The sequence below is a fragment of the Bombyx mandarina genome, chromosome A1, assembly GCF_030267445.1.
Source record: "Bombyx mandarina strain Sakado chromosome A1, ASM3026744v2".
NCBI classification, from domain to species: domain Eukaryota; kingdom Metazoa; phylum Arthropoda; class Insecta; order Lepidoptera; family Bombycidae; genus Bombyx; species Bombyx mandarina.
In genome coordinates, this window is record NC_143234.1 from 14,883,493 (window position 1) to 15,460,201 (window position 576,709).

General features: G+C 37.0%; 11 protein-coding genes and 4 long non-coding RNA genes across 29 annotated transcripts in view; 5 read left to right on the forward strand and 10 right to left on the reverse strand.

Annotated features, from left to right (window-relative positions):
• The window catches only part of CAPA (CAPA/CAP2b protein), a 13,346-nt gene extending 4,015 nt beyond the window's left edge, over window positions 1-9,331 (reverse strand). For both annotated transcript variants that reach the window (XM_028171413.2, XM_089739720.1), the window contains exons 1-3: window positions 9,300-9,331; window positions 6,597-6,668; window positions 1,175-1,285 (exon numbers count right to left, since the gene is read on the reverse strand). In XM_028171413.2, coding sequence (XP_028027214.2) covers window positions 1,175-1,285; window positions 6,597-6,663 — 178 coding nt within the window. In that variant the 5' untranslated portion in view covers window positions 6,664-6,668; window positions 9,300-9,331. The remainder of the gene's footprint in view (window positions 1-1,174; window positions 1,286-6,596; window positions 6,669-9,299) is intronic.
• Window positions 9,332-25,997: 16,666 nt separating this feature from the next.
• LOC149499573 (uncharacterized) lies at window positions 25,998-29,281 on the reverse strand. Its single transcript, XR_016325651.1, has 3 exons — window positions 29,141-29,281; window positions 27,146-27,300; window positions 25,998-26,345 (listed from the first exon to the last, which is right to left on the reverse strand). It is a non-coding gene; the product is annotated as an uncharacterized LOC149499573 (long non-coding RNA).
• Window positions 29,282-39,050: 9,769 nt separating this feature from the next.
• ie2 (integument esterase 2) lies at window positions 39,051-53,336 on the forward strand. The gene is made up of 11 exons (XM_028186425.2): window positions 39,051-39,210; window positions 40,062-40,198; window positions 41,543-41,688; window positions 42,961-43,100; window positions 43,231-43,416; window positions 47,049-47,239; window positions 48,237-48,405; window positions 49,601-49,817; window positions 50,558-50,667; window positions 51,705-51,840; window positions 53,053-53,336. Exons 1-11 carry the CDS (start codon window positions 39,096-39,098, stop codon window positions 53,219-53,221), a joined length of 1,716 nt encoding a protein of 571 aa, XP_028042226.2. The 5' UTR covers window positions 39,051-39,095; the 3' UTR covers window positions 53,222-53,336.
• A 3,767-nt stretch (window positions 53,337-57,103) lies between these two features.
• Window positions 57,104-127,449, forward strand: LOC114252787 (paired box protein Pax-6). 5 transcript variants are annotated; one of them, XM_089739520.1, is made up of 10 exons: window positions 57,104-57,409; window positions 64,156-64,282; window positions 65,126-65,291; window positions 70,748-70,928; window positions 97,775-98,030; window positions 119,604-119,780; window positions 120,862-120,944; window positions 122,066-122,232; window positions 123,910-124,094; window positions 125,095-127,449. In XM_089739520.1, exons 2-10 carry the CDS (start codon window positions 64,189-64,191, stop codon window positions 125,181-125,183), a joined length of 1,398 nt encoding a protein of 465 aa, XP_089595646.1. In that variant the 5' UTR covers window positions 57,104-57,409; window positions 64,156-64,188; the 3' UTR covers window positions 125,184-127,449. The 5 variants fall into 5 exon arrangements, with proteins under 5 accessions (XP_089595646.1, XP_089595644.1, XP_089595647.1 ...); XM_089739518.1 differs by having other exon boundaries at window positions 57,105-57,409; window positions 122,039-122,232; window positions 125,095-127,448; XM_089739521.1 differs by having other exon boundaries at window positions 57,105-57,409; window positions 65,165-65,291; window positions 122,039-122,232; window positions 125,095-127,447.
• LOC149499574 (uncharacterized) lies at window positions 58,308-60,969 on the reverse strand. The gene is made up of 3 exons (XM_089739799.1): window positions 60,543-60,969; window positions 59,403-59,849; window positions 58,308-58,325 (listed from the first exon to the last, which is right to left on the reverse strand). Exons 1-3 carry the CDS (start codon window positions 60,699-60,701, stop codon window positions 58,308-58,310), a joined length of 624 nt encoding a protein of 207 aa, XP_089595925.1. The 5' UTR covers window positions 60,702-60,969.
• A 1,563-nt stretch (window positions 127,450-129,012) lies between the features above and the next one.
• On the reverse strand, window positions 129,013-140,969 carry LOC114241021 (uncharacterized). The gene is made up of 7 exons (XM_028171723.2): window positions 140,829-140,969; window positions 140,515-140,596; window positions 140,082-140,201; window positions 139,759-139,896; window positions 138,919-139,021; window positions 138,017-138,115; window positions 129,013-132,688 (listed from the first exon to the last, which is right to left on the reverse strand). The coding sequence occupies exons 2-7, from the start codon at window positions 140,572-140,574 to the stop codon at window positions 131,655-131,657; spliced, it is 1,554 nt and encodes a 517-aa protein (XP_028027524.2). The 5' UTR covers window positions 140,575-140,596; window positions 140,829-140,969; the 3' UTR covers window positions 129,013-131,654.
• Window positions 140,970-143,312: 2,343 nt separating this feature from the next.
• On the reverse strand, window positions 143,313-190,475 carry msps (msps cytoskeleton-associated protein 5). Of its 2 annotated transcripts, none has more exons than XM_089739523.1 (37): window positions 190,294-190,475; window positions 188,623-188,848; window positions 186,167-186,297; window positions 185,633-185,877; window positions 184,965-185,131; window positions 180,507-180,745; window positions 179,581-179,775; window positions 178,842-179,022; window positions 178,328-178,461; window positions 178,096-178,216; window positions 175,801-175,938; window positions 175,293-175,500; window positions 174,807-175,028; window positions 170,879-171,116; window positions 170,001-170,159; window positions 169,364-169,583; window positions 166,132-166,311; window positions 165,487-165,656; window positions 164,688-164,855; window positions 164,124-164,241; window positions 163,693-163,810; window positions 162,554-162,791; window positions 161,687-161,822; window positions 159,488-159,678; window positions 157,980-158,111; window positions 157,257-157,363; window positions 156,546-156,731; window positions 155,573-155,687; window positions 154,814-155,002; window positions 153,267-153,463; window positions 152,256-152,483; window positions 151,403-151,526; window positions 150,246-150,446; window positions 149,113-149,266; window positions 148,471-148,535; window positions 147,872-148,000; window positions 143,313-146,157 (listed from the first exon to the last, which is right to left on the reverse strand). In XM_089739523.1, exons 2-37 carry the CDS (start codon window positions 188,837-188,839, stop codon window positions 146,062-146,064), a joined length of 6,057 nt encoding a protein of 2,018 aa, XP_089595649.1. In that variant the 5' UTR covers window positions 188,840-188,848; window positions 190,294-190,475; the 3' UTR covers window positions 143,313-146,061. The 2 variants fall into 2 exon arrangements, with proteins under 2 accessions (XP_089595649.1, XP_089595650.1); XM_089739524.1 differs by lacking the exon at window positions 190,294-190,475 and adding an exon at window positions 190,109-190,265.
• Window positions 190,476-191,849: 1,374 nt separating this feature from the next.
• LOC114249733 (ring finger protein goliath) lies at window positions 191,850-286,282 on the forward strand. 3 transcript variants are annotated; one of them, XM_028183434.2, is made up of 12 exons: window positions 191,850-192,174; window positions 239,743-240,424; window positions 255,025-255,222; window positions 262,631-262,730; window positions 276,783-276,915; window positions 277,466-277,583; window positions 278,489-278,560; window positions 278,739-278,821; window positions 279,995-280,091; window positions 281,271-281,366; window positions 281,808-281,905; window positions 282,354-286,282. In XM_028183434.2, exons 2-12 carry the CDS (start codon window positions 240,230-240,232, stop codon window positions 282,451-282,453), a joined length of 1,290 nt encoding a protein of 429 aa, XP_028039235.1. In that variant the 5' UTR covers window positions 191,850-192,174; window positions 239,743-240,229; the 3' UTR covers window positions 282,454-286,282. The 3 variants fall into 3 exon arrangements, with proteins under 3 accessions (XP_028039235.1, XP_028039318.1, XP_089595652.1); XM_028183517.2 differs by having other exon boundaries at window positions 282,360-286,282; XM_089739526.1 differs by having other exon boundaries at window positions 191,903-192,259.
• Window positions 264,493-267,006, reverse strand: LOC149499575 (uncharacterized). Its single transcript, XR_016325661.1, has 4 exons — window positions 266,916-267,006; window positions 266,668-266,739; window positions 266,091-266,211; window positions 264,493-265,999 (listed from the first exon to the last, which is right to left on the reverse strand). It is a non-coding gene; the product is annotated as an uncharacterized LOC149499575 (long non-coding RNA).
• A 1,122-nt stretch (window positions 286,283-287,404) lies between the features above and the next one.
• Window positions 287,405-311,770, reverse strand: Gcn5 (Gcn5 acetyltransferase). The gene is made up of 20 exons (XM_028170085.2): window positions 311,078-311,770; window positions 309,199-309,377; window positions 308,641-308,767; window positions 308,119-308,264; window positions 306,412-306,636; window positions 305,957-306,006; window positions 304,832-304,997; window positions 303,804-303,942; window positions 303,200-303,283; window positions 302,143-302,306; window positions 299,548-299,680; window positions 296,907-296,979; window positions 296,759-296,834; window positions 295,863-296,007; window positions 295,499-295,659; window positions 294,612-294,689; window positions 293,504-293,620; window positions 291,581-291,671; window positions 291,136-291,262; window positions 287,405-290,275 (listed from the first exon to the last, which is right to left on the reverse strand). The coding sequence occupies exons 1-20, from the start codon at window positions 311,157-311,159 to the stop codon at window positions 290,209-290,211; spliced, it is 2,430 nt and encodes an 809-aa protein (XP_028025886.2). The 5' UTR covers window positions 311,160-311,770; the 3' UTR covers window positions 287,405-290,208.
• Window positions 311,771-324,658: 12,888 nt separating this feature from the next.
• On the forward strand, window positions 324,659-426,887 carry LOC114239822 (neuropeptides capa receptor-like). Its single transcript, XM_089739805.1, has 7 exons — window positions 324,659-325,042; window positions 330,887-330,977; window positions 339,342-339,541; window positions 383,612-383,753; window positions 390,422-390,525; window positions 404,858-405,041; window positions 422,035-426,887. Exons 1-7 carry the CDS (start codon window positions 324,742-324,744, stop codon window positions 422,267-422,269), a joined length of 1,257 nt encoding a protein of 418 aa, XP_089595931.1. The 5' UTR covers window positions 324,659-324,741; the 3' UTR covers window positions 422,270-426,887.
• A 49,430-nt stretch (window positions 426,888-476,317) lies between these two features.
• REPTOR-BP (REPTOR-binding partner) lies at window positions 476,318-505,555 on the reverse strand. Of its 5 annotated transcripts, none has more exons than XM_028180585.2 (5): window positions 497,228-497,526; window positions 496,851-496,906; window positions 491,184-491,331; window positions 489,838-489,959; window positions 476,318-489,228 (listed from the first exon to the last, which is right to left on the reverse strand). In XM_028180585.2, exons 2-5 carry the CDS (start codon window positions 496,872-496,874, stop codon window positions 489,121-489,123), a joined length of 402 nt encoding a protein of 133 aa, XP_028036386.1. In that variant the 5' UTR covers window positions 496,875-496,906; window positions 497,228-497,526; the 3' UTR covers window positions 476,318-489,120. The 5 variants fall into 5 exon arrangements, with proteins under 5 accessions (XP_028036386.1, XP_089595519.1, XP_028036249.1 ...); XM_089739393.1 differs by having other exon boundaries at window positions 491,193-491,331; window positions 497,228-497,516; XM_028180448.2 differs by lacking the exons at window positions 496,851-496,906; window positions 497,228-497,526 and adding an exon at window positions 505,105-505,555 and having other exon boundaries at window positions 491,193-491,331.
• A 370-nt stretch (window positions 505,556-505,925) lies between these two features.
• On the reverse strand, window positions 505,926-509,534 carry LOC149499576 (uncharacterized). Its single transcript, XR_016325629.1, has 2 exons — window positions 508,348-509,534; window positions 505,926-508,171 (listed from the first exon to the last, which is right to left on the reverse strand). It is a non-coding gene; the product is annotated as an uncharacterized LOC149499576 (long non-coding RNA).
• Window positions 509,535-509,547: 13 nt separating this feature from the next.
• On the forward strand, window positions 509,548-563,806 carry Stim (stromal interaction molecule). 3 transcript variants are annotated; one of them, XM_028174246.2, is made up of 15 exons: window positions 509,548-509,946; window positions 529,443-529,573; window positions 536,446-536,565; window positions 537,513-537,625; window positions 539,078-539,193; window positions 548,662-548,858; window positions 549,602-549,721; window positions 551,017-551,184; window positions 552,179-552,313; window positions 552,869-552,992; window positions 553,443-553,505; window positions 556,809-556,902; window positions 558,087-558,269; window positions 560,111-560,325; window positions 560,719-563,806. In XM_028174246.2, the coding sequence occupies exons 1-15, from the start codon at window positions 509,778-509,780 to the stop codon at window positions 560,856-560,858; spliced, it is 2,088 nt and encodes a 695-aa protein (XP_028030047.2). In that variant the 5' UTR covers window positions 509,548-509,777; the 3' UTR covers window positions 560,859-563,806. The 3 variants fall into 3 exon arrangements, with proteins under 3 accessions (XP_028030047.2, XP_028030812.2, XP_028031583.2); XM_028175011.2 differs by having other exon boundaries at window positions 548,665-548,858; XM_028175782.2 differs by lacking the exons at window positions 560,111-560,325; window positions 560,719-563,806 and having other exon boundaries at window positions 548,665-548,858; window positions 558,087-558,273.
• On the reverse strand, window positions 554,933-565,436 carry LOC149499577 (uncharacterized). Its single transcript, XR_016325630.1, has 5 exons — window positions 565,267-565,436; window positions 564,876-565,130; window positions 558,825-564,504; window positions 557,385-557,474; window positions 554,933-557,060 (listed from the first exon to the last, which is right to left on the reverse strand). It is a non-coding gene; the product is annotated as an uncharacterized LOC149499577 (long non-coding RNA).
• Between the last annotated feature and the right edge of the window lie 11,273 nt (window positions 565,437-576,709).

The following is a 576,709-nucleotide window of genomic DNA, read 5'->3' on the forward strand; positions in this document are numbered from 1 at the left end:
TGTAGAACACATTAATATTTACAAAAAGTGCCACGACAGCATATGCCCAACTATTATGGTTATGCCGCAATAAGTGTTCTTTTATTTAAAAAAATAAAACAACGTCAAATATCGTTGAAATTTTTGTTAAAGACCCGAGCGGAGCCGGAGCGATAATATATAAAAATAAAATGATGTAGTTTTAGCGAAAACTTCTTAGCATAATAACTTATGTTATTGGAACCCCACTTCGGGTATAGGCCTCCTCCAGCTTACTCCACTCTTCCGTATTCTTGGCTTTGTTTCTCCAGTTTTTTTGGAAATAAAATGGGCTTATTATTATTATAATATAATAATCATTTTCAAAATATATATTCAAAAAATAAAGAAGATTTTAAAACACGCTTTATCTATCCGTTCAAACGGAATATTTCAACGTAATTATTATCACCTTCAAAACAATCCAATTAACCTAATAATTTGTAGCGTGACGAAAATCGATCATGTTACAATATTTTTATGTCTATATCTTCATATAGGATCCAGGGTGATCCAGATTACAAAACATATTTTTTTATATTCGGCTCATTACTAAAGGGTGTTTTTATAGTTTACTAGCCGTACCCGTCCGCTTCGCTTGGCGTTTCAAATTAACATTATTATTTCTCACCCCCACAAAGATTCTCATCATTAACGCCCCCGCAACTGGTGTAGGGAGTCCAAAACTCATATAAATATTAGCCTATCCATTAAGTACATGTATTTTCTCCATGGACACCAAGTTTCAAGTCAATCGGATGCATGGTTCAGTAGTTATAACCGAACATCCGTTAAAACCACTGTACATGGTTTTTACGGATGTTATATATTAGTATAGATAGTGTTTAGCTATATTTTTATAATTTTATAATACACTAGCTGTACCCGTCCGCTTCGCTAAGCATTTAAAATTAAAACATTATTAATTCTCACCCCCACAAAGATTCTCATCATTAACGCCCCCGCAACTGGTGTAGGGAGTCCAACACTCATATAAATATTAGCCTATCCATTAACTACATGTATTTTCTATATGGATACCAAGTTTCAACTCAATCGGATGCACGGTTCAATGGTTATAACGTAACATCCGTAAAAACTACTGTAGATTTATATATTAGTATAGATGAGCAATCAAAATAATGTAATACTTTACCCAGGTACACGTGGTTGATAGGAATCTGCCAGGTACGGTACGAGGCTCTGCCGACTCTTGGGAACGGGTATAAATTGAGTACTCCATCACGACGCAGCTTCGCTCCAGATTCTGCAGTGAGCGTACGTAGTCTTAAGAACACCTCTGAATAGTTGATGCCCTGAGAAACGTATCTAACAAACTCCAATATGAATGATATGTATTGGCTTTTTTATTTGAATAAAGTACTACAGTATTTGGCCGATGCTTTGTCCACAGTGTAAAAGCTTTTGTAGTAGGACCTCTTGTGAGTCCGCACGGGTAGGTACCACCACCCTGCCTATTTTCTGCCGTTAAGTAGTAGGTAATGCGTTTCGGTTTGAAGGGTGGTGCAGCCGTTGTAACTATACTGAGACTTTAGAGCTTATATCTCAAGGTGGATGGCGCATTTACGTTATAGATGTCTATGGGCTCCAGTAACCACTTAACACCAGGTGGGCTATGAGCTCGTCGACCCATCTAAGCAATAAAAAAAAAAGCTTACTTAACTCGGGCGGTGTGATGTTAGATTAGGAAAAGTGTTTTGTCCTTTAAAGCAAGACGTTGTACTGGCTTCTTTAGTTCTCATGCGCACTCAGTCTATATCTTTTATTAAACGCAAGTGTATTCTGAACCCGACGATTTAAACTAGTTCTTATTTTATTCAAATAATTAGAGATGTACATACGAACTCATTAATCTAAATCTTTTATTAAACGCAAGTGTATTCTGAACACTATTCGCTGCACCCGACGATTTAAACTAGTTCTTATTTTATTCAAATAATTAATTAGAGATGTACATACGAACTCATTAGTCTATATCTTTTATTAAACGCAAGTGTATTCTGAAGACTATTCGCTGCACCCAACGATTTAAACTAGTTCTTATTTTATTCTAATAATTAATTAGAGATGTACATATGAACTCATTAGTCTATAATATCTTTTAGCAAATAAATGCAAGTGTATTCTGAAAACTAATCGCTGCACCCAACGATTTAAACTAGTTCTTATTTTATTCAAATAATTATATAGGACTTTTAAAATGGTTGCTATTGGCTACAATACTGTTCTGGTTGCAAAGTCTATCGGGATACCAGTGAATAAGGAAATAAGTAATACACAAACTATTACAAACACAAAAATTATTTGCAACTTATTAGTTAATTGTATTCTATTACAAATTGAATAAACTGAAATTTTGACAACAAATGTCCAAATTCGAAACGCGTGTTTTATTTATAATCGAGTCCATCGATAATATTTGAAAAATTAAATGAATCAATGTAAAGCAATCAATTAATCAAAAGACATATAATACAGTTAATTAAATCAGTGAAACAACATAAAGTAGAAACTTTTGTTATAATTGACCGCAGAAAGTTCGTTATAATTAATTAAGGTGTACGAGAAACTTAGTTTGTATTATATTAAATTTATTGAGGAATAGTTGATTAATATGTAGAATTACGGGTGGCATTGGGAGCTCGCTCGGGTCGTCACCACCTTTTAGCCTCTTTGAATCGCGAAGCAAACGCGCGATTCATTTTAAAGAATAGGATAGCCATTACAAAAAAAAATCGGCTGTCTGTAAAGTCGGTTTACTGACGATAGTTGAACGTGACGACGTCATAAGAAAATACTGATGGAATGGTTTCATTTTTCAATTATCGCAATTATCGTTGCTATAAACAATTGACACCACATTCACTTTTCACTGAACTTCATACTTGACGAAAACATGTAAATGTACTGAAGTTATACTTCTTTAGGCGCGTTATGAAAAATTGATGAGAGTGAAATTTTACGATGCGCGCGCACCGTGACACAAAATTAACAGAATGAAGTTGCCCACTAAAACGCTCATTACAATACGACCGACGTAACTTGGCGAGTCTGAATATAGCCGCAGGTGAACTTTCCGAACCGTACCGAGAATTACCGAATTTATATGATGTCAAGAAAAGGGATGTCCAATATGCGTGTTTGAGGATGTTATTTAATCGATTTTTTTTTCAAATTGATTAAAATTTAAATAAAAAAAAGTAATACATTTAATAAAAATAAAGTATAACCTCTTACTCGCGTACCTAAGTACACGCACCCTTTTTTCTTTTATTATTGTATAGCAGCTGTCCACGCGGATGCATCGCTCATTCAAGTAGGAGAGAGACAGATGTCGAACGCTGCCGAACGCGGAGGCCGATTGTGCCTCTTTGTCGCTCGTTGTGCGCTCTCGTTTGCACTTCAAGACTTAAATGATGCCTCAGAGCGAGGTAACGCCGCATGAGTCATGTTTTTTCGTGCGTGCAGCCGGCTCCATCGGATTATAAGACGTTGTCACGTCAAAAAGATTAATCTTGCTTCAAAATGTTTGATGGCATCTATGGTGTGATAAGCAAAATTACCTTTGACATGTTCCTTGAGGACGATCAGATACGACCCGCAATATATATAAATTTATTGACTGAGTATTTGAAGAAAGTAAACTATTTTTTTTTTCGAAAACATTTTCGAATATTTTCGTTATCTTCCAATCCAAATGATCATTAATCTAATTATCTATCAGCAAAATAACCCGTCTATTTTTCGTGTGTTATTTTTAAAAACGCCTCCTGATATCAAAACTAAACAGATTTGGACATTATACGAGTCACCATCATTCTCCTGCCCTTCTCCCAGCCACTTGAGGTCGACGCAACATGTTTTCTCCTTCCATACTCCTCGATCATATACCATTTCTTTGGCTTTGGCATTGGCTCACTCCCCTCTTACACATATTGTATTTCACGCAATCCATCCATTTCTTCTTAGGTTTGACCCTTCCTCTATATCCTTCCACATTCATAGTTAACACTCTCTTACCAGCCTCATTTTCATTTCGTCTCATCACATGACATACCATCCCAAACGCGCACTTCTCAGCTCCTCTGTCACAGGTGCCACTTTCAGACTTCCTCTAACATATTTGGCATTGTACGAATGTACACTGCTACTTAATGGATTTTTACTAGTATTTACTACTATTAGTTTTAATAAGTATCTAAGATTTCGGTGATTTTGCAAGCAGCACTGATCACAAGTAGACTCGGTTTATCGATGATCATAGAATGTGGATTGATTAAATAATAGTGTTTATAACGTAGATAACCGCGAAAGTTCAAAAAAATTAGATCTGGTATCTGGTAACCAATAGGTTTGATTCTAAATTTATTTTAACATTATTATGATAATAATATGATCTAAATTTCAATGTAACGTATTTTAAATGTATCATTCATAAATTAGAAAAATGATTACGGTAATTATATATGTATTATGCATAATACGTTTTTCTAAACTTTACATATTATATACCTTGAATATTGAATTTCAAATTTCTCCCATCGAATGTGTCGAATTTCTTCTATAAACTACTCTATAAATCACTCATTTCATTATTATAAGGGTGAAATTAAAAAAAAAGTCTATTTAAATATTGTGTACATTTTTTACTCACGCGGAAGAGCACGTGTGGATCAAATATCATGGGAAATTGACGGACTTCCACAAAACCTCTTATCTCATACTTTATGTCTTTATTTAAGAGATTTCCAAATGTCTGTCCTTAGTTTCTTACAATTTAAAAGGCATCACATGCCAAATTTCCAGTTTTTAACTCGAGTGGTTTAGCACTGGCTTTATGAATGAATTAGTCAATCAGGACAAGCTGTACATACATACGTAAAGTAGTAGAAGTCTGTACAAATTATAGGGATAATTTATTCTTTATAAACATAAACATTCCAAATATTAGTCTGAAAACAAATAATTTTATGTTGATCAGCCAAAATACGAACGATGGACCCTGTTCATTGTTCATATTTTGCTTTGTTTTGTTTTCTTTGAATATCTATAATAGTTGTTAGCAATAAAATTTGGAAGGAATCGACATCAAAGATGTCATTTATGAGTGCTCTATAAGCCTATTGTTTGAATTTTCAATGCGATCCCCTTTTCTTGAAACTAAATGTGATTTAGATTTATTTAATTGTGTTTATTAAGGCTCTGTTTTATAAAATAAATCTGAAGGAATGACTGTTTTTGCCTACCTACTGCCAGTAGGCTCAAGCGGTTATTGTAACTATTCACAGCGATGTAGGAGACTTCGCGGGGCTTAGTTCTGAAAGACTTTGCTAACACTGGACCTAGAAAGAGTAGTGCTTCGCAGAATCTTTCAACGGATCGGAATCGCGATCTACTGAGGAGACCCAGCGAGTAGCTTAATGGGTTGTGTCTATGGACTAGATATTTATTGTAAACTGTGTAGCAATCTATAGATGTCAGCGGAACTTTTTCATTTGATTTGCCTATGAGAGTAAAACTTTTTTGCAAATTTAGTGATATATTTTTATACTTTTTTTTATTACTTTTAGGCTCTAGCTAGGCTAACTTTTGCTAGGGCAAGTTTTAGCAAACTCTCTCAGGTTGAGCCATGTGAGCTCACTCATCAGTCCACAGCATCAGTCAGAGCGTAGATGAAATAGCCCCTTAAGTTACCAGCGAATAGGTAGAAAAACAAACAATATAAAGCTAGCGGCTTGGCTCTGCTATTTCTAACGTCCGTGACCAAAAGTGACCAATCACCTCTGCCAATGATCGTATCTGCCTAATCTGCCAGCGTCGACCATAAAAAAATTGTTTTACGTCTAAAGTGCAAGTCGCTAAGTTTTCAATCAGAAATTTCCGGTGTTTACTTTATGAATTATCGAGATTGAACACAGATTAAACCTATTTGACTAGCGTATTCATAATCGAGTACCGTAATCTCTGGAAACCGCTCTCGCCTATCCCACGTTTGTGTTATATTTAAATAATCCTTAACGCACACTAACATTCCGCGAGCAAAATCCTTAAATCTTAACCTTAAACATTTCATCCGGTACTCTATATTTAAATCCTTTTAGTTCGTAATACGAAAAAATATAACTAATAAGTTCTATTACATTATTTAATATTTCTATTCTAGATTTAAGCTTATGATAGTTGTGTATTTTAAAAAAAATCCTTATTAAAATTAAAAAGGACAAAGCATACCCCAAAAGTAAGACAACTGCCGATTTACGGATATTTATTTAAAGGTAAAATAGGTAGGAATAATTCATATCTCATTAAAAATGTCTAACGGGCTTGTTAACTATAAACAGGCCCCAGGCCTAATGATAACATACGGGATAAACTACATCAGAGAAATAATATCATCTGCTAAATAAATTATCGTTTTTTATTTTTATTTCAATCGACTACGGATCAAGCATAAAAATTGATTGCACATTTGTTGCATTGAAAACGATTCTCAGAAATGTATTTATTATGAGCCGTCTTCATATTGTTATGAATGAGTTTTCATTATTAATACTCACGATGTGAGCTGTTGAAGGTGATGGAAATCAACGTAATGATGGTTAACAGCTTCATTGTTGACTGCATTGTGTCTGAAATGACAAATTAATTAAGCACTGGTGGCAAGGCGTGTTGTGACTACGGGTAGGTAATATCACCCTCCCTATTTCTAGCGCTTCGGTTTGAAGGGTCGGGCAGTCGTTTTGCTGTAAAACTGGGACTTAGAACTCATGTCCTAATAGGTGGCGGCATTTGGGTTGTTGATGTCCATGGGCTCCGGTGACCACTTAACATCAGGTGGGCCGTGAGCTCGTTCACCCATCTAAGCAATAAAAAAAACTGTTGTTCCGATTAGCTAGTGGTAATTTTCATTTTTAACAAAATTTTACAAAAAATGGAAGAAATTTCTCAATTGTATTTTTTTTTGATTAAGTGTTTTACTTCTGAAATTTTTCTAAGGGACCCGATATTTTAATTGACAACGGGTGCTTCTGGTGTCTATTAAAGTATCAGAATTTCATCAATAGTTTATTTTGTTATTCTTAGTAATGCGTAAGTGACTATATTGATGATATTATTATTTTATTTATTGAACGCGGTATTCTGTTAGAATTTCGTCTAATTTAACTTAATTGTCCAGTGGTGTTAAATTACAAAACAAATATGCAATTACATTTGTTTGCACATTCAATACCGAGTCAGTGTCGTACTGGATAGAAACTGGATTTCTAAATTGTGTTTTGTAATTTTAAAAATATTTTTGTTATTATATTATCTACGTAAAATGTGTTATAATTTGTTTATCTTTTAACCTTTTTCATCTTCATGTTCACTGAGCTGTTTATACTACTTAGCTTTTAACCTTTATTAACTTTGTTTTTCTAGTTACGTACTTATATTAAAATTACTTTTACGTTTTAATTCGTTATTTTTTTTAACAATAAATGAAAAATTAATACGATTACTGGCAGTAATTACGGGCAGTAATGCCCTTAAGACGGTCTATTAAAAATGACATTAATTATACGAGAACGCACAATTTTTTTTTTTTTTGTCGTAAACTCATATTTTGTGTTTAATATTTTTTTAATATAAAACACTCGTAATTTTCTGAGACTTCAATTGTTTTGAAGTTAATTTAATGAGATTGCAAACGTTTTTTTATAAGGTATGTAACCACTGAAATTAAATATAAAAGCGAATGTAAAATCCATTTCTAGAAAGAATTGTTTAACAATTAATAATTGTTAGTAATTGTTTGTTTCTAGAAATAATTGTAATAAAACTGTGAACATTACGACTTTTTGCATTTCCATGCATTCATTACCACTTCTTGGCGTACATTACCACTTTACATTATTACACATTACTCTCTACGGTTTTCTTACAACGTGTATGGTATGTTTATTTACATTATATACATTAATACGCGAAGCAAAAAGTTTGTATCTCTTTTTACGAAAATTGCGCGAACGGAGGAGTATGAAATTTCCCACACTTATAGAGAATATAGAGATGGAGTGCGGAATGTCTTTTTTTCATTGTGCATAAAAAATACAGTAAATCAATAATAAAAAAGCATTACACACCTACCATGTATATGACACAACACGTATATAAGCCCTTTGTTTATTGTCAAGCTTTTGTTATTGTTTAATGTACATATGTGGTCAAATTGAGAACAGATTGTTTGTCTTTAAGATTATTTATTTACAGTGTACTTACTCTTGGTGGAATCTGTGATTATAGAAGTATAATAGATAGTATTTGACAGTAGAACCTAGTAGTAGAGTTATAATTTCAATTAATTATAGTCGAATTTCGACTACTGGGGGACCACTAGTTTGTATAAAACGAAATAACTATAAGTAATTTTATAATTAAATTGAAAATTTTCACACGCATCAAGGACTGAAGATAGTACAATAATTTTATAAATTCTCTCTAATATCCTGACCAGTTTCAGTAGTATTAAAACTAGATGAAATTAAATGTTAGTTCCGTTTGCGTAGTGTTAGCAAAATACTTTTTTTTTTGTCGTTTTGTCTCAGTTTAAAGCCTTTTTGTAAAACAACAACAGTAATGGATTTTTATCGAACTAATTTAAATTGATTTGTCCTATAAATTTGTTTAATTTTAAAGCCGTCCAACCTCAAAACAGTCATTTACGCACTTCTCTTAATCAAATACGAGAGTTTTGTGTTTTAATTAATACGCTTTTATTAGCTTCAGACGTATGTATGTTAGTATGTAACGGAATCGTTGAACATGATTTTGACCCCCTTCAAAACGTCGGATTAACTTGAAATACGGTATACTTATTAAGGACCGATGACAAATCAATATTAAAAAATTGAAATTCAACTAAAAAATGAAAAATAAATAATAGTTTAAAAAAAATTAACAAAATACGCTTTTATAGAAAATCCAACTAAAAAATAGAAAATAAATTTTAATAAATTTGAATCAAAAATAGTGTAAGAAAATTTTATTTTATTGTAAAGCGTGGGGTGCATGGTATCAATAGTTATAAATATTTTATGAACAGATATGAGTACAAGGATTATTTTGATAATATTCCGAAAAGAACCCCAATTATTAATTTTTTAATTCTATGCGACGAATATTCCAAGAGAAAAACTATTGACAAATATATTAGCTAGAAGCTCAAAATTGTACACATATGTATTAGTGAATACGAGAAAAGCGATGTCCAAACTTACGTCTGCGTCCAGCACCTGTTGAACACCGGGAATGCGGTGTCGTGATCTGTAACCCCAGTTTATATAGGGCGGGAAAGCTAGCCGGCAGCGGTGCTCAAATTTTTAACATAGAAAATTTATCCCATAAAAATCAATAGGGGACATAAGCTAGGATTATGAAGTTTATTTACTTAACTTACCTATTTAGTGTATATAATTTAATTATACAAAAAAAGCTTTTATTTTCTAATAAATAAGATGCTGCTGTTAAATTTTTTAAAAACACATTAAATTTATGATAAGGAGCTTTAGTTTGTATGGTCAAGCCTGAGTACGTACTTGAAATAGACAAATACTCCATTATCGCTTTGAATATCGCCGACAGCAAATGGAGTTTTTTATATGCAGTCATATGTTATGCAGTTAAAATGTTGAATATTTAAATCGAAATAACAGTGCGTTGATATAGTTTTTTTTTAATATTGTTACGCACTGCGGTTCCGGATAAATAAATAAAAATTATACCGAATTACAAGTTAACACTGTATTAGCACTCAGAACACTTCACAAACACTTTAAAACTCTCAATTCGCTTATTCCGCTTCGCTTCAGGTGATCCGTTCGCTGTTTCGCTTCGAATAGTTCCGATTACTAACTGTGTGCCATCTCTGCAATGCTTCTATAATCGACACAAAATCCCTAGAATCGTCGAGAATATTCCACAAAAGTCTAGTATTGTGTGTTTCCGTTATCTGACAATAGATGGCGTAGTACTTCTCGAGCGTTCTAGATGCTACTAGATCCTTCAATATTCGTTCGACTATTCGGCGATAGATGGCGTTACTCTTACCGGCGTAACAATATACTTTTAAGTGACGTAAAATATTTTTGAGTCCAAACTAAAGTGACGTCACTTCTGTCTGATTAATTAAACTGATGAATAAATGATACTATATACATATTAATTTACTGTAGGCCTATTGTATAGTCGCTAGTGACAGTCAAGGTGTCTGAAGTTCCATATTAGGGTGGGGTCTTTGAAACATATTTTAGGGCCTTTAAATTTTGAGCACCAATGTCAAAATAAAATAATTGAAAACAGGACAGTACACTACGGCGTATATTTAACAAGGAGAGTTTGTATCATGTTTCCCTTTTTTTTATTACGTTATATCAGAACATTTTAGAAACAGAGGAAATTACAAAAACGCCTTTCGAGTGGTTAATCTCTGCGTTTATTGGCACTATGCAAAGCTATTATTATCTGTTGTCTATATATAATGCCCGACTAGTATAACCAATATAAGATACTGTGGATTTTAAATAAAGGTAATCCGGGATCCCGCGCAACTTTACTATTTATCTTTCATCCGTTCCAAAATCCATTCCATCATCAAAGTTGGTTCAAATTATTAGTCAACGATAGGCAGTTGCTTGGCCACGCTGATAGGTTAATTGCCCTTCCTGTTTTTGCCGTAATAATGATCTGAATTGCTTAGAGAAAGAGAGAGAGAAAGAGAAATATTAAGGTTAACTACTGTTGAGACTTTCTCTAATTCAAAACGGCGTAAATGGGCCCCGGTGATGGCATTCAACAGCGCGTGTGAGCTAATGAGTAATCAATTCACGTTAATATATTATTTCTAATTTACAATTGGAAATATACTATTAATCGATTGCCGTATAAAACACGCTCCTGTACTAGGTTGCTGTTCCTTGGTATGCTCTTTTAGTCTCTTCGGTAAAGAATTTAGTTAGCCATTCGGTTCCCGGCTTGTTATTGAACCAACCTGTGTCTTCTGATGGGCATAAAAGGTGACTACGGTATTGGAGTTGATAGATATATAAACTCCTTATCAAAAATAAAATAAAACATGTACATAAACAGCAGTGACAATAGGTGTCATAAGAAAGAAGTGAAAAAAATGTCGTTCGTGAAATGACTGTGATTTCGTTAAAAAATTCTAAAACATCCACGTAATTAATTCTAATTTATAAAAGTGTGTTAGTATGTTATTTCGTAACTGCCTGCTCTGCGATTTAAAGATTGGACTCTGCTACCAAGAACTTTAAATTATATCATACGGTTAATCTTCTTAATACTGTTCCCTGGAAGGCTTGACGTCAGGCACGCGGTCGATCGTAAAACTCATGGCAAATTCCTATGTAACAGAATAAGAGGACCTGCTGCGTGGAACTCAAATAATGCATAAAACTTTTAGTTAACCTGTTAAACTTTGAGCGCCACTGTCTAACTCAGCAACGGAATCACGTCAGATAATACATTTACGTTTCGCCCAGTGGAAGCCGCCCTCAGCGCACTTTGATTCACTTATTTATTCATTCGCTCCATCTTTTCTTTGTGGTATTAACCATAAAAAAATAACACAAAGTACTTTGTGGCTATTCATTATCATCTCGCTACGTTTGCTTTGGGGCGGATGCAAAAACTGTAAGTACGAGTTGCTGTATTATCTTGATCGGGTTGGATGATCTCGATAAATGATTAGTAATTATTTTTTTATCACATTACGGGTCATGAGTATTCCCGTGCGGGCTCACAAGATATCTGAAAATTTCCTACTGCTATGATATCGTATTGAAACCATCAATGTATGCTTACTTTTAGCACGCTTCCTAAGTAGTTCTATGTAATAGTGTTGCCGATATACGTGATGGAGTCGCCTCCGACTCCAAAATATATGCCCTACGGTCCAAGTCCAGACGTCGCACAATGATAAGGTTCTTGACATCAAGAGGTTGAATTCTTAGTATAGGAGCAACAGAGGCAGAGTGAGAGAAAAGAGAGAGAGAGAGAGAGAGAGAGAGAGAGAAAGAGACAGAGAGAATATAATTTATTGCAAAACACAACATTAAAAAAAGCAGTCAACAAGTAGATACATTTGTACAATAACACTCATGTCAAATGAGTATTTTGCGAAAGAAATAGGATTCGTAATTGCAAAGGCACAAATACCTATCTTCCCACTAGTAATTGCGCAAAATTTTAATATTATACATAGTGATAAAATAAAAATACGTATGTAATTTATAATAATATATTAATACTGGTGGTAGGACCGAGTCCACGCGAGTAGGTACCACCGCCCTGCCTACTTCTGCCGTGAAGCAGTAATGCGTTTCGGTTTGAAGGGTAGGGCAGCCGTTGTTACTATACTGAGATCTTAGAACTTATATCTCAAGGTAGGTGGCGCATTTACGTTGTAGATGTCTTTGGGCTCCAGTAACCACTTAACACCAGGTGGGCTGTGGGCTTGTCCAACCATCTAATCAATAACAAAAAAAATGCCCGTACAATTTCTTAAAATGTCTTTTTTATTTTAATAACGTACATACGTATGCCTATTAATAAATCGGACAAAACTCTTTTGTCAAATGTTTAGTTCAAAGAAATTGTTGATTCGAAATAATTACATTATCCCACAGTCAAGTTACTTCTGTTACATCCACGGTCTTGCTTTTGGATTCTGCACCTAATGTAATGTTGATTAAGTTTATATTTAATGATAAACATTATTACTCATAGTTTTCAAGAGTTTATGAATCGAAATAGGAAGTGTAAGTTACCCAATTTAACACAAAATTTATAACTAACTAGCGGCCCGCCCGCGATTCACTTCGGAAACAATAAACTTTTATTATTGATAGCGGAGTCCCGCGAGGTTGCCCGCGGTTATTGTCGTACCGCGGGTGACGCCGCGGGGTGAAGCTAGTCTAAAAAAGTAAGTAAGCCTAAGTTACTCCTTATATCATCAGCTACCTATCAGTGAAAGTCTCGTCAAAATCGGTCCAGCCGTTCCAGAGATTAGCCGCAACAAACAGACAGACAAAAATTGTAAAAAATGTTATTTTGGTGTATGTACTGTATGTATATTCATATGCATGTAATAAAAAGCGGTTATTTCAATATTACAAACAGACACTCCAAATTTATTTATATGTATGGTATAAATTAGTTTTAGCTCGAATTCGAAATTTAGTAAGTACAAAGTTAAATTCCTGGTATTGCCCTGCGCCATTTTGAGAAGGCGGCACGACATGAGAACCCTCTCATCGTAGCCGCTGGAAACTACATACCCGACCCAGTAGACCGAATGGTAAACCGTCGACGTCGCCCAAAGCACGTCATTACGGATCCTCCTGATCCATTAACGGTGCTTTTAGGCACTACAAGTACCGGTCACCGTCATCGTCGAACCCGTCACTTGCGACGAAGGGCTCGACGAGCGAATTAACCCACAGACACAGCCCACTGAGCTTCTCGCCGGATCTTCTCAGTGGGTCGCGTTTCCGATCCGGTGGTAGATTCTGCGAAGCACTGCTCTTGCTAGGGTCAGTGTTAGCAACTCTCCGGTTGAGCCCTGTGAGCTCACCTACAAACGTTAGGGTGAAGCTGAAATAGCCTCTCAAGGCTATCAGTATAGGTAGGAAAAAAAAAAAAAAAAAGTATTATTTTACGATTCCCATAACAAAGAGCGGACGGTTAGCGTGGTGTGGACATGTGATGTATAGAGAGAAGATGCATGTGACTAGGACATGTATGGAAATGGTAGTGCAAGGTAGAGGTGGAAGAGGTCGACCAAAGAAGACATGTATGGAGTGTGTGAATGACGACATGAGAGAGAGAGGAGTGAGTGTTGAGATGACGGCTGATAGAAGAGAATGGAAGAGAAAAAATAGCTGTGCCGACCCCACCTAGAGGGATAAGGTGGAGAAAAAGAAGAAGATAATATAATTGAACGAAGGCCTGCATTATGTTTCGATCAGATATACCAGTGTTTTTTTTTTACCCACATATTATACATATGGGTGAACGATGGACGAGCTTGTAAACGTCACACTGTGTATACCTTCATCCCCCTTGAGACAGATAACAGGTCGTTTTTTTTCCTGCCTATGCTGATAGCCTTGAAAGGCTATTTCAGCTTCTCCTTGACATGTAGGTGAGCTCGCGCGGCTCAAACCGGGAGTATTGCTAACACTGGCCCTAACAAGGGTAGTGCTTCGCAGTATCTACCAGTGGATCGGAAACGCGACCCACTGAGAAGATCCGGCGAGATTTTGTAGGCAGTGGCTTGGCTCTGCCCCTGGCATTGCTGACGTCCATGAGCGACGGTAACCGCTCACCATCAGGTGGGCCATAAGCTCGTTTGCCTATACGGAAATAAAAAAAACTCAGTTGGCTAAGAGATCGAAATCTTGATTGTATTGTAGAAAGGCTACCCTCCGTTTTAAGCCGAAGCGCATTACGAATCCGAGGGTTGTGGGTTTGATTTCCAAATCGGGCAAACATTCATGTGATGAACAAATTTGTTTGCTTTACGTCAGTGTGTTAAATGTATAAGTACTTTTATAATCGTACAGAAGTATGTATGCCAATTTTCATAGTACTGGGAATTATTATTTTTGGTCAGATCGCGGGTGCTTTTGTTCCGGATTATTTAATTACGAGTAATTAGATCGGAACGTCAACTATTACTGCTATGTTTTTATTTGATTAAGTTTGACAAATAACAATTTCTTTGGAGTAAGATGTGTGACATATTTCCCTATTTGTGAATGACAACGACAATGAAAACATTATTTCCAATAACTAGTCTTTTTTTAGGAAACTTGTTACGACCGTTTAATTTTAAAATTTGATTCTCACAAGACGTCCTACCACCAGTAATGCGTGTCGTAAATCATGTTTCTGCCGGAAAGTGTAGTATTCCGATTTGAGCCGTAGGACAGTACTTTAGACTCTAGCCTTGCTTATCAAGACAGACTAAAACATTCACATTGTTATGAACACGACTACAAGTTAATAATAAAAACCTAGTGTAATGCAAACATTGCCCACGTATCTTAGACTGATAGAGTAAGAGACAATATGGACCTTGAACTCCCATCTAATGCTAATAAAAACTAAACGTACACGTGCCCACCTAAAACAAAAACGTATACAGTATCATGTGCACGTAAATACGATATAGATCGAATCGAATTAACTAGAATTTCCGTTGGCCTGGCTTTTAGGAAACTTCGTCTAGTGATGTGGCAATATTTGTGTTTCGAGAAAGATTTTCGTGGCCTATCTAAACGCCCCTTGGCATGCCAAACGAAAAATCGAATGCCAATCAGATTATGGACCGCCGCATTACCTCCGAAAAGTCGCCGTAACAAGACCTCTTGTGAGTCCGCACGGGTAGGTACCACCGCCCCGCCTATTTCTGCCGTAAAGCAGTAATGCGTTTCGTTTTGAAGGGTGGGGCAGCCGTTGTAACTACCTATATACTGAGACCTTAGAATTTATATCTCAAGGTGGGTGGCGCATTTACGTTGTAGATGTCTATGGGCTCCACTAACCACTTAATATCAGGCGGGCTGTGAGCTCGTCCACCGATATAAGCAATAAAAAAAAAGACAATAGTAGAAAATGAACTTCACGGAAGTTTGATTGAGATGGCAGTTTGAAACAACGACAGAAGTGACTTACCTAACGCTATAGACGATTTCTTTCTTATCGTCTTATAATTATACACCTTCATACCATTTTTACTAGTTTACTAGTTTTTTTAGTATGAAACTAACAAGTATTAAACCATTTTACAAACCTGATTAAATACGCGAACTTTTAATGACACTTGCCAAGGAACTTTAGTACATTTTTTTTAAGGGAGGGCCCTTCAAAGTAGACAATTTTTGAAAATGTTAGATTCATAGTTTAACAAATAGTCTTAATCCTAGAAAACTTGCGGCAGTTGTGTCATTTTGACTGTGGTTCTAGAAATGTTATTTAGGGTTACAGTTCCAAAGTTTAAATGAACAAAAATAATAAAAATTAACCACAATAACCGAATAATGGTTACAGTTTGACCAAATTTCTAAGTTTTTCTTAAATGCCCATAATTTCCAAACTGCATGGATTGATTTTTTTTCTGATTTTTTTCATGATAGTTATAATCAATCCTGTCATCCCATTTCGACTTGACGTTGAGTTCTGGGACACCCTGTATACCTACTGTTTATTATCATAAAACAAATGAAATTAATGAAACAAATAAAAAATACCTTCAGCAATCAAGTTTGCCGAATACCAGTCAAAGAGAAGGAGTTTAAGTAGGAAAGCGGAGTCTGGTATTAGACCGGGAAAACGCTAGGAAGAAGAAATCAAGTATAGCTTTTAATCTATATATTAATACATGAAGCAAACACTTTGTATCCCTTTTTACAAAAATTGCGCTGACGGAGGAATATGAAATTTTCCACACTTATAGAGAATATAGAGAAGAAGTGCACAATGCTAATATTTTTTTTAAATTAATGCATAAAAGATACATTAAATTAATAAAGAAAACATTACACACACTACCATGTATTTGACACACACACATATACTCTTTGTTAATTGTCAAAATTTTGTTATTGCTTAAAGTCTGTAGTCAAATTGTGAATAGGTTAGTAATATTAAAGATAAACAAATCTTTAATATTACGAGCATTTGTCTATAGTGTAGGCTTGGTTAAATCTGTAACAATAGGACCATAATAATGTTGAAACTTCTAAATTCAATTAATTATAGTCGAATTTTGACTACTGCGGGACCACTAGTTTGTTTAAATCTATGGTATTTTTTCTTAGCGTGGGTCTCGTATTCAATAAACGAGTTTAGTGCTAAGAAATCTATAGTAAGTAATATTTTTATCGACATTCCAATCCCATCCCTATTTATGGAGACAAACTAGACATAAAATGACTGCACCGATCCCTAACAGTTTTACCTCGATACAGATTCCTTTTGCCGTCGTCAAATACAATTTGCGATCGGAAATTCATTTTTATGAACAGCAAAGTTTTAATTAAGAGCCATTGGCTTCTCTGAAACGAGGATAAGATCCTCCGTCCGTCCGATAAAAGACATTTGCTTCAGTAACATGATATTTGAGTTACATTTTAATTGACCGAACTCAAAAATTAAGTAGGATTTGCTTTTGTCTGGTCCAGTCCCGATTCTGCAGGATAGCCGTCGGAGCACCATGGTTCCTGAGGAACGTGGATCTCCACGATGACCTGGAGCTCGATTCTGTCAGTAAGTATCTACAATCGGCATCATTGTGCCACTTCGAGAAGGCGGCACGACACGAAAACACTCTTGTCGTGGCCGCTGGAAACTGCATACCCGATCCTGTAGACCGAATGGTAAACAGTCGAGGTCGCCCAAAGCACGTCATTACGGATCCTCCCGATCCACTAACGGTGCTTTTAGGTACCTCAAGCACCAGTCATCGTTCTTGTCGAACCCGTCGCTTGCGACGAAGGGCTCGGCGAGTAAATTAACCCTCAGATACAGCCCACTGAGTTTCTCGCCAGATCTTCTAAGTGGGTCGCGTTTCCGATCCGGTGATAGATTCTGCGAAGCACGGCTCTTGCTAAGGCTTGTGTTAGCAACGTCGTCAGGTTTGAGCCTCGTGAGCTCACCCACTGGTTGGTTGAATCTAGAATAACCTCTCGAGGTTACTAAAATAGGTAGGAAAAAAAAGTAACACTTGCTTTTATCTGGACTTATTGCTTGCACATAATATTGGGAGATTTCGATCTGGTTAAGATAGTGGTATTACAAAGTAAGTAAGACTTCCCCATCGACGTGAGCGGAGGTGTTGGATTTGACCGAATGATACCGGTGAATATGGGACGGGATTAGGAAAATAAAAAAAATGTAAGAAAAAATGAATAATTTGTGCACACTCCTACATGGTTATTATATTTGTATATCATTATTTGTGTATCTTCAGTAAGAGGATCAGGATCTCCCATCAATAATTTACATACTACTTAATACACGTCTGTATAAATTGAAACTGAGTGCCGAAATCATACGTGATCATTTTACGTAATTTTGCTATGGTTACTACGACTCGAGGATTTTCATACTTTGTGTATTCGTTTGTTTTAGATCATGTTCTTCAGTATTGGTCAAGTTTTTTGATTTATATTTTCTGATTATCTTCTTGAATAATAGGCGCAGTCTTCTTTAATAAGGATTAAAAAAAAATTGGTTTCTTGACAAAAAACCAACGAACGGTTGAAAATAATATGTAATAGTAAATGTTTTTTTAAATTTTTGTGAGTTGTACACATAATTAAAATTACTTTTAAGTACTTTGATAAATACCGGATGAATACAACGCTTGTGGAGTGTATTAAACGGTAGGTAGCGGTTTGACTCTGCCCCTGGCATTGCTGCCCTCCATGGGCGACGGTAGCCAATCACAATCAGTTGAGTCATATGTCGTCTGTCTACAAGGGCAAAAAAATAATACAGTCTCCTAAAAATCACCATGGATCTTGGATTCACCCAAGCACATTTTATATCAAATTGTTTCTAGTATCATGACTATTTATTTTTTTCGACTCAATACGATAATATTAGAAGACCTTGTAAAGCAAAAACAAACACAGAAAATACAATTTTAACTTCGATTCGCCTAAATTTTTAGTTTTTAATTTTTATTACGTGAATGAGGTCTACATTTTATGCTACTGATTTTAAGAAAATTTTCTCAATTATATTTTTTTAAATTATATTTTCCTTTATTTCTTTTAAAAAGGTTTCGGTTCAATTTAAGATTAAATCCCTTCACTATTTTAACTTGATGGCTTAATGAATTTATGAAATAAATAAAAACATATTTTTTCAACACCTATTTTACCTTCTTTTTTTTTTTTTTTTCCACCGGATAAAATCGCCGGATCCCCACCCGCGCGGCAGGTGGGGTATGTGGGAGTTGAACCTCACTAAAAACTCCTGCCGCTCACAACCGGCGCCCTACCTCGGACCGGGCCGGAGCCCAGTCGGGGTTATTGAAACGGCGGAACAGGGTTGACGCAGAGCACATTACATCCATCCCACCGTCCCACGGACGCCGGACCGGTGGCCGCCAGCGACACGACCACCGGTTCCCTCGTTCAGCGGGCCGAGAGCCCGCTTTGATGGCGCCGCGTTACACCTTCCCCCAGAGCGGTCGGGGGAACGCGGTCTACCATCACCCTGCTTCCTATTGCGGGTGAGCGTGCAGAGCACGCCACCCCACGTCTGGGTCCCTCCCCGCACAAAACGGGTGGGACCCCTAACTCTTAGGGGGCCAGGTCACGGATACGACCCCGGTCCCGACCCCCTGCTCGGCGGCGGCGGGTTTCTGCGTAGTGAGGAGAGCTTTCCCTCACTCGCCCCGCCGCCTCCTTCTGCGAGATGGTGCACTCGCAGAAGTCGAGCATAGCCTTCCATGACTCATCGCTGCCAAGCATCGACGCCACGACGCCAGGCAGCGACAAGTCAGGTCCTATCTTTGCGACCAGGACACGGCGCTGCACCTCCCAAGCGGGGCAGACAGCGAGCGTATGCTCCGCCGTGTCCAGGTCGTGTCCACAATGGTGACACCTCGTCGTCGGCTCAGCCCCTATCCGGCGCAGGTACTTCCCGAAGCATCCGTGCCCGGTCAGCACCTGCACCAGACGAAAGGTGAGACGTCCTTCGCCACGATTCACCCAGTCATCAAAGACCGGGTAAACCGCCTCGACGGTCCGTAGCCCCCACGTGGGGTTGGCCAATCGCCTCGACCACGACTCGAGCACGGACCGCCGAGAATGGGCCTTCCGCGCCCGCAGCTCACTTTCGGGGAGACGCGCCACGCCCCGAGCACGAAGCTCGCTGCGCCACCGATAGTCGGCAGCGAGCGACTCCGCCTCCAGCTCCCATGGCGGCGTCCCCGCCAAAACACACGCCGCCTCGAAGGAGACGGTGTGATATCCGCGAATGACCCTGATGGCAACGGTGCGCTGCGGCCGGCGCAGGAACCGAGCCATAGTGGCCCGGTTACGCGGCTCAGCCCACACAGGTGCACCGTACAGGGCCATCGATCGCACCACGCCCGCGTAGAGGCGGCGCACAACCTGATCCGGTCCCCCAACATTCGGGAGCAGCCGGCTCAAAGAACCGGCCGTCCCCATCAATCGGGGGACCAGCTCCGCAAAGTGAGCACGAAAAGCCCACCGGCTGTCCAACACGAGGCCGAGGTACTTCAACTGCACCCCGACCCCTATCCGGACGCCTCCAACCACGATGTGGGTGTCAACGGGTGGCGCCCCCCGCGGCCCGTGAAACCACAGAGCCTCGGATTTATTGAGCGCCACGTCGAGACCCAGCCTCCTTATCCTTCCGACGACGAGGGCCACTCCCGCTGTGGCGAGACGGGCAGACTCCCTATAATCATCCCCCCGGGCCACGACCAACGTGTCGTCCGCGTAACAAATAACGCGGAGGCCCGGGAGGAGGGCGCCCCTCAGCACCCAGTCGTACCCGATATTCCACAAGAGGGGGCCGAGAACCGACCCCTGTGGAACACCACGCACGACCGGAAAACGATGAAGGGTCCCACCGTACCCGGTACATACGACCGACCTGGCCCCCAAATAGGACCCAACCAGCCGGCGGAGGTAGAGGGGCACTCCATGCCTCTCCAGTGCCCCCCCTATCACGGTCCAGGGCAGAGTGTTAAATGCGTTGGCGATGTCAAGAGACACCGCCAGCGCCACCCCACCCCGAGAAACGGCCTCGTCCGAGAGGGACCGCACGCGAAGAATTGCATCCACGGTCGAACGGCCCTCCCGGAAGCCGTACTGCTCCGCCGACAGGTCAGGCCCCACCCCGACCAGGTGCCGAACGATGCGGGCAGCCAGAATACGTTCCAGCAATTTTCCCGCCTCGTCCAGCAGCACGATAGGACGATACCCGGCGGCTGTATCCACCGGGCGCCCCTCCTTCCTCAACAACACAAGTCTACCCGTCCGCCAGAGCGACGGAAACCGTCCCGACTCCAAGCAGCCATTATATAGCTCAAGGAGCCGGTCCCCCAGGGCACCGAGGGCCAAGGCCAATACCCGGCCGTGGACTCCGTCCGGGCCGGGGGCCGTGTCTTTCGCAGTCATCTTGACAACGGCCACCCGGAGCTCTGCCTCGGTAATACGGGGCACCTCAGCAGGAGCTTGGTCGTCGACGGTGTCAGACGGCCCGCCCATAGCGGGAGGGACAAAACCCTCCCGCTCCTGCGGGAACAACGCCGAAACGATGTCCCGCAGCTGCTGGGGCTGGAGACGCTCAGTCATAGAGGGGGCCCACGGGCGCAACTTGCCGCGTACCAATTTGTATGGGCTCCCCCACGGATCCGCTTCGAGCACCTCCAAGAGTCTCTCCATGTTCTGCTCCTTGGCCCGCCTGATGGCCAGCCGCAGGGCGTCCTTCGCAGCGCGATATTCGCGGTGCAGCCGAGCTTCCTCCTCCGCGAACGCGACGGGCTCGTCGCGCCGCAGGCGGCGGCGACGGCGGTGTCTAGTGCACCGGCGGCTCGCCCGAATGGAGACCGCACGCAGTCTTGCAATTTCGGGCGACCACCAGGGCGACTGTCGCCGTCCAGAGTGCCGAGAGCCGACCCGGGGCATCGAGGCATCACATATGCGGTGCATCGCGCCCCGGAACCATTCGGCCTCGGTCTCCACATCGACAGGTTGTGGGTGCTTGGGCGCCCACGCCGCCACCATAGAGGCCTCCACCAGGAGCTCCCTGTTCAGGAGCTTCAGTGCCCACCTAGGGAATGACCGGGATGCACTCTGCGGGGGGTCAACCCCGCGGGCACCTGCAGCCGGCGTCGGCGCAGGGGCAGAAAGATCGTACCGGATATACCGGTGATCGGACAACGATTCCGCCCCCACCACCACTCTCCAGCCGAGGATGCGCCGTGCGACGGGCGAGCTCGCGAACGTCAAGTCCACGATAGACTCGCCCGTCCACCGCACGCAAGTCGCGATCGAGCCCCTATTAACGATACAGAGACTGACCGCGACCGCCCACTCCTCCAGCAGCCTACCACGAGCGTCCGTGAATGGGGAACCCCAAGCGACAGACTTCGCATTGAAGTCCCCCGCCAGTATCACTGAACGGGGAGCGAGGCGACGAGCGATCACCTCTAGCCCATCCAGGAACCGCTCGAACTCGACGGTAGGCCGATTCGGAGAAAAGTACACCCCGATCACGACGACATTTTCTAACTGTACCGCGACGATCCCGGGGCCCCTGGTCACCATCGCCAGGGGGGGAACCATCGCGGTTCTTCTGATATGTATGGCCGCCAAGCCATCAACGTCCCCAAACCAACAGTCATCCGCTGGGGGAACGAAGTATGGCTCGGCGACCACAGCCACGTCAATTGACCACTCCGCCATGGTCTGGAGCAACATGTCCTGAGCCCCAGCGGAGTGGTTCAAGTTTCCCTGCAGGAAGCGATAGGTGTGATCCATTAAGGCTGAACCACATCCATCGCTCCCTCCCCTACTCCATTGCCCCCGCTATCGGGCGCGAACGCCTCAGCGGGGGACAAAGTGCCGGCCGGTGCTCCCCCGGCCAACCGCTTCTTTTGACGCCGCTTAGCTTGGCGGCGCCGATTTCGTTCTGCATTCTTGCTGGCCGGAGGGCAGGCCTTGCCCCCGGCCCGGTGGTCAGCCTTGCGCCCGGCCGCCGCACATAATAAGCAATGCGGCGCAGCCGAGCACACGGCCGCCTTGTGTCCCGGCTGACCACAGCGAAAGCACAATCCGCTGCGGTCAACCGCACTCGCGCATTTAGCGAGGCAGTGCCCAGTGCTGAAGCATCTGAGGCACCGCCAGGCGCGTGGCTCGAGAAGGCGCACGCGGGCCGCTATCCAGCCCACGCGTAACCTGCCCGGTTCCCCCGACGGTCTCCCGGGCGGAGGAGCAGCCAAGGAGGTGGCCGCCTCTACCGGGCAACGCACCCAAACAGAGCCAGCCCCGGTATAACCGAGGCGCAGCTCGCCTACAGTTATATTCTCCAGGGCGCAGTTGCCCCGGGCGGCAATAGCCGCCGCCACCTCATCCTTAGTGGTGCAGTCGTCCAGGCCGGTCACTCTCAATTCAGCCATTTTGACCGGCCTGTGCACTCGAACCTCCTCCTCAGGCAGAACCGTACGGAGCTTCGCCGCCAGACGCTCCGCGATGCCGGAACTATCGGCACCGGGACACTCTAGTAGCTTGGCCCCATTGGCCGTCAGCCTACAGCGGAGGCCCTCCCCCGCCCCGATCTCGTCTAGATCAATAGCCGCGCGCGCCCGGGAGACTACATCTCCGTATGACACGCCCTTGGCCTCGGCGGCCGGCAGCAGCGTTAAGACCACTGCCGCCGACCGCGGCGCGCGCGACAACTTCTTCTTCGTCTTCTTTTTCTTGGCGGCCACAGGCGCTCGACCCTGTTGGGGAGCAGCCTGAGACGCCGCAGTGGCCGGTGCTCCACCCACTTGGTGTGCTGTCGGTACGGCCCTCTTGGCACCCCGCCGGGCCACCACATTCCACCCTTCGTCCATGTTAGACGGGGGCGGGGGCAGCGGACGGGGTTGAGGCGCTTGCGATGTGCACTTCGCGTTAGCGCCGCCCCCCCGCTTGGCTCTGTCTCGCCCCGGGCCCGCCCTAGTGGCTGGAGCCTGTACGGGGGTGGAGCGGGTCACTGCAGCACCCGACACCGCGGCATGTGTAGACGCAGGCCGTTCAGCGTCACTAGCGACAATACGTTTCGCTTCGAGAGCCGCCAGCCCGCCACCCAGCCTTTCCATTACAGCCTGGACGGTGCGATCGATAATCTCGTCCAGGCTGTAGCAATTCGGTTCCGGCAGGCCCACGATCCGTGGCCCCGAGGATCCCTGCTGCCGCTCGACGGCCGCCGCCTCCCTAGACCGCGGCGACGGGAGACGCGAACGCCGCTGTACCGCGCGCGATGGTGGCAGCACGGGCCACGGGTCGCCAGCCGCCGCTGAGGGACAGGGACCCCGAGGGACCCCGGAGACCAGCGGCGACACCGCCGGCACAGATGCCGGAGGAGTCCGCGACCCAGCGGCACGTGGCAACGCGGGCGACGACCTCGTGGCGGCTACCCGCTTGGTAGCAGCAACCCTGCCATCGGGCCGCTGCTGCGCCTGTAGCTGTGCTCGGAGCCTCGAATTCTCCGCCATCAGCTGCACCACCTGGTCATTGGCGGAAGCAACCGAAGGCAGAACCTTCGAGACTCGCGAGACGACTTCCCGCAGCCTGCGGCCAGCAGCTTTGGTTTTGGCACTGGTCGCCGCATACGACTTGACGGTCTTCATGGCCCTGCCTATGACCAAGGCAGGGTCCCGAAGACCGCCCTCCTCCTCTTCTGTCGTCCGCCCGTCCAGCGAGGCGACAGACATCGACGCCGATGACGGCGCCGGTGACGGTGCGCCCTTCCCCCGAGCGGGTCTCCCTTTAGGGGGCGGCATCTCCTCCGCGGCAGAGGCCGAATCGGAGACTACCACCACTTTCTCCGGTGGGGCATCCGTGTCAGAGGACGACGTTTGCCCCTCCCCTTCGCGGGAAGAAACTCCCCTCGACTTTCTCTTCCGCCTAACTTTCCCTTTCGGGCCAGCCGCCTCACAGTCGCTGACGAGCGCAGAGCGCGTCGAGCCAGCGCTGGCACACCTCGGTTCGACGGGTTTTCCGCTGCCCGTCGCACAGCCCCCTTCATCGTGGCATGCTTTGCCCCCCCCAGAATACGTGGGGCAGCATGCTCCCACCGAGGTGGAAGCACGGAGGGATTCTCCACCTAGAGTGGTACCCTCCTGGGGTAATTTTTTCGTTAAGTCTGCCATCATTTATTTATTCCTTTATTATTTAACCAGGGGTCGGTCCCCTGGGACGGCCCTCACGACTGGACACCCTCCAGCCACTCATCCCATCACCGGGCACGTCACAGGCTTAGGATTAGGGCATTTTTTTTTATAGAGGTTTGCATCCTCGCGGCCCCTACTAGGCAGCGGCCCCCGCCCCCCACCAAGTGGGGATTACGGTATGGGACAACCCTTGGGACTAGACTCCCTCCAGCCATTCATCCCATCGTCAGGTGTCAAAAACTTGGGATTGGGGCATTTTTTATAGAGGTTCGCATCCTCACGGCTCCTGCTAGGCAGCAGCCCCCGTCCCCTACTCGGTAGGGATTGCGGTGTGCTTCTTCGAAGCCACGCCGGGAAACCGGTACCCCCCGTTGGGGGGCCTTCCCCTGTAGCCGCCAAGAGGCAGCCGGGGACATGGCAACCAGCGACCGGAAGGGAGTGCCCTCCGGTTCACTTCTCATCCACGTGGGGTCTACCATTACTGACAGACCCACACGTCTGACCACGGTGTGGCCACGCCGGCGTACCGGTACCCTCCTCTGGAGGGCCTTCCCCTTTAGCAGCCAAAGAGCTGCCGGGGACATGGCCTAGCATCCAAGAGGGCTCCAGAAGGGAGCCCTCTCCCGCTTCACGCACCCTTTGTCCAGCAAAGGTGGGAAACGGGAACACGGTGTGCAGTCTTCTTTGTTCACGGCACCCCTGTGCAGACAACGCTGCTCCACGGTATCGGGGTGCACGCTTAAGCCCCACCGCCGCGACAAGGCGAGACCACGTTCGGTGGGGACCTATTTTACCTTAAAACCATTTTGGTTTCCAGATGCTGATGTATAATATATCGGCTCAATCCAAACGTGTTTTACAGATTTAAATAAAAATAATTACTTCCAATTAAAATTTATTGAGGCAATACAATAACATATTTGTACACTTCGACAATTAATAACAATTATAAGTCATACAATCGCCGCTAGTCAGTAGAGAAAATTAAATTCTTTAGAATATATAATATGTATTATATTATGTACAATAGTTTTAATGGTTATTTCTTTATTAAGATAACAAACGTATCTCATCGAAATTACGAGTGTGAATTTTAGGTCGATTGTTAAAACAGAAAATAGTTATGTTTAATCTTGAACAAATCAGCATTGCCGTCAGTTAATTGAAAAAGTTAACAATTAACTACGCAATAACGTTCAAAATATCAGTTCAACACGCCAATTTCGTTCCATTTTTTATATCCCCAATTGATGCGGTCCGCTCTCGTAATCCAACTCAGAATGTAAATCTTCAAAGACTAGCAAAGGCATATCGGTTTCTGAAAATAAAATGTTTTGTAAAGTTTGTAGGACGTCGCCCTAAACACGTCATTACGGATCCTCCCGATCCATGAACGGTGATTTTAGGTACCACAAGCACCGGTCACCGCCCTCGTCGAACGCTGTCGCTTGCGACGTAGGGCTTGAGGACTAAATTAACCCATAGACACAGCCTACTGAGTTTCTCGCCGGATCTTCTCAGTGGGTTGCGTTTCCGATCCGGTGGTAGATTCTGCGAAGCACTGCTCTTGCTAGGGCCAGTGTTAGCAACACACCCCGCTTGAGCCCTGTGAGCTCACCTACACGTCAAGGAGAAGCTGATATAGCCTCTCAAGGCTATCAGCATAGGTAGCGAAAAAAAAAAAAAAAAAAAAGTTTGTAGGACGTATTCTGAACTCACACGCGTAGCTACTGGCATCTTCCCTATTTCTCACTCAACTCAGTCATTTGATCCATGTATCAAAATCGGTGGTGGAAACTATGTCTATAAGCACCGGTGAGTACTGAATTAAGCTAGTCAGATGGAAATTAAAAGATTTTTTTTAGGACTGAAGGATTACTGGTGGCCCGGAGGCCTTTCCAGTTTCACCAGGATAGGTGGGCGAGCAAAGGCTAAGCCAGGAGAGGTGAGATTGGCTAACAGCTGCCCGAGCGCCTCCGAAGGAGACCTAAAAACTCAAGAGCAGCTGCTTGGTGAATGAATCTACTGCCGGATCGAAATCGCGACCCGCTGAGAAGATCCGGCGAGAAACTCAGCGAGCTGATGCATTAGTTAGGTAAAATTAAAAGTATGCATTACCAATACTGAACGAGAAACTGCAAACAGCGTGTATTGTGTATGTGATATCGGATAGATCTTCGGATCCCCTCGTTTCTCAGGTGATATCAAGATAGCTACTTTTGACGGGCGCTCCATTAGCTCTCTCAGTTCAGCTAATGATTTATTTGGGTACGCTGTAATATAAATTTATTGGATTCTCACGTTTTTAACTTATGCAAACGCTAGTTATAGGATCGTCAGGATCTTCTAGTAAAATACCAAATGTAACTCATCTCTTTGTACTTTGTCATTAACAGCAGATGATGATTTTAGTAGGACGTTTTGTGAGTCCGCACGGGTAGGTACCACCATCCTGCCTGTTTCTACCGTGAAACTGAGTCCTTAAAATTCATGTCTCAAGGTGGGTGGTGGCATTTACGTTGTAGATCTCTATAGGCGCCGGTAACCCCCTAACACCAGGTGGGCTGTAAACTCGTCCACCCATCTAAGCGATTTAAATAAAATATGAGCATATAGGTCACAGGACTTTATGTCACGGCCAAATTACTGTTTACAAGGACTCTGTTTAAGCCTTATTTGAAGAAGAATTTACAATTGTGATGACCGTGTCAGACTGAGAAAGGGATTCCTTTACAGAGCCAAGCTGCTGCCTACCGTAAAGTTCAATGGTTTCTGAAAGTAGAACCCAACTTTGCTCCAAAGATGTGTGACGGACGTTTCTCACGGACCATGCTATTTAGAACTCTTGTTGTTTTATTTTTTCTCTCAATACACTATTGAGACGTATGTCTTGATAGCATCGACCATCTTGGACTTTTTGATTTAGCTCAAATTCAAGACATTTGATTCGTTCAAATCGGTATTCTATTTGGAAATGTCCAGAAATTACATATTTATTATAAGCTGGATTAAAATGTATGCTTTAATAGGGGTTTTGGATTTCCAATTGTCAGCTAATATCTTTCGAAATGACCGCATCCTTCTCTTAGGTTCCTCTCGGAATTTGAGAATATGTATTCAATTATATGTTGTATCATGCGGATAAATCATTCATCTTTCTCTTCACCGATTTTTAATATCTTAACATTTATAAGTAGGTCATCTCATTTTGACGTTCAACAAGTAGGTATGTACTTTCATTTATGATGAATAAATTTTTTTTGATTTGATTTGGTTTGATCAGAGTTTGGGCTCGTATCCCAAAAATAATGCGGCCATGAGCCGCTTGTTTCTAGGGATCTTTTTTATCACGTACCCTTCCTAATAAGATGAAAATCTACAAAATTTGCATACGTCCGGTCATGACCTATGCAAGTGAAGTGATCGCTCACGCGGCCCGCACTAACTTGAAATCCCTTCAAATCATACTAATCCGTTTTTATCCCGTCCTCGAGTCCATCAGTAAGTTCTATAGTCGGAATACATTTCGAAACAGCACAACACGAGAACCCTCTCATCGTGGCCGCCGGTAAATACATTCCCGATCCTGCGGACCGAATGGTAAACAGTTGACATCGCCCTAAATACGTCATTTCGGATCCTCCCGATCTACTAACGGTGCTTTTAGGTACCTCAAGCACCGGTCATAGTTCTCGTCGAACCCGTCGCTTACGACGAAAGGCTCGGCGGGTAAATTAACCCACAGAGACAGCCCACTGAGTTTCTCGCCGGATCTTCCCTGTGGGTCGCGTTTCCGATCTGGTGATAGACTCTGCGAAGCACTGCTCTTGCTGGGGCTAGTGTTAGCAACGTCGTCAGGTTTGAGCCCCGTGAGCTACCTATTCGTTAGGTTACACTGGCACAGTCTTTCAAGGCTACCAGCTTAGTTAGGAAATAAGCAAATCACGTACCATCAGCTCAGGGAAATAGACTTCTGCTCAACTGCAACGCTATCACACGTTTTCATATAAATGAGCTCGCCAAAGAGTCCTTTGAGGTTAAACAGTTTTATCATGCGTTCCTGCTTTTATCTGCCCGGAATGATGTTCAGACTTACATTTAAATTCCACTTACCTGATACTTTATAGCAAATCAACAGCACGAATAAAATAGACAGTAACTTCATCTTCACGATTCAACAAGAAACTGAAAAAAGTATTGTAGTTACTAGAAAACTCCAGTCAGATAATGGCGCGAAACCTTTCAATGTTCCCCTTTTATACTTACAAGAATTAATTTTGTTACTAGCTATAGCGTTAAAGCTCAATTAGAATGTGAATACCTTAATTTACAAACAGTTTATGATGGGATACTCTTTAATTTGGGTTCATACTGAAATACTTTAGCAGCGGTCCAAAATATTTAAGAAAAAAAAAAAAATACGTAACGAAATTTATTTTCGAATCTTTTAATCTATAAAGAGACTGTATTTTATTAGTTTGAGTTAAGTCCATAATTCTATTTCTGCTGTCGTCTAATTGTTGACTGGAAAGAGTATATCGCTATTACGTTGTCGTGGCCTAAAAGATAAGATGCCCAGTGTAACCCAGAGCAATGGGACTGTGCCGGTGTTCGAACCGCGCAGGCAGGTACCAGTTTTTCTAATTAAATACCTTTTTGACACATGTTCACTTCCGTAGTAAAGGAACAACATCATATTGTAATAAAAATCAACGCCCCAACATTTATAACTTGCGCAATTACTGATGGTAGGGCATATTTTGAGCCTTTATGGGAGGTACCACCAGCCATTCTACTTCTGCCGTGAAGCAGTAGTCCATTTAGGTTTAGAGGGTAGGGCAACCTTGTAATATACATATAATTGAGAAAACTTGGAACGTATGTCATGAAACCACTGCTTTCCTCAAAGTGCCACTCAAGACATCAGTTTAATAAAACATTAATAAAAGCAATATATGCATACTGTGTTGTAAAAAAAAAAACAGAGATGTCATACATTATTTTTGTGTTAATTAATTATTTCATAAAAAAAAAAAGAGTCAGTATAAAGTTAGCCTGCAAAAAAAACTTGCAATAAAGAAGTTTATTCCAAAAATACGCAGCGAAAAAACAACCAAAGCCCGGTGAAATCCAAGTAGCAATATAGTAGGTACATAATAATAATATGTATAGCAATAGATAGCAGACAATATAAGTATATCGAGCTTCTTATATGTAAATCTTCAATCAGCTAGATTTAATAGTGAGGAACCCTGTAGTGAAACAGTTAATTGCAAACATAACAGACTTAATGAAGAATTTCACTAAACTACCTATATTGCTAACGCATTTCTTGTTGTTTTCAAAGAGTTTTTGTTTTCATTTTCTAAATAAAGTTGTATCTTTTGGCCCTCCTAACCTTTATCGACATCCAGCGGAATAAATGCATAGTAAGAACTAAAAAAAATACTCAATTCTTCTTAGCAGGTGAACTTTTTTGGTTCAAATTGACAGTAGTAATAAATGTTTGGTAATCGTCAAAAATATTATTTTATTAACAACACCATCTGCTGGTACTCATGGAAACTGTTTACCAAATGATAGGATTCGTTTACTACATTTTGCAATATCCGGAAATTGTACGTGAATTTTCGTATAGATATCACTATTCTCAAAAGTAGAATTGTGTTCACCGTAGATTATGAAAGTAAGCAGAAGGCATATTTAAATTCAAAATATACTCAGCTTATCTGGGATACGTAGCAGAGTTTATAGCTATCACCATAAAATAATAGCCGTATTAAAAAAATTGTGTGAATATGTAAACTAACTGGCAGCGGCATCTATGGGCCAATTAAACCCAAACATGGGAAACTTCGTTTTTACTACTGTCCCTACTTGATAGATGTCGTGTTTCTAAAAAATTTGGAATATATATATTTTTTGTGACTGACTTGCGGTTGTCACGATTTCAAAGTCATCACATGTAGTCGAAATCTAAATTCAATTTTTTAATACATTAAAATTTGGTGTAGACTTAGAGGAAATACTCTGTTCTTATCCCGCAAAAGACGTATTAATTTTGTACCCGTGAATAAGAAAGAACATTTTTTTTATTGCTTAGATAGGCGGACGAGCTCGCAGCCCACCTGGTGTTATTGGAGCCCATAAACATCTATAACATAAATGCGCCACCCATCTTGAGATACAAGTTCTAAGGTCTCAGTATAGTTACAACGGCTGCCCCACCCTTCAAAACGCATTACTGCTTCACGGCAGAAATAGGCCGGGTGGTGGTACCTACCCGTGCGGTCTCACAAGAGGTCCTACCACATGTAAATAATTTCACCAGTTAAATCAGTTGATAATTTCAACGATAATCAATTTTAAATTTAAAGCCCATAAATTGAGCGCGTTTTTAACAACGTTTGCATACAAACAACTGCGTTTATTATCCATTGTCGAAATTTACCCACGACTACAATGAAACCAGTGAGCATACTTCCTATGCACGCTGGGATTATAATGCAAATTTTAATATTGCATTGATTTGTTAAGTATTTATTATTATCAGCGTGTCGACAAGGACAGCTACGATATCCATAGTACAAAAGTAGCTTATGATAATAATAACTACTAATAAGGCGTTCCACTAATCAGAGAAGTAAGATAAACTTACTTTAAGTAAATAATACTGATGGTAGGACCTATTGTACTGAATATTATCAAAATAACCCTTCTAATCATTTATCTGTTCATAAAATATTTATAAGTACTGATACCATGCACCCCACGCTTTTTTTTACAATAAAATCATTTTTTCTTACACTATTTTTAATTCAAATTTATTAATTTTTTTTTTCTATTTTTTAGTTGAATTTTCTATAAAAGCGTAATTTGTTAGTTTTTATTATACTATTATTAATTTTTCATTTTTTAGTTGAATTTCAATTTTTTATTTTTTTATGTTAATTTTTTTATTATTATTCTATTGTCATCGGTCCTTAATAAGTATACCAAATTTCGAGTTAATACGACGTTTTGAAGGGGGTCAAAATCATGTTCAAAGATTCCGTTACATACATACGTCTGAAGCTAATAAAAGCGTATTAAATAAAATGGCCGCGATTTTGGCAATCGCATGCATGCTTATTGTTTAGACATATCCAAATTGGTTTTTGATAGCATTCAATAGTATAGGGTTCACCCTAAATAATTGATTCATGTTTTTTTTTGTTGAAGTCGCTTCTCTTTTTGCTAAGATTTCAATTATTGGTTGAAATAATTTTTGGTTTTAATTTCAATTTCGTAAAATCAGTCACAATTAAAACTACTTTTCCTTTTAAGACGCCGGACGCTTCGAATACAATTTTTATTTATTTACTTATTTATTACACTTCATGTAAAATTTACATTAGCTGACTTAACGCCTAAGGCATTATCTACCAGTCAACCAAAGGTAGTGCAGAGTAAGTAGTGGTAGGTGCAATGAAATTTATATTAAGTTACAAATACATACACATATACATACATACATACGTACACACATACATACATACGTACACACATACATACATACATATTTTTACTGTGAAGTATGGCTTAGGTATTGTGACCTAAGTCAGTCAAATTTCAGCTAATTCTCTATTTTCTAACTAGCTTTTGCCCGCGACTTCGTCCGCGCGGAATAGTTACTTTAAGATAACGCTAAATCTTACCCGCGACTTCATTTACGTAGAAATTTAAAATATTTTTGAATAATATAATAGAATGTTAAGGAGCTATTGAAAGTACCAAAATCACGCTTTTAATCGAATTCAAAAGAGGAGTTTATCAAATCGACCACCATTTTTTATACGGTCGGCGCCTTGTACCTACACCATTATTACGCACTTGATCATTATTTTGCTGCGATATATCCTAAGATACTCATTGAAATCAAATGATGGAGAGGGCAAATTTTTTAAGTTAAATAGTTGAGCTATCTAACACTGAAAGATTTTTTCAAATCGGACCAGTAGTTCTTGAGATTAGCGTTCTTCAAGCAAACAAACTCTTCAGCTTTATAATAATAGAAGTATAGATTATCTCTATTTACCCTCGCACCTTTAAGCGTAAGCCTATAATATAATATACCACTAATCGTACTTGTCGAAAAATTCATGATCTGTACAAGTGTAGTGTTTGCTGACGCGGCCCGCATGCACATAAACTCTCTCTAGAGCATCCAATCCCATTTCTGCAGGATAGCCATCGGAGCACTGTGATAGGTGAGTAATCTCGACCTTCAAGACGATTTAAATTTAGAACCGATACGTTGGTATCGTAAAGTAGCGTCAGAACGCCACTTCGACAAAGCGGCGCAACACAATAATCCTCTTATCCTGGCTGCCGGTAATTTTATTATTCATTTTATTACCTTTCGCGTCGAACTCTTCAAAGGAATAATGGGACGAGTGCGAGCTCACAAGACACCCTACCACCAGCTTCAAGGTCATACACAATTATTCACATATACTCAATAGCTTAGGGACGTGACTGTATATGCATCGTCACACAGTCGACGTCGCCCAAAACACGTCATTTCGGATCCTCCCGATCCACTAGCGGTGCATTTAGGTACCCCTAGCACCGGTCATCGTTCTTGTCGAACCCGTCGCTTGCGACGAAGGGCTCGACGAGTAAATTAACCCACAGACACATCCCACTGAGTTTCTCGCCGGATCTTCTCAGGGGGTCGGGCTTCGGATCTGGTGGTAGATTCTGCGAAGCACTGCTCTTGCTAGGGTTAGTGTTAAGAACGACGTCAAGTTTGAGCTCCGTGAGCTCACCTACTACGCTGAAATGGTCTCTCAAGACCATCAGCTTAGGAATGAAAAAAAGGTATATGTATCCCCTATATATATCTAGTTATACATAATATAAATATAAAAGTAATAATAATATATGTATATACATATATATGTAGACGAATTTTACATAGGCTGTAGATTTCGAAGAGGTTAATGACATACTCGCGTTTCTAAGAAAACAAAGACAATGAAGCATCACCATCACGTAAAATTTGTTTACAAATAATATATACACATATATAATTATGTATATTATACCTAATTCGTTTACACACGTAATGATTTTTTAATTTGTTCGAATGTTTTTTTTACTAACGAATTGTTTTAAACTTTCCATGGAATGTCATCGTCAAAGGAATTATAAATAAAGCGTAAGACGTGTTCTTTGAAACTTACGAGGTATATTAGCGGCAGTTACTAAGCATCATCAAACAGATCATACATTGATCTATCTCTGACAGCAATAAAACAAGTGTCAATGAAGTTAAAGAGCCGGTTTTCCTTAAAGGAAAAACCCTAAGAAACGTTACGGGGGCACACCTAAAAGGAAGTTAAGACGTTATGTTTAATATTATTTCTAATTAGCTACTTCTATTATAACAGAATTCGGTGAGCTATTTTTCATCATTGGATAATTTAAAAAAAAACTAGTTTTGCTATCTTGAGTTATCTCGTAATAGGAAATGAGTAATGAATTGAATCAAAGCAGTCCATATCATTGGGATTCCCTATTAACAATGTAACGTAGTAAACAATAGTTTTTTCCTCAAGTGTAATAATTGTATTCAAGTTGTGCAAAAAAATAACATCAACATTTAGAGACCGTTGTTAAGATTTCGCGATATATGTACGTACCTATGTATAATGATAATTCTTGAAACTGGAATAACAAAATATTATTTAAATATTCAATTGCCTAAACTAAGCATTATACCTAAATCATATCAAAATCAAACGGAGAAATATCTATATATATATAAAAATGAAATGCTGTTCGTTAGTCTCGCTAAAACTCGAGAGCGGCTGGACCGATTTGGCTAATTTTGGTCTTGAATTATTCGTGGAAGTCCAGAGAATGTTTAAAAGGTAGATAAATATGAAAATGCTCGGAATTAAATATAACAATTTTGTTTTTCTTTTCAGGTGTCCCCCGTTGGACAGGTTTTTTATGATTATTTTATACAAAAATTTAGGTCTTTTATTTATCGATTGAGGCACTACGAAGTCTGCCGGGTCAGCTAGTTATGAATATATTTGCTTTACTAGTTATAAAGCGTATTGTGAGCTCGCACGGTTGTGAACGTATGAATCACTTTTGTCGTCTTTATACGCTTGACCCATCGACCTCATGTTTCATGGTAGCTGGACGCGTTCACGTTGTTATACCGATATGATTCGATAACCACTTAACCTTAAAATGAACGTAAATTCGATCGTCCGTCTATCCAAAAAAACCGCAATGTATACAATTGGTAGCTATCCCCAGATAAAGTTACCTTGCGCATCAACTGTGTGTATTACATCGGACAGAACAGGGATTTATTATATTTTTGGAACGAAGTTCCTTATAGGTCGACGCGGAGGGTTACCCTAACCGGGAAAAAACGTCCGTAACATAAGATTTTTATTAATAATGCACACAGTGTACGACTTAACTTTGCAATAACGTACAAATTAGTAATGCATACAGTGCACGACTTATCTTTGTAATAACGTACAAAAAATAACATATTTTTTTATCATTCATTGACCACGATCTCAGAGCGTTCGTTTGCGCAATACACTAACAACCATGAATGAAGTGTACCACAATAGGTTCGCACGTTACCGAATAACCGTGGGTTGTTGCGAAACCTCCAGTTTTATTTTCTTTATACCTCGAATAGAACTTAAAATTAATATTTTTTATAATAAGGAACTTCGTTCCTATCCGGTGTCCCACGACACCACACATCTTTTTAAGTGATCCACGTTGTGATTCTGGTTTTCGCTTAACATTAAGTAGTCATACAGTTTAAATCTCAGAAATGTTTTGAATTTGTTTTGTTTGACCAAAACAGTAAACCCGTAAAAACATATACCTATTGACAATAATGTATGTAGAATATGGTAAGTAATTCTTTAGATATAATTTTCCTCAATCACCGGCCAAGATGCTAGGCGATTTTTAAACGTTATCTTTGTTGTGATTTTTCAAGGTTGGCACCTTGTTATTTTTTATTAATTCTTGTAACTTTTTAATTTAGTTGTTTAACTTTCAATTTTTTTTTAAATAAAGTATAATTTACACTTTAGTATTGTGAGAAGAATTTTTAGTTTAATTTTGAATTTATTTAGCTAATAACACGGTCTAGTTAACCTAATGCTCATTATTTCTGACTATTATACTTCCGTTTTCAATTTTAATTACCTGTAGTATCTTTGCGAAAGATATTTAGCATTCCAAATCTATGTTCGCTTATTTTTTATTTAATTTCATCACGACAATAAAAGATATTAATTTAGCATGAATGTTTAATTAATAAACTTTTGATTTTTCTCCACTGGGCGTTTACGTCCCTTTAGTTTTTAGCATAATTGACGTTCCATTACTGTTTTAATGTAATGCTTTGTGTCGTGATTGTAAAGGACTGTCGCTTAATGATTGTCAAGCGATCGATGACGTCAGGCGATGTCTTTTTATCTAGACTATCGCAACAACAATGACTGGTGCGATGTGTGATACCGCTTATTTTGACGTGACGCAGATATAAATAAGCTAGGGTTCGAACAATGATCGAAATTCGACCATAACGACTTATGCCTCAAGATTTAGCGCTGAAGAATTTTATGCTGAAGTTTCCGGCTCACGGGACGTCATTTTATGACCATACCTTTGCAGTTGAAGCAGTCCGTTTATGGAATGCACCCCCTTAAGCATCAAGCAATCGTCCTCGCCGGAAATTTTCAAGTTCAGATTAAAATCGCACTACCTTGCACAATAGTATGGCTCCTACGATATAACTGTAGGTATAAGTTGCTACTCATTTTGTATTTACTTGCATTTTTTTAGTATTTATTTATATTTAATCGTATGTAAGTCTATCTTTTATTTATTTTTCATTGCATTATTTTATTTATTTTTCACAATTATTGTACATATTTATTTTTCTTTTATTTATATTGTATTTATTTTCCACATTTAAGTATATATTGTTATGTAAGTTTATTAAGATATAGCACCGTCCATGCTAGTTTGCTTATTCCTCTCCCTGCAAGGTTGCCTGGAAGAGATCGCTTTCAGCGATAAGGCCGCCAATTTATGTCACCGTCTATTATTTGTGTTATACGCTTACTCTGTACATGTAGTGTCAAATAAAGAGTTATTATTATTATTATTTAGTTTATTTTTAAGGAAGTCATTTATTTTTTAAATTTATTTAAAAAAAAAATATCGATTATATTATCGATATTTAAAATATATATTATAAATAGGTATCGATTGAAAAAAGAGAAATGGATCTTTAACTGTTTCGCAGTTGTGAAAAAAAATGTTCTCAAAGTATTTTATTGGTTAATACTAAAAGTTGTCAACAGCTAATAAACAAATTAAACAAAATGGCTCCATTAACAGAAGAGAATGTTTTATCTTTTTTTTTTATTGCTTGACGGGTGGACGAGCTCACAGCTCACCTGGTGTTAAGTAGTTACTGGAGCCCATAGACATCTACAACGTACACGCGCCATACACCTTGAAATATAAGCTCTAAAGTTTCAAGTATAGTTACAACGGCTGCCCCACCCTTCAAACCGAAACGCATTACTGCTTCACGGCAGAAATAGGCAGGGTGGTGGTACCTACCCGCGCGGACTCACAAGAGATCCTACCACCAGTAATTACGCAAATTATAATTTTGCCGGTTTGGTTTTTATACACGATGTTATTCCTTCACCGTGGAAGTCAATCGTGAACATTTGTTGAGTACGTATTTCATTAGAAAAATTGGTACCCGCCTGAGATTCGAACACGACGACTACAAAACTGTTTTTTCTTTGCCTGTTTATATATAAATTACTAACTTTTCAGCGGTATCTTCGACGCGTGAGCTACACTTTAAATCGCCTGGGCGGAAACCCATACTCAGGAGTGGTATGAAAGGAAACCTTTATCCGAAGGCTCAAACGATTTCCATACCGAATTTCGTCAAAATACGACCGACGAATAGTGAGTGAATGGGGCGTAAAAATGTAATAGTTACTGTCGTATTACCTGTATTAATGTTACACTAGATGGTGACAGGTTTTTTTTTATAACGCCATCTTGTTGTGTCTTTAAAGCAGTTAGTTGCTCTCAATAATTAAGAAAAATAGTATTATTATTCGCCAATAGATGTCGGGAAGAGTCATAAAGTTGATTATCGATAAATTTGATTATTGAAAACACAAATAAAACAACATTTTCGGTCAAACAGGTCAACAAGGTATAAGATTAGTTAGAATTTTCTCTTAGACGTTACCTAGAGACTAGAGTTGTACCTACACATCATTTAAACTAATTTTACGGTTTTATCTCGCATTTACTGTTTTCGTACGTTCGTGACCACGAACACTGCAAGATGGCGACGAAATGTCGTGAATAGTGTAATGAAAATAATAAATGCGAAAATAAATTGTAAAAGTTGTTTTTAATAATTAAATTAGTTGTGATGTAACTTTTAATATTATACAGTATTAATGTAGATTAAAAAAAATATTCAAATGACCGTTCCGAAGAAATACGCGTTTAAACAAACAAACAAAAAAAGCAGGTCGGTCTATATGTATTACCATAATGATCCATTAGTCAGTAACCTTTAATAATAATTACTCTTTCTTTTTCTATAAATTTTCTCAACGTACAGACACACCGGTTTCTACTATTTAATTATATTAATGTTGATGAGTTGAATTGACTCAGTCGACAAAAACACAACGTATACGATCACTCGTTAATAGAGCGTGTCGAATCAAAAATAAACGCCGTTGAAACAAATATTTGCAATGCAATTACCATGTCGTCTTCAGTAAGGAATAGACGGGGACCTATATAAGTTTTCAACGCAATGAAAGCCAGGTTGAGCAGATCTTGTGAGCCAAGTTTTTTTTTTTCCTGCTTACCTTAAAATGCACCAATGAGCGTCGGGATATGACACACGCAAAACAAATATAAAGCCAAACCGCACAAGTTTGCCTTACTTCGAACGAGTCTTTCGAGGAAAATGTCTCGTACATTCGCACTTTTAATTAACTCTGTGTTATTGTTTGCTATTTATGGACAGTGCCATGAGGGTCATGGCCACCACCATCACGATCAGAACGTCGGACACCAGCACGGTAATTAAAGATTATACTTAGTAAATTATATTTTTTTCTTTCTATGAGTATGGGCAAACGAGCGTTTTTGTCGCCGCGTTTCAAACGTGTCTATTGGACAATGAGAAGCTCGGTCTGTGACAGAAAACTAACGGAAGTATGTTTTTAGGTATAGTTTTCCTATTTTAAAAAAAATCAGAATTTTTTTGTTACATTTTTTTTTATTTGAGAAAATCGCATTATTAACACAAAACACGGCTTGTTTAAATCGAAGTGTAAAAAAAACATGATTTCTTTAACCATAATTCTAACTGATAACAGATTGATAACCTCTTATCACACTTCACAAAAGCAGGAATGAAGTGTTTATAAAAAATTTTTATGTTTTTATTTATTCACGATTATATCAATTTATATCAAAATATAAGGTTTGAAGGGCGGGGCAGCCGTTGTAACTATACTTGAGACCTTAGAACTCAATCCCACGATAGGTGGCGCATTTACGTTGTGGATGTCTCTGGGCTCCTGTAACCACTTAACACCAGGTGGGCTGTGACCTCGTCCACCCACCGAGGCAATAAAAAATAAAAAAAAAGATTGATCGGACGTTTCTAAAAAATATCAAAGAAGACTTTGACATTGGATACGGCTCTTGTCATGACATCACACAGCCGGATCTAAAGATGAGTGTTTGCCCCCTGCAATTTTCCTTCATCCTAAAGATATCGTCTTGTCCTTTTTTTGGCATGAGCCTGGCGAGGAGCTTTAAGCTCGATATTGTGGACAGCCGCTTGAGTGCATCCTTGCCGTTTTCACTGTCCTTACGTAAGCCCTGACAAATTCCGACTATTTGATTGATAATTTCTTTTCAGACCGTCCTTCGCCAAAAGTAACGTCAGCATCCGGAGTATTTCTCGGTTCCTGGATGCAGACCCGTCGCGGAAGACATTTCCAAGGCTTCCGCGGTATCAGATACGCTGAAGCTCCCGTTGGAGATCTAAGATTCCAGGTACATTGGCTATGGAATGGAGAACACTAGTGTTTTCTATGTTATGTTTACTTTTTGGACTAAATTTCAAAATGATGATTTAATTTAGTTAAGGTAATCTATAGTACTTTCAAAACACAGGTTTGAAAGACGTAGACATGATTAATTAAAACTATTTTTAGGGTGTAATCGCGTTTGATATTGTCATTATGTTATTTTAGACGTTTCAAATACTTTGCAGCTTTCGTGGTCACGGAATGATAATAATAAAGGCGAAATTGAACCATAATTGTCCTGACTGACTCGTTGGTGCAGTAGTTAGCGGTCCTGACTATTGCGACGAGGGTCGTGGGTTCGATTCCCACATCGGGCACACATTCGTTTGATGAACTTAATTGTTTTTTTTTTATTGCTTACATGGATGCACGAGCTCACATCTCACCTGGTGTTAAGTGGTTACTAGAGCCCATAGACATCTACAACGTAAATGCGCCACCCATCTTGAGATATAAGTTCTAAGGTCTCAGTATAGTTACAACGGCTGCCCCACCCTTCAAACCGAAACACATTACTGCTTCACGGCAGAAATAGTGATACCTACCCGCGCGGACTCACAAGGGGTCCTACCACCAGTAACTCTTTGCTTTTTGTCTGGGTGTTCATTATCTAAGCATGTATATATTTAAACACATATAAGTATGTATGTCAGTCTCTCGTACCCATTACACAGGAAATCGTAATTTGGGGCCGGGTGACCGTTTGTGGTTTGTTCCCAGCTATTTATTTATTTATAAATCGTTTTTTTTTTAAGTATTTACGTAATATATGCTTTGCAAGTTTCTGGAACTGTATCTAAAAACGCGTAGTAAATGCTTTAAGAATAGAACACTTAATTAGAAAAACTTAAATAATAAGATTGAATCGTTTTAATAATGTTTCGTATTTTTATAAGTTTTAAGTTTATTTTGCCGTTTATAAACTAACTAACCGTACTCGCCCGCTTCGCTGCGCATTTAAAATTAACATTATTATTTATTGCCATTATTATTAGGGAGTCCAACACTCATATAAATATTAGCTTATCCATGAAGTACATGTATTTTCTTTTTCTACATGTATACCAAGTTTCAAGTCAATCGGATGCATGGTTCAGTAGTTATAACGCAACATCCGTAAAAACCACTGTAGATTTATATATTAGTATAGATTACCATTGTTACTCAAACTTCACACAAGCCAATAAAATAACGGAATATTTCGACAATTTCATAAATAAAAAGCAACATGGAATCTGCCTCTTAAGTCAAGTATTGCACTTTGCCTCTTAAGTATTCTAAATTTTAATTAAACGTTTTCTAACTAAAGGCCCCAAAACCAATACTCCAATATTCAGGAGAAGTGGACGCCAGCAAGGAAGGCCCGGCCTGTCCGCAACCAACTAATCCGAACTATTACAACAATGTAGACGAGGACTGCCTTCGATTAAATGTCTACACTCACGGAAGCTCAGGGTAAGCAAAACGATACTACATAAGTTTTATTTTCAAACCTATAATATCGATAATACAATCTATACCTTGAATGCATAACTGATTGATGATTTGACAAAACTTTATCCCTCGGAATAAAAGAATTATATCAGAATTAAATTCATTCGTTCTTTATGAATTTTATCATTTAGTTTATTGCGTATTTTTTTTATTTGGAGGAATAAGCTTATAGGTATGGTTTGGATTAAAACTTCCGTAATATAATGATAAAATGCCTTCTATACGAGTAATAGTGTGGTTCTTATTAATCTTTATTATAATTATGGTATGTGTAATGTATTTGTAATTATGTTTTGTGATTTAAGTATGATCGTGCATGATAATGTTTTTATATTATGTATCGATTCCTTTTTTTATATGTACATATATATATCTATGTATTAATACGTGAAGCAAAAACTTTGTATCCCTTTTTACGAAAATTGCGCGGACGGAGGAGTATGAAATTTTCCACACTTAAAGTGCACAATGCTAATGTTTTTTTAAAATAATGCATAAAAAATACATTAAATCAATAAAGAAAACATTACACACACTACATACCATGTATTTGACGCACACACGCATGCATACTATTTATTGTCAAACTTATGTTCTTGACGTCTGTGGTCAAATTGAGATTAAATATGGTTTGTCTTTGTTAATATTTTTTATAGTTTAGTCTTGGCGAAATTTGTGATTATAGAAGTATAAAATACAATCATAATAGTGTAAAAACTTACAATTCCAATTAATTATAGTCGAATTTCGACTACTGCGGGACCTCTAGTTTGCTAAAATGTCAGTTGTGAAATAGCGTTATCAATCGATGGTGTAGTCAACTTAAAAAAGATAACTTAAAAACCTCTATGAAGAACGAAGAAAATACTGTAAGAAAGTATCTTACAGTATTTTTTTCGGATTTTCTTCGGTATATTTTGTTACAGAATTTTCTTCAGTTTTTGGGAGACATATACATAATTAAAACTAATTTTACGGCTTAATACAGAATTTGTGTTTGTCATTATATCGAAGGGTACTATCTTTCCGAACGCTTCCAATACTTTAAAGTTTTAGTGATCACGGACGCGTGTCTTTTTCACACGTATTATTTAGGGAAACATGTACATGCTTAACACACGAACGACACAAACTTGCAATACGTATAAGCTCAGGTAGATCTGTTTTGGTGGCGGCATGGCCCCAAGCAAGCGTGTAGGAGCATAAAACAAACATCTTCACCATATTTTACAGTGAACTTCGTCCAGTAGTGATATTTATCCATGCCGGTGGATTCTACGCTGCGTCCGGTCGTAGCGACATCGCCGGTCCGGACTATTTCCTGGATAAAGACATTGTGCTGGTCACAATCAACTATCGTTTATCTTCTCTTGGTAATGATCTACAATTATTATAATAATTAAACTTATTAAACTTATTAAACTATTAAACTTATTAGACTTATTAAATTTATTAAACTATTATTATAACAGACTCGTTACATTTCGTACAATTTATCTCCAGGTTTCTTGAGTACGGGTGACGAGCTCGCTCCCGGGAACAATGGATACAAAGACCAAGTGATGGCCCTGCGCTGGGTACAGAGGAACATCGCGTCATTCGGCGGCGACCCTAACCTGGTCACGATAGCTGGTTACAGCGCCGGTTCATTCAGCGTCATGCTTCATACTGTCTCTCCTATGTCTAAAGGTACTTTTAATACTGTATAAACGATTATATGTATGTATGTAAATGCTTTTTGTAACTTAATATAAATTTCATTGCACCTACAACTATCCACTCTGCACTACCTTTGGTTGACTGGTAGAGAATGCCAAAGGCATTCAATCCGCCAATGTAAATTTTACATGAAGTGTAATAAATAAATAAAGGTAAGATCTATTTTAACGCACGCTTCATAACTATATCAATTAACTAGCCGTACCCGTTAGCTTCGCTGGGCGTTTAAAATTAACATTATTATTTCTCACCCCCACAAAGATTCTCATCATTAACGCCCCCGCAACTGGTGTAGGGAGTCCAACACTCTTATAAATATTAGCCTATCCATTAAGTATACGTATTTTCTACATGGATACCAAGTTTCAAGTCAATCGGATGCACGGTTCAGTAGTTATAATGGAACATCCGTAAAAACCACTGTAGATTTATATATTAGTATAGATATTTGAACATGCATCTATAAGTATGTTTATTTATTTATTTATTCAACTTAATGCACATAAGTACAATGGCGGACTTAATGCCTGAGGCATTCTCTACCAGTCAACCAAGGGTGGTGTAGAGAATCCTGTGGTAGGTGCATAACTTAATGTGAAACAACCAAACTACATTATACAATATATAAACACATACACGGTATATATATATATATAATCACACAAACAACGTACACAATTTTATATCATGATAATAATATAAAATTTACACATATATCTATATATAATCTCTCTCACATATTCACATACATATTCATATACACACTTAGACACAACTTAGAAATATAACAAAGAAATAGAACCACATGTACATATATAATAATATATAGTACAAGAAAATAGTATATTGCACAGAACACACATTGCAAGTCAAATTGTTAAGTTTTTAAGTTTCTCCAGAAAAAGTTGGCGTACCTTTATTTTGAAAGTTAGGCGATCAGTGATCATCCTAACATTAAGAGGAAGTGAATTCCAAAGTTGAACAGATTGAACTACGAAAGACGAACGGACTAAACTAGAGTTGTGCGTGGGACAGTGAAGGAGTAAATTATTAGAGGAACGCAAGTCCTTATCGTGCGAAAAGTGTAAATATTTAAAGTACTGAGTCAGATAGGAGGGAGGAGTTGGGCATGTTAGTATAGAATGAAGCGCAGTAAGAGCATGTAGATTGCGGCGCTCGCGTATAGGATAAAAATTTATTTCGGAGCGGTAAGTAGACACGTGGTCATACTTGCGAAGATTACAAATGAAACGAATGCAGTTGTTGAGAAGGCGGTCGAGTTTGTTCAAAAGGTCTGCATTCAGGTCAAGATAGCATACATCGCCATAGTCAATTATGGGCAGGATTAAAGCTTGAACAAGCATCAACTTTATCTTGAAAGGGAGAAAGTTCTTGAAGCGATAAAGGGCACGCAGAGATCCAGTAACCTTCCGACTAACATTCAACACCTGTACCGCCCAATCAAGTCTAGAATCCATATACAGTCCAAGGTTTTTGACTGATGGGCTCAAAGGTATAATTGCTCCATTATAAGTTACGGGTGGGAGTGAGCTAAAATTTAATCGTCCCAACAAACGGGGACTACCAATAATAATCGCCTGACATTTGGTTGGATTGACCGTCAAACCAAACCTACCAGACCAATCGCATATAGCCTCTAGATCCCCATTCACTCTGCGAACCGCTTCAGACACACAGTGCACAGTAGCCTGCGAGTACAGCTGTAGGTCGTCAGCGTACAGGTGATACGAACACTGAAGGGACTGAGTTATGAGATTGATAAAGAGAGAGAAAAGCAAAGGGGAGAGAATTCCGCCTTGAGGGACACCAGTATCTAGATCACGCCATGAAGACGAAGACTCATCAATGCGGACCGATTGCTGGCGCCCTCGAAGATATGATGTAAACCATTTCAGCACCTCAGGCGAAATCATAAGATAGGACAGGATAGATAAAAGGATTTCGTGACTGACGGTATTAAAGGCATTAGAGAAGTCGACCAAAGCCAACAATGTGACTTTAGTATCCTCCATTCCAGCCCTAACATCGCCTGTCACTTTGAGGAGAGCGGAGATGGTGCTGTGGCCCGGTCTGAAGCCAGACTGTAGAGAGTTTATTAAACCATTCTTATGAACAAACTGGGACAGTTGGTTATGTACCCAGGCCTCGAACACCTTGGACAGAAAAGGGAGAATCGATATGGGACGGAAATGAGTAGGAAGAGTCGGATTAGAGACTTTGGGTAAGGGAATCACAAATGCTTTGCACCACTGTACAGGAAAAGTACCAGAGGACAAAGATGAATTGATTAAATGTTGTAACGATGGAAGAAGACAATCGAGAATCAGCACTATCATCTGGCGGCTCACTCCGTCGTGACCCACAGCATTGGATCTTATAGAGAGGATTATCTTTTTGATCTCACCCATAGATACCGTGGAAAATTTAAAGGGGTCGATATTTGTAGGGGGTAGTCCTTCCAGAAACTCCACAGTACGGCGCGTAGACTGGTGATCCAACGGGATACTTGTAGTAAAGTGCACATTGATATCATCCAGTCCAATTGCCGACTGAAAGCTGTATTGACGTTGTTTGCCAATATCTAGAGTTCCGAGGAACTTCCAGATATTAGCAACTGAAGAAGACGATATATTATGTAGAAAGTAGCGGCGTTTAGCATTTCGTATCACCTGGTTACATCGGTTTCTCGCAATTTTATAAGAAGCCCAATTGTCACTTCACCTTCCTAACAGGCGCATGGATATCATACAAGTTAAGGATAGTTTCATTAAAAATACGCACTTTATCATCTACAGAAGCTGTAGCCATGAAATCATCCCATTTTAATTCTGACGCATCCTTTTGCAACTGATCTAAATTTAAGCGTTTGAAACTACGTATGCTCATAAGCCTAGGTTGGGATTTCGGAGGACTTAAGGAGTAAGAGAGGAAAATGAGGTCATGATCAGTCCCTGATACCCATAATATAGAGAATCCTACGTTAGAGCTGGATGACCGTGCGTGATTTGTTCTCAGTTATTATTTATTATTATACTGTATTTATTTAAATACTTTGTTTTTTAAATATATTAAAAAACATTTTTTTATAACACTATATAAAAATAGATTGTCGCTGATCGCAGTGTCTACGACACAGATCACCAGTGGTTAGAACTCCGAGTGAGAAACCTGCGTTTCGGTTTGAAGGGTGGGGTAGCCGTTGTAACTATACCGAGACCTTAGAACTTATATCTCAAGATGTGTGGCGCATTTACGTTGTACATGTCTATGGGCTCTAGTTACCACTCAACACCAGATTGGCTCTGAGCTTATCCACCTGTGTGTGCGGTTATTACTAATTACTACAAACCATTAAAGTCTTTGACCTTGTTGAACATGTATCGCCCAAGAAACCCCTCACCATATGTTAAAAGAACTGATGTTTTAAATTTGGAATATATACTTTGTACTGATGTTTTAAATTTCGAATATATACTTTAAGCTTATGTTTTAAATTGGGAATATATACTTTATACTGATGTTTTAAATTGGGAATATATACTTTGTACTGATGTTTTAAATTGGGAATATATACTTTATAGGTCTCTTCCATCGTGCGATATCAATGAGCGGCTCCCCGATTTCTCAAGTGGTGATCCCACATGATCAACGCCAATTAGCAGTGAGGCAGGCCGAGTTACTCGACTGCCCTACCAACAGCTCGCGAGCTATTATTGATTGCCTCAAGACTAAGCCTTGGAGGGATATCGGGAATTCTCTGCGTGGATTCTTCGTAAGTTTTATTTTTACAATTTTAGATATAAGGGTTTTTTTTATTGCTTAGATGAATGGACGAGCTCACAGCCCACCTGGTTGGTGTTAAGTGGTTACTGGAGCTCATAGACACCTAAAACGTAAATGCGCCACCCACCTTGAGATATAAGTTCTAAGGTCTCAAGTATAGGTTACAACGGCTGCCCTACCCTTCAAACCGAAACGCATTACTGCTTCACGGCAGAAATAGGCAGGGTGGTGGTACTTACCCGTGCGGACTCACAAGAGGTCCTACCACCAGTAAGACAGGGTATACAGCCTGCCTGCTGCTAAATAGTTTCCGCACTCGTGGACATCAGGAATGCCAAAAGCATAGACTTGACTACTGCCCAAACCTCGTTTGAAGAACCACACGTCATATTTACTCTTATAGTCTATAAAAAGTCTTTGCTAAAATAGATTTCTAATGAGAAGATAAATTTAATCAGATGTATTGAAAAATTTTACTGTTCTTAAAGCACTTATGAAATCGTCGTGACCTAACGGATAAGACGTCCGGTGCATTCGTGTTGAGCGATGCACCGGTGTTCGAATCTCAGGCGGGTACCAGTTTTTCTAATGAAATACGTACTCAACAAATGTTCACGATTGACTTCCACGGTGAAGGAATAACATCGTGTAATAAAAATGAAGCCCGCAAAAATTATAATTTGCGTAATTACTGTTGGCAGGACCTCTGGTGAGTCCACACGGGTAGGTAATACCGCCCTGCCTATTTCTGCCGTGAAGCAATCATGCGTTTCGGTTTGAAAGATGGGGCAGCCGTTGTAACTATACTTGAGACCTTAGAACTTATGTCTCAAGGTGGGTGGCGCATTTACGTTGTGGATGTCTATGGGCTCCGTAACCACTTAACACCAGGTGGGCTGTGAGCTCGTCCACTCATCTAAGCTATAAAAAAAACTTATTGTTTTGACTGGATTGACTAGATTTGACTGGACTTATTGTATTAACAGGAATTCGCCTACGACCCGGTCCTGATCTGGGTTCCACTTGTAGAGAAGGATTACGGACAAGAAAGGTTCCTCGTCAAGCAGCCTTTGGACTCGATACGTCAAAGAGAAATACATTCTGTTCCGTACATCATTAGTCAAACACAGGACGAGTTCTTTTGGAAGGCTTTGAGTAAGTATACTTCTTCGGAGGGTGTGGTCAAAGTTGCGTAAGAATCCCATCGACATCACATTGACTCATCAAAGTTGAGGATAATTTAATCAGACAATGCTATCCCTTCAACGCATCTACAATATAAAACTGTATTATAAATGTGAGAGTTTGTATGTTTGGAAGTTTGTTAGCCAACAACGCAAAAATGAGTGAATGGATTTGAATGAAATTCTGGACACAATAATAAAATTATCAACGTAGATAAACGTATAGGATTATTTTCTTCATAAAGTATAAACATGTCCCAAGCAATGCTGGATATATCTGCTGTTATAGATCCGATAGCCTGATTGCTGATTCGGGAATTTGCGTGCCTATCGGATCTACAAGTGAACATGAACAAGGAATGACATTAGAGTATTTATCCCTACGAAATGCAACGTGATTCATCTTTCGAAATTAATTATTGATAGTTTTCCTAAAACGGGCTTATTTATTTATTTAGTCTACTTACAAATTAACAGTATAAACGCAAACATTTGTAAGGTATTAATAATTAGCTTAAGTAATTTTTAACAACAACAATAAATCGCTGCAAACCATCATCCATTGCCGGAGCGTAGGCTAGCAAGCCATTGAGTAGCGAGACAGCACGATGTGTCGGAGAGTTAGCGGTGTGCTGCGTACGCGCGTGCGTGGTACTAAGAAACTGCCGCTGGCGACGCGCCCCTCCACACATACATCCGCGCATGTAGCCATCAGACACATTTAGCAACACTGATTCCAGTGCAGTGGAGCTATCAATTTTGTTATGCAATAACTGATAATAATGCACCATAAGAGTCATCTTCCGTCTCAGCTCAAGAGTATCTAACCCGACCATACCAGTCACATAAAGTGACATAAAGTGATGGATACAAGAAGGGATAGTATCCATACATTTTCTTGAATAGGAACCTGCAAAATTTTTTGTGTAGTTTTTCCAGCATTAGCTTTTGAACTGCTTCGCGAGGACCCCACACGAGTGCGTTATATTCAAGACTACTTCGCAAATAGGCATCGAACAGCATAAAAATCACACGATGGCCTGCAAAGTCGTGCGTCTGACGAATTATGAACCGGAGCAGACCACTACCCCTTTTACAGATATAAAATAGCTATAACTGATTATGGATGATATTTAAATTTTCACTAACAAAATCTATTTGCACAGATATCCTCGCTAACCAGACTCTGACAGACACAATGAATAACGAATGGGAACGGATAGCTCCAATTTCCTTCTACCTTCCTGCGAGTACATCACGCCAAGCTTCCCATAAACTGAAGCAAGCCTACCTTGGTGGGAAGAAATTGGTCAATGATACTGCCAGTGCTGATGGTCTAGGGAAGTTATATAATGACGCTATTATTGGCTTTGGGGTGCACAGGTGAGTGTCCGGCGTCATAGGTATTAAATATTTGATAATTCGATAAAATTATCTCAGTGTTTCAAGTTTTGAGGCCTTAATGGAGTAAAGCATGAAACTCCTGGTGTGCTCATATTGAGTGATGCGACCACGCCGGTGCTCAAACCTCTCAAGAGGGTCCATTTTTTTCCTAATTAAATACGTGCTTATTTCATGTTTACGAAATAGTTCCATGATGAAGGAAGAACAACGCCATATAAAAATCAAGTCCGCAAAAACAATATTTAAGTAATTATTGTACAATTCAGACATATACCTCAAGTTACAAAGTGTGTGCCAGCATTCACGTTGCGATTTCTATGGACTCCAATAACCAATTCTCTTAAAGGGATCGTGAACTCGTTCACACGCCAATTATATTAAAATAAAAAAGGCTCAAATTCTATTGTATGTTCATTCCATTAAGTTATTCCCTTTAAAATTTCCTCAATTAATTTAATTTGCACTTTTGTGACCTATCCTTAATTCCTTGCCTACCTCCGATGTTCCGCTAACTTTATTATTACTAGACCATACTAACATAGGTACAACGGCTCTGTTTATTTTGGCCCCTACTTCTAATGACATTCAATTTGTGATTTGTATGAGCTCTTATAACTATGCTCGTGAAACTAGAGCTCCTCTGCATAAATATTAATTATTAGTTACAATCCCACATATATTAGGGAAAAGTTTTTGACTAAGTTTAACTATTTATCCAGATTGGTGAACCTCATGAGTCAATATTCATCCAAACCGGTCTATTACTACGAGTTTGCTTACATCGGAAACCACAGCCACTACGAAGATCCCGTCACCAAGAAACCTACAGGTATTTTTTTGCTTTGTAAATTCGTATATTTTCCCTAGTTTCCTTATTACAGAAAAGACGACTTTAAACTGACTAGAAATAAGAACAATAATACATTGGAATTTATCATATAATGAAACCTGACTTATTTCTCCTTCACACAGAAAAGTGTCTAGAACGCTTTGAACGATAGGATGCTAATAATAATTCCAGGATCAACAAGATGCAAGTCACTTTTGGAAGCATAACTGATAGTAGTCTATGATATAGGGTGTAATAGTATGTAAGACCTAATAGAATAAATATAGCAAAGACTAGAATTACTGTAATCACAATTTCAAGAAATGTTTTTTAATTTTTAGTGTCTGTTGCAGCAATACCCGAACTGATCAAGATATTTTCTTTGAAACACCTAGATCAGGGCTGTCCAAACAGCGGCCCGTTTTAATGCGGCCCGCGACGCATATTTTAATCAGAAAATAGTTTGAATAATAGAATTCTTTGTCAAAACATATAATCAATATTTAGTATAATTTGTCTTTATTCGTGTAACATTCCATTCCCATGACATTATTTAAAAGTGAAGTTATCTTCTACCATTATTTTTTTGAAAATATTTTTGCTGCTGCCCTCCAGCTTTTGTAGTAAATTTAAGTAACCCGCAAAGGTATTTAGTTTGGACAGCCCTAACTTAGATCATTCTCTCTAGATTCACTATAGACGTAGTAGACAGTGATTATCGTATAGATTACATTTACAAAACCACCTCAGCAATAAACGCTCCTCTATCTTGACTCTTGTTCTGATATTTTTAAATTACATGTTTATTTTTAACTAGGTGACCCGGCAGATTTCGTAGTGCCTCAATTGATGAATAAAAAACCTAAACTTTTGTATAAAATAAACTTAAAACAAACAAAAAGATTCCGTCCGACGGGGAACACATAGGAAAAACAAAATTGTTTGTTTTATATCCAACTGTAACCGTAACTGTTTTATAACCAACTGTAATTCATTTTTATATATATAGATTATTGTACCTTATATCCTCATTGCAGGTGCAGCCCACCACGACGAGCTGATCTATTTGTTCAGTGTCAACGCTACCTTCCCGTTCATAGAAGCCTCTGACAGCCTCGACTCGAAGATGGTTGACAAAATGACTAGCATCTGGTACAACTTCCTTAAAAACGGGTAATTATGTGGTGCATAATCCACTTTCCACAAAAAAAAAAAACTATTTATTCGTTCCATTTATTGGATTTATTAATTTATTGGACCGGTCGCACTGGAAATCTATTGGAGAGGCCTATGTTCAGCAGTGGACGGCGATAGGCTGAAATGATGATGATGATGATTTATTGGATATTAAAAATTTCATAAGTCAAGCTAGTAAGTTTGTTTATCCACAGTCTTTCAAGAACAAATCTTTGAGTAGGGATATTTTAGAAAATCTCGATAGCATTGGAGAAACTGATATATACTTCAAACCATAAACTGCTTTACCTTGACATTTATGAACATAGATCATATTTTCTTAGAAATGTTTTAGATTATGATCTACTCTAATAAGAGGAATATTTTCTCATCTGTTTGGCAATCAACTTTCATATCGTTCTACAGTAATTATTTGCGAGTTTTGTTGTTATAAAAAATTGACAAAAAGTTTGTTTTCCACCTTATCTTAAAAGAAAAGGTAGACAACGAAATTAATCAGAAAATGTGAAAATGTTGTCATTAATTAACTATCTATCGATTTTCAATAGTTAGGTGAACAATACCTATTTTATAATGATTACATTCGGAAATTATATTAATCTAATCTCAACAAATTTTATAAACGACTAGCTGTACCCACCCGTCCGCTTCGCTAGGAATTTAAAATTAACATTATTATTTGTCATTATTATTAGGGAGTCCAACATTCATATGAATATCCGCCTATCCATTAATTACACGCATTTTCTGCATGGATACCAAGTTTCAAGTCAATCGGATGCATGGTTCAGTAGTTATAACGGAACATCCGTAAAAACCACTGTATATTTATATATTAGTATAGACTAGATTATGACCTTTTTTTTTTTGATAACGCCATCTTGATTAGTTGCCCTGAATTAAGAAAAATTGTTTTATTATTCGCCAATAGATGTCGGGAAGAGTTTATTATTGAAAACACGAATAAAACAACATTTTCTGAAAATAAATCGTAGCTAGATCGATTTATCGCCCCCGAAATCCCCTGTATACTAAATTTTATGAAAATCGTTGGAGCCGTTTCCGAGATTCAGATTATATATACACAAGAATTGCTCGTAAAGGTATAAGATAAGATTAAATTTTACATATTTCAAAATAATATATTAAAATTGATGTTTTTTTTTAATATGTATATCTCTTTTTCAGAGATCCGAATCCCCGGGATAACAGTCCTGAGTTATCAGGTCTGTCTTGGCCGGCTATGAAGCCCGACGACAGGAAATACCTTCGCATCGACAAGACTTTCTCGGTCCATGAAAACCTCTTCGAAGATAGGTTCAAGATCTGGGAAGAGCTGTACCCGATAACTAATTGATTTCAAATAGTGACGGATTTCAATAAATTTTCAGGAATGAATTGGAAACTACTAAAATGGAGAACTTAAAATATAAAGTATAATAATAATAAAGTATTACAATTTTTTTTACTAATTTAATGCATTTTATTTCCTTCGTTCATTTTATTTAATCTATTGGAGAGGCCTATATTCTGCAGTGGACGGCGATAGGCTGAAATGATGATGATGATGATGATTTCCTTCGTAGTTGAAGTATCGTTTTAATTTATTAGAAACTAGTCGAAAATAAACCTTACAAATGTAGAAACTTTACTTCCGACTAGTTATTTGCTACTCGGAAGTAGAATAAGATAGAGTAGAATATTTTGGTCTTCTCTAAATTCTCTAAAAGGTAAGTCATAGATAATTTTTATAATTATTAAATAGAGAAATAAATAATATTTACTATATTTTGCACATACATACATATGTTTATTTGTTTTATTTAAACAGCCACATAATATTATTATAGCTCAAAGTCGCTCAGCGAGCCATGGAAAGAGCCATGCTCGGAGTTTCTCTGAAGGATAAAATCCGGAATGAGATTATTCGACAGAGAACTAAAGTCATCGACATAGCTCAAAGAGTCAGCAAGCTGAAGTGGCAGTGGGCTGGCCGTATATGCCGTAGGACTGACGATCGCTGGAGCAGACGGGTTCTCGAGTGGAGACCGCGCAGCGGAAGACGTAACGTGGGACGCCCCCTGGCTAGATGGTGCGATGACCTCCGCACGGTGGCCGGCAAGAAGTGGATGAGGAGAGCAGCAGACCGGGCTCAGTGGTGTAGATTGGGAGAGGCCTATGTCCAGCAGTGGACGACTGTGGGCTGTTGATGATGATGATGATGATGATAATATTATATATTTAAAACAATGAAGTATTGTCTCCTCCTCTGTCTACCACTGTTTCTTTTTGCTTAAGAAAAATTATAAGCGTTTAATTTTTTTTAATACAAAACAGTTAATTGGAATTTTCAGTAGGTATTGTTTGTTGGTCTATTTTCTTTTTTTTTTAGTAGATATTTACGGACAATTTATTCTCTTTGAATTTGGAAATATAAGTTATTTTTTGTTCCAAAGACACCTAGACACTGGGAGATAGTAGAAAACGCAGAATAAACCCACTTAAAATGTGATTCTGGAGAAAAACTCCGGATATCGTGGACTGATTTCACAACAACGAGTCCATTCTTGAGGAATGAAATTTATAATCAAACGCCTCTCCTGCACGTTGCAGGCTCTTATCTGACCTCTTTTTCTGGATATGTGTCACGGATCTTTCTATCGAGCTCGTGATGGCGCGGGCAGGGTTAAGAGTGTTAAGCCGCACGATAGACCTCGCGTAAGGACTGGCCAGGTCAAGGCTGCAACCGATTGCCCTTTACGCGTAAGAATCAGACGCGCAGCTAGAATGGAGTTTTTTTTCTTTCTTTTATTGCCTTTTTTGATGGGTGGACGAGCTCACAGCCCACCTGGTGTTAAGTAGTTACTGGAGCCCAAAGACTTTTACAACGTAAATGCGCCAACCACATTGAGATGTAAGTTCTAAGGTCTCAGTATAGTTACAACGGCTGCCCTACCCTTCAAACCGAAACGCATTACTGCTTCACGGCAGAAATAGGCAGGGCGGTGGTATCTATCCGTGCGGATTCACTAGAGGTCCTACTACCAGTAAAACATGACGGTCACAACCACTCTGCTAAGAGTGTAGCGATGAAGAAAAAGTCGCATTAACTAAAGGTGGCTGAGTTTATTGATAAATGGCCCGACAAATTCGTATAGGATAATGGCTTTATACAATAATCACCTTCAACTCTTCAGACAATGGTTACCTATAGCTGGCATCCATCTCACGATAATCAGGAAGATAAGAGTGTCCCCAATTTCGTTTGGAAGGTCTATTCATGTCGGGCGAGAATGTTCTAACTATAAATTTCTTTCTAAATAAAATAAAAAATCGGTGAAAATTCAATGACTCATACAGAACTTAAATTAGACTTTTAAATATTTCAGAAGCCCTGCATAACTTTACGACAATTTTTTCCCTTTAACCGACTTCAAAAAAAGAAGGAAGCTAGCTATCTTACGTGTTACCTTAGAACACTTTTCTAAATGAACTAGCTATGCTGATTCCTTTCTTAGTGAATGCTAGCGGTTCTCATGTGGTCCTATTTAAATTCCGTCAAGATCTGACCAGTAGTTTTTGAGTTATGATTAATAATGCATAATTCATTAACTTTGACCATATAGGCTATACCTAGATGACATCACTTTTTATGTTGTTAAAGCGGATTTGTTTTTGTTGTTTAAAATTTTGTATCATTACTCTGGGAGCATCGTACAAGGCTTACGATTGACAAGTCTGTATCGAAATTAGTAGAAGTTATTATGGAAGATACCTAGTAGTCATCGGGTAGTTAGATTCAATATTTTTTTTCAAATTCTTTCCGAATTACCAAGATCCTAACACGTGTTCACGAAAGAGTTTCACGATGAGGGAACATCATCGAATTATATTACAAAATAAAAATGCGAAGTTTATTAATGTGTTCCAGCTAATGATTATATTAGCTCGTTTAATCATGGTCCTACTATTTTTTGCCTCGAAGCATTAACTATGTCGACTACAACTAATTGAACCATTTCCTCGGGTGAGCTTTTTTTTATTGCTTAGATGGGTGGACGAACTCAAAGCCCATATAGTGTTAAGTGGTGGAGCCAATAGACATCTATAACGTAAATTCGCCATCCACCTTGAGATATAAGTTCTAAGGTCTCAAGTATAATTACAACGGCTGCCCCACCCTTCAAACCGAAACGCATTACTGCTTCACGGCAGAAATAGGCAAGGTGGTGGTAACTACCCGTGTGGACTCACAAGAGGTCTTACAATCAGTAATTACACAAATTTTAATTATGCTGGTTTGATTTTTATTTCACGATGTTATTCCTTCACCCTGGAAGTCAATCGTGAACATTTGTGAAGTACGTATTTCATTAGAAAAATTGGTACCCGTCTGCGGGATTCGAACACCGGTGCATCGCTAGATACGAATGCACCGGAAGTATTGTCCTTTAGGCCACGACGACTACAAAGTGGACGAGTGGCGGGATATTGTTCAGCTTACTTATTACCTATCAACACCACTTAACCACTTAAGATTGGATGGATTAGTTGATTTGCCCATCTAAAAAAATCGATCTTAATTATAAAAAACTCTAAATCTGTAATGAGTTTCATCGACGTCACCCTTACCGACGGTTGGGACCAGGGTTGCCCCGAAGAAAAAAATACAGAAAAGTAAGGTGTATATTACCTAATTTATAATATCGGCTTGCTAAATAATAATAATAATAAAACTAAAACAAAACTATAATTGCAACAACAAGGCTTAGATCTCTATTTTTAATACAAGCTTAAATACAAAATTATGTCGAATGTTTAATTAAAATTATTATAATAAGTACCAAGTCAAAATAATTCATCAAACATATCAACATTATTAAAGTGATAGGGAAAATAATTTTCATACGCAAATAACGCGTCTCGACGCTGTCGTCAGCCACTTCTAAGATAAAGACATAGACATAAATTAAACACATCATTAACATAACCAACCCCTTATTTCGCGAAATAATTTTATTATAATAGATAATTTAAAACTGGCCGTTTCCCCCACCGCCGTGGGGTTAAATGAGGAATGGGCGGAGCGTGAATTAAGACTATACAATAAAAAGCTAGGCGTCTCTGTCGCACAAATGAGCAGTCCTAAATTCAGTAAGCGGCTTACAATGGGTGTCGACACTTTATGGCATCTCTTTCTCGCCAGGGTGAGCGTGAATAGAGTCGTCTCGATGGCCCTTCATAGTTATAAGGTATACCGTAGCAGCGGAGGTCCACGTGAGATTCTATTTTGTAATCAGTGAAGTGGCGCCTTTATACCGGACTGGAGGCACGATGTTCGCGCGTTTGACAGTTTGACGTTTTGTTCGGCGGGAAAATCGTTTTACGAGTTTTCACGGGCACAAGAACTATTTATCGTAAAGCCTTAATAATTTGCTTAATTCGTTATTAGTTTAGTAAAGTGATGTTCATGCCGACCAGTTGAAGAAGACTTTAGTTATTGCTGTTGCAATAACTCGGATTTTTTGTCTAGGTAGAAGTTAAGGTATGTGTTCAAATATATTTAAAATATCAAATATCTTGAAGCTTACAAAGTTGGTACTGAGATTTCTTATAAAATTAAGCAACATATATTGACATAAAGAATTTTACATTATCAAAATTAAGAAATAATCACATCGGAAATATTCAGACCCGATAAACCGCATATCAACTTTAATAGTAATCTATTTTATTTTAGTATGAGTAACATGTATGAAATTTAATAAAACACTATTTACCAAAACTGTAGATTTTCAAGTTTTATTATTACTCAATTGTATATTCAATTATAACCCCCCATGAAAACTAGTGGTCTCTGAAAGAAATAAAATCATAAATATTATTATGGCATTTTGTTAGTAGATCCATTGTTGAAGATTACAATTTTTAATTACAAAACAAGAACATATAACTGTTAGGGCTTCAAATAAAATACCAAATTAATTTTAACACAAACCGAAAAATGTACTATATGAGAATCTCCGTAGACTATTATTATTCGTTTTGTGTGATTTATTTTATTACATTTATATTGATTTACTTTATATTGCATTATTCACGGGAGGGTCAAGATGAACAGGGTCGGGAGTTGGAATTAAACTAGTCTTATCGCTATATCAATAAAACATTTAAACGAAATTCGGATACAATTCTAACTAAGCCGAATGATTATTAATACATAAGATGCTGAATGTTTTTTTAATTTTGCGTTTAGTTTTCTGAAAGTCGTGACATGAAAGTCATTGACTTTATTTTCCGAATCAACCATGCTCCGATTTGAATATTAAAGTAGCTTCTATACCAATACAAAACAGAGATTTGTAATAAAAAAAACCCCAAGATGAACATCAACCACGTTATCTAGGTTCTCAGATCACAGATAACAGCTTGTGAAATGGGCCCTAAGGTTGTCTGTCTGTCTGAAATAAGTGAGCGGTTTTAACATAGTTAATGTTAAAACCGCTCACTTATTCGATTGCAACTAAGGAAGCGATTTATGTGAAAACGCTTTTGGGTATTGCCTTAAATTACGATAAATTTTTCAAGAAAACTATAGATTATCCATTAAAAATACAACCGTAACTAGGTTATTTCGAAAAACCTTCAAAATCCGTCCAATTTAAAGTCGTGATTTCAACGCTCATAATAACGATGACGGCCTATCTGAGCTTAGTATTTTACAGCAAAGTGCCAAACAGTGTTATAAAAATCTCCCTTCGAATAACAAGAGATTTAGATACGGTGGTAGATTCAGCGAATCACTGCTCTTGCTAGGGCCAGTGTGAACAAACTCTCTCAGTTATAGCCCGTGAACTCACCTAGCCGTTCAAACGTAGCTGGAATAACCTCTCAAGCTACCAGCGTAAGGGGCTATTCCATAGGCTACATGGGTAAAGATAAAAAAAATAACAAAGCTAGACAAACACATTTGAATACATATGTACATAATCGTAACAGTATTGTATACTTACTATATATAAATTATTTTTGAATTAAACTATTTTATAGACGTAAATTTATCGTCCCTTAAACCAAATACTTACGGATAATGTACTTCTCTTTGATGTTTTTTTTTTAGTGGAACTTTTATATTGTTTATTTGTTGTCGTCCGTTTCACAGATTTTAATTTTCCTATGGTTGATTCCAAAGTCGTAATATTGTATTTAACATCAAAATGTTTCGCTGTAGTAACTTCAAGCATAACTGTATTATTAAACACCGTTGTTAAATTGATGTTATTTGTGGTAATATTTTCTTTTTCTGGTGTCGAATTTACAGGATGCTCCACAATTTTGGGAACGGTTGTGAAATTGAAGCCTTTGATATCAGTTGAAGCAGTATTTGAATTAATGTTTTCTGATCGCGCTTTTGAAACTTCTTCACTATTTGTTATAGTCTCAACAGCTTCGTAAATTTTGGTTTTCCCAGTTGACTCCGAGGTGATAGTTGACGGTTTTGTTGGAGCTTGTGTAATGATTTCGGCTTCTTGACGTACCACATTCATACTGATAGCAGTTGCTGCGTCAACATCTTTTATAACTATCGTATTCTTACGTAATATTTCTTTAGTATTATCTGCTTGTGTTCCCTTTTTTGTTACTTCTGTTTTTACTTTACTTCTCGTGATCAGTTTAATGTGTTTGGTATCATTAATAGCTGTTGTTTTAGTTTCCAGTCTTTTCAATCTATAAACATTGGGCTTACTGGTACTTTGCATAGGTGAATGTCGCAAAGCTCTGTCTGTGAGTAATTTCTTAAATTCGTCAATACCCATAAAGGTGTGTGGTATATTCGTTTCGACCGGATTATCTATGTATATTAGGGGTTTATTTTCAGCTTCACGCGATATATGAAGATTGTGCTTTTTGAAACCATTAACCTCTTTCAATTTTTTCACGTGTACTTTGTATACTTTATTGTTCTTGTACAGGCGTCGAGATGCGTCATTGTCACTTTCTTTAACTGGCAAATAAAGAGTTAGTATGACAATTTTTGGTCGATCGCTTCTGTGATGTTGTTCTATTTAACTTCTTAATCTCATGAACTTTCGACACTGCGCTTATAACAATAAGATCTTTTAATTTTATTGCCTTGACTTGGCTTTTTATCGTTTATGAGTAGCAGTAATCACTGGTACATCATAGGAATGTCGAACGTCTTACTTCGTCATCATCATCGGCCTATATCAGTCCAGTGCTGGACATAGACTTCTCCAATTGCTCGCCACTGAGCACGATCCTTGGTTTCTCTCATCCAGCTCTTGCCACCCTGCACAGATTATCACTCTACCGTGCCTGAGGGCATCCTGTACTGCGTTTGCCAATTCGCAGTCTTCGCTTACTTACTATCAGCCCACAGAGATCCCCTGCCGGACATAGGCCTCCCCCAAACCTCGCCACATTTGCAATTAAATATGACACGCGTATTGTGCAATCAATCTACACTATTATAGCGTATATTTTATGTTTATCATTGACATGATTTTCATGGGTTGGTGTTTGTTAAAAATAAAACTGTAGTACTGTTCGATTCTGGGACAAACATTCAATTGCGAGCCAAAATTACTACGTTTTTTTTTATATAAATATATTAATTTAATATTAGAACCAGGTCAGCAGTTTGACAACAACTTTATTTTATACATACCAATGTTCAAAGCGTTTACATACTCCTTATATAAATCGGATATTAAATCATCTGTGAAATGAATACTGAAGGCATATTCACTGATTATTATTATTAAAAGAAAAACACAACACAATCGAAAACTGTACAATTTTAGTAGCATTTTCATATTACGCCAATAGTACGATTTTATTTCGGTTGAGCGCAAGAATGATTTTAATTTTCATATATGAAAACATCGTAAAATTCAAGCGTGATGGCGTTTTTTTTTTCTGTTGCCTCAATTTTACTGGTGGTAGGACCTCTTGTGAGTCCGCACGGGTAGGTACCACCGCCCCGCCTATTTCCCCCGTGAAGCAGTAATGCGTTTCGGTTTGAAGGGTGGGGCAGCCGTTGTGACTATACTGAGACCTTAGAACTATATCTCAAGGTGTGTGGCGCATTTACGTTGCAGATGTCTATGGGCTCCAGTAACCGCTTAACACCAGGTGGGCTGTGAGCTCGTCCACATATCTAAGCAATAAAAATAAAATAAAAAAATCGGTGATCGATTTCACGGCTCACCTGGTGTTAAATGGTTACCGGAGCGCATAGACAGCACTACGTGAATGCCGCTACTCATTTTGAAACATGAGATCTTATAACGGTATAATTGTCCGTATGCTTCAAGCCGGAATGCATTACAGCTCCGCGGCAGAAAAGACAGTGTAGCCAGGAGGGCTCAAAAGACACTTCGCCACTGGAAAATGCGTATTTTTGATTTGCATTTGGAAGACTGGAAAATTTGACGTAACTTTAAAATTGTCATTTATTTAATAGTCTGCAGTACGTTGTTTTGACAGCCCTAAATGATATAAAAAAAATAATGCACTCAATGCACTCGAATCTTTGATCAGTTACGATTCTCTGTCGCTATCTCCGGTCCTCGGCAATCGAACTAAATATAATGAAAGCTTAATTTTAAAATTAAGCATTTATAACGTTTATAAAGCTTATTCGAAATCGGTTCTGTACTTATTAGCGATGCTCGAAAGAGCAAAAAATTGACAGACAAATCAAAACAAATCTCGAAGTTATATGTATGTTGGCGCAAGCATCCACTTATTAGTGTATAGTGGTATGTTAGTGGCATGTTTTTTTTTTATTGCTTAGGTGGGTGGACGAGCTCACAGCCCACCTGGTGTTAAGTGGTTATTGGAGCCCATAGACATCCACAACGTAAATGCGCTACCCACCTTGAGATATAAGTTCTAAGGTCTCAAGTAGAGTAACAGTAGTAGTATTAGTGTATATATACACTTAACACCAGGTGGGCTGTGAGCACGTCCACCCATCTAAACAATAAAAAAAATTATATGTGCTCAGGTATTCCGTGAGCACGAATTTCTCCGTGAGCGCATCGACCCATTTACTCCTCTGACTAACAAACGCAAGGTTTTCTTACCAAGTAAAATAATAATAAAAAAGACCCAGTACCAATAACTTTCACTTGTCAATTTCACTTCTACAAGTATGATGAACTATACTTATTTTGTACGTTCTGTCAGCTTTTGTTGTCAACGTGCTACAAATATTTTATGAAATTTAAAATTATATTTACGAAACGATTTTCTAAATGAGCGAGAATTATTTGTAATTCAAAAAAATTGCAATTTTCCCATTTCCACGGTGATACCAAAAACATACAGATATATAAATAGATATAGCCTTCATTCTCTGATCATAAGTATTCTAATTTACACACATAAAATAATAAATGTAATCTAAACGACCTTAAAATCAATTATCTAAGCAATAATTTTTTTTGTCAGGCTGTCGTTCAAAATAGGTCCCCTTTTGCCTCACTTTTATATTACGAGTCAAACTTCCCCATCCCTTATGCAATCATTTTATTGTCCATTTGATACACATACTAAACAACAATAATTACGCTCATTGACGAACGAATATATTTGAAAACGACCCTGACCAACCGAGAATCTAACCCAGATTCCACGGCGTATGCAAGATCACTAAATATTAGACGAACCAGGAGATTCAAGAGTAGTTTACACTTTTTTGTTCCTACCTATGCTGATAGCCTTAAGAGGCTATTTCAGCTTCGCCCTAACATGTAAGTGAGCTCACGGGGCTCAAACCGGAAGTGTTGCTAACACTGGTCCTAGCAAGAGCAGAGCTACGCAGAATCTACCACCGGATCGGAAACGCGATCCACTGAGAAGATCCGGCGAGAAACTTAGTAGGCTTTGTCTATGGGTTAATTCGCTCGTCGAGCCCTTCGTCGCAAGCGGCGGGTTCGATGAGGACGGAGACCGGTGCTTGTGGTACCTAAAAGCACCGTTAATGGATCGGGAGGATTCGTATTGACGTGTTTTGGGCGACGTCGAGTATTTACCATTCGGTCTACGGGATCCGATATGTAATTCCCAGCGGCCACGACAAGAGGGTTATCATGTCGTGCCGCCTTTTCAAATTACACTGTAACCCAAGCGTAGAAGGTAATTCTTGACAACGGAATGCATCATCGAATGACCCGTAAAATAATTTGTCCACAGTATTAAGATGGTATTAATAGCTATCTTATTTTCTTTGGTTTTCTCGACTCGTAAACGTAATTAAAGCTAATTTTACGGTTTAATCTTCCATTTTTTACTTTCGTTATTTAATTTCTCAGGTTTCGTGTACTTTACGAAAATTTAATTTTCGTTTACACACTTTTTAATAATTGAGAACCGAAATGGTATGATATAGACGTTAGCGCCTAGGAACCAAGCTTCCTTACTTTTTCCGTACGATAAAACTTTAGAATAAAATTCCCTATTCCAAATTATAAAGCGTCCACTTTCTGTACCTAAGCTTATCATAAGATGGGCTGCTAACTCATATGGATAGGGTTTAATAGGGTAATTTATAATCATTCATTTTTTAATAAATAACTGGAAACAAACCATACACGGTCACCCGGCCCTAAATTATGATTCCCTGTGTTATGGGTATCAGAGACTGACTTACATACGACATACTTATATACGTTTAAATGTATAATATAGGCAATAAGCGATGTGGGTATCGAACCCACGATCCTCAGCGCAACAGTCGCGGGCGCTAACTTATTGCACCACCGGGTTTATTTTTATTTTTTATTGCTTAGATGGGTGGACGAGCTCACAGCCCACCTGGTGTTAAGTTGTTACTGGAGCCCATAGATATTTACAACGTTAATGTGCCATCCACCTTGAGATATAAGTTCTAAGGTCTCAAGTATAGTTACAACGGTTGCCCCACCCTTCAAACCGAAACGCATTACTACTTCACGGCAGAAATAGGCAGGGTGGTGGTACCTACCCGTGCGGACTGACAAGAGGTCCTACCCGTAATTACGCACATTATAATTTTGCGGGTTTGATTTTTATTACACGATGTTATTCCTTCACCGTGGAAGACAATCGTGAACATTTGTTGAGTACGTATTTCATTAAAAAAATTGGTACCCGCCTGAGATTCAAACAGCGGTGCGTCGCTCAACACGAATGCACCGGACGTCCTTTAGGCCACGACGACTTCAAATGTCACGACATGACACGTCAGTCATCCGAGTCTTTTATCTTCTTTTTATCATCCAGGGCGCCACAATAGAAGAGTACGGAGTATACACGATGCTGCCAGCGCAGCAGCTCGCGCCGATCAGTCCATGGCCCCCCGACGGGAACCTCTTAGACCGAATGGACGATATCGCCCATAAAGGTAAAGGTAATGGTGCTCACCATTCTATATTAGTCTAACGTATGTAACGTTTTTCGGTTACGCGCCATCTTAATTTCTTCCGTTACGCGCCATGTTTATTTTATTTTTTTGTTGTCAATGCACTGTCGATTGCACCTATAATTGAGGTGACATCTGCCATGAACTTATGTCAGTTTGTCAATGTTTTGTATTGATGATCACTTTGTTGGTGCAAGTTAATAAATAAATAGTATAAACGATTTGTATTTGAGTGTTCTTTAGGAATAAGATAAAAAAAAAACTCCACCTAAATATTTTACAATATTTATTTCAATTAGGTTTTTCAAAGGCTCGATCAACCCACACAGTTTGACTTTTAAGAAAAATAGCAGTAAACTCTCACGTTATTTCTACTGAGCCAACACAATGTTTCAATTATCGTATCAAAATACAGTTGCAGATTCATTTTAGATAGAGCTTATATTTCAACAATTTATTGTTATTTGCATTTATTAGAGATCGTATAAGCTATCATTAATATTAAATTTCACTATATTTATCTTATAAAATTAATAAAAGTTAATTAAAAAGACAAACTATAAATCTATAATGTTTATTTTCGCTTTAGAACAATTGTTTATTTCGAAAAAATATTTCTCAGTCACAACGAAACCGAAAAAACATTTTTAATAACTTTAATTACTCCAATAGATGATAAATAATATAATTGATCCATAAAATACCTTATCAAGTTTAGATTCTAATAGACTTTAGAGCTTAAGGATACTAGATCCCCTTAAGATGTGATTAAAAGAGTCGTCGTGTTGAAGGCGATGATTAATTGGAGTAAGCAGAGTTATGGTGCGGCAGGTCACAGCGGTGTTAACCAGCTCGGCGGCGTGTTTGTAGGAGGACGACCTCTGCCGGACTCGACGCGGCAGAAGATCGTGGAACTGGCGCACTCCGGAGCTAGACCCTGCGACATCAGCCGCATCCTGCAGGTCTCCAACGGCTGCGTCTCCAAAATACTAGGCAGGTCAGTGCGTAGCTCAAAGTTTAATAGTTCAACATCACGATGCGGTTTTTTTTACACATCGACGCTTGAAAGGCAAACGTGACTAAGCGACAATGCGTGAACTTTACAGTAGACTGATTTAAAGTTGAAATTAATTTAAAATATACCTGAGGAAAACCTGGAAAAAATATATTTAAACGAATCTAGCTGTAGGATTGAAATGATTTTAATAGACCTAGAAATATATTCTTTTTGCGCATCGAATATGGTTATTGCCTATTATTTATGTACAAAGCAGTTATTGTCGCTTAGTAGCCTTTCAAGCGTCGATATGCTGAGCCTTGAGAGGCTATTTCAGCTTCTCCTTGATATGTAGGTGAGCTCACGGGGCTCAAACTGAGAGTGTTACTAACACTGACCCAAGCAAGAGCAGTGCTTCGCAGAATCTACCATCGGATCGGAAACGTGACCCACTGAGATGATCTGGCGAGAAACTCAGTGGGCTGTGTCTATGGGTCAGTTCGCTCGATGATGAGGAAGAGTTCGACGAGGATAGTCAATCATCTCTGAGATGACACCACAAATTTCTTTTGGTGGCAAGAATTTATTTTTATTCTTTTTATATTGAGCATCATACCCCGAGAATTAATCGCGATTCCGATTCGGTGGTAGATTATGCGAAGCACTGCTCTTGCTAAGTCTAGTGTTAGCAAAGTCTCTCAGGTTAAACCAGGAATAAGTACAGGAAAAAATTAGTTACTACATTAATCATACACCAATAAAATAGTAAAATTAGAAATACAAAAATAAAGTGGACAACCCAGTTACTTTGATAAATAAAATTTCGTGATTTCCTAGTTCTCTGTTGACGAATAAACATCTGATTTATAATAGAATCTGACACGCTTAATAATCGCAATCTGTTTTTCGAATCCTGCTTTTAAAAAGCCGTTTAAGGCAGACTTTTTCCAAAGCAACTGGCACTTGGACCCCACATTTTAGGTTTGCTCTATGAAAACCATTAGCCATTTAACGTTGAGCCAGAAAATATAGTGAAAACGTGAAGCTTACTCGCGAAGCTGCTTAAAAGGATTACGACATACATCACACGCCAATCAGACGTCAATACGGACCGCAGCTTAAAAACAAACTATATGAAACAAGACCGCGGCATCCCAAAAATGCCGTCGAAATAGTACACCGGGTATAACCGGGTCCGACCGCACAATCATAGCTGCCATCGCCTCAAAGTAACCACAGCGTTACCCGTTCTAGAGCGTTTACGCATTGCTATAAATAGGCAAGGTCTTTTCTTTATTTTTGAATAGGTAATACGCTCGGTCGCTTCTAAATTTGAATAAAGCGAAACCGCGCTAAAAAGCCTTAGCATCCTTCAATGGTAGTTTGTTTTAGATGACTGATTTAAATGGAAGTACTAATGCGAAGTACAAAAAACAACATATTATTTTCTATACCACAATTCCGCATTTATTTTTTTCATAAATTGCAAGCCGTTTAAATTGCTGACATTTCCAAACGTCACCATAGAAATTGGTAGCTGGTAATGAGCTTCAAAAATATTCGATTTACTATTCAAGAACCCGATATAATACATCCTACGTGTCTTACGGAAACTAAAATACAAATTAAAAAACTAATCTGCGTCGCTATAAAATACTAGACCAGTCATGGTCCTACAAACTACCAGGATCTCACAAGGTGATCTTGAAGATTGATCCTTATTGACGTGTAACACGATATTCATGTTTTTGTTTATCAATTTTGCGGTCACGTACATACGTTGATAGATACGTAAATGTTCCTACATACGCATAATATCAGCTTTATACATTTAATATAATCGCAATATATTAATGATATACAATCACATATTACAGATTAGTTTAGATTTAGGAGGTTGTAATGTAAAAAATAGCGTCGTTTCAATGTGTAGCTTGATCTATCGGATGAAGCCTTATTTGAAAAAGGCCTATTAGTACCTTAAAAAGATCAAAGGAAATAATAAATTTGGAAAAGATCAATCAATATGGAGAAAATTTAAAGGGCGCTGGAAAGGACATAATATGCTGAGAGAAAAGAAAAAGAAATGGACAAGAATAATAACGGAATGGTACTCTAGAGAAAACAGAAGAACTAGAGGAAGATAGACAAAGCGATAGGAAGACGACTTGAAGCAAGTAGCTGGGTCAGGATGGTTACATACAGCAAAGGATAGAAACAATGGAAATCCTTAGAGGAGGCCTTTTTCAAAAGACAATCTGTTAAGAAGAGAGATAAACCGAATGCCGAGAGTATGTTTTAGTTCAAGTTAATTTTACAGTTTTCTTACCTCTATTGTTATAATTTTATGTATAGTTAAATAAGTTTTAAACTCTAACAGCAAATAAAGGCTTATTTATTTATTACTAGCTGATCCGGCAGACTTCGTAGTGCCTCAATCGATAAATAAAAGACACATCAAGGGGACACATCAAAGGAAAAACAAAATTGTTTGTTTTTATATAATTCCGAGCTTTCTTATATTTTCTCACCTTTTAAACCTTCCCTGGACTTCCACGAATAATTCAAGACCAAAATTAGCCAAATCGGTCCAGCCGTTCTCGAGTTTTAGCGAGACTAACAAACAGCAATTCATTTTTATATATAGAGATTAGTACTTGAACTAGAATATTAAAATATCTAGTTGGTTGGAAATTATAGTTACAAGTGAAATAGTATTTAACTGATTAACTAGACGGACTTTATATTTTTTGTGTAGTATACAGTCGTTTTTTGGATGTTGTTATCATGAGAAACTAATTTATCCCAAACTGTGTGGTCAATTCCTTCAAAGTTGTAATATCTATAACATAACAATGGCTTACAAATGCTCATATTGGCGTCTCGTTAACTGTGCATTGATAATGTTAATACTATGGTTGTCAATTACTTTTGAAGTGATCAGCGCGATTGCTAATGCAAAAAACACATTAATAATATAACTGTTTCTATTCGTGCCTTTTAATTTTAAATTAACTTATATCTCGAATATCGCTTTCTTTTTTAAAAGAATACTTTTCAAATCAGCACTATTTATGAGTCAATATGAGTTCACACTTTATTGAAAACACCGCAGAGAAACACTTTTTATGAATTACAACAATACATGTAAACTAATATAAATAAATACATATCGGGGAACGAATACGCGAGATTTGTCTTTGTAATCAAAGGTTCGTTTTATTTGGTATTAGAACCAACAATTCGTTTTTTTTTTTTAATTGAACTACAATGATGTATGTTTAACATATTCAAATAGTTGAAGTTTTTTTGTCATGATATTTTTTCCAAATTTAAAACTTTAAATGGCTGGCTCTCCTGCAAAGTTGAAAAAACGTCGCTTAAACAAAATAGCCTTTCACACCTCGATATGATTTTAAAGAAACAATCAATGTCTCCTAAACTATAATGCACAGTAAACTAAATTCTCAACACGAACTTAGCTCCAATAAAAATCTAAAAAAAAAATAGTTTAAAAAAACTAACGAAATACGCTTTTATAGAAAATCCAACTAAAAAATATAAAATAAATTTTAATAAATTTGAATTAAAAATAGTGTAAGAAAAAATGATTTTATTGTAAAAAAAAAGCGTGAGGTGCATGGTATCAGTAATAGCTATAAGTATTTTATGAACAGACATGAGTAGAAGGGTTATTTTGATAATATCCTGAAAAGCACCCCACGCTTTTTTACAATAAAATAATTTTATCTAACACTATTTTTAATTCTAATTTATTAAAATTTATTTTCATATTTTTAGTTGGATTTTCTATAAAAGCGTATTCGTTAGTTTTTTTTTAAACTAATACATATTTATTTTTCATTTTTTAGTTGAATTTCAATTTTTTCAAAATTTTTTTTGAATATTGAATTGTCATCGGTTCTTAATAAGTATACCAAATTTCGAGTTAATCCGACGTTTTAAAGGGGGTCAAAATCATGTTCAAAGATTCCGTTTCATACATACGTCTGAAGCTAATAAAAGCGTATTAAAAATAATTAAATGAACCGACCAGAAGGGTGACTCAGTATTTGTTTTACGCAAAAATTAATACATAAAAAAAAGAACTAGACGACAGTTGGTCACCTTGAATAACGAAATATCGAAAAAAAAAAGGTTCCTCCTCGACCGAGTATCGAACCTGATACGTCGGGGCAACTTGATATGTTCGACCACCTTACTCCGATGATACTCCATACCGCCGAAAGGTCTACCTGGATGTGGTAACGAATTTCAATACAACTGGAGCGCTATAATTTTTTTTAAATAAATTTCATTCGATAATGAATCGATATTTTTTTTTTTTTTAAATAAATAAATATTTACTAACAACCACGCCACGTCAACTGGTCCAGTGATAAGTTCGTAAAGAACTTGTGTTACAGGTACCAGATAACGGAAATAAATGTAAGATTTTTATAATACACATACATATATTTAATATACATCCATAACCCTGGAAAAGACTTTATATTTATCATACAAATATCTTCCCTTGGCGGGATTCGAACCCGCAACCCCCTTGTGTAGTGACCATGTTACTTACCACTACACCAGACGGCCGTTAACGATAATGAATCGATAATGAATTCTCTGGTATATGGCTGGATTGATGAGAAACACTAGTTGTTGGAGCAGCTATGTCTGAAGTTCAAGTAGCCAGCTGGTCTGCGAACTTTGTGAGAAGATGGTTCTTGATGAAAAATGGCCAACTAATACTAGAAATGAACCCGTTTAGTGTTGAGCTTATTGTCACATATTTTTCAGAAATTTCTAAATAATTTTTGATAAATAGGTATCTTATGTAACATTTAACATAAAATAATACAATGATCAATGCTAAATTCACAGCGAAATAGCTTTAATTTATTATTTATAAATGTTAATAACTTATTAAAAACGTAAAAAAAGCGCGCGTTAAAACACGTCCGTACATACATACGTCACGCCGTCACGGTCGATACCTAATACCTATAATCAAACTGCGTAATAGTCTGTATTCCGACGCTCCGAATTTTATAGGGAGTAATAGAGAGTCGATCTAACGACGGTTCGCGCTTTCAGAATTAAACAATTTTTCTCGAGACATATTGCCGTACACTATTTGTATTATCATACTAAGCATCACAGTATTACCACAGTTCGAATCACGTATCGTGTGGTGTGATCTATCAATCCTTTTTTTAATACCTTTTTTATAATTAAAACTATTCTTTACGACTTAATCTCGTCTTTATTATCCATATCTACGAAAATACTTGGTATCTATTAATACTACTAGATAATTTATTTTCTCCTTCCTATTCGCTGGTAGTCTAAGGAGCTATTCCAGCTAAGAGCGTACGGGAACTAGATACCTATTGATCTAACTAGATGTGACTGCTAAAAGTAATCTGTCGTTGTTTTTTCTATAGGTATTACGAGACTGGTTCGATAAGACCTCGCGCGATAGGCGGCTCGAAGCCCCGCGTAGCCACAGCGGAGGTGGTTAGCAAGATCGCTCAGTACAAGAGGGAGTGCCCTTCGATTTTCGCCTGGGAGATCCGGGACCGTCTGCTCAGTGAAGGGGTCTGCACATCTGATAACATACCTAGTGTGAGTATCAACTAATTTCTTACGTTTAATATTCCCATCGATTTTTATCAATATTATTTATTTGTAGACGCACTAATTTTCATACATACAAGTAGAACGTAGTTACTGAATTACAGAATAAAAAACAAACTTGTGACACGTCACGACTTTTTTTTTATAAAATCAATGCCCCCTGTTTCATCCAATGCTTTTCTTATTAGGACCTGTAGTTCCTATAAGTTGCTACAAATAGAATTTATAACAAAAACGTAGTAAATATTTCTCTGTGTAAATAAATTTCCTCAAATTAAATATTGACCTGTTTGTATTAATTGCTTAATATTAATTACGTTAAGCATAAATAGTTTTTGGTTTGTTCCTATAATCTTAGGCAAAGAGAACTATTAGAAAAGCCAAGTAAAAAAATAATAATGATTAGCTATCTACCTGATTTTGGGCTTTTATAGACATTGTAAAAAAAAATCTATACTCGACTGCCCCAAGCTAAGACTTTGTTCTCTGTTACAACAAATACACCCAAATACGAAAAATCGTTCACAAACACAAACTCCGGCCAGGAATCAAACTGGAAACCTGTGGTACAACAGTAGTCGGGATTACTACCAGCCACTAAACAAATCAAACATTCGTCTAAATTTAGTTTTTTAGTAAATTAATTTAAAAAATGAATCAACTCAAAACAGACAACAAACACATAAATATGTTATAATATAATACATAAACAACTAACAAAATAAATTTCAAGACATTAGTGGACAGATTTGCTTAAAAACCTTATCTGTTCGGAACTACGTGGAGACTCCGTTGTCACCCCTCACCACTTCGAGGCAAAACAATATGACGTTATAACTTTTTTTTTCTTTTTTTGAATACAGGGACGCTCCCTTCGGAGATATTCTTTAGACGTCAATACGACTCACGCTATAGGTTGATTGTTTTTGAAATTCGATTTTTTTTTTGCAAATAATAATCACAGTTTCAAATTTAGGTATAATTTTTTTTTTTACGTTTTTAAACTTAAATACTTTATTCATTATTTTACCTCGATTCGTCTATGCGTTTGAAGTAAGCTGTTTATTATTTGTGTTATCTGTGGATTATAGTGCTATGATTCTTGTCATTAAGATGCAACTTTAAATTCTAAGTACTCTAACTATCCAATGTCGACTGGGCAACCCATTGCTGATGCCCATGACCTACGGTGACTACATACCAAGAGATGGGCCACATCCTAGTCTGCCTACAACAACAAAATAAAATTAAACCTATATTATTTCCTTACGTCTACTAAAGTTAGATATTACCAAATGTTGTTTCGAATGGAATCTGAACGAAAAAGGTTCGTCGAAAAGCAAACATCTTATTTTATAAAGACATTAACCTCGTATCGCAGCAACTCTTTCACGAAAATATTCGCAATAAAACTCAACGTACCGCAAAAGATACGGTAATAACATCATGAATATACAAAAAAATACTCAGTTTTACGTCTGTACGGCCTTTAGAGGTTATTAAACACCCTTTAACGCTATCTCCCTTAAAATACTTAACATAAATTAATTAATAAATTCGCGCACTCACCCTGTCGCCGAAGCGTTTCTAGAAAGAAAAAAAAAAACGTAGCTTAAGTACGCGACGGTAATATCGAGAAAAACATAAAAACCGAAACAGAGGGAAAACCTTCGAACGAGACGGCGATACGGCATTTTAATGAGACAGAAAGAGTTGTACGTTTATTTCTCTTTTCATCTCTTAAAAGGGGAAGCCGGCCGATTTTGACACGGCATGAATAAAGAAAATATGAAGGCTTTTGTTACCGTAAAAATTCCTGTACAGGGGATAAAGTCTTTAAGTTATCAGCGAGGGCACCGCGGAGGGTATCTATGTATATATAGATAGGGTAAGACGTATGTTTATCGAGTATCGGCATATTGTGTATACGAAAATTATTCTCAAGAGGGCGCTTAGATGTTGAATATATTAATATCCGGGATATCGATTCCGACAGCATCAGATTTTATTAAGATTGTGCGTGTGCTTATGCCTCTTCGTTTAAATTTATAATTAAAAATTACTTGACATATTAATTGTATTATAGTGGTCTAGAATCTAGACCATCAATCTTGTTTTTATATTAAACTCTAATCTAAAATTTTAGGCACGTGAATACGGCCAGCCGCTTTGAGACATGACGTCTAAATCTCAGTTTGCATAGTATAAAGGTTTCCGATTTAAAAGCGAAACGCATTACTGCTTCACGACAGAAATAAGCAAAGCCTAGCCGTGCAGGCTTACAAGACGTCCTACAATTATGCAAATTAGAATTTTTGCAGATTTGATTTTTATTACGCGATGTTATTGCTTCACCGTAAAATTCGTTCGTCAACGTGTGCTAACTACGCATTTCATTAGCAAAAAATGTATCTGCATGCGGGATTCGAACACCGGCTCAGTCGCATCGGTTGATACGAGTCGCCTTATTTTTTAGTCCACGACAACGTCATAATATCGATAATATTTATGCAAGGAGTAACATTGTAACTGACAAAACCATAACTGTTTTACAATGTTATTCCTTGCACCTGCCGAATTATCGTCATAACAATGTAATCGATAAAGGATACTTCATAACGCACCTTCAGAATTGAAGTGGGTTAATCCAAAATTCTTGTTTTTTGGTAAACGCCAAAAATGTATTTGAAGAATTGTAATTTTTCATTTTTGGTTTTAATACTTTAATCCTTAAAGCGCGTACCTAAATGTGTAAGGTATGCGATTGATTTTAAAAGTGACGGAAAGTGTACTTTATCCTTTTCTAAACAAAATTTAAATTTCGTGTTTAATCTTCTATATATGTATGTATATATAAAAATGAATTGCTGTTCGTTAGTCTAAAAATAACAATTTTGTTTTTCCTTTGATGTGTCCCCCGTCGGACGGATTCCTTTTGTTTGTTTTAAGTTTATTTTATACAAAAGTTTAGGTCTTTCATTTATCGACTAGCGGCCCGCTCCGGCTCCGCTCGGGTGTTTAACAAAAATTTCAACGATATTTGACTATCAATCTATCATCAATAATTTTCGCAGGGCACGCGATTAAAGAATATTTTAGGTAATTTTTCACACCTTGGGTTACATTATTGGAGTTTTTGTAAGGATCCCTAATTTTTTTCAAATAATGTTGTAGCCTATGTCACTCGGGAATAGTGTATAGCTTCCAAACAGTGAAAGAATTTTTCAAATCGGTTCAGTAGTTTCGGAGCCTATTCAATACAAACAAACAAATCTTTCCTCTTTATAATATTAGTATAGATTGAGGCACTACGATGTCTGCCGGGTTAACTAGTTTAAAATAAATAAATTTGTAAATTGATAGAATACATGTTTATAAGTCGTTGAAAGTATAAAAACACATTTCCTAAAAAAATGTAGTTAAGCCACTTTAATTCTGAAGGCGCACCTTCAGAATTAAAGTGGCTTAACTACATTTTTTCGCAATAAATACATAGTTTTAAGTTCTAGATTATTTTGAATTTGGACTGATTTTTATCTTAGAGCGTTTCATTATTTGATGACAAACAAAGACGTCACAGCTATTGTCAAGCCTTTACAGTAACGAGGCTCGACAAAAAAAAAGTTAAGCTCTGTTTACTATTCATACAAATATCAAAGTGCGACACGACATTGAAAAAACGCTCCAATTTTCTTACGTCTTAAATCGAATATTGTTTGTCGCGAAAAAAAAAATGTGGTAAGGGGTCAATTTTCGACACAGGGTCATATCGGGCTGTAACATGCGTTCCCGTAGCAAATCACTTCCGGGCCACTAAATCCAGGCCAAATTAATGCATTTAGCACGCTCCCCAGCGCTGGGGATGACAACTTTATTTCATTGTCCCGATATTTTCTTGTCACGTTAACATCAGCGGAGGGTCTCTTCGCAGTTTTTTTTTTTTAGTTATTGACTTTTCGAAGTCCGGAAACGAACCCGTGCGCCGTTAAATTTAGCGTAGCAATACAATTAATATATAGTGATGATATCTTTTGAATATTAAAACCATGAAATATCAACTAGTTCTGGCTGAAACGTCAAAGTTTTGAAATGATTTTCCCAGGTCATCCACCAAGAACATTCAAGTTATAATTGAAACAAATTTTACCGTTTAATTTCGCGTGTTTTATTGTCGTCCTTATTTTGTTTGTGATGTTTCGAGTACCTTATAGTTTTCGTGGTCACAAATGACTACATTAACATTATCATTGTAGGTTTAAAGTTTCAATATACGCAAGTAAATCTTGAGATATTCTTTATTGGTCGCGGGGATGGTTTTTTTATTTTTTTTATTGCTTAAATGGTTGGACGAACTCACATCCCTCCTGGTGTTAAGTGGTTACTGTAGCCCATAGCCATCTACGACGTAAATGCGCCACCCACCTTGAGATATAAGTTCTAAGGTCTCAGTATAGTTACAACGGCTGCCCCGCCCTTCAAACCGAAACGCATTGCTGCTTCACGGTAGAAATAGGTGGGGCGGTGGTACCTACCCGTGCGGACTCACAAGAGATCCTACCACCAGTAGAGTACATTGATGATACTCATTTTATTTTTGTTGAGTTCGATTGTTTTATTTAATTTATGTGTCGATCGAATACGATTCAAAACTGCAAACTCATTATATCATTTGATTCACAGCGATGAAGATCATATATTCCCTACCATATTGTTCAAGTTCTTAATAGCTTATCCAATAAATAGCTCGTTCGTAGCGCTGATTTAAAATATCATTAGATCATATCTGAGATTCGGATCTCGCGAGGGCGATATAGCAGCGCAGCAACAAATTGTAACAAAGAAGTTCAGTAAAGAAGATTATCGTGGGTGACGCGTGGCGCGCACGTGACATGCATGTTGTCAGTGATAGGTGCTTTACCCTACACTGATCAAATCATACGAAAACCTTCCATATAAGCTCAGCTTAAAGCTCATTTTCGCGTATCATATCCCTATCAAAAACTTCTAAGTGAAAATATATTGTGCATAGTTGAGTTTCGGTTGGTTTTTCGTTAATAAAACAAAATAATAGAGGTTATTTAAAACATAAGAAGTGTCGGAGGGAAATGAATACCGCAATTTCGAGGATTTAAAGCTTACAATCGTTTTGAGTGGGTAATATGAAAAGTAAATATGAAACGTGAATTGTTTTTGTTACATATTTGCTCAGTTCCGTTGTCATTCACAGGAATTGCTCTGGGCAATGTTTTGCGTTCGCAGCTTATGTCGCTGCCATCGGAAAATAAACAAAAAGTGATAGTTGAAATGTGACATATTTTATGTTTGAAAATGTTTTAAAATCAAGAAGCGAAAGAGAGAGAGAAAGAAAAAATACACTATCGCACACCAAAACACAATGAACATTAAAAATAAGTCATCAAGCAGATACATTTGTATAATAGGCGGTCTTATCGCTAAAAGCGAATAATGCCTTAAAACAAAAAGATGGCTGAAGCAATAAATCACCATAGACACAGCCCGCTGAGTTTCTCGCCGGGTCTTCTCAGTGGGTGAATTCAGTGGTAGATAGATGCAGTGAGGCAGTGCTGTCTCGCTAAGACAGATGCTAGCAAACTCTTTCAAGCCGAGCGCAGCTATCAGGGAGAAACTGCAATAGCCCCAATAGACTACCTACTGGCAGATAATTTTTTTTTAAATATTATTGCTTAGGTTGGTGGACGAGCTCACAGCCCACCTGGTGTTAAGTGGTTACCGGAGCCCTTAGACATCTACAACATAAATGCCGCCACCCACCTTGATATATCAGTTCTAATATCTCAGTATAATTTGCGTAATTACATTGTAGTAGGACCTCTTGTGAGTCCGCGCGGGTAGGTACCACCACCTCGCCTATTTCTGCCGTGAAGCAGTAATGCGTTTCGGTTTGAAGGGTGGGGCAGCCGTTGTAACTATACTGAGACCCTAGAACTTATATCTCAAGGTGGGTGTAGCATTTACGTTGTAGATGTCTATGGGCTCCAGTAACCACTTATCACCAGATGGACTGTGAGCTCGTCTACCCATCTAAGCAATAAGTAAAAAAATTCACACTGTAACCTTCAACTACTTTTCAACATCATCCGATTCGGTAGTAGATTCATTCGCGAAGCAGATGCTCTTGAGTTGTTAGGTCTCCTTTGGAGGCGCTCGGGCAGCTGTTAGCAAATCCCGCCCCTCTCGACTGAGCCTTTGCTTGCCCACCTACTCTGGTAAAACTGGAAAGGTATCCGGGCCACCAAAAAACCCTCAATCACAATAAAAACTATTCAAAGCTCGTTCACAAGCATTCGGCTGCTCCTGGATAACACAATCGTCAATATTTAAAATTAACGTTACCAAGTTATTGGTAACAAAACGCGGCCGTACCGTCCCGCGTGGGGTGGCAAGCGAAGCGAGATAAGTATCGCAACGCCACGTGCGCTACGCTCGGATATGCAATTTTTATATTATCCTCCTATTATTATTATTGATGACAGCTTTACGTGATACCAAGGGCTTTATTAGGTTTTAGATTTAATGAATCTGCTATTTAATTTACCAAAATAGACAGAGCTGGTGGATCGGATGTGAATAGGAGATGTTAAGTTATTTAACAGACGGATTAACAATGACCGCCCATAACACAAGATTGGTACAAAGCTCGGATATGCAATTTTTATATTATCCTCCTATTATTATTATTGATGACATCTTTACGTGATATCGAGGGTTTTATTAGGTTTTAGATTTAACGAATCTGCTATTTAATTTACCAAAATAGAGAGAGCTGGTGAATTGGATGTGAATATGGGATGTTAGATTGTTTAACAGACGGATTAACAATGACTGCCCATCACACAAGGATTGGTACCTGTTGATTTCTGCTGCGAATCAACTCCGTATTCCGATTTGAAGGATATAATAGCCCTTATTCTAATACAAATGGGACTTGGATCTTACATCTCAATATGGCATTTTTTAGTCCCGGCCCTTTTTGGTACCCGTCTAGATCAAACTTGGACCAAATAAAACATTTTTTCATATATGTAATATGTTAGAGGAAGTCTGAAAGTGGCACCTGTAACAGAGAAATTGAGAAGTGCGCGTTTGGGATGGTATGGACATGTGATGAGACGAAATGAAAATGAGGTTGGTAAGAGAGTGTTAACTATGAATGTGGAAGGACATAGAGGAAGAGGTAGACCTAAGAAGAAATGGATGGATTGCGTGAAAAACGATATGTGTAAGAAGGGAGTGAGCGAAGAAATGGTATATGATACAGGAGTATGGAATGAGAAAACATGTTGCGCCGATTCCAGATGGGAGAAGGGCAGGAGAATGATGATGTCATCAACGCTAACAAATCCAACACACACCATTTATTATGGTCTGAGATTTTTTAACATGAGGACAACTAGATTTTTATGTTACCAACACCATTATTATCCTGATGATCTTCATATTTCATATGTTCCGGATATTTTGAAACTGTAGACTGCGAATAAGATGTAAGGAGTAGATATGTATATCTCTGTAGCCCATTTTTTGAGTGTTACCACTGGAACTCGACGACTTTCTCTGAAAATACCTATACTACCTTCGGTGCCGACAGTTTTTTTTTTCTTGAATTACCTGAGTCTACCAGTGATCTTGGCGCTTGGAGTCGCGCCGTAATATCAGTTAGTCAAGAAATGTAAAAATCGTGGAAAGAACCCCTTATATAAATTCAAGCGGTGAAAGGCTATTTGGTTTAAGCAACATTTCGGTTAATACGCGACATTTATCTTTGTAATTCAAGGCCCGTTTCATTGGATGTTAGCATCAACGATTCGATGTTTTAATTGAACTTCAATTAAGTTTACCCATTTTTATTTTAACTTCTTGTGAGTACACCCGGGCAGGTGCCTATTTCTGCCGTGAAGCAGTAATGCGTTCCGGTTTGAAGGGTGGGGCAGCCGTTGTAACTATACTTGAGACCTTAGAACTTATGCCTCAAGTTGGGTGGCGCATTAACGTTGTAGATGTCTATGGGCTCTAGTAACCACTTAACACCGGGTGGGCTGTGAACTCGTCCACCCATCTGAACAATAAAAATTTTTAATTTAGTTTAAGCTTGACATCCCAATAACATTGGTTAACAAATTACTATAGAAGGGCTAACTGATTGCGTTCACTAACAACAGATCCCACGGCTCTTGCGGACACTCGAATGGATTCACTTGTCGCTAATCCAACGAGTAGGGACAGCAAAAAAAACAAGACAAAATCGTTCTTAACTATTGCAACGCGATTATACTCTGTAGTGCGCACGCTTAAGCTGTTTTTTTTTGTGGCAATCTAAAGGAGTGTAATAAATGGATTACCGTTCTGTTTTTAGGTACACGAAAAACATGTATAACTTATTTCAGTTTACTTCTAACTTAGGTCACATGTAAAATTAAAATGGGAATATCAGAAAAAAAAGTAAAATTCGATAATTTTATTTTAAGACTAGCGACCCGCCCTCGCTTCGCTTCGGAAACATTAAAAAACACATGAAACCAAAAAAAAAAAATTAAAAAAAAATTAAAAAAAGTAGCCTATGTTCATCAGGGACAATGTCGACTTCTAATGGCAAAATAATTTTTCAAATCGGTCCAGTAGTTTCGGAGCCTATTCGAAACAAACAAACAAACAAATCTTTCCTCTTTATAATATTAGTATAGATCTACATTCAATATGACGTCGTTCTTATTTTGTTTTTGATATTTAAGATTATAAAGATATGCAGACTTCTTCATCTTTTCATTTATTTCGAAATAACTAAAAATGAGGACTTTTGGCGGGAACGCGAGGAGTGAAGTTATGTGATTTGCTTTATTTTGTCGATGTAGTGTTTCTTCGGGTTTAAATGTATAACGATGGTTTACTAACTTTTTAGTATGTGTGCAATTGTACAAATGTGGGAAAATGAAAAAAAGCCACTGAACGTAACTTCATGGGATCCTCCAAAAGTCCACTGAAAAAGTCTCAGTAAATGACTACTATTTTACTGAGATTATATTTCATCCCATATCATCTCATCTCATTTCATTTCATTTCATAATATCATTTTTCATAATATATAAAAAATACATAAAAGTTTAGGCTGTATGGTATGATACCTTTGCCTTTCCAGTTGGAAAAATAAAACTACTACTACTAGCTAAAAATAACTTTGCTCGTGGTATGTTGATGTATCTGTCGCTACACACTCCCCTCATCCCGACCAATAACAAGCAGAGATAACATCACACATTAGATTAGATAGAGATCGCATGTTTATTGCAATCCAGTACTCGAAACTAATGCATTTGATAATCATGTACACATGTTTAAAGAGATATATATACAGGGTGTCCCAGGAAGAATAGATAATCCTGGAACACTTCATATAGTAGTGCTATTGGGGACACAAAATAAAAAATAAAAATTCTCAGAAAGTAAGTATTATCAGGTGTAAGTAGTATCAGGATTATCTATTCTTTCTGGGACACCCTGTATATTATTGCTATTTATTGCTAAGTGGTAAGCTCATAGACATCTATAACGTAAATTCCGCCACCCACCTTGAGATATGAGTTCTAAGGTCTCAGTATATTTTATGCTTTGCATAATTTTACTAAAATGTCTGTATTATAATTTTCATACATCTATCTTTCTTCTTTGAACCTAAGCCACTTAATTGCTGGGTCTCTTCGACGTATTCGCATCTCTTCTGGCCTTAGACTATCCGCAACCATTTTTATCATCCTTACATCTATTTGTTGCCTGTTATAATACTAACTGAAATTTATATTTGTATATTAATAAATAACAAAACTGTATGTTTTAAATAAAGGCCAAAAAAGACATATCTTGGAATTTTTTATCTAAGCAGGTTAAAGTGTAACATAAAAATGGTTTCCATTACAAAACGTACCAACTATCGACTTATCTAAATTAGTATTTCAGTTACTGAAATTGATACATATTGTTTTGAGTACTCTCTTTTTGGCATTGAAATTAAGAATGATATTGAACTCAAAACCCTAAATAGAAGAAAGTACAAGCTAGTTCATCTGTTAGTTTAAAAACAATCAATAAGGAGTTCACAAGAAAACGTTTCCAGAACTTTCTTTAATACATTAAGGGAGAACAACTTTGTTTCGGACTGTATACAAGTACAAGATCTAAGCAAAATTTGAATACCGAACTCGAGGCAGTATGGAGTCCGGATCCACAAGGCATTCTAGGGCGTTTCCGAATGGGCGCACTTCAAACGGGCCCCGATCTTAGGCCCGAGATCGTCCAGTCATAATCAGATGTTCCGACTTTCTTTGATAACCGACATTAGCGTCTTTGGTGGAATTTAATTTGTTTTCACTTGTCGTAACGTTGTGACGGTAAAATCAACAAAGCCTGACTTGGGCTCATAGTTCACTTGTTTGGTGTTACAAGCTTTTAAATCTAAAGATATTGCCATATTTATAGTTTCAAATAAAACAGTATTTATTTTTGTTGTAACTAAATAATAATTTATGTGACCTATTACTTTTTTAGAAGTTTTCACAAATTCTTCGAAGTAAAACCGAATTGTATTTTTAGTTTTAAGCATTAAAGACAACATGCAAATAATATTATCGATAGTATGGGGAGGTGGGATTAAAATTAAAATTGCGTAAAACGCACAGCATATGTGCATATTTGAATGAGCAGGGGAGCCACCCCGGCGTGACTAAGCGAGATTTTAGCTAAACGAATACACTTGTTTAGATCCCGGTGTTTGAACGAATAATAAACTGATTAAAGACGAACATAACGAAAACCCGAAGTAGGTAAAAGTTGATGTTAATATTTTTGTAATAGTTAGTAATAATATGGCTATTAATGTTGATTAATCCAGTTATTAGTTTGAAGATAAAAATGTAAATACAAATTTCGAAAACATAGCGAATATAATACCTTGTAAAAGTGTTACAGAACTTCGCCTGTAGATTGAAGATGTTTAAAAAAGTACAAAATGGTATATTAGGATATGTCTAAATCACCGATTGTTTGGATTTATTGTCAGTGTTTTTATGCGCGCTCGATGCGAAAACTAATCAACCGAATTTGATGAGCTTTTACGCCTTAAACTTATGATGAGACAATAAATATTTACAACAATAGAAGATGAACAAATATACATTTTCCACTAGTCAAAAACGGCTAATAATTCCAATGCTTTAGAAATTAATACGTGACGCGATTCTTAATAAGAAAAAGAACATAACCAAGAAGACAGCGAAAGAAAGTTAATTTGCTTTATAACATCGTTATTCATAGAATATGTTTTCCTAAACCAATGAAGAATTCATGAAATTACCCCGAAACGCTCGGCCGAAGCTAAAATTTCATTACACTGTATTCGATATCTCGTACAGAGCAAGCAATATCGGGTATTAGCGGGAATTTGTGGCTATTTATCTATCGACTACTACGCGGCTTTCATTAGCCATACCCGCGTGGAATTTCACCAATGCCGTGTACGTCGGAGCTAGTAGCTATAGACTATGGAATCGGTTGCTCATATTGCTGTTCCTGTATTAGTACAGTGGTATATTATTTAAATGCATTTGAACGTCATCATTGTCTTAAGATCTTTTAACCTACCTATTTTCTGGACGGCTAGGCTCACGGGCTCAACCTGAGAAAATTTACTAACACTAGCCCTAGCAAGAACAGTGCGTCGCAGAATCTACCACCGGATCGGAATCGCGACCTACTGAGAAGATTCGACGTGAAACTCAGTGGGCTGTATCTTGTGACGGATCTTAGGCCTTCCAGGCTATGGTATGCCTTCTCCTGACTTAGTACGTCTCTCGAGATATTTCTAATGATATTTAAAGATGCACCAGATAAAATTTTAAATTATCATATTGTGTTTTTGTTGGTTGATAACAAATTAGTCTTTATTAGCTCACAGAAGTTTTGTGTGTGGTGTTTTTTTATTGCTTAGTTGGGTGGACGAGCTCACGGCCCACCTGGTGTTAAGTGGTTACCAAAACCCATAGACATCTACAACGCAAATGCCGCCACCCACGGAATAGAATAGATATCTATTCCGTGCCGCCACCCACCTTGAGATATAAGTTCTAAGGTCTCAATATAGTTACAACGGCTGCCCCACCCTTCAAGCCGAAATGCATTACTGCTTCACGGCAGAAATAGGCAGGGCGGTGGTACCACCAATAACCATGACCAGTCCTATCTGCCCACATCCAGCGGATTCTCACGTCCTTGATTATTAGGCTTTAGTTGTTGTTGGCATTAATAATTGTCACTTGCAATATGAATAAATAAACACACACAAAATATAATTATCACATTTTCACACCTAGCACGTGTTTTTATTGCTTACGACAGGGAACGATCTCAAAGATCTGCTCTTATTAATTAGTAGGGAGTCGAGATTAATGTCATAGATAGATCAATTTTAGCCCATTTTCAAGCAGGAACGAAACAGAATGGCGGTAAGAAAGTAAATAGACAGGAAATAGGCCATACAACTTTTTTTTACGTAAGACCATCCACTAGGAAAAGAAAGCGTTTGCCAAGAAAGCGAAATAGGTATTTTACTGAGGTTAAATCTGTTACAAAATATTACTATTAACATTAAGTAAACCGAAAACTGGGGACGAAAAAAGAAGCGGGAAATACTCACCATAATAATAGGTTTCTATCTCAATCAAAATTCGAACGTGAATTCGACCCTCCTCTAGTTAACATGAATTATGACTTATTACGGACAATGCAGACCCATAATACGTCCCCACAGTCACTGTGGAGTACATCTAATAGCCCCCGTTCGAAAATTATGTGTCAACTGTCAATGAGTTGTCACCTTTAGTATTTACGAATCTGCAACATAAAATAGGGATGCCATTTCTGTATTATATTATTAGTGGAAATTTGAATTTTGTTGTTTTGAGAAATGTCTGATTTGAGATATACGATTTTTTAATAACTCTAATTTAGTTGAGTCGAGCTCATTTAAAATTGAAAAAAAATTTTTTATCCCAAAGATACTCTTTAAAAATCGGATCTTGAAACGATTTTTCAGTTCATGTTAACAAAACATGCATGAAAAATTAAACCACTCACACGCGAATCCACTGTAAACCGCTATGAGTGGCGGACACACGGGAAATACATGCCATGGCAGCCCTATGCATAAAGATGCATACAGATGACCGATTCCATCTCACTTACTCCCTACACTTATCTATGGCTAGTTGTTCTGTCTCGCTCTATGGATATATATTGTAATTTTATGCGGCGTCTGCAATATCTGTCGCTTTTGTGTATTAAACGATGTACTTGTATAGTATTTGCTGGTCGAGGGTTGCAGTTAAGGAGTAGGATTGCGGTTGAAACTAAAATATAGTTTATTTATTTATACTAGTTTTGCCTCAGTAGTCGAAATTCGACTATATTTAATTATAAGGAAGTATAAGTTTGAACATAACTATGGTTCTATTCTCAGACTCTTAAACTTATATAATATAATCACCGATTTCGCCAAGACTACACTATAGACAAATGTTACTGGTGGTAGGACTTCTTGTGAGTCTGCCACCACCACCCTGTCTATTTCTAAAGTAAAGAGACTTATTGTGAACAAATTGATTCTTAAGTTATCATAAATCTTTCTACATATATTTTTTTCCCTACCTAGTCACTGATAGCTTAAGGGGCTATTTCAGCTACGCCCGGACGGGTAAGAGAGCTCACGGGATCAACCTGAGAGAATTTGCTAACACTAGCCCTAGTAAGAGTAGTAAGAGCAGTGCTTCGCAGAGTCTACCACCGATTTAAAACCTACTTAGACTGCAATCTTCATTTCTCCAGACCACCAAGGGAAGCGCTAATATTTATTAGAATTTGTCGATTAAAAATATATTTAAACAAGCATAAAATTCAAGCAAATAAAATAAAATAATAAATAGGTTTATCACAGCTAAATTGATTTTATGTTTCGCTTGCTTCCCCTTAACCGCTGCGAAGTGGAGAGGACGCTTTGAATATGAATGAGTTTTTTCAACAGATCCGACGGTAGATTTAATCTTATGATTACAACGTGTCAGTTCTAATGTAATTATTGATATTTGCTATACTATGCGGTTCGTCCTTCAACACAATGACGTTTGCGTCAAATATGCATGAAAAATAACAATTTTCGGAACTTTTTATTTTATTTTATTTCTTAGATGGGTAGACGAGCTCACAGCCCACCTGGTGTTAAGTGGTTACTGGAGCCCATATACATCTACAACGTAAGTGCGCCACCCACCTTGAGATATAAGTTCTAAAGTCTCAGTATAGTTACAACGGCTGCCCCACCCTTCAAACCGAAACGCATTACTACTTCACGGCAGAAATAAGCAGGGTGGTGGTACCTACCCGCGCGGACTCACAAGAGGTCCTACCACCGGTAATAAAGTATTCAATATCTATAGATGTAATTTTGGTAAAAAGGGTTGCTTCACGTATTAATGTATAGATAAGAGCGCCTATAAAAGATAACTAGCCCGCTGAGTTTCTCGCCGGATATTTTGAGCGGGTCGCGATTCCGATTCGGTAGTAGACGAATTCGCGAAGCAGCTGACTTCGAGCTATTAGGTCTCCTTCGTAAAACCCTGGGGCTGCTGTTACCAAATCCCACCTCTCCCGGCTGAACGGCCAAATAACCTCCAACAATCATCTTCACACCCAAAAAAAAACGCGTCCTGTAACTTCAAAAAAATTCATAAAAGTTAAATGTAATTGAAGTTTTTTTTTTATTACAAACACAATTTTCTTATAATAATGTATGGATACTTGAATTGTGATTTTCAAACGTTGTTCAGGGGATCGTTCTGCTTTATTTTCTGTGAAAGACTTCAACGCGTAATCGCCTTGTCACCTAAACATTTATAACTCTAATACATTGAATTATAAATTAGTGGTATTCATAATTCAACTCTGTAAATGAAGCGATTCTATCGATTGAAGATTTCAAGTAGATATTATATTTTTAAGGTACCAGAAAATTGTTTAAAAAAAAAACAATTACCCCCCAACGGAGATCTCTAATAAGCAATCAATAATAGTAAGATTTATTTACACTCATATCCTACGCTTTAAGTACAAGTTTATAACAATTAGAGTTAAACTCGAGGAAACAATCAAAGAGTAAAATAGAACGGACATACAAACCACACTTAGTCAAACAGACAGAGCTTCTACAAACGACAGCATCACAAAATGCAAGAACGAACCACGAACCCCTTCCGTACTGATTCTAGGCAGTGGCATCTTACTAACACATTAAAATACTCAAAATTGATAAAGAATCAACACAATATTGACGTACATTAGGGATCCGGACGAATTATAATTGGCGAATCTATATTCCAAATGAAATGCAGAATTAATGTCTCTAGGAATAATGACAAAGATCGTCAAACAGTGGGAGCTTTTAATCTAGTTACGACATACGAAGAGCGGGCTCCTTGTGCGTACAAACGATACATAATTGAAAAAAAAAAACCATAGATACAAGTCACAACCCACTGAGTTTCTCGCCGGATCTTCTCAGTATTTTGCGAGGCACTGCTCTTGCTAGGGCCAGTGTTAGCAAATTCCCCGAGCTTCCACCCGTCCACGCGTAGCTGGAACAGCTCCTTAGGCTGCCAGCAAGTAGGTAGGGAAAAAACAAGGAAAAAAAATTGAATAATCATTTTCACCACCACGAAAACTGTAAATTATTCGAAACTTCAAAAATAATAAAAATAAAATAATAAACGCGAGATTCAACCGTAAATAGTGGTAAATACCTTTAATTATGTATATGGCTCGCCTAAGACTTAAAATCAAAACCTAAAAAAATCCAACATATTAATAATACATTGACTTTTTTTTGTTTATAAAAAAAACGAATTTTCGAGTTTCTACAGTTAAAATATTAATTTAAAAAAGAATTCAATCAGATTACATGCCGTTACAAAAGTGAAAACAATGTCGCGCACGCGTCTAAATTCTCAACGCAAAACACAATAGTAGTCAAAAATGAAACAAAAAAAACTAGAAACCGTTGAAAAGTTGTCATTCTGATTCATTCGAGCGTTCATCCCCATTATTACAATAATACATTTATTCTTATTAAAGTATAATAATAATAATAATAATATGTATTACAATCATTATTGCGGACCCAGTGCCGTACTGAACACAATTGACTTTTGCCATTTGGTTGGTTCACAAAGATTACCTATTTAATTATGTTGACCCTCCAAATGTTTACGTATGTATGGAATGTACTGGAGTCGTGAAAACAATGTGTTTTGAGTTTTCAATTATTTTAACCGCATGAGTGAGTTAGACTTAAGCGAGATAACGATGTAATAATGACTGCTTTGTGTAAAAATCAAACTTAAAAGATTAGTTATAACTTATGGAGGTTAATAAAAAAGGGAAAAATCAGTTATGTTTATACATTAAATTGTCAAAACATAACAAAAGAAAACAGTTCTCTAAATCTTGAAGTGTCCGTGATTATAGTCGAAATTCGATCATAAGGCGAACATTAGTAAAATTAAATTTAATGATGGTCACCCTACCCATTTATGCTGCAAAACAGTTTTCCAGTTTGCAGGGTGGACCGTTATAAAACTTCAAGTTAAGCTTCGATTTCAAGATGCGTGACGGTATTAAGTTTCTGATATCTATTATAGGCTTCGATAACTATTTATGATCAGATAGACCGTAAGCTCGTTTCACCCGTATAAAATAATAAAAAGTCCGAAACTTATAAATAAATCACATCAGATATATACTTATTTCATTATAGAGGCGTAAAAATTGTTTCGTTTCGTGTCGCACCCTATTATCTCTAGCAACCGACGCGTGAGCTTCAAGACGACAAGGCCATCCGACGCGCAAAAATAAATCAATAATCAATTTTACGCTGGCAACATTCGGTGTCAACTATTTTATATTTGGGATTCCGTTACGGCAACACATCTAGCGGAAAAAATTGTCTCCCTTTTTTCCTTGCAATCAGAGCGTAAATGTCGTAAATATACCAATTTTCGAATATGAAGAGATCTGTCAAAATATACCCGCCTATTTTTGTTTCGTTTCTTTATTCAAATGTTATGTCTTTAATATTTTTTTTGTCACAATAAAAAATATTTACGGTTACATATGATCTATGATACCTAGTAATATTTAATTTTATAACTCAAAGTCCATTATTTCAAATTTTCGTTTGTATCATATCATTTCGTTCGTGATACTATGAATCTTCTACTAATAAAAAATGAACGCATTTTTCAAACAACAGAAGTATTTATGAACGTCATATATGCATCTTGGAACGAATATTTGGCGGACAATTCTATGTCCTTGTAGGTTTACGACGAAAGGAAAGATCTTCCACCGAGCGGGTGATATTGCTCGGTAGACCGACAGTCCAAACGTTGTTGTTCGGAAATTGTATATATGCAAGCTTATCTTGAAAATGTCGTAAGCGAGATTCAGGCATCTTTCAATTATCTTGCGTTGTATGATGGCTACCCGTCACATCGTGCTTAATAAAAATTATAATAAAAACTAATTAAAACTGGCCATTCTGTACTGTGACAGTGAGACTGTGACGAGTACCCCGACATTAGTGACTTTTTTCAATTATAATTTAAAAAAAAAAGATTTTAAACTTGCCCTGACAATCACAAACAAAACGTTATTAGTACGAGCGATTCTCGAATGATGGTCTGTCCTAAATTGAAACTTACCGACAATCACTCTTATTTATTTATATATTATCAGATTACATAAAAACTCACGCAAATTAAGTCTGTAATCTGGATTCGTTTAGCAAAAATATCTTGGATTGGAACACCCTTAGTAAGTAGGACAGGAAGAACAGTTTACCAAAATATTTATTATTATTCCCAACTAAACATAACATAATCAAAATTAATCTGATCAAATGTAATCAAGTTTTATTTATATATTTTTTTCTCTAATAAGTAGTAATCATTTTTATTTTTTTTAATATTTAATGAAAATTTATTAATCCGGATTTTATAATTTTTGGTTGTATTTTTATTCAATTATTCTAATTTTCTTTAATTTCAAGATGTTGTCAATTATTGCGCTGTCGAGTGTACTTATAATTAAGGTGACATTTCTCACATACTTCTTGACAATTTTTCGATGTTTTATATTCATGATCGCTTTGTTTATACAACTAAATAAATAAATAAACTATGAAAATTAGAACATTTAGAATTGATATCATCCTAGTAAGTATTCCGACAACAATACGCTTTTATCATTCGTCATTCGAGCAACGTTCTCGTGTGTGAAAACACCTAATGAATCGTTGCATATCATTTCACTCTCAAACGACTCTGAATAAACTATTGAACTCCAAAAGAAACACCTCGCCTTACACTGTCGAGGGACAACAGACTGCCCCCCACGGCGCTACAATGCTCACGCATATTGACAGGCTGCCTATAAGACTCATACAAACAATAGAATTTATGAGCTCTTAACTTTATTGACCCATTTCTTTGATTGAATACAATAGTAAATCGACAATTAAATTTGAATCGGGCATCGTGGGAATGTCTCGAATTAAATGCAGTTTTCGAGTTGTGTATTCCTCGTCGTGGAATCTGGGCGGGGATCGCTGGTGAGTAGGAGACCTCGGATGGGCGGTGTGTGGTTGCCTTCGTAACGATTGTAAAAGGAATTCCCTAAAATCTTTTGTTGATAGATCCCTTTGTTAACTTCTTATTCTTTTAATTTCCCTTTTGTTCTACGCCTTGAAAATTACGTTTTATTTTTTCTTCGCAATATTATAAGTATGCCAAAGTCATATTCGAACAAGATTATTTTCATATTTATAGATACTAACTAGTAGTCCCCTGGTAGTCGAAATTCAACTATAATTAATTGAAATTATAAGTCTGTACACTATTATAATTCTATTGTCTATAATATTATATTCTATAATCACAGTTTTCGCTAAGATTATGTACACTTTAGACAAATATTATTAAAGACAAACAATACATATTTAATCTAGTCTCAATTTGACCACAGACTATAAGCAATAAGAAAAGTTTGACAATAAACAAATAGTATGCATGCATGTGTATGTCAAATACATGTTATTGTTTTTTTTAATTGATTTAATGTATTTTTATGCATAATTTTAACATTCCGCACTCCTTCTCTATATTCTCTATAAGTGTGGAAAATTTCATACTCCTCCGCCCGCACAATTTTCGTAAAAAGGGGTACAAAGTTTTTGCTTCACGTATTGGTATATAAATATATATTTTTGGTCGTTTATATGTTTTTTTTTTTATAGTTTTGAAATGTAACTATTGCACTGCCGATTGTACTTATAATTGAGGTGACATATCAATTTGTTGATGTTTTATATGATGATCTCTTTATATAATAAACAAATAAATAAAAAATCTATTACATTCAAAAATTTCAATAATCTACTTACGTAATAATCATTACTAGTGGTCCCGCAGTAGTCGAAATTCGACTATAATTAATTGAAATTATAAGTTTCAACAGACTCCACTGTAGACAAATACTCGTAATATTAAAGATATACAATACTAACCTATTCTCAATTTGACTACAGAATTTAAGCAATAACAAAAGTTTAACAACAAAAAGTATATGTGTGTGTGTCAAATACATGGTAGTGTGTGTAATGTTTTATGCATTATTTAAAAAAATATTAGCATTGTGCCCTTCTTCTCTATATTCTCTATAATGGTGGGAAATTTCATACTCCTCTGTCCACGCAATTTTCGTAAAAAAAGGATACAAAGTTTGTCCTTCACGTATTAATATATAGATTGGCTATTGGCACTCGATTCGAGAACAAGCCATACCGAATTCGGCCTTTTGACGTAATCAAGAAACGCACATGTGCGCATTTGGCGTTTGTTTACGTCGAACAAAAAAAACGCACGAAAAACAAAAGAATAATCAAAGCGACGCATCTAAGTGCGCGCGTGGGTACTGGCGCAGCAAAACTCGGTAAGTTCAAAACTCAAAATATTGAGTCGCAAAGTGCCGCCTTAGCTCACAATGGTGCCAGCAGGTTGCCTATTGTCGGAGCACCCTCCGTTCCTTACAATAGTAGTAATGCACCGGTTTTTTTTTTGCGAACATTAAAATTGCTTAGAGTAAACGCTCTTTAGACGCGCGAGTCGCGAGATAAGTGTACTTTAATTGAGTGTTTAACTTACGTCTTGTACTCGACTGCTGATATGTAACGATTTTGTTTAATCATCTCGATTAAGTCTAAAGCATTTTTTACGGTATTCGCCAGTCGTAAATATAATTAAAAATTCTTTTACCATTTAAACTTCTTGCTTTTTTATTGTCTTTGCTTATTTATGGACGTTACGAATACTTTACAGTTGTCGTGGTCACGAACGACTTTCTTCACTAGTAAAAGTTGTTTTAATTAGGTATCTCTGTCATTTGTATTTTTTTTTGGAAACCTAAATTAATTACTTTATTCGCGTCACCACTGCTAGCTAACAAGACAATTTGTTGCATCTACTGTAGTTTTTAAGAATATAAAATATATTTTTCAATCCTTTAATTCACTTCTGTTAAATTTAATTTCATTTAATTTATTTAAATAAATTTTACAAAACTTCGTCTACAACTTACATTTCTAATGTCTGCAATAATAGTTGAGTTAGTAAAAAAAAAAAATTTTAAAAAATATGAAAATTAACAAACAGCCATCAAATAGATCGATCGCGTCACCCTCTATTTGAACGTTTCGTTTTACACAACAGTCTTTACAAGACGGGGTCTAAATAAAAAAAAAAGCTCTCTAAGCTTATTGAAAAGTATTCTCGCCCCGCGTTCACGGGCTCTGAGCAAATATAAGATAATTTTTGCGCTTCACGTCACCCGGTATTTAGGGGCGCACCTTTCAAACTTTTTACGCTGTCCTTTGACGGTAGGTACGACTCGAAGGTTATAATGTAATTTATTTTGTATTCAAAACGCGTACGCCAAGTAGAACGAGACGACACTCTGATATGACGTTTAAGTACTTGATTTCGTGAAAAAAGATTTTTGTCTTTTTTTTCCTGCCTATGCTGTTAGACTTGAGAGGAAATTTCAGCTTCATCCTAACGTGTATAGGTGAGCTCACGGGGCTCAAACCGGAGTGTTGCTAACGTGACCCTAGCAGGAGCAGTGCTTCGCAGAATCTACCACCGGATCGGAAACGCGATCCACTGAGAAAATCCGACGAGAAGCTCAGTGGGCTGTGTCTATGGGTCAATTCGCTCGTCGAGCCCTTCGTCGCAAGCGACGGGTTCGACGAGGACGGTGACCGGTGCTTGTGGTGCCTAAAAGCACCGTTAAAGGATCGGGAGGATCCGTAATGAAGTGCTTTGGGCGACGTCGACTATTAACCATTCGGTCTACAGGATCGGGTATGTAGTTTCCAGCAGCCACGACAGGAGGGTTCTCATGTCGTACCGCCTTCTCAAAGTGGCGCAAACATTTAATTAATACTCCACGGTTTAGTAGTAGCGGGAAACAACTAACACGTCAATATACTCTGTGAAGCAAATCATTAAAGGTATTTTTTTTTTTAAAGAGCTCTGTTTTTTTATTGTCTGTGTAGGCAGACGAATATACGGCCCACCTGATGGTGAGTGGTTACCGTCACTCATGGACGTCAGCAATGCCAGGGGCAAAGCCAAGCCGCTGCCTACCGTTTTTAATCATTAAAATATTTACTTAAATCGTTTACTTAAATTTTAATTCTAGACAGAGCAAAGACAGTTTTTTTTTTGTATTAAGTAAATTAACTCGAATTTCCTCCAACAAGACCCTCCCAACAACAAACAAAAAAATCGTAGCTCTTCATTCAAAAAAAACGGCACCATAAATATTTTTTACAAACAATCCTTTCTCACGAAACATTGCTACCGGTACAACATAGAGAATTAAATAAAAATCGAAGCTTAATTCCCCGTTAATAAGTGGGTAAACACAAAAAAAAGCATTTAAGATCATTCACATGAAACGTCATTATGGATCGGACATTGTCTATGTGCATTAGTTAATTCGTGCAAACACACACACACAATTCCATGACTCCAATGTATAAGGGGAATTCAATATATTAATGGAAATTTTTATTTTAAATAACAATCAATGGGGCAGACATGCTATTTTCAAACAGAGCGACTAATTTCATTCTTGAAAACATTAATTTTTTTTTTTTTAAAAGGGTATCGAACGGTTTGTTCTTACAGTGCAAACGTTATTATACACATTAGAAAGTGTATATATGTGTTTAATATGTGTGACGTCACAGGTTGCATATAATGGATAATTGATTTAGAGCCATTTAAAAACATTTTGAATGTATGATTTATCTTTTTTGAATTACCGTTGTAGGTTTTACATATATAGAGAGTGCCTAATGCTAAGTAATCATCAAGTTCGACCACGGACATCGGCAACGACAAAGTTACAGCCAAGCCGATTTATCTCTACTGCCAACTATGTATAAATTGAAATGGAAATATTTTAGTAGATTTTCTGAATGATATCGATAAACATGAGCGACAGTAACTATTTAAGATCATATTGGTCAAAAATTCGTCTGCATCCGATGGCTATATAAAGCTTTACGCTTAAAAGCAACCATCGGCTTTATAATAGTTTTAATTGAGAGAAAGAGAATTTCCAAACAAACAATAACTTTTACCAAAAATGTTTTTAATATTAATTGGAGCATAGCTCTCGCAAAAACAGTCGCGTAAACAAATCAATCGACGCGAATAATTCGAATTAAAGGACAGTTTACATTTGTATGAATACAATATTATGTTCGGGTGTGATTTTTTTTACGTCCGGACCACTCGGGTTTTTTCACACGTGGCCTCACATCAGCGCGAGTTATTTACGTGTTTATTACGAAAGGATGAATTACGGAAACGTGATATGAAAAAGTTCTAAATTTGTAATCCAATTCGATTTTTACAGTATTGAGGTTATATTACAATTAAAAAAAAGTTTTTATAAACCACCAGCACTTTCAAGTGACAGTGACAATTTCAAATCGTCTGCCATTTTTTTTTTTTGGAGTTTTGACGTTTAATGGTTTTGAGACTTGTGAAATTATAATCTGTATGGATAGACTGGCATATCGTAGTGTTGATGGCAACAGTAACTTCGATATCACTTTGGAAGCATTTTGTCCACGAAGTTTTTGATTCAGTAAATGTTTAATTAGACTGTACGGTATCTAAATAATTGGAAAAATGTTTTTATTTATTCATTTCAAAGATCGAGATCTAATTGGCTCGACTCATTGACTCTTTCTAACATTCCAACGAACGTCTTGTTAAACATTTCCGTTTCATTTGATACAAAAGTTCAACCCTTTAGTTGTACTGCTAGAAAATTTTCCATTTCTTGCTTATTTTCTTTTAACTTTTAATAAACTTATACTTGTTATTATTCGATTGAGTGATTCAGATTGTTAACTTTATTATTTATTAGCGCCGTAGTCATTTCTATTGAAATCGAAAAAACATACAAGTTTTTAATAAAAAAAAAAACAGAAACGTCAAACGAAATGTCAACCGCAAATCATAGACTAAAACACGATTTCGAAAAAAAAAGAAGGAAGGAACGTGGCGCGCTTTCTCGGTCCATCGGGCATTCCGTCATATGCCATTCACAGCGGCGGAGAGACCACCGCGCAGCTGGTGTCCGGTTACCGTCTATCGTCTTACCGCGCCTTCCTGTCTCTTACGTGCGTCTGTCCTGCTGTCACCCGAGTGACAGTTGGTGGCCAGCTCGAGCGCTTGCTTTTCCTGTCTATGGCCGTTAGACTATTAGGTAATGCGAGGTTAATCGGAAATTTACGTTACAACATAAAATCATCCAAAAAATGATCCACTTTTCTCCGGCTTTCACAAAACAAAATTAAAATATTGCTATAGACATAATTAAAACTATGTACTTCTACATTTGTTCTCGCGTTTTTTATTGTCATTTATTCTGACATTTTGAATATTTTACAGTTTTCGCGGTAGTCTGAATTAGGGCCGCTTTTTTTTGGTAAATTATTATCACTTAACTGGATTTCCAGAATTTTATCGAACTATGCTGAAAGCCCACTGTTATGCAAATCAACATACTATCAATCCATTGCTAAACAGCCGTCAACTGTAACACATAAATATTTATAAAAAAGAATTGAGCAGTAATAGGTAATTTGTGTTCAATCACAAATTTCACTGGTCTACCATCAGTTGCGTGGATCCCGCCGGTCTGCCCATATCGTAGTCGTAGTCGTCGTGGCCTAACGGATGAGACGTCCGGTGTATTCGTGTTGAAGCGATGCACCGGTGTTCGAATCCCGCAGGCGGGTACCAATTTTTCTAATGAAATACGTACTCAACAAATGTTGACGATTGACTTCCACGGTGAAGGAATAACATCGTGTAATAAAAATGAAACCCGCAAAATTATAATTTGCGTAATTACTGGTGGTAGGACCTCTTGTGAGTCCGCGCGGGTGGGTACCACCGCCCTGCCTATTTCTGCCGTGAAGCAGTAATGCGTTTCGGTTTGAAGGGTGGGGCAGCCGTTGTAACTATACTTGAGACCTTAGAACTTGTATCTCAAGGTGGGTGGCGCATTTACGTTGTGGATGTCTATGGGCTCCAGTAACCACTTAACACCAGGTGGGCTGTGAGCTCGTTCACCCATCTAAGCAATAAAAAAAAAAAAAAAAAAAAAAATCTGCTGCGAAGCAACAACGTGTTCTGGTTTGAGGCTGGGGCAGTTTGAAGACTTAGCCTCACGTCTCAACGTGGATAGCAGCCCTCATATTGTGGTATCTACAGTGCTACGGCAATGCAATGCTAAATGGACCGACATTTCGTTCTCTAATCTATGCAATAAAAATAACATATCTATTTTAAAAAAAATAGCCAACCGCATTAACAATGAATTTAATTGTTTAACCTATTGATACTTGTCAAGATATTAGAGTAAACTTATAAAATATACTGTATTCTTATCGGTGCTAGATGCGTGTGCAAACTTTCAAGTTAGACGTCTTGGAATCAGCGAAAATGACGTTCAAAGATACCATAATATACAAACAAACGTAACTTAAAACATACCGTACTATTCTTTATAAATACAAAACTTATTTGTAAGGCAAACACATGTTAATATGGTCAATGTTTCACACATCGATATTTGTAAAACACGTCCCTACGGATCCATCAGATCCAATAACCTTTGCATTAGACGCCTTCAGCTCTAACACTAGGAGCAGGCTTAGGGACCTCAGTAACCGTACTCGTCGAACTCGACAAAGAGGTCGACGTGCAACCTAACCCATGCATCAGCCCGCTGAGTTTCTCGCCGGATCTTCTCAGCGGGTCGCGATTCCGATCCGGTAGTAGATTCATTCACGAAGCAGTTGTTCTTGAGTTGTTAGGTCTCCTATGGAGGCGCTCGGGCAACTGTTAGCAAGTCCCAACCCTACTGGCTGAGGCTTTGCTCGTATTATTCCGACAAAAACAAAAAAAATCTTAAACACGCCGCGTATAATTAATTCCGTTACGAAAAAATTAAATAATTCCATCGAAGCCTCGTTCTGATCTCGTCGGAAAGGAGAACTTTGTAATTTTAATCAATTCATTGTACGCCCTTCCGATCGCGTGTCGTCGCTTCAGAGCCGCCGCCCTTCCATATAAATTATAAACATTACCCATATCATATACATACACGATCCGCCATGTAATAATACGAAATTTTAACAAAAACGAAAACAGACTTCGATAGGAGGAAATGATAATATCATCTATGTAGTGTCGAAGCTTTTTTTTTTTTATTGCTTAGATGGGCGAACGAGCTCATAGCCCACCTGGTGCTAAGTGGTTACTGGAGCCCATAGACATCTACAACGTAAATGCGTCACCCACCTTGAGATATAAGTTCTAAGATAGAACCACCGAAGTCAACAAAATGTGTATTTTTGGGGATAGCTCGAAAACTACTGGTTATATCTTGATAGATATGTCCCCAGAAGAAACACTAGGTATCGATTAAAAAAGAATTATCAAAATCGATTCATCTGGAAAAAATCTGTGGTAACAACCAATAAAAACAGTGCAGTCAAATTGAACCTCCCTCATTTCTTGGAGTCATTTAAAAACAAAATACACGTATAAAAATTAGTAAGAAAAATGTAGACTAACACAGCATTCGTTTTTCTGCATAAGTCGTTTGCAACCTTTAAGAATGAACTTTAATATTTATGTCTTCAAAGTAAATAGAATTTAAATCGACAAATTTTCATATTACTCGTATATAACAGTTCGCAAATGAAAAATGAAAGCACGTTTAGAATTGTTAACTAGGTTTTTTTTTAATTTATTGCTTAGATGGGTGGACGAGCTCACAGCCCAACTGGTGTTAAATGGTTACTGGAGCCCATAGACATCTACAACGTAAATGCCGCCACCCATCTTGAGATATGAGTTCTAAGGTCTCAAGTACAGTTTAAGGGCTGGCCCGCCCTTCAAATCGAAACAAATTTATACTTACGACAGAAATAGGCAGGGTGGTAGTACCTACCCGTGCGGACTCACAGAGGTCCTACCTCTAGTACACCAATGATAATTACATTACAGATGCATAGACAATATTATACAGGGATATTTCATCCACTTTAGGTGTCTTCGATAAACCGTGTTCTCCGCAACCTGGCTGCCCAGAAGGAGAAGACCAGCAGTCAACCTACATCAGACTGTTCTGCTCCCGTCTACGAGCGTCTCCGTCTCCTCGGGACTCCTAGCACTCCGGCGTGGCCTCGAGCACCGTGGCCAACACAAATAGACACTAGAACTCCGCCTTATCAACTACACAGCTTAAGCCCTGGTCCTCAGACGATAGGCTGCAATGGAGGCGATATGACAGCCATCAAGAAAAGTAAGTACCTATATCTATACTTCTATACTTCTTACTTATATAATATAATATAATATAATAATATTATAAAGAGGAAAGATTTGTTTGTTTGTTTATATTGAATAGGCTCCGAAACTACTGAACCGATTTGAAAAATTCTTTCACTGTTTGGATGCTACACTATTCCCGAGTGACATAGGTTATAATCTTTTTTGAAAAAAATTAGGGTTCATTACTAAAGCTCCAATAACGTAACCAAAGGGGTAAAAAATTTACCTAAAATATTCTTTACATCGCGTGCCCAGCGAAAATTATTGATGATAGAATAAAATAATGTACTACGACTTTGTAGAACCTATTATTATTTACAAAAAGTGCTGGGACAGCATATGTCCAACTATTATAGTTATGCCGCAATAAGTGTTCTTTTATTTAAATAATAAAACAACGTCTACTATCGTTGAAATTTTTGTTAAAGACCCGAGCGGAGCCGGAGCGGGCCGCTAGTGTTCTATAAACCCAAAGATCTAACTTTAAAATACTTCTATTGCATAATTAACATGTGCTGCATAATGTCGATAGAACAAAAGAATTGCAACGGAATTAAGCATATGAATCGTATTATAAAACAACAACGAAAAAGTACAGTGAACTCTTCTAACAAAACAACAGAAGCTTAGTCAGACAATACATTTATAACTGCATGTGCATGCGGTGCGCAAAAACCACAAATTAATAAACAAAAATAAAATAAATAAAAACATCGGGAAAATAGGCAGAATTCCGCAACAGCCGGTCACACCAGCGGGGAAACAAAACTTTTTTCACCAGCGTTTTGATAGTCGATTTGCGGCTCCCCTCTTCGGGAGGCAAAGGGGGGTACCGGGAGGCAGCCTACGGTACCGTCAAAAACATTACTCTGCCCATCCGCTTGGAAGATTTAATTTTCATTTTTATCTCAAACATCCCCCTTTGTAGTGGTCTGTATTCTGTATCCAATTAGGTGGCTTTGTGAATTTTTTTGGAACTCCCACATAGCCGAGATCTTTCGAGTTATGGAATTTTAGTAATTTCGATCTTTAAGGAAATTTTTTGATGGTGATCCCTTTGCTTTTTGATATGCATAAAAGAAAAAAGTTTCTTAATCAAAATGTTTATGTTTGAAGTCGCACCAAATTCTTTTCCGGGTAATTTTAAAACCTATTTTGTTTTAGCGATTTCCCGCTCAATTCCGTCCAAAAATTTCTAAGTTTTTATGGTTAGTATAAAATTTCTCAAAGATACTATAAAGTACAAGACAGTATTGAGTCTGTACCATCATTACATACACAATATTCTAGAATGTTTTATTAATTCAGTCCTTGAATATGTTGTAACATTTGTGAAAATTACAGAAAAACGCGAATAATGTCGCGCGCTAAATCTTTGCAAGAATCCCATAAATGATTTGTTCAAATACAGTTATTGCGTAGCAGAATGCTTACATTGTATACTATGGCTAGTTGAGCTATTTATGTACAGCCATGCTATCCGCTTACACCCGTTTGTAACCACTTTCACGCCAGCTTGACGCGTTCGCCAAGCACGGATCATATTACAATCCTACTGGAAGATTATTTTTAGAAAAATAATCATTTTGATTATAATTGTAACCAAAAGTAATTGACTTATTTTTAATGTTAAACTATTTTCATTATTAAATATACAAATTCTGGTGGCGTTTTAAAGATTATTTCTAGTATTACAGTACGATCAACTTAAGAAAGATCGCACACATATGGTCACAAACAATGAATGTATTTCACACATTTAGGGAGTCTTGGAACGTGATGAAATTAAAAGCGTACACAATATCTTTCGAACGTCAGCGGTAACACTATTGTTAATGATCTATATCATTTTACTGTAATTTTAATTAAAATGTATTAATAAATATAATTTAAAAAAAAAGACTGTTCTCTTAGGCTGTTATTACTTTAGTAACACAGCTTGTGACAGGCACAAGGTAATATATTCAGAAACGTTAGTAAATTAAAAAAAAAAACTGAGAAATATTTTTATTTTTCTGTTTTTTTATTCCATTTAAACTAAAACCGCGAGAACAATGCACAACGGTTTATTAAATTAACGAGATTTAGTTTACTCGGCTCTGAGCGCGCAATATGTCAAAACAATATAGCCTGTGGGCACACTTTGATACAAGCAAACAATTTTGTTTCGAATGCTCTGTTGGAGCATTGTACACGACACTTCTCTCGGTTGTATCTTTTGAGCATTTTGCTTCAAAAATTAAACTATAGTCTTATTTTAAATCGAATAATAGGTATAATTACGTAATAATGCTTTTCGGTCACGCGTCACTATGACCATCATTGAATAATATACCCACTGAGTTTCTCCCCAGATCTTCTCAGTAGGTCGCGATTCCGATCCAGTAGTAGATTCGGCGAAGCGCTGCTCTTGCTAGGGCTAATACCCAATTCTTTCAGGTTGAGCCCGTGAGCTCACCTACCAGTCCACGCGAGGTTGGTATAACCTTGAGCTACCAACAATTAGGTAGGGAAAAAATTCTAGTAATGAAAAAAAATCAATTTTCGAATAAAACATAATACAGCCAGATACTTTCGATGAAGTGTCAAAAACTATAACGTTTCAACAAGAAAACTTTACATCAAACAGATAAATTTATCGGTTACATAAAAAAACGAAAAAAAAACAATTGAATGCTACCATTTTAAATAACTGATGGAAAGTAGCACTCTGGTCTATAAGTTTACTAGCAACTCTGCCTGCTCCTAACGCAAAGTAATACCTACATCGTGTGAAGACTGTATCGGTAGCTGAACAATACCGATATTATATTATATTATGGAAATTGGTATCTTCATTCTCAAAATGAACGACCATATTCACGTTATTGTCTACGGCTCTAGACACTATTTAAAATGACAGTAAGCATTAATGTTTATACCTACAATCGTTATTTTTTAGTGAATACGCTTCATTTTATATGGTCTTTATAATTCGCACACAATAGCGGGTTGGTGAAAGAAGTGAATGTTGTTAGAGATTTTTGTCAATTACCACAGATTAATTAGAGAAAATATAACCAAAACAATAACAGATTAAAACAGATTTTAAGACATTCTTCATATCTTAAAACAAAATTGTCTGTCTACAAAAATTTTATACTAGAATAACTAAAAGCAATACTACATACAATAGAACGTTGATTTCACCCAGCACGAGTTCAACTAAAATCGAACGCGGAACTCCGTAGTCCATTAACGAGGTCAATACGACCACAAAACTCGCAAGGAATTCCCTAACGAAAACTACTAACATTCTTAGCACCGGAGACAAACAGACAAGGTCAAAGAACGGAAAGAAAAAGCCATTACGGGGGCGAAAACTAAATAAAACGCACCGAAGGGTGGGAATACAGCGCGATAAAATGCTGCAGAGGAGAAATGCAACTATACCACGACCTTTAAGAGAGAAAGGGATGTCACACCGTCTGGACGCCCAAGATAAGCTGAAGAAAAATGTCTCTTAGATATTTATTCCCGGGGCTCTCGGATAAATGGTTATTATGGGGTTCAGTAGTAGTAAATTAGTGAGATGTATGGCGGTACCGTTGAATATTTATTTATAGGACGCGTGAGTTATTGTGGCATTTCGTCGCCTTGAGGTTCCGGGGGAAATGAAGTGATTCATCGCTGGAAATGGTGTTTGATACAGTTGCGGTCGTTGCTGTAAATCGTTATAGTCGTCACAATATAAACGAAAATTTCCTAATAAAATATATGTATAAGCTAAACAGCAAAGAAAATAATAATTGTTACGTATTTCAATGATTTTTTTTTTTCACAGAAAATATTTACGATACGCAATTTAATTTCTAAATGCAACGGCTTAAATTATATAATGAAAATTTTAAATAATAAGCTTGAATCTCATTTTAAGTCATTAATTGACTACTTAAAAACAAACAATACAATTTAAAATTCAATTAATTTTAAGAACAATATATTGTTAATTGGCTAAGCTAAATCTAACATTTGATTTGACGATTAAAAACCGGTAAATTGAATTAAAATTTTACTCCCATAAACAAACACTTGCTTATTTTCACGGTACGGGTAAAATATTGGTGCCTAAAATACAACAACATAATGCATCAACATTTGCGGTACCTATGCGGTAATTGAATAAAGAAAATTTAATTAAGTAAATAGATATGCTTTAACAACAACCGACTTCAAATAGAAAAAAATATATTCCAAAAAAAATTAACATACTCTAAAAACAATAATCATCGAAATCGGTTGGCGTGATATTGAGTTATTGAGTTATTCATCTATTTGTCGCGCACGTATTTAATGCAAATTTAAGATTTACATGATTTTCTCATGGATACTATTATCAGAACTGGACTAAATTGAAATGGGACCACACGGGAAGCGTCAGCTTTCTAATCAAAAAAGAATCATCAAAATCGATTCACCCAGTCAAAAGATATGAGGTAACAAATATAAAAAAAAAATTACCTACAGTCGAATTGAGAACCTCCTCCTTTTTTGAAGTCGCTTAATTATATTTTAATGCTCCTTTTAAATACCCATAGAATACATACACCTTAAAGATAATACCAAAATAGAAAAGCTGTGCTTAGGTACCAATCCACATGTACCCGTTGCTATATCAAAGGGCCGACGTCGCGTCGGTCGCGCTTTGAACTCTCCGACATACCGCGGCACATATGTACCCACCGCTATATGCTTTCAAGTTTATCTATGCTTTACGAGACGCTCTAAATTAAAGGCATATAGACGTTTGTGTATATTGATACACTTAAATATTAATTCAATCACTCCTTTTGATCTTATGTTTGCTCTACATTTGTAAGATTCAATCAATTGTAAGATTTAAAATTATTGTTATAGGTACATTAGTTGTTTAACAAACTTCAAAAACGTGGAAGTAAAATATTGTTTTAGATATATATATTTTTAATTGTACCTATATACGTTTATTTTTGTAAATTCTTTGTAGTGACTACAACAACATTCTTAAAAGGACCATACCACACCAAGCATCATCAAGATCTTGTCTTTTATAGAATGAATCGTCTGTTAGCTAATATTGTTGAATACCAGCATGGCATTGCTGAAGTCCATGGGCGACGTTAACCACTCACCATCAGGTGGGCCGTGTGCTCGTCTGCCTACAAGGGCATAAAAAAATACGTCTAAACCATTACATAATTAAAATTACTTTAACAGTTTATTTCGCGTTTATTATTATTATTATATTCATTTCACTATTTCCAATGTTTCAAGCTACATTACAGTTCTCATGGTTATACATATTATGTCTTAAAATTACTGTCCTACGTAGCTCGAAGTATATTTATGAGTGTTCATAGATGATAAAGAATTTACATTATTAATAACAGAGTGAATGTTGCGTCGATGGTTTGAAACCTTGTTTTCTGATTAAATATATTACGATTATTATATTACGTCGTGTATACCAATAAAACATAAAAAAATCTCATTTTTTTTAAATAACTAGACACAACTAACAACAATGACTAATCTAATTATATCAAATAAATGAATAAAAATAAAAAATATTTAGGTAAAGCTACTTATAAATAGAAAATCTGCGTTAGCTCACCGCCAGTTGGCAGCGTTCCCAGAAGGCTGGCAGCATTTCCACGCTAGATAGTAATGCTAATTCTTTGTGCAAAATACGTATTTTTTTTTAAATATCTAATTCAATATTGACATATTATTATACCTACATATATCTAAACGCCGGTATCATGGTATACAGGACGTCTGACGTTATACAATAAAGCCCCAACTTAGAGAGAGCTGTCAAACATTCTAATCCAGTTTAACTAATCTCCGGACCGCAACGATTCAAGCAAGCGGTAAGTACATAACCGCGGTGCTTGGTCCCGGGACGGGACGAGATTCCCCCGCGCACTGAAGGCATACACGCGAGCAAAATACCAATTAAATCCGCCTTCATTACGTGTAACCCTTCCTCGTGTGTGTTCGATTGATTAGGGTGCACGTTATTACTGAAAATTTTGATAGCTCGATATTATTTTTTGGAGTTTAATTTTTTTTAAATGTTGCCTAGAATTTTTTTTAAAACTACCCTGCCGCCTGCATTTGTGCTGGTGTCACTGATTTTTAAAATAGTTTACGAGAAGTATCATATTAGATAGAATTCCGCGCAATAATGTGATGTAGCTAAGTCTAGAAACAGTTAAATCAATTTATTTACTAAGTATCAATCAATCTTATTCAAAGACCTAAAATGCTTATAAAAAAAGGGAAAATTCAAACCAAATATGTGAAACTTTTTTACTGGTGTTAAAAACCCTGCCTATTTCTGCCGTGAAGCAGTAACAGATGGGTGGACGAGCTCACGGCCCACCTGATGTTAGGTGGTTACCAGAGCCCGTAGACATCTACAAAGCAAATACCGCCACTCACCTTGAGATATAAGGTCTCAGTATACTTACAACGACTACCCCACCCTTCAAACCGAAACGCATTACTGCTTCACGGCTTAAATAGGCAGGATGGTGGTACCGACTCATGACACGTCCTACCACCAGTAATTTTGGTTAAAACTTTCTCTATCTAAACCTCGAGCCAAAACTAAAGAGGTCGCATCAGCTTTTGCTCGATCCAAAAAATTAAACAGCCTAATTCCTCCCTAAAGCATCTCTTAAAACGCAATCACAAACATAGTTATCGTTACACATATAATTACATGTTTGAAGATAAAAGCGAGCACCGTGTTTACCGGAGCGGTTCGTACAAAGGGTGTACAGACCCAATAACGCATAAAACAGGATTATAAACATGAAAATGCTTGTAAAGGGGCGTTTTCCCCTCACCACTCGCACGTTTTACGTGTAATTATAGCTCTGTTAATTTGCCTCTCTCTGTACCGTGCACGTCTGAGTGGCTTTCCACGGGTTTTTTTACATGGTTCGTTTCTGGGATGTTCATATGTGAATTTCAATAGGTTTCCCATCATATTTTAATGTCTAATACAATGTTAATTTTTAAATTATCATGTTATGTATCTTTTCAGCAAGTTCAGATTATTTGTTAGTAAAGGATAGGATCCTTTATTAATTAATAGTTTTTCGTCGTTGCCAATGATTTTTTATACAACAGATATGTTATCTTCATAGTAACTGACTCTTCAAATCTGATCGCGCCATATATATCTACATACCTACCGATATAGTGCACACACATGTTGAGAAGTAGCATTAATGAAAAGTACAAAAGATGGGATAAGCGCGTAAGTAAAAAAGATAGCTATAATTGGAACGATTGCACTTGTTATATTATTATTGCATTTGTTTAGACGCGACTAAAGACGAAACGTCCCAATTGGCCTGTTTTCGAGTCTTCACTTGACGTGCGCTTGAAACATATCTGCTTCTTTTGACATATAAAATATCATTGGTCGTTGCCAAACCAAAATAACTTCTTGAGATTTTAACTTTTCTCGGCCCTATCTACCGTATACAAAAAAAACTGTTATGTGTCTATAGCTTTAATATTTATCTACAGCTATCATTTGATATAGTTCTTAATAATTCACCTTCATATAAAATTTTATACGAAAATGTTTGTACACGTTAATTCAAAATAGAGTTTTTGCACATAGCAGATTTTGGTTTGACAGTGACATTCGATTTTTTATAAAGACAAATTGATATACAATTTTCATTGATTTTTGAGAGTTTTTGACGAAGGTTCTTTTTATAAAAACTATTATACTTGTACGGTTTAAAATTGCTTTTTTTACTGCCGAAGTTTCGAAAAGTTTACAATTTTCTTGGACGCAGATGACTTTTACCTATGCGTGAGTAGATTTTAAAGTAAAAATGTCTTTTTTTTAAACCAGTGTATCTTTGTCAGGAAGCTTAATGCTTCACTTTCCACTGAACTTCACAAAGAAGTCGTACCTTTCATAATCGATTTCAAAAATATCTCTCTCTCTCTCAATGTTTGATTATCTATTTATAATTCTGTAATTGTCTTAGCATTTAGTGTGAAATCAATGTATATGATACCTGTAATGTTCTGTGCTGATGTATAACATGTTGGTACCCAATAAATAATATAAAAATAAAATAAAATAAATAATATATATACAACTATCAAATGTCCGAGAAAATCTATTAGGGTACAGCTTAAAGAAATGAAACTTTACTAGTTTCACTCTATTTTCGAATTTACTATGCACAAGCGTAATCATAGACGCGTATTTCCCAAGTGATTCAGTTTTTAGGCTGATAAACTTTTAGCTATTAACTATTACTTAACTATTTTTCTTTCTTCTGTACTTAGTCCTGATCTTGTGGGTAGTTCAATGGTAAAGAGGATAGTATGGTGCCATCTTAGAATTCCACAGGTCACTCACTCCCCAGAGGACATAAAGACTTACACGATGAGATTCAAATAACTTCCGTAGATTCAGTCATAGATACATACGTGTGTTACGAGAACATAAATTGATAATTACACTAGTAAGTAATAGTAGTAGTAGTAGGTAGGAGTAGTAGTAGTAGTAGTAGGTAGGTAGGTACTAACCTACTGCTATTATTATTATGCAACTCAATGAAAATCAAGTGGCTTATTTTGGGATTGAAGTGATTTCGTTACACACTTAGGTATTTTTATCTACGAAGTTCTGTTTGCTATCGTAAATAGACACCATAGACACAGGCGACTGAGTTCCTTTCTGGATGGATCGCGTTTCTACGAAGGACTGTTCTTGCTATGGCTAGTGTTAGAAAATTCTCTCAGATTGAGCCCGTGAACTCGCCTACCCATCGGAGCGTAGCTGGAGAAATCAACAAAACTAGCGAATAGGTAGGTTAAAAAAAGATACCTATGCTTAATTGCCATTTAAAAAAACGTGTAATATACCAGTATAAATAAGAATGTTAAAATGGAGTAAATTCTTATATAATAATTTGTATCAGAGGTCCTTCTCCGGACTTGAGCTGGCTTAGCAGAGAACATGATTACTGTTTATGGAGAGTTTAGGTACCGATAGCAGAGTCAACTTTAATATTTTGACTTTTAATTAAAAAACGTATGATGACATATAATTTTAAATATGTTTCATCCCGTTGCACTGTGTTTTAATTGAAAGTAGGATTAGACATAGGTAAGCTTAGTACGCCCACACTAGTTATTATTGCCTCAATTTGTGTCGGTACAATAACATTTATAAATCTTTAATTGATTTTCGAATATAAAAAAATAATACATAAGATTAGTTTTAGAAATGTTGCATATATTATATTCCAACGTTTATCTAAAAGAAAATTATAACAGCTGTTGCGTTATTATCACGCAAGACATCTTAACATCAACCGAAGAATATTCACGATTAAAACCGGTCGGCCTACTATCGGCAAACCGCATCACAAAAAGGCTAGCCGTGGTAACGCAAATGGTAAAATAATAAATAACAAAAAGCTTCGTTGTGGGCGGGGCCCCGCGCGCTTATTACTGCCGCCCCGGTGCTCCACCCACACGTCATGTGTACTCATACCACATACTAGTGTGCCGCGGAATGTCTGCGAATAGCACAGGCTTACATGTTATCCAACATCCGAAGAAGAGATCTCGCTGTCATTTATAAACTACTACTAGCTGACCCGGCGAACTTTGTCCCACCTTAGAAGCAATAAATGAGCTGACTTCTGATTTTATTAAGGTCATTTTTTATATGGATAATTAATGCAAATTAAAAAAGCAAGTATTTTAATGATTCTTTTTTGGCCATGTATTTTATTTTATTTTCATTTTTTTTATTGCTTAGATGGGTGGACGAGCTCACAGCCCGCCTGGCGTTAAGTGGTTACTGAAGCCCATAGACATCTACAACGTAAATGCGCCACCCACCTTGAGATATCAGTTCTAAGGTCTCAGTATAGTTACAACGGCTGCCCCACCCTTCAAACCGAAACGCATTACTGCTTCACGGCAGAAATAGGCAGGGTGGTGGTACCTACCCGCGCGGACTCACAAGAGGTCTACCACCAGTAAGACTTGAGAGTTGTTATTATTATTATATTTTTATTTCTTGTTCTTCTTCAGTCCTTTCACTCGCAATGTTTCGAATTCTAGTTGCATTACGGCTTCGTCGGGAAAGATTTGATCGTGTTGGTCGCGGCATGACTTTCATAATGATTACATATCTCGGCACAATAAGCTAATAGAAACTCAAAACAAACACATCAACCAGCCAACTTCAAAATTCTACTATAATTAACCATATAAGAAGATTTACAAAGCAGCGGTTTACCCGAGTCCCTAATATAGCTGATGGCGATGACCTACGGAAAGTAGCTACGATCTTGTGGTTCATTGATACTTCAATCGTCTAAAGCTCTGGTAGGTCGCAGATGCTTCTGCTGCTTAATGGCAGTGAAACAGTAAAGACTACGTAGATTTTTGTATTCTTGTTCTCTTATCAGATTAACCGGTACATAAAACTATTTATATTTAATTAATAGTGTCGCAATTTATAAAGGTTAAAAAGCAAATATTACGTCACAAGTTGATTTGGCGGTTCAAACTTCGGTATGAAGACATCTTTGGAAAACGATAAAAATTATCTAATGATATTTGAGGCCGTGACTATACAGGAATTGTAGCTTGAAGGAGAATGAGTGAGAGATAGATGCTATAGAAAATTCTGAACTTATATAGCATGACGATTCTTAATTGAAAAATCAACGAAAATTTTCAGAATTTGCTCCGCGTTTAAAAACGTTTAGGCCTTAAAAGGAATTACACTAAGCACATACTATAAGAATATTACCCATAGACACAGCCCACTGAGTTTCTCGTCGGATCTTCTCAATGGGTCGCGTTTCCGATCCGATGGTAGATTATGCGAAGCACTGCTCTTGCTAGGGTCAGTGTTAACAACACCTCCGGTTTGAGCCCCGTGCGTTCCCCTACACGTCAAAGAGAAGCTGAAATAATCTCTCAAGGCTATCAGCATAGGTAGGGAAAAAAAACTTAAAAAGCATGACGATTCATAGTTGAAAAATGGAAACTTCAAAAACTGCTCCTCATTTAAAAACGTTTAGGACTTAAATGAAATTACGTTAAGCACATATTACTATATGAATATTAAAACCGGCGCTGTGAACGAACAAAGATAAATTATGAGTTTAGTCACGCGCCGGCCATTTTGTCGAGAGCGGCGGGAAAGGGCTCGCTGCGACGCTCGACTGGGCACAGGTGCGACACGTAACCGATATGAATACAAAACCAATGATAACGTAACATTTTATTTTATTAATTTCGCTCGCTCAACGATCTGCCTTTTTCTGCCGTGAAGCAGTAATGCGTTTCGGTTTGAAGGGCGGGGCAGCCGTTGTAACTATACTGAGACCTTAGAACTCATATCTCAAGATGGGTGGCGGCATTTACGTTGTAGATGATCTATGGGCTCCGATAACCACTCAACACCAGGTTGGCCGTGAGCTCGTCCACAAATCTATGCAATAAAAAAAAAATACATTATATATTACTGTCTATTCGACTAATCACTGAAAGGTTAGTGTGTGAGACTCCATCCAACAAAAGCTATAGCTTATTTTATAGTAGTCGTACAAAAAGGAGTCACCGTAATTTCTATCATATTAGACACGATATACGTTATATGAAACGATTAAAACTTTAATCACATTTATCAAGGCGGCCATTGGAAACTAGTTAACACCAGGTCAACCATTAATTAGATCGTCCACCGTTTTTTTTTGTTATTGCATAGATGGGTGGACGAGCTCACAGCCCACCTGGTGTTAAGTGGTTACCGTCGCCTATAGACATCTACAACGTAAATGTCGCTACCCACCTTGAGATATGAGGTCTCAGTTTTTACAGTACGACTACCTCACCCTTCAAACCAAAACGCATTACTGCTTCACGGCAGAGGCGGGGTGGTGGTACCCACCCATGCGGTCTCACAAAAGGTCCTACCATCAGTCAAAAACCATCACGTACTACTGCCTTAATGATAAGCTCATCTGTGCACTTATACCTACGCTAACTTGCTGATTGCTAAGTCTATCATTCGTAAAAACCTCTTAATCTAACCTCAGATTTATAGCCGATAGTAAAACTCTGAGTAATCATCGTCTGTGTTCAACAACGGTAGGTACTATAAAATTAACTGTAAAACTAAAATCATATTACGTGCCAATAACCTACAAACACCTGACTGAAAGACGAAAAGTGCTCATATTTTTTTTAAACATGGTCCAGTCCAAGGATTATCTAACATTGCATTACCAAGATAAATTACAGCACGTCATATATTGTAAAAAATTAAAAAATCTTTGCCGTGATAATAATTATAATAAACATCCCAATCCGCTAGAGTAGGCTTTTTCACTGGTGGTCCTACCAGCTTGTGAGTCCGCACGGGTAGATACCACCACCCTGCCTATTTCTGCCGTGAATCAGTAATGCGTTTCGGTTTGAAGGGTGGGTCAGCCGTTTTAACTATACTTGAGACCTTAGAACCTATAGCTCAAGGTGTGTGACGCATTTACATCGTAGATGTCTATGGGCTCCAGTAACCACTTAACTAACACTAGGTGGGCTGTGAGCTCGTCCACACATCTAAGCAATAAAAAAAAAGCATTTTAGTGTACAACGGGAAAACTGAGCGCTTCATTTACAGTTAAATTTACACTGAGAAAACATACTAAGCGATTTTTATGAAAGCATTCTTATACAATTAAATGATGGCATACAAACATTAGTCACACATTGAACAGCCAGCCAAAACACGCGCCGAAAGCTATTTATTCCGAAAGGCACGTTTCCATCAAGATATTATTTATATAGTGAAACAAAACGCCGTCGTATGAAGGGAAGACACAGGGGAATAATAGGGAATGGAATACATGTCACGCTGACGATATTTTAGCGATAAGGCAACACCGAGCGCGTTTTGTTTATAGTGCGGCGCCATCTTGAATTTCGTGCGGGAAAAGCCGGAGGTTTTATTTGGGAAAGTTATAAATATTAATAGATATTATCTATCTATCTATATATATAAAAATGAATTGCTGTTCGTTAGTCTCGCTAAAACTCGAGAACGGCTGGACCGATTTGGCTAATTTTGGTCTTGAATTGTTTGTGGAAGTCTAGAGAAGGTTTAAAAGGTAGATAAATATGAAAATGCTCGGAATGAAATAAAAGTAGCAATTTTCTTTTGTTTCCTTTTGTTTGTTTTATATTTATTTTATACAAAAGTTTAGGACTTTTATTTATCGATTGAGGCACTACGAAGTCTCCCGGATCAGCTAGTTCGTAATAAAAATTATTTTAATAATTTATCAAAGGTTTTTCTCGCATTTTACCTCAATAATTGGCCGCCAAGCTGTAATTTCAGCGATCAACAAAAGGCTTTATTTTCAATTTAATGATGTTTAATAATTTCGAAAATTTTATAATCTATTTGCTTAGTAATATTAAATTCACATACGAGAAGCCCCACGAAATAAAAAAAATCGCATCGCTTAATATGATAATGCGTACCATCCCGGATTTTGAGTGACAGAAAATAGAGATACCAACACGTCTATTATCTGATATAGATCTGCACCTTCATGTAACATTAATGTTCGTTACGTTGACAGATGGCTTCTGATACAACAAATTAGATTTGCTGTCAACGCGACGCAGAGAGCTTACGATTACGGAATCATTTGTAAAAGAAAATAATTTTGTTAATTTTTTTTGTTTTTTGTTGCAATTTATAAAAAAATTTCTGTGCGTTTTGATTGCTGGTTTGAAGTAAAAAGTTACGCTTTTAAATAAAGAACATATTATGCTTAATAGTGTTTCTTCTTCAGTGCAAACGAGACTTCGATTTCACCTTAAAACGAAAATATTAACTTTGACAATTTCCATTTTCGAAATAAACGACTAAAAATCAAATTAATAACTCGTTTTTAATTATTTATGTAATGTACCAAAATCGAAGTTCGGCACATTACTAGGAATACTATCTAGCTCAGTAAAGCTATTTTTTATTTAATACTAGCGACCCGCCCTCGCTTCGCTTCGGAAACATTAAATTTTATTATTAATAGCAGAGTCCCGCGATGTTACCCGCGGTTATTTTCCTTTTGCGGGAGACGCCGCGGGGCGAAGCTAGTCTAAAAAAAGTAGCCTAAGTTGCTCTTTAGATAATCAGCTATCTATCAGTGAAAGTCTCGTCAAAACCGGTCCAGCCGTACCAGAGATTAGCCGGAACAAACAGACAGACAAACAAACAAAAAATTTCGAAAATATAATTTGGTGTATGTACCGTATATATATTCACATGTACACAAACAGACACTCCAATTTTATTTATATGTATAGATAAACTACTATTTTAACAAATGTCTTTAAGAATAAATTCTACTGACCTTACTTAGTATCTATTAAACGATTTTGTTCGTGCGTTCTTTAAAAATTGACTAACCCATGAGAAAACGTTCCGTAAATAAGAATAAATATTTATTTGAACGTTTTTCATAAAACTTTGAAATCTCTTCATTCGAAAGTCAGTATTACTATATGATGACCGAGCCTTGCTCGGTTTTTTTTTATAACGCCATCTTGTTGTGTCTTTAAAGCGGTTAGTTGTCCTCAATTAAGAAAAATAGTATTATTATTCGCCAATAGATGTCGGGAAGAGTTGATTATTGAAAACAGGAATAAAACAACATTGTCTGAAAATAAATCGTAGCTAGATCGATTTATCGCCCCCGAAATCCTCTGTATATTAAATTTTATGAAAATCGTTGCAGTCCTTTCCGAGATTCAGATTATATATATATATTAATATACAAGAATTGCTCGTTTAAAAGTATAAGATAAGATATTGTGGCCAAATGATGAACTCAAAACAGCCAGTCAACCACTCTAAGCTCGTATATAAATCAAGTCACGCGCTAATAATACCTTACTCGATATGTCAAAAACGCGAATGCAAGCTACTACGAAATATAAGCCCCTTCATACTACGGATGTGTCGTGTGAGTGGGTGTTACAAAAACATTCAGAGCTTGTAGTGCGTTCGTGTCCCTTACCATGGAATTTACAAAAAATAAAAGATAATTCTTAAAGTTCCTAACAAAGAAATTAAATGAAGAATGAATTTTAATCTATATCGATATAAATGAATTGTTGTTCGTTAGTCTCGCTAAAACTCGAGAACGGCTTGACCGATTTAGCTAATTTTGGTCTTGAATTATTTTTGGAAGTCCAGAGAAGGTTAAAGGTAGATAAATATGAAAATGATAGGAATTAAATATAAATAACAATTTTGTTTTTCCTTTGATGTGTCCCCCCCTCCCCTCGGACGAATTCCTTTTGTTTGTTTTATTTTAGTTTATTTTATACAAAAGTTTAGGTCTTTTATTTATCGATTGAGGCACTACGAAGTCTGCCGGGTCGGCTAGTATGAAATAAAACTAGATAACGTTAACGAATTTTATCTATTGTTTAAATTGAACATCTAACAAAGCTATCCTCAAAGCAATTTTGCTACCGGAATTGTGAATACCGAACAAAATTAAATCACCGATTAGGTCCTAAATCCTCGTAATCTGTCCAGGTGCCCACGCCGCCAAATTAAAGAGCACCTCATCAGAAACGGCACTCTATTATTGAGCCATACATTTTTAAGTTCACGATAAGGCTATCACAGTCGGCAGGGTTACGTGGTAGGCTGGGCTGTTATCGTCAGTTTCTGCATGAACGCCCTCGTTACGGGCCCACCCCTCCCGGTCCCCGACCCCTCCACCCTCCCTCGAGACTATACCGCGACACTCACATCTTGATACTTGTCATTTATTTTTGAGTTGATCGCAGCTGTAAATTTAAAGTGCTAGTATGTTTTGTATACTATTATTTGACCAATATATAATAATTGAATATTGGTTAATTTAAAAAAAAAATTAAGTTTTCGTATGTGTTCTACAATTTCTGTCTGGTCTGTTAAAATACCATATTGGATTATAGATGGGAAACAAAGATCAAAACAGTGCATCTAAGTAAAACTTTCAATTAAAAATGAACCTTATTGCATTATGAGGCAATATCTTTAACATATTCCAAACAGGTACGTGTTGTATGGATGTGTACAACGAACCCTCCAAGTATGTTATACACTTTACGAGTACGAGCTATTCATTCTGATTTGGAAGGCAACATGAAAGTTATGCCAGTGCAATTGGGACGTCAACTTGATGAGGACGAACTGCGGCATCCACATTTCGATGCTTTTATATTTAATATTGTTACGCCGGTAAGAGTAACGCCATCTATCGCCGAATAGTCGAACGAATATCGAAGGATCTAGTAGAGTCCAGAATGCTCGAGAAGTACAACGCCATCTATTGACAGATAGCAGAAACTACTACTAGAGATGTATGGAATATTCTCAATAATTCTAAGGATGAGGTATCGGCTACAAAAACGTTGCAGGGATGGCACGCAGTCAGTCAGTAATCGGAACTACTCGAAGCGAAGCAGCGAACGGATCACCTGAAGCGAAGCGGAACAAGCGAATTGAGATGATACCGACATCTCGTTTTTACCATCGCACCGCCCGCCACCGGAGTAGAGTTCATCCATACTACCTGGAGCCACTACGTTCATCCACAGTGCGTTTCCAGAGATCTTTTTTGCAACGTACCATCCGGCTATGGAATGAGCTCCCCTCCACGGTGTTTCCCGAGCGCTATGACATGTCCTTCTTCAAACGAGGCTTGTGGAGAGTATTAAACGGTAGGCAGCGGCTTGGCTCTGCCCCTGGCATTGTTGACGTCCATGAGCGACGGTAACCACTCACCATCAAGTGGGCCGTATGCACGTCTGCCTATACGGCAATAAAAAAAAAAAATATGTTGAGAGTTTTAAAGTGTTGGTGAAGTGTTTAAGTGCTTTAAGTGTTGAATACAGTTTTAAGTTGTACTTTGGTGAAATTTTATTTATCCCTAACCCCAGCGCGTAACAATATCCACTTGTCGCTGAGCCGTTAGCTCGCATATCTAATATGAATAAAAATATCAATAAAGTTCGGTCGGAGTAGGAAGTGGAAGAGAACGCGACGCGGAGCGACCGTCCCGCCATGTCCCGCGGAGACTTACGGATTTATCAAAGCGGACACACCACAAAATATCTTATAGATAGATAGATAGGTAGATAAAATATATGATTTATAGAATATGCTGTATATATTTCACGGTTTTGTTTGCGTTTCTAAATTCGTTCTGTTTTCAAATGTTTTCAGTATTTGAGAACTATAATTGGGCAGATAATGTCGAAACTCATTATTCTTTCATTAAGGATCAAAGGCCGTAAGGTATGGTAGAGGGCTTAACAGTATTTTACTTCTGGCCAGATTAGTTCGATTGTCTTCACAGTGCGCCACTAGGTCTGCTTTGGACGACTTACTTTCCGCTTTCTTAACCCAATAATCAACTGGAGTTATTTCTTCTTCTTCGTCGCTTCCTCATTGCTGAGGGTCGTAACCACCTTAGTCTAGTTTTTGCACCAGCTTCCTCCAATGTTGCCTGCATTCGGACTGCTTAATTGCGCCCGGGACGCTGTGTTTGTGGCCTCCTTGACAATTTCCGTCCACCTGGTTGGCGATCTTCCTCGACTTCTGTTTCCTTCCACGTGACCTACAACTATTAATGTTTCCAAGTTGTCAAGATTTCATCGGGCCACATGTCCGAAGTACTTGAGGAAACGCTGCATACAGATTGGGTTATTTATAGGAACCATAAAATAGCATACCTCTAGAAGTCAGTTACAATAGAACGGTTGACCTCTCCAAACCATGTGTTGAACGCATTTCGGCTTCGCGAAAGCAGTGGACAGGATGTTGGTATACCAGTTCGAACATGCGATACATATTAGATCAACTACTAGTTAGCTAGTGATCTGAAGTTTAGCAGTCACTCTTTTAGTAACTGTGATATTTCGAACAAATTTCTAATCCTTGGCGTTTCTCAAAAAGTTTAGGTAACTTGAACTTCAATCAACATTTATCTATAATCGATACACGAACGTAAAACATTTATGTAATGAATGAATTATTTGACTGGAACTCAGTGATTATCTAATTAGAGCCACGTTGACTTGGAATCAATTGATGAATTAATAATTCATATAGCGAAGATTATCTTATCATTAAGTACCAGTATCCACAGACCACCGATATTACGATACCCATCTAAGCGTAGCTGAAATAGCCCCTTACGCTACCAGCGATCTGGTACGACAAAAAACCTGCGATAATATAAAGTGTTCATGGTCATGGATTATAATTTTTTTATAGAAGTTTAATTTTCATATTGGATCATTCGATCACCATTTAATTGTCTTACAAATTATCAACTGTCTACAAATAGTCAACTGTCAACAAAGGTATTTCTGTTTGCTTAGATTGACGTGGACGTGACTGAACAAGCTTACGATCCTCCTGGTATTAAGTGGTTATCGGAGTGCAACGAAACACCAACGAAAAAGTCGCCTCCCATTATTTTAAAACTACTAAACTACTACTATTTACTAAGTTAACTATTCAAGTTCCAATCTTTATTAATAAATCTTCTTCATCTACCTTCTATGTGGAATCGGCGCAGCAAGTTATCTTTTTCCATTCAAGCCTACCACATATCATCTCTTCACTCACCCTAATCTCGCATATCCCCACACCGTGCATCCAAGTCATTTTAGGACGCCCCCTCCTCACATTACCGTCTACTTTCATACCCAGGATCTATTCGACCACATGATCATCCTCTCTACTCTCTCTAATATCTGCCTGAATATATGATATTTATTGGGACGAAAACAGCAGTTACTGTTGATAAGCAAATGAACTCATATCAGAGCTAATATTAGTGGCTTCCAGAACATATAGAGCTCGCGTCGTGAACACTGTGGCATATATTCATGAGGTGGATTCGTGCATTGGCAATAGTTGTAGTAGTAGTAGTAAAGTAGTAAAGTTTATTGTAGTAGTAGTAAAGTTTATAATGATTGAGAAACAATTATACACGTAGGTATACACAATAAGGTTTTTTTTTATTGCCCTTGTATGCAAACGAGCATACGGCCCACCTGGTGAGTGGTTACCGTCGCCCATGGACTTCAGCAATGCCAGGGGCAGAGCCAAGCCGCTGCCTACCGCTTAATGCTCTCCACAAGCCTCGTTTGAAGAAGGACATGTCATAGCGCTCGGGAAACACCGTGGAGGGGAGCTCATTCCATAGCCGGATGGTACGTGGCAAAAAAGATCTCTGGAAACGCACTGTGGATGACCGCAGTGGCTCCAGGTAGTATGGATGAACTCTACTCCGGTGGCGGGCGGTGCGATGGTAAAATGGTGAATGAAAATTTTATAAAATTTCATTACCAAGCGCATACTTTAAGCTTTAAGGTATTTATCAAACTTTAAGGTTTTTATCAAAATTGTAGCGGATCTTGTCTTCAGTCAACAACAGTTGACTAAATCTTGCTAACGACATTTTCGAGATAAGCTTACATACAAGTATATATATACACATTTATATACAAGTTCCGAACAATAACATTTGGACCTTCAGTCTACCGAGCAATTTTACCCGCTCTGTGGATGATCTTCCATTTGTCCTTCCATTTCCTCTTGTTTTATTTTATTCATTTCAGCATGGAATAAAAGTCTCTTTTTTTTTAAATAAATCACGTGTGTAATTCAATATGAAATTTCGAAAAGGTCACATCTCTGAAAATGTAAAATGTTCAGGAAATGAAAAAACTGATTATTTTCTAAAGCGGTGTAAAATTTCAATTATTAACTTTTGAGATATATTTTAGTGTTAATTAGCAATTGAAAATTACTGGAATTATTATAAAATGGGTGTAGGTAAGCCTCAAAGCTACATGTATTTGACAAAATATGCGACATGTGCCCTTTTCGGAATTGCATATTCAATTGTTTCTTGATCGAAGAGATTGCTGATGGATAATAGAAACCTCAAACTAGACTACTAAAGCGATTTTAATATTTATTCACTTTTCCCCGCGATTAGCCATTCGCAAATAAATTATTACCTCAATAATTCAGGCAAGTTTTAATCGGAAGCTTCACGGTGCTCGGATAAGGACGCACAAACACCCTTAGCACGGCATCCGAGGAATAACTGAACATTCCTTCTCGCTTACACGTTGCAACTTCACAACGAGTACGAAGAAGACGCCAAAGTCTATTGCCAACTGGAGATCTCGCTTTAAGTAAAAGATTAAAATCCTCAAGTCGTATAAATTCGGCGGTTATCGGGATCCGTTTGTTTGCAGAATTAATTATTGTCGTGCTCACTTCGCGGTTCGTAACTTTACGGCAAGATATTTGGAGCCTCTCGGAAAGTTAAGCTTGCAAGCTACTCAAGATTTAGCTTCCAGTTGAATTGTCTTTATAGACTTTTGTTGCTTAACTTACTATTTGTACACATAAATGTAACAGAATTATACAGAAGTCTGTATTTTGTTAGCTTATTAGAAACAATTAATTTCGTTTAAATAAAGCATTAGCCACTCTTATTTAGTGCAACTCTTACATGATTGTTTTCTGAAATGCTATAGGGGTCGTCTTTTAGACCAACATTAAAAAAAGGCCAGAAGGTTTTTGGTAGAAGAGTACTTTTTTATCTGTATTACTTCAGAACTTTTTTTCTAGGTGAATTCTGATCTATTTATTTGAATGATTCTCATTTGATTCACACATGAATCACCTTTGATCTCATTCAAATTTGATCAAGATCTGAGAATTTTAATTTAATTTACTGGTGGTAGGATACTGGTGGTAGGACTTCTTGTGAGTCCGCGCGGGTGGGTACCACCACTACCACCGCCCTGCCTATTTCTGCCGTGAAGCAGTAATGCGTTTCGGTTTGAAGGGTGGGGCAGCCGTTGTAACTATACTGAGACCTTAGAACTTATATCTCAAGGTGGGTGGCGCATTTACGTTGTGGATGTCTATGGGCTCCAGTAACCACTTAACACCAGGTGGGCTGTGAGCTCGTCCGCCCATCTAAGCAATAAAAAAAAAATTAAAAAAATAATTTTCGATTACACTTTTTTGTTAAAATTATGTATTTTAATTAAGTAAGCCCTGAGTGGCTAAATGAATGACGTAGATTTCTACGTAACAAACTTTTTTAACCGTTTTAAAATACTGCTTTAATTTATTTATTCTATTAGTTCAATTGAAATTATGTTTAAGACATAATTTTGCCTTTATTATTTTTGTTTCATCATTTTTTCTTCAGTGTTTATTTATGAGTTATTTATAAGCTTTACTGTATTCGGGCATATGAATGAATCGGGTGACTGCGGAAGAATGCATTTTGAAATTAATAGTATGGCAACACCGTCATTTCTTAGAAAAATACTAGAGGAATGATGTTACAAATCCTGTAGCTAAAGTAATTGAAACAAAAATCTCTTTTTGCAGACGAGGAACCTCTTGAAGGACTCGAAGGTATACATTCTGACGAGACCGGTTCCGGAGACAACTCGAATGCTGGTTCGAGCGGTGCTGACGACGACGCAGCACGACTCAGACTGAAACGGAAACTGCAGAGAAACCGCACTAGCTTCACCAACGAGCAAATCGACAGTTTGGAGAGAGGTCAGTTTTTTATTCAACCCTGACCAATTATTAGTCAGTTATTAAATTTTAAACTGTTTAAAGTGTAATCTGTATTTATTAATAATCGCACGTTAAGGAGTATACTTGTTTGTATCCTTTCTAATGTCGTTTCATCGATTTTAACACAATTTTCACAAATTACAACGTTAGCAACGTTGTGATTTGTTCATTAAGTTCCTGTAAGCTCGCTTATTTTAAATCGATTTCACTCCCACTGTCGAATTTATTGATTATATTGTATGACGACTGTCCAAGCTTTCAAATCGAAATGAGTGACCGCTTCAGCAGAAATAGGGAGGATTGTACTACTAAATGCTGATTGGTGATCGCAGTCCTCCTCCTTGCATCGTGTTCCTCAGTGCTGAGGGTCGTGACCTTTCCGGAGCCTTTTTGTTCGGACTATGTTCCTCCATTCTTTCCTGTCCTCTGTGCAGTGGATAGCGACATTGATGCTTGCTGGAGTCCAATGTCGTCTTGATTTGTCGCAGTACACTTGTGTAGCACCCAATGAAGGTTTTGCCCATTCTCTGTTAAATGGTGAATCGCCTTTCACCATCACTCCGCCAAAGATGTAGTGTGCTATTCTAGACTGATACCACACACATATCTGAGAGCAATAATTAAGTACAGGTATAACACGGTATTTTACAACACGGTTCCACTCCAAAAAAAAGAAAAAAATACTAAAACCCTCTTATAACACGCTACTACAACAAAATAACGAGATTTTTGTTTTAAATTATTTAGAAAATTACATTATGCACTATGAATACACAATATTATTATATGGGAATAACCATAATATTACTGCTTATTTTTTATGTATAATAGGTAAAAAATGCATACAGAAATAGTTGAGATGTTTCATTCAGAAAAAATAGTATATTTTTGTACTGGCTTCTAGTTTCATATAGCACGGTTTCGGACAAGACGGGACTTTGTCGGAACGTATCTACCGTGGTATAGGAGGTTAACTGTATTGAATTTCTGTTCTCTAGACATCTCCAATACATATTTTATGTCTTTATTAATACGTATATAATTTATTTTCTATTTACAGAATTCGAAAGGACGCATTACCCGGACGTGTTCGCAAGAGAAAGACTCGCAGCAAAAATCGGGCTACCTGAGGCCAGAATACAGGTGAGCAGTTAAAAAGATTTCTGCTTCATATAATATTAATATTATACGTAAACAAATAATATGTGAATAATAACTAAAAAGGATTCCACAAATAGTTGCGCTTTTTATTAAAATAGCTACGGAGATTTATTCCCAAAATCGAAACCGCAACTATATTCACTTGTTGAAATTGAACAATGCATAAAAGAATCGATAAATCCATTAGAAAGTTAAATTGTCTATCAAAACTAAATATCGATTTGATATTAGGCATTTGTATTGTTGTTTTCCTTGGGCCACCCATTCAATAAAGGATTTTCATTTGTTTCTTCTTATTACTGCTGAATGTGAATTCTGAAGTCGTCGTGGCCTAAAGGATAAGACGTCCGGTGCATTCGTATGTAGCGATGCACCGGTGTTCGAATCCCGCAGGTAAGTACCAAATTTTTCTAATGAAATACGTACTTAAAAATTGTTCACGATTGACTTCCACGGTGAAGGAATAATATCGTGTAATAAAAATCAAACCCGCAAAATTATAATTTGCGTAATTACTGGTGGTAGGACCACTTGTGAGTCCGCACGGGTAGGTACCACCGCCTTACCTATTTCTGCCGTGATTTACAGACTTAATATCATGCGACTGTTCCGAGTGGCGTTGAAAACTATTAAGGCTTCGTCAAACAGAACGCGTAATTAGCGCGCGTCAGAGCGCAAAACTGACGCCGCGCTATGACGCCGAGATGTGTTGTACAACTACGGTATCATACCGTCACACCGAGCGCCAGCGCTATAAGCGCTATAGCGCTCTGTACCGTAGTAGTACAACACATCTCAACGTCATAGCGTAGCGCTCTGACGCGCGCTAATTACGCGTTCTGTTTGACGAAGCCTTAATAGTTTTCAACGCCACTCGGAACAGTCGCATGATATTAAGTCTGTAAATCACGGCAGAAATAGGTAAGGCGGTGGTACCTACCCGCACGGACTCACAAGAGGTCCTACCACCAGTAAATCTGGATATATCAAACTGGATAAGGCTTAAAGCGCGTCGCATGCTGTTAGTGGAAGGCGCGTAGCTGCCGCGCTTTGTGTTAACCTAACCCGACCTTAAGGTGTGGTTCTCGAATCGTCGCGCGAAGTGGAGGCGCGAGGAGAAGATCCGGTCGCAACGCCGCAGCCCCGAGTGCGGGTACCAGCCGCCCCCCGCGCACCCCTCGCCCCCCGCGCACGTGCAGCCCGCGCACCCCGCGCACCCCGCACACCCGCACCAGCCGTATCAGCCCGCGCTCAACGTGGACGCCTACAGGTTGCTACAATAATTACTTATTACAGTGTAGAGAATGCCACTAACCCTCGTTCGAAGAACTAACGAACGGTCTATGAGATAGATCCTGCGGCTTACCCACGACCCTAAAATCAGTGGCGATATCGGGACGACAATGGTCCCTAAATCGGGAGCTCGCCTGAAGCGATTTTAGAGTTTAGGGTAAACAATAAAAAACAGGTTACAATTTGCCTAAACAGGAGGCGATTTAGAGTACGATTTAGAATCCTCCCCACCACTGTCCCGATATCTCAACTGATTTTAGGATCGTGTGTAGGTCACATTAGTACCACAATGTGTATACATACCTTCTGTCGTCACCTTGAAACATGATTTCGAAGCTTCAATCAGATTTGACGATGGACTTCCTACAGAAATAGACAATAGGATGCACCTATGCGGTTATTACTGGTGGTAGGACGACTTCTGAGTCCGCACGGGTAGGTACCACCACCCTGGGAAGCCGGGAAGCAGTAATGCGTTTCGGTTTGAAAGGTGAAACTGCCATTGTACTTTACTGTTAAAACTGAGACCTTAGAACTCATATCTCAAGGTAGGTGGCGGCATTTACGTTGTAGATGTCTGTGGGCTCCAGTAACCACTTAAAATCAGGTGGGCCGTAGGCTCGTCCATCCAGAAGTAAAAAACATCATACAGCACCATTGCAATGGAAGCCTAGATACTAACCCTGCGCTCTTTGGCTGTAATCCGGTAGCCAAACTAAAAAAATTTTGAGCTATGTAATGTTAAGTGCCGCCGCACATTGTAGACGCCGGTGGTCGCCACACGCCACAAATCGCCACTGCTCTCCTCTAGTGGTGATCTCCTTATGTTACGTAGGTAACTATTATACTAATCTGTGACCACAAAACGCCGCCACAAAACGACGACACAAGCCACTCGCGCGACTCCCCACCCCTCTCTCTTTATTCCTTCGCCGGAGTCCATTATGATACTGCAAGCACGCGTTAAAAAAAGTAACGGCCACCGACCGCAAGTGACCAACATGGACCACAAGTGGCTATCTCGCGCGTCAGCTTCTGTGATAGCCGCTTCTAGCTCCAAGTGACGGCGACTGTGGATGTGGCTAGTGGCCCGTGTGCGGCGAACCTTATTGCTCAAACATTTAAGGCTTCGTCAAACAGAACGCGTACTAAGCGCGCGTCAGAGCGCAAAACTAACGAAAACGAGCGAAATGTGTTGTACTACTATGGTAACATACTGTCAAACAGAGCGCTAGCAGTACGCAACGCTCTTGACGTCAGGATTTGTAATTTTTTACAAATTTTATTTTAGCGTCCGAGTGAACGTGTATTAAAATACTGGATAATGCCCGAAAAATTGATAGAATTAGTTATAAAATACCCATGCTTATACACTGCCACATCTGAATCACTCGACATCTTAATACTTTTAAATTTTCAGACTGCTATCGAAAGGCACTATGATTTGGCGGATGTTACGTTGCGTCAAGGAGCGTTGGGCTCATCTAGTCAATTTGTGTGACATGAAAAAAGCGTGACGTTAAAACGCAGCGCTAAGTACGCATTCTGTTCGACGAAGCCTTTAATATTACCTTTTACGTATATGTATAGGCTGTAGATACATACGCGGTGTAAATGTCCCTAAATAAAAAACAATAATTTTGAATATCCACAGCCCGCTGACTCCCATGGGCTACGGAGGAGGTATGGTCTCAGAGTCGGCGGTGTGCGAAGGCGCCGACTCCGATCTCTGCAAGGGAGGATTCCTGGGGTACCCGCGCTACGAGCTCGGGTACCGGCAGCCGGCACACCCGTACGTCAACCACGGATACCAGCACGAGCCTGCTTCTCCTCCACCAGGTATTTTCAAAGCGCACACGTGTTACACAAATCTTGGTTAAGATGTTATCTCCGCAGAATTCAAAAATAAAACAAGCAGTTTTAGAACTTTGCCACTAATATCACTATCACTAATAATAACGATTGAAACTTTTCAATATGTACTAGTATATTGAAATGAAAACTTTTAAATTCGGAAATTCTAAAATATATTATCGGATGATTTCAAAGATGGATGACGTATAGAAAGCCTTAAAAAATGCATCTAAATAGCAAACCGTAGCAACGATTATTTTTTTATTTATCCTATTGATACTTTTCACGATATCAGTGCGAAATTATAAAACTATTATTGACGTGACAACGTCTTATAATTCGATGGAGCTGCACGCACGAAAAAACATGACTCATTGAGGCGTTCCATTTAAGGCTTGAAGTGCAAGCGAGAACGCGCAACGAGCGACAAAGAGGCACAATCGACCTCCGCGTTCGGCAGCGTTCGACATCTGTCTCTCTCCTACTTGAGTGAGCGATGCATCCGCGTGGACAGCTGCTATACATTAATACATTTACATGTTTTCGTCAAGTATGAAGTTCAGTGAAAAGTGAATGCGGTGTCAATTGTTTATAGCAACGATAATTGCGATTATTGAAAAATGAAACCATTCCATCAGTATTTTCTTTTGACGTTGTCACGTTCAACTATCGTCAGTAAACCGACTTTACAGACAACCGATTTTTTTTTATTGCTTAGTTGGGTGGACGAGCTCACAGCCCACATGGTGTTAAGTGGTTACTGGAGCACATAGACATTTACAACGTAAATGCGCCATCCACCTTGAGATATAAGTTGTAAGGTCTCAGTATAATTACAACGGGTGCCCCACCCTTCAAGCCGAAACGCATTACTGCTTCACGGCAGAAATAAGCCCAGTGGTGGTACCTACCCGTGCAGACTCACATAAGGTCCTACCACCAGTAAAAAATATTTCAATGATATAATTTCAATTCGACTTCTCAGAGCTGGGCGGTCTACTTGGTGCTGGAGTATCAGTTCCGCTCACCGTTCCCGGGCAGGACACGCAGCAGTACTGGTCGCGGCTACAGTGACCCTGGTGGAACTAGCCTCATTTCCTGCAGAATCTCAATAAAGAAAATTAACATTCCATCAAACTCGACGTAAAAATAATTTTTACTGCGTATACCTAATGTGACCATACGTCCCGATTTGGGCGGGACAGTCCCGCTTTCGGGCATTCTGTCCCGCTGTCCCCAGTGAGACCGACATAGTTCCGCTTTTGCAAACAGAACAAAACGATAAATTTATTTTTCAATTCAACATAGAGCTATAAGTGTTTAAATAGGCTAGTTTAACAAAAGAGGTACAGACTATTACAGAGTAGTAACTATTTTGTGTTTAGTGCTTTGATTCTTTTATGTTATTCTATCTTCTACCAGAAAATACTTGTAAAATACTAAATACTTTTTATCATTATATAATTCCGCAGATGTCCCGCTTTGACAAAAAAAAATAATGGTCACGTTACGTATACCAGAAAAACTATAAATTAAGTACAAACTTTCTCTCAAAACTTTTCATCGGTGGAGGCTAGCTCGAAAGCTTCATGAACTCAAGTCTATTCTGTGATCTCTCACACAAAGACTCCTTTAAGTATAATAAGTTTTAATGTATCTCTTATAATTGAAATTTAATTTTGTATGTATATATGTTATAAAAAAAATACACTTTCTTCGTATTAAAATACAGTATATTTTTCAACATCACTTAGTGAGACAACTAAATAAAACAGATTATAGTAATCTCTTCAGTTTTCGCGAGCTTTGTATGATTAAAACTAATTTTACGGTTCAAACTCGTTTTTTTATTTTTTATTGTCATTATATTGATTCTGACGTTTGGAATACTGTACAGTTTTCGTGGTCACTAACTAAACTAATAAAGACCAATTAACCGTAAAAATAGGTTTAATTAAAAAAGTTATTACCGTACCTTCAGATTGTATGTTGATGAGAAAACTAAAACAACCTAATCCCAACATCCGGAACTTACTGCACAATTTTAGTCTCAAAGCCAAACATACCAATGTGTAGAACACATAAAGTTCTTAAAAGCTCAAATAACACTTTTTAGATTAATCACTCACTTCGTTTTTTTCTTAACGAATAGAACTTAAATGTAGTAAGAAGTTTAAAGGAATCAACATATCTATTAGTTGACAAACAAAAATGAGCACAAAATTAGGCTCAAAACATATTATTAAATAGGATATTTTAATTGCATACATTTTTTTCTTTCAATACGACACACATATAATGTTGTGTCAGTGTACATTCGAATGAAAATATTTGTAATATTTATAGTTACGATTTAACATTATTTTGCTATGTTATAATATTAGTTGAATTTAGAACTAAGGCACTGGTACCTTTGTTGTTTCAAGTTAATCAGTACAAGTTATTGAGATAAGTTTATGATGTATGCTGATTGGATGCTCTCAATCATATTTTTTTCTTCTTAGCGGACACTTGTCAGAGTGGTGGTGATTAAGCGGACGATGTACACGCAGAAGCATTTGTTAGGTCGATCATATTCCCCAGGATTGCCTTCCTAGCGATGCTCTTCCAGATCTGGTGGTTCGAAGAATTTCGAGTTTGGACCAAGGTGGACTCAGTTGCTTTCTTTGTCAAGGCAGTCCAGCGGGTTAGTAATCGGCCGCGTGATCTCTTTCCTTGAATTCGGCCCTAAACTACCAGTCTCTCCATAGAGTCCTCTTTTCTGGAGATGAGACCAAATTTTGGTCCCAATCATAATTTACGTTACTCCAATACAATCTCGAGTATTCACGGGTCAATCAAACGTTTTTTAATTTTTGGTTTTACTTAAACAAAATGTGTAATCTTGTAACGCCTAAAATTGTAATTTCGCGAAATTGTGCAAATGCTTTTTGAAAATTTAAAGTATTGTATGAAAAGACAGGGCTTACTAGTACTAAGATGTATATAAAACTTTATGTATTCATATGTTGACGTGTATGTTTGTCGTTCTAATGTAACTTACTGGTAATTGTATAGTTTTTACGTTATAAAAACATCTTAGGGTTTTTACTTCAAATTAAATAGATTTAAAAACAAAAGGCTTAATTAAGATTTAACATAATTCCATTGGTGACATACGTTAATTAAGATTATTTCTTAAGTCGATGAGATATTCATTTCGAATTTAATATTAGTTATAATGTGTAATCATGTAAATGTTAAAACAAAATGTGAATAATTTGTGAGTTTTAAAATAATAAAAATACATTTTTGATTGGAATATTTTTACCGGTGTCAGCATTATTACCCCTCGCCGGATCTTCTCAGTGGATCGCGATACCGATCCGGTGGTAGGTTCAACGAAGCACTGATCTTTCTAGGATTAGTGTTAGCAAATTTTCTCAGGTTGAGCCCGTGAGCTCCCGTACCCGTTCGGGCGTAACTTGAATAGCCCCTTAGGCTACTACCAGCGAATAGGTAGGCAAAAAAATACCCTTACTGTACTGTAGCGGCCTCTTTCAAGGGATAACAAAAGAAATATGTCAAAAATATATCACACATGACGCATACTTAAATATATATAGATTTACTATTATTTTTTTATTGCCCTAGTAGGCAGACGAGCATACGGCCCACCTGATGGTGAGTCGTTACCGTCGCCCATGGACTTCAGCAATGCCAGGGGCAGAGCCAAGCCGCTGAATACCGATTTATTAGCTGCACCCGTCCGCTTCGCTGGGCATATAGAGAATTAACATTATTATTTCTCGCTCCCACAAAGATTATCATCATAACGTCCCCGCAACTGGTGTAGGAAGTCCAACACTAATATAAATATAAGCATATCCATTAAGCACATGTATTTTCTACATGGATACCAAGTTTCAAGTCGATCGGATGCATGGTTCAGTAGTTCTAACGGAACTGTAGATTTATATATTAGTATAGATGATCATTCACTATTACATAAGAAACGCGATTTTGTCTCCTGAAGTAAAAGGAAGATGATGATGTCCGTCATTTCTTGGTAGACTGACGGTCCGAATGTATTTATATAATTTAATTAAATGCGCGGTCTACACTCCACGTTTTCGACTTCCTCCCGTTAAATAACAAAAGGCGTGCGATCCCAGAGCAACGTCGAGGTCTTGTTAGTACCAAACATTTACTTACACTTACCAGTGTGCTTAGTGCGAGTTTTTTAACGTTCTCGATAGCGTAAAAGTTAACACTTTCTATGGAGTTGATACGTCTGCCTGCCTTTGCCGCTAGGGGCGCTGTTCCAACTGCATACAAATTTAAGTTAACTTTTACGCTATCGAGAACGTTAAAAAACATGCACTAAGCACACTGAATTCGTTCCCAGACTTCGTGATACAGTCGCTAGCTCCTCGACCAACGACCAATCATTTTAAATATTTTATGGCTTCGGATCGAGACCTTTAAGCCAAGTCTAATATTTTCTTCTTATATTCTCTTCTTTATATAAAAAATTATATGAAGCGAAATGAGATGAAGTTGATTACACTTCATTGGGATGAAATGGTGTAATCATCTCAGTAAAATGGTGATTATTTACTGAGAGCTTTTTAGTCGACATTTTGGAAGAAACCGGGAAACTTCTGCCAGCGGCTTTGGTTTATTTTCTCACATTTGTACGCTTTCATAGATGCTTAATAGTTAACAAACCTTATGACATATTTAAACCTGAAGAAACACTAAAACAAAATTAAATAATTCACACGACCGCTTCTCGTGTTGCCGCCAAAAATTTGAGACTATCAAACACTTATACTGTGGTGTAACTTAATAATCAAAATCATCGACTATGTCAGTCGAGCAAGTTTATTAATTTTTTTATCGCACTCTAAATAAAACCATATTGTTTTATGGAAAGATTTTATTAAATTTCAATTAAAGCTTTCGTATTCTATAATAATAATGCTTAAATGTTAACCTATTCAACTATCTAGTACTAAGTACAGTAAAGTCCAAAAGTGTTATCTAAATACTATCGCGTATTTAATTCTAAAAGTTTGAATTTTAAATAAGACACTTATGGATCATTTTTTATTGTCATGGCTCAACACTAAAGTATATAGGGAGACAAAATGAGAGAAACAGTTTAAAAAAACCATACGTTTTAATGTTAGTTTAAAAGAGAACCAAAAAATCGCTTCCCGAAAATACCTATTATTTATTTACGTTTTACGAATTACAGTTGAGGTTCAGAATAAGTATCAAAAAAACTAGTTTTGATCCGCACACATATAAAGATCTTTACGACTTAGTACCCAAAAAAACTAACCAATCGACTACTAATAAATCAAGTGTAGAATTATTTTAATTAATTATTACTATTAATATATAATTATTACTTTTATAACAATAATTGCAATTCGAACATACAAATTAATAATTTAATAGATTACTTGCACATAGCGGATCTATGGAGCAACAATCATAATCTTTATTTCGGACGTAAAATGCGATCAAAAATTAATAATTATTGTCCTTACAGAAATATCTGTACGTAATCGTAAAATTTATTCTACATACATCTACTTTACCTAATGTAATAACTAATACTAATTTACAAAAAAAACCATCACAAATAAGTTTAGAAAATATGTCCACTCTATTATCATCCAGTTGCTAAATCCAATTAGTCCTTAAAATAAAACCATAGCTTCCATGAGTTTTCCTATTTTTATTGCTTACATCTGTGGATGAGCTCACGGCCCAACTGGTGTTAAGTGGTCACTTATAAACACCAACAAACGTAAATGCCGCATACCCAACTCGAGACACCAGTTCTGTGTCTCAGTTTTACAGTACAACGGCTTCCCCACCCTTCAAACCGAAACGCATTACTGCTTCACGGCAGAAATAGGCAGGGCGGTTGTACCCACCCGTGCGGACTCACAACACGCCCTACCAACCAGTAAAACCTGATTGGTTATATATAGCTTAAGATTTATGCCTTTGCTTGACATCATCTGTATGATGGATGATGATGATGATAAGAAGGCAACCGGACAATAATAACTAAAGATAATAACTAATCATTTGGATTGTTAATAAAATTAAAAAGGTAATTTAAACGAGTATTTCGGTTTAAATTTGCATTCATAATTCCATTGCATTCGAATACTATACAGTATACATACATTTTTTCAACTCGTTGCTATTATTGTTTTATTGACTAAATTCTATAATTGGAATATTAGGTACTATACACTGGACGTCACAAAATTAACAAAACGCACCTTTACAATTATAGAAACATATTTCGAAATTTCTGGATTTCGCCTTTAATTCAAAAATTGACCTAGAACGACCTATTTCAGCGACTGTTAATAATCAAATGACCAAAAGTAGCTTATAAAGGGACAAACTTATCTATCGGTCTCTTTCACTCCGTCCCCCTCCTCTACGTCTTTTCGGTTTGAAAACTTTATTCGATATTTTCCAAAAAACACATGTTTTGGGTTGGGTCTCTATAATTCTAAAGGTGCGAAAAGATCATGAATGATCAAGCAAACAATTATTATGATAATATGATTGCTAATTTAACCACCGCGATCAGCATGTACGCAGTTTTTTTTAATCTGGAATCAGCTGAATAAACTCGGTCATTATGGTATGAAGCTACCCATTATAAGGAGCACAATGTAATTGTCGTCATCCATCTAGAGATATGAGGTAAGATTATTCATTGCATTGTAGAGGGCTTTTCCACCATTCAAACCACACTACTTCGGCGCAGGATAGCGGTATCTATCCGTACGCGTTTAAAAAACCCTACCACCAGTAAAAGCTGGTGGGCCAGTATAAACGCAGAGAACGTTGTTATCGATTCTCCGGGGAATCCCTGACATCATTCATCATTCTCCTGCCATTCTCCCAGTCGCCTGGGGTCGGCGCAACATGTTTTATCCTTCCATACTCCTCTATCATATACCATTTCTTCGTTCACTCCTCTTTCACATATCGTCTTTCACGCAATCCATCCATTTCTATATCCATTTCCCTGACATCATACTATGGTTATTAAGTTATACAAAAATAAATCTGCGTGATAGCCAATTAAAAATCAAATTTCGGTAACATAATACCGTAGCCAGATATTAATACTAATTAATATTCCAAAATATTTAAACACACGATCTAACTTACTTTAGATCAAATGGTCCATCACTGAGCAAATATTTCCAATGAACTCACCATATGTTCCTTACAGCTACTATTACAATGACTATACAAAAGATATTGCTCTCAAAAAGTTTACGTACTAAAATATTTTTCTACGTTTTTTCAATTATTGCTATTTTAATTCGAGTATTCTATGAAAACTTTATTATAATAACGAGCACATAGAAATCTTTAATTTTAATTTCCCAAATATCATTTGTACTATCATTTTACCAGTCGATGTGAGTTCTATAACACTTTTCGAGTGTTCTATTCAATATACACAGTTGACCAAACTATTCTTAGTCACGTCAAATTATATTTATTAATTCATAGTGTCGATTCAAGTCTGTAATGATTAAAATCCTTCAATCCGTCATCGTTAACTAGTGCGTCTATTTCATTGATAATGTCTTCCTCCGATTTTTCTGGTTTGTTGTTCTTATGACAACTGGCCACTACGTCCGGTACATTTTTATCTAGCTCTATAGACGATCCCGTTTCTTCTTGATCCTCGCTCAGATCGACAATGTCTATAGGATCGCCCATTTTAGTCGAATCTACATCTATAACCTCCGTATCAGAAGATAGATCAATATGTTTTTCTACAACCAAATCGACAATTTCCACTTCGTGATCGGAAATGTCTGCGCCGATATCCGCTTCGTCTTTAGAAACATCCTTGTTTTGGCCGCTACTGCACAGCCTGTTTCGTATGAGCCTAGGTTTGGCGGTGCTCTCGGTGATTTTGACTCTTTTAAACTCGTAACAGTTGTCGATCAGTTCATCGTCTATAGATTCGTAGACATCGGCAGTCTGCTCCGACAATGTCCGTTTCCTAGGATTCAAAGCCGTCACTTGTTTATTATCAACTTTAGCTTGTACCGGCACAGGGGACGCGTTCTGTTCCATTTTCTTATAAACGATGGAATTACTACGCACCACTTTGATAATTTTATTACCGGATGTCGTGAGGGCCTCGTGGGTAGACAGCTTCCTTTTTCTGGTCAAGTTTAATGTTATAGGTGCGGCGTGGACTACCGTCTCTTTTTTCTTAGCTCTTATCTCATCCAAGGACATAACCTTGAAGTCTAACGAGCCCCTCCGTTCGAGGTTCGGGGTCTTACCTGAGATCTCGTCCAGCGATATCTTGTCGTACTTGGACGAGAGGTTCGTCCTGACGATCTTGCGCTCTTTAGGAGCATCGACGGGCGGCAGGGGGTCGTAGCTGTAAAACGCGGCGGCTTCCGCTTGTATTTTCTCCAGAAGCTGAAGCTCCTGAGACTTTGAACGGGCGATATTCTGCGCGTCGTCGGACATGTTCTTAGTGGGTGTGGACGAGGGAACGCTTTCATTATCGGACTCTGCAAGAACACACGAAACGAACCGCTTTATTGGGACGATCGAACAAAAGGTAACTGATTTTCGTAATTAATTTTGACGGGACCCGTCTGCGTTACAGGTTAGCGCGTCGGTGTGTTCTTGTCTGTGAATGAAAGCAGCTCGCTCGACCGGGGCTGAGAGGGTTGGGGGGACGGGGCGAGGGGGGATGGTCAAAAATAATTACAAAAATCATGTTACGAAACATGTTTATTAACTCGTTGGTATATTCAACACAATTCAAGAAACGAAGCCAATGTAATAATCTGTGTTCCTATATAATTATACATGTGAATAAGCTTAAATGGAAGGTCTTATACATTCTTCGCGTAAAACATATGAAATTCTTACGATATTACATCTAAGATTAACATAACGTAACCCAGTTTTAATAGAAGCAGCCTCAGCGCGCCGAGGTCGCTACATAAATAAATTCACCAACCTTCTACCCTTCCATAACATTCGATCCTATAATAACATGAAAAAACCTATATTTATGTATCAAAAAGTGCTTCCTTTTAAATATTAATTCTACTAAAAAATTTTGCACACGAATACATATTTATCCATTATATATTTTAAAAAAAAACCTATACCGATATAATATATACCCAACCGATCAATAAGCTCGGACAACGTGCCCGCCGCGGATCAAACAAAAACATCTAATACTAAACAAAATCATATTATTTCAGTCGTGCGTTGAGGCGTTTTAATCGGTTAGTTACAGCGTCAGAGCAATCTGTCAGGAGAAACGCGTTATCGATATAAAATCGTTGAGCCGCCACCGATATCGATCGATGCGAAATAGACGAACAACATTACCGTTCTAGTTTCGTTATACGTCGTATTTAAAAGACCGCTAATAGAATTCCAGTCGATAAAATTATTGATTCGAACATCATAATGTACAGAATCGATTAATTGCATCTGCATCGGGAAAACTGCAATCTTAGTGTCACAGTAACACTTTTTGATATCATTGTACACGTAACACTTTTAGATATCATTGTACACGTATGTAACAATTTTAGATATCATGGTACACGTAACAATTTTCGATAACATTGTACGCATAACACTTTTCGATTCCGAAGGAAACTTATTGATAATGTCTTTATATTTTTATCGACTTCAAATTCCGCCTTAAACTGTAATAGTAAAACGCGTGCGCAACCCGTATTCCTACAGAAGTTTAACAGAAAAAGAATAAAAACAATTAACATTCCAACAATTAATCTAAAAATAACATAAATAAGTTGGTATGTATTAGAAAGAAAAAAAAAAAAAGAAACTACACTCTAAACAAAACGATTAATTTAATTATTATTGCTATTAATAAAAATTATTATTTAAGAGCGAAACCAGTTTTTGTCGTATTTTAATGACAAGGCAAACAGACCTGCGTTTTTGTACTAGGCGCTTCGAGAGACTGGTCAAAGTTTTCAATTCAACTTGAATTATCTTTAATATTTAATTGATTTTGCCTTATAATCTTTTATTGTTGTAAACTATAATACATTTTTTTTAAATATCAAAGCCTAATCAGAATAGCAGGTTTCAGGTTAAAAGACTTAGTAAAAGTTAATTAGTTTTTAGGCGAGTAGATTTTAGATAATCTTCTCTCTATCGACAATTTTATTCAAAGCCTTCAAAGTGAAAACCGTATTTTGTGAAATGCCATTAAAAACTGAACTAAGGGAAAATATAAAACATTTATTTCATTTTGTATTTTAAGCTACCCATTCCAAATTAGAACTATTTTTTTTTTCATTTAAAAATATTTCCGTACATAAATAATGACTAGGCATACCATGGACCATAGACATTTATTTTTTTCGTGTCGTGTCTTAATTCATGCGGATTTTTTTTTTTGCAATAAATATAGGAACTTCATTCTCAGTGCAAATATTACAAAACAATTTTCTTTTTCATCGCAACGAATCTACAAAAAAACTTTTTGTTTAATTCCAATGTTACAAACAAACGTACGTACGGGCATCGGAAGCATTATTATTATTATTATGAAAAATTACCGCGAACGGCTACTTTTTTTTTGTTAATTTTTTTTTTCATTCCTAAAATTGATAATACGATCTTAAGCAATTTTTTTTTTCCGGGAAAACACAGTATTACAAGTTATCAACGCGTTTTGTTCACGACGATCATGTCACAAAACCGTGCCTTCATTTTTATATACCTATTTTTTTTTTAATTATTAATATTATATTTATTAGCTCTATCTATTCTCAAGGTGCGATTATAAAGTATACCGGGATCTAAAACAGTGGGTATCAAATAAACTGTCAGACCCTAAACACCCTACACACTAACGTACAAACAATTTTAAAGGCATAAAGCTTTTTTTTTTTTCATTTTCACCTATATAATATTAAATGAGTTACATTAATTGTGTATATATATTTTTATTTGTTTTTTTTTTAATTTATTTATTTATTATATTATTAAACTATACAAAAATGTACTTTTCTAACGTAGACAAAGATTATATCAACATCTAGTAAAAGAAAAACGCTGTTTCTCAACCTTTCAGAAATACTATTAATGACTTTATTTCGAAATATCTCTGTAGAGGGAGCTAGCTGGAGTCATTAGTGAAAATATCTTCAAACACAATTAGACTGCAACACGTTCAATTTACACATACATAATAACAGAGAATTTTATGTGTAATATAACGCCTATATGCTAATTTTATATGGAAAAGCATCGTTTTTCATAATTTCTAGCTAGGATATGAAAAGATCTTGTGGCTCCCTAACTAAATGCAGGTATAAAAATGAGAAAGACACTTTACAAACGACTTCTTCACGGTGAGAGAGCTCGATTGATATTTCTTCGAATATATATGTATATATATATTTTTTATCTTTTTAAAGTATACAAAAACTAAAACTGCCCCTTCTGACGGCCGAAAAAACAAAAAGAAACCGTATCGTTATTACAACCTAAGCATTATTTTTAAATCCATTAAATATTAAATCTCATTTAAAAAAAAAAAAAAACCGCTATCATTATAAGGTACATTTTAGCGTAAACAAACGAAAACCTCTAGAGTAGTGAAATCGAATCAGCTTCGAAATCGTAAATTCATATACATCGAATAAAAAAAAAAAATGGCATTTAAAACCGTATAGAATAATATAACCAACACCAAAAATAGAAATTATCAGTTCTCGTATATAAATCAGAACGTTTCAAGGAACGAACGCTAGCTAGCCTTCGCCCTCGACTGCTTTTAGATATTGCTTATCGTTTGCACAAATTGCCTTCGAATCTCACGAAGGACTTTCATAACCATAGGACTCCTCAAATCACTTCCGATGTGAATTAACATCGCAAACATTACTTAAAACGTTGGATTCGCTTTTTACACGACACTACTTAAAACTTATTTCGTAGAAATTCACAACGCATCCCGGGTGTGAGGAAAACTAAAGCCATTTTTCTCATACCATCAATCAGCTCGGACTGAGTCGTAATACAATTATATATCAATTGAAAAATCGCTTTACGTTCCATTCCGGTCAAATTCGTTGATGCAAACAACAAACTTCACCAAAATGATAACCTCATCATCGTTGGCTTCAAAAGTATGAGATATGTTGGTAATGGCGATAATGTGTCGCGAAAATTTCCTCACTAGCGCGCCTTCTAACACAAGCACACTTAGAAAATTTGAACTAAAACATAAAATTCTCCTCCGTTTTGCATTACATTTTTTTTTTCTTTTCCATACCTCCCCTAAATCCAACGCGTCGGTTATTAAAAAAAAACCTCGAAAGTAGAATATTAAATGCAACAAACCACAAACAGCAATTTTACGGAGCCAACGAATAATTCAAATATTCATAGTATTTCATTACAACTCCCGCAATAAGCGAACCAACGAAAAACAAAACCATTCATTATTATCCAACCCTGTTCTGAACTATGCATGTTTCTATACGCTGTTCGCATTTAATATTCCATTTACATTTCCTCGCCCTAAAATATATTTCATCCCATAAACGAAGCTAGCTCAAACTCTTCGGATACAACGTGTCGTTGAGAGCGAGCGAATAATTTAATTTTATCAAAGAACCTTTTCCTAATTCTATTTTTATTATTTGGCCGTTACATTCAATAATCCCTCGGTTCCGAATGTTGAAAATACGAATACGAAGAGAAAGTCGCCGCAGATCCACTGCGACCTCACAAACACATAAAAGGAACATCACCCAATATATCATTATTGTTGAAATCAAAACTTTATCTTAAACAACGCTCCTTTTGGATTCGCATAGAACTAAACTACGTTAAAACACTTTGGGCTATTGCTGATGAAATGAACAAAAATACTAAACCTCCACTAGTTATTAATTAAAGGCGTGGAGTTTTTTTTTTAAATTGTAGTATTGTATTTTCAACATTCAGATTACATTGAAACACAGCCTAAGCCCGAACCTGCCTATTGGGAAGTTTTATTTTTTTTACATAAAACATTTCAAAAGAAAAGCACAGAAATGTTCCGAAGATTTTGTCCAACAATCTGCTTAATAAACAATTTATCCCATCAATAATCAATTAATACAAAATATAAAAAAAAAACATCCTACAAAATCTTCGAGAAACTTTACAGGTCTTCTAATGAAAAATTATTTAACATTAATCAATATTATCTCAAGGTCACCCAATATATGCATTTATGTAACACACAATCTTAATTATCAACATTAATTATCAATTCGAAAGTCATTCATTAAATCTTCACTTGGAGTTTGGACCTACAATCATATCTTGCTGTAGTAGTGACAAGCCTCAGTCACACTAGTACATACACATAAATAGTACAGAAGGCTGATATTAGAAAAATTTTCAGTCTCATACGTAATCAAATTTTAAACTTTATTAGACTTTACGAATAAAAACTGTGCCTTTCAAACTTGCTGTACTAATTACGGAACCTTACTAAACTACTTAACCATATCTACTAAAATGAAGGACCGTTCATGAGTTACTCGGATGATACATTTAAAGTTTTCATGTTAATAAATGCGTTTCAATCTAATATACTTGTAGCTACAGTTTATACTATAAATTATCGGAATGGAATTTGTAGATGTCAAGCACAGATAAAAAAAAACAAAGATCAGCTGGAACCAGCCTTCGGTATCTATCTATTGTGTGATATGACCGAGGATACTGTAAATGCATAATTGAAGAGACCTTGAGAGGATATTAATTCTTATCCCAATACAAGGAGTGTCGGCAGGGGGCTTAGTACATGTAATTTCAGTAGAGACGCATACCTTCGTCGAAGTTGACGACAAGAGGGTCCACGGGCAGCGGCGCGAACGGAGCGCCAGCCTCGTGACGCGGCACGCCCAGCAACGTGCTATCCAGCACCACTACGGACATCATCACATAAACATTAATACTTCTCATTAGTATGACTTTCAATTAAAACAGAGATTTTTTTTTATTGCTTAGATGGGTGGACGAGCTCACAGCCCACCTGGTGTTAAGTGGTTACCGGAGCCCATAGACACCTACGACGTAAATGCGCCACCCACAAAAAATGTCACCCACAGTGATAGAGATGATTGTGGCTCACTAATGATTATCATAATTTCCTTGTTATTACGAAACCCTTCCAGAATAGGTAGTAAAAATTCTTTTGAAGGAATAGGACCTAATACGTCAAAAAAAATAATGTTATAAACATTTTCAAATTACCAATTCAAACAAATCATCAGACCTTAGAACTTATATCCCAAGGTAGGTGGCGGCATTTACGTTGTAGATGTCTATGGGCTTTGGTAACCGCTTAACACCAGGTTGGCCGAGAGCTCGTCCACCCACAAAAGCAATAAAAAATAAATAAAAAGTTATGATACCAAAATAAATCTTAGTTACAAAAACCTAAAAACAAATAAATGGTGTAAAAACAAATCACTACATAGTATAAAACAAAGTCGCTTTCTCTGTCCCTATATCGCTATGTATGCTTAAATCTTTAAAACTACGCAACAGATTTTGATGCGGTTTTTTTTAATAGATAGAGTGATTGAAGAGGAAGGTTTATATGTATAATAACATCCATTAAATAGTGGAAAGATCAATAAAAAATTAGTTTCCGAAGCGAAGCGAGGGCGGGTCGCTAGTATATCATAAAGTTACAATTTTATTAGTGCAATCAAAATGTGTATACCTTGTCTTTGTTGTTGCCACAGAAGCGGCACCGGGGCGGGCACGGCAGGGGGCGGGATGGCTCCCATCGGAGGCTGCTCCACCACACTCTCGTTTAGGCAAGCCTGAACACATGTGTGCCATAAAACACTTTTAACACTTATATACCAATAATCTTTTGCATGAATGAGTGCATTATATATTATTTGTGACTTTGGCCTATCCAAAATCAGCAGATATGTGAAGCCATTACCATATGAATGATGTTAAGAGGTATAACCATTTCTACCATGAAATATTACAGTGTTCCAATTTGAAAAATGGAATACCCTTTTTACATGTTGAACCTCTTGTCTCAAGGTAGTCAGCAATATGTCTAGGAGTAAGCAGTAGTACAGTTATTAAAGCAAAAGATGAGTGCTGAACTATTATTATGGAATTGTTAAGGTTTTAAGATTAGTGGGATTGTTAAGTCAGTAATGGATTGAAACATGTACAGTGCAAGAAAAAAAGGGATATTTCCTGTTTTTAAAGTTAAGTGTTGTCAAGAGAAATGAGAAAATTCTTCATTTGAAGTTTAAATCTAATAAATAAAAATCAATTTAAATTACAATGATTTTTATCACAATTTATAATTATATTTAAAAGTGTAATTATATTTAAAAGAGAACTGCATCACTCCATTTTTTTTAATTGTTTCAATACTTTCTATGATTTAAGGTAAAATTGACACCTAGTTTTTGCTTTGAAATTGAAATCATTGTTTCAATTACTTTTAAAACTTGCTAAACATATTGCAATACAAAAACTATTAAAAAAGACAAAATGTTTGCGCTTGTTTAAGTTCAATAAAATTGCTTACATGAACAGGTGGGGCGGGCTGACTTGGAGCAATTCCATCAGTACGTGCCTCGGGATTCTTATGCATGAATGGGCAGTGAATCTTGCGGCAGCCACCAGGTTGGTTCTCCCAGTAGCATGGAATTTGTTTACGATTTTTCTGTAAATCAATAAGCTTAATATTAATTTATACTAAAGTAGAATTTTCTTTTGTATGCATCCAATCTACATAGCTTTAATCATAATTTTAAATCATAACTATTCATTTTAATCTCCTTTTCCTTTACTCCTGTTTTATTTATTTTTAGATTATTTAAATTAAAAAGAGGCACTATAGAGACATACCCTAAGCTCCATGTGACGCAGTTTACAGCGTTTATCAGTACATTTCCCCTGTTGCCAGGCTGTGCACATTGTTTCACAGCCTAAGGCTGATGGCTCATGGCGAAACACACAATTATCTCCCTGGAAACAAAAAAATTAGAGACTCAAATTTTTGTACATGTCAGATCAATTGGTAATGTGGTTTTAGTCATTAGTAAATAGGTTTACTTCCAGGTAAATAAATTAATCTCTTTTAAAATAAGAGTTACTGTACATTCACTTTACAAATAGAATAAAATTATTTACCAGAATTGAAGTGCATTAAATATTTTCTGATAGTTAAGTGTTGGACTAAATTTTAAATAACATGTGTTCAATAGGTAGACAAAAATTAACACGAAATAACACGAGTACTACAAGAAATAGTAGCGAGTAATTAAACAATAACGCTTACCTTTGTACATGTGGAATAGTAATAAAAGTAACAATCGTTGAATTTACGTGGAGACTCCATGGTATTTTTCGCTATCCGGACTCTGTCAATGACAACACTTTATGAGTACCGAAACAACATAATGATTTCACGATTATTTTTAACACAAAAACGTTCTTTTATATTTTAAGGTTATTTACGTAAACATATGAAACACTATAAATTTATCCGAAAATCGAAATTTTTCGTTCTGACAGCACGTCCAAACGATCAGCGCGGTTAAATTGCAAATTACCAAACTTATCTCGGAACCCTAAAATGATTTGAATACTCACCGAGCAAATTTTAAAACACTAATTAACCTTTAGTACGTGAAAGTAGTTTATAGAAAATAACAATTTTTGAAACACAAAATTATATTCAAACGTCACAACGAGATGGAAGATGTGGTAGTTATGGCGGATGTAGAGCTCACGATCTTGATTCGATTTAGACAAAAATCGATTTGAATCTGTAAATCGAATCTAAATTGACTTTTAGAAAATAAATGGATAAATCGATTGAAACTACAATTTTAACCATCATAATATTGATTATTGACGAAAGAAATTAATTTTCAAAGCTTCGATATAGTCTTTGGCAAGAAACCAGATACGGCTAACTATTAAAATTTAATTACGGCACTCAAAAATTATGTCTGACATGCTTGAAGCTGCCCTAATCGCCACGCTTGGCATGCGGCGGATTGACTATTGCAGTGTGGTGTTATGATACTCGGAGAACGCTGTTGCCCATTCTCATGAAACGGCTGATTGTACTAGCCTTCAGCCATATGCAGTTTGGACGGAAGAAGAACAATGGCGAGGTTTCATTTTTGTATTTGTTAAGTCAATTTCATGAAGCACGCAGAAGGATTTTTTTGTAAACTATTCTAGTGACTTCAAGGGGCCTAGGGGACTACATTAACCTGGCGAGTGAAGGAATATAAATACAACACGCACTTATATAACGGTAGGCAGCGGCTTGTTCCTGCCCCTGGCATTGCTGAAGTCCGCGAGGGTAACTACTCACCATCAGGTGGACCGTATGCTCGTCTGTATATACAGGCAATAAAAATAAATAAAAACTAATTTACAGTCATACTGGCTGGTAAAACGTCAGGAGAGACAAGATAGACGTCATACGATGTGAAACTGCGTTTCGTCGTGTGTAAGTACTTGAACACCTGTACAACACTCACGGAGGAGGACAAGGGGAGGTGTTTGTTGACATACGACATAGGGAAGATCTTCCACCGAGCGGGTGATATCGATCGGTAGACAAATGTTCCGAATGTTCTTATTCAGAACTTGTATGTATGCAAGCTTATTTTGAAAATGTCGTAAGCGAGATTCAGGCATCTATCAAATATCTTCTGTTCTGTGATGGCTGCCACCATATCACTCCCCTCCAAGACCTGAAGTGGTCCCATTATGTTAGCGTTGTCCGTGCTGAGATTAGCTTGCAAGTGCTAGTGCTGCTTGGAATCTGCGGTGAGTCTGATTTTTGGCAGAGAGCACACTGCTCTTAGAACAGATGACCACTAAGACCAAAAAGCTCTCGAGTGGCAACTGCGTACCGGAAGACATAGCGTAGATAGGCCTCCCACAAAGTGGATCGAAGACCTATTGGGGTTCGCAGGAAACCACTGGATGTATGCAGCGCAAAACCGTGCGTTGTGGCAAGGCTTGGGTGGGGCTATATCCAGCAGTAGACATCTGTGTAGCAGATAGACACAAACTGTAATCCCAAATCGATTTTTAAAAAAAACTGTCATTTTTCCAAAATCGATATGATTCCAATCAGTTAATGTTTTCGATTTTTCGTCATAAATTGAAAAATAACAAGAGGTGACACTCTATAATATTTAATTTTACTCATATCTCTATTTAGTCCATAGATAATTTAAGAATTTAGTCTGTGATTGTACTCTATTATGGAGATTGGAGGGCTGCCTACTTTTAGCCTCCATTATGGTATAGCTACACAATTTGACGGAAATTGCGCATAAAGATGTCTTGTAATATGAGGTCTTCTCATGCATATAAGTAGATTGATGAGTCCGACTGACGGGTTTTAAATAATAATATAATCTTTTTTATGTATCCACACCGTACTTTGTGCGTAGTGCGAGTTTTGTAACTTCTCGGTCGCTCGGTAAAAGTTAAAAAACTCGGTCTAAGCACACAGATGAATTTTTGTTCTATCCCTTTATTCTTGTATCAGGCATTCATTCTTGTATTGCTTAGACAGCAAAGGACAAGTCGCTTACCCACTGAATTTCCTTTCGCAATTACGGTCGCTTTTCCTATCCGTAGTAGGTAGTAGACTCTTCAAACCACTGCTCTTGTTAGGGCTAGTATTAACACGTTCCCTCAGGTTAAGCCCGTGAGCTCCTTTAGTAGTCCAGGCGTTTCTGGAATAGCCTCTATCTACTCTTGGGCTGCCAGCGAATAGGTAGGTAAAAATACTTACTATTGGAACAACTTGGCGAAAAAACGATCATAGAATTAATAGTTAAATTTGACTACACTTGGTAAATTCAGCCTAGAATCGGTATTTTAAACAAAACTAACATTTTAAATGACCTAATATTACGGCACATAATTAGCGGCGGCGATAAATTCATGTCAATCGAGATTCCCTGTCTTTTTACCTCATACCACCTACAATCCACCCTTCCAGTTAGAATGTATTATATCTTATAATGGTCAGAGAACGAAAATTAGATGGTCGTTTTTGTCATTTTTATGCTGAATTTTGTATAAAATAAAAGGCTGTTAATGTTGTATGAACTTTATTTATTATTTATTACATCATGATTTTTTTACAATAAATAAATGCTGATAATAATCAATATGAAACGTCATGTCTAAAATAAGCAAATTTAATTAACTAATCTATAGAGAGTAACATGTATTCTAATGTATATAAAAAAATTATAATTGAAAAATGTGTACCTTCAGTGTCCTTCAGCAATACAAAAAACAATCGGATATAGATGGTGATAAAAAATAAAACGTCGATAATACGAAATTCGTAACGACAACGTTTGGTCGTACGTAGTTCCAATTATAAAAATGATGATCCTGTGAAAATAATAGTAACTGGTAACAATTTCTAGGAATTGCAGCAACTTAATGTCTACTAAAGGATTTTATTAGTCACTAACTAGTACTAGTACTACAGCTGCTTGTAAACTAAAGAGACAACATTGAGTGAACTGTTTATATTCAACAAATAATTTCAAAAATGTCATAAGAAAATTTCAAACGTAGGGTACACAATTAATTACATACAGTAAGGAGGGAATGAATACATGAAAATTTTGTACATTAAAAAACCAATACTGACGGGAATGTTTCGGTTATAATTTGATTAATAACAGTGATTACACAGTGTTAATATTCGTATTGCCTCATCTCAGCTTAAAAAGTTTTCCAATAAACCTACTGGATGCCAGCCAACTCTTCGATTATTGTAACGAACACATTCCAAACACAACACTAAATAACATACAATGTGACATCTTCTGTAGCAGAACAATCAATTTCTTTGTCATTATACAGCATGTTCATGTTATCGCATAAGGCAAAAAGGATCTACATGAACGATATTAAAACCGAATTTATGTGCTGCCATATTGTAAAAGATGTTTTTTTTAAGTTTTAGATCTTATTCACGACTAAAACTCGTAAAAAATAAGAAAATACAACTGTTCGGATCTAATGCAATGAGAACATTATTAAGCGTGGATTGCAGATAGGCCAAAACCACAACCAAAACGTTTTCTAGTATATCATACTCCACTGACTTAAATTACAATTTCAGACAAAAATAACAATTGAAATCATTTCCCAGGCAATACTGTGACACGCCTCGCGCTCCACTATCAGATTCAAAGAGTCTTGTCGCCCTAAACATTTTTTGACTCGACACATTTTAATTTTTTCATCACATCAATACGTAAGCACTTTAATCTACACAGACAAGTTGACGGAGACAGAATAAATTCGTGTAATGTTCAAATTTAGGCAAGCTTGAAAAAGATGTCACATTCGAGATGAAATTTACAATACCACAACAAAACAAACAGAACACATTATTCTTATTCGAGGATCGCGCGTTGCAAACTCGTAAAACAGTCTTAAAACTCATCCAAACATAAATAAAGTTAGCACAATACAATCGGCGTGTGAAGTACTGACACGGAAGCTTTTCAAACAAGATACAATATGTAGTATTATTCTAAAACAGTCCCGCCTGTGCAGTACTTCTAACGCATAAAACATAAAAATAATTTTAAAATGTTATTATTATTAGTCAAACACCTCCCTCAATCATAGTTTTCACCGGCCATGAAATCTACATTGAGTTCCACACGCGTACATACAAAAATTAGGTTTTTCGCATCTTTTCTATACACTACTTTTTTTTTCGTAAGAGCGCTATCTCCAATTTATTTATTTGCTAGGGTTTGTAATAATGTTGATGTATCTATAACTATTATGGGGCAGGATTAGTATTAATAAAAGTATATAATAGTGAAATCAAAGGATGCTGTATTACAAACCTGTAACATTGTTTATCATTAATCACTTCCTTAGTTTCGTAAGATGGATTATATTACATTCCATTCTTGTATCGCCCTCAAATTTATAATTAATGAAGTATTCATGAAGTTTCATTGGATATTCCAATAATGAAAGTGATCTCAATTTTAAAATTATTAATAATGAAATCAATGAGACACGTAGGCCGATTAAACTAATACATTTTCTGTAGAAACTTCTAGAAGCAAGTGCATTACCGAACTGGAACATCACGAAAACAAAAACCGATCTAGATGTACCGAATTGATAGAATATCCATTATATTGGTTTACACATCAATTTATTTTTGATAATTAATGTCTAATATTATTCTAAGCTCCGTAATATGTACTTCACATTAACCACGGCCAGACATCGTTAAATAATCACACGTTTCAATTTACGCCAATTTTAAATACCGCTTTATGACTAAACATGTTTTAGTTCCCTTACTAAGGTCCCAGAACTCGCAAGCACACCTAATACCCTGTCAGAGGCGATACTGTTTAGCGGTATTGTCGTCGTTATATCTTAGCAAGGGATACGAAATTCTTGTGTATGAACTAATCAGGCGTCACAAAAAAATCTACAACGTGTAACTAAATTTCGTGCGTTAGTCGATCACAAGCAGTGGTAATTTGTTAAATAAGTCGATTCAAATAATCATTTTGAACTACAAAGCGAATGATAAATCGAATTATTGCTTCGTGCCTCACGAACATTTAATTCTAAGGAAAACTCGAGTGCAGCGCACCGCTTTGTCTAAGGATAACAACTCACAATTTCTTTATCAACGAATGGCACACGGTATTTTCAACTTTTCAGATAAATCGCAACAAGATTGAAACTGGTGTTGCAGAAAGAAATTGTGAGTGTGGTTATGAATGGTGTGTGAAAGAGAGAGCTACATAATCCGCGTGGTTGCAACAGTGACCGCCTATCTTTTGGAGGAGCTCTTGATTTGTTGCAGTTTCAGGCGCAGAGCGTCGACCGCCGCCTCGTTCTTGTGTGACAGCGGTTGTGTGGTGTGAAGCTGGAAAATATGATAATCATTAGTTAATATTAATGTTCGCCTAATTATTGAAATACAATTTCGATTTTCTGTATTACACATTTGATTTGTCATTTACATTAATTAGTCCCTTATTGGAGAAAAAAATCACAAAACGACAGCGGCCGATTCAGACTTCTCTTTTCCAAAACTAGGAAAGTTACTTTTTGAAGACACTTTCCATCTAACAATCTATACTAATATATAAATCTACAGTGGTTTTTACGGATGTTCCGTTATAACTACTGAACCATGCATCCGATTCACTTCAAACTTGGTATCCATGTAGAAAATACGTGTACTTAATGGATATGATTTATATAAGTGTTGGACTCCCTACACCAGTTGCAGTGGCCTCAATTATGAGAATCTTTGTGGGGGAGAGAAATAATAATGTTAATTTTAAATGCCCAGCGAAGTAGACGGGTACAGCTAGTATAGTAACCGGCAAACTTCTTGAGCAAATGACCTTGACTGCGCAGAACCGAATTTTAGATCACTTTGGTGGTGAGGGTGAGGCGCGACGGCAGGGGAAATCGTATCGAGCGCGTTATTGGTAGATCAGTCGAACCCTGCGTCCCGCACCGCGCCCTCTTTCCGCTTGCTCCCAAAAGTACGCTTGCGTACAGTAAAAAGTGTATCGTTATTAATTGTTAAGTTATTTGTTATAATTGCTTGTTGACTTTGTTGCCATTTCTATATGTTGAGTGTTTGTTGATTTTTTATAAAAAAATACACTATGCCGCGACAAACTGGTGTAGTAATCAAAAGAAAGGGTAGAAAAATTGTGTACGACGTATATTGCTTCATTATAAAACAGGAGAAGGATGATGATGGTCAAGATTATGATAACGAAAAAAAAATTACAAGTACCAGCTTCGCTTCAACTGAACGAAGACCTGGCAACAGCTCTAGTTTTGACTTAATAGAAGGAATATCTATTTTACCCCAAGATTAAATTATTAACCTATATTTTTTGTTGATGTTTTAATAAATATATCAATAAATACATAATATGTTGATATTAATAATTTAATAGCATTATGACGCAGAGTAAATAATGTTTTTGCACGTGAGTGTACCATGCGCGAACTTACCCCCACTACGTCGACAAATGCTCAAGAAGTTTGCCGGCTATTATAGTTGTATAAAACTATATTATAAAAATATTTGAACGCTTTATCAAGAAAAACATTGCTTGTTAATACTTACTAGTGGCTACGCAGTAGTCGAAATTCGACTATTCTATTATATTGTTACAGATTTCGCCAAGACTACACTGTACACAAATCAAATACTCGTAATATTAAAGTTAAACAATATTAACCTATTCTCAATTTGACTACAGACTTTTAAGCAATAACAAAAGTTTGACAATAAACAAAGAGTATATGTGTGTGTGTGTCAAATACATGGTAGTGTGTGTAATGTTTTCTTTATTGATTTAACGTATTTTTAATCCATAATTTGAAAAAAATATTAGTATTCTGCACTTCTTCTCTACATTCTCTATAAGTGTGGAAAATTTCGTACTCCTCCGTCCGTGCAATTTTGTAATAAGGGGTACAAAGTTTTTGCTTCACGCATTAATATATAGATATTTTACAAAAAAAAATATCCCCGCATTATATACGCATGTACGGAACAGACAGCTTAGACAAATATATTATTTAAAGTTGTGTGTCTGTATATGTACCTCCAGCTGCGGGTCGATGCTGTGCGGCTTGGGCAGCGTGCTGTCGTTAATGGAGTCGACGAGCGCTCTGTTGTCGGCGATGGGCGTGCGAGCTTGTGACGGGGACTCTGTTTTCATTCCAGCTTTCGCCTGAAAATATTCACAACAAAACAATGTATCAAACAAAACATTTTGGAAAAGTAGTTTTCGAATACGAAAAGGCAATAAACGACTATCCTAGGCTTAAACGAAAACAACACTTCTCGTTACAGCATTAAGTTATTTTTTCACGGCGCCTTACGTTTTCTAGAAACCATAGGCCTGCATTAGCGGACAAAGATTGGGCCTGCGTTAACAGACCAAAATAAAAAAAGCGTTTTCATATTACTGTGTTATGAGTGTTTACGTTAAATTTTTGATAAATATTAAAATCTATTATAATCAATTTACACAAAACACAGTAATAATAAAAACTATAGCCAGAGAAGCAATATTAAACTATTTTTAATAATATAACATTTTAGTTTCAATTTTTTTTAAATTAAATTAGGAATATAAAGACTGTCAGAAATTTCATAAAGAAACTTTGAAAGCATAGTGAAAATATAAATAAGGATTACCTGCAAAGCTCTGAGTCTTTCCAAGAAGATCACATGTGATTTCTCGTCGTGTTCATTACTTATGTCTGTACAACAATAAAACTAAATTACAAATCGTCCAAACATTAATAAGTCAACAAACGTATGAACACTGGTGGACCTGTGAGTCCGCCCGGGTAGGTACCACCAACCCGCCTATTTCTGCCGTGAAGCAGTAATGCGTTTCGGTTTGAATGGTGGGGCAGCCGTTTTAACTATATTGAGACCTTAGAACTTATATGTCAAGGTGGGTGGCGCATTTACGTTGTAGATGTCTATGGGCTCCTGTAACCACGTAACACCAGATCGGCCCGGACATCGTTCTCGTCGAACCCGTCGCTTGCAATGAAGGGCTCCACGAATAATTAAACCCACAGACACAGCCCACTGAGTTTCTCGTCGGATCTTCTCAGTGGGTCGTGTTTCCGATCCGGTGGTAGATTCTGCGAAGCACGGCTCTTGCTAGGGTTCGTGTTAGCAACGTCATCAGGTTTGAGCCCCGTGAACTCACCTACTAGTTAAGGCTACGCTGATATAGCCTCTCAAGGCTATCAGCTTAGGTAGGAAAAAAAACCAGGAGGGCAGTGAGCTCGTCCACACATAAAAAAAAAAAGAATAGTTCACCAATGTTGTCAGCCTTGTAGTCGTGTTTGTACATGAGCATAGAGCCCAGTTTCCTCTGCTCGGCCACTTCGCGCAGGCCTCGCTCGACGAAGTTGCGGAAGTAGTACGACGAGCCTTGCATGAAAGTCCAAATGTCCACGTCCGGATGTCGCTCCTGGAAAAACAGTTTTGGAAGCGTCAGAAATATTTTACCGTCGCTTGTGCTCACACAATGTGCTCTCTACTGTGGTTTACGGTGTCCTCGAGGAACTTCGCATAGAAACGAGACTATCGACGATTTGCTACCAGAAGGTTCTTGGTTACTTTGGTCACATTGCTCGGCGGCCACCAGACAACCTTGAAAGATTGACTGTGGGGGGCAAGGTAGAAGGGAAAAGACCCGCCGGCCGGCCACCAAACCGTTGGTCAGATCAGGTAACTGCGCTCACTGGACTCTCTGTTGCGACCGCCCTGAGAGAAGCCGAAAACCGAAGGAAATGGAAGCTGATGGTACAAAGAGCCACAAAGGGCTTTCAGGGACACGACCTTCAGCTATGAAGTATGCGACTAAGAAGAGAGAGAGCCTACTGAGAGTAACGTTGCAAATTCGAGAACGTCGTTCACGTTACGTCTAGAAAAATAATGATTGTTGACAATGGGCATAGTGTGGTGATTCTTCCTTAGACCGTAATTCAGGGTTGTCGATAGCCGACATCGATAATTTTCAGAGCTCATTTTTTTAATGCTTATATGTCTTTTTATACTATAAAAAAGTAGAGACCTTAGGAATTAGAAAACTAGGTAGTAAAATAGATCAGGATAATCTTAGCACAAATACATGAACAGGTTGAGAACACATACATGTTTCTTCTGATTTATCGACTATTACCATTTATATTCCCTAACCTAAGATTTTTATAAAATCTAATCAGGTATATGTATTATGATTACGATGTATACGATTCGTAATTCGTTTCGAAATAATTATTTTCCACCTGAATTTTTTTTTATTGCTCTTATAGTGAGACGAGCATACGGCCTGCCTGATGGTGAGTGGTTACTGTCGCCCATGGACTGCAGCAATGCTAGGGGCAGAGACTTGCCGCTGCCTGCCGATGTGTCGATACCGGAGTGTTAGAGAGCGCGCGACTGACCCTCAAGTCGTAGAGCTGTACGAGCGCCTCCTTGTGGTGCTCCTTGCTGCCGATGCGCTTGAGGATGAGGGCGAGCTCCTCGTGCACGGCGCGCGGCAGGCGGCCGGCGGTGAGCGCGGCGTTGGGCGTGACGGACGCCAGGACAGAGCCTCCGTTGATCGCGTCTGGAGTGTTTTCTTTCTTTTCGTCCAGTTTCAGTTGCTGTACGTGTAAGCGTTCTTTAGAAAAGATTTATTTCAATAATTCATCATCATCACCTTATATTTGTTACTCTCGAAATATTTTTGAAGTTATACTTCTTTAGGCGCGTTATGAAAAATTGATGAGAGTGAAATTATACGATGCGCGCGCACCGTGACACAAAATTAACAGAATGAAGTTGCCCACTAAATCGCTCATTACAATACGACCGACGTAACTTGGCGAGTCTGAATATAGCCGCAGGTGAACTTTCCAACCGTACCGAGAATTACCGAATTTATACGATATCAAGAAAAGGGATGTCCAATATGCGTGTTTGAGGATGTTGTTTAATCGAATTTTTTTCAAATTGATTATAATTTAAATAAAAAAAAAAGAAATAAATTTAATAAAAATAAAGTATAACTTCTTACGTGCGTATATAAGTACACGCACCCTTTTTTAAAATAATAATCTGTCAAAGGATATAAAATTTCTTTTACTCTTTTTATGGTAATGTAAATTCTTTTAAAATACTAGCTGACCTGGCAAACGTTTTGCCATATATAAGATTTCTAGGGAATTTCTAGTGTAGAAAAAAACCTAACTTATTGTAAGTGTGTAAGGATGTGGTAAATGAGTGAGAGGCATGTAGCGCTGTGAACGATGAGGGAATATAAAAATGACAAAACCTCATTCAACCAAATAATGCCTCATTATAACAAACAAAAAAAATGTTCAAAAAATACATAATAAATGTTAGGGGTGGACAACCCTTATCACTTAGGAATATGAAAAATAGATCTATCTATTTTTCAACCTACTAAGTATGCATATAAAATTTCATAAAAATTCATGTTTTTTATTTTATAAATAAAAACTCAACCTCTAAAAGCTCTGAACGAAAACCTTACTTCTCATCGATTTGTGGCTATATTTTAAGTATATAAAACAATATAAACAATAAATTCACATACCTTCAGAACTTTAAGTAAATAAGGGTAGAGGTCAGATTCGTTGACGTCCGGTACCTGGGTGAGATGGTTCACTATCGAAGAGCCTTTCATTTTGACTAGAGTATGTACCAATGTTTTCACTGTCCTAGAATATACAGAAAATACTGTTTATATATTATTATCATTAATATTTACTTCTTCTTCTTCCTTCAGTCCACAACGTCCACTGCTGGACAAAGCCTTCCTAAGCCTCGCCACAACGAACGGTCACCTGACGCCTGCTTCCACTGGACTCCCGCGACCCTCAACAGGTCATCGGTCTACCAGGTGGGAGGCCTACCCACGCTACGTCTCCCGGTACGCGGTCAATACTCAAAAACTTTTCAGCTCTACAGGCCATGTCGCGTGACGGAGTAGGAATAAAGTGAAAGGCGCTCGTCAGAGCAGCCAAAGCCAATATGGCGGCGCCTATAGTTCTTTTTTTTTTTTTTTTTTTTATTGCCTTTGTAGGCAGACGGGCATACGGCCCACCTGATGGTGAGTGGTTACCGTCGCCCATGGACTTCAGCAATGCCAGGGGCAGAGCCAAGCCGCTGCCTACCGCTTAATACTCTCCATAAGCCTCGTTTGAAGAAGGACATGTCATAGCGCTCGGGAAACACGCGTTCGCAGCAGCTGACCGTCTAGTGTATAGACTATTACTCATTTGTGCCAGTGCTCCACGCTATTTTGTTTGTTTTTGTCAGTGTTTAATGTAAATGTTCTTTGTCATAGTAAAATGTCTATAATGTGAAAAAAAGTTTCACTTTTACTGTGGTTTCATAAAACCATACAATCCTTTTTTTCTTCATACTGAAATAAATGGTTTTCTCACCTGTATGGCGTATCGCTTATATCAGGATTCTTCTTCCAAAAGCTATTCGGATAAGCCTTATAGAACAAATGTATTTTGTACAGCACGGCGTCGTAGTCTATCGAATTGACATCCCAAGTGGAGATCATCTTCAACGTCTTCCAGAAACACTTGAGGAGGAGGTCCTGGTAGCGCGGGTACTCCGGCTCTGACACTCCGATTGAATCATGGAGCAGGGAGACTATTGCGCTGTATGAAATAAACAAAACAATATCATCAAATCTGATAAAAGTAAAATAAAATTTCGTATTAACGTGCAGGCGTATCAGCATGCAGGATATTTGAGTTTACAATTTAGTATCTATAAATTACATTAGAATAATAAAATGATCTATGCTACTTTCTCAGATATGTTTTTAGGTCGTTACTGTCTTTGGTGTAGGTACAATATACCAAATTAAATTATTTGTGTTCCTACTCTTTACTTTAAATGACAAACGAATCAACAGCCGCCAACAGTGGCACACAGTGGAGCCTATAGAACTTACAAAATGAATGTCAGTGCTAACTTTGGAGACGAGCTTTAGGTTGTCCTTTAATACACAATGGACAATTATTTAGCAGCATTAACAAATAAATCTAAGAGAATTCTTATGAAACACTGAAAAGTAATTTATGAAACTTATTTTAAAAAAACCAAAAAGGACTTTTAACGTTTATTAGTGTAGGCCTTAATGGGTTTGTGTGTGTTTTTTTTTTGCTTAGATGGGTGGACGAGCTCACAGCCCACCTGGTTTTAAATGGTTACTGGAGCCCATAGACATTTACAACGTAAATGCGCCACCCACCTTGAGATGTAAGTTCTAAGGTCTCAGTATAGTTACAACGGCTGCTTCACCCTTCAAACCGAAACGCATGACTGCTTCACGGCAGAAATAGGCAGGGTGGCGGTACCTACCCGTGCGGACTCACTAGAGATCCTACTACCAGTAATAAATAAAACAGTACAAGAATGAAGTGTCGATGGCTCACCAGAGTAGCGGCGTGCGGGGCGAGTGCTCGAGCACGCGCACGCACACGTTGTTGAGGATGCGCACGAGCCGCTCGGCGTCCGCGCCCCCCGCCGCCCCCGCCGCGCCCCCCGCGCCCAGCACGCGGAGCAGCTCCCCCAGCAGTGAGCATAAGGCGCTCTCGCCCACTTGCGAGCCGCAGCCGGCTGTGTCGTAGAACTGTGTGCCCCGTGTTAATCAAGTTTAATATAATAAATAAATAGTTTAAAAAACTAACAAAATACGTTTTTATAGAAAATCCAACTAAAAATTAGAAAACGTATTTTAATAAATTTGAATTAAAAACAGTGTAAACAAAAATTATTTTATTGTAAAAAAAACCGTGGGGTACATGGTATAAGTAATTATAAATATTTTATGAACAGATATGAATAGAAGGGTTATTTTGATAATATCCTGAAAAGCACCCCACGCTTTTTTACAATAAAATAATTTATTTTTACACTATTTTTAATTAAAATTTAGTATCTATTTTTTAGTTGGATTTTCTATAAAAGCGTATTTTGTTAGTTTTTTGTAAACTATTATTTATTTTTCATTTTTTAGTTGAATTTCAATTTTTTCAATTTTTTTCAATTTTTTATTTATCATCGGTCCTTAATAAGTATACCAAATTTCGAGTTAATTCGACGTTTTGAAGGGGGTCAAAGTCAAGTTCAAAGATTCCGTTACAAACATACATACGTCTGAAGCTAATAAAAGCGTATTAAAAAGACAATCGATTCGATGTTCATAATAAACAAATTAACAGTCAAATGCAATAAAACATTAGTTTTATTTTTATTCATACCCAATTAATAAACCAGAATAAGAACATTCATGATATATATGTCGGAGACGGTCATTAGTTTGACAGCTAAACGAAAAGTAACACGATTCCCGAGATGGCAGCACTATTGCGGTACCGTCGGAACTCTGCTAACTTCGTGCTACGACAGAGTCTAACTGATGGAGGCGCGTAGACGCTATTACACACTTACCGACCAGTCTTCTTGAGTCCTAAGAACTTTTGTTTGCCTTCATTTGCTAACGTCAAGAGAAAATTTCTGAATTGTTCTAAGACAGCAAACGTGATTTATGTACTCAATATTTCTCTTAGCTCGATCACCCTATGATATCTGACGATGCTATTAACGATTGTGGCTTCTCCGACATATATTTATATTCAGAACTAGCTGACCTGGCAGACTTCGTAGTGTCTCAATCAATAAATAAAAGACCTAAACTTTTGTATAAAATAAACTTAAAACAAACAAAAGGAATCCGTTCGACGGGGGACACATCAAAGCGAATTCAAAATTGTTATTTTTATTTAATTCCGAGCATTATCATATTAGTCTACCTTTTCAACCTTCTCTGGACTTTCACAAATGATTCAAGACCAAAATTAGCCAAATCGGTCCAGCCGTTCCCGAGTTTTAACGAGACTAACGAACAACAATATTTTTTTATTTAAATAAATAGATAGATATACATAAAAGAGATTTTGAAAGGGTAGGTTATACTGACATTGGTGAGCACCCCCGCGAGGCACTTGTAGGCGGAGAGCGCGTCGTGCGCTGAGGCGGGGGGCGCGGCCCGCAGCCGCCGCAGCTGCGCCGCCACCGCCGCCACCAGCCGCTGCTCGTGCGCGCCCAGCGCCGCGCCGCGCCCCGACACCACCACGCCGGAGATCAGCGACAGCGCGCGCATGGCGGCCTGCCGAGCGACATTACATACTAGACTTTATTACTACTACCCACCAAGAGTTAGGCCTCAGTCACACACGGCACACAAACAAATACAAGACAAAGCGAAACTATATGGCAGATTATGAAAGAAACATACTTAAAAATTTAAAGTGAAACTTTTTTATTACATCGTCTCGAACTTTTTCGGCTGTGTGTTGCATGTCGCGTGACGGTCGGCCGCGGAGTAGGGATAAAGTGAAAAGCGCTCGTCAGAGCAGCCAAGGCCAATATGGCGGCGCCTATAGTTCGCAGCAGCTGACCGTGTAGTGTATGGACTATTACTCATTTGTGCCAGTGCTCCACGCTATTGTTTTTGTCAGTATTTAATGTAAATGTTATTTTCCAGAGTTAAATGTCTATGATGTGAAAAAAAGTTTCAGTTCTACCGTGGTTTTATAGGACCACACATCCTTTTTTTATTTTTAACTTAAATATATTTTTCGAAATGAATATTTAAGTATGGACTAGAAATAGTATTTTGCCAGCACTGCACCCTTTTCTTTTTACATAACAATGTAAAATAATGTGTTATACAAACATTGAGGTCGGGGCTGGATATGGAGTGGATGGTGTCCGCGAGTTGCGCGTCGTCGACGGCAGAGGGCGGCGCGGTGGGCGCGGGCGCGGGTCGGCCCGGCGACGGCGGCACTATGCTGCAACCATATACAATGATATTACTGGTGGTAGGCCTTCTTGTGAGTCCGCGCGGGTAAGTACCACCGCCCTGCCTATTTCTGCCGTGAAGCAGTAATGAGTTTCGGTTTGAAGGGTGGGGCAGCCGTTGTAACTATACTGAGACCTTAGAACTCATATCTCAAGGTGGGTGGCGGCATTTACGTTGGATATGTCTATGGGCTGCGGTAACCACTATACAATAAACAAAAAAAAAAAAATTTTTATATCCACATAAATATTACACACAACATTTTACTCTACACAACTCTTTATTTTAAAACAGACAAACTTACATGATAATTGCCAGTTACTGATCAAGGATATAGGGGTGCGAAAATAGGGATTGGCCGTGTGGTGGCTTAGAACAGCACCACCTCAATTCTCCTAATAGATGCCATAAAATGAGACTAAAGGATTAACCGGAGGATATGTTACAGTATTCACGAGTATTTTGGCCGCCAAACAGCTATGTGATCTAGTTTAAAAGGTCCATCGGTACAATACAATCGAAACATTGACCTATCTCAAAGTGACTTCTATGGGCTTACGACTAGGTAAGCACTAAATAGCAAGTTACATGTACATTGTACATGTTCCACATACTTTTCATCCAACTATAATAGTAACTTCTCCTCATCTTCTCAACCCAGGAGGTTACTACACTAATGTGTGTGTCTTATGTTTTAACGGTGGATTTTACAGGCTTGCACACTGTCTCCCACTGTTCATCTCTCTTTCAAAGTGCATTCTAGTTTGAAAGACAGAACTGCCAATGAATTTGATTTCATATACTAAGTTAACAGATAACATTAATATTTTGTTGTGGTTCTACATACCTGGCCCTGACTGGTTGGACGGTGGGTTTCCTCATGCCTCCAACGGGCACAGGGTCGTCCAAAAATTTCAAGTCTGGCTGAGCTAGTTCTGGCCTCCGTACTGAGGGAACTGCTGCGTCTAACTGTGCTATCAGGTCTGGATCTAGACCGAACGGGCCGGTAATGACTCTCGGTTCCAGCGGTGCACTGTAAGTTAAATTATCCTAAATTTCTTATAGGTTTTTTTTAAATTATTTTTCCTTTGTTGAGTTATTCTCGCCCGGAGAATCTAGTATAACCTCACGAGGTTACTAGAATAGGTAAGAAAAAGAAAAAAAAATTGTAAATTAGCATTTAAAAAAATGGACATGCCATTATCTCTAAATAGTATTTAATCAAAGTAGCTATCTGACTATATCTCCACTTACTACATTTCTACAACAAACCCTGTCGAAATCTTAATTTAAAGTTTAGTCCACACTGTTGATGCGCCGGGCGAATAATTAATTACAACTAACCACAACTACAATAATTAAATTAATTAACTACAACATTTAGTAGGCAGTGGCTTGGCTCTGCCCCTGGCATTGCTGAAGTCCATGGCCGACGGTAACCACTCACCATCAGGTGGGTCGTGTGCTCGTCTAACTACAAGGGCAATAAAAAAAAAACCTAAACCAGCAAGTTTATTATTATTATTTGTATGTTTGCAACACCACTGGTCTAACTTACACGTTCACGGGCGGTGGAGGTTGTTGTTCTTCCTCTTCCTCTTCCTCCTCGTATTCCGCCTGCGGTATAGTGTCAGCTGATATCATGCGACGTGGTATTTCGGGCTCCTTCGATATAAATGTATATTATTGTAATATTCTATTGAATTCACGTAAGGTTTTTGGAGATTTTTCCTAATTAGTTCTCATTAATCGAGAAAGGGGAACCACTAGTAACGGCCAGTATTGTTTTAAGCCTCGCAAACTTTGTAAAGTTTGTTTTATCGAAATTTTTGTTACTTTATATGGCGCAAAGAAAAATGAATAAAAATGGTAAAATGACGGTATTTTAATTAGTTGTATACATCTGTATAATTAATGAATTAACCAATTTAATTAAGATACCTTTTAATGCTTATAAATACATTTTTATTAGCAGATTTAATCATTATGTCAGCCCTAATAAAAAATAGTAAAGCCATCATTCATTTTAAAAAATAATTACATATTTACTTTACTGGTGGTAGGACCTCTTATGAGTCCGCGCGGGTAGGTACCACCGCCCTGCCTATTTCGGTTTGAAGGGTGGGGCAGCCGTTGTAACTACACTGAGATCTTAGAACGTATATCTTAAGGTGGTTGGCGCATTTACGTTGTAGATATCTATGGGTTCCAGTAATCACTTATCACCAGGTGGGCTGTGAGCTCGTCCACCCACCCATCTAAGCAATAAAAATAAAATTACCTCTGGCTGCTGCAGAATAGGTTTCCCTGTAGCCGATAAAGGAACTACCATGGAACGTCGAGCCTCAGCGCTGCGAGTCTTGCCGGCTCTCTTGATGCGCTCTTCCAGTAATGAGAGGTCTTTGTCAGATATCTGCAATATGAAAATAGTAAGTTCATCTTTTTTTTTCTTCTTTTTTTTCCTACCTAGGCTATTTCAGCGTAACCTTAACTAGTAGGTGAGCTCACGGGGCTCAAACCGGAGTGTTGCTAACACTGACCCTAACAAGAGCAGTACTTCGCAGAATCTACCACTGGATCGGAAACGCGACCCACTGAGAAGATCCGGCGAGAAACTCAGTGGGCTGTGTCTGTGGGTTAATTTACTCGTCGAGCCCTTCGTCGCAAGCGACGGGTTCGACGAGGACGGTGACCGGTGCTCGAGGTACCTAAAATCACCGTTAATGGATCGGGAGGATCCGTAATGACGTGTTTTGGGCGACGTCGACGAGTTCATCAAAAGCACGCTAGTAACTTAGAAGCACAGCATCCTCGCATCTTGTAAAGCATGTCATTGAAATTATTTATTGTCATTCGTTATTATAACGTATTTGACGTTTAAGTTGATACTATTACCTCATTGATAATGCAGTTAGTATATATGTCTTTGTTAAAGGTATTTTCAATTTGGGGTCTTGAATTTGTTTGTTTTTGCTACCCATTCATTTCTATATATCGAGGGGTTAAGGCTATTTGGGTTAAGCGATATTTTTGTGACTTTACAGGCGAGCCATTTAAAGTATAAAATTTGGAAAAAATATCATAAGAAAAAACTTCTTCAGATATTTAAAAGGAGTAAACTTAATTGAAGTTCAATTAAAAAACGTCGAATTGTTTATGCTAATACCAAATAAAACGGACCTTTAATTACAAAGATAAAAATCGTGTATTAAGCGAAATGTCGCTTAAACCAAATAGCCTTCCAATCCTCGATATTAGATAACTTCAAGTATGTATCTAGTGAAAGAAAAAGTAGTATGCCGATTTTTAATTAAAAATAAATAATAGTTTAAAAAAACTAACAAAATACGCTTTTATAGGAAATCCAACTGAAAAATAGAAAATAAATTTTAATTAATTTGAATTAAATATAGTGTAAGAAAAAATGATTTTATTGTAAAAAAAAGCGTGGGGTACATGGTGTAAGTAGTTATAAATATTTTATGAACAGACATGAGTAGAAGGGTTATTTTGAAAAATCCTGAAAAGCACTCTTTTTTTTTTAAATAAAATATTTTTTTTCTTAGACTATTTTCAATTTATTTTTTATTTTTTTATTTATAGTTATTGTACACAAAAAGAAAATACAATAAAAACAGATTTAAAGAATGTCTAAATACCATGTACCTGACTATTTTCAATTCAAATTTATTAAAATTAATTTTTTATTTTTTAGTTGAATTTTATATAAATCGTGTTTTTTAGTTTTTTTAAACTGTTATTTATTAATTAATAATAAATCACAATCACCTGTCCGATCATCTTGTAGACTTTCTCTCCCTCGAGGAAGTAGGCGTTGGCGATACAGTTGAGGGCGGCGGACCGGACCGCATTGTCCCGGTCGCCGATGTGACGCGCGAGCTCGCGGAGTGCCGCGGCGCCCGAGGTCAACACCGTCGACCCGTACGTCTCCAACAAGTGCCCGATGCACTCCAGGCACTCTGTCGGAATAGGACTTTTTAGCGGAAACGCGAGGAGTGAAGTTGTGTGATTTGTTTTATTTTGTCTATTTTTTTAAATTTTTTTATTGCCATAATAATATGTTAGTTCACTATACTGATACCAGATATACTTGTGTTGTGTAAATATAATTTTAGTAACCATTGACTGTGATAGCTGTTTAACACCGGGTGGCTCATGACCTTAACCAACTATATTTATACTAGTAACTTTAATTCCTATGGATCTATGCAATATGGTTTTATATCCTACAGTTTGTTTTTTTTTTTTTTTATTGCCCTTGTAGGCAGACGAGCATACGGCCCACCTGATGGTGAGTGGTTACCGTCGCCCATGGACTTTAGCAATTCCAGGGGCAGAGCCAAGCCGCTGCCTACCGCTTAATACTCTCCACAAGCCTCGTTTGAAGAAGGACATGTCATAGCGCTCGGGAAACACCGTGGAGGGGAGCTCATTCCATAGCCGGATGGTACGTGGCAAAAAAGACCTCTGGAAACGCACTGTGGATGACCGCAGTGGCTCCAGGTAGTATGGATGAACTCTACTCCGGTGGCGGGCGGTGCGATGGTAAAAACGAGATGCCGGTATCATCTCGAACAATTCCTCAGAGCACTCCCCATGGAACATACGGTACAAAATACAGAGGGAACCGAAGTCCCTCCGCGGACCCAGAGGTTCAAAACGATCCGTGAGAATGGGATTATCGACAATCCGAACGGCCCTCCTCTGTATGGAGTCAAATGGAAGAAGCTGGTATTTGGGAGCCCCGGCTCAGAGATGGGAGCAGTACTCCACGCGAGGCCGGACTTGTGCTTTGTAAAGCAAAAGCCTTTATCCAGGCGTGAAGTACTGCTTCGCTCTGTTGAGGACTCCCAGCATTTTGGACGCCAACTTGGCTTTGCCTTCCAAATGACTCCGAAACTGGACATCGCTCGAAATGTCGACCCCAAGTATCCCGATACTCTCGGAAGGTTGCAGGGATACTCCTTGGAATTGCGGCGCCATGACAAAGGGGTCCTTCTTCACAGTGAACGCGCAAACTTGTGTCTTTAAGTTCAATTCATCCCATTCGGAGACTCGCCCCAGAGAGTTCTCCACTTCAGACACAAGTTTTGATCGTCTCTCTTGCACTACGCTCCGAGAGAGACTCTGATGGCCGATATATCGCGCATCCCCCGTGCTGTCATCTGCATAGCAATGCATGCCATCAATAGACAGCATGTCATTGATATACAGGATGAAAAGCGTGGGGGAGAGCACCGAACTTTGTGGAACGCCAGCGTTAATGGTCATGGTATCAGAACAGTCACCGTCTACAACGACCGTGATGCCCATCCAAAAAGCTAGCGATCCACTTGCAGAGACCCTCGGGGATTCCGTAAGATGGTAACTTCGATAGAAGTGCCCTATGCCAGACCCTGTCGAAGGCCTTCGCGATATCAAGGCTTGGAGAGCAAGAGCCTCGCCCTTGCTCTCCAAGGCTTCAGCCCACCTGTGAGTAAGGTATACAAGAAGATCGCCAGCTGAGCGACCGTGACGGAAACCGTATTGTCGGTCACTAAACAGCTCATTCAATCAGCAATCATCATTTATATATTTGGAAAACACAGAGAAACATCAAATAAAACTATTAGTAAGAGGATATTTTTTTTACAAGAGTTAAAGTTTTTTATAAGTTACTAGCTGACTCGGCAGACTTCGTAGTGCCTCAATCGATAAATAAAAGACCTAAACTTTTATATAGAATAAACTTAAAACAAACAAAAGGAATCCGTCCGACGGGGGACACGTCAAAGGGAAAACAAAATTGTTATTTTTATTTAATTCCGAGAATTTTCATATTTTTATACCTTTTAAACCTTCTCTGGACTTCCACAAATAATTCAAGACCAAAATTAGCCAAATCGGTCAAGCCGTTTTCATGTTATGTCGTGACAACGGAAAACGGGTTTCATTTTTATATATATAGATTATATAATATGTGCTCACCGGCTCTTTGCCTCGCATTCTTAGATTTGAGTCCCTCCATGAGGTACCCAAACAATTTTGTAACAGAATACACAACGCATATTTGTCTGAAGAGTGCTTTGACGCCATTGCGCACAGTGTCTTTTGGATCCCCCACCTGTTAATAAAAAAAAAGAACTTTTTTGATACTTACTATCGGTGAGAGTCAAATGTATTTATAACCAAACACTGTGCATTAAGTGTCTATTAATGTAGTTTATATTATATTATATTTTTATTATTTTTTGAAGTTCAGGAAAGTACAATCTTATACTTTGTAATTTTTATTTTTATCTACTATCTAAACTATTCGCGACACTTATCAGTGTTTCGATTCACATATTTACGACTTGAATTAGTTATCATCTTGATAGTTTAATCTATAAATTTATGTATGTAAATCCACATTTGTTTTTTGTCATATGTGGTCATACACAAACAATAGAGCATTGTCAATAATCACTTTTGGGAATTAAACATAATCTCTCTAAGTCTATTTGAAATTTTGTTTTAATTTGTTACTGGATCTTGTTGATATCATAGTCTGATGCACCTTCAGACATGAGCTTGAAGTTTAAATTCTTCTGTATTCTTCTGCTGTTTCCTGTTCAAACCAGAACACATGTCTGCTTTGAGATTGAAATGATTCTGATATTGTCATTATTTGTCATCTATAGATCAAAGTGCTAGTTCATAGAAATTCTACATATTTTTAATGTTCTTCAGGAAAGTATCTAATGTCGATTTACTAAATTTTTTTTAGAATTATGATAAAACTATTTGTTATTTTAGATGAATTAAATATCAATATTTTTTTAATTTTAAATATTTTTGACAAAATGAACTGACCTTTAACACTAAATAAGGTATAAAACAATTCGCTTCATATTCCGCCATTGTGTAGTCGCAATCTATGAGATGGTGGAATACCATAGACAAGTACTCGAGTCCCTTAAGTATGACTGACGGGTTTGTATCAAAAAATCGCAAAGTCAGCCACTTGAGGACCAGGTCCAAGTTGGAAACTAACGCTGGGCCATTCTCGTGAAGATCTTCAGATAATGCTTCGATCGCTTTTAGATGATATCTGGCAGAAAAAAAAGTATATTTATGGGCAAAAAAATAATAATAACATATTCTTTTCTCTTATCTACAAGCTTTAGTGTTATCAATTTCGATGAGTGGACTAGTATTAAAATGACACATAATAAAAAATATTTTCCGAGTACTAAAGTATTCATATTCATTAATGATATTTCTTTCTTTCACCATAGTTCCAATGATCACCCTTATCAGTCGAAATGTGAAAGATTAACTCAGAACTAATGTTAACGTTAACAACAATTTCGACGGAATCGGGTCTGTTACACCTCACTGACACCAGATGGCGCAGTTTAGCGACCTTACTAATGGCGGCTTTTGTCAGCGCGAGCGTGTAGTGCGTTTACCCTAGTGCCTCTGTGCTTCAAAATTAAGAAAGTTTGGAAAGAAGTTATTATTAGTCAATTTAAGTTATATTTCCCTTAGAAGGAAGATAAGGAACATATTCTGTGGACTAATGAAGATAGCGGCTTATCTTCATTAGTCCACAGAATATGTTCCTAATAATAATAAGATGCAATACTAATGGTTACTGGTGGTAGGACCGCTTGTGAGTCCGCACGGGTAGGTACCACCGCCCTGCCTATTTCTGCCGTGAAGCAGTAATGCGTTTCGGTTTGAAGGGTGGGGCAGCCGTTGTAACTATACGGAGATCTTAGAACTTACATCTCAAGGTGCGTGGCGCATTTACATTGTAGATGTCTATGGGTTCCAGTAACCACTTAACACCAGGTGGGCTGTGAGCTCGTCCACACATCTAGGCAATAAAAAATAAAAAATAATAATAATAATAATGATCTTCGATAATCTTATAATCATAATATGTAGTAATATATCAGAACATATGGATCATCTATCACTAACAAAAAGCAAATTCTTATTTTTACCTGAAATCACTATGAAACATGTTGGCGATAAGTTGTTTATTGAGACCGGCGGTGCCCATTTGATCTTTGAGTAGCTCGAAGAACTCCTCTCGTGGTGTTGTGAAATTCCATTTCAATACTGCTCATAAAAATTATCAATTAATAACTTTTAATTATAAATTAATAACATAAATGTGCTATGCTATGTCTCGTGGAATGATTATCAAAATTAAACTACTCTTAAAATTTTTGCATTTGATATGTGAAATATCATTTTAATTTACTAAATTATAAAAAAAATTGTTTTTAGTTATTCCTAAAGGATTCGATAAATCTTTATAACACGGATTTTCTTTAATACAGTTAATTAATGATTTAAAGTATTCACAAAGTTCTGCATTAATAAAACACACATTATAATTTTATCAGAGTTAGGTAAGAAATAAACAAACCTTTTAGTTTCTGGTCGTCAATAATACGTTGATTCTTGGCATTGTTGTTCGGTAATAGCGGGGAACAATCCTCATCGTCTTTCTTACCGCGACTTGAAGCCGACGACGGTTTAATCACCTGGAGGAATTTCAGCTTCAGTGAATAGCACAGAGGTATTTCTTTAACATTGACTAAAATCGATCTACAATCAAAATTGAAGTCGTCATGACCTAAAGGATAAGAAGTCCTCGTAACTCCTTAGCCGATTTCGATCACAGCGACCACTTCAAACACCGTTTCTAATTGTCACGGTGTGCTCGGGGGTGGCTAATAACACAGCCGATCTTATTCCTATAACTTTCCTGCACATTAGGAAAGGGTGAGCACACCATTATAATAATTGTAAGAGATAGCACAAAGGGCGTGCTTTCAGTTCATTGCGTTGAGCATCTGTTTCAGAGCAGCGTTTCTCCTCAAAGTTTGCCAATGCGACTGTGCCAGTGTTTGAATTCCGTAGAAAATTACAATGCTTCAAGGGAAACAAGTACTTACACATGTTTCGTGAAAATAATAATTACACTAACCTTTCCTTTACCTACAGGAGCACTTTTCTTTTCGGCTTCTTTCTTCATTGCCCCTCCGGTCTTAACTCCCTTGGTCTCCTCCTTCTTGGTTTTGGTTGGCAATGGTTGAATTGGCAAATTTGGACGAGCTTTGTCTAATGCTGCCAGAACTACTGTTTTGGAGCCGGGCTGTTGAAATAACAATTTATTTCAAAACTATTATTAATCTTGATCAATGTGATTTCACAGTTTTCTTTATTTTCCTATTATGTTTCATATCTGTTTTTTTTTATCTTAATCTTAAAATCTCTACGTATGTTTAGAATATCCAGGGAAATAACAAAATCAATTAATTACTTTCATATATGCATAATTCATGATAAGTGAACAAAGGATAAGAAACGGAAAAACGCAATTGCAGTTGCATTACAGCATAATTATATTGATTATCTATTTCCCAATAGTCTATTTGCAGCACCCCATTATCAGTAATTTAGAGTTTAAAAAATTTACTCATGCGCTGGACCATTTTACCTAATTATCATCTTGTAGTTAGAAATTACAAAATCTGTATCTATACTAATACATATATAAATGTACAGTGGTTTTCACGGATGTTCCGTTATAACTAATGAACCATCCATCCGATTGACTTGAAACTTGGTATCCATGTAGAAAATACATGTGCTTAATGGATAGGCTAATATTTATATGAGTGTTGGACTCCCTAATAATAATGACAATAAATAATAATGTTAACTTTAAATGCCCAGCGAAGCGGGCGAATACGGCTAGTATACTAGTAAAACTAAGCTCTAACCTTCAATTTTTCAAGCTGCTTGTGCATCGCTTCGTATCCCAAATGCAACATGAACGGGAAAACGCAGTCCGCTGCGGCCTTCCGCACGTCGGCCGCCCGGTCCTCTATACACGCGAATAGCGTCCCCACACACACTGAGAGCTCTTCTCTTGGAAATGATTTGGCAGGTACTACAATAGAAACGATTTCATAATCAATACTGGTGGTAGGGTAGGATCTCTTGTAAGTCCGCACGGGTAGGTACCACCGCCCCGCCTATTTCCACTGTGAAGCAGTAATGCATTTCGACTTGAAGGATGGGGCAGCCGTTGTAACTATACTTAGAACGTATATCTCAAGGTGGGTGGCGCATTTATGTTATATATTTGTAAATATCGGTCGGTAGGCAACGGCTTGGCTCTGCCTCTGGCATTACTGAAATCCATGGGCGACGGTAACCACTCCCCATCAGGTGGGCCGTATGCTCGTCTTGCTCGTCTGCCAATAAGGCAAATAAAAATAAAAAAAAGAAATGTCTATGGGCTCCAGTAACGACTTAAAACCAGGTGAGCTGCGAACTCGTCCACCATCTAAGCAATAAAAAAAATTTGATAATGATATTAAAATCTTATGATACGAGAGTCTTCCAAGATCAGTGGTCCTCACCATTAGGCAGGTGTTCAGCGAGCCACTGCAGCAGCGAGGCCCTGAGTACAGGCGAGCCCGCCTTCAGCGCGTCGAACAGCATCTCCCCGTCGAGCGGCGCGGCGGGCCCGGCCTCGCGGCACCACGCCTCCACGCACGACACCGCCGCCGCGCGGATCCACTGCTTGTTGTCGCCCAAGGCTGCAAGTTCAAAATCAACAATCACACATGTGGCGGGTAGCTATCTTCTTCTTCTTCTATATCGTTCCCTCACTACTGAGGATCGCGACCACATGCGATGTACTTCCAATGCACCCGATCATGGGTGGCATGGACTGCATGGTACAGACTACCACCGAGTGCTTCTCTTGCCAGATCTGACCATCTGGCTGGTGTTCTGCCCACGGCGCGCTTGCCTTCCATTCGACCCGTAATTATGAGCTTCTCTAATTCATGTCTGGGAGACCGCATGATGTGTCCGAAGAAGCTCATAACACGTTCCCGGCAGATGGAAGAGAGCCTTTTTCGGATGCCTAGCTGCCTTAGTATGGACTCGTTTGTTCGCATGGCAGTCCACGGTATTCGCAACATCCTCCGCCACACCCACATTTCAAAGGCATCGATCTTTTTGATATCCCGGCTTTTTATGCACCATGTCTCCGCCCCGTAGAGGAATATGGGAAAGATCAGTGCCCGCACCAAGCGCACTTTGGTTATACATCGGATGCTACGATTTTTCCATATCTTCCTGAGATTGGCCATCGCACTTTTAGCCATTCCGGATCTTCGGCGTATCTCCCCCATGCAGCCACCCTCGGATGTTATTTGCGACCCAAGATATATGAATTCTGCTACTTTCTCGTAGCCACTGAGTGCATCAGAACGTGGAAGAAGTTGCGCTCTATCTATTATCATTATTTTGGTCTTGGAGTGGTTGATTTTAAGACCGAGTTTAGCACTTTCTTCTTCCACACGGTTCAGCAGAATTGCCATTTCCTCCTCATCTGATGCAAGTATGGTAGTGTCGTCAGCGTATCTCAGGTTCGTGAGTGTTTCACCGCCCACGGAAATACCGCCATTCCAGCCTTCAAGTGCTCTTCTCATTATGTATTCGCCGTAGATATTAAATAATTTGGGTGACAGAATGCAGCCCTGACGTACTCCACGTTCTGTATGGAAGGGTTTAGAGCCTCGATTATCCAGTTTCACGAAGCAAGAACCATCAAGGTACAGATTCCGTATCAATAGTGTGAGATGAGAAGGAACGCCCATATCAATTAACACATCAAACATGCTACTCCACCGAACACAGTCAAACGCCTTCGCATAATCTATAAAGCATAGCACCAGAGGCTTGTTAAACTCGCGAAATTTCTCAATGAGCACTCGGACGTTCAAAATTTGCTCGCGAGTTCCTTTTCCAGCTACAAAACCAGTCTGTTCTCTCGGTATCTGGTGGTCTATGAAAGCTGATAGTCTGCTGTTTATTATGCGAAGGAGTATTTTACTCGCGTGGGACATGAGCGACAGAGTTCGGTAGTTCTCACACTTCGCTGTCGAGCCCTTCTTATGAAGTGGTACTATTGCAGATTTTGTCCAATCACTGGGCCATTGGCCTGTTTTCCAGATCTTGGTACATATCTGATGGATAATGTTTATCCCTTCTGAACCGAGACTTTGAAGCATCGCTGCCGACACGCCATCCGGACCAACCACCTTGTGCTTAAGTTTTTGTATTGCATATTCAACCTCAGAAAGTAGTATAGGAGGCTCTTCCAGGTGGTCATCCCATATTTTGGCGGTGCATAAATTATCTTCATCACGATATAGGCCATAACAGTAGTTTCTCCACCTCTCCAAAACATGTTCCATTTCTGTCAAGGTGTTACCTCTACTATCTTCGATAATAGAGGGTAGCTATCACAGAACACAAAATATTTGACAGATGCCTGAATCTCGCTTACGACATTTTCAAGATAAGCTAGCATATATACAAGTTCCAAACAACAACATTCGGATATCCATTAACGGTGCTTTTAGGTACCACAAGCACCGGTCACCGTCCTCGTCGAACCCGTCGCTTGCGACGAAGGGCTCGACGAGCGAGAGAGAGAGAGAGAGAGAGTATTCTTTATTGTACACCAAAAAAACAAATAATACAAGTGCGATACATTAAAAACAAAAAGTACAATTGGCGGTCTTATCGCTAAAAGCGATCTCTTCCAGACAACCATCAGGTGGACAAGAATCATTTGGAAACGAACTAACGAGCGAATTAACACATACACACAGCCCACCGAGTTTCTCGCCGGATATTCTCAGTGGGTCGCGTTTCCGATCCAGTGGTAGATTCTGCGAAGCACTGCTCTTGCTAGGGTCAGTGTTAGCAACACTCCGGTTCGAGCCCCATGAGCTCACCTACACATGTTAGGGCGAAGCTGAAATAGCCTCTCAAGGCTATCAGTATAGGTAGGAACAAAAAAAAACATTCGGGCCGTCGGTCTACAGAGTAAATATCACCCGCTCGGTGGAAAATCCCTCTGTCGTTTAAGCCTCCCACACCATACATACATCTATCTAAACGTGCTTCGAATTTATGATCAGACGTATTCTTTAGTAATCAACGTTTTGAGGTTTTAAACGATAATTTTTATTTTTGTTATTTTATAATCTCAAGTACCCAAGACTTTTCAATCTCGTGGTCGAAATAAGCTTTCGTTCTATTGTCGTTATATATAATCTCTGAGTTCTGACCTCCCTTGCATTAAACAACAGCACTGATAATCTAGAATAAAATATGCAAGAGCGACTGTCGTCACTGACGAACAAGTGGAGCACAGTCTCGTATGTGGCTAAGAGATAAAAATACAGTACTGTGAAATCAAAAAATTTAAATGATTCTTGAAGATTACAAAATTGAAAAATCTGCTGAGACATAATTTATTTACAGCGATTTAATTCATGTTAATATTTCTTATACAAATTCTATATTCAAAGTTGTTTTGAGGGTAAACGATAAATTTCATAAAAAAATAAAATAGTAAATTCAAGAGATTTGATAGCCAATTCTTGTGGAAGTACTTTAAATTGGAATGAATGTAGTAAAATCTTATTTAAGTATTGTACTTAAATAAGATTTTAAGAATATAACATAACTTTATAAAACACGACATCAACAAGCTACTGTAACTTCAAATTTATAAATTTATTGTAATAGAAGAAATCTGTGAAGAAAACAAAGAAATCAATTTACCTTGAAAGAATGCCGGGAAGAATGTCCTCACGTGCTGTTTGCACTTAGGGCCCATCGCTGCGGCCAGCGCCTCGCATATATTGAGAGCGGTCTGTGCTAGTTTGGAGTTGGAGTCCAGCAGGCGGGCGACCAGGGCCGGCGGCAACTCGCCCAGGCTCGGTTTTATTGGCGATGAATTCGTTATTATCGCCTTCACTTTGTCTAAAGCTTCGTTACGAACCTGAGTGTTGAATATTCAAAATTAATACCAATGTTTTTATATAAAAACAGACAGTATCCAATAAAAGCAGTCACCGAAGTCCCGATGACAACACATGTTGCTGCCACTTCCAGTTATATTTTACTATATTTTTCTTTTGCATATGTTAAGATTTTTCTGTCCTCCACTTATTTAGTTTTACCATTTAACTTTTTAAATTAGTCTATTTGTTGAAGATTATTTTTAACATGCTCAGGTGTTATTTTATTAATACTTGTCAGAAGTATGTACTCATCATAATGTTTAATTAAAAATACTTTATCATTAAGCGACACTTTGACATCGATGTCGTAGCCACGATCAAATAAATATGCCAGATGTCTTTACCCTCAAAATACTTCTCAAATTAAAAAAATACTCAATTTTTTTATTAATCACCTTCCAGTTCTTATCATTCATTTCGGCCACAAGCGCCTCCGTGATGAGCGGCGCGATGTCCGTCCGCGGCCGCGAGTCCTCGGCGGGGGCCGGCTCGTCCTCAGTCGCGTCTTCGTATACTTCTTCTAGGTCCTCGCCCATCGACACTTTGCTGGCGGACTTTTATTTTAAAACAAAAAATATATCTATTAAAATGTTATAAATTTGAAAAAATATACCATATTGAATTAATCTCCTGATATGTAGTTCTAATAATTCTATTTTATACGGATACAATTATTTATTTGAACTTCTATCCTCATCAAATCACATGTTAAATATAAACCTAAAATGCATTCACAGCATTTTCAAGACTACTTATATACTCGGAATAAGCCTCATCACCGATAAAAACGTGGACTGACCCACTTTGCCATTGCGTCGACTTTGAAGTCGTCGTAGCCCAAAGGATAAGACGTCCGGTGCATTCGTGTTGAGCGATGCACCGGTGTTCGAATCCCGCAGGCGGGTACCAATTTTTCTAATAAATTACGTATTTAACAATTGACTTCCACAGTGAAGGAATAACATCGCTTAACAAAAATCAAACCCGCAAAATTATAATTAGCGTAATTACTGGTGGTAGGATCTCTTGTGAGTGCGCACGGGTAGGTACCGCTTATTTTTGCCGTGAAGCAGTAATGCGTTTCGGTTTGAAGGGTGAAGCAGCCTTTGTAACTATACCGAGACTTTAAAACTCATATCTCAAAGTGGGGGCTCCGGTAACCACTTAACACTAGGTGGGCCGTGAGCTCATCCACCACTCTATGCAATAAAAAAAGTTGGAGGAAAGTTTGACGCTTGTAGTAGGAAAGAGTAATAAGTGTTTGCTAAGCTACCTTGGTGACACTGCCGACCTGCCTGGTGGGGGTCGGAGGCGTGCTGTTGGCGTACTTGTCGAGCTCCAGGCTGATGAGCTGCTTGGTGGCCGGCTTCTCGCTGTCGAAGTGTCCGATGAGCGCGGGGCCCACGTACAGCGACAACACTCCCAGGAAGTTCACTACGGAAGTGCGGACATTGGGGTTCGTGGCCGACAGAGCCTTCTTCGAGTGCGCAACTATCGACTTTATGTTCATACTGCGAAAACATTTAACATAATCTTATTCCAGTTATTTGAGTGTTAATTATAAAAAAAAATACTAGTTGACCCGGTAGACTTCGTAGTGCCTCAATAGATAAATAAAAGACGTAAACTTTTGTATAAAATAAACTTAAAACAAACAAAAGGAATCGGTCCGACGCACAGTGGGTCGATACTATGATTTTAGTGACTTAGGGACCAACTTTATTTTTTAAGATTTTTCTTCACGTGGATAGATAGAGCTCGTTAATCTCAATAATAATTGTTTTGGGCAAAAATTACAAAAACTTTATAGTTTGGTCAGAAAAATGTGTTTTATGATTTTTTTGTATGGAGCGGGTCACATTAAATTAAATTCCTGCTAAGTACCGTGAGGTCCCGCTTTGAAACTTTATTTTTCTTACACCTTGTCTAGTCTACTATCATTTGGTGCTATGAACATGTGCATAAAGTTGCAACTCTGCCAAATAAATGGATCGAAAAAAATGAATAAATACATAGAATAAAAACCTTTATTTTTATTTTCGTAAGTGCTTTTAAGTTAAATTTGATATGGATTAGTAAGTACAAGCACGCAACAATACCCATAATTACATAATACCTAACAAAAATACATTTAGTAGGTCTCTAATTAATCAATCTCTGTAATTATTAGGATAGTTAACATTAGTTACTGAGGATAATTAGTTAAGCAGCCATTACTGGGTAGTAGAAAATATAGTACACATTTGTGTCTCTCTGGAAGTATAAAGTGACCATATTTATTATATACTAACTAGTGTTCGTTTATTCGTACTACTACTAACATCTTGTGATTGTCGTCGTGATCTTCCTTTTTCCGTTATAATGGATAATTTTATCAACAATTTAGGATTATTTATGATTTTAAGAGAGCAACTACAGTCGCTGTCTGATAATAAAAAACTTTCAATTCTTACAAAATCAAATGAACGTGACCGAAGAGAAAAGTGTTGAGCCCCAAAAATTCTGTACGCACTTTTGTTCAAATATAAGTGCAATATGGAAACGAAGTAGTCGCATGTTAGCACAGTTTATAAGAAAAAAATGTGATTAGTTCGAATGTGCAATAAACTGGCCCGAAGGCATGATACCTGAAGATATCAACACTGTACACGAAAGGCTCGAGATTTCTAATACTGAAGATGTTGAAAATGTACCACGCTCTAATGTACTACAGAAGCCTCGACATCTACTTTTACACCTCGAAAACCTTTTGAAGAATTGGGATCCAGGCACATTGAACAAATTTACCAATCGCTTTCGTTAGCCCCGGATTAAATGAAAGCTACTACAGTTGCTAGTTTGAGAAACACTGGAAATGAAGATGTAGGAGAAATAATGAACCATTTGTCAAATCACCCCGAAGATCTAGAAAAAGTTAAGGAGTGTTTAAGTACAAGTAAAGTGAAAAGTAGTACATATTCTCCCGATAAGGCACTATTAGTTTCACTTAAATTAAGTAAGTGGCAGTATATAAATCTAAGAGAAGCAGCAAATGAAAATGGGTCCGATTTATACCCTTCTTAATATAAAATTAAGCAAGAAAAGACCAAATGTTATCCAGGGAAAGACGAGGTAGTTATTAATGAAGAAAGAGCTGCTATTAAAATGCAAGCATTACTAAGCTTGGCAGTATATAGGCTTTTAGATGTGATTACTTCGGATTTCGACTCGGCAAGAGAGCTACTGCTTATAAGCAAATAGGCTTTGATAGAGGCCCAGGTCAAAGTAATTATAAACAAAAGACTGAAACAGAGTTTGATGATTCATCTATTTTCTTGACCAGTCTAGTTCCTATAAGGCTTCAGAAATTTGATGGAACAATTGTTTGGGAAAACGACCTACCCTCATCAACTTTTTGTTGCCGTCCAATAATGTTTAAATTTATAAAAGAAACGCAGTCAACAGTGGCAATTATAAAAGCTAGCATAACAGAAGACATAGAAAGACTTCAGCCATCAAAAATCAAACAAGTTGAAGTTAAGCATCAATTGCACATGACGATGATAGACGGCAAAATAACCTCATATTTGTCAGAAACATTTTCTGCTGTCTGTGATATTTGCAAAGCAAAACCGTCAGACTTTTTTGGAGTCACTTGCTTATCAAAGAGAAAATAACGAAGGAATATTCCAGTATGGAATGCCATCTTTACATGCCTGGATAAGACGCATGGAGTGCTTACTTCAAATCGGTAAATATAATTTTATTACTTCACAATTTTTTCATCCTATGTAGTTTCCTGTGAGATTATTTTTTAAATGACATTTTTTTGTTTGCGTCTTTTCGTTTGGACTTCAAGAAATGGAGTTGCAAGGGGAGATGACTAAGAAAAAATATCAATCGGAAAGAGCGCTATACCTTAAGCGTTTAAAAAGGAATACGGTTTACTTATAGATGTTGTCAAGCAAGAAGCAGGAACAACCAATGATGGCAATACTGCCAGAAGATTTTTCAGGAATGCAGAAGGAACAGCCCGCATAACAGGAATACGTAAAGATTTAATAGAGAGGTTTCACGTGATTCTTCAGACTGTTGCATCTGGAGAGCGCGTGGACCTTTCCAATTTTTCCGAGTTTTGTAGATATACTGCAGAATTGTATATTAATTTATATCCCTAGTATTATATGCCTTCCAGTATCCATAAATTGTTGGCACATGGTAGTGATATACAATAATAAAAAGCTTTGCCTTTCGTGCCATTCCTATAGGTAAACTGTCGGAAGAGGCAGCGGAAGCTCGCAATAAAGATTTTCGGAAATATACAGAGAGTTGTTATTTTAGAAAGATAAGTAGACTGCCGACTAATGAGGATATTTTACACAATCTTCTTTTGTCTTCTGATCTAAAGATCGAATGGTGAAACAAAATATATAATACTTAGAGAGATTGATTAATTAAGACCTACTAAATGTATTTTTGTTAGGTATTATGTAATTATGGGTATTGTTGCGTGCTTGTACTTACTAATCCATATCAAATTTAACTTAAAAGGACTTACGAAAATAAAAATAAAGGTTTTTACTCTATGTATTTTTTCATTTTTTTCGATCCATTTATTTGGCAGAGTTGCAACTTTATGCACATGTTCATAGCATCAAATGATAGTAGACTAGACAAGGTGTAAGAAAAATAAAGTTTCAAAGCGGGACCTCACGGTACTTAGCAGGAATTTAATTTAATGTGACCCGCTCCATACAAAAAAAACACAAAACACATTTTTCTGACCAAACTATAAAGTTTTTGTAATTTTTGCCCAAAACAATTATTATTGAGATTAACGAGCTCTATCTATCTACGTAAAAAATTTTGTTAAAAAACAAAGTTGGTCCCTAAGTCACTCAAATCATAGTATCGACCCACTGTGCGACGGGGGGGACATCAAAGGAAAAACAAATTTGTTATTTTTATTTAATTCCGAGCATATTTATCTACCTTTTAAACCTTCTCTGGATTTCCACAAATAATTCAAGACCAAAATTAGCCAAATCGGTCCAGCCGTTCTCGAGTTTTAGCGAAACTAACGAACAGCAATTCATTTGTTATATTATATATATAGATAAATATAATTATATTTATAATTAAAAATTAATAATTATATTTATTATAATTATATTATTTTATCTTAAAACGACTACTTTGTATAATACTGATGATTAACTCACTTGAATCCAAACTCTTTGATTGCATTAGACATCCAGTTGAATATTTCGGACTGAACTTTGGGATTCTTCTGAGAGTCCATAGCGAAAGTCAAGGCTTCGTTTAAGACATGTTCGAGGCCGCACGACTCCGCCAGGGAGGTCAGACAATCGGCTGACAGAGCAGAGCAGGAACTCTCGCCCAATTTCGTGACTACATCTTGGAGAATGAAATCTGCGGCAGTTCTGTAAGTTGTTTGATGTTAATATTTTTTGTAGTCTTTGTGTGATTTAAAGTGCTTCACAAATTCACTTTGTTATTTATTATATTATAGTATTACATATTTGTATTTCAATTTGTTTATCAAATTTTATTAGTATTCCAATCTATTATGGGAAAGTTTCATTTACTGTCTTCCTTACACTATAGTGGCAACACAATATTTTTTTTTAATGTAAAAACCATTTTATTTAACCAATTACTTTACTTATTAAATAAATTTAACTTACGTGGAAATCGGAAAATTCTCTGTAATGTACTTGCATACTTCTAATCTTGCTTTGAGAACCTGTACATTAGTGTCTTTGAGACCTGGTTTTTTGTTCAATATTCGATACAGTACTTGGGCTGTGGCGTCGTTTGTAGATAAGCTTTGTACTGTAGAGTAATAAGACTGGACAGCTGACAGACGAGTCTTCCAATTGCTGTCTCCAAGACCTGATGGTTCGACACAATAATAATATAGAGCGATACAGACTTGCTGATACTGATAATATTCATTAATAGGAGTAATAATTATAGTTGTGTACCCTTTTTTAGTGCTATGGTGGTTGGACAAGCTCACGGCTCGGCTGCTGTTAAATGGTTACCGGTTATCTATGTGATATGCATCCTATGTCTCAGTTTTATAGTAAAAATTTTTATAATAAAATTTCCTCATCATTGTACTATGATCTTCATGTATCGAATCGAATTAAAGGTAGTGTAATCATTATTTAGCAAAACAAACAAACTTACCACTAATAACATCAGGGTTAAGTAGTTGTTCAGCGCGTGCGTCTATTTCTTCAGAAGACAGTTCTTGTTCCCTCGGAGGACTGATCTGACCTCGTCCTGCTACAGGCTTCTTTGTGGCAGCACTGCTCTTTTTTACGGCTGTATTAAGACATTCTCAATAATAATAAATAGATTGGTGGTCATACTTCAGTTACGTTATGAAAAACGAAAACTATAAATACTCCAATTGACTTTTGGAAATACAGCTGCTAACGACTACTGTTAACCATTTTGGTTCTGTAATGTAGATACAGAATACAGAATCCTGGTCTTTAAAACGTCACATTCAAATATTCTTCGGTTTTTGGGAGTCGTAAACATAATTGAATAAAGATGAGCATGAAGACGGTACACCTCTGCAAGACTTAGTGGCAGTGACGAGGAGATGGCACAACTACTGCGAGAATCTTTATAGAAACTCACATGAATGCAACTCACCACAAGATACAACAAATTGGTGCGAGTTAACGCTAGAACCACCCATCCTTGCATCAAAGATCACGGCTGCTATAGACGCGCTTAAATACAGGAAAGCCCCTGGTCCAGATCGTGTTACATCGGAAATAATAAAAGTCATGGGTCCTAAAGCCGTAAAAGTCCTACACAGAATTTGCGACCACATCTGGCGAACTGGAGGATGGCCTTCAGACTGGACTAAGTCGATCATATTACCGCTTCACAAAAAGGGATCCACTTCTAAGTGCGATAATAATAGAACCCTTGCACTGATATCACATGCCAGCAAAGTGATGTTACATATCATTAATAACAGGATTCGATACTATCTGAACTGGCAAATACCACAGGAACAGGCGGGTTTTGTAAAGGGCAAAGGAACCCGTGAGCAAATTCTAAATATTCGCCAATTGATCGAAAAGGCCTACGAGTTCAACACACCCACCATCTTTTGCTTTATCGACTACAGTAAAGCCTTTGACTGTATTGTGTGGTCGGACCTATGGAAGGTACTTAGTGAACTGGGAGTACCTCTACACCTCGTTGCCCTCATCCGCTCTCTATACCTGGACAATCAAGGAATGGTAAAGGTCAAGAACTGCACATCAGAGCTTTTTGGTTTCGGTAAAGGGGTAAGACAGGGATGTATCCTGTCCCCTATTCTCTTTAACGCCTATGGAGAGTACATAATAAGGCGGGCATATGAAGGTTGGGAGGGCGGAGTCACAATAGGTGGCACTAAAATAAGCAACCTCCGCTACGCAGATGACACCACACTTCTTGCTGCAAGTGAAGTCGAGATGGTGAACCTCCTTGCTCGGATTGAGAACATCAGTTTGCTGGTGGGTCTAAAAGTCAATCACAGCAAAACCAAAGTGATGATTGTGGATCGAACCAACAGCCTTGAACTAACGGGGACGCTAAACGTTGCATCGTGAGCGACTTCGTCTACCTAGGATCTAACATTAATAACACAGGATCGTGCGAAAAAGAGATAAGGAGACGTATAGGAATGGCCAAAAATGCAATGTCCCAGCTGCATTAGATATGGAGAGACCGTAACATCACGCGAAAAAATAAAACCAAATTGGTGAGTTCGTTAGTTTTCTCCATATTCAGTTATGGCGCGGAGACCTGGACAATGAAGAAGGCCGACAGAGACCGAATAGACACTTGTGAAATGTGGTGTTGGAGAAAAATGCTACAGATTCCATGGACCGCCTTTCGCACCAACGTATCTATTCTGAGAGAGCTTCATATCAAAGCCAGACTTTCCACTACATGATAGGAAAGGTAGATGGCAAACGTCCCAGAGGACGCAGTCCCACGAGATGGTCGGACCAAATACGATCTTCTCTAAGCATCAATTTCCACAATGCCCTTCATGAAGCAAAGGATCGTAGCAGATGGAATGAAATCGTACGGGAGAAACTGATGCAGCGGGGGAGTCCCGACCCTCAGTAATGAGGAAAACGACGCGAGGAGGAAAAATAATTAAGACTAGTTTTATGGTTTAATCTCGCATTTTTTATTTGTCATTATGTTGTTTCCGAAATTTTTCTTTATCTTTAAAGTATTCGAGATTAAGGCGTAAAAGTACTTATAATTATGACTACTATTGTATGCTTATTGACGTACTGTTTACTTTTAAGAATAATTTTAATTGTTTGGATAACTAGAAAGCGTCTTGGTTAACAAATGTTTGTTTCATTTGAAACATTACAACAGCGAGTGATGCGTTAAAGTTATTACAGGGAGTACAAATAAAATATCAATTACTATTTGCAGTTTGAAACTCACCTGAAGCGGGTCGCTTAACAGGTTTGGGCTGGGCGGAACCGGCTGTCTTGGTGTCTTTTGAAACCGGAGCTGATTTTGGTTTAGCTTCTTTTGGCGCTGTTAGTTTTACTTGAATAACAGCCTACAATATAAATATATTGATTATATAATAAACGCATAATTTATATTTCACATAATAGAACAACGACAAATATTATTTTTCTGGACCCGAATTGTATAATTTCATATTTACCTTATCTGCAAATTCTTTGATTTTCTGTTCCTTCAGGTTGTCCAACTTTCCAATATGCGGTGCTATGTTCTTCTCTCCCACGAGTTTAGTGGCCGTGCCTAGAGCTTCTGCAGCCGCGTCTCTGACAGCTGGATCTATTTGTAATCGATTATATTTTTATAATTAGTAGACCATTATCATAATATTCCGAGTAAACATCATCAAACAAGTCTGGGCAGGATGTCTACACATACAGCTCCACTCATGTATCCTTCGAGCACGATTCGATAGATTCATTCACGAAGCAGCTGCTCTTGAATTGTTTGTTCTCCTTTGGAGGCGCTTGGGCAGCTGTTAGCAAATACCCACCCTTCCGGGCTGAGCTTTTGCGACACCTTCCACCCATCCTGGTGAAACTGGAAGGCCTCAGGGCCACCAGTAACCCCTCATTCATAAAAAAGTTTTAGCACAGTATCTATACACTGTTAGAAATCACTCATAAACTATCAAAGGAACAATAAACTTTAAAACTCACCAGCACTCTCCAAAAGTTTTAATAAACCTGCCACATAGGCCTTTAACAGTTTCTTATTAAAAGCGGCAGGCTGAGTGTGGCACAGCGCGCGGGCCAAGAACAGGGCGCTCTCGGCCTTTATAGATGGGTTCTTGTTGTCAAACGAAGCTAGCATGTCTTCCATTATTACTTCCAGATTGGTCTGAAAAAATTGTAAACTTATGTATTATTTATTAATTCATTCAATAAGTAAAATACTAGCCATATTTATTATATTATATTCTGTTAAAAGATCGAATTTACTACCAACTTGTATTGATCCATCATTACATTTAAAATTATGGGTGTTGGGTAGTTAAAAGTGCAATAGATAGAAACAATCCATTGAGCGTCATCGAGTGATTGTATCAAATTTTTTCTTCGATTTCCACAAGACATGTACAAATTAAAAGTACTTTTACACAAAGTACTTGAAACAAAGCCACTGGACGTAACTTCTCGGGATTCTCCAAAAAGTTCACCGAAAAAATCTCAGTAAATGACCATCATTTTACTAATATTATATTTCATCCAATATCATCTATTTTCCTTTAGTTTCATCCCAGTTGATTAATGTCTCAAATTAATCATCTTCATTTCATTTCATTTCACTCCATATTACCCTTTTTCATAAAAATAAGAATAAAAACTAAAATAAGACATGACTTAAAGGTCTTAGTTACAAGGTCATAAAATCCCTTTAAAAAAAAACTGAACTCACGGAAGGGTAGATGGCGTCGATGGCCTCCCGCAGCGCCGCGACGACGTTCGGCTTCTTCTCTTTAAACTTCTCGAGGATGGCCTGCACGCAGGGCGCGGCGTAGGGCTGGAAGCGAGCGCGCAGCCCCGCCGCCACGCCGCCCAGCAGCCGCCCTCCCAACGCCACTAGCATCACGTTCGCGTCTTTCGCAATCACCTGGTGGTAAGACCTCTTGTGAGTCCGCGCGGGTAGGTACCACCGCCTTACCTATTTCTGCCGTGAAGCAGTAATATGTTTCGGTCTGAAGGGTAGGGCAGCCGTTGTAACTATACCGAGAACTTAGAACTTATATCTCAAGGTGGGTGGCGCATTTACGTTGTAGATGTCTATGGGCTCCAGTAGCCACTTAACACCAAGTGGGCTGTGAGCTCGTCCACCCATCTAAACAATAAAAAAAAAACATAAACACGTCTTTAATGACGCAACAATGACATGCTACCGTTTAGATAGCCGACGTGGAGTACCAGGTATTGCAGTGAACACCAACATCTACGGACTAGCACTGCTACATTCACATTGATTAGGTAGCTATATTATTATTATTATTTTTTTGTTTGTTTCACCACTAAAGTCATGTTGAACGGTATCGAAAGTGGATTGAAGATAAAATAAAAAGAACCATAAAAATCCAAAAAAGAGGTCCAGGTGGCAAGACCCTGAGTGGGTGTGAATAAAAATTAAAAATGCTAGTGAAAATACAAAAAATATCAATACGGCAAATAAATCTTTCCTCAGCTATATCACGATCATTACGCGTGAGCGAAGAATATTAAAGCATATGTGTTAATCTATTAGTACAATTAACTGGGAGTATAGTTAGTACTTTCCTACTTTCTATGAAAGTAAATAGCGAAACCAAACTTTCTGTCCCAGTGCGATATAAATACCTTCTTGAGTGCTCTGACAAGATCAGCATAATCCCCAGGCTCCAACTTGGGAGCAGTTTTCAGCAATGCCTCTAGAGTATCAAGTGCTTCTTTTCTATCTTTCCATTTCTTGGCTTCCAATTTATCATAGAAGTCTTTAGGTAGTTTGGATAGAATCTCGACAGGATCCAATAGATCGAATGGATCCACATCTGTGCAGTCTCCACCTCCAGTATCTGCATCATCGTCTTCGGCACCGCCTGACAAAAACATAATAATATACTGATGATAAATGATTTTTGGAACGAAGTTCCTTACGGCAGGCTTGGAGGGGACAGGGATTTTGCTGCGCGACCGAACTGAAAAAAATGTGATAGTAAAACCGTAAGAAAAAATCCGTGGAAAAAAGTGCGTGGAATCAAACCGTTAAATGAGACGTGCGTAGGCGCGACAGTCGCATACACAAGCGAGTAGTGTATAATACCTTTCTCTTTCTCCCTCTTTCTTTTACTTTTACATACTTTCCTGCACTTAAATAAAAACTAATCAGCAAAATTTAAGAGAAAAATCAAGAAAACCTACATAAAATTGAGCACGATTTTTTTTTGCAAATTGTGTCGATTCTACATTAGCCGAAGGAACTTCGTTCCTACCTGGTGTCCCACGACACCACATCTTTTTATTTTTTATTTAAATATTTACTAAAGCATCCTTAACATATGTTTAGGTACTTATATATTTGTACAAGTGCACGAACTTGTATAAACGGCGACTATAAAACAGTGAATAGCCTTGATAAGCACTTCAGAAACCATTCTTTGGTGAAAATGTTAAAGACGTTCTTGTTTGTAGCCTGTATTGCTAATGTGCTTCTAGCAGACTCTATTGAAGGTATTTAACTTGCATTATAAATTTCTTACGAAATTGTGTAACTAGAGAAAACTGAAAAAAAATATATTCATACCGCACAAATTTAGACATCGCAATTAATTTCTTTATTTTATTTAAAAAAAGTTGTTTAATATTTATATCCGAAATTTTTCATATTTATATTCAAAAAATCAGGCAGCGAGATTGCGTAACGAAAAAAAGTACTCAACAGAAGACCACTAACGAAATTAAAGAAATAAATCACTAAAATAAAGTTTTGTGGTCTGTCTCAAGATGTTTCGTGATAAAACAAAAACAGTCCCTCCCAAAAAAACCTGTTTGCTTAGAAAAGACACTCTCTTAATTATTTTAGTAAAATATTTACGCTGCATAAAAATGAACTATGTCTATACCGATATAACAAGAAATATTTCAAATTTATAAAATATGAATAAAAATTGTCGTAAAGTTCCAGAACTTTCGACGAATTTCAAATAGTAGTTCACCTTTTATTTTATTTGGGAATAGTTTTTTTGACAGTGTTTTTTGATCCGCCCTATGCACCAATAAAATAAATTATTGATATTTAATTTCTACATTATACACGTATGCTATAAGACCTCAGTGATAAATAATAACTCCCGATTAGTTTTCAATATAGACTGGGGTGCCGTTATTCTAAAACCACTGTCTCTCACAACTAACCGGTAAAAATAATACCCAACACCGTAATTAATACCATGAGAGTTGATACGGGAATGATATAGGCACGACTTGTACTTTGCACGATTTGTGCTTCACCAAAGCAATATTACGGTTCAATCTGAAGACTACGACAACTATTATAATTACTTAGGTAATTTAGATTTGAATTTTATTTACTGAGCTAAGTATGTGGGACCGTTCGCATAGCAATTAAAATGGACATTAACGGGTTAATAATAGTTGAGTTATGAGTACATTTTTGTAGACTGAAAAAAATCGGTTAAATAAATTCTCTTAATCTTATTTTTTTTTTTTAAAGCAGTATCCTACTCACTCCGAGAATATATTTATGAAATGACTATAGTCTAGGTCATTTGTAATAATGCCCAAAGCTTATAATTCCTTCCTTCAGGAGAATTTGGAATTATTGTCTATCTTAATACAATATATAATAAACTTAACCGGCTTCTCAATAACTGCATTCGATTTATTTATAATCTTCGGAAATACGATCACGTATCTTCTTATCGCTCCCAACTCAAATGGCTCCCCATTCGTCAATGCCGTAGCTTGCGTGCTCTCAGTACTCTTTACTCTTTGTTGCACTCCCCAAATCCACCTGCTTATTTAACTACTTCCTTTCAATACTTAGGGTCTGACCACAGCCGAAATCTTCGTTCATCTCACAATCTTCTTCTTCGCTGTCCTCCACATAGTTCTGACTTTTTACACTCTTCATTCACTATTCAGTCTATTCTTCTATGGAATGCGCTCCCACTCAAAATAAGGTCGGCCACTACAAGTGAAGCGTTTAAGACGAAGGTTCGAGAACTGTTTCTCAGAGAGTTAGCAGAGTCATCTAATTGATAATATTTGTTTATATATGTTTATATATGTTTTTATATGTATATATTTATGGTGGGATAAGGTGGAGAAAAAGAAGATTGTGTTGTGTTGATATTTTTTCCACATTAAACTTTAAATGGCTCTCCTGTAAAGTTGCAAAAATGTCACTCAACACAAATGGCCTTTCATCCTTTGATATCCAATATTCATATTTATTTTGGTTCATATATATTCATAATATATTTGTAAGTTCAAATATGGTTAATGCAAATCAATAATTTGACAGGACAATGCCCATTTCCTATGGGCGTTTGGGCTCCTAAAAAAAGTTGTCCTGTCATGATGGTTTTAACTTAATTTGATAGACAAAGAAATATCGTTTCATATTCAGAAAATGATTTTTATATTCTCACCCAGGTTTAAGAGAAATCTGTTTTTTTCTGCAGCTAAAATTAAGTTGTTAATTGTTTTCTTCAAAATCAATAATCGCTCTCATAATTATTTACAGTATTAAATAAGTTAATTGTGGTTAATGTTGCTAGAAATAAGCCCTTACGTACATTTTATTATTATTATATCCTCATAATAATAATAAAATGAAATGAAAATTCGGAAGCCGGCAACGATATTGTTGTTGTTGTTTTTAAATTCACCAATAAGCAGGCAAAGAGCGTAGCCTACACAGCCTAGTCTGTCGAAGTTATATATTTTTTATGTCAATAAAAAGCCGGTGTATCTCTTTTTATTGCTTTTTGGGAGTTTTGACGTCAACTCGACGAATACCACATTGACTGAGCATGAGTTTACGCAGACCTTTTATATACAATATTACAAATACAAATAATACAAATTACACAATAAACTATTAAAAAAACATTAAAATAAAAATTCAAGTGACGCTTCACTCAGGTTGCCGCCAAAACTCTCTGATCATATATAATAAGAAGAGTAATGGTAGGCCATTTATATTTTTACTAATGGAATCATTAATATCTAAAAATATTAAATAATTCATGGTTTTAAGTAATAATTATTATTACAATAAATATTGAATTGAACAAAAATAAACTAAGAAGCCTGTGAATTATAAGCATTAGCTATTTTTTTTTTTTAAATTGTTGTTCAAGTCACAAACAACTCTTTCGTTTGACAGCATATAGGTTTGCTATAAGGCTGTATGGGCTAAGCCCTTTGCCTATTGGCGAATTTAAAAACTATGGCATGGATAGTTTTGGGATGTTATCAATTAAGTAATTTATTTTTTTGGAAAACAATGCCAGGTTGAAAGTAATGTTGATACATAAACAAAACAACGTGAAAAAATAAGGCATAGTTTTTCAAGTACAAATAGTTTTGACATAAAGTTGGCCCACTTTTGGGCATTATCCTTTCCTGTAAAGTTGTTAGTATGTATTTCAGAGAAGATTTCAACTATAATAACGTAAGTATAAGTGATAAGAGGCCCCCAAGCTTTACAATTAGCCAAAAAGATTTGACTAGTGCATCCTACGGGCGAATGCATACATAATTAAATCAATAAATAAAACATTACACACACTACATACCATGTATTTGACGCACACACGCATGCATACTATTTATTGTCAAACTTTTGTTCTTGACGTCTGTGGTCAAACTGTCTTTACCTCTAGTAATGTACAATTCCGCAGATTTTTTTATATACATACAATGTCTATCTCAATAAAATATTTCTTGGAGGAAAAGCTACGAATAGTTCAACATCATTTATTCTCGACGAGGTGCCCCGCAGTTTTACTTGTATTTTTTTTTTATTGCATTGATGGATAGATGAGCTCTCAGTCCACCTGGTATTAAGTGGTTACCGGAGCCCATATACATCTACAGCATAAAAGCTACCACCCACCTTAAGATATGAGTTCTAAAGTCTCAGTATATTTACAACGGCTGCCCTACCCTTCAAACCGAAACGCATTCCTGCTTCGCGGCAGAAATAGGATGGTGATACCTACATATGCGGACTCACAAGAGGTCCTACCACTGGTAAAAAATAATATATGTTTACAGCATCATACTAACCGTCTGTGGCATCAGCGGTGGGGGCATCCCTTATCTTGTGTTGTTGGGATCGCAGGTAGCGCGTGGGCTGCGCGCCGCCGCCGCCGCTGGTGAACGCCTCCCGCAGCTCCTGCTGCACCACCGCCTGCAGGGACGCGATGTGCGGCTCTATCGCGGGGCCTATCCATCTACAAGTAACATCGACGCGTCAATGGCTATTTAGTTTAAGCGACTATTTCGCAACGTTACAGGGGAGCCATTTAAAGTTTTCAATTTGGAATAAATATCGTAACAAAAAAACTTCTTCGGCTATTTCAATGGAGTAAACTTTATCTTTATTGTAACTATAATGGGGGGGGGGGGGGGGGGGTGGTTAGAACTTATCTCAAGATGGGTCGCACATTTACGTTGTAGATATCCATCGGCTTCAGTAACCATTTAACACCAGGTGGACTGTGAGCTTGTTAGCTCGTATAGTTACAATATAATATATTTGTTATATGGTTCGTTTTTTTGTATTAGCAGATTAGTATTTAGCATAACATTAACCACAAAAATAAATGTCGCACATTAAGTGAAATGTCGCTTAAACCAAATAGCGTTTCATCTCTCGGTAAGTTCTTGATCACATGGCAGACTGTCGAGAATGAAGTATACAAAAGTATATTTTTAAAACGTTTCACTCATACCTGTGCATTTCCACAACTAAGGCTTTCATTTCGTCCCTGACAGTTTTATCTCGTTCAGCGAGTAGTACAGGTATTTTCTTGACCATGGGTTTGATGGCTATAACTTTATTGCCGAACTGTTTGAGGGCAGTATTCAAAGTCGCGACACAGGCTGCTACCACTTTAGGATTCTTCTGCTCCATGCCTTTCAATAATTCTTCTTCAACAATTTCGTGTTTCTCTATTTCTATATACATTAGGGTTATCTGCAAATATTTTGTTTTGTTTTAGTTAATGTTGGTATGATATGAATATGTAGATTAACAAAATACACTGGAAAAGTTATAAAGTATATTATTATAATAAAGTTAAAAAGTAGTTATTAAAAAGATATAAATTATGAAATGTTATAATATTATGCATCCAAAGAGTTTTAAAAATAAAAACTATTATTTTGAAAATCGAAATGCTTTCTCTAATAAAAATTATGATACCTGATTCTTCTAATAAGTAAGTAAACTTAATCAATATTACATAATATGATGTATCTCTCACCTGTAAGGCCAAATCTTTAGTTTTAGTCTTGGGTGCGGAAAAGCACTTGGCAATAATCCCGGACATGACCTCTCCAGTGGTCTTACCAGCATGGCCGCAGTTTTCAACAAATACAAGCGTAGCTTCCAATCCTAAACAATAAACCGTTGAAACTAAATCTGTGTATGTAGTTTTGTGTGTGTGTGTGTGTTTTCATTTAAATTAACGTATTATTTTCATATAATCACTACATAGTATAAAACAAAGTCACTTTCTCTGTACCTATGTATGCTTAAATCTTTAAAACTACGTAACGGATTTTAATGCAGTTTTTTAATAGATAGAGTGATTGAAGAGGAAGGTTTTTATGTATATTAACATCCATTAAATCCATTAACAATAAATTACAGTTTCCGAAGCGAAGCGAGGGCGGGTCGCTAGTAGTCTATAGAGCTTTTTTATGCCTCCAAACATAAATTAACCATTGATGTACCGGAAGAAGACAAAAACCTGATCATGAACATTCGTCGATTTTCGATATTTCAACACTCGAATTGATTTTAAAGTTTGTGTGAACATAATTGGAGTCAAGGTACATAACACGCGACAGTGTTAATACTTTGAACACGTGTCATAGATGCCGTACAATAAGCTTCATGTGCTCGCCCGCATGCATTGAAGCCTAACAATTGAGAATTTCGCAAATCGACTTACGAATTCGTTGATTCATTGATTTCATATTAATAATGACATACAATCCAAACTGGGGTTTGCAGACTGATTTAGAATAGGTTGTGCTGTGAAACTATTTATCGGTTGTTCATAACCGACAAGTTGAAAACGGTTTGATGATTAGCTGTCTTGAACGGCACCGCTCCATCTCTTGTCATGAGTTTCGTAAATGACGAATGAGGGAATTAACGTAGAATAAGCGACAGCATTTTTCGAGTGTTCTATTAGCATACTGCAGTTGCCAAGTGGGAATTGGCATGACATGTCCTTCTTCAAACGAGGCTTGTGGAGAGTATTAAGCGGTAGGCAGCGGCTTGGCTCTGCCCCTGGCATTGCTGAAGTCCATGGGCGACGGTAACCACTCACCATCAGGTGGGCCGTATGCTCGTCTGCCTACAAGGGCAATAAAAAAAATAAAAAAATATATTAATTACCACCACCATCCTGTCTTTTCCATGGCATAAAGTAAGCATTTGATTCAAGAGATAGGACTGCAAAGAAAGATAGGACAACCCAATTGAGATTTCTAGCCCAAGTCAATGGCAGCATTCAAGATATGTTGTTTATGATCTGTGGTCAACATTTAATACGAAATATATGGTGAGCGCTGCCCATCACCAACATTGCCATGAACAACAATCCTTTTTTAAAAGTAAATGCAATTGGATTTTCAACTTCTATGCCTCAAATTTAACGAGAGTAATCTCTTTAGGTAAAGGGTATAAACAAAGCTGACAGTGAGCTAATCTGCCTCTAATAACACAAAAAAAAATCTGAAGTATGTATGTTTCTGTCAAAATGGAAGCTTTTTGGATCCAGTGATGTAGACCCAACTATGTGACATCAGTATGAATACCATAAACTGTGGCCAAACAAACCAAGATTTACTGGTTAAATAGGAGTATTGATGAATCATAACCATATCCTATTGCTGCATTGAACAAGAAAATGTGATTCCAATTGAAGGTATTAAATAACTTTCAACAGTTTAATTGTATGTCCAGACAATGAAACTCTGAGTCATACGTTATCATTTGAATGTATGAAGTCTCATATTAATCACTAAAAAGAGTTACACACTTGTATGCAAATCATTATTTTTCTTGTTCCATCGGTTTGTTGATTTATTAATTCAGGAATAATTTAAATTTTGAATAGTATAAACATATAATTAATTATAATGTAACAATGAATCAGACTTTAGATCTCAGACTTATTTATGACCTGTAAAAAACTATTCCACATTCCCTTTTTTTTTCTATATCTTAATTTCTCTTTCTTTATTTTTATTATTGCCTATGGCTGTAGTCTAGATTGTGGTTTGCCCAATGTTTAGTATCCAGGTGCTAATATTGGTTAAAGGCACAAATATGTCACTACCTTAAAATTCTATCTTGTCCTTATGGTTTGTTTGAATAAATATATCAGATAGAACACGTCAGAACAGATAGCATCTGAGAAACACTAAACAAGAGTTTTTTAACTATAAATTATAACACTATAAATTATTTCACTATTAATTATATATAAATTATAATTAAGTTTCACAAATAATTTTTCATTTATATTTCACAAGGTAAATGTAGTTTTCAATATTATCTTATACATATATAACTTAGCCTTTGTTGTGATCAGTAACAAAAACACATTCAATGATTTTAAGTACTTAAGAGTACATTTAAGTAATCATTTTTAAATTCTCAACAAAAGCTATTAAAGGTAAATAGACATTAACAATTAAATACCTTTTTCCTGAGCGGCAGCATTGCTGTCAGTCACAAACTTCTTGATTAATCCCAAATACTTGTTCCATTCCGGTGACTTCTCGTCGTCAATCTGATTGAAGAGTTTGATTGTCTCCTCATAGCCTGCCACTCTGGCCTTCCAGAGCTTGTGAACACATTTTTCTTCTGTTGGTAACTTCTTGTATTCATCTTCCATATTGTGAACAGTTTGTGTCATTTAGTACTTCTGTAGATGAAATTTAATTTAAATGAAATTTACCCGTAAGTGAATTTTTGAATTGCAGAAACATGTTAGTAAGTATTATTTCTGTGATATTTTAACAATTCAAATAATCATCAGTTGTAAAAATAGCTTATTCAATAATTTTATCTTCAATGGTATTGAACTAAATATTAAGTGCAATATGATCGAAGATCCATAGATGAGCCACATTAAAAATTCACCTTAGAGATAATTGTGTATTGTGAGCCAAATAAATAAATAAATAATAAATAAACAAATATTATGTTACATTATAGATCTACCAAATATAGTTTTATAGTTATCTAAGTTCATTTTACAATCTAATTACACATTTCATATCTTCTATGGTAGTTTTAATAAAGTGCACCAACAGTTTCATCTACATTAGAAGTTGAAAAAAAACCACACTTTTTAATTTACTGTGCTTTATTGTTTGTTAATTTAGCTTTATTGTAAGTTTTAGCATTTGTTTGATCAAGCTTTACTAAGCCTTTATGGATGCAATATCCAGAACTCTATCTCTAATCAGTCAGTTTAGTTCACACAAGTTGGGCTCTTGGCCGTAGTCCTAACAGCAAAACACACAATTCAATGCAATAAGAATCAATAAGCCCAAAATCTAAAATCTCCAAGGAATGCAGCCTACTGCCACGGCATTATATTGTGGTCCTGTAAATGCGATCTGATCGAAACCACAATTATCTATACATAGTTTAGTAAATAAATAATCTTAAATTTTTTTTACCTACGAGTTTATTTCCGTTTTAACTACAATGTTAATCTCAAAAACTCCCTTTTCCTTTATATATAGAAATATCATTTTTTTTATGCATTTTAGGTCAATGCACCATATTATTATCACTGAATATGATCAATTAACTTAAGTACACAGTGATCACTCTGAATATTTAAATAATACATAAAGTATAGCCATTAAAGGAACATATATGGCAAAACAATGTCAAGGTGGGGTTGATCAGGCTTTAGCAAAAACAAGACGTATACAACCATCTTAGGAAGTATGTAGTATAGAATAATTTTAAATGAAATGTAGAGCATTAAAAAAAAAATTAATTTAAGGTATTTAAATTTCGAAGTTTCATACACTATGTTTATCAGTTAAGTGCCAACTTTCTTCACGTGTACGCGTTTATTTTTGAGCACGGCAGAACATTAAATTTGCTTTCATAACGTTTCACTGCAAAACAATGGTGATTCACCAACAGCTGAATTTGAATCTACCTGGGCGATATTGCGGAACAAATCGTTAATTGCATGCCAGTTCATTTATAGCCGTCCCCGATTCATATCGAGACATGAAACTGGATCTATACCGGCCTCGGCCAGCAACAACGCGAATTACGAACGCTCGACAACGGTTACTTTCCACTTTACAAACAAATCCAATCAAATGTCACGATACGCACCTTAAAAATCGTTTTCTCTGGGTAGAGGCTTCACCAAATAAAACTATAATAACTGTAACAGTAGAAACAGTTTCTTCGTCACATTATCTTAAACGAAATATATTTTAACCGACAAACAAGTATGTCTTTTTTTCTTTAGTCGTCGTTTTTTTTATGTTTGCGAAATGAAAATGGACGGAAATGTTGTTTGGTGTTACCAGCAAACTGTACTTACTTTCTGCTATTACGGGGCACTGCATGTACTCAATTAATGTATAATAACACATTTTTCAGACATATAACTTCAGTATATAAGCTATGAAGAGAAATGAGTTGTCCACTACGAAATCGATGTAAAAATACTAGAAGGGAATTGGAAATAAAAAAAGTCTTATTTTAGATGAAAAAAAAATATGAAAAATAGGACGAACGCGTTCTTCCGAAACTTTCCAAATTTTCCTAACAATGTCTTTAATTTAAATGTCACCTGAATAATATCAGCTTAAGATCAGTTTTACTTCTCAAGATCAGTTATTTTAAATAATATCCGACATCCTAACAGCCGCATCATAATAGCCTTAGATTAAAGTTCGCCGCATTGGTTTTGCAGCAGAATAAATCAAATATGTTTTATAAGAATAGGGGTAACTGATGATGACTGAAAAAGAGAGCTAGTTTTACCAGCCGGTCGTTTTAACGCTTCCATAGTATAAAAGAGTATCTTTGGTGCATACTTTGCTGTAGCACAGGTGTCGTTCTCATGGAGAATATCCATAATAATGATAATTTTTACGATGGGACTTGAAAATTTATGTCAAAAACTTGTACTATCTCTAATGGAAACAAAAGTTTATCAATACCGGCGGCTATACGAAATTAATAAAAGGTGTAAAATGAAACTGTTCCCAAAATTGAAGTAATTACTGAGCTAAATAAAACAGAAAATAAAATAAACTAAATCGAGTAAGGTCAACATAAAAAACTACGCTGTTGATCGACCTTATACTTGGCAGACCAAATAATATTTATTGATCTGGGAAAATTCATCCTGTGTAAATTCAATACAAAAAAAACTGAAAAACTTCAATACAAAAAAATAAATTCAATACATAAAATGAACACGCAATAACGTGGAAAACTGTATTTCATTATTTAAAAGTGTAAAACAGTAGTAAATTTAATATTTGATTATTATTTTTTAGTGCTATTGGGTTATAAATCATCAGAATTCCTATCTATTTATGTTTTTGGTACGACACGCTATATTTAATATAAATGAATCAAATCTACCGTACGACTTATGGCCTACAGTAATACTTAGAACTCCGACTTTAGAAAAAGAAAACATAAAAAACGGAAATAATGACATTTTTTTGTAACTGATTACAAGAACTCACTATGGGCAAAATGCCCATAGGCCCTGCTTAAAGTTGTTTCAACTTCTATTTTGTATATAATTTAATTACTGGTATTGTCGTTCAAAATACTGTAATGTCAATCAACTGTCCACATTTCATTCGTTCTAAAATAATATTTTGCTCATCATTCATTCATTCAGAAGTTATCGTCATCATCTTGAGTTAGTTCAGTTCAGTCAGTCTCGCACTTACTGTATTTTAATTTTAATATCATTCAGTTGATAGAAGAGAAACGGGCGAGACGTACGTCGCGTTTCCATCGCGGCTACCGTGCGTTCGTAATTCCCACTGTCGAAATCTTGTAATCCTGTTTATTGCTTGTGAAATCATTCTTTTACCTTATTGAAGTCTCAATATCGTTGATAGTTTGAAGTATAAACATCTGTGTGATACATATTTATTTGGTGTGCAAGGTGTTAGGGCAAGAATTTTGGTTAAAACCAAGTGAACTCAATAACTGCGTTTGCATAGTATGCTTCATATTGTGAGTATTTTATAGTACGTTTGCAGTAGTATAAAGATAAGGAGAGTGTAAACCATTTAATGTTGTCCACATATGTTTTTTTCTTGTAAGTATTTCAAATATGTCAGAAATCACCATTGGGTTCTTTGTTTAGCTATCCGTTACTGTGGGCATTTTGATGTTTTATTTACACGGTTAATCTTTATTCAAGTAATTTGTGCAATTATCTTTTAAAAAATTGCAGCCCAAAATTATTTTTGTGTTTAATTTTATTAATTTAAGGCCTACATCATAATTATTATTGTACCTGCTTATAAACGCCTGTTAGAGAATACAAATTTCTCTTATATCTACCATATAATAATAAGCTGTTCTGTTCGTTTATACGCAGTCTATAAATTAATATGCGACATTGAGAATGACAGAAAAACAACGTTGCACGTCATGTGTAAACTGGACTGTATTTTATTATCATGCCTACTCCACAATCCAAATCCACACGATTGACCGAGAATTGTGCTTGAATGCGGGAGGAGCACGGGAGTAATGTTGCAATATTAAGTTACTTACCTACCTAGTTGCGTAGGAATATAGTTAAGTAGGTAGGTATGTAGTTATTGTAACGAACACGGGCCGTAAGAGCGTAAAGGATTTTGAAAGGTTTCGAATGTTCAGACAAATTAACTTGTTATGTTAAGTCGGCGAATCTATTTTTGAACGTGTTTTTATTTATCACATCACGCAAAACTTGAATCTTAACTTGATCCGATCACGTGATGTTCTTCATAGATCCGCCTCTTTTTCTCAATTTTCTAGAAGGCAATAAAAAAGACTCAACCGCGTCAAGAGATGCGAACTTTCATGCTAGGAATTTACGTTGGGCGAATGATAAGGACACGAACTAGATACTCTGCTGCCAATCGGAACTTCGAAGATCGAGGTTTTAGTCTAGTGGAAATATTTCTTCTTTTTAATGATACCCACATATTGTTTCATTAAGTATATCCATTGTTACCAGTCAAGCGTTGCAGAACTGTAATATAACTAGATACGAGGCGATTCTCCCATAATGAATGGAGCGGCTTGAATAATATCGAATTACCAATACACCAAAAAAACATTTAGTTTGCAACCCGTAACAAGTAAGCATTATCTCGCGTGCTATATACACCGAATAAAAATGAGCTTCATAATTTTTTAATAGTCGTGTCGTACTCAATAGGCCCAAGCTAAAATTTACTCTGTGCTATAAAATAGCTAACTACTGGTAACACACGCGACAAGAACATACCCACACTCGAACTCCTCAGAAACCTTTGACTAAAGGTATTGATTCCGATCGGGAACGGGCCCCGTAGTAAAGTAGCCAGGGTCACTGACACATAGATCAGCGAGGCGATGAAAACATACATTAAAATCATTCGATCATTTTAAATGCAGTTTCTAAATATTCAAATGTAGTTAACCTTGCAAGTTTCGATAATAAATAAAAATAGAAAAACTTTTGTCGATTAAATATGGTCGTTTTAATTTAGTGAATTAATTGTTTATTTCAAGTTTATACGTGTTTTTGCACACAGAAAAAGGTATAAGGATAAAAATAAATTAAACATAAAAATGTTAAAAAATAAAATAAAAAAATTATATGATATTCCAATTTTGTGTGCTTAATGTATTTATTATACCTAATAATGTACAATTCCGCAGATTTATTTTATATACATACAATGTCTATCTCAATAAAATATTTTTTGGAGGAAAAGCTACTTTACTTGTATTTTTATTTTTATTGAATAGATAGGTCGACGAGCTCACAGCCCACCTGGTGTTAAGTGGTTACCGGAGTCCATAGACATCTAAAACGTAAATGCCGCCACCCACCTTGAGATGAGTTCTAAGGTCTCAGTATAGTTACAATGGCTGCTTCACCCTTCAAACCGAAACGCATTACTGCTTCACGGCAGAAATAGGAAGGGCGGTAGTACCTACCTACCCGTGCGGACTCACAAGAGGTCCTATCACCAGTAATTACGCAAATTATAATTTTACGGATTTGATTTTTATTACACGTTGTTATTCCTTCACCGTGGAAGTCAATCGTGAACATATTTTGTTTAGAAAGGATGTGAAATATTACATTTACTCTTGATTTACTTACGTCACTCTCCGATCCATAAACTACTATAATAGTCGATTTGTAGATCCATTTTACGTAAAATTTCGAAACAGTAAGTACACTGTGGTTTTTTAAAACAGTGACTTGAATTTTTGAGAAGATTCTCTCTAATCCATTAATCATTTTTGCGTGATTAAGTCACTAATATCCAACAATTTTTTTCCATTTATCATTATAGTACCTAGATACTAGATTTAAGTATATAAAATATAACTTAAGATGAATTCCATAAAAGAATAAAATGAAAATTATTCTGTAATGTAACTATGTACGTCATGCATGCCTTTTTCTGTTTGTCCCTTTCGATTAAGATAATGAATTCGTGAATTCGTAATGTAAATTGTACAAAATATTTTCAAGCCATCGCAGTCACCGATAATTTGAAGGTCATTTCCATATTGTCGAGGAAAAAAAAAAAGATAATTGCCGCGTCGTTCCTCATAATCTGCTCAATGTTTTTTTGCAATTTGCTAGATTCGTTATTACGTTTTTACTTATCAACTCTGCGAAAAGCTTGTCAAAACATTTCTTTGAAAAAAAAAACGTGTTTCAAGAGTGAAATCAATTTCCGCACCAAATATTATTTGTATTTGCCTTCGAACTGATAAAGTGTTGGCATAAATCCTATAATGTTATCAGATTCAAACGAAATAAAATACGTACATACACGTCGTGACAAACAACACTAAAGCCTTGTTCGGACTAGGCGAGTATTTTAGTCGAGTACCGAGTAATTTAGTAGCTAAATGTGTCTGAGCACCAAAAATTTAGTCGAGTAGGTTAGTAAATAATTTAGTCAAGTTAGTCCATTTTGTTCTATTTTTTCGGGCGAGTAGCGAGTAGCTTAGCCACTAAATTACTCGGTACTCGACTAAAATATTCGCCTAGTCCGAACAAGGCTTTACACACTCGGGCAAGTTAGGTTTCTCCTATATGCCCTCACAGCTGTCGTTAGTGATGAATAATTATTGAAATCGAGGAGTAACTGTATAAATCAAACGTGTATGTGGTCACGTACACTTCTGCATACATTCTGCTTACAGCCTATACCAGTTCTCCACCGGCTCGCCAATAAACTACAGCATTTCACATTCAAATAACATGTTTGAATAGGTTCCGCGGGATTGAAATGCATATTTTATTTTAAACGTAATTTAAGTAATCCCTGCAGTGAATACAGTAAAAGAGTTTGTTGAAACATTAACTGATTTTACCATGACTAACGTGTAAATGTGTCGTGATAATTAGTAGCCCACTGAGTTTCTCGTCAGATCTTCTCAGTGGGTCGCGTTTCCGATCCGGTAGTAGATTCTGCAAAGCACTGCTTTTGCTAGGGTTCGTGTTAACAACGTCGTCAGGTTCGAACCCCGTGAGCTCACCTACTTGTTAAGGTTGCGCTGTAATGGTCAATCAGCTTAGGTAGGAAAAAAAAAAGCGATAATTCTATTCATTTCATATTTGATAACACCTCTCTAGTCGTGAAGATGAAAACTCAACTCAAGCACACAAACAGACTTCAAGATACCGTCAGTTCTTTCAATGTGCAACCAAACTTAAATGTCAATAAATATAATTGACATATAAACCTTAGTCTTTCGTAATCATGAAACAAAGTATACGCGACGTCTGAATTTATATGGCGGATACAATAACCATAGATAAGATAATATTTCTGGTAGCACAGACGTTACATAGTTGTACTTTTTAAATCCTCTTGTAGTCACGATACATGTGGCTTGAAGCTTCAATTTAAATCTGACTAAACGGATGATTTAAGGTCGAGAATTTACTTACCATTTGTATATTATTATTACCAACGCATTCGAGACGAAGATAAACACTAAACAAATGACGTTATTTATGATACAAAATAAGTACAGGTGTGTGATGTGAATATAAATAGACAAAGATTTTAAACTTTTTGCTGTGTTTTCGTATTAAAAAAATGAGAACATGAGAAAAATACAGTGCCGCGTCTCGAGAGCTGGTAAAAAACACCAATCGAGATAATTGATAACATAACAGGTCTTAGACTACAACCCATAAAAATAGTACGCGTCGGCATCAAAACAACCTGTCACAGAAAACTTTACACTCTTAGAAACATCATTTTCATGCCTTCAAAATTTGACGTATGCAAGTTCTAATTTAAATGAGAGAATTGTTAAATACAAACACAATTTATCTGTTAAGAATGTGCTCACAATGGTGTATCGGTTTATGAATGAATTGCGCGTATCCCACGGTTCTAATTACGTTATGTTTCAAGTAAATACTATATTCATAAGTTAGTAATGGTTATACTCGAAAAAAAAAAAAAAAAAAATTGCGTACCGCCTCTCGTCAAGTGAGTTACGTTAATTACTATACTATACTAGTGTTCATAAAATAATCGAAATTCAACCATAGTTACTGACCCTGAAGATTTAGATTGATTTTATCCGTGTAGTGTAATTACATCGTTTTTTTTTTTTGCTTTCCGACTGGCATGTTGAACAAAAAACATTCAAAAGAATAAGACGTTCATCGAAATCGCCTCAATAGTTTTTCACCGAACAAACAAATACTGTATTTTTCAATTATTTGCCTTAACATAGCAAAAAAAAAAGTTTTTAAAGTTAATTAGAACATTGTTGATGAAAAGCATCATACTATCAAACATCATCATCATAGTCTGTTACTCTTGGCAGAGCGGTCGTGGTCGTGTGGAATTCTTGTACAATATAGCTTTGACAGTTGTTCTCCATAGTTTGCGAACTGAGGTTTGGCACACGCACTCGTTAAATGAAGTTTTGGTAAGGTTTTTCACTTGGATCAGTCCAGCGCATGGGGCTTCGTCCACGAGGTCTTTTACCGTTTATCATACTATAGATAACCCTAAAATATATATATATAATCTCTCTCGCTCACACAGACTCACACACGCGCACGCACGCACGCATGCACACAAAGACAGAAAAGGATTATTTATCAAATCACATGTGCTCATAAGTAAGTCGTCTAGTCTCTAATTCTGAATCCAATATGTGTTCGTAATTGGATGTTCGGTGACGACAGACACGTGAGTCGCGATACGTGAGCCTGCACTCGTCAGGATTCCAAATTACATTATTTGATTGACACTGCAGACGTTACTTGCATTTGTACTAGAGGACAGAATACGACGCATTTGAAGCTTCAATTAAACAGCTTAGAGCAGGGGTTCTCAAATTTATTTTGTCTACTGCCTACTTTGAGAATAAATTATTTTTCAGCGCCCCCATTTTTTCGCTTTCTTAAAAACCACTATAGCGAGAACTCAGCCGGTGTCTAAGAATCCTCCTAGATGAAATTACAAATCGCCTTTCAAGCCTCCTACACAACGCCCCCATTTATTTTCCGGGTCTCTTATCGCCCCCCTTTAGGCCTGTAGCGCCCACAAGGGGGCGTTGTCGCCCACTTTGGGAAAGGCTGGTCTAGAGAGACTATATCAGCGTAACCTTAACTAGTAGGTGAGCTCACGGGGTTCAAACCTGACGACGTTTCTAACAAGAACCCTAGCAAGAGCCGTGCTTCGCAGAATCTACCACTGTCGTCTTACTTACTAACACGAAAGTTCAATTCGTGTTGTTGTCAAAGTTTAGATAAACGTTGCTTTTATTTTTTATTTATTTCCAAATCTCATTTCATAATTTGTCATAATCGACCGCAGTGACCTTTAGATATTTTCGTCATTTTAATTGATCATGAATTTGATATATATATTTATTACATATTTACATTTAAAATTTCGATACGAGCCTCCCACGGCAGTGTAATGTGATGTGCTCTTGTTTTGGAAATTGTCTGATGTTCGACACTTGTGTGGTTTTCGTTAAATGCTATCAGATGTGTATGCAATGGAAACCACATGTGAAATACTTCAGTTAAAGAAGTATAGGCTGTCGATACGCGTCATAGTACGTCGGGTTTGTTGCAAGCGTAAAGTTTTATCGTGAGACGGGTCAACGATTTCTTACACGAACGCAAAACGCGGCGGCATTTATTTAAAAATAAAATGTACTTCATAGAAATTCTGTTTTGATAACATAGTTTTGTTGCGTTAGTATCTATATATTAATACGTGAAGCAAAAACTTTGTATCCCTTTTTACGAAAATTGCGCGGACGGCAGAGTATGAAATTTTCCACACTTGTAGAGAATATAGAGAAGAAGTGCACAATACTAATATTTTTTGAAAATAATGCATAAAAGATACATTAAATCAATAAAGAAAACATTACACACACTACATACCATGTATTTGACGCACACACGCTTGCGTACTATCTATTGAGAATAGATCAAATATTGTTTGTCTTTGTTAATATTTTTTATAGCGTAGTCTTGGCGAAATTTGTGAATAAAGAAGTATAAAATACAATCATAATAGTATACAAACTTACAATTTCAATTAATTATAGTCGAATTTCGACTACTGCGGGACCTCTAGTTAAAATTAGAATCTATCGAATTTATCCTACGGGTTCGTTACTGTCATTTGCGTTTATACTAGTAGTAATCTATAGTAATATATAAATCTACAGTGTTTTTTACGGATGTGCCGTTATAACTACTGAACCATGTATCCGATTGACTTGAAACTTGGTATCCATGTAGAAAATACATGTACTTAATGGATAGGCTAATATTTATATGAGTGTTGGACACCCTACAGCAGTTACGGGGTCGTTAATGATGAGAATCTTTGTGGGTGTGAGAAATAATAATGTTAATTTTAAATGCCCAACGAAGCGGACGGATGAGTACAGCTAGTTTATTTATATCAATATCATATAGTTGAACAGACTTTTAATCGCCAACGCAACGTTTAAATACAAATAACAGATCGAGACAAAAGAATTCCTTGGTCGTCACCCTACTAAGGATATAAAACCTACGTGTTTTAATTTATTGTTACGATAAAAGTTTGTAAACAGTACATCGTACTTGATTGTACCTTCTCATTTAATTAGGGCTGTGAAGTCAATAAATTTATGTACGTAACTAAATCCGGATTATAAATTAAGTTGAATGAATTGTTTAATAACAAATTAGACGCTAAACAGGAAGTGTTGGCACAGGGAAAAGGTTTCGTTCAGTCTCGCTTCGTGTCTGATTAAGAAAGACTTCCTGCGGTGCTGACGAATATAGCTATACGGAAACTGAATGGCCTCGGGTTGCGTTGGTTGCTCTGTACTCTGCTGAGCGTGGGTGGTAACGGATGAGCATCGAAAACAAAATCAACAAACTTATTTTAAGAGAGATCATCAATATCCTGAACAACTGCTGTAACAGTTTGGCGATCTATAGTCAATCATAATTATTGTATGAAAACAAAAAAAAAGCGGTCAAATAGTAAACCGAACTAACAGTTAATTTCATCTTTATTTACTGTTTTTTTATATATTTTATTGCCCGTGTAGGCAGATGAGCATACGGCCCACATGATGGTGAGTGGTTACCTTCGCCCATGGACTTCAGCAAAGCCAGGGGCAGAGCCTAGCCGCTGCGTACCGCATATATTGTCATTCTTTGATACTGGTCTGGATAATGTAATAATAAAATAGATTAACTACTGATGGTAGGACGTCTTGTGAGTCCGCAAGGGTAGGTACCACCACCCTGCCTATTTCTACCGTGAAGCAGTAACGCGTTTCGGTTTGAAGGGCTGGGCATCCGTTGTAATTATACTCGAAACCTTAGAACTTATATCTCAAGGTGGGGGGCGCATTTACGTTCTAGATGTCTACGGGCTCCGGTAGCCACTTAACATCAGGTGGGCCGTGAGCTCGTCCACCCATCTAAGCAATAAAAATAAAAGAAAAAAAACCTGCTGTATCTTTATCTCTTCCAGAGTTTTTGTTCGCTTTTAGCGATAAGACCGCCTATTGTTTTAGTGTGCAATAAAATATATTATCTCTCTCTCTCATTACGCAAATTATTAATTTAAAAAATATTAATTAAATTAAAATATGTAATATTATATTTAAAAAAAAAGCTGTCTTTCTCTTTTCTAGTTATACGAATTTAATGGTTGCAACGTAAATGCCGCCACCAACCTTGAGATATGAGTTCTAAGGTCTCAGTATAGTTACAACGGCTGCCCCACCCTTCAAGCCGAAACGCATTACTGCTTCACGGCAGGCATGGGCATTGTGGTGTGGGGTATAAAAATAGGTATGTTGAGGTGTACTACTAACAATATATTATTAAATAAAATACGTACACTCAATAAATAGATATATACCGCTTACATATAATATGAATACACTATATGATTTATATACATAACGTAATGATTATAGATATTGACAATGCTTGTGGTCTTAATCTGTTGAATGTCGCGATATAAATAGACACAGCTTTGAGCTTTATATCGAGCGGAGAAGGGACGCGTGGATCTTGTTAAATTAACTTCGGTGCCATGTTAGTGTGACCATATGGTGGGACTGTGGAACGCATTTTAATTGTCTATTTGTGTTTAACGGGGTTTATTACGTTTTTAGCCTTCAATGTTATTACATGTGAGTGGACATATTCATAGCATCGTATATATTTAACATAGCCTCTAACATCTGGTGGTATAATAAGAAATTATTTGTCAAATTATAACAACTACGGAACGTGTAGTAAACAGATAGAAGTAATGGTGCTTTTAAATTGAAATATTCTGTGATCGAATATATCTATCTATACGTATCTATTCTCAATGTAAATCATTTTCCTTCGACAGACAATGTTTACCGTTATCATCATCATTATCCTGCCCTTCTCCCAGTCGCCTGGGGTCGGTGCAACATGTTTTCTCCTTCCACACTCTTCTATCAAATACCATTTCTTCGCTCACTCCCTACTTACCGATGTCTTTCACGCAATCCACCCATTTCTTCTTAGGTCTACCGCTTCCTCTATATCCTTCCATATTCATAGTTAACATTCTCTTACCAACCTCATTTTCATTTCGTCTCATCACATGTCCATACCATTTCAAACGCGCACTTCTCAGCTTCTCTGTCACAGGTGCCACTTTCAGACTTCCTCTAACATATTCATTCCGTATTCTATCCATTGTGATGATGATGCTAACGTTATATGAGTAAAAATCACCAAAGGAACAATATAAAAAATAGTTTTAAAATAATTATGGTGTATTTTCTATTGTAAACTACATTGTAGGCTGTTTGGTAGTTCGTCTGATACAGACATTCAAAATGATTTGTAAATTGTAAAATAAAACAAAAAATAAAGTTATTTCACGTTTAAATATGTTATTAATTTACAGCAAAACAAAGAACCGTCTCGAATCGTGTATAGAAAAAAAAAATATATGTTAATTTAAACAAAGAGAATCGGAAATGTTATTCATTAACTTAATTAAGTGACGTCTACGTTAGAATAGTTGTTTTCGTGAAAATGCGTTAATTCTGAGTGTGTACTTAATTAATTTTCGAGTTTTTTCCCCCTATCTATTCTAGGGGTTATTCTAGTTTCACCGAGCGAGTAGATGAGCTCACGGGGCTCAAACCGAGAGTGTTGCTAACACTGGCCCTAGCAAGAGCCGTGCTTCGCAAAATCTACCACCGGAGAACGATGACCGGTGCTTGAGGTATCTAAAAGCACCGATCGGGAGGATCCGAAATGACGTGTTTTGGGCGACGTCGACTGTTTACCATTCGGTCCGCAGGATCGGGAATGTAGTTACCGGCGGCCACGATGAGAGGGTTCTCGTGTCGTGCCGCTTTCTCGAAATGGCACACTGATGCCAACTATACGTACATACTTACTGATGGAATTTAGGTCCATGTCGTCGTGGAGGTCCACGTTTCGGATGTATTGTAATTCCACTTGTACAATCTTTAGATATGTGCTTACTACAGAATACACCGCTATTTCTCCCGTTTTTTTCAGACTACCGCCTTTTGTTATGATGTCTTGTCCCCTCTACTGCCACTGCTCACACCGACAGTGCTGCTATTTGGTAATCCAAAAATTGTCTTAGTTTTAACATGATAAAATTTATATTAGTTAGTTTACAACAAACCTTAGTCATTTGACAGTCTTTATACTATAAAGCTTGAGAAATTAATATTTTCTTAATATGAGTCGTGGAAGTATCGTAATTGTGATATCAATAGGCTTTCTCGTAGCTAGCTACACGGCACAGCTAGCTACAAGGCACGCTAGCCACGAAAAGCTGGAATCACCTCTTTAGCTGTCTGCGAATATGTAGGTACATAAGGGGGAAAAAGCTCTCTTGTAGCGGTCATCGTTAAGAGAAGGTTAAGAGTTAGTTTGGCTAGCTGATACAATACAAAAACGGGTTTCCCTTTTTCCTGTAGTACTAAAGTAATTTGGCCTTGAACAGCTATTTTTTTTTAATTTCGTGGGCGAGTTTATACTAGTACGAGCTTATTGTACCAAACTGTTATGTAGGTAACAGGACTCATAGACATAGTAACCTGAATACCATGAACCATAAGGAATAAGGTCGAAATATTTGAAATCGAAATCTTTAAGATAAAGTACTGGTAAAATATAGTCTACTGGTGGTAGGACCTCTTGTGAGTCCGCGCGGGTAGGTACCACCACCCTGCCTATTTCTGCCGTGAAGCAGTAATGCGTTTCGGTTTGAAGGGTGGAGCAGCCTTTGTAACTATACTGAGACCTTAGAACTTATATCTCAAGGTGGGTGGCGCATTTACGTTGTAGATGTCCATGGGCTCCAGTAACCACTTAACACCAGGTGGGCTGTGAGCTCGTCCACCCATCTAAGCAATAAAAAAAAAGTAGCGAAAATGTACTGTAAAAATACAGTAGAATTATCTTTACTACTACTACGCAAAAATTTAGATAGTATTACAAATGCAAATACAAGTTAGACTATAATATTAATACAGAAATTCATAAAAACATACATGCATGTAACCATTACCCAATTCCGTCTGAATCCTTGAAATAACAGCTCGCAAACGTTATATGTACATAAACCAGTTACATTAAAATGATGCAACTCGCTTCGTGTCGGTTTATTTTAGATTTTTATCGGAGTTTAAAATTTGAACCGAATCTCGTTAGTCGTAAAGTTCGATTTGTCTTAACGCATGATGTCGGTTCGCTGGAGATGTATCCAGTTTGAGGGATCCGAGTGCATTATTAGGTCGGATATCGGGCCTGTTTTGTAACAGTTTCACGATTAAGATTCGGATAATTGCGTAATACTGTAAATTAAACACAATAAGGCTTTCTATAGAGTCTAAAATTAATTGTGTGGACATAACTCTAATTGGATACTGGAGCCCAGACAACCATCAGATCAAATGTTTATGAAAATTTTGGGAAAAGATGCACGGTAAACCCGTAGAGCTACGAACCATCAACCTGTTTATAACTTTTTTAGGCAGCGGCTTGGTTCTGTCCCTGGCATTGCTGAAGTCCATGGGCGGCGCTAACCACTCACCATCAGTTGGGCCGTATGCTTGTCTGCCTAAAAGGGCAATATAAATGAATACTGTGGTGAAGTAATGCATTCCGATTTGAAGTATGGATCAGTCTCTAAATAATACAGTCGGCCCCATGTTGGACGGTGGTGTTCACTTATTACCAGGGCACCATAAAATCGTCCACTCAGCCATTCATTAAAAAAAAGCCAAAAAAGGCCAGAGTAGAAAACGTAAAAAAAAAAGTAACCCTTGACTTCTACACGTGTGCAAACCAAAATTTAACATAGATATTTCAACAAACAACCTCAGTTCCGTCATCATATATTTAAATCGTTTACAATTGCAAAACACAATTATATATCAGATAACATCGTCCGACCGAACAGAATTTTTCGTGAATTCAGACAGTTAACTTAAAACTATATTTATAATTTTAGTATCAACGAAAACAAGTTTTTAAGCAATCAAAATTCAAATGATTAGGTAGGTACGTTTAAAGATTTCGATAGTGTGCGAAAAATCCTTCCTTCGTCTATTAAATATGTTATATAACTTTGAAAGGAGTACGTGCTGTTGTATGCATCGACCTCGTTCGATTTGTCAAACTTGATCATGATCACGTGGAAACGCTAACCGCTATGAACATCAAGAGACCTCGACCAGGGTCTGTCCGTATTTCCAACCTCTGTTCGACAAAGACCTTTGATTATTCTTAACTTGATTTGGAATATGTCCTGGTGAATGCAAGTCGTAGCGATTCAGATAAATGCACGAAGGCTTCTAAAAAGAAATTCAAATGTGGATGTTCATTTAAATAGGCCTGTACGGGCACAAAACATAATAATAGGTTGAGGAAAAAGTTTCTTCGCAGTTTTTAAGAAAATTCACAAAGTTTTTTAATATAGTTTATTTACAAACTAAAGTATGTAGGTTCCATTTTGTTCGATAACTTTATCATATCATCGTATTAATTATCAATCGATTGATTTATCGTATCATCTGAATACTTAAAGCGAATAACAAAGGGTGGTTGGCCAGTTCACTATTAGGGCCATTTGTCCGAAATGGTATTCTTTATTATTGTCCCCTTTCAATAATTTTCGCTTGCATTTTCGTATTTAATTGGATCCCAAGGTCAAAAGCCCAATTGGTATTTTAAAATACAAAGAACAAATCGTAAATTCGCCATGAAGATGATAGATTTTCGTGTTTAATAGAACGAAGTTGTCGTGGTCTCGGAGATAAGGCGACCGATGCATTCGTATATAGCGATGCGGCTGTGCCGGTGTTCAAATCTCGCAGGCAGGTACCAATTCTTCTGATGGAATACGTACTTAAAAAAATTTCAGGTATGACTTCCACAGTGAGATGAAGTGAAGAACAGCGTGTACCTAATAAATATCAAACCCGTAAAAAATATAATTTACACAATCACTGCTGATAAAGCGTCTTGTGAGCCTGCGCGGGTAGAGCCTGGAATAGCCTCTTAGGCTACTAGGGGAGAGGCAGGGAAAAATAGTAATTAAAAATGAGACTCAGAACTCCTGTTTCAAGGTGGGTGGCAGTATTTAATTTGTTGGTATCTATGAGCTCCAGTGACCACTTAACACCTGATGGGCCGTGAACTTGTCCATCCATATTAGTAATAATAAAATTAACGACTTCAAACCACAAAAGATTTAAAAGCTTAAAAACCAAAGCTTAATTCGTCTCTCTTCATTTCTTGCCAACGATCTACGGCTAGGTACTTCTTGAAAGAGTATTTGGGTTTCACCCCAAAGACTTTTGCAACAAAGAAGATCGTCATTGTTTTCAGAGTTAGGTATGTTATAGACAATAGCTGCTTTGTAAACGGTCATCTCTGTCGACTTTGCAGCTATTTTCGACGAAGTTTGACAACAGTCGTCTTGGGTAACGGTATATTTTCAAAGTAATATCGTGTTTTGTTGGGTAGGCCCCGATCCAAATGTTGTTGTGCGGAACTTGTATATTACACAAGCTTATCTCGGGCATGGTTTTGCCAGATTTCTTTTATTATACGATGGCTACCGCTGAATTAACAGCCTACAACACTGTAGCTTGTGCTAGTAAGCTTAGTAGGCTTGGTGTTGGAATTAGAAGTTCTAGTTGTAAACTGCGGTGGCATATAGGCGTGTTAAGGCGATGCGGATGTTGTGAAGTATACCATAAAACTTCTATCAGAGCTATAGATTATTATCAGGAAAATATAATATTTTTACTAGTCATCTCGGAATTATTTCCATCTCGAATTCACCATAATAATGTATGAAATAATGTAATGATTATAATAATTTTGACACACCGAATGTGGGGCATGTTTTAAATGCATTTGGATTAATCATAAAAGCATGTCGTCAACATGTGTATACATTCCAAGTTGAATACATAAGTTTGTGCTAAGCAACATTACAAAAATGTTAATTTCAGTTTGTGTATTAAATACATTAATTTTGTCTATATAAGGTTTGTGTATAAGGAGCATCTCAAATTTATTGACCTACCTTAAATTTTCGAATAAATAATAATAAAAAACCTGAATTACTTTTGAGTTAGTGAAAATAGAGAATGTAGGTGATGTTGTAAACGAAAGATCAAAGTGCTCATTTCGGAATAGAACAGAACATAAAAGGTGTTTAAGAAAATAAAAAAATCAGGTCGCACTTTTAAATTTGAATTAGGCGAAGTTTGCTATATGGAACAATAACCTAATTCGTATAAAATTTACTAGGAATTTCACGTAAATTAATTCAAGTCAGTCAATTCAGAGTCTTGGAACTGTTGCCGAAAACTACATGATTAAATAAAAACCCTAAGCCGTGATAGTATGTTAAATAAGATTTACGGATTCGCGAAAACCGAAGAAAATGATGGTTTTTTAAGAAGACTGTAAACCAAAAAAATGGTACTGCAGGTACCCAAGAGCAACTCACACGATCGGGTGGGTCGAAATGTATGGTAATTAATTAGTAATGATAGCTCGTTATCTTATTGTATTTTCGTAAATCGGCTGTTATCAAATAAGATCCTCGACCGTGACCTATTCAACAGTTTTATCGATTAACGAAATTAATAACATAAACAGCGTGTAAATAAGTTTTATTATAATATGGTTATGTTACATTGAACATTTCCTCAATTTTCCGTTAAACGTCTTGCTAACAACATGAAATTAGTAGACTAAGGTGTGAATTCATTTAACTGTAGTTCCTTGAGCAAAGTTGTTTATCGTAATATCCTTCAAAGGCTCCTTCATTAGTGTAATTTTCTAGAATAGCTTAAGTGTAATAAAAGTTTAATGTAAATGTTTAAAATCATCCGCAAGGCCGAAAAAAAACTAGAATTTCATAAGACTTGTATATTTTATTTAAGTTTTCACTGTCACGTATAAAATAAACGTTAGGTAAATGCGTGAGTCGTAATTGCATGGAATGAATAATTGTTCTGGGTAATGGATTATGAAAAAATCAAATAAAGCAAATGATTATGGAAATTTTATTTGAATATTTTATGAGTATATACGCCCGGGCGGGTAGGTGAATTCACTAACATTAGCCCACTCGCCCATTCGCAGAATCTACCACCGGATCGGAATAGCGACCCACTGAGAAGATCCGGCGAGAAACTCAGTGGGCTGTGTCTATGGGTTAGTTCGCTCGTCGAACTCTTCTTCGTAATCGACGAGTTCGACGAGGATAGTGACCGGTGCTTGACCGGTGCCTAAAAGCACCGAGAGTGAATCCGGGATATCCGACAAGACATGTTTCGGGCGACGGCGGCTTTACGTGCCCCCCTGCAGTCGGCTTAGTAATTAGCGACGGTCACGATAAGAGGGTTTTCGTGTCGCGCCGCTTTGTCGAAGTAGCTTTCTGACGCTTCCTTAAGATACTTACGTATCGGTACTAACTTTAAGTCGTCGTGTAAATCTACATTCCTCGCATACCACGGTGCTCCGACGTCTACCCTACAGAAACGAGATTGTATGACCTGGAGAGCGTTAATGTGTGTGCGAGCCGCGTGAGCGAACAGTTCATCAATTTGCATAATTAATGGTGGTAGGACCTCTTGTGACTACGCACGGGTAGGTACCATCACCCTGCCTATTTCTGTCGTGGAACAGTAAAGAGTTTCGGTTTGAAGGGCGGGGCAGCCGTTGTACTGGAATAACTGAAACTTAGTAGAGCCGTTGGTAGAATTATTGACGTGGTGGATATCTGATGTTTGGGTAACCACTTAACACCAGATGGGTCATGAGCTCGTCCACCCTTTAGAGCAATAAATAAAAAATATGGTTCCAGCAAATTTCTTTCTTTTCCTAAACTCAAATTACCTTTGCGGTATCCGTTTTCTTTCGGTAGAAGACAGACAGATAGATGATTAGACTATTCGTTTGGAGCAAGTGTATCGTTTCTGATGGAGCATACTTTGTAGGTGATAAAATAAATGTGGGTGATCAACTGACATTTCGTGCATTAATGATATTTTCTCGGTACTTTCTTGACAAAGTAGTACTTAGGACGGTTACTTATTGTAATTAAACAAAATTTTATTATTTTAGATTTGCGCTCATCGCTTACCTGTCAATAAGCTGTTCGTTTTCAAGATAAAATGTAAAACTATACACTTTAATAATTAAAAGAATGTTTTTAATCAATAATTGTTTCGAGCTGCAGGCGGCTTGTTCCGGGATAACGAGTTTATCAGTGAAGTTTTTTGGGTCAGGCGACCCAAAAAAAACTATAGATAAAAGTATTAAAAGTATGTAACAATAGTCTTTGCATTTAAAAGCCGTGGCATAGATACAGGCGTTCCGTACAACATTGACTTCGTTTAGGTTATACAAACATCAAACATGAAAATCAGGACAGAAAAAATGTAAAACTGAATGGTGCCACCGGGAGAGGGAGAGGGATAACTAACTAGATAATACCTGGAACGCGAATTACCCCAGATTTGCATCTACCATTGTATTGGAATATTGACAGTGTAGCTACGTGATACTAAGAGCTATGCGTCACGTTTATCTTTTTATTTATCGCACCTTTAGAATTATAGAGACCAATTTCGAAATTTTTAGATTTCGACTTTAATTGAATATGCAATTTTGAAAAGGGCACATGTCGCATATTTTGTCAAATACGTTTTTTCATATACATGTAGCTTTGAGGCTTACCTACACCCATTTTATAATAATTCCAGTAATATTCAATTGCTAATTAACACTAAAATATATCTCAAAAAAGTTAATATTTGAAATTTTACACTGTTTTAGAAAATAATCATTTTTTTTTCATTTCCTGAACATTTTACATTTTCAGAGATGTGCCCTTTTCGAAATTGCATATTCAATTAAGTAATGGACCTAGAACGGCCCTCTTCAGCGACGCTTATTAATCAAATGACCGAAAGTAGTTTATAAAGGGACTTATTTATCCATGGGTCTCTTTCACTCTATCCCCTTCCTCTATGTCTATTCGGTTTGAAAACTTTATTCGATGTTTTCCAAAAAAACACATTTTTTGAGTTGGGTCTCTATAATTCTAAAGGTGCAACATTGTAGTACTCAATAAATCAACACAGTATATAAACGACCCTCCTGGCTGAGCCTTTGCTCGCCCACCTGTCCTGGTGAAACTGGAAAGGCCTTCGGGCCACCAGTAATTTTTCAACCATAAAAAAAAAGTATATAAACTATAATATAAAACAGTACGTTCAACGTTAAACTTTCTATATAATGGAGAAAAAGTCTTTGTTCTGTCTGTTGATTACATAAAATGCGATAATTAATTCGATTTATATAAGATATATCTAATTTTAAACCAATGAGTTGGACAAAATTAGAAAGGCAACTTGTTTTAAGACTACTATGATGACCTATTGAGCACGAAAACATTGTAATAAAACACTGACTATAGTATATTTCTAGACTTCTAGATTTTTACGATTCACCTTCACTATACTACACCTTCACTATAGGATCCCGGGTATTACACAGACATCAACTACCTTCACTATAAAAGTTAGGGTGTTTTTTATTATTTCAATCGCCTGTTCTTCGTGCGTTATTTGGGTTTCGTCAAATTTTACAATAAAATGGCACTACTGTCCAGAGTTAGTTGAAAAACTTAGAAATACAAAATAAGAATAAATTTCAATGCTCCGTCTCGAAAGATAACGCTAATGTACACAGCACAAATTTAGCAAGTTTTATTTTGATTACAGGATGTTTTTGTGTTCGTAATTCAAGTCATTCTCGAACACGTTTTAGGTACGCGTTTTTATTAATTGAATATTTTGTGACCTTTATCTAAAAAGTCATTACTAAGTACGGAAACAAGAATGTGGTTTTTTTTCCTTCTTTTTATTACCCTTGTAGGCTGACGAGCATACGGCCAGCCTGAGTGTTTACTGTCGCTCAAGGACATCAGCAATGCCAGGAGTACAGCAAAGCCCCTGCCTACTTCAAAATTACTATGAAACCGTTTGCCGAACTTTCTGTCCTTGACATCTGTCTAATTGGCAGTCGGTTGTGAAAACTGATTTGACGACCGAAACAGAACCGGTTCTAATGTTTTGTTGCGTTATAACAATAAAAAATATTATCACTTTTACTCTGCTGGTGTACAGATAAATAAGCAATATAAAATAACCTTGAAATTAACAAACATGTAATTGTAACATGTGTAAATGTAACAAACGTAATACGGATCGCCCGCCATTCCACCAACAACGCGAACTAGTTATACCCTTTATAAATTTACATGCAAATATATGTTGTATACACCATAATAATAGTGATGTACGCTCTCATATAATAATATAAAATATTACGAAAGCACGAGATAAATATGTTAAGCGAACCGAGTTCTATCTCTGAATTTATTTATTCTTTACTAGTCGCTGTTACAATGCTTTCAAAATTATTGTCTATACATCCGTCGGAAAATATCTCTTATTTTAAAGGTTGGAAAGCTCTTCAGCAGATAAACTGACAATTTAAGCCTCGGACATATATTATAATAATAATAATAATAAATATTTACTAACAATCACGCCACGTTGACTGGTCCCGTGATGAGTTCGTAAAGAACTTGTGTAACAGGTACCAGATAACAGAAATAAATGTAAGATTTTTATTATACACATACATATATTTAATATACATCCATAACCCTGGAAAAGACATTTATATTTATCATACAAATATCTTCCCTTGGCGGGATTCGAACCCGCGACCCCTTGTGTAGTGACCATGTCACTTACCACTACACCAGACGGCCGTTAAAATATTATCAAAGATACATTAACAATACGAAAATAAACTCAATAAGAGTCATACTGTCATTGTAAGTTTTCAAGGTAGTTTCGTAATGATAATATTATGTACTTGTATGGACATTATCATATGAAAATTATTCTCAAGCATTTCTTTGACGTCACCGTTTCCGTATTGAAGTTTTAACGAGTGCATGTAATTTGTTGATGATGTTAATGTTACTAGAGGTCCCGCAGTAGTCGAAATGCGACTATAATTAATTGGAATTGTAAGTTTGTACACTATTATGATTGTATTTTATACTTCTATAATCACAAATTTCGCCAAAGCTACACTATAAAAAAATATTAATAAATATAATGATACAAACAATATTTAATCTATTCTCAATTTGACCACAGACGTCAAAAACAAAAGTTTGACAATAAATAGTATGCATGCGTGTGTGTGTCAATTACATGGTATGTAGTGTGTGTAATGTTTTCTTTATTGATTTAATGTACCTTTTATGCATTATTTAAAAAAAATATTAGCATTGTGCACTTCTTCTCTGTATTCTCTATAAGTGTGGAAAATTTCATACTCCTCCGTCCGCGCAATTTTCGTAAAAAGGGATACAAAGTTTTTGCTTCACGTATTAATATTAATGTTATATTGCAATAGTACGTACGCTTACAAATGTCTCGCTTAGAATCCGCTCGTTTATTTCCTGTAGCAAGCGCCAAGGATCTTCCTGTTTCACGTTAATAACCTTTTATCGAACACACCATATACAATAGTCGTACTAGTCTTGAACCGTTTAAGTAATTTAGCTTTTATTAGTATTTATATTATTCCGAGGTGTTCCAGAGTTACAGACATAATTAAAATAATTTTACAGATGAGACTCGCGGTTATGTTTTTGAAAATAAACATCTTATTGCGTCCTTGACCACGAAATATTGCAAACGCCTGAGATTTTCAACTGTAAGACAATGTAATTAAGATCATTTCTTAAATCGTTACTGCTGTATAGTTTCGTATTGTGCCCGTAATATTCAATCGTGATTTAAATCAAAGTTTAACAAAAACTTAGTAGTTAATTAAAATGTGATCCGCGGATTAAACTTATTTACTTAAATTTGTTTAATTTAAATAATTGGTGTTGGTTTAAAATTTAAAGTGTTTGACTAAAAATTAGTAGTAGTTAGTTTTCGTAATTGTGAATTTTTTTGTAATAGTCATTAGAAAAGTACTGTACTTTTATCGAAGTTAAATTACCGAAAATCCGAATAAAGTTTTAATTTAAAGAAACTGTGAACAACCCCATAGACGCAAACTTTTCTTTTTTTTTTTTGCTACCTAAGCTGATAGCCCTAGCGGCTATGTCAGCGTAACCCTAACTTTAGTAGGTGAGCTGACGGGGCTCAAACCTGACGATGTTGCTAACACGAACCCTAGCAAGAGCCGTGCTTCGCAGAATCTACCACCGGATCGGAAACGCGACCCACTGAGAAGATCCGGCGAGAAACTCAGTGGGCTGTGTCTGAGAGTTAGTTTACTCGTCGAGCCCTTCGTCGCAAGCGACGGGTTCGACGAGAACGGTGACCGGTGCTTGAAGTACCTAAAAGCACCGTTAGTGGATCGGGAGGATCCGAGATGACGTGTAACGCAAACTATTGAGTTTCTTTTCAGCGGGTAGCGATTCCGATCCGGTCATAGAATTAGTAAAGCACTAGTTTCGCTACAGCAAGTGTTCGCAAACTCTCACAGAATTTGCACTTACCTTATAAGCTCGCCTTACAGCTTCATGTGTTGGCAACCAGCTATTAGATAGAACTATAACAAACAAAAAGGAAATTTGAACGTCCTGTCTCATTAGTTTGGAAGCTAAACGAAACGCAGCACGATTCCCGAGAGATGGCAGCACGATTGCGGTACCGTCGGAACTTGGCTAACTTCGTTTTACGAAAAAGCCTAGCTGATTGAGGCGCGTAGACGCCATCACACTTACCAACCAGCCTTCTTGTAGAGCGATGCCTCCGTTCTAAGAACTGTCATTCGTTTTCGTTTGCTAACGTCAAGAGAAGATTTCTAAATTGTTCTAAGACAACAAACGTGATTGGTGCACTCAATATTTATCTTAGCTCGATCACCCTATTCGCCCCTATGATGTCTGACGATGTTCTTAATAATGCGGTTTCTCCGATACCGTTATTTTTTAACTAGTACAAAAATTTTAAGGACATATTAGGGAAGACATTATTATTATATATGTGACGGAGGAATCTCATAATACCTTTAAATAGCAAAGTTGTTATCATTTGTTTATTTTAAAAAATCTCACTGAAATCATGGACATATCCATTAATTAGTTCATTGAACTTCATTGATAGTATTCCATCCTACTCATTCGCATTCGTACTGTCGCACTTGTGACGTAGGTAGCCTTAGACAATAAAATGAAACAAAAGAACATGTGATGTAGTTACCTATTGTACTTTATTTAATTTTCTAAATTCTAACCTCTTCTTCATATTCATCCGGGCTTAGGACCGGCAAAATTACCTTTTTACAATTAATTAAATACGTATGTGATTAGAAAACAATAAACAAATATCAAAATAAAATAAGGTATTCTGTACTAAAAGAAATTTTGGCATATTTATGAAGTTAGAATCAGGTGCTATTTGCAATAATTATTTACATAGGTATTATTTCCTAAACTTACAAGTATTTCAATTGTCCTTCGAAATGTCCACCACTATTGTCAATACACAGACGGGCTCGTTTCATTAAATTGTTTTTAACGAAAGAAGTACGCTTCTCTGTCTTTTCACTTCGCGAATAGCGTCCACTATGCGCTGTTTTGATCATTCGAGCATAATTGGCTCGCTTCTGTACACACGTTCTCTTAATTTCACTCCACAAAAAGAAGTCCATGGGCGTTAATTCTTGAGATTTCCTGTAGTGATATGGATGTAATCCTGCCTTATTAACAATCTTCCAGGCACAGGACTGGCTGATGTTAAACCGTCGATCAGCGTCATTTGTACTCCGCCGGAGATCCTCTTCAAAATACGCTAGTACATCGTCGTACAGATTTTGTGACAACGCCGGTCTTCCTCGTTCTTGACTATGTGACCGTGCGTGGAAGGAACCGTGATCAAGTAAACGCTAGTAAGCATTTACCACGGTTCGCACATTTGGCTGTCGAGCGTTCGGGTGTCTTCTTCCCTGTACGTACAGCTGCACTCGCGTTTTCTCCACTCAAAAAGTACGCACGAAGCATAGCTACATACTCCCGTGATGTGAACTGATAAGCCATCGCGTCAGGGAAAACTTAAAAAAAGCATGCGCACACTTCCGCTAACAATTTAGCACTGTTTTTTGTCATTGTTGCGTCGGGGCGCGGCGCGGGCGCAGAGGGACAAGGGGTGGCGGGCTTCGACTTGAGTTTCCCGGAATTTATCAATGGAGCAGCGCCCCGTAGGTACCCAAACCCTGCCGCACGTACCTACTATCGGTAATTGATTGATTTTTTTTAAGTTATTTAGCATTTACCAATTATTACGTATTTTTGTGGACAGTTTTGAGACTTAGTGTTTTTTATTTTTTAACTACACAAATATGATTAGTTAAAGATACTTAGAGCCCAGTAAAATTTTTTGTACTAATTAAAAAATAGGGGTGTATATATTTGTAAAAAAATAAGCAACACGTACTAAAGTAAATGACCGTATATGAAACAAGACATAAGGAATGAATGTAATTTAACTGTTACATTCATTGCCACATTTGTTTGATTATCGTTCGACGTCGTATTTCGCCTTGCCTTCAACGATTGTATTGAGGAAACAATGGGAACACATGTGCATATAAGTATATATATGCTAATACAAATTACGTTGTCACGATAAATTCGAATTGTGCTTACGTTCAATGTGAAATCGGTAGAAAGAGTTGATCGACATAAATAAAAGAGGCATTGGTTTCGCTTGTTGAATGCGAAACCAGGACGAATATAATATAAGTCGTCGTGGCCTAACGGATAAGACGTCCGATGTATTCGTGTTGAGCGATGCACCGGTGTTCGAAGCTCAGGCGGGTACCAATTTTTCTAATGAAATACGTACTCAACAAATATTCACAATTGACTTCCACGATGAAGGAATAACATCGTGAAATAAAAATCAAACCCGCAAAATTATAATTTGCGTAATTACTGGTGGTAGGACCTCTTGTGAGTCCGCACGGGTGGGTAACACCGCCCTGCCTATTTCTGCCGTGAAGCAGTAATGCGTTTCGGTTTGAAGGGTGGGGCAGTCGTTGTAACTATACTTGAGACCTTAGAACTTGTATCTCAAGGTGGGTGACGCATTTACGTTGTGAATGTCTATGGGCTCCAGTAACCACTTAACACCAGGTGGGCTGTGAGCTCGTCCACTCATCTCAGCAATAAAAAAAAATTGTCGTAAAGAATCACTAAGATACTATTAAGCCTCTGTTTTTGAAGTGAAACTTCTTCAGAATCGTTGTGATTTCAAACTCGATGAAACGAAAAAATAAGTCCATAGAGACACAAACACATAAATGTATAGGTTTCAGCCGGCGAGAGAATGAGATAGAACACATTAGACGTTCTCGGTCTCCTCTTTGTGCGACTCCTCGTAGCATCCCCACTATCGTCTACTAAACATTGTCCATATGTATGCTCCTGTGTAGTGGGATAGTCAGTATATCTATATCTTATATAAGTTTCACTTCTACCGTGTGTGACTTGCACACACAAACACACACACTTTTTTTGTGTGCAGTGTTAAAAAGTTGAGTATAGTTTTAAAACATGCAAGGTAAATACGGTGACGTCAGTATACAAAGCGGTATGTCGATAGAGTGGAGATTTTTTTTATTGCTTATATGGTTGGACGAGCTCACACCCCACCCGGTGTTAAGTGGTTACTGGAGCCCATAGACATCTACAACGTAAATGCGCCACCCACCTGAGATATAAGTTCTAAGGTCTCAAGTATAGAGTTACAACGGCTGCCCCACCTTTCAAACCGAAACGCATTACTGCTTCACGGCAGAAATAGGCAGGGTGGTGGTAGCTACCCGTGCGGACTCAGAAGAGGTCCTACCACCAGTAAGATTCGGAACGAAACTGTCGGCTTGCCGTATTGCTGAGGACTATGAGTGTAAATTACTGTGGAATCAATATAGTTTTAAAGGCGTTATTGACTTTTACTACAATAAACCCGTTTACATCGAATACGAACGATGACGGAGTTGCTGCTCTGCCAGCCCTGACGTTGTCGTTTTCAATTACTATTGCGATGTCCAGACCATTCTGTGCCAAGGTTACAAAAAAAAAATACAAAACACTTACCTAGAAATCATCTATGAAATTGAGGTAAAACCAACATTGAGGTGATGTTTTAGGGGGCATATTATTGAAGATAACAAATACATCTATGTTGCACAAACAAACTCAACAATATTCAAGAGGCTCTTTTGCTGTTTGGTCGCCAACATAACCTTGCTGCAATGTAAAACAACAGGCATACTAATAAACATTCTAAATAATCCTATATGGCCGTCTGGTGTAGTGGTAAGTGACATAGTCACTACACAAGGGGGTCGCGGATTCGAATCCCGCCAAGGAAAGATATTTGTATGATAAATATAAATGTCTTTTCCAGGGTTATGGATGTATATTAAATATATGTATGTGTATAATAAAAATCTTACATTTATTGCCGTTATCTGGTACTTGTAACACAAGTTCTTTACGAACTTACCACGGGACCTGTTAACGTAAAAAAAAATCGCCCTAAAATATATTTATTTCAATATAATTGTTATAATCAAAGCGTTTCAATAATCATTATTTTTTGAGAAATATTAGAGACCAATATGTAAAATAAGTAAATAAGATTTTATAATTTAAAATTTGTCTCACAGCAACCCAAAAGCATAACACAATTACGTGGTTAATTGTTTTAATAGTATCTTATCGATGGTGACGTCGTCATTTGTTTTGGCCTCAAATGACGTCACAAATAATGACATTACGTTCAGCCGAGTTCCTTCTTGTGGTGTAGTTTGAGGAGTAGGATAGTTGTGGTCGTTAGCCCAAAGCGTTTGACACTTCAAGTATCTTACGTCTCGAACCAGGCGCCAGTGCTCACATTGCGACGTAGTACATACACGTGTACATACTTATTTCATTTTTGGCACGCACCTATAGCAATTTTTTTTTTCACGCTGTGAAATCCATTTACGGATACCCGGTCAAATCCCATCGAGCTCCACCACTCCGACTCCACGAAACCCACGGTACCGCACAGTGCGCGCCGAAGGTTCGCCGTCGCCGGTGCCCGTCCTGACAGTAGGAGTACGTAGTAGTACGCACCTATAGCCCTACTATTTTTTATTTATTTATTGCTTAGATCGGTAGACGAGCTCACAGCCCACCTGGTGTTAAGTGGTTACTGGAGCCCATAGACATCTACAACGTAGACGCGCCACCCACCTTGAGATATATAAGTTCTAAAGTCTCAGTACAGTTACAACGGCTGCCCCACCCTTCAAACCGAAACGCATTACTGCTTCACGGCAGAAATAGGCAGGGCGGTGGTACCCACCCGCGTGGACTCACAAGTGGTCCTACCACCAGTAATTACGCAAATTATAATTTTGCGAGTTTGATTTTTATTACACGATGTTATTCCTTCACCGTGGAAGTCACTCGTGAACATTTGTCGAGTACGTATTTCATTAGAAAAATTAGTACCCGCCTGCGGGATTCGAACACCGTTGCAACGCTTCAACACGAATGCTCTGGACGTCTTATCCTTTAGGCCACGACGACTCTAAGCTTCGTATGCTTTACTTAACATTTGCTTCTTAAAGATTTACGCAATAAGTACTAGTTTTAAGTTTCCTGAAACTCTTACACACGTAACGGTATGTTGTGTTTACAAGTACCCACAATAGGCTTTTAATAACATTAATGTGAACAGAAACTTAGCGAGCATAAGATGACCAATAAATACAGCTGAAACTTACGCAATGAGCTTTAATGTTGTGGCACTGCGGTGTATCAAATGAAAGTGTTTGTTAAACAAACATTCAAACATTAAACTAAACACAATGTATTGTTTTGTACGGTTGCAAACAATTGTGTATGATTAATACAAGATTACATCACTAATCGTACCTCGTTATTATACAGGTATACCTTTATAATTCTTAAGATATTATTAATGAACGATCAGATGTTTATCTTGATTTTTGCAATACGTAATTATTTCATACGGGAATATTTAACCCTTTGATTGCCATGTAAGTTAGGTGCCTTACGTAGCACACTGAAGTAATATAGCTTGCAAATATCTTTAAAAATGCTAGCAAAAAGGTTCAAATTGCATTGGCCAGACTGATGTTTTATATTACATTAAAGAAACCATATTTTTATCACCTTGCCATCATAATCGACATTTTCACTGGTAAACTCACTCTAAAACTGGTACCAGTAATGCAACAAGTAAGCCTACTGAATTTCTCGCCGGATCTTCTCAGCAGGTCGCGATCCGGTGTTAGATTCTGCGAAGGATTACTCTTGCTACGACTAAATTCTCTCAGGTTGAGCCCGCGAGCGCACCTACCCGTCCGCGAAAATATGAAATGACTATCCGCCAGCTACCAGCTATTAGGTAAGAAAATAAAAATAAAAAAAGCAACTGGTTAAAATAATGAGTTCCGGTTCGAGGGATTTACCGACTAATTTGACAAACCATATCTTATTAGTCGGCCAGAGATATTATTCTGGGAGTGGTTGTGTAACTAGTCTGTAAATAAATCTGCTTAGTGCATTGCTCACAATGTTGATGCGCCAATCATCAGCGTGTTGATTTATATTAAGTATTGAAAATCCAGTTTTCAAAGTAATAAGGATATTGTATCTTCTATACAATAAGTGAAGATGATCATAAACAGACTTTTTTCTGTTCGTGCGTTTGTAAACCTTAATTTCCATAATAGCTGAACTGGTTGAGGTGCAGTCCCTAACAGTATTCTGAGATAAAAACTTGACGAAACATTCAAGGCAATTTGCTGGCAAATAAAAAGTACCTACTGGTAAAATAATTAACTGTGTTGGGGTGCCTTTTGGATCGGCACAGGTTAGTACCACCACCCTTTCTATATCTGCTGCGAAGCATTAAAGCATTGCAGTTTGATGGGTGGGGCAAACTTTGTACAATAAAACTAAGACTTAAACTGCATTTCTCAAGGTGGAATTTACTTTATCGATATCTATGGGTTCCGGTAAGTATTCAACATTTGCATAATAACAGGATTATATTTATAGCAAAAATTTGATCAGTGGTCCTTTTTAAATTAATAAAAGAAATATACCCACAGCTTAAAAATAATAATCTGACGATTTCATTATACACTAAAGTTAATTATGACCAACAATTAGTACATAATAACGAATCATGACGATCAACAACATGCAAAAGTTCGCACGTAAACAAGATGGATGAATGCGATTGGATTGTCGTGATGAAATAATCGTTAAACTGTTGATAATTGTTGTTATTTCTTGAGAAAATTATATAAATGGAACACGACTACGTTATGACTGTTGCGAAAGCTAGATGAATTACATTTGCCGTAAATACTCGTATTTCAATCCGACAAAAATGTAACTATAGAATATGAACAAATAAACAAGATTGAGGATGTTAAAGACTCAAAATCTCGTTTAAGGAATGCAGGGAGAAGATTGTTCGTGATAAATAAATGTTGCTAATGCGACTAATTTACACTTCATCTTGTTTATTTTTATCATAAAAATATCCTTGGAACGTGTTTAAATAGGAAGGCTTAATATTGATATCAGTTTTAAGAGATCTTGAAAAACCATCTCAAACAATGTGCATCCTTAAATCTATAAAACGAACCTATCTTAATCTTCTTTAGTGAAGGCTGCCTGTCAGCTGCGGAAACTTTTGAAGACACAGTATTTTCAAATGGTTATACAATTGTATATAATTAAATTTATAATTTCTTCTATTTCTCCTTCTTGCCCTACATTAGGTGAGGTCGAGGAAGCATGTCTTCTTATTATGCTGCATACGGATTTGGCAAAGACTTCACGTCTATCTGTTTGACGTTAACTCTCCTTAGGCTGTTTATCTCCAGTAGTATATCCAAAGCGAGGTTCCATGGGGAGAAACTTTTCTATTTTTTCTGTTAGTGTTTCGTTCAGTTCACCCGTTTTTGGTTCTTTGAATTGCGCTATATTATTATGAAAATTACACTAAAATTTAGATTTTCAAATACCGAAAAATATAAATTTATTTTAATATTATGGAACCACGGAACTTGAAGAATTATTAATCCAAATTGGCTCGTCTAGAAATCCTATTTTAATGGGGAAAAATCATAGATTTATTGAGCTCACTGGCTCAACTTGAAGGTATTCGCTAACACTAGCCCTAGCAAGAGCAGTGCTTCGTAGAATCTGCCACCAGATCGGAATCGCGCCCCACTAAGAAAATCTGGCCAGAAACTCGTGGGCCATGTCCATGGGTAAAAATTTGTACCATACGCTCTACTTCCGTATGATAGCAGCGAAACCTTTCTATCCAATTTTTATGCAGTATAACGCTTATCGGAATAACAAATACAGATAACAAATAGAATCACGTTTCTCATGTCTTAAGTAAATAAGAAAAGACAATAAATAATAACTCGCCTTTGTCTTATTTATCTAACGAAGTTAGGAATTGCAGTAAAAGTTTTAATTATATTCCGCTAGTAATGCAGTTAAATATATTATGTAATTAAAATGCGGTATTCCGTGGTGATCTGGAAGGAGATTATGATCAATCCATTCAGATACACTACACGACACCAATAAACATAGAATGCACTCCCTGTTCACGTAGTCGTAGATAGAAACCAACAGTAATAAATCTATACTAATATGTACATCTACAGTGGTTTTTACGGATGTTCTGTTATAACTACTGAACCGTGCATCCGATTGACTTGAAACTTGGTATCCATGTAGAACATACATGTACTTAATGGATAGGCTAGTATTTATATGAGTGTTGGACTCCCTACGCCAGTTGCGGGGGCGTTAATGATGAGAATCTTTGTGGGGATGAGAAATAATAATGTCAATTTTAAATGCTCAGCGAAGCGGACGGGTACAGCTAGTTATGTATATATCTCTTCTTCTTCCTTCTTTTTTATTGCCCTCTTCTCGGGTGTAGGGCTTTTGCATCGGTCTTGGGCTGTCCTTTCTACCTCCTCCCACGTCATGCCCAGGACGTCCAGTTACTGCTCTACTGAGCGACACCAAGTTGTTCTGGGACGGCCTCTCTTCCTTTTGCCAGACACTTTCCAGGTATTATGTTTATTATGACAGAGTTAAAGTATGAGCCACTGTAAACACGACGTTCAATATTGAGCCAACCCTGCACCGAGTTGAGGGTCACCGCGTGAGACTTAGGTGAAATATGCTAAAAAAAATAAATTATAATCGAAGGAAAAATAAAAAATATATTTTTTTAATTGTCATCGAAAGCAGGCGAAAATACGTCCCACCATGGTTAGTGATGACCAATATCGTCAATTTCAGAGGCACCACCAAACTGCTGATAGATGCTGATGATTTTCGTCATACTTCGTTTCAGAGGGCACTGGGAGATAGTTCAGTCAGATCTGTGTGGTACATCGCGGAGTTCATCTCTACCAATGCCCTGTAGAAGTGGTTACCGTGGTCCATAAACATCAACAGCATAAATGCCGCCACCCGCCTTAAAAACATGAGTTATAAAGTCTCAGTTTTACAGTACAAAATGGCTGCCTCACCCTTAAACCGAAACGCATTACTTCTTCAGGACTGAAACAGGTAGGGTGGTGATTTCTATGTGCAATGTTCGGAATCAAGACGTTCTACCACCAATAATTACGAAATTTATAATTTGGCTTGATTTTTATTACATAATATTATTCTTTCACCATGGAAGACAATCGTTCATTTAAATCGAACATTTTTTAAGTACGTACATGTTTCTTTAGAAAAATTGTTAGCTCTCTGCGAGATTCGAACACGGGCACAATTGCACCGCGTGATACTAATACACCGGGCGTCTTATCCTTTAGGCCAGACACAGATTGGTCACATAAAAAAAATACAATAATTACTATTATTATGCATAAATGACAGAAGATCACGATGTTTTGTTAACGTTTTGGTCTGAGTAGTACTTTTTAGTACAGCAATGCACACGAGTATACAACAATAAAATTACTGTTTCACGACATTCAAGTCCGTGCCACGAGATATTCTATTGTTTCAATACAAAAACTACGTTCGCAATTCTACTTTCTAGACACTGGTTCATTGTCTGTAATACAATACCCAGTAGACTGGGCAGTTGGAGTGCTAGCGACTGTTTTGTTTTACTGAAATTGTGATAAACGTTATAGAGCCTTTGTTGGTAGATTTCATTGAGCAAACGCCTACAAAAACTGGGTTATTTTGTGTTTGAATAGCTGACGAAGGACTCGTAACCTAATAATTACATACTCGTTTCAAGTTAGAATAGTTCCGAGTTTCTAGTTCTGTAGCAGTTTTTCTGTTCAGCCCTAAAAATATACACGAATAAGTTCCACGAAATGTGACATATCCTTAAAACTCTCAAGATATATGCGGACTTAGTGGTAATAGGGCACATTACGAACCGGCTCGTTGCTATATTGGAGAATTTGAATCTATCTGGGTCTGGGCGTCCAGAACCATTATGTGTGTGTGTATGAGCACCGAAATAGTTTAACAATCCCGAGGCGTTAGCTAATTCTATAAGGTCCACGTACCACAGTCACTTGTCATTTTAAAAACGAGTATATTGAAATAAACCGCGTTTGTATAGTTCCGTGCCATATTTTTCTTGTCTCATTTAGAATATATTAGACTGTTGCCAAACTAGCGAGCTAAAAATCAAGTTGTTAACACACACGGAATAATACGGAACCGGACAGTTAATATGGTATCGAAGTTGTGGCGCATGCTTAACATTAACTTAGTCATAACACGTGACGTCATTCGGAGCCAAAATAATCTACGAGCTACTATGGTTAGCTCGTAATTCTGAAACGACGACCTGATTCTGCTGGTGGATTACTCATTCGTATAATATAATTGAACAATAAAATAAACATGAAAATACTACTATTAGCTCTGGCTACGTGCACTGTCATATCTGTATGACAGTGCTCGTTTAAAATTGTCGTTATTTATTGTCTAAAGTAGGTATGCCACATATGCTATTGCACTGATAATCGGCAGGGCACTGTTGGTAGGACACCTTGAGTCCGCACGGGTAGATATCACCATCCTGCCTATTTCTACCGTGAAGCAGTAATGCGTTTCGGTTTGAAGGGTAGGTACGTCGTAACGTGGGCAGACAACCAATGAGGTAGACCGACGACCTGGTCAAAATAGGTGGTAAAGACTGGATGCGAAAGGCAAGAGACCGAAAATATCGGAGTGCATATGAAGAGACCTACACTCAGCATTGAGTCCACAGGGGTTGAAGAAGAGAGAGTCTAAAATAATTAATGCACTGTTTTGTTATTTGTGTCCGATTACATTATAGCATAGTGTATGTCGGCGTATTGTACATCTGGTTCTCTCGTCTGGTTCGAAGTTAGGTACTAAACAGACGAACCAAGATTCATATACGTCAAACCTGGATAAGCGAGAGTTCAAGGGAGCACAATCTTATTCTCGCTTATAGAGGTTTCTCACTAACCCGAGTTTCTCCTTAATGCACCCTCTGAACTTAATTTCGCGATTTTCCGGATTCAAACGCATTAACTATTTGAAGTTTATTACTTAATGACAGTACTTTAATTTTCCGTTTTGACATAATGCAGAACAGAACTTTCCTTAGCAATTGATTAACGATGTTACCGGAAATGTATGAAATCAAGGAATTGTATACAAATCCTAGGAAATGTGTACAATTCCGATACTATTTAGGAAATGTATAAAATATTGTTTGAAAAACTATTTAATGCATAGATATCCTAGGAAATGTATAAATTTCCTCGGAATTGTATATAATTCCAATATCGTATTAGGAAATGTATAAAGTAAATGCTTTCTGTAATAAAACACGTTGTTAATAATATTTTTTTATTATAACACTATTGAGACAATCGTGTAACAGTCATACCGTAAAATAATAATAATATATTATCTTACTAATTAAAACTACTAAAATCAACTATCTATTAACTTTTAACGTATCACAAAATCAACTTATATTTATTCTTATAAAATCAAATTTTCATTTGGCAAGTAATCAGTCTGATAATTAAGTAATTATAAATGTCAAAGTATAAAAGTAAATCTTTATATTATAATACTTTGTCAGTCCATATAGCTATTTATTTTTGCAGGGTAAGCTCGAATGGCATTTGGAAGTACATAATACTTTATTTTTAAAACACACACATCTTGATGTAGCACAGTTTTTCTTGCAAAGGCACTTCTTAAATCCCTGGCCGGTTCCAGTGGATTGCAAGTTGGCAACTGACCGTAGTGCAAGACTCGTCCCGCTGTCCCCGCGTACCCACCAATATCTTAAATGTTTTACATTTCCGATTGCTATTTAGGAAATGTATAGATTTCCTAGGAAATGTGTAATGTGTAAGTATAATATAATTTATTTCACACATTTCCGTGCGATTTTAGGAATTACATACATTTCCTAGGAATTGTATACAATGACGGATTACATACATTTCCGGTAACAACGATAAACTGAGTAAGTTCGACAAACAGGACAGTACACAAGCACACGTGTCCATTCAAAAAGCATACGATAAAATAACAACGTTATTTAGTTCCACGAAATAGAATATTCAATATTGACGAGAAAACAATACAAAAACAATGATAGGACGTTCCACGAAAGTTAAGAATGAGTCATAAAATAGCACATGTTAAATTTGTAATTTGTTTTTTCATTTGTTCCTCCTAAATAATATAAATAAATAAAGCTCGATTGTCGCTTATAGAGGTATAGTTAAGTAGCTGTCTCACTTACGGAGGTCCATGAGGGAAAAACGACTCTCTCTTACAGAGGTTTCTGTTTCTCGCTAATAGAGGTTTTGGGAGCTTAAAATGACGGGTCCTGGCTATTACTCTCACTAATAGAGTTTTCTCACTTATCCAGTTCTCACTTACCCAGGTTTGACTGTATACAAAACTATAGTCATATTGCATGGATGCGAAGCAGGGACGCTTGCACAGAAAGAAGAGACAAAACTTGTCGTTACTGAGCGAAAGGTACTAAGAAAGTTACTAGGACCAGTTCAGAGACATGACGGTACTTGGCGCGTCCGGAAAAACAAAGATCTGGAGAGGCTTTTTGGTGAGCCAAATATTTTGGGGAAGATGAAGGCGCGGAGGGTCAGATGGCACTTCGGGGTCATAGCGTCAGTGCAGTAGTAGTAATATGCCGGCGATACGCCAGGGTTCTTCACAAGTAAGGTCTATTACAATGAAAATACACAATTAACTGTAGAACTCCGCTTCCAACAGTCAGGAAATAATACACAGATTGCAGTAGTTTACTTAATTCTGTATTGCTTTATTTGTAACTCCACTTGTACAATCTTTAGACATCGGCTCACTACCGAATACACTGCTTTCGGTCCCGTTTTTTCAGACTACCGCCTTTTTTATTATGTTACGTCCCCCCACTACTGAATCCCACCAACAGTGTTGCTATTTGGCAATCCGAAAATTGGCTTAACCATAACATGTTAAATTTAATTTAATTATTTTACAATAAACCTTGCATAACGGCTGTCTGGTGTAGTGGTAAGTGACATGGTCACTACACAAAGGGGTCGCGGGTTCGAATCCCGCCAAGGGAAGATATTTGTATGATAAATATAAATGTTTTTTCCACGGCTATGGATGTATATTAAATATTAAAATTAAATATATGTACGTGTATAATAAAAATCTTACATTTATTTCCGTTATCTGCTACCTGTAACACAAGTTCTTTACGAACTTAGCACGGGACCAGTTAACGTGGCGTGATTGTTATCAAATTTTTTATTTATTATTTATTTATAACCATATTTGTGATGGTTCTAGCAAATACAACTTCTTTTATACAAAAAGAAATGGAATTACTACGCAACAATTTTTGAAATGTTGCTTAATATTCCAAATAAATATTTTAGTAAAATTGACATTAATCTGACGTGAATTTATTTCACATAAATTACGTATATAAGTAATATAAACAAACAATATTATTATCCAGTCTGAGAATAGATGGTGCCAACAACACGATTTGCATAAACAATTATAATACCTACTTATTTAAAGTATTAATGTTAATTATAACATAATTTATTTTGAATATTTATGCTTATTAATATTTCTGTATTTTAACAGTCATTTGTGTTTTCAAACAATACGTTAAACATTAAACATCTTCTGAACATTCTCACATCAAAACATTGTCTACTAAATATTAAATATGATAGAATAACAGTTTCATGTTACTAATAACAAATAAATAATAACATAGAATAATCTAAACTATAAATCATGTTAATTGTTGTCAATAATGGCGGCTCGCGCCCATATCTATGTACATACATAAAAAATATGCAAATTCCTATTTTAATTGGAAATCAGTTAAATTAAGTAAATCATTTAATATATATTCAGCAAACGTGTTCCACTAAAAGTGTATATCGCAAACAACTCGTTTATCCACGAGCTTGTACAAACAACAAAAAAAGTTTCATACATTATTTTAATAGTGAAACAAAAGATATCATATGGGGTCACGTACGTTCGCGGGCCTTTGTATCCGATTTCAATGTCGTCTGCCTGTCGTCTTCTAGAATTAACACACCTTTATCATCGCTGATTCATTTTACGGCTGCATCGAGCGATTGCACAGGGACTGTGATAATGAACTTTAGTGCCGTATGGCTATTTATTACTTATGACAATGAAACAAAGAGATTAATTCGAAAAATGTATATTATGAATAAGGTATTCGGTTTTTGTTAGTAGTGCTTTTCGTGTTGTGCTGATTAGGTGTGCTACTACATAGTAAGTAAGGTGGCTTATTAACTGTTTAGTATCTGTGAAAGTGCACAAATGTGGGAAAATGAAACAAATCCGCTGAACGTAACTTCTCGGGTTCCTCCAAAAAGTCTCAGTAAATGACCACAATTTTACTGAGATTATATTTCATTTCATATAAGTCGTCTATTATCAAAGGTGGCAATCTGTGCATTTGGACAAAATTTTTTTATTGATATGACAATACAGATTGATTTGAATATAATCGTCTCCTTCAAAGAATACGGTTCAAAACCTGCATTAAATAAAGGTTAATACTTAACCTGTTATTTATCTAAGATGTCGTTCAGAAGAGTTTTGTGACTGCCAATGGAATACAAAGTCAATAATTCGTTTTTCTGATTTACCAATCATTGTCCAAAAGTCAGATTGCCGGCTTTGATAATAGTCGACTCATATCATCTCATCTCATTTCATTTCGTTTTCATTTCATAATATCATTTTTCATATAAAAAAGGTTTCATTGAAATTAAAATAAGACTTGACCTAAAGGTCTTAGTTACCAGGTCATAAAATTACTTAAAAAATAAATAAAACCCCTTGACTACAGTAAAAGTAGCCTTAATAAAAAATATTTTGTGTTGTTGCGCTTAAACTATTTATGCTCGATCGCCAATAGTCTAAAGAATTGTGACCTAGCAGGTATTCGAACCCTGACCGCAGTGTAACAACGCGACATCGACAAGGTCGACGCTTTTGGCGAGTTTTGTAACAAAAGTACTCAAATTTTTAGCATATTTAGGTTGTGCAGGATTTTTTTCAGGGTATTAACATCAGTTATTTATTTAGCTTGAATTGTTCAAGAATTGTATTCATGTTTCAATTGTAACTATGTAGATTGCATCGTAGATTCTTTTTTTGTTTTTTTGTTTTGTGGTATAAGAGGGTACACCTTGAGGTATAAGATCTAAGGTCTCAGTATAATTAAAACGGCTACTCCACCTTTTAAACTGAAACGCATTGCTGCTTCACAGCAGAAATAGGCGGGGTGGTGGTACCGCGGGGACTCACAAGAGGTCCTACCACCAATAATTACGTAAATTACCAATTTTGCGTGTTGGATTTTTATTACACGAAACCTGACGAAACTGAACCAAACCAGAGCCTTGAACCCTGACCTAGTCAAATTTAACGTCAGCAGCAGCCACTGTTGGAGGGCCGCTGCCTAGCCAGATTAGAAATGGTTCTACTTTCACAGGCCATTATTTGTACCACTCATCCGGTGCTTTGGAACCGAGAATGTTCTATGACGTTTTTTTCAAACTACATGCAAAAATGGGCACTCCAAAATATCTGCGCCGTTAGCCCTAAGTCTATTTCAAAATGACTGTTTTGCAATGTATTCCGATTTTGATCTGTATTCAAAATTTCATGGCATCATTATCATGTTATTTAGTTTTGGAATTAATTAATGTGTGTAAATGAAAGATACTTTATAAGACCATGTTAAATATGACACTAATAACAAACAATTCTTCTTCTCAGTCGTATGCACTCTTGGCAGAGTGGTCGTGGTCATCACTTTGGTTGGTGGTGCGCTTCACCAGACGTCGCCATTCCTCGCGTACCGCGGCCCTTCTTGTGCATTCGCTAACGGGACCGTTTAGAGCTGCCTTTATTTGGTCGGTCTAAACAATACAACTGTGGAATACATACTTCCTTTGCAAGTTAAATGTAACTTGCAAGCATTTTCGCAAGTCGAATTATAGATTAAGTTGTAGCTGAAAAAGTGCACATGCGTTTAGTTTTACCAGAAAATATTCATCTCGTAACTCGAATGAATACAATGTTTGTCCGATTTGTGTTCATTAAGTTTCCCTCTTCAACTAATTAGGTCATCAAAACAATTTCAAATTGTTCTCATAATGAGGATCGGATGGTCATAAAATGGTAAACAAAATGAAACAGTTATAGGGAAGATAGATTCTTTGTAATTTCAAGAGAGCGTGATTAGTCATAAACGAAGCATTAGTCATTAATAAACGACAGTAGGCATTTATTATTTACTACTAACCTAATTATTCTGATATTAAGAAATAATGTATAAAGGCTTATTGTGGTGAAATAAATTTTTTTGGAGTGAATGACGGGTGATCTATTTTACTATTAGAATTAGAACTTAAGATGGGTGGCGATATTTATTAACTTTGTTAATGTCTATGGGCTCCGTTAACTTCTTAACAACAGGTGTGCCGTGAGCTCGTTCACCCGTGTAATCAATAAAAAAGGCTAGCTTTTTATACTCCTTATAATTATATAATTATGCAAAATTTACCTTGTATAATTGGGAAATGCTAATCAGAGGTGCGTAAAAATTTAAGTAAAAAACTTGTTATTTCTAGAAGAATTATATTACATTGTAGTAATAATATTTAGTGTTATAATTTATAAATTCTAAACAACTGAAGAAGTTTGAAACGCCTTCCATGAGAAGGTAAGAAGGATAATGTTTAAAATGCAAGAATAAGATATTCTAAAACCCCGCTTAATATTGCTGCGAAATCTGAGAAAGTCGTTAGTTATTACCATTAAAATCAATTCCTAAAAACTGTCGATTCAGTTTTAACGAATAGAAAAACATAAATCGTATTGCTTAACGTCAGAAAAAACCTGGAGGTTTTTTTTTTTAACACGGAATCGAACAAATTGTTTTGTAAAAATGTTCGAACAAAAAGTGTTCAATTAACTAAAGAGCCGCTCCATTTCGTCTCGTGATTGTCAACAGTAAAAACTGGCAGAGGACAGGAAGCCGCCCGGCGTTCCGTCTGACTAATGGAAGATACTATGGAAAAATCGATTTTGTTTGGTTTAGAACAACGGCTCCCAAACTTATTTTGTCTACTGCCCAGTTTGAGAATAATTTTTTTTTTAATCTTCCCATTTATTCACCTACTTAAGAACCACTATAGCGAGAACTCAGTCGGTGTCTAAGAGTCCTCCTAGATGAAATTACAAATCGCCTCCCCGGCCTCTAGAAAACGCCCTCATTTCTTTCTGGGTCTCTTACATACCTACCCTTGGGTCCTCCAGCGCCCACAAGGGGGCGTTATCACCCACTTTGGGAAAGGCTGGTTTAGAACAAGTTATTGTGTATAGACTGATATATCTTTGAATATAATAATATAAATATCCTATTTTACCTTTAGAATCCGTTCTAATCTAGTCGAATCTAGTCTAAAACGACTCGTTACATTATAACACCAATTTCATCAGTTACCATATTATCAAAGCTTTTATGTCTATTATCTGTTACAGCTTTGTAGTAAATCCTAGAAAATTATATTAAGTTAGTTGTAAAAAATTAATATGTGACAATAAAGTAATATTTATTAATTCCTATAGTAGTAAAAACCTGAGTAGATAGCTCAATGACATTTGTTGTCTTCGAGATAAGATTGAGGTTGAGGCTCTAAAAATGAGACAGCCATTATAAAAAACAATTGAGACTTTGAATTCATATTTCTAGTTGGTTGGTGGGCCGTGAGTCTTACCCATCTATGCTGTAGAAAAATACGAACTCTTAATTATTAAGAAGAACTTTTAATAGAAGCTAGGTGAGGCTGAGGTCGGTTCTTTGACGACTAACCAGAATAATACGTGGATGTAAATATTCGGTAATTAATTAACTTATGCACATTGCCAAATGAAATTCTTCAGAAGAAATACCAAATGTCATAAACCACTTTTCTTATAGCAGCAGCAATCAATCATAATATCAAAAGAAAGGCTGTAACCTCGACATTAATGTGAAAATAAATAACGGCGCTTTTGCCCTGAGTCCATGACCTTAAAGTCCAATGTCGTGCACCACCATTAAATCCCAAGTTCACAGCCTTCGTGCAAATGGCGAAGTTCAAGCCAGGTGGGCCAGTCACGCGATGTTTTGATTTAACTCCCCCCATGTTTAGTCATGGTGGTCGACAGCTGTTTATCGATATCGATAAAATTTATACATAGGTAGTAGTGCTCGCCCATAGTCCGATTGAATAATGCTATTTTAGACTTTTGGTATTTTATAATGGAAATTTTAGTGTAAACTTTGAAAATAATAAAATAAAGATTATAGAACCAAAAACGAATGAAGTAAAAGAAATAGCAGAAGAAAAAAACATTTAAAGACTCTCGCTATGGTACGTTGCAATGGATTTATCCAAGGAGGGTTGACGTTGGACAGGAGGCCGGTTTTAAAAAACATTAAACTTATCGTTCATACTAGAATTGATTAGCGGTACCCGTGCGAGCCAAATACCTTGTCACCAGTAACGTAACGCAAAATAACGTTTTAAAATATTTGTCGATCCACATTAACTGGAGACGAATAAACGGTCTATCTTTTTTTAATTTTTTTTAATAAGGGTGTATTTTAATAGAGGTTGTATGGCCTTTAAAAGAGGAAAGCGCCACTGTTTCATAGTGTCGCAAAAATATTTTTTTACTGGTGGTAGGACCTCTTGTGAGTCCGCGCGGGTAGGTACCACCGCCCTGCCTATTTCTGCCGTGAAGCAGTAATGCGTTTCGGTTTGAAGGGTGGGGCAGTCGTTGTAACTATACTGAGATCTTAGAACTTATATCTCAAGGTGGGTAGCGCATTTACGTTGTAGATGTCCATGGGCTCCAGTAACCACTTAACACCAGGTGGGCTGTGAGCTCGTCCACCCATCTAAGCAATAAAAAAAAATGCCCAACATCATTAGGATAAATCCAAATAAACGTACCTACAAACTTTCTTGAGTGAATATTACAGGTTTTACGATTACATAAGATATCAATCTATATATATAAAAATGAAACCCGTTTTCCGTTGTCACGACATAACATGAAAACGACTTGACCGATTTGGCTAATTTTGGTCTTGAATTATTTTTTGAAGTCCAGAGAAGGTTTAAAAGGTTAGATAAATATAAAAATATTCGGAATTAAATAAAAATAACAATTTTGTTTTTCCTTTGATGTGTCCCCCGTCGGACGGATTCCTTTTGTTTGTTTTAAGTTTATCTTAAACAAAAGTTTAGGTCTTTTATTTATCGATTGAGGCACTACGAAGTCTGCCGGGTCAGCTAGTATAATTATAAAAGTTTTCACGTTTTGTGGTGTTTGAAACTAACGCAATTGGCAATAAGTACTTTAATTTCTATTTTATTCACGTGGATATTTAGAGCTGTCATCAGTATTGTGAACACAAAACGGTACATTACTGACCAAAATTGATTTAGCTGAAGTGGTTAACGCGGTTTCATTCCCGTTGTAGTATGATTTAAAACGTAAATAAACTTATTAGATCTGCTGATAGTGATTCCTTATCTGAGAATTGGCTGCGTTGTTGTGTTATACTTGAAAAACGTTGACCATCCAGAATAAGGCATACCGTATGGTAATTGGAATTTAAAAAAAATGTCGCCCAAATTATTTAATCGATCCAAAAATCATATTTACAATCCTTCAATTCTAATTTATTACGGACAAATTTAAACTTTGTAATATTATTTCATCGATTTTTGGACATTTTCAAACGCAAACATAAAATCACGAATTACGTAATAAGCTTCCTCAATAAAAAGTGTTTAGTAAATAAAATAAACAAGAAAATGCTGCGTTGTTTGTGAATGTTACACACTGTTAATGTCAATGTCGTGCAGACCTTGAATATTTTTGAGACGGCCTCTTTAAAAATCAATCGAAATATTAATAATTAATACAATTACATAATAACTTCATAACATATATATAACTATGTGCGTAACGCTTTTTATACTGAAGTTTTTGAAGTATCTAAGATATTTTCACGTGCGATAAAGGAATGATATCAAAGCAGAATTTTTTTCAGTAATCGAAACTTTTTTTATTGCCTATGGGGCCGAACGAGCTCACGGTCCAGCCGATGTAATGTTATCGGAGGCCATGGACATCAACAGCGTAAATACCGCCAAACACGCAAAATTATAACTTGCGTAATTACCGGTAACGGTAGGACGTGTTGTGAGTCCGCACGGTTAGGTGCCACCACCCTGCCTATTTCTGTCGTGAAGCTGTAATGCGTTTCGGTTTAAAGGAGCAGCCGTTGTACTTTAAAAACTGATACATTAGAACTTATATCTCAAGGTGTGTGGCGGGTTTTCGTTGTAGATGTCTATGGGCTTCTGTAACCATTTAACATCAGGTGGGCCGTGAGCTCGTCCACCCATCTAAGCAATAAATAAAAAAGCCCTCCTTGAGACATGAGGTCTCAGTCTCAGTTTTATAGTACAACGGCTACTCCATCCTTCAGGCCAGAAAGCATTAATGTTTTGAGGCGGAAATACAAAGGGTATTTTTATATACTCGTGCGGTCTTACAAGACTCCTTGCCACCACTATGGAGGATTTGGTTATCCGCACGGCTTTATCAGTAGATTAACAATCAGATGTGATCGCCCTACTCAGAAACAAGTATTGAGGTTACTCATCCATGTATACCAGTTATTTAAAAAAAAAAAAAACATCCAAATTTATTTCATTTAAATATCAATTTTAAATTGTTGATGTCATGTTTGTTTGAAACTTGAGGAACTAGAAAATTCGCCGCCTTGCTCGTATTTCCAGTTAAATCAGCTTCAAAAGTATAGAAACGGGTCGCTCGGCCTCAACATTCATATCATGGTCTTAAATAATATGAACTGTAATTCTACTTTAGGTATTTAAATAAATACATAGTTTTAAATTGTTACCTTAAAAAACTGATTATTAAAGTGAGTCTTTTTTTTCTTCTACTACAAGCTTTATACTCCCTTGGTTTCTTTATTTTTGATCGACCATAATTCAATGCCTGTTCCAAATCCTAAAATATTAGTTAAGACTTTCAACATTTATATTTCTCGGTGTTCGTATCTCGTATTTGTGTTTCAACTGTGTTTTACTGGTGGTAGGACCTCTAGTGAGTCCGCGCGGGTGGGTACCACCGCCCTGCTTATTTCTGCCGTGAAGCAGTAATGCGTTTCGGTTTGAAGGGTGGCGCAGCCGTCGTTACTATAGTTGAGACCTTAAAACTTGTATCTCAAGGTGGGTGGCGCATTTACGTTGTGGATGTCTATGGGCTCCAGTAACCACTTAACACCAGGTGGGCTGTGAGTTCGTCCACCCATCTAAGCAATAAATAAAAAAAACTGATGCCCGTTGAAAGATTACGTTCGTGATCGATCGAACCTTGTAACTTTGGCGTTTAATTTATTAATAAAATTAACCAATAAAAAGTAATGGAATTCGCCCGGATACCGGTTATAGTAGTTTCTAGAAACGCAAGAGAAGATCATAGTTTGGTGATGTTGAACGTGGAATGAACGTTTGCCGGAATGAATTTTGCCAATATTCTGTAACAAATAAATGATTAGAGACAAGTCATCCGGATCCCGGTCATCCGGTCATCTCCAAACCAGGATTCCCTGTGCTATGGGATTTTACAGGAACTAGGGACAGATATACATACTTATATACGCTTAGATGTAAAAAAATATAGATAATAAACACCTAGACAAAGAGAAAACAAAATTGTTCATACACGAAAGTTTGCCCGATGCAGGAATGTAACCAAAAAACTCAGTAGTTAGGGGCTCTGACTAAATCGCCACCGATTCACTCAATTTGTGTTTTTATATTCGATATACAGTCTCGAATTTTTGTATCGATAATGAAAACTGCGTGTTTCTACACTATAATCGAATACCCCGTGTTCTGTGTGAAGGGCACCCTCAGTCACGGTTACAACCTTGCTTTGCGGAAGGACCTTGCCAATATAAGCCCTATTGTGCTGTAATAAAATAATAATGATCAAATGGGAACGACTGACAATCAATGATAATAAACCTCATGGACTTCGGTAGGATTAATTTTACGATTAAATACGGTAATATCGGTAATCCGATTCCGATTCGGTGATAGATTCAGGGCAGCACTACTCTTGTTGGGGTCAGTGTTAGCAACTCCTCCCAGGTTGAGCCCGTGAGTTCTAGTTGGAATAGCCCCTTAGGCCATCGACGATTGAGTATGAAAAAAATCATTAATAAGTTTTATTTCTTCGAATAAACGCAGAACTTCCTGTTATAAGGAAATTAACAGGAAAATATACCTTCTTCCGATATACGATATATCAATATATATGTAATTTAGCAAGCAAATATTGAAGAACAGTAAGACAAATAATAGCACGAGTAATATAAGAAACAGTATCGTAGTGTGATAACGTAACGTCTTACATGTGCTTTATAAAGTATGTATTGGTTTTTGAAAATAATATGGAAAAACTAAAAAAGTAAACAAGAAAACAAAAAAAAAACGTTCTTTTTTATGTTTATTTTAAAACTAGGTACGAATTCTTTTCGAAGAAACTAAATCATTTCTTTCTAAAAGATCCACAAACAAACTACTATTGTACTGCTCTACGACTTGCTTGTATATATGTTTACATTTAAAATTTTATCTATAAGTTATTGACCGACCTACTTTTTATTCGTATCTTAAGGCTAAGGCAGAATTATCTTTTAACGTTACATAGTAACAACATTTGTTTGTGTTTGTGTGTGTTTTACGTTATTTTTGACTACCGCGGATTTTATCATCAGCAATATTTTATTGTCCTGTTTTGAGTGCATTGTGAGGTCGATTTGATATAACTGGCTCTTCAACTATGACAGTTTGTCGACCCTTGATCTATGTATACATTTAAAAAAAAACCTATTTCTTTCAATTTTTTACATTCGACAAGCAAAGGGGGTGTAAGTTCATCCAAGGAGTAAAAGTCCTAAAATTCTAAATTTGTCTGGTCTGTGGTCTATACTCGGGCTGTAAAACAGGTGTACAGGAGGGACGCCGCCCTGTAGGGAGGCCCAAGTACCGGTGGTCTGACGCTGTGGAAGGAAATTTATGTGAGCTCCAAGTGTCGGACTGGTAAGGTGTTGCGCAGCGCCGGGATAAATGGCAAAGTATATTGTCGGAAGGCAAGAACCACTTCGGAGTCATAGCGCCAGCGCAGTAATAGTAGTAGTTGTGGTCTATACTAGTCTATAAAGTCACCGTCTTAATTGTCGTTTCATTATTTGTGTCAGACCGTGTCAGAATTATAAGGCTTACGTAATAAAAGGTTTAATTACGAAGGTCGTAAAGAGCCTTAAGATTTACCGCAATACGCTCTATGTAGTTCTATCAAAGAGCAAATACATACTTTTTAAATTTTCGCAATCATTATCTCAGCAAAGCGTAAGCACACAGCAATAGTTACATTATCATAGAAGAATTACGAATGAGTCGTTATTTTTTTTGTTGTATGTGCAAATAAGGAAACCTGCACGTGACATTGTCAGGATCTAACCGTAATAACCAGAAATGGTCGATTTGCATCTTTCCTCGTGCGCAATTACTTTATCAATTACATATTTCTCTACACGCGAAATTATTAAACTTCGTTAAAACATTCATGCATGATATTTTCTTTTATTTATTTATATATTTAGTACTCTGCGTCTACTTTAGAACCAAGCGTAATGATTAATCGTGATTAATCTATCTTCTATCTTATATATAGGTACATAAAAATGAATTGCTGTTTGTTAGTCTCGCTAAAACTCGAGAACGGCTGGACCGATTTGGCTAAGTTTGGTCGTGAATTATTTGTGAAAGTCCAGAGAAGGTTTAAAAGATAGATAAATATAAAAATGCTTGGAATTAAATAAAAATAACAATCTTGTTTTTCCTTTAATGTGTCCCCCAAAAGTTTAGGTCTTTTATTTATCAATTGAGGCACTACGAAGTCTAGTCTGCCGGGTCATTTAGTCATGTAATAAAAATTAAACCCGCAATATTATAAGTTGCGTAACTACTGGTGGTAGGTACGTACACCTCTTGTGAGTCCGCAAGTACCACCACCCTGCTTATTTCTGCGGTGAAGCAATAATGCGTTTCGGTTTGAAGGGTGATGCAGCCGTTGTAACTATACTGAGACCTTAGAACTCATATCTCAAGGTGGGGGCGTCATTTGCGTTGTAGATGTCTATGGGCTCCAGTAACCACTTATCACCAGATGGACTGTGAGCTCGTCTACCCATCTAAGCAATAAGTAAAAAAATTCACACTGTAACCTTCAACTACTTTTCAACATCATCCGATTCGGTAGTAGATTCATTCGCGAAGCAGATGCTCTTGAGTTGTTAGGTCTCCTTTGGAGGCGCTCGGGCAGCTGTTAGCAAATCCCGCCCCTTGAAGAACATACATGTACTTAATGGATAGGCTAGTATTTATATGAGTGTTGGACTCCCTACGCCAGTTGCGGGGGCGCTAATGATGAGAATCTTTGTGGGGATGAGAAATAATAATGTCAATTTTAAATGCCCAGCGAAGCGGACGGGTACAGCTAGTTATGTATATATCTCTTCTTCTTCTTTCTTTTTTATTGCCCTCTTCTCGGGTGTAGGGCTTTTGCATCGGTCTTGGGCTGTCCTTTCTACCTCCTCCCACGTCATGCCCAGGACGTCCAGTTACTGCTCTACTGAGCGACACCAAGTTGTTCTGGGACGGCCTCTCTTCCTTTTGCCAGACACTTTTTTACTGGTGGTAGGACCTCTTGTGAGTCCGCGCGGGTGGGTACCACCACCCTGCCTATTTCTGCCGTGAAGCAGTAATGCGTTTCGGTTTGAAGGGTGGGGCAGCCGTCGTTACTATACTTGAGACCTTAGAACTTGTATCTCAAGGTGGGTGGCGCATTTTACGTTGTGTATGTCTATGGGCTCCAGTAACCCCTCAACACTAGGTAGGCTGTGAGTTCATCCACCCGTCTAATCAATAACAAAAATAAAATAAAATTGGTGTCTTCTACAAACATCGGTTTTCATTATTCAAAGGGCGGTGATAATCAAAACGCAAAGTATATAAAGAAGATATCTGAAAATACGTCAAGGTGTTTGGCGGTAGTAAAGCTGTGATGTGAGCTTTAGCTACTAAACGCATATCTGTAATAAAATAAAAGTTGAACGAAAACACTCCAAAAATGAGGAGACTAGAAAAGTCGTAAACTCGATTACAATAAACAGTTACAACATAATTTTAGCGCTCTTGATTATTATGATTCATCGAATTTTTACAACGAATCGGTTCATTGACCGTGCTATCGAACTGTATCTTAAGTTTGAATTAAAACTACCATGTAAACAAAACAAACATATCCAACAGACTAAATTATCATAATAATGTTATCACTGCGACCGGTGGTGTTGTGTTACAAAAAAATACATTGGTACTTTTTAAATTTTTTTTGTTGATCAGTGTATTGTATGTACATCTGTATGAACCGTCTTATATGTACGTGTAAATTGTACATATAATATTTTAAGCTTAGCATGTTTGCGAGGTAAGATAATATGTTGCTTTTTATTTATCTTTATTAGCTTTGATGGCAGCCGAGCTCTTGAACTAGTGGTTACGGCAAGGACATAAAAAAGGCATTGCCGCTTCAGATAAGAGTTCGAAGTTTCGTGTATTTTACACTTCGCTTAGGACAACCCTTCAGGCTGGTGGACGTGGTGCCGACGACCGCCGGTCCGGCGTCCCGAGGGGGAGGGTGATGGGGGAGATGTGCTCCGCACTAAACGCTTCACTTTCCCCCCTTTGCCTTTTCATGAGTTCTGTCTCATGTGAGGTTCGGACGTGGGTTGTTGGGCGACAGGAGGTTTTAGTCAGTTCGACTCCGACATGCCTCGCCCTCCATCCCCGGGGAGGGCGGAAGTCCGGCGATTTCCTCCTAACCAAAAAAAAAGGACAACCCTTCAAGCCGAAACGCATTTCGGCTTCGCGACAGGAATTGACAAGACAGTACTTTCTACTCGTGCCATCTCCCAACACGACTTAATTGCATAAATTGCGCAAATTGATTTTACGGGTTTTATTTTTGGTACACAACGTTATTCTCTCATTATCGAAGTCGTTAATGAGCATACGTAAGATACGCGTGCACGTACAAAAAATAATATCTGATAGATTTGAACTTTGAAACTCTATGCATCACTCTACATGAACACACCGGGCGTCTTATCTATTAGTTACATTTTAAATGAATAAAATTAATTAATTTATTACTTAATTATATTATAATTATTAACGAATAGAAATAATTAAAAAAATTATCTAATAAGAAAGGCGAGATAGTAGTAGAACATCAACTCTTGTTCGAGTGTTTACCTGGTGACATTGGGCCAGAAGCTTCGCCACTCAATAAATCATTTAATGAACTAATAATTAAAAAAAGTAGGAAATTACCAGACGATTCACACAAAAAAATAAATTGTCGGCTTCCCAGAAAATAAAGTTTACTTAACGCTGTGTTGATTCGCACAATCTTATCTCCTTTTAATATTATAGGACTTGCGAATATAACTAAAGTGACTGGTGCGTATGTGACCGAGGTATTACTAAGCATAACTGACGTCACAATTCCATTGTTCCAGGTGCCCGATGCTGTGAAGTTCCTTGCCGGTTATGGGGCCGCGGTCGACTACAAGCACATCGTGATAACAATGCAGTATAAGTTCGCGAAGATATCTTGACGATAGCTTCGTTACCGCCGCCACGTGGGTAAATCAAGATATCGAAGAGTTTAAAAGTGGAACATCAAAGACCTATCGAGTTTGCTTAGCACGAGAGTTCCTCAAAGGAAGCTAGTGTTGTGCGCATACTTCTTTCTCCAAATAGCGCGATATCGTTATCGCCCTAGTAAATCCATAAGTCTGTTTTCGTTAACCGATAGCAGTGATTGTCGATAAACTCGTGTCGATTTATCGTGTAACGTTACATATCTAAGGTTCGTGTTTGTGCCGCGACGTGTGCCACTCGAATCGCTACAGATGTTAAAAGACAATTAACAGCTGTGTTGCGTCACGTTCCGTGTGTTTGTTATCTATTGTATATCGAATATCGTATGAGTGAATTGTGAAAATGCGTGCGGAAGAATTGTGGTCTGGTTTAGCGGCTCTGGGATGGATGGTTCTGGTGGTGAATTGCCATACGCCCGGGAGCGAACTGGAGACAGTACGTTACGGCCCGACAGATGAGCGCTTGTCCAAAACGATAGCGAATATCAACATAACGTACACGGACGAGCACGGAGTTGTGTATTCGGAAATTTCGGAGGTGAGTCTAGAAAATACTCTTTGATAAAAAAAATAAAAAAATTTTTTTATTGCTTAGATGGGTGGACGAGCTCACAGCCCACCTGATGTTAAGTGGTTACTGGAACCCATAGACATCTACAACATAAATGCGCCACCCACCTTGAGGTATAAGTTCTAAGGTCTCAGTATAGTTACAACGGCTGCCCCACCCTTCAAACCGAAATGCATACGGCAGATTAAATTTTAAAGAGTAAATTGCCTTCAATGAACTCGACGAATCTCATTCGACTTTTCAATAAGCCGCAACTCAACTTGGTGATTGTGAAATATGTATAAATTCCGAAATAATTTAGAATTAACAATACGATCAGTCATATAATATAAATTCTTAAAAATATATATTATAATATTTTATATCTACTACATTCGTATGTCTGACGATAATGTATTTAAAACCGTAATCCCTAATGCGATCAATTTTATTACAAGCCGATAAATACTGCCGTGAAGGAATTAATGAGTTGAGAGAGTGTTGAATTATTCAAAACTTTACATTAAAATTTAGGCAAGAATATAAAATACATTAAATAGAAGAAAAAGGAAATAACAAAAGCATGGTGACTGATTTATTGTTCCGTTATCATAACTGGTCATTTAACTGGTGGTAGGGTTCTGTGTAGAAGCCCGCCCGGGTTGGTACCACCGTCCTGTCTATTTCTGCCGCAAAACGACTAACGAACAGCAATTCATTTTTATATATAGATTATATAGATTTCGACTCTGTTTTTGGTATTGCTGATGCCCACGAGCGATGACAATCACTAACAGGTGGCTTGTCTGTCTTATAGCAATAAGTAAAACTGTGAAGGGTAGCCGGTGAGAAATGGACGAGGAAGGCCGAAGCCGGGCCCAGCGGTGTTGCTTAGAAGAGACTTATATCCAGCAGTAGACGACCACGGTCCAATGATGCCAGCCCATTCTGTGTATTCTTCAACTAAATCAGCTAACATAAAACACCAAAGTATCTGGAACTCATGAAACGTGATAATTCTGCTAAGAACCCATTAAATAATAGTATGTGTATTACACCCCCGATCACCCTCTTCGGCCAATCTATTCCCTGGGCTAGGGAAGGTCAAGTACCTGGGAGTCACATTGGATGCATCCATCCGCATATTAAAACAGTCCGCGATCGTACTTTATTCTCGATAGACTTTACCTCATGATATGTAAGCGGAGTAAAATGTCCCTTCGGAACAAGGTGACACTTTACAAAACTTGTTTTTTTTTTTTATGATTGAAAGATTACTGGTGGCCCGGGGGCCTTTCCAGCTTCACCAGGACAGGTGGGCGAGCAAAAGCTCAGCCAGAAGGGGTGGGATTTGCTAACAACTGCCCGAGCGCCTCCGAAGCAGTCCTAACAACTCAAGAGCAATTGCTTCGCGAATGAATCTACTACCGGATCGGAATCGCGACCCACTGAGAAGATCCGGCGAGAAACTCGGCGGGCTGATGCATGGGTTAGGTTGCACGTCGACCTCTTTGTCGAGTTCGACGAGTACGGTTACCGGGGTTCCTCAGCCTGCTCCAGGTGTTAGAGCTGAAGGTATCTAATGCAAGAGTTATTGGATCTGATGGATCCGTAAGGACGTGGCAAAACTTGTATGAGACCCGTCATAACTTACGCGAGTGTGGTGTTCGCTCACGCGGCCCGCACACGCATATACACCCTCCAATCTCTACAATCCCGCTTTTGCAGGTTAGCGGAAAACACATGAAGTCAGCGTCGGAACAGTACTTCGATAAGGTATGCGTCATGATAATCGCCTTATCGTTGCCGCCGCTAACTACTTCCCGAGTCCTGATTACGCATGAACCAGTCACCGTCGACGCCCTAAACACGTCCTTACGGATCAATCAGATCCAATACCTCTTGCATTAGACGCCTTAAGCTCCAACACTAGAAGCAGACTTAGGGACCCCGGTAACCGTACTCGTCGAACTCGGCAAAGAGTTCGACGTACAACCTAACCTAAACATCAGCCCGCTGAGTTTCTCGCCGGATCTTCTCAGTGGGTCGCGATTCCGATCCGGTAGTAGATTCATTCACGAAGCAGCTGTCCTTGAGTTGTTAGGTCTCCTTTGGAGGCGCTCGGACAACTGTTAGCAAATCCCACTCCTCCTGGCTGAGCCTTTGCTCGCCCACCTATCCTGGTGAAACTGGAAAGGCCTTCGGGCCACCAGTAATCCCTCAATAAAAAAAAGTATGTGTATTCAAATTATGCTTTAATTATTTTGTTCACAAATCACTGGAAGCGGTTATAGCAATGGTAAGGGATCACGGTCATTGATCTGAGTCGCCAGGACTGAAACGAGGCATCGCGGCGACGCCCCGTCACCTACACCCTACCTATTGGTATTCTATTGATTAATGGCGTTATTTATGTGACCATGACTAACGATACTATAAATAAAATCGTATAAGTAATCGTCACCCATTTGAAGGATTATTTACCAAATTCTTATTGATGTGAAAGTTTTATGTGCGCGATTGGATTAAGATCAAGACTCAATGAATTTGAGTGCGTTCTTACTTTATTGGCCCATAGAATGTTCAATTTTGTTTATGTACTGAGCTCGACGCGATCTTTTAGTGATTCGGTGCACGTGTTCTACTTTGAAATTTTCAGTCATTCTAATGTCTAAAACACGAAGAATAAGCTTACTTTCCTAAAATAAAATTGGAAAATTAACACAAAAGTATTAAGTATGTAAAGCTATTAATTAATTACAAATTACTTTGTAGACTTAAAATGCATTTTCATATAAAAGCACACATCATAGGGAAAAACATAATGGCTGAGAAATTTGAATAGATGGAATATAAATCCATATTTGATTTAACTTTTTTCTTTTTTAGATAAATTAATAAAAAAATCCTGTTTTTGGGCTCAAGTGTATCTATCTAATTGGGATTCGTTTGTGTTTTCACAAGTCGTGTAACTGCGGTGACACGAACCACATAAATAGGTTTAAACGAATGTGTATCATAACAAGTGCATTGGCTCTCGTTGCGCTCGTGCTCGTACCAGTTCACACCAATTGATTGTGGCGTTCACTTCTACATTGGCCTGTGCTATAAATTTTTACGAGAAAACTGTTTTATTACTGTGGGTGTACGCGATAAAAATACCGGCTATTTATAGTGCAACGTGCTTAAACTACCTACAGTTGTAATTAATCTGATTGTTGGTAGGGCTTTGTTAATTCACCTGGGTCGGCGCAAAGGCGGCTCTTGCTTATGTAGCGCCCCTGTGCAATCATTACCCTAGCGCCCTTTTTCCCTATCTATTGGCTGGTAGCCTGCGAGGCTATTCCAGCTACGCCCGGATGGGTAGGTGAGCTTCACGGGCTCAACCTTAGAAAATTTGCTAACACTAGCCCTAGCAAGAGCACTGCTTCGCAGAATCTACCACCAGATCGGAATCGCGACCCATTGAGAAGACCCGGCGAGAAACTCAGTGGGCTGTGTCTATCGGGCCCTAGCGCCGTATAGTAAGCGCACGGTCAATATAGAATTGGTACAAAAACAGGTTCATTGAAAGTGCCTAGACTGGCGTCCCCCAAACATACCAGCGCCTGTGCTCAACACAAATCCTACAACATAGGTCGTCGTCGCAATTTATCTTAGTTTTTTTGTTTGATTTAAGGAGCAAGGGTGATTCGATCTCTGATTTTTACCCTACCTTTTCTCTGATAGCCTAAAGAGCTATTCTAGGGACCATCCTAGCTACGCCCCGACGGGGCTCCGTTTCAAGGTGGATTCGCATTATGATTTCTATAGGCTTCGACAAATATTCGATAACGGTTAGGTTGACAGTTTTGTACACCAAAAATGAAATGATAGCTATTTCGTACATTTCATTCCATATAAATATTAACATATTTTAATTGAATGAAGATTTTTATCATCATCATCGAGACAAAACTAATAGAATTGTCAATTGTTACTCATCTGGCGAGCCCGAGGTTATTTCTAATACGAAGCAGATTGATAAGTAAGTAAGATAGATGTTAAATGCGTTGGAAACTTCAATGTCTGGCTTTCAGGGCTAGGGTCTGTCTCATCCGTTTCACCTCATAGCAACACGTGTAGGAACGTGTGCACGTGCACCCCATTTACGCCAATTAAAAAAACCGGTACTCACTTTTAATCTCCTACACGCGTCTCATTTATAATTTAAAAATATTTTAAAAGAATACTGTATTTGAAACTCAATATTTGAAAATAAATCGTACGAGAGTGAGCTATTGATGATTCTCGAGGTGTTATTGAATAGGTATAAAGATCAATATACTCAGTTCGTTGTTACTGACCTAATTTGGACGAAATTCGTTGAAACAGTACTTGCGCAATACTTGGTTTACGTCCGATAATAAAACCACTTGTAATTAATTCAGTTTCGTATGTATTTGTAAACTCATAGTAACAAACATGATTTATGTTATGTAAAAAAGGGCAATGCGATCATGGCTTTTTCTTTTGTTCGCTCGGTGAAAAATACGTTAAGCAAGCATCACCCGATAAACAGGGACAGACTTATGAATTTTCGAACCAAATTCTCGAATGTAATTAAAGATAAAACGGAGTCACGATCCTCAGCAATGAGGGAGCGATGGAGAAGAAGAAGAATTCGAGCGTTCTTTAGTGGTTTCTGTGTTCATACGAATTCATGACTTTACTTCGTTACGTTTTGATCTTCTTTGAGTGTCTCTTTTCCTAGTCAAAATAACTAGGATTGCGATTATTATAGTCCTTAACATAATTTAGTGAAGATACGAAATCTTGCACTATGGAGTGCCCTTAGGGATAATTGTCTATATGTATATTAATATCTGAAGGACAAAAACTTTGAACAGCTTTTTAGGCTCGTTACGCATACTGAGCACTGTGTTATTTGGCAAAGGTTATGCGGAAACAGATTGTTAAAAGATTTTTTTTGTGGGATACGTATTTAGAGTACACTCAATTCCCGTCGCTTGCGACGAAGGGCTCGACGAGTAAATTAACCCTCAGACACAGCCTACTAAGTTTCTCGCCGGATTTTCTCAGTGGGTCGCGTTTCCGATCCGGTGGTAGATTCTGCGAAGCACGGCTCTTGCTAGGGTTCGTGTTAGCAACGTCGTCAGGTTTGAGCCCCGTGAGCTCACCTACTAGTTAAGATTCCGCTGAAATAGCCTCTCAAGGCTATCAGCTTAGGTAGGAAAAAAAAACACTCAATTAAATTAAATAATCATTGGTTACTATCATCATATGCTATAAAAAAGTATGTATCAGTTATATGACCACTATAGTTTTTTTTTAATATTTTTTTATTGCCCGTGTAGGCAGACGAACCCCACCTGATGATGAGTGGTTACCGTCGCCCGTGGACTTCAGCAATACTAGCGGCAGAGCCAAGCCGCTGCCTGCCGAAAACTTACTGAACGAACTTACTCTTATCACGGCGACCTAAATGAAATCTTGACCTCCAACAAGAGAATGTCACTTTTTGCGATTCTGTATTGTTACGTCAGTTGGCGAGTTTTCCAGACCTGTATAATTTAGACGACATTCTAGCCTTACGTTTGTATTGTATTAGCGGTATAGAAACGCGAGCTCACGATTCATCTGGTATTGAACTATTGTCAGTATATCCATCCAACCTTGAGACGCGAGGTTTAAGTTTATATTAGATTTCAATAACAAGCTATACTTCATGAACCTGTTGGACGAGTGAAAGATCACTAAGTATTAGACCACAAAGTACGCTTTAACAAATGTTTGAGTTGTTTATAAATGAAAATTCATAAGCAAACTCAGTTTGTATACACATACTACTACGACTCTATTTGTAATACTAGTCATGATTAAACAATATGTTATAGTTTAGTATATTTTTATTAGTGTTTTATAAACTGTTAAAGTAAATCAAAATAAAACAAATTGAAAAGGGGACAAGTTTACTTCGTGCTACCTACCTATTCTCGCCGAAAACAAATCAATATTTAGAAAAAGTCTTCCGTCATTTATTCTTAAGTATAGATAAAAAAATTGATAGTATTATGACACATATATGTACACGAAATTCATATGTGGTGTTTAGTCACGTAAGCGCTATCAAATAACTCTGTAATTTTCTCGGATGGAAGGATTGCTGTTGTCCCGGCAGCCTTTCTAGCTTCACCAGGTCGGATGAGTGAGCACGGGCTCAGTCAGGAGGGATTTGATTCGCAAAAAAAAACCCCAGCGCTTTATGACTTAACAGCTCAAAGACAGTCACCTACTACGAAGGTCCGGCGAGAAACTTAGTGGACTGATGTTATGAGCTAAGTGTCACGTCGTCCAGTGATAGGTACGGTGACCAGCGCTACAGTGTTGCTAGCGTTAGCAGCGGGGTATTCCGTAGGATAATCCACTCTAGCCGGCGCCATCTAGGCGTGGTCCGATAGCCTGCCGACTGAGAGGACCGGTGGTCGCGGCGCAGACGACCGCCAGTTCGGCGTCCCGATGGGGAGGTTGATGGGAGATATGTGCTCCGTACTTAACACTTCACTTTCCCCCCTTTGCCTTTTCATGAGTTCTGTCTCATGCGAGGTTCGGACGTGGGTTTTTGTGCGACAGGAGGTTTTAGTCAGTTCGACTCCGACATGCCCCGCCCTCCATCCCCAGTAGAGAGCGGAAGTTCGGCGATTTCCTCTTGATCAAAAAACAAGCGCTAGCTCTAGAAGTGTCCAGTTCAGAGGTCAGCGGTGGTTGGCTGCTGTATGACCCAAGGTTGTAGTTAGCGGCAATCACGATCATGGCGATTATGGTGTTCCGAAGCAAGATTCCGACGCTGACTTCAGTATACTTGAAACATGTAAGACCTAGATCGTCGTGAAGATCCACATGCCTGACAACGGTGCTTCGATGGTTATCCTACGAAAGCGGCATTCTAAAATTTGGAGGGGGTATCGAAGACAAAATTCGGATAAATCATCAAGACCCCACGGTCTGACGTGGATGGTCCCCAAGTTTTACTTACGACGATGATTCCGGTTTTACGAATGTATATAGGGGGCATGCTCACCATTTATCTTGTGACTCTTACAGTACTTGTCGTATGTTGGCAAATAAGAACATCATTTGGACATTTGATGAGTGTTCACCTCTGTGATGATAACGATGGATATGCTAACATGCCCTCAATATTCGTTAAGTAGCGTTTTCAATTCAAGATTATTCTGGTCGGGTTCCGATCTACCTAAATTATTATACTTTTTTTATTTTTTTTATTGCTTAGATGGGTGGACGAGCTCACAGCCCATCTGGTGTTAAGTGGTTACTGGAGCCCATGGACATCTACAACGTAAATGCGCCACCCACCTTGAGATATAAGTTCTAAAGATCTCAGTATAGTTACAAGGGCTGCCCAACCCTTCAAACCGAAACGCATTACTGCTTCACGGCAGAAATAGGCAGGGCGGTGGTACCTACCCGCGCGGACCCACAAGAGGTCCTACCACCAGTATTGAGAAGACAGGAATATTACCAATGTAACAAGATTAAAAAAACTAGTTAGCTAGTTAAACCGAAATCTTAAACAGAAAATAGGATTGACTTTAAATGGGGCGGCGATATTGGCCATATTATTTAATATAATTTATTCCGTTTTTTTTTCGATTTAACTAAGCGAAGTTCATATGTTAATTCGTTTAATTTTGTTGCGGTTTTAAAGGTCAACGCAAACATTGTTTTAACGGAAATATTTATTTGCACAAATTATGTACTTTATTTACACAATTTAATTTTTTTTTAATATGTCAGGCCGAGTCAATCGGACCCAAATTAGACACATAAACACCCAGGTAAAGAGCAAACAAACCTGTTTATTACACGAATGTTCGATCTGGGATTCAAACCCACGACTCTCGGCGCAATGGTCTGCACCGCCGAGTCGGTAATTTGTTTTATATTGAATTGCGTATGCAAAGAAATACACAACTTTTTTTTTTTTTTTATTGCCTTTTTAGGCAGTCGGGCATACGGCCCACCTGATGGTGAGTGGTTACCGTCGCCCATGGACTTCAGCAATGCCAGGGGCAGAGCCAAGCCGCTGCCTACCGCACACTACGTCTGATTTTCGATTGTGAATTTCATTCGCAACGAGTCCAATCCAACGTCGGCGTAGGGCTTTACCAAATTTGCACCACCAGTAGAACACAGATGCAATATAACGACGAAAGATTGATAGTTTAGTGTTTACTAATTCAATGAAATTTTCGCTTTTCACTGATCTCCATACTAATTTTCATACATATCTATATATTTAATACGCGAAGCAAAAACTTTGTACCCCTTTATTTTTTTAAATTACGCTTAAAAATATATCAAATCAATAAAAATAAAAACATTACACACCAATACCATGTATTTGACACACGCGCATGTAAACGTAGTGTTACATACTCTTTGCGCGCATGCATTGTTTGTTTATTGTCAAAACTTTTCTTATTGCTTATAGTCTGTGGTCAAATTGAGGATAGATTAAACATTGGGACTTTTTGGGGGGAACGCGAGGAGTGAAGTTGTGTGATTTGTTTTATTTTGTCTATTTAGTGTTTCTTCAGGTTTAAATGTGTAATAATGGTGGTTTATTAACTGTTTAATATCTGTTAAAGTGCACAAATGTGGGAAAATGAAACAAAGCTGCTGGACGTAACTTCTCGGGTTCCTCCAAAAAGTCCACTGAAAAAATCTCAGTAAATGACCACCATTTTACTGCGATTATATTTCATCCCATATCATCTCATTTCATTAAATTTCATCCCAGTTGATTAATGTCTCAAATTAATCATCTTCATTTCATTTCACTCCATATTATCATGTTTCATAAAATTAAGAAAATAAAGTAAAATAAGACATGACTTAAAGGTCTTAGTTACCAGGTCATAAAATCTCTTTAAAAAAAAAAGATTAAACATTGGACTTTTTGGCGGGAACGCGAGGAGTAAAGTTGTGTGATTTGTTTTATTTTGTCTATTAAGTGTTTCTTCAGGTTTAAATGTGTAATAATGGTGGTTTATTAACTGTTTAATATCTGTGAAAGTGCACAAATGTGGGAAAATGAAACAAAGCCGTTGGACGTAACTTCTCGGGATACTCCAAAAAGTCCACTGAAAAAATCTTAGTAAATGACCACCATTTTACTGAGATCATCTCTCATCCCATATCATCTCATTTTATTTAATTTAATTTCATTTCATCCCAGTTAATTATTGTCTCAAATTAATCATCTTCATTTCATTTCACTCCATTATATCATTTTTCATAAAAATGTGAATATCAATTAAAATAAGACATGACTTAAAGGTCTTCGTTACCAGGTCATAAAATCTCTTTAAAAAGATTAAACATTGTTTGTCTTTATTAATATTTGTCTACAGTGTAGTAATGGCGAAATCGGTGTTTATAGAAGTATAATAATTTTTGATAATAGAATCATAATACTGTACAAACATAAAATTTCAATTAATTATAGCCGAATTTCGACTACCAGGGGACCGCTAGTCTACATAATTACGAATCGAAATATATAACAATAACAATTTTTTATTTGTTTGAAGATGATTTTGGTGGTTGAATTTTAGGCTCCTTATAATAATAGCCCTTCGCTCGTCCATCCAAAAAATGTATAGGAAAAAAAAATACCTGCGTCGCTCACGTTTAAGGAAGCGGAAACGCCTACTGTTTGGCATTACGATCACGAAGCGAGACAAGCCCTCCATACAGATGACTCAACACGGCAGGCACTCTTTGTTTCGGCTAATCTATTCAGTGGCGCTTTTGGTATTGCCAAAAATAAAAATAAAATATATTATTTTTTTCTTGAGGACAGCTTCGAATTTTGAACGGCTTAATGTTCGTAATGCTTTTGATAAAAAATATTCGTATAATATTTACTGGTGGTCTCTTGTGAGTCCGCGCGGGTAGGTACCACCACCCTGCCTATTTCCACCGTGAAGCATTAATGCGTTTCGGTTTGAACGGTGGGGCAGCCGTTGTAACTATATTGAGACCTTAGAACTTATATCTCAAGGTGGGTGGCGCATTTACGTTGTAGATGCCTATGGGCTCCGATAACCACTGAACACTAGGTGGGCTGTGAACTCGTCCAACAATCTAAGTAATAAAAAAAATCGTTGGAGAAAATTCGGAAATGAAACATTACTGAATTTTCTTCTTTTATCGCGAGTCGTAGATAATATTAAACCTAGTTATACTGCTTTTTAATTTCGCCTTTTTTTATTGAGATTAAACCATCAAAGCAGGTTTGATTAAAGGAAACATTGCCTATTATTTTTCATGCTATTGTACTTGTCTATAATAAAATAAAATTCGAACTCAATTAACTGCAAAGCTGAAGACACGTTTGTATTTAAAATTACTTAAATTGATTAATTATGCTCAAGAAAAGAGCATATTCTTACCTGAAGGGTAGGCAACGCACTGGCGTAAACGCTGGTGACCGTGGGCGGCGGTGAATCACTTACCATCAGGTGACCCGTCTTGCTCGTTTGCCTCTCGTTGTTATAAAAAAAAAAAAAAGTATCGTCATCAATTAATTTATACTATTGCTCCTCAGATGTTATCAATGACTCTGGCGCGGCATAGTGTTTAAGCACTTTATTAGATAACACTATAATAACAAAACCCGGTCGCACACTTGAATTCCGTTCTTATAAACAAGAATATAAAGAGACGAAACTTAACAATTCCATCATATTCGAGTCTTAATTATTTTTTATTACTTGATTGGGTGGACGAGCTCACGACCCACCTTGTGGTAAGCGGCTACCGGAGCCCAACAGCTAATAAAATTAGAACATTAATAACATTAGAACCGTCGGTCTACCCAGAAAGTACACCGGCTATTTTTTTCCTACATATACTGATAGCCTTGAGAGGCAATTTCAGCTTCGCCCTAACGTGTATGTAAGCTCACGGCTCTCAAACCGGAGTGTTGCTAACACTGACCCTAGCGAGAGCAGGGCTTCTCAGAATCTACCACCGGATCGGAAACGCGACCCACTGAGAAGATCCGGCGAGAAACTGAGTGGGCTGTGTCTATGGGTTAATTCGCTCGTCGAGCCCTTCGTCGCAAGCGACGAGTTCGACGAGAACGGTGACCGGGAACACCGGCTAGGTAGAAGATCTACCCTTTGCGTTACTCTCCAAACATTTAACAGAATAATTATAAATATAACTAAATTGTTAATTTATTTTTTATGAAACTCTGAATTGCTTAATCTGTGGCGGCTAATCTAGGTTATAAACATCACTATTTAACGAGTTCTTACTACGAGTTTCATGATTTAATAAGTTCCCAATATTTGGGTTTCGTTTCAAGCGCCATCTTCACGAATAGACTACCCAACAATGCGCCTATTCATTAAATGTGAAAATCGTGGTAAGAACTGATGTAAGTTGTAAATAATATTTCGAAATAATGAAATTGATGTATGTGAAATTTCAAATGGTAATCTGTAATTAACAAAATGTGTTGAGTAGGTTACGGGGATATCGAAAATCAACGATAAATTATTAATTTTTGCATGTAAAGATTTTTTGCATCACTTTATTAGAAGAATATTATCAAGAAAATCATTAATACGATTGACGTCGACTATCCTACTTCATTTTATCGTGAAATTGGTACATATGTCAATGACCTCGCGTTTATTACAATCACGAACAGATATATTGACATCGAGCGGCCAAATATGTTCTAGAAGCAAATAAGTCAATTTCAAATGTTTCTCGTATTTTTAAAAGATTTTTATACCTTATCTTCTTATTTTTATCACCTAACAGATAAAACTGAATGCCTGTGGTTTGTTTGTTTTTGTGATCGTAATCAATGGCAAATGTGGCTTAACCGATTGATTTGGTACTCCCCATAGCTGTTCTTAGTAAGTCGGGAAAGTTTCTGTTTTAGTACCATCAACGTACAATAGGGACACTCGACTAGATCTAATAAATGTGTCTCGCACGTTAGTTCCTGACAGTCAGGTTAAACACCAAAAGACATGGTTTGGGACAGTAAGTGGCCAGTTCCTCTACCTATAATCTACAATCTACTTACAGCGAAGCGTGCTGTAAAATTATTTTTAGTGTCCACCTTAGAACTCATTAAAGGAACCCATATATTTTATACCTAAAGTACCTAATGAAGAATATCGCATATTTATAAGGTAAATCTCTTGCCTTATCCTCCTAGGTAGAGTTGCAAAAACATGCATCCATAAAGTTAAATTTCACAGTTAAATTTCCCGATCCCTTTCCCAGCGAAAACACTCCTCAAATATAGAACGTCAGATATTTAAAAAAAAAAACTGGTTAGTCATTAGGCAACAACTAGGGATAATCTAGAAATTGTAATCTGTAATTAGTAGTTTACCAGAGTTTTCTACCATAAATCGAACAGAAATTAACAAAGCTTGTTTTAAATATACTGCAACGTCTTCTGCACAGCCTTGAGTTCCGATTTTTATTCAATAAGCATGCGGTCGCTTTGCTGTCATAACCATATTAATTTACAATTCAAAATACAGACGAGAACTAATTTTATGTTCCGCAAAAGAGGTCTATATGTGTAAACTTGAAACATTTCGTTATCTTATTCATTTTAGAATATATTATGTTGCGATATGCAATATTACGTTGAATTAATTTAAAAATTATTGCGGTAAAACTTTTTTTTTATATTGTGGGTTATCTCCAACCAGTCAAAGCAGTATACATTTCTTCGTAACTGTCTAGAATGAATTTCAATGGTGTTATACCTAGAGCCAACAATTTACAATGACACAAAAAAAGCCCAATGGTTGAAGTATTGGGCAATTGTGTTTTCCCATCCCCTAAAGTCCAAGTATGAATTTCCACCTACCATGTACCCGCGTATAATGACGATTTCACCTTCGAAAATTTACAAAGAAATCCATTTAGCCTCGTACGAAATATCAGTATATCAGTAGGTCCTTTAAAGTAAACCGATTCGTCCATTTAAAGTATGACTGTTTTATCAAACTTGAAAAGTGATATTAACACGCAATGTATGCTTTTGTGCGTGTGTTATATTGTTTCCATGTCTTGTTCTAAGCAGACAGTATGAGTATGTAATCGACAACTCAATAAACAGAACATAAATGAATATTTGAACATCCCATCGTGTTTGTACAACGAAAGTTTCAGGGATTATTCATTTTATTCAGTAATGACAATAAAATAGAAAATTTTAAGCCAGTTGCATGTATAATGTTGTCCATTAATCGCCAACTATAGGTTTTTACTAACGTGTCTATCCCCTGTCTTGCATAGCCCTTTTGCATGGCCTCGACTTTGCGAATCATTGCTCGCTTATATGACGAAGCACAGGCGAATGCAAATGTGTATAAAGTCATGATAACACATGGATAGTTCCAGAAGAAGTTGTCTACATTGGCAGTTGACATTGGTTATTCGAACACGAACAATTAATAGACTCTTACACTCGCCTTGGATCATTTTGCCTCTGTTTGTTTTTACTTCGGCTTGGCTATCATCTAGTTTCGTTGGCGCCAATTATTTGGCCAAGGGACTGCCAACAAATTATACAGCAAATACTATAATAATCGCTGACAATATAAAGTATAGACAGAAGAAACACTTTATAAAATATTGAAGAGATTGTCTAATGACTATTAAGACGATTTAATTAAGTCATTTTCCAATGGAAAGAAAGAACCGGACCAAGAGTCCATTAATAATCCATTAACATTAAGTCAATTTGATATTAGCGTGAAGTGCGTTCAATATTTAAAAAGTATATCGGAAGAGTTGGCACGAGTTGTATATACTAACGAACTTAGAGCCAGACATTCAATTTCGTTAGATGGGATATAAAATTGTTGTTAATAACAAATATTAATATGAATGAAAGTGTGCTAAATGGAGCAAAACCGGCCGGATCGTCCGACCGTAACCTAGGATTCCCTTTACTTGGGAACAAGATATAAATAAATGCGTATATAAGTTTAAATATAAACATATATAGATAATAAGTTATCCAGACGAAGAGTAACTTGTTTGTCACACGAATGTTTTCGCGATGTCGCAATCGAAAACAACCCTCATCGCAAGAGTCCGGGGCGCGAACTACCGCACGCTAAATACCGCAACAATTTTCAATTGCTCAATTGCTTTCAATATGTTTTTGATTACATAGTTAAACCGTATTTGGGTACTCCAGATAGTTCTGGAAGCTTCATAATATGTTTCAATATCAAACAAGTATGTTCATTATTGTTAATGTTATGTGCGTATCTGTTATCATAATCGTTTGCGGTCATCAGACGGGGTTATTGCTTACGGATGTTGTTACAGCTTTTCCTTATCAGACTTTAGTGCAACAATTGAAGGAGCTCCAGGTCACGCGCACTTGTTAACGAAATTGGATAATAAAATTAACATCCTTGCTTACTGTATCTCAAACAATTCAAACTGAAACTATTTGTATTTTGTTTCGTCGATAATGTTATTGTATTTTTCTTTGACAGTCCGGAAAATATGGCGAAGGATTCGTTGGGTCATCGAGCGGGGTTGGCGTGCACATCAGAGCCAAGGGCCCGGGCGGGGAAAGGGACCACACCGGCTGCTCGTGGCCCCTGCTGTCAACCACCGCGCCCAATGAACCTTTACCTCAAGAGCCCTGGATTGCTCTCATAAGACGAGGCAGCTGCAATTTTGAACTAAAGGTAACTCTTCACCAGCAAATTTTATATGAAATAAATCCTCCAAAGCTAGTCACTGGTGGTAGGGCGTCTGCACGGGTAGGTACCACCACCCCGCCTATTTCTGCCGTGAAGCAGTAATGCGTTTCGGTTTGAAGGGTGGGGCAGCCGTATCTATACTGAGACCTTTAGAACTCATATCTCAAGGTGAGTGGCGACCTTTACGTTGTAGATGTCTATGGGCTCCAGTAACCACTTAACACTAGGTGGGCTGTGAGCTCGTCCACCCATCTAAGCAATAAAAAAAAATTTGTAACGTCAATATATGTACACACACGTTCAATATATGTACACACATTACGTCACACAAAATATGTACCGCATTATAAATAATAAATCAGTACTTTTCTATATCAATATAATGTCGTCAATTCTAAATAATGTAGTATTCGTTGGTATACAAATAATATAATCTATATTAAAACATCATAATAAATAGTGGACTATTAACCCAACGAAATGAGTGTACCTACAGATATCAGACACGGAGTGAACACACCGCCTTATCTTTATTGTTCACGTATTATCGACTTTTATGTTCACGGTTTTTCGTTTACATTATACCGGCCGGCACTCATTTGAAATACCACAATAGTACAACAAACTGCTTATTAATAAAAATTCCTCTTCTTCTTTTTCTCCACCTTATCCCACTAGGTGGGGTCGGCACAGTTAATTTTTCTCTTCCATTCTCTTCGATCAGCCGTCATTTCAACACTCACTCCTCTCTCTCTCTCTCTCTCTCATATCGTCATTTACACACTCCATCCATGACTTCTTCGGTCGACCTCTTCCCCCTCTACCTTGCACTACCATTTCAATACATCTTCCATACATAAAAAAATATTATTATTTGTAAATAATACGTCCTGCTTGAAGTTTCTTTTAAAGGGCACGGGCGACACCCATATCTAGATATAATGTGTGTAAAATTATCGTTCATAAATTCGAAGGAACTATGTCACGAGTGAAATAAATTTTCACCTAGCCTCTTGAGGTTATATCGTTGTTTTCGCGGATTAAGATCGTTCGTATGTTAATCTGAAAATGACTGTTTGGTTTAGTAGAACATTCTATTTTCTAACGGTCACGTGATATAAGCAAAATACACATAACACATAAAAATACTGAACACCAATGTAAAAAGAAGACTTGGTATCCGGTTTTCTTTTCTTTTTTGCCGACGATCGCTGGATGTTACATATGTATAAAGAATGAACCTATTGCTATCTTTAAATAAATTACACGGAGAAGTCCTCTAATAAATGGCATATTAAAAGCGTTTGAATCAGTGAACAAATGACAGTTTTTTTTCTGTGTCGTTTTAAAGACTATTAGCTAAATGGTTGCGAATACTTAGAAGGATTTTGTTTATATTCTATTCTTTATTAAATCTCAGACGTCTTTTGCAATAGCTCGATCAATGCTTGAATTAGTTTTTAATAATCTCTAAATATTTACCTTAACACTGCATACATTTGATTTGTAATGTAGACGAATAGTGGTAGGATACAGTAACATAAAATAAAAGACGTAACAGAAATTTCTGACAAAATAATTTATATTTTTCGTTCACACGACGAACCCAAAAACATTGTTCTGAATTTTTCTACAATGACGTTCTCTGATATCGAAGATTGATTATTCGATAGCAAACAGAAAACAAAAAATATACTGATAATAATTTGCATAAATTACTTGTAGATAAATAATTCGGAATTTGGGTTAAAAATCCATTATGTACGTAGGACAAAAGTGGTTTTATTATATTTTATCAATCGTACAGTCTAAAAATAAATTATGTTGTCATAATATTATTTATCTACATTATTTATTGTTTGTTCGTCATAAACTTAGGTGTTTTGTGATTAAAGTATCATATGTATAACGTATAATACGTATGCTTATCTACATATAAGAACTTTTTACTATATTAAAAAATTCAAGACCATTTTTTTACCCATACAAATTATAATAAAGCATAGTACAGCAAACAAGAAAACAAACAGATAGGTAAAATATAATTTTTATTTTGTGTTAAGGGTGACAGCGAAAAGCCTTTGAAAATTCAACTCTCAACTCAACTGCTCAATGGCTCAACTCTATTATTTACAATTTGGTCCTCCTAGCCCTTGTAAACATCATAAGACTCATCATTTACAAAAGTCGTCGTGGCCTAAAGGATAAGACGTTCAGTGCATTCGTATCTAGCGAAACTAGCGATGCAACGATGTTCGAATCCCGCAGGCGGGTACCAATTTTTCTAATGAAATACGTACTTAACATATGTTCACGATTGGCTTCCACGGTGAAGGAATAGCATCGTGTAATAAAAATCAAACCCACAAAATTATAATTTGCGTAATTACTGGTGGTAGGACCTCTTGTGAGTCCGCACGGGTGGGTACCACCACCCCGCCTATTTCTGCCGTGAAGCAGTAATGCGTTTCGGTTTCAAGGGTGAGGCAGCCGTTGTAACTATACTGAGACCTTAGAACTTATATCTCAAGGTGGGTGGCGCATTTACGTTGTAGATGTCTATGGGCTCCAGTAACCACTTAACAACCAGGTGGGCTGTGAGCTCGTTCACATATCAAGGCAATAAAAAAAACACGCAATGATTGTTTTTGTGCGTGTGTTAAGTAAGATAAGTAAATCTTTAGCTTAGGGAAGCGGGTACCTGTATATATTTCATGTATCGCGAGATTTATTATAAAAATTTTTAGACGCTGAGTATAATCAAACTATTAAAACAAATCAGACCGCATGCGTTAACTAAAATATGAAATATACATTATTTCGTTTTATTGAAATTCGAGTATTTTCCTATCGCATTATTTTATTTCAATTCTAATTTATTTACGAAACTTAACGTGTAAATATTTTTAAGAGCTCTAATTTGATGCATCCATTTACCATTAAGAACTAATCATTAGCGAGATAAATAAAATAAAAAGTCTTGAGCATTAAAAATGAAGAAAAAAAAACGATGACATTTAAAAAATACAAGTCGTAAACCTAATTCATCTAGAATCTATAATAAATTATGATCAAAGATTTTTATAAAGCTCTCAACATTTACCGCAGCCTTTGTAACCTTAGGAATTCAAGCAAGAATTAATTATTAAATACGTTTCGTTTAAATTTATTAATTCACTGATTTCTTTTTATCATTAGTATATTTTTTAATATTTAGATCGTGCTGAAGATTATTTCACAACAAAAGCTTTTTAAGTTTTTATTTGAAACTAGCTGACCCGGCAGACTTCTTAGTGCCCTAATCGATAAATAAAAGACCACAAACTTGTGTATAAAATAAACTTAAAACAAACAAAAGGAATCCGTCCGACGGGGACACATCAAAGGGAAAACAAAATTGTTATTTTTATTTAATTCCGAGCATCTTCATATTTATCTAAACTTTTAAACCTTCTCTGGACCTCCACAAATAATTCAAGACCAAAATTAGCCAAATCGGTCCAGCCGTTCTCGAGTTTTAGCAAGACTAACGAACAGCAATTCATTTTTATATATATAGATTAGTTCTAAGTTAAATCGTTTTTCTCTACTCATGTTTTGACCTTTCGTATTGGTGTTAAATTTATTTAGAGGTTGTTATCTTTTTTCAGTTCAATTACTTAGTTAAATTCATGCAATGGTGTCGAAATATGCCTTTTGATCCAAAATACGTATACAAAAAACATGGTAGAAATATTATGGAAATTTTATTTTATTTACTTTTATTTTTCCTACATTTATTACTACTGAATATTAAGAAAAATATCTCGTACTTTGATTATTAAGTAGGTACATCTGCTAGTTCATGCATAAGCCTAATTAATAATCTCGCCTTCAAAGTTAAACGTTTTATTCGAAACTGTAAGATTGACATAAAACAATTAGCCTTGTATTAATTCAATTCAACTGCACACAAGTACTGGATCATTGTGACCCGGATTAATAATCCAAGACTGACGTAAAACATAGGTTATCACAACAGCGGGATAAGAGCTAGATAAAAATTTAAGCTAATTTAGTGGTAAAATGGCGTCGGTTTTTTTATTGCCTTTGGTACTAAATTAAAATTTTGTGGATACATATTTTTTGTTTTACTCCATAAACTCTTGGTGTCTTATGTAAAGTAAAACAAAAAAGCGGCTTGGCTCTGCCCCTGGCATTGCTGAAGTCCATGGGCGACGGTAACCACTCACCATCAGGTGGGCCGTATGCTCGTCTGCCTACAAGGGCAATAAAAAAAAGTCACGATATATTATTTAAAATAAAGCTATCAAAGTTTATAAGAGCATTTACATTTACAACTCAATATTAACCTTATTAGTTATTTGAACCGCGCTATGTTTATGATATATGCATGTATGTATGTATGTATGTATGTATGTATATTATGAAAATCAATTTCCATTCTATTATTTAATTTTACGCGAACGAAATCGCGGGGCACGTCTGTACTAATCATAACATGATATTTCGTCAAATGATTTTGTGTTACGTTAATTAAATGATTTCCATTCATTTATTCTTATATTTATCATTAAATAGAATTTGTAATTTACATTGAAAACTACTCGTGTCAGTTCACGGCGAATTGCAACGTTGTGACACGTTTAAATTTGTTGTGTGTCGTTTGGCTATTATTTATTCCATGTATGCTTGGTGAAGCGGCTTGGTTCTGCCCCTGGCATTGCTGAAGTCCATGGGCGACGGTAACCATTCACCATCAGGTGGGCCGTAAGCTCGTCTGCCTACAAGGGGCAATAAAAAAATAGCTGGTTTAATCCCTTGAGGTTACCAGTGTAGGTAGGCAAATAAAAACATGTATTGTCAGCAATGTCTTCTTAAGATCAATTCTCTCTATATAACAGTTAACTGAACATTTTCTAACCACCAAATGCCTATTTAATTCAAGTCACTTTTGAATCTTCTTCTTCTTATTCTTCTTCCTAGCCTTTTTCCGGTCTAATGCCAGGGTGCGCATTCCCACTTAAACTCCTCTACTTAGCCCAGAGTATCGATGTAAGAAAAAATATGATTGTTTCAAATATGAAATTAAGTATGGCTTGGCCAAAATAAGCATGGTTGTTTATTTACCGTTGCCGAATCTAAAACGATCTAGACGCATATTGGTAAAAATACTATTAACTCTGACTATTTTAAATAAAATTTTAGCATTTGTTGTTTTGTTTGTTGTTGCAGTATATGTAAACAGACGAACTATCTCATGACGAATCTGATGATAAGTATGTATGGGATTCCATAGACATCACAACGCGTATTCCACGACGAGCGCTGATGCTGCTAGGATCGTAGTTTCAATTGTATCAATTTCGCTAAGACTAGAGAATATATCGCGTTTTCTTGCGGAGAATTATAAAGCGTATTTAATAAAGCTATTTATAAACAAAGCGCTATTTCCGTTACAGCCCGCAACGACCACGCTAAATGAATGGCATTCGAAGCGTTGCTAAGACGTAAACATTTGAAAATAGCTGACTTTGAATATTCACTAATTTTCATTTGAATTCTTAGTTATGGTTTTCATTGTCATCTCTTTTGTTTCCATTTCATGAGAATTTCTGAACGGAATCATCAATGATCAATGCAATAGCTTTTCTGTCAAGAGTCTTCGTACCTAGCTCTAGGAGGGGAAACTTTTACGTGATCGTAAAGTTAAAAAACTCGCACTAAACACACTGGTCTATTTATAGTTAAAAAAGATCGCTACTTAGCAATGCTAGTGAGGCAACTTATATAATAGTGATAATCAAATACTATCTATTATAACGGGAACAAAAAATCTTAACTTCTACGTATTAAAAGTGGTCATTGGAATTTTTAATGGGACTTTTGCATTTCGATTTGGCCGTGAATAAAACCGCTAATGGGCATCAACTGGATTTCTCTTTTAAAGTTTGACATTTAGGTCGTTTTTATTTTTTTATAAACAAAATCTGTTCCATAACGTACCACTCGTATAAATTCGAAAGTCTTAACTCTTGTTAACTCTTTCACGCAAAAACTACTGGACGGATTTTAACAAAACTACACATCGCACCTTTAGAATTATAATAATAATAATGTTTTTATTGCAAGTAACTATGACTCATATAAATTGTTAATAAGATTTAGACCTATGTCAGTAGTTATATTTACATCACAATGAATTACTGTCGTAACATCCCATGGGAGATGGCACCACAGCGACCCATGTATACACAGTCCAGCCTGCTTGCGATCATGCTCAGGAACAGCTGGCCCTCACTCTGCTTACCAGAGATGCACACCTCTTACGCATGGTAGCGTAAAAACAATCTATGTGCGCGTCTGCAAACATCCCTGATGCGCTACAAAAGCGGGGCAGCACCACCAGCACCCTAAACGCGTTATTATATTGAACACGGAGAGCGTTGTACGATCTTTGAGTATATCCAGCCCACAAGCTGCACGTGTAAAAGTTAGTACAGTAGGCCCTAAAGAGGGTGACCTTGACTTTAAGTGAACACCGTGCAAACCTGCGAGCTATCATGTTTGCTCTAACCGACAACGCTCTCCGCTCTCGTTCAATATCTTCATCATCTTTGAGATCAGGGGTCAACACATGGCCGAGATATTTAAATTTATAAAATCTTGTCAATGGCGTTCCGTTGAGTACTACGGGAGGTATTTTATCATGCGTCCCACCCCTGGTCGATTATGGAGAGCTATTTCGAAATTTCTGGATTTCGACTTTCATTCAAAAATTTATCTAGAACGACCTTTTTCAGCGACTGTTAATAATCAAATGACCAAAAGTAGCTTATAAAGGGACAAACTTATCTATTGGTCTCTTTTACTCCGTCCCCCACCTCTACGTCTTTTCGGTTTGAAAACTTTATTCGATGTTTTCCAAAAATCACATATTTTGAGTTGGGTCTCTATAATTCTTTTTTTTATGACTTAGATGGGTGAACGAGCTCACAGCCCACCTGGTTTTAAGTGGTTACTGGAGCCCATAGACATCTACAATGTAAATGCGCCACCCACCTTGATACATAAGTTCTAAGGTCTCAGGTATAGTTACAACGGCTGCCCCACCCTTCAAACCGAAACGCATTACTGCTTCACGGCAGAAATAGGCAGGGTGGTGGTACCTACCCGCGCGGACTCACAAGTAAAATTCTAAAGGTGCGACATTGTAGTACTTAATAAATCAAAACAGTATATAAAATATGTATTAACTATAAAACAAACAGTATGTTCAACGTACGACACAATAATGGCGCGCGTGTAGTTTTAAGAATTGATGTTATTTTATAGAATCTGCGTCAGTCACAGCGGAGCATCACCGGGTTTCACTGGTATATGTTTATTTCAGGTGCAGAACGCGTGGCGCGCCAACGCTACCGCAGTCCTTATATACAACGACCGCGATGCTCCAGATCTCGACAAAATGAAGCTGTCCACGGATAACGGACGTGAGTACCGTTTTCATGCTCGTCACAACAAGTTTTTTATTGATATTTTTTAGCCTACCTAACAGCCAATAGCCCAAAGCTATGGGACTATTCTGGCTTCACCTTGACATTGAGCCTTAGACAGCAAGAGCAGTGTTTCGCTGAATCTACCACCGGATCGGAATCGCGATCCCCTGACAAACTGTAACTTTATGTAGGACTGTAATGAGTTATTCTTGAAATTTTTTGATCTGCCAGTAGCTTTTAGGGACTATTCTGGCTTCACCTTAACTCTCAGTCTTAAAGAATTTTCTAACATCTGCCTTAGCAAGAGCAGTGTTTCGCTGAATCTACCACCGGATCGGAATCGCGATCCCCTGACAAATTGTAACTGCATACATAGGACTTTAATGATTTTTCTTTAAAAAAATTTATTAACATTTGGACAAAGGTAAATGACGCAACTATGCATTATACATATATACAATTTGTAATTTATGAAAACTTTTCTCACTAATTTTTGGGTAGCATAATATTCCTTTTTAAATTTGGAATCCTACACTAAAACTATTGTAATCATTCAGTGTTTTGTAGGACTGTAATGAGTTTTTCTTTAATTTTTTTTATCTGCCAGTAGCTTTTAGGGACTATTCTGGCTTCACCTTAGCACTCTGCCTTAGAGAATTTTCTAACATCTGCCCTAGTAAGAGCAGTGTTTCGCTGAATCTACCACCGGATCGGAATCGCGATCCCTTGACAAATAGGACTTTAATGATCTTTCTTTAAAAAAATATATTCACTTTTGGATTTATGAATTTATAAAAACTTTTCTCACTAATTTTTAAGTAGCAAAATATTTCTTTTTAAATTTGCAATTCTAAACTAAAACTGTTGTTAGCATTCAATGTTTTGTACAAAACACTAAACATTTTAAATTTATTATCATTCACTTCAATATCATTGCCAAAAAACAACGTGTATAGATTACGAGTGGTAGAGGTGAAACCACTATTCCATATCAACCTCTCGCCGGCTAAATCCTGTAGATAGAATAGATAATGGTATGATTGTCTCTTTTTAGTGTCGCTTTTCGAGTATCAAATCGTAACGATAGCAACGAAATTTTACATTGCCTTTTTATATAGAGAACATCAAATTCACGGATAGCAGTTAAAATACAGAATACGACCTCAATTTCGTTTATCAGTTCTCTTCGTCTATCTGAATTGGCCGCGGAGCTTTTAAGCACATACCTTCACGTTCCGATATTATGTTTGTAACTTTATTTTCTAACTAGTCTGGCTATAAATACTGTTACATAAAAACTCTTCTTTTTTTCAATTTTTTAATTATTTTGAATTTGGAACACGTATATTATTTTAAAAACTTCTTTCTATTTTGCGGCATTTAAGAAATTTATTCATTTATATTATATTATATTATTTGTTAAACAAATAGTATTGCAGTCATAGATTATACACTTAATATATTTGAGATAGATGCGCAACTCTCATTTTTATTTTTGCTTTAGTTAGAGCCCAGGACAGCAGGCGTCGCTGCTGTCGATTATTAATCTCCCTACCCCCCACCAGGTGGCTTTTTTAGTAATTTTAATATTTTTTATAATTAACTCTCTTTATGAAAAAATCTTATCGTTTAGAATCGCTGAAATTCCCGGTAGTACTTATGAAATATTAAAGAACGTTTGATTGTGTTCAGCATTCTAATCGATAAGACCTTTTCATACAGAGAGAAAACAGTTTTTTTAAATAAAAAGCTGTAATTCTCTGTAAGCTATTTAATTTCCCTATATTACAAACAATTTACTGTTAAAAGATAGTATGAACGTACAATTGTATAAAATTTCGAATAACAATAACTCCTCTAGATTAATCCTACTAGAGTACTTAATAATATTAAATCGAAAGTTATCTAAAAGTTAATTAAGTCTAGATAATCAAATCATTCAATGTCACTTAAGTCATTTGTGCGAAATATAAACATGTCAGCTTTCCATTACAAACATAGTAGACAATTTGAATTAAATTTAATAAATTTGTTTCTTAACTATAGCAGTACTTGCTTAAAGTTGATCGTGACAGATCATGACCTTGTATGAAAATATTACATCTATAAACACTACCTATGCTTCGTCATACAATAATTGTCATTTAAACTAGCATTGTAGAGATAATACACACACTAAAGTGAATACTAAATTATTCTTAGCATTCTTATAAACATTTAGAAATTTAAGAAACGATTAACCCACAATCATGTTCATAACATGTGACATTTTGTTCTGCACAAACGTTTTATTACATGATTTGAAAAACAAAAAATGTTTAAAACATGTAATGATGATTTAAAGTACTCTTAAATATTGATAGTTTGTACTTAATGACGCTTATAGTAATCTTAGACATGATTACATTAGTTATACTTTTATTCCCTATCTAAATTATTTCTATTCTGACGTTTCTGATGCTTTAGCTTTGGTAATACTAGATGAAACAAACAGCAGATTGAAAGAAAATCATCTTAAAGTTAATTACATTCATTACAAACCATTAGTTTACATTTTGTTAAAAAAGAAACTGGTGTTCGTTACATGCAAATGAATTATAAACATACACATGCAAACATAAAATGTAAATTTATCTTTTAATCCAAATTAAATGTACACTAATATTACATCTAAATAATAGAAAGGGTTTCGAAAATTTTTATTGCACTCAACAGCAGACGAGCACGCAACCCGGCCCGTGATAAGTGGTCACCAGTGCTTATAAACTTCAGCAGTGCCATAGGGGTTGCTGTCTATCACTTAAGTTTTAATAAATTATTAATATACTCAGTCACAAGCATATTGATTTCACATAATGAAAATGTAAGAAACATAATCATGTTTGGGCATTTTCATTTATATCTGCTCATACAGAAAACACAACTTAGCAAATATATTCCACAGTAAATCTAAATAATTGCAAATAATGCTTTTAAAGACCGTTGACTTTTGATCATTAATTAAAATCATCTTCTCGTAGAATTTACAAAAGGTTATTTACAAAAATTTATATCAGTATTTTCATATATTACTAACTTACTAATTACAACTATTCAAACGTAATACTATAACTATAAGAACTAAACAACCTATTTTAAAACAAAATTGGCATCAATTTAGTTCTTATGAACTATTTCAATTATTAATTTATCAATTATAATCATATTTAAAAAAAATTAAGATCCCTTGAGAGTTCACGTTCCTTGCTGAATCAGTTTCTCTTCTGAAACGGAGAAACAAAGTATCTTAAGTATGTAACAAATATTGAAAAAATACGACCATGAAAAATTTAGTGTTAATGTAATCTTACTTACAAATTAATATATTACATAACACGTTCTGGTTCAAATATAGTGCATCAATATTTTCATGTTTCAGACATTTTAGTGCTCCTTATAATTTTTCCATAAAATTTTGTCATTATCAAACCTTTGTCTACAAAAAGAAAAACATTATTTTATATTGGGTAGAAGGATGAACGTGGTCACAGGCCACTTGGTGTAACTTAGTTATCAAACACCAGGAAACAAAACGTGAATGCCATCATCTAACTTTGGATGTGAGATCAATTGTGCTGTATTTTATTTAAACAGGAAAGCATGACTGATTGATCATTCCAAAAAACTAGTTCGGGCCCACTTGACAATAAGCATATAATACGCTGAGTTGCAAAACATAAATACTTCCACCCACTCGAGACAATTTTATTATCTGAGGTGTGTGTGTGATAGTACGAGACTTAATACCGACTGTTTTGATCAAAACTTAACATATATGATAGCTAGGCAGCAGAAATAGGAAGGACCATTAGTTGGTGCTAATTCATTTAATTATATTATGAATAATAATTATGTTAGCAAATAATATACCGGGAAAATAGTGTAAACTCACCGTTATCAAGGCATCCGAAATAGCATTTCATTTTCGATCTTCGAGGCATGCTGATTTTTAATAATAAACATTCTGTAAGAAATGAAAATAGTTACACAGGCTTACGAAACGCTAACGAAGAAAAAAGTATTGGAGCCAAGTTATGTCTAAAGAGAATTCAAAACAGAGTTTCTCAATGTCTAATCGTCTAATATTCTCATAAAGCTAAAAGTTGCTCTAAATTAATACTACAACGTAAAATAACTCACACCAAGACCAAAAAAAAACGATTTAAAAAATTAAATCGTTACGACATTTTGAAAACTTTTTTTTTTTTTTTGAGATTGTTTTACGGCCCTGGAATTTTGAAAACTTCAAAGCAGTGTTTCCACTTACGTTTTTTTTAACACATTTTACCCTAGTTTCTTTTGAATTTACCCTAAAATTTCCTAGACAACTTTCATAAATCCTTTATATGAGTCGACTATTATCAAAGCCGGCAATCTGACTTTTGGACAATGATTGGTAAATCAGAAAAACGAATTATTGACTTTATATTCCATTGGCAGTCACAAAACTCTTCGGAACGACATCTTAGATAAATAACAGGTTAACTATTAACCTTTATTTAATGCAGGTTTTGAACCGTATTCTTTGAAGGAGACGATTATATTCAAATAAATCTGTATTGACATATCAATAAAATTTTTTTGTCCAAATGCACAGATTGCCACCTTTGATAATAGACGACTCATATAGAAAGCGTAAATAAAATACAGAAAATAAACCACAGCATATTATTTAATGTAGGTATATATAATATAAACGCCCCCAGAAGATCATAGATCTATAGGATTAGAATTTTCAAGGAAGTCGACGCATTGCTTTTATATTCTTTTGCTGCACAACCTAACACTGTTCGGTTCTAAAATTGAGCAATTGTTTGCTGGCAAAGTTGGGAACTTTCTATGAAGCAAGCCGTTCAGGGTTTCGTTAGAAAGCCTGTTTCTTTTGTCAGTTTTTAAATTTGAGAACACTGAATAATCTTTCCACCTCAGTCTTTGAAGAAGGAACTGCTAGCAAAAGTGAAATGACAATTACAAGGTTTTCGTAAATGAAATTACCATGATAATCTTTCATGGTACATGAAGTACCTGTATATTACAATACAAGTAAGTTCTGGTGACATCAACGAAAATAGGTAAATAAAAATTTGGCGGATTATACTTATTGGGATTCTGGGGAATCCCTAAGAAAAAGCAGTGGCTTAATCTATGATTTACTTTACTAGAGGGTTACTGTTGAATCAAACCTTTATAGTTTTTATACACAACTCTGTTTTATTCTTTTACTTGTCAACTCGACTTAATGTCATTCTCTCTCCATAAAATAAAATGTTCATTGTTTTACTTTAATTATCGTTTATTTTAAAATTCACAACAGTTACTAGTATAGGCTTTGCTTTTTACCCCGAAATATCCTAAATCCTGGTATTTTTTAAATTGTCTTTATCATCCAAAATATCAGCTATTTTTCCCTAAAAAAGGGAGAATTCCCTAAAAGTGGAAGCACTGCTTCAAAGTACGCTACATTTTTTATTGAGTCAGAACTCATATCTGCCATCTAGTGAGTTTATTAGATCATTAATGCCTAAAAGTTACAAAAATGACGTCGCCACAGGAGTAAGATGACGCTAGTTGTATGTTATTTTCCTTTGTATGGGAGTTGCACCCCCCTGATTGCAGTGATCACGAGACGGCGACATTGAGTCTTTTAAAAAATCTTTGGAGCAAGCAGTGGCGAAATTTTCCTTGGAAACAGTGCGTAAATCCATAGATTAAATAAAAGCCATTTCGAATAAAATATATTTTTTATTTTTTGCTGAGACTTTAATAAATATGTAAGTAGGTATTCATTTTAATAATATTACATTACTTCATTATAAAAAATGCATTTTCTTAAGAGTACTTATGGTTAAGAGAGAGTCTTAAGTAAGAGAACTTATGGTTGGACTAGGTATTTAACAATAAACTATCTTACGAATTAAAATACCTTCAATACTTGAATCCCATATTCCGGTGTACTTCTTTACATTTTGGATTCACTTGATCTGTTACTTGTTGTTAAATATTTATTAGATTGTTATCAGCCTTGATATTACAAGGTCCGTACATAAAACTTGAGGTCACTAACTTTTGAAATTTGAATAGGTCTATATGTATTGCTCAAAAGAATGACACAAGGCAAAATTCGTTGCATTTTTATATACATACATGTTTTCTTTTGAATTGCAATATGAATAAAGTAGAAAAGGATTACAAGAATTTTGATGAATGGCACTTCATCGGAGGCAGGAGTTCGCTCGCGGAGAGCTTCTCTTCATTTCTTTTATCTTATACCTTTAAACGAGCAATTCTTGTATATATATATAAGCTGAATCTCGGAAACGGCTCCAACGATTTTCATAAAATTTAGTCTACAGGGGATTTCGGGGGCGATAAATCGATCTAGCTACCATTTATTTTCAGAAAATGATGTTTTATTCGTGTTTTCAATAATCAACTCTTCCCGACATCTATTGGCGAATAATAATACTATTTTTCTTAATTGAGGGCAACTAACCGCTTTAAAGACACAACAAGATGGCGTTATCAAAAAAAAAAAAAATGAGCAAAGCTCGGTCATCATCTAGTTGTAATTATGTTAGACTTTTGTTCGTTTAAAATATTTGCGAATGAAGAAAATACAAAATAACAATTTGTCTTTGTTGGTTCGTCTCAGAACTTTCGTTATTTTTGGAAGCGGTGGCTTTTGACATTCAATAATGATTGAACAAGAGATTAAATTTTAAATGCACGGTTTTTATCTAAGACGATATCCTAAATTTATTTATTTATTCCATTCAGTACAAAGTCAGGCTTACAGTTTGCACCAAAACGCCTGACTCGTTAACACAATAAACATTATTTAAAATGATTAAGTACTATTATTATGCTAAAAATAACATTATTTTGGTAAAAAGTATTCCCCAACTATCGGCAAATACGTCAGCATCCTGGATTTCGGACAGAAATTAAATTTAGTTTTAATTTTAATATATTGAAGACTCGCGAAAACCGGTGAGAATACAAACTGTATACCTGTTACGTTTAGACACCTAAACAACTGAACCAATTTGTGCGAATTTCGGCATGGAAACGCCTTGAGCTTAAGCAAAGAATGTAGGCTATATATTTACTGGTGGTAGGGCCTCTTATAAGTCCCCACGGGTAGGTACCACCGCCCTGCCTATTTTTTCCGTGAAGCAGTAATGCGCTTCGGTTTGAAGGGTGGGGCCGCCGTTGTAACTATACTGATTCCTTAGAACTCATATCTCAAGGTGGGTGGCGGCATTTACTTAGTAGATGTCTATGGGCTCCAGTATGCACTTAACATCGGGTGGGCTGTGAGCTCGTCCACCCATCTAAGCAATAAAAAAAATCGTACTGCAGAGCGCGGTCTCTGTTTCCACGATATATGTATAATACGCGAACAAAGCTGCGGACAGAAAGCTAGTATGAAATATTTATTTGTTTGGCAACGCGCCAAGCCCTTTACTTCGCACACCATTTATATTTTATACCAATACGTCGTCAGCAAGGTCGTCAAGTGCAATGTACCTACTTACCTGTAGGTACCTCGTGGGCGGACATTAAGATTCAACAGATGCCGTCCCCGCAATGTCCGTTACAGCTCACCTAACAATTACAGAATTAAAACCCGTTGTTCGTTTATCTTGCGCTACTTTGTAAGGGCGACTTATCAATTGAAAGTTATACCGTGTTACGCTCCACTAACGCACCCGTTTTAGATTAAAGAAAACGAAAGTCTTATATACTGCTTAGTCTTCCATCAACTTCCGTAGTACTAATAAAACTGGTAATACTAGAGGTCCCGCAATAGTCGAAATTCGACTATAATTAATTGCAATTGTATGTTTGTACACCATTATGATTGTATTTTGTACTTCTATAATCACAAATTTCGCCAAAACTACACTATGAAAAATATTAACAAAGACAAACAATATTTAATCTATTCTCAATTTGACCACAGACGTCAAGAACCAAAGTTTGACAATAAATAGTATGCATGCGTGTGTGCGTCAAATACATTGTCATGGTATGTAGTGTGTGTAATGTTTTCTTTATTGATTTAATGTATCTTTTATGCATTATTTAAAAAATATATTAGCATTATGCACTTCTTCTCTATATTCTCTATAAGTGTGGAAAATTTCATACTCCTCCGTCCGCGCAATTTTCGTAAAAAGGGATACAAAGTTTTTGCTTCACGTATTAATATATAGATATATCGTCCCTAATACCAGAGTACATCTCGCGCAGCTCAAAGATGTTTCTAGAACGAACTACAGCAAAAGAGAGTAGCATTTTCCAGCGTAACATAGCTTCGCATTGTTTAGACATATTTAAATACTGTATTGACTGTTTAGTAACGCGTCTGCCTGAATGGCATAGTTAAAAATTGTATAAATAGTCTACACCAGTGACTAGTCGTTTGTATGAGATACTCTTTGTAAACAATGAATTATTGTCAATAGACGCTTGTGTGCCACGAGGTTTTATTGGAAACATCATGGAAACAATTATCAAGATTGGTATTTAATATCATGTTAACGAGGAGAATGCGGCATGCATGTAATGTCGTAAATGTGTTTTTATTGCCACCGTAGGCAAGCTAGTGTATAGTGATCGTCACACGTGATTTCGGGTCCTCCCGATCCACTAACGGTGCTTTTGGGTACCTCAAGCACCGGTCATCGTTCTCGTCGAACCCGTCGCTTGCGACGAAGGGCTCACCAAGTAAATTAACCCTCAGACACAGCCCACTGACTTTCTCGCCGGATCTACCCAGTGGGTGGCGTTTCCGATCCGGTGGTAGAATCTGCGAGCACGGTTCTTGCTAGGGTTCGTGTTAGCAACGTCGTCAGGTTTGAGCCCCGTCAGCTCACCTACTAGTTAAGGTTACGTTGAAATAACCTCTCAAGGCTATCAGCATAGGTAGGAAAAAAACAGAGACTGTACAGCTGTTTTAGCAGCGTTACGAAGATTTTTTTTGAAATTTACGTTGCGTGGTGCGCGATTTATTTCGGCAAATTGTTTATAGTTATTAAAGTGTTCGACTGTCGTGGCCGTTTTTAATGGAAAAGTGAACAGGCAAGTTAAGTATTTGAAGAAAAATATGGCTGTTATTTTGCCAAACAGTAAGCAGCTGCTTGGTTATGTCCCTAGCATTGTACACGTCCGTGAGTGACGGTAACCCCACACCATCAGATGGACTGTATACTAATCTAATCATTCAATCGTAGATAACACGTACCTAATTTGAGGTATGTCCACAGTACTCCCAATGAGATGCAATCGGATTCAATCGGATTAACACTGTCAATAACATTCGAATCTGCATTAACTGGCAATCTGAATTAACTGGTTTACTCACAGAATTATTTCTCATCTAGAACAAAAATTATCTTTGTTGTACATTATGTTTAGTTTACGCCAGTTTCGACTGGCGGATGTAAATCGCTGAACTAATAGTGAATTTTGAATGAAATGAATTAACAGTTTGTATATTCTTCGATGCGCCTCCACTCCGGATGAATCATCAGTTCTGGGAACGACTCTTCTCAATTAATAATGAGATGGTTGAAACGCTTTAAAAACTGCGTTTTGTTTTCGGCAATAAATTGTAGAAGAGTTTTTTTTCCTACATTTGCTTTGAGGCCAAAGTGCTCACGGTCCAATATACTAAATATAAGGGGTGAATGCCGTCATCTCAGTTGAGGCTATGAGTAGTATATGATTAGGATAGTCGATGTCTCGAATTTTATTGCAAACGATATCCCACTACTTCAATTAGGCAAGAAAGAAATGGTAGACAGTGGCTTGGCTCTGCCCCTGGCATTGGTGACGTCCATGAGCGACGGTAACCATTTACCGGTGGGCCGTATGCTCGTCTGCGTACGAAGGCAATAAAAAAAAAACTGCTTCGCAACAATAGGCAGGATGCTTATGCATGCCGAAAAATAATTAAGAAACATCTGTCACTTGAGGTCATTGACGAACATACTAAAAAAAACTTATAAAAACAATCACTCTGAAATGTAACAACGAATATATTTTACCGTGTTTGTTCCATGGATGTATTAGGCCATGATAACGGCCATGGCGCAACACATTGATGCGTCTCAAACCTCTGTCGAGTGTGTCGGGACATTTTTATTTAAGGTGGCCCGGGGGACTTGCATCTCTAAAGCAAGTACATAGGATGTACATATATAATAGATTGATTGATTATTATATGTAATTTAGTAAATCTATCTACCTATAACCTACATTTAATTCACTATTAAAAAAAACCATGTATTTCGCGAATTTATAAAAACTGTGTGTCGCCGAGTAAAAAAAAGGTTGAGAGCCACTGGCTTAGTATATTCACAATATGTAATGACAATGATAACATGCTATTTTATTACACCAATAATCGTGCACTATATAGCATTACATATTGCCTCCCGTTAATACGAGATGCATTATTATCACCTACGTATATAACTAAATTGATATTTGATTGTGTGGCTTTTATCATGAACAGAAACCGTTCATAGGAAAATTACACGTTTTTATTAATATTTTTTTCGACACAACTATTATGAATAAAATTAGTGACGTTTAGGAGAGATTATTTTTTAAAGTCTATATTGTGGGCTACATTTACACATCTTTATATATGAGTCGACTATTATCAAAGCCGGCAATGTGACTTTTGGACAATTATTGGTAAATCAGAAAAACGAATTATTGACTTTGTATTCCATTGGCAGTCACAAAACTCTTCTGAACGACATCTTAGATAAACAACAGGTTAAGTATTAACCTTAAATAACAGGTTAAGTATTAACCTTTATTTAATGCAGGTTCTGAACCGTATTCTTTGAAGGAGACGATTATATTCAAATCAATCTGTATTGACATATCAATAACATTTTTTTGTTCAAATGCACAGATTGCCACCTTTGATAATAGACGACTCATATATACTAGCTGACCCGACAGACTTCGTAGTGCCTCATTCGATAAATAAAAGACCTAAACTTTTGTATAAAATAAACTTAAAGCAAACAAAACGAATCGGTCCGACGGGGGACACATCAAAGGAAAAACAACAATTGTTATTTTTATTTAATTCCGAGCATTTTCATATTTATTTACCTTTTAAACCTTCTCTGGACTTCCAAAAATAATTAAAGACCAAAATTAGCCAAATCGGTCCAGCCGTTCTCGAGGTTTAGCGAGACTAACGAACAGCAATTCATTTTTATATATATAGATTTCTTCTGTGCGTGTGTTTGTCACTGAACTCCTCCTAAACGACTGGACCGATTTGAATGATTTTATTTGTATGCATTTGGGTGGTGCCCTGGATGGCTTAGATTCGCAAATCAGCCCGGCAGATGGCGCTGCAGGCGGTATATAGATTATTTATCTTTCCTAGTGAGCTAGTAACTCATAAATACTTTTACATACACCTATAGTCAATCTTTATTTCTTCCTTCTATTGACTCAAACTTTTTTTTTCTCCTACCTATGTTGATAGCCTTGAGAGGTTATTTCAGCTTCGCCCTAACAATTCTAGCATGTAGGTGAACTCACGGGACTCAAACCGTAGTGTTGCTAACACTGGCCTTAGCAAGAACAATGCTTCACAGAATCTACCACCGGATCGGAAACGCGACCCGCTGAGAAGATCCGGCGAGAAACTCAGAATGCATGGGTTAGAGAGTCAATTCTCCAAGATATCCGATATAGATGATTAGCTAAATATTAACTCAGTAAAAAGCAATATAAGTTTATGAAAATGTGATTTTGAAAGTATGCATTTTAAATTTCTGTGAAAATTGACATTCGTATCTTTTTTGTCCTAATATATTTGATGAGAATGAAGTTTATAAATGGCAGTCTAAGCCTAATTTTTATTACCGAAATATTTCAATCACGTGGGTTCTTAAATAAAACACTAAACGAATTAAATTAAATAACATTTAAAAAATTATAAATACTACCCATAGTATTCGTTGATGTTACTATTTTGACTTTGCATCCGTATTGCAGTAATACGATGTACGCTCAAAATCCTAGAGAGCCGTCAGACACCAATTTATCTAAAGAAATAATTGCTTCACACGCACTCACGGACTGCTGCCAAGATAAGTGAATAACACCGTCTAGTGTTATCAAATCTATATAATTTATTTATTTTAGGCTTTTTTAGCGAGAGATTCAATGTCGTTTCCTGAGCTCACGATTACGTGGTTAGCGCAACATTCTGTGTCACTGCCTGGAAGAGTCGAGCGTTTTATTTCGAAAATTTAGTACAGTTTGTCACAGTGCAGTTCCGATCCGGTAGTAGATTTATTCGCGAAGCAGCTGCTCTTAAGTTGTAGGTTGTAAGTAGGTCTCCTTTGGAGGTGCTCGGGTAGCTGTTAGCAAATCCCAACCCTCCTGGCTGAGCCTTTGCTCGCCCACCTGTCCTGGTGAATGCGGAAAGGCTTCCGGGCTACCAGTAATCTTTCAGTCGTAAAAGAAAAGAATCTTTTCTATTTCTTACAATTCATATTTTTTAATTAAAGTATACGTTTTAAAAGGTAAACGCTCTTGGACACAAACAAGTTTTAAAATACTTTAAAAATAATTAAAAGAAGTAATTAGTAAACGTTCGGAACGCGCTTTATCATCGCATCTTAACAATGAAATGTTAAGATAAAACGATAACGGTACATTAAGATAGTCACTCTCCTTATGATAACGTTTGTATTGTAATTACGCAATTACTACAAAAGTATTTATAAATGACAATCATTTTTTTTACATTTGTCAGAAACAAAATTCCAAGAACCGATTTGAACAGTTTGAAATGAAATGGAAATGAAATGGAAATGAATTGTGTTTAAATTTTTTTATATTTTTTATTGCTTAGATGGGTGGACGAGCTCACAGCCCACCTGGTGTTAAGTGGTTACTGGAGCCCATAGACCATAGACATCTACAACGTAAATGCGCCACCTACCTTGAGATATAAGTTCTAAGGTCTCAGTATAGTTACAACGGCTGCCCCACCCTTCAAACCGAAACGCATTACTGCTTCACGGCAGAAATAGGCAGGGCGGTGGTGCTACCCGCGCGGACTCACAAGAGGTCTTACCACCAGTAAATATATTATAATAATTGTCTTGTTAAATTATTATGTCATATTTTCTTTTAATCTTATAATATTTATAAGTAACTAGCCGTACTCGCCCGCTTCGCTGGGCATTTAAAATTAACTATATTATTTATGGTCATTATTATTATGGAGTCCAACGCGCATATAAATATTAGCCTATCCATTAAGTACCTACATGTATTCTCTCCATGGATACCAAGTCAGTCGGATGCATGGTTCAGTAGTTATAACGGAACATCCGTAAAAACCACTGTAGATTTATATATTAGTATAGATAATAGCGATTTATTTTAATTTTTACTACATTTTTTATAATTAAATATTATGCACAAAAATAAATTTTAAATAAAATATTGGAAAGGTTCTTTTTAGATGGCTCTACAGTACTCTTGAGCACACTGCGTTACACAAATTTGGATTCCTTTATAACTAATTCAACATTTTTACTGGTGGTAGGACCTCTTGTGAGTTCGCACGGATAGGTACCACCGCCCTGCCTATTTCTGCCGTGAAGCAGTAATGCGTTTCGGTTTGAAGGGTGGGACAGGCGTTGTAACTATACTGAGACCATAGAACTTATATCTCAAGGTGGGTGGCGCATTCACGTTGTAGACGTCTCCGGTAACCACTTAACCTCAGGTGGGCTGTGTGCTCGTCCACCCACCTAAGCAATAAATAGATAAAAAGTTAACGCATCGCTTTAGTATGTTCGTGTGTCGTAATATCTTATTCTAAAGCGAAGATATCTAGCTGTCTGCGTTATTAGAACTAGTTAAAACATTTGATTTTTTAACTGTGCTATATTTTCAGAGCAATAAGGCATACATAAAGTTTGTATCATTTCGTAATTGCAGGTAATATAAGTGCCGTGTTCACGTACAAGTGGAAGGGAGAAGAGATAGCGCGTCTCATAGACAACGGCACTAGAGTCACCATCGCTATAATCAAAGGGAGGTCCTTCGCAATCATACCCAAAGACTTCAACAAGTAAGTATTGTTATTATTACCATTTGATTAACACTAATGAATACTGCGACAAGTATTACTCAAAATGAACAAGAAATAAAATTTTGAAGATAAAGTATAATAACTCTAGATTAATTGGTAACAAGAAGTAATGAAGTCAAATGTGCAAAAGCAATACGATGATACGTGCATTTTCAATGCAAAAGTCCAAAATGGGTCATTTGGCCCGTTATGGTATATTTAGTGTTAAAGATGCTTGTATTGTTATTACTGTTGGATTATTTACATTGATTTAATTGTAATGAGGTTATCAATTTGAGTATTTGTTATGTATACCTACCTCAAAACTTTTTTCAAGGTGAATCGATTTTGACGATTATTTTTTAATTGCAAACTGGTGCTTCTCATGTGGTCCCATTCAAATCTGTTAAGTATGTAATGCATTATAATTTATATTCAGTTGACTTGGCTTATATTTATGATATTCTCTTTTTTTTATTGTTTTATTATTACTAAAATTAGTTAGTAAACCATTGTGCTTATTATAAACAGTCGTCTGTAATATTTCCAGGACATCAGTACTGTTCGTGTCTATATCTTTTATTGTGCTCATGGTTATATCATTGGCGTGGCTCGTCTTCTACTACATACAACGTTTCCGATATATACACGCCAAGGACAGGCTCTCTGTAAGTATCGAATAAAATTAACCACACAGAGAGAGAGAGAGAGAGACCGAGAGAGAGAGAGAGAGAGAGCGAGAGAGAGAGAGAGAGAGGGAGAGAGAGAGAGAAAACATACCTTATTGCACACCAAAACAATTAAAAAACTGACAGCAAGCAGATATAGCTGTACATTTACATACATAATATAGTTGTACTTGTTGTAAATAATGAAGTCGTCGTGGCCTAAAGGATAAGACGTCCGGTGCATTCGTATCTAGCGATGCAACGGTGTTCGAATCCCCCAGGCGAGTACCAATTTTTCTAATGAAATACGTACTTAACAAATGTTCACGATTGACTTCCACGGTGAAGGAATAACTTCGTGTAATAAAAATCAAACCCGCAAAATTATAATTTCCGTAATTACTGGTGGTAGGACCTCTTGTGAGTCCGCACGGGTAGGTACACCGTCCTGCCTATTTCTGCCGTGAAGCAGTAATGCGTTTCGGTTTGAAGGGTGTGCAGCCGTTGCAACTATACTGAGACCTTAGAACTTATATTATCTTAAGATGGTTGGCGCATTTACGTTGTAGATATCTATGGGCTCTAGTAACCACTGAACACCGGGGGGTTGTGAGATCGTCCACCCATCTAAGCAATAAAAAAAAAATCGAGCTTCAAAGATCCTAAACCTACCCCACGTCAACCCTATTTATTGATCTAAACAAGCACATATTCTATTACTGACAGTATTCCGAAACTAAACTTTGAGAATCCTGAGAATAGTTTGAGAATACACGTTACGAATTTTAGATATCGACAAAAAAAAACATTTTTTTAGTCCTAACCAAGAAACTTCATTGTTGAAGTCTTGAAGTCGGACCATGACAGCCTTAGAAATAACATCGCAAATATTCATTTGTTTATAGAAACGTCTGTGCTGCGCTGCGAAGAAAGCTTTATCTAAAATTCCCGTTAAGAGCTTAAAGACTGAAGACAGAGTGAGTGACAGTTTAATGCATATTCAAAGTGTATTATGAATAAATATTTTATTAAACTTTTTATTGTATAACTGAAGTTCTAAACGAACTAAATCTAATTAAACCGAAAATAAATTTATATATAAATTTGCTGAATATATCGAGGTTATAACTAATGTCTATTGTGTGTTAATTCAAGGAAGTGCAAGGAGATGGCGAATGCTGTGCTATATGTATAGAGCCTTACAAAGTATCAGAAACATTGAGGTCTCTGCCGTGCAGGTGAGATATTGTTAAAAAAAACACAAATACGATTTTGTAACAAAAAACAAATTACAGATCCACTTTCAACTATCCCAATCTACGGGTTAGCCTATTCTGTGGAGGGACGAAGCTCACATCTGGTGTGACTTTTTGGCGGGAACGCGAGGAGTGAAGTTGTGTGATTTCTTTTATTTTGTCTTGTTTTGTTTTATTTAGTGTTTCTTCGCGTTTAAATGTGTAATAACGGTGGTTTATTAACTGTTTAATATCTGTGAAAGTGCACAAATATGGGAAAATGAAACAAAGCCGCTGGACGTAACTTTTCGGGATCCTCCAAAAAGTCCACTGAAAAAATCTCAGTAAATGACCACCATTTTGCTGAGATTATATTTCATCCCATATCATCCTCATTTCATTTAATTTATCCAAGTTGATTAATGTCTCAAATTAATCATCTTCATTTCATTTATCTCCATATTATCATTTTTTATAAAAATAAGAATATAAATTAAAAAAAGACATGACTTAAGGGTCTTAGTTACCAGGTCATAAAATCTCTTAAAACTTAAAACATCTGGTGTCACAAATGTTTTCCGGAGCCTATAGATATCACAACCTGACTGCCGCCATCCACCTTGAGACTTGAGGCCGAATTCTCAATTGTATTGTATAACTGTTCCTGGCAGAAAAATACTGGATAACAGTAGCTTCCTGACGGAGTGGCCTGATAAAACAACTAAATACGCAACTTAGTAATTTTACGGGTTTAATTTTTATTTTATGTGTTGTTTTTGGAAGTCAGTCATGGTAGTTACGTATTTCTTTAGAAAAAATGACATTTGCTTACGATATCTGAACGCATAATCACATCGCACGAGCACACCAGGCTCCTTGTCTCTTAAGCCACCACTAGTTAAACAAAGATGTGGACTGAGGTGCAAGTCGGTAGTAGAGACATAATATGCCGTAAACAGTTTTGCTATAAGAAAACAAGGAAAAACGCTTACCCACTAAACCCCAATAGCGTTTCCTGTCTACGACTCGTGAAAACATCACTATACATATTCTCACAGCACACTCACTCTACCGATCTGTTATCTAATCAGTCATGAGAACTTTACGTCTAACTAAATATACTTTAGATTCAATAAAACGACAAACGAATTTCCTGTTTTCTTTCTCAATTTTCAGGCACGATTTCCATAAGAACTGCATAGACCCGTGGCTGTTGGAGCACCGAACGTGTCCCATGTGCAAGATGGACATACTAAAGTACTACGGGTTTGTGGTTAGTATACAATCATGTAGCTTTGTCAGCGTCTATAGCCTTTAGCGGTGTCGCGGCGCGTAAGGTATTAAACTACATGACTATACAAATTATCATCATCATAGTCGGTTATTCTTGGCAGAGCAGTCGTGGTCATTCTTGTTTATTAAAGCCTTGACAGATGTTTTTCCATAGTTTGCGAACTGAGGCTTGGCGCACGCACTTCGCTGAATCTGTCACCGTATCGGAATCGCAACCCACTGAGAAGATTCGGTGAGAAACCCAGTGGGTTGTGTCTATGGGTTAAGAAGCGGCACGTCGAACTCTGACCGAAAACGATGACCGTTGCTTGGAATACCTAAAAGCACCGAGTGTGAATCGAGAGAATCTAAAAGGACATGTCTCCCGTGACGGCGGCTATCGCTGCCCCGTCGTCTGGGTCGGGGATGTAGTTTACAGTTCAATCCAATAAGTATCCAATGAAGCTTATGCCAGAAAAATGCTGCAAATTCTTCTCGAGGCAGGGCGTAATATGTGCCACGTAGATACACTTGTCTGGCTTTGAAGGTAGTAAGAAAAAAACACCACTCTGCCCATTCTTGTCGCGAATTAGTTATGCTTTTCCATTTAATGGCCAGAGCCATTACAATCCAAACTTGGACCTCATGTCTCAAGATAATAGTAGTCAGGTGGGCCGCGAGCTTGTTTCGTCTATTAAAATAAATAATAATAAAATAGCCTTATTTGATTCCACAATAATAAAGCATAATTAATTTAGTATTTAATAATTATATTACTAAGTAACCATAATAAATCTACTACTCATGCAATTTAATCTCCTTCTAATGTGGACTCCTCAGGGTAAAATCCTCCTCCAAAGAAATATAACTATATTGAGACCTTAGAACTTATATCTCAAGGTCTGTGGCGCATTTACGTTGTAGATCTCTATGGGCTCCAGTAACCACTTTACACCAGGTGGGCTGTGAGCTCGTCCACACATCTAAGCAATAATAAAATACAAATTTTCCCTATCTTTAGCTGTGGTCATCCAGTCTCCTTTTGCTTTGGATACAATCTCGTCCTGTTAATGGGTACCGTCTATTACGTGCAATAAAAAAAACACTTAATTTATTTAATTGTAATCTATGTTCTGGTAACGTTAGTGATTCAAATACTTAAACTAACCGTTTCTTATAGTTTACTGGGAGTCAGGAGAGTATTCTGCAGTTAGAAGTGGAGGAAACGAGAGGCCACGCATTGAGTCCCTCTCGTAATAGACATCCATTAACTTTGGTAATTAATTCATTTACTATTTATTAATATGTCTAACTTTTGTATTTTTTTGGCACTAGAATTTAGAATGCCAAAAGACAAATCGACGTTTTTTTAATTATATAATTTCAATTCGATTTATAGAAACATGAATTTATATAAAACATTAATACCAAGGCAAGTAGTGCATCAAGATTAATTCGATATGAACGTGGCAACAATACGAAATAACACAGTGCCAACTTGAAAGATGTCATTTTTGACAGTTGTCAATGAAGCTACATAATTTAATAGTGCAAAAATTATCTCTCAATCGTCTCAAATCGTCATAATTACTTCAGTGTGCCGCGTATGGCACCGGTGACCTACATAGCAGTCAAAGAGATTGTGTTAAATATCTCTTGAATTTTTCCTTTATTATTGCATAAGCTAGTTTACTATTGGTTTTGCTTCGTTGTACAGTTAACGAGCGACAACTCTTACGACGAGGCGATCAGCGAACGAAGCAGTCGCGCTTCCTCGCCGGATCAACTGGTGCCGCGTTGTCCGCACGAGACCAGGTATGTCAAACATTTTTTATTTTTTTTTATTGCTGTGATGGTTGGACGAGCTCACAACCCACCTGGTGTTACGTGGTTACTGGAGCCCATAGACATCTACAACGTAAATGCGCCACCAGCCTTGAGATATAAGTTCTAAGGTCTCAGTATAGTTACAACGGCTGCCCCGCCCTTTAAACCGGAACGCATTACTGCTTCACGACAGAGGTAGGCAGGGTGGTGGTATCTACCCGTGAGGACTCACAAAAGGTCCTACCATCACTACTACCACGTCATTACAATCTGATTGATACCGTGTTATTTACTTGAAGCGAAAAACACTTAATAGCGCTGAAGCGGTATCATCGGCGCCTCTTGTGTGCGAGAGTAGTCCTAAATATACGTCATATTGGGGGTAGTGTCACTAGAGTGAGCAAGTGTAAAAAATAGATTAAATAGCGTATTTTAGTTTCAGATCATGCACATCAACCCCATCCGGCTCACCGCGACCGAATACCTCGCGACAACACGACGTCGCCTCCACCAGCACCTCCAACGCTCAGGAGTGAGAAGTCAGTCCTGATTAAAAACAACCCGCCTTGTGCCAAAAGCATTCGCCATACTCCATACTTGTATTCTGTGGTATTTGAAGTCAGCGTTATTTATGATCGAAATTGTCTACGGTACTACAGCCTGGATTATCTATGATCACATAGACCAAAGTGCTATGGATATTGCCGTAACAAAAGTGAGAAAGTGATGTGTTCATAATAAAGAAAAAAAAATACTCAAAAAAAAGTTTATAAAGATTTTTGTGTAACTTCCAGTGATCGGAACGTGTAATGGTGGCTGACAAGTGATATTTTGTGTTTTCGTTTATAAGAACATTTATCGCGTATTTGTTTTTTTTTTTTCAAGTGCAGCACCGAAAACTCCGCCTAGTCAACGAAATAGTGTTCATAATATTGTCAGAAATTAAACCTGAAAATAAGCATTGTTCCCTCAGTATGTTCACTATGGCCGCGAAAATTCAGTAAAGCTAAAGCTTCAGTAAATAAAGCTAAAATTATGCCACTCGCAATTATTTAAGTAAGTATAAGATAGCACTATAGTCGTATTTTTTATTAGACGAAGTCAATTGACGTTTATTGTGTTGTCAGTTTTTGATGAAATAAAAATAGTGTTGTGACAAAGTGAATGATTGAAAAAAACTCCTGAATTAATGAAATTGCCTCGATTGTCTAGTGAATAGTTGTGTGCCGAACTGCCGATTTCGGATACGGGGTTCGAATTTTAGTCGTGCTTTGTACATACCAACGAGTTTTCGACTATTATGTTCCTATAGTATCTACCTATACTGAATACCGAGTGTTTTAAACATTAAGGAAAACATTGCGCGGAAACTTGTAAGACTGTTCTATTTTCAATACATCATATAGTTGAAACTATAGATGTATAAAATATAACAATTATAGGTAGGTAATGACATTAAAAAAAAACTGATTGTAGTTACATAAGTACTACTAGTAACATATATTAGAGCACTTTAATACAATTTTATTTTAAAATAGAAATTATATTCTTTTATAGTTTGAATTGATTAACTATTCACACTAATTGTTCATTCATCTGATTGAACGAGAACTGAACGCATCACTATTACTTTAAATATGGCAACATTATTTTACAAAGTGACATTAGCTACTGTCAGCTGGCTTCGTCTAATTAAAAATACGAATGTATGGTCGAATGTACTCGAAACGCTTCGAACCCCCAGACCTGGAAGCGCATTGCCTGGAGGGTGGTCGGCGGAGGGCTTGGGCGACCTAACAGGTCCTCCTGTATATACAGCATCAGTGCAACCACGACCACTCTGACAAGAGTGCCCGACTGAGAAGAAGATAGCATAATCAATAGCAAAATCTGTTTCAAATGAAATTGAATCTTTTCGAAACCGTGCATGACAATTTGCCTTCAAATTGGCCAAAGAAGTTTTCATATTGAGGAAACAATTTCCACTTTGTATTTACAATACTACAATGTGCTCATTAAACTTCTCGCAAAAGAAGTACTTAAATTGGTTTATGATCTCATTAAAATGTTTTTTTTTAAATTAAAACAATAATAACACTTCAGTTTTGTCAATTCAAATTGTGTAAATAATTAGTTTAATACCCATTTTGTTTACTTGAAAAAATTTTTTCCATACAGAACACTGTAGAAATATTCATTATCTTTGATATAAAGTTATGATATGGTAAAGATATCACAGCTGATGTTATTTAAAATACTGTAATTTGGTCTAATGTATCCGTCCATAACATAATATGATAAAACTTAATCTTGTAGCTTATGAAACTTTATAAGAATACTAAAATAATACATATAGCTATTGTTAATATTCCGTGTTAACAGTGTTTTACACAAATGTAATTTTATAATAAAATATTTTTTTAATGTCATAATGTATGCATAATGTATTTTTGGTAAACATTCAAATCTTATATGAACAGCTGTTGAATAAAATGTCAAAACAATGTCAAATATTTATCAAGGGTTTAAATATAATTTATTGTTAAGTCGTAAATAAAATTAACTGCCCGCCATAAAAATTCGTGAGTACGAACTATAAAACAATTATAGTAACCGGCAAACATCGTGAGCAAATGACCTTGACTGCGCAGAACCGAATTTTAGATCACTTTGGTGGTGAGGGTGAGGCGCGACGGCAGGGGAAATCGTATCGAGCGCGTTATTGGTAGATCAGTCGAACCTTGCCTCCCGCACCGCATTCCGCATTCCGCTTGCTCCCAAAAGTACGCTTGCGTACAGCGAAAAGTCTATCGTTATTAATCGTTAAGTTATATTTTGTTATAATTGCTTGTTGACTTTGTTGCCATTGCTATTTGTTGAGTGTTTGTTGATTTTTTATAAAAAATACACTATGCCGCGACAAACTGGTGTAGGATTCAAAAGAAAGGGTAGAAAAATTGTGTACGACGTATATTGCTTCATTATAAAACAGGGGAAGAATGATATTATGGAAAAAGTAAAACAGACTTCGGAAGCAACAAAAACATCAGTGAGTACTGTTAGGTGCATTATTAACGAAGCTAAAGGCTCTGGCTTGCTCATCGTGCTTGGGACTCCGGGTAAGAAAAGATCAGGGAAGAAGAAAGTTACCGGAATGGATAGTTTCGTTCAATCTGTTATAAAAAGATGTAATCATAATAACTACATAACAAGCAGCGAAACTCCGTACCGTAGAAAGGCTTCGAAAATTTTAAAGAAGATATACATTTTAATGGCTCGGAATGAAGTTTACGACGAATTATGAAAGAGCTAGGCTTCAGATGGAAAAAAAAACAGAAAATAATCGGAAGCTGGTAATTGAAAAAAGTAACATTCGATTACTACGAATCGAATATCTTCAAAAAATAATTAATTATAGACAAAAAAGAAGATCGAACCGACCGAGTCGTAAACTACACCGATGAGCCCTATGTCGACTTATCACGATGATGGCGACTCGGGTGATGAAAACAGTGATGATGATAATGGTCAAGATTATGATAACGAAAAAAAATTACAAATACCAGCTTCGCTTCAACTGAACGAAGACCTGGCAACAGCTCTAGTTTTGACTTAATAGAAGGAATATCTATTTTACCCCAAGATTAAATTATTATAATTATTAACCTATATTTTTTGTTGATGTTCTAATAAATATATAAATAAATACATATGTTGATTTTAATAATTTAATTGCATTATGACGCAGAGTAAATAATGTTTTTGCACGTGAGTGTACCATGCGCAAACTTACCCCCACTACGTCAACAAATGCTCAAGAAGTTTGCCGGCTATTATACATTTTATAATTCATGTGAAGCTAGCGAGTCGAAATCATAATGATTACATTTGTGATAAAAAAATATTAAAATATTTAACTTTATTGATGCTTGCAAATACTTAAATGTGGTCAAAATTACAAAAGCCACATGTTAACCAAATTTCATACAGAGGATCATACGGTATTTTCAACACTTATTTCGTGACTCTCGAGTTAAATAGGCAATAAAATCTAGTCTGAAAATTTATCGCTTTTAATTATACTAAATAATAATTAAAACACAACATTTTTTCAACACACAATAAAAGTGTACTTCAAAATTCAACTGTGTTGTTTTAAAGGCGATTTTATTCAAACTTTATTTTAATTTTAAGTTTTATTATTTAAGTAAGCATTTAAGTTACACAGATAACATTAAGGTACTTGATAAAATAACGAGGAGACTGGCATGTACTTTTAAAATGATCGAGTTTGTGAACACATTCCCTTTGATTCGAATGTCAACGTGTTAAATAGGTGTTGTAATAAACCAATACAGTATTGAAGTTTGTATTTCATTGAATCTTGTTGTTTACGGAAACTGTAATCTCAGTTATCTTAAAAAAAAAGGTTTAAAAAGCTTCAACATTTTGAATGTTGTTTTGTGATAATGGCAACTTGTTATTTTTCATTAAAGATTTTAATTTTGCCTTCCAATTATTTATGGTATATTGATATTGGTATACGGACATTTGACAACACAGTAATGTCATTAGCAACACGCCTCCATTCCCTGGATAATATAAAAATACTGTCTTCCCAAGTATGGTAAATTATGTAAATTTGAAAATAAATATAACTTTGCAAGGTTCGTGTGGTTTATACTACGTTTTTGTTGAGATTAGATTATCAATCATCAGATAGACTTATCACTCAAGTAAATTAAAGCTACTTTTATGTTTTAATCTATAAATAATATATTTATGAGCAAACTCCTGCACTTTATGATATCTTTGAATCTATCACACAGATAGATCTTATGTTTTGGCAGACACTCCTTTTCCGATATTACGCAATTCTATGCAGAATCGATCTTGTCGCTTCGCTCAAATAGTTAAAGTCAATCAATTGATTTGTTAGATACATGATTTTAGTCTTCCATTTAAATTTTCGATTATTTCACGGGACTTTCAATGGACAATGACCATTTCTTAATTCCAGTGATATAGTAGTAGGTAGTACTATTAGCAAAGACGCCCGGTATACCCGTATCGAGTAGTGTAACTGTCCTCCTCTTTGAGTCGCATTCTTCATGTCTGAGGGTCGCTACCATGTCCTCCTTTTTTTTGCTACCTATACAGATAGCCTTGAGAGGCTATTTCAGCTTCGCCCTAACATGTAGGTGAGCTCGCGGGGCTCAAACCGAAGTGATGCTGACACTGGCCCTAACAAGAGCAGTGCTTCGCAGAATCTACCACCGGATCGGAAATGCGACCCAGTGAGAAGATCCGACGAAAAACTCAGTGGGCATCTCCTCTCATTAACTATAGCAGAATTCAAATTTGATAGCAGTTACTAATTTTTCCTAGTAAATAACAAACAACTTTATGAACAACATCCATTGCTGCTCTATTACTGGCGATACTAGGGGGCATTTAGGTTAAATGTTGAGAAAGTAAACAACGTAATTAGGTACAAAAATTTAATATCTCGTAAAGATACATTACACTTCAAGATTTATTATCCATTCATTACCAGGTAAAGTATCAAAATTTTTAGATGACGAAAAAACTAGAGTTTACTTGTTGGCGATTTCACACAACGCTTTTTCTATTCTAACTGTACTTTAATTTTTGTTATGAATGTTATAAAATTAGTAAAACATAATAAAAATAATAATAGATTTACATACTTCTACTACTACACACTCTGCTGTGGAAAAATTTAGTTTGAGTACGCAATTCTTGATTTTTAAACGTTGAACTAACAATCTCTTGCGTCAAAGAAAATCATACAATACATTTAAAACGTTATGAATTAAACTTAAGAGATTAACTACACACATTAAAATAATTTTATTTAACTTCATAATTTTACAAAAGAATTATCACATACAAAACAAAGGACACGGCCTCTCGTACCGTACTCAGCAGTCTTTAATGCTTTTAACGTTCGAACAATTAAACATCATCACATTCTTCTTCGATCTCTCCTTAAGACTTAAAGAACTAAATAAAAAAATAATCAATTACAAACTAAATGTTAATATTGTTTTGTTAGATCCTCTCGATCGCTAGTGACACGTGTCGGTGTCTTTGAACTCCACCGGCGAATAGAGAATACAAAAAAAACAATACCGTCACACACGAAATACAGAAGTCACACGTAGAAAGTAGCAGATTAAAACCGACCCCCATTTAAATACGAATAACAATTGTGATTATATTACGAATAATACCTACTAAACTGTATTATTTCTATGAGTCTTAAATTGGCGCCTAATTATTATCGATTTTTATATATCGATACATTTTTGTGTGCAATTTCGATATGAAGCGCGTCTTGTTGACAGCAATACCGAACGGTGAGGGAAGCGGCATGACGCTCTCTCATGCCGTCTCGCTCCCTCCACGCGCCGTGTGTGCGTGCGCGTACTCGACACTGTTGCTTCATTGTGTGAGTGGTTTACCTCGTATGCCTTTTTCCTTTTTTTGTAGTGAAACTTCTAATGCGACTTTCAACAATGTTGCGTTAAACGTTTAACGCTACCATACTAGAAAGAGACAGAACGAGAGTGAATGCGTGGCACTCGAACGCATGCGCGTAATATACCTACTTGTTACAGGCCAGCGCGAGCGTTACCGACGAATAGCGTCCAATATTTTAATGAAGTATTTAAAAAAGTATATATATATATTTTATCTATCATTTAAAATATATATAATATAAATGTTGAAGACGTCGCATGTTTTATACACAGCATTCCCTATTACAAGAGCAATTATTTAAGAATGAGAAATGAAGAAAACCACAATACTACACATCGAAAAAGAAGTTTCACTTCATTCACGTGCACCAAGTTGCACGCGCACCGTTTTTTATTTCTTTTTAATTTGTTTTCACTCCACAATTTTATAATAGTTTTAACTAGTCATACATATGCCTTACATCTGCCCCGAGTCTGATGGTCGCCTATTTTTTTTATCGCAACTTGGTAGCTCCACGGTTATCTGTTCACGAAATTTTTTTGTTGCACGCGGTATTACGTACAGATTATACTTACTATACACATTACACAAGTATACGTAAATACGTGCTATTTTTTAAATAATTTAAGATTCATACCAGAACTCCTAACTTTTTTAAATATCCTAATCATTTAGTTTGTAGATTCAAATTATATAATATTAATGTTGCTACTACGATTCTTACATAGATGTTTCCTATTATTAAAAAAATCTGTAAAATATGTTTTATATTAATAATTGGCAGTATGTAGTAAGTTTTTAAGTACAATAGCAAAACTTTTTTTTTTACATTGTAAAAACTTACGTAGTTAGATTATCGGTTAACCAATACTAAGTCCATCGGCCTATATGTTTTCATGATAATTAAAGCAGACAGTTATGCAAAGGCTAAACGTGGATTAAAGGTGCAATGAAACTAATTGTTCGTGATTGCTTATATAATCGTAATAACGAAAACACGAAAACCGCGATTCAGTGTAACGTAAATAAAAATCAGCTGTCGCTCGAGGTCAATGACCCCAAGTGACGCTGCGTTCGCTTTAGATTAAATCCCACAAGATGTTCAAAACCTACATATACATAGGTTTAAGAAAACTATTAAAGATAATCTGTGCAATAAAGCTTACTATAAAGTCAATGATTATCTCGAAGATTGCACAAAGTGGGAATGAGTTGCTCGCTCCGGGAATTTTAATATTGGAATAATTGTTACGTTATAATACTCATTGTAAAAATGACTACTTAAAAAAAATCTAATATTAAATTTTTTTATCTAATATTTAAGACAATTAAAATTTCTAATACAAAAATCATTTATATTGAACTTAGCCGAAGAATTTTGTTTTAAAGTAGCTATTGGTTAATTTGAGGAGTTATCTACTACATTATACAAAATATAAATTTTAAACCTTTGATATACGTACGTAATACTAATTATATACATCAAATTATTTAATTTTCTAGACATAGAGGCATATTTATTTATTTATATCGTATGTACTTTAAAAAAATAATTTTTCTATAGATTCATGTGTTTCTTGGAGTTCTTGAGTTTTAGATTAAATTATTTAACGGCACCTGATTCTAAACACTGTTTCATATTTCGAGCTTATTATAATTATGTTATATTTGTGAGTGAATTCTACTGAAATTTACGTACTTTCCACGGTAGCTTCAGGCAGCTCGTACATTTCGTGAGCACCCGTGAGTTCGCCCACAAAGTACTCGTCGAAATTAAACTTCGATCATTTATCCCACAGTCCGACCTCTTTCATTTTAGTTTGGAAATATTTCTCAAGAGTGTTCGCGCACCTAGAAGGGGAGAATGCGAAATTATAACAATATATAGCATTGAAATTGACAGCGGACACTTAACATAGGTAAAACTAAAGTATTTAAACTGGAGCATTCCATAGTTACTAGTCGCATGTTTGGATTGCCAGTAAGTAGTAAGTACTAGAGGTCCAGTGTCTAATAAGACATCCAATTTATTAGATAATTGTACTATCACTGACAAAAAGCCCACGTGAGTTTCTCGCCGGATCTTCTCAGTGGGTCGCGTTTCCGATCCGGTGGTAGATTCTGCAAAGCAATGTTCTTGCTAGGGTCAGTCTTAGCAATTTAGCCAGGTTTGAGCCCCGTGAGCTTACCTACATGTTTGGTAACGCTGATATAGCCTTACAAGGCTATCGGCATAGGTAGAAAAAAAAACTGACAAAAATGTTGTGCTTTGGCATTTAAACTGTTGTGCTGTAAATAAGACATTTCGGAACTTCCCGATACGCTACCGGTGGTTTTAGGTACCTCAAGCACCGGTCACCGTTCTCGCCGTACCCGTCGGTTACGACAAAGGGCTCGGTGAGTAAACTAACCCACAGACACAGCCCACTGAGTTTCTCGCCGGATCTTCTCAGTGGGTCGCGTTTCCGATCCAGTGGTAGATTCTGCGAAGCACGGCTCTTGCTAGGGTTCGTGTTAGTAAAATCTCCCAAGCTGAGCCACGTCGCGTCGGCTACAAGTTTGGTGAAGCTAGTCTATAACCCCTCGCAGTTATTAGGACTTTATTTTTATTACCCTTGTAAGCAGACGAGCATACGGCCCACCTGATGGTGAGTGGTTACCGTCGCCCATGGACTTCAGCAATGGTACATAAGTATTAAAGTTTCTAGTACCTGTAGTAGTCGGTGTCGGGCGAGTTGTAGAGTCTGCAGTTGTTGAATATCCGGGTCATGTCCGCTACGAACAGCCGCTTGGACACGTAGTAGCGCGCTTTGAGACGCTCCCCCATCGTGCGCAAGTCTTGCAACACAAAGACAAACACATACACACACACACATACAATACATAAATCTACAGTAGTTTTTACGGATGTTCCGTTATAACTACTGAACCGTGCATCCGATCGACTTGAAACTTGGTATCCATGTAGAAAATATATGTACTTAATGGATAGGCTAATATTTATATGGGTGTTGGACTCCCTACACCAGTTGCGGGGGCCTCAATGATGAGAATATTTGTGGGGGTGAGAAATAATAATGTTAATTTTAAATGCCCAGCGAAGCGGACGGGTACAGCTAGTCTGCCTATAAGAGCAATAAAAAAAGACAGACTCACCCATCGGATACTTGATGTGATCGTAGTAGTCCGGTACCTCCGCCTTATCCACCGGCTTCAGGAACGGCCAGGCCGTCGCGTGGTTCTTTACCTAAAACGTTATTGACAATCAATCGAAATTCAACCATAGACCTTGACACCTAAGGTTTAGATTACATTAACGATCATTACATTTTCTTTCGTTTTAAAATGATAACCTTAAATCTCGCCAATAGTTACTAAACAATAAGGTATTTTTTATTGCCTAGATGTGTGAACGAGCTCACAGCCCACCTGGTGTTTAGCGGTTACTGGAACCCATAGACATCTACAACGTAAATGCGCCACACACCTTGAGATTTAAGTTTCAAGGCCTCAGCACAGTTACAACGGCGGCTCCACCCTTCAAACCGAAACGCATTACTGCTTCACGGCAGAAACAGGCGGAGCGGTGGTACCTACTCGCGCGGACTCACAAGAGGTCCTACCACCTAAGGTGACAGGTAACGCATACAAAAAGAATACGTCGAATCGAGAACCTCTTCGTTTTTTTTAAAGTCGGAAAAAGACGTCAGTATTATTAACCCTTCGCACTGAAGCACTTAAGTCAATATATGTTACTAAGCACCTGAAGATTCTCTAACTTTGCCTTCTTTTGTTTGTTAATGTATGTTTTAGTTCTCTTAAGTCTCTTATACCGGTCACTCACATTCGCACGAATACGCAAACCCACAAGTGTAGGACGACATTTGCAAATGATTATGCAAAGTTTTGGCTGCATTCGCAGTTTTGCAAGCTGTGTCGATTTTTTAACGACATCAAAGCGCGCGAACCGCGATCCTTCGCGTAGTCTCCCACACATTCGTGTGACCAGTTGTGCCCACGATTGCGAAGGTAACGGACGATTCGCCATTTTCATAGTCCGTGGCGTCTACTGTGTAGCGTACCTTCATCATGGATTGAAACAACACCAAGGTGATGGAGTTCATTGAACTCCTGCTAAATGAATCGACCATATAGGACCCTCAAAAGAAATCCCATAACAGAATGGCCGTTAATGACGCCTAGGAAAGAATTAAAAACTCTTTTTCTCTTCAATGTTCTATTGACGAATTAAAAAAGAAGAGAAATTCGTGAGACATTCGTAAACAAGTGTAGGAGGAAGCGCAAACGGGTTCGCAAATTGAATACCGAACCCATTTGCACAGCCGCTAAGTTTGCGAATGAATGTATGACGGCCCTTCACATGCGCGCAAACATTCGTACAATGTGCAAATGTTCGCGCGCATGTGAGTGGCCGGCATTAGAAATAAGATTCATTCTCAGTATCTTCAGATTCGTCTTTCTCAGAGTCTTCTAGATATTCCGGCGCCTTAGTAACAGAAATCGACAAACATGGCACTCAAAGGGTTAAATAAGAACAAGGAACTTGACTGTTATGTCTTTGCCTATTTAAAAATTTCAACGATATCTGACGTTGTTTTATTTTTTTCAATAAAAGAATACTTATTGCGGCATAACTATAATATAATAGTTAGACATATGCTGTTGCGACACTTTTTCTAATTAATAATGTGTTCTACAAAGTCGTAGTACATTATTTTATTCTGTCATCAACACTTTTCGCAGGGCACGCGATGTCAAGAATATTTTAGGTATTTTTTTTACACTTTGGGTTAAATTATTGCATTTTTAGTAAAGATCTCTAATTTTTTTCAAAAAATTTTATAGCCTATGTCACTCGGGAATAGTGTAGCTTCCAAATCGGTTCAGTAGTTTCGGAGCCTATTCAATACAAATAAACAAATTTTTCCTCTTTATAATATTAGTATAGAGTATAGATTTTTAAATAAAGAGTCCATTATTTTCGTCTCGTGATGTCCACGGACTGCTGTGATATCGCACAACAGAACAAACGTTCCATAGTGAGGTGTATATACTGACTGCGTGCAGCACGTTCCGCAGGGTGACGGGGTCGGGGTCGGGGTCGTGCGGGGGCGGGGGGGCGCGCCACCCTGCCTCGCGCGCGCCGGGGATGCACTCCGGGGGGAGGCTGCGGACCTGGAACAATACACAACGAAACTAAACTCTTAGATGGGTGGACGAGCTCACAGCCCACCTGGTGTTAAGTGGTTACGGAAGCTCATAGACATCACTCTTAAAATACTAACTCAATGTCTTATAATAAAAAAAAATATAAATACAAATATTCGTCTCCATTCCATGTCCTGTCCTGCCGGCTAACCGTAAAATTTGATTGGTTATTGTACACTGCTTTGTAATAACAACTTTAAACAATGCGCGTAAAGTTGAATTTGCAAAAGATATGTTTATAGTTAACTATAACTACGTAGATATAATTGGTGAGTATTTCGGGACAGTTTCGAGTGCTACTTTTGTATGAAACTGTGTATCTTGGGTTTTTATATATCAATGCCTCCGTGTCATATCTGCAACGCTTTTATAGTCGATACGATACCCCTAGATTTATTAAGAACATTCCTCACAAGTGGAGTATTTTCGATATGCGTTTCCGCGATTTGACAATAGATGACGTTGTACTCCTCGAGCGTTCTGGACGTCACTAGTTCATTTGATATTCGTTTCTGCTATTCGGCCATAGATGTCGTTACTATTACCGGCATAACATATGTTATGCTTTATTATTTTATTTAATCTATACTAATATTATAAAGAGGAAAGATTTGTTTGTTTGTTTGTTTCGAATAGGCTCCGAAACTACTGGACCGATTTGAAAAAATATTTTTCCATTAGAAGCCGACATTGTCCCTGATGAACATAGGCTACTTTTTTAATTTTTTTTTAATTTTATTTTTTTAGTTTCATGTGTGTTTTAATGTTTCCGAAGCGAAGCGAGGGCGGATCGCTAGTAAATTATAAACTTAAGCACATGTATTGGATAACATGTCAGTTCAGCATCTGTTTCAATATAAGCCACACTTAGTAATCCTTTTTAAGGAAAGGGAGTGTAATTACTCTAATTAATAACGCCACAATCTAATTTTAAAGAAATGTCTATATGTATACATACACCTTCCTTGAAGCAAGTGAGGCCGGGATAAATTTTTCTAACTTCCTTCTGTCGCATATCTATAAGTTTCTTTACGATCTGAAATGAAAGTATTTTTATTGTTTCAGATTCTATTTGATATACACAGGACTAATTACACAAATACTTAATACATGATACCTATACCTACCTAACACAAATACTTAATACCTATAAGTATATTTATTTTTTATATATTTAATAAGTATATAAAAAAAAGTTAGACAGCTTAATAGTTTCTTAAAATTCTCAGATGTTGATGGTATCAAGTGTAAACTATTTCTGCCGTGAAGCAGTAATGCGTTTCGGTTTGAAGGTGGGGCAGCCATTGTAACTTTACTGAGACCTTAGAACCTATATCTCAAGGTGGGTGGCGCATTTACGTTGTAGATGTCTATGGGCCAGGTGGACTGTGAGCTCGTCCACCCATTTAAGTAATAAAAAAATAAACAGAGCGTAGTTGGAATGCTAACTATATTCATTTACTAAGCCAATGTCGCTTTGTCGCTAAGCAGCAATGTAACGTGTAGCCAGGCGCGCGGCGGGGCACCGTCACAACAGAGTCCATTTACCAGCTGTTTTTTGTTTGTAATACATTACGTGCAATGCAGTGTATTATCATTTTTCGCTACTTAAACGAACAAGGCCTCCCTAGTACAATTTTGGATGTTTAACGACAATGGGAAGACCCTTCACCGAGCGGGTGATATTGCTCGGTAGACCGACGGTCCGTATAGTGTTGTTCGGAACTTGTATATATGCGAGTTTATCTTGAAAATGTCGTAAGCGACATTCAGGCATCAATTGCGTTGTATGATGGCTACCCGCCACAACAACATTAATAATATCAAATATCAGTAACGACGTACCTCTTTCTGCATCCTAATAACCGAAGTGAACTGTGTGTATACTATTCTAGGGTTCAGTTCGCAGTGCATGAGGGTTGCTCCCTCGTAGTCTTTTATGTATCCCTGGTACATTGCTCTCGGCAGCTTAATGTCTTTACTGAAACCCTGCTTCTTGAAGTAGCCTGTGGAATTAAATAGATCAGGCTCGGAGATCAGAGGATCTTTAGTGACTGTATTCTGTGAGTAGGAGACGTAGCCTTCTGAGGCTTGACAGAAAAGTTATGAGGTAACAAACATAAAAAAACAGTCGAATTGAGAACCACCTTCTTTTTTGAAGTCGGTTAAAAAAGGAGCTACGTTACCTTGAGAAGCTAAGCGCGCTCACCTATTGCAAATTCATCAGCGAAGGTAAGGAAGTGCAGTATATTGTTTCGGATGTGGTAATCCTTGAGGTGGTTCATGAGGTGAGTGCCGTATCCTTTCACTTGTTCGTTGGACGTGACCGCACAGAATACTATCTCGCTGAAGCCCTGTCAACGGTTTTGAAGACGTGAGTGGAAGAAGGGGTTAAGTACGATTTTTAAGATTTTTGATATTTTACATCGAATGAAGGTGTTATGTGCATATAAACCATATTATTACTGGTGGTAGGACCTCTTGTGTCCACACGGGTAGGTACCACCGCCCTGCCTATTTTTGCCGTGAAGCAGTAATGCGTTTTGGTTTGAAGGATGGGGCAGCCGTTGTAGCTATACTTGATACTTTAGAACTTATATCTCAAGGTGGGTGGCGCATTTACGTTGTAGATGTCTATGGGCTCCGATAACCACTTAACACCAGGTGGGCTGTGAGCTTGTCCACCCACTTAAACAATAAAAAAAATTAGACCTTAATACTCCAGGTTTAAAGGCTATTTTTAGAAATTGTATGTGATGAAGGAGTCATGTACAAAGAAAAATATTATCACGTTGAATGAAAATGACATGGCACTTAACGTACTCTTTAATTTGAAATGATCCCAAACAATAATATCCTCCAGCCACGAAATATCTCAAAAATAAATAACAAAAGTTTGTTGTCCGTTTTCTCAGAATTAACAAATTGTATCATATCCCCCTCATCCACTTATGTCTTCAATTATATGTAATATTTAATGTTCTTTTGACTTTCTGGCAACGATTAAGTGCATGTATATGTTTTATTGCCAGCAATTTCAACATCAAATGAATGAAAATTAAATCTTTAAACTTCATTCACACAACTTTATATTCCTTTACATACTTGCGAATGGAATGTCCTGAAGCAGATGCCACCAATCGGCCTGCCTTCTTTGATCAGAGCCAATGTCTTGTGTTTCCTGTAAGTATATTCAAATTTAAGCTTTATGTCTGGCTTCATAAAAGTCATTATCCTTTGAATCAATACTCACGGATCGAACACTAATTGCGATATGTATTCTTTAGTCATTTCCGGTAGTTGGTGGGAGAAAACGTTGTGGAGACCTGGAAACGCCGTTGTACACTTCATTATGTGAATATTTACTGAGAACTAGATGATGACCGAGCTTTGCTCTGTTTTTTTTTGATAACGCCATCGTCTTTAAAGCGGTTAGTTGCCCTCAATTAAGAAAAATTGTATTATTATTCGCCAATAGATGTCAGGAAGAGTTGATTATTGAAAACACGAATAAAACAACATTCTCTGAAAATAAATCGTAGATCGATTTATCGCTCCCGAAATCCCCCCTGTATACTAAATTTTATGAAAATCGTTGGAGCCGTTTCCGAGATTCAGATTATATATATATTAATATTTATATATAATAATTATATTTATATATATAATAATTGCTCGTTTAAAGATATAATATATTACAATCAGTACAGTTGAGTTGTTATTAAAGTAATTGTAAATAGACATGCTTTAACAAAAACTGACTTCAAATAGAACAAAAAAAGAGATATTCCAAAACAAATTAGTATACACTAAAAACAATAATCATCGAAATCGGTTGGCGTGATATTGAGTTATTGAGTTATTCATCATCTATTTGTCGCGTACGGACGGACTTAATGCAAATTTAAGACTTATATGGTTTTCTCATGGATACCATTATCAGAACTGGACTAAATTGAAACGGCACCACATCACACGGGAAGCGACAGCTTTCTAATAAATAAAAGAATCATTTTCATCATCATCAATTATCAATATCGATTCACCCATTCAAAAGTTATGAGGTAGCAAACAAAAAAAAACATACAGTCGAATTGAAAAACTCCTCCTTTTTTTTGAAGTCGGTTAAAAAATTCGATAAACAGGTATATAGTCCGACCGAGACTATACAAATTAACGTTTATAAATTATAATTGTATTTAATTACGTTATACAAGCGGCCTGCTCCGGCTCCGCCTGGGTCTTTAATAAAAATTTCAACGATATTTGACGTTGTTAATTTATTTAAATAAAAGAACACTTATTGCGGCATAACTATAATATAATAGTTAGACATATGCTGTTGCGACACTTTTTGTGAATAATAATGTGTTCTACAAAGTCGTAGTACATTATTTTATTCTATCATCAATAGTTTGCGCAGGGCACGCGATGTAAAGAATATTTTAGGTAATTTTTTTACACCTTGGGTTACATTATTGGAGTTTTAGTAAGGATCGTAGTTAAGGATAAGGTGAAAGAATTTTTCAAATCGGTTCAGTAGTTTCGGAGCCTATTCAATACAAACAAACAAACAAATCTTTCCTCTTTATAATTATAATTATAATATTAGTATACTTAGTCTGGCCATAAATACTGTTACAATTAAAAATAACCAAAATACACAATACAAATATAAAATATTTTGCCATATAAAAATGGAGTGGGGTGATAAAGAGAACCGAATCGCTGTGATTGCATTACACAAAGTATATAAGGTATGCAGCCAAATGCAATTTTTAAAACTCTCCATGCGCTTGGTATTAGTAAAATGTTTGTGTACCGGGCTATTAATAGGTGCAATGAGACCTCCTCTGTTTATGACAGAAAAAGATCTGGCCGTCCACGTAGTGTTCGTACGAAAAAGGTGGTCAAAGCAGTGAGGGAAAGAATTCGAAGAAATCCTGTCCGAAAGCAAGATTTTATCTCGGGAGATGAAGATAGCACCTAGAACCATGTCGCGTATTTTAAAAGATGACTTAGGACTTGCAGCCTAAAGAGACGTACTGGTCATTTCTTAACAGATAATTTAAAAGAGAATACGGTGGTAAAATCGAAACAACTACTGAAGCGGTACGCAAAGGGAGGTCATAGAATTTTTTTGTTTACGGATGAGAAATTTTTTACAATTGAGCAACATTTTAACAAACAAAATGACCGTATTTATGCTCAAAGCTCTAAAGAAGCTTCCCAATTAGTCAAAAGAGTGCAACGTGGGCACTATCCGACTTCAGTGATGGTTTGGTGGGGTATTAGCTATGAAGGAGTGACTGAGCCATACTTTTGTGGAAAAGGTATCAAAACATAGGCACAAGTGTATCAAGATACCATTCTCGAGAAGGTAGTGAAGCCCCTTAACAACACCATGTTCAGTAATCAAGAATGGTCCTTCCAGCAAGACTCGGCGCCAGGTCATAAAGCTCGGTCTACGCAGTCTTGGTTGGAAACGAACGTTTCGGACTTCATCAGAGCTGAAGACTGGCCGTCGTCTAGTCCCGATCTTAATCCGCTGGATTATGATTTATGGTCAGTTTTAGAGAGTACGGCTTGCTCTAAACGCCATGATAATTTGGAGTCCCTAAAACAATCCGTACGATTGACAGTGAAAATTTTTCCCTTGGAAAGAGTGCGTGCTTCTATTGATAACTGGTCTCAACGTTTAAAGGACTGTATTGCAGCCAATGGAGGCCACTTCGAATAAGCTTTTTATACTTTAAATTGTTTTATATTTATGTATTAAACTAACACATTGTAAAAGTAATAAATGTTATTTGCATTAGATATTTTGTTTATTTTTAATTGTAACAGTATTTATGGCCAGACTAAGTAGATTTAGATAATTTCTAGATACTCACCGATCAACCATAGCATTGTCTGTTTGTTGACGGGCCCAGTCAGAGAGTTACCGATCACATGGAACTCTATTAATTTTCTTTGCTCTTCGATTTTGGCCGCCTCGTCGCGCGGTGCTTGCGTTTGGAATAATGCCTGAGAAATTAATCAATCATTCGATATATTTTGTACAATTATATTCGTATCAGTATTTTCATTGGGCCTTTTTCTGGTGCGGTATAATCATAAGATCCAGTTACAAGGACGAGACAGCGATCGTACAATTACTAAGATACAACTAAGACCTTGTCTGATGGCGGCGACTCACTTTGCTTTGTTTATGGGTCGTGAAAATGTAAAATTTTCGGGAATTATTATTACCAGTGGTCCCCTGGTAGTCGAAATTCGACTATAATTAATTGAAATTAAAAGTTTGTACACTATTATAATTCTATTGTCAAATACTATTACTTCTATAATCACAGATTTCGCCAAGACTACACTTTAGACAAATAGGTACTAATAAAGTCACACAATATTTAATCTATACTCAATTTGATCACAGATTATAAGCAATAAGAAAGGTTTGACAATAAATAAATAGTATGCATCATAGACCCATATAGTAGGGACACGACATATTGTTCTATACGTACAATTGCTTATATAAATAGCACCCATTTTGAAGACACACACATAAACATATATCTATCTCGTTCTTAAAATGAAACATGAATATACGTGAATGTCTAATGAGGCCGAAAATCCGCTAAACATGGCGCACCGAATGTCATTGTCACGTCAGTTCGGCCGTCTGTTTTGGGTTGTACATTATTTATTGACTTTGATATCGATTTAATATGATTGCTTTTGTAAAATTTCTTAGTTTATCATGCTACCCCGCTTAAAACATACAAAAATAATAATTAAAACATATTTTATAGGGTCTCAATTTTTCGGTCGGAATCTATTGATCATGACCCTAATCATAAATACCTCTTAATAAAATGTGTCATCAAAACATATTTAGGCATTCTGTTTAGATATTTCGGGAAAAAGGTTACCGACAAAATCTCTCTTCGGAACTATTTAAATAAAATAGTTTTATTCCGTAGCGAGTAAAAAACTATTGTAAATTCGTTAAATTAAGTTAAGTGATTTTAGAGAGGAAGTCACAAGGAATGACTTTTGTAATTAAATAAATGTTCTGAAGGTTTTAGTGTAGCAACTTTTAAAAATCGTCATATCGTTTACTTGGCAAATTTGAAGGACGGACTTGTCTTAGATTTCACACATCTAAATCACATCATATTTGCACATAACAATATACCTACTTACTTCCTATTAAAGTATAAATTCTACAAATATTTATTACTCAACAATATTTAAAATAAAATGAGCCAAGAACGTTTATCGATAAAACCTAAGAACATTAAAATCTTCTGGGCAGCACTAAAACCGCCATGTTTAGCGGCCAGATGACGTCACAGTGGGACGCATTTTTTTGTTGATGTTTCATTTTCATAGGTTTCCTACTTCAATGGTATGCATGCGTGCGTGTGTCAAATACATTTTTTTTCTCCTACCTACGCCGAAAGTTCGGTTTTCGTCCCGCTGTACAGGGACGAAAGTCTCAACTTTTCCTCCCGCTGTACAGGACGAAAGTCTCAACTTTTCCTCCCGCTGTACAGGGACGAAAGTCTCAACTTTTCCTCCCGCTGTACAGGGACGAAAGTCTCAACTTTTCCTCCCGCTGTACAGGGACGAAAGTCTCAACTTTGCCTCCCGCTGTACAGGGACGAAAGTCTCAACTTTTCCTCCCGCTGTACAGGGACGAAAGTCTCAACTTTTCGTCCCGCTGTACAGGGACGAAAGTCTCAACTTTGCCTCCCGCTGTACAGGGACGAAAGTCTCAACTTTTCCTCCCGCTGTACAGGGACGAAAGTCTCAACTTTTCCTCCCGCTGTACAGGGACGAAAGTCTCAACTTTGCCTCCCGCTGTACAGGGACGAAAGTCTCAACTTTTCCTCCCGCTGTACAGGGACGAAAGTCTCAACTTTTCCTCCCGCTGTACAGGGACGAAAGTCTCAACTTTTCCTCCCGCTGTACAGGGAAGAAAGTGTAACTTTTCCTCCCTGGGTACTGACAAGTGCGCATGCGCGTTAGTGTCTACGTCTGCTCTCACCCGCTATTGTTGTGCTCGGGTAATTTGCAATATTGTGTTTAGTGTAACAGTGAAATAAACAAAAGGCAATAAAATTTAATAGTGAAGTATTAAACAAAGATGAATTCATCAGACAGTTCTTATTCAATTAGTAGTAGTTTATTTAAAAATTAAAAAACAGTTAAATTTATTTTATTTTTTTTTATTTTTTTTTTATTCTTTTTTATAGTTGGATGCGGAAGGCGGAGGACCGCATTCTGTGGAAGGCATTGGGGAAGGCCTATGTCCAGCAGTGGGCAGATAAAGGCTGATGATGATGATGATATGATGATGGTGGTAAATTTCATTATTCTTCGTCCGCGCAAAAGTGGTACAAAGTTTTTGCTTCACGCATTAATATATAGATAATAAGCAAATAAAGCTGTTCGTTCGTCGGGAGCGAGCGCGCACGTACGTCCGGTCCGCACATGTAGTTGGGGTCGGAGATAGTCGCCACGATGTCGGCCACCGTGCGCTGGCTGACGTCATCGCTGCCCTCGGAGCACACGCGGCGCCGCTTGCCGCCCGTCCCGCTCACACTCACGCCCGCACGCTTCACGCCCTCCTGCTTTATCGAACCTGCAACATAGCGTTTGTTTCGTGCCTACACTATCGACACGCTATGATGGCCGTTTTGACATAAACGTGATGTGAAATGTCAATTTATTCTCGAAAAAAATATAATGAAATCTATTTAGTTTTTATTGCAAATAGTACCTGATTAAAAAGGTTTGATAAAACAAAAATATAAATGCTTACTTAACATATTTGAACGATCTGAATATTGGAATTAAAATGAATATACATACTTTATATGCACACAAGAAACAAAAGACCAAAAAAAGTTACTACAAAACGCTATATTTAATCAGATCACCTAATCACTGCTATCATTCATTACCTACATTAATTGTAAGTTCGTTTTCTAAAATATTATCTATGTTAATATCTCTTTCATCCTTGAATTTTTTGTAAATAAGTACACCAATAATTATAATCTTATAAAAATAAAATAAAAAAATTCGTAGGACCCTAATATATATAGTTTAGAAATCAATGTAATAAATAAATTCTGTGCCCTAAAATAATAGATTCGATAAATTTTATGACTAACTGTACATCACTATTGATAATAAAGAACAGCAATTTGCTCCTTCAAATGTAATTACTATTACCTAATACGAAATTTCATGAGTGGATAAACGTCAAAACGGCCATCATAACGTGCCAGTAGAATAGTGATTTTGATTACCTTACTCTGGGACTCAGTATCGATTCGCATTCAGAATCGATATCTTTGTTAATTTTTTTTGTACTCTGACTATATTCTGATCACTGTCTGTCATAATAATGACCAATTCTACGACACCTGTATAATCGTGAGGTTGAACTTTAAGGACATATTGATTGAAGACATCAGTGTCAATTATTAAGGGCGTTAAAAAATTTGCATCAAAAAGGAGATTATTTACCAGATGACAGTGTAACCGTCGTGAACCCATCCTTACTGTCTCCGGATGCCGTAACTCGTTCAAATTCACCGACACGACGACTTGCTGAAAATTATAATAACATGTATATTCGGGCACCAGCAGCAATATTTTTCTTTTAATTATATTTATAATCCTTTTTTTGTATAATGTATATTAAATATGTTTTTAATAAATATAGCTTAAATAATGATACATAATAAGGAAACCTAAAATCAATCTTATTGATTTCTTATGAAGCATCTCGGTCCCATATAATTTTACTTATTGCGAGAGTTCGTGTTTTTATGTAAAAAAATCCTCACTTAAAAGTTCATTAAAGTAATGGAAAAAAAAGGAGGAACTTTTCAATTTAATGCTAGACAGAGGGTACACTATAGTGAATGGACGTCATGTTATGTTCGCCATTAGCTCTTTCATTAGCCAAAGTTTATTCTCTTATATGTGGCCGAGCTATTTCATTATTGAAAAATTACAAAATGCACTAAGTTAAATCGTCGCGGCGTCTATAGTGTCTTAACAAAAAGGCTAAGTTAAGAAAAGGTTCGTGTGTCATTCAAAAATGGTCCCAAAGCAACTGACTCACAAGTTTTATTATCCAGCATCGCTTGCAAATGATTAGGCGGTACTTGCTTGTAGTCCGGGTCCCAGATCGGAGAGTTTGGACTAAATATTTCTTCTTCCAATAGAGCCAGGAACCGAGGGAAGTGGGTCAGAACAAGTACCTGAAAATAACAATCAAATAGTCGTAAATTTTATAGGGTGTTGCAAGGTCAGCTGAGGTTACCTTAAGATGGGCGATATCCACATAAAGAAGGTTATGAGCTTCATTTAAACTATTAAATATTACAAGCACTAATAAGACAACATTCTATTAGTTCTTAGAAAATCGATCTAGTAAAGAAAACCGAATCTACCATTAACATGGGCAGTATTTTGACTAACTGTCCTATAATAAATAATGATAAAATAATTTATTGTCTTTCTTTCTTTAGTTATTACAGGTAAACAAATAAGACAAAAGGAGGGGGCTTGGCTGATGCTATTCAAAGTGGATGCATTGAACTGCGCTGATTTTCAGTTACCCATTAGGTGTATTGCTAATTTTAAGGTTTTTTTTTTGTTTGAGAGATTACTGGTGACCTGGAGGCCTTTCCAGTTTTACCAGGGCAGGTGGGCGAGCAAGGACTCAGCCAGGAGGGGTGACATTTGCCAACAGCTACCCGAGCGCCTCCAAGGGAGCCTTAACAACTCAAGAGTAGCTGCTTCGCAAATTAATCTATTACCGGATCGGAATCGCGACCCGATGAGAAGATCTGGTGAGAAACTCAACGGGCTGATGCTTAGGTTAGGTTGCACGTCGAACTCTTTGCCGAGTTCGACGAGTACGGTTACCGGGGGTCTCTACTCCTGCTGTTAGAGCGGAAGGCGACTAATGCAAGGGTTATTGGATCTGATGGATCCGTAGGGACGTGTGGATTTTAAGGTTAACACCCGTGACATACGTGGTTTAAAAAAAAACTACCCTAACACTATTTCTTTGAAACTGGCAACACTAAGATTTTTTTTTTATTATCCTTCCAAACGAGGAATGTGTGTAACCAAGGTACCTACCCTTTTCTCTGGTGGCATTCTGTCCCGCTCCAAGTGGCACTTGTCCATGAGCTGGCGGCACACGGACTTGAACACGGCGCGCAGTAACGTCCGTCCGAACACCAGCGACGTGTCGTAGTGGGGCAGCGAGTCGCAGAACGCGGGCACGTGGCAGAACACGAGCCATCTGGAACCAACGAGCGGGAGCTTTGTCGCTGGTAGCTTGATAGGCTATCCCAGCTGTTCGCGGACTCAACCCGAGATTGCTATAACTGACCATAGCAAGAGAAGCTAGAATCTACCAGCGGATCGGAATCGCGACCCACTGAGAAGGGCTGCTTACGGACTCAACCCGAGAGAGTTTGCTATAACTGGGCCTGGCAAGAGCAGTGCTTCGCTGAAACTACCACCGGATCGGAGTCACGACCCACTGAGAAGGACCGGTGAGAAACTCAGTAAGTTGTGTCTATGCGCAGTGACAATTATTATTATACAATAAAAGCTACCAAAAATTGATATAAGGGAATCTTGCACTCATGTTTGGGTTTTTTAAGGGATTTTATGACCTGGTAACTGAGACCTTTAGGTCATGTCTTATTTTAATTTATATTCTTATTGTTATGAAAAATGATGACATGGAGTGAAATGAAATGAAATGGGATGAATAGAATATCAGTGAAATGGTGGTCATTACTGAGACTTTTTCAGTGGACTTTTTGGAGGATACCGAGAAGTTACGTCCAGCGGCTGTGTTTTATTTTCCCACATATATGCACTTTCACAGATACTAAATAGTTAATAAACCACCGTTATTACACATTTAAACCTGAAGAAAAACTAAATAGACAAAATAAAAGAAATCACAAACCTTCACTCCTTGCGTTCCTGCCAAAAAGTCCACTGATGTTTGGTCAATTCAATGGGGGATGCAAGTACACGATCCTGACTACTACCACATTTTCTTAATCTATATAGTAGTAGCATTATCCTCGTTTCGACATATGTAATATTATGATAGATTTGGGATATTTAAGATTCGCAGTTAATGTTGATATTGGAGAGACTCGGCAAACCACTTAATATTAAATGAGCTATCCTGGTTGAATCCATAAAAGCTGATAGACTTATGTAAAAGATCATAGTTACCTCGTATAATTAATCTGATAGGCTGATATATCTTCAGGGTTTGAAACTTGCTGAAAAAAGTATTCACTAATTTAGTCTCATATTAATAAAACATAAATAAATGATACCGAAATTATAAATACATCTGCTTCGCATGTGTCAGATATCACCAAAATACACTCCCAACAAGGAAGAGGGGAAGGAAAAGAATAGAACTGGCTCTCGGGGGACTCTAGACGGAAGGTGGCGCCAGCCAATTAGATAAGGTCCTAAAAGCAATTGTATTTTTGGTTTCCGTTCAGCACTAGTCAAGAGTTCGCTTGTAGGATACCGTGGGGTAAGCGGGAAACATCAGTCTCCATACTTACCTCAAGACATAGCAAAAAGTCTCCATTTTCAATCTTAAGACCTCATGACATGCACGGGTCATTAAGTAACTTAATTATATAAAAACATTATTTCATAATGTAACTCACCAACTTTCTGACGCTAGGCGTTTCAAAATTCCAATGATTGAAACAGTGAAGGAACATCTTGGCCAAATCATACATTGTTTGCCATTCTCTTTGTGGTAATGAATTGAACTTATAGAGAACAAAGTTTGTTATTGCTTTGGCTATGGAAGGCCTTTCGAAAGGTGGCTGTCCCAGGGGTCCCTCGATCCGAGGCTGAGAACGCGTTAAGATGCACTTACGAAGTATCTGAAAATATTACTCTTATAATAAAACATCACACAGCTTTTATTTAATTACTGCGCAATCAAATCAAATCATAAAATTAACATTATAACGTAACAATTATTACAATATTGAAATGCCCGGAGCGAGCAACTCATTCCCACTTTGTGCAATTTTCTAGATAATCATTGACTTTATAGTAAGCTTACTGGTGGTAGGACCTCTTGTGAGTCCGCACGGGTAGGTACCACCGCCCTGCCTATTTCTGCCGTGAAGCAGTAATGCGTTTCGGTTTGAAGGGTGGGTGTAGCCGTTGTAACTATACTGAGATCTTAGAACTTATATCTCAAGGTGGGTGGCGCACTTACGTTGTAGATGTCCATGGGCTCCAGTAACCACTTAACACCAGGTGGGCTGTGAGCTCGTCCACCCATCTAAGCAATAAAAAAAAAAGCTTTATTGCACAGATGTTCTTTAATAGTTTTCTTAAACCTATGTACATGTAGGTTCTGAACATCTTGTGGAATTTTGTTGTACAGGCGAATGCATTTCGTATCTTATGTAACCTAGTCATCGGCACAACAAGCTTGTGTTTGTAATTCGGTTCGGTTTAATTTATAAATAACGTCGATTGAAATTGTTTGGCAGACCGAGGGTCCGAATGTTATTGTTCGAAACTTATTCAGGCATTTTTGAAATTGCCTTTCGAAATCTAGACACCTGTTCAATATCTTCTGTTCTTTATAGTGGCGGTTCACGGTCCAATGATTTTTTTATCATTCTTTATAGGTGCTCCTGTAAGTTGACCGCATAGCATTTTATGATCTGAATGAAAAGTTCTGTTTAAGTAACCAATACGTCTTGGAAGGTTTTCGGGCTTTTTGGACAAGATAAAGTCAATTTATTTTTTATATGTTCCATTTGAAGAAATCTGTGTCAGAGATTATTCTAATTGGTCAATTTATTATCTAAAGCAAAAGTGCCTGTGTGTCTCCATCTTTGCTTCTTTTATCATGTCTATATTTTCCCATTGTATTTTCTTGTTTATTAATGCTACACCTTCCTATTTCTAGTACTACTAAGTAAGTAAGTAAGTAAGTAGTACAAGTCTAAGATTGTTATTCTTTACAATGTGACTATTATTGCTTCAATTGTGTGCAAGTTTCTTTTTAATTTGAAATCCTACACGATAATCCTGGTCTCGCCTTTGTAGTGTTGTCTTTTTTTGTCTACCTATGCTATTAACCTCGAGGGGTTATCCTAGATTCATCGGACTTCGTGTAGGACGTAAATCTTCTATTCCTTCACTAGAAGATATGCTTCTCAATTCACTAATTTCTATTCCAACCCACATTATGTTTGCCATGGCCAATTTCGAGTTCATGAAGTTTATGAATAGTTCATAATCATTATATCCAAAATACATTTGTTAATCTTAGAGGGTCATGGTGTTTTTCCTCTGCGAGGACCAGTCTGCTTGGGGGGACGTAATTTAAAATAACAAACCTTAAATAAATAGTAGTAAACTTGTTTAGTGTTGTGGTCATCTTCTCTTTGCATCGACATAAATATGTTCTCTACGTCTACAACAGCACCGAGCAGCCTATTCACTTCTGCTACAGGCAAACCTTGTAGCTGACTTACATGTTTCTCTGGAAGCAGATACACAAAATATATCTTTGAAAATCCTATCCTACCTAACCTCCTAACCTACAATATTCCATTCATTAATAATGATAGCACATTCTGTAAATGAATGAAACATGAATTTTCTTGAGTTAGAAATTTTTATGCTTACTTTAGTAAATAGTGTTTCGTAGTTGTTTTCGGTATGTTAGAGTAGTTCTTTACTATTCATAAGACATATTGTAAATAAGAACAGCACTTATTAAATAAATTGATAATAATTAAACAACATGCTATTGAATAAAACTCTTAAATCATTTTACTACAAATTGTTTTTAAGACAACTTTCAACCTAACCCTCTAAAAATTAAAGGTATTTTAAACTAGATTCCTCATTCATACCTAATACATGGTTGCAGTTTCTACACACGTCATTGAAGCTGGCAAGGGGCTGGTTATCAGCCCGAGGAGTCTTGCCCGCATGCTGTGTTACTGGAGTCTTCCATCCATTGCAGTTACAATCTGGTGTCTACCACAAATATTAAAACTGATAGCTAATGATATATTGTCAGTCAAATTTGAATAAGTCCATAAACTTATAATGTTTGATGGTTAATGGTACTACTAACATTTAAATAGAAAATATTTGAATTATAAGATATTTTTAAATGTTTATTATTTCACAGAAGGCAGAATAATTAGAATTTGCGAAAGGATATGAAATCTAGAAATTAGATAGTTATATTGTTATACAGTACACTTAACATTGTTTTTCAAAATCATTTTCATCATTCATTGCTATTTGCTCTTAAGTTATGGGCATAATGTTAAGTTGAGATCGAGAGGAGTTAATTCGTTTTATTAAATAATGTTTTCATGGTGTTTAATTCCTTCTCGCTTAAAGATCATGATAGAACATCATTACATTCAGTGCATTAGTAACATTTTCATTTACAATACCTGACAGGCTGAATATATAGCTAGTTTGAGTAGTTTTTTATTATGGGGCCAGTTGAAAACTTGTTGTTTTCTTTGTTGTATCCTTTGTAGGTTAGACTGCCGGGAAGCCTGTCCTTCACTGCCTGCAGGAGTCCCGGCATTGCTTGATGATGCATCCTCTGCACTTAAGCTTGATGTAGCTAGAGAAAAGTTTGTAAATGAACGCTGAGTTATTGCGGTAGTTTAGTAGCGAAGTCGTCGTGGCCAAAAGGATAAGACGTCCGGTGCATTCGTTGTTGCGATGCACCGGTGTTCGAATCTCGCAGGCGGGTACCAATTTTTCGAATGAAATACGTACTTAACAAATGTTCACGATTGACTTCCACGGTGAAGGAATAACATCGTGTAATAAAAATCAAACCCGCAAAATTATAATTTGCGTAATCACTGGTGGTAGGACCTATTGTGAGTCCGCACGGGTAGGTACCACCGCCCTGCCTATTTCTGCCGTGAAGCAGTAATGCGTTTCGGTTTGAAGGGTGGGGTAGCCGTTGTAACTATACTGAGACCTTACGTTGTAGATGTCTATGGGCTCCAGTAACCACTTAACACCAGGTGGGCTGTGAGCTCGTCCACCCATCAAAGCAATAAAAAAAAAAAAAAAAAAAATTAATAAATTTATTTGGAATTAAAGGAGACGCTTGTTTTTCTTGGTGTTGACGTCTCCGGTGGCTATACAAAGCACACTGTGCAAGTTACTGTCCACCTTCAAATATCAGATCAGTCAGACTACATTCCAAAATGACTATCTCACCTAGTAAAGCCTTCATAATTGCTTTGACAGATACAAACAAGAATGTAGTGGTAATTTTTACTAAGAGCACTTTTTATTTTATTACTTGAACAAATATTCGCCAGCACCTTAATGATTATTAAACCTCTAATGTTTATTTATTTATTTATTTAAATAAGTACTGCCACATCACAAACATCTAACATTGAAAATAAATTTAAACTATTTAATTTATGGCCTGATGCATGTGACAACAATGGCGTACATAGCATTGGCAATTCATCGGCTCGAAAATGGAATACAATAATAATAATAATAATAATAATAAAAAAAAACAGTACTATTTGTTTGTTGTTGTTGTTGTAAGCCTCTAATGATTATTAAACCCCTAATGTTCATTTTCAAACTTATTGCTTACACAGTTTCATATCCATGTTTGGGAATAGCAGCCTTTGGTCATTTTGTTTCTATATAATATTTTTATATATAATGACATGAATGATTATGAGGAATGGATTTATCTGTCCCGCCATGTACATGGTGAATATCTGCTAATTCTTCTATGTAGTAGTTGCAAGTTGGGCCATCACTTAAAATATGCTTTTCAATACATGGCCTATTAGTCGCCATACTTATATAAAGCTACACCACACCTGGTTTATAGTGGTGAATATTGAAATGAGGGTAGACTGAGATAAGAAAGTTTATGAGAATACAGATAGACCGTGGTTATGTAGTAGTAGCTCGAGAAAGTACGGTTTCCAGCCTTTAAAAATAGCCGATCAGACTATCACTATATGATTCTTTTATATGTGTATGTAATAGAGAAATTACAAGTACTAATGGCTTACAACTATCTATAGAATAGCGGGAGAAATTACCACATACAAAATACAGTTGAATTTCGATTTTGTTAAAATTTAGCTCAATAGCTAAATTTACACACATACATTTAAATTTACAGTTACAATTAACCTGGTTCACGTGGTGTTTTCATTTTCAACTACATATATTAAAAAAGCCGATAAGATGTTAAGGTCATTATTCTGGTGATTTCTATACAAAATTATTAATTATAGTTGAAGAAGCGTGATTTTGTTTATTTACCTTCATGTGTATGATTTTGTGAGGAGTCTGGCTCTGTGCTTGTCATTGCTATGTCAGCTATTTCGCCAGTCGCTTGAGACATAATATACAATCACAAACAAATTTTTGTCGCAGTAATTCTTTCCGTAAATAAGAAGTCAACGCTCTCATTTATGTATTCACTGCATTTTGGAAATAGTTACACTGATAACATGAAATAAGGCGCAAACAACAGCAGTCAAACTTTTTATCAGAATTAGACAGTTGACGTTAACACAGATTTCAGATTCAAATGACATTTTTTTTTTAAGAGATTTTATGACCTGGTAACTAAGACCTTTAAGTCATGTCTTATTTTACTTTATTTTCTTAATTTTATGAAAAATGATAATATGGAGTGAAATGAAATGAAGATGATTAATTTGAGACATTAATCAACTGGGATGAAATTTAATGAAATGAGATGATATGGGATGAAATATAATCGCAGTAAAATGGTGGTCATTTACTGAGATTTTTTCAGTGGACTTTTTGGAGGAACCCGAGAAGTTACGTCCAGCAGCTTTGTTTCATTTTCCCACATTTGTGCACTTTCACAGATATTAAACAGTTAATAAACCACCATTATTACACATTTAAACCTGAAGAAACACTAAATAGACAAAATAAAACAAATCACACAACTTCACTCCTCGCGTTCCCGCCAAAAAGTCCATTCAAATGACAAGTATTGTCTCCTTCATAGATAATACACTTGTCTCCTTTTTGCTATAATCTATGGAGGGTAGAGGTAAGGAGAACCGTCTCTGGTAGTTTTCCAATTACAGCACAAGAGCGCATTATGCGGCACAATGCTCAACTAGGCTTCAGCATAATTCGGCATTGTGCGTCACTGAGTCGCATTATGCGAATATTATATATAAAACTTGATTATATTCAATTACTTATGATCAATTTATATTTAGTTGGAAAATGATCTGCAACAAATTTTTCCTGTAAGCTATGAGACAATTAGAAAAAACATCTATTTCATCACTTAAAATTAGTTCAGCGCAATCGGACAACCCCGAATGAACATTGACGGAGACCGCGCTACCATGGACATTATGTAGACGCGATTATGTTGTTGTTCAAAGCAGGCATGTAATTACCAATTATTCTAACAAATTTTGTTACTAAGGAATAAGTGATTAATGGTGGTATGGCTCATCATACGAGACTACTTGTCGAACCGTTCGTTCCGATATCGGGTCGAGGGAACGCACTCTCGCCCCCGTCACGTTACAGCCTACAGCCGGAGTCCCGCAAGGCTCCGCCCTCTCCCCGTTACTGTTTAATTTGTATATCAATGATATACCCCGGTCTCCGGAGACCCATCTGGCGCTCTTCGCCGATGACACGGCTATCTACTACTCGTGTGGGAAGACGTCGTTATTGCATCGACGACTCCAGACCGCAGCCACCACCATGGGACAGTGGTTCCGGAAGTGGCGCATCTACACCAGTCCCATGAAAAGCACAGCGGTGCTCTTCAAAAGGGGTCGCTCTCCGAATAACACCTTGAGCATTCCACTCCCGACTAGGCGCGTTAACACCTCCGCCTCCGCCATTCGCCCAATTATCATGTACGACCGACCCATACCGTGGGCCCCGAAAGCCAAATACTTAGGTGTCACCCTCGACAGAGGGATGACATTCCGCCCCCACATAAAGACGGTACGCGACCGTGCCGACCTCATACTAGGACGCCTCTACCCGACGATATGCAGGCGAAGTAAATTGTCCCTTAGAAATAAGGTGACACTCTACAAAACTTGCATATGCCCCGTCATTACCTATGCAAGTGTAGTGTTCGCTCACGCGGCCCGCACCAACTTAAAATCGTTCTAGGTTATTCAATTCCGTTTTTGCAGGATAGCCGTCGGAGCTCCGTGGTTCGTCAGGAACGTCGACCTCCACGACGACCTGGACTTAGAGTCCATCAGTCATCTGCAGTCGGCGTCGATGCGCCACTTCGATAAAGCGGCACGACACGAGAACCCTCTCATCGGGGCCGCTGGTAACTACATTCCCGATCCTGCGGAAAGAGTGGAAAGCAGGCGATGTCACCCCAAACACGTCATTTTGGATCCTCCCGATCCACTAACGGTGCTTTTAGGTACCTCAAGCACCGGTCATCGTTCTCGTCGAACCCGTCGCAAGCGACGAAGGGCTCGACGAGTAAATTAACCCACAGATATTCTCAGTGGGTCGCGTTTCCGATCCGGTGGTAGATTCTGCGAAGCACGGCTCTTGCTAAGGTTCGTGTTAGCAACGTCGTCAGGTTTGAGCCCCTTGAGCTCAACTACTAGTTAAGGTTACGCTGATATAGCCTCTCAAGGCTCTCAGCTTAGGTAGACAGGTAGGTTTGTGTCCCGGAACATTAATTCGTTCAAGTTTAAATGGCGGGATTTCTTCTAAATTATTTTGTGTCAGACGGCTCGTTTGTCTTGTTTTGAATGTACTTGAAGTAAGTGCGAAGGTGGAGGTCAGTTTGATGCAGTGAAAAAAATCTCTTCGACTCCCTGTAGCATAATGAAATTTATAAATCTCGTTTGAAGTTAAAGCTCTTTTAGAAACCATAATAATTATCACAAAACTTTCAGATAATCATTGTCACAAAACTTTCACACTACATTTCACATTGCATATTTTACATTTGTTGGTGGTCAGATATCATATGAGTCTGTACGGGTACGAACTACAATCTTGCTATTTCTAAAGTGAAACAGTAATTTCATTTGAAAGGTAGGGCAGCCGTTCTAAAAATTTAAAATTAGAACTAATGTCCCAAGGCTGATGGCATTTGCATTGTTGATCTCTATAGGCTCCGGTAACCACATAAACCAGGTAAACCGTGAGCTCGCCCAACAACCTAAGCGATTGAAAAAAATTATTACATTTAATTTTTTGTTTAATTATTTTTTTTATTAATATTGATAGCACTAAAATTCATCAATAGCTAGGCACTGAACGAAAAAGAAAATAGATTTTAAAAAACAGCAGAGAATGGTCCCAAATTGTTTTGAAGTGAAAACTTCTTTAGAATCGTTGTGATTTCAAACCGGATGCAACGGAAAAAACGACAGGTAAGAGACACAAATACAAAAATGTGTAGGATGAAGCCAGCAAAGAATGAGACAGAAATATACATACTATTTAATACAGCGCCATCTGTGAGATTTTTTAATACTAACGTGTGTATGAAAGCTCTTGTAGTGAATTTTAATTTAGGATTATACGTGAAATTAAAATATCAATTCACAGAGGGCGCTACCTTACAATTATTTACTAATGACAAAATTTTACATATATTTAAGACGTTTAGGATAATTGTATTTTAATTTTGGAAGGTTTCACTTCTACCACGTGTGAATTGCACACATTTTGTATTTTTTTTTTTTTCTTAGATGAGTGGACAAGCTCACAGCCCACCTGGTGCTAAGTGGTTACTGGAGCCCACAGACATTTACAACGCAAATACGCCACCCACCTTGAGATATAAGTTCTAAGGTCTCAGTATAGGGTGGTACCTACCCGTGCGGACTCACATGAGGTCCTACCACTACCAAATTATTTGTTTACCAATATTAATAATTAAATATTTACCAAATACCAAAAAGAATTATCTCTCAGACTGAAGCGTCAGCAGCGAGAAACAGAGGAATGTTTTTGTAAACAATCATCAAAGTGCCACAATGAAAATATCCATTAGTGATATTGTGGGAGAGGGTGCGTTTCACGCGACCGATCGCAGCTTGTGAACCCGCGTCACGTGTCAAACTTTCGCTATCTGGTCAGTTCACCCCTCATCAATCCTTCTAATCTATCTATCGGCTATGTCGCACATACCCCGAAAATATCATAAATGGTCTCTTATTAGCCGACCAAGGCGAAGTTAAGGGATATTGTTTTAAAAGTTTATGAAATTACGAAAAAATAAAAATTTATTTCCGTCTACTCGTGAAAACCGTGTACTTAATCCTAAAAGAAAACAGGCTCGACTTTGTTGTTTTAAAAATATTGTAAAACTACAATCACAGATGTTTCAAGTATGACATTGTAATATGAGATGAAGCATCCCTAGATTTTTACATTCCGCAAAGAACGCGACGGACTTATGTTTGCGCGTGCGTACTGTTATAAGTGGTCTATGAACTTCATCATTCTAACCCTTGATTCTATTCTGCCTGTTCAACAATCCTCTCTGATATTTCATAACGCGTATCAGAAAGCTAATCTCTCTAATGCTGGTTTCATATCCCAAATCTGACGGTTATGTCCAATTCAAAATAGAATTCTTTTGTTTTACTATATTGTACTAAGTGTGGTAAAATAGGTCTTAATTAAAAAGTCTCCACCTCAGAACCTTATAACAGAAAGATAAGTTACGGTTCCAATTGAAGAATAAAATAGTTTTCTTTCACAAATACTGTTTTCTTTGCTTATGTATTTGGTCAAGGAAAAACTACTAAGACATCTTGTTTTATCAAGATCAATGAAAAGACTACAGCACGCACCGGAAATAAGACAAAGTCATTTTTAGCTTCTACAACGGTTGAGATCGTAACAAATCATAAATACAGCCAAAACCACATCTATGTTTTTCGCCATTTAAAAAAAAACAAGATTTGACATTTACGGAGCTAGAACTAGAAGGTGACAGCTTCTTACAATTTTGTTGCACAGATGAGTGACAGAACTTAGTAGTATTGTGGTCTGACTGTCAATTAGCTCCCGAAAACCGTGCCTCCAGACTAATCATACGCCTCCGGGCCACCAGTAATCTCTTAAACATAAAAAATATATAGTTAAAAAATATATATAATCTATACTAATATTATAAAGAGGAAAGATTTGTTTGTTTGTTTGTTTCGAATAGGCTCCGAAACTACTGGACCGATTTGAAAAATTCTTTTTTCATTAGAAGCCGACATTGTCCCTGATGAACATAGGCTACTTTTTTTTAATTTTTTTATTTTATTTTTTTGGTTTCATGTGTGTTTTAATGTTTCCGAAGCGAAGCGAGGGCGGGTCGCTATCTATATCTATACTAATATTATAAAGAGGAAAGATTTGTTTGTTTGTTTGTTTCGAATAGGCTCCGAAACTACTGGACCGATTTGAAAAATTCTTTTTCCATTAGAAGCCGACATTGTCCCTGATGAACATAGGCTACTTTTTTTAATTTTTTTTTTTTTTTTTTTGTTTCATGTGTATTTTAATGTTTCCGAAGCGAAGCGAGGGCGGGTCGCTAGTCTATACTAATATTATAAAGAGGAATGATTTGTTTGTTTGTTTGTTTGTTTCGAATAGGCTCCGAAACTACTGGACCGATTTGAAAAAATATTTTTCCATTAGAAGCCAACATTGTCCCTGATGAACATAGGCTACTTTTTTTTTATTTTTTTTTATTTTTTTTTTTTGGTTTCATGTGTGTTTTAATGTTTCCGAAGCGAAGCGAGGGCGGGTCGCTATCTATACTAATATTATAAAGAGGAAAGATTTGTTTGTTTGTTTGTTTCGAATAGGCTCCGAAACTACTGGACCGATTTTAAAAATTCTTTTTCCATTAGAAGCCGACATTGTCCCTAATGAACATAGGCTACTTTTTTTTTTTTTTTTTTATTTTATTATTTTGGGTTCATGTGTGTTTTAATGTTTCCGAAGCGAAGCGAGGGCGGGTCGCTATCTATACTTAATAATATTATAAAGAGGAAAGATTTGTTTGTTTGTTTGTTTCGAATAGGCTCCGAAACTACTGGACCGATTTGAAAAATTCTTTTTCCATTAGAAGCCGACATTGTCCCTGATGAACATAGGCTACTTTTTTTATATTTTATTTTATTTTATTTTTTTGGTTTCATGTGTGTTTTAATGTTTCCGAAGCGAAGCGAGGGCGGGTCGCTAGTAATAAATATATGGAATAGATTTTGAATATAAACGGATGAAAAAGCTTTTTAATTAAAATGATGAATTCGTTTAAAGCAGAAAATATCTTACTTTACATATAAATTGTTTTTATTTATGAGTTACGCAAAACTTTCCGTATACTCTCTCAGATGTATGAGATGTATCCCTTTTTTTTTTTTTTTTTTTTTTTTTTTTTCGGGTAGAGGGCCGAACCTCCTACGAGGTCCCCGCGCAAAAGGGGCGCGCGGGGTATGTGAGACTCAACGATCTGCATGGTGTTGTGAGCAGACCGCGGGCCCAAGGATTTTAGGACCCACCCACTAAACGACTCCCCTGCACTCTTACACCCGACGTCCGATCCCCTCCGAGGTCAGAACCCGGATGAGGTAGGGGGGCTACCGCGGTCAACACTACAACCAGACGGCGCGGCTCACCCCAAGGACGCCCAGCCGACGGAGCCTTCGAGGCGAATCGAAGGCTCTGAAACGTCGGCCGTCTCGGTACGGCAGCCCGTCGGGCCGCCCAGACGGTGCCGCTGGTGTCCCGGAATACCCCGCTGGACCAGAACCAGCCTGCCGGGTCGGGACGCGATACACCGTCGACCGGTCGCTCTATTCACTCCACGGCAGCGCGCTAGAGTGCTGGTAGCGCGCCGCGCGGCCTCACCCCCTCAGGTCGCCCCTTGACCTTCACCGGGGGGAGGCCGCCACCTACAGGGGCCGGGACGTACGGGCGTATTCCCGCCTCCGGCCCCCGGCTCGACGGCGACGGATCGGTGCGGAAAGGGAAGAGCTCTCCCTCTCTCGCTCCGCCGCCTCCTTCTGCGAGATGGTGGACTCGCAGAAGTCGAGCATCGCCTTCCAGGACGCGTCGCTGTCGAGCATCGTAGCCACGACGCGCGGCAGCGAGAGGTCCTCTCCTATAACCGCGACGAGGGCGGCGCGTTGCTCATCGAATCCAGAGCAACGCGCCAATGTATGTTCCGCTGTGTCTTCCTCGTCGCGGTCCGCGCAGTGGTGGCACTGCGCCGTCGGTTCCCTTCCGGCTATCTTGAAGAGGTACCGGCCAAAACACCCATGGCCGGTCAACATCTGCGTCAGCCGGAAGGTGAGGCATCCGTGGTCGCGGCCCACCCAGTCCGCGAGAACCGGGCGGACCGCCTCGACGGTACGGATGCCGGCCGACGGGTCCGCCAAGCGGCGAGACCACGCCTCCAGCACGGACCGCCGAGATTGGAGCCTCCGCGCTCGAACTACACCTTCGCCGGGGCGCCCTTCCCCCCTAGATCGGAGGTCGCTACGCCACCTGTAATCGGCAGCGAGCGCCTCCGCCTCCAGGTCCCAGGGTGGCGCCCCGGCGAGCAAGCACGCCGCCTCGAAGGAGACGGTGATGAGATGTATCCCTACATTTCGTTTGTCACGGAACAGTTTCTCGTATTATTCATTTAAAAAAAATAAGGTTAATTTTGTACCAATTTTGTGAAATATTATATGTGGTTTTTAGAATATGTTGTTTTTTTTCCTAAAATGGGTGGACGAGCTCACAGCTCACCTGATGTTAAGTGGTTATTGGAGCCCATAGACATCTACAACGTAAATGCGCCACCCACCTTGAGATATAAGTTCTAAGGTCTCAAGTATAGTTACAACGGCTGCCCCACCCTTCAAACCGAATCGCATTACTGCTTCACGGCAGAAATAGGCAGGGTGTTGGTACCTACCCGTGCGGACTCACAAGAGGTCCTACCACCAGTAATTACGCAAATTATAGTTTTGCGGGTTTGATTTTTATTGCACGATGTTTATCTTTCACCGTGGAAGTCAATCGTGAGCATTTGTTGAGTATGTATTTCATTAGAAAAATTGGTACCTGCCTGGGATTCGAACACCGGTGCATTGCTCAACACGAATGCACCGGACTTCTTATCCTTTAGGCCACGACGACTTCATTCATTGTAATTAATTTTGACCGAAATGCTTCTATATGTCGGTTTTTTTATGGGCTTGAATGTGTTAAGGAAATTAAAGAATCGCGCCAGCGATGGTTCCCAACCGCTATTGTGCGCGGTAGCAAACCATCGTTCGTTTAATGTTTATTACACAATGTTGCCATCAGCGAAATTGTTTATCCGTGTTAAAAACGCATGTATTTGTGTATTTGTGTATGTATTGTTTATAAAAATACGTACATACCTGCTTATAGGATTTGGACGCAGGCATTGTCGCATTAATGCCTTTAGGCCGCGACGACTTTATTGTACAGGAGAATTTGGATTGGGAGGATTTTTGATTTGGGGCTATTTGAATTGGGAGTATGTGGGATGTGGAAGTTGAACATCACCTTGGTTACCGGTTGAGAGCCCGTCTTAATGGCGCCACGCTCCACCTTCCCCCGGAGCGGTTGGGGGAACGCGGCCTACCATCACCCGGCTTCCTATCACGGGCGAGAGTGCCGCGCACGCCACCCCACGCCTGGGTCCTCCCCCGCACAAAGCAGGTGGAACCCGAAGCTATTAGGGGGCCGGGCCACGAATGGGACCCTGGTCTCGACCTCCTGCTTGGCGGCGGTGGATTTCTGCGTAATAAGGAGAGCTTTGCCTCACTCGCCCCGCCGCGCCACCTCCTTCCGCGAGATGGTGTCCTCGCAAAAGTCGAGCATAGCTTTCCAGGTCTCCACGACGTCAGGCAGCGACAAGTCCGGTACTATCTTTGCGACAGCGAGCGTATGCTCCGCCGTGTCCAGGTCGTGTCCGCAATGGTGGCACCTCGTTGTCGGCTCAGCTCCTATTCGGCGCAGGCAGTTCCCGAAGCATCCGTGCCCGGTCAGCACCTGCAGCAGATGAAAGGTGAATTGTCCTTCGCCACAATTCACCCAGTCATCAAAGACCGGCTAAACCGCATCGACGGTCCGTAGACTCCACGTGGTGTTGGCCAACCGCCTCAACCACGACTCGAGCACGGACCGCCGAGAATGGGCCTTCCGCGCCCGCGGCTCACTTTTGGGGTGAGGCCACGACGACTTAGATTTTTTTCCAAGCACTAGAGAAAGGCCGCTACAGCGTTGAAAAGGGTTAGAAGGATTAGAGATGTCGTTGTACCTAGCAATGATTCTTCTTCTTCTTCTTCTCAGTCGTGTCACTCTTGACAGAGTGGTCGTGATCGTCATGTAGTGTTGGAAGGGGCAGACTTGATGCGTCTCACGATGTCGCGCCATCTCTCCCTGCTCGAAGCCATTCTACTGCACTCATTTAAGGGACCTCCCACTGCAGTTTTAATTTGGTCGGTCCACCGCATTGGTGGCCTCCCGCGCGGTCTTGTACCATCAACGCTTCCCTGTACAACGAGGCGTTCTATGGACCGACCATCTCGTCGCGAAACGTGTCCGAAGAAATTCACCATTCGAGACTGTACTATACCAAATAGACGCTGCTTGATGCCGAGTTCCTGAAGTATCGAGACATTTGTACGAAAGTCGGTCCACGAAACTCCAAGCATTCTTGTCCAGCACCACATTTCCAGAGCGTCTATTTTCTTCCTTTCCACGTCTCGCACGGTCCACGTCTCAGCAGCGTATAGAAATATAGAGAATATTAGTGTTCTAACGAGCTTGATTTTTGTGGTTTTGGTTATGTTTCTATTTCTCCATAATTTCCTCAGCCCGTCCATCGCCGACCTCGTGACAGCCATGCGCCTTCTGATTTCGTCCATGCATCCGCCATTATTTGAGATTAACGCCCCAAGGTATATGTAGGACTGGACCACGTCGCAACCCGCTATTTGAGTCACGTCCGGCGAGTTATTCATAGCGCGATCGACAATCATCACCTTGGTCTTACTGCGGTTAATCTTTAATCCAAACTCAAGGCTCACACGTTCCATCCTCGACAGTAACTCCCCCAAGCATTGCGCATCAGTTGCAAACAAGGTGGTATCATCCGCGTATCGCAAGTTTGCAATCCTATACCCCCCAATTGCTACACCATCTGTCCAGTTCTCCAAAGTTATGCGCATTATGATTTCTGTGTACGCATTAAATAAGAGCGGCGATACAATGCAACCTTGGCGAACCCCAGCACTTGGATGGAAGTTATCAGAGAGAACGTCATCCGCGCGCACCGAGGCCGTACCATTCTCATATAAGCGTCTCAGTAGGTGCACAAGATGTTTCGGTGTCCCCAGATCCAGTAAGGTCTTCCACAAAACAGGCCATTTCACCGAGTCAAACGCTTTGGAGAAGTCAACAAAACAAATGTATGTCGGCCTGTTGAATTCTCTTGCTTTCTCAATTATCTGACGTACGATGAAAATTTGTTCCCGAGTGCCTTTCCCCCTCACGAAACCGGCCTGTTCCGGAGCAATCTCTTTGGACAGATAGGTTTTTAATCGCTCATTCAGAATATGTAACATAATTTTGCTAGAATGTGATGTAAGAGCAATTAGACGATAGTTGTTACATTTCTTCGTAGAGCCCTTTTTATGCAGGGGAGTAAACACGGTATGTGTCCATTCCGACGGCCAAACTCCCGTCTGCCATACCCTGTTGCATATCTTATGAAATATGTGGTCACCGCGTTCTCCTAAGGCTTTTATTGTTTCAATAGGAATTGCATCTCTACCAGTCGCTTTCCTGTTTTTGAGGTGTTTTATAGCAGCCCTAACCTCAGACAGGAGAATGCTTGGCTCCAAGTCCTCATCGTTTGGATCTGTACTTGTAAATTGCCGTGACTGTGGATCCTGGAATAACGATTGACAGTAACTCTTCCATGTTTCAGAGATTTGATCCAACTCTGTTATCAGTTCGTTTTTATCATTTACAATAGCCCAGGTCTTAGATGGCAGTGATTTGGTAATGAACCGTATTTTGTGGTAGAGATCTCTAGATTCATGCTTCATAGCATGTTTTTCGACCTCTTCACAAATGTTACGAAGATGAGAGTTATGATCTCGTCTGCAGCTGGCCTGAATATTGGCAGACAATACATTCAGTTTGTTCGTGTCTATGCCTTGAGCTTTCTTTCGACGTCTCTCTTCAATTAGGGCGAGCGTACCATCGGTCATCCAGTGTTGGCGTTTGCGCATTTCCGATATTGGTTTGGACTCTATTACTGCATTTTGAATGAGTTGTTTAGCCTTGCTCCATAACATTTCCGGTGTAGCCTTATTGTGATTGACGTCAGTCCACTCTGTCCATTTCCGTTCGAACGCCGCAGTAAACTTTGCCCTATCTGTTACTTCGATCCTCCTTTGCGCTCTAGGAGATCGGGCAGCCTTGAGCTTCAGTCGAATTTTTGCGACCAGAAGTTCGTGATCCGAACCACAACAGGCCCCAGGTAGTGTGTGGGCATTAAGAACAGATGTGCGCCAACGAGATCTAATTAGTATATAATCGATCTGATTACGGTGCTTTCCTCCAGGTGATGTCCAGGTGTACAGTCTACGAGGGTGGTGCTGAAATAAGCTGTGCGCCACGGTCAGGCCATTTTCATTTGCGAACCGCATCAATCTTTCACCTCTTTCGTTTCGCAATCCAAGCCCGAATTTCCCTACACAGTTGTTATACAAATTGGAGTTAGCTCCAATTTTCGAATTGAAATCACCCATTATAACAAGCAGCTCTCTGTTGGGGACTTTCGCAATCACTATCTGCAGTTCTCTATAAAAATTCTCCAAAACTTCGGGTAGTGCAGTGCTAGTAGGGGCATATACCTGTATAAGGTTTAGGTTTACAGGCGACGCTTTCAGTTTCATAGATATGATGCGGTCGCTAACTGGCTCGTATCCTATTACACAATTTTTCTTATGCCTTGGAACAAGAATTGCCACCCCGTTCTGACTATCATTGTCATTTCCAGAAAAGTATACAGCATGGTTCTCTGTGAAGAAATGTCCGCTGTTTCTCCAGTGTGTTTCGCTTAGTCCGCATATACACAAATCACACTTAGTCACCTCCCCTTCCACAATGTCAATCTTACCGGGTTTCAGCAAACCACGTACGTTCCATGTTCCTATCTTCTGAATTTTTCTAGCAATGATAGCTATCAATAAATTTTGTCTTTTGACCTTGATCACTTTATTAAAAGTTTAAGGTCAGTTTTCCAAAGTTACTTGGTATTCGGGGTTAGCGTGTATTTGTTTTGATCTCGTTTGTGTGTTTTTTGTAAGTACCCATGCCTCTAGAGAAAATGCTAATTTGGGACCTTTGAATATAAATTCTGACTTTATAGGTAAAAAGTCTTGCAAATTTTACTCATGTTACATCCAGATGCATGCTTTCAGTTATGTATGACGTAATGATTGCTATATATTTTCCTAGATCAATATGTATGATGATAAATCGCATTATCGCAAACGTAGGTCTATAGATTTACCAGTCACGTTTTTAATAGAGTTACACGAGCTTCTTTAGAATGCCGGTCACATTGAGAAGTGACATCGGAATTGCAATTCGATAGAGTAGAATAGATGGACAGACCATTGTTATCTTCAAAAAATTAATAATTCGGCGGACAATTTGTATTCAAATTACTTTAACGGGTAATATGATCTCATAGTCCACTTTCTGTTAAAGGGAACCAGAATCCATGTACAATCAATCAAACATGAGGTTTCAATTGAATTCAAACTGGAACTCAATATTACTTCGTGGCAGCACTAATTACTGGTGGTAGGACCTCTTGGGAGTCCGCACGGGTAGGTACCACCACTCCGCCTGTTTCCGCCGTGGAGTAGTAATGCGTTTCGGTTCGAAGGGTGGGGTAGCCGTTGTAACTATACTGAGACCTTAGAACTTATATCTCGAGGTGGGTGGCGCATTTACGTTGTAGATGTCTATGGGCTCCAGTAACCACTTAACATCAGGTGGGCTGTGAGCTCGTCCATCCATCTAAGCAACAAAAAAAAAATTTGGATCGGAGTACCTGCCTGGGGCTTACAAAAACGCCCTAAATCGTCGAACTTGTTGATAAAATAAATTTGAATAACGATGATTCTTTCATCGTGAAAGTTCTTGTAAACGTTACTGATGGCAAGACTTTATTTCTACGGCGCGTAAATTAGCCCACTGATCTTCTCAGTGGGTCACGTTTTCGATCCGATGGTAGATTCTGCGAAGCACTGCCCTTGCTAGGGTTAGCGTTAGCAACGACGTCAGGTTTGAGCCCCGTGAGTTCACCTACTAGTTAAGGCTACGCTGAAATATTCTCTCTAGGCCATCAGCTTAGGTAGGAAAAAAAAGGATAGTCCTGAGTCTTGTAGGATTCCGAAGCCAAATGGCGAACACTTGAAGCCAGCCTTTCCTCTGTCAGGTACATAGTTATTACAATCGCAGATTGGCTTAATATATATTTCTACATAACTCACGAGCATTTATAACATGTACAAACTACGCTGAGTATTGTGATTGTCCAGATTGTCCGAAATACTATGCAGTAGCGACTCTGTATTAAATTTTGTCGAATGAAGTGTACGAGATGTGACGGAGTCGCCGTGCGTCAGTTCGCCTTGATAAAGATCCCCGTTACGACATGTCTCCGTCGTGCGGACAACTTTATCTACGTAAAAAATACGTAACGGCTTTCTATTTCAAACTATAAGATGCTTTTCTTTTTTTTTAAAAAACATACTCAAAACGTAAAATAATTTTTAAAAACATTCTAGATATTTGTTTTAAACTTTTAAATATTCGTTGAAACAGTTGTTTATCTGGACGCGGAATAATTATTATTTTTATCAAAAATGGATACTGGTTCGTTCCTTCGTGGAAACGAGACTTATGATGAGTTTTTCGAACGGTGCAACAATCTTTCACGTTTTGATTGCACTGAAGAAGAAATGCTATGGTGGCTAATGGGCTCCAGGAGGCTGCCTCTCAGGGAAATAATCCCTATTAGCATTGTATTAGTGGTGATTTTCCTTACTGGCGTGATCGGAAACGTGTGTGTTTGTGTGGTCATAGTTAAACATCCAGGGCTGCATACGGCAACTAATTACTACTTGTTCAGTTTGGCGATTAGTGACCTGCTGTTGTTAATGTTCGGTGAGTATCTTTATATTAATACGTGAGAAAGCAAAAACTTTGTACCCCTTTTTACGAAAATTGCGCGGACGGACGAATATGAAATTTAGTAGAGGAGTGCAGTATTTTTTTTTTAAATTATGCATAAAAATACATTAAATAAAAAATAAAAAATAAAACATTACACGTACTGCCATGTATTAGACACACACACGCATGCATACTATTTGTTTATTGTCAAACGTTTCTTATTGTTTAAAGTCTGTGGTCAAATTAAGAATAGATTAAATATTGTTTGTCTTTATTAATATTTGTCTAAAGTGAAGTCTTGGCGAAATCTGTGATAATAGAAGTATATTTAATAAACGTTGGCAATATAATCATAATAGTGTACAAACTTATAATTTCAATTAATTATAGTGTAATTTCGACTACCTGCGGACTACTAGTAGTTTTTAATAATGCGTAGAATGGTTCTCTCTGCCATCTGCCAAGAACGTCTTGTGAGCTTCTTCGAACACATCATGCGGTCTCCCAGACATGAATTAGAGAAGCTCATAATTTTGGATCGCATAGAAGGCAAGCGCGCCGTGGACAGAACACCAGTCAGCTGGTCAGATCTAGTTAAGAAAGCGGTTGGTTGTAGCCTAGACTATGCGGTCCATGCCACCCATGACCGAAACCTATGGAGGAAAGTCACATGTGGTCGCTCGTCCTAAGCAGTGAGGGAACAATGAACAAGATAGAAACATGAATACTATGATTTTTCTGGAACTTGTAGTAAGACGGGCCCACGCCAGGTGAGCTACATGTGGTTTTTGTTGCTCATGGACTATTGCTATGCTGCTGGCCACTAGGGATTCGTTGTAAAGCTCCTTTCATGAATGAATGTCATAAATTAAGTTTGAAAAAATTATATTATTTTAGTCACGTAAATGCATTATTAAGTTAAGAGAGATCAAATAGACGTGCAGATGATTCAAGAGGCTGCTTTAGGTGATGAGACCAGATGGACATTGAAGGCATTTTTATTTTAGTGTTAATTTTTTTTATACTTTTTCATTTTTGGTGCAAAGTAAAAGGTGTTATTATATATTCTGTATACCACTTTATTACCATTTTATTTAAAATTCCGACTACTGAATTCATTTAAAGAATTATTTGCAACAATTCATTAAGGGCGTATCCGAGTTTCATTGGTCTGATCTGCCCCATTGTTCTTTAAATGCTTTAAAAATATCAGAATATCCCGCGTATATCTTACCTAGTAAGTATCTATTTGATTAATTAGAAAAAAACCTACGCCTTCAAAATAACTATTAGATTCATTTAACATGCATTTCAGAACGCCACAACTATAAACGATTTTTAGAGTTTAATCTCATATTTTTTATTATCATTATATTATATTATTTTATCATCATCATGCTTTCCTATTACCCTCTGCTGGGGTGTAGGGCTCGAATCAAATTTTTCCATTTGTATCGGTCTTGGGCAGTCTGTTCTAGCTCCTCCCACGTCATGCCCAAGACCCCTAGCTCCTGCTCCACCGAGCGACGCCAAGTTGTTCTGGGGCGGCCTCTCTTCCTTTTACCAGACACTTTCCAGGTCAGTGCTCTCTTTGATAGGTGTGTATCGGGCTTTCTCAGAGTGTGACCAATCCAATGCCACTTCCGCGTAAGGATCTCCTTCTCCATTGGTGTCTGCTTAGTGATCCTCCACAGCTCTTTGTTAGTGATCTTCTCAGGCCAAAAGATTTTCAAAATCTGACGCAGGCACCTATTCACATATTATTTTATAACAATTTTAATTATAGTAAATAAAATAATGACTAAAAAGCAAGACTAAACCGTAAATAGCAGTTTTAATTATATCTATGACTATCGAAAACTAAAGAAAATTCTATTACAGCACGACTTGAAAGGGCGACACCGGACTAAATAATTGTAAGCAAGTCAGAAATGAACAGGAAGGAAATTACTCGCGGATCCTAAAAATACTAGACCTCCAAATCCCTAATTATGTAAATTTAAATATTCGGGCGTGTTTAATTTAATTATACGCCGTCATTTCTTCCCGGGAGTTGATCGCGATCACGTTTTCGTCACTAATGAGCTTAATTTCCACCTAGGTAGAAAAATTGGAACGTGCCTTAGATATTATTTTGTAAATTCTCGGTCTTATTCATAATAAGCTATAGGAGCTTTGTAAGTAAGAAGACTGTCAAAAAGTTATATTCATAATTAAAAAAACGAAGACCGTATAAAATCATTGGGGTTCATTCAGTTGTGAATTCAAAATATCCATTCAGAGCCATATTTAAAATGCTTCAGTTAATTGTAGCGAAGGTCGCATTGTGCACACTCGCTCTGAAAAAGCGACGGATTTATGATTAAGTTTTGACGAAGATCTCTCACAGAGCAGTCTGTCTTTAGGGATTATCGAAGCCTAGATTTGTGGGTGGTTACGTTCATTTTCGTCTTCTAAGCCCGAAGAGTACCCCCTGTGCCTGATGTTGATTGATTACCGTCGATCGTGCGTCATCAGTAATACCAGATACACAGGGACTGTGTAGTTACTATAGCTGAGGGCTCTTTTCACATATCTTTTAAGGAAGACATATGAAACATAACGTTTAATATATAGCCATAACTTAATTGGCTTAAAATTATATGTGGATACACAATAACTTCCAATGGACACACGATAAAACTCATAAAAAACAAAGATCTTTGCAGAGACCTAGAAATTACAAAAAATCCGTGAGATTAAGATTTATTTATTGATAATCGTAGCGGTTTTTTTGTGTGCGAAGTCAAACAGAAGAAGATGGTAGTTTAGTTGTTTTGTGAAGTTTAAGTCTTTGACCATTTGCGATGTACAGATTTGCCCAGTTGATGACCTCCAATATTTTTGAATCCGCTTTTTGTTCTGTAGTTAGTTAGGTAGTTAGTGTAGTAGTAGAAGGCGTATTGTGAGCCCGGACAATAAGTAATTGTACTATCCTAGATTTCACCAGCTACAGCGCCTGTCTTCGTTTTCCTGACTTTCTTCCTTAAACCACACCTCTGTAAATCACTTCAAATTATTCGATAAATCTAAAGAAAACAATTCAATTCTACGTAGGTACGGTAAACGAGGCAATTATATAAAAACAGAAATTTTCACAGAGAAGTTGGCTGGCATTTAAGTGGACACCTGACCCTCTTGCTGTGACGACACAACCCCGAATGAAACTAGCTATAGAAACACTTTTTTTCGTGGAAAGAAACGTAAATGACTTAAAAAAAAGGACAGTGGTTGGCGTGATGTTAATTTAAAAAATAAAACCGTATTTATACGTGATATCGAAAACTGAGAGTGGTCATAATATTATAACACTTATAACAGAATACTGTTATAACTGAATTGATATTGTAAATGATATTTGTTTTTGCCGATGGCTTACAACATCAATTTCGGCTCACAGGGCTTTAGTCGACGAAACCTTTTTTTATAGTTTTGATGGTTAGACGAGCTCACGGCCCACTTTCTAACCGGAACCCATAGACATCTAAGACATCTACAACGTAAATGCCGCCACCCACCTTGAGATATAAGTTCTAAGGTCTCAGTATAGTTGCAACGGCTGCCCCACCCTTCAAACCAAAACACATTACTGCTTCACGACAGAAATAGGCAGGGTGGTGGTACATACCCGTGCGGACTTACAAAAGGTCCTACCACCAGTAATTTCCAAGTGATTCTAGGTAAGCGGAAAGACAATATCACTCAGGTTGGTCTTGAGCAAGCCCAGTTAGAGTTGAAAAATAAAAATGCTATCCGTAGACATTCACTTTCTGTTCCTATAATTTTTTCGTATATATTTACACTAACAACCTGAGTCCAGAGCGACTACACTTTATTTTGCCTTTTTTGTCTCTCTCCACAAAAGTAGTATAAAGGGTCCCTTTTTTATTTTTTATTTATTGCTAAGATGGCTGGACGAGCTTACAGCCCACCTGGTGTTAAGTGGTTACTGGAGCCCATAGACATTTACAACGTAAATGCGCCACCCACCTTGAGATATAAGCTCTAAGGTCTCAATTATAGTTACAACGGCTGCCCCACCCTTCAAACCGAAACGCATTACTGCTTCACGGTAGAAATAGGCAGAGTGGTGGTACCCATCCGCGCGGACTCACAAGAGGTCCTACCACCAGTAAAAATAGTTTTCAATGTAATTCCCTAAAAATAGTTTTGAATGTAATCTATATAAAAGTTAAGTAATCATTTATTAGCCTCGCTACGAATGATAGAAGCACATTAGTAGTCAATTCAGATTTCGGTTACAATAAAAGTAATTGCTTTGAAATTTTTCAATAACGAACGAGCTTTGTGCAATCAGTCGCAGACTTTACTAACGAATTTATGTATTCGATAATGATTCAGCTCTTGATGTTGTTTTTAAGTCAAAATATGAAACCAATAAGTTGTACTAGCTCCAATTTCGAAATCTGCGTATGTTTTTTGTTTATTTAAGTACGTTCAACTTTCAAAAATAAACAAATAGAAGATACTTTACGTGGAAGTAATTTGAGAAGGCCAAAAAATTTCTTTGAGCGATCTGCTAGAATCGCTTGGAAATCGGTATGAAAATAGCATAATGTTGTCGCTTTTCTACACCTTGTAAATTGTGGGAGACAGTGGAGACTCGCTAGTTTTGGTTAAAAGATATATGTGTGTATGTATGCTCACCTAAAATTATCTTACGTGGTTACCATTCTGAATCAGGTTTTATGTCTTAATATAAAATTGCATTTTGTTGCAAGCGAAACCGCGGACGCAGCTTTTTTATATTTAAATCACGCTTTCGCACACATTACCGACTACACAATAGGACCACGAAAACCATAATTTTAGTGACGACTATCAAAAAATGGCTTTAGAGAAACAAAACAATCATATTCACGGTGTCAGTTTTTGCAAAATCAATAACGCTTACGACTTGAGTGCATTAATTTCCATTAAAACTAAATGACGAAGACAGAGCGAGTTTTTACATTTTAGTTCTGCTTATGATTTTGTTTTAGCATCACTCTACATTAAGAAACGTTCACGGATGATTGTAATGCAATCTTTCGATAGAATTTTCATTAATTTCGATTTAATGTTTCAATTTGAAATTCGGTACAATCCATTTTACGAACTTGAGTTGGTAATGGAAATAGTGCTTAATAGTAAACTCGTTCGTTATGAATTAATCAGTTTTCTATTAACAAGGACAAATTGTTGTTTTAGTTTGGTGCTTTTAAGCTCTTCAAGCACCGGTCACCGTCCTCTCCTGCAAACTAGTACATAGAAACAACCCACTGAGGTTCTCGCCAGATCTTTTCATCGTGTCGCGATTCCGATCCAGTGGTAGATTCAGTGAAGCACTGCCATTGCTATGGCCAATGTTAGTAAAGTCTATCAGGTTGAGCCCGTGAGCACACCTCCCGGTCCGTGAGCAATTGTAATAGCCCCTTAGGCTACCGTCGATTAAGTAGGGGAAAAAATCGTTTCATTTAAGAAAGATCGATAATTATCAATATTTCATTTGAGAAAGTTGAGAATCTTTGAGAAAATATCTTTTATAAAGCCATGCGAAGATCGATGTTTTGTAAAACAATTTCATTAGTCAGCTCGTTTGAGAATTTAAAATGTCTTCTTATAAAATGTTATTATTGTGAACTTTGTCTAACAAAGAAATGTGTTTTCGGGGTCTTTCATTTAATATTTAAGTCTCTAGCTGCACATTTTGGGATTTAGTTTTGTTTTAATTAAATTTTAGTCATTATATCATTCTAAATTCGGAAAGTTTTGAATTTGAAAATTTTGTTCCAGGTCTCCCGAACGACTTGTCAGTGTATTGGCACCAATACCCCTACAGCCTGGGCCTCGTGTTCTGCAAATTGAGGGCCTTAATATCGGAGGCGTAAGTATCGTTTTTCGCTGGATACCTTTTTGACTGCCGCAAATTAATTTGAACATTTTTTTACCTGTCAGTAAATGATTATTGGAACCCAGTAACGTTACTACGTAAACGCCGCCATTTACCAAGGAGTGAGATATAGGAGCGGAGTTTTAATTGTAGAGTACAATTATTATTGCAATTTTTTTTCAATGGTCTTACCACTCCTTAAACCGGAACGTATACAAAAGTGCTTCACAGCAATAATAGGCACTTATTAATCTTATTATACAGTTAGTGAATAAAAGGTTACGATTGTAATAAATTATCTAATGGATAATTACTAATTCAAAATTTTAACAAAACAGAAAATGGTTTTTTTATTGCTTAGGCAGGAGGATGAGCTCACGGCCCACCTGCTGTTAAGTGGTTAGCGGAGCCCATAGACATCTACAACGTCAATGGCGCCACCTACCTTGAGATATGAGTTCTAAGGTCTCGAGTATAGTTACAACGGCTGCCCCACACTTCAAACCGAAACGTATTACTGCTTCACGGCAGAAATAGGCAGGATAGTAGTACCTACCCATGCGGATTCACAAGAGGCTTCTATACCCGAGAATATATCATAGGCGTTCTATAGGTACCTGATATCTATAATCACTCTTTACCTGAATATTACAATAAAAAAATATTTTCGCTACGCTTCAAGCAAGTGACAAACGAAAAGTCTTTAGACCTTCGGCTTCGAAGAAAATCTTCCACAAAATTGTTATTAAATTAACGTGATTCACGGAAAAATTAAGTAGCTCTTTAACGTTTTTTTGAGGCTATAACTTTTAGCCGTAATTGTTTTGTTTTCATTAATTAAGACAAGTTTTCCTTTTCATTTTCAAAGAATTTGTCGCTATGAAAGCTACTGTTGCTAACGAATTATAACAATAACAGCTACGATATTACTTAATTATTACGAAGCGAGAATTATTAATAGTTCATTCCGAATTACTATTATTAAATTATATTCTGGGGTCAGACATTTGGGGCACGAGAATGGAAAATGAAAAAGGAGCCGAAAATTAAAGTAGAATTTCATGTTCCATGTAATTGTTACAAATAAATAAGTGTTGTACTAGTAGAATAAAGATAAGACTAACTACTACAAGTCATATAATTTAAATACTGTGACGCCTAACATGGGTAATTGTAGTATTTTTTTAGTATATTCTTAGACATAATTAAAGCTACTTTTATGGGTTATTCTCGCATTTATTGTTTCAATTAGGGGTATTAGTGTGATAATCACTCAGATTACGTTCGTGTGATCTTTGTTGCTATAGCTTTGTTTGCTCTTAAAAATTCGACAAAGACATTTTTTTACCAAAAGAACAGCCACACCGTTTTTCAAAATGTAAAACTTTATTTTAATATCCCGAAAATATTGCCAATTACAGGCTTAAACTATGTATGTACTGTTGACTGGATAATAGTAATCGTGGGAGTAATTCAAATTGAGAAATTCAATTTCTAAACTTCGCAAAATAGTATTGTTGTTTAAGTCAATTCATAATTCATGTACCCACAAATAAATGGAAGGGAAATGGCAGACGTTCCTTACCACAGCGTTATTTGAGGTCAGAAACATGCGCCTGCTGATTTTTTAAATCACTTCTATAGATATAAACATTATTAAAATATCTAATCCTTCGAATGCGGTTCATCATTAATATCATATCAGAATTAAACACAAGACTTTGCTTAGTAACCGTTAAAACATACTGCGAACATTCCGGACTATAATAGAAACACAACTTAGCTTTGATTCAATGTAGGCAAGTGGCTCATACAACAATGAACAAAGTTGATCGTCAACAATGAATTGTTTAGAAACTTAATTAGCTAATTTGATTATGGCCACGCTATAATATAACAAAGGTTGGCTAGCAAATGTCCTGCAAGTTAACAAATAATAGTGTTCCCGCAGTAATCGAAGTTCTACTATAATTAATTAAAATTATAAGTTTGGACATTATTATGGTTCTATAGTCAAACTCTAATTATATTTCTATAGTCACAGATTTCGCCAAGACTACACTATAGACATATACTCGAAATATTAAAGATAAAGAATATTAACTTTTTCTCAATTTGACTACAAACTTTAAAACTCGAGAACGGCTGGATTTGGCTAATTTTGGTCTTGAATTATTTGTGGAAGTCCAGAAAAGGTTTAAAAGGTAGATAAAGGTAGATAAATATGAAAATTCTCGGAATTAAATAAAAACAACAATTTTGTTTTTCCTTTGATCCCCCGTAGGACGGATTCCTTTTCTTTGTTTTAAGTTTATTTTATACAAAAGCTTACCTAGGTCTTTTATTTATCGATTGAGGCACTACAAAGTCTGCTGGGTCAGCTAGTAATGAATAAAAATCATTTAGTTTTCTTTCATCTCTTAAATTCATTATTGCTGTCAATCATCTCACTAAAGCCGCATTGACAGAGCCTGAGGTCCCGGAAAACAGCCAAGGGTGTCTGATTCGCGTAGGTCAGTGATGGGCAAAGTACGGCCCGTGGAAGTATTTAATCCGGCCCGCCGAGAGTCCATCCATCCTAAATATTCTAGTCAGCGTTTTGGCGCGTAAAATAAAATCTGACGTTTATAATTGAAAATCTTCGAATTTTTAATGAAAGTTCCAATTCGTCAGGGGTGTTTTGAGCTTTCATTATCTTATAATTGACGTTTGATCATTATAATTATCTCGGCAGTCTGTCACAGGTATTTATTGAAAAAAAAAAAACATTCTTTTCACCTATCTATCACACGCCTCACATCTCACACGCCTAACTAGGCGTAAAAGTAAAAGGTATTTTGTTTATTAAAAGGCTTTAATACAAAATGCATTTTTTCTATAATTCTGGCCCTCCTTTAGAATTTCTTAAGCTTTCTGGCCCGCCATTAAAAATGTTTGTCCACCATTGGCGTAGGTTATGGTGTGAAGATTTAGTTGCCTCACCTGATTGGTGCATTTTAGATTACGACCGGTATTTATACCAAGGAATGCGCTTACGGCGCCACTTCGATAAAGCGGCACGACACGAGAACCCTCTCATCGTGGCCGCCGGTAACTACATTCCCGATCCTGCGGACAGAATGGAAAGCAGTCGACGTCGCCCAAAACACGTCATCTCGGATCCTCCCGATCCACTAACGGTGCTTTTAGGTACTTCAAGCACCGGTCACCGTTCTCGTCGAACCCGTCGCTTGCGACGAAGGGCTCGACGAGTAAATTAACTCTCAGACACAGCCCACTGAGTTTCTCGCCGGATCTTCTCAGTGGGTCGCGTTTCCGATCCGGTGGTAGATTCTGCGAAGCACGGCTCTTGCTAGGGTTCGTGTTAGCAACATCGTCAGGTTGAGCCCCGTGAGCTCACCTACTAAAGTTAGGGTTACGCTGACATAGCCTCTCAAGGCTATCAGCTTAGGTAGGAAAAAAAAAAAAAAAAGTTCTTACGGCGAAGCAACTATGTTGCCAGGACGAAGCTTTTCGGTCAATAACTTAGCTTCATAGCTAGCTTCAGACCGCACATAAACGAGGATCTACAGTAGTTTTACGAGACAATACAATGTATTTAAGTTCAACTAAAATCCTCTAAAATATCGTTTACCTCTGCGGTATTGTTTAAAGTAAGCGGTAAATTGAATATATAAAAAAATAAAAAAACAGTGTTTGTATATATGTACATACATGTCCTAAACCATGTTTTCAATTGTGAGTAGTTTTGGTATAGTTGTTGTAGGAACTTGAAAATATCCAGAAAATGTGGCGCGTGAGTAGTTTTAAGCAATTAATTTTTATTTAACACAAGTGCTCTATAAAGAAAAAAAATAAAGATACTACATACTTACTGTACGACTGTATTGACTATTAAATGTTTCATTATCATATTAACTAGCGACCCGCCCTCGCTTCGCTTCGGAAACATTAAAACACACATGAAACCAAAAAAATAAAAATAAAAAAATAATAAAAAAAAGTAGCCTATGTTCATCAGGGACAATGTCGGCTTCTAATGGAAAAATAATTTTTCAAATCGGTCCAGTAGTTTCGGAGCCTATTCGAAACAAACAAACAAACAAATCTTTCCTCTTTATAATATTAGTATAGATATAGATAGTATAGATTAGTATAGATAAAGTTTCATTATCATACGCTTTTTTATTCATTTTAAACGGCCAGAAAAACCAAAATGAAGAAAAAGGACTCAAGCGAGGACTGCTTTGCCGTGCAGATCTAAATCTGAAGAATTAGGTAGTAATAACGAGCCGCAAACTAAAGCCAATAACGCCAAGATTACCTAAATGAGAATTTCCAGTTTTTTTATTTTTTTATTGCATAGATGGGTAGACGAGCTCACAGCCCACCGTGATGTTAAGTTGTTACTGGAGCCCATAGACATCTACGACGTAAATGCGCCACCCACCTTGCGATATAAGTTCTAAGGTCTCGACTATAGTTACAACGGCTGCCCCACCCTTTAAAACGAACCGCATTACTGCTTCAGGGCAGAAATAGGCAGGGTGGTGGTACCTACCCGCGCGGACTCACTAGAGGTCCTACCACCAGTAACTACGCAAATTAAAATTTGCGGGTTTATTTTTTATAACACGATGTTATTCCTTCACCGTGGAAGTCAATAGTGAACATTTGTTGAGTACGTATTTCATTAAAAAAATTGGTACCCGCCTGGGATTCGAACACCCCGTGTATTGCTCAACACGAATGCACCGGACGTCTTATCCTTTAGGCCACGAGGACTTCCAAGTTTTTTGTAAGCTCCAGAATCTATGTTTTCTTTCGTCTGGCTTTAAATCTAAATAATGAATTAGTTAGCGGTTAGTTCGTAGTCAATTAGGAAGGGGGAGGAAGGGATATGCAGATTTGCTATGTTATTTTTTTCTGCTACATATGCTGATAGCCTTGAGCGGCTATTTCAGCTTCACCCTGACGTGTAGGTAAGCTCTCGGGGCTCAAACCGGTGTGAGGCTAACACTGGCCCTAGCAGGAGCATTGCTTCGCAGAATCTACCACCGGATCTGAAACGCGATCCACTGAGAAGATCCGGCGAGAAACTGAGTAGGCTGTGTCTATGGGTTAATTTACTCGTCGAGCCCTTCGTCGCAAACGACGGGTTCGGCGAGGACGGTGACCGGTTTGTTGTGTGACACGATGTCATCGCATGAAAGACATCTAACTAAAATGATCTGAATACTAAATATTTTAATGCTTACGCATGATGCTGTGCCTCACATTGAGACATTATAGAGGTCCCAATTGTAATAACGGTCCTAGATTAATCATATAAAAGTTAGCACTTATCGAGTAACTTTTCGAGAACAATTTACACTTTCATAAAACTGTGTAGATATTCTACGAATATTAAAATGTTAGACTTTTCAATAAATTACTCTAATATTTATTACGAGTATATATGAAAATGTAAATAGACCGAAAAATGAGGCACTTCGAAAACCTAATAGAAATATTATTTTAAGTTTAGTTTGACGCAAAGACAATGTCATTACTCACGTAGTGCGCGGTTTGTTTATGACCTTAGCATTACTGATGTCCTTGAGCAATTACGACTAGTCTCCAGATGAGCCGTTTTAAACATTTGCCATTGAAAGCATTCCAAAGGTGTTGCTTGAAAGAATTACGAAGAACATAATAGGTAATTAAAGATACTTTTACGGTTTAACTTTACGTTTATTGTGATAATTTTATTATTATTAATCTTAACGTTTCAATTACTGACGACTAGGATTAGCGAAAACGAAAAGGAATACTTACTATAATCTCCACGAAGTTAAAAAATGTATGTAAGCCTTATAATTCACTAGCTTTTGCCCGCGACTTCGTCCGCGTTCACAAATAATGCCTTATTTTAGAACAAATTTGGTTCGCATAAAAAAGGCTATAGTGAGCCAACCTTAACATATAGACATATGCTGTCGTGGACTTTTTTTAGATCTTTTAAAGGGGAACAATTCTCTCTCACATTATTTTAGCGAAACTTTAACCGTTTCTGCAGCGCACGCGGCGGAAGCTCTCAAAAGGGAAAAAACCTCGATTTTGAAACATTATTTATTGGTGCTCCGCTTGTTTTGATCTTAGCATGATGTTATATAGCCTATAGACTTCCTCGATAAATGGGCTATCTAACACTGAAAGATTTTGTCTAACCACCTGACCAGTAGTTCCTGAGATTAGCGCGTCCAAACAAACAAACTCTTCAGCTTTATAATATTAAGTAGTATAGAAGTAGGTATAGATAACAACAAATTACTGTTTGAAGTGTTCAATTTGAAAGGTTGGAAGAAAAAATATTTTAAATTCTCTTGCGTCCGGGTGAAATCGTTAGAATTCTACCTAAACGTTGAGAATGTGGGCGGGATATACACTCCAATATTAGGAGCCGAACCAACAAAATCCTATGTCGCTCAACCACCTATGTCCCAGCTTCGGATAAACTCCAAGTTAGAAAAGAAACAAGTTAGAAATGGTTGAGGTGACAAGTATAACGCACCGAATCTAACAGTCTTAAGAAATAATCGCTTAACCCTTTGATTGCCACCGGTGCCTTACGTTGCGCACTGAAGTAATTAATATGTAGATTTTTGTAACCAAACGCCTGGATTTCCCAAAGGACAATGCCCAAAAGTGGGCCAACTTTATGTCAAAACTATTTGTACTTGAAAAACTATGCCTTATTTTTTCACGTTGTTTAGTTTATGTATCAACATTTCTTTCAACCTGGCATTGTTTTCCAAAAAAATAAATTACTTAATTGATAACATCCCAAAACTATCCATGCCATAGTTTTTAACTTCGCCAATAGGCAAAGGGCTTAGCTCATACAGCCTTATAGCAAACCTATATGCTGTCAAACGAAAGAGTCGTTTGTGACTTGAACGACAAATTAAAAAAAATAGCTAATGCTTATAATTCACAGGCTTCTTAGTTTATTTTTGTTCAATTCAATATTTATTGTAATAATAATTATTACTTAAAACCATGAATTATTTAATATTTTTAGATATTAATGATTCCATTAGTAAAAATATCAATGGCCTACCATTACTCTATTCTTATTATATATGACCAGAGAGTTTTGGCAGCAACCCGAGTGAAGCGTCACTTGAATTTTTATTTTAATGTTTTTTTAATAGTTTATTGTGTAATTTATATTATTTGTATTTGTAATATTGTGTATAAAAGGTCTGCGTAAGCTCATGCTCAGTCAATGTGGTATTCATTGAGTTGACGACAAAACTCCCAAAAAGCAATAAAAAGAGATACACCGGCTTTTTATTGACATAAAAAATATATAACTTCGACAGGCTAGGCTGTATAGGCTACGCTCTTTGCCTGCTTATTGGTGAATTTAAAAACAACAACGACAATATCGTTGCCGGCTTCCGGATTTTCATTTCATTTTATTATTATTATGAGGATATAATAATAATAAAATGTACGTAAGGGCTTATTTCTAGCAACATTAACCACAATTAAATTATTTAATACTGTAAATAATGATGAGAGCAATTATTGATTTCGAAGAAAACAATTAACAACTTAATTTTAGCTGCAGAAAAAAACAGATTTCTCTTAAGCCTGGGTGAGAATATAAAAATCGTTTTCTGAATATGAAACGATATTTCTTTGTCTATCAAATTAAGTTAAAACCATCATGACAGGACAACTTTTTTTAGGGGCCCAAACGTCCATAGAAAATGGGCATTGTCCTTTGCCTTCTTTTGTTTTTAACGTGTGTTTTAGTATTTTGGGTCTCATAGAAATAGATTTATTCTTAGTATCTGCGGATTCGTTTATCCCAGAGTCTACTAGATATTCCGGCGCCTTAGTGGTTGTTGGTTAGTGATGGCCTTTTTACTGGTGGTATGACTTCTTGTGAGTTTACTGGTGGTTGAATCTGTTGAGAGTTCGCGCGGGTAGGTACCTCCACCCCTGCCTATTTCTGCCGTGAAGCAGTAATGCGTTTCGGTTTGAAGGGTGGGAAGCCGTTGTAACTTTACTTGAGACCTTAGAACTTATATTTCAAGGTGGGTGGCGCATTTACGTCGTAGATGTCTATGTGCTCCAGTAACCACTTAACACCAAGTGGGCTGTGAGCTCGTCCACCCATCTCAGCAATAAAACAAAATTGTAACAGAAATCGACATAATTACTTCAGTGTGCCCGGTAGAGAACCGGTGACCTACACTGCAGTCAAATGGTTAAAGCGAATTTAGAATAACACAATAGGAATACGTATAGATAGGACTGTTGTACGTATACCAAGGATTTTGAATAATCAATATTTTCTTTCAGGGCTACGTACGTTTCGGTCCTGACTATATCGGCGTTCTCGCTGGAACGCTACCTGGCGATATGTCACCCTCTGCACGTATACGCGATGGCCGGCCTCACTCGCGCTTCAAGGATCATTCTCATTCTGTGGATCATATCCATCGTCTGTGCTTCGCCTTTTGCTGTCTACACCGATATCACCTACCGAGATTACCCGCCAAGTAAGTTGCACATTTTATATGTTAAGTTCATTCGATTTTCTTCTAGGTTGTGTATTTTTAACTGATGGTAGGGCACATTATAAGCTCGCAAGGGTAGGTATACAAGCTTTGTGATTCAGCTAAATCGACGACATAATGTCTCAAGGTGTATCGGAAACTACATTTCCGATCCTGCGGACAGAATGGTAAACAGTCGACGTCGCCCAAAACACGTCATTTCGGAACCTCCCGATCCACTAACGGTTCTTTTAGGTACCCCAAGCACCGATCATCGTTCTCGTAGAACCCGTCGCTTGCGATGAAGGGCTCAACGAGTAAATTAACCCTCAGACACAGCCCACTGAGTTTCTCGCCGGATCTACCCAGTGGGTCGCGTTTCCGATCCAGTGGTAGATTCTGTGAAGCACGGCTCTTGCTAGGGTTAGTGTTAGCAACGTCGTCAGGTTTGAGCCTCGTGAGCTCACCTACTTGTTAGGGTTACGCTGAAATGGTCGCTCAAGACCATTAGCTTAGGTAGGAAAAAAAAGGTCTATGGCGGAATTTACATCGCAAGGTCTATTACTACGGTAATCATTTAATAATTTTTGAGCTACTTAATCAGAGGATTAAAACATTTATACCGAAATAAATTATGGAAACTCGTGTAATTGTGTTGACATTTTGAAAAAAATAGCAGATCGTATTATCTTATTGTTAGAATTTAACAAATTTTTAAATTAAAAATGTCGTTATATACTAAACTAGCGGACTCGGCGAACTTTGTTCCGCCACACGGTTTGTTTCAAACACATCAACCAGTCAACTTCAAAATTCTACTTTAATTAACACAATTAACCATAGAATATATTACGTTTAGCTGTCAGTTGCGTTTTGTTATAGTTACCACGTTTTATGTCAAGTCCCACGGGAGTGTGATAAAAAGTAACCTATGTCCTTCTCCTGGATCTAAGCTACCTCCTCACCAATTTTCAGCCAAATCAGTTCAGTCGTTCTTGAGTTATAAATAGTGTAACTAACACGACTTTCTTTTATATATATAGATAACAATTAATTTAAATATAATGGCGCGTCTTAATTAAAACGAGCTGGCTTAATTATATTTTACCCTAGAGCGCATCGATGTCGGTCTATGAATAACTGCAATTGGCGGCAAATAGGACGTATTTATTACCTACAAGCTGATAAAACCTTTTCTAAGATTTATGTTCGTAGTTATCTTATTTATGTGTATTTTTCTTTTATTTATATAAAAGCTCTTCACAGACATTCATCGTAATTCTCAATACAACGTGACCTTTAACCTAACTCCATTATGTTATTGTACAAGAGTTTGTTTGAGATGCTAAAATGTGTTTGTTGTATATTTTTATTTTGAAATTCAATCAATGTTGATATAAAATATAAAAATGTTATCTTTTGTTTGAAGGGCGGGGCAGCCGTTGTAACTATACTTGAGACCTTAGAACTTATATCTCGAGGTGGGTGGCGCATTTGCGTGATGTCTATGGGATCCAGTAACCACTTAACACCAGGTGGGCTGTGAGCTCGTCCACCCGAATAAGCAATAAAAAAAAATATTAAAGAAATCACAACGCTTTTTTTTACATAGTTCAATAGAATGTGGTTTGCGTGTTGTTCATGTGTTCCGTTTGGGGCAGCCTTTATTAAATGCGAAAGATAGTCCAATCTCAAGTTTCAAGATGGTAGCATTCAAATTGCGATACCGGCAATTAATTCGTCAATCTAGCGTTACCTTCCCCGCGTCGCTCAAGGACTGGAGTCTGAAAGTCTGAATATGTTGAAGGCTCAAGCAATCACACATACGTGGGAAGCATACTGGTTCGGCCCCTGCTATTGTTACTCGGAGAGGCGTCGAATGGATTTCCGCGGTGAAATACCTTGGGATGACTATCGGAAGCCATCTCACAATTTGACCATACCTGAACAATGTGGCTACACAGGCGGGTATCATGCGTTATCTCCTGTACCTCATTATCGCGTCCAATTTAAGGCTCCGTTCGAAGTTCTGCGTATATAAGACGTACATTCGCTCGCAGTTCACTTATGCTGCCCCGGCGTGCTATGCCTTAACCGAATTCACAGGCTGCAAGACGCTGTGTAGCGGGTGCCATCGCCTATGCTCCTCGCTTCGTACAAAATGACTTCATCCTATGGGATCTGCGTATGGAGAGCCTAGACAGCCCCATTAGACGCCTGAGTATCTCAATGGCGCCATACTATCGACGAGTGTCGAACGGAAAAGAAATGTGACCTCAAATTAAAACCGATTTCATTTGACATGGACTAGCCGCCCCTCGCCGTTGTCGGACAGATGCTCGCCGGTTTTATCCCTGCGAGTCCGACTTCGCTGAGCGTCTGGTAGTTTCACAAATATAAGGAGCCGTGACTCATTTGTAGTGGCATTTGATGTCGTCGTGGCCTAAAGGATAAGACGTCCGATTCATTCGTGTTGAAGCGATGCACCGGTGTTCGAATCCCAGGTGGGTACCAATTTTTCTAATGAAATACGTACTCAACAAATGCTCACGATTGACTTCCACGGTGAAGGAATAACATCGTGTAATAAAAATCAAACCCGCAAAATTATAAGTTGCGTAGTTACTGGTGATAGGACCTCTTGTGAGTCCGCACGGGTAGGTACCACCACCCCGCCTATTTCTGCCGTGAAGCCGTAATGCGTTTCGGTTTGAAGGGTGGGGCAGCCGTTGTAACTATATTCGAGACCTTAGAACTTATATCTCAAGGTGGGTGGCGCGTTTACGTTGTAGATGTCTATGGGGTCCAGTAACCACTTAACACCAGGTGAGCTGTGAGTTCGTCCACCTAACAAAGCAATAAAAAAAAAGACGGCGTCGATAGTAGTAGTAGAAGTAGCCTATCGCTTGAATCGGTTACTCCCAGGACCTCTGACCTCATCGGGTGACTACAAGATCGATCCAGCGTAATAGAAAAAGAATCAGATTTTCATTTATAGTCGTTTTACTGAATTGAAAATGTATTTCAGAGAAGAATTTGATTATTGCGGTTTGCCGTCGTATTTTATATTGACAGACGTGCTCGTGTTGTCTCGATGTCACTCGATACGTACGTATATCAAGTTGTTACTACATAGTATCAAACAAAGTCGCTTCCTTTGTCCCTATGTCTGTCTATGTATGTCTATGTATGTATGCTTAAATCTTTAAAACTACGCAACGGATTTTGATGCGGGTTTTTTTAATAGATAGAGTAATTGAAGAGGAAGGTTTATACGTATAGTAACATCCATTAAATAGTGAAGAAATCAATAATAAATTACAGTTTCCGAAGCGAAGCGAGGGCGCTAGTAAAAAATAAATCTTAGTTTTTTTCTGTCTTTATTTTTACATTTTCTTTTGTGATTATAAACTTGAAAAATTTTACGGTCGTCCACTTGATTTAAGTCCGATTTTAAAGAATTGCTTCAAGAAAGTGTAAACTTCCTTCTTCTTGCCTTTATCTCATATCATGTAGGGTCGGCATAGCATATCCTCTTATTATGCTACACAGGGATTAGGTATGAGTTTTATAGCCGGCCTGACATTCACCATAAATCTCCAATAAAATGTAACCATACTCTATTTTCTTTTATTATATATCTAATTTAAGATGTCATTTCATAAAAACTTATTAAAAAGCATTAAATCGTGTTAACCTTTCGTTAGGGTAAAAATTTCAGATATAACAAGTCATCTTAAAACTGTTCATAATTTAAAAATCGATTTGAATGGAAATATTATTAGTATTTAGCTACGATGCTACAATAATACTATGTCGCATTAAAATGAGTTACTGTGAGTATAAAATTCGCTAAATGGAGTATTTTCATGAGTATTTTTTTCCAACTATTCTATTCCAACTCCCCACGGACCGGGTCGGTGTTAAGAGTCGTAGACAAAAACTAATTTAATCATTTAATTATGCTTTTATGATTTTCATTCCATACGTTTTGACATCTTACTCGTTCAAAATACCTTAGACCTTTTCTCAGATGATGAAAGAATAGCATATTTTTTATTTTTTTTATGCATAGATGGGTGGATGAGCTCACAGCCCACCTGGTGCTTACGGTAAAGGGTAGCCGAATACTTTGAATAGGAAGGAAAAATGTAGGCCACGCCATGTAGGGCACCGGTGACCTACACTGCAGTCAACGTGTTAAAACACTATAGTCTGCCCATGATCATACTTTAGTTCCGTTTTTTCATATCTCGTAATGATTATGGTTTCGGCACTATTTTCAAAAGAATATCCAACTAGTCTGGTCTGCCTACTGTAATTTGTCCGAAATTGTAACTTTAACAAGGGCCAAAAAATACGATAATCAGAAAGTTCTTGAAGACTTTACTTTATCTGTAGTTTCATTATTTTAATGTCTTTGTACTAAGTTCTCATCGTGTCCTCTGTGTGGTGGGAAGGCATGAAGACATTACTTTAACTGTAGTTACATTAATTCAATGTCTTTGTACTAAGATCTCATTGTGTCCTCTGTGTGTTGGAAAGGCAAGCGCCGGCGCTGTTTTTTAACGATTTAACTTTCAATCTGTTTAATAAAAGACAGAAAGTAGGGACGCGTAAGTAATTGACACAGGCAAACGATTTGAGGATTCAAAAGGTTAAGCTACTTAGTAAGAAAACCTCGAGAAAGTGCCGTAGGATGCAAATGTAATTACCTAAAAGTCCGTTATCTATATATTAATACGTGAAGCAAAAACTTTGTATCCCTTTTTACGAAAATTGCGCGGACGGAGGAGTATGAAATTTTCCACACATATAGAGAATATAGCGTAGAAGTGCACAATGCTAATATTTAAAAAAAAAAATGCATAAAAGATACATTAAATCAATAAAGAAAACATTACACACACTACCATGTATTTGACACACACACATATTAATACTCTTTGTTAATTGTCAAAATTTTGTTATTGCTTAAAGTCTGTAGTCAAATTGAGAATAGGTTAGTATTGTTTATCTTTAATATTACCAGCATTTTTCTATAGTACGAGGGCGGCACTGAAAATTTCGGGAGTTAACGAAGTGACACAACATTACTATTTAAAAATGTATTTATTGCTTTTCGAAGTATTCTCCGCGAAATTTGACACATTTTTCCATACGATGGAACCAATCATTGAAGCAACCATTCCATTCGGAAGTTGGGGTCTCCAAAATGGCCGTTTTGTAGGCGTCCACAGCTTTTTCAGGTGATGAAAATCTCTGTCCACGCAATTTATTCTTTATTTTAGGGAAAGTATAGAAATTATTAGGGCTTAGGTCGGGGCTGTACGGTTTTGTTCTGTGCGCGGTGTGAGAACTCGCATTGTCGTGATGGAGGATGATGCGGCGGTTGCAGTTCTCTTTACGGAGTTCAGAAACGACTTGTGGCAAACAAATGCTAGCATACCATTCTGCATTAACCGTTCTTTGTCCCTCAAGAGGAATAGTCGTAACATGGCCGGCCACAAACGTGGCCACCATTTTTTTGCTACACTCCGTGAACGAACAATTTTTGTTGGCTTTAACTCATTTTCGAACACCCAAACTCGTGACTGGTTTTTTGTTTCGGGTTCGTACGCGTATATCCAGGATTCGTCACCTGATACAATGTTGTATACAGCATTTGAGGATCCTGCGTGGAATTTTTCGAGAGTTCTGACGCACCAAGTAACGCGAGCCGCTTTTTGCTCTTCACAGAGCGAATGCGGTATCCATCGGGAAAACAACTTTTTTACACGTAATTGTTCATGCAAGATTATTTGTATTTGACTCATGCCAATGTCTAAAGTTGCCTGAATTTCGCGGTATGTCACATGTCGATCTTCCTCAATCAGCTTACGCACAGCATCAACGTTTTCTTGGGTGACTGCAGTTTTTGAACGACCTTGACGGGCATCATCACTGAGCTTGACACGTCCACGTTGAAACTCAGCAAACCAGCGATAAATTGTGGTTTTGGATGGGGCTTCATCACCAAATTCAGAAATCATCCGGTCAACACACTGTTTTTGTGTTAAACCACTTCGAAAGTCATAATAAATCATCGCTCTTGAATTTTCTCGAGTCAATTCCATTTTCTCAACGACTAAACAAGTTTGACAAAACCTCGTGACAAGACCGAGAATCTTTTTTTAAATAAATAAATGGTATTCGATTTTTAAAACCAAGGAGTTTTCAATTAAAAAGATTTTAATATGACAGGAACAGTGGAAATATTCCATTCCCGATACTTTTAGTGCAGCCTATGTATAGTCTTGGCGAAATCTGTAACAATAGGACCATAATAATGTTGAAACTTATAAATTCCATTAATTACAGTCGAATTTCGACTACTGCGGGACCACTAGTTTAAAATTATTTTTTAAACTCATTCAAGTATGCCATAGAAAAAAATTTTCTCCAAAATTACATCCCTTTTAATATCTTTCAATCGTAAATCCATCGATGATTATCGATAGGAATAATTCCTTTTATTCCGAGGAAAATTAGGGAACTTTTGTTCTTTTATGAAAGCGCTTTGAACACCCACATGGGAAATCAAATGATTTTGCGTCTATTGCGATGCCTATAGGGATTTTAAAATAAATTGAGTATTTTTCTTGTTAGTTACCGATGCTGACATAATCTATGCACTCTGTGTTTAGACAAAAACAAAAAATATATTTTTTTATAATATAAATTGTAATATACTACAATTTATCATAATCAAATCAGAAAAAATCATCGAGACAGCTAGTTACGAAATGAAATTGAATTTATTTTTATAACTTCAACTGCTATAAAGAGCAAAAGGCATACTATAGTAGCCTTGAAAGCTTGAGCCTGTTTCATTCTGCTCCAAAATAGTTTGTAATAAAGAGCTGCTTAGTGTATCAATGTTACCAGTATATTTTTTAGATTTATTGCTACATTTTTTATTTATTGCTTAGATGGGTGGACGCTCACAGCCTACCTAGTGTTAAGTGGTTACTGGAGCCCATAGACATCTACAACGTAAATGCACCACACCCACCTTGAGATATAAGTTCTAAGGTCTCAAATATAGTTACAACGGCTGCCCCACCCTTCAAACCGAAACGCATTACTGCTTCACGGCAGAAATAGGGTGGTACATACCCGCGCGGACTCAAAAGAGGTCCTACCACCAGTAATTACGCAAATTATATTTTTTGTGGGTTTGATTTATTTGTGGTCCTTAAAGATTAGTTAATCCCCTGAGATCGATTTAGGTAACAGAAAATTATTTACCGAAAATGCGTGGAGCAATGGTTTCGTTTCTCATCTTAATTTAAATAAGTAAACGTTTGAGTTTTAGATTAAAATTAATTAATTTTAGTTTATGTTTCTCTTGAACGTGTTTTCTACTTGTTACGTGTAAATTTACACTTGGTACGCATCCCCGGTATCTGTTTTTGGTTTACCGACAGAAAAGCGTTTCGTTTTGAAGGGTGGTGCACGTAAATGCGCCACCCACCATGAGACATATCTTTTTTTTTTTATGATTGAAAGTTTACTGGTGGCCCGAAGGCCTTTCCAGTTTCACCAGGACAGGTGGGCGAGCAAAGGCTCAGCCAAGAGGGGTGGGATTTGCTAACAACTGCCCGAGCGCCTCCGAAGGAGACCTAACAACTCAAGAGCAATTGTTTCGCGAATGAATCTACTACCGGATCGGAATCGCGACCCGCTGAGAAGATCCGGCGAGAAACTCAGCGGGCTGATGCATGGGTTAGGTTGCACGTCGACCTCTTTGTCGAGTTCGACGAGTACGGTTACCGGGGTCCCTAAGCCTGCCCCTAGTATTAGAGCTGAAGGCATCTAATGCAAAGGTTATTGGATCTGATGGATCCGTAAGGACGTGTCTAGGGCGTCGACGGTGACTGGCTCCTGCATGATCAGGATTCGGGGAGTAGTCAGCGGCGGCAACGATAAGGCGATTATCATGACGCGAGACATATCTGCTAAGGTCTCAGTGTAGTTACAACGGCTAAGTTACAACTTAACACCAGGTGGGCGGTGAGCTCGTCCACCCATCTAAACTATAAAAAAAGTATCATAAGTCATAATTTCGTTATTAAATTTGACTTTTTGTTATAATATGACATATCATATTATCAAAATACAATATAAAGTATCAAAATGAAATACGTTTTACTTTCAATTGGCTCGTTTTTTTATTGCTCTTCTAGAACGGCGATCCTTTAGCTCTGTGGTCCCATTGAGGGTACTGTTATAAGGATTCAGACGAGAGCCTTTTTAAAAAAGAAATTTAATTAACTGAAAATAACATTTATTTATACAATCGAGGAAGTCGAGTCCTGACCTGGATACAGAATTAAACCTTAAAACTAGTAACAAGATTAAAAATGTTAGGTTCGTACAGTGCATTTGTTTGCTTATCGCTTTTATGTTTGTGTCCGTTAAAAGTGAAATAATACGCGTTTATAGTAGCAGGTATGAAGTTATCATGTGTAGAGTACCTACCCATAAATGAAAAGTTTTATGAGGAGATACGAGGACAAAAAAAGTTTGGGAAACACTGCCCTAAGTGGATATAACAGGTACCTCGTGGATATAACACTGCCTACCTGTAATTGTCGACTGAGTGTCGTGAATACCAACATCCACCTAGAAAAAAAACTATCATTAAGTTTTATATTCAGAATCATCAGATTTGCACAAAGATTTTTGCTTTCAGCCCGGGTAAGTACCATCACCCCGCCTATTTTCCGCCGTGAAGCAGTAATGCGTTTCGGTTCGAAGGGTGGGGTAGCCGTTGTAACTATACTGAGACCTTAGAACTTATATCTTGAGGTGGGTGGCGCATTTACGTTGTAGATGTCTATGGGCTCCAGTAACCACTTAACTTAACAATACAATTTCATGGCTGAAGGTGCATGACTGCTGTGTGATGTCTTCCAACTCTAGTAGCTATTTAGTAGTTGCTGTGTTCCTTCGGCCATTTATGCGTTAGGTGTTCTAGATTCACCGAACTAGTAGGTGAGCTCACGGGGCTCAAACCTGACGACGCTGCTAACACGAACCCTAGCAAGAGCCGTGCTTCGCAGAATCTACCACCGGATCGGAAACGCGACCCACTGAGAAGATCTGGCGAGAAACTCAATGGGCTGTGTCTGTAGGTTTTTTTACTCGCCGAGCCCTTCGTCGCAAGCGACGGGTTCGACGAGAACGATGACCGATACGCTCATATTTTTTCAAAGAACGGCTGAAATGTTAAAAAAACGTGTCGTATGCCGCAATATTCGTATTCGCATTTAAAAATCCACGAATAAACCTTTCGCACTGAAAATTGGCATAAAGCAATTATTTTTTTTTCAACGTTCACAAAATGACAAGGCAAAAAAAGAAAGAAAATGAGAATTTTATTTTTGGCCAAACAATGTTAATGCTAGAATAGAAAGAATGACGTTTCGGCATGAAATATATTTATATTTAAAAGATTTCTTAATAGAAACGATTCAAAAATCACCCGAGGAGATGAGAAAAACCCGTCAATTGTAACCAGTAAATTGCTTGCAATAGAAAAAGCCAGTGTAAAAGAATTTTCAACTTTTCGAACCGCGTTCTGTTATACGGAATTAACAAATTATCTTTTTAAAAAAAGATTTTTATTGACGAAAAATGAATATATAAAGATTTCACGATTAATGACGGCAACCATGCCGTGTGGAATTAGGAATAGGACTGACTGGATAGGGAGGGGATTGTTCTCTAATAAAGGATCATAACTGCTGATGCTGTTCGGGAAAGGTGATGACGAAAGGAAAGCTAGGAACCAGAGGGCATCATAACAGCCCCCCGACCAGGACTAAACTTACACCCTTAATGGTGAAGTTTATGTATGGATGCGGATTCTAGGATTACTAGAGATAGGAGGTGATTCTGGATCTGGAGAGGCATTCGAGTTATGGGAAGGGTTGAATCTAGAAGGGATGCAACGGTTGCTGATCTTATAAAGTTTATAAACTAAAGCTAGACTTAAAACTATTACAATAGTGTATACAATTAGAGATAATGAATTATAATGATTATCGTCACTTATAAGTACTTGAGGTTTTTCAATGATCTTGTTAAGCTTAGTGTTAAGGGTTTCAAAGTTGTCTTTATAGGTAATTAATGAATCGAGGCTAGTATGTTTGAGATGAGTTCTAGGTAAGGGCACGGCTGAATTAGAATTATTTAGAAGGTTTGAATGGTATCTGATAATGTCGAAGTCGCTGGTAATGTGACTTATTTTTATTTTAACGTTCTTTCTAGATGGTATTTGGATACCATTGCAATATCCTATACAGCCGTGCGGGATCTCAGCAATTCCGGTGCCACAAATATTAGTTTCGTAAATATTTTTATCAGGACAATCGATTGACAACTTTGCAGCCTTTGACATTACAAATATCCATTTGTTTCCGCTTAGTTCCTGCCATACTTCAATATCTCTTTTTATTGTTTTAATCGAACAACTATCAGGAATGGATATTGGTGTCTTTGTAACAATTTCGCTTTCACATATAGGGTAGGTTATGCTAGACAGGATGTTAACATTTTTACAAATATAATTTTGAGATATTGATTTACATTTACTTAAATCATTAAAATGACAATATTGACTTCTGTCTCTTGAAAACGCAATATAATTAGTAGTAGGGATAATAGTAATATAAGATTCATTTTTAAATGACAATGGGTAAGGTAATACGCGATACATACTTAATTCTAAGGGGTTAACTGAAGGTATTTTGACAACAAATATGATCTTGTTATTCTCATAAAATGTACTTAAGCTAGATACATCCATTAATATATGAATATTACTTGGGTTTAAATGTATTGGAAGTTCTCTAGAACTGGGAAGGAATCTATAATTATCCACTAAATCGTTATATAGTTGTTGAGGAGAACATATAGCAGGGTAAAGCACGTTATTCTTACTGAACATTAAACCGTTAGCAATGTCTTCTAGTTTAAATGATAAAGTGATTATACTATTTTCTAACATATAAACAACTTCCATTATTTTAATTCTAATATTTAATTCAGAAGACTCTTTAGTCAAGTTTTTTGATGTTTCCAATAACCAGTTGACAGCGCTGTTCAAAGATTTTTCGTTGGCTACGAGGTTTTTGATAGTTTCATTGAATACTTTAAGAGTGGAAGTAGAAATGACAATGTTTTGTTTCATAAGGTTTGCTAGTTCTTTTTGGTCCTTTTGTAGGGTTTGAACAGCGTTGTCGTAACGAATAGCGTCGTCTTCATCCATGGTGCCGAATAAATGCTTTAACCCGGTTCCAACAATATTAAACCATGCGGACCGTTTAGTTTTATGATTGAGGAGATGAGAGAATGAGTCGAAATCTCTGAGCATGTCTGCATATCTGACTTCAAGGGGTTGAATAACAGTTTCGCATTCATTTTGTACAAATGTTTGACTTTTGTTACATAGAGTACGTGTCAGACTTATAAACGCGTTTATATTGTCTAGGTGAGGCTTTATAAAAGATATATCTACAGGTATCATTATACTTAGATGTTCGTTAGTTATTTTTATTGAACCGACCGGATCAAAATATAGGCCGATGCTTGAGTTGACCCTTTTCACAAAATCGGGATCACCGTATACAAGTACGCTGTAACCAAAACATAGAAATTAAACTAACGTTTATAATAATATTTACATTCAGTTAGATGATGTTGCAGGTTTAATTTGATCGAAATGGTGTGTAACATGTCTTCTATTGATGAGTAAGGTTACAGTATTATTATTATGTATTTGTAGAATTTTATACGGGCCTTTCCATGTTGGTGAGAGTGCTTTTCTAAGGCGTAAGTGGTTTCTGAGATAGACTAGATCTCCTACTTTGTATTTCATAGGTCGTGAGTGATTATCATAATATACTTTCGATCTTTCCTTAGAAGTCTGTACGTTTTTAATCGCTTTCTCTCTTGAAAATTTTAGTCTGTGAGTTAGCATTTTGAGATACTCTGGGTATGTTGGATCGGGAGTAGATTCATAGATGGAATCAGGTAAGTAAGGTTTGTGACCGAATAACAATTCGTAAGGGGTGTAGTTTGTCGTACTATGAACACTAGTGTTATAAGATAGCATGGCGGTGTAGACGTAGCGATGCCAGTTATCTTGATCTTCATTAACAAATGATTTCAGGTACTCCTTTAAAGTTGAATGGCTGCGTTCTAGCGCGCCCTGAGTTTGTGGGTGATAGGGACTCGACCAAAGCTGTTTGATTTTTAAAAAGTTGCAGGTTTTCTTAAAGAGTTCTGATGTGAAATTAGTCCCTTGGTCTGTTAAAATTGCCTTTGGTATGCCAAAGAGTGAAATAAAATGTAAGAGGCACTCACAAGTTTCCTCTGCTGTAGTGGAACGGGTCGGATAAGCTATAGAATACTTAGTAAGGTCATCTTGTAAGGTTAGAATATATTTAAGTCTCGCAGGGCCGGAATCTGGTAAGGGACCAACTATGTCCAGAGCTAGTCTTTGAAATGGAGTTGATGACGTAGTTGTGATTTGCATCGGTGCACGTGAAACTTTGCGCAGCGCCTTGTTTTCTTGGCACAATTTACACGATTTGACGTAATTTTCGACGTCACTACGCATGCCCTTCCAATAATACTTTTCTTGAATCCTTTTAAGCATTCTAGTACCGCCTAGATGACCAGCAATGGGTAAGTCGTGATTATCTTTCAAAATTTGTTTTATTTCGCGTAGAGTCGGATAGCGTATATTATTATGATAAATGTGCATTTCGATGTTAGTGTTGTTAAAGAGATAAAGAATCATGTTGAAAATTTTAATGAAATGATGTTTGTCAAAGGGGGTCTTAAAATCGGAAATAGAGATAGCATTATCATTTTCGCTCAATAACAGGATAAGTTCATTTCTGAGCGCTTTCAAGCTCTCGAATATGTCCGTGTATGAAGATTGGTCAAAATGATAAACTTTCGTAAACAAGTAGTAGTAATAAAATAGTAAGTTTTTTGTTGTTTAGGGTGTGTTAAAAATGAGTTTAACGTTCTTTCTTTTCTTAGAAATTGTTCTTTGTCTTCAAAGCTATCGATAATGTTTTCTGTATAAGGTATTGATTCGTCTAAGTCTATGGATGTAGGAATAATTATATGTTTGTGCGGCGAGTCTAGTAAATTTCCATTATGTTCTATAATTTTGGTGTTAGGGTTGTAATTCCTATCAGTTATGATTTTAAGGAATTCTGAATATGTTTCTGACCTCAAGTTGGGACTATTCAGAGGATCGATTATGTCATTAGAAATATTAGGAGGGTTAGGGTCAGGAGTCGGAGGAAGATTAGGAGTTGGATTTTCATTAGGTTGATCTGGAGCATCGAGTCCTTCGAGGTTCAGATCTCTGAGGTCATCTGGTAAATCAAGTGGGTCTCCTGGATTTCCTATTAGAGAGGGTATGGCATCTGGGTTTAGGAGGTGATCGCAGTCAGGTGAATTTCCAGACTCTGGAAACAAGGGACTGTTGTCGTCGGTCACTGAGGGTCCTGGAGTAGGTTCAGGATTTATAGGGTTTACTAGTACCGCTTTTTCAGTCGGGTAACGTGAAAGAGCATCTGCAGCATTAAATTTTCCTTTCCTATATATTATTTCATACTCATATTCCTCGAGTTTCAGTCTCCATCTTTGTAACTTACTACTCGGGTCTTTGTGATTAAAAAGCCATTTTAAGGGTCGATGATCGGTTACTATTTGAAAGTGTCTGCCGTACAGGTATGGTCGAAACGTTTTGCAACCGAATAAGATGGCGAGTAATTCCTTTTCTGTAGTATTATAGTTACACTCGCTTTTATTCAGGGTTCTCGAAGCATAGGCTATAGGTCTATCCTTGCCTAGTTCGCCCTGTGACAGAATAGCGCCGATGGCGTAATTAGATGCGTCTGTAGTTAAAATGAATGTCTTTGAGAAATCGGGGTATGCTAACAGAGGGGCTGAGATCAATTTTTGTTTTAGGGCGTCGAATGCGAGTTGTTGTTCATTTTCCCATAAGAAGGGAGTGTCCTTTTTTAGAAGGTTTGTCAAGGGTTTTGCTAACTTAGAGAAGTCTGAAATGAATCTACGATAATAAGAAACGAATCCCAAGAAAGATTTGATGTCTTTTGGAGTCTTCGGAGTGGGGAAACGTTCTACCGCTTCAATTTTATCGGGGTTTGGTTTAACACCTTGGTCGGTTATAATATGTCCTAGATAAGATACTTCTTTTCGTAAAAACTCGCATTTATCGGGTTGTAGTTTAAGGTTATACTGGCGAAGTCGTTTGAAAACATTTGATAGGTAGTAGATGTGATCATCGAGATCAACAGAATAGATAACAATGTCATCCAGATAGACGAAACATTGCATTCCTTGCAGACCTGAAAGTGCCGAATTCATTAGTCTTTGAAATGTAGATGGTGCATTTTTAAGACCAAAAGGCATACGACTGAATTCGAATTGACCTTGGGGAACAGTAAAAGCTGTCTTCGCAGAATCCTCAGGGTTCATTTGGATTTGATGAAATCCGGAAGCAAGGTCTAATGTGCTAAAGTATTTACTCTTACCAAGTTGGTCTAATATTTCAGATATGTTTGGAATGGGGTATGAGTCTCCGATGGTGATATCATTAAGCTTTCGGTAGTCTATGACTACCCTCCACTTCTTTTCACCAGAAGCGTCAGCTTTTTTAGGTACGACCCAGATTGGAGACGACCAGGGGGATGCTGAAGGTTTAATGATACCTTGTTCTAGCATTTTGTGGATTTGTGTGTTGACTCCCTTCTTGTGGCACTCTGGGAAACGATAGGTTTTAACGTGGATGGGAGTTGATGTTGTCGTTTTTATTTCGTGTTTTATTTCATTTGTATATGTCAATAGATCGCCAGGGAGATGGAAAATATCTGAGAATTGTTCGCATACTTCGAAAAGCTGTGATTTTTCTTCGTAGTTTAGATGGGCGATACGAATTTGTTCAAGAACCCTTTTTGTTCTAAGGTATGCATTGTGATCATTAGGGTTGTTAGAATTATGTGGGTTATCCGAATCAATATTGTATATTTTTTGTATTTGTTCTATGTTATCGAGTGGTGTCAATTTCAGTTTTAGATCGGAGCTAAAAGATAGGGTTTGTTCGGATGTATTTACAACGGATATGTTGACTCTTGAATTTTCTTTGATTTTGACGATGCAGTTGGCAATGAGTAGGTTTTCAATTGGACGTTGATCTAAAATGAGGCCTTCATGGATTTCAGGGTTTAATACGGTGCATTCAATTATGGTTTCGGATCTTGGAGGAATTACGCATATAGGCTCGTTAAATTGTAGCTTAAATGGAATTTTATTTAATATTAATTGATGTTTGGTGTAATCGATTTTTCCGTGCATTACATTAAAAATGTCGTTCCCGATTATACCATCGTAAGGTAAATTCACTCCATCGACAATGTGAAAGTTGTATTTTAGTGCGTTTGACGCACTTGAACAGGGATATGCCCGAGGGTCGATTTTGTACCTGATGAGTCAATACCTTTGAATTTAATAATATGTTGAGTGATTTCAGGTAACGTTTCGATTGATGATTTTGATATTAGACTAATAGATGCACCTGTGTCGATTAGTAGTGATAGTGGTTTCGAAGAAATAGAGGTAATTGTTTTTATATAAGGCAAGTATTTATGGGAGATATTTGTGCTATAATTATAAATTTTAGAATCATGTGTCGATTCATTGATAGTAATCGTTTTAGTTAGGATCTTGGGTGAGTGATGTGTGCCTAAATTTTCAGGGTCGCGACGAGACCATGTAGCGGACGTCACTGTAGGCGATGTTTGTAGGAAATTGGATTCGCAAGATTTGGTATTTTGATTTTTAAATGATTTTGTGTCGGATTTTTGAATAGGGCGGCCCGACCGACACGATCGCGGGCCTCTACTTAGTTTAAAAACGAAGGGTCACACTCGTTGACGTTGTCAACCGTGTCCTCCCCTTCTTCCACGAAATTGACACGGTTTTCATTTGGCTTGTTTTGTGGAAAATCGTACCGTTTATTGTTATTGTACTCCCTTTTTCGGCAGTTTTCGATTACATGTCCATTAATTTTACAATATCGACAGAACAGGGGATAAGTGCGTGGTTTATTTTGATAGCCGAAGTTTGGTCTAAAGTCTGGAGTTTCGTTTTTGGCCTTATAAAACGTTTTAGGCCTTGAAGTACTTGGCTCGTTAATAGCAATAGGTCTCCGATTCATGAATTGCAGAATCTTTTCTTCGGAAACTGCAGTGTTGACGGCTTCGTTAAGGTTTAGGGGATTTTTACACCGAACTATATTTGAAATGTTCGGCTTCAATCCGATTAAAAAGGTATGAAGGGCTAGGTCTTCCATAGCTGCTAAGCGACCGACTAGTTCGTTATCTTTTTTATTGCATAGCGTTATTTCCGTTAATAGTTTGGAAAGGCATGTTTCTAAGCGTAGCGCGAATTGCGTAACTGATTCGTTTAATTGTTGGCGACATTCTTGTAAATCGGTTAAAAGGTGTGTGTAATGTTTTCGTTCTCCGAATTGTGTCTTGAGGAAGTCGTTTAATTGATCCCATGAGTCAAAGTCTTTAATAGAGCACGCAATTTCAGCTTTTCCCTCAAGTTGGGATAGAATAAATTTTAGTAGTATATGTTTTTGTGACTCTGAAGCAAGATCGATTGCGTTTTCGCAGTTTGTTAAAAAGGGTGTTAGTTTGTCACGTGATCCGTCAAAGGGCTTTATAAATTTGAACAATGTCCCTATTTGTATACATTCTCCCTTTTCGGTTTTTGTGGTTTGCGTTTCTTTTTTTGACATGGTTGTTAAAGTTCGAGAAATATTTAAGCAACAATGAAATTACGACACGGTGTAATAGTCGGACCAACAAGTAATTCGATAACGCTACTGTCTCGACGAGATAAGCACCGGATGGTTGACGAAGCTATTCGATGGTCTCAAGGACTAAAATTGTAACTTAAGTTATTAAAATTATATCGATGTAATTTATATAATTTGATATACGGTTTTTGAACAATTTTCTTTGCTGATTATATTAATTTATTAATAAGGAGATATCATATGCTATTATCTAATTGTGTAATGTCTATAAATTTGCAATTTCTTGACTCGAGATAGCACTGTTTCACTTACTACATAGATGAACACCACCATAGGAAGAATTTCAGGAGCATGATGCTGTGTCTTCTGTTGCTTGGCCTTGGTGTGATGGATTGTGTAGTCTCAGGATGGAGATATAGTAGGGGCTCGGCTTCACCCAATTTGAGTAGACGAACAAAAGTAGACGTGCTCGAACAGGCGAACTTGAATTTTATTTTTATGGTAAACAAAAGTTTTCTTGTTTTCAAAGTTCACACTTTTATTTCCACTTTTCACACTTTTATTTCCACTTTTAGTATTTGTTTTGCACTTTCGTTTTGATGATCTCTGGTTTGGAGGATACCGAGGACCTTTTGTTTTGATCCCTTTACGCTGCCACCAATTTGTTATACGGAATTAACAAATTATCTTTTTAAAAAAAGATTTTTATTGACGAAAAATGAATATATAAAGATTTCACGATTAATGACGGCAACCGTGCCGTGTGGAATTAGGAATAGGACTGACTGGATAGGGAGGGGATTGTTCTCTAATAAAGGATCATAACTGCTGATGCTGTTCGGGAAAGGTGATGACGAAAGGAAAGCTAGGAACTAGAGGGCATCATAACAGTTCGATTAAATACTCGGAAAGCACTAGTAGCTTTCGATGGTTTTTTTTCTGTTTGAACGAGTTTGTTATTTATTATTTGTGTTAAAAATACGGTCTTTTAATTTTGTGATATTTCCACTAAAACTAAACAATAATTCTCGATAAATTTAATGCAATATATTTCTCATAATAATAAAAATCCAGAATGCGTCATTTTGGGCGTTTTTGAAAATTGTCCTGTATGTATTTATTATAAATGTTTGTTCATTAAATACGAAAATTCGCTTGGATGGATTTCGTTCTGTCCCAACTACCCACTTCATCATACAGCATGGTAGGCAGCGACTTGGCTGTGCCCTGGCTGGCATTGCTGACGTCCATGAGGGTAACCACTCACCATTAGGATTTTTTTTGATTGCTTATATACGACGAGCTCACAGCCCACCTGGTGTTAAGTGGTTACTGGAGCCTATAGACATCTAAGACGTAAATGCGCCACCCACCTTGAGATATAAGTTCCAAGGTCTCAGTATAGTTACAACGGCTGCCCCACCCTTCAAACCGAAACGCATTATTGCTTCACGGCAGAAATAGGCGGGGTGGTGGTAGCTACCCGCGCGGACTCACAAGACGTCCTACCACCAGTAATTACGCAAATTATATTTTTTGTGGGTTTGATTTTTATTACATGATGTGACACAAATAGTCTAGTCAACAAGTTCAAAAACGTGTTAAATAGACATAAAGCTCATAAAAATATGTACGATAGCTCATTGGATGCGGAATGATGTCTACAAAAATGTTTTTTAAGGGCTTATTAGCACATAAAAAATTGCGATTGTTATAAACAAAATAAGATTTAAAAAAAAAGGAATTTGGTTTTTCCTTAATAATTTCTAAAATAATGATATTTAAGGAATTTTGAAAAAAGATCCTGAAAGAGGAGGAAATTTCCAATAAAAAAGTCCCAACTCCCGGAATTCTATCTCTATTATTTATAAAAAAAAAAATAACGCTGAAAATAGCGCTCCGCGCGGTCGCTACGGCATAGGCGCGCAGTCTAAAAAGCCGGTATATCACCTAAAATATTTTTTTTATAGTATTAAATAACAATTTAAAAATTTGAATAATTTATGGTGTAATCTAAACACTTGAAGGAAAAAAACCTCGGTGAAAAAAAAATTTTACATCGATTTTTCAAAAATTTACACCATTGTTAATTAACTAACTTTTTTCCAATCTCTGTTTTTATAAATTACGGTATAAAAGTTACAATAATTCATCTATAAATTTTTCCCTTCGTGGAGCTCTTATCATTTAAGTACTTAATAAAGTTAAGCAAAAAAATTTTTTTAATCTTTATTATTTTGATAATTATAATTTTTTTTAATTAACAAAAAATTTAATTTCTAAAAAATGTTATGAAAAAATGTTTTTTTTCGTAATATCTTAATATTGCTGTTTTTGCATCTACCATAGGTTTTAATTAACATTTAAAAAAAAAATTTTACGCTATTTTTTAAGAAATTGTTTATAAATAAATAGACTATTTTGGGATTTAAAAAAAAAAGAATTACCGTCTTATTGTATAGGTGAAATAAAGATGCAGAAAAAAAAATATTCTTAAATAAATGTTTTAATTGTTTAAAATCGTTTTTTTCATATTTCAATTGTTTAAATAATTAGTTAAGAAATTATTTTTTTCTTAAAAATCATCATTGACTCTTTTCAGCGGATTATCAAAGAAATACATTTTTTTATAAATAATTTCATTGTTTATTAACTTAACAATTTGTTATAAAAAATTAATATTAATCGTTATATTTTTTTTCGAAAACTACAAAAAATTATAAAAACAACCATATATATAAAATATAGAAAAAAAAATTGTATTTTTTACAGCATTTTTAGATATTATATGATAATGAAATTACAGCCGTTACATAATTTGTCAAGCTATAAATTGTTATAACTTTTAAACTATAAGAGATACGGTAAAGGACACTCAGGTCATTTTTATAAAGGATTTATTTATCTTTAAAATAAATTCAAAATCGATCCTGTAACTATTGTTTATCAGTTATAAGCATTTGTTTATAAAAAATTATGATTTCTTTGATATTTTTTGAAATTTCATAGCTTATAATTTGTTGAATAATATAGATACAGCTACGGACCCAAAAACTTTTTTGTTCTATGATAAAGTATCTTTCTAATTACGTATAAATCATAGAAATATATAATTTTGTTTAAATAATATACTAGTTTTAATTTATACTTACCTCATTTACATTCTGCTATCGATCAGTTTTCATTTATTTATCGAATGCTTATAACAACTGATAAACAATAGTTACAGGATCGATTTTGAATTTATTTTAAAGATAAATAAATCCTTTATAAAAATGACCTGAGTGTCCTTTACCGTATCTCTTATAGTTTAAAAGTTATAACAATTTATAACTTGACAAATTATGTAACGGCTGTAATTTCATTATCATATATCTAAAAATGCTGTAAAAAATTCAAATTTTTTTTTCTATATTTTGTTATGTATGGTTGTTTTTATAATTTTTTGTAGTTTTCGAAAAAAAATATAACGATTAATATTAATTTTTTATAACAAATTGTTAAGTTAATAAACAATGAAATTATTTATAAAAAAATGTATTTCTTTGTTAATCCGCTGAAAAGAGTCAATGATGATTTTTAAGAAAAAAATAATTTCTTAACTAATTATTTAAACAATTGAAATATGAAAAAAACGATTTTAAACAATTAAAACATTTATTTAAGATTTTTTTTTTTTCTAAATCTTTATTTCACCTATACAATAAGACGGTAATTCTTTTCTTTTTTTAAATCCCAAAATAGTCTATTTATTTATAAACAATTTCTTAACAAATAGCGTAAATTTTTTTTTTTAAATGTTAATTAAAACCTATGGTAGATGCAAAAACAGCAATATTAAGATATTACGAAAAAAAAAATTTTTTCATAACATTTTTTAGAAATTAAATTTTTTGTTAATTAAAAAAAATTATAATTATCAAAATAATAAAGATTAAAAAATGTTTTTTGCTTAACTTTATTAAGTACTTAAATGATAAGAGCTCCACGAAGGGAAAAATTTATAGATGAATTATTGTAACTTTTATACCGTAATTTATAAAAACAGAGATTGGAAAAAAGTTAGTTAATTAACAATGGTGTAAATTTTTGAAAAATCGATGTAAAATTTTTTTTTCACCGAGGTTTTTTTCTTTCAAGTGTTTAGATTACACCATAATTTATTCAAATTTTTAAATTGTTATTTAATACTATAAAAAAATTATTTTAGGTGATATACCGGCTTTTTAGACTGCGCGCCTATGCCGTAGCGACCGCGCGGAGCGCTATTTTCAGCGTAATTTTTTTTTTATAAATAATAGAGATAGAATTCCGGGAGTCGGGACTTTTTTATTGGAAATTACCTCCTCTTTCAGGATCTTTTTTCAAAATTCCTTAAATATCATTATTTTAGAAATTATTAAGAAAAAATCAAATTCCTTTTTTTTTAAATCTTATTTTGTTTATAACAATCGCAATTTTTTATGTGCTAATAAGCCCTTAAAAAAAATTTTTGTAGACATCATTCCGCATCCAATGAGCTATCGTACATATTTTTAGGAGCTTTATGTCTATTTAACACGTTTTTGAACTTGTTGACTAGACTAAAAGGCAATAAAAAAAACGCTTAGCAAGCTTTTCAGGCTTCAAATGAAAGAAAACAATGATATTGGTGATGCTGCAATCGTGCTCTTACCTTGGAGTCATACGACATAATTTAATGTAAATACATACACATATATATTATCTATCCCAAAATGACAAAATTCATCAGGTTTGAATATGACATCGGTATTTTGTAGTCGGCACCTTAATGCCTAAAACGACGCCCGCTGTACTCTCAAATTTACTGACTCAAATCATGCGTTCAATTTTTTTTCTCTCATAACCGTTTCTTCTAAGTACACGCAGGGACGTCTTAAACTAGGATGGGGCCCTTGGGCACACAAGAATTTGAGGCCCTTTTGGAAAGTAAAAAAAGCGAATTATAATAACATTTTTTTACTGAGTATGACCATTTATTAATCAAATACAGTATGATATAATATGTCATTAATGATATTAGAATGCTGCTGGTTTTTTGGTTACGATTTCTGTTGAGCAAAACCTTCTATTATAGGCATAGTATATGCCTTAAAAATACCTTCTGATTACTGATTTGTGAAAAAAGTGTAATGTGCCCGACAAAAATGTTTTGAGAATAAACGTGTGAGAGAAATTGTCGGTCTTTCGGGGCCCCCTGAGAACGGGGGCCCTGGGCACGGGCCCCGTGTGCCCTTATGGTAAAGACGGTATTGAGTACACGACACGTATGTACATACCTTAAACGGTTTCTCAAGCGATTTTCTTTTATGAAACGAACACGTGCGATAAAAAATTAAACACATTTGTGATTTTTCTTAGCAACAGAGCAACTGGATGAAGAAAACGAAACAGAACAAAAAACGTTGCGATTAATATAAATGAGTACAAAAACACCCGAGATTAAACCTTAAGGGCACCCTTGATTACGTCTACGACTCGTGTAACTCGAATAAAATACTCCATTAAAGGTATGTGTTCGATGTTAGTGATGATAGTGCCTAATTACGTCCGGCCTGTAGTCCAAGAAAAGAATTGAATAGAGAAAAAAAGAATTAAATTCAAGCGTCTGTCGATATCTTTTATTTTCGGCACGGCCAAATGTAATTATTATCTTTTTAATGCTAAATAGTTTTCAATTCTCATAGCACGTTCTTGTGCGTTCCTAAACGTAATTTATCAAAAGATACAGTTTAATAAAACCACCGTATGAGATGAAATCAAGTTTCGTTTTAATATAATATAGTTTCAAAAATAAATGGAATTTAAAAAATATGAAAACGCTTTTATTATTAACAAGTCGCGTCCGGCTCGCTTTACTGAACATTCTTCAAAGATTACACGAAAAAAAAGGTGAAATTCATATCAATATGAGTTTCACCTGTGCAAGCTACATTCAATATACACCTGTATAGCTTAAATAGCAAATCACAATCTGAATATTATCAAAAAAATTCAGTTAAATCGGTTCTGCCATTTCGTAGTTCTGAACGTACCTACTTAAGTACATACATTTGACTTTTAAATATATTTTATATAAATAGATGTGCTTAGTTTATGCATATAAGAAGCGGCTATCTACATGATAAACACTATTATTTGACGGGTTATTACAATGATTTTCATATAAAATGAATTCCCTATATTTCGGGAAATCTCCCGAATACTGTGGGAATCGGGATATGTTCGTCAGGTAATGGTGTTCATAATTTAACAACAGCGTACATTGCAATCTACTACTACACTACTAACATACAACATAATACGACGAATGATACTTTTTTTAGGCTATCGATATTAGAAAATAAAAACTGCTGGAGCCGAGATTGAAGGATTAAGAGGCAATTACCAGTATTAGATAACATGTGCGTTGATAGGTAGGTGGTCCGTGAAAATAGGCATCTGTAAATCGGCAGACGAATGTTTTTTTTTTAAATCACAAACTAAATATATTTTTTTCCCTACCTATTCTGATAGCCTTGAGGGGCTATTTCAGCTTCACCCTAACGTTTGTAGGTGAGCTCGCGGGGCTCAACCGGAATTGCTAACACTGACCCTAGCAAGAGCAGTGCTTCGCAGAATCTACCACCGGATCGGAAACGCGACCCACTGAGAAGATCCGGCGAGAAACTCAGTGGGCTGTGTCTATGGGTTAATTCGCTCGTCGAGCCTTTTGTCGCAAGCGACGGGTTCGACGAGGATGGCGACCGGGACACTAAATAGTGAACGTAACGTTGGATCGATTTCACTAAGTCAGGGTCAAATGAGAAACTTCAATATTCTGATCGCACTTTTAAAAATATCTTCTAGTGTTATGAAAATAGAGGCTGTAGATGCCAGCTTATTTATTCGATAGATAGATAGAAGAGATAGAAATCGTCGTGGCCTAACGGATAAGACGTCCGGTGCATTCGTGTTGAGCGATGCACCGGTGTCCGAATTTCAGGCGGGTACCAATTTTTCTAATGAAATTAAATACGTACTGAACAAATGTTCACGATTGATTTCCACGGTGAAGGAATAACATTGTGTAATAAAAAATGAAACCCGCAAAATTATAATCTGTGTTAATGGTGGTAGGACCTCTTGTGAGACCGCGCGAGTGGGTACCACCACCCTGCCTATTTCTGCCGTGAAGCAGTAATGTGTTTCGGTTTGAAAGGTGGGACAGCCGTTGTAACTATACTTGAGACCTTAGAACTTATATCTCGAGGTGGGTGGCGTATTCACGTTGTGGATGTCTATGGGCTCCAGTAACCACTTAACACCAGGTGGGCTGTGAGCTCGTCCACCCATCTAAGCAATAAATAAAAATGCCTGCTTATTTATTCTACAATATTACGGCCGAACCATAAAAAATGCGGGGTAATCCATACACCAGAGTATCCTGCCTATTATTAGCGCGAAGCAGTTATGTGTTCTGGTTCGAAGGGTGAGCATCCGTTTTATAAAACAATGTGGACCGTTGCGTTCATGTTGTGTTTCCTATGAGCCCTGATCACCAATTTACAATACGTATGCGGCTTTTTCACTGAGCTGGGCAAAAAAAAAAAGAAAAATTGTACCACAAGCAAAGCTGGTTTGAGACTACATATATTTGTATATTATTGGGTAGTGACGGTTATACGGTCCAAAGTGGAGTACATGATAGCTTCGCGGTTGAATAACTAATACCTAAGAATAATTGGGAACAAATCACGCACGTTCATCCGGCCCAAAATTACGATTCCTTGTGTTATGTGTACCAGAGATTGACATACATAGTTATATACGTTTAAATATATTATTATACATATAGAGATATAACGCTATTGTGTACTCCAGATTAAATAAACAATAAAAGGCTTAATTGCGTTTTCTGATAAATGTATAGTGAGAAAACAACATTGAAATTTTATTAGATTTAATAAAATTTATATTTTGAAACAAACTGAATTTTTTTTTACTGATGTCAAACTTCACTGAATGTCATATAAGAAAAATCCTTTTTAGAAAACTAAAGAGTTTTAGACTATAAAGGTTTTTCTTTACATAGATAACGATACCCCAACGAAGAACAAGCAAATCTGTTTATCACATGAATTTTGGCCCAATGTGGCAATCGAACCCACGTACCTCGGCGCAACAGTTAGGGACGCCAACTAATACACCACTGAGTCAGTCAAATCAGATAGGCAGAAATAGATTTAATGCTTAATCCGTTTGCACTCATATCGATAGTCCTATTCTACGAAGTATAAAAAGCAGAAATGAGAAAAACGAACGGTATTTATCATTTTATTCACGTTCCACGATTCGTGAAAGATTCTTCCGCTTCTCTGGTCGATTTGCGAGATAATCCGCCAAAAATCCTCAGGTAAAGTAGCGGACATATGAAATCCGGAGATTTTCCGCTTCCAAGAATATTGTGATCCCCAGAGTGCTTCAAGGCCGCTGTATCGAGTGTATGTAGACTATAAAAAAATGGCTATAGTTATTGTGAAGTGTTTTGTTAAAGTTAGTTTTGTTCCGGTGTGATTATGAGCTGATTGCGAACGACGGATTCTTATTTGATTCCCGCTTCGAATTTGTTTATGGGAATTAAATTAGGCGCTGACTCTTAACACAGAATGAGCTCTCTCCAGTGGCGGATTTACCCTAAGGCCTGGTAGGCCCGGGCCTAGGGCAGTCAGATTTAGGGGCGGCCCCAATCGTGTCAAAAAACTTATACTGTTACCCACATTTCCCACCCGCACTTGTGATAACATGTAGCTCCGTACAAATTAATTGTGTTTAATTAGATATTCAAATATTTAACTCGCAATTAAATGTTGAAAGTTGATAACACTCGTGTAAAAGTTATCATAACCAAGTATGCCAAGTTGGCAGAGTATGTTAGAGTATAGTATTTAATATAATATATTAATTAATATATATGACGGATGAGGGACCGCCGTGATGTTTTTAAAAAGTGTGACGTCAGCACCGCTGACGTCGCGGTCACCACTTTCTTGACGAATGACTCATGTTTGGGTTTCCGAAACAAAACTTCACGAGAACTTCACGAGAACTTCGTATATTGCACGAGAAGCATAACAACGTTACAGAGATAACCGTACAGTACAACGGCTCGGACACGAATCAATCAGTGCTAGACAGCACGGCCGTATTTATGGCGCTTCGTACCCGTGAGCGTGTTGACACGTTTTAAACACGTGAGCGTGTTTACACGTTTTTCAAACACGTGAGCGGGTTTACACGTTTTTCAAACACGTTTTAAAGTATTGAAATTACAATAAAAGGAACTGTTTAACATCAATTTCTTATCACAGAGTAATTAGTTGATGATCAGTAGGTAAATAGTCATATTTGCGCCGACACGGCCATACTGACAGGCGGTGCGCGCTCTGCACCAGCCGCCCATGTATGGTGTATCACCAGAGAGTTCTTGGAGTCCATCTGAAACAATGGAATGTCTGTTATAACTTATTTTGTGTAGTTTTATATTGTGACATACACTGTGGTACTTATGTAGTGAACGTACACTGTGGTACTATGTAGTGGACGTACACTGTGGTACTATGTAGTGGACGTACACTGTGGTACTTATGTAGTGGACGTACACTGTGGTACTTATGTAGTGGACGTACACTGTGGTACTTATGTAGTGGACGTACACTGTGGTACTTATGTAGTGGACGTACACTGTGGTACTTATGTAGTGGACGTACACTGTGGTACTTATGTAGTGGACGTACACTGTGGTACTTATGTAGTGGACGTACACTGTGGTACTTATGTAGTGGACGTACACTGTGGTACTTATGTAGTGGACGTACACTGTGGTACTTATGTAGTGGACGTACACTGTGGTACTTATGTAGTGGACGTACACTGTGGTACTTATGTAGTGGACGTACACTGTGGTACTTATGCAGTGGGCGTACACTGTGGTACTTATGCAGTGGGCGTACACTGTGGTACTTATGTATTGGGCGTACACTGTGGTACTTATGTAGTGGGCGTAATTTTATTAATCAAAAATAAAAACTTATCCTTATGCCGATTGTTGATTTTGTTGTTCGACCATCCTGGTTTATGAAGTAGATGGTAGAGGTTCATCGGCTGATGCTGGTGGGTAGTCTTCTTCCGCCGATACGGTTATCTGGTCTCCAGGTTGTTGCTCAGCGGAGGCGGCATGTGATCCCACTTGGGCGGTGCGCGCTCTGCACCAGCCTCGTTGATTCTCGTAGGTTTTCTTTGATTCCCATTGATCTGCAGGAATAAAAAGTTTCTCTGAGTAGCGCATCTGTTATACTTGCGTTACTTGTAACTATGTAAGTTTGAGACTATTAATGCGATTTTATTGTAGGGTTCTCGGAGGTTTTCGTAGATTTCTCGGAGGTTCTCGTAGATTTCTCGGAGGTTCTCGTAGATTTATTGAAGGTGGGATAAGAATGTGCAAGGTGTTGTTCGTTGTGTAAGGATATCATGGTCTTCAGATGAATTTTGTGGTGAAATTTTAGTAATCAAAAATAAAAACTTATCTTTTGTATTCATTGATCAGTTGATTGTTGATTCCATCGCTGTTTGTGAAGCAGGGTAGTCATTATCCGCCGATACGGTTATCTGGTCACCAGGTTGTTGCTGAGCGGAGGCGGCGTGTGATCCCGCTTCTGATGACGGATGAGGGACCGCCGTGATGTTTTTAAAAAGTGTGACGTCAGCACCGCTGACGTCGCGGTCACCACTTTCTTGACGAATGACTCATGTTTGGGTTTCCGAAACAAAACTTCACGAGAACTTCACGAGAACTTCGTATATTGCACGAGAAGCATAACAACGTTACAGAGATAACCGTACAGCACAACGGCTCGGACACGAATCAATCAGTGCTAGACAGCACGGCCGTATTTATGGGGCTTCGTACCCGTGAGCGTGTTGACACGTTTTAAACACGTGAGCGTGTTTACACGTTTTTCAAACACGTGAGCGGGTTTACACGTTTTTCAAACACGTTTTAAAGTATTGAAATTACAATAAAAGGAACTGTTTAACATCAATTTCTTATCACAGAGTAATTAGTTGATGATCAGTAGGTAAATAGTCATATTTGCGCAGACATATAAATATTTAATATATTAACTATAGTAGAATTATTTTGTCCATGCAGTTTGGGTCATAAAACATAGCCCGGCTAGGGCGGTAAGCATGTTGCGCGGGCGCAACGCTATTATCGATAAAAAACAAATGAGTCATCGAAGGCAGGTTCACGGCGGCGCCGCGGCGGGGTGGTATACGAAGGGTGGTGAGACATTGTTATGTTATGAGTCATTTGTACTTACCTGCAAATTATAGTACATTATGTCGAAGAGAAATGTGTTTTTACGCATTCATTCACGGAATTTCTTTAGTGACACAATTTTGCTACTCCTTTGTTTTGTATAAAAACGACAGAATTTATTCAAAATAATATTTGCACGTGTCGTTATCAACAATGTGTTAGAATTTTTCAATGAAATAAGAATAGATTCCGAAATTTTATAGTGTTAATTTCCGCCGTTCTCATTAACTTGCTGCGGCGATATGTGGTGTAAGTGTTCGATTTGTGTTTTTTCTATCATTTTTATTACTAACCCACAAAATGACAAAACTAAATACACTATCGATAACGCTTATCGACAACAATAATGCGCATCACTCCAAAGGCTCGTGAGTGGAAGAAAGAGCGAAATACTCGCTTCACCGCACCGATTTTTTATAATCCAAACTGCAGGGACAAAATAATTCTACTATAGTTGTAACAACTTATGTACGATATTCTTGCGAAAGAACACTATTTTTTGTTTTCCTAAATTTCTAAATCTATTCAGATAAAAGTTGGCAATAAGGTAATTTCATTATGTAGTCTATATAGTAGATGCTAAGAAAGGGGCGGCTGATGGTTTGGGGCCTAGGGCGGCCGAGACTGCAAATCCGCCGCTGGCTCTGTCTGTAGTTCTCTAAAGCTCGGAGCTCTACAGACTAGGTGTTGGAATAGTAGCGAAAAAGACACGTTATAATACTGGTTTTTGAACACACAACAAGAGTACGAACAGGTCTTATTAGTTCAGTACTCATCAATGCAGACCTCGTTCAAACCTGACACAACTTTTATTTGAATCGGCTGTTTTTCAACCTTTTCTTCATGTTTCTTCATCTTTTTTCAAGCAAATAATTTTAACATTAAAAAAATTAGGAACACATTAGTTTACACCTTCACAAAAAAAAGTTTGACAAAAAGACAAAAGAGAATATTTATTAATCTAAATTGAATTAATAAAATGAATCTACATCTTGAGGAGTCAGTGATTGTAGTTGAATTTTTATCACCGGGCTAATACTATTTTATATTACTATATTTAGTTTAACAAATGAATATTGTGTTTTATTTACATACTTAAGCGTTTGCTTTCTTGTTTTGTTTTTGTTCAACTGTGACGTATGTAGATACAGTGCTATCGCCAAATTATTAGAAACAAGCGGCCCGCTCCGGCTCCGCTCGGATCTTTAACAAAAATTTCAACGATATTTGACGTTGTTTTATTTTTTTTAAATAAAAGAACATTTATTGCGCCATAACTATCATAGTTAGATATGATATGTCGCGACACTTTTTGTAAATATTAATGTGTTCTACAAAGTCGTAGTACATTATTTTATTCTATCATCAATAGTTTTCGTAGGGCACGCGATGTAAAGAATATTTTAGGTAAATTTTTTACACCTTGGGTTACATTATTGCAGTTTTAGTAAGGATCCCTATTTTTTTTAAATAAAACACATTTTAGCCTGTGCTACTCGGGAATAGTGTAGCTTTCAACAGTGAAAGAATTTTTCAAATCGATTCCGTAGTTTCGGAGCCTATTCAATACAAACAAACCTTTCCTCTTTATAATATTAGTATAGAAGTATAGGTAATATTAGTATAGATGAAATGAAATCAAACTGAACAACGACGACAGTAATAAGCTTAGGAGAATATTTTTGTACCAGAATTTCCATGAGTCTGGATCTAATGCTAATCACTCCTAATGAGATAGTTTGAAATTCCGCTTGACACTTCTTCATCGTTCATTGAGCCATTATGAACGAATATAGCGAGGGTCCATTTTCTTATCTTATTTTTTCCTTCCAATTTACTTGATCTTGAATGACCTCAAGTTTGAGGGCATCATTACTGAATTCGTAGACAGAAAAATAAAATTTACGGTTCAGTTATAGGCACGTGTACGTTAAGACCTCAAGAGGTTTATGGTTACGAATGTTATCTATGTATTTAAAAATTGTCAAGTTTATGGATATAAATTTAAGAGTAATTGGTATGATTAGGTGAATTAGAATGAAATTGTTATTAGATGAAATGGTTAATGATTTGAGTGATTATGGGAATACGCTAAGAAATCTTTATAAATGACTCATTATATAAAAATAGTAGCGACCCGCCCTCGCTTCGCTTCGGAAAATGTAATTTATTATTCATTTTTCCACTATTTAATGGATGTTATTATACAAACCTTCCTCTTCAATCACTCTATCTATTAAAAAAAACCGCATCAAAATCCGTTGCGTAGTTTTAAAGATTTAAGCATACATAGGGACAGACAGATATAGGGACAGAGAAAGCGACTTTGTTTTATACTATGTAGTGATTATTCTACACTAAACTGAAATACTTTTACTGGTGGTAGGACCTCTTGTGAGTCCGCACGGGTAGGTACCACCGCCCTGCCTATTTCTGCCGCGAAGCAGTAATGCGTTTCGGTTTGAAGGTAGGGGCAGCCGTTGTAACTATACTTATATCTCAAGGTGTGTGGCGCATTTACGTTGTAGATGTCTATGGGTTCCAGTAATCACTTAACACCAGGTGGGCTGTGAGCTTGTCCACACAACTAGGCAATAAAAAAAATAAAAATAAAATAAAGGTCTCGTGAAAACACGCTTTTCCATATAATTCCGTTTTCCTCTACAATTTTAAGATTCGGTATTTCGGGCTCGATTCTGTGTAAGGCCACATATTTGCATTTTCATTTTATTTGTAAAATGTATGCGATAAATGAGATGCTTTTCTCGGCTGTTTTAAATTTTAAATTTATTAAAACATTTCAAAATCATAATGTGCTCTGTCATTTCATATTCCAGATTTAGACACTTTAATAGTAATGTTTTTTGTTTGCTAATTTCTTTCCCAAATTCACGATTTGCTTAACTGTTTTTTTTTTAATTTTGTTGCATATATGGTTGAGACCCACCTTGAGATATGTGTTCTAAGGTCTCAGTATAGTTACATAGACATATAATTCGACGGTAATACCTAAGAAATTCACAATATTGACGAATTTTCCCATTGAGATGTACATGTTTCAATCGATAACTGACCAAAACACTTAAATTATTGGATTAAGGCCAACAGAAGATAATCTTGTATGAGCTTCGTATTTCAAATTGCTATTATATTCATTTGCAAACCAATGCATACTGCGGTACTAAATCAATAATATAATTTAAATAAACGATGTTTGCTTCTAAAAACACTTAGGGATAAAATTTTATTACTGGTGGTAGGACCTCTTGTGAGTCCGCACGGGTAGGTACCACCAACCCGCCTATTTCTTCTGCCGTGAAGCAGTAAAGCGTTTCGGTTTGAAGGGTGGGGTAGCCGTTGTAACTATACTGAGACCGAACTTATATCTCAAGGGGGGTGGCGCATTTACGTCGTAGATGTCTATGGGCTCCAGTAACCACTTAACACCAGGTGGGCTGTGAGCTCGTCTACCCATATAAGCAATAGAAAAAAAAAATAGGCATAAAACCACAAGATACATACCTAGGTATGTACCTTCAAGATACCTTACTGACAGAGATCTGTTTTAGTCTTCTAACGATAAAAATAAATTTGTACATCCCAATTTCTTAACAACAATACTTACTTCTATTCTTTTAAACATAATTAGGACTTTTTGGCAGGAACGCGAGGAGTGAAGTGTGATTTGTTTTATTTTGTCTATTTAGTGTTTCTTCAGGTTTAAATGTATAGTAATACGGTGGTATATTAACTGTTTAATATCTGTGAAAGTGCACAAATGTGGGAAAATGAAACAAAGCCGCTGGGCGTAACTTATCGGGATCCTCCAAAAAGTCCACAAAAAAAAAAATCTTAGTAAATGACCACTATTTTACTGTGATTATATTTCATCCTATATTATCTCATCTCATTTCATTTAATTTCATCCCAGTTGATTAATGTCTCAAATTAATCATCTTCATTTCATTTCACTCCATAATATCATTTTTCATAAAAATATGAATATAAATTAAATTAATACATGAGTTAAAGGACTCAGTTGCCAGGCCATAAAATCCCTTAAAAAATAAACATAATTAATTCGAGCATCTATTGTGCTTAATCACGTAAAAGTTACAAGACAAACATACTGCATTCTCAGTGTGTAATCAAAAGATGTTTGTTTATTCGACAAAGGCTCAGCCTGCCCTACACGAGATTGTAAGGCGCTCTTGAACAATATAGGAAACATTTGGGTACTTCGAATGTTCTTGACCAAATTTCAAGGGTTGTGATGGTTGAAGGCTGTCAAGCTATTCCCCATTTGGATGTTTTTTTTAGAGACTGTTATGATTTAAACGGATAATTTATTTGTCTACGCTAAATTAAATATCGGTTCATTTCAAGCTTCTGTATTTAAGTACAGCAGCTGCTGCGACCGGCGGAAGTTCTGGTACAGACTTCTAAAGTGAATATCTAATATTTATGTTTGACTTATGAAGTTTAATTTTCCAAAGTTGGGGATTGTTTTTTTTTAATGCCCTTGTAGGCAGACGAGCGTACGGCCCACCTGATGGTGAGTGGTTACCGTCGCCCATGGACTTCAGCAATGCCAGGGGCAGAGCAAAGTCGCTGCCTACCTGCTGTACTGTACTGTAATGTATTTCATACGCACCATCTTCGTCGGAGCCTTTCGGTTTTGACCCAGATCAATATCGTAGCTATTTTATATTTTTATTTCTGCAGACACACACGGTTTACGGAGACACACAGGTTATGTAAGGGCAAACGCGCACATTATAATAATATTGCATATGGATGGATGTATTTTATATCGAAGTCATTCATTTTCCATTTCAAGGCATTATTATCAGCGTATCAATAAACAATTACTCAGACATTGGAGTTGTTACTATCACAATAGAGGGTTGTTTGGACAAGCTGTATATCCTTTTTTGCTCCATGCAAAGATTCTTACTGCTTTGATCAACGAGAAGTGCTCGTACTGAATGAAGCATAATAATTAATAATAATAATAAGTATATAATAATAATAATAATAAGTATATCTATACTAATATTATAAAGAGGACAGATTTGTTTGTTTGTTTGTTTCGAATAGGCTCCGAAACTACTGGACCGATTTGAAAAATTCTTTTTCCATTAGAAGCCGACATTGTCCCTGATGAACATAAGGCTACTTTTTTTTTTTTTTTTTTTTTCTTTTTGGTTTCATGTGTGTTTTAATGTTTCCGAAGCGAAGCGAGGGCGGGTCGCTAGTGTATAATAAGTATAATAAGTAAGAAAGTTCCTGCAGCTTGAAGAAAACCAAACTTACTACACGCAATAAAAACTAGCATAATTATTAACCCATAACTAATGTATATTACTTGGCCAAAAGCCCGTATATACAGTTCCACCGGCTCTGTCGACAGACTGAACCGAGAAAGGGGAAACATATGAAAATAGTAATAATAATATTTATTCAAGCCTCTTAAAATACAAACACGTACAAGAATTTATAACACTAGTATAATAGTATAACTACATGGCTTTTTTATGAGGTACACAATAATAATGTTCCCTGATTTTTATGCTAGGAAAACCTGTGTTATAAAGGTCAGTGGTTCAGTGCTAGGTCACCAGGTAAAGTAAGTAATGTACGGTAATGTAAGGTAAAGTAAATTAATAAAATTATAGCCCGTGTAATGTTTTATTTCTATACTTTAAGTTCCGCTATTAGCAAAATAGTTAAAAGCAAAGTTAGTAAGGGTTGGAAGAGCAGTATAGTACATTAAGGACTTCTACTTAATGTTACAAAGTTGCTCTCGGCATCCAGGTTGTGGAGTATATATTTAGATTGGTGAGTCATTACCGTGCGTCATGGATGTCGGCAATGCCAGGGGCAAAACCGTTCAGTAGGTCGTGCATAAATCTTAGTAATTTAAAAAGAAAGCTCAAATGTCTGTTTTCTAAGTACACAACGTAGGTTCTGGTTACTTTGAACGCCAAATTTTTTTTTATATGGTTGAACGAGATCACGTACCACCTGGTGTTAAGCGATTACCGGAGCTAATATCAAAACAAATAAAAATTTTTTTATTCAACATAAATGAAAGTACATACTTGTTGAACGTCAAAAAGACCTACCGCCATTTCACAAAAACTAGCCTCCGTTCTGAGAAAAACTGGCTAGAAACTCAGCGGGCATGTCTTTTTTTTAAATATTAGATTATAATTTTTTAATCTTAAATTTTTTTTTACTAGGAGTATTATAACGTAACAATCATTGAAATATTGAAATGCCCGAAGCGAACAACTCATTCCCACTTTGTGCCATCTTCTAGATAATCATTGCCTTTATTGTAAAGCTTTATTGCATAGACATCTACAACGTAAATGTGCCACCAACCTTGAGAAATAAGTTCTAAGGTCTCAGTATAATTACAACGGCTGCCCCGCCCTTCAGACCGAAACGCATTATTGCTTCACGGCAGAAATAGGCAGGGTGGTGGTACCTACCCGCGCTGATTCACAAGAGGTCCTAACCACCAGTGATTACGTAAATTATAATTTTGCGGGGTTGATTTTTATTCACGTCTGTTCCACTCAGTGCCCACGGGAAGCTTTTTTCGGGACCGTTACTGAATTAAAGTATGTTTAAACAGGTAGCAGAACAAAAATCTTGGTCACGTATGTACCCGGGCGCAATAATTATACCGGCTGTTCTAAGTAATAATGCCGGGTTTTATTAACTACTAGCCGTACTCGCCCGCTTCGCTGGGCATTTAAAATTAACATTATTATTTATTGTCATTATTTTAGGGAGTCCAACAATCATATAAATATTAGCCTATCCATTAAGTACATGTATTTTCTACATGGATACCAAGTTTCAAGTTGATCGGATGCATGGTTCAGTAGTTATAACGGAACATCCGTAAAAACCACTGTAGATTTATATATTAGTATAGATATTCCTTTTTTTGTGAAGGAAGGATTACTGGTTGTCCGAAAGCCTTTCCAGCTTTACCGGGACTGGTGGGTGAGCACGTGCTCGGCCGGGAAGGATGGGATTTGCTAACAGCTGACCGAGCGTTTTCTAGAGACCTAACAACTCAAGGGCAGCTGCTTCGCGAATGGATTTACTACCGGCTCGGAATCGCAATGCGCTGATCTTCTATCCGACGAGAAATTCAGCGGGCGACGCATGGTTTGCACGTCGAACTTTTAGCAGAGTACAGTTACCAGAGTCCCTACGCCTGCTTGTAGTGTTAGAGCTGAAAGCGTCTAATGCCAGAGTTATTGGATCTGATGAATCTGTAAAGTCGTGCTTAGGGTGTCGATGGTGACTGGCTTCTGCGTGAGCAGGAGTCGGGGAATAGTCAGCTTCGGCAACGATAAAGCGATAATTATGACGCATAGACTTATCAAAGTAACTAATATTACCTATAATTGCTAAATATAATATACCAAAAAACAGTTAGGTTATCATTTTAATCATGTTTTTGATTAGGAAAAAATAATATAAAAACATGTTATGTATTTATTATAATTTATTTATTTTCTTTCGCGAATGTTGCCAGGCTAATAAATAATGACCTAAATGAGCGTTCAGAGATACCTGCAAAGCAACTGGTGAAAAAATACTTCTATTTCCCTTATAAAGGGCTAATTATTATTATGACTATTAAATCTTTATTTCAGTAAAGAAACTATATATTTTGTTAGTAGGTATTACTTATAATCCGTTAGTAACTTAAAAACCGAACACAGCACTATATTTTTATTATTTTTTATTGCCGTATAGGCAGACGAGCATACGGCCCACCTGATGGTGAGTGGTTACCGTCGCTCATGGACGTCAGCAATGCCAAATCTGACTATTGAATCTTTCCCAAGTGCCTGCTCCAAAGGCTATTAATTAGCAGCCCCTCGATCTTGCTCGACATGATTTAGTTTTACTCGTACTGTTATTCAGTGTGGTATAATGGTTAATTCTAAAATACTTTACGTGGAAACTCTTTGCTCTTACAGAAAAAAATTATATCTAACACGCTTTTATTTCGGGAAAGGGATGAATTCGACAATTCAGCACGCAATGAAATTTATACATAAATCATGAATTTCAAACAACACCACTTTAAAAGATTTATTTGAAAGGGTCTCCAGCGAATCCCTTCGTTTTTTTTTAAAACCCCGTAAAGTTTTAATTAAGAAGTATCTTTCTTTTTGTTTCTTAACGCTTTTATAAGAATTTTTATCATCGTTCGTTATGTAAGTATACTGAGACCTTAGAACTTATATCTCAAGATGGGTGGCGCATTTACGTTGTAGATGTCTATGGGCTCCAGTAACCACTTAACACCAGGTGGGCTGTGAGCTCGTCCACCCATCTAAGCAATAAATAAAAAATGTAGCAATAAATCTAAAAAATATACTGGTAACATTGATACACTAAGCAGTTCTTTACTACAAACTATTTTGGAGCAGAGTGAAACAGGGTCAAGCTTTCAAGACTACTACAGTATGCCTTTTGCTCTTTATAGCAGTTGAAGTTATAAAAATAAATTCAATTTCATTTCGTAACTAGCTGTCCCGATGATTTTTTCTGATTTGATTATGATAAATTGTAGTATTTTACAATTTATATAAAAATAAATGTTTTTTGTTTTCGTCTAAACACAGAGTGCATAGATTATGTCAGCATCGGTAACTAACAAGAAAAATACTCAATTTAACTAAGCAATAAAAAAAAAGAGAATTCTAGCTTAGTCATTGAATGCGTAACTTTTTTACTATTCATGTGTTGATGATAATTACACGTTGCGAATTTTAAACAATATGCCAGATAACGAGCTCTTCTGTTCTCGAACAGTTTAAGTTGTGGAATTCCATTATTTAATAAAAACAAAATGTATCCCAAAAATTTTCAAGCTCACACACATACATAGATATGTACATACATACACAATAACGATTTCGAATTTCAATTAAACTTTTGATAGTTGCGGTCGCTTCCACCCCCTGTGGGTACCCCATTGGAAATACATACATTAAACACGTAACTTTTAATACTTTTGTGGAATTCGTTTTCATCACAGAGCTCTTTATCGTAAGCCTCGGAAATAGAAAGCAAAAGGAGAATATATTAATAGACAATAAACAGAAGTTGAAACTAAAAAAAAGAAAGCTACGTGTGTTACCTAATATTTAACACTAGCAATATTTTTCAACTAAGTACATTCAAAGCACTTATGGTTGTTTATGGCCGTAAATTGGATCCCGATACAGAGAACTGCTGATTATACGCTAACTAGCAATTCTGACATTCTGCGGAGCCGTAGGCCACGACACGGACATTGGACATATATCAATAATATTAATACGTGAAGCAAAAACTTTGTATCCCTTTTTACGAAAATTGCGCGGACGGAGGAGTATGAAAGGGGACGGCCCATTTCAGGCCCAAAGCGGACAATAGATTAGAGAAAAAATACTTAGTGCATTAATTTTGTCATAAATAAATATGCATTTACTTTCTTCCAAATAACCGCCACTACAGTTTACAATAAGTAGTTTAAAAAAAAGTAATTCCATTGAAAAAACAAGGTTTTTGATGTTTGCGGGAAAAATATTGCCAGCATTAAAACTTTTTACGTATTAAGTAAACATTTTAAGTATATAAATAAAACATATAAATAAATCATTTTAAGTATTATCATTAATCAATCGATTTTAATGGATTATAAGCACATAAAATAACATCAAGGACATACCCATTGGGCTTTAACTCGTAACTATACTTGAGACGTTAGAACTTATATCTCAAGGCGGGTGGCTCATTTACGTTGTAGATGTCTGTGGGCTCCAGTAACCACTTAACACCAGGGCGGCTGTGAGCTCGTCCACCCATCTAAGCAATAAAAAAAACTTAACTAGTATTGTTATTTAAATATGTACAACTAAAACAAAAACATAAAAAATAATGTGTACTCGTAAAAAAAGATTAACAAATAAATCAATTATCGGTTATTTAAAAAAATGATCGATATATGAATTTCATGTAATTATTTTTCTTTATACTGTCAACACTGATTTTAATCTGACTGACTGACACTTCGCTTGCTGCTTGTGCTTTCGTTCAAAAAGGATGTGTTTTGATTTTTCTTCGATTTATTTTGCTTTTATCAATAACCTTTCATACTACGACTGAAAAAACATTGTGTGAATTGTGGTTCTAACCTGACCGAGATTTAAAACCGTGTATATGCTCTCCTGTGCTATTTTTAGATGATGTACTAATTGTGTATGAAGATGAAGAAAATATAGATATTTAAAGAAGTATGTGTGTTTTTTATACCCTAATAACTACAATTGGATAAAAATACATTAGGAACATCTTAAACATTAAAAAAAGAAAAGTTCTTGAAGTATTTATATAGAAAATTAACCTCAAAACGAGTTTTTATTTTTATTATAATTTTTATAGTAGTGGCGTCAATTCCAATATATTTTTTAGATATGTAATACATTTAAGAATTTGAATCAATCCATTTTTATAGTAATATTTGACGTCCACCTTGGGCCTAGCACACTATGGAGAGTGGGCATTCCCCTTTTCCACGCTTATAGAGAATATAGAGAAGAAGTGCACAATGCTAATATTTTTTAAAAATAATGCATAAAAGATATATTAAATCAATAAAGAAAACATTACACACACTACATACCATGTATTTGACACACACACGCAAGCATACTATTTATTGTCAAACTTTTGTTCTTGACGTCTGTGGTCAAATTGAGAATAGATTAAATGAGTCGGCTATTATCAAAGCCGGCAATGTGACTTTTGGATAATTATTGGTAAATCAGAAAAACGAATTATTGACTTTGTATTCCATTGGCAGTCACAAAACTCTTCTGAACGACATCTTAGATAAATAACAGGTTAAGTATTAACCTTAATTTAATGCAGGTTTTGAACCGTATTTTTTGAAGGAGACGATTATATTCAAATCAATCTGTATTGACATATCAATAAAAACTTTTTGTCCAAATGCACAGATTGCCACCTTTGATAATAGACGACTCAAATATTGTTTGTCTTTATTAATATTTTTTATAGGGTAACCTTGGCGAAATTTGTGATTATGGAAGTATAAAATACAACCATATTAGTGTACAAACTTACAATTCCAATTATAGTCGAATTTCGACTACTGCGGGACCTCTAGTATCAATAATAAAACACTGTGCATTATATTATTGACTGGCGGCTAGCCTCGACTGAGCTCGATTGAATCAGGATTTTATGTTGAAATAACATTACAGTAATTATGTTTTATATTAAAATGTGTTTGTTTGTCCATATTTCATATCGAAACAAAGCAACAGTTTAACATAATTTTTAAATTACAAAAGTGAGTGTAACCTTTTAGTATGAGTGTAACCCCGAAAAACATCTAATTCTAATTTGATATATTAAGCTATATTGATACTTTTCCGAGACCACGCGAGCAAGTAAATATATTATTGTAATTTATTATTATAAATATAAATTATTATTTCTGTTTGTAAACTCCTTCATTTAAATGTGGCGAAATTCCTTTCCAAAGCAGATATATGAGATATCGTGCTTTTTACTTTGAAATATGGATATCATTCATTCCAACCCTCTTATCGTGGCCATCGCAAATTACATAGGTACCCGATCGAGACGGTCAAACGACAAACATTGGCCGTTGCCCTCAATACGTCATTTCGGATCCTCCCGATCGACTCTCGGTGATTTTAGGCGTTACAGTAAACCATGGAAAGGGTTCGTCGTGCAACTTAACACAAGAGGGCCGCGATTCCGATACGGTGTTTTCTTAATTTTTATTTATTGTATTGCCCTTTTAGGCAGACGAGCATATGGCCCACCTGATGGTGAGTGGTTACCGTCGCCCATAGACTTCAGCAATGCCAGGGGCAGAGCCAAGCCGCTGCCTATCATAAAGCGTTCAGCGAAGCACTGCTCTTGCTAGGGCATATGTTAGCAGACTCCTAAGCCGAGCCCCATAAGCTCGCGTACACGTTCGTTGGAGCTAGTATAAGCCTTAAAGATAACTAGCAGTAGGTAGACAAAAAAAAACCATTAATTCCTTGTTTTACTTGCCTTAGAAGTGAAATTACCAAAAATCTTTTACAGTGCACACTTCGCCAGGACAAGCAATTTATAATAGTGGTTATAAATATTTAAATTATTTTCTCGTACTGGTGACGTTTCCGCCTGTTACGAAATAGCACACATGGTGTTCTCTATTAGTCTCAATCCTTGCGATAAATCAAAATTTAAACGACAACTTTGTAGCAAATAAAAAAACCTTTAGTCTTTCTAATGTACCGCAATGTTTAAAAACAATTTGTAATAAAAGAATAATATGTGAATCGAATATGTAAACGCGCTCGCAAAACTATTGAAACTCAGCCATAGATCAAGAAACGAAGTTTCTGACAAATAAATATAATCGAACGTAATCTGCACGGTACAAAAGTTTAACGCCCACAAACGATTTAATGAACAGCGAAATAAAAAAAAATAAAAAAACGTTATTAATTTTAGTCTCTATACAGTCTTAGCTTAAAGTTGTATTTTAAGTGCACAAGTAAACAAGTATGTGAGTAATGTGTCTGGATCTGGATGTTTATTGAGTCGTAATTTTTCAGAATCGCCTACCCGCCTCTGGGATCGACAGCGGGTGTCGAAACGATAATAGAACGATGCGACGTGCGAAATCCATACTAATGTCATGAATGTGAAAGTTAAGATGTTTGTAGGAACCATCACACAAAAGTGGCTTTTTATTTATTTATTTTTTATTGCTTAGATGAGTGGACGATCTAACAGTCCACTTGGTGTTAACTGTTTACTAGAGCCCATAGACATCTACAACGTAAATGCGCCACCCATCTTGAGATATAAGTTCTAAGGTCTCAAGTATAGTTACAACGGCTTCCCCACCCTTCAAACTGAAACGCATTACTGCTTCACGGCGGAAATAGGCGGAGTGGTGGTATCTACCCGTGCGGACTCCCAAGAGGTCCTACCACCAGTAACTGGCTAAACGTATTTGAATGAGTTTTTCAAAAAATATAGCTTACAAACTGAATTGACATTTGGATATATTTTCATGACAAATGCTATATTTGCCATAAATAATACGGTTTTGTGTTCCTGGTTAGCTAATGTACGTACTAAAGGATTTACAATTCGATAGATTTATGGACCACAGAATGGCACATGTAGGTACCTATTTATTTTGGGAAAATGGAACGTATCTTTTTATGGCTAAATTACAAATTGAAAATAGACGAAACCGCGGCGCACGTCTACTATTAGATAAATACAACTTTATGTTCGATGGACTATCTGTGCCAGAAAAAAAATTGGGCTATTCGTGCTGAATGCTTGAATAATATCTTGGTTGTTTTGATTTAGCTTTGTATGAATTTTCTCTTCTATCAAACGAAGCTCGTATGGTATATTAAACTTCAAGTGATCTTCATAACCTTAACCAAATATAAAGGCAAAGAGAGTCGGATTTATAGGAAAAAGAAATCAGTTTCTAAGCGATATTAAAATAAGTAAACTTGTAGTTGATTTTTCAGAGGTTCATGTTCGTGGACAAGCTATTAGTTTGGATTGCCGGTGTAAGGCAACAAAAATAGGTTTAGTGAAGCAGAATTGTTCTCTAAGTCGTAGCTAATTAAGTTTAAAAAAGGTTGTTATAGAAATGGCACTTATATGGGCCAGTTACCCTGATATGGGTCATTTGGATTTTATTTTGTTAAAAGTTGTTGAAATTGTTTTCATGCTATTAATTTGTTACGAACACATTTTTATACATTCCTTTCTAAACTTAATCTATTAACATGAATTTAAGTAATCTCTAAAGACCTATACTCACCCAATTTCAGTTAGCAGTAATTATTCGTGAAAACCTAAACAGCCGCTAATATTATTCATTGCTTAAGTATGCTGGGCACTGTTAATTTTAAAATACCTTCATGTTCGGTGCGAAATAATTAGATATTTAGCAGAAGGAATGCTTTTAATAACATGACCCGGAATAGTCCAGTACATATTATGGCCTATCGTGTCTCAGGGACATTTTTTCGTGTTGTTTTTGTTACCTTTAGATTCTCACCGAAATCGTTGAGTACAATTAATGCTAATTTACATTCAAATTATTACCTTTTAAAAAAAAACACGCATAAACTATCGCATTTCATTAAAATAATTAAATACAACTCAGATGACGTGCGAGGTCAAAGACCTTGAGTGACGCGGGGGGTACCTGTTGGCTGCTTTCAGTTTTGATTGCGAGCTCATGAAATAATATTGAATGTGAATTTACTAAAACGATAACTTTATACACTATTCTGTGGTCGTCGTGGCCTAACGGATAAGACGTCCGGTGCATTCGTGTTGAAGCGATGCACCGGTGTTCGAATCCCGCAGGCGGGTACCAATTTTTCTAATGAAATACGTACTCAAGAAATGTTCACGATTGACTTCCACGGTGAAGGAATAACATCGTGTAATAAAAATGAAACCCGCAAAATTATAATTTGCGTAATTACTGGTGGTAGGACCTCTTGTGAGTCCGCACGGGTAGGTACCACCGCCCCGCCTATTTCTGCCGTGAAGCAGTAATGCGTTTCGGTTTGAAGGGTGGGGCAGCCGTTGTGACTATACTGAGACCTTAGAACTATATCTCAAGGTGTGTGGCGCATTTACGTTGTAGATGTCTATGGGCTCCAGTAACCACTTAACATCAGGTGGGCTGTGAGGTCGTCCACACAGCTAAGCAATAAAAAAAAAACACTAAAAAATATACTGAGATCTTAGAACTTATATCTCAAGGTGGGTGGCGCATTTGCGTTGTAAATGTCTATGGGCTTTAGTAACCACAGGTGGGCTGTGAGCTCGTCCACCCAACTAAGCAATAAATAAAACATTTGGAAGGAACATTATTTTTGCCGTAGATTACCTAAGGCACCATGAGACAACTGCCGTTTAGTTGTTTCCGAAGTACAAAAATACGCCATTATCTACCCCGACATGAGAATTCGAAGTCTCAGTCGTAATTTATACTCGTAATAAATCTTATACGTTAATTAAATATGAGATTCGATACTACGTGTTATGTATTTAGGTTATGACGTATGTCGTATTCATTAATCCAAGCAAAAAAAAATAACAATTACGAAGAACATTGATGATATTCTCATTTAATTTTGGTGAAATAGTGATTTAGTTTTTAATTAAATTCTCCTTCAAAGTACATGTCACAATGTAGAGGAAAGTTTGGCTTCCAAAGGCGGATGATAAAGCATGGACAATCTCTGAAAATGCACTTTCTATGGACGCAGCATCTCAAGCAGCGTGAGCAAAAAGGAAATGACAGCATTTGGCAGGAAATGACAAGTTATTGCTCAGACCAGATTTTTTATTATTATTTATTTATTGCTTAGATGGTTGGACGAGCTCACAGACCACCTGGTGTTAAGTAGTTACTGGAGCCCATAGACATTTACAACGTAAATGCGCCACCCACCTTGAGATAAAAGTTCTAAGATCTCCGTATAGTTACAACGGCTTCCCTACCCTTCAAACCGAAACGCACTACTGCTTCACGGCAGAAATAGGCAGGGCGGTGGCACCTACCCGCGCGGACTCACAAGAGGTCCTACCACCAGTTTGAAATCCCAAGAATCCCAAGAAAGTCTTTTTGTTTTAGATTCCGGCAACATTTCCGTGGACTCGGCATTCTGCGCTTTAATGGCATCCTCGCCGCTACTGGAACTAAGCAGCATCTTCTTCTTCTTCATACCTGCCGTTCTAATACTGTGTCTCTATGTCAGGATGGGTCTACATATAAGGTAAGTGCCGTTAGTTCACACAGCCTAGTAGATCTTGTTGCTCGCAACTTTGACTATCGAACCACGAGACCTAGGTCTGCAGTCAATATTTTAACAAAGATTGCCGGGTGATTCTTTTACTTCTGTTTCTTTGGTATTTTATTTCGTGCACTTATAACCCAAGAGAAAAAGCCTATTATTTTGATGATGTGGATGTGACGGGATGAGACTCGATCTCTGGGTTGAACGATAAGGCTTCCAGAGGGTTTTTGACCATAGACACCGTTCTTAATGTAATTGCCCTCTAAGGAAAGACCCTCTCCTAGAGCGAGGTGACTTGAGTGGTTTAAACATTACCAATGCGTTCAAAAACCCCCCTGATCCCTGGTATGAGACATGGGATCAACACCGAGTGCTATTCTTATTGCCGATTGGCTCCTACTACGGTTCGCTAGGTTGACCATTTGCACTGGTCACGGTCTGGTTTCTGGTCATGCGTGTTGTTCTTAGCCCGCTGCTGTGGAAAATCGGGTAAGACTGAGAGCTGAAAGGTGCCTTTCTTCCAAATTTCAACGCCGTCTGCTATGCATTGATTCGTTACTTATAATCCAGGATTATTATGATTGCGAGTTTGTCTATATTGACATCATCAGAGTAGAATGCAATGCGTTAGGATAAATGTCGACTCTAATTTAAAAAAAATCACACAAATACGACGGTGATTTTTGCAAAAAATGGGTCCTTATTGTATTTTTTTATACTGGGATTTTAAATATGGGGACGGTGCGATCAATGGCCATATACGGAGCGCCCGTATGGGGTCAGTCCCTGGCCATGATGGTGGTGGAGCTGCTGCAATGGCCATAACGCACCATGGTGGTCAGGGTCATTCGTGGTTATCGCACCATCTCCTTCGAGGCGGCGTGTGTACTGACTGGGACGCGGCCTTGAGTCCTAAAGGCGGAGGCACTCGCTGCTAACTATTAGTAGTAGGCTGACCATCGTGCCAAGGGCGTGGCGCATCCCAGCCCCAGTGTGGTCAGAGCGCGGAGGGCCTAATTTCTGCGGTGCGTACTGGAGTCATGGTCCAGGCGGCTGGCCTATCCTTCGGCTGGTCGTAAGACCGTTGAGGCGATTCGCCCGGTCCTTGTCGATTGGGTGAATCATGACAGAGGACGCCTCTCTTTTGGGATTACGCAGGTGGTCACTGGGCATGGTTGCTTCGGTGAGTTCCTGCACCGGATCGGAGCCGAGCCAACGGCAGAGTGCCACTATTGTGGTTGCGACTTGGACACGGCAGAGCACATGCTCGTTGTCTGCCCTGCATGGGAGGTGTGGCGTCGTGGCGAGAGGGCTGGTGGTTGTGGCGCCGAAGACCGCCGGCGCCCGGTGGTCCGGCGTCTTGAGGGGAAGGGTGTTGGGAGAGATGTGCTCGGCACTAAACGCTTCACTTTCCTCCCTTTGGCTTTTCATGAGTTCTGTCTCATGCGAGGCTGGTTGTTGAGCGACAGGAGGTTTTATTCAGTTCGACTCGGACATGCCCCGCCCTCCATCACCAGTGTAGGTCGGAAGTCCGGCAATTTCCTCCTGACCAAAAAAAAAAAGTCGTGGACGGTCATTAGTTTGGTAGCAAAGCGCAGCACGATTCCCGTGAGGTGAAAACACAATCGTAATGTCATCGAAGCTCAGCTAACTTCGTGCTACGACAGAGCCTAGCCTATGGAGGCGCGCATAGATGCCATCTCACATACCAACCAGCCTTTTTCAAAAGCGGAGCCTACATCCTAAGAACTGTCGTTCCTTTTGTTTGCTAACTTCAAAAGAAAATTTCTAAATTGTTCTAAGACAGCAAACGTGTTTTGTGTATACAATATTTCTCTTAACTCGATCACCCTAGTTATTCGCCCCTGTAATTTCTGACGATGGCCTTAATAATGCGGTTTCTGCGATATATATATTTATATTATCTAATACGATGTGCCTCGCAAAATTAGCACTACGACCACGTCTCAGTTCGACAGAATATTTAGCCTTAATTGCTTTAATCCCTTTGTTAACGAAACACATCGTTAATCCGAGCACAAACTAAATTGATTATGGAAGCTCTAAAGCTCACACAAAGCTACAAGAAAGCTACAGCATTTGATTCTAACAGGATTCTAACAGAGCTGCCTATGATATTATTAAAGTGTCCGAAGGTTACCGGCATCACATAGAATATTATAACATGTTTCGAATATAATTTTATCTCGTCACGGTTTTCAGGAAAATATATTATGAAAATATCATATTACCAGCCAACCCATAATAACATTTTAGAGATCCCAACGTTCAAAATTCTCTATTGAGTTTATCGGGAAAGCAATAAAGCTTAGATTAATATTGCATTTATGAAGTTAAATTTAGACTTAGGGAATTTTTTACTATATATATTATGATTATCTTAATATATATAAATCACGTGTCACGTTGTTTGTCCGCGATGGACTCCTAAACTACTTGACCGATTTTAAATTAAATTTGCACACCGTGTGCAGTTTGATCTAACTTGAAAGATAGGAGGATGGTTTTTATTTCGATTAATGGTCGCAATATTAACAATAAAACGATTTCTTATGTTGATTTTTGTTATTATCTGTAAGTTTCATAGGTCTAACTCAGATGGCGCCTTAAATCAGTTTTCACAGAAAATTGTAATACTGTTTGACATTAATATCTCATAGATGGCACTGTGTTAAAAATACCAACATTTCACATAAGCTACAAAATAATGGCATAAACACCACGTGTTGCTGAGGCTACATACAGGCTACATAGGCATCGTAGTAAACGCAATACAGTGAAATACAATGGTTTTTACTTTGTCAATTTTTGGTATTAGCATAGCCGGCCGCGTGTTATTTAGAAACAAAAACCTTAGCCACAGCAACGTGTGGCTGGGTCTGCTAGTTTAATATCAAAGTCAACATTAGTCAGTGCCAGTGAATGTTTACTGATAGTTTTTGGAGCTATTCTATCTATCACTTAATATTATACTACTACTTGTTTTCCATAATGGGTGTCTATTAGTAACTATATAAGAATATCTATGACTAATACCTATCTATACCATCACTAAACTGAAGTCGGATATTATAATGCTTTCGTTAGTAATATTCTATGAGTTCTCCAAATTATTAATTTCAACTAAATTAAATATCTGTTAGATGATATAACACCACGGATATAGCTAAAAATCGTTATGTTTTGTATTGGGCTATTGTTTGTCATTTGGTGGGCGCTTATCTGTGGCTGTTTATACGCTTAGCCGTATTACGCTTAGCCTTGACGGGTCGAGCTTTGTGAAATTTGATGAATCACAATCTGAAACATTCCATACAGAACGAGGGGTCCGTCAGGGATGCCTACTTTCTCCGAAAGCTGTTTAACCTCTACGGCGAGTATATTATGGGGAAGGCGCTTGATGGCTGAGACGGCGGCGTTACGGTGGGCGGTACGAAGATCACGAACCTAAGATATGTCGATGATACAAAAATCCTTGCAACCAGCGAGTCCGAGATGGCTGTGATCTTGGAGCGAATAGAGAGAGTGAGCCTTGAATTTGGCCTGCACATAAACCGCTCTAAGACCAAAGTGATGACGGTGGACAGAGCTCAAGTTTTATGTCCATCAAATGCGCTCAAGGATTATGAGAAAGTGGAGGGATTTATATACCTGGGGTCGCTGATCTCTAACAGTGATAACTGCGAGAAAGAAATCGGACGCCGTATCGGGATGGCTAAAAGTGACATGACTAGTCTCGATAAAATCTGGAAAGACCGTAATATTCGCCGAGTAACTAAGATGCGTTTGGGTCGTACGTTGGTCTTCTCTATCTTCCTGTACGGGGTGGACACTTGGTGTCTCAAAAAGGAACGCAAAAAGATCGATGCCTTTGAAATGTGGTGTTGGAGAAAAGCTGCTACGCATTCCTTGGACAGCTATGAGAACCAATGTCTCCATCCTCGAAAAGCTGAACGTCACCAAGCGTCTGCTGACTACGTGCCAGGAAAGGATCCGGAGTTTCTTTGGGCACATAATGGGGACCCCAATGCACAGTCTGGAGAAACTCATCATTCTCGGACAAATAGAGAGGAAGCGCGCTAGATGGGTGGAACAACTCAAGGAGGTGACTGGAGGCCAGATACAGGGAGCGGTACAGATGGCGCAGAACCGGACCGAGTGGAGAAGATTGACATACAGTCACGATCCTCAGCATTGAGGGAACCACCAGAAAGAAGCCTGGAAATTTACCTTTTAGATTTTCAAATTACTGTGCTTTATGTTTCATGATGAGACCATTAGCGACTTTTTGCTTTTTCCTCAATTAAATGAAATAAAATGCAAAATTACAAATTAAAATAACCATAACTGTAAATCTGTTTACAAACCAAATTTTTTTTTCCAAAAACGACCATCGTGTGACTCTAAAAGAATAAGATGATTGTCACTCTCTCTCTGTCCTCGCTCACCGAGCTATTTGAATAAGTTTCTATGGAGGTAAGGTAATAACAGGCATTTTACTCTTGAAACCAGAATGCATTTCCATCGCAGCATTGTCGAAAGAGATCTCAAGACCCAAGACTTTGTATTGGTTTTTCGTATTCTTGTATTTTATGTTGTAAATGAAATTATAATATTACTAGTCTAATGAATGTATAGAGAAACTGTAACCCTGAGTAAAAAATTCCACCAATGAAGGAAAAATTAAACGAAATTTTCTGTCTTATTAATGCAACTTTATGAAGGAATTTTTTAACATGAAAGAATAAAGGATGATGTTTATTAAACATTTCATTAAATCTTAAATTAACATAGAAAATGTTTTTTGATTTAATTGAAACATAGCAAGAGACACCTTTTAACTTAAAGATGAATCTTTATTAGAGGCACGTTATGGCGTCGGTTAATAGATAATGAAATTTACGAATTCTTTTTTTTTTTTTTCCTACCTATACTGATAACCTTGAGAGGCTATTTCAGCTTCGCCCTAACGTTTGTAGGTGAGCTCGCGGGGCTCAACCGGAGAGTTGCTAACACTGACCCTAGCAAGAGCAGTGCTTCGCAGAATCTACCACCGGATCGGAAACGCGACCCACTGAGAAGATCCGGCGAGAAACTCAGTGGGCGCGAAATTATATTTGTTGTTGTGCCCTATGGAAATAAAATCTGTTTTTTTTTTTTTATTATTGCCCTTGTAGGCAGACGAGCATACGTACCCACCTGATGGTGAGTGGTTACCGTCGCCCATGGAATTAAAAATGGTTTTTTAAAAAAACTTGAGTGACAAACAAATTAAAATTTAAATGTAACACGATACGATTTGGTTTTAGAAACATTTTAATTTTATAGATGACATCAATATTTAAGCTACTTCTTTACGTCCCAAAATATAGTGACAACTACTTTATATTCTCTAAATTGCTATATGTACTCATTTCTAATAAACGAAATCGAATACCTATATAAATTTTAGGGCATATATAAAGACACCGCCAAAGGTAACCTTAATCGCAAGGCAGTCTAACACAAGAACTAGTTCACGCTCTGATCAAATTGGGATCAGCCGTGTAATTCTAATAAATCTGTCTACCCGTACGCAGCAAGCGTTCTCTACGCGCGCACATATCATTCCCACAAAAATAGCATGAAGTTATTTCCAGAAACACCATAGCGCTGATTCCTTGCTGCGATAGTGTGAGTTTGTATAGTAGAATTGCACGGCATACCGGTGATTTGTCAACGTCAGCATGCCTCATGCTATGCAGTGACAAGATTTACGGACCAGCTTTTGTCGCAACGGACCGGCAAACACCGTTATCAATGATTTGCTCGTGATCCTGTAAGAATATAGTCCGCTGCTAAGTGACGAACGGTGTTCTAAAAATAAATTATGTTTATAGAGTGCAAAGTAATTGCACTGTTGCTCTGTTTGCAAATGAAACATATTCTTGGTGAAAACCAATCATTGGTCGTAACCAATGATACTACTACTACTACTACTACCGTACCGAACCGACCCGTAGGTCGGAAAGCAGTAGTAGTAGTAGTAGTAGTAGTAGTAATAATATAATAATTTAATTATTTATTTATTAACCTTGAAAACATTTACACATAACAGTTTGCTAAAAAGCCTCCACACTAAGCACTGCCTGTCTCCTGAAGAGTTTTTTTACAGGACTCACGGTGACCAATTTCAATAGAATTGAACCGAATTTATGTTAACTTCATAACCAGGCCCACAAATTTCGCAGAAATTCCGTCTGACAAGGGTTAAAAAATTCTGGAATCTTAATGTACGATTAATTATGTTTTTTTTTGAACTTTTTCTCTCGAAGTTTCGTCCTAAATACGGTCATGTCACGAGGTTCTATAAACGAAAACAGTTGAGTACTCTAAAGGGTTTGTGAAATTGGAGATAGTTTTACTTAGAAATCGGCTTTCATACTGTTCTATAGGATAATGTAAATTATAACTAAATGAAGAAGAAACCCGCACTAAATCTTCGACTAAATAAATCTAACACTTTTTGGTTTGGGATGTCAATCAAATCAAAACTTTTTAAAACTTTCATTCCTTAGGATTGAGATATGAATAATAAAAAATAATCAGTTCTACCTTCCAACTGAGGCATGTATGTTTTGTTTTAGATCCACCAGGCTGACTGAGAAGACCAAGCTTGGATTGCTGAATGGACATGTTCACGGCGAGACGCGACAGGCTAAGTCTAGGAAGGCTATCATTAGGATGCTAGGTGAGGTTTTTAGCTATCGTTTTTTTATTGGCGAACATTTATCTCTCCAGGAAATCCCAGGTGGAGCATGTGTTACATACGACTCTTAAAAATTGTAAAAACCGTAATTTTGTCACATCCAAACTCGAAAACATAAGGTTTCAAATAGGAAAATTTATATCAAGGACACTCAAACACCGTGACATTGTTTAGGTCCGTTTGCTTAAGAAGAAAATATTGTAGTCCTGTTGCTTATAGGCAATAGATTAGCAAATGATTCTAGTAATGTTAAATAACGAATCTATTGAACTTTTGGGGCCTTTGGAAATAAAAAAATAGTTTTCAGCGCGTCATTAAGTTACGCGCTCTTATGTTATCAAGTTACATAAATTGTTTTATCGTAAAGATTTTCTATATTTTCTTTATCTAAGCATTTTTATCGGTAAAATTTAGTCATTAAATTACGTGCCCCTATTTTATTAAGTTAAATAAATTGTTTTATCGTAAAGATTTTCTATATTTTCTTTATCTGAGCATTTTTCTGAGCAAAATTTAACATAAAAAATAAATACATTTTGTGGGCATTGAGTTAGTAAATATCACACTAAATAAGTGTAGCATAAGGTTGAAATCTCAATGAACTTTTGGGACAGATCGTGTTATTGCTTCCCCTTCAGAAATGAGTAGGACAGTAATTTTGGGGCAAATACTGAAATATAAAAAAAAATATATGTTAATATTTTCCTATGAATTTTCCATTGAAGCTATGAATTGCCAATATCGCCATATCCCAACACACACACAAAACCTTATCGGAAGATATTGTCATTCGTATATAAAAAAGTACCAACTTTTTGATCAAGCAGTTGGCGAACTTTCCACAATATATTTGTAAGTATACGACTGAGAGAAGATCTTCCACCGAGCGGGTGATATTACTTGGTAGACCGACGGCCCCAATCTTGTTGTTTGGAACTTTTTTTTTTCATTGCTTAGATGGGCGGACGAGTTCATAGCCCACCTGGTGTGAAGTGGTTACTGGAGCCCATAGACATCTACAATATAAATGCGCCACCCACCTTGAGATATAAGTTCTAAGGTCTCAATATAGTTACAACGGCTGCCCCACCCTTCAAACCGAAACGCATCACCGCTTCACGGCAGAAATAGGCAGGGTGATGGTACCTACCCGTGCGGACTCACAAGAGGTCCTACCGCCAGTAATAACGTAAAGTAACTTGTATATAAGCTTATCTTGAAAATGTCGTAAGCGAGATTCAGGCATCTGTCAGATATCTTGTGTTGTATGATGGCTACCCGCCACAAATTTACACACAAAGTGTGGTCACTATAGTACAAGACTGAACGTCCGGTTCCTATGAGATAAAATTGATTTACGACCCCTTGCCAGGGGGAGTGTTGTTAGAAATTTATTGTTGACTCAGATATGTTCCTCCTATATCGAACAATTAAATTATTATACTGCTACTCCATGTACAAAGTATTATTGGAACGAAGTTCCTTATCGCGCGTTGTGAAAGGGGGCTAGACGGAAAAAATTCTTATGAAAAGTTGTCACGACACTTTTTAGATCCGTCATTCTGACCAATCAACGTGTAGGCGCTTATCGCGTGACATTGCTCGTATCCGATTGGTCCGCGTAATGAGTACAGTTTCTCGAGATAGCGTTTCAACAATAGTAATTTAATTCATAGTATTGTTTTTTTCTTCTTCATAATGCCGTAATTTATTATTATAACTTTAAAAAAAAATTACAATTCCTTCACTAATTAATCGAAAGGAACTTCGTTCCATCCGGGTGTCCCTTGACACCTCTGAAGTTTTTTTGTTTTTATCCGGGTGTGTGTGTGTGTATATTAATTGTGTTGATTTTATTTTAAAAGTCGAATCGTAACTCAACTATTATATTGAGGCCCAAGAACTCATATCTGAATGTAGGTGGCGGTATTTACGTTGTAGATGCCTACGGGCTCCGGTAATCCGGTGGGCCGTGGGCTCGTCCACCAAACTATGGATTAAAATAAATGATGATGATGATTCATCCGACCGATTTCGGCCATGGCGACCACTTTGACTCCTATCCGTCGATTTGGCGCTCGTGTGCTCGAAGATGGCTTATATAGCCTATCTTTGCGGCAAAACTCCTTGCGCATTGAGGGCACATAAGCACGCCGTTCTCATAATTATAGGTTATGGCAGCAGGTAGGCGGGCCTTCAACTGGTCGCGTTTGTAATCAAGGTCAGCTTTACGCTGATCCTCGAACTCGCGTACTTTGCTGTTCACCATCCTGCGCCATTCTGGCCGCTGTGCTGCCAAGCGCTCCCATTGAGAGGGCTCTATATCACATCTCTTCATGTGTCGTTTCACGACATCCTTGTACCGCAGGAGTTGTCCGCCATGCTTTCGCTTGCCATCCTGCAATTCAGAGAAGAAGATGCGCTTCGCCACTCTTTCCTCCGTCATGCGTGATACATGACCGCACCATCGAAGCTGCCGACGCATTAAATAGGTCTCAATGCCACCAACATTGGCACGTCGCAAGACTTCGGTATTTGGCACTCTATCAGACCATCTGATTTTCATGATGGCACGAAGGCATTTAAGGTGGAAGCGATCCAGAGTGCGAATGTGGCGGCGGTACACACACCACGACTCGGAGGAGTATAGGAGGCTTGGCAGCACAATTGCCATGTAAACTGAGATTTTAGTGGCCAACTTAAGTTCGTGTGAGCAGAAGACCTTGGAATATAGCTTTCCAAATGCTGCAGCAGCGGCACCGACCCTGCTATTGATCTCATCATCAAGGTCACACTTGGATGTTAAAGTGTTCCCCAGATAGCGAAATTTATCCACCTGCTTCAATACATCCTCACCAAGCTTTATGGTTAGTGTCTCGTGACCGTGACTGTCCAGGGACATCACCTCCGTCTTATTGACACTAATCTTCAGGCCGAATTTACGGCAGGCTTGGTGAAAAACGGACATCAGCTGTTGCAGGCCGTCTGAGGATTCTGCTAAGAAGCACAAGTCATCAGCATAAATGATCTCAGTGATCAATGCATACGACAATTTGGTGCGAGCCTTAAGTCTAGCCAAATTGAAAAGACTGCCGTCCGTACGGAAGCGGATGCGGACTCTTTGGGAAACAGTTTGTAGAACCTCTCTAACTACGACCGCAAAGTACAAGGCGAACAGAGTAGGCGCTAAGACGCATCCTTGCTTCACCCCACAGGTAACGGGGAAGAAGCCCGTCTGTTCACCATCTACAGTGACGCAGCATTGCATGTCGTCATGCAGGAGTCTAAGAAGCGTCACAAACTTTTCTGTGCATCCGAGCTTCCGTAACACCAACCATAAGGCTTCGCGAGGCACGCTGTCAAAAGCCTTCTCCAGGTCAACAAAACAGAGGTACAGCTGACGACCCTGTTCTCTGCTCTTTTCTTGTAGTTGACGCACAGAGAAGATCGCTTCGCATGTGCCTCGATCCGGTCGAAAGCCAAACTGAGTTTCGGGCAGGATCTTTTCAGATAAGTCCTTTAGGCGGTTTAAGAGTACCCTAGCAAAGACCTTTCCGGGGGCCGATAGGAGCGAAATACCGCGGTAGGAGTCGCAGTCAGATCGGTCGCCCCTGTTCTTATAGAGAGCAGTTATGCGCGATACTTTAAAGCTATCCGGAACGCGCTCTTCCTCCCACATACGAACAAACAGTTCCCAAACCAACGTGTGCAAATCCTCTCCACCGTATTTGATCAGCTCTCCTGGTATAAGGTCAGCGCCAGCCGCCCTTTTATTTTTTTGCTGTCTGATGGCAGTAACAACCTCGTCACGCAATAGGGGCTCGTCCAGCTCAAGGGCAAGAGGGAGTTGAGGCATTAAAGCGATGCTTTGCAGATCTGCTGATCGATCCACATTCAGCAGGGCATTGAAGTGCTCTGCCCAGCGCCTTAGTACATCCTCCTTGCTTGTTAAGAGGTGCCTACTATCTAGAGCCCTTAAAGGAACCTTTGCATGGTTGGATGTACCCATCAGCTTGCGCACCTCGCTATAGAACTCACCGAGCTGGTTTGTGTCAGTGAGCCATTGCATATGAATAGCTTTGTCCTGCCACCACTTGTCTTTTATTTGTCGAGACAGCTTGCGCAGTTCAAGGTCACTAGCTTTGACCGCCGCAACGCTTCCTTTACGCCTTCTGTGCTGTCGCAAGAGATCACGGTGTTTGTCGAGTGCCGCCCGCAAAACTTCATCATTTCCATCAAACCAGTCTTCATTACGACGGCATTTCCTACCCAGTGCAATTGAAGCGGTATCCATGATATGAGATAATAAAGCTCCCCAGTCAGCATCAACATCACCTGTCTCATTAACTGGCAACAGCTTCTTAGACAAAACTTCAGCATAGTTCTTCCTCACCTCAGGATCTCTTAGCTTCTCTATGTCCAAAGACGCAAGCTTTTTCATAGGAGATCTACGCGGGCGGCGGAGGCGGAGTCGTAGCTTAGTGACAATAAGTCGGTGGTCAGACCAGCAGTGCGCACCACGCATAACACGGGTGATCTGCACTTTTTATTTTTTATTTTTTTTATTGCTTAGATGGGTGGACGAGCTCACAGCCCACCTGATGTTAAGTGGTTACTGGAGCCCATAGACATCCACAACGTAAATGCGCCATCCACCTTGAGATACAAGTTCTAAGGTCTCAAGTATAGTAACGACGGCTGCCCCACCCTTCAAACCGAAACGCATTACTGCTTCACGGCAGAAATAGGCAGGGTGGTGGTACCCACCCGCGCGGACTCACAAGAGGTCCTACCACCAGTAAGAAGCACTTGGCTGAAATCTCTTTGCCTTACGATAGCATAGTCGATCAAATGCCAGTGCTTGGATCTTGGGTGCATCCATGTTGTCTTGTACTTAGCGGCAAGTCTAAACATAGTGTTCGTAATTGCTAGACCGTATTGAGCACAAAGACTGAGCAGCAACTGACCATTGCTGTTCATGTTGCCGACTCCGTGTCTACCCAGAACTCCAGGCCAAGCCTCATAGTCCCGACCAACCCTGGCATTGAAGTCGCCCAGCAATAGTACCTGCTCTCTGGCGTTTATACTGTCAAGGCAAAGAGTCACTTCCCCATAGAATTTGTCCTTAATGTCATCAGACTTGTCAAGCGTTGGAGCATATACACTGATGACATTAAGGTAATTGTCTTTATCCAGGTGAACTCGCAGTGTGGTAACGCGGTCCGAGATATGTACAGGGTACTCCTCTAATCGCTTTACTAAGTGATTCTTGATGGCAAATCCTACACCTGAATGTCGCGTTTCAGAGGCAGCGGTACCTTTCCAGAAGAAAGTATAACCAGCACCTACTTCCACCAGCTCTCCTTCATCGGCAAGATGTGTTTCGCTGAGAGCAGCCACATCTACGTTGTAGCGATGAAGTTCCCGATCTACTATGGCGGTCTTGCGTTCAGGGCAGGCGTTGCCATCTCGATCAAGAAGCGTTCTCACGTTCCACGCGCCAAATGTCATGATAGATGTTTTTATAATATTTCTTTTGCAACGTCGACCACGATTTGACTGATGCAGTGGCAGCCGCGGTTACTACCACTTATCAAATGGGACGAGCAATTTTTTAGGGCACCTTTTCTAGCCCCCTCCCCGGCTGAGCGGGGAAAGCAGTGCCTCCCTAAACAGGGCTGCTTTGTCATCTCGGGTGCTGCCGAACCCACGCCGTCGCCCCAAACTCGCAGCGCAAGAACGACCACGGTGTGTACTCACACCCCCGAGACCGCCTGTGTGCAGGTATCGGACAAAGCCTAGCTTACATCAGGCTAGACCTCTCTACTTCTACCCATCGCCACAGGACTTTTGCTTATTCGGAGTCCATTAACGGAAGCGGTCAGATACGCAGGATATATTTAGGTGCGCAAACGTTTGCGCTCACGCAGGCGCACACCCTCGTCCTATCCCTTCTTGGATCAGTGGAACGGGAAACCGCTACGACTGAAGAAGGGGTTGGATGTTGTGTCTGGCCGACGGTGACTATATGCCCTCCACCATCGCCCTAGGCCATCCACCTTGCCTTGCTGACCTGCCGAGTCCGCCAAGTCACGTTGCGTATCTGCGTTGTGTTGCCTTCCTCGCCAAGTCAGACTTTGTGTGTTAAGCGGGAGGGAGCCGCGTGTAGGGATGGGTATTAAAGAGATGAGGAGGAGAGGGAGTTAGGAGTAGGAAGGACAGGATACTGTAGCCACGGGAAAGTAGGTTGTGGTCTATAGTAGCTCAGGGAAGGCGGGATCGCGTGCCCGTGCACTCAGTAATATACTACCGGACAAATAGTATATTTGAGGGCCCCCTGCCTCAAAATAAATATAGAAATTAAGAACACAAAATATATTTCTTAACTTTAAACAAACCCTTTCACGATTATTCAAACGAAAATACTTGATGGTGCTTCACCTACTAAGTTTCAGAGACCTATGTCAACAGTTCTGACGTGCTCCTGGGACCCAAGACCCTGATGATTGATGAGAAACTAACTTTCGTGTTTTGAAAGCGTTACGTAACATCAGATGTACGGTGATTTTTTAATTCGTTTCAGCTTAGATTTATGTACCATTGATCTGGTTGAAAGGCGATTGCATGCAGCAGAGATGCGAATGTTGCGATGGATGTGTGGAGTAACGAAAATGGATAGAATACGGAATAAATATGTTAGAGGAAATCTGAAAGTGGCACCTGTGACAGAGAAGCTGAGAAGTGTGCGTTTGGAATGGTATGGATATGTAATGAGACGAAATGAAAATGAGGGTGGTAAGAGAGTGTTAACTATGAATTTGGAAGGATATAGAGGAAGAGGTAGACCTAAGAAGAAATGGATAGATTGTGTGAAAGACGATATCGGTAAGAGGGGAGTGAGCGAAGAAATGGTATATGATAGAAGAGTATGGAAGGAGAAAACATGTTGCGCCGACCTCAGGTGACTGGGAGAAGGGCAGGATGATGATGATGATCTGGTTTGAATGGTATTGTAGTAGTATGACGTACTGTGATATATATTTATTGCTTAGATGGTTGGACGAGCTCATAGCTCACCTAGTGTTTAGTGGTCACTGGAGCCCATAGACATCTACAGTGTAAATGCGCCACTCACCTTGAGATATTATAGTTCTAAGGTCTCAGTATAGTTACAATGGCTACCCCACCCTTCGAACCGAAACGCATCGTAACAACAAGGCACATTGAAGTCGTCGTGGCCTAATGGATAAAACAGTATATTCGTGCAGGATGCTACTATGCCAGCACTATTTAGCGGTAGGCAGCGGCTTGGCTCTGCCCCTGGCGTTGCTGAAGTTCATGGGCGACGGTAAACACTCATAATTAGATGGGCCGTGTGCTCGTCTGCCTACAAGGGCAATAAAATAAAATAAATGTTAATGTTCAAATTCCGCAGGCAAATACCAATTTTTCGAATGAGTTACGTGCTTAACTCGTATTCACGAATGACTTCCACGATCAACCCATGGTATCGTGCAATAAAAAACAAACTAGCAAACCCACAGACACAGTCCACTGCGTTTCTCACCGGATCTTCTCAGTGGGTCGCTTTTCCGGTCCGGTGGTAGATTGTGCGAAGCACTGCTCTTGCTAGGGTCAGTGTTAGCAACACCTCCTAGTTTGAGCCCTGAGAGCTCATCTACATGCTAGGGTAACGTTAATATAGCCTCTTAAGGCTATCAGCATAGATAGGAGAAAAAAAACCAGCAACAATTACAATTTATGTTACAATTGGTGTCAAAGCATATTGTGGGCTCGCAAGTATAGGTACCACCATCCTGCTCATTTCAACCGTATTCCGGTTCCGGAAAGATATGGCATTCGTAATAATATACCATTAGATATTCATTTAAATTAGGGTCTAATTGCTCCGATGTCCACTTAAAATTGAGAAATTAACTCCTTTGCTGATCTACTGTATGAATAAACAATATGATAAATCAATAAAACTCACATTTAAGTACATTCACATTTTCACTGGTCATAAAATTTCGCCTATAGTTGCTTAAACTAGAAAATACGCTACGAAGATTGAGGTAATCCTATATTATTCCTCCAATTTGTCACTGTCACGTAGCCATTATTTTCAGCGCCTGGTTCGGGGCTATTTTACAAAAATAAGGAAGCTGAAACGTTCTGGATAGGATCTGCAATATCGAGTTGAGACATAAATATGTTCAAAGATAAAAATACGAAAATCTGCGTATCAAACAGTTTCATTACAAAAATTTTCTGTGACCTCCCTTTGCGTACCGCTTCAGCAGTTGTTTCGATTTTACCACCCTATTCTCTTTTAAATAATCAGTTAAGAAATGACCAGTACGTCTCTTATAGGCCGCAAGTCCTAAGTCATCTTTTAAAATACGCGATATGGTTTGAGTACATTATGATCCATAATGTACAATTGAATGTAGGGGATGATTGGCCCTTTAAAGTGTCTGCAAAGCAATTTGGCCGACGGAATGTGTCTGGGAGTATTGGCGACTTATTTTTAAGGATATTGCCTAAAATATATGTAAAAATCAGCTTTCAGAAAATCAGGTAGGCATGCGTTCTTAGTACATACTAACACTACGCAATCGGCCACATTTCATTCGTCAGAAAATACGTGACGTCTGAGTGCCCTGGGATCTTACTCTATTATATAAATTGCACTATAACAAAATAAAGCTATTGACACAAATTCGCTTATCGTGTTCCCGCCAAAAAATTTTGGAATACTTCCAATGAATTCCCTTGCAAACCCATGTTTATTTATGCGTCATATAAAGGTAACGGTATAGCCGTCTCAGCCACAGAGGGGCTAGAACATTTTCAAAATGCCTGTTAGTATTAATCAGGCAAAATTGGATATGGTCTTAGCAATACGAACGTAGATTGATAATCGCCTATTTAAATCGTAACTTTAATTTGAATTCGTTAAAATATGTTATATAAGTACATACGTGGTTAGTTAATTTGTTCACGTTGAACTCAGCAGTTGAAAACGACGGTTTTTCATTATTTGATCAGACGGCACTTTGAGAATGAGCGGTTTGTATTTTAGCAGTGTACTTTTACTAAGAATTTACTGGTGGTAGATAGTTGGATAATGTGAGCACCATCCCGCCTTTTTCTGCAATGGTGTGTTCATGCGTTCTGTTGCTGCGTCACGGCAGCAGACCTCATGTTTCAAGGTAGGTGGCGGTGGTGATGTTATTGTTACGCCGGTAAGAGTAACGTTATCTATCGCCGAATAACCGAACGAATATCAAAGGATCTAGTAACATTTAGAATGATCGAGAAGTACAACGCCATCTATTATCAGATAGCGGAACCACAATACTCGAAATGTGTGAAATATTCTAGATAATTCTAGGGATGTGGTATCGGCTTTAAAAGCGTTGCAGAGATGGCACGCAGTCAGTTAGTTATCGGAACTACTCAAAGCGAAACAGCGAACGGATCACCCGAAGTGAAGCGAAAGAAGTGAATTGAGAATTTTAAAGTGTTTGTTGAGTGTTGTAAGTATTCTAAATGCTAATACAGTGTTAACTTGTAATTCGGTAGAATTTTTATTTATTTCAAATCCCAGCGCGTAACATTTTAATTACGAGCACCAGAAACCACGTAACAGAAGCGATGCGAGTTCGTTCAGCGGTCTATAGCAAAAAACACAAAACATAGACGATTATTATTTCTCTCTCGGCACACCTCGTCTAAGCTTTTGTTTAATTACGAGTTACAGTTCGTTCTACGTTTGTTTCTTAATATGAAATCTCGTGAAATTTCTAGAGAAATTTACAATTACAAGTAAATTTCTGAGTAGTTTTCCATGTTTGAACTTTCTATTATACTACATGGAGTAGTTAATTTAAATTTATTATTATCTCGTACTCGGATGCTATAGGTAAGTATGAATTTGTCGAAAATTGTAAAAGAGTTTTAATCAAATGTATAATACTGTCGCTTCTAAACAGTGATAATAATAATTTACTGGTGGTAGGACCTATTGTGAGTCCGCGCGGGTGGGTACCACCACCCCGCCTATTCTTGCCATGAAGCAGTAATGCGTTTCGGCTTGAAGGGTGAGGCAGCCGTTGTAATTATACTGAGACCTTAGAACTTATATCTCAAGTTGGGTGGCACATTTACGTTGTAGATGTCTGTGGGCTGCAGTGACCACTAAACACTAGGTGAGCTATATTTTCAATATTTTCTTGTTATAATTGAGCTGTAAACAAAACAGACAGTTGCTCTCCTTATGGCATTTTGCTGTGAATAAAGAATACTGCTTGAGATATAACTTAAGGAGGGTGGTCATCAGATAAGCGGCCGGTCTCAAAATTTAAGTCAGTTCCCCTGGCTGAGCCCTTGCTCCCTTCTGACTGAGCTCGTGCTCGCCCACCTGTCCTGATGAAACTGAAAAGGCCTCGGGGCCAACAGTAATCTTTTAACCCTAAAAAAACTTAAGTCAAATACCCATGCAGCATGATAAAAGGACATGCTGCGCCGATCGCAAATGATGTCGGCTAAGGGCAAGAATAAGAAGAAATCTCTATTGACATTCACATAATAATTATACTCATATATTACTTGCTATAAGATTGGATTTAGGCCGAATGGTCGTTTATTTTCGACTATAAACTAACCGGTGAACATTTAAGTACAACATATTCGCGAACTTAACTTCAGGATGAAGATAAGGTAACGACCCTGTCGATCGATATTTTTTTAAGGAAGATACAAATCTCTAGAGACCACTTATTCGAAATTTCCTCGAACGCTAACATAAGCTAGACTCCGATTATGAAACAGCCTATAGACAGGGTGTTCTTTGTTTGTTTAACAAACTCTGGCAATAGGAGCATTTAATGTAACATTTTAAAAAGTAAGTCATCTTGTTCATCAAGTCATCAGGAGTTTTTTGACGTGACAACGTTTTATAATTCGATGGAGCCGGCTACACGCACAAAAAAACATGACTCATGCGGCGTTACCTCGCTCTGAGGCGTTCCATTTAAGGCTTGAAATGCAAGCGAGAGCGCGCAACGGGCGACAAAGAGGCACAATCGGCCTCCGCGTTTGGCAGCGTTCGACAACTGTCTCTCTCCTACTTGAGTGAGCGATGCATGCGCGTGGACACCTGCTATACATTAATACATTTACATGTTTTCGTCAAGTATGAAAATTGACATAATTGTATTTATGCGTACAAATAAATGTAGCTTGATCAATTCAATAGTGATTTCTATTTACCTCCTTCTCTATATCCATACAAAATATCTATCAAACAAATAAAATTAAAATTTTCTTTTGAAAAATGTAACCATTCCATCAGTATTTTCTTATGATGTTGTCACGTTCAACTATCGTCAGTAAACCGACTTTACAGACAATCTATTTTTTTTTTCTATTGGGTTAGGTCTATGGTTGAATAGCTTCTCTTAGTGTCAAATGTATCTCCCCACTTCTGTAGCTACCCACCTTGTCTTAAGACGGCGGTTTTGTATAACAGTGGTCTCACCTTTCGAACCGGAATACATACTATCTCATTCGCGGCAGAAATGATGAGAGGGATACTAACGTTCCGTGCGAGTTCATACGCCCTACCACTATATAATGCCGATTAGCGATCGCCCTACACCGCTATAATATTCAGGGGACGTCTGTGTCCATTCTCCGAATCTCTTCGTTTATCTGACACTTTTCCAAACAGAAGCCGCGCAACCAGCGGTGCCCTAAAAACCAAACCGACCAATAGAAACAGAATTATATACCAAATGGAAATGCTATGACGTAATTATTAATTTCGGTTATTACCACAAAGATACTTTGCGGGAACCCTCATAATCAAAATTATTAACATATTTAAATTGGATCTACAATTCTCGTGTTATGTTGGAAAATTATACTTTATTTAAGGGTTTAATAATCACGACATCAGTCGACTGCCTAATCATGGCTGCTCGCTTTGATCCCATTTTCATGTAAATATGTGGCAATAGTTTCCCATTACCCTAAGGCTTTTAAGCTTGCGGTACTTTGTACATATTCAGCTATTAATGATTTTGAGGGATCCTTCTTCCTCAATGGTAGTCCACTAATGAATTGCTGTATTTTATATCTATAATTATTTGTTGTATTTTTAGGACAAAATATTGGAATGATAATTAATTAACTAGATATAGAATTTCTCAATTAAGTTTTAGATATAATTATTACACAATATCCTACTATCCTACTAATATTATTAACGCGAAAGTTTGTAAGAATGTATAAATCAAATTTTTGTGTTCAAACTGTTGACTGGTTCACAATAAACTGGGCATTGCAGTCACTAGCTCTCTAACTAAATGCTTGTAGATATCTGGGAGTAAGTTTCACCATACTACCTTTTTGGGCCGAGAAGTACTTAAGCGTTGAGGAGAGCCGTTGGACCATACAAATGAGGCTTCGACTTAATATCTCAAGGCGGTATTCATGTTGTGATGTCCATGAGCCCCGACAACCACTTAACACTATGTAGGCTGTAAACTAGTTCAGTCATCTACGCACGAAAAAACATATTAAACGCATAGACCTATATAGTAGGGACGCGACATATTGTTCTATACGTACAATTACGTATATAAATAGCACCCTTTTTGAAGGCACACACATAAACATATATCTATCTCGTTCTTACTCAGCACTGTAACTCGCAGGAAAACAATATAACAGTAATTCAGTGCGTACATAAAGTGAAACATGAATATACGTAAATACCTAATGAAGCCGAAAATCCGCCATGTTCAGCGCACCAACTGTCATTGTCAGTCAGTTCAGCCGTCTCTCTTGGGTTGCACATTATTTATCAAATTTGATATCGTTTTAATATGATTGCTTATATAAAATTTAATATTTTATCATGGTACCCCGCTTAAAACATACCATTTTTCGGTCGGAATCTATTGATCATGACACTAATCATAGTTAATATCTCTTAATAAAATGTGTTTAATAAAAGGTTTCATACTTCAGTGATCAAAAGACTTTCGTTTCATGAAGCTGTCACAAATGTAATCTGACTACATTTTTTACTGTCAAACTCTTTGTATGTTTCAAACTTATAATGATTTTTAAAATTGACTCCTTTTTTATTGTTTCATACTTTGGTAGGAAAATTCAAATGAGGTTTTGTTGTGGAATTTAAATCTTCAGCCAGAAATTAAAAAGTTGATTATAACTTTGGAAGTAGATAATACAAGAAATCACATTACAACTTTGTTGGTTTTGTTTTGTTTCAATGAATTTTGAATATTGTTGTAGTCATTTACTTATTTGGTAACTTTGATTTCAGGGGAAATTAGTTGATTTTGGTGATTCTCTTGTGTACCTACAATTTAGATTGTTTCTTTTCTTGTATTTTATTTGTATACAATAAAAGACTATTCTATACTATTTTATATGAATAGTGTGAATGCCACTGCTCTATTACAGACATAAGGTCGATATTTATTTCCATTAGAAAAACGGATATTTTACCCCACGAATCTAACTGCATATTTGCTTATGCTGTCAGAAATAGGAAGGTGTACCTTAATCAAGACAGACATTAAAAAAATGTTTTTTTTTTTTTTATTGCTTGGACGAGTGGACGAGCTCATAGCCCACCTGGTGTTAAGTGGTTAGAGCCCATAAGCATCTACAACCTAAATGCGCCACCCACCTTGAGATATAAGTTCTAAGGTCTCAGTATAGTTACAACGGCTGCCCCACCCTTCAAACCGAAACGCATTACTGCTTCACGGCAGAAATAGGCGGGGCGGTGGTACCTACCCGTGCGGACTCACAAGAGCTCCTACCGCCAGTAAAAATAATTGTAATATTTGAATTAAAATTAAATTACTTGTGATATTGCGAATACTTCACAGTTTTCGTGTTTGCAAACGACCTCTGGATTAAACCGTAAAAACTATTAAACGTCTTCGGCTCGTGGAAACCGAAAGAAATGCTCAAACACTCTATTACTGGTGGTAGGACCTCTTGTGAGTCCGTGCGGGTAGGTACCACCACCCTGCCTATTTTTGCCGTGAAGCAGTAATGCGTTTCGGCTTGAAGGGTGGGCAGCCGTTGTAACTATACTGAGACCTTAGAACTTATATCTCAAGGTGGGTGGCGCATTTACGTCGTAATGTCTATGGGCTCTAGTAATCACTTAACACTAGGTGAGCTGTGAGCTCGTTCGCCCATCAAAGCAATAAAAAAAAAACATTCGTTTAGTAACAAGGAATATTCCTGTTCGTCCCAACAGCGGCTGTCGTGATCGCATTCTTCGTGTGCTGGGCGCCGTTCCACGTTCAGCGCGTGTTTTACGTCTACGGCTACAGTCTCCCGCATTACCACGTCATCAACGAGCATCTTTTCAACGTCGCCGGCGCCCTGTACTACGTGTCTGCTACAGTCAACCCGATCTTGTACAATGTAATGAGTGGAAGGTAAGTCAAGAACATTAGAGTAGTTTATTTCTCGTGTTGCAGATTAACAGTTAAGAGATACGGAAGCCAATTGGAATACCGCAACCGATTTTGAGTTTTTGTGACCGTGTTGTATTGGTACGCTGCATCGCATTTCAGATCAAAAGGAAAAGGTGGACAAAACAGACTGGATACTAGCATTCAGTAGTGTGTTCATAAATAAATAATCATGTTACGCGCTCGGGTACGGGATAAATAAAACTCCACCAAAGTACAACTAAGATCTGTATTCAACACTTAAAACACTTATAACACACAACAAACACTTTAAAACTCTCGATTCGCTTCGAGTAGTTCCGATTACTGACTGACTGGGTGCCATCTCTACAACGCTTTTATAGCCGATACCTCATCCCTAGAATTATCGATATTCCACATATCTCTAGTAGTAGTTTATCTATCTGACAATAGATGGCGTTGTAATTCTCGAGCATTCTGGGTGCTACTAGATCTTTCTATATTCGTTCGACTATTCGGCGATAGATGGCGTTACTCTTACTGGCGTAACAATCATAATCCGGCCCTAAAATTAGAAGTCTATGTACAACGAAAAGCAAAGATTGATATTCAAATTTATATACGTTGAAATATATACACAAATATAATTTTATCATCGCGCCAATACTTGTCCAATTTTGGAATCGATCCAACTTTTGACCCAACAGGGAAGCCAACATTTTATGTCCGTACATTTGCTTGAAATACATTTAGTATTTAAATGCATTCTGGTTTTACGATCCTGACCTATGCAGATACCACTGTGTATTGATTATCTCAGTGGCATTCACGTTGTGGGGTCTACGGACTAAAACCACATAACACGAAGATAGCCATCAACTCGTCGCAAATCTATAGTTATAAAATAAAAAAAATACGGTCCGAATTAAGATACTCTGCTCTACTATTCTGTATTACTTCTTGAATTCGATTAAAATATTTTTTTATGTACTGGTAATAAAACTATATACAGTCTTAATTGAAGCGAAAATCTATATTACGGAATCTTAAATCGTTTCCAGACACAATCTTACTGAATCTTACAGAAAACATGACTTGTCCTTCTTCAAACCAGGCTTGTGGAGAGTACTCAACGGTAGGCAGCGGCTTGGCTCTGTTCCTAGCATTGCTGAAGTCCATGGGCGACGGAAACCACTCACCATCAGGTATCAGGGACATATGCTCGTCTGCCAAGAAGGGCAATAACAAAAAAAAAACAATCCTAAACTTTGGAAAATTAAACTTCATAAGTCAAACATAAATATTAGATATTCACTTTAGAAATCTGTATCAGAACTTCCGCCGGTCGCAGCGGTTGCTGGACTTAAATACAGAAACTTGAAATGAACCGATATTTAATTTAGCGTAGACAAATAAATTATCCGTTTAAATCATAACAGTCTCTAAATTGTTTCAAAAGCTCGGTATTTAATCGAATAGACGCTTTATTGTTTTTAACTTTCTGAATTTATCAAGAATTTTAATGAATCGAAACTCAGCGTTAATAAGTGTTATTTGTGAACAATTAAGCCGACAAACTCTCTTAAAAGTTCCATTATTTATTATTTCATAAATTCGATAACAAAAAGCTATAATTTGTAAATCTAAACAGCAATGATTTGCATGATAATATACCTAACATTGTCATGTAATCTCGAGGATCTAAGTATTCTGGGTTCACCCTGAGTGGTGAGCGACCTATACGAATATTATATTATTGCCGAAATAGCAATATTTCGCTGAATCTACCACTGGATCCGATTTGCGAGCCACCGAAAAGATCCGGCATAAAACCCTGTGATATTTTATGGTTTACAGTTATTGAGAAATCTTTTATAGTGCTCGTTTAGATCCACGATGGTCGAATATATTCCATTCCATTGAAATATATTGGAAAAATTATAACAAAGTTTTGATGTTACTAGTTAATAAACGAGAACACGAGTGTAATTGGAAAAAAAATGGATCTATTTATTAATTAGTAAAATAACTACAGTGCTTTTTACAAGGATATTTTTCTGTTCTCTCTGTTTCGTATCATATAATCATCGTGGGAAGTGTTATGGGAAATGCCGTCACCTATTTTTGACGATCGCACCACCGCTCTACTGAAATAAAGCTCTTAATGTACTGTAGTCCTCTGTTATAATCTCAAATTACAGACGGACCCAATGTTTAGATGACCTTACTGTGAACATTTTCACAACTCACACTGTTGTATAAAAATCCAAAACAAGATAATAGAAATCATGGATATTATAGACTTTGTCTAATATCGTTAAATTGAGAACATTATTTGTAACTTTACAAGCGACTTTTTCAGATTGTTGATAGTAGCATTTTACGTGGTAGACGGTAACGGTAGGTTGCACGTGCATACGAACCATCTCTCTCTCTCGCTCTGTCTCTCTCTTCCCAGCTATTTACCCACATGGTGGTGGGGTCAGCTTTCATCACTTTACTCCTCCACTTCGCTTTGTCTTCGACATCCTCGTCAGCAATATTGCATTCTCTTTTACCCTTCAGCACTACATCCTTCCACCTTGTCTTGGGTCTACCTCTAGGTCTTTGACCGGGAAGGTCGAGCAGTAAGCGCCAAATATCCAACGAAAAATACGAACCAAGTTTGTCACTAATATGTACCAATATTGAGTTCAACATTTAAAAAAATTAAGACAAAGAGTCAATAAGACTGTTAACGAAGCAATCTAGTACATAAATTACATTAGCTGTTTGACTTTTGAAATGACATCTTTCCGAATCGCTGAGCTGTATTGAATAATTAGTGAATATTTTTGGTACGGTAGGGCGTATTCACAAGCGCGCGCGGTTAGTTATTATCGTCCTGACTAGTTCTGCTAGAAATTTGGCATACAAGACAATTGAGACATCGACTCAAGATGGCATTTAGGTTGTGCTTTTCCTGGACTTTGCTGATAACTTTACATTGTTTAGGCAGTAAAATTTTTTAGACATTGAGTGCAACAAAAGGTCTACCGCAGAACCCCCACTCAATCGCCTTAAGGGCTGTAAATACCTACATGCAACGTAGATACCGCAGTTTAGAATACAAGTAAAATATCGCACACGCCAGAACAATTCGGAAGCAATCTATTTTCTCACGGACCCAATAAATGTCAGAAGTTTACCTTTAATTACCCGTACGATTGTGATTTCGAAGTAGCGCTTGTTCAGAAATGGAGATTCACGGTGAAAACTTTTAATTTAATACTGTTCCCTGCGATTAAGTTTTTTAGTATCTAATCTATGCATATAAATAAAATTAGAGTGTCTGTTTGTAGTATTGAAATAACAGCTTTTTACTACATGCACCCGTACGATTGTGATTTCGAAGTAGCGCTTGTTCAGAAATGGAGATTCACGGTGAAAACTTTTAATTTAATACTGTTCCCTGCGATTAAGTTTTTTAGTATCTAATCTATGCATATAAATAAAATTAGAGTGTCTGTTTGTAGTATTGAAATAACAGCTTTTTACTACATGCATATGAATGTATATACGGTACATACACCAAAATAACATTTTTTTACAACTTTTGTCTGTCTGTCTGTTTGTTCCGGCTAATCTCTGGAACGGCTGGACCGATTTTGATGAGACTTTCACTAATAGGTAGCTGATGATATAAGGAGTAACTTAGGCTACTTTTTTTAGACTAACTTCGCCCCGCGGCGTCATCCGCAGTTATTGTCGTACCGCGCGCATCATGGCGGGACTCGCCTATCAATAATAAAATTTAATGTTTCCGAAGCGAAGCGAGGGCGGGTCGCTAGTTTTAAATATAGCTCTGTGGCATTGCTGTCATTCTATGTATAAATAGGGGATAGGTGAATTGGACAGCGGTAGTAAAAGTCGCCTGAAATTATAGTTCAGCTTTTGTTCCTTTTTCATCTATCTGCAGGTAGATTCATATTGGGAATATTCACATTTGGGAAAGACTCAATAGTCAGATTGTAATGTGTTAGGTTTTTAAGTTACTAACATAGATTATAAGTAAGTACCTGGATGACCAAATTTTTTTTTAATAAATTGTGTTTTTTCGAAATTATATTTAAATACAAATTATATATTGATAAAATGATGAAATATAAATAATATTTTTCAATCTTACCGACAGAATAATAAAAAAATATGAACTGGTTATTTAAAGAAAAAATCAAAATTATCGATAAAGTTGATTATTGAAAACACGAATAAAACAACTTTTTCTGAAAATAAATCGTAGCTAGATCGATTATCGTCCCCGAAATCCCCTGTATACTAAATTTTATGAAAATCGTTGGAGCCGTTTCCGAGATTCAGATTGATATATATATGTATATATATATATTTATATACAAGAATTGTTCGCTTATAGATATAAGATACTAATAAAATGTGTGGTCTCTTTACTGAAATAAATATTTAATAATAATAAAAAGCGGTCGTCATGGCTTAAAGGACGGGACAGCCATAATGCTGTACAATTAAGACTACCTCCTGTAACCAGTTGGATAGAGGTGTTCACGTGGTGATGTCTGTGGTCTCCAGTGACCACTTAACACCAGTTGAGCCGAGAGTCTACGCAATAAAAAAAATGAACAATAATAAGTTCAAGATGGCGACGACGTCTTATAATGACGAAAACACAATACTTTATTTATGTTTATTTTAATATTTTTGATTGAATTTAAGTACTTTTGCCTTTTAATAATTTCATCACAAAATATTTCTAATGTAAGTAATTCAAAAGAGACCAACTCAAGGACTCTCGTACAAAATTGAAGACTCGAATTTATAAATTATTAAACCTACAATACACAACGACGGTAATTTAATTATAATAAGAAATGTTTGGGGGAAAACTTCGCACAAAATGTAATGACAATGAGATACTAATAAACAACAACTAAAAGCATTGAGCTTACTTTTAATTTCCCGAATATATTGGAGTATTACAAACAGAAACTGTACATTGTAGAATTTTTTTAAAATCCCGCTGTCACAGTTGTCTGACTCTCGACAATAGAATATACCGTCAAGTAATTTGAATAAAATGATATAAAGAGAGAGAGAGAGCATTCTTTATTGTACACCAACAAAAGAACCAATGCGAAAAATTAAATACAAAACAAAGTACAATTGGCGGTCTTACCGCTAAGAGTGATTGATCTATCTCTTCCAGAAAATCATCAGGTGGAAAAGAATCGTTTGGAAAGTAATTACACGCGGTGTACCAATCAATTGAATATAAATATAAACAAATGCAATATAAATACACATACACACATACACGCATACATACATACATACATGTTCATACACAAATTCCTTACATCTATACATTTAGAAATATACATACAAAGACATATAAAATGACAATCTCGAAAAACTACTCATTACCGACAAAGTGGAAGGAAAAGCTAGATGTCTGTGGGCTCCAGTAACCACTTAACAACAGATAGGCTGTGAGCTCATCCACCTATCTAAGCAATAAATTTTTAAAAAAAAGCTGCTCTGAGCTATATGGTCTTCATCGGAAGCGTTCAGGCAGCTAGTTGTTAGCGAATCCCAACCCTCCTGCCTCATGCTTGTCCACCTATCCTGGTGAAACTGAAAAGGCCTCCAGGACACCAGTAAAACCGTCCTCGTAAAAAAGTACAAACGTGAATCATGTCAAAAAGGAAATAGGCTCTCTTGTAGATATTGCGTAAAAAACCTAATAATAAGTTCAGGGCAATTTGTTAGGCTCTGCCCATAACTATCAATTACTCCTTATTTACGACGCCTATTTCTTGTTTACGACTAAAAACAAAACATCTTTGAGAAACGCAAGTATATTAATATTGGATTCAAGTATACTGAAAGCCCAATTGTTTTTCATAACAGAAATGAAGGTCGCATAGTCGGTAAATTATTTTCCCGATATTCAATGAAACCCTAACTAGAAGCTTCAAACGTCAATATTGACCTGAACTTCCGGCATTATCGGTTTTGGTTACAAAATTCTGTACTGGTGGAACTCGTCTGCTATTGTTTACTTTAAATTTAGGTTTAGTTATTTAGGCAGAAAAAAATAATTCAAAGCTTTATTTATTTACGGCGAGTAATATGAAATATTAGACTTAATAACATAAGAGATAGGTCTCATAACTGGAATAACATATTTCGTCTCACTACTGCGACAAAATTCGAAGATATAACAATAAATTCAAATGGATCTCCCATTTCGAGTAAGTATGTTCACATACTTGTAATATTTGCCTAAAATTTAAAGCAAAAGGAAAACTTGGACACGGTTTATAGTAAATAAATACGGAATACTTTGGTAATATTTGAAGGTGGTAGAGGTAATGTAGAAAGGTAATATTTTGTCATTCAAATTAAAATTATTTTTACGATTTTATTTCGTGCTTATAATTTTCGGCATCTTAAATAACCGACCGGCCCACTGTGTGCTTAGTGCGAGTTTTTTAACGTCTCGATAGCGCAACAAATCTGAGTTAACTTTTACGCTATCGAGAACGTTAAAATACTCGCATTGAGCACACAGATTAACCCATGTGGTGGCCACGAAAACTAATCGAATGAAAAATTAGTAAAATTAATTACAATTATAACAACACATTTATGTAACAATTCGTATGTATCGATACAGCGTATATTTGGTGTCAATGGACAATCCCATGTCGAGTTCTACTGATTGCTCAAACACAAAATTTAATTTAAATTAAGATAATTTCATCGATAGTGAAAACAATTTATTTGCTCTACTAAAGAAAATTAATTACAATAATTGATAGTTAACCACGGCATTTCGAATCCTCCTAACGGTGCTTTTAGGTACCTCAAGCACCGGTCATTGTTCTCGTCGAAGCCGTCGCTTGCGACGAAGGGCTCGGTGAGTAAATTAACCCATAGACACAGCCCAATGACTTTCTCGCCGGATCTTCTCAGTGGATCGCGTTTCCGATCCGGTGGTAGATTCTGCGAAGCACGGCTCTTGCTAGGGTTCGTGTTAGCAACAACGTCAAGTTTGAGCCCTGTGAGCTCACCTACTCGCCCGGTTACGCTGACATAGCCTCTCAAGGCTATCAGCTTAGGTCGGAAAAAAAGAGAGTTAACTTAAACAATTAACTATATCTATTACACCAGCCAATTTTAATTAACAATAATGTTTGCTAACCTAATAGAACCCAACGCTTTCTAGCTAAATATATTTTGGGAATGACACAAAGTAGATGAGGGTTGAGTATAAATATTCCGTTATATCAACTGAGAGGACGCATGGGTGAACGTATATACATATCTCTCCCCTTAATGAATTCCGTTCTATTATATTGTCAAAACAAGATTAACACGCAGGCAGCAACCAGACACGTGTGCACAAATTGATTACGATCACCGGATGTATTGAATATCCATATCAGGTATTAGACAGCTATTATTACCTTCGTGAATATTTTTTTTGTGGTTTTTGGATGTTTGTCGTTTAGGTGAACGATCTTAAGGCCCATCTGGTGTTAAGTGGTTACCAGAGCCCGTATCAAAAATGTAAATACGGTAGGCGACGGCCCACCTTTAGTCATGTGTTCGAAGTCTCGGTTGTATTTATTGTATAACGGCCGCTCCACCTTTCAAACCAAACACTTTTTTCCTACCTATTCTAGTAACCTCTAGGGGTTATTCTAGATTCACCGAACAAGCAGTAGTGAGCTCGCAGGGCTCAAAAAGTATCAATCAGTTGAATGAAATATTTTAATTGTATTCAACTGATAATTATTTTAAATAGAAAAATAATAATCTTTAAAGTATTTTGGGTGTTCTACAATTAACAATCAACGTTCATAATCAATTCGAGCGTCCATGTAAACCAACCACTTTATTACACTCACACGCACTTACACATATCGACACAACACAATCAGATTCATCTACCTATTTAACTGCCTTTACCTTAATTGGACTACCTGTGTTCATTAATTATGTTAACATTTTTTGGAAACATAATGTGTTTCTTTAATTGGCTCATGTTTGGGAAAACATCCTCTGTACCCTGTGTCTAGTTAAATGCTGTTGAAACATTGTTGATTAAATAAATAAATAAATGTATCTTTTTTATTTGATTGGTTTTGGTAATCTTAAGTACGTTTCAATGATACTATGTACACATATGGATTTATTGTTGTTGCCTGAAATAAATAAATAAAATAAATCATTCACTCAAACCGAGAGTGTTCCTAACACTGGCCCTAGCAAGAACAGTGCTTCGCAGAATCTACCGCCGGATCGGAAACGCGACCCACCATTACTGCTTCACGGTTCACGGCAGAAATAGGCAGGACCGTGGTACTTACCTGTTAAAATATCATATCTGTTTAATTGCATATTTTAGTAGTCAAATATTGCCAAACTCTTAAAGGGTTGTGCCCTTTCAATAACCGATTATAAAAAGCTATTGGCTGTTTTCACGTAATACTCCTACTAGGCTCGGAAAATACCGACTAGCATAATTGAAAATTCCTGAGCTGCCTTTCAGTAAAAAGGGACAGATAGAACTGTTTTACAAAATTTAATGTTAGAAAACTTGCTTATTAAAATTTCCTATTTTTTTCTCGTACAACGAAATTGGTGTGTTTTATCTGTTTTCTGTTCTTAACTTTTGCTTCTGCATATCTGCGTTGCTTTAAAGTTGGAAATCGAATATAATGTTACTAGTGGTAGGACCTCTTGTGAGTCCGCGCGGGTAGGTACCACCGCCCTGCCTATTTCTGCCGTGAAGCAGTAATGCGTTTCGGTTTGAAGGGTGGGGCAGCCGTTGTAAAACTATACTTGAGACCTTAGAACTATATCTCAAGGTGGGTGGCGCATTTACGTTGTAGATGTCTATGGGCTCCTTACCACCACTTAACACCAGGTGGACTGTGAGCTCGTCCACCCATCTAAGCAATAAAAAAATAATAATACAGACATTATTTACATCATCATCATCGTCATAGTCTGTTACTCTTGGCAGAGAAGTCTTGGTCATGTGGAATACGTGATCATGGGTCATGGTGGTTTATTTATAGCCTTGACAGCTGTTCTCCATAATTGAGGTTTGGCGCACGCACTCTTTAAAAGGGGTGTTGGTAAGGTCTTCCACTTGATCAGTCCAGCGCATGGGGCTTCGTCCACGAGGTCTTTTACCGTTGACCATACCCTGAACAACAAGTTTGCTCGATAAACTGCTGACCGTACATACATTACTTTATTATTTTCGTTAATTTATTTTTCCTTTTTTATTTTATCTTAATTATCTATACTTCCAAACTTACTAATGTTATAAATGTGAAAGCGTGTTTGTTTTTCCTTCTTTCATGTCGAAATAAAGTAATGGATTTACATGATTTTTTTAAGTGACATAGCGTACACTTTATCACGAAAAAACACGTAATTCCCACGGGAAACTAGACGGACACTTTTCCTTCACCCGCTGGCGAAATCGCGGGTAACAGCTAACTCTATACTTTTATTATTATTATTTGACCTTTTATTATTATTTAATGAGTTTATTTTATGAAAGCCTGGCGTTATATTAATTTTGATGTATTTTTGTGAATTTAATTTTTTTTTGCTTAGTTGTGTGAACGAACTCACAGCCCATCTGGTGTTAAGTGGACCCATAGACATCTACAACGTAAATGCCGCCACCTACCTTGAGATATGAGTTCTAAGGTCTCAGTATAGTTACAACGGCTACCCCACCCTTCAGACTGAAACGCACTGATGCTTCACGGCAGGAATAGGCAGGGTGGTGGTACCTACCCGTGCGGACTCACAAGAGGTCCTACCACCAGTAAAAATTGAATGCACTAATCTGTAAAAAACAACGAAATAACTCAAAATCTTAAAACATTTGTTTGTCACATTAAAACATTATACTTAACTAAATTTGCTTAATAGAAGACGGGTGAAAAGTTCAACTGCTCGTCTACATTGTAATTATTTGTTTTTAATAAAGCAAAAGTTTCTCATAGTTTGTGAAAAGAAAGTTTTACAAGGATAATCAAGGGTACAAGTACAGAGAGAAAGTATCAAGTTTTCTTGTTAACACAATAATTACTTTGTTGAGAAAAGAGATCGGTATTTATCTATTGTTTTTATTAAATTCAACGTGGTTCGATTTATGTTCGATCGGGTTCCAACTTATCTATACTAATATTATAAAGAGGAAATATTTGTTTGTTTGTTTGTTTCGAATAGGCTCCGAAACTACTGGACCGATTTGAAAAATTCTTTTTCCATTAGAAGCCGACATTGTCCCTGATGAACATAGGCTACTTTTAAAAAAAAAAAATTATTTTATTTTTTTGGTTTCATGTGTGTTTTAATGTTTCCGAAGCGAAGCGAGGGCGGGTCGCTAGTTACTAATAAACTCGGTTCATTAAAAAGTTACATTTCACGAAGAAGAAGAAAAGTTTCACGAATTTATTGTTTGATATAAACACATGAAAAAATAATAATACCAAATTATCCTTTATTCACGTTCTAGATAGTCAATAACGTCGAAATTTTTTTTGGGGTCCATGAACTGTCCTCGGCCTTTCTCCTAGCCGTTAATGTGATCAAATAACCGCCCTTACTAGGCTGCCAGTAGCAACCGCCATTCGAGAAGCTGAGGACCGGACGAGGTGGAAACAGCTCACGAGACAGGCCACGGTCAAGTTTCAGGGACACGACCTTCAGTAATGAAGAAAACGACGAAGAAGAAGAACTGTGGTGAAGAACTTTTACTGGTGGTAGAACCTCTTGTGTGTCCGCACGGGTAGGTACCACCACCCTGCATATTTCTGCCGTGAAGCAGTAATACGTTTCGGTTTGAAGGGTGGAGCAGCCGTTGTAACTATACTTGAGACCTTAGAACTTATATCTCAAGGTGGGTGGCGCATTTACGTTGTAAATGTCTATGGGCTCCAGTAACCACTTAACACCAGGTGGGCTGTGAGCTCGTCCAACCATCTAAGCAATAAAAAAAAACGTAGTAGACAGATGCCTAAATCTCGACATTTTTAAGATACGTGTGTACAAGTTCCTAGCAACAATATTTGAACCATGTCGGTCGGTCTAACGAGCAATTTCATCCGTTCGGTGGAGAATCTTCCCTTTGAGGACCTCCAAAACCAAAACTTTTGAACTAAAGACGACCGTCGTGTATGGCAGTTGTAACTTCAACAAATCTGTTAACAAATACAGTGACGTCACGTTACTTGATACGATTAGGAATGACCCGACACTTTTGTTTCGGTATTGACCGGTTTTTGGATTCGGAACTGTTATGGATAGTCAAAAGTTCTGTGCAAAAGTTTACTAAGTAATAACCCCAACATTTCCACACACGTATGAAATCATATAAAAAGGGACAGAAAGAAAAACACTTAGACCCTTGGCTTACTTCTGCACGCGCTCTAAGCCCTGTCCTCGTGTAATGTGACCTCCAACAGTATAAGTACACCCCCATTCAAGTTAATATAGATTTCATTAATTTTACAATTCCTTTTATCTCTTTTCTTCCTTCGCTTTTATTCCTCTATCTATCTACTAGCGTCTGTTACAAAAGCATCAAAATATTTTTCGTTAGCGCTTGGAGTTAATGACGACTAAAGTATTTCTGGGCCACCGCAAGTACGGTACAAAATTCCGTCGAAAGTTTATTCTGTAAATTAATTTCGAAGAAACAATGAACGAACAAGTTTCCGCAATTCATCTGCTTATTCATTTTCAACAACCCTGCTTAGAGCTTAATTTGTATACTAATTAGCAGACCAGCCACTAGCGTATTTATAGGGCCTGATGCCACTACAACTTCATCTAAATAAAGGGTTGTAGTACATACTCACAATAAGACGTTCTTCGACTGGAAACTATGTACACAAATTTTTTTGGCGGGTTTTTTTTGTCTGACAGATTTTTTTAAATAAGGCAATAGTGGCGGACAAGTATTCGGCATAACAGATGGCTAGTTAATCATTGCTCATGGGTTTTGAGTTGGATAACGTCTGAGGGGTAACGAGATAACTGCCTATCAAATACAACTCCTCAAAACCTTGAAGAACGGAATGATTAAAAAATCTAGCTATAAAAATGATAAATTATTAGCTATATTCAATATGCATTTTTGCACTCTACTGAATGTTGAAAATCAGCACATAGACTAGGACAACGTACTTTTGAGATTCAGGGTAATAATATTCGCTTAAGATTACGCGTTGACTTCAATGATAAATAATTCTTAGCCTTCATAGGTGAAGATTGTTGTCAACGACTAGTATAAGGTTATAAGGTAAGGCAATGATATTATTAAATTAATGCTATAATTTTTATAATTTGAGTGACAATAACGTTCTTAACGACGAATCTTTTGTTGTTGAGCAATCAGTAGAGTTGCATGTTACATGTACATAACCAAGCATTTTCTACGGTAAAAATACACACAGCTATGTTCTTATAGGCACAAATGGTTATTTTTAAATAGAAATACTCTGATTAAAACTGTTTTTACCAACTAAACGTGACTGTAGTCTACGAGCACGAAAACTGTAATGAATTCGAAATGACAGAAATAATGTAATTTCTATTAAAAAAAACGAGATTAAACCGTAAAAGTATAGGTACTTATAAATTATGTCTACGAATTAGGACTCGGAAAAGCTGCAAAAAAATACTAGAAATACTCTATTCTCCTAAGATTACAGGTTGATTTGAATGTTTGAGAAATGAAAATAATTTGAACCTACTGAAATTATCTTAGAAAAGCGTCCTATCTGTTCCTCTTGGTGTCGGAAAGGCGATTCACGAGGTGAGAACGTTCCCTAAGTAAGCAAACAATGTTGCCTTAGTGTAAACCCAAACTAAACTATTCCGTGGACAAAAAATACATACATAATCATATTAATATGAATTTAAAACAAACGCAGCTAAAGTTTTATTAAAGTCGAAACGACTATAATTTATTTTCAAGTCACGGGGCTGCAAATCCGATGATTAATTTATTCCTATAATTAGAATTCCACAAATGTAAGCGTGTGAGAATACGGTGAGAGTTCTCTATGACAGCAATTTTCTGTGGGATTTCACGAATTTTCAATTACCATAGCAAATGCACTCACGGGTCAGGTAGTATCACCGCTGCCCACCTTTAAAAAGAGGGTTTCAAGTATCGATCATTATTCAAACCGGAACTTGATTAATTCAAGACGCAAATAAGACTTTTATTGCCATTGTAGGCAGACTACAAAGGACTTACCTGGTACTAAATAGTCATTGTGGCTCATGGACACTGCCTACTGCTAAATTCTAAAGGTATCTCTCTCTATGTGCTCTTATGTTCTTTATTACGAAGAATATTACGGTTCTATTACACAACATTTTTGTTGATCCCGGAAATTGTTCGAAAACACATACAGGATATGTTTTACACTTGATAATACTATGTCAGCTGCACGTACACAAATACCAGTTAACCCTCGTAACTTTGTAACTCGGACGCCTCCAGCTAAAATTGTATTTGATGTATATTCTGACTGCTGGAAGAAATTTTGATACAGGCAGTGTTTTAGTGACAGCTTTCTCTGTTGTAACTTTTTTATGTACTACTAGCATTTGCCCGCGACTTCGTCCGCGTGGAATAGTTACTTTGGCGTAACGCAAAATGTTGCCCGCGACTTCTTTTACAGTATTGGAGCTCAGGATTGGAACTTCGTTACTGAACCGGTAGATGGCGTTGAAGAAGCTAGGTTTTGAGATTTTTTGACAAACAAATTTTTAATTTTTCGTAAAAAAAAAAATTTTTTTCTAATAGATAGTATCCTATGTTATTTCTAATACCTCCAAGAATATGTGTACAAAGTTTCATGATGATCGGTTGAGTAGTTTTCGCGTGAAAGCGTAACAAACAAACTTACATTCACATTAAAATTTATATATTAGTAGGGATGTTAGTCAATGACTGACATCGGGAAACATTCGTGTGATGAACATTTGTTGGGTCCTTATCTCGGTGCTTAATAGCTACATTAACGATATTGAAAGGTATTATTACGCGCTGAGGTTCGGCATAAATAAAAATTCTATCAAAGTATAAATTGAAACTGTATTAACACTTAGAACACTTACAGAACACTTTACACCAAGTAATTCACTTCTTCCGCTTCGCTTCAGGTGATCCGTTCGCTGTTTCGCTTCGAGTAGTTCCGATTACTAACTGACTCCGTGCCATCTCTGCAAGTCTTTTATAGTAACAACTGAGACTTAGGACTCATGTCTCAAGGTGGATGGCAGCATTGACGTGGTTGATGTCCATGGACCGTGAGCTCGTGCACCTATATTAGCAATAAAAAATATTATTATTAGTAATGTTGACATCGATGTGAATTAATTAATGGGGGTAACAATATGGAATATGTATGTTGCGTTTTTTTACAAAAATATACCTAGTCAGGTCATAAATTCTGTCACATGTTTAATGTAAAATAATTGAAACAAGTTTATTCATTATGTAACCATTCATATACCAAAATGAACTTAACAAAACATAGATTCTTATGACACTAAAGTTTATTCAAAATGACCTCCGTGATTTTGAATACAGGCCTTCAATCTGCGCGGCCAGTCGTCTATCGCAGCACGAACGAGGTCCATGTCAATATCGGCGGCTGCCTTAATCAAGGATGTCTTGAGTGACTCCAAATTGGGATGAGGCTTTGAGCACGCCTTTTCCTCCAAGTGTTGTCATATCTTGTAATCTAACGGATTCAAATCTGGACTGGAGGAGGTCCAGTCTTCGTGCCGGATGAAGTCGATTTCACGCGCCGCCAGCCAGTCTTGTGTGCTCTTCGCTCTATGAGCTGGCGCCGAATCTTGTTGGAATACCCATTGCCTGTTATTGAACATGGTATGAGAAACAGGTTCCACAAGGTTGGTCAGGACTGTATTTTGATACACAACTGCATTCGTTTTTACACCTTTCTCACAAAAGTGTACCTCTATTAAGCCCCAATAAGAAACTCCCAACCATACCATGAGCGAGGATGGAAAATGACCTCGTTGGACACGCGGAATACGGTTGCTCGCTTCTTCACTACTGTGTGCGTACACCTTATCATTTTGTTTGTTGTAGCTCTCTTCTACGGTAAAAACTTTTTCATCCGAAAAAAGAATTTCCCGATATTTTTTTCCCGCGTACCGCTTCAACAAAGCGCAGCATCTCTTCAGTCTCAGGTCCATTAGACGAGCATTCAAACGATGTCCTGTTTTTCTTCGATATGCCCGAAGCCCTAAGTCTTCATTTAACACCCTTTTCACCGTGGTTCTGCTTAACCCCATCTGAAGGGCCAACAGTTTTTGCTTTCGTTTGGGATTTCTTTGAATTCGCGCCTTCACAGCTTTTATCACTGCTGGAGTCCTAACAGACCGAGGGCGACCACTTCTTGACCTATCATCTACACTAGAGTCTTCATTGTATCGTTTGATGGTACGATAAACGAATCTTTTGGTTATATTCAAAATTTTCAGTATGTTAAAAATTTGAATTGGCGCGTAACCGCAACGATGCAACGCAATAACTGCAACACGGTCTTCTTTAAGCGTCCACTCCATATTTGAAAATGAGTAAAATTCTAAAAGTATACATTTTTATTTTCATGAACAATTCGAAATTCGAATTCAATAAACTTTTTTGTGGCCAGCATTCTAAAAGAAAAGTTTTTACTGTGTGACAATACTTACGACCTGACTAGTTATAATTGTATTGGCAGTTAATAAATAAGGAAAATCATGATCATGGAATGACCTATGTTTTTGAGCTTCATACTTAATCCTAGGTGAACGGTGAGCTCGTTTACCGCTCTAAGCAGCATTGAAATCGCACTAAAACAATTAGTTTTAAAACAAAATTTTGAGATAACACTTCTGAGCATTGAGTTTGATCTCATCACGCGCCGAATACTTGATTGTGAAGACAACGACGTTACGTATGGGATAGCGATTATATTGCTACGTGCTGGGGTTCGGGATAAATAAAATTTTACCGAATTACAAGTTAACACTGTATTCAACACTTAGAACACTTAAAGCACTCAACAAACACTTTCAAACTCTCAATTCGCTTGTTCCGCTTCGCTTCAGGTGATCCATTCGCTGTTTCGCTTCGAGTAGTTCCGATTACTAACTAACTGCGTGCCGTCCCTGCAACGATTTCATAGCCGATACCACATTCCTAGAATTATCGAGAATATTCCACACATCTCTAGTATTGTGTTTCCGCTATCTAACAATATATGGCGTTGTACTTCTCGAGCGTTCTAGGTGCTACTAGATCCTTCGATATTCGTTCGACTATTCGGCGATAGATGGCGTTACTCTTACCGGCGTAACAATATAATACAATTGAAACTTCGTTCCCACATCTCAGACAGGGAGCGGCATTCAAATTGTGATGCTTATGGTGCCGGTAACAGCTGACCGCCAGATGGGAAGTGGGGAGCAACTTACTTATCTACGCAATAAAATAAAATACTAATGACAGTTACAACGGCTGCCCCACCCTTCAAACCGAAACGCATTACTGCTTCACGGCAGAAATAGGCGGGATGGTGGTACCTACCCGTGCGGACTCACAAGAGGTCCACCAGTAACTATACTTGTAACTATACTTGAGACCTTAGAACTTATATCTCAAGGTGGGTGGCGCATTTACGTCGTAGATGTATATGGGCTCCAGTGACCACTTAACACCAGGTGGGCTGTGAGCTCGTCTACCCATCTAAGCAATAAAAAAAATGTTTTTTTTTGCCTGTGTAGGTAGACGAGCATACGGCCCACCTGATGGTGAGTGGTTACCGTCGCCCATATACATAAGCAATACCAGGGGCAGAGCCAAGCCGCTGCCTACAGTTTTATAATAATAAAATTTCTCATTCAGGTACCGTCACGCGTTCCGTGAAACCTTGCTCTGCAGCAGGAAATGTCATCGCTCCCGCACCGGACACTTCGACACTGTTTGCCGCGAAGCTACTCCCGTCAATTCTACTACCAGCCGAACCAGAGAGACAAGGGTCTCGTTTATCAGCAAAGTCGATTACGTAAAGGACCCGACCCCGTATTGCATTGGAGAAGAAGAGGAACTATGTGACTTTAAGGTTTTCACTGTGACATGATTGCGTAATTAAACATTTCAGGATTTTCTAGTAAAGATTGCCAAATATAACACAGATATACATTTTCAAAGGACGCAAGCAAACACAGTTAATTAAATGTAGATATTCCGAAAACTCTTGATGGGTCTTATATACTTTGATTATTTAGAGTTGGTAGATCTACATAAAAGAATATTTATATACGTTAAATGAAATTATAAATCAAACTGCTACAGTGATTCTCAAATACGGTGCGAGTTGTTTTAAACTTACGCGGCAATTTACATTATACACGCTGTTTTAACGGGCTCTTACGACGATTTTCAAATTTAATGAGTTTCTTATATTTCGACGCGTTACAAGTGTTATGATCACGGGTAGAAACATCGGGAATTCGTGAAAATTTAATGTGAAAAGCGTCGTCAGAATCTCTAAAATACGCGGTTGAGATTCGATTCCATAATTTCTCTCAGGCGTGTTAGCTCTCTTAATAAATTAAAATTTAAATGTGATTGGGATACGTTAAAGAAACAGAATAATTCTCATGAAAATTATTCTTGAAAAATAATTCAGAATAAACTCTATTTCCAAATTAATAAATGACGATTGAATATATCTTCAAAGTTCTTTCAAACAATTAATATTCCTATCGAAAATCTTAATCTTAATTTAGAGATTTATCAGTTGATTCAAGATTTAACATGGATTAAATTACTTTAGAAAATATCCGATGATCTCCGACTATGCGATTTCGAACTGCAAATCATAGTTTGGCAATCTAAATTGTACACTGAAAACAAAACAAAAAAATTAACTGTCCGTAGAGACTTGCAGTAAAATTGATGATTCATCCGACCGATTTCGGCCATGGCGACCACTTTGACTCCTATCCGTCGATTTGGCGCTCGTGTGCTCGAAGATGGCTTATATAGCCTATCTTTGCGGCAAAACTCCTTGCGCATTGAGGGCACATAAGCACGCCGTTCTCATAATTATAGTTTATGGCAGCAGGTAGGCGGGCCTTCAACTGGTCGCGTTTGTAATCAAGGTCAGCTTTACGCTGATCCTCGAACTCGCGTACTTTGCTGTTCACCATCCTGCGCCATTCTAGCCGCTGTGCTGCCAAGCGCTCCCATTGAGAGGGCTCTATATCACATCTCTTCATGTGTCGTTTCACGACATCCTTGCAGTAAAATTAACAATGGTATGTCATATAGGAACCTCGTACGGATTGATAATCCGTTCTTCATCCTTCTCAATTCAGCTAATGTTGCAGTTTCAAGTATCTGAAAACCATCTTTCCATTCATATAAGACTGCGGCATTATGTGTCACGATCGCTCAAAGTCACCCAGAGAGCAATAGGGAGGGCTATGCTCAGAGTTTCCTTACGAGATCAAATCAGGTGTGAGGCGATTCGCAGGAAATCCACCTTAACCTCGATAGCCCAAAGGATTGCGACGATAAAATGGTAGTAAGTAGGGTAAATTGCTCGTAGAACAGATGGGTCTTGAGGCCGAAAAGATTACGAGTGGCGACCGCGTACCTACCGGAAGACGTAGCGTGGGTAGGCTTCAAACAAGGTGAACCGACGACCTATTGAGGTCCGCGGAGATCCGCTGGATGCGGACAGCGCAGAACCGGTCGTTGTGGCGAGGCTAGAGCGAAGTCTATGTCCAGCATTGGCCGTCTGTGGGCTGAATTATTGATAGATGTATCACGGTAAGTCACTCGAGACATTTATATTTATTAAGAAAAACAGCGGTAGGTCATACGATCGAGCAAGTATAAGATTTTAAGCTGGTAATACGTTCCTTTTGGTATGATTCGTTACCATTATACTTGTTTAATCATTTTATTATACTGATACTAATTTAGATTTTTATTGTACCGCCTTAACAGTAGATTAACGTAAATTATTTCTAAAAAAAAAACGAAAAAAAACAAACTTTAGTTGCTATACTAATTACTTAATAATAAGCCTAAAAATAAATAATATAAGTAAATACTAAATCTGTACTATATCTAACTATTTGTAAAACACTTCTAGTCTTAGTATATGTAGGTGTATCACAATAGAAGCGATCTCTAACATACTTTATTGACTCAATTCTGATTGACCCTTCATTGCTTAACAAAATCTGAAAATGACAAAATTCGTTTTTGATATATTTTAATAAATGCATGACATTTTTTATATTTCTCACTGAAGTCCACATATTAAAATTTTTGATGGCTAATTACTGTTTCTTTCGAGATTTGAATTTGTTTTTCGTGGTTCATCTTCACAACGAAAAATAACGAAAAAAAAATAAAGAAACTTATTATTTCAACGATAACATTGGAAGTGGAGTAACATTGGAGTAATATTGGAGTTTCTTTTAGTAATGGGTACGATACAGCAATAGTCCCAATGAGATTATACAGAACTTGCGTAGTGCAAGAATTGCCAATAATATATTATCAATGCGACCTAGATTTATCATGTTTGGCGATCTCTGCCGCTACATCGAACTCTTTGTACATAGATAAGATCATTGTAAGTTTGACTTTTGTGCTACATAACCCACTTCGTCCTTATATGAACAAACTAACATGAAGCGTGAAACAATTATTATTATTAACATAACAGGGAAAGTTTATGTTATACTATTTGATATAATTACCGTAACTTATTGTTATTTACGGGTGAAATGTTTAGCAGTTCTCGATAATTGATTTAACCGTATTCCCCAAATTTTTGTTTACAACTTTACTAGCTTTTACTAGTGGATTATTCGCATTAATATAGAAAAATATATGTTTCTCGAAAATAACTATTCTCTGAATGAAAGGTAATCTGTCTTCTTTTCGGTAGCCATGACAAAGTTTACGAAAAAATTCATGATCGATTGAGTGCTGACGTCAAAGCGTAGGTAAGTAAATACACTTTCTCGTTTATAACATTCGGCTAAATCATAAGACTCCCCGAAGAAAATTAAAAAGCGTTGTGCAATTATTATTAAACTTTAAGTGTCCATAATCAATGCTTTTTGCCTTCTATCTTCTCTCTAAGGTTTGACATTTTAAATACACTACAGTTCAATATTAATTGCCCGCCGAACCAGATCATTAATCATTTTTTACACTCGTAACAATAGACGAAACGCTATTTCAAATTTATTACAGTTTTGCAATTGTGCTGTAAATTTATTGCTTGTTTATTCGATTAAAAGAAAAATAACAACCTTTTTCTGTTTTTTATTTATTTTGTAAAGATTTTCTATGTGATTTTACTTATTTTAATTTGGTGGATTGTGAAGCCGCCAAATGCCGTATATTCGTAGAATTAAGTTAAAGAATTGTTTGTTCTATAGTCGATCTCTCATTAGAAGAAGCATTTGACTGTAATATGACAATCCAAAATTTTATTTTATTCTTTCGCGTGTAGTCAAATCGCGTTGTTACAACGCCGAACAAAAAGTTGAGTTGAAAGTGTAAATATTTTATTAATTTATGCTATTTACGTAAAACAAAAAACTAGAGAACCAATATTGGTCTAGTAAGCCCACAGAGGTACTCCAGTTATTTCTTCCGCGATGAAGCAGAGATATATTCTTTTTTGTGAGGTGGGGCAGCCGTTATACTGTAGGCCTGAGACTTAACATTCATGTCTCAATTTGGTATTTACGTTGTTGATGTCTATGGGCTCCAGTAACTACTCAACTCTAGCACTGATTAATAAATAGTTACGAGTTAACAGATACATCATTCCCATACAAAAGCGAAAATACCTACGCTAAAATAGCCTACAAGATCTTAATAATAATAATACCTGCCGCTCAGAACGAGAAGAAATGTACCTTAAGTACGCGAACAAAGAGTCGAGACTGTGTTGACTCTAAGTGGGTCTGAGCCGTGACTTCTCTAAGCAATAAAAAAAGTTGGTATCACAACTTTTGGAATTCGGCAAAATGCCGACGCATTTTTGATGCGTATTGACATTCTGTCACAGGTATTACTAATTATATTTATTTTTTCTACCTAAGCTGATACCCTTGAGAGCCTATTTCAGCGTAACCTTAACTAGTAGGTGAGCTCACGGGGCTCAAACCGGAGTGATGCTAACGCTGACCCTAGCAAGCGGAGTGCTTCGCAAAATCTACAACCTGATCGGAAACGCGATCCACTAGAAGATCCGACGGGAAACTCAGTGGGCTGTGTCTATGGGTTAATTCGCTCGTCGAGCCCTTCGTCGCAAGCGACGTGTTCGACGAGGACGGTGACCGGTGCTTGTGGTACCTAAAAGCACCGTTAATGAATCGGGAGGATCCGTAACGACGTGGTTTGGGCGACGTCGACTGTTTACCATTCGGTTTATAGGATCGGGTATGTAGTTTCCAGCGGCCACGACAAGTGGGTTTTCAAGTCGTGCTGCCTTTTCAAAGTGGCGCAATGATGCCGACTGTAGATACTTACTGACCGCTGATTATAGATTACTGGCTGTAATACTCGAAGCTGAAGGGCTAAGTACATGCGAATGCTCTTAGCGAGGAACCGCCTTAACGAAGCAGACACTTTGGATATCTTATGGTGATATTCAAACTCCGATGTCGATATTGTGAGTTAGAATTTCTATTAGTACATTAAAAAATCCATCGTACAATTATTTATATTGGTTCTTTTTAATGAACCCTTTGTAATTTTTTGAATATTTCAGAATAGGTTTAGTAATTAAATAATTAATGGATACGTTTAGGTAATTAACATTTGTAATTTAACTGTTAATATGAAAAATTTGTGTAGACAAAAATATTCTACGTCCTAAGAAAACGTTAGTTGAGTGTATAATATGTATATAAATAACTCTGATCAATTTATATTGAAATAGAAAACAAACCAAATCGCTTAAAATTATTGAGATTATTAAAATTACATACATTATATTTAATAGTAGGTAGTATTTTTATTACTAAAAAGCCCCGTGCTCAGTGAGGGTCGAAGCTCACTTTCAACAATGACTTTTGTGAGTTCTGTGATAAAAAAATATATTGCTTAGATGGTTGGACGAGCTCACAGCCCACCTGATGTTAAGTGTTTACTGGAGCCCATAGACATCTACGACGTAAATGCGCCACCCACCTTGGGATATAAGTTCTAAGCTCTCACTATATAGTTACAACGGCTACCCCACCCTTCAAACCGAAACGCATTACTGCTTCACGGCAGAAATAGGCCGGGGGTTGGTACCTACCCGTGCGGACTCACAAGAAGTCCTAGCACCAGTAAATGACCAATCAGTCACCAGTTCTATGAGTTCCCGTAATAATTTAAAATCAGATCGCCAACCAACTTTATTGGGCAAAGGCTTTGTGCCTTTACTGACGGCGACTAATAACCTTCAAAAAGGTCGCACGATCGACTGCCGAAAAAGCAATATAAAAAGTGGAGTATTCGTTTCCACTTCTACGGCGACAATGAAATTTTTCCACTTATCATTTTAGGTACAACCGAAAATACTATATTGATTGTCCAGGCTTGATTGTCGACCTTGAATTAGAGACGGCGTCATATTAAAGAGGCTAATTATAATTAATTATAATCACTTCTTGGAGATTTATTAAGCTATAATGATCGGTTTAGATATAATCTAGTTTTACTTCGGTATTATCTAACATAAAGTTAAATGGAGTATATTTAAATTATTTAATTAACTTGTTAGTTATAAAAATACTTAAAGATTAACTATAATAGGAGTAAATTTAACTTTGATAAGTTCATCGATCTGTAATTTAAATTTTAACGGTATTATCATCAGAATAAATCATTTCTTTGTCTCATTTGAATCTTTCCACACAAAGAGTACAACATTCAACAAAAATTTAATATCGTATTATTTTATATGTGATTGTATCAATTTGATTGATTTGCGTAAATATAAATAATATAGGTCTATTAGAATGTATGTTTAATTAATTATTAGTAAGTAGCATTGTTTTGTTCAGTTCTCGTGAGTTTTAGACAAGTTTATTCAAAAGCCTTTGTTTTATTACTCTTCTTTTGCACAATAGATTCAGATATTTAAATATATCTCGCCAAGCAATTAAGAACATGTCCGTAAATCTAACTTTAATTAATTGTAGATTAAATTATTATACCATTAAATTAAGCTGTATGTTTGATGTTTGTATTTAAAAAGATAATGAATTAAATAAAGGTTTCGTTCACTATTTATTGTTATTTTTATTTAAATAATAATAATATTGAAACTCACTAATATAAATATTCCTGTGAAGTTTTTTTTTTTTTATTGCTTAGATGGGTGGACGAGCTCAGAGCCCACCCGATGCTAAGTGGTTACCGGAGCCCATAGACATCCACAACGTAAATGCGCCACCCACCTTGAGATATAAGTTGTAAGGTATCTGTATAGTTACAACGGCTGCCCCACCCTTCAAACCGAAACGCATTACTGCTTCACGGCAGAAATAGGCAGGGCGGTGGTACCTACCCGCGCGGACTCACAGCAGGTCCTACCACCAGTAAAAGTAATCAGTTGAACTGACAGTGTACAGATCGGCGTGACTTAGGAGACTTATGTCCAACAATGGATGTTTATACAGATAGATAGATATACATTACTGATGTACCAGAGTCACAAACGCGTATTACAAAACAACAGGTCCGTGTTCATAAAAAAACATAGTAATAAACACTAATCTCCGAACTGTTTTCAAAGATAGAAAAAGAAGGAAATGTTAGCAACCAAACTAGATTACTAATCACAAAAGTGGAAATGCACGAACGTCTGCAATCTCCGGTCAAGGAGATTGGCCGTGTTCAGTACTTACCTCACGGATAGTACCACTATAGTAAAGTTAATAACATATATTAAAACACACAAGGATTTTTATTTAAAAAAAAAGAGATTTACAATCACAAAAAGTTATCGTTTCCAGGGGCATATGTCTGGGTTTATTGTGTAAAGCCTGTCTCATAATTGAAATCGGCACATGTTATATGACTGCTTCACGACAGAAATAGTCTCAAATGCGGTACCTACCCTTGTGGGTTCACAATTCGCCCTATGAGATGCTGAGAATGCTTACCGTAAATTGTTGTTGCTACTTACAATCAGATATTCCCTTTTCAGTGGTACACCATTGCACCATATTCTTTTGTCTAAACCTCGTCTGTACGAAACAAATGACAAAGCAAGAAGCTCGATTATTTGGGCCCTTTAAATCAATGATCATGAGCTGTGAGCTTGATTCTGCATATTACAAACGTCGTAGCGTAGCCACGTTGGAGGCTTGTATGTACATCATAAATTCTACAAGAACTCGGCATCAAGCAGCATATATCCTCCATCGTTCAGGGTCGCATTCTCACTTTCACTCGCAAACTCGCATTCTCACTTTCCTTTTCAGTGGAGCACCTCCTAGTGCAGGTCAAGATTGAGGGTGTAAAACCACGCGGTAGATTACCGTTACAATGGACCGACGAAATAAAGGTAGGTCCGGTCAAAGAGTGCACAAGAAAGACCGCGGCACGCGAGGAATACCGGCGTCTTCTGAAGTGCACTACCACCCGAACTGTTGACCACGACCACTCTGCCAAGAGTGCAAACGACTAAGAAGAATTGGGTACAGCACACTTTAAATCCTGCTATAGAGATAGCTGCACTTACTATTTGTACTAAAAAGAACCCTTTTTATAAAACACCACCCAAATCTAATTTAAATTTCGAATGTTTCAGATAAATACTGAATTCACTTTCTGAAACGCGATGGTATCAATACATTCAATACCCTTAAACAGGTTGACGTATTCAACAATGATAAATTCAGAAGAAATATCTTTTGTACATTTCTAGATAGGTCCAGGACAGGTTCCGAAACGTGTCACGTACTCGCACAGTAATGGGTAAATTGAGTCGCTTGCGTAGTGAATCGGGTATTGAACTGTTGAACCGCCACGTACAAGCACTGACCCGAAAATTAGGGCGATTGTGAAGTGAATATTTTACGAACTGATCCTAACGTGTTAGCCTGTTAAGGGAATTTGAAATGGTAATTCTTTGTTTGCTTTTGTCGCTTCGTCAGTTTGCCCAAAACACGTCATTCAGCGGTCAGTAAGTATCTACAGTCGGCATCATTGCGCCACTTTGAAAAGGCAGCACGACATGAAAACCCACTTGTCGTGGCCGCTGGAAACGACATATCCGATCCTATAGACCGAATGGTAAACAGTCGACGTCGCCCAATAACGTCATTACGGATCCATCCGATCCATTAACGGTTATTAGGTACCACAAACACCAGTCACCGTCCTCGTCGAACACGTCGCTTGCGACGAAGAGCTCGACGAGCGAATTAACCGATAGAAACAGCCCACCGAGTATCTCGCGGAATCTTCTCAGTGCGGGTAGATTCTGCGAAGCACTGCTCTTGCTAGGGTCAGTGTTAGCATCATTCCGGCTTGAGCCCCGTGAGCTGTGCTGTGCCGTGAGTGAAAAAAAATATCGTCAGTTTTCGAGCATATCGTGAAATTTCACGGAGATTAATCAATCATCTTTGAAATTATTCTAAATTGATTGAGTTCGAAACTTGATTGAGACAGGCATATGCTAATAGATCGTATAAAGAGGCTAGACGGCTGAATAAGCAACGTTGTATGTACGTAATAGGTAATTCTATAAGTCAAGGGAACCGCCAAATAGTATTCTATTTTAAACTTATAAAAAATCCTCTTTGATTTCTAAGTATTGTATAATATCATTCAAATTTATGGCAATGCATCACTTTGTAATTTTATATTATTTAAAGGACATGCATAAAATTGATTAGAACTAAATCTTATAGGTACATAGTTTCGTTTGACTGAGGCCTAATAAACTTTACAATCGCTGATCGCCGAAAGACAAAAAACTACGAAATACACGAATAACAAACGCCGAAAAACAAATACTTGTTGATGCAGTTGTATAATTTAGAAAACAATATGTGAAGAAACTTGAATGAAGAAGCAATAGATTAAAATAACTTTAGAATATTCATTATTAGCATTTTCTAATAGGTACGTGTGTTCTGTTAATTATAGGGGTTAAAGTATGAAATTGCCGTTTAATTGTAATAGGTACTTCGAATTGATACAGAACCTTCATGGTTTGATATTTTTGAGTGAACATTTTTTTCAAATAGGTACCACTATGAGGTTCTTCTTTAAAAAAATTTGCAACAATCGATTATCGACTTTCGAAAAAACGCGTTTTGAAACTTGTGTTACCTTGTTGAATCGATACATAAATGAAGGAATATTGGATCGAGTTGTGACATGTGATGAAAAGTGGACTCTTTACGATAACCGTCAGCGAAAAATGCAATGGCTGACTCCAGATAAAACGCCGCAACAGTGTCCTAAAGCAAACATTACCAATAAAAAGATAATGGTAACTGTTTGCTGGTCTCAGCATAGTTATTCACTATAACTTTCTCCGATCTGGTCAAGTAATAACGGCAGATGTCTATTGTGCCGAACTCCGAACAATGATAGTAAAACTTGCAGTAAAACCGCCCCGACTCATGAATCGATCTTCAACATTATTGCTCCATGATAACGCGAGACCTCATACAGCACGAGAAATCGTTTTAACTCTACAGGAACTGAAATTAGAAACCATTCTTCACCCTCCGAGACCTTGCTCCAACGGACTACCATTTTATTCGTTTTACCATTTGGACAATTTTCTACACGATAAAAAAGCTTTCTTCCCAGGAGGCAGTACAAAATGCTTTCACACAGTTAGTAGAATCTAGATCACCAGAGCTCTATCGCAAAGGGATAAATGACCTTCCTATTAGATGGCAGCAATGTATAGATAATAATGGCAGATATTTTGATTAAATAAATATGTTAAATGAAAAAAAAAATGAATTTCAAATTTTCAGTACAAATCGGCAATTTCATACTTTAACCCCAATAAAATTACGAAAGCATTTTTCTAATAGTTTTAAGAAGAAAAATGTTTCGCGAAGAATACGGCACATGAAAAAGTATCCTATATAACTAACATTTGACAATCTAAGTAAGTTAGACTGACCCAATAGGTTTTACTTATGACGCGTAGTTGATGAAGTGGTTCTACATACATGTATATTGCATACATACGTTATACATAGGCGGCACTGAAAATTTCGGGAATTAACGAAGTGACACAACATTACTATTTAAAAATGTATTTATTGCTTTTCGAAGTATTCTCCGCGAAATTTGACACATTTTTCCATACGATGGAACCAATCATTGAAGCAACCATTCCATTCGGAAGTTGGGGTCTCCAAAATGGCCGTTTTGTAGGCGTCCACAGCTTCTTCAGGTGATGAAAATCTCTGTCCACTCAATTTATTCTTTATTTTAGGGAAAGTATAGAAATCATTAGGGCTTAGGTCGGGGCTGTACGGCGGATGGTCTAATAATTCTATGTTTTCTTGCTCTAAAAACTCTTTTGTTCTGTGCGCGGTGTGAGAACTCGCATTGTCGTGATGGAGGATGATGCGGCGGTTGCAGTTCTCTTTACGGAGTTCAGAAACGACCTGTGGCAAACAAATGCTAGCATACCATTCTGCATTAACCGTTCTTTGTCCCTCAAGAGGAATAGTCGTAACATGGCCGGTTTCGGAGACAAACGTGGCCACCATTTTTTTTGCAACACTCCGTGAACGAACAATTTTTGTTAGCTTTAACTCATTTTCGAACACCCAAACTCGTGACTGGTTTTTTGTTTCGGCTTCGTACGCGTATATCCAGGATTCGTCACCTGATACAATGTTGTATACAGCATTTGAGGATCCTGCGTGGAATCTTTCGAGAGTTCTAACGCACCAAGTAACGCGAGCCGCTTTTTGCTCTTCACAGAGCGAATGCGGTATCCATCGGGAAAACAACTTTTTTACACCTAATTGTTCATGCAAGATTATTTGTATTTGACTCATGCCAATGTCTAAAGTTGCCTGAATTTCGCAGTATGTCACATGTCGATCTTCCTCAATCAGCTTCCGCACAGCATCAACGTTCTCTTGGGTGACTGCAGTTTTTGGACGACCTTGACGGGGATCATCACTGAGCTTGACACGTCCACGTTGAAACTCAGCAAACCAGCGATAAATTGTGGTTTTGGATGGGGCTTCATCACCAAATGCAGAAATCATCCGGTCAACACACTGTTTTTGTGTTAAACCACTTCGAAAGTCATAATAAATCATCTTGAATTTTCTCGAGTCAATTCCATTTTCTCAACGACTAAACAAGTTTGACAAAACCTCGTGACAAGACCGAGAATCTTTTTTTAAATAAATAAATGGTATTCGATTTTTAAAACCAAGGAGTTTTCAATTAAAAAGATTTTAATATGACAGGAACAGTGGAAATATTCCATTCCCGATACTTTTAGTGCAGCCCTCGTACCACGAAGATTTCGATCAATATAAAACGGCAAGCAAAGACAAAAAAAATATTTATTCGACTATGGAAATGTCCAATACGCTGATTTATATCATCGACCATTGATTTATACATCTTTGGTAATTTTTATTGAGTAGATAAATGCACGAGTGGCTTACTACCCACATGGAGTCATGAGGTCGAAACCTGAATTATATCGAAGCCTCAATCCTAATAGTATCAAATGGAATGCGCTACCAAGCTGAAGTAGACAGGTGATATCATCATGTAACGGTTTGCAATAAATCCTACCAAAAGGAAGTTCCAAAAACAAAAGTAAAAAAAAATACACATTTATTCATTTTTAATTTGGTCGTTATAATACAATTAAAAACTGTAATAAAACAACAATGAAGGCCAGAACTAATGACAATTAGAAGTCTTCAAAACTTCCCTACCTATTTTCCTTTTGCTACTAACAAACCAAGAGGAAATTTATTCAAAATTCCAAACTTAATTTACACTTTTATTTTTGCGGCCTTAATCGTCTTAGTTTAATTGAAAACACTCTAGTGGAATAAGAAACAATTAGAGGAAGAAGGAAGTATTTTAATCACTACCTATCTAATTAATTTATTTATGCTGTACATCTTTTGAACTAACCTCAAAAGCGCTAATCCTTATTTTTATAAGATTATCATGGCTGTCAGTACTGTGATGTTTACGGAATCTTCAGTTTCCTAAAAAAATATTATTTTATCTCTTGTGCTCTTTTTCCGATGTGATTGTGAAAAAAAAACACGACTTCTCTCTTTGTTTCCACTCAGTTAAGATTGCTTTGTTAGCTTAGAGAATACAACTTTTGTATATTATCAAAATCTATACACGCATTACCGTCGCCTGTGTCGTGACAGCAGGTCATGTTCTAGTTACACTACAATTATGTCGATACCGGCGTTCTAATAGGATTGTGCTATCGGTCTGGCTGAGACAAACAGCACAATGATCCCATTGCGTGTCTACTTAGGAGACGCTGGGCTAAAAGGATGTTAGCTGAATCGATTGCTGTAGAGATAGACGCAGCTCAAGATGGCTGAAGACCCATGCCCGTGTGTTTTAAGATATTAACCATATATCGAACCAGCAGTCAGGGGCGCTAACTGCACCATTGAGTCACTCTAAATAAAGATATAGATAGATACATGCTGCTGCAGTTGATAATTATGGGCAAAGTGGACGGAAAGAGACGTGCTGGGCGAAGAAAGAAGTCATGGCTCCGGAATATCCGGGAGTGGACCGGTATTGCCTCCGTCGAACAGCTGTTCCGGCTGGCTGCTGATAAAAATGAATATAGAAAGCTAACGGCCAACCTTCAGGATTGAAGAGGCACTGGAAGAAGAAGAAGAAATAAAGATAAAGAAAACGTTGGAACACACAAAAAGTAAGCAACAAGAAAATTAATTAGAACTATAGGAACTCTTTGACACGTCTTTCAAACGTTATTAATAATGTTGTGAAAGGCGCAAATGTATCCTTAACTCAACAAAAATATGTTCATCAAATTTCTAAGACGAAACTGAGAAAAACAAGACGTTGGATATTATGTAACAAATGCTAACACGAATTATTTCACGGCTTTTCTCGTAGTTTACTATTACTAAGTATATGACAATGTATAGCATAGCTTCTTATTAATAAAGAGGATATTACAGAAAATTCAGTTTCGTTAAAATTCTTTTAATCTGTTTGTCCGAGTGAAAATCAGAATTTATTATAACACTAGCTGACCCGGCAGACTTCGTAGTGCCCCAATCGATAAATAAAAAATCTAAGCTTTTGTTGTAAAATTAACTGAAAACAAACAAAAGGAATCCGACGGGGGACACATTAAAGAAAAAACAAAATTGTTATTTTTATTTAATTCCGATCATTTTCATATTTACTTTTCCTTTTAAACCTTCTCTGGACTTCCACAAATCATTCAAGACCAAAGTTAGCCAAATCGGTCCAGCCGTTCTTGAGTTTTAGCGAGACTAACAAACAGCAATTCATTTTTATATATACTTATATAGATAGGCTGGTTTCGTCAATTGTAAATGATGAGTTGATGAATGAGTTTCTCGCCGGATCTTCTCAGTGGATCGCGTTTCCGATCCGGTGGTAGATTCTGCGAAGCACTGCTTTTGCTAGGGCCAATGTTAGCAACACGGGAGGTGTTTGAGCACCGTGAGCTCACCTGTCATGTCACGGCTTACATGTCAAGGCGAAGCTGAAATATCCACTCAAGATAGCCTTTTTTTTCCTTTTCCTGATAGCAACATAGATAGGAAAAAAATACTCTATGAATTTTTTCAGCGAAGATAGACTGACATTAAATTAGGCATAAAAATTCTCACAACCCAAGCTGAGACAGACGCGAAGTCGAAATCTTAAATTTAATGTAAACTGGCTATCCTCCTGTTGCCCCACTGCTTTAAACAGAAACACAAAAATTTTTCGCAGCATGAATTTGCAGGATAGTGATTAGCACCCCCCTACGAGCTCACTATATGCTTTACCGAGTCCCAAACTAATACGATCATTGATTGCTTTAATAACATATCGCTATTAGCCACGTACCTTTTTAGGGGAAACGACAAAAGAAAGAATTTCCATCCAACGGTAAAAATTTTCGGAACTTGTACATATGCGGACTTGTTTTGAAAATATAGCGACATTTAGCCAAATATCATATAAAATATCATATATTTAGTCAAATATCTTGTTTTCTATTCTGTTTTAATTAATTTTTTTAATTGTTGTTTCAATATTTTTTGTTCGCTAGAGATATCTCTAAAACACAATAAACCCTTTTTTCATTTCTTAATTCTACAAAGGAATTCTTAGAAACGAATAAAACAAAGACCAATGGATTAGAGTGAGACCCACTCAATTCATTTATTAGACGTCCTCTAGAATGCCACGAATAGTTCGAAGTTCAATGTAAAATGGAATATTAGACAATGGAATGTTGTTCAGATTTTTTTTCCAATATTTGAAAGTCTTCAATCTAAAATATTCAAATACAAAGGCGAATCTTTTTATATTTATTGCTTAAATGGGTGAACGAGGGAAAGGGTGAACGAAAGGAAGACGAAAGGAAGAGGTAGACCTAAGAAAAAATGGATGGATTGCATGAAAGACGATATGTGTAAGAGGGTAGTGGCGAAGAAACGAAGAAATGGTATATGATAGAGGAGTATGGTAGGAGAAAATATGTTGCGCCGACTCCAGGTGACTGGAAGAAGGGCAGGAGAATGATGATGATGATGATGACGGGTGAACGAGCTAAATGCCCTGGTCTTAAGCGGTTGCAGAAACGCATAGACGGTACAATGCGAATGCCGCCTTCGACCTATAGACAAGAGCTCTAAGTCACAATTTTATAGTAATGATGTCTCAAATCGCTCTTCTAACAGAAATCTGGTGGTACCTACCAATGAGGACTTACAAAACGCCCTACCGCCATTATATATTTATGCTAATTATATTTTTGGCGGGTTTTGAATTTTTCTTACACTATGTTATTGGTGACTAAATGGAAATAATTCGTGAACGTTAAATTACAAAAAAAGAAACGGTACCTGTCTGTGGGACTTGAACAACGGCAGAGTCGCAAATTCAGATATCTTCTCGGCCACCTACCTTTCGGGCTTGGAATGAACCTCTGTGCTGCTTGTATAAGTCCTCAAAATTCAGCTAAGAACCGGATTCACAAAAATGATTACAACATTCAAGTAAGATTTAGCAGAAACAGATGCAGAACAACGCACGCGAATATATTCCGCGATTCCGATCCGGTAGTAGATTCATTCGCGAAGCAGCTGCTCTTGTGTTGTTAACGAAATTCGCAGGCCAAGTGGAAGATCTCAAAAATGTAACAGAAGAAGCTATCGATTATTTCACAAACTGTAAATTTAAATTATAACCACGCAGTGTAAACGAATGCCATACGATAAATAAAATAAGCAAATTCCAACCCTCCTGGCTGAGGCTTTGCTCGCCCACCTGTCCTGGTGAAACTGGAAAGGCCACCGGACCATAAGGTATTTAAATACTTCGAATGTATTAAATTTAATTTTGAATTTGATTATTTTAACTAATTCATTTGTTATTGTTTCATCGAGGCCGTATCCTTTAATAAGGAATAAGTTACGTATTTCGGTCGAGGCCGAGTGGATTCTGAACAGATGATGAAGGTACAAAGTCATCGATCAAATTATTATTATGAGGAATGGACGAAAATCTCGTTGTTGTTTATATACGGGCTTCGGTGAATCATAAACATTGTTTATTATGATTTTACCCCTTTCGTGGCTCTTTACCTTGTATTCCCCTGTCACTTTTTTCCCCTAATTAATCGTTGGTAGCTTAAGGAGCTATTCTTACTACGCGCGTCGGCGCCTGAAGGATAAGACTCGAAGGTGTAGTTTTTTTTTTATGATTGAAAGATTACTGGTGGCCCGGAGCGGAGGCCTTTCCAGTTTCACCCGGGGCGAGCAAAGGCTCAGCCAGGAGGGGTGGGATTTTCTAACAACTGCCCGAGCGCCTCCGAAGGAGACCGAAGGTAGGCAGCGGCTTGGCTCTGCCCCTGGCATTGCTGAAGTCCATGGGCGACGGTAACCACTCACCATCAGGTGGACCGTATGCTCGTCTGCCTACAAGGGCAATAAAAAAAAAGTAGTCAACTCAAGAGCAACTGCTTCGCGAATGAATCTACTACCGGATCGGGATCGCAACCCGCTGAGAAGATCCGGCGAGAAACTCAGCGGGCTGATGCATGGGTTAGGTTGCACGTCGACCTCTTTTTGAGTTCGACGAGTGCGGTTACAGGAGTTCCTAAGCCTGCTCCTAGTGTTAGAGCTGAAGGCGTCTAATTCAAAGTTTATTGGATCTGATGGATACATAAGGATGTGGCGAAGGCGTGTCTTTCGTATCAAGCGATGCGCTGCCGGTGTTCGAATCCCGCAGACAGAGATACCAAATTTTAATTAATTAAATAAGTACTTACGCGAATAATTTTAACTACGAAGAAAGAACAACGTGTAATGAAAATCAAACCGGTTTTTTTTATTTGTGTAAATTCTAGTGGCGAGTTGTATTAAATGTAAACCCGTAATGGACAATTACACTTGATTACAATTACAATTGAGAGTTCGTCCTCATGTCTCAAAGAGAACAGTAGCATTCACATTGTAATGGTTGCGGGTGCCGGTGACCACCTAAAACCAAGTGAGCTCGTTCACTCCTATATGCAATAAAACTTTTTTTGTTGTTGCTTAGATGGGTGGACGAGCTCACAGTCCACCTGGTGTTAAGTGGTTACTGGAGCCCATAGACATCTACAACGTAAATGCGCCACCCACCTTGAGATATAAGTTGTAAGGTCTCAGTATAGTTACAACGACTGCCCCGCCCTTCAAACCGAAACGCATTACTGCTTCACGGCAGAAATAGACAGGGCGGTGGTACCTATCCGCGCGGACTCACAACAGGTCCTACCACCAGCAAAAAAGTATATGTAGTTATATTTAAAGTATAACACTATTTGTAACCATCTTTAGACGAATCGCTTGTAAACATTAAAATCCTTTGTTATAATATTTTGATATGCACATATCAAGCAAGTAATAATAAACTTGAAAACCTTTTGAACGCACCCAATTCTACCGAAAGCAACTCAAACACAAAGCTTTCCTGACTCAACTCGAAAATTCCAAATTCAACGACGCGTGTAGGTACACAAAGAGATTGAATAAGTAGGTATACACAAAGTTAATGAATAAGAAAAAAAAACACATCTTGACATTTTTGTTACCTCACATTGTTTTTTGATTGTGATTTATTTTTCCAGTTTCGTAATAACATTCCAATGAAATACGTTTAATGTTTTTTTAAGGCGAGATGAATTTGTGGTTCGCGTGATTCAAATAAAAAAATTTTTATTCAACATTAATGAAAGCACATACTTGTTGAGCGTCAAAAAGAACTACCGCCAATTCACAAGAACTAGCCTCCGTCCTGATAAGAATTGGCAAGAAGCTCAGGGGGCATGTCTTTTTTTTTTAAATATTAGATTTTTTTTAAATATTCATTTTTACAATGAGTATTATAAAGTAACAATTATTGCAATATTTAAATGCCCGGAGCGAGCAACTCATTCCCACTTTGTGCAACCTTCGAGATAATCATTGACTTTATAGTAAGCTTTATTGCATAAATGTTCTTTAATAGTTTTCCTAAGCCTATGTATAAGTAGGTTCTGAAGTGGTTCTGAACATCTTGTGGGATTTTGTTGTGCAGGCGCACAGACAAACACCCGAATGAATTTCGTATCTTATGTAACCTACTCATCGGCACAACAAGCTTGTGTTTATTCCTAGTATTTCTATTATGTAAGTCAGACATTTTAGGAAACTCCTCAATATGTTTACGAACATACATCAAATTTTCAAAGATGTACTGGGATGGCATAGTGAGAACTTTAATTTCTTTAAATTTTTCCCTCAGGGATTCCCTTGAGTGCATGTTACAAATAGCACGTATAGCTCTTTTCTGCAGAATAAATATCATTTCTACATCGGCTGCATTGCCCCATAACAAAATGCCATGGGACATGACACTGTGGAAGTAACTAAATTAAACTAAACGAGCCGTGTCCGCGTTTGTTAACATTTTTAATTTTTTATACTGCGTATGCTGCAGAACTCAGCTTAGTCGCCAATTTATGAATATGAGGTCCCCACTGCAGTTTGGAGTCCACTGTTATACCAAGTAATACAGTTAACTCAACAAGCTCCAATGATTCCTCAGAAACAATTACATTACTATCTACTTGTCTCACATTTAAAAACGATTTAATACATTTTAAAGTAAATTTAATACATTTAGTTTTTTACTATTCAATAATATATTATTGATACGAAACCAATGAACCACACACGAAATCGCATCATTCACTTCGTCATAGACTTGCAATTGTCGTTTAATTTTAAATAATAAAGATGTATCATCTGCAAAAAATTCGACCTCGTGTCGGGACTCAATAAAAGTAAGGAAAATCGTTATTATATATTTGATATAAAAAAGGACCCAAAATGGAACCCTGAGGTACACCCATTTTCAACACGGTGTCTGAAGATCTATTACCTTTTACATCTACTGTTTGTATCCTTCCTGATAAATAGGAAGTAATAAGTTCCAATGCACCATCCCTAATATCATAGTGATGTAGTTTCCTCACCAATGTTTCATGTTTAACAGAGTCAAATGCTTTGGATAAGTCACGGAAAATTCCAAGACAATCATGCTTCACTGGGCATTTAAAATTAACATTATTATTTATTGTCATTATTGTTAGGGAGTCCAACACTCATATATATATTATTAACTTATCCATTAAGTATATGTATTCTCTACATGGAAACCAAGTTTTAAGTCAATCGGATGCATAGTTCAGTAGTTATAACGGAACATCCGTAAAAACCACTGTAGATTTATATATTAGTACCTATAGATAAAGTTTTTAGTTATTCCAACCCAAATTGGTTTCCGTCAGGTGGAAGATTATATTCGGAAATAAAAGTAGCGTTACTTATCTATCTCATTATATTTTGCTTGATCTATAATAGATTATAAACTATAATTTATAAATGAACGCCTAGCTTCTTAAACAAACCACAAGGCTTCTTGCGAAAAACGAAATCTATGACATTAATTAATTATTCTTGGCTAAATGCCAAGACACACTATATAAACTTATGCCCCAGTCTCCTTTCATTAAATAACTTATTCAATCTAAAAGTTTACGTGTTTGAATTCAAAGTGGGCTTGTGTACAAAAAAGTTAAGACACCAACGGATTTATCTACAAAAAAAAATTGTTCATAGTTCGCACAAAAATAGTAAGTACCTACTTAAAACGACGATTAAGTTTCAAGGAACTGATTCTATAGGAATTTGAGCTAAAGATTTAATTGAATTCTACCAGACAGATCACTATCGGCTTTAAGGGTAGGAATTTAGAAAACCATTTTATCAATGTGAATTTAGAAAATTTTGTTTGATCTTTGTTTACGCTTTACTTGTACCACGATTACTGTTTATGTTAGATATTTTTGTTGCAATGTGTTGGGCTGCCGGACAAGGGCGGATCCAGCTTTGGCGCCAGGAGGGGGTCACATAGTCAAATTTAGATGCGTTCGTTCCCAAGCGTTTGCCATTATACAAAGTTATTATATTATTATATAAAATTAATTAAATATTGAAGGTATGTAGTTACATAAAATCTGTATGGTGACAAAATATGTAAATAAAATCATTATATTCAATTAGTGGTCCACCTAAGTCCTGGAACCAGCTCAGGGGGTGGTCATGACCCCCATGACCCCCCCCCCCTGGATCCGCCATTGCTGCCGGAGCTAATGGACATCACAAATGAGATTGCTGAAATCGATCCTGCGACACGATATCGATGAGAGTCCTTGAAGGTAGAAAATACGTAAAAGAGTGGTTGGTACATTCTTCACGTAGTTTTTCCTCAGATGGATTCTTGCCACAGGCGAGGGATGAGCAGAGGAATTTTTGAGGTAGTTAATGTTGAGAGAAGAGGCTTGCATCATTTAATAAATTTATCCCATAGGGGCGCAACGCGTCAACAGATGATCAGTGAAAGCGCCTTTTGCGAGTTACGAGTACACGTATTACTGGTGTGTCATATGAGTCGTCTATTATCAAAAGTGGCAATCTGTCCATTTGGACAAAAAAATGTTATTGATATGGCAATACAGATTGATTTGAATATAATCGTCTCCTTCAAAGAATACGGTTCAAAACCTGCATTAAATAAAGGTTAATACTTAACCTGCTATTTATCTAAGATGTCGTTCAGAAGAGTTTTGTGACTGCCAATGGAATACAAAGTCAATAATTCGTTTTTCTGATTTACCAATAATTGTCCAAAAGTCACATTACCGGCTTTGATAATAGTCGACTCATATAGGGGGTTTTCTACCTAGTATACCGATGACGCAGAAAGGAAGAATCTGAATCACATAGCTCAATTCTCTGTCTTATCGACAGACCAGCTATATGTTGAAGGTTTATCCAATCTATAAGTAAAAAAAAGGAATTTCGTTTTGAATTTATTATTTCGTGTTTACTTTGAAAGTCAATAATTAAGCATTTCTGAAATTAAACCATCGTAAATAAATCCTTCATGGTATTATTAACGTATTATTATACCTAGTCAGGTCATAAATTCTGTCACAGGTTTAATGTAAAATAATTGAAACAAGTTTATTCATTATGTAACCATTCATATACAAAAATGAACTTAACAAAACATAGATCTTATGACACTAAAGTTTATTCAAAATGACCTACGTGATTTTGAATACAGGCCTTCAATCTGCGCGGTCAGTCGTCTACCGCAGCACGAACGAGGTCCATGTCAATATCGGCGGCTGCCTTAATCAAGGATGTCTTGAGTGACTCCAAATTGGGATGAGGCTTTGAGCACGCCTTTTTCTCCAAGTGTTGCCATATCTTGTAATCTAACGGATTCAAATCTGGACTGGAGGAGGGCCAGTCTTCGTGCCGGATGAAGTCGATTTCACGCGCCGCCAGCCAGTCTTGTGTGCTCTTCGCTCTATGAGCTGGCGCCGAATCTTGTTGGAATACCCAGTGCCTGTTATTGAACATGGTATGAGAAACAAGTTCCACAAGGTTCGTCAGGACTGTATTTTGATACACAACTGCATTCGTTTTTACACCTTTCTCACAAAAATGTACCTCTGTTAAGCCCCAATAAGAAACTCACAACCATACCATGAGCGAGGATGGAAAATGACCTCGTTGGACACGCGGAATACGGTTGCTCGCTTCTTCACTACTGTGTGCGTACACCTTATAATTTTGTTTGTCGTAGCTCTCTTCTACGGTAAAAATTTTTTCATCCGAAAAGAGAATTTCCCGATATTTTTTTCCCGCGTACCGCTTCAACAAAGCGCGGCATCTCTTCAGTCTCAGGTCCATTAGACGAGCATTCAAACGATGTCCTGTTTTTCTTCGATATGCCCGAAGCCCTAAGTCTTCATTTAACACCCTTTTTACCGTGGTTCTGCTTAACCCCATCTGAAGAGCCAACAGTTTCTGCTTACGTTTGGGATTTCTTTGAATTCGCGCCTTCACAGCTTTTATCACTGCTGGAGTCCTAACAGACCGAGGGCGACCACTTCTTGACCTGTCATCTACACTAGAGTCTTCATTGTATCGTTTGATGGTACGATAAACGAATCTTTTGGTTATATTCAAATTCTTCAGTATGTTAAAAATTTAAATTGGCGCGTAACCGCAACGATGCAACGCAATAACTGCAACACGGTCTTCTTTAAGCGTCCACTCCATATTTAAAAATGAGTAAAATTCTAAAAGTATACATTTTTATTTTCATGAACAATTCGAAATTCGAATTCAATAAACTTTTTTGTAGCCAGCATTCTAAAAGAAAAGTTTTTACTGTGTGACAATACTTATGACCTGACTAAGTATATTGAATCAAGTGCTCAGTTAAATCGAAGCCTTACAACGATTTAGAAAACAAACCCAATTAAGTTCAATCTCGAGATTTATTTAATGAAGTTATACGAACAGCGTACCCGTACAATACCAAATATTCGCGAATACAAATTCAATATACAGTCAATTAAATATAAACGCTACCATCAAGGTGACATAAAATTACAATAACTTTGGTCCTCTAGTAGTCGAAATTCGACTATAACTAATGGAAATTATAAGTTTGTATACTATTATGATTCTATTGTCAAAGACGATTAAATACTCCTTTAATCACAGATTTCGTCAAAACTACACTTTAGACAAATATTAATAAAGAGAAAACAATATTTAATCTATTCTCAATTTGACAGACTATAACTGACAGACTGCAAAGAAAAGTTTGAGAATAAACAAATAGTATGCATGCGTGTGTGTGTCAAATACATGGTAGTGTGTGTAATGTTTTCTTTATTGATTTAATGTATCTTTTATGCATTATTTAAAAAAAATATTATCATTGTGCACTTCTTCTCTATATTCTCTATAAGTGTGGAAAATGTCATACTCCTCCGTCCGCGCAATTTTCGTAAAAAGGGATAAAAAGTTTTTGCTTCACGTATTAATATATAGACAAAACATACAATCGGTATGGCCTCTGCGTAAAGACCACCCGCAAAATCGTGAAGCGTGCCACCTTTTTTTCTGGTGATAGGGCGTCTTATTGTTTGAAGGGTGGGGCAGCCGTTGTACTGTGAAACTGGCACTTAAAAATTATGCCATAAGGTGGGTGGCGGCATTTACGGTACTTAGCACCAGGTTGGCCGTGAATTCGTTTAACCATCTAATCAATAAAATATAAACAATAGAACGGAGTTATATAATTCCACGTCACACAGCCTAAAATTGAGAGTAATTAAATTAAAATTACAAACGAAGCTAAAAGCAATGAAGACCCGTTAAAACGCTTTCGTTTTATTTAAATGTCAATAAGAAGTTGTGGCGTTTATGAACGCACATTTTTATGATGCGCAAGCCGGAACGCACGAGATGTGGGGAAAAAGAACATAGTCTGTGACACGGGACGTTTTTAGCGCCGAAAATTTAAAACGTAAAAAATTATTTATAATGTGTTTAATAACTAATGTAATATAATTACTTAGAATTATTTATGCCGCTACAACAATACAATTTATATTGTTTCAACTGTGGTGTTAATTATATAAAACACGACTTTACGGCGAAATAAAGAAGGGACTGTATATGAACTCCCTCAAAGTGTTATCCGATAATAACCTACTTCAAAAACAAATAAGGTTTAATTGTTTTAAAGCATTGAGCTGCCTACGATATCTACTCTCTTTTTCGCATTCATAACGATGAAAACAACAGGCTACCATTTCCATATCTTAATACTAGTCTTTCTGGAATCATCTCTGCTGAATGAATTGAACAGCATAATTTAATTATTCTGATTCCTCTCGAGAAACTTGAGACTACTAGCCACAAGGAGACGCTACTTTCTGTTTGTTTATGTTGCAAATGAATGTTACTTTACTTGAATTGTCAAAGTTTCAACGTGTAACTTTCAAGCTAAGATTTTCTCTTGTGTTACAGTTGCCGAGAATGAGGCATGAACAAGTATAATCAACACAACATACACAAGATACCGACTCCGGTCGAGAATCGGATCGGGATCAAAAAGCATTAGAGGCGAGATCGCTATATTACTGAAGCAATCTTGTTTTAAACTAGCTTTTGCCCGCATGGAATAGTTACTTTGGCATAACGCTAAATTTTACCCCCACTTCATTTACCTAGAAAGTGAAAATATTTTGAAACATTTTTTATCGGTGCTCCACTTAGGTATATTGGTGGTACCGTGATGTTATAATCGATAGCCTATAGCCTTCCTCAATAAAGATTAGCGCGTTCAAACAAACAAACTCTTCAGATTTATAATATTAATAAGTATAGATTGTAGATAGCTTGCTCACTGCCAATCTTATACAAAGCGCTTAGCATAGCTCGGAGATATCACAACGTAAACAGTCGCCCACCTTGAGACAAGTAAACAGCCGGAAGGGGAACAAGTCACACAGTATCACTTGGTCCCAAACTAAGATTCGCCGTTAACGTTTATAAATTTTGCTCGCAGTGAATATCGAACTCGCGTTCCTTGGCCATTCATGAGCGCTATGCACTGCATCCCGGGATCATTCATATACCAGGTCAAAGTCCCTTTTGTTATTCAGAACGGTCGCATCCTTGAAACAGGATTACATAACTGCTTCACTACCAAAATAACTTTCAGATAGTACAAAATAAATAGATATAATTAACTTACTCACAGGTTTTGGACTTTAGTAATCTCGGGTCGCATCGCTCAATAATAGGACACCTCGTGTTTTATCCATTAGACCGATTCATTCATCTGTGTATACACTCTCAACCAATGCTGTATAAAGAAAAATATACTTTATAACATACCAAAACAAAATTGTATACTAAAATACGGACAATATTTATATATATTTTGTACACAGGCGGTCTTATCGCTAAAAACTATCAAGCGTTTGCACACAGGAATATTTCGAAAATTTCTTTTGTGATTTCTTTTACTAGTGTCATCGAAAAATTCCGCAACTAATTTCATAAACAGATAAACTATTACGCATGTTACACCAGACTTACGTTAAACAAACATACAACCTCGCGTTTGTTATATTAAAATTTCAGAGCGGGTAAGAGAAGTTATATACCAAGTTGTATAAGCTGTCTTCAAGGACAGAGTCAAAATAGAGCAGGCAATATTTAAGTTATGCTACTTATTTGGGACATATATAAAAAATATTTGGGTCACTGTTTACCGAGATGATTATATTCTTTCGACGGATAAAGATCCTATCTGTGTCTGTCTCAGAGATCTGAAGGATAGGGTATGAAGTATTAAAGACTATTGAGAATATTTCTTGTCTCAAGGCTTACCGCGGTAATAACTACGGCCGTCTGGTGTAGTGGTAAGTGACATGGTCACTACACAAGGGGGTCGCGGGTTCGAATCCCGCCAAAGGAAGGTATTTGTATGATAAATATAAATGTCTTTTCCAGGGTTATGGATGTATCTTAAATATATGTATGTGTATAATAAAAATCTTACATTTATTTCCGTTATCTGGTACCTGTAACACAAGTTCTTTACGAACTTATCACGGGACCAGTTAACGTGGTGTGATTGTTAGTAAATATTTATTATTATTAGTATTTATTTATATTTATTTAATATATAAAAAAAAAAAATTAAGGTCTTTTTACACCCATACGAATTAACATCAGACCCATCCAATGAAAAATAATTGCAAAAACAAAGAATTGCACTATTTGCCAACTTTGTAATAAGACACCCGTTAACTATGCCAGTGTTCAAACCACGTTCGTGGCCTAAAGGATAAGACGTCCGGTGCATTCATGTTGAGCGATGCCACCGGTGTTCGAATCCCAGGCGGGGTACCAATTTTTCTAATGAGTACGTACTTAACAACTGTTCACGATTGACATCCACGGTGAAGGAATAACATCGTGTAATAAAAATCAAACCCGCAAAATTATAATTTGCGTAATAGCTGGTGGTAGGACCTCTTGTGAGTTGGACCGATTTGGCTAATTTTGGTCTTGAATTATTCGTGGAAGTCCAGGGAAGGTTTAAAAGGTGAAAAAATTTAAAAAAGGTCGGAATTATATAAAAACAAACAATTTTGTTTTTCCTTTGATGTGTCCCCTTGATGTGTCTTTTATTTATCGATTGAGGCACTACGAAGTCTGCCGGGTCAGCTAGTCGTGTAATAAAAATCAAACCCGCAAAATTATAATTTGCGTAATTACTGGTGGTAGGACCTCTATGAGTGCGCACAGGTAGGTACCACCACCCTGCATATTTCTGCCGTGAAGCAGCAATGCGCTTCGGTTTGAAGGGTGGGGCAGCCGTTGTAACTATTCTTGAAACCTTAGAACTTATATCTCAAGGTGGGTGGCGCGTTTACGTTGTAGATGTCTATGGGCTCCAGTAACCACTTAACACCAGGTGGGCTGTGAGCTCGTCCACCCATCTAAGCAATAAAAAAAATAACAAAGCTACGATGGGACATATAACTCACTAGAAGTTCGAAAATCATGATGAACTTCAAATGTTATTACGCATTATAATAATATTTCTCGTAAGCACAAAGAAAATCAATTTTAATGATAAAATTAATTGCATTATTAAAATCAAATCAAAGAAGCAGAATTTAATTAGAAAAGCAATATATTCTTGAAATTGACATCGGTATATATTTAATTCAATTTATTTCGTATCAATGACGGTGGAATTCAAAACGTAGTCAATGAATATTCAATTAATTTAAGATAATTGTTTATTTCAACTGGTTGATCGATTACGGTCGACTCGCCCCCGAACCTCCTGATTATGGCTACCAATTTTAAGGTAATTTTGGCGCCTCTGTTGACATTGACTGGAGACTGACTTTCGTCAATATATTAGGAGCTTGTTAAAGTGTTAACTAAAAGCGTTAAATATAAAATTGAGGATTTGTGTCTTTGTTTGTTTTGTTCGAACAATATACGTTCTGTTACGAAGATTTATTAGAAAAAATTTAAAAAAAGGAAGTTTATTTAATTCTAACAATTAAAACATTTGAGGCTGACAATTGAAATTTATTGGGGCAGGTGTCACCGGGAGCGCGGTTAGAATTGAACTGCCTGATCTATCGGCATTAACCTAACTAAGCTGCATTTTTTTTTTCTACCTAAGCTGGTAGCCTTGAGAGGCTATTCCACCGTAACCTTAACTAGTAGGTGAGCTCACGGGGCTCAAACCTGACGACGTTGCTAACACGAACCCTAGCAAGAGCCGTGCTTCGCAGAATCTACCACCAGATTGGAAACGCGACCCACTGAGAAGATCCGGCGAGAAACTCAGTGGGCTGTGTCTGAGGGTTAATTTATTAGAGAATTTAATAGAGGAAACGGTGACTGGTGCTTGAGGTACCTAAAAGCACCGTTAGTGGATCGGGGGGATCCGAGATGACGTGTTTTGGGCGACGTCGACTGCTTTCCATTCTTTCTACAGGATCGGGAATGTAGCTACCGGCGGCCACGATGAGAGGGTTCTCGTGTCGTGCCGCTTTATCGAAGTGGAGCTGCATTACGTTATGCACCTTACGTTACATTTTTAGGTACATTAAGAATATACTAGTGGTCCCCCGGTAGTCGAAATTCGACTTTATTTAATTGAAATAATAAGTTTGCACACTATTGTGATTCTATTGTCGAATTCTATAATCACAGATTTCGCCATGACTACACTTTAGGCAAATATTAACAAAGATAAACAATATTTAATCTATGAGTATTCTCAATTTCACCACAGACTATAAGCAATAAAAGTTTGACAATAAACAAATAGTATGCATGCGTGTGTGTGTAATGTTTTTTTTTATTGATTAATTATATTTTTAAAAAAAATATCTAATATTTGACGTGTCTAATATCTGACGTAAGGACGTGTCTAGGGTTTCGACGATGACTGGCTCCTGCGTGATCAGGATTCGGGGAGTAGACAACGGCGGCAAAGATAAGGCCAATATCATGACATAGCATAGGTCGACGTTCCTCACGAACTACGGAGCCCCGACGGCTAGCCTTCAAAAACGGAAATGTACGGATTGGGGGTGTCTATTTATGTGCGGGCCGCGTGAGCAAATACAACACTCGCGTAAATTATGACAGGCCTTATGAAAGCTTAGTAAATGTGACCTTGTTCTGAAGGGACATTTTACTCCGCTTGCACATCATACATAGGACGCGGACTGATTTTATATGCGGGAGGAATGTCATCGATGCATCCAGGTTTAATTACTGCAAGACTCTTCAATATCACAATTGCCTTTTTTTGCTTCCCTTCAGGTTATGCGTTCAGTTTCGCTTCGAGTAGATCCGATTACCAACTGCCTTCATATCATCTCTGCAATGCAAATGCAAAAGCATTGCAGAGATGTCGACACGACAAGACTACAATTATCGAGAACATTCCCGATAGTACTAGTCATTTCGATATGTATTTTCGCTTTAAGATGAAGTTACGCTTCTCAAGCATTCTCGTTAATACTAGTTCTTTTGTTATTCGTTTCTGCTATTTGATAACAGATGGCGTTATTCTTACCGACAAGAACACTATGAAAGATACTGACTCCATATCTATGGATTTAAATACAAATAAGCAAAGAGTTGGGTAGCATTTTCTCCTCTTTTTTCTTTCAGTTTTTTTTCAGTATCTATTCCTTGCGCTTTTGTATTAGTATTATTTTAAAAAAAATGTCATTGTTATTTATTATTTATTTGTCAATATTTGAAACATAAAACGAATATAACTTTAAAGTGTCAATAATTATGATAAAAATTCTGTCATTAAGAAAATCCTAGATTTTTTGATATTATTTTCGATTTCCATTTCTGCGGCGATTCCATTATTGCTAGCACTCTCTATATATCACCTTCCTTTTTCCATTCGATAACATTTGTTTTAATTATCTTCTAATAATACCCAATATTGATGAAATTAAAATTAAGAGCGCATCGCCAATCGCTAGGTCTGAGACCGCAACTAAACATTGTTTGTCATGAGATTAATTACATAATAATTGATGTTTGATCGATCCATATTTTTATCGCACCTCTGTCTAGATTTTGTTTACTTAAGTGGCAGTCGTTATTAAAATTTGAGCTCGTAATCACTAGGTGTTTTTATAGTTGAAAAGAAATACATCTAATTTTGTTATGGTATGGTATGGGTAGGCACAAGTGCAAGTCGCACTACAATTATAATTTAAGATTACGAATTAAAAATCTGCTTTTAATAAGGGATATATTTCTTCTTTAAAAATCCATAAAGCTAATTTTTGTATACTAGAGGTCCCGCAGTAGTCGAAATTCGACTATAATTAATTGAAATTGTAAGTTTGTACACTATTATGATTGTATTTTATACTTCTATACTCACAAATTTCGCCAAGACTACACTATAAAAAATATTAACAAAGACAAACAATATTTAATTAGGTTTCCTACTTCAGTGTATTTAATCGATTCTCAATTTGACAACAAAAAGAACAAAAGTTTGACAATAAATAGTATGTATGCGTGTGTGCGTCAAATACATGGTACGTAGTGTGTGTAATGTTTTCTTTATTGATTTAATGTATCTTTTATGCATTCTTTTAAAAAAATATTAGCATTGTGCACTTCTTCTCTATATTCGTTATAAGTGTGGAAAATTTCATACTCCTCCGTCCGCGCAATTTTCGTCAAAACGGATACAAAGTTTTTGCTTCACGTATTAATATATAGATAATAAAAATCTCATTGTAAAAAGAAAACAGAACTTCAAACCGTAGAGAAACTTTATTCACTCTAAAAGTAAGATTAAGATTTTAAGGAATAATAAAAATGAACAGATCACTGTTCGTCGTTCACTGTAAGCCCGGCTGTGACTCAGCATGGCGCTGGTTGCTCGTAAACAACCAAGGCCATGGTAGTATTCAGTGGGACGGAGCGACAAACATAATGTAGACAAAACTGTAGGGATTTTTCCATATTCTTTGGTGGTAGGACCTCTTGTGATTGGTGGTAGGATATCTTGTGATTTGGTGGTAGGATCTCTTGTGAGTCCGCGCGGGTAGGTTCAATCCTACCTATTTCTGCCGTGAAGCAGTAATGTGTTTCGGTTTGAAGGGTGGGTCAGCCGCTGTAACTATACTTGAGACCTTAGAACTTATATCTCAAGGTGGGTGGCGCATTTACGTTGTAGATGTCTATGGGTTCCAGTAACACCAGGTGGGCTGTGAGCTCGTCCACCCATCTAAGCATAAAAAAAAACAATTTCCAAATAAAAAAACCACGTGTTTTGCTTTTTCAGTCTGTGTGCATAGTATATAATAATAATAATAATAAGCCTTTATTGCTGTTTTGTTTACTAATTACTAACTTAATACATTACTTAATAATAAATTAAATTTAAGTGCAACTTATAATCAATTATTCCGTTCGGCGTTCGGTGTGGTTTTAAAAACAGCTTGTCTCTCGACAAAGGCCTCCTCTAAAGATTGCCAATATTCTCGATTTTTGGCCATTCGACTCCAATGCAGGCCGGCTACACTCTTTATTTCACCTTCCCAACGTTTTGCATAGTATATAGTAATGAACAACTTCGTTTATATATGTGTTAAATTATGCAAAACTAAATAAAGTTGTGAAAAAGGTAATGTATGAACTAAAATTTATATTTCACTAGCGAACATGATCGTTAGTGTCTCGGTTTTCTCCGAGTCCAAATTTTAAGTTTTGCATTTCCAGTTTTCTGTTCCAAATTCAATAAATCTGTCTTTTTTTCACCCCACGCCAATCATTTTTGGTACGTAAAAATATATAACTATAATCTGTTCCTGAAAATGTAACTACGTCACAGGTTTCGTATTGACGGTGAAGTTTTATTCCGGCTTTTATTTATTTCGGCAACACTTTCTCTTAACGCCAGGTATAAATCTCGGGTAGCAGTTTAATATAAACTCCCAGACAGTTTTGTGTTAAATTTAATATGCGGTACATTCATTAATTTTACCTATCGTATTTTTTTTATAAATGCTATAAAGTGTGATTGGTTATTTATTTATTCTTTCGAAATAGTCATTAATTCATCAAATTGTGTAGATACGTGAAAATTCCCTAATTGACATGGGCCACGGGGATTCCGCTACTAAACGTAAGTCAGGTATGATTTATTGGATTACCGCAGAAGGTACTGTCTCCCGAAATTTAAACCTAGACAGACTAAAACCTTGACTGAGAGAGTGGATGCGAACTCCAAATCTACAATGTATGAATTCCTTAATCAAACCGTAAAAATAAAAATAAAAAAACACGCTTTATATAAAATTCAACTAAAAAATAGAAAATAAATTTTAATAAATTTAAATTGAAAATAGTGTAAAAAATTATATATTTTATTGTAAAAAAAGCGTGGGGTGCGTAGTGTTATTAATATTTTTTTGACAGATATGAGTAGAAGAATTATTATTTCAATAATATCTTAAAAAGCACCCTACGCTTTTTTAAAATAAAATATATTTTTTTTACAATATTTTCAATTTAAATTTATTATAATTTATTTTCTATTTTTTAGTTGAATTTTATATAAAGCATGTTTTTAAAACTATTAAGTACTTTAACATCAATTGCTGCCTTATCGACTATAGATAAAAATTGTATTAATTGGCAAAAATCTCATTTGGCAAATTGAATAATGGAATAATCTTATCAAATTAGTGTATTGTCATCGGTACTCGATAAATCTACAAAGTTTGAATGAAATCTGGCCGTTTAAAGTGGGTCAAAATCGCGTCTAAAGGAGTCAGTTACAAACATACAAACATACATACAAGTGAAGCTAATACATTGTATTAAGCTAATACATTGTATTAATTAATGTATAAAGCGTGTAATTAACTGTGCGTGTGGATGTTGCAGCTAATTAGCAGCTCCGCTTCACTCTGAAAAATAACTTTTTTTTTCAGGTACTGATATTTTTCTTATTATTTGTATCCACCTTATCCCACTAGGCTGGGTCGACACAGCGATTTTTTCTATTCCATTCTCTTCTATCAGCAGTCATTTCAACACTCACTCCTCTATCTCAAATCATCATTCACACACTCTATCCATGTCTTCTTCAGTTGACCTCTTCCCTCTCTACCTTTTTTTATTACTTAGATGGGTGGACGAGCTCACAGCCCACCTGGTGTTAAGTGTTACTGGAGCCCATAGATATCTACGACGTAAATGCGCCACCTACCTTGAGATATAAGTTCTCAGGTCTCAAGTATAGTTACAACGGCTGCCCCACCCTTCAAACCGAGTCTACCGAGCAATATAACCCGCTCGGTGGATGATCTTCTTTTCGTCGTTTAACCTACACCCAGTGGTAGCAGCTTGGCTGTGCTCATGCCATTATTGATGTCCATGAGCGATGTCCATTATGTCCATCAGGGTGACACCGTGGGCTGTGGACTGTTCTTGTCTGTCAATAAAACAATAAAAAAATCACAAAAATAAAAGCCAAATATTCTGTGAGGAAATCTTCAATACGAGTTTCGTAAAGCTAATTATGTTAATAAAGTCATTTGCATAAAAAGAGTTATAATTAAAGAGACATTAACATGGCCCCAACAAAAAGACGTAAAAAAAGCAACAGTAATATGTATCATTCATTATAACCCTGCATTAATCATGTAGAGTATATAACTCGGGGATCTCTGCCGTTTCTTTTTTGATGTTCCTCATAAAAACTCGTAAAAAAAACAATTGTCTGGGAACTTTATAAACGAGAATAGACGACCGGTGTATTTAGAGTGCACAAATCACTGTTAAAGCCGTGCTTCGTTTGTATACGACTAGGACTAAATAAGCATATGAAGCCTATGAGGTATACCCTACTTATTCGTTAAATGTTTGAAATATAATCCGATTACGCTACTATATTATCTACTACTACTAACCGCATAGCCGATCCTGTAGACCGAATGGTAAACAGTCGACGTCGCCCAAAACACGTCATTACGGATCCTCCCGATCCATTAACGGTGCGTTTAGGTACCACAAGCACCTGTCACCGTCCTCGTCGAACCCGTCGCTTGCGACGAAGGGCTTGACGAGCGAATTAACCATAGACACAGCTCACTGAGTTTCTCGCCGGATCTTCTCAATGGGTCGCGTTCCCGATCCGGTGGTAGATTCTACGAAGCACTGCTCTTGATAGGGTCAGTGTTAGCATCACTCCGGTTTGAGCCCTGTGAGCTCACCTACTAGCTAAGGTTATGCTGAAATAGCCTCTCAAGGCTATCGGCTTAGGAAGGAAAAAAAACTATAATGAAAATCTACAGATTAAAAACACATTTGATTGAACGATTAGCGAACGTGTAGAATAAAAATTAGAACTACGATTTACCGCTGAGGTTTTAATGTACACTCTATACTTTATCAATATATTTAAATAACAAAGAAAATTAGGCCTTAAATGTGTATATTTCTGGCGCAGAGTTGAGTGGTGCCGATCCAGTGGTTGTTACGTACAATTTTAACACCAGAACAGACGCTCGTCACTCTGACGGCTTATTTTATGTTAAAGTCCCGACTAAGTTGTTGGACTTTTTGGCAGGATCGCGGGGAGTGAAGTGTGTGATTTGTTTTATTTTGTCTATGTAGTGTTTCTTCAGACGGTGGTTTATTAACTGTTTAGTATCTGTTAAAGTGCACAAATGTGGGAAAATGAAACAAAGCCGCTGAACGTAACTTCTCGGGATTCTCCAAAAAGTCCACTGAAAGAGTCTCAATAAATGGCCACCATTTTACTAAAATTATATTTCTTCCCATGTCATCTCATCTCATTTCATTCCATTTCGTTTTCATTTCATTTCATTTTATGCTGTTTCATTATGCTTAATCAACTTCATTTCATTTCATATCATTTTACATACAGAAAATATATATAAAAGACTAGGCTGTATGGTATGATGCCTTTGCCTTTCCAATTGGAAAATAAAACTACTACTACTACTTGTTTTAATATGGTTAGTGCGTGTTAGCATAATTAGACCCAATTCACTTCGGGCCGTCAAAATCATAGCACGTGAACCGACTCTGAAGCAAAATTAGGATTAATAAACGTAACATAGGTTGATTGTTTGAAACTTTCATATTACAGATCTGCAAGCCATTGTACGCGTTGACCCGAATACAATCGACTTATTGAAACAAAATAACCCCAATTACTTTACGGTCATTAAAACTAAACATGGAATGGAAGGAAATTCCTTTGTTATCAAATTACCGGTATCCACCTCGATGAATTGTAACTTTGTGATTTTCTGTTCACTCTTGACTATACATTTTATTGAAATCAATATTATTCTACTTTCTCGAATCTGTCACTGTTATCGCCACATGAAAATTATCATGATCGGACTATTGCACTGCATTGCAATAATTTCCTTTTTAATTGATAATTCAAGAAATTCAAATCAACCATTATTTGTGAATTATAAAATTGGCACTTTTGGTAAAAATTAATAATCAATTGGGTCACTGATATGTGACATTCTTTTGGATACGATAGCATAATAGAAATTAGTAAAACTGCTAATTCGTTCGATTACAAAGGAAATCATTTCGCGGTAAATTAAAAAGATAATTACGAAAGGTGCGTTTCAAGCAAATTTCGACCCTAAGCAGGAGAATCAATGAATAAATTTCAATATAATTGTGAAATTCACAGTATGGTCACAACGGCTGCCCCACGCTTCACGGCAGAAATAGGCAGGGCGGTGTTACCTATCCATGCGGACTCAGAAGAGGTCCTACCACCAGTACTCAGAAGAGGTCCTACCACCAGGCTAGGTTGGTTGTTGAAGTGGCTAGATTGTACTTGACGGCGGTGGTTAGAGGCAGCAAGAACAAGAGTACACTTAAGCTGTAGCGTTGTCGACACTTTTTCGGATGCAGGAATAGCTAGCTAACAGCTGCCCGTAATCATGGTAATTTATACTTAAAAAAAAGCACCAATAAAAACAGTACATAAAATCTAACTCACCTACTTCTCATTCAACTTAATGGTCTCATTGCGAATTCAGTGTAAAAGAAGTTCGTTTTCGATTCTCTAAAACGGAAATTCGGGAAATTCCGATAGTTTATTTAAACATTCCTACCCTTACAGGGGATCGAACACGATTGGAAAATTGAGCAATTTAGCTAGAATTAATGTTACCTTCTTACAAAAGACAACATTTGAAATTTAAAATTCCGAACAATTCTGTATTCTAGTACAGTATTCAAGTTTAAGTACGTGTAACTTTAAATTGATAAAGCTTTGCGTGAAATACTATTATAATTTAGCATCATAATGCTGTTAGTATTTTCTTAGATTTTCCCGGTTATTCGATGAGAAAAAACACTGATACTTTACTAAGCGGTAGGCAGCGGCTTGCTTCTGGCCCTGGCATTGCTGATATCCATGAGCGACGACAACCACTTACCATCAGGTGGGCCGTATGATCGTCTGCCTGCTCGAACAATAAAAAAAAAAGTGCGTGCGTACAAAGTACACATCAGAAGTGAAACTTTTTTGGCGAACTAATTTATAACTTTTGCTTATATTTATACAAATCTAAAACTTTAGATTTCCGAGACTTAGAGGAAGGGAAAAGGGAAGATATGTTCCCGCCAAAAGTCTGTCAAATGTCAATCTCAAACCTCAGTGTTGACAGTTACATTATGTTTAGATTTCTAAATTGTAAATGACTAATATTTTGCCAATTAAATTGACTTATTTAATTTCATGCTATTTGATTAATGTTCCAAATTCTTTTCATTTCATTTCAATTCCTATTAACATTTTTCACAAAAAAATTATAAAATATTAGGCTGTATGGTATAATACATTTGCCTTTCCAGTTGGAAAAATACAACAACTACTACTACTGACATTTGACAAGTATTTAATTTCAATAGTAGTTTGATGTCACTTCCGTTGCATACCTGCGTGACGTTCTGTAAAAATTTTACCCCCATGCGCCTAAAGAAGTTTCACTTCAAAAACTTTATTACATTTAACTTAAAACTTTTTTATTCCTTATATGGGTGTACGAACTAATGGTCCACCGGGTGTTAAGTGGTTACCGAAACCCATAGGCATCAATAACGTAAATGCCGTCACCCACTTTGAGAGATGAGTTCTAAGTTTCCATTTTATAGTACAACGGCTACCCCACTCTTCAAACCTAAACGCGGTGAAGCAGTCGCAGAAAGCAAAAATAAGTTGAGTGATGATATCTACCCGTGAGGGCTCACAAGATGCCCTACCACTAACTATAAGGTACGTAAACTTTTATCCTATCAAATCCATTAGGTTCACACCACGAGATCACAATTTGGATATTGAAACATTATTCCAATACCATATTAAATCATGATTGACAGTTCTATTACTGGTAATCCATACGCACACCAAAGCTTACGTAAAGCGTTTTGGAAAGCATTTGAAATATGAATTTCCAGCGATGTATCACAAACACATCGTTTTAAGCGGGTGTTATGCCGGCCACTCACATGCGCGCGAACATTTGTACGATTGCACGAATGTTCGCGCGCATGTGAAGGGCCCTCAGATATTCATTCGCAAACTTAGCGTGCAAATGGGTTCGGTATTCAATTTGCGAACCCGTTTGCGCTTCCTCCTACACTTGTGTACGAATGTCTCACGAATTTCTCTTCTTTTTTAATTCGTCAATAGAACATTGAAGAGAAAAAGAGTTTTTAATTCTTTCCTAGGCGTCATTAACGGCCATTCTGTTGTTATGAGATTTCTTTTGAGGGTCCCATATGGTCGATTCATTTTGCAGGAGTTCAATGAACTCCATCACCTTGGTGTTGTTCCAATCCATGATGAAGGTACGCTACACAGTAGACGTCACTGACTATGAAAATGGCAAACCGTCCGTTACCTTCGCAATCGTGGGCGCAACTGGTCACACGAATGTGTGGGAGACTACGTGAAGGATCGGGGTTCGCAAATGTCGTCCTACACTTGTGGGTTTGCGTATTCGTGCGAATGTGAGTGACCGGTATAGACGAGCGATTAAGTTCGCGAACTTATGGCTCGACGACCTTTTTCAGTGGTGTGTCACCTTGAGTATAGTTAATAATCGCGCTCGGAACGGTGCTACGTCTTTGCCCGCGTCTCGCTTAACAACCAAAGTGACCTAAAAACGACTTGTGCGCATCTAAAGACTCTTGTCAAGTTACGTTTTAGGCAGCGGCTTGGCTCTGCCCCTGGCATTGCTGACGTCCATGAGCGGGGGTGACCACTTACCATCAGGTGGGCCGTATGCTCGTCTGCCTACAAAGGCATTAAAAAAACGTGCCGGAGACTATGCGAACCTTAAACCCGCCGAGTGAGTTCGTTGGCGATCCGAAAAGTTTGAAATTTTGCTTGTAACCCGCCTCCGAACGTACGCGTGGCAGCATTGGGAGTATTTGCGAGCCGCGAGCCGCCATTTTCGACTTTGTCTTTTTTTTTTAATGTGTGATTCCGAAATAACACAAGGCTTCTTCTGTCGACGACATCAGTGTGCTTAGTGCGAGTTTTTTAACGTTCTCGATATCGTAAAAGTTAGCTCGAATTTGTATGCAGTTGGAACAGCGCCCCTAGCGGAAAACGTAGGCAATGTTACAAACTCCACACAGATTTTACTTAACTTTTACGCTATCGAGAACGTTAAAAACTCGCACTAAGCACTCAGGGGCTTGTAAGAGTTCGACCCCGACAACTATATACTATATAAATTGTATGTTTTCGGAAAGTTATAGAATTTTTTTTCTTAGACGGGTGGATGAGCTCACTGCCCACCTGGTGTTAAGTGGTTACCGAAGCCCATAGACATCTACAATCTAAATGCCACCACCTATCTTGAGATATGAGTTCTAAGGTCTCAGTATAGTTACAACGGCTGCCCTACCCTTCAAACTGAAACTAATTACTGCTTCACGGCGGAAATAGGCAGGATGGTGGTACCTACCCGTGCGGACTCACAAGACGTCTGAACGATCGGTTAGTTTTGTAGTCGATAGAGAAGTCGATTAGACCCAGAATTTTAAATCTATTCTGTCAGACATCCTTGAAATTGCAACACATTGTTCCACAGATTATCAAATTGTATAAAATTGATTTTCTTTAAATGTATAGTAGCATCTGGTTCTCTAGAAACGTTTTATTTCGGACACTTCACACTATTCTATAGAGGTTTATCCAATCGTTCAAACATCTGGTGTAGCGATTGAACAGTTAATATATATTTTTTGTTGGCAAGATTGAAAAGAGATTGGTATTTTCTTTTTTCATCGCGGACGTGGAATTTTTTTAAGGTCAGAGGTTCATACTATTAATATATGGTTATATATACTAGTCCTAGAACTCCATTTGTCCAATCCAAACTGAGATATATTTAGATCACTACAATATAAAATTATGAATGTCATTTTTTTTTATTGCCTAGATGGGTGGACGAACTCACAGCCCACCTGATGTTAAGTGGTTACTGGAGCCCATGGACATCTACAATGTAAATGCGCCACCCACCTTGAGATATAAGTTCTAAGATCTCAGTATAGTTACAACGGCTGCCCCACCCTTCAAACCGAAACGCATCACTGTCTCACGGCAGAAATAGGCAGGGCGGTGGTATCTACCCGCGCGGACTCACAAGCGGTCCTACCACCAGTAAAAACTAGCACTAACACTCAATGCGTTTATATTATTATTACGTCTATTGACATTAGAAAGCATAAACGTTATTGAGATTAGGTTCATGGACTAACTGACTACAATTTATAAAATTTTAAGAGTTTAAATTATTTTTTCACCATCACAATAGCTATTATATAAATATAAGCACATTGTCATGTTTCATTGACGTTTTTTTTAATCGTAAACATGTTACATAACATATTAACCATCCATAAAATAAAAATTTAACATAACACTCCCTTGTCTTTCAAAACTTATTGTGCCGTAAGTTTTTTATTTTTTTTTTATTGCCCTTGTAGGCAGACGAGCATACGGCCCACCTGATGGTGAGTGGTTACCGTCGCCCATGGACTTCAGCAATGCCAGGGGCAGAGCCAAGCCGCTGCCTACCGTATTGTCTCAATGACGAAATCTGAACAATGATGAAAGCTTTTGTGACAAAATTAATGGTTCTCATGGAAATTTATGCAGAATCATTGCCTTGTTATAAAGAAACGAGACACTCCATCAAGCTTTCAGCGGCACAGGAAATTGGATTAGAGCCACCGCGTAGTTGCATTTCTGTACAATAATAGTTAGTGTATATTATGAAGGCTTATTTAACATGGAACTATGTACTTAAAATGTATATTCGTGGCTTTCTTTCAATTTTTTTTTTATTTGTAAATTTTTTTTTATTGCTTAGATGGGTGGACGAGCTCACAGCCCACCTGGTGTTGAGTGGTTACTGGAGCCCATAGACATCTACAACGTAAATGCGCCACCCACCATGAGATATAAGTTCTAAGGTCTCAGTATAGTTACAACGGCTACCCCACCCTTCGAACCGAAACGCATTACTGCTTCACGGCAGAAATAGGCGGGGTGGTGGTACCTACCCGTGCGGACTCCCAAGAGGTCCTACCACCAGTATTATACTACCATTTAAAGTAGTGATTACGCAAATTATAATTTTGCGGGTTTGATTTTTATTACACGATGTTATTTATTCCTTCACCGTGGAAGTCAATCGTGAACATTTGTTGAGTACGTATTTCATTAGAAAAATTGGTACCCGCCTGCGGGATTCGAACACCGGCGCATCGCTACACACGAATGCGCCGGACGTCTTATCCTTTAGGCCACGACGACTTCACGACGAATTCTATGCAGTAAGCTGTCTTAAGACTTTGGTTGTCCATTAAATGCTTAGCAAGGTTATTCGGATGGGCTTCCAATCTTACACAATAGACTTTAGCTCGATGGATTACTTCATCTTTGACTTTTCTTATGGCAAGATCATAATGGATTCTTTCATTTGTAACATACCATAGTGCGTTCACTATCATTCTGAGCGTTTTTGATTGATACTTTCAATTTGATGGTGTTTTATTAGGTGACATTGTAACATACCATAGTGCGTTCACTATCATTCTGAGCGTTTTTGATTGATACTTTCAATTTGATGGTGTTTTATTAGGTGACATTGTAACATACCATAGTGCGTTCACTATCATTCTGAGCGTTTTTGATTGATACTTTCAATTTGATGGTGTTTTATTAGGTGACATTGTAACATACCATAGTGCGTTCACTATCATTCTGAGCGTTTTTGATTGATACTTTCAATTTGATGGTGTTTTATTAGGTGACATTGTAACATACCATAGTGCGTTCACTATCATTCTGAGCGTTTTTGATTGATACTTTCAATTTGATGGTGTTTTATTAGGTGACATTGTAACATACCATAGTGCGTTCACTATCATTCTGAGCGTTTTTGATTGATACTTTCAATTTGATGGTGTTTTATTAGGTGACATTGTAACATACCATAGTGCGTTCACTATCATTCTGAGCGTTTTTGATTGATACTTTCAATTTGATGGTGTTTTATAGGTGACATTATAACCTCTCGTTCCTAAGCTCTTAATTGATTGATTTGTTTTGAATTGAAGACCCTATCGTATTTCGTATAATTTTAGTAGTACTGTAAACTGTTTGGTCCGAATCACTAACTACCTACCTACTACCTACCTACCTACCTTAGCACAATTAGCTTTCCTACAGAGCATAATCGTTGCACTCTGTCAAAAATATACACAATTTATTGGCTGTTTTACATCCTAGAATTACGTATCTTGTGTGTTGCCACCAAGACTCACATTCCGATATCCACGGGATCTCAATTAAGTACGGATCTGTTCTGGTTAAGCTTATATTTAATGAATCCAAAAGTTTACTTGCCCGCCATCTCGCTGCGGGAAGTAATGTTATGTAGATTTTATCGAAGTCCACAGGTTTTCACGAAAACTTGTTTACATGCAAATATCACTTGTAATAGTCGTGAATAAGGTCAACGTATTTTGATCAAAACAAAAATTTAATTAAATATGGCATAAGTTATCTTACGACGACGATCTGTGAATGCGGGCCATCCCTTCGAATAAGTAGGTTCATGTCGACGCTTGAAAGGCAAACGTGACTAAGCGACAATGCGTGAACTTTACAGTAGACTAATTTAAAGTTGAAATACCTGAAAAAAATATTTATTTTAACGAATCTAGTTGTAGTAGAATCTAGCTAGTAGTTGTAGGATTGAAATGATTTTAATAGACCTAGAAATATATTTTTTTTGCGCATCGAATACGGTTATTGCCTATCATTTATGTTACAAAGCAGTTATTGTCGCTTAATCACATTTGCCTTTCAAGCGTCGATATGTACATAGAAAAGGTACATAGCTACAAGCCGAAATACTGAAAATCTTTATATATGTGACTTCGCACTAAAAAAACAGCTCTGATATCTTACAACAGCTATAATACTTGAGACCTTAGAACTTATTCTCAAGGTGGGTGGCGGATTTACGTTGTGGATGTCTATGGGCTCCAGTAACCACTTAACACCAGATGGGCTGTGAGCGCGTCCACCCAAATAAGCAATAAAAAAAAAATTAAAAAAATTGGGTTACTAAAAAATAGTTTTGTCTTGATTTTTGTGGAGAATGCTTGGCAATACTGAGTAATACTTAAATTTAATGAGACCAATGAATTCCACGACATTTTGGAACAAAATTTTAAACGTTAATTTCTCATCGGCTACTTCTTGATTTTCACGATAGTCGTAAGCATATCGGGAGCGGACAGAAATATTCAAGTACCATCCGAGAATAGACAGCGTTAATCTACATAAGCCGATCTCAATCTAAGCTCACACGTCCGCGAACGAATGAAAACCGATAAAAATACGCGGTATCCATGAAATGTGATGAAATATTTTGTAAGCTTATTGCTGTTGCTTTTGTAGAGAGACGAGCATACGGCCCACCCGATGGTGAGTGGGCTCAGCAATAAACAATAGGCTCATGAATTATAGAGTACATCGAGTTGTGAACCACGCAATCTCCAGACAGGTCATAATAAATAAACTGATAGATATTACTGTTGTTTGAACTTTGTTCTGAAGATAAGGGAAATGATCATCTATCAAAAACTAGTGAGGTTCTTTTTCGGAAATCAGGTTTTTGTGAAAACGTATGAAAACGGCTATAGGTATATTCGTTCAAAAGTTTTGAATAAACATCAATTACAAGGTCTAGACGACTCACCCTGTGTCAATTGAGAAAACCGACTGGCGATTCCCACGGGGAAAGCCCAGTCTTCTGTAGTCAAATGTAAATTAAGATTGAGGTTATTTTTGTTGTCTATTTAAAAGTGTCACGCCAACGTAAATATCACTTTAAAAGGTAAAATTTACGACGGTATTTTTGAATTGTTCTTGCGTAGAAATAAGAAAGCTGACACGAACCTAGAATCTGATATTAAATTAACTCTATTTTTATTTTTTTTATGTAAAAGGTACATACTATTAGGATTACCGTTGTCATTGGCTACACACTCTTGCAGATAACCCAAAAATGATAGTAGACTAGTAATCAGAGGTACATAAAGAATATTTATTTGTAAAATAAATAAATAAATAAATAAATAAAAAAAACACGCTTTTATAGAAAATCCAACTAAAAAATAGAAAATAAATTTATTGTAAAAAGAGCGTGATTACTGGATTGGAAATGGAGCTGATTACTGGTAGCCCGGAGGCCTTTCCAATTTCGCCAGGACAGGTGGGTGAGCAAAGGCTCAGCCAGGAGCGATGGGATTTGCTTACAGCTACCCGAGCGCCTCCAAACGAGACCTAACAACTCAAGAGCAGATGCTTCGCGAATGAATCTACTACCGGATCAGAATTGCGACCCACTAAGAAGATCCAGCGAGAAACTTGGCGGGCTGATGCATGAGTTAGGTTGCGCGTCGAACTTTTTGCCGCTAGGGCTAGCAAATTCTCTCAGGTTGAGTCCGTGAGCTCACTTATCTGTTCGGGAGTAGCTGAAATAGCCATTCCAGCTACTCCCGACTCCTAAGGGGCTCCTTAGGCTATCAACAAATAGGTACGAAAAAAAAGTTAACTATCCCGCGCCTTCGCTGTTCGAAAAGCAGTTCTTATTAATAAACAATATCAATAAAAGAGAGGCGACAGAGATAAAGAAATATGAATCTAAAATTAATTGTGAACGAACTTACTATAAAATAGACTTTAAATGTGATTTTTGTGTTCACAGAGCAACATGTTGAAAAGTCTTACCTATTGGAAATTATATCAATGAGTACAATTATAAGTTCAATAGATCTTATATATTTGTTTTTTTTTTTTTATTATACTTTTCTCCCACTTTTTGACTTTTGAAGATCTTTGATAATGAACGGATGACACAAAAATCATATTTTTATTTAGTTTTACTTAGTTATATTTTTAACAAACATTTATTATAGAAAAGAGGGCGTTTCCATTTCGGAGATCCTATGGTTTACAGAGTTTCCTATATTTCACTTAAATGGGTGCAAAATAGGCTTGGAGGTCTTAAAAATTAATGGCTCTATTAAATTTTCGCAGGTTTACCCCAAGAACTGTTGTATTACTGGCACATTTATCCTGATTTATTCGGAAACTCCGTGTGCAAGTTACGAGCGTTCATTAGTGAAACGTGAGTCACCGTCCTTTATTGTTGTTATTATTTTATTAATATTATTTAAAATATAGAATATCCTATAAAAAATACAAAAAATTCATAAAAAATTTGCGACATGATCGTGAGAGACGGGTTCTGAAGATTCATTATTAAAACAACTGGTGGTAGAACCTCTTGTGAGTCCGCACGGGTAGGTACCACCATCCCGCCTACTTCTGCCGTGAAGCGTTTCGGTTTAAAGGGTGGGGCAGCCGTTGTAACTATACTTGAGACCTTAGAACTTATATCTCAAGGTGGGTGGCGGCATTTACGTTGTAGATGTTTATGGGCTCCAGTAATCACTTAACACCAGGTGGACTGTGAGCTCGTCCACCCATCTAGGTAATAAAAAAAATTAAAAAAACAATTCTAATGCACGAGACGCCTCTGTCAATTCCTATGGGCGGGTACCAAAGACCTGCCTATTTTTACCGTGCCGGACTCATATGTTTCAGCTTAAAGGGTGCGAAAAACGCTATGAAGTGCAACCGAGATTTCATTCTCATGTTTTAGGTTGTATAACTGCCACCAAACTATAAAGATGGACTATGTCAGCTACTTTCCTTACCGTGCCTACCATCTAGATTCTGATTTTGACAAGACAACCCATAGTTTAGCTTCGGCATAGCTTAGTTTTCGGTCTGCAACCAGCGTACAGAATGATGCGACTATGCCTATGCACTTACGAATTATTTTACGTATTCACTGAAGGATGAAAGAATAACATGTTTAATAAAAACATCAAAATACGCAAAGTAATTGCATAACCATATTATTATGATTAGTAGGTATTAGTAATCCTGGACGGATAGGTATCAGGACCCTATAGAGTTGACCGCGGAATCTCCCCTACTTACCCTGATCCGAAATCCGCCTCGGGCGGGGGTCGGAAGAAGAGTAATAGATGGAATTTATTCAGCAGTCGCCTTGCAGTCTGACATAGGCCGACCTGATCCCCCATTCATAAATTAGATAGATGGCCCAACGTAAAAAAAAGTATCACCAACCTGAATTTTACTGTCGCGAAGCAATGAAACGTCCAGTTTGTAAGGTGGGAAGACGTTACATAATACCATTGTCACTTTGAACTCATGTCTCAAGGACGATGGCGCGACATTCACGTTGTGAAGTCTATAGCTGGACATACACGCACGGATCTGCACGCCAATCACGTCTGTCGGACAAATCCGGCGGGCAGATTTGTGCGTGTATGGCTGGCTTATAGGCTCCAATAACTAATTTACATCAAGTATACCATGAAGTGCTTCATCCTTCATGCTAAAAAATCTCTCAGACACAGCCCACTGAGTTTCTCGCCGGATCTTCTCAGTGGGTCGCGTTTCCGATCCGGTGGTAGATTCTGCGAAGCACGGCTCTTGCTAGGGTTCGTGTTAGCAACGTCATCAGGTTTGAGCCCCGTGAGCTCACCTACAAAAGTTACGGTTACGCTGATATAGCCTCTCAAGGCTATCAAATTAGGTAGGAAAAAAAAAAAAAAAAAAAAAAAAAAAAAAAAAAAAAAAAAACTACCGAACTCACCGAACTGAGCTAGTATACCAATTTTTTTTGTTCTGTTACAGCACAACATACGCTTCGGTTCTCACTGTCGTTGCGTTCTCAATGGAACGGTACGTGGCCATTTGCCATCCGTTTCACAACTGCGCTTTGTCGGCCTTCAAAAGAGCTGTATTTGCTATATGTGGTGGTGTTTGCAATACCCTTAACTATAGGAAACCACGTTGAACCACAAATACCTTTCCCGCCTGGTGAGTTTTTTTTTATTATTATTTTTTTTTGTTTTTTTTTTTTTAACAACTAAGAGGCAAACGAGCAAGACGGGTCACCTGATGGTAAGTGATTCACCGCCGCCCACGGTCACCAGCGTTTACGCCAGTGCGTTGCCTACCCTAAAAAAATATTTTTAAAAATCTTTAATGTCACGAAGAGATCTGTATGCACATGCAACTGAGATATTGATCAGGTGTGCGTGCCATAAGCTCATCTTTTAATCCGAGTTTCAGACAGTGCTTCCATCATCACTGTTATTTGAAGAGTCCTCGATAAATCTATAAACTAAAGTATTTACATAATTAGGGCTACTTTGTCTGACCGTAAAGTATTAAATTCGAAACTTCTAAAATAATACGACGCTTGAAAGGCAAACGTGACTAAGCGACAATGCGTGAACTTTACAGGAGACTAATTTAAAGTTGAAATACCTGAAAACAAAATTTATTTTAACGAATCTAGCTGTAGCAGAATCTAGCTAGTAGCTGTAGGATTGAAATGATTTTAATAGACCTAGAAATATATTTTTATTGCGCATCGAATATGATTTCATCATTTATGTACAAAGCAGTTATTGTCGCTTAGTCATTTTTGCCTTTCAAGCGTCGAATATAATCACAATAAAAGTGAGAAAACTAAAGAATAGACTAAAATTATGTACTTTATCATCGTGTATGAAGTTTGTACACATTGCTGGTCATCATGAAAGTTACGTATTCCATATAAAACAAGCCGCGAAACCGTTTTAGTTATATGAAGAACTAATCATCTTCAAAAAAATATTTCAGACTCTTTAATCTTCTCTGAGTATTCGCGTGTTTGCTTGTTAACCACCGAGCGAGATCTGCATAGCTACTTAGCTGGTATCTCTGTAACGTTCTTCTTTATACCGATAATTATTTTGGCTGTTGCATATACAAGAATTGCCTTGACGATTAGGTAAGTTGTTCAATTTAATTAAATAAATAAATAATCTGGGACTAATCACACACGATCTTCTGGTCTTACACTAGCATTCTCATTCACTTAAACACTGAGTGAACCGTACGGTTGTCCATTCATTTAAGAAGAAAAAAAGCAATAGTGAAATCTGGCAACACTTCGCTGTAATTGTTGCGATATATTGTATAAAATGCACCTATTTGTTAAATCTTTATTGCTCTATTTTACGAGTCCAATTCAGTATTTGTTTCAATTTAAACATAAATTAGTTTTATGGAGTCTTCTTCTAGTTTGTTGGAGCTGGCAAGCTTTTGAAATTACGTTAGCAATCAAACAAATTTTCATGGTAATTAATTTTGATTTACTAATTTTTCTCGAAAGAGAAAATTCTTAGTGAGACGAAATTGATGAACAAAATTAAATACATCTATCTAGTTTACTAGATAAGTAAATTCCATTAATTTTACATTTATTTTGAAATTAGTAAACCGTATTCTTTTCTTGATAACTTAGAATATTTCATGCTAAGTAATTTTACTAGCAACATATTATACAGATGAAACAATAGTGTTCAGTTTTAGAAAAACGTACTGTCTGTACATATATTTTGATACCAGAGAATATCGAATGCCCTCGATTTAAACAATTAAAACTGTAGGTTTTACATATGCGACCTAGCTACGTTTTTATTTATTTAATAAGTTGATGGTAAAATCTATTACGGAGGAATACAGTACAAAAAATCTTTATTTTTTTATACCTGTAAAAAAAGTACATACTGGTTTGTATAATGTGATTTTTTCAAAAGTAGATCGGAATTTAAATGTTTGTCTTCGAAAAACCACAAAATGACATAAACATTATTATAAAAATATGGCGACTGCAAAAAGGGGGAAAAATGTGTGTAGATAAGAAGTAATTAAAATAAATTGATAATTTAAAAAAAAAAGGTGACGCTTTTTAGTATATTACTTCTATTTTGTAATAAACAAGTAACAAAATTCTTTAACAACGGCATTACAATTGCCTTTTTTTGTTGTCATTATCAGAAAGTGCCGTTTTTCGCACTGCAATCTGACAATGCAAGTATGTAATAGAAATACTTTATCAGTTTTTTCTTGATTCATTCACTTGATTTAAGTATTTCGTATTCATTCCACGAGAAGCCGAACTCAAATACTTATATTTCAATTTGTCTAGAAAATTGTAATCAAATTCTCTCTCAACACCACTCTGCGATTAGAAGTGATTAGAATGATAATTCGCCCACAGAGATTACCACTTACAATAATTGGAATCTAGATTGAAGGGCGGTATTGCCGTTATACGATACAATTTAGACTTGGACATCGTGTCTCAAGGTGGAAGCGTTCACGTTACGATGGCTCAAACCGGAGTGTTGCTAACACTGGCCCTAGCAAGAGCAGCGCATTTACATCGTAGATGTCTATGCGCTCCAGTAACCACTTAACACCAGATGGGCTGTGAGCTCGTCCACCCATCTAAGCAATAAAAAAAATGTTCAAGGTTTGATTGAGTTTTTTGTGTGAATTTTATATTTGAAAATATATTGGTTGTGTTGACTACGCTGATGAAATTTATCGCCGAAGGCAGTCCAAAAATAGAATTATGTTTTGTTTGTTTATCTGAACAAAAACGAATCATACGAAAACGGTGAATAATTTATTTGAAGTCCGCTTTTTTTCTGGCTGTATATCCAAGGTTCTGTAGTATAAATTAAAAAATAGATTTTGCTGTACTCTATTTAATTCTACATTTCAGCCTCCCCGTCGACTCCCTAAATCAACAAATTTCCTAGAGAGAATCTTAAGGTGTACAAATATAGTTGTGGTAAGATTTCCCCATCATGTCTATTTCTATCCCGAAGTAATATATTTGGTTTTGCTTTGAAATGAAGAATGCTATTGTCCAAAGCAGTTAAAACCCTAATATCATGACTCCAGTTTGGTTGCGATTTTCACAAGTAAAGACAGTAAATCACAGGCCAAAAAAAAGAAAAAAAATACACTTTCAAACAGTCCCAAATGACCTGTAACATTTTGTAAAAGTGTAACATATTAATTACTGCCTTGTGTTGTACAGGTCAAGAATATTTTCAGCAGCCGAATCGTTAAAAAGTCGAGCGAATAGAGGGCAACAAAACAAGACTGCAATGAAAGTACTTGGTGGGTAATAAATAATAATAATAAGAAATAACCGGAAACAAGAAGTCGCCGTGGCCTAAAGGATAAGACGTCCGGTGCATTCGTATCTTGCAATGTAACGGTGTTCGAATCCCGCAGGCGGGTACCTACCATTTTTTCTAATTGATTTCATACTTAACAAATTTTAATGTTCACGATTGACTTCCACGGTGAAGGAATAATATAGTGTAATAAAAATCAAAAACAACAAAATTATAATTTATATTATAGAAATAAGATTAAAAAAAATTGAACTAACAATTAATTAATGTATTCAATTTTCATTTAAGTACATAATGCTTCTCTACAAAAAGTCAACGACATTTGGACAAATGTCTACTTTTGAGAGTTTGTTAGTTCTGAAGCTATCGGGATAGGTTTATAATGAAAAATACTTTTAATTATTAAAAAAACAGTAGTTCGTGTGATCACGCAGATAATAATATATTGGAAGCATTGAAAAAAAAAGGAGGATAATAAATGCGAAATTAAATACTTTTATATTTCTGCTGTAATTAATAAGACAGCATGTCTGATAATTTGTGATTCTACGTAGCAAAGTTTTATGGATCACTCAGTGATACAAGCAACGTCTCATTACTTAGAAGTGAAACATTCATTTTACGTGAATTAAAAAGCAAATAAGGGTGAAACAGCGAAACACGTCTAATAAGAAATAAAATGGTAGTAGCGTTCAGCGTAATCACCAAATAATGAAATACATGTGGGATGCAGGCTTCAGACAATTAATAAAAGTTTCGCGTTTACTACTTCCACGTTTTATTAAAGTACTGTAAATTTAAATTATAATAGTTTCGTCGTGCTCGTGCTTCGTGCTTCGTTCGTCGTCGTTCATCTGTCATCTCACACGTCATCCCCTTCCATTCTCAATATACCGCTGCGTTCACAAACATCAACTTGCATCCATCATATCATGCGTTCAAGAAAACATCCTTCCCACATACATATGTCATTTTATCAACCTAACAACTTAGGTATTTCAAATCGGAATGCCACCCTTAATTAGGTACTGATATGTTTAATTTCTAAACACCATTGTATACACATGAAGTGGTTCCAAATTAAAGTTTTATCGTAAGTATAGTAGGTTTGAATAAAATGGCTGTGTCGCTCAGCCCCAGATGTACAGAACAATAATGAATTTATAATAATTTATCCTTACGAAACTCAGAAACTTAAGGGTTACTTTCAAGAAAAGTTATTGATGAATAATGAACAATGACTAATGGACAAAATTTTACTAATCGATATTTCTCTTAGTCTAAATTTTAAAGATTTTTGAAATCATTTTCTTGGTTCGGCCTGTTATTTCCAAATTTTCGAACCGTACGCAAATGTACAGAATAGACAGGGCGATTTTTTCTTTTTCCTTTTTTTTCTAAAAAAAGGTTTCAAATATTAAAATATTTTTCATGGAACGCTTTGCAAGATCCATCAATAAAATTTACTACGAGCATCAAAATTTAATTCCCTACGGTTACATTAGTCTAGACATCAAATAAAATTGAGTTATTCAAGTTAAGTTAGTTTTGAGGCAACTTACTTCAACTTATGTCCATTTGCTACACTACTTTTTAGTTGTGTCATCAAGTATTCTATTTTCTCCGAAATCTTAAATCAGAATTTCAAGACTATCATTGTTAGAAGAGCTTGAAGCTAGAGAAAATTAAAACCGCAAATAACACATAATTGTTACGCCGGTAAGAGCAACTATTGTCGAATAGCAGAAACGGATATCAAAAGAAGTAAAATCGAGAACGCTCGAGAAGTATAACGCCATCTGTTGTCAAATGGCGGAGCGCACATCGAAAAAACTCGACTAGTCAGGAATGTTCTCGGCAATTCTAGAGATGTCGTATCGACTATAAAAGCGTTGCAGGGATGTCACAAAGGCAGTAATCGGACCTACTCGAAACGAAACAGCGAACAGATCACATAAAGCGAAGCGGAAGAAGTTTTAAGAATTAAGTGTATCTAAGTGTTCTGTGAGTGTTCTAAGTGTTAAATAGTTTTAATTTGTACCTTGGTTGAACTTTTATTTATCAACAAGAGTAACAAGATTGTAAGTACAAATATAGCTATAATCACAACGTGATATTTTATCGATTGATTATAATTTATAAAGCTCTAAAAATATATACATATATTATGTCCATTGTGACAACATCGACACATCTGTGAGTACATTTTTTTTTTTACTTTTTTATATTGCTTAGATGGGTGGACGAGCTCACAGCCCACCTACTATTAAGTGGTTACCGGAACCCATTCGCACCAACAACGTAAATGCCGCCACATGAATTGAGACATGAGTTCTAAGTCTCAACTTTATAGTACCTGCCACACCCTTCAAACCGAAACGCATTACTGTTTCACGGCAGAAATAGACAGGGCGGTAGTACCTACCCGTGCGGGCTCACAACGCACCCTACCACCAGTAATTACGCAAACTATAATTTTTGCGAGTATTGCTTTATAATAATAGGTATCTGCCTGCGGGATTCGAACGCCGGCGCATTTTCATCGCTCAGTACGAATGAGCCGGGAGACTTATCTTTAAGCCACAACAACTTCGAATACTACATAATTAATATTAACAGCAGTTGTTGAACAATTTATTTTACGTGCCTGGTGACCGAATATTGTTATTGTTCAAACCTGTGAGCGAACTATCGAGAAGCCAATCGAACGTTTGCCTACGTTTGCCGCTAGAGACGCTGTTCCAGCTGCATACAAATTTGAGTTAACTTTTACGCTATCGAGAACGTTAAAAAACTCGCACTAAGCACACTGATCGGTCAATGCCCTCCGTCATTTAGAAATATACTTACATGACACCAACAGCATAAACCTTTAAATTTCGTCACGTTTCATATGTCTGTGAGTTAGAACCATTTCACTTAGAAACTGTTAGCATAATATGCAAATTCAAAAAGAGTACTTTATTTAATAAATGTGTTTTGAAAGTACGAAGGAATATAATGTGTCTACATTTTTTTAGTTTGAATTTTTTTTTCTTTAATGTTATTGTGAAATTATCTGCTATGAGTCCATCAGTCACTCACGCGTGTCTAAGTCGATATTACTGTTATCATCTTTTGATCAAAATGACACAACTCCCTAAGGTAGTAAAAAATTTAAGTCTTGCGCCATGTTGAAAGCATTCCCGAAAATTAAAACAGGTCATGTTTTTCGCTACGAAGACAGACGAGCATACGGTAAACTTAATTGTGTATGTATCAAACAGATTAACATAGGTAAATATGTAATGAACTATTGTGACTTAGCTTGCGCTAAAGTAGTAATTGCAAGTTCACACATAGTATTCCATGTGGGTGTGTGGAGTCTCCTAACATTTTAATTGCCATTGTAGGCAGACCAGCATACGGCCCACATGATGGTGAATGGTTACCGTCGCCCATGGACTTCAGCAATATCAGGGGCAGAGCCAAGCCAAGACGGTAGGCAGCGCTACCGTCCACATAACATAAGCTATGTTTTTTGTTTATTTTGGGCCAGTGATTTTTTGAGCTTTGTAATCCGTTCCAATTCTATTCTATCGGCCCAAAGACGTCCATTGTTGGACATAGCCTCCCCCAAGCCACGCCACAAAGATCGGTTCTGCGCTGCTTGCATCCAGTGTATACCGGCGAACCTTAATAGGTCGTCGGTCGATCTTGTGGGAGGACTACCCATACTCTTTTCCAATACTAAGTATAATTTCTACTTTTAATTACAGCTGCAGTAGTAATAGCGTTCTTCATTTGCTGGGCGCCCTTCCACGTACAACGCCTGATCAATTATAAAATTAGCGAGGGACTAAAAGGTCCTCTGTACGCTTTCACAGGTGTCCTGTATTATTTGTCGGCTACAACTAATCCTATACTATACAATGTTATGAGTAAAAGGTGAGTTTTTATAACTTTTTTAAGAAAATCAATAAGTAATAATTTTCTAAAAATCAAAAATTGAATTGTAACCAAGTCGCACCTTTAGAGTTGAAATGACTTAAATAATTTTTTTAAGGAAATGAGGTTTATACTTTGAACGACTTATAAACACGTATCCTAGCAGCTCATAAAATATTTTTTTTACAATTCAAAATTAAATTTAAATTTTAGCCTACTACACAAGAATAAAGTGCACTTTCCGTCTTTTTTAAATCAAAGGCATACCTTGAACTTTAGGTATGCGCTTTAGGCTTAAAGTATTAAAATCGAAACTAAAAATTACAAGTCTTCAATTAAACTCTTGGCGTTTACCAACAAGCAAGAATTTTGGATTAAGCTACTTCAATTCTAAAGGTACGAAGTAAGTAATAAATATTTATAAAAACCTAACCTAAAAAAATATTTTTTAATTGCTTAGACCGGTCAACGAGTTCACGCACCCTTGGTGTGAAGAGGAAACCGGTGCCCATAGACATCAACAAAGCAAATTCCGCCACTCACTCCAAACAAGAACACAATATTGCCTGGTGGAAGAATTTAGCATGAAAATAAAAACAAGATCAAAGTTTAAAAAATATGTATTATCTTTATTAGATCGTTTTTTCGGGAATACAGCCCAAATATAGTAATAAAAAAGTACAATATTTACGTCCATCAATTGGATTTTGCAGATACCGTTTGGCATTCCGAGAAACGTTTACCGGTGTGAAATCAGTGACACACAAATCTCTTACGAAACTTGACAAGCAGCTGAGACAACAACAATCTTCAAATACATCAAGCACAAAATCAACGAGATGACCCTAAGAACAACTCGAGTCCATAAAATAGGTGTTATAAAATTCAAGCATAATCACTGACACTTTTTTGGCTATTTTAATACATAAAATATAGTACTAATTCATTACGTTGTTTCGTTTGTTTTAGACATTTTCAAAAACGTCTGACGATTTTCAGTGTATGATTATAAAAAATGAAATAATCACCCTAAAGTTCTTTATTAGCTACAAAGCAAAAAGAAAAATTATATCTGTTCGTAAACAGAGAAGTAAATACTAGTACGAGTACTTAGATGTTTTGCCTATTTATTTATAGATTTGATAAGTAACGTGAATGATTTATGTAGTGGTGGTAAATTATGTAATAAGCTTCAATAACTATTTTATACTGTAATAAGAATTAAATTTGAATTTCCACTCGGAATTAATACGCATCGAAATTTTTTTTTTTTTAAATAAGCTTTTTATTCAAGAGGAATTTGTTCATAAACAAAATCGCCCGTGACAACGAAAACTGTAAAGTATTTGAAACGTGGATATTAATATATAAATGACATTAAAAACTTGAGTTTTGAGAGAATCGTGCGAGTGGCATAATAGTAAGAGTTAATTCGTAAGTGTAGTTAGTAGTTTATGTAATTATATTTCTAATACGAGCGAAAATGGAAAAAAAAATGTAATAAGAAAACGGAAAAATTCAAAAATAACTTTATTCTCCCTTTTTACATAGCTCGAGCATAGACAAAAGAACGGTGAGCAGAGAATCGAATCGACAGTTTCACCAAGTTGATATCAAAGTTTTCCAATTGAAAAAGTTTTAAAGACCGGGAAATTTATTATTTTCATGTTAATTAAAGTTACCTCCTTAGAAAACAATGAAAATTACGAACAAAGGATTCGAAAAAAAAAGACATGTTATTTTGGACATTATTTATTTCACAAACTACGACACAGTTTCCACATTGAAAATGTTATTTTAAGAAATATATTATATCCTATTTATTAATACTATAATATAAGAATTGTCACGGCACAATATTATTTGCTATTTTAGTTTTATTGGCATTGTCATCAAAGGATCGGGATATTAAATTAAATGTTTTAAAAACATAGAATAAATTTAATTCAAAACACTTATTTTTATGCCTTAACTATTTATTACCTACTGCATACGGTGAAAACTGAATTGATCAGTTTTCAAGCCGTAAATATCTAAACACTACGATTAAGCTCATTGAGCCCGGGGTCCGCATTAATATTAAGATTAAAAAATATATACACTATTATACTTTACATTCATATTATAGTCTTAATAACGTAGAGAAATTTTTATGTTTAATCATCGCCTTGAGATACCTACGAGAAATTTTCCTTAATCAATTCCCCAGTTTAGGCAAATCGAATTATCGTCAGCTAACCAAGCCTATAAATCTAGTTTTTATTTTTATTTCCATTAAATGTAGTACAATAAAAACTGACATTACGCTTTCGCGATTTTTTTTTCTACATTATGTACATTTTTTTTCTAACAACCCTATTTGTAAAGGTATCATTATTCTTAAATAATAACAAAGTGTTATTCTATTTTATTATCTGTTTCCTTATTCTATATAATAGTCCAACGAGTCGTGATTCCTTATGACTAATTTGAAAAAATACTATTTTATTTAAATATTTATAATCGGTTATAAATTATTTTGATTAATTAGTATCCTTCGCTTAAAAGAAATTTGAAACTGCCTAAAGGGTCTACTCAATAGGTACCTTATTGAAAATCTGATTTATTTAATTATATTGCATGAAGATAAATGAAGACATGAGTGTATGAAGGGGTTAAGTACCATTTTTAAGATTGTTAGAGATTTCACATTGTATGAAGGTGTTATGTGCTTATAAACCATATTAGACCTTAAAACTCTAAAGGTTTAAAGGCTATTTTTAGAAAATTGCATGTGATGAAGGAGTTATATACGAAGATAAAGTACAAGTAACACGAGTTTTTTGCCCGTTTTCTCAAAATTAACAAATTGTATCATATCCCCTTCATCCACTCATGTCTTCAAATATCATTTCGTGGCTGTCAAACCAAAATCTGCTATGTGCAAAAACTCTATTTGGAATCAACGATTAAAAATATTTTTGTATAAAATTTTATATAAGTGAATTTTTAGGAACTTTTGGAACAGGAATTTTGAATTTTTTATATCAAATGAAACCTATAGATAAATATTAAAGCTACACATAGACACATAACACTTTTTTTATACGGTAGATAGAGCTGTGAACTATATGAAAAGGTCAAAAAGTAAAAATCTCAAAAGTGCACATAGCAAGCAGATTTTGGTTTGACAACGACGATTTGAAGAAAATGTTCGGGAAATAAAAGTTGTTGAAAATTCTTTTGGGGCGTAGTGTCTGCCCAATTTCCGCTCCACCATCCTAGCTATTTCTTCCGGGAAGCAACAACGCGTTTTACTTCAAATTTTAGAACTGACGCCACATAAGACTTACTTTTCGACCTGTGTCTGAAGTTTGGTGGCGACAGTCACAAAGCGGTGTCTACGACTTTAATCACACCAAACTACAGGTGAGCCGCGACCTCGACTTCCCTCGTACAACAATAAATAAATAATTACAGACGAAAAGATTTTGAAATACCATACCACCAGTACCATATGAAATCTATTTTATCCAATACATGTATCATATTCTTTATTAAACGTTGCCTATTAAATCGATGCCTCCAATGAACACTACTCTAACTCATAATTTTGAAATTTTCGTTTTTCACGCAAATCGCTTCACTATTTCAAAAGTATTACAATTAATCATTATTGATGGGGTTCGAAGCAAGAGTGAATCAGATAGTTACACAAGAAAACCATAAATATATCTGCAATAATAAAGATTTTATCAACTTTTTTCGTTTAAACGCTCCTCCTGTAAATCTACGAATTTGGAGTTAGCGTAGTGTTCATTGGAGGCATCGAAATTAAGTAATCCTTATATTAATGATACGTTTCAGTGACGTTTTTATAATATTATTTGTACAATTATTCATATTTTCACATAAAATTGAAAGTGTATATATATTAGATAGATATTTCTTAATTAAACATCCAAATTTATTTTTTCAACTACAGTACTTTAATAGCCCAAAGGGTCGTGATTCTTAAATACTAATTTGCAGAAAAATACATTCTCAGCGAGATTTTAGATGTAATATTTTTGTTTTTCCAATTTCATTAATATTTAAATATGTACTATATATAAATCATTAAAATGTCGAAAAATATTGCTTAATTACATACATTTTTTAAATATAAATTTTCTAATCTATAAAACTTATTCTATTTAATAGCCCGACGAGTCGTGATTCTTAATATTAAAATAATAATACGCTTAATATTTAAAAAAATATAGAAATATAATGTATAGTTAAAATATACACAAATACATTTCTTAATGTTTAATTCTATAATCTACAATACTTATTCTAGATTAATAGCACAACTAATCGTGAATGTATGTACATAAAAACATATTTTTATTTTTAATGTTTGATTACAAATTAATATTATCGTAGCAAATAAAAAATTGCGATTATACTCATTACAATCGAGTTGTATACTATTAAGGTTTTTTAGTCTCTTGAAAACATTAGGTAACCAAGAATGAAGATACCTATTCACAAAATGCTACTATGATTTACATTTAACTTTTTAATAATTCAATTTAATGGTATCATTATTTTAAAATGTGACTTCAATTTTTAAATTTAATAAAATTTACAATCTATTTTAATTTAAAAACTTGTTTTAAAAACATGTTTTTAAATTTATGGGAAGCAAAAAACTGTGCATTATATAATTAATGAAATACTTATGTCATTTGTACGTGAAGGTACTTTTTAAAGTACATAGTAAAAGTGAATATTCAATTATTAGTTTATACTTCGGAATTCCGTAATAGCCATGAACTACTTAGGACTGATTTTTAAAAATCAAATGAAAGTTATCATTCTAATAAACAATAAAATAACTGAATCTTTTCGATGCCTCCAATGAACACTACGCTAACTCCAAATTTGTAGATTTACAGGAGGAGCGTTTAAACGAAAAAAGTTGATAAAATCTTTATTATTGCAGATGTATTTATGGTTTTTTTGTGTAACTATCTGATTTACTCTTGCTTCGAACTCCATCAATAATGATTAATTGTAATACTTTTGAAATAGTGAAGCGATTTGCGTGAAAAACGAAAATTTCAAAATTTTTAGTTAGAGTAGTGTTCATTGGAGGCTTCGTTCTGAATCTTTCAGCGCATTATCAAAAGCTGCCTTTACATCGTTTATTGAATATTATCTTGGGCCATTAAATGATATTTTAGCTACTGTTTGGTGTTGTTTCAATTTTATTCAGTTTATGGTTGGTTTTAATGGGATTCGCGAAATCAATTCGAAGTCGTTCGAATTTTAAAAAAAAAAACTGTTTAAACTCAAAACACCTCCGAATTCCTGTTGTACTAAACACAAAAATATTAACTACTGTTTGTAGATACTTTATTATTACATGTTGCTATTTCAAATAGATCTTGAAGAAGTTACTCTTCGAGACTTCAATTATTAGCGGAGAATTTGTAAAACAGTTATGAAATATATCTATTTTTTTCTTGCATTTAAGAATACCTCAACATTTCGTAAAATTAATACTAAAAAATAGCATCAAGTGATTAAGAAATTTTGTTATAGATCCTTTAATACTATATTTACACTTAAAAACTAAATAATTCTGTATGGACTCTAGAAATGTCACAGTTTCATAGAAAAATATATGTCTTATGTATACATACTTACTATTAACAAACTATTTTAATATACATATTTCCATTGTATGAACTGTATATAATAATTCTGTATTTTTATTTATTTACAAAACGATCGTAATGAACAAAATATCTAAGTGACAATTTTTTTTTTTCATTATACATTTTACATATTTTTTATTTCACAGACAGTCGAATGATTTTAAGGTGCAGCTTTCGTAAACAAATATTTAATACTCAAATTAGATTAGTTTACTAGATAACTAGACGACAAGTATGTTGAGATCAACTTTCGAGATCTGTTTACTTAATTATTGTACAAGTGGAAGGGAAAATTGGATTTAACAACATTTACCCCTTTATTCTGGATCTCGACTATATAAATCAGAATATACCTATTTGAATTTTTTTTTTATCTGGCTTGAGTATTTTCATAACGTATCTATAAAAACAGAAATACTATTAATGAAGGAAATATTGCGCAAAATATATATTTTCAAGTTGCCATATAGTAAGTAGTAGTTGACTTATTTTCATGTTAATTATTCGTTGGGTGGGCAAAATGGACATTTCCTATCGTAATTCGAAGTTTAGTCGATAGGAGAACCGTCAGACAATAAATATCCTTATCTATATCTGCATTACGTTATTGGTGAGTCATTAAACTTTCGATAGATGTTCATTACGGCCGTAAGAACTAATGCCTATATAACATTATTATTTACCAGTATATAAAAAAAAACGCATTACCCAAAAATATAATACATGAAATGCTTAATCTTTTCTAAACGCTACATATCTGACTTAGAAGAACAGGTTATTTTTACTTACATGCTTATTTTATGTAACTTAAATTAATTATGTAACTACTTAAGTATTTAAATAAATTACTGTCCGACTTAAATGATTTTTAAATATGAAATACGGCCCTGTGATAAAATCTTTGTGTCGAGGGGTAAAGGCAATTTAGTTAAGCGACATTTATCTTTGTAATTAAAGGTTTTATTTGGTACTAGCTGACCCGGCAGACTTCGTAGTGCCTCAATCGATAAATAAAAAAAACTTCAGAGGTGTCAAGGGACACCCGGATGGAACGAAGTTCCTTTCGATTAATTAGTGAAGGAATTGTAATTTTTTTTTTAAGTTATAATAATAAATTACGGCATTATGAAGAAGAAAAAAACAATACTATGAACTAAATTACTATTGTTGAAACGCTATCTCGAGAAACTGTACTCATTACGCGGACCAATCGGATACGAGCAATGCCACGCGATAAGCGCCTACACGTTGATTGGTCAGAATGACGGATCTAAAAAGTGTCGTGACAACTTTTCGTAAGAATTTTTTCCGTCTAGCCCCCTTTCACAACGCGCGATAAGGAACTTCGTTCCAAAAGACCTAAACTTTTGTATAAAATAAACTTAAAACAAACAAAAGGAATCTGTCCGACGGGGACACATCAAAGGCAAAACAAAATTGTTATTTTTATTTAATTCCGGGCATTTTCATATTTATCTACCTTTTAAACCTTCTCTAGATTTCCACAAATAATTCAAGATCAAAATTAGCCAAATCGGTCCAGCCGTTCTCAAGTTTTAGCGAGACTAACGAACAGCAACTCATTATATATATGTATATTATATATAGATTAGCATCAACGGTTCGATATTTTTAATTGAACTTCAATGACGTTTACCCCGTTCCAACAGCCGAAGAAGTTTTTGGGTCATATTATTTTTTCTAAATTTTTTACTTTAAATGTCTATCTAGTAAAGTTGCAATAATGTCGGTTAAATCAAAACAAAAACGCCTTTCACCCCTCGATATACATATTATATAGTATATATAATACAGTCATGGAATTTACTTAAGATGCAGCTTGACTATTTCTCTGGGATTGCTCACGTCCATGAGCGACGATCAGTGAGCTTAGTGAGAGTTTTTTAACGTCCTCGATCGCGTAAAAGTTAACTCAAATTTGTATGCAGTTGAAACAGCGCCCCTAGCGGAAAACGTAGGCAAACGTTCCAACTCCATACAAATTTGAGTTAACTTTTACGCTATCGAGAACGTTAAAAAACTCGCAATGAGCACACAGCACTCACAACTAGACGGGCCGTGTCTACACACGCAGGTCTGTCTACAAAGGTAACACAAGTAATATTGATGTTGGTCTACAATCTAAAATTGGTCTCGCACGTAGTAACCGTTACATAGACCTACATCAACGCAACGCATTAAAACAATAAAAATGTATTCCTTAGCTATATTTATATGGTCGATTGAAATACTGAATATTCACAAAAATATCGATTCGTACCTTATATCTATGAAGTGTAGCTCACTTGAACGAGGCTCTTCAAATAAATAAACATTGAACAGGCCTTCTTCGATAAACTTAATGTAATTATGTAATTATTAAGTACCTTAATACTAGTGCGCGTTTCATTTGCGTCTTTCCCTTAACTATCACTGGATTCGCGAACCGTCATTTTCCGTTATTTTCTTAAGTAGATGTTAATAAAAAACGAAGCATATTTACAAGCGAATAGATTTAGATGCAACTTTGAGTTTGGAGGGTAGATTTAAAAAAAAAAAATGCAATCACAAGTGTCCATGAATTTCGAAATGCAATAAAGATTGGTGCGCGCTTAGCATGCGTTCAGGTTTGAAGAGTGAGGCGGCCGTAACGCTTTACAACTGCGACCTTCCTTGGTTTTTGGTAAGTAGTTCACGTTGAGAGGTCTATAATCTCCGATAGCTATTGGCTATGAGCTCACTCGTTCACCAGAATATCCTAAATAGATGATGCATTAAAAACTGAAGTTTCAATATGCAATTCAGGTCTCCTCAATTTGATTGTCACATATGAAACTTTATTAATTAGGGTTGTCCGCGTGAGGGAACGAACCGCATAAAAAAAAACAGTGAACGCCTTAACAAGGCTCGACAAGAGCTAGAATTAGTTTGGATTTTATAATTATTCTAAAGCATTGATTGCGTTAAGAATGATCAGAAGTTAGTATATAAACTTGCCGCCTAGTGTATTCCTACATTGTGTCATAAATTGCAAAGTTACATCTACGTCCACTGTATTATTAGAAAAACGTTTTTTATATATATTTTTATGTTTTTTTTTATAAAAGCTACCTTTTTAACAGTCCAAAAATATTATTCTTAAGTATTAGATATTAATATTTCTCTACAATGATATCTGATACGTGCAGCGCTCATTTTTAATATACAATTTTTTTCTTAGATTCTACCTTAAACTAATTTTTTTATCAATTATTATAAACTAGTTTTAGTTTAGTGAGGTGGTTTCCCATTAGGTTGTATGAAGTATTTTTGTATCTAGAATGTTTTATTGCATTTTACATCCACCAATTGATACGTGTATATTGAATTATTCTCTTAGTGACAGCCTTTTATATCATAGACATTTGACAGAAATCGCCATGAAATTTTTGTAAATTTGGAACATAAAATGCAATAAACTTCTATGGAGGGCGCAGAAATAGGATATATTCAAACAATTTTACTATTTATGCGCCCTTTGTCTTAAATATAAGTTCTAAGATATACTGCTACATATATATAAGATAATATGAGAACCAGATTAGTTTGAGATATTTTAAGAGAAAATTTATTATTTTTGCAATTGGAAATTTCCAGAAATTCCCGAGAATGATTTGGAAGTACAGAATGTATATATAGTTTTAATCGCGTTTTTATTATTATTGTGGTGACTAGGGACGATTCCAGACGGGTCACGTTTCTCTTTCGGTCTTATTGCTTATATTCGTTTTCTAACGTAAAAATCAATTCAGTTGGGAGGCTAAGGCTAAACAACCAAAAAGACAAGACCTGCTCGTCACTCATCTGGTCATCGCCTCAAACGTTATCACAGGACCAATAAATAGCTTGTAATTTTTCATTATACACATAAAAATGACTGAATCGTTTCTATATGAGATATTAAGTACTGCCAGTTGGTTAGCACTAGCAAAACATAATAGTTGAATGCAACTCAGCAATCCTCCACTTTCTGCATGCCTCTCTCTCTTTCAATAATGGTGACGTCAATATAAACTCCATAATGAAGAACAAACGCTTTCAACCATGTTTTGTGGCTGATTCAAAAGTGTTCCGCGTTGCAAGACTATTCAATGCGAATCGACTTGAAATTGAAATACGGTGTGCAAGTTTAGTATGTGATGTTTTACTGTCAGTTTACAAATTACTGCTCTGTGATAATTCTGTGGAAATTATGCCTTATATAATTTTTTTATTTGCGTATTTAACATGTTACTTTAAATTTACGCCGGAATACGAAACGTCACTTTTGAAGTTTACTATTTTAATAAGAATATTTTGATCTGTCTCAAAACCTGTCTCAACTAATACATACGTGTTCTCTCTGGTTTCATTAATCGAACAGACAAGGCTGTATGGGCTTAGATCCCCTTGCTTTTCCTATTAAGGAAATACTGTAAGAAAAAAAAAAATTCTCTGGTTCCCATATTATAATAAATCTAATACGTATATCCATAGAGAATAAACTATGCTAAATATGCGAAATATTACAAAAAAAAAACGGAATACATAAACTTATATTAAAATTAACAAATTTAAATTTAAGAAACCACTATTTAACTTACAAAACGACTGAAACTTAAACTAAGGCGGATTGCCGATATAGGCACGCACGAAAGACGTAAGGTTTTAAGGCAAAAGTAAAAATTGAAAAATCTTTAAAATCTCCAAATCAAAAACAATTTAACGGAACATCTTTAAATGTAATTGTCTAATCATATCCATTATTTCACTGAATTAAACTTTGTTTTGAGATTTTAAGCTCTCGGTTTAAGAGTTAAACATTAAAAACGTTAAAACTTAAAGATAACTTTCTACGTATCGCGATAACATTAAAATTAAAAAACCGTTCACAAACGAATTAATTACCTTTAAGCTTAGAATGAACGTAGTGTCTTGCAATGTGTAAATCAAAGAAAGATACTTTGTACCTTTTCACCTCACGCTAACGCAATCACTTAAGGCTAAAGAAAAAAAAAACAACATTGCAATAAAAATAATATTCAATACATTACATAACCATCTAATACCATTTCGTATGGATTTTTTTCTTAAAGATTAACGGCTACGATAAAATCTACTTTTTAATCTAATGCTATATAATATATAACATATACCATTCTTATGTACAAGGTACCTTGAATAAATAGGTATATTTTTTTCTTTAAAATCTAATTGTATTAGCGTGCCCTAGTCGAGTTTGGTTACATCAGTTTTTAAAGAAATTTCACGACATAGTTTCAGTTTACGTAAGTGACTAAATCTTTTGCCTGTAGCCATTTCAGCATCAACCTTTGTCAATGTTAATTCTGGAAAGGGCTCTGTGTTATTTTCTATTTCAATAGATCACTTGATGCGCCTTTCAGTAATTGATTAGTCAGAGGTTAAAAAAGGAATCTTTAGAAGAATTAAAGAGATATTTACGTTCTATTGTATTTTGTTATCCGATAACGCGCACAGTGGGACAACATAAATGTATTAATAACACGTAATCACAAATGTCTAGAATGTTTGAGCTAAGAGAACTGCGCAATAGTGAGCGACACTGTGGCGCAGAAGTTAGCGCTCTTGGCTGTCAGATCGAGGGGTGCGAGTTCGATTCCTACATCGGACAAACATTCGTGTGACTATTTTTTTATTATTTTCCGATTCCATTTTTTTTTTCAAATATAAATGTCAGATATCCGCGATTACCAAAATAAGTTCAAATGTCCGAAAACCACTCAAGTTTATTTTCATCTAAAACGACTTCTTTGATTCAGATGTTTCTGTAACATTATACTGTGTGTGATGAAAGTTTGCTGAGTACTGAAATAACAGCAGTTTCAAAAAAAGATGGTCCCCAAACGCGAAAGAGGCACATAAACAATTTTACTTTCTTCTCTAAATTAAGGAGTGCTTTTTAGGAATCAAATACTTAAATACTACCTTAAAAGTCTATTGACATACCTACTAAATAGTTTTTTTTCATTTATCCTGCATATATTATATATTTTACAAAGGTTTTTTTAAAACTATCCCTTAAATAATATAAAAGTTACAAATACGAAAGAAAAAAAACTCACCCCCGATGACGTTACAAAATTCAAAAACATAACAATAAAATTATAAAATTCTAATAATTGAACGCAGGAAGCAATTGAAATCAATCTTAAAAATAACATTCGACGTAATATATAATTAACACCGGCTGCATAAAAATTATATTTTATATTAAAAAATATAAACGCTTATCATATTGATTAAGAAACGTAACAAAACCATATTATTGATTAAAAAAAAATAGAATGTACAAAAATTTTTATTATATATACGAAATCAGAACTAATACATAAACTATTAAGGTTCTAATCTGTTGGTCCAAGTAACTGTCTATGTACATGACGTCACTTCCGACTGTCTTATTTGCACCAAAAACTCAATTATTGTAACTCTTTGATGTTGGCATATCGTTAAGAACGTTACAATGTATATTTTAAACAATATTTAATGTAAATCTAATCGAAAATCCGTGAAACTTTTACTAAGGTATAAGAAAAATAAATATCACATCGGACTTATTTCCTAAATAAGAATATGCTTATAAATTAATCTTGTGCCATGACAATGTCTTATGTGTACACCGAAAATGTCTAGCACAACATTCAGGAATCTAAATTATTGAAAACATCTAAAAGTTACATAAGTCTATTTTAATTGAATGAGACCTGTTAGCTGTGGAGAATTTCTAGACTTTTGCAGCCACAGAGACAATAGACAAAGTTAACAAAGCTTCCGCAGTGACTTTAGCGTATTTCAAGATTAAAAAAAAAAACTTTAACTCCTTTAGTTATCCACTTTCAAAATTCATTTATTCGTGTTTCATCCACAGCTGGTTGATGCATTCAAAGTTACAAATATTGTAAATAAAAAATCAACCTGTTAAAAATCATTAAATTGACCATTCGTCTGTTTCCAAAAGAGAACGCGCAGAGGTATTATTGTACTGTAAGTACATTATATATTATGAGTAGATTATGACAGACCCTAGATTTGTTTATCGTTTTTTTTTAAATATAGTTTACAGCTAACAAATCCCAACAAAACCGAATTAAAATCTAATGCTAAATTACTATTTAAACTCAATAACTATGATTTTATCACTCACTTGACGAGTATCTCATCTATGACGACGCTAAAACGTTTTTAATTATATATTACTAATTATTAGTTATTAATTAATCACCTTTACTATATAGACATAAGGTAATATTTTCATTTAGCACGAAACTACTTCAATAGTATCCCTGGTGACGTGTCGACATTGGTGATATAGCTTACAAGTTTTTTTTTTTTTTAATTTACTTTATAAACTACTAAATTCACAAAAATCCCTCACAAATTTTACAATCGTACGTGACTTCAAACAGATCTTGTTTGTAAAATGGCGGCCATGTTTATTATTCGAATTCGGTCAGTTATTTTCTAATTCATCACTTCTTTCATTCAAAACGGCGTCTTCTTTAAAATGTGATTTTATGTCAATCGGTTTGTACGACGCGAATAAGCGCATATTTTACTGAATGCAGTTTTCGACGCATGCCGTCACGTCGGTCTCGCGTGGGATCGCGACATTATTGTCGTCCTCTTCTAACGCTCACATTAGAAAGGGATAGAGAAACACGTACATACCGAAAACCATATTCAGAGCGCAGTAAGCAATTGTGAAGTTCAGCGGTAGTCAAATTGGGGCCAAAACTCTATTGATGATCATAAATAATTTATTTCACTGAACCTTGACGCATCAATGTACGAGTCACGTGCGTTAATGCAATTCCTATAACGTTTGTTTTTCACTAAAAATAGCATGTGGTATCCAAATTTTTTTTTTTTTTTCCAACCAAAAAGGTAGATGAGACCTTTGAGATTCGTTTTCTATTGAATTATTACGATGGGATGAATGTTTCGATCGACTATTTTTATTGAAACAATATACGTTATAGCAACTACATTTTATTGTATGTTGTTATAGCTTCGCATGGGATGGAATCCTGGTGAACTTAGGCCTCTCCCTCGTATTTCCTGAACGTATTCAATCTATGTATCGAACGCAAGCTGCGATCAAACTTTGAGAGCCAGTTACCCCTAATTTACGTCTTACGAGACTAAAAACATTAAAATACTGCCTATCCGTAAACGGCTAATTTAAAGCACATTCATATTAATATCGAATATTAATTTTGAAACTTATCACATACCTCACGGAAGAGTAGAAGTAAAACAAATTCTTGGTATTGAACAAAATATTTACATTCTTAAATTATGAACATTTAAAAAATACTTAATGTGTAATGGATACGATCATACAAAAAGGAACCAGCCACAGATTGTACAACCTAACGATTTATTTTATTTATTTATTTTATTACCATGTTAAAAAAATAGAAAAGAATTTAAAAAAGGAAAGTCTGATGGCGCATGGACAATGCCGATTTTTCGAATCTTCAAGGAACTTTACAAGGAATTCAAATGCAACGCAAGATATGACCATACTTGAAAAAATTAATCTAAAATCATTTCATTAATTTTCATATTGTTTTAATTTGTGACCGGTTCTCGTCTAAGAGTAAATGACGTCATTCTAAATACGTTTAATCTAAACATCGATTACATATTTTTTGAAGTAAAATATGTATATTTTTTTTTCAATTCTAAAAATAGTGTATGAATTGCTACAGCTTACAAGTACAAAATACTAATTTATTAATTATAATCACTAAGAATTGGTTATGAGATTTAGAAATAAATAAGAAGATTTAAAACGGTTTTGTTTCCTCCTGTTTTACGGCTCCGATCTCTTGGAGTACCGCCTCCAGCCCCTCGGGCATCCGACCTTGATCCAATTCCATATTCCATTTGTAGTACTGTTGGCAGAACAATTAATTTCTAATCTTTAAAAAAACCTCGATAGTCGCTGTAAATTCTAAGGTAGACCTTGAGATATGCAGCAATATTAAATTCATAGGGGCTCATTTGGGCTTACGACAGGCTCAATCTTATGAGCTCATTTGGGCTTACGACAGGTATAGCTAATAGCTTGAACTATTTACTTTCTGCTATGATTGATTAACGATGTTAGTGCGTTGAAGGCCAGGCCTGCAACTATGATCAGACTAGTGGACTGCGGTGGTCACAAGATGTCCGCCGAACAAGAAACCAAATTTTGTGAGACAGCGACGAATTTTTCCCCCTGCCTATTCGCTGATAGCCTAAGAGGCTATTTCAGCTACACGCCGGACTCTAGTATTTGACATCTAGGAAGTTAACGAGCACATCGCTGCTTCTGTAAGTCACCCACTATTTTTTCGTTATCTCCTGACAATATTTTCGAAAAAAGAAAACAACCCGGATTTTTTTATTGTACTTGATACATTGTTGCAACCCTAGGGCACAGTAGGCTGTCAGACACGTAAGTCGGTCATGGAGTTCGTCGAAGTCAAAAAAAAATTGAATTATTTGTTTTTAGAACTCACCTTGTCAAGTTCCTTCCGGAGCGCCAAAACGGATCGCTCCCTGTCAGCCACCAGCTCCTCCAGATATTGGTATCTGAGCTTCTTACGGGCGCGGCATTCGCGAGCCGACTGTCGGCTGCGTTCTAAAATTGCATAGATAATATTATGATTATTAAAGACTTCGTTAAATAATTATGTGCTTTAGCAGATCGAAAATAAAACAATCTAGAAAGATCAGAAATGCTTACGAATACTTCTTTTTCTATGGCGGAATTTCTCAAAGACAGAAAGGAGATTTATTACTGGTGGTAGGACCTCTTGTGAGTCCGCACGGGTAGGTACCACCACCCCGCCTATTTCTGCCGTGAAGCAGTAATGCGTTTCGGTTTGAAGGGCGGGGCAGCCGTTGTAACTATACTGAGACCTTAGAACTTATATCTCAAGGTGGCGCATTTACGTTGTCGATGTCTATGGGCTCCAGTAACCACTTAGCACCAGGTGGACTGTGAGCTCGTCCATCAATCTAAGCAATAAAAAAAAGGAGTCATTTTTTTTATTGCATCGACAAATGTGGTCAAAATCTCAATTGTATTGTTCGCTTATTATGTAGATCTCACAAAAATGGGTTGTGTGCCATAGAGCCAAATTCATACTTCCAGTCCATATCCTACTGCTGTACTGAGCTTTTATACAGAAGTTCATTAGAGTGAGAGAGACATTGTTTGAGATGTTCCTCTCATCTCTATCGTACCACCCCCCATCATGAAGTCCAGTGTTATACTACTTAAAACTATTTATGACCACTGTCCGCCGAGCGTTTTCTGGTTTTTTTGGTCACGTCCAATTCGGAACTGGAATGAAAAAGCCCTCCACGGTGTAAACTGAGCATCTGACATGAAATTCTAGAACAGCTTTTTAAAAAATGCTTTTTCCCCTACTTATTCTCTGGTAGCTTCAGGGGCTATTCCAGCTTCTTGCAGACGGGTAGGTAAACTCACGGGCTCAACCTGAGAGAGTTTGCAGTAAGAGCAGTGTTTCGCAGAATCTATCACCGGATCGGAATCGTAACCCGCTGAGAAAATCCGGCGAGAAACTCAGTGGGTAGAAAGAGTCGTCAGCAGCGACCAGCATCTCACCTGTGCCCTCGATATTGCTGATTTCCATATGCATCGGTGACCACACCACATCGATCACCAGTGACCACATTAGATGGCAGGGCATATCAGGACCACTTGGTGTCAAACGGTACTGGACATTGGCCTTGAGAACACGGCCACCCACTTTGAATACCGCCCACAGAGCATTAAATGTTCCACTGCTAAGAGTCCACAACAAATTATTACTCAAATACCATAAATTTGACCTACCCAACCTACCCAATTTAGCCTTCATGTCCTGTTTGTCCAGTTGTGCCTTCCTACCGGGCCTGCGTCCCCGCTTGCCTCCCTCACGTCTCTCCCCACCCTCCGCGCCCGACGCACCCACTGACCCGTATACCCCTCCACCCAGGGACTCCTGCAGAGCAATGAGAAACGTTTCAGATATAGTTATGCAGAAAGAACTAATTTCAAAAAGCCTCATTTTAATTCTTAGGAGCAATTGTTCGCTCTTTCATCACTTTTAAACGCAATCAGAGTCTCTTAAAGTTTTTTCTGGTGAGTCTCCACACATATAAATGAAAGGAGATCCTCATATCCATTATCAACAGCGACTTCAGTAGCAGCAGTTGTCGAAGAAATCAAAACTGTCGAATATAAATTTAAATGTTTTGCGGATGCCATCTTGCTGAATGTCTTAGTTTGAAAACCACAAGTTCTGTTCTTATTCCGATATCAATACAACCGAGATACAGATTGCATTTCTTATTCAAGATGATCTATAAAATTTTAAATTAGATCTATTAAAAATTTTGCGTAGTCGCCTGTAAAAGAAAATATTCACTTTGCATTGAATAATTTTGTTGCCTAAAGAAACTATGTATATATTACAACATAACAAAAATCTTCCGTGCACCTTCCTATTTTAATACTTGAATGACCTTGCATACATCGGCGTAACGTGAATATGTCCTCTAAAGCGAAGGGGTCGATGATCGCTCGTGATCTCATGTTATGACTGAAAGACACAAAGTCATGAGATATCAGTGGGTCAGTTCGGAATTGCATAGCAAATTGGTTCCAAATTAAAATAAAACAACCAGACGCGACTAAAAGTTTTCGACTTTCAACGTTGCTCAAAATATAGAGAGACAGACGGACGAGCATATTGTTCGCCTAATAAAATTAGAGATTTCCATTATTTGTAGATACTAAAGCAGAGCATTTCGAGCTAGATATATACATATCGACGCTTGAAAGGCAAACGTGACTGAGCGACAATGCGTGAACTTTACAGTAGACTAATTTAAAGTTGAAATACCTGAAAAAAATTATATTTTAACGGATCTAGCTGTAGGATTGAAATTATTTTAATAGACCTAGAAATAAATTTTTTTGCGCATCGAATATGGTTAGGTATTGCCTATCATTTATGTACAAAGCAGTTATTGTCGCTTAGTCGCGTTTGCCTTTCAAGCGTCGATATTTAGTGTATTGTATCTTATTGTAATTTATCATTAAAGACCGTTCATTTATTTCCTTTATCAAGCAATCGAGGCACTAACACAAACTATTACCTTTCTTCTTTCTTTCCCTCAGAGACATAATAAAAGAACTTATTCACAAATTAAACTAAGAGAACAGAATCAATTAACAATTATCAAAAGTTTTAAAAAAGCATTTTATCAAGCTTCGACAGAACAAGAAAGGCGGTTGGTACGCAAAAATTCAAATTTCAAGACTATTGGGATTTTAATTAAGAAACTTGCACAAATACGCAAGGTTAGCCGAGAATAAAGTTAAGTTGGTCAAAGTACGCTGTAATTTTATTGTAAATATATTATATTATACTATGGATACTTTCATGTATTAATAGTAGAAAACTAAAGTACAAGATGAGAGACAATTCATAGAAGAACGGGGCATTGTATTCGTTTAAGTGCGATATCGTGCGTAGTGCAGGCGCGTATCAATTGTAAATAAAACATTATCTTCAACTAAAACTGACAACTCAAATGAAACAATGTTTTGCTTATTTACTTTAAGAATAAATAAGAAAGATTGGGCACGTCCCAAATATGAAGGTATTTTATATCGTAGATCATTTCATTTGTTTATAGTCAGACCCGATTGTGTCCGCCATTTTAAATGAGTTTTCGAATTCATCGACGTTTTTTCAGTGGCCAACCATTTATAGACATAAAAACAGAGTATCATTAGTGTTGGATATTTCAGAATATCATTTTTTTTTTTTTTCCTACCTAAGCTGAGAGCCTTGAGAGGCTATTTCAGCGTAACCCTAACTTTTATAGGTGAGCTCACGGGGCTCAAACCTGATGACGTTGCTAACACGAACCCTAGCAAGAGCCGTGCTTCGCAGAATCTACCACCGGATCGGAAACGCGACCCACTGAGAAGATCCGGCGAGAAACTCAGTGGGCTGTGTCTGAGAGTTAATTTACTCGTCGAGCCCTTCGTCGCAAGCGACGGGTTCGACGAGAACGGTGACCGGTGCTTGAGGTACCTAGAAGCACCGTTAGTGGATCGGGAGGATCCGAGATGACGTGTTTTGGGCGACGTCGACTGCTTTCCATTCTGTCCGCAGGATCGGGAATGCAGAATATCATGTTCAAATTGATTGACGTATTGTCGAGATTCTTTCTGCACAGTATGCAGAGATGAATAGACAGTTAAACAAAACTTTGTTTTTGCTTTGGTACAATATAAATATTATTATTACAGTCAAAACCGTTTACTGCGACATCGTTTAATACAACATGCCGGTTATAACAACCTAGAACAAAGGTCCCGGCTGAATGCCATATGACCGCCTTATTAAAAACATTGCTTTATACGACATTGCTAATAACGACATACCTCTTAAAACGACCACATTTAACTAATATTTCGGAGAATTAGATCTGTTAGAACGACCGGCTAAGCTGTATTGTAAACAATTTGAATAGGTAACCACATTTGTCTTCAATGGCTTTTAAAATCAGGAAAGAAAACAATAGGATTTAGTTTAGTGTAGGGTCTTTTCTAATTCTTAGAAACAAAACACGTGCATGCGGTAGTCAAAGCCCGCTTCTTCATATCTCTTCAGTTAGTTTGTTACTTATCTATACACAAGACGCACCAAAACTTTGTGGAGTTATTCGTGAAACTTTCAAAATGTCGCAAAGAAAAATAAAACAAATTAATATTGAAGAAAAATCGCGTATTATATAAATATATTTTTCCAATAATTCCCTATCGATTTGTTTGTACTTGCACGATACAGATTAAACATCACCGGTTGTAACGACTATCGGTTTTTACGACTGAATATGAGCAGTCCCTTCGATGTCGTTATAACAGATTTTGACTGTATATTCATTGAAAAAAGAGCAATTTTCAAAATAGATTTACAAAAACGTAAGTTTAATCTTTGAATCGTTTATGTTGTTAGTAAATCATTCTCTGACCTTTATTTGAAGTGGCCAAGTTAAGACGCAGAAAACTGCAAACAAATGAACAAAACGCCGGTTCGATGACCTCAAGGCCTCGTTGAGACATGCTTAAGTTGATTGCATGATATGTGTTTGAAGTTTGGTATGCTCTCTAGTTAAGAACTTAAAGTCTAATTCACATTGCACTAAATATCTATTTAAAAAAAATTGTTTGTCACAAAACGATAATCTTCCTTTCGTAATGGAAAACAGATTAAAGCCATTTTTTGCAGGCAGAACGTTCTCGAAAGCTCGCGGCAACGTGTTAGATATACCGTCATTAGTCGGATCGATAATGGTTGCGTGTTCTTAAATCACAGATTTAATTCAAGATGTCTACAAATTCGAAAATCTTCGGTCATTCATCACTGTCACCATCACAATTTTGATGTCTAGAAAACTACGCAGTACGCCGCCATATTGGATGCATCGCCATTATTCGGATCAATAATTGAAGTAAGATTTACTCGAAATATACTTTTAATTTGTAAAATATATCAAAACATGAATTCAGAAATTATTGATTATTGCAGCAGTCATCAAAATGCATCGTTCATAAACCAGGTAGCTAGGTAGAACACATAAATATTTCAGGCAGAAAGTTTTCCGCCGCCATTTTGAATGCACTGATATAAGTCGCAACGACTGAACTGTTTAGCTAAAAGCTCCATTTTCCACACCTATTTTCATTTAATTTACTAATCCATCGATTATTGGTGGTAAGCAAAACATTATTTACTAAACTTTTTAAAGGTCATCAACAAGATAATTATAACACGACACATTATTCCTTACTACGAGTACATCAGATTTTCTTAAATCGATTTCAAACTTTGAGTTCCCAGCCAATGTAAACAGACCGCCCGCCCTAGCGATATTTCGATCGACTACAAATTCACCGATGCTGCTTTTTCGGACTCATCCGGACAATTCATTTCTGTAATTTCAAAATGAACTCTAATCTATAAACTCACATTCCATATCGGAACGACCTTCACAGCCATCACGCAAAACGTCCACGTAGAAATTAACCAGACTGTGTGAACCGCATATTGAATGACGCCATAAAAAATATGCAATGGCGTAGTTAGTGCACTGTCTCGAGGCAGGCGTGTCGCCCTCAGTTGCAGAGGTGAATGCGCAACAGGGCGAAGCACTTGAGCCAGACAGGGATATTGATTTATGAGTTTTTAGAGCCTGCGCGATAGACCTGCGCCGGCATAGCTCTTACCTGGGTAGCGCACCTAAATATCCAGGGCTCAAAACATTTTTAAACTTGAGTGAAATGAATCTCGTAGCATGTTTCCATGTTTATCATTTTATTTATTCGTGTCGTACTTTTTACTCTTTATTGTTCAAAAGGTAGTTTTGATATGATATAAAATCTTTTTGAAAAATGAAGGTGCATACTGGATATTTTTCCTTATATTATAATATGATATTTTGAAAATATATGCATTTCCTATTCTGTATGTTCCTAGGGTTCCGTCAATCGCAGGCATGAAAAGATTTGATATATATTGTTAAAAAAGTCAAAATACTCTATAACATTCCAAACCAAATACCCTGTGAAATTAGCATGACATTAAACCGTAAATTGTTTTTTTTAACAATATCTTATCTTTCCCATATCTTTTTGTTAGTATTGGAAAAATATATTTTATCAAAATACGACCTAAACATTCTTGTTCGTTAGTCAAGTTATTTGGGCTTTAAAATCGCAGTAAACATGTTATAATGTGCTTTCTCATTCCACACGCAAACGAAGCTGTTAACTTTGCAAAAATCGACTTTGATTTTAAAAACAAAATCGATTTTTGCAAAGTTCTCAATCCCAAAATGAATAACAATTTGAAAAAAAATCCATGCGTTCTCAGTATTTTGCTTTGCTTTGTTGGTGTACGAACAACTACAAAGATTTTTAACAACATACATTTTCGTTAGCCTTGATAAGATCTTTAGTCTTTGGGTAGCCTTCGTCGCTCAATTAGTTTTATACTTTATATGGTAGAATAATAATATTATTTGTATTAGAAGTATTAAATAATTTTAATAATAATACCTGTCAATTGTGTAGACTAGCTGTTGTAACAGTCGGTAATGGATATTTACAAATTCTACTAATTTTTTTTGATTTTACTGTTGAGATTAGAGAATACTCAGGAAGACAATCCGTTTGTGTAAGTAATGCTTGTCTCAGCTTTCTAACATTAATAGGTCGCTATCCCTATGATGAGGTAGGTATTAGAATGTTTCATTGCATTGAAATATGATATACCTACCTACATGGAAATTATATCTAATTATTACATTTGAACTATTGACGCCTAAGTATTTACTTATTGCATAAAATATATTTGCTTCTAAAATGTTGAAATAATTTATATGCCTACTAATATATTATTATTTCTTATTAAATAAATTTGTTAAAGAAAAATGTAGGTACCTCTAAATTGCGCAGCGATTCCATACTGCCTCAATTTTGCTGAGAAACACCATGACCTTACACACAATAATTATGTACAATGAGAACAAACGTAAATAAAGTATTTCCTTACAACATAGTTGCACACTGCACGTATTTTTATGTTAATGTATGATACGCAGCAAAACAATTCGGTTGCCGACTAGATACCGGCTGATGCGGGCCGTACCGTAGGTACTGCGTCGCAACCGCCGTTTGGTGCGGCGCAATTAGTATCAATTCTAACCTAAAATGTTATTTTCGTATGATTACGTCACATAATAATTCAAACTAGCCGGCAGATATACAGATAAGCATTATTTAGTTTTATTTCGTTTTCTAGCTGAGATTGTACTCACGTTTTGTGGGTTTTATCGTCGATTTCGGGCAGCACTGGCGCCTGGCGTAACTCACAGACACAAACTGACAGTGCGCGCGGCGACGCGTTGCGCAGTGGGAACGACCGCGTCCAATTCTCTTTTAAAAGCTTTTAATAATATTATTTCTTTTCGAAGCGACTTGTTTATAATACGCCGTCCTGTGTTAGAATTACGATGTAAACGCAGACTGTGAAGGCAAAAGATATGTCGCAATACAGTTCATTGTAGTACAGTCCCCCACCTTAGCACAGAATGACCTTATCGTTTGGCTGCACTCGGTAACAGCGCCTGCAATACAACGATGCGCGTGTGTGCGTTGCGCCGTAATCGCGTTTAAGGAGGGAACTAAAACGCCCAGATATTGATTAAACAGTCATTTGAGATAGCCGATGCAAAGTGCACTAGCATGTACATATACTGCAACGCATGCAGTGTGCTTAGTACACGTTTTTAACGTTCTCGATAGCGTAAACGTTAACACAATTTTGTATTGGAACAGCGCCTCTAGCGGCAAACGTTCCAACTCTATACAAATTTGAGTTAACTTTTATTCACATTACTCTTCGTCGGAGTCGACGAGTTCGAAATGCGAATTAGCCCATACACACAACCCACTGAGTTTCTTGCCGAATCTTCTAAGTGAGTCGCGATTCCGATCCGGTGGTAGATTCAGCAAAGTAGTGCTCTAGCTAAGGCTAGTGGTATCAACTCTCTCAGGTTGAGCTTCTGAGCTCACCTACCGGTCCGCGTGAAATTGTAATAGCTCCTTACTCTACCAACGATTAGGTACGTTAAAAATTACTGCAAATTAGTGCAAATGTTTAAAACCACTATTATTTGTTGTCCAGTCCTTTCAAGGAGTTACGATTGTTCTTGACGGTTTTAAAAACCATAACGAAAAATACGTCTCTTAGTTCTTGATCCCATATTAAAGATTTAATGTTTGGATAATTGCTTAAGTCAAACAAAAAAAGTATAATATTTATGACGGTCATCTATTTTATGAAAGTTCCAATTTGCACGAAAATGAACGAATACTGCGTAGCTGTAAAACTAATTAAAGTCGCCGATCTAATAAAACTAGTGTACGCCCGGTAGTCGAAATTCGACTATAATTAATTGAAATTATAAGTTTGTACACTATTATGATTCTATTTTCAAAGACTCCATATATTATAGAAGTATAACAAAGATTATTATACTTCTATAATCACAAATTTCGCCAAGATTACACTATAGAAAAATATTTATAAAGACAAACAATATTTAATCTATTCTCAATTTGACCACAGACGTCAAGAACAAAAGTTTGACAATAAATAAATAGTATGCATACGTGTGTGCGTCAAATACATGGTAGTGTGTGTAATGTTTTTTTTATTGATTTAATGTATTTTATGGCATAATTTAAAAAAATATTAGCATTCTGCACTTCTTCTCTATATTCTCTATAAGTGTGGGAAATTTTATACTCTTCCGTCCACGCAATTTTCGTAAAAAGGGATACAAAATTTTCCTTCACGTATTAATATATAAAATATGTAAATTGTTGAAGTTTCTGTAAAGTTTAAAGTATTCTTCGAAACGTCAGAACTGTAAAAGTAATTTTAATTACATGCAAGACTCACGAAAACCAAAGAAAATACTTTTAAATAAAAATTAATTAGGGTGACAATTTAGGCAGTATTGAAAATTTAAGAAATATTGGTTTGAATACAGCTTCGCTTCGCATCACTTTTTTGTAAACGATTTTGTAAATAACAATTGAAAGTTTTTCAGACATTTTATTAATTTTAACAAAAATATGTCGATCTCGTGAATATAAAATAAAAGATTCGAACAATGACTGCAACACGGGATCTTAAGTCGTAAAATGTATACGATTTCTCGTCTGCGCTACGAACTGCGTAGTTTGATATTGCGTTTCTACCAAGGAACACACTGCCCTAGGTCAAGGATACATTAAAATAGAAATAGCTGATTGAGATTTCATGTTTGATTAACGGATTCATACTATTTATAATATTTGTATATAGACATGTAAGTAACGAAAGGACACTTATACTTACACAGAATATACATAAACCTATCATTCTAAAACCTACTCTTAAAATATTAGAAACCTATGCAAATAACCTTGCTAAATATCTAATGGACAACCAAATGACTACAAGAAGACTTAGAAGAAAATTGCTTCACGATCTACTAGATCCACTATCGATTGGACATGTACACGCATTGGTCATGATATTGGCCTTATCGTTGCCGCCGCTGACTACTTCCCGAATCCTGATCACGCAGGAGCCAGTCGCCGTCGACGCCCTAGATGTCCTTACGGATCCATCAGATCCAATAACCTTTGCATTAGACGCCTTCAGCTCTAACACTAGGAGCAGGCTTAGGAACTCCGGTAGCCGTACTCGTCGAACTCGACAAAGAGTTCGACGAGCAACCTAACCCATACATCAGTCTGCTGAGTTTCTCGTCGAATCTTCTAGGTGGGTCGCGATTCCGATCCGTTAGTAGATGCATTCGCGAAGCAACTGCTCTTGAGTTGTTAGGTCTCCTTCGGAGGCGCTCCAGCAGCTGTTAGCAAGTCCCACCCCTTCTGGCAGAGCCTTTGCTCGCCCACCTGTCCTAGTGAAACTGGAAAGGCCTCAGAGCCACCAGTATTACTTCAAATATAAAGAAAAAGAACATTTGCACGCACCGCCTATGAAATACATAGTTTTTCTCAAAACTACGGGTTAGTCTAGTCAACAAGTTCAAAAACGTGTTAAATAGACATAAAGCTCCTAAAAATATGTACGATAGCTCATTGGATGCGGAATGATGTCTACAAAAATGTTTTTTAAGGGCTTATTAGGACATAAAAAATTGCGATTGTTATAAACAAAATAAGATTTAAAAAAAAAGGAATTTGGTTTTTCCTTAATAATTTCTAAAATAATGATATTTAAGGAATTTTGAAAAAAGATCCTGAAAGAGGAGGAATATAACTGATAAACAATAGTTACAGGATCGATTTTGAATTTATTTTAAAGATAAATAAATCCTTTATAAAAATGACCTGAGTGTCCTTTACCGTATCTCTTATAGTTTAAAAGTTATAACAATTTATAACTTGACAAATTATGTAACGGCTGTAATTTCATTATCATATAATATCTAAAAATGCTGTAAAAAATACAATTTTTTTTTTCTATATTTTGTTATGTATGGTTGTTTTTATAATTTTTTGTAGTTTTCGAAAAAAAATATAACGATTAATATTATTTTTTTATAATAAATTGTTAAGTTAATAAACAATGAAATTATTTATAAAAAAATGTATTTCTTTGTTAATCCGCTGAAAAGAGTCAATGATGATTTTTAAGAAAAAAATAATTTCTTAACTAATTATTTAAACAATTGAAATATGAAAAAAACGATTTTAAACAATTAAAACATTTATTTAAGAATTTTTTTTTTTTCTAAATCTTTATTTCACCTATACAATAAGACGGTAATTCTTTTTTTTTTTTAAATCCCAAAATAGTCTATTTATTTATAAACAATTTCTTAACAAATAGCGTAAAAATTTTTTTTTAAATGTTAATTAAAACCTATGGTAGATGCAAAAACAGCAATATTAAGATATTACGAAAAAAAAAAATTTTTCATAACATTTTTTAGAAATTAAATTTTTTGTTAATTAAAAAAAATTATAATTATCAAAATAATAAAGATTAAAAAATTTTTTTTGCTTAACTTTATTAAGTACTTAAATGATAAGAGCTCCACGAAGGGAAAAATTTATAGATGAATTATTGTAACTTTTATACCGTAATTTATAAAAACAGAGATTGGAAAAAAGTTAGTTAATTAACAATGGTGTAAATTTTTTAAAAATAGATGTAAAATTTTTTTTTCACCGAGGTTTTTTTCCTTCAAGTGTTTAGATTACACCATAAATTATTCAAATTTTTAAATTGTTATTTAATACTATAAAAAAATTATTTTAGGTGATATACCGGCTTTTTAGACTGCGCGCCTATGCCGTAGCGACCTCGCGGAGCGCTATTTTCAGCGTTATTTTTTTTTTATAAATAATAGAGATAGAATTCCGGGAGTTGGGACTTTTTTATTGGAAATTTCCTCCTCTTTCAGGATCTTTTTTCAAAATTCCTTAAATATCATTATTTTAGAAATTATTAAGGAAAAATCAAATTCCTTTTTTTTTTAATCTTATTTTGTTTATAACAATCGCAATTTTTTATGTGCTAATAAGCCCTTAAAAAACATTTTTGTAGACATCATTCCGCATCCAATGAGCTATCGTACATATTTTTAGGAGCTTTATGTCTATTTAACACGTTTTTGAACTTGTTGACTAGACTAGGGTGGTACTTACTTACTGGTGGTAGCACCTCTTGTGAGTCCGCGCGGGTAGGTACCACCACCCCGCCTATTTCTGCCGTGAAGCACTAATGCGTTTCGGCTTGAAGGGCGGGGAAGCCGTTGTAACTATACTTGAGACCTTACAACTTATATCTCAAGGCGGGTGGCGCATTTACGTCGTAGATGTCTATGGGCTCCAGTAACACCACTTAACACTAGGTGGGCTGTGAGCTCGTCCGTCCACCCATCTAAGCAATAAAAATTAAAAAAAAACTACGGGCGAATGTCTAATACAACTTACTTTATAGAATTTATACTATTGGAATTTATACTATATTTATACTATATAGAATTTTAAAAAATACCTAGAGTATAAAGAACTACTTTAGCGAAGCTTCAGCTAAATTACTTTTACACTTTTAATTTAAAATCGCCATAGATTATACCATAATTCATAACTTATTTAGAAGTGAAGAATATGACGTTTTGCCTGTGTTGTACCAACTTCAGAAAACAAGAAATGTAATCAATGTTGTCAATCCGATTTATTTTTGTTTATTCGAATGAAAGAAAGAGAAAGCCCGATACCCACCTATCAAAGAGAGCACTGACCTGGAAAGTGTCTGGCAAGAGGAAGAGAGGACGCCCCAGAACAACTTGGCGTCGCTCGGTAGAGCAGGAGCTAGGGGTCTCGGGCATGACGTGGGAGGAGCTAGAACAGACTGCCCAAGACCGATGTAAATGGAAAAATTTGATTCGAGCCCTACACCCCAACAGAGGGTAATAGGAAAGAATGATGATGATGATGATTCGAATGGAATTTGAAAACAAATTAATTCGGATCTGTCTATCATTTCTAAACTAGAGTATTTCACACTTTCCCGTTAAAATATTGCGAGTCTTTGAAAGTATGTTATATGATGTAAGTTCAATTAACTATAACATTCAGTTTCAAATTACCTTTACATTCGAATGTAATATGATTCAAAAATAAACTTTAATTGTATAATATGTACTTATAGTCAAGACGCTTGTGTTTGAATTACTTGATAGAATAAGACGCCTTCGGTAATTAAGTAAGTATTTGTATAAACAGACAAATTAATATTATTTTAAGATTTATTATTATTATTCAAACTTATATCTTCTTTGTGACGTGACGTAAGCAAAGACACAATATTGAAAAAGACTGTTACGAGCTCTCAGTCACCTGGTGTTAAGTGGTGGCTCATTGACCTCACAAAGTGAATGCCGTCGAATGAAGGTGGGTACTTTAATGCATTTTTTTATTTTTTTATTGCTTAGATGAGTGGACGAGCTCATAGCCCACCTGGTATTAAGTGGTTACTGGAGCCCATATACATCTACAACGTAAATGCGCCACCCACCTTGAGATGTAAGTTCCAAGGTCTCAGTATAGTTACAACGGTTACCCCACCCTTCAAACCGAAACGCATTACTGCTTGACGGCAAAAATAGCCAGGGTGGCGGTACCTACCCACGCGGACTCACAAGATGACCTACCACCAGTGCCCACTACCACATGGTAGTCCCTACTACCAGTACCACATTAAGTCTGAGTCTTCATTGTATAGTATGATGACTGTTCAGTCTTTGAAACTGGAAGGTATGATTGTCATGCGGCAGAAATGGCCGAGTAGTGGTACCTACCCGTGCGGTCTTACAATAAACCCACGTGTAATTATGCAAAAAAAAAAAACGCTCGATGTAGGTATTTCTCTTGCTGTTATTCAATCACCGTGAAAGTCGTTCGTGAGTATATTTTAAGTAATCCGGCATAGTATCATCTTCATTAGATGAAAACGATTGCACCGGGCGCCTAACCCATAAAGCCATGCTTAAAAACTTAAAGCTAGCAGGCTTTCCTGATAGAAGTACAAAACAAACTTAACCTATCCACACCGACATCCGACAATCCCACTCGTATTATTAAGAACCAATTTAAATCTACGAAGCACTATAGCCCTCTATAGTGCTTCGTAGGTAGAAAATGTTTTTCTTGGAATAGATGCTTTCAAATTTCAAATTCAGCATTCTCCTAATTCGTCTTGTTCGCAAAAACGAGTTCATTTGTATTAATATTAAACAAAATACGCGAATGAGTTAAAAATATGTACTACTATGGTTTTTTATTTATTTTTATAGCTTAGGTGGTTGGACGAGCTAACGAATTTTTTTATTTTTTTTTATTGCCTTAGTAGGCAGACGAGCAATGGACTTCAGGAATGCCAGGGGCAGAGCCAAGCCGCTGCCTACCCGCTTAATACTCTCCACAAGCCTCGTTTGAAGATGGACATGTCATAGCGCTCGGGAAACACCGACTCACTCACTAACTCACCTGATGTTAAGTGGTTACCGGTGCTCATAGACATCTACAACGTAAATGCCGTCACCTACCTTGAGATATAAGTTCTAAGGTCTCATCTCATAATATGTTTAACTTCATACACTTGGTTTAGTTATGCTATAGAGCGTTGCAAAGAAATAGAAATACTATTCTTCTTCTATTATACATATCTATATAGGTACCTACGTACTTAAACTCGGAAAACATTTCCGTCATTAGTCTGAAATTTTCATAAAAATTTACAAAAGCGCCATCTGTTATTACATGTTGAAACCATGTTGAAAATATTTTTTTTATTATTTCGTGCATTTTAATACTCGCGTAACTAATCACAGATGTCACTATTACACCATTTATGGATTCTTCACTAGTTTAAATATCTTGATTAATATGCATAATATTTATGCCAAACTCAAACGAAATAGGTACATACACAAATCATTTTAAAGTTAAATGTTCCAGTTACTAATTAATAACGATGGTTATTGTTTTTTTTACCCGAAACAATGATGTCTATTATGATGAATTTTTGTAATTATTAATTGTAAAAGCATTAAATCAGAATTATAAAAATGTTGAAAGGTAACTTTGCAATTTGAGGCCTTTAATAATAGTCCTTGAAAATCCAGTTTTAGTGACACACATTGATATCATAATTTACAAATCCAAACCATTTCGTATGACAACCTTTTAAGACAAAGCACAGCTGTTGGGAAAGATTTCTCAGCTCTAAGCATAGCATTAGTGCCTACACACGACATATTGTTCTATTATTTAAGTGTCCACAATACCCAAAGGCAAAGATTACTTATCGCACAAAACACGGTGTCTTTTCTGCGAAATGTAGGCTATTCTGATTAGCATACAGTGAGTAATTACAAACTGTAATTTGAGATGACGAAAACTTCCATCTTTTTGTGCAATATATTTTAAGTATTATTGAAGCTATATGTAAACACGGAGTTCAATTAATATACTAAAACCAAAATTTTTGATTATATTCGTATTTTGTACGGACATAATTCCCATATAGTCCACATTGAATTCGACATGTTGTTTACCAACAACCTTATTTGAAGAAGCACAAAGAAAATAATTAGTAGCTTACATTTTGCGATTCCTCTTCAAGAACAGCCATTGTTTCAAAATCGATATTCATGTTTTTGTATTATAGCACACGCGTGTTGTCTGTCAAATAATTATCAGACAATTGCACAGTGAAACAACCAGGAAATTAGATAAAATAAACTTAACAAAATCAATTCTTCAAGGTGTTGTTTACAAACTAGCAAGGTCATATCTCATTTGACAAGAATTTGACAGGTTTTTTGGAAAATACATTGATGCGTTCAATTTAATGAAAAATCGCCTAAAAACAAATCTAACTTTATCATGGGGAAATTTGAGGGAAATATTAACTAATTCAGATATACAGTCTACAGTCACTGGATTATTTTTACCAGTACTGTTCCCTAACAAAATTAGTAATTTTCTGTAAAAGTTTGAGTGATTGTAGATCTTTCCTCCGTAATGTGTCTTAATTTTGATAATCTATGCCATCTATGTCAGTCATAGATTATACACTATATGAGTATATTATCTATGATGTCAGTCATAGATTATACACTTAATATATTTGAGATAGATGCGCAACTCTCATTTTTATTTTTGCTTTAGTTAGAGCCCGGGACAGCAGGCGTCGCTGCTGTCGATTATTAGTCTCCCTACCCCCCACCAGGTGGCTTTTTTAGTAATTTTAATATTTTTTATAATTAACTCTCTTTATGAAAAAATCTTATCGTTTAGAATCGCTGAAATTCCCGGTAGTACTTATGAAATATTAAAGAACGTTTGATTGTGTTCAGCATTCTAATCGATAAGACCTTTTCATACAGAGAGAAAACAGTTTTTTTAAATAAAAAGCTGTAATTCTCTGTAAGCTATTTAATTTCCCTATATTACAAACAATTTACTGTTAAAAGATAGTATGAACGTACAATTGTATAAAATTTCGAATAACAATAACTCCTCTAGATTAATCCTACTAGAGTACTTAATAACATTAAATCGAAAGTTATCTAAAAGTTAATTAAGTCTAGATAATCAAATCATTCAATGTCACTTAAGTCATTTGTGCGAAATATAAACATGTCAGCTTTCCATTACAAACATACTAGACAATTTGAATTAAATTTAATAAATTTGTTTCTTAACTATAGCAGTTCTTGCTTAAAGTTGATCGTGACAGATCATGACCTTGTATGAAAATATTACATCTATAAACACTACCTATGCTTCGTCATACAATAATTGTCATTTATACTAGCATTGTAGAGATAATACACACACTAAAGTGAATACTAAATTATTCTTAGCATTCTTATAAACATTTAGAAATTTAAGAAACGATTAACCCACAATCATGTTCATAACATGTGACATTTTGTTCTGCACAAACGTTTTATTACATGATTTGAAAAACAAAAAATGTTTAAAAAATGTAATGATGATTTAAAGTACTCTTAAATATTGATAGTTTGTACTTAATGACGCTTATAGTAATCTTAGACATGATTACATTAGTTATACTTTTATTCCCTATCTAAATTATTTCTATTCTGACGTTTCTGATGCTTTAGCTTTGGTAATACTAGATGAAACAAACAGCAGATTGAAAGAAAATCATCTTAAAGTTAATTACATTCATTACAAACCATTAGTTTACATTTTGTTACAAAGAAACTGGTGTTCGTTACATGCAAATGAATTATAAACATACACATGCAAACATAAAATGTAAATTTATCTTTTAATCCAAATTAAATGTACACTAATATTACATCTAAATAATAGAAAGGGTTTCGAAAATTTTTATTGCACTCAACAGCAGACGAGCACGCAAACCGGCCCATGATAAGTGGTCACCAGTGCTTATAAACTTCAGCAGTGCCATAGGGGTTGCTGTCTATCACTTAAGTTTTAATAAATTATTAATATACTCAGTCACAAGCATATTGATTTCACATAATGAAAATGTAAGAAACATAATCATGTTTGGGCATTTTCATTTATATCTGCTCATACAGAAAACACAACTTAGCAAATATATTCCACAGTAAATCTAAATAATTGCAAATAATGCTTTTAAAGACCGTTGACTTTTGATCATTAATTAAAATCATCTTCTCGTAGAATTTACAAAAGGTTATTTACAAAAATTTATATCAGTATTTTCATATATTACTAACTTACTAATTACAACTATTCAAACGTAATACTATAACTATAAGAACTAAACAACCTATTTTAAAACAAAATTGGCATCAATTTAGTTCTTATGAACTATTTCAATTATTAATTTATCAATTATAAACATATTTAAAAAAAATTAAGATCCCTTGAGAGTTCACGTTCCTTGCTGAATCAGTTTCTCTTCTGAAACGGAGAAACAAAGTATCTTAAGTATGTAACAAATATTGAAAAAATACGACCATGAAAAATTTAGTGTTAATGTAATCTTACTTACAAATTAATATATTACATAACACGTTCTGGTTCAAATATAGTGCATCAATCTTTTCATGTTTCAGACATTTTAGTGCTCCTTATAATTTTTCCATAAAATTTTGTCATTATCAAACCTTTGTCTACAAAAATAAAAACATTATTTTATATTGGGTAGAAGGATGAACGTGGTCACAGGCCACTTGGTGTAACTTAGTTATCAAACACCAGGAAACAAAACGTGAATGCCATCATCTAACTTTGGATGTGAGATCAATTGTGCTGTATTTTATTTAAACAGGAAAGCATGACTGATTGATCATTCCAAAAAACTAGTTCGGGCCCACTTGACAATAAGCATATAATACGCTGAGTTGCAAAACATAAATACTTCCACCCACTCGAGACAATTTTATTATCTGAGGTGTGTGTGTGATAGTACGAGACTTAATACCGACTGTTTTGATCAAAACTTAACATATATGATAGCTAGGCAACAGAAATAGGAAGGACCATTAGTTGGTGCTAATTCATTTAATTATATTATGAATAATAATTCTGTTAGCAAATAATATACCGGGAAAATAGTGTAAACTCACCGTTATCAAGGCATCCGAAATAGCATTTCATTTTCGATCTTCGAGGCATGCTGATTTTTAATAATAAACATTCTGTAAGAAATGAAAATAGTTACACCGGCTTACGAAACGCTAACGAAGAAAAAAGTATTGGAGCCAAGTTATGTCTAAAGAGAATTCAAAACAGAGTTTCTCAATGTCTAATCGTCTAATATTCTCATAAAGCTAAAAGTTGCTCTAAATTAATACTACAACGTAAAATAACTCACACCAAGACCAAAAAAAAACGATTTAAAAAATTAAATCGTTACGACATTTTGAAAACTTTTTTTTTTTTTTTTGAGATTGTTTTACGGCCCTGGAATTTTGAAAACTTCAAAGCAGTGCTTCCACTTACGTTTTTTTTAACACATTTTACCCTAGTTTCTTTTGAATTTACCCTAAAATTTCCTAGACAACTTTCATAAATCCTTTATATAGAAAGCGTAAATAAAATACAGAAAATAAACCACAGCATATTATTTAATGTAGGTATATATAATATAAACGCCCCCAGAAGATCATAGATCTATAGGATTAGAATTTTCAAGGAAGTCGACGCATTGCTTTTATATTCTTTTGCTGCACAACCTAACACTGTTCGGTTCTAAAATTGAGCAATTGTTTGCTGGCAAAGTTGGGAACTTTCTATGAAGCAAGCCGTTCAGGGTTTCATTAGAAAGCCTGTTTCTTTTGTCAGTTTTTAAATTTGAGAACACTGAATAATCTTTCCACCTCAGTCTTTGAAGAAGGAACTGCTAGCAAAAGTGAAATGACAATTACAAGGTTTTCGTAAATGAAATTACCATGATAATCTTTCATGGTACATGAAGTACCTGTATATTACAATACAAGTAAGTTCTGGTGACATCAACGAAAATAGGTAAATAAAAATTTGGCGGATTATACTTATTGGGATTCTGGGGAATCCCTAAGAAAAAGCAGTGGCTTAATCTATGATTTACTTTACTAGAGGGTTACTGTTGAATCAAACCTTTATAGTTTTTATACACAACTCTGTTTTATTCTTTTACTTGTCAACTCGACTTAATGTCATTCTCTCTCCATAAAATAAAATGTTCATTGTTTTACTTTAATTATCGTTTATTTTAAAATTCACAACAGTTACTAGTATAGGCTTTGCTTTTTACCCCGAAATATCCTAAATCCTGGTATTTTTTAAATTGTCTTTATCATCCAAAATATCAGCTATTTTTCCCTAAAAAAGGGAGAATTCCCTAAAAGTGGAAGCACTGCTTCAAAGTACGCTACATTTTTTATTGAGTCAGAACTCATATCTGCCATCTAGTGAGTTTATTAGATCATTAATGCCTAAAAGTTACAAAAATGACGTCGCCACAGGAGTAAGATGACGCTAGTTGTATGTTATTTTCCTTTGTATGGGAGTTGCACCCCCCTGATGTCAGTGTATTAACCAACCCAACAAGCCTTAATGTCAATTTTTTTTCGACCTCGCTCGGTATCGTGTAGGCTCATAACTTGAGTGAATGTGTGTTAATATTTTTATTTTTTCATTAAACCTGTGATGTGGCTTAATGTACTGTGTTGTTAATTTTTTTAATTTTAGGATGTGTATATTGTTTTCGCGGTATCCTATTGTCAAGTGCGGTTAGTGCATTAGTGTCATTGAAAGTTCAAGATGCGTATCGGTTTCATTTTGTATTGGTGCGTATTTATTCTTCATCTGTGTAAAGCTGACGATGCCGAGAGGACAGAAAAAGATGGTGGAAGGCGGGAGAAGTGGGGTCCAGTGGTCCGAAGTGGTTCTTTCGTAACAGATCCAGCTTATACAGCCTCAAATGATCAGAGTAAGTTAGTGACCCTGAATTTCATGGTAGTGTCAGATATTTCGCGATAACTGGCAATGGCCTTCAATGAAAATCACTAAAATTGTACTGAATAAACTGAATGACTGTGCATTGAATTGTTCTTTGTTGAATTCTTTTTTTACTGTACCTACGTAAGACTATCATAGAGTAATAGAAACACAAAGACCGATAATCGTCTCTATATAAAAAAATACGTTTTTTAGTTTGTAAAGATAGTTAAAGTGATCATTTTCAATTCTCAATATTTTCACTAATGCAATCTTTGTTCTTGCATTAATTTAAAAACAAATGTAATTTCTCTTTCCAAATTAATAGTGATTTCACCATTATATTTATTTTAAAACATTACTTATCAAAATGTACGGAATACTCAAACTTCTTGAAAGTATGTAAGTACAATGAATAATGAAAATAACATGAAAACATTCAGTCAGTATCCTAGATTTTTATTACAGAGTTAATGAAGTTAATTTAAGTTAATCCAAGACGTCTTATGACGAAGCATTTATTGATATAATCATATTTAAGATTGTTTCTCAATCAAATTGTGAAGTAAGTAAAATTTAAAATACGATTTGTTCACCTAAACCAAGCTAAATAAAACTGCTTTTCCCCTAAGAGAAATTGGGTTACTGAAAATCATTTGACTTTGAGCTATTTTTATCGTAGATATTTGTTAAAGGGAGTGAACATTTTATTGTATTTTTTGTATAAAATTACTCAAAAAATAATGGAACAGCTTAACCCATTTAAAATATTGAAAAGGGATGAATTCATGTATTATTAGAGTTGAGAATTGGTTTCAATGTTCTATACTCCACTTTTTGCCTATTTAGGTATAAGTTGTGACACAAAAATTTTTGAGAAACAATAATTTCAATACCACATTACATGATTATTAACTTTTTAGTTGAATAATATGAAATTAACCTAAATATTTACTTAAACTATATTCAATTTTACACCATTAACAATTTTTTCAACATCACAAAATACAGTAAAATGAACTTAATTATTAACTGCATATAGTTCTCATATTGTGCATAGGCAACTTTGTAAAGTTTTGAATGCATCATGAAACCATTGTATATTTATTGGCAATGAGAATTCAGAAAATATGTATCCGCTCTCAATTAGTAAATGTTGTGTTTCTGAAACAATTAGGATAACGTTTGCTACAATATTTTTATTTTATACAATGTTTTGGTTATTGAATTTCAACAATTATGATTTAGTTATAGTTAAAATGGTGAGCTTAAGTATTTGAGGTTAATAGTAATAGATCTGCTTTCGTTCATAATTGCCCTATAATAGTAGCAATTTTTTTTGGGTTTAACTTTTAAACCATAATTCTGGGATCTTAGCAAATTACTTAATGCATTATTAATAATTGTTAAAAAAATACAATGTATATCAATATCATCAAGGACTCTGTTTTACTAAAGGATTTCTGTACTCAGATTTGAATAATTTATCTACTTCTTACTACATTGGCTTAGAGAAACATAAAAAACCCATTAGACACAAGAAAACTCCATTGAAATCTGCAAATTTATTAAACACAATGTTTTGTGTTTCTATGTGGTCAGCAATAACTCCTTAAAGATTTACCATTAACCATTACTTAGAAATTTCCATAAAGAAGTCAGTTTTTTTTTTTTTTTTTTTTTTTTTTTTTTTTTTTTTTTTTTTTTTTTTTTTTTTTTTTTTTTTTTTTTTTTATTGCTTTTGTAGGCAGACGGGCATACGGCCCACCTGATGGTGAGTGGTTACCGTCGCCCATGGACTTCAGCAATGCCAGGGGCAGAGCCAAGCCGCTGCCTACCGCTTAATACTCTCCATAAGCCTCGTTTGAAGAAGGACATGTCATAGCGCTCGGGAAACACCGTGGAGGGGAGCTCATTCCATAGCCGGATGGTACGTGGCAAAAAAGATCTCTGGAAACGCACTGTGGATGACTGCAGTGGCTCCAGGTAGTATGGATGAACTCTACTCCGGTGGCGGGCGGTGCGATGGTAAAAACGAGATGCTGGTATCATCTCGAACAATTCCTCAGAGCACTCCCCATGGAACATACGGTACAAAATACAGAGGGAACCGAAGTCCCTCCGCAGACCCAGGGCTGTTCATTGCACTCAATGATAAGACAGTTTTAGTACATTTATTATCAGAATACTGCTTGATAACAATATAGCCTAGACAGTTGACTTATCAAATTGATATGAAGCAGATTTTTTAATTCATCAATGAATAAATTACTAATGATCAACCTATGTATGTGGTTATAATTTTTTCCTATATTCATAATACACTTTTTAACATAATATACAAAGACAAACTACTGAATGAGCATATGTTTCACATAATCTACAGGCCTTTCTCTTAATTGACAGTCAAAACTTAAAGTTATGAAGTAGCATATAGCAATCTCGAATTGTACCATGTACAAAGATTATGCTTTGATTCAATCCTTAATACTAGCTTTAATAGTCATAGACAATGCACTACTAGTACACATTTCTCTACTATTTCTTTGTAACAAACAAGAGAAGCAAATACAAGCTTATCTATTTTTGTAACAAAACATTTATTAACATTATTAACATTACACATCACAAAGATAAAATTCCTTGTAGTGCATTGAACGAGAAAGTAAACAGTTCTGATTTCATATGAGATAAAACATAAGCTGAGCTAGACACTAAATATAATTTCCTGTGCTTTCATGAGGATAATAATATAAGTTTAATAAACATTTTAAACTCTGGAAATAAGGCTACTTACCGTTCATGCTAAAATAATGTTTAAACAGTAGTTTAGTCATTAGTAAAAACCCGACAGGCTTGGATCGGTCTCTAAATTACTTATATCAATATCATTGTTAAGCTTCCAGAAATTTCTTAGCCTTTGTTTTTTAAAAACTATGATACAGGCATTAAGTATTTCTAACATTTAATTAGGCCATTGAGAGCCTAATATATACATGTAAAATGTGGAAGATTGTGAGATTGTTCTTCCTGAAAGTAGGTAAATGTATCTTTGATATTTTTATTTGCTCTATATGCCACTTTTTATGATATCTGATATATGGTTGACCAGTTACTTAAATATTATTTAATTTTGTCCTGAAGCCATATGATGTTTATGAGACATAACATAAAATTAAATTATGTTAATTAAGGAAATGGGAGTTATGATGTTTCGCTATTTCACCATAAGTACTCTATTTCCATCGCAAATTATAAAAATTAAAATTTCTGTAATTACTGGTGGTAGGACCTCTTGTGAGTCCGCGCGGGTAGGTACCACCGCCCTGTCTATTTCTGCCGTGAAGCAGTAATGCGTTTCGGTCTGAAGTGTAGGGCAGCCGTTGTAACTATACTGAGATCTTAGAACTTATATCTCAAGGTGTGTGGCGCATTTACGTTGTAGATGTCTATAGGCTCCAGTAACCACTTAACGCCAGGTGGGCTGTGAGCTCGTCCACCCATCTAAGCAATAAAAAAAGAAAAAAAAATTGGTATTGAAGAGGCAAGGCGATCAGCGATCCAATGCTGTTGACAGTGTTGGAATACTTCGGAAGCTAAACTAGATCGGACCAGACAATGTCCTTCTGCGAACTCTTACTTAAATGGAAATAGGCTCAACTTCAATACCCTTCTGAAATGTTTAAGAACGTTCCTTATATTCGAGTTTCCGAACACATTTACGAAGTACTGAATTTCCGCGCAAGATTGTATCATATCTTAGTTTTGAAACAACGCAGTGATCAACACGACACATAGAGTTGATCACGAACACAGTCACTTAACTCTTGTTTTATTAAGATCAATTGATCTCGGTAACTGAAAAACATTGTAAAAATATTGGTAGAACAAAGAATTCATTACTGACATCACTATAATAAAATAAGAATTACTTTTGGGTCTACTTTAATGTTGATCTCCTTTTAGAATAATTTATTGTGTCCTTTGTTTATTTAAATTTAAAATTGCATTATTTTATGCAAACAATTGATGTCGACGAATGATGTTCTGAAAATAATTGCATCTAGAAAAAAGTTGTTAAAGACAAATTTAAAAGCAATCAAATAACTCAATTACGTCACTGAATCATGTCCGTGTAAATTAAATGCAAATTTGAGAAGCAAAAAAAAATAGCTAGATCTTTCTTAAGAGTATATTTTGTGGCCAAATACAGTAATAACTAAAATTTTAACCTAAAAATCAGCAAATAATTACAACGCAGTGAATTACATACGTGCGTGGGTATCCCGTGGCAAAACTGATTTCCTATTGGAACACTGAACAGATAAAGATGACGTATCAAGTCATTCGGTTTTCAGAACCCTTGAACAAAAACCTATACCGAAGGGCAGGCAGGATCGCTCAAGGTAGAGGAGACTTCATTAACACTGAAAAACCTGTTTTAAATGTACAGAAAGAAAATGTACGACAAAAAACCCTAATAATAAAATAAAATCTTACAAGAAAATCAAAGAACTAGAACTAAGAGAAAAATATAATCAAATAACACAAAATCAGCATTTTAGAAATAGAATACATCAGAAACAGCAACAGTATAAGCATTACTTGGTTATCAAAAACAAATTCAGCCTCTAGTTAGAGCGCATAGATAGTATAGACAGCGTAACAACCCGTTAATTAACACACGTTCTACATTTAAGCATATAAGTTAAAATTTTCTTGTATGTACATATGTACATATATATGTGTTGATAACATGAACGAAGAAAACCCAGAGCTTGTAATCCAATAATATAATCGATCAGTTAGGGTTTCGAAATCAACCATTAAAATTAGTTTAACTAGAACGTTAAACTGCAAGATTTCATGACCTTACATGAATTTCTATTCACGGGATAGCTTTGCGTAATTCGTGGGTTTTATTAAAAAAAATTGCGCAGTACCCTAAATATTATTCTACAGTAAAAGTAACCTAACTTATAATAACATAGGTCACACATATCATCCGTTATTAATTCCGTGCGTCTAGCATGCAGACATATTTTTCATAAACCATATTATATACTTAGCATTGATCAATATTCAATATGTAGTACAGATTTTTAAAAAAATTAAGTGTCTGTCTGTAAAGTCAAAATAAGCCGTTATTTTGACTTAAGTAGACACGTCATGTTCATTTATCTCTACAGATATTAAGCGTTAATTATCTTTCCAGTCTGACCTAAAACAAGCTTTAAGATTAATTGCTACATTGCTTCGAGCAACCTTAGCTAGAAACTAGGTTACGTTAGCAGAAGGCATGACTCACTATACACGTCCTACAAGGAGATAGTGTTAAAACCGCTACCTTACAAGTAACAATTGAACATTATCATTTATACTACTAGCTACAGAGACCAATTTAATGTTTTCAATATCGAACGTTAGATGTTCATTGTCCTCCATCAAAACAATGTCGAGGTAAACTCGTGAAAATGTTTTCGTTCTTACCAGATATACCTAGCGCGTGTAGACTGCAATCTAGTTTGAAGAAATAAAAAAAAGACATAGAAAAAAAAACTAGCGCTAGTTATTCCAAAACAATCAAATGTCGAAATAATACCTTAGTCTTCCGTGATCATCCAAACTATATAAAGCATTCCTAAACGTCGGAACAAAATAAATTTCAAATTTAAATTTCTCAGTTACTTGGGCTGTGAATGTCAAAATGTTGCCACAGATAATGCTCCGAAACAAGTCTATTTCCGGAAGGAAACTCCAACATCTTGTTCCTGTATTATACTCGTATAAACAAGCCTAATTGAATTGTTTTATATCGATTCATTGCAAATATCGTCTACTCTAATATAGGTACATATAAATAGCAATTTGATTTCACGTACCAAACTCATCGGGCGTGCACTTGTTGGCCAAGTCATCGGGTAAGGCCGTGAGCTCGTTAGCTGATTGAATAAAAATGTATCCACCACCTGATGTAATTCCGATGTTTTCGAATAAGGATTTAATTTAAAGCACTTCGTCAAAGGAAAATATGTCACGGCTAGAATATTTACGTCTTTATGAATTTGCACAGAAATCAATGGTGATGATCGGCTCTATTGATAATCTCTACTCTGTACCTAGAGTAGCACAATCTCATTTCTTCCCGTGGGAGTCGTAAAAGCATAAATTAGGATTCAAATATTATTACAGCAGCGCTCTCTTGAGTATCAAAACTATACTGCGATCGCCGACAGCATTTACTGGTAACATGGCGGATTGTGAGCACGCACGGATGAATAACAACATCCTGCCTATTTCCGTCGCAAAGTAATCGTGCTGATTTGAAGAACCATCGATAACTATTAAGTTCGTGCGGTCCACATAATACCAGACCGCCTATTTCTCCCATCTAAGCAAAAAAAAAAGATGGGCCGTGAGTTCATCCGCTGATTTAAAGCAAATTTTAACAATTCAATGGTGTATTTTTTAATAGCTGATTTAAAGGAAAACCGACTAGTCTAAAGTTTCACTTGGCGACGGTCCAGACCGGAATGTTTTCATGAACACGAGCGGCTATTATCATTAAAAAATAAGTGGTTCTAAAAAAGCTGTTTAATAAATAATAATTTCATTATTGAAATTTCCTCAAATTTATTTGTGTTAGGCCTGTGCGGTTTACATCTGGCCAATCGTAGCATCGTCAGTACATTGCCTATTACGTCGTTACCTCTTTGATATGAACAAACGTGTTCAGAAACAACTAATTAAAGAATGTAGTTCATGTCCGCTATCTTGTCCGTGTGTTTTACAAACACATTTAGTACCTCTTTTTTGCCCTTTTTCATTTGTAAAGGGCTATTTCAGCGGCGTTCTGACGGGAAGGAGACCTCATAGGCTCAACCTGAGAGAATTTGCTAACACTGGCCCTAGCAAGAGAAATGCCTCCCAAAATCTAAGCCACTGAGTTTCTCGCCGGATCTTCTCTATGGGTCGCGATTCCGATTTCCGTTGCTATCCTTGAAAGTGAATTTATCAAAGTCTTGAAATATACATCAAGAATGTTATGTAATTAAAAGGATGTTTGTTTGTTTGCATTTGATATGTCGTATTAACTAGTTATTATTTTAAGATTTTCAATTAATAAAAAAAAAGTGTCACTTGATGCCTTTGCACCGACTAGTAAAAACAAAGCAATTACTTATTTTAATTTGAAAATTATACTAGCTTTATTACAATTTTATTTCTTTATGTTATTATTGTCTATTGTTTCTACTTATCATTCAAAAGGCAGATAGAACACACCGCCTGCTCATCTAAGAACTGTTTCGGAAACAAGAACTTAAAATTATTCTTGTAATCTGAACAAAGTATATATGGTAACGCGATAAGTATATATGAAAACATGTGTTCCTTTGTCTATCAGAACATGCCAATTAATATCTGTCTGTATAGCTTCGGACATATGTTTGGTGAGATTTTAATGAGAATTTTAAACAGTTTTGTATAGGAATTTCAATTCAAACGGGGCTTTAGGTACCGATAAACTTTTAAGTTTAACGTATACGCCAAAATAATGATCGATGTTAGTAAAACTTTTACTGATAAATCTTTTGATTTTTGGTGCCATTACTTATATTATTTATTTCTGAAGTTTGGAATAATTTACAGGTTTTCTGGTCGCCGACGACATTATTTTCAATATTTGTTTTATTTGATAATGGAAACATGATTCACGTTATAAAAACAACGGATTATTTGCTCTTCAACTTATAATTATTGTAAATAGACATGCTTTAACAAAAACCGACTTCAAATAGAAAAAAAAAGATATGTTCCAAAACAAATTAATACATATACACTTCGATCATCAATTGTTGATCGAAGCATATACACTAAAAACAATAATCATCGAAATCGGTTGGCGTGATGTTGAGCTATTGAGTTATTCATCTATTTGTCGCGCACGTACTTAATGCAAATTTAAGACTTGTATGGCTTTCTCATGGATACCATTATCAGAACTGGACTAAATGGGACCACACGGGAAGCGTCAGCTTTCTATTAAAAAAAGAAACATCAAAATCGATTCACCCAGTTAAAAGTTGAGGTAACAAACATAAAAAAACATACAGTCGAATTGAGAATCTCCTCCTTTTTTGAAGTTGGTTAAAAAGTGATTATGACTATTGTGGATTCAACAGATGGCCTGGTACGAATAATACTATAGCTATTGTCACTGGAACGCTAATGAACAGAAAAACAGATGATTAGTTGGCTATCTAAAATAAAATAGAAACTACATTGAGATGTAGTTGAGTTTTTAGTTTAACAGTATGGCTATTCAGAGCTTTGTGTCTTCAATTAAAAACTGATGCACGAAACCAATGAGATACGTATGTAATATTCCACGGCAAAGACAGTTCGCCGAATATAATGTAATAATATTATACGTAGCGATCAGAGACAGGCGAAACTCGCCGTGGATATAAATCAAGTGATGGCCCGAACGTTGCCAAATGTTTACATTTGTAATGAATTGTCTTCGACCATGATAGAGAACAATGTCGGCTAAATCTAATCGGAGGACCGAAGCGTGACTTCTCTGTCGTTTTTTGCAACAGACTGAAGAAATTCCCGAAAGAGTTGAAACTGTGTTCCTTATGCGCTATCAAAAAAACTTATCATTTGAACTAAATAAATTCAATAGGATAACTCTCTAATTCTTCGAGATACAATATGAGAGCTTTACAATTACGTGCCTTTAATTTTTTTTCTACCTATGCTGATAGCCTTGAGAGGCTATTTCAGCTTCACCCTAACGTGTGTAGGTGAGCTCACGGGGCTCAAACCGGAATGTTGCTAACACCGACCCTAGCAAGAGCAGTGCTTCGCAGAATCTACCACCGGATCGGAAACGCGACCCACTGAGAAGATCCGGCGAGAAACTCAGTGGGCTAATATACAATGAAGTTTCTTCTTCAAATCATTAATCTCACATGTTCAGTCTTCCCACTGTTAAACAATTCAATGAACTCATAAACCCAATTGAATAAACAAGCAAATTAATTATTGCTTTTCGCAAAAAAAAAGGTGTCATAAAACTGACTTTAATTTTAGTGCCACAGTAATATAAATGGTTTATAATCTTTTCTTACTTACTCTTGTAGTATTTAAAAGGTAAAAAAAAGTTGTTTTTTTTTTCGTTTCTAAGTCAATAATATGTTATTCTAAAATTTAAACAAGATACAATGGTCTGTCATCATATACGACAAGTCGAATGCGAATATTGCAGAAAATAACTAATAGTGTACTAGTCAACCGTCTAATGAATACGCATTTCTATAAATAAGAACACAAAACATGTTACGCGGTAATTGCACGTTTTTCGTGATACTTCTAGATATTGTAAGCTATAAAATCGATATGGTCACGTGATTTAAGTAGTCGTTTAATCATTATTCGTTTCGCAAAAGCATTTACCATTTCAAAATCATTATCATTTATATACATTATAGGACTTTTGAGCGAGACTTGCAACTAACGAAAACATACTTGTGGAGACGTTTAGAAAACGGTTACAAGGTTAATCCATATTTTAAATTCCGGTTACATAGTAAATAAATGTAATATATGCCATGATCTTATCGAATCTCTCATAAGTTACAATAGTTCATAAGTTATTAAGGTACAATTCCTTTTATACGCTATTTTCGTATTTAGATCTGAAGCGTTTGTTCCCATCATAAGTTTATAAGTAATTAGAAAATGAACGAAAAAGAAATAAAATAGACTGAATGTAATGTGTACGCTATAATTCTTGAAATTCCTATTCAATTATCATGGTTTCTCGGTTTTATTTATTTACTATCAAATATTAGTACTTATAACTAGTTCTACCGTTTCTAAATCAATATTTTTAAATACACAATTAAATAATCTAAATTTAAAGTTGAAATACCAATTATGTAGAAATATTTTGTCAACCCTATTCCCACATTGGATTCTGCTACCGCGTTCTAAAATAAAATCTCGCTCACGTGTCTACGATCGATATCAGAGTATTTTTATGAGTCATTGCACTGTCTGGTTATAATGCTGCTCAAATGATACTGATTTGGGATTCACACGATAAAATCGTTTTTTATATCATTGTTATTAATGCTCTGTTGGGCATCCTTAACTTGCGTTGTGGTAGGTTTCTTACAAATATATGAATTAAAAAGGACAGTGTAATAGTGTTTGATGTTTTCAGCAAAGTCATTCGGTAGCGATCAGGATTATTCGGGGCGAAATTACGCTCACCATGAGATGTACCCTCATTTACCTTGGATGAATACATAAATAGCTTTGTATTTATTGTATGTTATGCAGTTTTATTCTATTCTTGAAAATTCGACCTCATGTCTAGAGAGGGGTCGCGCCTTTCTAGCAGTGTGACTCCAGCAAGCATAATTAAAAAAAATGGTATTCTCTATAAATATATGTTTTTTTTTTACTACAACCATCAGCCAACTAACATAATATAATAATATAACAAATAATAGAAACAAAAATCCAATTAAAGGTCCTGACCAAAATATAAACAAATTAAAACACTAGAGAAACAAAAACATAGAAACGAAGAAATTAAAAACAATCAGCAAGCAAGAAATAAGACAAGCAAAGGAGAAATACACCAGACTAATTTAAATAAACACTTAAATATAAATGTCACAAATTAATAAAAATCAGTTGTAGGTACTAAACAAGATTGCAAGATACATAAATTACTATTTTTTAACTAGTAGTATTTAAAAACATTTTGCTATCCGATTTATATTCCCACACACCTTTGTATTGTCTATTGGCAATGAATATTCTTTTTGGAGAATTTACTATTCTCGGCAGATATTTTGGTCCCTTGACACAGCTGTTGTGCTCTATTTTGGCTCATGCGTTTTGTTTTGTTACGTCATTAATGAACATGCTGTGTTCGCGTCACGACACGTAGCTGATTAATGAAATTTCCACATGTATATTAAAATTTAACATCGCTCTTAATGTCTTTAAGCAATCTCCGCTTACTACCTTGTAAAGCTTATTGCTGATGTGCTTCATTAGACTTGTGTCGTCGTAGCCGAGGGACATTAATTTCAAACTAAACATGGAGTTTTCAGTGAAAATAAAAGATCTAGCCTACAAAGTCTTTTCCATCATTTCGTCCATCCATTGTAAAGTTTTCAAAATTAGCCAGTGATCAACTTCCTTGATACTCTCTTTTGGCCATTTATATGAAAATACGGCGAAGGAATACAGTATTTTTATATCAGTTCTATTGCTGTTCCAAAAAATATGAAGCATTCGACTTTAAAACAACATTTGAAATGCATCAATCAGTATTAAGCTATTTTATTTAAATAATTGAATAATAAATAGGCTTCCGAGTAAGAGAATTATCTCTAAACGCGAGTGAGGACATCAAAACATTTGTCCAACAATTTATAACTGCGAAAAAATGAAATCAACGACAGAAGTCAACTCTGTTTCATAATAGCACAATGAACTACTGCAATGTCAAAAATTCCCCAAAACTATTTAATAATAATAAATTTTTATTTCAGAATTAAATTCCATATGAAGTGTTAGTAATACAAAATCTTGAAGTGTTAGTAAAACTAAATCTTTCTTTAAAAAAAAAGCAGTACATTTTATTTATTTTACGTTGACCATGGCTGGTCTTGAGCCAACATGGACTTCATTCCAGTGCCTCAGTATAGAGCAGCAATAGCGGCTCCCTATAGCGGCCAGGAGGCTCTGTTCGGGCTGTCCCGGAGCCGGAACATCATTAAGGCTCATCTAAGTCTTTTTTCTAAAAGTGTAGAGCTCTTTTAAGTAAATAACCAGAAATATGTATAAAACATTTCGAGTTAAATAATATCGAATAATAAAAGGTGTGCGTTTCAGTATCTTATTGTTTACAATTTTAAAGTATTTTTTTGTAACAATAAAACTCATTAACTAAGTCCTTGTAATACTTGTTATCGTTAATAATTGAAAAAAATTCGAGCCGGCTGCTCTACCAACTTTTTGTTGCTTAGCTCGGTGGACGAGCTCACAGCCCACCTGGTGTTAAGTGGTTACCGGAGCATAGACATCTATAACGTAAATGCCACCACCCACCTTGAGGTATAAGTTCTAAGGTCTCAGTATAGTTACAACGGCGGCTCCACCCTTCAAACCGAAAGGCATTACTGCTTCACTGCAAAAATAGGCAAGGCGGTGGTATCTACCCGTGCGGACTCACAAAAGGTCCTACCACCAGTAATTACGCAAATTTAATTTTGCAGGTTTCATTTTTATTAAACGATGTTATTCCTTCACGGAGGAAGTCAATCGTGAACATTTGTTGAGTACGTATTTCATTAGAAAAATTGGTACCCGTCTGCGGGATTCGAACACCGGTGCATCGCTTCAACACGAATGCACCGGACGTCTTATCCTTTAGGCCACGACGACTTCATATACTGTGGGATTCGCCCACACAGTTGCATCGCACAATACGAATGTTCCATAGACACAGTCCACTGAGTTTCTCGCCGGATCTTTTCAGTGGGTCGCGATTCCGATCCAGTAGTAGATTCTGCGAAGCACTGCTCTTGCTAGGGCTAGTGTTAGCAAATTCTCTCAGGTTGAGCTAGCTTATAGGTAGCGGAAAAAAATATCATACAAATTCATATTTATTGAACAGCAACCATAAAAAATAATTTTCACGGACTAAAACAAAAACAAGAAGGTAGGCGGTTGTTTCTCGATTCAGTCAAATGTAATAGCTTTGAAGTTTTGAAAACCGATTCTCATTTTGCTTGACAAAATCTGTATGTCAATTTAACAATACAATTCTATTTTTTATTTTTTTTATTTTTTTATGATTGAAGGATTACTGGTGGCCCGGAGGCCTTTCCAGTTTCACCAGGACAGGTGGGCGAGCAAAGGCTCAGCCAGGAGAGGTGGGATTTGCTAGCAGCTACCCGAGCGCCTCCGAAAGAGACCTAACAGCTCAAGAGCAGCTGCTTCGCGAATGAATCTACTACCGGATCGGAATCGCGACCCGCTGAGAAGATCCGGCGAGAAACTCAGCGAGCTGATTCATGGGTTAGGTTGCACGGCGAACTCTTTGTCGAGTTCGACGAGTACGGTTACCGGGGTCCCTAAGCCTGCTCCAATACAATTCTATTCACGGTACATAGATCATAATATGAATAATGATTATTTACCCGTTCCGTGTACAAAATTTCGGCAATTCACTAGTGAATGTACATCAAGGTATTTTTGTTTCGTGCAAAAAATAAAACACTTGACATCCTTAAACGTTTTCCTGTTTATCAGCGGTACTACCAACTAAATGATGGTAATTGTGATATTAAACTACTGCAAAATGAATTTCTATCTGGCTATTTGAGTCGTATAGATACAATCTCTACATTTTGTATTTTCCAGTACATATTTTCTTAATAACCCGGAATTCAATCTTAATTGTTGATTTGTATGTGTGTGAGTGTAAACAATGTGATTGTCTTGGTAGTCTAAGATTTCCCTTCCCTTCATGAATTTCGCCGGCAAGATTAAAGCCATCTATCGCGGAATAGCCGAACGAATATCCAAGAATCTAGTAACATCTAGAACGCTCGAGGAGTACAACGTCATCTATTGTCAGATAGCGGAAACACACAATACTCTACTTTTGTGGAATATTCTCGACTATTCTAGGGATTTCGTCTTCTCGACTATACATCCGTTGCAGAGATGGCACGCAGTCAGTTAGTAATCGGAACTACTCGAAGCGAAACAGCGAACGAATCACCTGAAGAAGCGAATTGAGAGTTTTGAAGTGTTTGTTGAGTGTTGTGTCGAATACAGTTTTTAGTTGTACTTTGGTAGAATTTTATTTATCCCGATCCCCAGCGCGTAGCAATATGTTCACGAGTGCTAATGTTTGGTTCGCTTTTATAAAATTGAAGAATTATGAATAATATATATGCGGTCTCCGTTAAGCGGATGAAGTTACTCGGTAGACCGACGGTCTGATTGTTGTTCAGAATTTATATATTCTCAAACATATCTTGAAAATGTCGAAATGTAAATCGTAAGCGAGATTAAGGCATCGGTCAAATCTTGTTTTCTATGATTGCTACCAGCTACGGGTGCAGCCAGTTTGAATACTTGACTTGATACCTAACTCTGCAAATAGAACATATTTTTGGTTATTTAAAAGAGCTCTACACTTTTTTGAGGAGCTCCTGACATTGCAGTAGTTCATTATGCCATTGTGAAACAGAGTTGACTTACTGTCATTGAATTCATTTTTTCGGTTTGGCAAAACAATACAGTATAATCAAGCCGGTCTGCGTATAAGTCTAGTATTGGCTGAAATACATAAACTAGTGCTAAAACTTTTTTATTTCTATATATGTAATTGTAGATATGAATGTCGTTGATATGCTGTCGAGGTCAAGGCCACCTGATAAGCGCTTACCAAAGTCCAGAAACCACAATATGAATAATTCGGTGTACCTCGAGAAATGTTTAACTTTTATTGCTGTAGATACTTTATTTTTTATACATATATTTGTGTTTATTTAAAACAAGAGGTAGCAATGAAGTAAATAAGTAAATTGGATATCGTAATTGTAATCTCATATAGATGATGTACGATTATAAAATGTTTGGTATAAGTTTTGAGTAGAAAAAAATTGAATCGCGCTCTTGAACTATGACGTCATTATACACAATAGTGAGTCCTAATATGAACACGGAACGCTCATAAGTCAGTCGCTTATCGTTTTATTGAACACATTTTAAATATGTGTTACTCCGCTTTTTGGTAATTCGTAGACTATGTGAACTTTATTATAAGTGCTCATGGTTAGCATTCACTGTCTCATTTACTGACCATGTCAATGCTAGCTCTAATTTATTAACGCTGTTGGTATATTTCTTCATATTTATTATTTGATATCTATTTAGTTTGTTCAATTAATTGACCCGTACCCTGAGGAATATGTAAACATGTACATAGCTATAAGACCTACTTATAAACATTACAGAATTATAATACATTTTAAATATTTCATAGCTGGCTAGGCAAAGACAGAAAAGTTCAGTAGCCATTTTTTATTTATTCTTAGTTAACCTTTTTTATTATTTGGTAGTTATTGTTGAGCCTTAATATTATCAATACAAATATTTAGAAAACAGATTTTTTTTATCATATTAACCAATCAAAATATGTCAGCTCAAAATTATTAAAAAAGTTAAACAGAAAATATAATAATAAAATGAATCGAAATATTGAGGTGTCAGTGATTGTGATCGAATTTTAACCACCGAACGAAAACTAGAAAAATCAAATACATATATCGATTCCATCTTGTCTGTATAGATAGAGGAAAAAATGTAAAATTCGTCAATCCTCCTTAACAATTTGCCATGTCGAAGGCTATATAAAGGAATAATAATAATAAGCAAATCTTTACTTCCATGCGGAAACTTCCTTTTATTCAAAACCTTCTAGAAAACACGTTATCTTTTTTAAATACCGATAACGAAGTGTCCTTTGCAATTACAGGACAAACAGCCTAACATGAATTGTGATTAGTGTTTGAATACCTTCGAAATAATCTCGAAGTATTTAATAATTAGGGACCAAACAGTTGACTGCTTTGGTTATTTGAAAAAATTAACGATGATCTAATAGATGTGACACAATTTTTCTGACTTATTTACATCACTTCTTATCTTTATTACTTAAATAAAATGATATCATCTGTAATCTGATTAAATCTGAGAGTTTGGTATGTTTGTTACTCAATCACGCAAACGTGGTTAAATTAATTTGGATTCAGTTCATTTAATAATATCCTTACATAGGATATTTGTTATCATGGTAAATGACATAATCCGGGCCAAGTATATCTGCTATAATAGATAAACGTGTTCGCTAGTTCGTAATATCAAGTACAGACGGATCTACAAATCCCCTGGTAGTTGCAACAGAGTGTAACACGACAAACTTGGAACCTCTGGGTCTGCGGAGGGACTTCGGTTTCCTCTGTATTTTGTACCATATGTTCCATGGGGAGTGCTCTGAGGAATTGTTTGAGATGATATCGGAACCTCTGGGTCTGCGGAGGGACTTCGGTTCCCTCTGTATTTTGTACCGTGTATTCTATGGGGAGTGCTGTGAGAAAATTTTTGAGATGATACCATTATCTTGTTTTTACCATCGCACCGCCCGCCACCGGAGTAGAGTTCATCCATACTACCTGGAGCCACTGCGTTCATCCACAGTTCGCTTCCAGAGATCTTTTTTGCCACGTATTATCCGGCTTTGGAATGAGATCCCCTCCACGGTGCTTCCCGAGCGCTATGACATGTTCTTTTTCAAACAAGGCTTGTGGAGAGTACTTAACGGAAAGCAGCGGCTTGGCTCTGCACCTGGCATTCCTTAAGTCCATGGGCGACGGTAACCACTCACTATCAGGTGGGCCGTATGTTCGTCTGCCTACAAGAGCAATAAAAACTCATAATTCCGGCAACATGTTTCATTATTTCTGAATCACAAATTTAACAAATCTGAAATCACGCCTTAGAAAATATTCGAACAAAACAATTTTTTTTATACTTTTAGATCATCGGTTGCTAAGAGAGTTCATGACACATGTACCTACACATAGACTGTGTAAATAAACGGGGACTAGATAAAAGAATGTAACCTCCACATGTGACCGTGTGCTAACGATAAATAAAACAATGTAATCTATACACATAACGCTATTGTGTCATTCGAATTATGATTTATTTTAGTAGTAATTGTTTTTTTTTATCTCTTTCTAATAGCTAATGCTATGAAAAGGAGTGTATTATAAACGAATATAGCACTATCCCTCGATTTTCAGACGCGCCAAAATAAAATTTATACGCGTTCCAAAAGAATTTCCGCCCTTGTGTGTATGACATAAAATTCATAATCACCAGATAAACTGCCTGTCAGTGATTTTATAAGTTTGCAGACCCATTATTTTATTGTAACATACTGATAGAGATCTTGACATTGGAACAAGAATATAAATTCAACTTAATATACGTAATAAATTCAATTTATTCGTTCGCACATCGCTATTCCCATTGAGTTGAAACTTTTTGGAGATATTCTAGAATATTCGGGAATTCGTTTCTAACGTAATACCCTAAACGTAGAAAAGGGGCGCGTCCACCCTGTTGCTTTTTTGAATAAACGGCTGACAATGCTGACATCTCCAGTATGACAGTCAAAGACAGGTTAGATGTTATTAATGATACGCCTTTCCGTCTATTCCTTAACAAAGGTATGTCATCATACCATGTCATAAGAGCCTTTAGATCTCACATTGTTTTATATTAAAACAAACCCAGATGTATTTTGTGCAGTCGCATATCTTCTTCTTCTTCGTTTTCTCCACGTTATCCCACTGGGTGGGGTCGGCACAGGGAATTTTCCTATTCCATTCAAGAGAATGGAATAGAGGAGTGAGTGTTAAAATGACGGCTGATAAAGGACTATCAGCCGTCATTTCAACACTCACTCTTCTCTCTCTCTCTCTCTCATATCGTCATTCACACACTCCATCCATGTCATCTTCGGTCGACCTCTTCCCCTTCTTCCTTGTTTGCAATAATAGTTTAAAATAATAAAATAAAAAACGCGTTTTTGTAGCTAGCTGAACTAAAAAGTAGAACATTGTTTTCTGAAGTTTAAAAAAATTGTGAGTAAGGAAAGAAAAAAACAGATTTTATCGTAAAAAATAGTGGGGTGAAAAATTTGAAAGCACTTTATGACAGGTTCACATCAGACAAGTTCACAATACTAGTATGCTGTAAATATCGCAGTATTCCCGCAATTAACAATGTAAAATGTTTATTAACTTGCGGAAGAAATTTTTTTGTCACTATCGTTTACTCGTTTTTTTAATAGTTTCTCTTTTTTTTTTCTTTTTTTTTCTACCTATTCGCTGGGAACCTAAAGGGCTATTCCAGCTACGCCCAGACGAGATTTTTTTATTGAACAAATTCCCCACCTTCGGTATATGTTACCTCGCTAATCGTTATGTTCGGATACACCAAAACATATTCTTCATCGTTAATCACCCGATATGATAATAGGTGCAGTATCATAATCGAGTTTATTTATTATCGTTTTATAACGAGATATAAAATAGGACGATCTCGAATCTCAATGGTATTTATAATTAAAAACGCATTTAATGTATTAATAAGTTATTTATCGATTAAAATGATATCAACGGTTTGTTTTTGTTTTCATTGTGAATTGTTTATATTTAAATGTATTTTAGATCATCATTATATTGATGCGCATATTTTATATTATAATCTAGTGTTCCTATGTTTGGATCTGGACACGCACCAAATGCTTTGTATACAATATGTGTGTATTTCACATTACGCGAAACGTGTTAATAATTGCTCAAGTTGGCTTTCGTCATCAGTACAGCAGCAAACGAGGGCTGTGTTGAATTATGCTCATAATACCTCACAGTACATAGATCATATCATCATAGTATTCGGAAATTCCTCAATTGTACCTGTTGAAGACAGTTCTGACAGTTTGCTCGGAATTTAGTGTAAATATTTTGCAATAGAGTACAAATTGTGTGTGCCTTTGGAAGGCGAGGGAAACATATCGAAGAGGGACAAACGGACAATATGCACCCGAGCTTAACTGGTATACCGTATGAGGAGACGGGGTTCAATCCTTTTTTATTGAATTGAGTGTCAGATCGACTGATGGCTCCCTTCTATCGGTCTCGTATGCCCTATGTAGACACAAAAGCACGAATTCCGCCTGTGTCGTAAGACATATTAAATATCTCAAATAAAGGTCAATTTAAACTTTGCTGCAGAAGTAGTGACTTGACTGCGGTAGCTCACCGTGGCGATCAGTACACCCCTTAATACCTATTACTCGGTAACCTTTTAGTAGATTTGCCTTTTAAAACATCAAGGATCCGCCTCCTTGCGTCGTATTCCTCATTGCGGAGGGTCGTGACCACCCTTTTGTATCACCCTCGCACGCACGATCTTACTCATTCTCGTTGTTACTGATTCCATAAGGGGGTTTTCTTGGGAAGGTAATCGCGGTGGGTTGCCACGTCCTTCCGCGCGCATCAAGGATAATATGAAACATATCTAGCCTGCAATAAATTCAAATTCAAAATCATTTATTTCAACTTAGATATCAGTATAACACACTTGTTGAATGTCAAAATATAAATAACAATATTAACTCTACCACCGGTTCGAAAAAAAGCCACAGTCCTGAGAAGAACCGGCGAAACAAACTCAGCTCATGATTTCGAGATTGAATCGCGATCACTTGATACTTTTTTTTCTATCTATTCTAGTGACCTCGTACGCTTAATAATACACAACAAGCTAATTATTCATTTAATCACCCCCTTACCTCAATTTCAGTATTACTGGAGGCGTGTCAGAATGATGCGTCGTGCCTGCAAGACCATGCCGGATTGGAGGCCATCACACTTTTACACCGGCAGCTCGATGATGACGCCAACGGAAACGTGGACTTGAGCGAGAGCGATGATGTGAGTATAATATAAATATAAATAAACTAGCTGTACCCGTCCGCTTCGCTGGGCATTTAAAATTAACATTATTATTTCTCACCCCCACAAACATTATCATCATTAACGCCCCCGCAACTGGTGTAGGGAGTCCAACACTCATATTAATTAGCCTATCCATTAAGCACATATATTTTCTATATGGATACCAAGTTTCAAGTTAATCGGATGCATGGTTCAGTAGTTATAACGGAACATCCGTAAAAACCACTGTAGATTTATATATTAGTATAGATGTAAACATTTACTAACAATCACGCTACGTTAACTGGTCCCGTGCTAAGTTCGTAAAGAACTTGTGTTACACGTACCAGATAACGGAAATAAATGTAAGATTTTTATTATACACATACATATATTTAATATACATCCATAACCTTGGAAAAGACATTATATATGTCACTTACCATTACACCAGGCGGCCGTTATAGCGGTCTATATAATATACTATAATATAATAGTACCAACCATTGTCCACACTTTCAGGTACGTGGTAATCGTAAGCAGGTTCAATTACGATCGCCCATAATTAGATATCAGATTCTTATCTACATCCAGTAGACAATGTAAGACCATTGTTCCGTTTATCGTATTTTGTTCTGCGGTGAACATATTTTTAATTTATATTGAATCGGGTTGCGCAGGCTCGTTATCAAATTAACCAATTACACATCGTTTTTTTTTATGATTATTTTATACTTGTATACGTTGTAACTATACTGAGACCTTAAAACTTATATCTCAATGTGGGTGGCGCATTTACGTTGTAGATGTCTATGGGCTCCAGTAAACAATTACCACCAGGTGGGCTGTGAGCTCGTCCACCCATCTAAGCAATAATTTAAAAAAAACACTTTGTTATCTCATTGTTATGGGTTCTTCGAATGAGTTCCCATACGGACAGTTTTCGATAGTACGACATTGCACCTGAAAAATAGGTATTCTATCAAATCTGACATTATCAATACGTGACAACTCCATACGGCCTTTATTACAAAGATTCATTGTCATGCAAAAATATCCTACTGTTTTCCGTGACACTCGATAAGCGTTCAACCACTCATTATGAAAACACCTTGATACCACTGTTCTCGGAAGTGATTCCGATGTCGCTTTAAACTTTCCGGCATTCAAGAAATATATGCGTATGCTCTATCTCTAACAATCCTCAAATCACTGAGTTTCTCGCTGGATCTTCTCAGTGGGTCGCGATTCCGATGGTAGATTACGCGAAGGACTGTTCTTGTTAAGGTCAGTGTTAACAATTCTCTCAAGTTGAGCCAGTGATCTCACCATCGGGTACGTGAGCAGTTGGAATCTATATATGAAGACGTGAAGCAAAAACTTTGTATCCCTTTTTACGAAAATTGCGCGGACGGTGAAGTATGAAATTTTCCACACTTATAGAGAATATAGAGAAGAAGTGCACAATGCTAATTTTTTTTTTTATAATGCTTAAAGGGTACATTAAATCAATAAAGAAAACATTACACACACTACATACCATGTATTTGACGCACATACGCATTGCATACTATTTATTGTCAAACTTTTGTTCTTGACGTCTGTTGTCAAATGAGAATAGATTAAATATTGTTTGTCTTTGTTAATATTTTTTATAGTGCAGTCTTGGCGAAATTTGTGATTATAGAAGTATAAAATACAATCATAATAGTGTACAAACTTACAATTTCAATTAATTATAGTCGAATTTCGACTACTGCGGGACCTCTAGTAACCTTTTAAACTACTAATTACTAAGTAGGAAAGGTAAAAAATATTCGTACAGCAAATAACGAGATGACAAAAATCAATAACACGAAATCATTATCACGTATATACGTATGTAGCGAATGATGTATTTTTTCAGACATATTTTTTTTCCCTACCTATTCTAGTAACTTCGAGGGGTTATTCTAGATTCGCCGAGCTTGTAGGTGAGCTCACGGGGCTCAAACCTGACGACGTTGCTAACTTTTTTACTGGTGGTAGGACCTCTTGTGAGTCCGCGCGGGTGAGTACCACCACCCTGCCTATTTCTACCGTGAAGCAGTAATGCGTTTCGGTTTGAAGGGTGGGGCAACCGTTGTAACTATACTTGAGACCTTAGAACTTATATCTCAAGGTGGGTGGCGCATTTACGTTGTGGATGTCTATCGGCTCCAGTAACCACTTAACACCAGGTGGGCTGTGAGCTCGTCTACCCATCTAAGCAATAAAAATAAAAATAAACTCGAACCCTAGCAAGAGCTGTGCTTCGCAGAATCTACCACCGGATCGGAAACGCGACCCACTGAGAAGATCCGGCGAGATACTCGGTGGGATGTCTGTGGGTTAATTTACTTATCGAGCCCTTCATGGCAAGCGACGGGTTCAACGAGAATGATGACCGGTTTCAGACATCAATAACATTATACTATTGAGAAAGACTGAAGTAAAAATATGTATCAGTTCAATAAGTATGTTATTGATGTTCAATTGAAACTATTAAAAGACGTGCCCTCAAATGCTACTATCAATTACAATATTGAACGAATTCAACACTTGCACTGCTCTATGTATCTAGCCCATTGTTGACTTTTACTCACTGATTCCACCTTATAAAAGTATTGGAAACACTGGTTCAACATTTGTTTTGAGATTAGATTTAAGCTTTGTTGTACAGCAAAATAAATAAATTGTTCTTAATCTTAACGCCTTATCTCTTCTAGGTAGCCGTATTTTTTTTTTGTTTTATTGCAGAGATGGGTGGACGAGCTCACATCCCACCTGGTGTTAATGGCTACCGGAGCCCATAGACATCTCTAAAGTAAATGGCGACACCCAACTTGAAATATGAGTTCTAAGGTCTCAGTATAGTTACAACGGCTGCCCCACCCTTCAAACCGAACGCATTACTACTTCATGGCAGAGATAGGTAGTAGTGTGGTGGTACCTCCTCGTGTAGACTCACAAGAGGTTTTACCACCAGTAAAAATGGACAAAATCAAGGGAGAACTAACGGTAGACTGCGGTGTAACAATTTAAATCACTTAGTTGATTAAATGGGACGCAATTTTTTCCTTCTCTATATTTTTTTGTTTAGTTATACACATATAGTAATTGAATACGTATATGGCTGGCAGAATCGATGTAATCTGAACATGCGGTAATGGATAAACAAACACGCGTCTATATTGAGTTTAATATCCTGTACAACAGAGCTGTTGACTAGATATCTAGTTTTTTCCTTGAAAATTGATTGAGTAAATAGTTCTAAGCTTAAATTAAATAACAAATAATGTGATGTGTTCAGAGAATTATGTATATCATGTTTGATTATGAAAAATATGTTTCCTTAAGTCTTTCTGCCCAAAACTAAAAACTAGTGAGATAAAATTTTACCCTGATTATTGATGTGTTGGTGCCACTGGTACCTAGGAAACGGTAGTCTTTATTTTTATAGCATACATAGTTGGGCGAGCTCACAGCCCACCTGGTTAAGTGGTTAAGTGGTTACTGCAGCCCATAGACATCTACAACGTAAATACACTACCCACCTTGAGATATAAGTTCTAAGGTCTCACATAATCAAACCGCCCAAATAGTCGGTATTCCGATGCTCCGCATTTTATACGCATTAATAGAGAGTCGATGTATCGACGGTTCGCGCTCAAAGGGTTAAAAATATATTAGGGCGATTCAGATTTTTGTTACATTATACATAGGCGGTACTGAAAATTTCGGGAATTAACGAAGTGACACAACATTACTGTTTAAAAATGTATTTATTGCTTTTCGAAGTATTCTCCGCGAAATTTGACACATTTTTCCATACGATGGAACCAATCATTGAAGCAACCATTCCATTCGGAAGTTGGGGTCTCCAAAATGGCCGTTTTGTAGGCGTCCACAGCTTCTTCAGGTGATGAAAATCTCTGTCCACGCAATTTATTCTTTATTTTAGGGAAAGTATAGAAATCATTAGGGCTTAGGTCGGGGCTGTACGGCGGATGGTCTAATAATTCTATGTTTTCTTGCTCTAAAAACTCTTTTGTTCTGTGCGCGGTGTGAGAACTCGCATTGTCGTGATGGAGAATGATGCGGCGGTTGCAGTTCTCTTTACGTAGTTCAGAAACGACTTGTGGCAAACAAATGCTAGCATACCATTCTGCAGTAACCGTTCTTTGTCCCTCAAGAGGAATAGTCGTAACATGGCCGGTTTTGGAGACAAACGTGGCCACCATTTTTTTTGCAACACTCCGTGAACGAACAATTTTTGTTGGCTTTAACTCATTTTCGAACACCTAAACTCGTGACTGGTTTTTTGTTTCGGGTTCGTACGCGTATATCCAGGATTCGTCACCTGATACAATGTTGTATACAGCATTTGAGGATCCTGCGTGGAATCTTTCGAGAGTTCTGACGCACCAAGTAACGCGAGCCGCTTTTTGCTGTTCACAGAGCGAATGCGGTATCCATCGGGAAAACAACTTTTTTACACCTAATTGTTCATGCAAGATTATTTGTATTTGACTCATGCCAATGTCTAAAGTTGCCTGAATTTCGCGGTATGTCACATGTCGATCTTTCTCAATCAGCTTACGCACAGCATCAACGTTTTCTTGGGTGACTGCAGTTTTTGGACGACCTTGACGGGGATCATCACTGAGCTTGACACGTCCACGTTGAAACTCAGCAAACCAGCGATAAATTGTGGTTTTGGATGGGGCTTCATCACCAAATGCAGAAATCATCCGGTCAACACACTGTTTTTGTGTTAAACCACTTCGAAAGTTATAATAAATCATCGCTCTTGAATTTTCTCGAGTCAATTCCATTTTCTCAACGACTAAACAAGTTTGACAAAACCTCGTGACAAGACCGAGAATCTTTTTTTAAATAAATAAATGGTATTCGATTTTTAAAACCAAGGAGTTTTCAATTAAAAAGATTTTAATATGACAGGAACAGTGGAAATATTCCATTCCCGATACTTTTAGTGCAGCCCTCGTACTAGAAAAGTCTTCCAAAAGCACGCTCGGGTCATTGGGTCATTAACATTAAACTGGCCGTGGGTTTTCATCTACTCGAAATGAAAGATGAATCTGCTATTAAAAAAAAAAACTGTCCTGCCCTCGACTTCGAATAATTGTGTTATAACGATAAATTATGATTAATAGTTCGATTATCTTCATTGATACGGGACCTTGATATTGACAAGTGACTAAACCGGTTTTCATTACAAATACTAAGCTCTGTGTTTACATGGATCACGATCAGCGAATCGAATCCTATTAAATATTGAACTTTGAAGTTCAATGACTCACTTCGGAATAGCATTTTTGTGAATGGTGCTTGCTATACAACGAATATGTTATTATATAAATCTACCCGTCGCTTGCGACGAAGGGCTTGACGAGTAAATTAACCCTCAGACACAGCCCACTGAGTTTCTCGCCGGATCTTCTCAGTGGGTCGCGTTTCCGATCCGGTGGTAGATTCTGCGAAGCACGACTCTTGCTAGGATTCGTGTTAGCAACTCACGGGGCTCAGGTTTGGGCCCCGTGAGCTCACCTACTAGTTAAGGCGACGCTGACATAGCCTCTCAAGGCTATCAGCTTAGGTAGGAACAAAAATATAAATCTAATAAGTAGTAAAAACTGTATTATTGAGACGAAGGTAATCGAGGCAACTGTGTATTAGAATTTTATTGTAACGCTGAACTGTATCTATAAGGAGTTTTTTTTTTCATTCGTTAGACGAGTGAACGACCTCACGACCCACTGGTATTGAGTAGTTAGTAGAAGTCATTCGCGAATCAGATACTCTTGACTTGTTAGGTCTCCTTGGGAGGCGCTCGGGTAGCTGTTAGCAAATCCCACCCCTTCTAGCTGAGCCCTTGCTCGCCCACCTGCCCTAGTAAAACTGGAAAGGCCTCCGAGCCACCAGTAATCTCTCAAACATTAAAAACCTAGTAGAATGCATTATATTCATTCGCGGCAGAGATGGGTAGGATGGTGGTACTTATTCATGCGTGCTCACGAGGCGCCAACCCCAGCTTCGTTTTTGTCGTAATTTTTTATAATTATCTTCCACATTTCACTAAAATTTTATCATACGAATACGCTACAAGTAAAATGACACTAACAGAATGATGTGTTATAAAAGGAGCCTTTTTTTGCATCGATAAGTTAAACATCTCACTCATAGTATATACTTTTATTGTTAAGTTATTACCGGGACTCGTAGACGACATCACAAAGTAGATGACCACCACTTTGAGACATGAGATCAATTGTATTGTGTAACAGGTGACCCGTGCTATCTTCAAACCGGAACTTATGACGCAAATTATAAAGTTGTTTTTTTAATACACAATTATTACAGTAGGTAACGCAAAGTCGTTTGTGAACACATGTTAAGTTCGTGTTACATTTAAAAAAAATTTAACAGATGCTTGATACGAGTATACTGGTCGCCGTATCCTGTAAGCCCCGACTGCTCCAAATTATTCACCATTACGTCACTAAAGAGATCGATTAAAGTAAACATGTTTATATGTATGTTTTTATTTATTTTTTATTTATTGCTTAGATGGTTGGACGAGCTTACAGCCCACCTGATGTTAAGTGGTTACTGGAGCCCATAGACATCTACAACGTAAATACGCCACCCACCTTGAGATATAAGTTCTAAGGTCTCAGTATAGCTACAACGGCTACCCCACCCTTCAAACCGAAACGCATTAATGCTTCACGGCAGAAATAGGCGGGGTGGTGGTACCTACCCGTTCGGACTCACAAGAGGTCCTACCACCAGTAAATATATTAAAAATAATTATTTATTTTCAGTTCCTCCGCGAAGAGTTGCAGTACGACAGCGGCTACGAGAAACGACAGAGGGCGTTCCACCACAACGACGACATGCACATATCTGTCAAGGAACTATGGGAGGCGTGGCTTAGATCGGAGGTCAGTGGCTGTGAGATAGATAAAACTTAGTATTTTTAGTGAAAAACGGTCGCGCGCCGCTGTAATCATTGCTAATTCTTTATACAATGAGCAGTCGAGGCAGCGACCCACCCTATGGTGAGAGAATGCCGTCGTTCGCACATTAGCTATGCCAATGGTACAACCAACCCACACCTACCTCTGAGGACCCCTTTCAAACCACGGTTGAAATACATCAATTTATTAAGATTTTAGATAATGTAGCAAAAGCCCATGATGTGTCAGAAGCTGTAATAAAATTTCGAATAAATTAGATAAACAATCTAAGGATTCATAAGTCAGGGATACACACTCATTTTCATTTGTTAAGTATAGATCGGAATAGAGAACTTTTAGGTGTGATACACAGTCGTGTTAGGCTATGTGATATTATTAACATATTAGGCAAAGTACAAGGAAATTGACATAATAAGTTCATGACATCAACAGCCCTTTTTATTCCCTACCTTTGCTGATAGCCTTAAGAGGCTATATCAGCGTTACCCTAGCGTGTAGGTGAGCTCTCGGAGCTCAAACCGGAGGTGTTGCTAACACTGGCCCTAGCAAGAGCAGTGCTTTGCAGAATCCACCACCGGATCGAAAACGCGACCCACTGAGAAGATCCGGCGAGAAACTCAGTGGGCCGACAGCCCTTAAAAATAAAACTATGCTACAAATATATTGACATGCATTTAATGGCTCGGTATATACGTTTTTTTGTATGTAAAAGAATCTTTAGACGTCATTTTCGCCAACTTCAAGACGCCCGATTAACTTCATAATTTGCACAGGCATCAGGGACTCATAAGTTCGCTCTAATATCTCAACCAGTATTAACATGATAAAAAAGATGAAATTAATTGTAGTTCTATTTGCTATTTAAGCGCGTTTTTTTAAACATTTTTTTATTATATTCCTTTATCTTTTAGGTTCACAATTGGACGGTGGAGCAGACGGTCGAGTGGTTATCAGAATCCGTGGATCTTCCGCAGTACACAACATTATTTTTACAGCACAAAGTCACTGGCGCTACGTTACCAAGGTATGTATAATTTCAATTATAATTTAGTTAAGGACGGATTAATTATAATCATAATACTAGGAGAATATTATTAGACCGAAAACTGATTGTTATTCCAGAAACAATATAAAATCGCGATTTAAACCTACGTTTAACTAAAATTTTGATTTTTATATTTGGAACGGGTTCAACGACCTCTCGCAACCTGTGACTACCTCGCTATAGACACATATAAGACGGTAGTGCCACATAAGTATTAAAGTCGTACAAAAAATGCGTCATTACGATTGATTTATTGTATACTCTGTATAGTTAGAACGCACGGATAGATTTGTCTGTCTAGGTTTATAGGAAAGAAATGGTGTTTATTGTTTCGTCCGCGAGAAGCTGGAATGGCCACTTCGTTACCAGCGGATAAGTAGGGTAAAAAAGGTAAATCATGCGTGCCGGTTTGAAGGATGTGACATTTACACTTTGACTTGATGTTTCAAAGCGGGTCTTGTTTCAAGCTTAATATCTATGGACTTAGGTAAACTACGTAACATTTATAACTGGCCACATATCTAATTCGATGATAATAAAACACTAAAACGCCAACGTGTAAAAGCTATGCAGACAATACCGTTTTTGACATAGTTACATATGTATTAACAATAGATTAAAATTTTACTATATTTTTTTTAATACACGCTATATTTTGCCTTACTTTATCAGTTGAGCGCCATCTGTTTGTCATCGAACCATTGGAAATATTGTCTAGGAATTATAATCGTTGAATATCGACCACATATTCCTAAGTCTTCTTCGATTTTCGCGAGTAGTCGACAGTTTCCTAGTGAAATACATACTTAACAATTGTTCACGATTGACTTCCGCGGTGAAGGAATAACATCGTGTAATAAAAATCAAACCCGCAAAATTATAATTTGCGTAATTACTGGTGGTAGGACCTCTTGTGAGTCCGCACGGGTAGGTACCACCGCCCCGCCTATTTCTGCCGTGAAGCAGTAATGCGTTTCGGTTTGAAGGGTGGGGCAGCCGTTGTAACTATACTGAGACCTTAGAACTTATATCTCAAGGTGTGTGGCGCATTTACGTTGTAGATGTCTATGGGTTCCAGTAACCACTTAACACCAGGTGGACTGTGAGCTCTTCCACACGTCTAGGGAATAAAATTAAAAAAGTACTGTAACTTAAAAGTACGAAAACTGCATTCGGAACGTCTTATATAGTATAATGGCAATAAGTAGCCCGAAATTAAATCTTAAAAGTAGTTTTATTTATATTTTTATATTATATTATCAGCCATGAAACTTGTTTTATTTATAAACTAACACAATAATATATTTTCGGTCCGTGGAAGTCAATTTGTGAGTCGAAATGTAATTGCAGACTTGAAGTCGATTACACAATATATACTGTATAATATTATTTTATTGTAAGCGCCCAATTTTGATCGTAGTTTCTTTGCAGACTCGCCGTGAACAACATGCAGTATCTGAGCAATGTGCTCGGCATCAAAGATCCCATACACAAACAGAAGCTGGCGCTTAAAGCTATGGACGTTGTGCTTTTTGGACCACCCAAAGGTAAACAAAGATTTTTAATTAATAATATAGTTTAACAAAAATATATAATATAATAAAACAAATCCTGTCGCGTTGCGATTACCGTCACAAATAATAATAATAAAAATAATATTTTTTTTAAATGCTTGAGCCTGAGCTACGTGCCCAATTTGTGTTAATTAGTTACTCAAGAAATACGACATGACCTAGGTGAATGCGTTACCCACACTGAGACATGAGTTCTGTCTTTTTTTTTTTCTTAGGTGTTTGGACTTAGCCCATAGACATCTACAACATAAATGCCGCCACCCACATTGAGATATGAGTTCTAAGGTATCAGTATAGCTACGACAGTTACCCCACCCTTCAAAACAAAGCGCATTACTGCTTCACGGCAGAAATAGGCAGGGTGGTGGTACCCGTGCGGACTCACAAGAGGTCCAGTAATTATCATACTAAGGACAGTCTCGCCTTTCAAACCGACCCACAGACACAACCCTACTGAATTTTTCGGTGAATGTTCTCAGCGGTTCGCGATTCCGATCCGGTGGTAGATTCAGCTAAGCGCTGCTCTTGCTAGGGCTAATGTTAGCAAAGTCTCCACAGGCTCAGCCCAGAGAGCTAGACTACACATTCAGTGCAGCTAGTATAACTCCTCGAGGATAATAGTAGTGGGTAGGCAAAAAAAAAACCGGAACGCATTACTACTGCGTGCCATAAATATGTAGAGCTGTCACCCGTAAATAATTACTATATGAAAAAATACGAATGTTGAAGTTACACGCGCGCCATCTGTTATTCGTTAACTGTACTACAATAGAGGCCTTTCCTTAATTATGTTATAAACGAAGCACGCACACTTTTTTTTTCGGTTAGATTATTTATAAATTTCGCATGCAATTTGAAGTCGTCGTGGCCTGAAGGATAAGACGTCAAGTGCATACGTGTTGAGCGATACACCGGTGTTCCAATCTCAGGCGGGTACCAAATTTTCTAATGAATTATGACTATTAAAATGAAATTATAATTTGCGTAATTACTGGTGAGTCCTCTTGTGAGTCCGCGCGGGTAAGTACCACCACCCTGCCTATTTCTGCCGTAATGCGTTTCGGTTTTAAAGGGGGGGCAACTGTCGTAACTATATCAGATCTTAGAACTCATATTTCAAGGTGGGTGGCGGCATTTACGCTGTCTATGGGCTCTGGTATCCACTTAACACCAGGTGGGCTGTGAGCTCGTCCACCCATATAAGCAATAAAAAAATAAAAAACGTTCGCATGCAATTAAACGATCTGTATGTAAGCGTGACATCTATTGGCTAGGAGTGCTATGATGCTAGTTCGTATTATTATATAATCTGTGGTCTCGCCTTCATGGGGCCGAGAGATGACAGCTGTTATTTTTGACCGAACAAAGATTATGTAACATACGGTTCCAATACAAAGTTCTTATCAGAATGCTAAAGTCAACTAGACAAAGTTTGTAAAAGAAACTATGACAAAAACCCATCATATTGAAATTCTTCAGGGAATAAATTAGTATATACAATCAGTAATTGTATTTACTCGACCCAAAGAATAGTTTAAACACGTATTGAGCATAAAATGTATGCTAAATAGATTACTAAAATACCACCAACATTACAGTAGAGGATCAGATGAGTATACAACACTGCAGTGCAAACTTTACAAAACTTGCTGAGTGTATCTGCTTGTGACTTCATTTGAGGTCAAATGAACAACGTGCTGATTGTAGATTATACAATCATCATGTGTTGTTATTCATATTCAAAAAATATACTATTAGATTTTTTTTTTGTAATTTAATAATGTTTTGAATGATTGTTTTAATACAATTAATTTCCTTCATAACAACTTTTTTATTGGTGTTTTTACTTATCTATTATCATCTAGTGGAGATGATCAGACGAAGTTTCGGACCACCTGTTAGGTAGTTATCGGAGTCTACAGACATTCCAGCACTATCATTCTATATATATATAAGGTCAAGATGTGCAAATGGCAACCTATATCATGTCACGCAATCAACAATAAGTTTTTTTTAGTGGGATAAATTATGGCAAGTTCACAGCCCACTTTCTACCAACTCAAACTAAGACATGACAAAAGGTCCAGTGTCCAAACTCGATAATTTGATATAAGCAAATAACCAATCAAAACAGGACTTTTAAACATTTTTATTCCACGACGGTGTCTGTCATTTGTGACACTCAAGAAAGTGACTGTCGGTTGGAGAACACTGATATGTGGCAAATTTAAATGAATATAAAACATAATAAACGAAAAAAATAAAAAGCCGACTTCAACAAAATAAAATAAGAATATCAACAATGTATTCGAAATAAATTAAATATGCATTATTAAGGATAGTAAAAGCTACTGGTTATACCTTGATAAAATTGGATTACATAGGAATTACATGGGAAGCACCGGCTTTCAAATAAAAAAGATAAATCATAATCGATTCACCAAAAAAAAGCTATGAAGTCTGTTTAAAAACCTTCTCTTTTTGAAGTCTGTGAAAAGAAATCATAACGCTGCGTTTTTTAATGTATTTGTACATAATGTGGTTACAGTTACATTCTAATGTTTGTGATGATTTTATTGACTTTCAATTGTTTTAAATTCAATATTTAAATTAAAATAATTGAAGGATTTTCGAATCCCTGTTCGATGTTAGGCTGGACGTGATTCTAAGGCAGCAAAGACATATCTCTATACCTGTGATACGTTTGGGCATTAATTATTAAAAGTAATGGTTGAGTAAGACCTTATAAAACAACCAACTTATGCTTATATTCTCGGTATGTCTTCAATAAAAAAAAATTAAAGTATATGATTATAAATAGTTTTTAATAATCGTCCATCAGTTTCCAATGAAATTAATCATGAATTGATTGCGTATTTAAGCCGAGGTCTCTCTGACTCGTGATCTTGGTTTGCCGCGCAAATATAAACTTTTCTTAAGAATCGATGATCAATCACTCTTTAGAAAATCGAAGGCCGCGCCTTACCGCTAATCGCTAATCTAGAGGATTCAGTGTACATAACGTAACGACGCTTCGGCGGTTAGTTAAACAGCAACAGTTGATGATCTTATGTACGATTACTAATTATTATGTTCATCAACTTAATTATTCCATTGTATTATAAGACTAGATCTTAGAATAGTTTGATGGAAAACATGTTGTTGCTATTGTGTTTATTTCGTTGCTGCGGCTTTACTAAGTTCAAGATTAGTATTTTATTTGATAAATTAATTGATTACGAACATTTTTTTCAATTTTAAGTCAGGTTGAAAACAACAACTTTTATTTTCAATGTTTATTTTATTTAAGAAAGGGCTCTGAGTGATAAGGTTTAGTGAAGTTGTGTTTGACGATTTTTTTTTGTTCATTCAAGCTGCAGTTGTGAGAATCGGATTTGATTTGTTGCGCATTCATAGCTGGAATGGCTGGACGGTAGCACAAACGTTCGAGTGTGTTGTAAGAACGCACCGGTGGGCAACACTTCATTATATTTCTGCCGCAAAACATTTTTCCGTGTCGTTCATATAGAAAGACTAGGGAAGCTGTTACTTGATATACGTTTTACACTTCGATTTCATACTTCAATTTTGGTATAGGTGTGTAATTATGCTGTAATTCAAATCCCGCAGGCGAATCGCATTATTGCTTCACGGCAGAAACCGGGAAGGTGGTGGTACCTACCCGTGCGGACTCACAAGAGGTCCTACCACCAGTAATTACGCAAATTATAATTTCTAAGACTAGTCTTAATTATGCACGCCGTAAATAAATAAATATTTATAAGAAGAACCACAACAACAGAAATTTTATTCGACATTATACAAACGCGAGCTTCATTAAAACTGCAAAAAGTATATTTTCAATTAGATTGTTTCATTATGCAGATTGTGTTCCGAGATCTCGAGATTGTACGAACCGATAATGAATTACTCCATAGCGCTGTACGATGCTAATTACAACCTACATAGTCCTACTCATAGTTCTAAAAAAAAAAAGAACGAAATGTCCTTTTTTAGTCAACTTAAAATGTTCCGAGTGCGAGAGGGACAATAGATGCTTGATGATTTTGCGTGGATGATATTCGGCATAGCGTGACCAACAATTGTATCGGCTGCTGAAGGCCACATTGTCATCGTTATGATCGCCGGTGAATCCGCAAAAAATCACATTTTTCGTCTGTCGTTTGACTTTTTGTTGTAATGTACGAATAATAACTGAATTCTTTGACTTAAGTTGCACGGAAAATAAATTAGTTTGTGGTTTTTATTTATAAGACACACACTATGCATATATATATAATAAGCTGCATATGGATTTGATATGATTTTTTCTACCGGCCGCCCTCCTACCTTCCCTAAGAAGGCTATCGTTTGCATATGATAAGCAGAAGATGTCCCGTATTCGACATCCACGGGAATATATGGCCCGCTCCAATATTTAAATTATAACATTAGGTATTTTACCTACAAATCTCTAGTTTCGTATACAGAAAGTTAGACATTTTTTATAAGTAATTTTTATTTCTAACAATTAAAATGTGCAAACATGGTATCGATGCATCTCTGCCAGCGCAATGGTGATCCTCCTCAATGTCTTTCTTGAAGAAGTCAGGTGTACGGAAGCTGTAATGCATAATAGCGACACTAGACCAACCAAACAGTGACCCTGTTCTAGTGACCTCGAGGGGTTATTCTAGATTCACTGAACTAGTAGGTGAGCTCACGGAGCTCAAAACTTAAGTGTTGCCTAACACTGGCCCTAGCAAGATCAGTACTTTCCAGAATCTACCACCGGATCGGAAACGCAACCCACTGAGAAGATACGGCGAGAAACTCAGTGGGCTGTGCCTATGGGTTAGCTTCCAATATCATCTTTAATTTGTTGCTGTCGATTTTAGTTTTCGAGCGATCACGGGGATCATTTTCTAGATCAAAATTTCAATGTCGTATTTTTATCCTGTCCATATTGATGAAAAGATACAAATGTAGTGAAAACAAAGCACTAATCAATAAACAAATGACTGAATTTGAAAATAAAGTTTCTTAATTTTAAAATAAAATTCGTTTGAATTTAGAATGTATTGCCAGTTATACTTGGATTACATTTCAAAACGTTTGTTAAACGGCAACATCGTAGATAATAAATACATAAGGCTATAAGGTCTTGTAACCATTGGCCATAAATAAATAAAATAAAAAAATACATATTATTACGATTTTATACAAAAACACTACTACTTCATGTCCAGAAGTAGATCGGACTGTAATTAGACAATGAGTTAATGCTCATGTACTTTGTGTCAATAAATTTTTTATCTTCTAATTTGTTAAATAACTTTTGAAAACTACCTGAACGACAGTTTACGAATATCTGAGCCAGAGGATAAATAATTTTATTTGCAACTCAATTCCGAGCTCCAAACAAAACCCTTCAAGATCAAGATCCCCTATGAATAGTATTATAACATACTAAACGAATACTCACATCTTAATCTACTGAAAATTGAATCACTATTCATTCATTCACCCAACCATATACTTTAGAACGATTGTTTGCAACCGCTAACGAGCAGAATTACATGTCGAGCCATAACAATCGACAATGTACCATTTGAATTGTGCCCGTAAAATAACACTGCACAAGAATCGATGAGCGCGGAACGGATGAATCGGATATAAAGTCTCGTCCCAACTTATTATTACTACTTGTGACGTGTTATTAAACTACTACTTTCTGAAGTGACCACGTTTTTTTTTAATTAAAGAACATTTCATGATTTTCCGTGTTTATCGCGAACTAAATTGTTTCATCGTTGATTTCTAGAAGATTATAGTTTTACATTTTTATAGATATAATAATATGTGATTAGGAAATTCCAACTTCCATTTTGGCTGATTTAGGTTTGGTTGAAGCGCTTTCATAAATTATATTTTTTTGGCAATTTATATCTTTTCGTCCGACTTGAATATTGTTAGAATTTGTTGTTCCAACTCGCAATTTAAAAGTTTCAATTCCAAAACACTAGAAAATACCTAATGCTCCAAATCAATATATAGCGACATACACAAAACATTATAGTCATCCAATTAAAACTTGTATTGTTTTGTTTCATAATAGTCTTGCACTAGATAAAAACGCTGACTATCTACTGTTTTAATTAGGTAAGTCATTATAGCTATATCATGAAACATGCTGTATATTGTTATGTATTCACTACAAAAATATAATCTACACGACGATTTTCTTAATAATATGTTGGTGATAATTATTCAATATCGAAATATACGAGAATTGCTTGATTTCCTTCTCGGGCCTCAATTATAATAGGTAGGTACGATGAAAACGAAACTTTGTGACTTACATTGATCGAACCCAGAAATAAAAATACTCAATAATATGCCCTTGAATTATATAAATGAGATTTACATTTTAATAGATCGTTCTAAAGCGGGAGAATGTCCTGCAATGCTTCGATAGATGGTGTCTCTACAGTGACGTCATAATTCACAAGAATGATTTGACTTCATTTGACGAGTTTCGTTGGTGAAGTAGGACAGTTCGGTGTGATGCGTTGATTTTTTTTTTTTTTTTTTTTTCGTTTTACCGTCCGCCACTTATGCAGTGTTCGTGAAAATGTTATAAATGGTGTTTGACATTTGGTTCACTTTAATAGCGTCTTACTGTGTTTATTTGCTTCTCTGTGGGCGGTATGTTGATCTGACAGATGATGGTAATAAACATTTTTGTAATAAACAGTTTATATTTTAAATGTTTTTTTTAACACGTTTAAATAATGATGTCATTGTTTGAAGTGCCTTTTTGAATATCACAAAATATTTACTTTGTAATATTATAGAATTATCAAACGGAGGTTATACTAGGTAATTTCGTTTAAGGAAAAAAAACTATAAAGAACCGCTTTTTTTAATTTATGTGTCATCTTTTACAATTCAACGAACGTATTTTATTACTATTTGTTACTTGTAACAGAAAACTCTTAAATAAAATAAATATATTTTGGTGTAGATTTTCTAAAATAGCAGCAACGAACGATTTAATAACTAAATTCTTTTTTTTTGGGTAACAACAATAAATATTGGTTTTTAAACAAAACTTAATTACAACGGAAATTAATTTACATGTGAGATGTGTACTCAACAGTTCGCTGAAGGTTATTTATTATTACTGAACAAACTTATTAAGAAACACATTTTATAGAGCTATTTGGTAAAGAGGAAAAGCATACCGGCCGGTATGGTTAGTCATTTGTATTGACTGGTGCTAAGGTGTGTGCATGTAAGTTCCGTTCTTTCGGTCAGTGTGCTTATTGCGAGTTTTTTAACGTTCTCGATAGCGTAAAAGTTAACTCACATTTTGTCTGCAGTTGGAACAGCGCCCCTAGCGGCAAACGTAGGCAAACGATCTCATTCCATACAAATATGAGCTAACTTTTACGCTATCGAGGACATTAAAAAACTCGCACTAAGCACACTGATCCTGCCATTAACCAAATCATGTGTTCTCTTTGAAAGAAGCCGCAAATATGCTGGCGGTATCTACACTGTCTATCGGCCCCTTTTAATTTAAACTATACTAGATGATCCATATATGTCCACGTCAGGTACTGTAATCTAATTAAAATAAACTTTTTTTTTATTGCTTAGATGGGTGGACGAGCTCACAGCCCACCTGGTGTTAAGTGGTTACTGGATCCCATAGACATCTACAACGTAAACGCGCCACCCACCTTGAGATATAAGTTCTAAGGTCTCAGTATAGTTACAACGGCTGCCCCACCCTTCAAGTCGAAACGTATTACTGCTTCACGGCAGAAATAGGCAGGGTGGTGCTACCTACCCGTGCGGACTCACAAGAGGTCCTGCCACCAGTGAAACATGTAATACAAGCATCACACTTTAATAGCGAATTGAACCATTTTTTTTTTATATTTTTGCACACCCTGTGCAGGTGTGTAGTAATACAATTATGGCACCGTCAAAGATCCTCAATACGTGTGCACATTTTGAAGTAAATCATAAGTGTTGAGGTCGGCCATAATTATATATATACAGACACATACCAAGCTAATTAAAACGTGTTAATAGCTGTCGTGTTTACTATCTCGAGACAATCTGTTGAAGCTTCAATTGTTTTGTATTCGGGCGCTCTCACTCATTTACAGAAACGCACGACTGATCTACTGCAGAAATGAGTATCGTTTTTTTCTATGGGCTCCAACCACTTAACACTAGGTGGGCTGTGAGCTCATGAGTGATACATCTAAGTAATAAAAAAAAAAACAAAAAAAAAAACAAATAATTTTCCACTATACGTAATGCTGGCTGTAAATGATCAAAATTGGCCTCTCATAAATTAGCCCACCTAGGCTAATAAGTTGATAAAAAAAATGATACTTATTGATTAGTAAATTCATTACCGATCACGTTCAGATACATAACGCGGAAACGAATATAGTGAAGTGTTTCATTTAGTGCTTGCTCATTTGCATTTATTATTATAGTTTGATTGTTACATATTTTAAGAATCACACGAAGTGATGCGTTACAACTGCTTGGATCGTTTATATGTATCACTTGGAATGTTCATCTTTATTTTTTTTATTTTTTATTGCTTACATAGGTGGACGAGCTCACAGCCCACCTGGTGTAAAGTGGTTACTGGAGCCCATAAACATCAACAACGTAAATGGCCACCCACCTTGAGATATAAGTTCTAAGGTCTCAAGTATAGTTACAACGGCTGCCCCACCCTTCAAACCGAAACGCATAACTGCTTCACGGCAGAAATAGGCAGGGTGGTGGTACCTACCCGCGCGGACTCACAAGAGGTCCTACCACCAGTTTGGATCTTAAAATAATTATCTTAAAATAATTATCACAGTGATTCGATTGCCTTCCATTTTTTTCACAATGAAGAGGTTCAATGAAATATACTTTTAAATAACAAGCAAAATATCGAATATATGTAATCGGCTATCTGCTTGGTGAGATAATTGTTACATCAATCTATTACCATAATTTATAAAATAATAAACAAACTTAGTGGTTTTAATAATTTGAAAATAATTAACCAAAAAGACCTCTGGAAACGCACTGTCGATGAACGCAGCGGTTCCAGATAATATGTATGAACTCTGCTCCGATGGCGGGAGGTACGATGCTAAAAAGGAGATGAGGGGATTATCTCTTGTAACTATACTTGAGACCTTAGAACTTATATCTCAAGGTGGGTGGTGCATTTACGTCTATGGGCTCCAGTAACCACTTAACACCAGGTAAGCTGTGAGCTCGTCCACCCATCTAAGCAATAAAAAAAAACAATTCTCAAAGGATGTACATTGATTGTCTCCATTCTGAACATTGAATCTTGTCAATAAGAGCAGATGTCTTTCTTATTGGTCGGAACGATCGTTATTCCAGAAGGTAGCAGATGGAAGGACTGGCTCCTCGCTTCGTTGCTGCTCGGCGCTGTTGTCGGGGGTTGGGCCGCGTTGCGCGCGGGACGTGCGAGCAGGACACAAGTGCAACGGATGCTGCGCGACATGGAACAATTACGGAGAGCCGAGATGGCATTGGACGAGATGCAGAAGGAACTCGAGAAGGCACGACTAGAACAGGTCGGTGTAGCGCAATACGTTTTTTTTTTATTGCTTAGATTGCGGTTACTGGAGCCCATAGATATCTGCAACGTAAATGCGTCACCCACCTTGAGATATAAGTTCTAAGGTCTCAAGTATAGTTACAACGGCTGCCCCACCCTTCAAACCGAAACGCATTACTGCTTCGCGGCAAAAATAGGCAGGGCAGTGGTACCCACCCGCGCGAACTCACAAGAGGTCCTACCACCAGTAATTACACAAATTATAATTTTGCTGATTTTGATTTTTATTACACGATTTATTCCTTCACCGTGGAAGTCAATGTGAACATTTGTTAAGTACGTATTTCATTAGAAAAATTGGTACCCGCCTGCGGGATTCGAACACCGGTACATCGCTAAATACGAAAGCACCGGACGTCTTGTCCTTTAGGCCACGATGACTTCAAAACGACTATGTAAACTTAATACGATTAATTTGCAGCAAGGGTAGTCATATATGACTTCATGATGTCATCTTGGCCTAAAGGATAAGACGTCTGGTGCATTCGTATCGAGCGATGCTACTGAGCCGGTGTTCGAAACTCGCAGGCAGGTAATTTATCTGCCGCGAGCATGTATGCCGGTCCATTGAATGGCGACCCGTGTAAACTAAAATTGAGACTTCGAACTTTTGAAATTGGTGCCGACAATAGTGTCGCAATATTTATGGATCACACTGTTAAGGACGGTCGTAAGATAAAAATGATGAACGTTTTACAGGAAAGTGCGACAACAGAGAAGAAAAATCTAGAAAAGAAACTTAAAGAGACAAGTGACACGCCAGTCCTGAATTCGACCACGTCGGATCTCGAAGTGTCTAAACTCAAAGCCGAAGTCGAGGTGAGGACATAAAAAAGATTTCCGAAAAACATTGTCACAAACAAAAACACACACACTTATGTTTTTTGCTAGTAATAATAATAATCCTGTGAAATCGTGAACACATTTTTTTCTTGTCGAAAACAATGCAATTTAGCATTTGGGTTTTGTTCGTGTTTTTTTTATTAGCAAACTGTAGTGTTTAACATAAAATTTTATTGTGAATTAATGTAAATGATTTAAATTGACGTCGTTTCAAATAATACGAACCGTTCTCGAACTAAATTTAGTTTGAATTTTTGAATGAGATTCAGAAGTATTTTTTTTTTTCGTTGATGTCAGATGTGAATTTTATGCGACATAGAATATAATTACAATTCAGATCGGACAAGTCAGATCGCTGAAGCAATTTCAAAGCCATTAAAGCATTACCATAAAAAAGTTTTTGGATGTATTACAATCCTCGGGGTTTGAATATGTAATGTTTTATCAGCCTTAACATTTAATCACGTGAATTGATTTAAGTAGACTGAATTTAGAAAAATCTAATTTTATCTCAAATACACATCATAGACAGACATCATTTTAAAAGAGATAGTATGTAAGTTTTAGCAAAAAACGCAACAATTTGTATGGAATGTATTTTTGAGTTTGTATTCTGTAATTTCAATGTGGTATGGACATGTGATGTGTAGAGAGGAGATGCATGTGACTAAGAGATGTATGGAAAAGGGTAGTGCAATCTCCTGGATGAGCCTTTGCTGGGCCACGAGTAATCCTTCAATCCTGAAAATAAAAGGTAAAGGGACCGACCATTACGAGGTCGACCGAAGAATATATGGATGGAGTGTGTGATACACGGTATGAAAGAGAGAGAGGAGTAAGTGTTGAGATGACGGCTGATAGAGGAGAATGGAATAGAAAAATTCATTGTGCCGACCCCACCTAGTGGGAAAGGAAAAGAAAATTCTGTAATTTCAAAAGATTTGGAAAAAATATAATCCAACCATTCTTACTCTTACGCTAAATCCAAAAATTTTATTTTTTTTATTGCTTCGATGGGTCGAGCTCACAGCCCACCTGGTGTTAAGTGGTTACTGGAGCCGATAGACATCTTCAACGTAAATACGCCACCTTGTGATATAAGTTCTAAGGTCTCCTCAGTATAGTTACAACGTCTACCCCACCCTTCAAACCGAAACGCATTACTGCTTCACGGCAGAAATGGGCGAGGTAGTGGTGCCTACCCGCGCGGACTCACAAGAGCTCCTACCACCAGTATATTTGGTTATGATTTTTTCATTTGCTATTTGTAGATGTTGCGAGCTGAACTCCGTAGGGCGGAGGGTGAGCTCGAGGACCGGTGCTGGGCCCCTCCTCCCGGGCTCCAGCAGTGGCTCCAGCTGACGCACGAGGTCGAGAACAGATCCTACCTCAGGAAGAAGCAGCAGGCCGACCTACAGCTGCAACAGGCTAGGGACGCGGTGAGGGATCACGCTCACAGACTTTACGAACCTTTCCCTTATATGACTGTGTGGGCTCGGGACAGCACGGATCCATCAGATCCAACAACCCTTACATTAGACGCCTTCAGCTCTAACACTAGGAGTAGGGACCCCGGTAATCATACTAGGCGAACTCGGCAAAGAGTTCGACGTGCAATCTAACCTAAACATCAGCCCGTTGAGTTTCTCCCCGAATCTTCTCAGCGGGTCGCGATTCCGATCCGGTAGTCTTGGAGGCGTTCGGGTAGCTGTTAGCAAATCCCGCCCCTTCTGACTTAGCCCTTGTTCGCTCACCTGTCCTGGTGAAACTGGAAAGGCCTTCAGACGAACTGTAATCACTACATTATATAAAAAAATATATAACACAGACCTTTGATTTGGTTTAGATTTTTTGAACAATCTGTATGGTCGATGTAACATTGACTTTGGGAACAATGATCTAGGTATATAAGCTTGTGGTGGGCTTAAGAAAAATATTTCCACCATGGACAAGTGGTGGAAAGATCACACTAGCTGTTTTAGGTCCTTGGGATCGCAAACAATATAGCAGACTTTTAAGACTGTAAAGATTAAAGTAGCGTTCGAAAAACAATCATCCACGTCTCAAGGTCTACCGGAACGTATAAGCTAATGTGGCAACTGACGATGTGTCAATAAAGGACATCTTTTTTTTCTTACCTAAGCTGATGGTCTTGAGGGATCATTTCAGCGTAGATTTAACTAGTAGGTGATCTCACGGGGCTCAAACCTGACGTCGTTGCTAACACTAACCCTAGCAAGAGCCGTGCTTCGCAGAATCTACCACCGGATCGGAAACGCGACCCACTGAGAAGATCCGGCGAGAAACACAGTGGGCTGTGTCCGAGGGTTAATTTACTTGTCGGCTCGACGAGAACGATGACCGGAAAGCACAGCAATAAAACGATGATCAAATGCTCAATAGAATTCTTATGTGTTTTTTTTTCTTTTTTAGTGCGAAAAACTACGCAAGAAGCGTTCTAGTTTGGTCGGCGCCTTCGTGTCGACGCACGGCAAGTCCATAGACGACGTGGATCGGTCCATTGTGGAAGCGCGCACTGCACTCAACGAGGTCACGCAAGAGCTACAGGTGAATGAATATTTTATAGTAATATCTGTGGCCAGCTGCGAGATGCTTAGACCGATCTAGACGGTTGCTTTTGGAGAGGCTGAAATAGGTAACCAATTACAAGTTTGAAAGCGTATCCTATCTATAAAAAGTAAATCGATTTTTTTTTTCAAAAAAATCACATCTGCTTCTGATTACAAAGAAGTGTTCACTTATTTATTTATTTTAATCTTGCTCTTACTGGGTGAATTTGGTATTGAAAGCTTAAATAGAGGGTTTGTGATTTTTAAAACATGAAATATAACATTTAATAATTTTTTTTTTCCTCTGCCCTATCGTTGGTAGCCTAAAAGACTTATAGCTACGCCCAGACGGAATGAACTTTAATATTAAAGGTTCTCATAATAGGAAAAAAATTTATATAATTATTGACCATTGGACATTCATAATAATATACTTATATATATATATATATATATATATATATATATATTTATACTGATCACTTAACAGTCTTTTCGAATTAAAATTATATAATTTGACTAATGCACGTTTGTGTTCTGTTGAATTTTGTAGGAACGCATGCACCGCTGGAAGCAGATCGAACGCCTGTGCGGCTTCAACATCATCAACAACAACGGGCTGCAGTACCTGGAGACCACGCTGTACAGGAACATGAACGGTCGACCCACGGGTAGACGTGAGTTCCCCTCTACTTCAATTATAATATCTATACTAATATATAACGATGACCGGTGCTTGAGGTACCTAAAAGCACCGTTAGTGGATCGGAAGGATCCGCAAAATTATAATTTGCGTAATTTCTGGTGGTCTCTTGTGAGTCCGCACGGATAGGTACCACCGCCCTGCCTATTTCTGCCGTAAAGCACTAATGTGTTTCGGTTTGAAGGGTGGGGCAGCCGTTGTAACTATACTGAGACCTTAGAACTTATATCTCAAGGTGGGTGACGCATTTACGTGGTAGATGTCTGTGGGCTCCAGTAACGATTTAATACCAGGTGGTGGGCTGTGAGCTCGCCCATCCATCTAAGCAATAAAAAAATATCCTTCACCGTTGAAGTCAATCGTGAAGGGTTAACGTTAATGTTTGTTCTACAAATGTAACGTTAATTCCCTCTTGCCTCCACAGCCCGCATGAGCAGTTCCCAGGACGACCTGAGCGTCGGCGACGACACATCCCTATGCGGCTCAGGTAAGACCTTCGATGACGTCTCCGTCTTCCACGAGCACGTCGAATGACCTTCGCACGTCTCATACCTACATATTATGTACACATCAATACGTTGTCATACGGAGTAAAGATCACTAATGGTGTCTCTCTATTAACATTATTAGGGATGGCACTCTCGAGAAAATTTGGTTTTTTTTTTTATTAACTTTCAATACCGTTAAAGGTGACTAAATAAAAATTAACTCTATGACAATGTATTTTAGATTTAATAGATAGAAAAATGTATAGATGCATTCACTGCTGATTTTGAAACGGTCACAAGTAATTAAAAACTTCTACTATCTAATAGTTTTTAGTTATATAGAACTTTATGATTTGAATTTTTTGATTTTTTTATGACCTTTTTTTTTAAAGTCACTATTGATCTGCCAATTGTTGACGTGTTTCAATTTTGCGAGTGCTTATCGAGTCTGAATAGGATACATTCGGCAATATTTTTTTTTTAATTTTCAATTAGTTATCTTCTGACAACCCGACGTATTTTTAGTAGGCAGGAGTTATATTAAAGTAGTCATAAATTATGACTACACATTTAAAACCTTCTTACATCAATATCTTAATTTATTCTTGGCAATTAAAAACTAGCATAGTTCAATATAATTAGGGTCGTTTTTAAATATTTAAACAATTCAAAGTTGTGAATGCTTCGATATACTAATGTTTGCAAAGTAGTTAAACATTAATGCTTGATGAAACACGCGCCTTCAGTTTGCTCTGTGTAATGTTTGTTTTGTTTTGTTAAAGCGTGATATGTGAATAAAGCATCAGATGAAGCGAGAACTCTTTATCTCTTGGCTAACATTTTATTTAGATTTATTCAACAAACGTTCTCTTGTGTTTACATTTTTTAACATTATATTCAGTGGAATCTCTAATATAAATGTTTTTTTTTTTTTTTTTTTAAATATATTCGAAATCGGTGATTAAAATTAGTAGTGACTATAATTCATATTTTAGTATGCGAAAACATTCCTTGAATGTTTTAATAATATAAACGAATTGTTTTCTTAGTTTCGATTAAATATATCGGATGTTTTAAACGTATTGTAGTATTTAATTTTGCATTCTAACCAAATTAATGATTCATTACTTTGTTACAAAAAAAAAAATCAGCTGTTAAGTTAGCTTCTAAAGTATTTTTATAACACTAAATCAGCTGAATTTTCAAATGATTTTTATTCTGTACTTAAGTCTAGGTGTAAAACTATCAAATCTTATTAGTCGATTTTAAATCGATATTCATTTTCATTCGATTGTGTATTGTGATACGTGTTATTAAAAAATCAAAGTGTAATGAAATGTAAATAGTAGTAATACAAAATGATTAAAAAAAAAAGTATTGTATCTCTAAGGATCTTTGCTATACTACATTTAAGAAAAAATCGTGAAAATTTTCTCTAGGTTTTAATATTTTTTCCAAAATAAAAGGTAGGTTTTTAACATCGAGTACATATTCGAGAGAGTTATATTATAATAATATAAACTTCACCGTTAAAATTTAGAGCTGATAGAATTTAGAAGAATCCTTGTTTTGTAACGTCTTTAAATAATACTTTTTATACGTCTTATCAATTTGGATTCTCAGTCACGTTCACACTACATAAAGATATGTAGAAATGTTGCATGAAGTGTGAACGTGTTAACTGTCCCAACTCTAAGCATTTTTAAGTCTATTAAATAAATTGAACTTTGTTAAATAAATTCAATAATAAAACGCGAACCACTATTGGTCCTTTATCAAATGACATTTTAAATTAAAGAAAAACATATAGGTACAAGGCTCTAACAAATTGATTGAAACAATAACGACAAATTTGTCATGCACGTCTCAAAATGAAAATCGACTAACGTGTTGTAATCGATATGTACTCGATGGTTTTATGTTCCTCGCATAGTTTCAAATTATCTGAAAGATAATTTTGGAAAGCAACCGAACGAATGTTATTTATTTGTTTTTAGTATTTAAGCAAAAAAAACATGTAGTATGAATAGAGTTGTCAATAAATAAAATTAAAACATCAACATTTATCGGTCACAATCGATAGGAAGCTTTCACACAGTAAAATTCCTAATTAATGAAGCATGTATGAAATAATCATGAAAGCGTTCGGTTGAATGGACTGGGACTGAAAAGGCAAAGGCTCTGAAGGTGTCATTTTCAGGGTTTTTTTTTTGCGTTTTGGCCTTTCGTAATATCGGTGGCGGTGCATCCCTATCCTTGCATGATTTATTGCTTTGAATTAAAGAATTATTCATTTCACGACTTCAAACTGACGTGATGCATGATAGCATAATAAAGGGAAAATATTAAAATTTATACAGACAATATAATACGTTACACATTGATTCGACATTAGCTAAGACGTTATGTGATATTTTTCCAGAAAGGCTTTTTTTATTTGTTTGACGTGACACTTGGATCTTTTATCCGAGTTGCAGTGATCATGACGTCATCTTTATTGCGTGAATTAAATAAAAATAAATCCCGTTATTGTGTTACATAGTTTATCTCGCTAATACCATAGATAATACCATACTAGTTGGATCGCATGAATGCAAGCGGCTAAGTATATTATTATGACGTAGTTTATTGTAGTGTTAACAGTTCTTGGTTTGAATTCGAATTCTATATCTGTGGTCAGTGGATAAATAGTAACAAATCTAATATAGTAAAGGTTATTGTGAACACATAATTTTTAATTTAATATTTGTAATTCTTACAATGTAATTGTGCTTTATGATATGAATAACAATATTAATATTAAAATAGGCAAGTCTTAACTACGCAGTGAAATAAAAATTAATCGACTAAAACATAATTAAACCCGCATAAAATAATAATATATTTGTATTTTTTTTAGAAAAATGTCTAGATTTGTTTTTTTCTGCACGTTTGAAAGCTTTTGACGATTGTGATTTTGTTTTTTATTTTTATGCCACCTTCCATTTATCCTTTGCTTTTATTAGAAAGTGTACCACAATAGTATAGTGCTCTTTTCTAGTTTGGCTACAATGAAAGGTAAGAAGATTATAAGTGTGACGCATTGCTTGCTAAATAAAACACATGAACATTATTTCGTACATGCTTATTAATAGGAATTTGAAATTCAGCACCAACCATTCGAGAAATATGAATTCGGGTTAAATACTTTTATCTCATTCACACGCACGAAACATTCTTTAAACTGGCAACATTGCATTGTTCGTAATTGGAATGAATGCGATTTTAAGACACGAAGAGTTGACGTAGAACGCGTATTTCAGTGGCGGATAACTTTGGATGGCGCGAAGACTCATCGGGAAGCGAAGAGCATGATTCTCCACACTATCCTCTAGATTTAAGACTCGCTGAGGCTAGGTGAGTTATGAATAAAATTTCGGTAGTTTTAAAATCAGCTCATCAGTAAACTCCTTATTGTTGAACAAAGTATGTCGATTTTGTTTTTGTCGATTTTTTTATGTATTGAACATTATCTGTGCCCGCGACTTCGTTCCTGTTTATTTAACGTAGTTAGCCTGGAAATGATTAAATAATAATTAATTTTATTAATAAGTAATTATTTTTTATATTAAACCGTAAGACAATGATAGCGCGATTTAGAAAACTAATAATGTCATCTGTCAAATTGCAACTGTAAAAGCACCTTTATAAACTTAGTAACTCGGTGGTGCAGTACTTAGCGACCCTGACTTTTGCGCCGAGGGTCGTGGGTTCGATTCCCACATCGGGCAAACATTCGTTTGATGAACAGATTTGCTTTCTCTTTATCTAAGTGTTTATTATCTATCTATATATTGCGTGATTTGTTTCCAGCTATTATTATTAAAATTAAAACTAACCTAATCCCAAAAAAAATTCAGTAATTTTGCGTGATGCGGCCACAACTAGAGACCGGTTTTCGCTTTATCTTTACAGAAGATCAGCTTCATCTGTAAAACAATTAAACTTCAGTCGATATTTATTTATTTATTAAGTTGCACCAACAAAGTGATCATCAATATTAAACATTGACAAATTGACGGAAGTTCATGGCAGATGTCACCTCAATTATAGGTGCAATCGACAGTGCATTGACAACAAAAAAAAAATATAACTAAGATTTGATTATATTTGATTGATTGCTTAAGATTAATTTATATTTGGAGTGCTCTGAGGAATTGTTTGAGATAATTCCGGCACCTCGTTTTTACCATCGCACCGCCGGAGTAGAGTTCATCCATACTACCTGGAGCCACTGCGGTCATCCACAGTGCGTTTCCAGAGGTCTTTTTTGCCACGTACCATCCGGCTATGGAATGAGGTCCCCTCCACGGTGTTTCCCGAGCGCTATGACATATCCTTCTTCAAACGAGGCTTGTGGAGAGTATTAAACGGTAGGCAGAGGCTTGGCTCTGCCAGTAACCAGTCACCATCAGGTGGGCCGTATGCTCGTCTGTCTACAAGGGCAATAAAATAAAAAATATATATTTAAAATTGCATTAATAAATTGCAATTATATATGCAAATTGTATTAAGAACGAAACCAACCATTCTCGGCGCAGGTTACAATTAGAAGAGCGTCTCGCTCAAGAAGCCCGCGAGAGACGTCAGGACGAGCGACGTTTAGAGGACAAGAAACTGTCGAGCGAGGAACTGCGCATGCGGAACTCGCACAACGACGTTCGCAAGAGTCCCGTGGACGACAGACGCAAGGACCAAGTTCAGTTCGTGCTGGGAGGAGACAAGTGAGCACTGTTTTTTTTACACGCTTTATATTAGCTTCACTTGTATGTATGCTTGTTGTATGTTTGTATCTGACACCTTTTTAGACGTGATTTTGACCCACTTTAAACGGCCAGATTTCATTCAAACTTTCATAAACTTTGTAGATTTATCGAGGATCGATGACAATTCAATATTAAAAAAAAAAATTAAGAAAAAAATTTGAAAAAATTGAAATTCAACTAAAAAATAAAACATAAATAATAGTTTAAAAAAACTATTAAAAAACATGCTTTATATAAAATTCAACTAAAAAATAGAAAATAAATTTTAAGATATTATTGAAATAATAATTCTTCTACTCATATTTGTCAGAAAAATATTTATAACTAATAACACCATGCACCCCCCTTTTTTTTACAATAAAATATATTTATTTTTACACTATTTTCAATTTAAATCTATTAAAATTTATTTTCAATTTTGTAGTTGAATTTTATATAAAGCGTGTTTTCTAAACTATTTTTTTCTCTCTTCTACCTTTTCCTGACGAGTATCTGAGTTCCCAAAGTTCTAACCTGTGGATAAACGCTGCTTTATTGTGTTATTCAAGCCTGTATTCTCTGTCGCTTCGTCGGTCTGTAGTTTAGCGGTACCTCGTGTAGGTACGCAGGCTAATTCACTCGAAATCGTAAAGTCGTCGTGATCTAAAGAAGGGCTGTCCAAACTACATATATTTACGGGATAATTAAATTTACTACAAATGCTGGAGGGCCGCAAAAAAAATTAATTTCAAAAATAAAATACTTTCCGGGAATTTCCCCGATAATAGTAAAATATAGCTTCACTTTTAAATGATGCCATGAGAATGGAATAATTCAAGAATAAAGATAAATTATATCAATATTGGTTATATGTTTTGACAAAGAATAAAACTATACTGTCCAAACTATTTTCAGATAAAATTCAGATAAGATTCAGATTAAAACATGTAACTCGGACGCATGCAAACAAGCCAATATGTTGTAACGCATGTTCACGAATAACTTCCGCACTGAAGGAATATACTATCGTGTATTAAAGTTAAATAAATATTAAATACTTCACTAATATATGATGGTAGGCTGTTATTGTATTCGGATGAATAGCAATCTATATATTTCAGCTTGAAGAAAAGTTGTTTATGTAATACAATAAAATTTCGACTTCATGTTTAAAGGATAATACGTCCGGTGCATTCGTGTTGAGCGATGCACCGGTGTTCGAATCCCGTAGGCGGGTACCAATTTTTCTAATGAAATATGTACTTAACAAATTTTCAAGATTGACTTCCACAGTGAAGGAATAACATCGTGCAATAAAAATCAAAACCCGCAAAATTATAAGTTGCGTAATTACTGGTGGTAGGATCTCTTGTTAGTCCGCATGGGTGGGTAGGTATCACCACCCCGCCTATTTCTATCTTGAAGCAGTAATGCGTTTCGGCTTGAAGGGTGGGGCAGTCGTTGTAACTATACTTGAGACCACATCTGCTTATCTACAGCAATAAATAAAGCTTCGTATCCATTAACGGTGCTTTTAGGCACCACAAATAGCGGCCACTGTCCTCGTCGAACCCGTCGCTTGCGACGAAGGGCTCGACGAGCGAATTAACCCATAGACCCACTGAGTTTCTCACCGAATCTTCTCTGTGGGTCGCGTTTCCGATCCGGTGGTAGAATCTGCGAAGCACTGCTCTTGCTAGGGTCAGTGTTAGCAACACTCCGGTTTGAGCCCCGTGAGCTCACCTACACGCGTTAGGGTGAAGCTGAAATAGCCTCTCAAGGATATCAGCATAGGTAGTAAAAAAAAACTTTAATTTCAGTGTGAACTGGACGGGAGAGGATCTGACCCGCGCCGTGCACTCGCAGCCGCAGCTCCGCGCCTCCATGCGGGGCGCCCCGCTGCCTCCCCCGCGGAGACCCTTCTCCACCGGCCAGATCGTGCGCTCGCGGAGCACTGACGTCGTGCCCAACAACCTAGAGGACCCCAGAGTCCCCTCCAGAAACCCCTTCACGAGACAGAGACCTTTAACTGAAGGTACCTATAGCCTTGAGATCCCATTTCAGTTTCGCCTTGACGTGGAGGTGGGCTCATGGGGCTCAAACCGGAGTGCTGCTAACACTGGCCCTAGCAAGAGCAGTGCTTCGCAGAATCTACCACCGGATCGGAAACGCGATCCACTAAGAAGATCCGGCGAGAAACCACCATTCCGTAAAGTGCCCATACAGTGATGAAGTTACTAGCTTAAAAAATTTTTTTTAGAGTATCCTTTTTCTTAGTTAAGTTGAGTATCGTTTTTCTGACATACTTCTTGCGATAGTTTCTCGTAATGGAAGTGATATCGTAAGGTATTTGAATCTAATCACAACAATTATATTTTAATAGTATTAAACACATGGTGTAATTTTATCGTGAATGTATTTATTTCAGATGCGGCAACCCCTTCCAGCGTTACTCCTCCCGAAGAAGAATCGACGGACTCCTCCCTGATGGACGACGAAGGTGTACCGAAGCCTAGAAAACGTCGTATCCATTTGCCGTTTGGGAAGAAGACAAAGACGCCTGCGTGACTACCGCCTCAACGCACACTACGCTGTCCGTACTGTGTCATTGACCTCGCGCACTACAGACTGTTAGGAACGTACTGAGGTAACAGCACGCGGCAAATGTCGAACTCTCACTACGAACTTTACGAGCGCATTCAATAATGGTGCGAGCTGACATTTCGTATTCGCTCATATTATAAACCTTAGTAAAATTGAAAATCGATTTAGTAACGTCTTCACTTAGAATTCTGACTGTAGATGTCTGCCGGTACAAAAAATAGTCCAATAAATAAAATGTATGCATAAGAAAGAACCTATCATTAAGAGTTCAACTAAAAATTACACAAATATGCGTCTGTAATAAAATAAAAATCGGAAGAATTGTTTTGTAATTAATTTATATCTAAAAGTAAGTACTTAATTCGGGTATTATTATTAAAAATTATCTAACTACCCTTGTCGATAATGTATGACGTATAAATTTAAGATGTTGTATACGTCTTATCCACCTTAATCAATTATGTGTTGTGTAGAAATTTGTTAGAAGTTAAAATGTAACAGCGGTACGAAATTATTTGTGTTGTGTGAGGTAATCGAAATTACTAAAGGTTTTATATACAAGAACACACAAATAAACCCGGCCTAATATTAATCAGCATAGCGAACTATCGACTGAGCCCTCGTTAGTTTAATATCATTATTATTATTTTTCATATTTTACATATAATGTTTTTTGCACCCTTATTTTTTCTCTCTATGATCACGGTGATCAAGGTAAGAGAGATAATTTTGTTTTTTTGTGAAGAATCCTGCGTGTACATATATATGTATATTAGTACTAAATATTAAGTACTTATTATGTTTTGATTCAATAAGTTTAACAATTGACATCTATACATACTGTTCGATAGATCAGGTCCAGTTTCAAGATGTGTTTATTTTATTATGACAAATATGGATCATCTTAAATCGGCTAGTTAAATTTTACTAACCGCTTTGAACATAACTTAATCACAATATCACTGATATCGCATCATTCCCTTTTGTTTGTTTTTTTTTTCTTTTAGTTTGATAGCGATATTGTTCACTCGTAGGTATTATTTTCTTATTTGCGAGGCACGTTTTTATATGTATTATAATTGTGTCGGAGGCCGTAATTTGAATCGTAATTGGACGGATTAGCGTCTCGATTCGATTATTCAATTCTCGTGCAACTGTGCAGGGCAGGTTACATGGGACGGACACTAGATGGCGTTGTTCGGTTTCTGACTACCCGCGTCCTAGGCCATAGATAATACACATAAATATAGTGATAGATAAGCAATTCAAGCACTCAACAAAAATGTTTACGGGCGTCGGCCACTAGATGACTTCGCTTCGATCAGTTTCTCATTGCTCGTGTAGATGGCAGTAACATATTACCTATACTATATTTTATTTTTAATGTATGATTTTGCAAATTTTCAGAAACCACAAATTGAAAAAATTTAATCAATTTCCCTATAACAAATAATGACTTGTATGATTTATAAATGCCTTAACTTTAACAACATATACGTTTAGGGGCATCCGCTACAAGATGTCGCTAGTTTCCATACAAAAAAATATTTGTCCTAAAGTATTACAGTTTCAAGGCCCTGTCCTAGGCTAGCACGACCGAGATGTAGAAATATAGAATAGCGTTGTAACGTGAAGAATTTAGGTTATAAACAATTTTTTCACGTAATATTTGTGTAGCAGATCGTATTGTATAATTTAATAGGGAAAAAAAACATGGTGCTAATTATTTAGACAAAAACTGGCTGGTCAGCAGTCGCGGCTCAAATTTTTGTATCAATATTTACAATTTGCTGTTGTTTCTTTTTTTTTTTTTGTAGTTTATTTATACGTGTCTTGTGAGATAACTGGAGCCAGTAAAAGGTTATCGTTTAGAAAAAATCTCCAATTTGCCTATTTCTATATGATAGATTTTTCAACTAATAGTTTTGTGAAATAGTTAAAATGAACTGAATGAATGACTATATAAATATACAAAGTGTTTATATTACATATATTAAGATATGATTTTGTATGAATTATGAAAAACGTTGCGTACTTATTTTTCTTAATTCTGGAGACCAACTCTTGGTTCATTTGACTTTAATAGTAGACCGGATCGTAGAGTCCACAATGCGCACGCACTCAACTTTGTACAAAGGAGCTGAAGTCTCTACATTATTGTAGTGACTACAACAAAACAATCAACTTGTAGTATTTATAATATTATTATTTTATTAGTACTGATTGAAAAAAAAACGTTTGATTTATATCAGTCTTCCTATCTCGTACTTAGCAAATAGTATGCTGTGAAAATATTTATCGTATTTAACAATAGAAGACTTGAAATGTGAAAATAGTTTTTCATAACTCATGTAATAAACGAAATGAACATCCCAGTACTTTGTATCGTTTCGTACTCAAGTAAAAAATAGGTAATTGGTTTTTTTTTAGTACAAAATCTTAAGATTCTGCACTATTTTAAGGGGCGTAAACGTTCAAAATTGAATGGGAATCATTATTTTAAATACGAACACTTATAGAGTGTTTGAACAGATCTACTTTGTAGCACGATAATTCGTTGGCGAGGAAGTTCAATGTTTGTAAACTATTAATGAAAACGAGGTTTCTGTGACTTTGGTCACAATTGTTAACCTAATAATATGTATATAGTTTTTGCTAATGCATTGAGACATGCTGGATAATATAAAACGTATTATAATAACAAATCATATTTTTAATTATTTTAAAACAATGAATGAAATACTATACCTATGGTTAACATCGGTAAGTTATTTACAGCAAATAAGTTTTCGTCGTGTCATAAAGTAGATCATTATTAATTTTATTTCATTTTGGATCTGATTGTTTTAATAAAAAGACAAATCGTGATAGACATTGTTAATGATTGAAAACAAATAAAAAATTTGAAAACATGTTAGTTTTTTTTTCTAACTTGGAAAAGTTTGTGATATCAAGAATGTTCTCGAAGCTGTTTTGTTCCTTTACTAAACCTTTAATCACATCTGTTTTAATAGTCCATTAAAAATTTAAAGAAATGATCTATAGGCTGGCATCAGTCGGGGTTGTCATTAGTCGGATATAATTTCATAGTCTGATAGTCCGCCAAAAAGGCGGCGGAAATTTATTCAATGTTATGAAAATTTACAACTTGTAGTTGTAAAGATAAAGAAATTCTAATTTTAAGTAATAACTTTTGTACTTAATAAACTACCCCACTTTGGCAACAATAATATTATGCAAAGTGAAAATATAAATAACTTAACAAAATAATTTACCGCTGGCTTTGGGAGTGTGTAAAAATTTGGGGTTAGGTGGTGTGACTGAGCAAGGCCCTGTGTCTTTGACCACACACTCTTTCAACACCTCAACACCACTGTTACACTCCAACACCTCAGCACCATTATCAATTAAATTATCTATAACTGCAACACCCTCCAAGCCATGTTCATCACCACCACCATTAATACTGCCGACACATGGTATTAGTTCCGCATCACCACCATATGCTACTGTGAACCCATCTACAGTACTTCCTTATTAGGAATTTATTATGCAGCCACCCTGTCCACACATTATCAGGGGGGATGTAGGAAGGACCCCCGCCACCAATCTAAAAAAGAGAAAGATAAAATTTTAATTACAGGATTTGATATTAATTAAATATGTTCTACAGAGAACATATTTAGAATGCCATAAAGAGTTATCCTATTCTATTCCATTATATTGTACTGCAATGATATATATGTAGTTAATCACCCATATTGATTAGTATGGTAAATAGTTGAGTGTACAATAACTGTTTTTTGTTTATGAACCAATTAGGTATATTAAGATGATTCTTCTTTATTGGAAAGAAGATGTGATGGTCCCGGGAAAAGGAAATAAGGGTTTGATGATGGCAAACCAGAGAATCATGTTAAGCTTGTCAAATGTTAAGTTTACTGTGTATCCCTTGTAGTTAAAATAAATAAATATACTAACCTTTATGTTATTCATACGTATTTGTGTATTGCGTTTGCGGGAATTCTTCTTTAGATTTTCCCATTTTAAACGCAACTGCTGTGGTGTTCGGTAGGATGTGGTCACCAAAGCATTGAATTGGTCACTAATGCGTTTCCACTCCTAATTTTTTAATTTGTTAGTAGTCGCGTTTGTTTTATCATAAATAATTTTACTACTTTCAATAAACGAAAGCAGTATTTTTGTCTCGTCCTTCGTGAGAGACTTGCTTGATGCCTGGAAATAATAAGAAATTACTACCTATGTAAAGTGTTTACACAAATTAGGCGCGAAACGAAGCGTCTTCACAGCGGGAGTTTGTTGAATAAAAATATAGAAGGTAAGAACACGCTAAATATAGTAGTATACATACCATTGCACTTACACTTTCCATGGTGAGTATTTCACTTCACTTCACTAACTTAATAATATTACGGTTTTACATAACAATAAAACCGATATTATGTGCCGAGAAGGAAAACATACAGCATTGTATTATGAAGAAGCACTGTGTACTTAGCTTAAATTCCTTGTCTATGTCCAACCATAGACAGTCAATTTAGTTCCATCTTTAGCCGCTAGGTGCTGCCAGCAAGTATAAAGGAAGCGCAGCCATCTTTGATCTTCATAGTCTTCACCAGGAAGAACTTCCTGCAATGCTGTATGTTTTCCTTCTCGGCACATAATATCGGTTTTATTGTTATGTAAAACCGTAATATTGATGTGCCTTTGGAAAACATACAGCATTGTATTATGAAGACGTGTTTGTTATCTGCTGGTGAAATTATTAAGCACAACGCTATGATGAAATAGGTAAAGCCATAATAAAATTATGAAGCGCAATGATAATGTTCATAATTTATATAATTATTAAATCGAAAAAACACAGTTGTTAACTTCCATGTTAATTCAATAATTAAAAAATATTTATAAGTTTGTAATAAACATTTTGTCTTGTATATACAAGAAAATGTATAAATTGTATAAATGATGTATATACATCATGTAGGAGCGAAATGTTTTGAAAAAAAAAAAATCGTGAGGATCTTTAGGAAGCTCTATTATTCGGCAATAATTATTGCAAACGTTTGTATGATTTGCAATTGCCTCTAGAAAGTATTTCGTCCATTGGTTCATTATCAATCCATCTCAGAGGCTACTGCTGATCTACAACTTCTTAGAGATGCGTTGATGCCATTACCTCGTAAGGTTGAACGAAGACCAGTTTCCAATTACAGTACGGGATGCCGCTTTTGTGACAACACACATAGTTAGAAAAAAGTCCTTACGAATCTTACTGGGCATGTCTTTAGTTTCATGTTTAGAAAGCACTTATGCAGATTATTGACGAAAATGGATTTCATTTAAATTTTAGACCCAAAGACTGGTACCAGAAAGATATTTTTCTCTGTTATCAAAGAAACTGTCTTTAGAAATGTTGAGCAAAGTAAGGTCGTTAACTCTGCGTCCAGTAGCCAGCAACATGGTTGTTGGTGTCCTTCAAGCTACATTGAGGCGTGATCTGGTGGCTGGGTTTGAAGAAAACCAATTTAGAACTATTCTCGGATCTCATGTGAATGAGACTACACTTAGTAAAATTGTAATAAGTAGTTGAGTTTTGTTTAGCTATTCCGATGGCTTTTTTAGAATAGCGATTTTTATTAGAGAGCTTGAGAATTTTTGCTGTCCTACATGTATTTCGCCCACAGAAAGTCGACAGCGCTGCTTTATGATGCAGAAGGATTGTTTTATAGGCAAAATTTTATTTTTGGAGAAGAAGAAAGAATTTGGCAACATCTGCAGACTTAGGATCAATTTTAAAACTGTAGCACTATAAGCACCATCTTCTAGTTGCTGGTAAGTATGCTGACAAAGTGGATTGACACCAGCTAATTTTCAATAAATCTTCTCCTGTGTAGACCAGTCTATTATTTGTACAACCCCCCCCCCCCAAGCTTTCAGGGTTAATGTTTAACCTGTGGAGGAGGAAGGTTTTGGATTTCGTGCGAGTTATCTAGCGTTCGGGATCTGAGGGCTTGGAAACCCAAATGCTTTCGTTCAGTCTGGGAACACTACCAGGTAGGTTCCCTAGACACTGTTGAAGGGAGTCAGTACTCTGGGGAGAAGGTTGAGAGGAGGAATTCTCCATGCTAGTTGCATCCTCTAGGTCCAATCTTGGTCGGCGAAAGGGTTTATATCCGGATGACCCCACTTTCGAAAAACTTTTGTGGTCACTTGTGGTAAAAAGTGCCATTTCGCAGGTTGATTTCCTCGTGATAGCCTGTCGGCTACGATGTTGTATCTCCCCGAGAGTTAAGCTGACAGTTATCTTGAACTTATCGCTTAGGTTTAAAAATCGAAAGGTCAGCGCTAGTGAAATACTTTCAGATTCATTTTGATTGTCACTACCATTGCAAATAGCTCTTTTGTGGGTGAGCAGTTTCTGTTGTTGAGCTGACCATAGACAGGACGTTAATATTTTGTCTAATTGTAACCCCTACCCATGTCCGAAGCTTCCGTTGCCAGGAAATGGTTGGTTTTGTGTCTCGGCAATGTTTGACATGTGGCTCCGCGTCAGCACTGCATTTGTAACTCCTACATATGTCCGAAGCTTCCGTTGCCAGGAAATGGTTGGTTTTGTGCATCGGCAATGTCTGACATGTGACTCCGCGTCAGCACTGCATTTAATTGTTAACACATGCAGGACGGCCTGTTTTTTACGGGGGTGTTTTTTCTTGAAACTTCGCAAGAAAATTTGCAAGTTAGCATAGATTGATGTAATTCCGTCAGAGTTTGAGCTAGGATGTTGTTGACTGGCCACTTTATTTCTCGCAATTTTCCATCGAATCCCTAGGCATGTCATCTCTTGAACCAGTGTACTAATTGATTTTTTGTAAGGCTGACTTGGCAGCCCAAATAATCCAAGAGCTTTACAGCTTATGTGGCCTGAAGACTCAACTTGGACTTCTTTTGATGGACCAGGTGCGATTTGCGTAGGTGGGATAACACTCAACATCCCTTTGCACGCAATGTCTCCGCGACCGAGCATGCTATGCAAGCAAAAAAGGTGTATTTGTCTTCATGGACTGAGAAAAAGTCGCGTAGGTAGGTTAACATTTGACTTCCCTATGTACGTAAGGTCTTCGCGACCGAGCATGCTATGGGAGCAAAAACGTTTATTTGTCTTGGTGAAACAAGATCAAGTCGTGTAGGTAAGCTAGCACTTCGATTTTGCACGCAATGCCTCCGCGACCGAGCATGCTATGGAAGCAAAAAGGTGTATTTGTCTTCAAGGACCAAGAGAAAATCGCGTAGGTACGTTAACATTTGACTTCCCTATGTACGCAAGGTCTCCGCGACCGAGTATGCTATGGGAACAAAAACGTTTATTTGTCTTGGTGAAACAAGATTAAGTCGTGTAGGTAAGCTAGCACTCGACTTTGCACGCAATATCTCCGCAACCGAGCGACCGAGCACCCTATATAATGGAAATTGACATGCCAGTCCAGATAATCCAAAAGCTTCACAGCTTCTGCAGCCTGAAGTTTCAACTTGGATTTGTTTTGGTCGACCAAAAGGAAGTCGTCTAGGAAGACTAGCACTCGAGTTCCTTTTGCACGCAAGGTCTCTGCGACCCAGCATGTTATGGAAGCAAAAAAGGTTAATCCAAAAGCTTCACAGCTTCTGCAGCCTGAAGTTTCAACTTGGATTTGTCTTGGTCGACCAAAAGGAAGTCGTAGACGTCTACCTAGAGGTAGACACTAGCACTCGAGTTCCCTTTGCACGCAAGGTCTCTGCGACCCGCATGTTATAGAAGCAAAAAGGTGTGGCTCTGAAGCCAGACCGAAGGGTAGGCATGTCATTTCATACTAACTCATAAGAAGGTACCGATTCCTTCCTGAAGGTACTGATACTGGTACCTTGGTACTGATCCTCAAGAAGTATCGACGAAATTTTGCGACTAACACTAGAAAAATATTCCTGAGAAATGTTCAATTCTATCATCCAGTCCCCTGGGTGGAGAAAGTTTGGTACCGAGGTGTCCGAAAACAGTTAAGTGTTTTATTTTTACGACCTTGTTCAATTCTAGAGTTTTTTTGTTTTTTTTTTTGTTTTTGTTTTTACGGTATTTGGTAACCATACATGGTTTACAAATTATTACAATTTTGGTGGCACTCCTTGGTGCCTCCCGTCAGTGTCTTCAATTGCCCCCCTCTGGATTGTGCCAAATGTTACGGACTATGATTGTTTATAATGTTTGGCTTGCCTTTTGTACGAGGTCGTGACAAATAGGATTGTAGCCCTCCGAGGGACTGAATAGATTTCAATTTAGTATTATCAAACAAAAATTCCTCAATGAGTGGTGCGTTGGCAACAGGATATTTGTTAGAGACCACGGAAATTAAACTTTGACGTCTTATTTCTATCCATACGGCCCTTTTTTTCCGTATACAATTTAAAACGCTTTTACGGGTAACTTGTACGACGGAGACGATTTGCCAAAGTTTTCAGTAATTATGTTACAAAGATTATTAGTTTAAATCTGTTGTGTTTTTGTCAAAATTTCGGTATTGACGAGATCAATTTGTTTACAACAATTTTCGTTACATTCAATTGTTACACACAGTTGATGCATTATTAGATTGGCAACGTCACTGACCTGGTGGGATAACGGGCCGATTCGGAGATCGACCGTTACCTTTGAATCCCGTCGTTTCTTACGCAGAGACTCCTTTTGTTCTTTTTCGCTTGACGAGCTGTTCGAACGCGAGGCGTCTCCATCGCGTCTCGCCTGGACATCTTCCCTCTCGGAAATTATGGAGCTTGACTCAACATCACCTCCAACAGATGACGCGTGATTCATGGCGTCCGATGATAGGATTGGTAAATAATACTCGTAATGATTGCAAAATAACACTCATAGAAACACAAAATAAATATTTTTTGCAATTAATAAGAAGTCGAATAAATATTTGTGGACTTGCGACTTCACAGTACGAAAGTACACAACGCTATGAAGATCAAAGATGGTTGCGCTTCCTTTATACTTGCTGGCAGCACCTAGCGGCTAAAGATGGAACTAAATTGACTGTCTATGGTTGGACATAGACAAGGAATTTAAGCTAAGTACACACTGCTTCTTCATAATACAATGCTGTATGTTTTCCAAAGGCACATCAATTGAATATTTTGATAATAATTTACTTGTTTAGCAACAGCACGAACAAAAGCTCCTTCAATTTCAAACTGACTGAATCTGATGTCAAATGACACTGAGAGACGATTCGTTTCTCAGATTACGATTACGCTCCGCTACCAAATCTTCAGTATCGGGAGTATGAGTTAATGACTATTTGCTTGAAAAATGTTGAAACACGTACAGGTATTTTATTCATAAAATACGTAACAAATAAATAATTCATTAGTACGTCAAAACCCAAAAGTATGCATATTTTCTTAAATTCATTAATAGGTTTACATACATAGTCATACATAGTCATAATGATATCTGCTTGAAATGGAACTCACGGGAAGGAACTTCACAAAATAGATCGATCGGCGATCCATTTTGAAAATCGATCGATTGTTGCTATCCGTAGTTAGTGGGACGCAGATTGGAGATCAATCGGGAGATCGTTTTCGATCTCCGATTGAACCGATCTCCCGATCGAGGATTCGATATTGAGACCGGCCGTTAGAGGGCGAGATCCGCCTCTCTGGCCCCCGCTCGTCGGCGGCGGGATTGTGCGTCTTTCACGCGCTCCGCCGCCTCCTTCTGCGAGATGGTGCACTCGCAGAAGTCGAGCATCGCCTTCCACGACTCGTCGTCGCCGAGCATCGATGCCACAACACTCGGCAACGACAAGACGGTTCCTATTTTTGCGACGAAGATACGGCGCTACCCCTCCCATGCGGGGCAGGCGACGAGCGTATGCTCTGCCGTGTCCAAGTCGCAACCACAATGGTGGCACTCTGCCGTCGGTTCGGTTGTGATCCGGTGCAGGAACTCACCGAAACAACCATGCCCAGTGAGCACCTGCGAGAGCCGGAAAGTGAGGCGTCCTCTGCCACGATTCACCCAATCCACAAGGACCGGGCGAATCGCCTTGACGGTCCTACGACCAGCCGAAGGATCAGCCAACCGTCTGGACCATGACTCCAGCACGGACCGCCGAGATTGGGTCCTCCGCGCTCTGACCACACTGGGGCTGGGACGCGCCACGCCCCGGGCACGAAGGTCAGCCAGCCATTTTCATCGCCGGATCATCATGCCATCGTCTTTAGTGACTCAGGTCGTAATCATCATGGATTAGGATCGGAAGACCCCCGAGATTCCCACCCTCCCGATCGTGGCCGTACGCCGGCGAAATTGGATCAGTAGATGTTTAATGTCTGTTTCTGATGTTAAAATATATAAGGGAAGCCAAGGGAGCGAGCTCCGGGGGAGAAACAGACGGGCCTGATCTACACCCTTACCGCTGGACTACTGTGCAAGGCTCAACCAACGCCGCCCCCCATGACGGACGTCATCTGATTGAACCTGGTCCAGTTCATGTGCGACCCCCTCAACGCCAGTATCGGAACGATTTGTAGTGTCGGTTCCCGAAGCCCGATTATGGACCTTAACTCCTTATAAGAAGTCAGGCTCCATACTCCCCTCCAAGATATCGTGCACGAAGTGGCTCGCACGCACTCAGCTTTCGGAAGTCCTAGTCTACCTGCGACCAACTCAACCAGCTCCCCGTGATTCCCGTATTTATTACGTTTCTCACGGTGGAGCTCGTCAAGCGATCGCTGGCCCGAGACCACCTGCACGTCCACGATCACTCCGACACCATCCCTGGAGGCGATAATATCCGGCTTACGGAGACCAACCGATGTTCGTAGCCTCGGCTCCAGCTCAACCGTCCACTTGTTCTCTTCCATGGCTTTCGCCACGAAAGATACAATCTTGTTGTGTCGTAGAATCCGGCCGCCGTGTGTTCTGTGACACTGCTGTAGGATGTGAGCCGTCGTCTCCCTAACCTTGCAACCAGCACGGCAGGTCAACGAAGACTCACCCCCACCTCTACGCCCTCTCGATCCGCGAATGCGGGATGGGAGGGCGTTGATATGAGTGTGCACGAACTGCACGAAGTCCCGTCCGGTTATCTGCGCGCATCGCTCCCTAATCCACTTTGTGGATGTCGGGGTGCGTGTGGATTCGCGAAGTTCGCGTCCATCAACAGATGCATGCAGATCTTCTCGCCAAAACAAGCGCACAGATGGTCGTTGCGTTGTGGAGTCAACACGGCTGAACCTGCGGAGCTGTTTCCAGGCCCACCGCAGTTTCTTACGAATCTTATCAGATTTGGCGGCGGCTCTTGCCACTGACCATGGTGACGAGTCGAGCCCCCCGAAACGCCTCACAATGAGGTCCGGGATGGTCGCTCGCACCGATGGGATCGCTAAGCCGCCGTCCTGAACTGCGGCGTGATAATATGCCTTGGGCACATCCGCCGGTAGCCTTAGCCACTGTCCGACTGCTTTCCGGATTTGGACATCGAGCATTCTCAATCGGTCATCCGAGATGTTTCCAAGCACAAAACCGTGCTGGAATCTCGGAATCAGATGAGCTCTCAAAATCTCCAACCTCTGTTGGGGTTTGAGAGGTGCCCTTGAGATGTTATTCAGAGCACTACTGATACTATGCTCTAATGTCACGCATCCAGAGGCCTCAAAATCGACACCAAGATATCGCCACCGCTCAACACAACTCACCTGCCTGAGCGGCTTACCTCCAATATTGAAGGTTCGCTCAGTCAGGTAGTGATGCTTCTTGCGGTGGCCATCCGGTATCATAGACAGAACCGCGCTTTTCCTGCAATTCAGGCGTAGGCCCATCTGCCTACCGACACAGTCCACAGCAGAGATGGACTCCTGCATCCCTACCTTCGACCCCGCAAGCAGGACTAGGTCGTCAGCATAGGCCAGAGCGGACACGAGTTCCATCTCCAACCTATACCCGACCCTCTCCGGCAGGGAAGCCAAGATGAGGTCCATCACCACGTTGAAGAGTATCGGCGACAGAGGGTCCCCTTGACGAACCCCTCGTCCCACTTTTACAGGGCTGCTCATTTCATTGTTCACGGCTAAGGTGGTGGACGCCGTATCGTATAGGTGAGCAATGTAGCCGCAGAACTGTTCGGGCATGCCCCTCAACCTCAGCAATTCGACAAGTGCCTCGTGAGACACTGTGTCAAATGCCTTGGCGAAGTCTAGCACCGCCACGTGACATTCCCGCAGCTTCTTCCTGCTATCCCCAAGCACCGCGTCCAGTACTGCGGAATTCTCCAGCGTACCGTCGGCGCAGATAAATCCGCGCTGTCGTGCATCAGGGGGGCAGCAAGCCAACAGCCTCCGGGCCAAGATGGAGTGAAAGTGTCTCAGGGGAATCGACGCGATCGAGATCGGTCGATATTCCCCCGGTCCACCTGGTCTCTCCACCTTAGGCACAAAGACGGTTCGGCACTGCCGTAGAATTTCGGGTATTTCGCCTCGTGCCATCCATGCATTGAACATTTCCGCCTTCAAGTGCACAGGAACCGCACGCCACTGACCCGAACGTATACCGTCCGGGCCCGGCGAAGTTCGCCAGTCAAAGCGGGAGGCCTTGATCTCTTCCACCGAGATCGGCTTCCACAGCTGGGTGTAGTCGCGATTGCCCCCGTGCCACTCCGCACGCCCTAGGGCGTGAAGAGCTTCCGGTGTAGGCCCAGGTGCATCGGACACTCTCTCGAGGATAGGTCGCCAATAGGTCTCCATCTCCTCGAGCGAGTGTCCAACACCCCCACACGCGCCATCGATCACCTCAGCTGCTGCTCTGCTGCGACACTTCTTGTACAGTTCCTGCACACGCGCGTACTCTGCCCTGCGCTTTTGTCTACTGGTTTTGTGGGCACTAGCTGTCCGATCATCGTGCAAATCGTTTCGCCGCCCTGCAGTCTTGGGTCTCATAGCCCTGCACGCTCGTCTTCTCCCCGCACCCTCAAGGAGTTCGGAGAGAACCCGAGCGGCATCGGGCGACATCTGACCGACTGCGGATGGATCATAGGCAGCGGCGTCTTCGGCGCATCGTTCCTCGCCCGCTTCCTCAGCTCCAGAAGCCCGCCGGAAGTCAGGCTCGGCCGAGCACCCCCCTGACGAGGGACCCGGCTGGGAACCAAATCGGGCAAGGTGCGCTTGCACCAATGCCCGATAAGGCTCCCTCCGCCGTTGTCCCTTAATCGCTTCCAGAGTTCTTCCAAACCCTGGAAGCGCGCCAAAGAGGTCTCCACCCGAGCACTGACCCCGCTCAGCGAGCAACCTGGCCTCGGTGCGAGCGAGGAGGTCGATTTCCTCGCCATGCCACCGCCGCTTCACCATCATCGGAGCGGCATCCGTATTGGTCTCAACAGGGTGGGCTCTACGCTTGTGGACACCCAAACCCCTGTTGGTCGAAAAGGATCGTTCGCAGAACTGGCAGGTCCAACCAGGCGCATCCTGACCCACAGGATCTGCGCCGGCGGAACCCCGCACAGTCGGGTTATCGCCTGTCCTCTCTGACTCCAGCGGGAGGCCAGAGGCTTCAGGTCTCTTTCTCTTATATGGACTTTTTGCAACAGGAAAACCCACTGTGGCCGGGCTGCAAACCCGACCACAGGGTTCGCCCGCAGGTATCGCAAGGCCCCACCCGAAGGTACCTGCTAGGCTTGACGGTCCTCGCGGTCCGTCCATCGGGGCTGCTGTCACGTGTTTACCACGTGTACAGCCATCCGGGTTACACCGTCCCATAAGGGACAGTGCGGTGCTCGCCATCATCAGGAGGGATTGCTCCCCCCTGGTGGCGCCCGGGCCCACCTGTTTCCGGATGACACTGCCCCCAGAGGGAGCAGTGCGGTGCACGCCAACAGGGGAGATTACTCCCCCCCGCTAGCGTCCCGGCCCACCTATTGCCCCGTTGCGTTCTAAGGCGGCACTTACGAGGGCTGTAGTCCCGCAATGGCTACACCAAGACTACGTGATTCAAGTGCTGCCCCTCCTCCCGTATCGGTCATTGTGCGGCGGTACCACGTGCAGGTTATGGGTAGGAGTGGGGCGTCGTGATCTCGGCCATAGTTTCAGACCGCTCTCTCTTACCCCATTACTAACAGGGGGGTGTATTGGTCCCGTCCATTCGATAGCCAGCCACGAGCAAACAGGTACACCGTCCCTGTTATGAGCAACTAATTTCACTTAACCCGTTAGGGTTGGACGTATACTTGGCACAGGACATCGTCTCTCACACTTATAGTGAGTGACTCCGCCAGCCTCGGAGCCATTCACGTCCTGTGCACTATACTGGTGACCGCGCCACTGGTCACCAGATTAAGACGACTGGATTTGAATCGAAAAATTAAAATTATGCGTATCGCCCCTAAGAGAGTCATAGTTACTCCCGCCTTGCGATACAAATAGCTGAAATGACCAAAGACTTGTTGTTGATCTGTGAAGAGAAACAAATGACAAAAGAAATTCAGATTAACGCGGAATTTAAGTTCTATGTAAAATTTTGTTAATACCAAATTTCTCTTTGTTTCTTACTCGTATTATTCTCAAAATGATGGAACCTAGTGATGCCCGTGCTCCTGCTGAGAAAAGATACAATCTAGAGATTATAGAGACCGAAGCATTCGAGAATACATTTAAGGAGGAAGAAGCCCAAAATTACAGCTCCCTAACACTAGTAATAACTTTAACATATAGGGATAGTACTGTCACCACCTATATAATAGCTCAGGCGTCGAAGACTGGGAATACGGTCTATATATCTAAAGACCAAGCGAAGAACTTCTCTGATGAGGCAATTATCAACGCTGTATGCACTGCCTGTCCCAACCTTTGGGATAAAATTAGGAGGTCAGGGTCAGGGAAGATAGCTCTTCCCTTCACAGAACAAGCACAAGCATTAGTATATGTTCCTCTCAATAAATGTTGCTGCGAACCTGATCCTTGCATTTTTCAACCAGACACTGGACCCATTAGACAAAATCCGAGAAATAATTTCAATGGATAAGGAAGGTTCGAGATCAAAAATGGGAAGAATTCTAACAACATATTATTTGTGTTGTATCAAATATTTAACTGATATCGACATGGCATCCATTGTCAAAGACGACATCAGATGCCGAATTATGATAGATGACCTCCAAGCCGTTCCCAATAAGTCTAGACTCGCCTATATGAACCTTAAAACAGCTCGTAGAGACATAAAAAAGGAGCTTGTTGCCTTTCAGGCAGTCTACGGGGCTTATGTCATGTGCCGACCTGTTGCCACAAAGAGAAGCTTTCGAGATTGGATGTCAAAACGATATTCCTCCTTCCTATCCTCCATCCAATATACACCTGAGGCAAACGTTTCCCTAACAATGCAAGAAGGAGGTACTCATGTTAATGAGATCGTTGTTGAGCGAGCTTTCCTCCGGAAGATAGTATACTCACTTACCAAGGTAGAATCTGAGGATATAGTCGTATCTGCAATAAAAACACACGTTAGATTTTTAACATCTCTGTCTGATATGACTACTTATTCTCTCATAAACCAAGTTATAAACCAAGGTGGAGCTGTGATATGCTTGAGCCCATTGGCAGGTCAGGTCTCCAAGTATGCAAGAGAACGGACCGAAGTGCGTCAGCTAATGGAAAGAGAAAACATCCCAACCGATGATATCGTATACCTTCACTTGGTGAAACCTCATTACCAGTGTTTCCGTTCTTCTGAGTATCCAGATCTCGTTAAGACAGCTCAAATAATAGAT

What these genes read in the sequence shown, in the direction of transcription:
- ie2 (XM_028186425.2), top strand. Translation starts at nt 39,096, where the DNA reads ATGTCTCGTACATTCGCACTTTTAATTAACTCTGTGTTATTGTTTGCT. An exon ending in GAACGTCGGACACCAGCACG is followed by an intron (nt 39,211 to 40,061) that starts GTAATTAAAGAT and finishes ATTTCTTTTCAG; the next exon opens with ACCGTCCTTCGCCAAAAGTA. An exon ending in ATTCTCTGCGTGGATTCTTC is followed by an intron (nt 47,240 to 48,236) that starts GTAAGTTTTATT and finishes TTGTATTAACAG; the next exon opens with GAATTCGCCTACGACCCGGT.
- LOC149499574 (XM_089739799.1), bottom strand. Translation starts at nt 60,701, where the DNA reads ATGAAAATGCTACTAAAATTGTACAGTTTTCGATTGTGTTGTGTTTTT. An exon ending in TGAACATTGGTATGTATAAA is followed by an intron (nt 59,850 to 60,542) that starts ATAAAGTTGTTG and finishes AGTGACAATGAC; the next exon opens with GCATCTCGACGCCTGTACAA.
- Stim (XM_028174246.2), top strand. Translation starts at nt 509,778, where the DNA reads ATGCGTATCGGTTTCATTTTGTATTGGTGCGTATTTATTCTTCATCTG. An exon ending in AGGTCACGCAAGAGCTACAG is followed by an intron (nt 552,314 to 552,868) that starts GTGAATGAATAT and finishes TGAATTTTGTAG; the next exon opens with GAACGCATGCACCGCTGGAA. An exon ending in TTAAGACTCGCTGAGGCTAG is followed by an intron (nt 556,903 to 558,086) that starts GTGAGTTATGAA and finishes TTCTCGGCGCAG; the next exon opens with GTTACAATTAGAAGAGCGTC.
- LOC114249733 (XM_028183434.2), top strand. Translation starts at nt 240,230, where the DNA reads ATGCGTGCGGAAGAATTGTGGTCTGGTTTAGCGGCTCTGGGATGGATG. An exon ending in ACGCCAAGGACAGGCTCTCT is followed by an intron (nt 277,584 to 278,488) that starts GTAAGTATCGAA and finishes ATTTGTTTATAG; the next exon opens with AAACGTCTGTGCTGCGCTGC. An exon ending in TTGAGGTCTCTGCCGTGCAG is followed by an intron (nt 278,822 to 279,994) that starts GTGAGATATTGT and finishes CTCAATTTTCAG; the next exon opens with GCACGATTTCCATAAGAACT.
- REPTOR-BP (XM_028180375.2), bottom strand. Translation starts at nt 505,155, where the DNA reads ATGAATATCGATTTTGAAACAATGGCTGTTCTTGAAGAGGAATCGCAA. An exon ending in GGCTAAATTGGGTAGGTTGG is followed by an intron (nt 489,960 to 491,183) that starts GTAGGTCAAATT and finishes ATGCAATTTTAG; the next exon opens with AACGCAGCCGACAGTCGGCT. An exon ending in TCCGGAAGGAACTTGACAAG is followed by an intron (nt 489,229 to 489,837) that starts GTGAGTTCTAAA and finishes TTCTGCCAACAG; the next exon opens with TACTACAAATGGAATATGGA.
- LOC114239822 (XM_089739805.1), top strand. Translation starts at nt 324,742, where the DNA reads ATGGATACTGGTTCGTTCCTTCGTGGAAACGAGACTTATGATGAGTTT. An exon ending in AGGGCCTTAATATCGGAGGC is followed by an intron (nt 330,978 to 339,341) that starts GTAAGTATCGTT and finishes ATTTTCTTTCAG; the next exon opens with GGCTACGTACGTTTCGGTCC. An exon ending in TACAATGTAATGAGTGGAAG is followed by an intron (nt 405,042 to 422,034) that starts GTAAGTCAAGAA and finishes TTTCTCATTCAG; the next exon opens with GTACCGTCACGCGTTCCGTG.
- LOC114241021 (XM_028171723.2), bottom strand. Translation starts at nt 140,574, where the DNA reads ATGGAGTCTCCACGTAAATTCAACGATTGTTACTTTTATTACTATTCC. An exon ending in TGCGTCACATGGAGCTTAGG is followed by an intron (nt 139,897 to 140,081) that starts GTATGTCTCTAT and finishes ATTGATTTACAG; the next exon opens with AAAAATCGTAAACAAATTCC. An exon ending in TGTCGTCAACTTCGACGAAG is followed by an intron (nt 132,689 to 138,016) that starts GTATGCGTCTCT and finishes GTGTTCTTGCAG; the next exon opens with AGTCCGATAATGAAAGCGTT.
- Gcn5 (XM_028170085.2), bottom strand. Translation starts at nt 311,159, where the DNA reads ATGTCTCAAGCGACTGGCGAAATAGCTGACATAGCAATGACAAGCACA. An exon ending in TTATTAGGATGCAGAAAGAG is followed by an intron (nt 294,690 to 295,498) that starts GTACGTCGTTAC and finishes CTTTCATTTCAG; the next exon opens with ATCGTAAAGAAACTTATAGA. An exon ending in TCACATCAAGTATCCGATGG is followed by an intron (nt 291,263 to 291,580) that starts GTGAGTCTGTCT and finishes TTGTGTTGCAAG; the next exon opens with ACTTGCGCACGATGGGGGAG.
- msps (XM_089739523.1), bottom strand. Translation starts at nt 188,839, where the DNA reads ATGACACAAACTGTTCACAATATGGAAGATGAATACAAGAAGTTACCA. An exon ending in TTAGTTGTGGAAATGCACAG is followed by an intron (nt 185,132 to 185,632) that starts GTATGAGTGAAA and finishes TGTTACTTGTAG; the next exon opens with ATGGATAGGCCCCGCGATAG. An exon ending in CGCTGAACACCTGCCTAATG is followed by an intron (nt 165,657 to 166,131) that starts GTGAGGACCACT and finishes TTTCTATTGTAG; the next exon opens with TACCTGCCAAATCATTTCCA.
- LOC114252787 (XM_089739518.1), top strand. Translation starts at nt 64,189, where the DNA reads ATGCTGCCAGCGCAGCAGCTCGCGCCGATCAGTCCATGGCCCCCCGAC. An exon ending in TATCGCCCATAAAGGTAAAG is followed by an intron (nt 64,283 to 65,125) that starts GTAATGGTGCTC and finishes ATGGTGCGGCAG; the next exon opens with GTCACAGCGGTGTTAACCAG. An exon ending in TACCTGAGGCCAGAATACAG is followed by an intron (nt 120,945 to 122,038) that starts GTGAGCAGTTAA and finishes CCCGACCTTAAG; the next exon opens with GTGTGGTTCTCGAATCGTCG.